The sequence below is a fragment of the Anabrus simplex genome, chromosome 6, assembly GCF_040414725.1.
Source record: "Anabrus simplex isolate iqAnaSimp1 chromosome 6, ASM4041472v1, whole genome shotgun sequence".
NCBI classification, from domain to species: domain Eukaryota; kingdom Metazoa; phylum Arthropoda; class Insecta; order Orthoptera; family Tettigoniidae; genus Anabrus; species Anabrus simplex.
The window spans coordinates 297,885,803-298,462,518 of NC_090270.1; the positions used below are offsets into that span (position 1 = coordinate 297,885,803).

A 576,716-nucleotide genomic window follows, 5' to 3' on the forward strand; every position below is an offset into this window, starting at 1 on the left:
GGTAGAGGAGTTAGGGATAGGAATCATTTGCCAAGGGAAATGGTCATTAAATTCCCAAATTCTTTGCAATCATTTACGAAAAGGCTAAGTAAACAACAGATAGGAAATCTGCCACCTGGGCGACTGCCCTGATTGTAGATCAATGTTGATTGATTGAATGATTGATTGATTGATTGATTGATTGATTGATTGATTGATTGATTGATTGATTGATTGATTGATTGATTGATTGATTGTAACTTACCTGTCGATGTTTTTAACGACGGGTCTACTTCCATCTTTGGCTGCTGACCGGTAACGTTCGATTATTTCACAGCTTTCTGTCGTTCCTTCTACCAGCATTGCTACGGAACATCTCCAGCATTTCGGGTAATCATCGTTCACTTCTGTTTCTATGAGTCTTTTCTTCAGTAACTCGTCAATCGTCAATTGCTCTGACGGTTCCTTTCCATGCTCATGTTTTTTCTTCTTATCCTTCGACTTTTTGTCGTCTTCTTTCTTGGACTTCTTAGGAGCCATGAGATACTACTTACCGTACTCGTACGAATAACAATGTAAACAATTTTCACAACAAGATAAGTTAAGATGACATGATATAATCATTGTTACATGCAACTATTTTATAAACGACATATAGTTCTCTCTAACACGAAGGTCACTGCTCGTGCATAAACGTTTCCTTGTATCACTCTATCCGGTATGCGTTGACGTAAGTATCGCTTGATGGTGTTGTTACAGGAATAGGATGTGTATTTCGAATCGTCATGGAACTGTACATGAAGATATATATATATTGTAGGAAGTGTGCACAAATATGTAAAGAACAAATACACGGGCATACATGATCAAATTGTTATCATTAACACTGAGTTTTGTCTATTCACTAATATATATTGTTCGTGCTTTTTTTTTTTACAGTCCAATATGATACCTTTCACACGTTTCTTCACAGAGTTCACATACGTATGTAGCCACTGGGGTGCGGTATGTCTTATTTGTACATAGGTTAGGGTGAAAGCCAAGTACAGAAGTCCTTGTCATTACGTGACGAAGTTCAAAGTTTGCCCATGTCCAAGTTTCTGTCAATCATGGCTCCAGTACTAAAAAAATCCGGTCAAATTTATTTTCGTCGAACCGCCAAGCTTCGCAGTTTATGTTCTAGTGCTGTGGTCAATGAAAGGACGAAAGATATTCTCAAATCTTCCAAGGCCTATCATCTTCCTCTATGAAAATGGAGTAACACATTAAATAAGTTAATTAATTAATGAAATAATATTCTTTCATTTTCCTTTTCGCAAAAGAAAGAAGAAGTAACTCATCTTCGTCTTCACTGGATGAAGATGATAAAAAGTCTCTGTCACTTTCCATAGTATATACTCATTAGTCTAAATTGTCTAATAAAATACATCGCTCGGATGAAACCAACTAAACGCCAAGTGATTCAGTTTTTCTGCGCACGTCACCGAAATGTACAAAGGTCTGGAAATGCTGGTCAGCTGATGGTGTTGCGGAGAGTTTCCGAGTACGCCGCTAGATGTCATCTTTATGCGTTGACCTGCACAATGGTCTTAAATGGGAAATAACACAAATCTGTTGTTTTTCACCTGATAAACTCATAAAAATGCTATAAAGAAGCGAAATTTACAAAAAAATAATCGGTTTAAATCACATAATACCTTTTCCCTACCTGTCGGTCTATAATATTTTGAAGAATCGTTTAAATTTTCAATATTATGTTCCAATCTCTCCATTATTCAGCCAATGCAATTTTTTAATGTATTCCTGTGTAGAAGTTCTAGGCAACCAATCGGTCTAATTAAACTGTAACCATTAGGTGATCGTCTATGCCACAAAGCAGATATTTTCAAAGTAGTCTCATCTACTTTTATGTTTTTCTTTCTGTACGGATCCTAGCTGCTCTACAAGAAATTTAAATCGTCATTACTGGCATTTTATCACAATTTCATTTACTTTCTTGTGTACTCTTGTTGTTTTCACCTTCTTCTCAGATTTTAATTAATTCAGTTTCTGTCGAAGCTTATACATTATTTTCTTATATCTATCGGTTGTTTTCCTCGACAAGATAAGATTTCCTTCTGTTTCTATTGTATTTAGCTCTTCGGGATGCTTTTGGAGTTGGGATGGATACTAGATTTGCTACTTTTGTCATAGGAGGTTGAGGAGTTTCTCCGTAGGTGAAGTTGTCATTGACCGAATTCTTTCTGGTTAAGATGAATCTAATCTGGGGTAGGATCGCTTCTGTTTTGGGACACATTTGTTTATGAGTGGGGTAACCACTAAATACGGATGGTATTTTATCTGGAAGAAACCCATTCTTTGTAGGGCTAACACCAAAACAAGATTCAACTAAATGCTTGTATACTTTCGACGGCCTTTCTGGTAAACATAAAAAAACCTAGTTTTTTCCTTGCCTCGAAACGACAATATTCCACTTCTCTATTAAGGTTGAATCAGTAAGAAACAGATGGAACGTCATATTTTCTTCTTTCTTTGCATTTTAAAGTATTTCTTGGAACAAAGCAAGGTACCATTTTTAACACTTTATTCACATTCCCATATTGCACGAAATATAGGCTCCATAACATGACTTGGCCCTACAAGAATTATCACAGTATTGACAGTAATACCACACTATTCCTCGCTGCCATTAAGAAACTATCGATAGTCTCGTTGATCTGTTACAAAAGTAGACGAAGAAACAACCTATAATGTTTACTACTATTAAATGTTTTCATTCTATACCCTGATGGAGTAAGGTGGGCCTCCTAGAAGGTTACGCACTTTCTCAGGCCAAGTAAGCCGTGATTTGAGATGCAGAGAAGGTGAGGGTGTGGCTCATCAACCTGTAAAAAAGTACGTCCCAGCATTTGCCTTAGTACAAGAGAATGGAAAACCACGGGAAACCATTCTCAGGGCAGCCGACGATTGGAACCAAACCGTCCGCCTCCCGAATGCAGAGTTGAAAAACACGACGTTGTTGAGCCGAAGGCCTTTCTGCTCAGTCAATATAAATTTCATGAAAAAACTACAAAATAACCGCGTGGAACGAAACTTACTTATAGACAGAATAAGATGCAACATTATTAAAGTTGTAATTAATGAAGGAAGATTGATAACAGGATGTATGTATAAGGGTTCTTAATTTTTACAGCTATAGCTCACTAAAAGATATCACGAAAACTATTAATAAATTGCAAATATATCACACATGTAGCGCGAATCTTATACCAAGTTACGGCTCTAATATAATTTACTCACAACAGCCCATAACTCTGACATCTACTAATAATACTACAAATCTCAAGTGCCCTGTTATTCTGGTGGAAAATCGCCCGTTCTTCCAGGCCTTGTATATTGCGTAGGTAACGACCTAACATATTATCTCAGATCGTAATACCAAGAACAAGATGGTGGAAGTCATAGGGGAGCAGCTGCCCAAGGAACAGGTGAGACTGTCGACTGTTTAAGGTTACGGTGGCACATAGCAGCCACAGACAGAATTTCATATGCAGGGGTAGACTTGACTACAGTAAATAAGTTTCGCTACCTCGGCATCACTCTACAAACGTCAGGATCTTCGTTCAAAATACAGCAGCAATAAGAGGAATTTACGATATACAAGACCCAACCAAAATATCAATAGACTCGGCAATGAAACTTTTCATGTAAAGATACTACCCATTCTGAGATACGGCATAGATTTAATCTGGGACAAATCATCAAAATCAGACTTAACCACCCTTGAAAAAGTGAAAGCTACCTTTCTGAAAAGAATATTAAATATTTCTAAGACATCGCCATCTAGACTAGCTAATGAGTTAGCTCAGGAGTCTTTCCTTATCGAGAATCTTAGATATCTTTCTGTACCATCGACATCTCAAGCCAATGCTCACCTAAATCTGAGGTTAAGCTGGAGTTTTACGTGACGGATGCTATGACAAGTAGAGACTGGATGGGCCCAGATAAGAACATGCGCAGTGCTATCAACAGGCTGGCTGTACACGGATTTCATCATAAGCTATGTGTAAAAGAGATATATCACGAACCAAGCGACGAATGTGTGTGCAAATTATGTGGGAAAATATGTGAACGATACCACTTCAATAAGTGTAGCAAAAGAGAAAAGACCTTACATGAATATAGTAAAGAGTAGAACAATATGGCCATTGGCTGCAATAAAATTTTATTATTAATAATTTAATTTAGACGAGAAACCTTCGCATATTAGCTTACATTCCACCAGGAACTCCAAGCATAAAGTTAAAAAGTAGATACTGTGTTGTGACGTCACGTATCAGTTTGCCGATCTATTGTTACGATCTCCTCGGAATGTAAATGATTGTTAGGACTCTAAGATGTTAAGGGCACATGTTTGTGAAGACCACAGCAAAGTACTCGTAGTAGAAAATCACTAGTTTTGCTATTATCATTTGGACATAAATACTTGGTATAAGTGGAATGCCATGCCAACATTTAAATTAACATTATCTAGAGAGATGGTTAGGCCATGCGAGTTAGGTAAATGGCCTCCACGTTCGGCGACTTCAACTTCCATGGACTTTTCTTGTTACGTGAAGATCGAAAGATAGCTAGATCTCATTCCCAAAATGGCCAGAAATTGCTAAACAGATGAAGTAGCTTGCAAATAGTTGCTACATGTAAGGGCATAAATCATAAGACAGTAGGTTCTTAAGTGTAACCGCCGAGGAAGAAGGAGAAAAATTAAACGAACAATTTGTTTTAAATGATACTGAACTCACCTAATACAGTGAGTGTCTTCCATCGGTTGGCCGGCAGGCGCGCCCAGCTTATCTACCTCCCGTTGACTAATCACTTCCCGTTTCACAGCACACCGGCAGCACGGGAATGTCCGCACTTCGCAGTCCAGGTCCGTGCTTAGAACGTATATTAAGTGTTGATGTGTCGCTCCAACTGTTTTCGAGTTGTTAAGTGTTACTTCGGGGTATAATTCTCATAATACCGAGCGAGTTGGCTGTGCGGTTAGGGGCGCGCAGCTGTGAGCTTGCATCCGGGAGGTAGTGGGTTCGAATCCCAGTGTCGGTGGCCCTCAAGATGGTTTTCCGGGGTTACCCATTTTCACACCAGGCAAATGCTGGGGCTGTACCTTTATTAAGGCCACGGCCGCTTCCTTCCAACTCCTAGCCTTTTCCTATCCCATCGTCGCCATAAGACCTATCTGTGTCGGTGCGACGTAAAGCCACTAGCAAAAAAAAAAAAATCTCATAATGTCTCCACATGTGTACACGGTAGAGGAAAGGGTATTTATGAACGATAATTATGTGAAAACAGAGTCTTGCAGTTAAGTTGTATTACAATTTCCAGTGAGACCGTGCGGAAACTCGTAAACAAATTGAGAGGAACTGATTCTTTACTCGAAAAGAAGCGAAATGTTAAAAAAACGTGTACTTGACGAGGAAAACACAAATGAAATCGCGGAAAAAGAGAACATACGCCTACAAAATCCCTAAGACGACTTGGACAAGACCGAGCTCGATAGCTGCAGTCGCTTAAGTGCGGCCAGTATCCAGTATTCGGGAGATAGTAGGTTCGAACCCCACTGTCGGCAGCCCTGAAGATGGTTTTACGTGGTTTCCCATGTTCACACCAGACAAATGCTGGGGCTGTACTTTAATTAAGGCCACGGCCGCTTCCTTCCCAGTCCTAGCCCTTTCCTGTCCCGTCAGCGCCATAAGACATATCTGTGTCGGTGCGACGTTAAGCCAATAGCAAAAAAAAAAAAAAACCTTGGGCAAGAAGCCGGAGTTTCGAAGAGCGGCATGGCGGGCTACGAAAATGTTAAAATTGAAATAACTTCAATTACTGAAGACGAACTTATGCGTGTGAATCGGAGTTTCCTAAGACGGCGCCAGAAATGTGTGGATGCAGGAGGAGAACATTTCCATCTCCTGTCATAAGGTACGAGTTTATTTTCTTAATTCTTATTTATTAAATATTAATTGTTATCTTATGTCATGTACGGATAGAGTGAGCGAAGAACTGGCCTTGTTGCTATGCCGCGGAGCGGGGAGTGATGAGTCAACGGGAGGCAGATAAGCTGGACGCACCTGCCGGCCAACTAATGAGAGAAACTCACGGTACAATCCCTCATCCTCCTCAACTACACCCTTTCCAGAAGCACCTGTGGTGTACGCTAACTTTTCTGAAAGCGTGTAACCTGGACTGCTTATTCCATTTAAAAAACTTCCCTTGGGATCCCATATGAAAGGAACACTTTCACATAGAGCTTCCGCCCTTGTTCCTTGTTTATTTTTGTTTGCTCAACACACCCTCGATTTCTGCATTTGAATTAAGCCAAATTAGAGCCGAAAGAGCATACGAGACCAACTCTACCGGGTGGGAAAATAAAACTGGCCTAGAATATGTTTACAATAGGACTGACGCGAGATTGATCCTTGCTAATGAAAATCTCAGAAGATGCTGGAAATAGCCTCATTTGAAGAAATGAAACACTGAGGACCCAAAAGTCCTGACTCCACTTCACTCAGAAACCCTAGACGCTTTAACGTATGCACAACAATAAATTTATAAGGGTACAGATTCAGGTCGTATTTGGTGTGAATAAAAATGAGTCTAAGCGAGTGAGCGTGTGCTCACTGAGTGCCTGAGTGTCTCCCTGCCGATGAGCTTCCACTCCGCATTTGCGGGAATAAAAATGTAGAGCGGAAGCACAGCGTAAACTTGAGTATCTGAACCAGCCACTCTGTGTCACTGATCAAGATCGTGCACGTGCCATGTACATAACACTTCAGTGACTTCTGGATAGTTCAATGCTTAACATGGCAGACAACAGTGTGGGATTCTAGTCCGCTTTTATCTCCATTTTAAAGGAACATAAAATTCTGTTTTCAAAGTCACAGTTACTGGATAAGAAGCACAAGAAAACAAGTGAAATAAATACAATTCAGTGTGAACTACTTGATAAATTTAACTGAAACATTTCCGCCCAACAACTGTTGGTAAAAAATTACAAAACATGAAAACAAGACTGAAATATAAAGTAGAATTAAAGCGTGCGGGAAACATGCATATCGTTAAAATAGTGGGAGAAGCGGCTGTTGAATCTGATGCAGGGGGAGAATAACCTTACCATCGGCCGTCTGAAAGGTAGGAAATCAAAGCCTGAATATTACGACATTAATAAATTGAGGAAAATGATAAAACATAAATAACAAAATTTAATTATGATGAAAATAATATATTGACAAATTAATGTAATTTTTAAGGAGCCAGATCTGTAGGACCGGACGAGTTGGCCGTGCGGTTAAGGGCGCGCAGCTGTGAGCTTGCATCCGGGAGATAGTGGATTCGATCCCCACTATCAGCAGCCCTGAAGATGGTTCTCCGTGGTTTCCCCATTTTCACACTAGGTAAACGCTAGGGTTGTACCTTAATTAAGGCCACGCCCGCTTCCTTCCTACTCCTACGCCATCCTTATCCCATCGTCGCCATAAGATCTATCTGTGTCGGCGCGACGTAAAGCAAGTTGTAAGATTTGCAGAAGTTGTCATCCCTTCGACTTCCAACAGAGGCATCATAACTCTGCAAACATCGGAGTTCATCCAAATTCGGGAGTCATAGGCAAATCAGGCCGTGATACATCTACACTGGTTGAATTCTTCCTTTCCATTGCAAGTGGCCTGTACATTAATGGTAAGGACGCCTTTTCTGTAAATGTAGTCATTCCCACGATCATGTGGCTTCTGAATTTGTTCATGAGTACAGTCTACAGTTCCGACAGCATAAGGGAAGCTAAAACGTTCTTGCCGCTTAGTCCATGCTTCCTGGATCCAAGCAGCATTTGTTGGAATTTTATCTAATAATCTACTTTCATTTCTGTTCATGTCAAAACCTGCGAAAATGTTTTTGACACAGTACTCCGAGATGTCTTCACCAACTCCACTCTGAAACCCAGGGTCACCAACATAACGCAAGAAGATTTACATGTTTTCTTCATTTGTTAGTGCACCACCTCTTGTTTCTTTGGAGTGCACAAGGAAATGCTCCGCTAACCATTCACCATGTTCCTTGAAAATCCACAGCCTATTTCCAGTCATCTGACCGGTTCACGAATGAAATTAATGAAGCCCCCATCTGGCGGCGAGGATAGGAATCGTGGGGGCTGCCGAAGCCTGCCGCACTCCATTGGGGCAATGATTAATGACTGACAGATGAAATGAAATGATATTGAAGAGTGTTGCTGGAATGAAAGATGGCAGGAAAAACCAGAGTACCCGGTGAAAAACCTGTCCCGCCTCCGCTTTGTCCAGCACAAATCTCACATGGAATAACAGAGATTTGAACCACGGAACCCAGAGTGGAGTTGGTGAAGACCTCTCGGAGCACTGTGTCAGAAACATTTTCGCATGTTTTGACATGGCCAGAAATGAGCCACGGATGCTCTTCAGCATGCTCCTTACTGGACCGATATAACTCTCTGTAATCAAGTTGAGATGATTTATATAATTTTCTTTTTTTCCGATTAACCACCACCACAACCTCAGCCATGCCACTGAACTTGACACTATCATTTGGAGTCACCTACTGAATTAGCTCAAGAGCAGGTGCTTACCGGAAAGAGTGCCTGCTTTATCTTTATTCACCAGAAATGTGGAGCGCCCACTCTGCTACTCGAGCGACTGGAGTGTGTATTCAAGGTCAGAGGTCTGCTGTGACTGACTGCTACTGACAGGCGAATTTATTCACCTCATTGCTAGTGCCTGCTCTAAATTAGCGAGTAAAGAGTGCGTGCTCATTTTTATTCATATCGCCCAAAATGTTTCGACACGACAATCACAAATAAACGGCGTTCAGATTTCGTCGGACTTCGTTTCAGGCTTTCCTTCCCTCGAGCAATGTTTTCTGGTGTTCGAACTCCTTTTTCGGATAATTACGGTTTTTATTCGTTACAGAGCACGTCTCGCGCCATGTTGCCACCAAGTTTTGCATTGCAGACTTTGCTTCACGCTTTTTTTTCTTTCTTTCTTTCTTTCTTACTTTCTTTCTTTCTTTCAAAATACCTCCAGTCATAAACTCTTGCACAAAATCACTCCGCACAGGTTTTCTACGAATCGTGCTTCACTTAACACTCGACAATGAACGCGCGCTGTTTTATCGTGAGCACCATTTTTTTGTTGAATTCAACTAATAACAACAATAATAATAATCGTATAGCCTCAGCTACCGTGTGCAGACATCTTTTACATGCCGACATCGTACGTCACGGAGTGTCGAATGGACTTTGTTCCGCCCTCAAATATCCGATCCGGAGGCCGACACTCTACCACAGATCCACGGAGGCAGCTTGCATTCCACTGGTCACTAAACACGTCTGCTTTCAGTCACTCACACGTAATGACTAGGGCCCGGATACTTTAAGAATGCATATGCGTACATGCAAATGCATATTTTGAACGTTAGTGCTTATACAGGCATTTTTGTCTTATGTATGATACTTTATCTAAGATTTCTGAATGAAATGAAATATCTAATGAACTCTCTATGCTGTACATCCCTTGGCAATACGGGAAGCCTTCCTTATCAAAGAAAGGGCTTTCAGTGTCGTAATACGAGCAGATAGATGGATAAGGACCCATTTCACAACAGCTGTTGCCTTCTTTCTGACATTTCTTTCTCCTTACAGTAGCCTCCCAAGCAGGGGCGGCCCTACCTTATGTGCTGAAGTGCTGCAGCACATTGCCTATTTGAAAAATAAATTACTTTAGAAATATTATCTGCAATCAAATACAGTTCATTGAAAAAGACGTCAGCCAAAGAATAGGAAATTGTTCAAGTCATCTCACAACCAGATAACTAGTCGCGTGCTCCACGCCGGGTGGCTGTGCGATCAAAGCTCAGTGAGAGTTTCTAAGCTTTTAGCCAGAAAGCAGGAACTCTGCCTTTGCGCATGCGTGCCCAACTTTTTCGATAGGCTGTGGAAACAACAGCCGAGACCGGCAAGACATCACTTCACAGCGATTCTTCGTTCGACCACAGAGAGGCAGCACTAGTCACACTTGCATTACCACGTGGCAGGTGGCACCCTCTTGAATCAGCGGTAGTATTTAAGAGGGGATCGCTCAAAGCAAACGGGAAAGCAAAATAATGTAGAGCTCTTCCCGCCAGGTCTTTTAATACCGAGGAGAATAGAATATTCCCAACTTGCTTATTCCATAGCCACCTTTGTTAATCGACGAACTATAAAATTTGTACATTTTATGTTGTCGAAATAAGGACATGATATTGTGATTTTCTTTAATAAAAATGTCTAGTTCATAAATGACACAATAAAAACATAACATGTAATTTTTCATTACGACGTTTCTGGTTTTATTTCAATGATTTTGGTAATATTGGGAAGATCTGTTTTTTGCGCACTGACACCAAGTGTTTTGAGTTCGTAATTATTTTGCCATTGCATGTGTTATTGTGCGTTTAATTACAGTATATAGTTTTATTATGAGGAATGTGTATATGTGTTGGGGCTGTTTGCGTGTTTGTTCAGTGGAGGGGAGAACCTCTTTAAAACCGTGTACCGGTATGTTTATCAAATTTTTTATTTTTTGGAGGGGGGACGGGTTACAGAATACAAGTGATTTTCTGCACCAGCCGCCACTGCTCCCAAGGTTTACTTAAGCAAGTGTGTTCATCTAATAAGTTCCTCTTCGTCTATTGCAGTGTTTCACCAGATTAAATTGTAAAAATGCCTAAAGATAAGAGCTCTAGGTTAAAAAAAAAAAATTAAACAGTGGATAATAGGCAATAGTGGCCATACAAGTGACGGTGATGTAGTGTACTGTCAAGTGTGCGACAAGAATGTAAAATGCAATAAAAAATTTCAAATTGAACAGCATTCGAAAACAACTTCCATCTCAGATTAAAAGAACAGAATAAGAATACGCAACAGCTACTTTTAACCGACATTGCGAACTTCACAGGGGGTAAATTATGTTCGGAAAACCTCATTTACTTTAGTGCAAAGTGTTAGAGAAAATCAACCACGCTGCAGTTGCAAGTTTTGTTAAGGATTCCCTGCGACTTCCTGTGGCCTAGTGACCTGGAGAAAATGAAATGGCGTATGGCTTTTAGTGCCGGGAGTGTCCGAGGACATGTTCAGCTCGCCAGGTGCACCCGTAGGCGACCTGCGCGTCGAGATGAGAATGAAATGATGATGAAGACGACACATACACCCAGCCCCCGTGCCAGCGAAATTAACCAACGATGGTTAAAATTCCCGACCCTGCCGGGAATCGAACCCGGGACCCCTGTGACCAAAGGCCAGCACGCACACCATCTAGCCATGGAGCCGGACAGTGAATCGGAGAGTGATTGTTACAAAGTGCGCCTTTTAGTCACAGATGCAGCTTCGTGTATGTTCAAAGCTGGTCAGTCTCTTCGAATATTTTCACCAAGTCCCATCCATGACACATATTTGGCGCATGGATTGCATCGTATTGCAGAAGAAATACGTACCTTCTTTCCATCTGTCAACAAAGTAATTTCAATTGGGAAACAACTGTTCCCAAGAGCACCGGCTCGTGTACAATTGTACAACACTCATCTGTCTGAAGTTTGTGTTCCGTCGGAACCTGTTCTCACAAGATAGTTCTACCAGGAAAACTTTAATCAAGTGAAAGATGCTATTAAAAGTCTTGATGATAGTCATACTGCGTGTGTTCGTGAAGGAAAGTGCGCATTTGTATCTGAAACTGTATAGAAATATATTAGTTTAATCCATGTGCATTATTCGTCAATTTCGAAGGCGGTTAAGGCCTAGGAACTCGTGGTGCACTCCTACACGAATCCCTTCAGTAAATTCAAAACACCATCGGTTCTTTAAATGATGACCATGGTGAAACTGGATAAAAAGTTAAAAATGAAACTCAGTGTGGTGTTGGACTCAAACCCAGGACTGAAGAAGCAACTACATAAGTGGAATCAGGCAGTCTTTGCCAGAAGAATGTTCCAAGCAGTCGGGGCCAGTTACGTCCGTCGACATAGAACGATTATTTTCAGCGTATAAATTAATTGTGTCCGACAACAGAAAGTCATTGACCTCTGAGAACATTGAAAAACTGCAGATAACCTAGTGCTATGCATCATTTTTCAAGGAATGAAAAATGTTTGTCAATTTAGCATTGAGTTAAAATTAAGTAATGCGTTTGGTAAGTGTATTTTGTTTTATTTTTCTTTCTTTCTTAAGCTGCTTACCCTGCAGGGTTGGCTTTCCCCTCGAACTCAACGAGGGATCCCACCTCTACCGCCTCAAGCGCAGTGTCCAGGAGCGTGAGATATTGGGTCGGGGATACAACTGGGGAGGATGACCAGTGCCTCGCCCAGGCGGCCTCTCCTGCTATGCTGAACAGGGGCCTTGCGGGGGGAGCGGAAGGTAGGAAGGGATAGGCAAGGAAGAGGGAAGGAAGCGGCCGTGGCTTTAAGTTAGGTACCATCCCGGCACTTGCCTGGAGAAGTGGGAAACCACGGAAAACCACTTCCAGGATGGCTGAGGTGGGAATGGAACCCGGGCCTTCGGGGGTGGCAGCTAATCACACTAACCACTATACCACAGAGGGGGACTGTTTTATTTTTAGTGCATATGTGCATGCATATTTTTGGAGTTTTTAGTGCATATGAATCCGGGCCCTAGTAATGTCACAGCGACGTACTCGGGACAGAGCATGCGGGAAATGCGCACCCGCTGACATGTGACAGCAACCGATAGATCCATCGAAATCACGGTTTCCAGCATTTCCTGTGTTGGGCAGTTCTCCTGTTCATTAACCAGGGCCAGTTTCATTTTCCTCATGCTGTATAAAGTTTATGAGATACCTACCATTATACAAAGGACGTAAGTCATGCAAATATTTGTATTCGTTCTTACCAAAATTTTTACATTATCATAAACAATAAAATATTGCCATGAAGTTAGTGACATTTAATTTTAAACTTTTCAAACACTATAGGCTATTTGTATTGATGTCCCACCTCGCCCCAGATATTTAGCGGATAATTTCTCCCTCGGGTTTCACAGAGATGCACACGCGCATTCAGGCTGATAACTTCTCTTAGGGTGCCGATAGTAGTTGGCAAATTGGCATGAATATTTTGCTAATGAAAGGCTAGCGACTGGTTGCACTAACTAACTATTGATGCTTTCATTCCCCACCCTGAATGGGTGGGGCGGGCCACCTAGAGTGTAACGCCCTCTCTCTGGCCAGGAGAGGTGACGGGGAAGTGGAGAAATGTGGGATGAAGGAGATGTGAAGGAATGGCTTCTGTGCTAAGAAGTACAATAGAGATGAAAGTTTATTGAAGGAGATACAATGTCGTGTACACTCAAAAACAGAGATGAGTGAAGAGTTAGACGAAGGTGCTAGGGAGAAGATGGGAAGCTAGGATGTGGTAGAAAGAGGAGAAGTTAACTAGGGAAGTGAGGAGAAGGTGGAAGAGGGCAAGGTAAGGTGGTGGTTGGGGAAAGTAATTTGGCGGGGGTGGGACTGTAGAAGATCGTAGAAGTGGACGTGCTGAGTGAGGAGGAGGGACAGGCCGGGGATGACTGCGGGGTGAGGGAGGACGGTGTGAGGGTTGTGGAGGTGAATAAGATGGTTCGACCCGATGATGGCGACCGTAGAGGTAGAGTCCTTGAGCAATGAGGCGCTGGATGTCGTCGGGAGTCTGAAGTTGGAGGCGCACCAGGAACGTTGGACCGTCGGCATTGTAGATGCGAGAAGCTCGTCGTACAGGGAGGCCTGTCTGGCGAAGATCTTGAACAATGGCTGCAGGCGCTGTGCTTGGATCCACACCGCGTATAACACAGCTGTAGTGGGAAGAATGTTGAGGTGGCGGTGAACGTACCACGTTCGTAGGAGGAGCGGTGGAAGGTACCACGGCAGACGGCTGAAGAGATGTAGGCTGGAGATTTGTGGGATCAGGGGTGGGGAGAGAGGTTATCAATAGGGGAAAAGGATGGGACGTAGTCGTATTAGTAATAGGAAGGATGGGAGAGGAGTGAGCAGAAGTAGTGGTAGTGGGGACAGGTATGGTAAGAGAAATATTGAGAGATGGGTAAGCAGATACGGTGGAGGTGATGGTAATAGTTGTGGATGATGGAGGGGGTGGAGGTGAGAAATACGGAGAAGCGTACTTGCAGCAAGCGTAGCAAGGTCTTCAACATCCAAGATCTGGGCGATGACGTGTGAAGGTGTAGATGTCACTCGGTGGAGACGGCGATGAAGAAACACTCCATTAGTCTGGACGCGCTTGCAGGCATCCGAAGTGTGGAAAGAGAGAAGTACCTCTGGTGCGATATCGGGGCGTCGTAAAGTCTGGTGACACCAGAGACACCGTGTGTGCGAAGGGCACTGTAAATGTCCTCGTCCGAGATCACTGGATCAACGTCATTGATTATACAAGTAAACATGGCTGGGGAGGGCCGGCTTCCAACTTGGTGCCAGCCGATATGCTTATTGGCTCGGCGAGGTGCGAAGTTACAGGTGTGGCGTCATCCCGACCGATCAAAAATTGGAGATATGGTAGTAGAGTCATGCACGTGTGCAGGAGGTTCTACTTCATTCTTACAACACATGTGGGAGTTAAGTACCTGGAACAGATCAGCATAGACGTCCAAGGAGTTGTTAATATCATAGCTTAGCTTATTATTCTTTCTCCATTACTGTCCATTTCCATACATTATTTTATTGTAAAAATATGGTTGTAACTTAGTCTATTATAAATATTTTAGTGTCTGTCCATCATGATAGTCATTTCTGGCGAAATACTAGTCGCATTACACACCAACGTTTTTTTTTCTCCTTTCTAAGTTGGAATATAATGTGGATGCAGTTACACTCCTGAATTACTTCTAATCCAGTCTCGGAAGAATGAGACACGTGAGAAGAGGTTTGGCAACTTCGGTAGAGACTCCATGGAAACGGCGGAAAAGACACCAACCACTACATCGTCGACGAACAATGGTCCTCCAGAATCGCCCTAAGACAAATAAATGAAAAGTTCATTGACACTGACCATATACTGTACCTCATAGGAATTAAATAAATCCTTACTCAACATACTGTATAGCAGCTTAAGTTTCAGAAATGCCAGAGTACGGATCTCTATCATGAACTCAAATCATACAAGTAAAATGTTGTAGCAAAGTTAAGCATGTATCTGTAAAATAAAACAATGAAAGTTTCAAATGGCATTAGGACTTCAAATATGACATATTCCAAAGGTCAATTAAGACTAGCGATGGTGTCGTGATACAAATAATTCTTTTACGGGGTAACACTTTTTTTTTTAGGGATAGAACATTCCCATCCCGTAGTTTCGGATCACCTGACACTGGGAAGAGAGCATTTATTTATTGCAATCCAGTTTTTGAAGATGCATTTGAATTTTCCTTGTTACATTTTCCTTTTAAATCTATTTTCTTTCTTTCTTCCTTTCTTTCTTTCTTTCTTTCTTAATCCATTAACCTTCCAGGGCTGGTTTCTCCCTCGAACTCAGCGAGGTATCCCACCTCAACCGCCTCAAGGGCAGTGTCCTGGAGCGTCGGACTTTGGGTCGGGGGATACAACTTGAGAGGAGTACAAGTACCTCGCCCAGGCGGCCTCACCTTCTATGCTGAACAAGGGCCTTGTGGGGGTGGGGATGGAAAGATTGGAAGGGATAGACAAGGAAGAGGGAAGGAAGTGGACTTGGCCTCAAGTTATGTACCATCCCAGCATTTACCAAGAGGAGAAGAGGGAAACCATGGAAAACCACTTCGAGGATGGCTGATGTGGGAATCGAACCCGTTCTCTACTCATTTGATCTTCCAAGGCTGAGTTGACTCACTTCCAGTCCTCATACCACTTTTCAAATTTCGTGGGAGAGCCGGGAATCGAACCAGGGTCTTCGGGGGTAGCAGCTAATCACACTAACCACTACATCAGAGAGACGGACATTTAATCTACACCAAGTAGCCTAGCCAAAAATCACGGGAAGCGGTGTCCCATTAGAAAATGTGCCGTGTATGACCCCTGAGCGCTGCGGCTGTCACAGACACCAGTGTCGTGAAGATGGCAACACGTCGCGAGTTAACCGACTTTGAACGTGGGATGATCATCGCACGGCGCATAGGTCATAGCATTGCGGAGATTACACGCGATTACGTGTTTGCGAGGTCAACATGTCGAGGGTGGATCTTCAATATCGCAGAGAGAATGTTACCACCCGCGTAAACCGCCGCACGGGAAGAACACAGGTGTTTAACGAACGAACATCAAGTCGCCTCCACAGAACCATACTGGGCGCTCGACAGGCTACTGTGAGTCAGATCACTGCTCAGTTGAATGTTGGGAATCAGGAACCCATTTCTACCAGGACTGTAAGGAGGCAACTGCACCGCGTAGGCTTCACCAGCTGACGACCAACTCGTGTCCGATTGCTGATACCCCGAAACAGAGCTCAACGACGTGCATGGGCCCGCGAACATCGGCAATGGACCATGGAACAGTGGCGGCGTGTGGTATAGTCCTATGAATTCCGGTTCCAGTTGTATCGAGCTGACGGGCGCGTGAGAGTGTGGCGAATGCCCCAAGAAGCTATGGATCCTGCGTGTCAACAAGGTAGTGTCCAGGCGGGCGGTGGCTCAGTTCTGATCTGGGCGGTGTTCTCATGGTCGCAATTAGGCCCCATTTTCTGGCTGCAGGGGCGCTGATAGGTGCACGTTTAGTGGACATTCTTTCCGACCATCTGCATCCCTTTCTGGCCCTAGAGTACCCTGATGGAGATGCCATGTTTCAGCAGGAAAATGCGCCATGTCACCGCTCTGTGGTGGCACGCAGGTGGTTGGAGGAGCACTCCAGTGAACTTACGACCATGGATTGGCCCTCCAGATCCCCCGACCTTAATCCAATCAAGCATTTATGACATGCTGTCGATGCTGGTGTACTCCCCACGAACACTGTACCAACCACACGAGACCATGTGTGGGTAGCAGTGCAATATGCGTGGATCCAGATCCCTCCAGAACGATTCCAACAGCTTGTAGAGTCGATGCCTCGCCGTATTGCTGCCATTTTTAGGGCTCGCGGAGGAACAACTGGTTATTAGCATCACATTCAGTGCTCCCATGACTTTTGGCCACTCAGTGTATTACTAGGTACAGATAACCGGCTATCAATTAAGTAATACCTGGTTGCCAGCCATTAAGAATTTACGTAGGTGGTTGTCGTTCCACTATTATTATTTCGTCTCGGTGTTTTCCAAATTCGTACGTTCCTCGTCGCCAGATGTTTCATTCCAGGCTTGTGTCTATATCATACACCTGTCAATGTCATAATTATGTTACGTACACACGTTATCTGAACCGCTTAGACTGATTCTATGGTTCGGTGAGCTCCCGCTTCAAACGCTAGTGTTGTGCCACGTCCTGGGACATGGGCGCCCGCAAGGGGGGGGGCAAGGGGGGGCACTTACCCCCCCCCCTGGAATTCTAAAGATGTTGATGTTTAATTGTTTAATATCATACCAGATTATTTCATAAACTGAAATTACTGACAGTCATCTAGCTTATGTTATAACTGGAAGTTTCTGTAAACAATTTAATGTTGCTGACGTTATATTGGTTTTTATATTCAAGAAAATTGTTAATGTGCCCCCCCCTGGAAAAGATCCTGCGGGCGCCCATGTCCTGGGAGCCATCTGGTGGCGAATGAACGTACCATTTTTACTTCTATTATAACGTCTAAATTTTGCTTTACGTCGCATCGACACACAGAGGTCTTATGGCAACGATGGGAAAGGAAAGGGCTAGGAGTGGAAAGGAAGCGGCCGTGGCCTTAAATAAGGTACAGCCCCAGTATTTACCTGGTGTGGAAAGAGGAAACCACGGAAAACCATTTTCAGGGCTGCCGACAGTGGGGTTCGAACCTACTATCTCCCGAATAATAGATACTGGCCGCAGTTAAGCGACTGCAGCTATCGAGCTCGGTATCCTTCTTCTTCTTCTCCTTCTTCCTATCCTCCCGCTTTTTCCCACACCTGTGGGGTCGCGGTTGCGAACTGCGTCGCACATGTGAATTTGGCCTTGGTTTATGGCCGGATGCCCTTCCCGACGCCAACCCTATTTAGAGGGATGAAATGACTATTGCGTGTTCCTGTGGCGGTTGGTAGTGTGGTAAGTATGTTGTCTGAATATAATGAGGAGAGAGTTGGGACGGACACATTGTCCCCGAGTCAGAAAAATTAATCAGAAGCGATTAAAATCCCCGACCCGGGCGGGAATCGAACCCAGAACCCTCTGAACTGACGCTGACCATTCAGCCAACGAGTCGGACGTATCTGCTGCATCCTACATCTACTCTAATCTGTTTTTCATATTCATACCTTTGTCTACCCTTGCCATTCTTACTGCCTACAATTCTCTCAAAAGCTAACTGAACAAGTCCAGGATGTCTTACGCTGTGTCCTATCATTCTACCTCTTCTAGTCAAATTTTGCTACACCGTTCTCCTCTCACCAGTTCGATGCAGCATCATTTCATTCGTGATTCGCTCTACCAATCTCACCTTCAGCATCCTTCAGTAACACCACATTTCAAAAGCTTTTTGAACTAATCATTGTCCGTGTTTCACTTCCATACAATGCCGTACCGTACTCCAGACGAAAGTCTTCAAAAATATCTTTGTAATTCCTATGTCAACAAGGGCGTACCCAGCAAGGGGTAACGGGGTGGCAGTTGCCCCCCTAGGAGCTAAAATAATAATAATAATAATAATAATAATAATAATAATAATAATAATAATAATAATAATAATAATAATAATAATAATCATCATCATCATCATCTGTTTACCCTCCAGGTTCGGTTTTTCCCTCGGACTTAGCGAGGGATCCCACCTCTACCGCCTCAAGGGCAGTGTCCTGGAGCTTCAGACACTTCGTCGGGGGATACAACTGGGGAGTATGACCAGTACCTCGCCCAGGCGGCCTCACCTGCTATGCTGAACAGGGGCCTTGTGGAGGGATGGGAAGATTGGAAGGGATAGGCAAGGAAGAGGGAAGGAAGCGGCCGTGGCCTTACGTTAGGTACCATTCCGGCATTCGCCTGGAGGAGAAGTGGGAAACCACGGAAAACCACTTCCAGGATGGCCGAGGTAGGAATCGAACCCACCTCTACTCAGTTGACCTCCCGAGGCTGAGTGGACCCCGTTCCAGCCCTCATACCACTTTTCAAATTTCGTGGCAGAGCCGGGAATCGAACCCGGGCCTCCGGGGGTGGCAGCTAATCACGCTAACCACTATACCACAGAGGCGGACCAATACTACTACTACTACTACTAATAATAATAATAATAATAATAATAGTAAACGAGTATAAACATTTATGTATCTGGGTGAAGCAATTCAGGAAAATGGACTCGAAACAAAAGCCAAGCCGCCTCTGTGGTGTAGTGGTTAGCGTGATTAGCTGCCACCCCCGGAGGTCCGGGTTCGATTCCCGGCTCTGCCACGAATTTTGAAAAGTGGTAAGAGGGCTGGAACGGGGTCCACTCAGCCTCGGGAGGTCAACTGAGTAGAGGTGGGTTCGATTCCCACCTCAGCCATCCTCGAAATGGTTTTCCGTGGTTTCCCACTTTACCTCCAGGCGAATGCCGGGATGGTACCTAACTTAAGGCCACGGCCGCTTCCTTCCCTCATCCCTGCCTATCCCTTCCAATCTTCCCATCCCGCTACAAGGCCCCTGTTCACCATAGCAGGTGAGGCCGCCTGAGCGAGGTACTGGTCATACTCCCCAGTTGTATCCCCCGACCAAGAGTCTGAAGCTCCAGGACACTGCCCTTGAGGCGGTAGAGGTGGGATCCCTCGCTGAGTCCGAGGGAAAAGCCGAACCTGGAGGGTAAACAGATGATGATGATGATGAACAAAAGCCAATGAAATTAAATGCCGTAAGATGAAAACTGCATACTGACTAACCCAAAATATCTACAACAAAGAAATGTATTTCCAAGTATACACAATTAAGGCATTACAGTACAGTCGTTAAACCAGATAAGAAACACTAATTTTGAACATGAAAGCAGACATTGAAAAAATTAAGAAAAAGGAACGCAAAATAATAAGAACAATTCTAGGCCCACCGACGGACAATATCCACTCAGAGGCAGACAGGAAATCGAGCAATACCCAAATATTCACAGTGATGTTAGGAGACGTAGGTTATCAGAATCCAGCATATTAAAATAATGCATCCAGACAGACTTACAAAACTAATAGTCAATTCTACGAAAACAGCAATAAATCCAAAACAGACACAATGAAATGGATTGGCGAAATCAAAACCGATTTGAAACAGGCAGGAATTACACCAGCAGATGTCCAAAATAGGGTATTGGTAACCTTCAGGTTCAAAATTTACAGATGGCAAGTTGACCAAGAGGAAATACCAAAGAAGAAGACTGGAGTCCACCTCTGTGGTGTAGTTGTTAGTGTGATTAGGTGCCATCCCCGGAGGCCCGGGTTCGATTCCCGACTCTGCCACGAAATTTGAAAAGTGGTACGAGGGCAGGAACGGGGTCCACTCAGCCTCGGGAGGTCAACTGAGTAGAGGTGGGTTCGATTCCCACCTCAGCCATCCTGGAAGTGGTTTTCCGTGGTTTCCCCACTTCTCTTCCAGGCGAATGCCGGGATGGTACCTAACTTAAGGCCACGGCCGCTTCCTTCCCTCTTCCTTGTCTATCCCTTCCAATTTTCCCATCCCCCACCAAGGCCCCTGTTCAGTATAGCAGGCGAGGCCGCCTGGGCGAGGTACTCGTCATACTCCCCAGTTGTATCCCCCGATCCGATGTCTGAAGCTCCAGGACACTGCCCTTGAGGCGGTAGAGGTGGGATCCCTCGCTACGTCCGAGTGAAAAGCCAACCCTGGACAATAAACAGATTAAGAAAGAAAGAAAGAAGACTGGAACAACCTGGTCTGAAGACAGAAAGGAAGCCCACTCTAAAAGAATGAAAGAAATATGGGCACAAATGAAGGCAAATGCACGCCTCTAAGTACTTTGGGTAGTCCTAATGGGCTTATCCGCATATAATAATAATAATAATAATAATAATAATAATAATAATAATAATAATAGTAATAATAATAAACACATCAAAGTGAACATATAACCAAGTAGGCTATCGTAGCGCATGCTGGATTCTGTTATAAACAGTACCGTAAATTAAACGAACGACGAACACAATACCTGAAGAGAATTTCAATTTTATTTTTTAATGCTCAACTCTATTGAACTGTAGAATCCAAATAGATTTTTTGAGTTATATAAAATACAAAATCTATGTACCTATATTTTGGAGGGACTACAACTGTTAGACTGCCTGGCCGAGGCGGTAAAGGCGTGCTCGGTTCGCCCGGAAAGACGTGGGTTCGAATCCCCGTCAGGAAGTCGTAAAATTTAAGAAACGAGATTTCCACTTCCGGAGGTGCATATGGCCCTGAGGTTCACTCAGCCTACACCAAAAATGAGTACCAGGTTAATTCCTGGGGGCAAAGGCGGCCGGGCGTAGGGCTAACCACTCCACCCCATTACGTGCCGAGGTTAACAATGGTGGAAGCCTTTACCTTCCACTCCTCCAAGGGTCTTCATGGTCTGTACGGAGGTGACTTTGCTTTTTTTACATCAAAGTGAACATATAACCAAGTAGGCTATCGTAGCGCATGCTGGATTCTGTTATAAACAGTACCGTAAATTAAACGAACGACGAACACAATACCTGAAGAGAATTTCAATTTTATTTTTTAATGCTCAACTCTATTGAACTGTAGAATCCAAATAGATTTTTTGAGTTATATAAATTACAAAATCTATGTACCTATATTTTGGAGGGACTACAACTGTTAGACTGCCTGGCCGAGGCGGTAAAGGCGTGCTCGGTTCGCCCGGAAAGACGTGGGTTCGAATCCTCGTCAGGAAGTCGTAAAATTTAAGAAACGAGATTTCCACTTCCGGAGGTGCATATGGCCCTGAGGTTCACTCAGCCTACACAAAAATGAGTACCAGGTTAATTCCTGGGGGCCAAGGCGGCCGGGCGTATAGCTAACCACTCTACCCCATCACGTGCCGAGGTTAACAATGGTGGAAGACTTGACCTTCCACTCCTCCAAGGGCCTTCATGGCCTGTACGGAGTTGAGTTTGCTTTTTTACAACTCTTAGAAGTAGAAGGAAAATGGGACGTGACAGTAGCAGTGGGAGCGAGGATAACAATGACGAAATTAGATCGCCAAGCTCGTCTGTAACTGATACCGGACAAATGTCCAATCCTTTAGCATCCGCAGAAATATCTGCCCATTAGGTCGAATCTTCGTCATCAACATCAGAACAAGTGTCTGCCTCTGTAGTCAGTCCCGAAACTGAAGAGAATGATGACTGCCACAAAAATTACCTGGGGCGATATATAGGACGATCTTTCCAGCGAACGGTGGAAAAGAGGAAGGAGTTGTTAAAACGTCCGTGCGCTTCGCCTAAGAATTCCAATTTTGCAATTGATGCAAGCCATTTGCGAATGAAATTGAACTGTGTCTGGTTATACCAATACGAACCATGGATGATGTACTTCAAACGGCTGAAGGGTATTCTCTGCAAGCACTGTTTTATTCCCTCCTGCCACTTGCACTGTTCAGGGAGTTTTAGGATCATTCGTAATTAGGCCATTCACAAAGTTCAAGAAAATGCACGACGACTGCCGGAATCAAGTCGCCACCAACATTCACAAAACTGCAACAGCCGCTGCGAAGATGCGCCTGCAGATGTTCAAGTGCAAACTTTTTAAGAAAACAAAATCGAAGACAACAAGCAGATATTATTACCAACTATTTCCTGTGTAATTTTCTGCAGCACGCATGAAATGCCTCGTCGAGGAAAAAAAGCGGACGAAGGGGTTTTCTTCGATCTGCTGAACTTACAAGTGGACTCTGGCGACAGTAAAATTGAAGGATCACCTAGAGAAGTGTCGTCGGAATGCCGTGTATACGTCACCAAAAAATACAAAATGATCTGATAGGTTTGTATGGCGAAGTTATTAAGGAGAATGTAACAAATGATGCTAAGAAAGCGACAGCTTGCGTGATCTTAGCTGAAGAAACAGCCGACGTATCTGGGGATTCTGCAATGAAAACCTTTGCAATATCTAACAAGAATTCATAGGTTTTGTGAAACTGAAAACCCAAGATGACCCATCAATCTCAGAAGCAAATGGCAATCTTTTGGTTAGCTATAAATTTCCACACGAATATTGTGTAGCACTTGGTATTGACTGCTGCTCTACAATGACAGGCAGAGAGGGTGGCATACACGCGATTTTAAGAAAAACAAATACTCCAGAGCATTATTTTCCACTGCTCCATCCATAAAATAAATCTTGTGGTCAACGACATAAATAACGTACCGGAAATTAGAAACACATTGCTACTGCAAAGGATACCATAAACTTCTTCAAGGAATCGACTTCTCGTAGGAATCTGAGTTCCAATCTTTCGCGAATGTGCGAGAATAGATGGTCTGAGGAATACAAAAGCATTAGAATATTGGCACAAAATGTCCCCCAGCTTGTCAACGCACTGGAGTAACTATCTATCAAAAGAAGATACGTCATGAGAAAATCAGTCTACCAGCTGCATGTATTCGAACCAATTGTTAATGCCCTGCGAGCATAGAGCATGGATTTAGTTAAGTTGGGAGAGCACATTACCGGAATCATTGACGTACTAAACAAAGACCGTGAAGAGGCAGACCAAGTCACTGACGAATTACTTCAGAAAGCACAAGACTTCGCCACGGAATCGGAAATACAAATTTCTGTTCCTCGGTTTGCTCAAAAGCAGACACACCAGAGCAATCTGCCATCATCAGGCTGTGGTAATAACTACTGGAGACGTTCACTAATTACACCATATCTTGACTCGCTTACAACATCGTTAAATATTCGATTTTCTCAAGAACATTCCCCATATTTTGCTTTGGTGAAACTACAACCTCTATGCCTGCTCAAAATAACATAAATCACATAAATGGGATTGTAAATAAAGGATACAGTTCTCTGCACATCGTTATGGGGGTGTTTAGGGGCTGTAGTAAGGATGTAAAGGAGGGGTCAATTAAGTCTCTGGTAAGACCCCAACTAGAGTATGGTTCCAGTGTATGGGACCCTCACCAGGATTACTTGATTTAAAAACTGGAAAAAATCCAAAGAAAAGCAGCTCGATTTGTTCTGGGTGATTTCCGACAAAAGAGTAGTGTTACAAAAATGTTGCAAAGTTTGGGCTGGGAAGAACTGGGAGAAAGGAGACGAGCTGCTCGACTGAGTGGTATGTTCCGAGCTGTCAGCGGAGAAATGGCGTGGGATGACATTAGTAGACGAATAACTTTGAGTGGCGTCTTTAAAAGTAGGAAAGATCACAATATGAAGATAATGTTGGAATACAAGAGGACGAATTGGGGCAAATATTCATTTATAGGAAGGGGAGTTAGGGATTGGAATAACTTACCAAGGGAGATGTTCAATAAATTTCCAATGTCATTGAAATCATTTAAGAAAAGGCTTGGAAAACAACAGATAGGGAATCTGCCACCTGGGCGACTGCCCTAAATGCAGATCAGTATTGATTGATTGATTGATTGATTGATTGATTGATTGATTAATTGATTGATTGATTTTGATTGAAAATAAGTATCAGTAACTTGAAACAAAATGCACAACCTTTCATAAAGTTTTATAAATTTCATGATATCGCCACGGTGCTGGACCTACGGTGCAATCTGTGGAAGAGAAAGAATTTAACTGAGGACAAGTCAAAGAATATTGATGTCACTGACCTTTTCAAGGAAACCAATGTTTTCTTCCCGGTCATGAGGCGAGAATTCTCGATTTTGATCACAATTGCAGTCAATACGGCCACCGTAGAATGGTCCTTCAATACGCTTTGAAGAGTGAAGACCTGGCTAAGAATCACTATGGCGGAGGAAAGGCTCACGGGATTATATCTGACGAGCGTGCATCGCAATGGTGTTAAATAAAATCAGCAGAGTGTCGAAAAGAAAGTTTTAGAAACAATTTCTGCAATTCCGCAAAACTGTTATTAGTCCAAAATAGGGTGACCAGATTTTCCAAAGAAAAAACCCCGGACATTTCAAGATTTTCTTGACTAAAAGAAGGTACAAAACAGGACACATGTAATTAAAATTCAGCAGTAGCTCTTTAGAATATATCACATCTAAATAAGTTATTTCCCAGTTGAAACAAAGAACTGATGTGTATTTGGTGTATTTTTAAGGTTTTAACAGTGGTTCAGAAATTATTTGTTCCAAAATATAAAACTCAGGTGTATTGATGTATTTGCCTTATAACAAGAGAACTTGCAGAAATTCAGTCGAATTGATCATAGAACGGAGAATTACACTACCACTTATGATTGCCATCATTCACATACCTTTCTGAAGAAACTATTTCCTCACAAAGTTTTTGTTCTTTCAACGCGACATTTTTACCGTGTGGAAACCCGCAGCAATTTTATTCAGAAGCTAACTGGTACCGGTACTACTTGGGGATCTACTGTGAACATCCTGCGCTCTTCAGCCTTGGCACTGGTTTTCTCTACTGCCGGCTATTGTGCTCCAGTGTGGCTTAATAGCCCATGTGCAAAGTATACTGACCCACAATTGAATACCAGCATGCGTCTTATATCTGCCACCATCATATCAACTCCAGTTCACTGGCTCCCACTGTTGTCTGAAATACTGCCACCTGACTTACGAAGACCCAGCGCTCTTGTTCGAGAGTGCAACAAGATCTGCAAAAATCCTCTGCTACCTCTTCTTAATGACATACCAGCTCTTAGTCTCCAAAGACTAAAATCACGACATGCCACCCCTTAGTGATGCTGCTCTGAAGATGTCCACCAATTTCAGTGCTTTGGAGGAGTGGAAAGGCCACTGGAATAACTCTTCTGACTTGCTCCTGCATAACATCTTCAGAGGGGAAAAAATTGCTAACGGATCCCAACTGCCGTGTGCAACTTGGTCCAGACTGAACAGGATCAGGTCAGATCATGGAAGGTGCAGGGATTCTCTCTACAAGTTGAACTTTGTACCATCTCCAGAATGTGATTGTGGAGCCCCTCGCCTGCTCGCTAGACCATTCCGCACATTGTAAACGAGTGTCAGCTACGGGCTTATCCAGGTAGATTGGAAGACTACCTATCGCTAACAGCGGAAGCACTACAGTGGATTCAAAAGTTGGACATTCAGATATAACAGATAATACTAACGCCTGAAGTGAATCAATATATTTTGTTATTGCGTATATGTTGTAGGCCTATATTATGTATATAACTTCCTTGCCATACGCTAATAATAATAATAATAATAATAATAATAATAATAATAATAATAATAATAATAATAATAATAATAATAATAATAATAATAATAATAGCATCAAAGGTACACCCGCACCGTACATTTAAATTAAGCGCCTTGCAGAATGCCCTCTGAAGTATAAAGCTTGCAACAACTGGTAAATAAATAATTTCATGTGGCTATTTCTAGCTGAGTGCAGCCCTTTTAAGGCATATCCTCCGATGAGGGTGGGCGGCATCTGCCATGTGTAGGTAACTGTGTGTTACTGTGGTGGAGGATAGTGTTATGTGTGGTGTGTGAGTTGCAGGGATGTTGGGGGCAGCACAAACACTCAGTCCCCGGGCCATTGGAATTAAACAATGAAGGTTAATGTCCCCGACCCGGCCGGGAATCGAACCCGGGACCCTCTGAACTGAAGGCCAGTACGCTGACCATTCAGCCAACGAGTCGGACGCAACAACTGGTAAGAGAAGTTTGAACATTTCTCAACAGATGTCGCTACTATAAACTTAATGTATGTTGTGCCCTCTGGCGTGAAGATGAACTATTAACATTCTAGAGTAATATGGTATGTTAAGGTTTCCTAAACTGAATTGTTTATACTTTGTTTTCGGTGTGTTAAAGTTTACAACACTTCTGTCTCTTCCCGCCAACTTAAGATGTTGCCCAATTAAAAATTGTGTACATTATTTTTCTCTCAATTACCTTCCGGTATTTATTTGATTATCCAATAAGAATTGGGGGTGTGTCGGACCTTGGCTCAGAGTTTTCTGGAACTTTCCCCTCTACTATAAAAGCTGGCATTTTTCGGACCAGGTTGTCTTTGTGATCGCTCCAGTCTACGTCTAGTGTGTGTTCGTAAGGGAGGCGGGGGCACCTCGTCCACCTTCGGGAAGTCCACCAGCTCAAGGTAATGGCAGATCCAGTTTAAAATCTGATAGTCTTTCAAAGCTAACACGAGGGGAAAGTTTCATATCTTTAGTAATGTAACTTCAATTTCTAAAATGTAAATTTCAAACTCCAAACGTAAATTTCGAACAAACCGAACTTATCCGAAATCAGGGAATAGAGAGTGATGTACCTTCTTATGTTCCTCTCAACTTGATTGTGAGGTGACTATGATTTTGTAATCTTTTCTATCTTGTAATTTCTGTAACTTAACTACTTTTCTCCATCTAGTCACCTCCGTAGTATAGGCTTAGCCTCTGTAACGTCGGGCCGTAAGCCCAAATGGGTTTTATGCAGTTAATGTAAACTTCTAGGAGTGGAAGAGTTCGCCTCCTTACCATTATGGTTCTTGGCCAGTAATTTAACCTTTTTGTTTCTACCAAAGGTCACGTAGAATGGGTACTTGTTACCCCTGTTTAGTTCCATTTATTTCATGTTGAAGATACCAGACTGTTGAGCAGTAAAGACAGTGGATACTGTGTGATTTTGTTAAATGTAGGTTGTGCCTTTGATAGGCCTAGGAAGTGTGAATTAAAAAAAATAGATTCCTAGGTGTAAATTGATTGAATAATAATGCTTTTCCTACTGGTGTAAAAGAAATTGGGAGATCAGTCTTCTTAACTGTTGATTGAATAAAGCAGTAGTGCTCAAGTAACATTTGTAAATTTGGGAGCTTTAATCTCTGATTATCAATTGGCGATTTGTCGATTATCTTGGTTTTTTTTTAACATTTTACGTAAGCTAACGAGATAGTTTTGTACCTGAACTGTTGCCTTTTTTAACAAAGTGTAAAATTTTAAATTTAAAAAGGAAAAAAAAAAAGAAAGGAACATAGATATAATTTTAAAGTTTTAAATCTATCTTCTGACTGTCTTATATTCACCTATTCATACCCGAACCTTCTTAAACCTCTGCTTTCCATAATATCTTCGTAATAATAATAATAATAATAATAATAATAATAATAATAATAATAATAATAATAATAATAATAATAATGTGTTGGGTATTCAGCCCGAAGGCTGGTTTGATCCTCTGCAGCTCCGCCAACAGCTGTCATAAATAGCCTAGGCGTCACTGAAGAGGCGTACTAGGGAAATGAGGTAGTTTCCCGTTGCTTTCCTCACCGAGCCAGTCGTTGCTATTACATATCAGTCTGCCAAGCCCACTGAAATGCATGCACCAACCGAGCCTGTGAGCAATATTTTCACACCATTCATAACAGGGACTGGCTGCAGAAGGAATGGTATTACTAGCATCACTCATACCTCAGTCACTTTCATATTGTCAAAGCCAAGGATAATTCTGAGACAGGTCAATGAAAGTAACAAATTTGATATAGCCCATACCAGAAGACATAGTGCACTGTAAACACTACATCTCGCCAGCAAAGGAATAATAATAATAATAATAATAATAATAATAATAATAATAATAATAATAATAATAATAATAATAATCCGTGTACTGTTAGGAATGTGCTGACTAACGTCTCGACTTATCGGACAGTTTTTAGAATACTGTAGAAACGCTATTATCCGGAGCTCTGGACTTGAAGAGCCTTTTTTCATTTGTTTTTGCTACGTCGATGTGTTACGCAAGCTCTGGGGTTTTATAGTATAGTATATAACCATTTTTTTCTCCTGATCCATACAAAATTCTCCCAGTTAGATCATTTCGCTGGAGAAAATATATTTAAAAAACACAAAACAAACAAGGTATATGGAGTTAATATGGCACGTGTGCCTGCATGTGTGAACTAACCCTTCCGCCCGTCGCGGATAACTAGCAACGTCGGGGCGGAGCCTCTCTTACAAGCTACCGTTCTCCTGACCAACAATCACTGTCATTATTAAACAAATGTCAAAATTAGACCGGAATTAATAAAAAGGGACAATTTAGCTCCCCGTTTTACTTTCATGGGGACAATGGAACAACAGTCGAAAAGCAGGGCCAATCGTTCCCGTTGAAAACGGGACGTCTAATCACGCTACCTAAGCGTCTTTGTAAAATAAGAAATATTAATAAAATTATACGACGGTAATCCCAAAAATAAGGTCTCCTATTTTTTTATAAATACATAAACCCGTTTATTTCTACAATGGTTTACATCGTTTTACAGCTTGAACATTTAGCTGTTTTTCTACATAATCGCCATTTCGGTCGATGTATGTTTGTAGACGCTGTGGCAATTTTTGTATGTCCATGTCAAACCAGCTCGCCGCCATGTTGTTCAGTCAGCGTGCGTGGCACCCATCTTGCGCACACCTTCCGGTATATCAACTTTTCCGTTAACATTCTGTGAGCGGCGCTTCGGGAAACCTCAGGAACCAAAGTGCAGAGATCATCCAGGGTGATCCGCCGATCTTCACGCATGATTTGCTCAACCTTCACGACTGTTTCGACGGAAATTGACGGTCTCCTGCTTCTTTGTTCGTCAACTGGCGATGGATTTCAATCGGTTCAGTACCTTTTGCGTTCAAAAACAGAATACCTGCGTGCACTTCGCACTTGGCGGTAACATCCAACGGGATTCTCAACGGCTGCCAAGACAAGACTGAGTGCCTCAGTGTGGCGTAAACATGTTTATATGCGAGCGCGGGAGACACTCTTCACAATATTGTGACCAACAGCCACACGAACAGAGTTCTGTATTTATAAAATAATAGGAGACCTTATTTTAGGGATTACCCTCGTAACAATGCAATATTGTGTTTATGACGAATAATATTTTTTTCAAAATTCTATATTTACCCGCTTTTGTAAGAACTACATGTCATCGTGTTGCACCCCCACCCCCCACCTTCCCTTCGATCTGGCATGAGCTGTCCTCCTCTAGTTCAAATCCTGGGTACGCCCTTGTATGTCAGTGTTCGAAGCAAATAAATTTCTCTTCTTAATGACGACCTTCCTTGCTTGTGATATTCTACATTTGATGTTCCTCTTATTTTTGCCATAATTACAATGCTATTACCTTATATCCACTCTCCATAGCGGGCATATTATTCAAGAAATCGCCTTTCATTTTGCATATCCAACTGCATATGGCCCATCTGGTTGTCTGCTTGTAACACTCATTTTCACAGAATTTCTGAAACGAGAAATAAGACTGTATAAGCATTCGCGCTCCAATTAATCGAATCGCAGCTGACAGAGAAAGTACTTTATCTGCAACAATACCTCTGGGTTCAATATTTGGAAAAGGATAATATATGTCCCTTACCGACACCATCTTGGCGGGGTCTTAGGACCTTAGTTTTAAGCATAGCTGCCCTTCTCGTCATGCCCATTCCCAACACCATCTTAGAGGGGCCTAACCTTAGAGGATCATAATTTTAAGACTAGTTGCCCTTCTCGACATGCCCCTTCCCGACACCTTCTTAGAGGGGGCCTAACGACTCTAATTTTAAGGTTAATGGCCCTTCTCGACATGTCCCTTCCCGACACCAGCTTGGAGGGGCCTAAGGACCCTAGTTTTAAAGCTAGCTGCCCTTCTCGCCATGCCCCTTCCCAGCACCATCTTAGAGGGGCCTAAACTCGGAGGACCCTAGTTTTAAGGCTAGCTGCCCTTCTCGTCATGCGCCTTCCCAACACCATCTTTGAGGGGCCTAACCTGAGAGGATTATAGTTTTTAGTCTGGCTGCCCTTCTCGACATGCTCCTTCCCGACACCATCTTGGAGGGGCCTAAGGACTCTAGTTTCAGGGCTAACTGCCCATCTTGACATGCTCCGAACGATCGCTAACCTTACTGCTGTTATCTTGACGGGACTTAGCCACGTTCCTCCTCCTCACAGTTCTACAGTTAGATGGCTATACTTCTTTTCTCGTTACATCCCCCTTCCCGACACCATCTTAGAGAGGGCCTAACCTCAGTGGACTCTAGGGCCATCTTGCGAGATGCCCCTTCCGAACGTCTTATTTGACTGATGTGAAAATGGAACGCTCTGTATCCGACAGCATGACGTCACAGAGGTCAGCTCAATCCCTCCTCCTCGTAGTTTTACCGCTGTCTGACAGTTTTACGGACATATGCCCACCTGCGCAAGATGTTCCTCCCCCTCTAATATTTTGGAGGAAGCTTAACTACACCGTCGTTAAGGCTTTACGTCTCCATCTGACGCGTGACCTCCCATCTTAACTAGATGAAACATGCTGTTAATCTGTACAGGTTCAATCCTGTTACAGAGGACAGGAAAAATGCATTGAGCTGTGCCCTCTAGCAATGGCAACAATTTTTTGTGTTTAGAACATATATAAGCTGTTGTTATCTCACAGTAAAGATATGAATAGTCAGCATACATTCCCATCGTGTTCTGAACAGAAAAAACTTACCATGATTATAAATGTATGTTAGGAGGAGGGCGGAGCATCTTGTTGATAAAAACAAGGGGAATTGACACGCAGGCAGATGATTGCATGGAATAAAACTACTTCCCACTCCCCTTATTTCGCGAATATAACATCAAATTTATGACTCAAACACAATCGTTACTGTAGCAGAATAAAAAATCATGGATTCGAACTCTGATCTCTCTCTGTTCAGCATTAGAATTAAAAATCTCTAATACATGCATCACATGGATTTCGAACCCTGATCTCTCTGATTATTGTAAGAATTAAAAACTACCTCACTCCTTATTTCCTGTGCTGTCTACACATAATTCAATATAATATTAAATTTATGACACAAACACATAACAACTAAAAAATTATCTCCCTCTATTACTGTGATGGATTCGAACATTGATCTCTCTGTTGAATGTCAGATTAATAAAAGGAAATGTATATGACATGCAACAGAAAAAAAACTGTATTAAAGGTATAGATTCGAACTCTGATCTCTTTGATTTAGTCACCGTAACAGAATAAAAAATCATGGCTTCGAACCATATTCTCTCTGTTTATCGTCAGAATAAAAAATAACTAATGCATGCAACACATGGAATCGAACCATGTTATCTCTGATTAATTGAAGAATAAAAATACTAAACACATAACCACTATAAAATATATATTTCTCTCTATTACTGTGTTGGATTCGAACACTGATCTCTCTGTTGAATGTCAGTTTAAAAAAAGAAAATCTCTAACACATACAACAGAAAAAATCTGTATTACAGATATAGATTCGAACTTTAATCGCTCTCTGATTTAGTTACCGTAACAGAATAAAAAATCATGGATTCGAACACTGTTCTCTATTCATCGTCAAAATTAAAAACTCTAATACATGCAACACATGGAATCGAACCTTGATCTCTCTGATTAATGGTAGAATAAAAATACCAAACACATAATCACTATAAAAATCTCTCTTTCTATTACTGTGATGGATTTGAACTCGGATTTCTCTGTTGAATGTTAGCTTAAAAAAAGAAAATCTCTAAAACTTGCAACAGAAAAAAATCAGTATTACAGTTATAGGATTCGATCTCTGATCTCTCTGATTTAGTCACCATGACAGACTAAAAGAAATTATGGATTCAAACCCTGTTCACTCTGTTCAGCGTCAGAATAAAAAAAAACTCAAATACATGCAACATATGTAATCGAACACTGACCTCTCTGATTAATGGTAAAATAAAAATACCTCACTCCTTATTTCGTATGCTGTCCACACATGATTCATGACACAAAAGCACAGTTTCCGTAAAAAGTTACATGCATGGAATCGAACACTGAAACTCTCTAATGTGTAAGATAACAACAGACTATACATGATAATAAACGCGCTACTTCTTATTTTCGATAGTATACTTCTTTGATTTTATACGCACGCATCACTCTCTATCGTAAAACTGAACACACGCAAAATATGGAACTGATTGTTACAAAATATTTTGTAGGACAAGCAAATGCTGTGAGCTAGCCCTTACACACACATATTTTATCACGACGTGTAAACACACACGAGTATTAATTCTCTGCACACTTCGTTCACAGCTACAGCAATTTTAATTTTTTAGTATTTAATTTTGATTACCTGAGGTACTTACACGCGAAAAGGGGGAGAAGATTAAAACATATTTTAAGACTGTTGTTTGCATGTGACTGTCTGCTCTGCATGAAGCCATAGAAATGAACGAGGCACACTGCGAGATCCTGTCTGCACGTCACATGACTGAATGCTAACACATCGTACGCATGCAGCACATTTGCTCTTACCATAAATATACATGACATAACACCGATTTATTCATTTTTGTTACTGTTAATTTTCACTGCGTTTAACCACGTGCACTATCAACTACCGTACCACCATTATTTACCGCGGTTTACGACTGTTTGTGTTATGCTATCTACAGCAATTTGTAAATCAGAGTTATTAGGATATATTATAATAAGTATTTTCTTATTATTATTCTTCCACTTCATCTGTTTATCCCCCAGAGTCGGTTTTCCCTCGGACTCAGCGAGGGATCCCAACTGGGGAGGATGACCAGTACCTCGCCCAGGCGGTCTCACTTGCTATGCTGAACAGGGGTCTTGTGGGGGGATGGGAAGATTGGAAGGGATAGACAAGGAAGAGAGAAGGAAGCGGCCGTGGCCTTAAGTTAGGTACCATCCCGACATTTGCCTGGAGGAGAAGTGGGAAACCACGGAAAAGCACTTCGAGGATGGCTGAGGAGGGAATCGATCCCCTCTACTCAGTTGACATCCCGAGGCTGAGTGTACCACGTTCCAGCCCTCGTGTCACTTTTCAAATTTCGTGGCAGAGCCGGGAATCGAACCCGGGCCTCCGGGGGTGGCAGCTATCACAACAACCACTGCACCACAGAGGCGGACTAACGAGTATTTTAAATGTATAAATACCGTCAAATGAGTAGCCTAAATGTACTGTGTAGTTATTTGAAAGGATTATGTCACTCAATGCAGCTTTCTTGGTCCACAAATTTACCACGTCATCAGCTTCCAGTCCCTGCGATCCTACTCTTGTTGGTCCTAGTATCCTCTGGATAGAGATAAGTACCAGTTTGCTTTGTTTAGGCTAACCTACCCTAAAGCGCATCCAATTAAAGCACAGCATGATACTCGCAGTGAGGAAACAATTTTCGAATTAGCATACACGAGCAAGTGGTTTGTAGATATGTTCTCATTCCTCCAACTCCTATACACTGCACTGTTATTTTTGGAACTCATATTGGGAACATAGTATTTTTTCGGAACAGGATCAACCGGAACTGTTCCACAAAAGGAACGACTTCGCCTATCTCTAGTCTGCAGGTCATATCGGACGATTATCCGGTCACTAGCTATCTTCAGGTGGTCGGGCATGCTCGAGGATGTTGCTGAGCCGCTTCACCAGTTCCCACGCGCAGTCGGTCGCCTCCTGTTCTTGCTACGGTGCTGTCTCGAATATTAGGTCACATGGCAGACGGAACTTCTGATTGCAACGGCGATTGTTTGGTTAAAGAGTAAAATAAATGGACAATCAACTGGTCTTTGCATTAATCAGTGAAGGAATAGAAGAGCTCCAAACCACAGAAAAATGTTTGCATGGGGTGAAGTAGGGGAAGAGCTAAGAAAGACGGCTTATCGCGGTGTTTAAAACTAAAATAACTACACAGAGGTGTCGCGTTTTCTTATATCCGCTAATTGTACTGAACTTATTGAAAAAAAGTTAGTAGAGCACTCGAAAGAACATCATAATCAATCAATCAATCAATCAATCAATCAATCAATCAATCAATCAATCAATCAATCAATCAATCAATCAATCAATCAATCAATCAATCAATCAATCAATCAATCAATCAATCAATCAATCAATCAATCAATCAATCAATCAATCAATCAATCAATCAATCAATCAATCACCACTGATCTGAAATTAGGGCAGTCGCCCAGGTCGCAGATTCCCTCTCTGTTTACTAAGTCTTTTCTTAAATAATTGCAAAGAATTTGGAAATTTATCCAACATCTCCCTTGTTAAGCTATTCCAATTCCTAACTTCTCTTCCTATAAACGAATATTTACCTCAATTTCCCCCCCCCCCCCCTTAATTCCAACCTTTTATCATTCCACGCAATCTCTGCACTGACAGCTCGGAACATATCAATTAGTCGAGCAGCTCGTCTCCCTTCTCCCAAGTCTTCCAAGCCCAAACTTTGCAACAATTTTGTAACGCTACTCTTTTGTCGGAAATCACCCAGAACAAATCGAGCTGCTTTTCTTTGGATTTTTTCCAGTTCTCGAATAAAGTAATCCTGGTGAGGGTTCCATACACCGGAACCATACTCTAGTTGGGGTCTCAGCAGAGACTTATATGCCCCCTCCTCTACATCCTTACTACAACCCCTAAATGCTTTCATAACCGTGTGTAGTGATCTGTACCCCTTATTTACAATCCGGTTTATGTGATTACTCCAATGAAGATATTTCCTTTCCCATAAGGAACTTTCACCCTATCAACACAGTAATTAAAACTACGAAGACTTTTTCTGTTAGTGAAACTCACTATTTGATTTTTAACCCCGTTTATCATCATACTATTAGGGTGGGAGGCATTTGGACGATATTCAACCGTCTTCAAATCCAACATGTCAGTAAACCTAAAGAAGCAAGTTCATGACCAATGCATTCTCCCTGTCATGACCTATGCCTGTGAGACCTGGAGAATGAATGAATTCACTAAACGGAAACTAAGAACTGCCCAGAGAGGAACGGAGAAGTCTATGCTTGGGTTTACCAGAAGAGGTAGAAAGAGGGTCAATGACATAAGAGCAATCCCAAATTTCGTTGACATCATAACGAGAATTTCAACCTTGAAGTGGCAATGGGCAGGACATGTGGCCCGAAGAAGGGATGACAGATGGACCAAGGTTGTTCTCCAATGGAACCCAAGAGATAAACTGAGACCGCGAGGAAGGCCACCGGATCGCTGGGACAAGGACATCCGTAAAATCGCCGGAGTTAATGGGCAAAACATGGCTCAAGATCGCTGGAAGTGGAGGCAACTCCTAATTACCTAAGTTTCAGACTTCAAGAGGTCACATCAGTTATTGATAGAACTGGCTGACTGTGATTGCTTGCTGTCTATCTCACAACATTGTCGAGGTGTTTTTGCAGTTGTTCATAATCTTGTAAATTATTTATTACTCTCTCTCTCTCTCCATATATATATTCCCACGCCACCTCACTGTCGTTACCACCGGGATATTTCCCAGTTGCAATGCATTTGTTCATAATTTCCTGAAGACATGATATTCGGTGACTATTCTTCAGATTCAGTTCGTGAGTTGTATTCACGTAATGGAATGATTTAAATAATATTTGGTAAATTTTGGGTAAAATCCTAAGTGACTGCGTTGTCAGTAAGTTACGATACCTGCAAGTGAAAAATGCTAGCGTATATTCTGTGAATCTCGTATGAATGCCTTTGCGGTCATACACTACCGGTACTCGTAAGCAATTATGTATTCACTCATGTATTGAACTTGACTATATTTTTGTAAACTAAAATTTGAAGAAATGTTCCATATGACTCGTGACGATACATACACCAGCGCTGCCGAACACAACATCCGCTTTGTTGGCTAGTGTGCAGATCATGGACTCTTGCATGCAGCCGATGACTTTCATTTGGGCCTTTTGCAAATAGGGAGATGTTTCCCCTTCCATCTATGAAAAGAAATAAATAAACAGCATTTTAAAACCAAAGATCAAATGAGATATTTGTTTCCGAATGCTTAATACACACAATGCTGGAAATAGTTACTGAAATATCTCATGCAACCATTTGATTAAAATATCAAATACCTTGTATCCTACTGAAGCGTAAAGTACGCACCTCAAGAAAAGTTTTGCATCACCTGGAGTTGCGCGTTTCTGGGTTGTCGATGACCCCACGGAATGTATGGATCACAAATGCACACTTTATGTCAAGCATGACACGACTGATGCAAAGAAAAAGCAACGACAGGGGCAACAGAAACACTGTTTCTGGCAACGTGTATCCGCCTATCGAACATAGGAATGTGATTCTGCCTCTCAGTAATGGTGTTACTCCACCCCGCGCAGTGAAGTTTGATCGCACCCGTCGTTGCATGCTGTCCACAAGGCGGTAGAGGCTGTCCTGGTCGATCCTGTCGCACTCTTCGACACCAGACCTCCGGAGGTCGGCCTGGGTGAAAGGTTGATTCGTTTGTCGTCGCAGTGCCTGTTTCAGCATATCTCAGGCATGTTCAATGGGATTCATGTCCAGAATCAACGCGAGCTTGTCCATCCGATGGATGTGGGCCTCCCTGAAGAAGAGGTACACAAGATTGGAGCGATGCGAGCGCGCGTTGTCGTCTTGCAGAACTAATCTGTCGCCGAAAGGTTGTCGAAATGGTTGAAAAATGGGCCCGAGGATTCTGTTCCGGTATTGTGTGCCAGTCAAATTGCCTTCTACGACGATGAGTAGCGTCCGACATCCATACATATTGCCGCTTCAATACATGATGGATCCGTCTCCCTAACGGGCTTTACGTCGCTCTCTCGAAACTCTCCTCCGACTATTATCCAGCGTCACACTCATACGGCACTCATCCGTGATGAGGACCCGCCACCATTCTCCCAGATTCCAGTCCAAGTACTCCCTTGACCATCCGTACCTGGTGCCATGGTGTTGGGATGTGCGTGCAGGTACTCGCCAAGGAACTCTTGAGTACAGGTGGTCCCTATAGAGACGATTTCTGACTGTCCGCGTAGACAAAGACTTACCAGTTTCCTTCCGTAAGGCATTACGTAGTTGTGTTGCGGTGTCTGGCAGGTTCCTCCGATCCAGGATTCACACGTAACGGTCGTTAGCTGCTTTTGTGTCACACGATAGTGACTGTATGTGGTGACAACGTCGCTATGGTGTACATCAACTAGGGCGGCAATTGCCCTTACAGAAAGGCCTTGCTGATGACTTGTCACGGTCAAAAGAGGTAATGACTCATCGAGGCATGTTTGGGTACTGCGCAGGACACAGTTATATTGTCATGTTGTGTCCACAGGTGAGAGTAACAGCGTACACTTCTGGACTGTTCTGATACTGCGTGTATTACATCCACGTCCGCTAACAGGTAGTGTTACACGTAATTCGGATGTCTGTTTCTCATGCAACAACTCTTAGAGCGAACATCCTTCACGAACACAAAATGTACAGGTGGTGCAAAACTTTTTTGGGGTGTGTAAATCTTTTTCTACAGCTCCTACTTCTCTGGCACAACCGATTGGGAGGAAACAGAACTGTTAGGTTAGTGTCCAGGTCAAATAATAAAGAAACGCTGTATTCTTTATTGCTAGTATGAAAATCACTGCTGACTATACTTATGTAATTATTCCGCTGTCGTCGGTGGTACTGTTGTTACTGTTTCACACCGGGTATTACTCACCGTTGTCTTTCCCCATCCGACGATGGTTGCTTGAGTCCCAATGGGAACGATCTGTCCTTCAGTGGCGAGATTAGCAATCTTTATCTCCACCCCATCGATAGGGAAGGGTGAGCTCACCTAGGGACAAATAATCATTCAGGTACGTGATCTACTTTTATGAATAAATAAAGCACTAAGTTAATCAATTGATGCAAAACATATTCGCTTTAATTTTCTTTTGTGCTCTCCGTGTTTGTAAAATAACGTCAACCACAGAGAACTTATGGAAGGAATGCGAAAGTAAACAAGTCATAGTATATGGCGGTCATAACCTCATGTCTGGGATGTGAGACAACAATGCGTGTACAGAGGCAAGTGTGTGATGATAGAATTTGCCGGACGATGAACATCGTTGTTGTGGGCATTTAATTGATTTCATAAATTATTATTATTATTATTATTATTATTATTATTATTATTATTATTATTATTATTATCATCGATTTTAGCGTACTTTGGACTATGGGAAACAATTGGTGGTTAATCCTATTTTCTTCTCCCAGATCATTTGGCTGCAGTTCCTGTTCTCCTCAGATCAAATATTCTTAGCCTTTTTATTTTGCTTTTCCCGGAACACCTTGAATTTATCAATCGTAAGTCGAAACATTCCTCTATTCCAGACCTCTTCAGGATCAATACCAAATTTTTCCACGTATTTTCTCGTTTCTTCTATCCATTTTGTAGTTTGTAGTATTTTGTTTGCTATTTGTTTTACGTCGCACCGACAAAGATAGATCTTATGGTGACGATGGGATAGGAAAAGCCTGGGAATGGGAAGGAAGCGGCCGTGGCCTTAATTAAGGTACTGCCCCAGCATTTGCCTGGTGTGAAAATGAGAAACCACGAAAACCCATCTGCAGGGCTGCCGATAGTGGGGTTCGAACCCACTCTCTCCCGGATGCAACCTCACAGCTGTGCGCCCCTAACCGCACAGCCAACTCGCCCGGCCTGATTAGTATTAGGCTACATAGAGGATGGTTGCCTAGTTGGACTTCCTCATTTGAGCTCTGGCGAAGACTCTTACGAATACCATCGACTGCAAAAATCACCAATAAGGCAGTTTTAGAGCGCATCGCGCTCCGAATGTCATTGGTTGGTAACATTATGAAGTTGAGACTAGCTTACTTTGGCCACACTATGCGATCAGATGCATTAGAAAAAGCAATTATGCTAGGAATGATCAGCGGTACAAGAAGACCAGGTCGCCAGAGGAGTCGTTGGTAGACACCACTAAAACAAACACCACCCTCGCTTTGGAACAACTAAAGGAGGCAGTGTGGAACAGGACAACTTGGAGAGCGCTAATTCTTAGAATCGCCGATGGTCGGATTTGACTGAACGGATGACATCATCACTTCCTCTTAAAACAATAATCACCACCACCATCACTTATTATGACCACCCTGTACGAGACGGCACCATATCTCTAATAATAATAATAATAATAATAATAATAATAATAATAATAATAATAATAATAATAATAAAATAATAATAATAATAATAATAATAATAATAATATAATAGTATGGCCTGAGCTACCGAATACATGCATTTTAACATGACGCCAATTGACTGCCTGCTCGTCAATTTCGACGTTACCGAGCTCGATAGCTGCAGTCGCTTAAGTGCGGCCAGTATCCAGTAATCGGGAGATAGTGGGTTCGAGCCCCACTGTCGGCAGCCCTGAAGATGGGTTACCATGGTTTCCCATTTTCACACCAGGCAAATGCCGGGGCTGTACCTTAATTAAGGCCACGGCCGCTTCCTTCCACTTCCTAGGCCTTTCCTATCCTATCGTCGCCATAAGACATATCTGTGTCGGTGCGACGTAAAGCAAGTAACAAAAAAAATTTCGACGTTGCGTTTTACTCTAGGCATACGGATGTATACAAATATATACGAGAGAAAGTTTCACAATCAATCAATCAATCAATCAATCAATCAATCAATCAATCAATCAATCAATCAATCAATCAATCACTGATCTGCATTTAGGAATGTCACCTTATCGTGTGTTTACCTTGTCTTATGATTTCAAAGAACTAGAAAATTTATGGATCATATTTCCCCTGTTAAATTATTCCAGTCCCTAATTCCTCTTCCGATAAGTGAATATTTTTCCCAGTCAGTCCTCTCGAATTCCAACTTTATCTTCATATTATAATCTATCCTATTTTAAAAGCTCCACTCAAACTTAATCGTCTACTAATATCTTTCCACGCCATCTCTCCACGACATCCGCTTATTCGAGCAGCTTGTCTCCTTACTTCCAAGTCTTCCCAGCCCGAACTTTGCAACATTTTCGTAATACTACTATTTTGTCGGAAATCCCCCAGAACAAATCGTGCTACTTCCCTTTGAGTCTTTCTTCGTTCTCCTATCAAGTATTCCTGGTGAAGTTTCCATATACTAGAATCATACTCTGATTGGGGTATCACCAAAAAATATAGACTATCTTCTCTATATCCTTACTATGTCCTAAATACCCTCATAAACATATGAAGAGATCTGTACTCTTTATGTAGAACTTCGTTAATTTGATTACCCCAATGTACAATTAACACCTAAGTACTTATAGTTATCCGCATGAGGTATACTCCTCCCCCCACCCCATCATGGCGCAACAGCCCCGAAGGGCCAGGACCTACCAAGCGACCGCTGCTCAGCCCGAAGGCCTGCAGAATACGAGGTGTAGGCCGTTATTCTTGGCTTTCTAGACCGGGGCCGCCATCCCACCTTCAGATAGTTCCTCAATTGTAATCACGTAGGCTGAGTGGACCTCGAACCAGCCCTCAGATGCAGGTAAAAATCCCTAACCTGGTAGGCAATCGAACCCGGGGTCTCCGGATAAGAGGCAGGCACGCTACCCCTACACCGCGAGGCCGGCACTATCACGCTATCAACACAGTAATTAAAACTGAGGGGAGTTTTCCTCTGGGTGAAACTTACAGCCAGATTTTTCATCTCGTTTACCATCAGATCAGTGTCTGCTGTTCATCTCACAGCATTGTCGACGTCTCTTTGCATTCGCTCACTTCCTGTAACTTATTTACTACTCTATACGGTATATCCTCCTCTGCGAACCATGTGACCTTGCCGCGGTGGGGAGGCTTGCGTGTCCCAATGATGCAGATAGCCGAGCCGCAGGTGCAACCATACCGGATGGGTATCTGTTGAGAGACCAGACTAACGAATGGTTCATCGAAAGGGGGGTTCATCGAAAGGGGGGTAGCAGCCTTTCGGTAGTTGCAAGGGCGGCAGTCTAGATGATTGACTGATACGGCCTTGTAATAATACTCAACATGGCTTAGCTGTGTTGATACTGCTACACGGCTGAAAGCAACGGGAAACTACAGCCGTAACCACCTCCCGAGGACATGCAGCTCGCTCTGTATGAATGATGTACTGATGATGGCTTCCTCCCGGGTAAAATATTCCGGAGGTAAACTAGTCCCCCATTCGGATCTCCGGGTGGGGACTACACGAGAGGGGGCGATCATCAGGAAGATGGATACTGACATTCTGCGAGTCGGAGCGTGGAATGTTAGAAGTTTGAATCGTTGTGGTAGGTTAGAGAATCTGAAAAGGGAGATGGATAGGCTAAAGTTAGATGTAGTTGGTATAAGTGAAGTACGTTGGCAGGAAGAACAGGATTTTTGGTCAGGCGATTACCGAATTATCAACACGAAATCAAACAGGGGTAATGCAGGAGTTGGTTTAATAATGAATAAGAAAATAGGGCAGCGGATAAGCTACTACGACCAGCATAGTGAAAGAATTATTGTCGCCAAGATAGACACCAAACCAATGCCCACCACAATAGTGCAGGTCTATATGCCTACTAGTTCAGCGGATGAAGAAGAAATTGAAAGAATATATGAGGAGATAGAAGATTTAATACAATATGTCAAAGGTGACGAGAATCTAATTGTGATGGGAGACTGGAACGCAGTGGTAGGCCAAGGAAGAGAAGGTAGCACAGTAGGAGAATTTGGATTGGGACAAAGGAACGAAAGAGGAAGTCGGCTGGTTGAATTCTGCACTGACCATAATTTAGTCCTCGCCAATACTTGGTTCAAACACCACAAACGACGGCTGTATACGTGGACGAGACCTGGAGACACTGGAAGGTATCAAATAGACTTCATTATGATTAGGCAGAGATTCAGAAACCAGGTGTTGGATTGCAAAACTTTCCCAGGAGCAGACGTGGACTCTGACCACAACTTGTTGGTCATGAAATGCCATCTGAAATTGAAGAAATTGAAGAAAGGAAAGAATGCAAAAAGATGGAATCTAGACAAGTTGAAAGAAAAGAGTGTGATGGATTGTTTCAAGGAACATGTTGCACAAGGACTAAATGAAAAGGCCGAAGGAAACACAGTAGAGGAAGAGTGGAGAGTCATGAAAAATGAAGTCAGTAGGGCTGCTGAAGAAATGTTAGGAAGGAAGAAAAGATCAACTAAGAATCAGTGGATAACTCAGGAGATACTAGACCTGATTGATGAACGACGAAAATACAAGAATGCTAGAAATGAAGAGGGCAGAAAAGAATACAGGCGATTAAAGAATGAAGTGGATAGAAAGTGCAAGGTAGCTAAGGAAGAATGGCTGAAGGAGAAGTGCAAGGATGTCGAAGGCTGTATGGTCCTGGGAAAGGTAGATGCTGCATACAGGAAAATCAAGGAAACCTTTGGAGAAAGGAAATCTAGGTGCATGAATATTAAGAGCTCAGATGGAAAGCCACTTCTAGGGAAAGAAGACAAAGCAGAAAGATGGCAGGAGCATATCCAACAGTTGTATCAAGGTAACGATGTAGATAATTTCGTTTTGGAACATGAAGAGGCTGTTGATGCTGATGAAATGGGAGACCCAATTTTGAGGTCAGAGTTTGACAGAGCTGTGAGTGACCTAAATAGGAACAAGGCACCTGGAATTGATGATATTCCCGCTGAATTACTGACTGCCTTAGGAGAAACCAGCATGGTAAGGTTATTTCATTTAGTGTGCAAGATGTATGAGACAGGAGAAGTCCCATCCGATTTTCAGCAGAATGTTGTTATACCTATTCCCAAGAAAGCCGGTGCTGACAGGTGTGAAAACTACCGCACTATTAGTTTAGTATCTCATGCCTGCAAAATTTTAACACGTATTATTTACAGAAGAATGGAAAAACAAGTTGAAGCTGAGTTGGGGGAAGATCAGTTTGGCTTCAGAAGAAATGTAGGAACACGTGAAGCAATCCTGACTTTGCGTCTGATCTTAGAGGATCGAATCAAGAAGGACAAGCCCACGTACATGGCATTCGTAGATCTAGAAAAGGCATTCGATAATGTTGATTGGACCAGGCTATTTATGATTCTGAAGATGACAGGGATCAGATACCGAGAACGAAGAATTATCTACAACCTGTATAAAAATCAGTCTGCAGTGATAAGAATCGAGGGCTTTGAAAAAGAAGCAGCAATCCAGAAAGGAGTGAGGCAAGGCTGCAGTTTGTCCCCTCTCCTTTTCAATGTTTACATAGAACAGGCAGTAAAGGAAATCAAAGAGAAATTTGGAAAGGGAATCACAGTCCAAGGAGAGGAAATCAAAACCTTGAGATTTGCCGATGATATTGTTATTTTATCTGAGACTGCAGAAGATCTCGAGAAGTTGCTGAATGGTATGGATGAAGTCTTAGGTAAGGAGTACAAGATGAAAATAAATAAGTCCAAAACAAAAGTAATGGAGTGCAGTCGAACGAAGGCAGGTGATGTAGGGAATATTAGATTAGGAAACGAAGTCTTAAAGGAAGTAGATGAATATTGTTATTTGGGTAGTAAAATAACCAACGATGGCAGAAGTAAGGAGGACATAAAATGCAGACTAGCACAAGCAAGGAAGAGCTTTCTTAAGAAAAGAAATTTGCTCACTTCAAACATTGATATAGGAATTAGAAAGATGTTTTTGAAGACTTTTGTGTGGAGCGTGGCATTGTATGGAAGTGAAACATGGACGATAACTAGCTCAGAAAGAAAGAGAATAGAAGCTTTTGAAATGTGGTGTTACAGAAGAATGCTGAAGGTGAGATGGATAGATCGAATCACGAATGAAGAGATACTGAATCGAATTGGTGAGAGGAGATCGATTTGGCTAAATTTGACGAGAAGAAGAGATAGAATGATAGGACACATCTTAAGACACCCAGGACTTGTTCAGTTGGTTTTTGAAGGAAGTGTAGGTGGCAAGAACGGTAGGGGTAGACCAAGGTATGAATATGACAAACAGATTAGAGCAGATGTAGGATGCAATAGCTACGTAGAAATGAAAAGGTTAGCACAGGATAGGGTGGCGTGGAGAGCTGCATCAAACCAGTCTATGGACTGATGACTCAAACAACAACGGTATATCATCGTCTGCAAAAAGCCTTGTCTGTGATTCCAGTTCACTCATGTCATGTATAGCACAAGGAAACATCAAGATCCAATAACACTGCCCTTCGGAGCCCTTCTCTTAATCGATACAGGGTCAGATAATGAATGCCTCGCCTACTATACTATTTTCTAGAAATTTAGCCTCCCTTTCAACCACACTTTCTTCCTAGTCCAATAGCCCTAATTTTCGTCAGTAGTCTGCCTATCAAAAGCCTTGAATAGGTCAATAGCGATGCAATCTCTTTGAGCTCCTGAATCTGGTACTTCGGACACGTCATCAGAAAAACTTATACCACACAGAACAATGCGATGGAAAACAAAGTTCAGGGCAAGAGACCCCGAGGCATGCATTCAATTCGATATGTGGGCCAGCATTAGCATCTAACAGAGGTGTCTCTCCACGGATCAACTAGACTATACCTGGGCGTAATGAAATTAGTCAACACATGCGACGCCATAATTCAGTAACCAGCGCTAAGTGTTGAGGAGTGTCATATCGTGAATTCGAGTAAAAATTCCGATATTGTCGGTTTATTTGCATAATTATTTAACGCTAAATTGAATATTGATGTGGGTATATGATCAACTTTAATCCGTTTACCACCAGGGTTGGTTTTTCCCTCGGACTCAGCAAGGCATCCTACCTCTACCACCTCAAGGCCAGTGTTCTGGAGTGTGATACTTTGGGTGAGGAATACAATTGGGGAGGAGGGGAAGTATCTCGCCCAGGCGGCCTCACCGGTTATGCTGGACAGGGACCTTGTGAGGGGATGAGAAGATTGGAAGGGATATGCAAGGAAGACGAAAGGAAGTGGCCGTGGCCTTAGGTTAGGTTCCATTCCGGCATTTGCTTGAAGGAGAAGTGGGAAACCACAGAAAACAACTTCAAGGATGGTTGAGGTGGGAATCTAACCCCCTCTATCCAGTTGACCTCCCGAGGCTGGGTGGTTCCCGTTCCAGCCATCGTACCACGTTTCAAATTTCGTGGCGGGGACGGTAATCGAACCCGGGCTTTCGGGGATGGCAGCTAATCACACTAAACACTACACCACAGAGGTGGACAGTTAAATATTTAGTTTATTTATGCGCTGCTCGAAGTTATGTCCTGTCTCAAACTTTCTATATTGAGTACAATAAGTCTCATTACGATGTATGGAGCACTAGTATTATTAGAAACTAAGTTTATAGCTGTAGAATTACTGTCCTTGCATGGCGTATACAACTATTTTATTAGTTGAATTTACGAGTCATAACAAACGGCAGAATGCGAGTCGTTGAAGGGAGATGTGGACAATAGCAGAAAATAAATAGTAGTGGAGTCCGATTACAATATGATGACTAGGGATGAGATTTTGCCTATTTGCCTATTTTATTCCTGTATATGTCAATGTAGGCTTTTAAGATATAAATCCGTTTTAGGATCTTTCTTTAGCAACAATTTGTTGGTTTTATTGAGTATATAAATGCGTATTTCAGTGGTTCGTGCCTATTTGGAATAGAATTGCCTATTAAAATGCATTTTAATGGTCTTCTAAGGAATATAGTTTTCGTCCAATGCTGGTGTGGCCGACATAAATATTTTCTCATTTTTCAACATCTGTTTGTCCACTAACAGTGACGAGAATTCTCGGAAGTCTCCAGAAATAGCGCTTGGGGAATTTATTTCAGGACAAATAAGGAACAATTTGACCTCGAAGCTTTCTAATCCTCCCATCTCCTAAGATGATACGCGAGAATTAAATCATCGTCGAACTGTGTCGTACACATCCATATCCCCTATCTCCCTCTCACTGCAAATTGTTGGACGCTTTGTCTTGAGATCATGTTGAGATCTACTTTGAAGAAGTGATGAATGTGATGATGACAGTTTCTTAAAGGGGTTTAACATCTAGGTCATCAGTCTCCTTAAAAATTGTGTTTAGCAATGCCTAAAGAAAATTCTTCCAAGTCCTACTGGCTGAAGTAGTGGATCACTGGAGATCCCAACTTCACTACCGATAGAAGGGTAGCCTTCTGTTAAGTTTGAAATAAGGATGTTCCTTTCATCTTTTTTTTTTATTTTTATGATTGAGAACTACGATCGCATTTCACTGTAGTATTTATAGGCCTATTAATTTATGTATTGTGGTAAGTTGCTTAGTTACAACGCTATATAATTTAGGCCATGGACCAATGAGGATGCTGCCTATATGACAGAAACCAAGAAAGTCATGTCCTGCCTGTTGGCTCGTCAAGATTTGTCATTCCTGAAGGCAACTTCAGCAAGCTTCCGGGAACCATAACAGAGTTCGAGAGAAGTGGCATCCCTCTGTGAAGTCCGTTAGGATTGTGAACGAAGTTAAGGAAAGTCTTGAGCAAACATCTGGAAAGGTAGCCGCTATCAGGAAAGAGTTTGATAGGGTTCTGGAACGAAATTCAGGGTGGAAAGAGATAGTAAAAGTACCACTTTATGGGATGTGATTATGAGAGATTCTTCTCAGATTACAGAAACATTTTTCATGTCAATCGAACACGATTGTTACCTGAAAATAGTGAACATTTTTAGTTCCTTTCATAGTCATTGAACGGACTATTAAATAATAAGTCATTTTTCATGCCTATTTCGTTGCCTAAAGTTTGCAACATTTTCGTAACACTATTCCTTTGTCGGAAATCACTCTGAACAAATCGTGCTGTTTTCTCTTGGATCTTTTCCATTTCTCCTATCAAGTAGTCCTGGTGTGGGTCGCATACACTGGAACGATACGCTAATTGGGGTCTCACCAGCCTTCTCCTTTACAACCTTACTACAACCCTTAAATACTCAATTAACCGTGTGAAGAGATCTGTAACCTTTCTTAACAACCTCGTTAATATGATTACCCCAATGAACCAGTTTCGATCAGCAAGGGCGTCTGCCAGGGTTGTGTACTGTCACCTCTGTTGTTTAACATTTACTGAGAGGCAATCTTCAAAGAAACATTGGCAGACTATGGTGGGATCAAAATTAACGGGAAAATCATCAACAACATCAGGTATGCAGATGATACTGTTGTCATAGCTGATGACATGCCTGACCTTCAGTGCATGATAAACGCCTTAGTTCAGCACAGTGAAGAGTTTGGATTATATGTTAACCCCTCAAAGATGAAACTGATGGTGTTCTCTAAAAAGACAATTCGGAAAAATCTCACAAAAAAAGATAAAATAGTTGAGCAAGTGTCTTCTTTTAAATATCTGGGTACCATCTTGGACAACCAATGTAACTCGAAACGGGTGATAATATCTAGAATTGAGCAGGCCAGGAAACAATTCATTACCATGAAGACATTCTTTGTGAGGTCAGATCTCAGTCTCCAGCTACGAATTCGTATGATACGCTGCTATATATTTTCTGTTCTCCTGTATGGATGTGAAAGCTGGACTCTGAATCCAATCATAGAAAAAACGTATTGATGCCTTCGAAATGTACCTGTATCGTCGTCTCTTGCGGATATCTTGGGTATTGAAAATCTCAAATGTCGAGGTCCTTAGTCGGATGAAAAAGCAAAAAGAACTACTGCTTACCATAAAACAGAGGAAAACACAATACCTAGGACATATCATGGGAGGTATCAGTTATTACAGCTTATTATCGAAGGAAAGATACAGGGGAAGATATCTGTCGGGGGAAGAAGAAATTCATGGCTAAAATACCTTTGAAGATGGCACTGCTGTACTTCAGAAGTGGCATTTCATTCTGCTCTGTCAAGATCAGAGCTAGTTACGTGGATCGCCAACCTCCGCTCGGAGATGGCGTCTTAAGAAGAAGAATGAAGATCACTCGTTGTATTAACACCTCGGTACTATCGCCCCATTTTCACAGTAATTAAAACTGATAGGGCTATTTCTCTTGGTGAAACTTACAACTTGAATTTTCGTCTCATTTACCATCGTACATTTATCCTCTGTCCATCTCACGACATTGTCTAGGTCCCCCTGCAGTCGCTCACAAACTCATTTACTACTCTATATTCGTGTCGGTGCGACGTAAAGCCAACAGAAAAAAAAATTGAATGGGTGGCTAACTTTCTAGAAAATAGAACTTTAAATGTAATATCTGAAGTACCGGTACTTATTTGATTACTAGCTGATGTACCCGTGCTTCGCTACGGAATTCTACATTGTATACAGAATTCTAGGTTAGGTAGTGTACACGTTGTGAGCAAGATTGTATTAAATTGCAAAGCTCTTAACGTTACCCTCGAAACGCGACAGCGATGTCACCAAACATCTTTTCTCATATGAAGACTGAGTTAGGGAATTTTCACTGTAATGGTAGACCCGCTTGCAGACCATCAGTCACAATAAGGTTGGGAAGCTTTCATTTTAATGGTAGATACTCACTCTCCACCTGCCTTTTTACATCCCCTGAAAGACTGTCGTACTGATTTTCCCAAATGAAATGAACAAACATTACAGTAACGTCAGTAGGAATGGCACAATTAAAAGCAATGCTTTCATATGAAATACTCGATCAAATCACAAACCACACATTTTCTCACTTTTAACAAACAGGTCTAAGCTCCCGATATTACAGTCCAAAGTTTCAGAGCTGGGATGACCAAGCCGCAGAGAGCCGTGATCCGTGAACACACTTCGTCTTTTCTTCGGCGGTGAGGGGGTCGAATAGTGGAGACTCCTAGGGCAAAAATCATGCCCTTTTACTAATCTATTTCCTAGGAGTACACGATGAGTCGGTAAATATCAATTCACTACACTTGCGGCGGAAAAATTTATCTGACTTGGAGGCAAATTTCTCCTCCAAGCCGGAGGAGAAAACCCGTAGAATTTAATAAAAGTGGGGAGGAGGAAGCTTAAGAAACGGCTCTTTTCAGGGTTGAATTTTGAGTCATTTAGTGAATTGTGGTGCTATAATTTGGAATAGGCCTAAATTGTTATTCTACACCAGGCCATAGGCCTACTACTACTACTACTACTAAGTGAGCCTCTGCCTTGATTATGTACACTGCTCATTCAAAACAACGCATCAGAGTGGGGATCGAACAGCTGGAATGCTATAATGAACCAGTGGGTTACGTACCAGCTGTATCAGAAAATGTATGAACCAGAGGAATGGCATGCTAAAGAAGAAAGTTTTCTAACTCCCCAGCTATTTTCCGCCAGTAATCAGTCAGGCTAGTATACTCGGTACGCAGCAGTAATCCCATCTATCGGAGTCGACAATCAGCATAAGAGATAAAGAACGCCGCCACTAACAATCGTCAATGTAATGTTATTGTTCATCAATGTTATGCGCTTTCGATATTGTAGGCCTTCACATTTAGTTTTCTTCCGACTATGAAATACCACTCTTATCATAGTCGGTACGGTAAAAGTGAATAAAACATAAATGATCGGAAATTGTATTCTCTGTAACACTTGTTATGTAGTACTTCTCGATAGAACCAATAACACAGGTATTTAAAAAATAAATTTTAGGCAGCTTCCCCTAAACTACAATTTAATCCAGTTTGAATAAAACTGTTTATAGCTTAGACTGTAGTTTCTTATTTGCCGTCTCTATATACCGATTTTCATTGAATTCCGTTAACCCATTTTCTCGTGGCTCGGCGTTGATATGGACTTAGCAACAAAAATACAAATTTATGAATATCTGTGTTATCATAGCCGGTACGGTAAAAATGTATAAGACATAAATGGTCGGAAATATAATTCTATATGATTTTCGTTATGTAGTATTTATCGATACGACCACTAAAAATATAAATATTTGAGAATTACATTTTAGGCTTTCCTCCAAAGTATAATTTCACTTTAGTGTGAATAAAATTATGTATAGCCTAGATTTTAGTGGCTCATTCTCCGACTTTGCATACAAATTTTCAATGAGATAGGACCACTAATAACGTGAATATTTAAGAATAAAATGTTTGGCCTTCCCCTAAACTACCATCTCACTCAGCGTGAATAAAATTTATTTATATCCTAGATTGTAGCAACCTATTTCCTCGACTTTGCATACCAATTTGCATTAAGATATCACCACTAATAACATAAATATTTGAGAATTAAATTTTAGGCCTTCCCCTAAACTACCATTTCAATCAGCGTGAGTAACATTATTTATAGCCTAGATTGTAGCGACTTATTCCCCGACTTTGTATACCGATTTTTATTAAATTCTATTCAGCCGTTTCCTAGTAATGCGTGTACATACAGACAGACAGACAGACAGACAGACAGACAGACAGACAGACAGAAATTACGGAAAAGTAAAAATTGCATTTCCTTGTTACTGTGGACATGACCGATACAGAAATGCCATTCTTTCCAAATTCTGAGCAATGTACAGACAAAACTCTTATTTTATATATATAGATTGTTTGCTTGAAGGAGCTATACCAACAGAATGGAGAGTTGCTATAGTAGCCCCTGTATATAAAGGAAAGGTTAGTAGACATAAAGCTGAAAATTACAGGCCAGTAAGTTTGACATGCGTTGCATGTAAGCTTTGGGAAGGCATTCTTTCTGATTACATTAGACATGTTTGAGAAATTAATAACTGATATGATAGAAGGCAATTCGGTTTTAGGAAAGGTTATTCCACTGAAGCTCAACTTGTAGGATTCCAGCAAGATATAGCAGATATTTTGGATTCTGGAGGTCAAATGGACTGTATCGCGATTGACCTGTCTAAAGCATTTGATAGGGTGGATCATGGGGGACTACTGGGAAAAATGAGTGCAACTGGACTAGACAAAAGAGTGACTGAATGGCTTGCTATATATCTAGAAAATAGATCTCAGAGAATTAGAGTAGGCGAAGCTTTATCTGACCCTGTAATAATTAAGAGGGGAATTCCTCACGGCAGTATTATTGGACCTTTATGTTTTCTTATATACACTGAAGAAAATGGAAATTGCAACACCCAGAAGGAGTGGTGCTACATTGCTGCAATTGAACATTCAGAACGAGTGTTCAGTTGTGATTCGATGATTACACTTTCAGGTCCATCTGACCGCAAGTATGGACAACAATCAGTACAGGATGTGCCCACCACGAGCTGCAATACATTGATGAATTCGTCGAGGCATGGAGTCAATAAGGCCCTGGATCACCTCCTGAGGAATTGTGGCCCATGCTTGCTGCACTGCACGGGTCAAAGTTGCAGAGTTGTGGGTGGCTGAGGACGGTTGGCCAGTTATCGACCCATCATGTCCCACACATGCTCAATAGGACTGAGGTCCGGGGATCTGGCGGTCCATTCTAAGGTTGTGATGTCGTGGAGAGCTTCTCTGGAGATGCGTGCAGTGTGAACCCGGGCATTGTCCTGCTGAAACATCCCATTGGCAATGTTCGCCATCATAGGGACAACCACTATCAACGTACTGTCGATCAGTCATAGTGCCCTCAACAAGCACTAATTGTGATTTCACATTAAAGCCAATAGCTCCCCAGAACAGAATGCTTTGTGTTGGCCCTGTGTGCCTCTCGACAATAAGATCTGGGCGGTCCCTCTCCCCGGTACGTCGGCGCACACGATTCCGGCGATCACTGCGGGCAAGACAGAAGCGCGATTCATCACTAAAGACGACCCTATGCCATTTGTCGACCCACGTCGATCTTTCTCGACACCAGGCCAGCCTTACACGTCGCTGTTGTGGGGTCAATGGAACACCTTCTGCAGGGATACGGGCTCGTAAGCCAGCTGCACGCAGGCGATTACCAACTGTTTGTTGTGTAACGTGGGGTGCCACAGCTGCTCGAATTTGCGCTGCTGTTGCATGGTGTTCCATCCGGGCCATCCGAATGATGCGGCGATCCTCTCTCACAGTTGTCTGTCGCGCTGGGCCTGTGCAGGTCTACGAGTGTGGGTACCTTCATTTGACCACTGCTGCCATACACACTGTACCGTAGATGCCTGTCGGCCAACACGTGCAGCGACAGTCCTTAGCGATAATCCAGCCTAACACAGCCCAATTATCCGAGCCCTCTCAAACGGCGACAGTTGTTGATAGCGTGCTCTTCTCTGTCGTCGAGGCATGTTTGACGGGGAACAATTCACCGCACAAACTGCAAGTCAACTACGCTATAACAGAGTCCGTATACTGGAGTTGATTCCTCCGCGACCAATCACGTGGGGAGGCCTGTAGCAACAAGCCAGTGGGTCTGAAACTTTGATCGTTTACATATCTACATGGCATCGTTCCATATCCTGAAAATCAACACAAACGACCAATACCAATACCTTCATGGTGTTGCAATTTCCATTTTCTAATAATAATAATAATAATAATAATAATAATAATAATAATAATAGTGCTATTTGCTTTACGTCCCACTAACTACTTTTTCGGTCTTCGGGGACGCCGAGGTGCCGGAATTTAGTCCCGCAGGAGTTCTTTTACGTGTCAGTAAATCTACCGACACGAGGCTGACGTATTTGAGCACCTTCAAATACCACCGGACTGAGCCAGGATCGAACCTGCCAAGTTGGGGTCAGAAGGCCAGCGCCTCAAACGTCTGAGCCACTCAGCCCGGCATTTCCATTTTCTTAAGTGTATATAAATGATATAAGTAAAGGAGTGGAATCAGAGGTAAGGATTTTTGCGGATGATTTTACTCTCTATAGAGTAATATACAAGTTACAAGATTGTAAACAACCGCAAAATGACCTCGATAATGTTGTGAAATGGACAGTAGGCAATGGTATGATGATAAACGGGGTTAAAAGTCAGGTTGTGAGTTTCACAAATAGGAAAAGTCCTCTGAGTTTTAATTACTGCGTTGATGGGGTGAAAGTTTCTTTTGGGGATCATTGTAAGTATTTGGGTGTTAATATAAGGAAAGATCTTCATTGGGGTAATCACATAAATGGGATTGTAAATAAAGAGAAGCAGCTCGATTTGTTCTGGGTGATTTCCGACAAAAGAGTAGCGTTACAAAAATGTTGCAAAGTTTGGGCTGGGAAGAAATGGGAGAAAGGAGACGAGCTGCTCGACTGAGTGGTATGTTTCGAGCTGTCAGCGGAGAAATGGCGCGGAATCACATTAGTAGACGAATAAGTTTGAGTGGCGTCTTTAAAAGTAGGAAAGATCACAATATGAAGATAAAGTTGGAATACAAGAGGACAAATTGGGGCAAATATTCATTTATAGGAAGGGGAGTTAGGGATTGGAATAACTTACTAAGGGAGATGTTCAATAAATTTCCAATGTCATTGATTGATTGAAAACTAACAGAAGTAGTGTGTATTAGCATAGTCCGCTACGATGTATTAGTTTTCACTACAGTTGCTCTCATATATTTAAATTTTCAGTCACATTTTGTCAGCATCGGGTGTTCAGTAATGTTAACATGCAGATTCCCCTAAATTAGCTCCTAGGCACAGAAAAACTAGGAGTCATCCTATTTATCATATGATGTAATGAGTATTCGTTTCATTTTGTCATTTCATAACATGAATCCAAACGTTGCAATTGTGCTATTGGTGAGGTAGTTGAGTGTATAATAGAAAATATAAAAGTGTGAAACTGTAGAATGAATCGAAGCCTGTAGGATTTGTTGACACCCCGACGGTCTAAAACTGACAATATCTAAAGATGAGATCTTAGAAGGAGAATGGGCTAGTGTTCAATGTGGGTTACATTACACTTTTAATAAACAACAAACTGAGTTAATGAAATCATGCGAAATCTTTCAAACTTTCGTGTACTCTTACTCATGAACAATATTAGTTCTTATTAGAAATGCATTCATTGGGTATTTACCTTCAAAAGTGCGATGTCGTTTGCTGCAACGATTGGATCAAATCGTTCGTGCATGATGTGGGTATATGCCATGCGCACCTCTCCTCCTAAGTCCTTCGAAGCGCTTCCTGCTCGAAGCTGAGCTTCCTTGAATACCATATCGCTCCTAAAACATGCGCAAGTCTCTTAAATTTGATTATGTAAATAAAAATATCTCTTGGCCTGTGGATTTGCAAAGTGTCTTTAAACAAGACCGACTCCAATCCTCAGACCTTAATGCTACTCTCGATCGTTCAAAGATGGCGAATCGAGTAGCCGGAATTGTTGGAAATCTGGGTTTGTTGTTCTGGTATGTAGTCTGTGTAATTTTATGGAAGTTGACGACAAATGTTAGTTTCTTTGTAGAATATATTGTACGCGCACTTTTTAGTGATAGATTTTTGTACTCGATTGAGGAGTAAGAAGGTAGCACTGCCGGTTCCGGTAATACTGCCAACTGAATGGAAATTAAATCTGAATTGAATCGATAATATGATCGATCGATATGAATTTGATAAACCTTTATTATCTTACGCTAACAACTGTGTCACACACACAATATATAATACTATATAACATTTCCCGATGCGAATCTTGTTCCTAGCATGAATTCTATAGTTTGGCTTTGCTGTGTAAACAACAACAGTACGAGTACTTAAAGTGCACGCCAAATGTCGCACAGCGATGATAAGCGATTCTTAGTTTGTGTTTCAAAGGTTGCCAATACGAATCTCGAAGATAACCGAAGTCGACCGATTCAGCACTAGGGTGTAAATCTATCGCTAAAAAGTGCGCAGATAATAAGTGTGCGAGTGGATTTATATGAGTCAGTGGACACATGCGATCTGTAATTATACGCAGTAATGCGACAATATGCTTGTTTTGATCCTGTTTTTACCCATCAAAGAACATGTGTGCACTAGGTGGACCAGGTTTTAGTCTAACTATGGCAATGCCTCTCATACAACTATTCTTAAGTTTCCTACGGAATAGAACATTAAGATAGAAATGGATTAGGAATATACATCGTGATTATTTTGAAGTTCATGAAAAAACTGTAGCGTGCATACATCATTTTGAGAATAAGTCTGTGGTTAGGGAATCCATTTCTCTACTTCCAAACTATTCGTGTTCCTCGAAAAATTTAATTTAGATAAAATATAATTATATTGTGTTATTTCGTCAGTGTCAATGTACTTCAAAGTGTCGAGTGATTTAGAAGCAACTTTATTTTAGAATAATCTGCGGAAATGTTTGGCTGGAGTATAACAAAACTTATAAAGTGTAACAGTTGGAGCAATCTGTATACTGTTACACAGAAGATATAGTGACTTGAGGGATTAGCTGGATTTGTAACGTAAGGTTTTACACTGCCACCAACCTTCCGATTCATGCTGTGTTTATCTGTTATCAAGCAGACTGCGCCGAACTGAAGCTCGTGCATGTGGTTAAATGTCAATGTTTAGTCAATAGAGTTTTTGCACTCATGTTTTTAATAGGTAAAAACCTATTATATCTTTAGTGTCTGATCGTTTCAGTACTAAGGTTACTATCAATGTGTGAAGTGCTGTTATGCCATATGTGAACATTATGTTAACAATGCCAGGGCCGTTCATTGGGTTAACATAATCATTTCGGGTGTACTTGGGCTGAGTGACTCAGACGGTTAAGGCGCTGACTTTCTGACCCCAAGTTGGCAGATTCGATCCTGGCTCAGTCCGGTGGTATTTGAAGGTGCTCAAGTACGTCAGCCTCGTGTCGGTAGATTTACTGGCACGTAAAAGAACTACGGCAGGACTAAGTTTCGACATTTCGACGTCTCCAAAAACCGTAACAAATGCAGTTAGTGGAACGTAAAGCTAATAACATTATTATTTCGGGTGTACAGGTACTTCCTATTCGTTGGGTGCTGAATTTAAGAAATTGTCCACCACTTCAAAACTAAGGTAACAAATTTTGTTTCACAGTTCTCATGAGAGCGAATAAATCGAGTAATTTCGCACCTTAATTTATTTTGAGTCCGCCTCTGTGCTGTAGTGTTTAGTGTGATTAGCTGCCACCACCCCCCGGAGGCCCGGGTTCGATTTCCGGCTCTGCCACGAAATTTGAAAAGTGGTACGAGGGCTGGAACGGGGTCTACTCAGCCTCGGGAGGTCAACTGGGTAGAGGTGGGTTCGATTCCCCCTCAGCCATCCTGGAAGTGGTTTTCCGAGGTTTCCCACTTCTCCTCCAGGTAAATACCGGGAGGGTACCTAACTTACGGCCACGGCCACTTCCTTGCCCCTTCCTTGTCTGTCCCTTCCAATCTTCCCATCCCCCACCAAGGCCCCTGTTCATCATAGCAGGTGAGGCCGCCTGGGCGAGGTACTGGTCATCCAACCCAGTTGTATCCCACGACCCAATGTCTCACGCTCCAGGACACTGCCCTTGAGGCGGTAGAGGTGGGGTCCCTCGCTGAGTTTGAGGGAAAACCAACCCTGGAGGGTAAGAAGATTAAGAAAGAAAGAAAGACATTTATTTTGAAACATTCAAAATGATGTTAGAAGTATCATTTTAAGAGTTTTATAATGTATTTTCATCTATCCAGCGAAGTGAAATCTAAGAAAAAGCGTTATTTGACGAATTGAAATTTCTAAATAATCAGCTTGTTGGTGTCTTTTCTAGTAGAATAGCCTACATGTGATTCTTGTTGGCGAAGCGTTTTCATACGTGTAAAAGTGATATTCCCTATGGTGTTACATTTATCATGTTAATTTACCGCCGTTTATATAATATGTACGTGATATTTTCGTGTTAGCCAAGACCAGTAATCCGGCTACTTCGGCCGCCATGTTTTTTTATATTACGGTCTGAGGATTGGAGTCGGTTTTGCTTTAAAAGTATAAACATATCTTCACCCTATATTTTTAAATTGTTAAAGAAAAATGTAGCATTCTGACTGGCCAAAGCGCTCGCCAGTACTTCAAGGCTACCTGGACAGAGAGAGCGCTGAGGCATGTAGCACGATAGGGGAGGTGGAAAGGGGTAAGCATGCATGCGCTGTCAGACGTCTTCCTGGTCAGCTATACTTCGTACTTACAATTTTGAATTAGAACTACCGGGTACAAACCAGGCACGAGCGTCAACAGATTAATACTTAAGACGAAAGCTAGCTACTTCAGTTTCCTACATAATTCTTGAATTCCTTGGAATTAGTGGTTTGCCTCCACTTTTTTTATTCTAAGAAAATGGAGTCATAGTTATGCTCCTTCGAGATCGGAACGTTTCCCAACGGCTCCTAAACGGAACTAGATTAGGGCCTAATTGTAAGAAGTATATACGAAAATTGTTTAGATTTGGAAAGAATACGTGGAGATAAAGCTGAACAGAGAGCTTGACTTAACGACGACCTATAAAACACTTCTATTTCTTTCATGAGGTGAATGAAAACCTACAAAATGTTTTACAGTCAATGAGCGGGTGAGGGATGGAATGAATGAATGAATGAATGAATGAATGAATGAATGAATGAATGAATGAATGAATGAATGAATCTTGGGGCGAGGATAAGAAGTGTGCCGGCTGCCGAAGCCTGTCACACCCTTCTGGGGCAATGACTAATGACTGACAGATTAACTGAAATGAAATGATAGTGGAGAGTGTTGCTGGAATGAAAGATGACAGGGAAAACCGGAGTACCCGGACAGAAACCTGTCCCGCCTCCGCTTTGTCCAGCACAAATCTCACATGGAGCGACCGGGATTTGAACTACGGAATCCAGCGGTGAGAGGCCGAAGCGCTGCCGTCTGAGCTACGGAGGCTTTTCAACAGACATCTATTTCTAATTCACTTGGCATTTTGTATGACGATCAATAAACCTGAAGGGACGTGAAGGTCTCTATTTGCCTCAGCCAGTTGGCAAGTTAAATGTTACAATGTCAAGAGAGCGATAGTTTTTCGTTGCAATAGTGCACAAGGAATGCGCTGAGCAAGTGGGTGTGTGGTTTGGGCCACGTAACTATCAGCTTGCATTTGGGAGATAGTGGGTTCGAACCCCACTGTCGGGAGCCCTGAAGATGGTATTCCGTGGTTTCCCATTTTCAGACCAGGCAAATGCTGGGGCTGTACCTTAATTAATGACCCGGTCGCTTCCTTCCCACTCCTGGGCATTTCCTATCCCATCGTCGCCATAAGACCTATCTGTGTCGGTGCGACGTAATGCCAATTGTAAACTGTATTTTAATTAGACCACACACATATCTACCGCCCTCTTTCTTTACATCTTTATTCTATTTTAACAATATTAAGCAGTACTCGTAGGCCACGTACTGAAGGCCACGTCTTCACTATGCAGTGGCGGCTCGTGCAGAAAATAAGTTGTATGCTGTAACCCATGCCCCCTCCAAAAAAGGAATTAAAAATATTTAGAAACATACGTGGTTTTCAAGAGGCTCTCCACTGAGTTTTTCATACTGAACAAACACGCAAACAACCGCAACACATATACACATTCTCACACAAAACTAATTAAACACACAATAACACCTGCTATGACAAAACATTCACGAACTCAGAAACACTCGGTGTGAGCGCGCAAAAACGGAACTTCTCAACGTTATCAAAACCATTGAACCAGCAACGTCGTAATGCAAAATTACATGTTATGTTGTTATAGTGACATTTATAAACTAGACATTTTGTAATGAAACGAAATCACAATATCATGTCCTTATTTCGACAACGTGAAAAGTGCATTTTTTATAGTTCATCGATTTACAAATATGGCTACGGAATAGCCAAGTTTGGAGTATTAAAAGACCTGGGGGGAACAACTGATGGTTTCCTCTACAGTATTTTGTTTTCCCGTTTGCTTTGAGCGATACCCTCTTAAATTCTACCGCTGAGTCAAGGGGGTGCAACCAGCCACGTTCTCATTTCGGTCGAAATGCTGGTGTGACCAGTGCTGCCTCTATGTGGTCGAACGAAGGCTTGCTGTGAAGTGATGCCTTGGCTGCTGTTTCCACAGCATATCGGAAGAGTTGAGCACGCATGCGCAAAGGGCAGAGTTCCTGCTTTCTGGCAAAAGGCTTAGAAATTCTCGCTGAGCTGTGATCTACACAGCACCGGGCGTGGAGCACACGACTAGTTACCTGGTTGTGAGGGGAGTTGAATGATTGGTTACTTTTTGGCTGGTGTCTTTTTTATTGCACTGTGTTTGATTGTAGCTAATATTATTAAAGTAATTCATTTTTCAAATAGACAATGTGCTGCAGCACTTCAACCCATAAGGTACGACCGCCCCTGCCACTATGGCAAACTAGCGAAAGTGACGAACCAGAGAACCTGTAGTTCGAAAGTTTTGGTCTAGATTTTATTATTTATATAATGTCTACCCTTCGACAGTCTCACTTCAGCAGCTCATTATATATGGCTAACACATAAAACCAAACATTTACTATAAAAATCGATTTGACATAAGTAATTACAACTTCTTTCAGCTCTCCTAATTTTTTGACAATTTGCACATTAGTTTGTCAGAGGGGGACGACCTTCATAAAGCAATTCCAGGAATACGTTCGTAGTTTCGAGACTCCTGGCTATAATCCCAGCTTATTTAAACAGTTACTATTTTAAGAATATTGTCTACAGTGTGATGCCAATATAATAAAACACAATTACAAGTAACAAAATAAATATCCCAGTATTTTTTTGACCTACACATGATTATTCGTTAAGTAGCATGAATGTTAGCGAGTAAAATTCTAAACTTGGTCTATTAGCAAAACAAAGGATCTTCTAAAAGTACCGTATTCAACAATATACACTTAGATACGATAAAAGCGTTGACGCTCAGATTGCAATGAAGTTAACAGCATACCTAATGTAGAAAAAATATAGGCCTATTGATGTCAGCCTTGCATCATTTCATATCAACCACGGAGCGTCTTGTATTTGCAGTTCCCGTCGAAGCATATGTGTCTGCCATTTCAGCGATTCTGCTGGTGAAACGGAATCATATGAAAAATGATCTCCGATGTTCACGACTTGTACAGTGTAATAACAGCAGTGAACAATCGCAGTAATTGTTTTCTTCGTCCAGGAATTCAACCGATATCGTCTCTCAAGAAGTTATGCAAAACACAGGCAGCGAAAACAACTTTTTCAGCATGCTCAAGTGTTTTCTGGGAAGCCTCGCTGGAGTATTGGAAACTCTCGTGTTATTTAACCAAAGCAGTTTTCTGACACTCTACGAGCTCTGTTATGGAGGTAAATAAAAATTCGGTTCTGGTCATTTCGTTCCAACTGTGCCTGCGCGTAAGGTGAACACGTCTCCACTAGTGATGGTTTAATCGATTCATTTTACTGAATCGATTCATTGTATTCCGTCAAATACAGTAGAGACAATACGCGACACTGAGCGAGATATCGAGGGACAGCTATTGGGGCTCACTCTAGCGGATAGACCTGAACGGTACTGATTCTCTCATAAGAGCACGTGTATTTTTGTGTGAAGTTTTTGGTGTTATTTATGCGTTTTCAGTGAGTTGACATAATTAAATAGTAGCGTGTGTCATTCCTTGATATCTCCTCTCAACATGAGAGGAAAGGTATGTGCTGTGTTTGGCTGCAATAATTACGAAGTAGAGAAAAATGCGCGGTCGTTCTTCAGGTTCCCTCGTGACAAGAAAATGTAAGTAATATTGTGTTTGCATATATATTCTTCCAGTGACAGAGATTTTTATAGTACTTCATAATCTTCTGACCTGCTCGACCCATCTTTTTAACTGGCATAAAATGTAATACGCATATTTTATTGTATAGTGCAGCAGTTAACCTTCAATACCGATGTGTTGTTGTAGGTGTGATCTGTGGGTTTAGAAATGTCACAGAAGTGATTTGGATAAGGTGTACAAGAAAGAAGGGACGTTACGCTTATATAAGAATTATAAGATCTGTTCAGATCATTTCCAGGCCAGCGACTTTAAAAATCCTCGACTATACAGCCAAGGGTATGTTACATTTTTACTCTAATTGTACGTAAATATTCCTCAAAGCATCACTATCGACAACATTTTCATACTTTTCATTCTTTAATCCCTCTTCTCAGATTAAAGCCGGAATTTTATAGATTTTCTTTCTGTTAGTAGGCTTCATGTTAAGAGGAAAATTGTCCAGCTTTTAAATGTTAATTCATTGCATCATGTGTGTAAGGAATGTGCCGATATTTTTATTGACAAGTGTCTTAATGTGATCATACAATGTTTTTTTTTTTAAATGAGAAAAAAGACAAATCCAACCGTAAAAGTTCAGGCAGGAATGCTAAAGCTAAAAAAGTAATGCATAAATGAAAGATCAAGCCATTTCACAGCAGCCCATTTCATATCTTGTTTATGTGTCTAATTTCAGTCTTTGAATAATAACCTTTTAAATAATTCTTCATTCATTTATCCAGAATTGCTTTAGGAACTTCGAAGTTAATATCTCAATACTACTTTCTTTCTAGACGTAATTTATTTATCCATTTCCGTATATACATTTCCATTGATATTTGAATTTAGCGCGATTTGTTCAGGTCAAGTCTGTAAGAGCGCCACCGTCGAATTGTCTCCCATTTTAGCAAGGTGAAATCCGTAAGTGTGGCGTATTGTCTCTCCTGTATTTGATTCCGTTCACGTTACTCAATTGATACAGTGTTCCTATACATGGGACATTAGAGTCACCGTTCCTATTACCTACATCTGTGTACACTGGTAGTCAGAAAAAAGAATATCCAATGCTCACTGCTGCCATCTGGTCTTCATTCTATGAACTGCCTTCCTATGCATTTCATCCAGACTTCATATTCAAAACCTTTCCGCCACATTATACAGAATTAGATGTTAATAATCTGTCCACGTGCAACCGATGATATCGCAATTCGATGACTGAAGTCTTGTGCAATGATGCTTTTTACGAACTGAGAGAATGCTGAGTAGTTCTTCCCAATATAAAACAGATGAGTTCTAAGACAACTGAAACACGTTGATTCAAAATATGCAAATCATTTGTCTCTATCACCCACCGGTCTTGAGATATACGACATCAACCATTTACAGTTATTTAAAATTGTATCAAGGAAAGCAACTCATAGACAGAAGTTTGACTAGAGCATTGATTGCTACGTGGAGTACTAATGAACATGACTTTAATCAATCAATCAATCAATCAATCAATCAATCAATCAATCAATCAATCAATCAATCAATCAATCAATCAATCAATCAATCAATCAATCAATCAATCAATCAATCAATCAATCAATCAATCAATCAATCAATCAATCAATCAATCAATCAATCAATCAATCAATCAATCAATCAATCAATCAATCAATCAATCAATCAATCAATCAATCAATCAATCAATCAATCAACCATCAATCAATCCTGGTCTGCATTTAGGACAGTCGCGCAGGTGGCAGATTCCCTATCTGTTGTTTTCCTAGACTTTTCTTAAATGATTTCAAAGAAATTGGATATTTATAGAACATTTCCCTAATTTCTCATTTCTCTAACTCCCTTTCCTATACACGAATACTTGCCCCATTTTGTCCTATTGAATTCCAACTTCATATTGTGAACTTTCCTCATTTTAAAGACAGCACTCAAACTTGTTCGTCTCCTAATGTCATTCCACGCCATTTCTCCACTGACAACTCGGAACATACCATTTAGTCGAGCAGCTCGTTTCCCTTCTCCCAAGTCTTCCCAGCCCAAATTTTGTAACAGTCTTGTAACGCCACTCTTTTGTCGAAAATCACCCAGAACAAATCGAGCTGCTTTTCTTTGGATTTTTTCCATTTCTTGAATCAAGTAACCCTGGTGAGGGTCCCATGCAGTGGAACCATACTCTAGTTGGGGTCTTACCAGAGACTTATATGCCCTCTCCTTTACATCCTTACTACAACCTCTAAACAACCTCATAACCATGTGCAGGGATCTATACCCCTCATTTACAATCCCATTTATGTGATTACCCCAATTAGTGCAAATGCACCCCGTGCCACATATTGGATCTGTTTGTTACATAGCCGCACACGTAACAAAACAAATTTGGTGAATTTATGCAACCTATGAATGCCATAACGTCCACTATCACTGATAATAAAAAAGAAGAAAATGTTCGGCTTTATGCGAAAAATAACGAAAAACAATGAAAACAGTACCGGTACTCATTCTGTTCTATAAAAAATAAAAATTTGCCAAAATTTTTAAAACCTGACGTGATAGAGGAGATCTTCAGATTTGAAATCAGTATGTAAAACTGCACTAGACACAGTAAACATCATGTTTCCATTGATGCTTTCACGGCCCGTACTTATAGACAGGCTTTTAGGCTAACGCCGTGTCAAGAAAATAAGGTGAAATTCTTTACGTTTCGCAGGTAACTTTGCTCTGCGTCTTCAGAAGAAAATCTCGACTGTCCACAAGAAAGGCTTCTCAAACAATGAGGTTTGAATCCTCTTTGATTTAGACGTTATAATAGAAGAGAAAGTGGTACGTTCATTCGTCACCAGATGACTCCCGGACGCGGTACAGCGCTAGCGTTCGAAGCGGAAGCTGACGGAACCATCAGAATCAGTCTGAAATGGTCACATAACATAACAGGTGTACGCACATATGAAAGTATGACATTGACACAAGCCTGGAATGAAACACCTGGCGATAAGGAACGTACGAATTTGGAAAACACCGAAACGAAACAACAATAGTGAAGGCACTGGGAAGGGAACTACCTACGTAAATCCTTAATGACTGGCAACCACGTATTACTCAATTGATAGCCAGTTCCCTGTTGGAACTGTTAGGATTTCTACGTATTCCCACAGCTCTCCGTATAATCCTGGACCTGTAGTGTCGAGCGTGGGTAAGAGCTGATTTGTTTGGCTGGTTGAGACGAATATTTCCTTCATGTTCCTTGATACGAGTATCAATGGACCGGCATGTTTGGCCAATGTATACCTTACCGAAAGTACAGGAATTTTCTTATACCCCAGGATGTAAAAGTGGGGACAATTTGTCCTTGGTTTTACCCAGACTGTGAGCAATTTTAGTGACGATGCCAAACACGGTTTTCATATTGTGTTTGCAGAGGACCTCGGCAATTCGATCTGTGGTGTTGTGAATGTAAGGCAGGTAGGCAGTTCCCATCACTTCTTCCTTCTGTGAGCTTTGCTTGGTCGTCTCTTTGGGATGCAGGGCTCTATGAATCTGCAAATCGCTGTAACCATTACCCTTGAACGCAGTGGCGGCTGGTGCAGAAAATCAGTTGTGTGCTGTAACCCATCCCCACTCCAAAAAATAAAAATATTTAGAAACATACCGGTATGTCGTTATCAATAAGCTCTCCACTGAGTTTTCCACACTGAACAAACACGCAAACAACCCCAACACATATACACATTCCTCATAAAGAACTATAAAACTATATAATTAAACACACAATAGCACCTGCAATGGCAAAATATTCACGAACTCAAACACTTGGTGTGAGCGCGCAAAAACAGAACTTCCCAGTGTTACCAAAATCATTGAAATAAAACCAGCAACGGCGTAATGCAAAATTACATGTTGTGTTTTTATAGTGACATTTATAAACTAGACATTTTTAATTAAAGAAAATCACAATATCATGTCCTTATTTTGACAACATAAAAAGTACAATTTTTATGGTTCATCGATGTACAAATGTGGCTATGCAATAGGCAAGTTGGTAGTATTCTATCCTCTTTGGTATTAAAAGACCTGGCGGGAACAGCTCTACAGTATTTTGTTTTCCCGTTTGCTTTGAGCGATCCCTTCTTAAATACTATTGCCGAGTCAAGAGGGTGCCATCTGCCACCTTCTCATGTCGGTCGCAATGCAAGTGTGACTAGTGCTAGTGCTGCCTCTCTGTGGTCGAACGAAGAATCGCTGTGAAGTGATGTCTTGGCTGTTGTTTCCACAGCCTATCGGAACACATTCTCTTTGTATCGGAAAAGTTGGGCACGCATGCGCAAAAGGCAGAGTTCCTGTTTTCTGGCTGATCTCACAGCACCCGGCGTGGAGCGCACCAGTAGTTACCTGGTTGTGAGGGGAGTTGAATTATTTCCTATTCTTTGGATGACGTCTTTTTCAATGCACTGTATTTGATTGTAGATAATATTTTTAAACTAATTTATTTTTCCAACAGGCAGTGTGCTGCAGCACTTCAGCACATAAGGTACGGCCGCCCCTGCTTGAACGTGACTTTGAGTGTGTCGTTCTCTACCTGGATGTTTGATGGCTCACAAATTCGTCTCGCCCTCTTGGCGAGCGTCGTGCGAATGCCTTGTTTTTGTGCTGGATGGTGGTGAGAATCTGCATGAAGATAGCGATTTGTGTGGGTAGGCTTACAATATACGGTATGTCCTAAGAAGCCGTCCGGTTTCTTTCTTTCTAGAACAACCAAGAAAGGAAGGCATCCGTCCGACCCCATCTCCATAGTGAATTTAACTGAAGGATGTTGCTGATTCAGGTGGTTTAGAAATATATGAAGTTTCTCAGGACCTTCTGTTCAGACCACAAATGTATCATCAGCATCCGTACGATTCTTTCAGTGAGCCATGGCTTTGTCTCACTCGCAGTGGAAGTTCGGCTCCCCGCCGATATCCAGTGGGCCGATAATGAACCGTATGTGTGCAGTCTCACCGATCGGCGAGTACCCCACTCAGCACTGTCTGTAGCGAGTCACTTGACTCTTGTGCCGTGCGCTCGCCGCTGCTATGATTCGATTCACTCGGACAGTTGACTGAATCGATACACTGCTTCGAAGCATACATTGAGTAGCCAACACCAGTCTCAACATAGCGGAGACTTGGCAGCGTATATATTCCTAAATATGTATATAAATGATATCAGTAAAGAACTGGAATCAGAGATAAGACTTTTTAAGGATGATATAGTACTGTATAGAGTAATAAATAAGTTACAAGATTGTGAGCAACTGCAAAAAGACCTCGGCAACGTTGTTAGTTGGACAGCAGGCAATGGCATGAAGATAAACGGGGTTAAAAGTTATTATTATTATTATTGTTATTATTATTATTATTATTATTATTATTATTATTATTATTATGTTATTTGTTTAACGTCGCACTAACACACTGAAGGTTTTCGGCGACGGAAGGGTGGGAGATTGGGAAGGTACCGGCCGTGGCCTACATTAAGGTGCAGCCCCAGTTGACTTGTATGAAAATGGGAAACCACGGAAAACCATCTTCAGGCCTGCTGGCAGTGGAGTTCGAACCCACTATCTCCCGAATGCAGGCTCACAGCTGCGCGACCCTAACCGCACGGCCACTTGCTCGGTGGGTTAAAAGTTAGGTTGTGAGTTTCACCAATAGGAAAAATCCTCTCAGGTTTAATTACTGCGTTGATGGGAAGAGAGTTCCGTATGTGGAACACTGTAAAGTACCTAGGTATTAATATAAGTAAAGATCTTCATTCGGATATAAATGGAATTGTAAATACAGGATACACACACTGCACATGATTATGAGCGTATTTGGGGGTTGTAGTAAGGATGTAAAGGATAGGGCATATAAGCCTCTGGTAAAACCCCAACTGGAGTAAGCTTCCAGTGTATGGGACCCTCACCAGGATTACTTGATTCGAGAACTGGAAAAAAATCCAAAGAAAAGCAGCTCGATTTGTTCTGGATGATTCCGAAGAAAAGAGTAGCGTCACAAGAATGTTGCAAAGTTTGGGCTGGGAAGATTTGGGAGAAAGAAGATGAGCTGCTCGACTAAGTGGTATGTTCCGAGCTGTCAGTTGAGAGATGGCGTGGAATGACATTAATAGGCGAATAAGTTTTGAGTTATCTTTTTAAAAGTAGGAAAGATCACAATACGAAGATAAAGTTGGAATTCAAGAGAACAAATTGGGGCAAATATTCTTTTATAGGAAGTGGAGTTAGTGATTGGAATAACTTACCAAGTGAGATGTTCAATAAATTGCAATTTTCTTTGAAATCATTTAAGAAAGGGGTAGGAAAACAACAGATAGGGAATCTGCGGCCTAGGCGACTGCCCTAAATGCAGATCAGTATTGATTGATTGATTGATTGATTGATTGATTGATTGATTGATTGATTGACAGACGGAAGATCTCCCTTCCCTAAGGAGAGGCGAGTCGCAGTGAGAGCGGACCTTTAGTGCTGGCACGAACACATTAGAATTACTCGTATATTGCATCAAAACTGAAAGCTCCGATTCTTTGAAAATTGAAGGTATCGACCGAAGAAAGAGAAGGACTGTGGCATGGAGAAAAATGAATGATTCCCAAGGTAGAATAATAAAGTTGAACATGAGCAGCCTAGAGCGCCGTGCGGTTAGGGTCGCGCAGCTGTGAGCTAGCGTCCGGGAGATAGTGGGTCGAACCCCACTGTCGGCAGTTCTGAAGATGGTTTTCCGTGGTTTCCTACTTTCACACCAGGCAAATGCTGAGGCTGTACCTTAATTAAGGCCACGGCCGCTTCCTTCCCAATCCTAGGCCTTTCCTATCCCATCGTCGCCATAAGACCTATCTGTGTCGGTGCGATGTAAAGCAAATAGCTAGCAGCCTAGAACGAGCACAAATCTGTGGAAGCAATGTGAGACTCAGGTAGCCGTCCCGCGGTCGCCACTGCAAATTTATAATTTGAAAACCCTGCGGGTCTGAGAAAGGCTGAGACTGAACTTCTGAGATATATCACATGTGTCCCTCTACATAAAGATCCGGTCAGAAGAGAGAGACTTTTGAATCCAATTTGCTTTATGTCGCACTGACGCAGACAGGTCTTATGGCGACGATGGTATTGGAAATGGCTAGGAGTGGGAAGGAAGCGGCCGTGCGAAACCACGGAAAAACATTTTCAGGCCTACCGACGGTGGAGTTTGAACCCACTGGTACTGAATGCAAGCTGACAACTGCGTGACCCAAACCGCGCAACCACAGAAGAGGAGAAGTAATCACTCTCTTACAATACGAAAGTACCGCCAGCTACTGGCGGGGAGTGTTGGTGGTGATTATTGTTTTAAGAGGAATTACAACGGGGCAACCATCCTTAATATAACACTAATCAGAGAGAAAAATGGAAGGGGTCCGACACTTCAAAAATGAAGATATCGGCCAAAAAAGACAAGAAAGAAGAAAAGCAAGGGCCGCGAAGGGCGTGAAAGTGAAAAACTCCCTAGGCCTCCATATGTTATACCGTCGAGGTCGGAAACGAGCAAGGGAGATCGGATACAAAACATGGCGGGGTTGAGTGGATTAGACGGTTGAGGCGCTGGCCTTCTGACCCTACCTTGGCAGGTTCGATCCTGGCTCAGTACGGTGATATTTGAAGGTGTTCAAATACGACAGCCTCGTGACGGTAGATTTACTGGCACTTAAAGGAACTTCTCGGCGTCTCCAAAAACCGTAAAAGTAGTTAGTGGGGCGTAAAGCAAATAACATTAGGATACGATAGATGAAAGTGAGGAGCCTCGCACAAGTAACCGGAAGTAATGCCAGGACTAAACTAAGTGCTCTGTTGTTATCAACCCACGCTCCCAAGTCAACAGCCCATTGGGTCCCTTTTAGTCGCCTCTTTCGTTAGTCAGGGGATATCATGGATATATTCTACCACCCCAACCCACAGGAGGGTGGCGGGGAGCATTTGGTGCCATCTGGAGAAACTAAACTATCCTCGAACGGTAAAATGGCAACTGACGAATTAAATTAGCGCTCGATCTTGACTTTTACTCACATTGCAATAAGTTACTAGTGAGTTGACCGAGCTCGATAGCTGCAGTCGCTTAAGTGGGGCCAATATCCAGTAATCGGGAGGTAGTGGGTTCGAACCCTACTGTCGGCAGCCCTGAAGATGGTTTTCCGTGGTTTCCCATTTTCACACCAGGAAAATGCTGGGGATGTACCTTGATTAAGGCCACGGTCGCTTCCTTCCCATTCCTAGGCCTTTCCCATCCCATCGTCGCCATAAGACATATCTGTGTCGGTGCGACGTAAAGCAAATTGATAAAAAAAAAAAAGACTAGTAAATTGGTGCAATGCTAGTATACTTGAAAACTTACGTTATCACGCAGTGGCAAGCAGTTAAAACCCAATAATCACTTATAATAGTTCCTCCACAAGATGACTGGGCTATGTTGTTTGTCGTAGGATCTATTAGCGTAACGACGAGGTACACCTGAAAATAGAATACAGTTCGATAATAAAGTTATGTATGTTCGGTTTGAGATATTTCACATACAATTTCGCACGGTGATAATTTCTAGACATAAGCATACTCTGTTACTCTTTGAAACATTACGTAGTTGCGCTTAGGCCTAGATCTTTTGGCGATCATCTTCCTACAAGGAACTTGGAGAATAAATAATTGCTGCATGGCATGAACACAGTCTTGGAGGAGTACAGTAATGGAGTGCAGTGGAACGAAGTTCGATGATACAGGAAATATTAGATTAGGAAGTGAAACCTTAAAGGTAGTAGATGAATATAGTTACTTGGGTAGTAAAATAACTAACCATGGCAGAAGTAAGCCGGCTCCGTGGTGTAGGGATAGCGTGCTTGCCTCTTAACCGGAGGCCGCGGATTCGATTCCCAGCCAGGTCAGGGATTTTTACCTGGATCTGAGGGCTGGTTCGAGGTTCACTCAGCCTACGTGATTATAATTGAGGAGCTATCTGACGGTGAGATAGTGGTCCCCGCCTAGAAAACCAAGAATAACGGCCGAGAGAATTTGTCGTGGTGACCTCATGACATGTCGTAATCTGCAGACCTTCGGGCTGAGCAGCGGTCACTTGGAAGGCCAAGGCCCTCAGGGCTGTAGTGCCATGGGGGGAGTGGGGTTATGGCAGAAGTAATAGGGACATAAAATGCACAGTAGCACAAGCAAGGAAGGCCTTTCATAAGAAAAAAAACTTATATTCAAACACTGATGTAGGAAGCAGAAAGATGTTTCAGAAGACTTTCATCTCGAGCGCTGCATCGTGTGGAGGTGAAGCATGGACGATAACTAGCTCAGCGTGAATGAGAATAGAAATTTTTGAAATGTGGTGTTACAGAAGAATGCTAAAGGTGAGATGGATAGATCGAATCACGAATGAATAGATACTGAATCGAATTTTTTAGAGGAGAACGAATTGGTGAAATTTGTCGAGAAGAAGTGATAGAATGATAAGGCACATCTTGAGACACCCAAGACTTATTCATTAGGTGCTTTAGGGAAGTGTAGGCGCTAGAAACGACAGGGGTAGACCAAGGTATGAATATGACAAACAGATTAGAATAGATGTAGGATATAGTAGAAATGAAAAGGTTAGCACATGACATGGTGGCATGGAGGGCTACATCAAAACCGTCTATGGACTGATGACCCAATCAACAACACGTGGCCTATGTATGCATGTACAGTATGAATTTATGTGTGTATTGTAACCTTTCAAAGAGAGCCTTCTGCCAGAGGAGGCGTCGAGTAAGGCTCTGACGTTTGGATAAGGGATTTAAAAATAATAATTTAGTGTGCTAAAATACATATGATATAAAATTGGAAGAGTTAAGAACGGCCAAGAAGGTCACGATTTATTTATTTATTTATTTATTTATTTATTTATTTATTTATTTATTTATTTATTTATTTATTTATTTATTTAATAAAAAATTACAAAGACATTTGCCAAGCTAGTTACGATACGAAGATGACTTCTTTGTTAAAGTTTACTGACAAAAATCCGAAATCAATAAAATACTCATTCACAAAACAATGGAGTGTATTATAGAGAAACACATAACTATCCCGACCAATAAGTTTCATTTCCCTACAATAGACTTTAAATCATTATTCTTTCTTTCTTAATCTGTTTACCCTTCAGGGTTGGTTTTTCCCTCGGATTCAGCGAGGGATCCCACCTCTACCGCCTCAAGGGCAGTGTCCTGGAGCGTGAGACATTGGTTCGGGAATACAACTGAGGAGGACGACCAGTACCTCGCCCAGGTGGCCTCACCTGCTATGCTAAACAAGGGCCTTGTGCGGGGGATGGGAAGATTGGAAGGGGTAGACAAGGAAGAGGGAAGGAAGCGGTCGTGGCCTTAAGTTGGGAACCATCCCGGCATTTACCTGGATGAGAAGTGGGAAACCACGGAAAACCACTTCCAGGATGGCTGAGGAGGGAATCGAACCCACCTCGACTCAGTTGACTTCCCGAGGCTGAGTGGACCCCGTTCCAGCCCTCGTACCACTTTTCAAATTTCGTGGCGGTGCCGGGAATCGAACCCGGGTCTCCGGGGGTGGCAGCTAATCACGCTAACCACTACACTCCATTACTCCATTAATTTAACTGAAACGAGATTTTTGAAGTCTTACTGGTAAAAAGACGAAGTAAAGCAAGAATTAATCCACGGTAAAAACTGTTAATACAAGTTAAAATGTATCCCTTAAATTACTCAAATTTTTGCGAAAAATTAAACAGAATCTAAGTGGCTGATTCACAGTCACAAATCCACAAAAGTATCAACACACACTGTGCCATCAAACGAAGAAAATACAAAGCTGAACTGATAACATATCAGCGGGAACAAAAGAAATAGAATAGCACATCGCAAACGTAAAACAGAAAACCGGGCGAGTTGACCGTGCGGTTAAGGGCGCGCAGCTGTGAGCTTGCATCCGGGAATAGCGGGTTCGAACCCCACTGTCGACAGCTCTGAAGATGCTTTTCTGTGGTTTCCCACTATACACCAGGTAAATGCTGTGGCTGTACCTAAATTAAGGCTACAGCCACTTCCTTCCCACTCCTAGGCCTTTCCTATCCCATTATCGCATAAGACCTATCTGTGTCGGTGCGACGTAAAGCAAATTGTAAGAAACAAGAACAAAAAGACGTAAAACAAGAACAAATCTAGCAAGCACACGAGTAGTAGAGCAGTGGTGGTTGCGAGACAATGGGAGCTGCGTTAGCATTTTTCCGCAGCTGTCATCTTGACGGACCCTAACCTCACTTTTTCGGACAAGAGAACGTCGCTAAATTCACTGCCGCCATCTTGACAGGGCGTAACATCATTGTTACCAATTTAGCTACGTAGGGGCGCGGAATTTAAATATCCACGTGCTTTTGACAGCTGCCATCCTGACAGGACCTAACCACGTGCACTTGTTTTTAGCGCGGAATTTAAACAAGTGAACGTCGCTAACCTCATTGCTGCCATCTTAACAGACCCTAACTTCACTGCTGCCACCTCAACTACGTGGAGGGCGCGGAATTTAAAAATGCACGTGCTTTTGACAGCTGTCATCTTGACAGGTCCTAACCACATGGGGGCGGAATTTAAACAAGTGAACGTGGCTAACCTCACTGCTGCCATCTTGACAGGACCTAACCTCATTGTTGCCACATTAAGCACGTGGGGGCGCGGAATTTAAAATCCACGTATTTTTGACAGCTGTCATCTTGACAAGTCCTAATCACGTGGGCACGGAATTTAAACAAGTGAACGTGGCTAACCTCACTGCTGCGATCTTGACGGGGTCTAACCTCATTGTTGCCGCCTTAAGCACAGGGGGGCGCGGATTTAAAATCCACGTGCTTTTGACAGCTGTCAAGATGACAGCTGCCATCTTGACAGGTCCTTTGAGCACGTGGGGCGCGGAATTTAAAGAAGTGAACGTGGCTAACCTCACTGCTACCATCTTAACAGCGCCTAACCTCACCGCTGCCACCTTAAGTACGTAGGGGTGCGCGGAATTCAAAATCCACGAGCTTTTAACAGCTTCCAAGATGACAGGTCGTAACCACGTGCACTTGTGAACAAGTGAACGCGGCTAACCTGACTGCTGCCATCTTGACAGACCCTAACCTCACTGCTGCCATCTTAACCATGTGGCGCCGCGGAATTCGAACAGCTGTTAAGATGACAGTTGCTATCCTTAAACACGTGCACTTGTTGTAGCTAACCCCACTGCTGGTATCTTGACAGGCCCTGACCACGTGCACTTGTTTCTCCAAGGAATTTTGAAAAAGTGATCGATCGCTATACCTCATTGGTCTTATCTTGATTTAACTACGTGCAGACGCGGAATTTTTGAAAAGGGAACGATCCTAACGGAACATAGCCAGGGGAACCTAACCTCAGAGAATTAAGGCTAGCTGCCTTTCTCGACACCATCATAGAGAAGGGGCCTAACTTTAGAGGATTAAGGCTAGCTGCTCTTCTGGACATGCCCTTTCGCAGACACCATCTTCCTCCTCCTCCTCCTCCTCGTGACGTTAGAGGTCAACACAATCCTTCCTCCTCCTCACAGTTACGGAGGTCAGCTCATTCCCTCCTCCTCCTCATAGTTACGAGGTCAGCACAATCCATCCTCCTCCTCACAGTTACTAAGATCAGCTCATTCCCTCTTCCTCACAGTAACGGAGGTCAGCTCATTCCCTCCTCCTCCGCTTCACAGTTACGGAGGTCATCTCATTCCCCTCCTCCTCCTCACAGTTAAGGAGGTCAGCCTCGTTTCTCCTCCTCCTCCGACGACGAGTTTAGCCGCGTTCCTCCTCCTCCTCCTGACAGTTCTACGGACAGATGCCCTCCTATGCTAGATGGCCCTCCTCTCCCCTATCTACTGTCTACACCGTCGCTAAGGCTTTACGTCTCTATCCGACGTGTGACCTGTCCTCCTGAACAAGTTAAAACAAACTGTTAATCAATCTTGTTACAGAGAACCGGAAAAATTGCATTGTGCTGTGCTCCTCTACCAGGAGCAACTTGTTATGGTGTTTAGAATATAGTTATCTTACAGTAAAGATTTGGAATATTCAGCATATATTCGTCATCGTGTTCTGAACAGAGAAGAAACACCGTCGCTAAGGCATTACGTCTCTAATAGACGCATGAAGAAAATCTCTATCACATGCAACAGAAGAAAATCTATATTACAGATGAAGATTCGAACACTGATCACTCGGTTGAATGTCAGATTAAAGAAAGAAAATTTCTAGTAACAAATATGGATTAGATCCCCGTTCTCTCTCTGTTATAGAATCGAACCCTGATTAATAAAACCAAACCCATGGCACTACAGCCCTTGAAGAGCCTTGGCCTACCAAGCGACCGCTGCTCATCTCGGAGGCCTGCAGATTACGAGGTGTCGCGTGGTCAGCACGACGAATCCTCTCGGCCGTTATTCTTGGCTTTCTAGACCGGCACCCTGATTAATAGTAGAATAAAAATACCAACAGATAACCACTATAAAAATATCTTTCTATTACTGCAATGGATTCAAACAGTGATCACTCTGTTGAATGTCATATTAAAGAAAGACAATTTCTAGAAAAAGTTATGGATTCGAAATCCCGTTCTCCCTGTTATAGAATCGAACTGTCATCACTCCGATTAATAGTAGAATAAAAATACCAACACATACTATTACTGTAATGGAGACGAATATTGATCACTCTGTTGAATGTCAGATTTAAAAAAATATATGGATCCGAACCTCCGTTCTCTCTGTCATGGAATCGAACCCTCATCACTCTGATTAATAGTAGGATAAAAATGCCAACACATAACCACAATAAAAAATCTCTATCTATTACTGTAATGGATTCGGACACTGATTACTCTGTTGAATGTCAGATTTAAAAATAGAAAATCTCTAGAAAAATAAAGTATGGATTCGAGCTCCCATTCCCTCTGTCATGGAACCGAACCCTCATCACTCTGATTAATAGTAGAATAAAAATGCCAACACATAACCACTATAAAAATCTCTTTCTATTACTGTAATGGATTCGAACACTGATCACTCTGTTGAATGTTAGATGAAAAAAGAAAATCTCTAGAAAAATGTGGATTCGATCCCCCGTTCTCTCTGTTATGGAATCGAACCCTCATCCCTCTGATTAATGGTAGAATAAAATACCAATTCCTAACCACTATAAAAAATCTCTTTCTATTTCTGTAATGGATTCGAACACTGATCACTCTGTTGAATGTTAGATTTAAAAAAATCTCTAGACAGAAATGGATTCGAACCCCCGTTCTCTCTGTTATGTAATCGAACCCTCATCACTCTGATCAATGGTAGAATAAAAAAATACCAACACATAAGAACTATAAAACTATCTCTTTCTTTTACTGTGATGGATTCGAACACTGAGGTCGCCTGGGAGTGGTACTCTCCCTCCCCCCCCCCACCATTTGATTCCCCGACTGCAAGTCTCACGCTCCAGGACACTGCCCTTGAGGCGGTAGAGGTGGGATCTCTCGTTAAGTTCGAGAGAAAAACCAACCGTGAGGGCAAACAGAATAATAATAATAATAATAATAATAATAATAATAATAATAATAATAATAATAATAATAATAATAATAATAATAATAATAATAATATAACATTCAAATTCCACTCAGCGTTATACCAAATCATCTCTCCACTGAAAAGCTCGAAACATTCCGTACCGAGCGAATTGGCCGTGCGATTAGGGTAGCTCAGCTGTGAGCTTGAATTTGGGAGATAGTGGGTTCGAATCCCAATGTCGGCAGCCACCTTCCCAATCCTAGCTCTTTTCCACCCCCACGTCGCCGGAAACTTTGTTGTGTTAGAGCGATATTAACCATACATACATACATCATCATTATAGACCGTTATGCCTTTCAGCGTTCAGTCTGAATGTATTAAACATCGCTACAATCATCCGTTTGTAACTAGTGCTGTGGCCTCATTTAGTTCTATACCTCTTATCTTTAAATCGTTAGAAACTGAGTCTAACCATCATCGTCTTGGTCTCCCTCTACTTCTTTTACGCTCCATCACAGACTCCATTATTCTTCTTCTAGCTAACCTATCCTCCTCCATTCGCCTCGCATGACCCCACCACCGAAGCCCGTTTATGCGTACAGCATTATCCATCGAGTTAATCCCTAACTTAGCCTTTATCTGCTCATTCCGTGTACTCTGCTGCCATTGTTCCCACTTGATTGTACCATCAATCATTCTTGCGACTTTCATATCTGTCACTTCTAACATATGAATAAGATATCTTGAGTCCACCCAGCTTTCACTACCGTAAAGCAATATTGGTCTGAAAACAGACCGGTTAAAGATAATTTCGTCCGGGAGTTGACTTCCTTCTTACAGAATACTGTTGATCGCAACTGCGGGCTCACTGCATTAACTTTACTGTACCTTGATTCAATCTCACTTCCTACCATCCTGGGAGAAATCACACCCTAAGTACTCGAAATTGTTTCAGCTTTGTACCATCAATCTGACATTCAATTCTGTTGGATTTATTATCTACTACATCAATTTAGTCCTGGAAAGGCTAATTTTCATACCATACTCATTACATCTATTTTCAAGTTCCAAGAAATAAGACTGGAGGTTCTCGGCACAATCTGCCATTAAGACCAAGTCATCAGCGTAGGCCAGACTGCTTACTACATTTCTGCCTAACTGAATCCCTCCCTACCACTTTACACCTTTCAGCAGATGATCCATGTAAACTACGAAAAACAAAGGTGAAAAATTACAGCCTTGTCTAACCCCTGTAATTCTCCTGAACCAAGAACTCATTCTACCACGAATTCTCACTGCAGCCCAATTGTCAACATAAATGCCTTTGATTGATTTTAATAATCTGCCCTTAATCCCATTGTCCCCAGTATGGCGAACATCTTTTCCCTCAGTACCATGTCATGTGCTTTCTCTAGATCTGCGAAACATAAATATAGCTTGTCTATCCCTCTGGTAGCATTTTTCAGATACCTTGCGCATACTGAAAATCTGATCCTGACAGCCCCTCTGTGGTCTGAAACCACACTGGCTTTCATCCAACTTCCCCTCAACCACTGATCACACCCTCCCTTCTAAGAAGCATGTGAATACTTTGCCTGGTATACTAATCAATGAGATACACTGGCGGAAAAATATAAAAACACGAAGAAGGGGTTGTGCTAGATTAACGAATGTTGGTAGGCCTGTTTATACATGACGTTGATTCAAATTTCTCTCAAATCGCGTTAGCGTGGAGCAAGTAGCGGCCCCTTGACTTTGCACATCAGGTTTGCTTTAAATATGGGCTGTTCTGTGCGAGAGCGTTAGTTACCTGTGAGATTGGACGGGGTGACTGTGAGTGGGTCAAGAATGCCTTTAAGATGACGAAGAGGCCGGTATCAACAGCTCATTGCGGTTGAAAGAGGCCTTATAATAGTGCTACGTGAAGGTGGATTTTCCTACCGCGCTATTGCAGAACGACTTGGCAGGAATGTCTCCTTGTGCATGCGTGCTGGCAGCAGTGGTCACGAGAAGGTACGCTCGCCAGAAGATTAGACTCCGGACGTCCCCATGGCAGCACCGAGAGGGAGAACCACTATATTCGGCGCAAGGTTGTGGCGCAGCGAACTGCGTCTGCAGCGGCAATTCGAGCGGCAGTTGGCACCACAGTGACGCGACGAACTGTTCGAAATCGATTACTTGAAGAACAGCTCCGAGCCAGACGCCCTGCGATGTGCATTCCACTTACCCCAAACCACCGCCATCTGCGACTTCAGTGGTGTCAAGCGAGAGCTCATTGGAGGATGGAGTGGAGGTCGTTGTGTTTTCCGATGCAAGCCGTTTCTGCCTTAGTGCCAGTGATGTCCGTGTGTTGGTTAGATGAAAGGCAAGTGAGCGCCTGCATTCCACCTGTCTGCGGCGTCGACAAACTGGACCTACATAGGAGTTATGGTCTGGGAAGCAATTTCCTATGACAGCAGGAGCACTCTCATGGTTATCCCACGCACACCGACTGCAGATGTGTACGTCCGTCCGTTTGGTGATTCGACCTGTTGTGCTGCCATTCATGAACAGCATTCCCGGGGGTGATTTCCAACAGAAAAATACACACCCCCTTGCCGCTCTTACAATCCAACGTACTCTACAAAGTGTCGACATGTTGCCTTGGCCTACTCGATCCCCAGATATGTCCCCAATCGAGCACGTATGGGACATCGTTGAACGAAAACTCCAGCGTCACTCAATGTTTCATAAAACTTGTCAACTTCGTCCTCATCTGCACCCTCACATGGTGAGTACGCTGAGACAATTCTCGTCCTAATTCCTCCAACTGCAAATCTACCCACATCATTCACTCATTTAAGTGCCTAACAGAAACAATGTTGCGTGCAATAGCATTCCTCATGATCAGCCCTACTCCACTCCCTGCCCTTCCCTTTTGAACAGCCGTCAAGTACACTTTATAATCTCCTATCTCTTCCTCGTTATCTCCTCTTACCTAATAACCATTTACTCCTAGCACATCCAGATGCATCCTCTCTGTTGACTCAGCCAGTTCTACTTTCTTTCTTCCATAAGCCCTATTAATATTGATAGCTCCCTATCGAATTCCATTTCGTTCGCCAAGTTATTTCCAAGGAGTCCCTCGTATGTCAAATGGAAGTGGGACTCCGTTACTCCCATAGGTATGAGGCTTGCTAAACATGTTCTGAGCTCGTTAAATTCGTGAAGCAGGATGCTTCCCTACTTACACATAGTCCAAGTGAGGATCTCTCCTCTAAGGGGTTGGGGACCACCGGTGGATTGTATAGCCCTAGCCGTCTGGCACAAGGAGAGCCATGGCTCAAAATATTTCCGAGATGCCCACCCTCATTCCATACCAACTGGTATCCCGACTCTCAGGACCCCATGCCGTACCCCATGACGCGACTACAGTAACCCACACCATGAACCATGAAACAAGTAGAAATAAAGACAAAAGCATTCCGCTTACTCGGGCTGTTCTCCTTACTTCCAAGTTTTCCAGCCCAAAGATTTCAACTTTTTCGTAACCAGTAATCCTTTTTCGAAAACCACTCAGAACAATTTTTTCCGCTTTCCTTCGAATCTTTTCCAGTTCGAGTATCAAGTAATCATAGTGAGGGCCCCATACAATTGAACTATACTCTAGTTAGGATCCTACCAGCGGCTTACGGACATTAAGTGGCGAAGTTAGGGCGCCTGGTCTCTTGCATTTAACCACAATTTATAAGTGTTATCTACAGCTAAATTAATAGGCGAAAGACAACAATCTACAGTACAGTAATCGAAACAAGTCCATAGCAAACAGTTTTCATTACAAACGTAACTTCTGTAATAACACCCCCCGCCCCCCAATGGCGCAACAGCCCCGAAGGACCATGGCCTACCAAGCGACCGCTGCTCAGCCCGAAGGCCTGCAAATTACGAGGTGTCGTGTGGTCAGCACAATGGATCCTCTCGGCGTTATTCTTGGCTTTCTAGACCAGGACCGCCATCTCACCGTCAGATAGCTCCTCGATTTAAATCACGTAGACTGAGTGGACCTCGAACCAGCCCTCAAATGCAGGTGAAAGTCCCTAACCTGGCCGGGGCCTCCGGGTAAGAGGCAGGCACGCTACCCCTACACCGCAGGCCGGCTCTTCTGTAATAACGCCTGAACAAAAAAGTTATATTACTTTTACTTTGCTGAAACGAATGTTATAATTATGTTGTCTAAAATCAATGCGTTCGAAAAGGGTGTACTACATCTTCTGTGCGTTTTTTACCTTTCCTTCGTCTTGGAGGAGAATCATCAAGTCGCATGCTTAATACACTTACATTTCTGTATTTGTGATGAAATAGTAATTTATGTAACAAGAGTCTTATAAGGTGATTTTTTACAACTGGGAAGTTTAACGCAAGTGCCGTAGGTGAGTGCTTTAAATCACATCAGTAAAAAGTATCACGACTAAATAGTCATGCATTATAAACCAATGAGCCATTACATTTTGACCACACGATGTAGGAGCACCATTTTGCCTGCCGAACGGGCGCCCACTCGGAGACACATCGATTCAACAAGGTGGAGGAAGGTATCCTGTGGTATATGACACCACAAGCGTAACAGAAAGTCTTCCACTTGGCGTACACTGTTGGGTGGTGGCGATGAAGTACGAACCCGCTTCTCCAAGTCGAAACACAAATGTTCAGTGGGGGTTCATATCGGTGCTATTTGGGAGCCACGGTGAAAATACGTTCAAACGTCAAATATTAGAAATTACGAAGATTAGTTGAAATAACATATATTTAGATACGTTTCCAGAAGGTAGTGGCTTAAAAGGTAACAATGTTATCAAGAAAGCTATCAGCATCTCAATACAGGCGGATCAAATATTTTCAGCTTAAGTCGATCTCGTATTCCAGGAATTAATATAAGCATTTCTTAGAGTATCATTTATATTAATTTTCGTTAACACTTAATAAAGTGTCATTGAAGCAATTGAAGTTTTGCTCATGAATATTGAATTTTCACCACCGCGTTGTAATCGAAATCGACTTTCAACCTATTAGGTTGTACCGACGCGAAATCGGTAGGTTGTGGGTTCGGATCACATTGGTGTCCGGTTAGCCATTTTTGTTCTGTACATAACATCTCGTCAACACGTACTGTGTAAGTATAACACGACCTAATAAGCTGAAATTCGATTTCGAATTTTTGCTGGTTTCTATGGTAAGAATGTATTGCCCAGATCTTTTACATGCCGTGAAAGAAAGCAAATACAGTAGAGACAATACGCGACACTTCCGGATTTAGCCTTGTTAAAATGGGAGACAAGTCGCAAGTGGCGCTCCTAGTGGCGTGACCTGGAAATTAGCGCTAAATTCAAATATTAATAGAAATGTATATACGGAAATGGATAAATAAATTACGTCTAGAAAGGAAGTGTTACTAAGATATAACTTCAAAGTTGCTAAAGCAATTCTGGATAAATAAATGAAGAATTATTTAACAGGTTATTATTTAAAGACTGAAATTAGACATATAATCAAGATGTGAAATGGACTGCTGTGAAAGGGCTTGATCTTTCATTTACGCATTACTTTCTTAGCTTTAATATTCCTGCGTGAAAGTTCACGGCTAGATTTGTCTTTTTTTCTCATTTAAAAGCATTGTATCATAACATTAAAACACTTGCCAACAAAAATATCGGCACATTCCTTACACACATGGTTCAATGAATTTACATTTAAGAGCTGGATAATTTTCCTTTTAACTTGAAGTCTACTAACAGAAAGAAAATCTATAAATTTAGCCTCAAAAACATTCCAACTTTCCCTATAAGCAATACTTGCCATAATGCCATTGCATTAGGGTAAATCAAATTTGCATCATCATATTGTTTCAACAAAATATGTACGTTTCTTAAATCACCCATATTTTCTTCAGTGCTTGACAACGCATTACGACATTCAAAATGGGGTAACTTGGAACACAACCAGCCACACACATATGCATATTTATTTTCCTGAATTAAATCAAACCCACAGATCACACCTACAACAAGACATCGGTAATGAAGGTTAACTGCTGCACTATACAATAAAATATGCTTATTATACACTGACTGACAGAGCAAATGCAACACCAAGAAGGAGTGGTTCGAAAGGGATGAAAGTTGGGGAAAAAACAGAGACGGCACGGACGAATAATTGATGTTTATTTCAAACCGATATGCAGGTTACACAATGCGCACGGCATCGACTCAGTAGGATGTAGGACCACAGCGAGCGGCGATGCACGCAGAAACACGTCGAGGTACAGAGTCAATAAGAGTGCGGATGGTGTCCAGGGGGATGGTTCTCCATTCTCTGTCAACCATTTGCCACAGTTGGTCGTCCGTACGAGGCTGGGGCAGAGTTTGCAAACGGCGTCCAATGAGATCCCACACGTGTTCAATAGGTGAGAGATCCGGAGAGTACGCTGGCCACGGAAGCATCTGTACACCTCGTAGAGTCTGTTGGGAGATGCGAGCAGTGTGTGGGCGGGCATTATCCTGCTGAAACAGAGCATTGAGCAGCCCCTGAAGGTACGGGAGTGCCACCGGCCGCAGCACATGCGGCACGTAGCGGTGGGCATTTAACGTGCCTTGAATACGCACTAGAGGTGACGTGGAATCATACGCAATAGCGCCCCAAACCATGATGCCGCGTTGTCTAGCGGTAGGGCGCTCCACAGTTACTGCCGGATTTGACCTTTCTCCACGCCGACGCCACACTCGTCTGCGGTGACTATCACTGACAGAACAGAAGCGTGACTCATCGGAGAACACGACGTTCCGCCATTCCCTCATCCAAGTCGCTCTAGCCCGGCACCATGCCAGGCGTGCACGTCTATGATGTGGAGTCAATGGTAGTCTTCTGAGCGGGAGCCGGGAGTGCAGGCCTCCTTCAACCAATCGACGGGAAATTGTTCTGGTCGATATTGGAACAGCCAGGGTGTCTTGCACATGCTGAAGAATGGCGGTTGACGTGGCGTTCGGGGCTGCCACCGCTTGGCGGCGGATGCGCCGATCCTCGCGTGCTGACGTCACTCGGGCTGCGCCTGGACCCCTCGCACGTGCCACATGTCCCTGCGCCAACCATCTTCGCCACAGGCGCTGCACCGTGGACACATCCCTATGGGTATCGGCTGCGATTTGACGAAGCGACCAACCTGCCCTTCTCAGCCCGATCACCATACCCCTCGTAAAGTCGTCTATCTGTTGGAAATGCCTCCGTTGACGGCGGCCTGGCATTCTTAGCTATACACGTGTCCTGTGACACACGACAACACGTTCTACAATGACTGTCGGCTGAGAAATCACGGTACGAAGTGGGCCATTCGCCAACGCCGTGTCCCATTTATCGTTCGCTACGTGCGCAGCACAGCGGCGCATTTCACATCATGAGCATACCTCAGTGACGTCAGTCTACCCTGCAATTGGCATAAAGTTCTGACCACTCCTTCTTGGTGTTGCATTTGCTCTGTCAGTCAGTGTATTTTAAGCCAGTTAAAACGTGGGTCGCGCAGGTCAGAAGTTTAGGAAGTACTATAAAAATCTCTTTGTCACTGGAAGAATATATATGCAAACACAATATTTACTCACATTTTGTTGTCACGAGGGAAACGGAAGAAAGACCGTGAATCCTTCTGCACTTCATAGTTATTGCAGCCAAACACCGCACATATCTTTCCACTCATAATGAGAGGAGATATAAAGGAATGACACTCACTACTATTTACTTATGTCAACTTAATGCAAGCACATAAATAACACCGAAAACTTCACAAACAAATACACGTGCTCTTATGACAGAATCAGTAACTCTCAGGTTACTCCGCTAGATAGAGCTCCAATCGCTGTCCTTCGATATCTCGCAGAGTGTCGCGTATTGTCTCTACTGTATTTGAAGAAAGTAACCTTTTCTTTACAGTGCTATATAATTTAATTATTTAAAGCTCAGTAAGCGTGAGTAGTGGTGATGATAAAATAGCTGCATGTTTAACGGATAGTTGGTAGGTATCCAGGAAGTGTGTAACGTACATTTAAGGAACATTTTACAAAACTAGCCAACGGTCGTAGCCGTGTTGAACCACCGGATCCCGTGAGATCTCCGAAGTTAAGCAACATTGGGCGTGGTCAGGAGTTGGATGGGTTGCCACGCGCTGTTGGTGGGGGTAAGGGAATGGAGGAGCGGAAAGTAATTGGTCACCCTACACCTCTGCCTTCGGGTAGAACACACCCTTGCCAACGGCCGTAGCCGTGTTGAAACACCGGATCCCGTGAGATCTCCGAAGTTAAGCAACATTGGGCGTGGTCAGGAGTTGGATGGGTTGCCACGCGCTGTTGGTGGGGGGTAAGGGATTGGAGGAGCGGAAAGTAATTGGCCACCCTACCGCACGTAAACTCCGGCTCAGGAACACCTCTGCGGAGGTTCGGACCTGCCTTCGGGCAGAATAACCCTTACCTTACAAAACTAAACAAAGAGATTGCTGACATATCAGGAATTTGGACCGAAAATCCACTTATTCCGGAAGCCAGTGTTATACTTTGATAAAGCACAAAACCATGTAAAAAAAATCGTAGATTTTTTCTGTATTACCTGAGATAATTGGTATCCTGCTGCACTATTGTTAATAGCTGTGCTCTCTAGGACAGTGGGACTTCTATAGATTATGCCGATTCTTTTCATGCGTGTTCTGTCGAATTTACTTGATTTTATGGTGGAGTTCTCTTTACTTGAGGCTCTTACCGTGGAAGGGAACTCCTTAATGTCTGCATAAGCTCCTGCTATTATTCTGTCTTCATATTCATATTCAGATTCCAAATTCATGTCATACATCAAATACTCCGGGGAGCCATAACGCCATGATTCTGAAAGGTAAAAACAGGTGTTGATTTCTTAACACCAAACACAATTTACAAATATGTTTCAACTATAGATCATTCCATGTTAAAAAAACAAAACAGTATCACCGGGCGAGTTGGCTGTGCGGTTAGGGGCATGCAGCTGTGAGCTTGCATCCCGGAGATAGTGGGTTCGAACGAAAGAGGATATAATAGAATAGAGATGAGAGTCAATAATAAATTTCGGTTCCAAGACAGATGGTCCCTTGTAGTTTCAGTCCGCAGTCAGAGATTGCGCCGCAATGAGCATTGTGTGCAATGCCTTACTATTAGTTTCAACAGATAGCGCAGACTTCTGCCGTAGTGACGCATATGCTCATCACCCCTCCAACCACCCTCAATCCTATTCCCCCTCCTTCACCCCTCCTATCAACACACCCCATCTCCTTCTATGATGATTATAAGGCAGTTCTACTATTTCGAGACTCAATACATTATAATTCAACAACCTTTTTCAAGTACTTGTACTTGCTATGTCCTAAATAATGAGCTGATACCTCCTAGTTCGTACGGCATACTATTTTATTGAGAGCATAACCTCACACCACAAAGTAGTTTTACCTTGAAAGGAATGATTGATACATTACCACAAAGCTGATATTATGACAAATAATAAATCCCTTCTAAAGCAAGACACCAGAGCACAGCATACGCAAATATGGGTATCACATTAGTATCCAAGCACCACAAGAAAATAAAAATAACAGAATTAAGTGCACTGAGACAGGAAATATATAGAAATACATTAAGAGAACCATTCAGCTTCCAGTCCCTGAGATGTACTCAAACAGGAAATACAGGATTTCAGGAGGACTGGCGAAGATATATTTCTAATAAACAAGCACACGGAACGAAGATTTGCAGCACAAGCACATGGGCACTTGGAATTCAAACAACACAAACATTGTAGCATCATGGGGATGGGAACTAGCGCCTAAAATCGATATTAGTTCGAACAAGGTTAATCGATTGGGTATAGTCGGATTCAATACAATCTAGCAATATTATCTCCATGATACTTGACGTTATACGACTAATTATTTGTTAAAAGGGCCAACTGATTGAGGTTAGACTTGAAATACTTCACTTCGAGTCAAACGGCCTTTAATTACTAAAATCGCTTCTCTCATGTCTACTTTCCTGCCATTTACATGGCCCTCCTACAACTATCTACACGTTGTGAATGACCTCCAGCGCTATCTAAAAATTAGGACTGGAACTACATGGAACAAGCTACAGATTGGAACCATAAGCCCCATTAGACTTTCACCGGGGTGGTTCGAACCCGACTCTCGCCAGCCCCGAAGATGGTTTTCCGTGGTTTCCTGTTTTCACACCAGGCAAATGCTGGGGCTGTCCCTTAATTAAGGCCACGGCCACTTCCTTCCCACTTCTAGTCCTTTCCTATCCCATCGTCGCGATAAGACCTATCTGTGTCAGTGCAACGTAAAGCAAATTCTAAAAAATAAAAAACAGTGTTGCTCTTATGACAAAAAGGTTGCCATATCGAACGGCTCTGCCGAAGAGCATTAAGGGTAAAACGGCGGCACGTACATTTGTGAAACTCAGTTTTTACGTTCAAGATAAAAGGTAGAAGAAAGTAAGCTGAAAATTGTATTCATTAACTCTAGGGGATCGAGAGAGGGAAGTTGCTTGTTAGAGGGGCTCATTTTGATGTTCACGGCATAACGGGGCAACGGTGGTACAAAAATAAGAGAAACTCAATTTTTAAGTTTAGAATAAAATGGGGAAGAAAATAAGCAGAAAATTAAGCACAGTTTGCTTTTATTTCTTCCTCAGCCTCATCCACAATCTAAATAATCACTCTATTAATGTTAAAAAGTAAGAAATCGCACATGTAGGCTAATTAATGACATAACACTCATTCAACACAAGATAGGTACGGACTGATATAAAAACTAGGAAAGATACGCAATATAGAAATAGAAGACATCTCTAGAACGGAAATAAGCTGCCAGAATTCACGGATTACGCGTTACATGTATCAGAGCGACACAGTAGGAAAATGAAGGAAGGCAACAAAGCAATGGCTGTTCCCGCTAAAGTGCTTCCTCCCTGCATATGCATTTATAAAATAGAAAAGCTTCAGTAGTTATTTTAATAACGCACGATCAAAAATGGCTGATCCTGTTTTCTTTCTTTCATAATACAATATAAAGTACGTTGTAATATTCCTTAATCACGACGATTTATGGGTGTCTAAGAGGGGATGTGTTCGCTCTTTGTAGGTCCATAAAAGCAGTAGGCCTACTGTTTCCTTAACATGGAATGATGTATACAGTACGCGAAACTTTTAGTGATACTTCGCCTCCTTACTGCTGAATCAGTAGACCTCGGTTATCTTCGAGATTCGTATTGCTAACCACTGACACAAAAAATATGAATCGATTATGCATCCAAGTGAGACATCTGGCGGTATAATTGTAACACTTTAAATACTGTTGTTATTTAAATAGCAAAGTCAAAATATAGGTTAAGCTTGAATGTGAGTGAGGAAAATCAAAGTACATCACAGGAACAACCTAGAACTCCTACACGGAAACGACGGTTTAGAAAATTAATATCGATCGATCATACTATCGATTCAATTCAGATTTCATTTCCATTCAGTTGGCAGTATTACCGGTACCGGGATAGCTTCCTACTGAATCCTCACTGGCATTCTACGCTTCTCACTCCACCGTAAAACGAAGTATCACTAAAAGTTTCGTGGACTGTAGTAAGAGCACCACACACATACACGTACAGTTTCGCATTCCGATGGGCCTAAACGGTTGAAAACTGACAGACAAAACGATCGTTTGTGATCGGCCGTCCGGCCAATCGTTTGGACTGTCGGACTATGAGAATTCCATCAATTCTAACTGTCGGACGTGGCGCGTGACAGGCGGAACGTACGTGTAAAAGGCTTGTTTCACACCTACTCGGCTGCCGGGTAACCAGTAGCCGGCTCCGGCAAGAATGGGAATCCTTTTTCACATATACCCGGCAAGAACACGGCAGCAGTTGTGTACACATCGCGTGTTGGAATGGATCGCAATAAATTACTAGCGTTTATGGTCTTGTATAGGCGTTTGAAGAAAAGGAGAAAAAATAGACTGCCATGGGTGAATCCAGTCAATATGAGAAGAGACGAGGTTGGGGCATTTTTTTAATTTTTGAAGACTTAAGAAATGACAGCGCCAAATTTTTCAACTATTTTAGGATGAGTGTGCAAACTTTCTGTGTCAATTTCCGCCATAAGAACAAATACGTAATACACTAGAGCGTAAAAACAAGGAAACGCAACACTCGAGAAGACTGTAGACACTGCCGTGCTGGCATGGCCTAGGGAGCGGTGATAAGGGAACAGGGAACTGGAAATCAAGTGGGGATGGCATAAAATTGTTAGTGTTGAACTGTAGAAGTATTGTAAGGAAAGGAATAGAATTAAGTAATTTAATAGATATATATTCACCAGATATTGTAATAGGAGTTGAATCATGGCTGAGAAATGATATAATGGATGCAGAAATTTTCTCACGGCACTGGAGTGTGTATCGTAGAGATAGGATAGGAAGGGTGGGAGGCGGAGTGTTCATTCTGGTGAAAGAAGAATTTGTAAGCTACGAAAAAGTTAAAGATGGCACATGAAATTCTAGGTGTAAGGCTCATTTCTAAAGATAATAGGCAACTTGATATATTTGGAGTGTACAGATCGGGAAAGGGTAGCACTGACGCGGATTCGGAATTATTTGATAGGATAGTCAGATATGTGGGAAACGGCATGGACAGAAATATGATTGTGGCGGGAGATCTGAATTTGCCAGATGTCAATTGGGAAGGAAATGCGAACGACAGGAAGCATGACCAACAAATGGCAAATAAGTTAATATGGGAAGAACAGCTGATTCAGAAAGTGATGGAACCAACCAGAGGGAAAAATATCCTGGATGTTGTGCAGATAAAACCAGATGAGCTCTATAGGGAAACTGAAGTAATAGATGGTATTAGTGATCATGAAGCTGTTTTTGTGGTAGTTAAAAATAAATGTGATAGAAAGGAAGGTCTTAAAAGTAGGACTGTTAGGCAGTAACATATGGCTGATAAAGCAGGCATGAGTCAGTTTCTAAAAAGTAACTATGATCGGTGGAAAACGGTAAATAAAAATGTAAACAGACTCTGGGATGGGTTTAAAGCAATTGTTGAGGAATGCGAAAACAGGTTTGTAACATTAAGGGTGGTAAGGAATCGTAAAGACCCACCTTATTATAATAGAGAAATAAAGAGACTAAGAAGGAGGTGCAGACTCGAAAGAAATAGAGTTAGAAATGGCTGTGGAAGTAGGGAGAAATTGAAGGAACTTACTAGAAAATTGAATCTAGCAAAGAAGGCAGCTAAGGATAATATGATGGCAAGCATAATTGGCAGTCATACGAATTTTAGTGAAAAATGGAAGGGTATGTAGCCTATAGTTATTTTAAGGCAGAAACAGGTTCCAAGAAGGACATTCCAGGAATAATTAATGAACAAGGGGAGTGTGTATGTGAGGATCTTCAAAAGGCGAAGTATTCAGTCAGCAGTATGTAAAAATTGTTGGTTACAAGGATATTGTCGAGATAGAGGAGGAGACTAAGGCCAAAGAAGTAATAAAATTTACATCTGATAACAATGACATTTACAATAAGATACAAAATTTGAAAACTAGAAAAGCGACTGGAATTGATCAGATTTCTGGGGATATACTAAAGACAATGGGTTGGGATATAGTACCATATCTGAAGTACTTATTTGATTATTGTTTGGTCGGAGGAGCTATACCAGATGAATGGAGAGTTGCTATAGTTGCCCCTGTGTATAAAGGAAAGGGTGATAGACATAAAGCTGAAAATTACAGGCCAGTAAGTTTGACATGCATTGTATGTAAGCTTTGGGAAGGCATTCTTTCTGATTATATTAGACATGTTTGTGAAATTAATAACTGGTTCGATAGAAGGCAATTCGGTTTTAGGAAAGGTTATTCCACCGAAGCTCAACTTGTAGGATTCCAGCAAGATATAGCAGATATCTTGGATTCTGGAGGTCAAATGGACTGTATCGCGATTGACCTGTCTAAAGCATTTGATAGAGTGGATCATGGGAGACTACTGGCAAAAATGAGTGCAATCGGACTAGACAAAAGGGTGACTGAATGGGTTGCTATATTTCTAGAAAATAGATCTCAGAGAATTAGAGTAGGTGAAGCTTTATCTGACCCTGTAATAATTAAGAGGGGAATTCCTCAAGGCAGTATTATCGGACCTTTATGTTTTCTTATATATATAAATGATATGAGTAAAGGAGTGGAATCGGAGGTAAGGCTTTTTGCGGATGATGTTATTCTCTATAGAGTGATAAATAAGTTACAAGATTGTGAGCAACTGCAGCGTGACCTCGAAAATGTTGTGAGATGGACAGCAGGCAATGGTATGTTGATAAACGGGGTTAAAAGTCAGGTTGTGAGTTTCACAAGTAGGAAAAGTCCTCTCAATTTTAATTACTGCGTTGATGGAGTGGAAGTTCCTTTTGGGGATCATTGTAAGTATCTAGGTGTTAATATAAGGAAAGATCTTCATTGGGGTAATCACATAAATGGGATTGTAAATAAAGGGTACAGATCTCTGCACATGGTTATGAGGGTTTTTAGGGGTTGTAGTAAGGATGTAAAGGAGAGGGCATATAAGTCTCTGGTAAGACCCCAACTAGAGTATGGTTCCAGTGTATGGGACCCTCACCAGGATTACCTGATTCAAGAACTGGAAAAAATCCAAAGAAAAGCAGCTCGATTTGTTCTGGGCGATTTCCGACAAAAGAGTAGCGTTACAAAAATGTTGCAATGTTTGGGTTGGGAAGAACTGAGAAAAAGAAGAAGAGCTGCTCGACTAAATGGTATGTTCCGGGCTGTCAGCGGAGAGATGGCGTGGAATGACATTAGTAGACGAATAAGTTTGAATGGCGTTTATAAAAGTAGGAAAGATCACAATATGAAGATAAAGTTGGAATTCAAGAGGACAAACTGGGGCAAATATTCATTTATAGGAAGGGGAGTTAGGGATTGGAATAACTTACCAAGAGAGATGTTCAATAAATTTCCAGTTTCTTTGAAATCATTTAGGAAAAGGCTAAGGAAACAACAAATAGGGAATCTGCTACCTGGGCGACTGCCCTAAATGCAGATCAGTATTGATTGATTGATTGATGATGTGTAAACTTCCACTGACTCACAGCCCCCACTACCCTCCCAATCTGGTTTTGTTCACCCGGCAGCCGGCCCGTACAGTGGAGACGTTTCACACTTGCCCGGTAAAAGTCGTTGCCGTATAAACGGCACGCGGCTGCCGTGCTACTGTAGTAGGAAGCCGGCAGGCCCCATTTCTTAAGTCTTCAAAAAGTATAAAGAATGCCCCAACCTCGTCTCTTCTCATATTGACTGGATGCTCCCATAGCAGTCTATTTTTTCTCCTTTTCTTCAAACGCCTATACAAGACCACAAACGCTAGTAATGTATTGCGATCCATTCCAACCCGCGACGTGTACACAACTGCTGCCGTGTTCTTGCCGGGTATATGTGAAAAGGATTCCCATTCTTGCCGGAGGCGGCTACTGGTTACCCGGCAGCCGCGTAGGTGTGAAACAAGCCTAAGGGGGAATCTCAGCCGACCGGCAGGCCCAATGCTCAGTGTCAAGGTAGTGTGAGATAGGTATCACGCGCACGTACCACGCTTGGCCACCTGAACCCAGCCATCTTACAGCTCCTTGTCTTCTGTGTGAAGCAAGGGTGGTGCGTGGTATTGTTGCAGTGTTGCACAACTCCCAATAATTGCACGATTCATTTGTCGTCTTTTCTTCTATATTTTTAGTTTAACAAACCTAATTATACTATAAATTAGCATTTTTGGTCATTCGATGTACTAATTCTTTGTAATTAACCAATAACCGCTGTTAGGTTCAAATCAAACTCAGGGGGTTTGCTTTCCTACGGCAACTCCCAACCGGACAGCGCGGAGCAATGTGGTTTCTGCAGGGACGAACCTAAGCCTGTATAGCATCAGATAGCACGCTCGTCAGTATCGGTCTTTGGGTGTCGCACGAGACCAGCAAGCCCCCTATCGAGAAACAATTCCAAATGTCCCCGTTGGACTCCACCACTCTGCGGAGGTGACTTCATTCCTGCTTTCTCTCCACTCCTTTTCCACGCCACTAGGATACGCCGTACCGCACCACCAACAATATTATCAACACTGGCATTTTATTTGCAATCATAATCATATTTAGAAAATAATGTAAACATTCGTAAGGAGCTCTATGCCCCAGGAAAGGTTTTCGGCCTTGGCGATACTGTTTATTGAAAGATACCTGGTGACAGAGATCGTAGACTTCAATCAACGGGTGACTGACAAATTTTCGTGAATGAAGAACAGGAGGGCAAATTTTCAATTCAAGTGAAGTAAGAATAACTGTAGTTTTACTGCATAAATTGCCTCTTATTTCCTATGTTCGAATTGCTGGATATATTTCAGTTTTAATAGGAATGCAGTTTATTACTCAATGATAATAGAGTTTCTTGTTATTTTCGTGAGCATGCAACATTGAAAATGTTGGTGCAACACCCAGCTTCAGATACCACCAGCCGCCACTGGTATGAAGTAATATACATCTGAGAGCGATTCTGTTTATGGCAACAAGTTAGAGATGAGAGAACTTTGTTGACATTTTAACATCACCTCAGACAAGAGACTCCACTTTTATTAGATTTTTTTACCAGTTTATTTACGTCGCACCGACACGTCTTATGGTGACGATGAGATAGAAAAGGGATAGGAGTGGGAAGGGAGTGGCTGTGGCCTTTATTAAGACACAACCCCATCATTTATCTGGTGTGAAAATGGGAAATCACGTAAAATCATCTACAGGGCTGCCGACAGTGGGGTTCGAATCCACCATCTCCCGAATACAAGCTCATAGTTGCGCGATCTCAACTGCACGGCTAACTCGCTCGGTCGAACATTAATAATAATAATAAATAATAATAAAACATTCAAAAACTTGAGGAAATACGACCACCGAGCCTACAGTTCAGAGATTCCTGTGGAAAACTAGCCCACAAGGAAAACTGTCGGGTTCTTGCAAAATACTTTGAATCCCTTCTTAACAACTTCCAGATTCGCATTTGAAGATAAAACTCAAGTCCACCCAGATTCAGCTCACCCACGAAAGAGGAAAACAGACAGATTACCCAATCCTTGAAGAACAATAAAGCGCCGGCTGAAGATTCGATAATAGCTGAATTGTGGAAGTTTGCTAGTGACAATGCAGAGAAGTTAACGGACATCATATATGCAATCTGGAACACCGAAAGACTTCCATGTGACTGGACATCTGCCTTAATCCACCCACTTCATAACAAAGGTGACAAGTCGCATGTTAACAATTATCGCGGCATCTCCCTCCCTACTCATAACCTACAAAATTCTCTCGAAATCTCTTCAAATCAGGGCAGAAGAACAGCTAGATCCAGAGCTGGGTGATTACTAAGGAGGTTTCAGGAAAGGATGGTCATGTGTGAAACAGATTATTAATCTGAAATCTGTCCTTTCATATCAAAAACTAAGAAGCAAGCCTTTCGTAGTAACGCTCATCGATTTTAAGAAGGCCTATGATTAAATTGACAGAACTACCTTAATTCAGATCTTAAAGGAATTTGGCTTGGACGGTAAAACAAGAACGAACATCCAACAGACTCTCACCAACACCATCTCAAAAGTGAAGTTCAGAGGAGAAACTTTAGATGTCTTTGAAGTATGGACAGGAGTTAGGCAGGTGGATGGTCTCTCTGTTGTTTAACTATGTTCTTGAGAAAGTGAATGGCACAGAGAAATGAGGAGTCGAAAGCGGAATGAGACTAGGTCATAAAAACAAGAACCTTTCAATTGACTGTCTAGCATTTGCAGGCGATCTTGCAGTTTTCGCTCATTCCTTGGATGTGGCCACGAAGCAACCAGCTTCAAACACAAGCTGCGAAGGCGGGCCTCCAAATCTCCTTTGAAAAAACGAAATTCATTACAAACATTAAACTGGCGCCAAGTGAACTAGAAGGGACTCACGTAAAAGTCAAGCGGGTTGAAAAATGTAGGTATCTTGGTGAATGGGTAGAACCTAACATGTCCGAAGAAGAAGCCTTTGCATCACGCATGAATAAAATTGAAATGGCTTACCATCTGACTAAAAACATCTATAACAATAGATCTATATCTCCGAATGAAAAATGAAACATTATTGCACTGTCATCCGGTCAGAGGCTCTACATGCAGCGGAATGTCTCGCCATGAATAAAAAAGGCCTGATGGAGAAATTGGAGGCTAAGGAAAGGAAGATTTTTAGAAAAATATTAGGTCCAGTCAAAGACAATGGCGAGTTTAAGAGACGGCACAACCAGGAGTTGTACTCGCATGTGGAGAAAATAATCGACGTGATGCGGAAAAGGAGGATTAGTTTTTATGGACACGTGGCCCGAATGAAGACAACACGGTCAACCAACCGCGTTTTCCCTTTTCTTCAAGAGAAAAAGGCAAAGGGGGCATGGTTCGGTGCGGTACAGAAAGATCTGCAGGAGATTGGGATCTCATTTGAAGATATCCAGGAGGGTGACCAAATTAAGAAAAAACTACAAGAACATCAGAGTTTCCAACCAAAGCCGAAGCTGAAAACTGGAAAGGCATGGACGAAAGAGCGAAAGGAGGAACACCGTCTACGAATGAAGGAATACGTACTAGACCAACATTAAAGCTCAAAGGAAACAGTTGAAATGACGTGGTACTTACTTGGCCGAAACGACACAAGAATAATAATGATAATTTAGTGTGGCTGTTACAGCAGGATGCAACCCTTGTAAAACAGAAGCATTTCCTATCGGGTATAGGCTAAATCGTCATGTTAACTGACTGCTCTCATGCTTTAAAGTCATTGGATGTAAGAAACACTAACTAGCTTTACGTGGACAATTCGTACGTCAACAAATATACTCATTATTTGTGCATTGTGGAAGTGAAATTACTGTAGTTCGTATAATGAGAACTCACCAGAAATACTCGCAACGATACTTATTACTCGAAAGAGTAGCAGCAAAACTCTCATCTCGACAAGATGTCCTATTGTATCCATATGGCGTCCCAACATAATAAAGTACAGTATGGCTTTTCCATTTCGCCATTAAAATGAAATCAATATTTAATACTGAACAATAAAATTTATATTCGAACGTTATGTTGTAAAGATTTTGTAACTGCACAATCCAATCAAATCTCCTCGTATCTCGTCTTTACATTTTTCGATTCGTCCGGCTCCATGCGTGCTGGCCTTTGGTCCAAGGGGTACTAGGATTGATTCCCGGCTGGGTCGGTGATTTTAACCTTCATTGGTTAATTCCGACGGCATGTGGCATGTGAGGGGGGGAGGATTGGATGTGCGCGCTGTCTCCAGCATTTAATTAATTAAGGTACAGCCCCAACATTTGCCTGGTGTAAAATGATAAACAAAGGAAAACCACCTCAGGGCTCCCGACGCCACGGAGGGATTGGATCCTACCATCTCCTGAATGCAAGCTCACAGCTACGCGACCCTAACTGCGCAGCCAGCTCGCTTGGTCTATTAATTTTAAGCTATAAACTTGTTGTATTGCCCTCTTAACTGAAGAATGATTATTATCTATATAAAAAGTCCATCTTTCACTCAGATGTGTACTCAAAACAAGTTCGTGTATCCCGGGCTGAGAAGCTCAAGTGGTAAAACGCCGCTGGCGTTTTGAACTCAAATTGGCGGGTTCGATCCCGGTTCAGTCCGGTGGTATTTGAAGGTGCTCAAATACAGCGTGACCCAAAAGTCCGTTAACATTTGACAGGAGGGCCGCGGCTCTCCCAAAACATTTCCTGAAACTAGAGCGAGGATCTGCCGTTGTTTTACGTACGGTACGAACAAATTAAGAACTTACGCCTAAATGTTAAATTAACGTAGCGACAACGGATCTACTAGCTAGAGGCGGAGTTAACACCCTAAGGAAGGGAGAATGTTGGAAAGTAATCTATATGAATATAGCTACTCGATCGACTATATACTCAGAAGGATGACTTAGGTGAGGGTAAGCGCTGGGATTGTAGGAAGGTGTTAAAGCTGTTGTACTGTCGAGAGAGAGCTATTACTTAATAATACCTACACGACGTAATTCATGCTCTACTTCAAAAATATCTGCTTTGTACTGTGTGTAACCAGCATCATGATAGGCTCTTAGCAGTTGCAAACGTTTTACGAGTACGTTGGGGTCTTTACAGTATCTTATGTCTACATAGGGTAACAGAGGCTTGTTGTGGACTTTGAGTCTATATGCAGACAGTTGATGTGTGGGGACTTGTTTTGATGTAATACGTGCTTCAGCAGTAGCGTTTCTAGGTACAAACTTAACTTGTTTCGATAGCAATGAAGCGTTGAAATTTTCTTCTTCTTTATCTTGCATCTCTTCTTGAGATGTTTGCACTGCGACAGAACGTGTAGTAGGCTTAGGAAATGAAGTAAAATCATCAAGCTGTAATGGTAATGAAACACTGAGATCTTCTTCTTCTTCTACTTCTTCTACTTTCTCTTTACTACTGTTTTGATCAATATCATTATCCTTATTATCATAATCATGATCTTGCCTCTCTTTATCTTGAAGTTCGTGCTTAATGACAGAACTTGTAGCAGGTCTAGACAACAAGGGAGAATTAAACATCTCTCGCAGGGGTGTCCTTTTTAGAAATAAATCATTGTTCGCTTGAATACGATTGAGCTCTTTGTATTTTGTTCTCGATGAAGCTACATTACACGCGGCTTCATGACGTTGAGCGTTGTATGCGTTCTTGAACTCTCTTCTACAAAGTTTGCATTGAAAAATTGTCCTACATGATATCTCATGACGTCTCTTGTGATAGTTTCGGGAAAATGCTTTTCCACACTCTTTGCAAATATACCTAGAAATAGGGTTTTTCATGACGGACTTTTATCTTCTGCTAACAGATTCTTCTTTAAATCTGCTAGACACTTGTTACTCGCTACTTCGATAATGCGAACAGCTTAGCGATTAACAGTAAACTAACACAAAAGCGTATAACTAAGGTAGGAACAGTAAGGTTTAACCCCGTCAAGATAGCAGCAGTGAGGTTAGCGATGTTCTGTTGTTGGATTTTAAATTCCGCGCTACGACATGCAGAAGGTGGCAGCCTTGAGGTTTAGCGCCGTAAAGATGGCAGCAGTGAGGTTAGCAATGCTCTATTGTCCTTCAAAGTGAGGTTAGGGTCCGTCAAGATGACAGCTGTCAAGAAAGCACGCGGCTTTGTTTACCAACAAGAGCACGTGGTCGTAACGTCACGGTCACGTGGTATGCTACGTCAGCGTGCGTTGTTCAAAGTCCACACCTACGTATTTAGCACTCTGCTATGTTCACAAGGTTTGTACACATAGTTATTAATTATGCTTTAAGTTCATGCACATACGTTATGTTAAGATAGCAGCACACGTACAAGCGATGGTCGCACGCTCGAGTAGAAGTTGTTTAGTACGATAGTTGATACATGCATCATCGATAGGTGATGTGAACACGCTTTTAAACATAGCTATCTTCGCGCTTTAAGTTCACACACATATGTTGTGCTAAGATAGCAGCACAATCGAGCTGAAAAGTTTAGTAAGACATTTGATGCATGCAAAATAGATAGGTGATGTGTACACGCTTTTAAACATGAGTATTCTTTCTGCTTTATGTTCGCTTACACAGGTTATACTAAGGTAGCAGCACACTTATATGATTTTAGCACACTCTAGTACAGGAATGGTGAACCCCTGACACGCGTGTCACTAGATGACACGTGGACACGACTACTGTGGCACGTTAGACAATATACTAGCACATTTTAATGTTTTTAACATGTAATAACTAAGAACTTATTATATTAATAAAACCAATCAATCAATCAATACTGATCTGCATTTAGGGCAGTCGCCCAGGTGGCAGATTCCCTATCTGTTGCTTTCCTAGCCTTTTCCGAAATGATTTCAATGAAATTGGAAATTTATTGAACATCTCCCTTGGTAAGTTATTCCAATCCCTAACTCCCCTTCCTATAAATGAATATTTGCCCCAGTTTGTCCTCTTGAATTCCAACTTTATCTTCATATTGTGATCTTTCCTACTTTTATAGACGCCATTCAAACCTATTCGTCTACTAATGTCATTCCACGCCATCTCTCCGCTGACGGCTCGGAACATACCACTTAGTCGAGCAGCTCTTCTTCTTTCTCTCAATTCTTCCCAACCCAAACATTGCAACATTTTTGTAACGCTACTCTTTTGTCGGAAATCACCCAGAACAAATCGAGCTGCTTTTCTTTGGATTTTTTCCAGTTCTTGAATCAGGTAATCCTGGTGAGGGTCCCATACACTGGAACCATACTCTAGTTGGGGTCTTACCAGAACCAGCTTTCCAATACACAATAGTCCTTTATATTTAGGATAAATCCATTTAATTACAAGTAGGACATGTTTCGCTCAATCTTAGTGAGCATCATCAGCTGTAGATAACATAATCCATGATGGGTCAGGGCCCTGATCCTGGTATATATAACGAAAAAACGTCTAATATACATTGATAAAATTCGAATTTTAACAATTTAAAAATAATCAATAAGATTATATTATGTCTATTAAAACAAATATTGATCATTAAAATGCTTAAAATGTAAATGGAATGATTGACATGAAATGTTACTATGGTATGTAGTGATTAAATGTTCGTATAAATCAATGACCATAATAATCTTTGCTCAATTGATTTATTTATTTATTTATACGAATATTTAATCACTACATACTATAGTAACATTTCATGTCATTCATTCTACTTACATTTTAAGCATTTTAATGATCAATATTTGTTTTAATAGACATAATATAATCTTATTGATTATTTTTAAATTGTTAAAATTCGTATTTTATCAATGTATATTAGACGTTTTTCCGTTATATATACCAGGATCAGGGCCCTGACCCATTATGGATTATGTTATCTACAGCTGATGATGCTCACTAAGATTGAGCGAAACATGCCCTACTTGTAATTAAATGGTTTTATCCTAAATATAAAGGACTATTGTGTATTGCAAAGGTGGTTTTATTAATATAATAACTTCTTATTCTGAAATCCAATACGGTTTTACAATGAGATTTAAAAGTTGTAATGTAATAACTAGGTCGGAAATCTAGCAACATTGCATATTTTAACATCACTTTTTAATAAAGAAGAATGTCTCAATTAATTATATGGCCATAATTTTTTTACAAATTCTATTAGGTTAAAGCAAAAAGTACCATATTCTTAAAACGTACATGTTTTTAATATTGTGATTTTTTAATGATGTTTGCAAAATAAAACCATGAAACGTTCACTCGAATGGATTTATATGTAATGCAATCTAATACCTAAGTCAAGTGAAATGAGGGGTTTCATGATGATTTTAAAGGAAAATAATCGGTGGCACACTAGACAGTAAGAAGTAATAAGCAAAACTTAATTGACACACTAGTCAGTAAAGGTTTGCCATCCCTGCTCTAGTAGAATAAGTTTAGTACATCATCATGCGTACATCATCGATACGTGATACGTACACGCATTTAAACATTGCTATTCTTACTGCTGGTGCTATGTTCACAAGATTTTTATACATCGCTATTCTTTGTGCTTTAAGTTCGTGCACATAGGTTATGTTAAGATTGCAGCACACACAAGCGATGCCCGCACGCTCTAGTGGAAGAAGTTTAGTACAATAGTCGATAGATGCAAAATCGATAGGTGATGTGTACGCGCTTTGAGACATAACTATTCTTTCTGCTTTAAGTTCGTGCACATAGGCTATGCTATGATAGCGACACACAATTACGATCGTTGTACACTCTAGCGGGGAAAGTTTAGTATGATAGTCGATGCATGCAAAATCGATAGGTGATGTGTACACGCTGTAAAACATAGGTATTCTTTGTGCTTTAAGTTTGTGCACATAGGTTATGCTAAGATATTAATGCGATTGCTACATGCTCTAGCGGAAGAACTTTAGAACAATAGCTGATGCATGCAACATCAATAGGTGCTGTGCACACGCTTTTAAACATGGCTATTCTTTATGCTTTAAGTTCGTGCACATAGGTCATGCTAAAGTAGCAGCGGTCGTTGTACAGTCTAGCGGAAGAAGTTTACTATGATAGTCGATGCATGCAAATCGGTAGGTAATGGATACAAGCTCTAGCAGTTGAAAATAAAAATTTACTACTGCTCTGTTTACAAGATTTTTAAACATAGCTATTCTTAATGCTGCTCTTAACGACGTAGAGCATTGAATTGATTATCTTTGTGCTTTTAACGAGTTCTAAATACGTAGGTGTGGACTTTGATGAACTTCGCATGCTGAGGTAGCATACCACGTGACCGTGACGTTACGACAACGTGCTCTTGTTGGTAAACAAAGCCACGTGCTTTCTCGGCAGCTGTCATCTTGACGGACCCTAACCTCACTTTGAAGGACATAGCATCGCTAACCTCACTGCTGCCATCTTTACGGCGCTAAACCTCAAGGCTGCCACCTTATGCATGTCGTAGCGCGGAATTTAAAATCCAACAACAGAACATCGCTTACCTCACTGCTGCTATCTTGACGGGGTTAAACCTTACTGTTCCTACCTTAGTTATACGCTTTTGTGTTAGTTTACTGTCAATCGCTAAGCTGTTCGCATCATCGAAGTAGCGAGTAACAAGTGTCTAGTAGATTTAAAGAAGAATCGGTTAGCAGAAGATGAAAGTCCGTCATAGAAAACACTATTTCTAGGTATATTTGCAAAGAGTGTGGAAAAGCATTTTCCCGAAGCTATCACAAGAGACGCCATGAGATATCATGTAGGACAATTTTTCAACGCAAACTTTGTAGAAGAGAGTTCAAGAACGCATACAACGCTCAACGTCATGAAGCCGCGTGTAATGTAGCTTCATCGAGAACAAAATACAAAGAGCTCAACCGTATTCAAGCGAACAATGATTTATTTTTAAAAAGGACACCTCTGCGACAGATGTTTAATTCTCCCTTGTTGTCTAGGCCTGCTACAAGTTCTGTTACTAAGCACAAACTTCAAGATAAAGAGAGGCAAGATCATGATTATGATAATAAGGATAATGATATTGATCAAAATAGTAGTAAAGAGAAAGTAGAAGAAGAAGATCTCAATGTTTCATTAACATTACAGCTTGATGATTTTACTTCATTTCCTAAGCCTACTACATGTTCTGCCGCAGTGCAAACATCTCAAGAAGAGATGCAAGATAAAGAAGAAGAAAATTTCAACGTTTCATTGCTATCGAAACAAGTTAAGTTTGTACCTATAAACGCTACTTATCTGTGCCGGTGCGACGTAAAGCGACTAGCAAAAAAAAAAACCGCTACTGCTGAAGCTCGTATTACATCAAAACAAGTTCCCACACATCAACTGTCTGCATATAGACTCAAAGTTCACAACAAGCCTCTGTTACCCTATGTAGACATAAGATACTGTAAAGACCCCAACGTACTCGTAAAACGTTTGCAACTGCTAAGAGCCTATCATGATGCTGGTTACACACAGTACAAAGCAGATATTTTTGAAGTAGAGCACGAATTACGTCTTGTAGGTATTATTAAGTAATAGCTCTCTCTCGATAGTACAACAGCTTCAACACCTTCCTACAATCCCAGCGCTTACCCTCACCTAAGTCATCCTTCTGTAGTATATAGTCGATCGAGTAGCTATATTCGTATAGATTATTTTCCAACATTCTCCCTTCCTTAGGTTGTTAACTCCGCCTCTAGATGTAGAGCCGGTCTCAAGCCCGGATAAAGAGAGGAGAGGCACCTTAGCCTATTAGGCCTTTAGCCCTTTAACCTATTAGCCCTTTTGCCCATTAGCCCTTTAGCCCTACAAGGAATGTGCGGTAATCTCATCTTCTTAGAACAAAGGTATTCCCTGACATGTTCTAAACACATGTTGTATCGAGTACAGTGTTCTATTTTAGTCTTGATTACTTATTTAGTGTTCTGACACATCAATTAATGTTCCGATCACACGATGAAGTTAACGACATCGAATGCAGTGTTCGATTCTAGTCTTGTTATGTTTCAATCACTTCCTTTGTGATTTGCATAGCCCTACAAGGAATGTGCGGTAATCCCATCTTCTTAGAAAAAAGGTATTCCCTGACATGTTCTAAACACATGTTGTATCGAGTACAGTGTTCTATTTTAGTCTTGATTACTTATTTAGTGTTCTGAACACATCAATTAATGTTCCGATCACATGATGAAGTTAACGACATCGAATGCAGTGTTCGATTCTAGTCTTATGTTTCAATCACTTCTTTTGTGATTTGCAAGTCTAAACATGCAAATGATGTTATCGCTGCACACCTTCGCGATGCAGGTTTAAACTTGTTCGATAGAGCTATGCCTTGACATAAGAGGAGGCCTTAACAGCTTATGTATAACCGCTATTGTTCACAAGATGGCTGCTGTCAAAAAAGCACGTAGAATTTTTGAAATTACCCGCCACCACATTTCAAAGGTATGAGGTTTAGTGCTGTAAAGATACCAGCACGATGATCTGTTGATTAAAGATGAGAGTTGTAAAAAACACGTAGAATTTTACAAACAAGAGCACGTAGAATTTCAAATTGCCCTCTACCTCATGCATAACAGCAGCCGCCTTCTTGCGCAGTAGCCTCTAAGCTAGCTTTCTTCATAAGAGCAGCCGCCATCTTGCGCGAGCACCCCTAGGCCGTCTCATAAGGAGCTGTGTATAGCCGCCATCTTGTCACTGCTATCTTGCGCAAGCATCCCTAGGACATCTCATAAGGGCAGCAGCCATCTTGTACAAACGCTCTTAAGCCGTCTCATAAGAAGCTATATATAGCCGCCATTTTGTAGCCGCGATCTTGCGCAAGCATCCCTAGGGAGTCTCATAAAAGCAGCAGCCATCTTGTGCAAGCACCCGTAAGCTGTCTCATAAGAAGCTATGTATAGCCGCCATCTTGTAGAATTAGACAGCTGTCAATGCCAAAGGGCCTAAGTAGGAACCGAACCGTTGATCTCATCATTAGACTATGTTTTTCTAATGCTATCATGTTCCTGAAACTGCGAACCTACGTATTAGGCAGAAAATTTTTGTCCGTTTTGCTCTACGACGTACCGTTTTCGAGATATTTAACATTTTGCATTTAAGCCCCAAATTTAATGAATCGAACCAGCACGGCACGTTATACTCTCTACCATAGCTAGACCTGATCATGTTACAAAAACTTGCTTCAATACAAGCTAAAACAGAGCAAATGCCAAAGGGCCTAAGTAGGAACCGAACCGTTGATCTCATCATTAGACTATGTTTTTCTTATGCTACCATGTTCCTCATACTGCGAACCTAGGTATTGGGCAGAAAATGTTTGTCCGTTTTGCTCTACGATGCACCGTTTTCGAGATATTTAACATTTTGCATTTAAACCCCAAATTTAATGAATCGAACTAGCACAACACGTTAGCCTCTAAGCTAGCTTTCTTGATAAGAGCAGCAGCCATCTTGCACAAGCGCCCTTAAGGCGTCTCATAAGGAGCCGTGTATAGCCGCCATCTTGCGCAAGCATCCTTAGGGAGTCTCAAGCCATCTTGTGCAAGCACCCTTAAGCCGTCTTATAAGAGCAGCCGCCATCTTGCGCAAGCGCCCTTATGGCGTCTCATAAGGAGCCATGTATAGCTGCCATCTTGCGCAACCATCCCAAGGGAGTCTCATAAGAGCAGCCATCTTGCAGCCACCATCTTGCGTAAGCACCTTTAAGGAGTCATGTATAGCCGCCATCTTGTGTAATTAGCGTCGAGAGATGGCTGCTGTAGAATTTTTTAAATTATCTGCCACCACATTTCAAAGGTAAGTAGCTAAAGAGTGCAGCACGGTGCTCTCTTGATTAAATATGGCAGATGACAGCTGTCAAAAAAGTACGTGGATTAATTTCCAAACAAGAGCACGTGGAATTTTTCAAATTGCCGCCACCACACTTCAAAGGTAAGTAGCTAAAGAGTGCAGCACGGTGCTCTCTTGATTAAAGATGGCGGATGGGAGCTAACGGAACTTTTCAAATTGCCCGCTACTACGTGCTTAAGGTAGTAGCCACAAATAGGGCAGCACGGTGTTCTGTTGATTAAATATGGCGGATGACAGCTGACGAAATTGCCTGCTACTACGATAAAGATAGCAGCACGGTGCTCTGTTGATTAAAGATGGCGGATGACAGCTGTCAAAAAAGCACACAGTCTCGTTTACCGATTCAATCTCGCGCTAGTAAGGTTAAGTTAGCAGCACTCAGGTTTAAGCCCGTCAAGATAGCAGCACTGAGGTTAGCGATGCGTTGTTGTCGATGACAGCTGTCAAAAAATCACGTGGATTTGTTTACCTATTCAAATCTCGCGCTAGTTAGTTTAAGTTGGCAGCATTGAGGTTTAGGCCCGTCAAGATGGCAGCAGTGAGATTAGCGATGCGTTGTTGTCGATGATAGCTGTCAAAAAGCATGTGGCTTTGTTTACCAATTCAAATTTCCCGCGGAGGAGGAGCGGGCCTCTAGGAAGGCCTCCAGTGCGAAGGCGGAGGAGCGGGCCCCTGGGAAGGCCTCCCGGGTGGCGGCGGAGGAGCGGGCCCCTGAGAGCATGCGGCGGCCGCCGAACCATGCAAAATACCTACTACTGACTATGCTAATTTATTTATTCTTCTTTCTTTCTTAATCTTTTTAGCTGGTTTTTGCCTCGGACTCAGCGAAAGATCCCATCTCTACAGCCTCAAAGGCAGTGTCCTGGAGCGTGAGACTTTGGGTCGGGGAGATTCAACTGGGAAGGAGGACTAGTATCTCGCCCAGGCGGCCTCACCTGCTATACTGAACAGGGGATGGGAAGATTGGAAGAGATAGACACGGAAGAGGGAAGGAAGCGGCCGTGGCCTTAAGCTAGGTGCCATCACAACATTTGCGTGGAGAAGTAATACACCACGGAAAACCACTTCGAGGATGGCTGACGTGGGAACCGAACCCCCTTCTACACTAGTAGTGGCGATCAGGGGGGAGGGGGGAGGAGGGCAGTCGTCCCCTCACTTTTTGGAGAAAATACTACATTTTTATTCTATTTTAGCCGACTGAAACAAGGAATTATTAAACGAAGCAATTTGTACAAGCTCTATTGTCTTATCAGCTGATTCTTTCCTTTATTCTCTTTAATTATTAACAAAATTATTACCTGAAATACGCACAAAATATCGTTTGACCCGTCTAACTGATTTGTGTAGTGCCACAGCAAGTAGTGGAGACTTTGAATGTGCTGTGAGGAAGTCACCCGCTTACCGCACCCTTTCGTCAGTCTGGCAGTCTCTGTAGTGTCTGTTAGTTTCTTAGTGTGTAGTCAAATATTTTTTTTAATTTTTTTTTTAATTGTATAATCTCGCAGTATTTCTTTTAAATTGTAATAAATGTGTAATATTGCTCCTTTGGTAAAAGTATTATTGTATAGTATTGAATCAAAATCTAAAAAAAGAAAATAAACTATTATTACTGCACTTAAATTGTTGCAAAGTTTGGGCTGGGAAGACTTGGCAGAAAGGAAACGAGCTGCTCGATCAAGTGGTATGTTCCGAGCTGTCAGTGGAGAGATGGCGTGGGAGGACATCAGTAGACGAATAAGTTTGAGTGGTGTCTTTAAAAGTAGGAAAAGATCACAATATGAAGATAAAGTTGGAATTCAAGAGAACAAATTAGGGCAAATATTCGTTTATAGGAAGGGGAGTTAGGGATTGGAATAACTTACCAAGGGAAATGTTCAATAATTTTCCAATTTCTTTGCGAGCATTTAAGAAAAGGCTAGGAAAACAACAGATAGGGAATCTGCCACCTGGACGGCTGCCCTAAATGCAGATCCGTACTGATTGAGTGATTGGTAAACTGTCAACCTTTTCCTCTCTGTCGAAATTCGTTCAGAGAGCATAAAAAATTTACCATTTTGTAGTTTCGAATTTTAATAATGTTATTGGCTTCACGTCCTACTAACTACTATTACAGTTTTCGGAGATGCTGAGGTGCCGTAATTTATTCCCGCAGGAGTTCTTTTACGTACCAGTAAATCTACCGACAATAGGCTGATGTATTTGAGCACCTTCCAATACCACCGGACTGAGCCAGGATCAAACCTCCCAAGTTGGGGTCAGAAGGCCAGTGCCTCAACTGTCTGAGACACTCAGCCCGGCTTCAGTTTTGATGTATAACACCCCACCCCCTCCCGCTACCTCGTCCACTATATCCCACAAACCCGGGTACTATTTGTTGTCTGTATACTTTTTTGCCCCCGCACTTTTAATTACCAATCGCCGCTACTGCTCTACACAGTTGACCTTCCGAGGCTTAGTGGACCCCGTTCCATCCCTCGTACCACTTCAAATTTCGTGGCACAGCCGGGAATCGAAACCGGACCTCCGCGGGTGGCTATTTTATTTATTTATTTCGACTCAGTCTCAAAGTGTTCCTTGGCGATACGGACGGTATGAATAAGCGAATAAGCTACTAGGTATTTTCTTAATATCGGTAACTCCTCTTCCTATAAAGGAATATTTGCCCCAATAAGTAGGCTACCGGTATTTCAAATGTGTATTATGCTACCTACCTCACTGAGGATCATTGAGAGTCAGTCACCTTTATGGCCCGTTGGTCAACAGAATGTACGCCGCGTCATGGATTCGACAGCAGAACTTTGGGTTCCGAATCCTCTCATCATCAAAGCTTACAGAAGTCGATTTTTCATTCAGTTTCAGAGGGTAACATGAATTATCAATCACTACTGATCTGCATTTAGGGCAGTCGCCCAGGTGGCAGATTCTCTACCTGTTGTTTTTCTAGCCTTTTCTTAATACCATTACACTAAGCCAAGTTCAATCATACTTATAATACCATTACATTAATCCACGTCCAATCAAAATTCGATTCATACTTCACATTATTTATGGGAAATATTTCAGTAGGAAGAATAAACACAGCGGGATGAAAAATCATCCCCTATCATGACAGCCAATCACAGCTCGGTATTGTCGTCTCAAGGGTGACAATTTTCTGATTTTAGTGCTCTCTATCGCTTAAAGAAAGAACTTCTTTGAAGTTATTCTGTGCTCACATACTTATCTATTAAATTCAATCAACTCCATTGCTTGCTGGTCGTCATAACGCGAATTCCAGCCCCGGAGGTTTATTTTTAGGCTTGTCACTTACCGGGAAAAGTGAGTTTGTACCAAAGTTGTGAGGGGTGAATTGTGACAACTGCTTCAAGCTTAGACGTAAGTGATATCTGTTGATTTTACATTAATATAGAAATCTTGTTACAAATTCACGATATTAATCGATACTTCACAGTGATGACGTTTGTTGCTTGTTTCCTATTTCATAGATTTGGGTCTACTTGCTATGACTAATGAATTTACATTCGAGCCTTTCTTAAGGGGTAGGTTGGTAGTGGATGGAATGACAAAATGTTACTCGCCTTGGTGACAAGTGAATTGTTAATAACTTCCAGTTAATTATCATTTCCTAAAATATACCATTTCAGTGTATTTCTTACGTCTACAAAATATATCGACATTTAACGTTAATTTTAGTAGCGTGAGAGAAGATTGAATTACCGAGCTGTTGCACACTTTAATTTTGTTTAAAAACTTTCTTTCATTATGGTATTTAGTTTCAGATAAATTGTGTTTGTCATACGTGCGACTTACGTTTATTAAGTAAGTGTTTTCTGTAAGGAGTTGTACAAGGTTCGCTGTCGTGGTGTGCTATCCGGCCTGTATTGGATTTTTTTTGTTTGTTAAATCATGCTGTAGATCGACGCTGTCGGAGTGGTTGAGATGGAGTTTACATTTGTGGTGCCTAGTTCCGAAAGTCGACATCTGCATTTTTCAAGTTTTTGAGAAAAACGAAAAACTGTTAAAATTCATTGTAACAGAACAATTCAAGATATTTTATCTGATTTTTATTACAAACTGCAATATAAACATAAACATAGGGCCAAAGGTAAATTCATCTATTCGTTTAGGAGATATTTAGCATTTAAAATTGCAGCTCTCGACTTTTGGAAGTACAATAATAGAAAGTCGTATTTTGGAACGAACTTCTTGCATATGTCGAGTTTTGGAACAAAATACTGGATTTTGCTAAATAAGGATTACTTTATCCACATAAGTTAATGGTGTTATGCACTCGTAATTTAATAAACACACGAAATTTACAGTGAACACCATTTCTAGCAAACTGCATGAAAAGTAGTATGTAGTAATATAATAGTTTGAAGCAAACTGGATGAAAAATGTATGTACTAACATAGTTTCTAGTAAATTGGATGAAAAATAGGATGCTGTAACATAATAAAACACAATGAGCAGTTTGTCTCATGGATTAGATTCTTAAGTAGTTATCCACTTTCCTGGGTTCACAAACGAGGTCGTCTGTCACGTCAACTTCCATCACGTTTTCTTGATCTTGAAATGGAAGCTATTTCGTTAGATCCTTTCGGACGAGATGATTCCAGCCACTGGCATATGAAAGTGTTTTGTATAGTTTGACGCTCATGTTCTTACACAGATTGTAAAATTGTATATATACAATTGTATAGAATAATACGTGGCTTGGTCTGGTAATTTTAGTAAAGGTAAATTTTTTTTGGCAGTCAAAACTTAGTATCAGTTCATTATTTTTTTGATTATGTAGAACATCATAAAAAAGCTAGTGCCCTTAATTTATGTGTAGTCCACGCACCTTTTAGCGATATTTCTTTGTACGGGGGTGAGGAGTAAGGAGGGAGCTTGCTCGGATCTGGGATATGGCCAACTGAATGGAAATGAAATCTGAATTGAATCGATAATATGATCGATCAATACGAATTTTCTAAACATTTATTATCTTAAGCCAACAACTGTGTCACACACACATTATTTAACATTAGATAACATTTCTCGATGTGATTCTTGTTCCTAGCATGAATTCTATAGTTTGGCTTTGCTGTGTAAACAACAACAGTACTAGTATGTAAAGTGTACGCCAGATGTTGCACAGCGATGCATAAGCGATTCATAGTTTGTGTTTCAAAGGTAGCCAATACGAATCTCGAAGATAACCGAGGTTGACCGATTCAGCATTAGGGTGTGCATGTATCACTAAAAGGTGCACGTACTGTACTCTTAACTCAGTTATGATATTAGGCATAAGGCCTGCTCTTTTCTTGAGGAATGTTACAGTTATTAATCGTAGCTTTCAGCAACAAGCATTTTGAGTAAGCATCACTCGCTGGAGTGCCAAATCCAATAGTATATGTCCGACAGAAATAATGTTTAAAGCAAGCTGCCTTAACTTGTAGTTCGGCTGATACTGACTGGTTGTAGCTTCTCCACAATTTACTAAAGCTCAGATCACTTGACAAGTACCAGCGACCTTTCACTTGTCCTCTACAATTCTCTGTAATTCACTAATAACAGTTAATTTCTCTGTGAACATTTTCATTGCTGGTCTTTTATTTTCACTGTGTTTGCTACGAGTATCTCCTCCTCGTTTGTCTATAGGTAGAAGACCAGTTTCAAAGTGATGCTTACAAGCCGGGCCTACCCTGTCTTTTGATATTATTACTAAACAAGTAATAAGATGCGCACCAGGAGGTGATACTCTTAATGAATTTTCCATTGTCTTTGAGAGCAGCGCTGAATAAATCGGAGGTCAACAGGCGACTGAACTACCAAGCCAACGAATACTGCGTAAAACCAGTGCATTGTCATATTAGAACAAGCTTATCGGGAACGCTTAGAATGAAGTTAATGAGCACGAATCTTGTTGAGTACTACAGTCATCAAAATTGCACGGGAATACACCGTCTATAAATAAAGCAACATAAATGTTGAGTTTTCGAACACATTTTGGAAGTTACATGAACTTTCTCATGGAAAATGTTGGATTATGGACATAACTTAACAAAGCAGATGTCGAGTTTTGGAAATAGTCATGACTTTTAACCACAAATATAGAGTTTTGGAACGTCTTACACCATTCACTTGATGCGTTTCTCAAAGAGGAATAAGAAATCGGCAAAATCTATTTTTCATAAAAAATGTCAGATGTCGACTTTTGGAACTAAGCACCTTGTTTGTCATACACTATCCTTCCCTGCCTAGTTCACATTATATTAGGCCTACACTGGTCATTTAAAAGCTGAACACCAAGGTAATTCATATGGCATGATCATTTTATCTAAGAGTCTCCAGTTGTGTCTTTTTAAATTCGAGTTTCTTTTTAGTTGTGGGGATTTATTTTTTTACAATTTGCTTTACATCGCACCAACACAGATGGGTCTTATGGTGATGATGGGATAGGAAAGGTGTAGAAGTGTGAAGGAAGGGTCATGGCCTTAATTAAGATACAGCCCCAGCATTTGCCTGGCATGAAAATGGGGAAACCATGGAAAACTATCTTCATTGACGCCGACAGTACGGTTTAAGCGCACTATCTCCTGAATACAAACTCATGGCTGCGTGCTTTTAACCGCACGGCCAACTAGCTCAGTGGCAACAGCTCGTTTATAATTTACCATGAAATGATAATAGTGTAATGTGCTGCCCACTGTAAATACCAACCGCTGGGTCACAACCTGGTACCAGGTCATGAGATATTCCCTGGAATATCATTTTACCTTTTTTAAAAGCATTATTCATGAATAGTTTTATAGTGGAAATGTTCTCTGGGGAACATTTTTCGTGACTGTCGAAAAGCATAGTCCAGGTTATTTCTAAATTTAAAAATCTGAATAAGATCTCTGTGTATCAAATTTCAGTCACAAAGCCGCTTATTTTAATTATTTTCAGGCATATATATCTTTCAATATTCTGTAAAGCGACTGCCGTTGTATGCAAGCCGATTCCAACAATGGGTGGCGAATCTCCTGTTCTCGAAAGTAAACAAAATAACATCTCTGTTGCAAGTGAAAGTGACCAGTTAGCTGGGAAGTATAAACAATAATGTATTTTTTCATTTGTATTGAAGATTAGGGCTGTCTGTATCCAGTTCTTGGAACTTAATAGTCGTAATGTATACTACTGTTTGGAGTTGATGAGTTGATCCCTGGTCAGAACGTGGAATGATTATCCTTGATAGCGGTGGCTGGTAACTAATGTAACACGTATTTTTAATCATGGTAACTCTTACAGGAAATATCTGGTTACCTACTGAATAACAGAAGTTCGGCGATAAGTACTCCAGTGAACTGTGTTAATACCAGCAGCATGTGGCTGTACTCACTACTAGTAACTGCCTCAAGTTACTTATTTTACTAACCACTGTCATGGCTCTGTAGTATAGGCCTACATAATGTCTCCCCACTTGAAGAATATCAAGAAGTACTCAGTGAAGCTCTGCTAGTGTGCTGTATTCAAAATGAGCTGCACACAGTTACCATAGCTATTACATTTGGATGATTTTCCTGTTGATCGGATTGCTGTTTAAATATTTCATCCTCTTGAAATGTTCAGTCACTTCATCTCCAATTTTTTTAAAGATAATCAAGATAAGAGTTTTGCAGATTACCTAAACTAATTTCTCAGCATAATTTGAACTGTCATTTGAATCACACTTTAAAACACTGGGAGGACTGCATTGTAAAGACGTACAAGCTCCTGTATTAACAAAATTTTTCAGCTTCACACACACAAAAACATTTTCAATGTTTATAATCCTCACTAACCATTCTGATGTATAGAAGAAGACATTACACTGATCTTGCTTAACAAATTGGAGACGCCGCTCGTAGAAACTACGGGCGCGCAATTTCATTGCTGCTGACGGAGCTCGGAGAATTTACGGGCATGTTTTCACTGTAGCTAAATAATAGTAGCTACCGTTTCAGTGAGCTGTGACTTCACTACGATACTGTGGAATGCTTCTATAAGCATCAAATGTACTAGTTATGAGCATAAGTCGAGAGCTCTTCTTTTAAGGCATTCATAACAAAGCCACGTTCCACATAACCTGAGGCTGCATCATCGTTCACTCTCAGCTGTGAAATGAGTGAGAAAGTATGTACGGTACATGCGGGCAGGAAGAGTGAGTGTTCAAGAGGCAGGCTTGTTTGTGTAATTTTGTGAATATTTGGCTTGTTTAATTCAAGTGTACGAAATGTTGACAATAAATCCATACTGGATGTTCTTATAGAAGACACGAGTTCTGTAAATGAGGATGAGGATAACAGTTACACACTAAGTAAGCATGATGATTCTGGCACTTCAGGCAAGTAAATGTAGATAATGAGCTAATTTCAAATTGGTGTGTAGTGTAACATAGTTTTATACCGCTTGCTGAAGTGAGTTCTGTAATAGAGTTTTATACCGCTTTCTGAAAATGTAGGTGTTCCCCGTGTGCGGATGACGATCTGCATCAACTCGATGCAACCCCGTTGTCATACAACGAACAGTGGAAAGCAAATTACTGGTTATAAACAAGGATACCGGCGCCAATTGACCAACTAGGTCAGAATCTGTATTAGTGTGTTTCAGTAGGTTTGTCCACAATATTAGACAAATTTTGAAATATCAACCCAACTGGCAAACAGATTTTTAAAAATTGCTGCACTATTATGATATTTAAAACTCATTTTTGTGTACAAGAAAGTGTGATCTCTCTAAATATTCCAAAAGTTATTACTGTCATTGCTATCCCTAGCGTTTATAAATATTCAAAAGCAATTAAAAATCCTGCCATTTCTGCAGGGTAGAACATTTAAATATGGTAGCCTCCAATGTGTTAAAAATAATGTCCATGAGTGGAGAACTGCATTTTTCTTGTTGAATTAGGCTATGGCATGATTCACAAATTGCTTCTTTTTGTATTTCCTTCACAACAAAACAAGTGAGGAAAGCAAGTGATGCTAGTTTAATAGATACTACCTCCAAGGCTGTAAAAGAAATAAGGGTATTAGGTTTACACCGCAATAACATTATAGTTAGTATTTATAGCAATATTAACTAACAACCAACAGTAAATACATTTTGTGAAGTGACTATATCTACACCGGGGCTTGTGAAGATTTTTCAGGATTTCTGTCGCTGTTTCTGGAATCATAGGGATCACTTCCAATGGGACTGATTGAGATAATTTGACACAGCTAATAACATTCATCTCATGAGTATGATGATTTTGCCATTTCAGAGCAATTTCTATCTTCAAAATTCTGTTTAGGGCAAGTACTACAGCCCTTGAATCCAGAATTTCATTGTTGCCTGAAGTTCTCCTCAAAATGCTAAAGAACATTTCTAGGGAATTGCTCTTAAACACTTTAGTTAGCATAAAATGAAAGCCTGATGACAATAAGTATCAGGTACAGAAGACTGTAGAACTCGTAGTCAGCCAAATGGCCTTGTAAATTTCATTGCTGAGAAAACTCTCCTCTTGCTCATGGCATGTTTCCTTCACATCCTCAAGGTATACCAGAGGAGTTCACTCTCCAGCCAGTGAAGCCTGTCATCATCTATGTTGAAGAAATGGACATTGTCAAGGCAAACCTTAGCATTGTTGTAACTACTAACATCATGGATATTGAACCATTTCTGAGTCATTTTTATGAAGTATATGGTTGCAGTACAGTCTTGGAATGAGTGGGCTTTTGGATGTCCAGAATGTTTTTGGAGATATTCCAGAGCTGTTATTACTGGTGTAGAATATGTTCTTCACTTGTTTCACATTCATTTTTTCCTATGTTGTTTGGGCTTATATATTTTCGAGTCAGAAAGCGAATAGATTTTGATTTGCTTGCAGTTCATATAAATTCTTCACGTGAGAAATGATGATATACAATATTAGATAGAAGGAAAAATCCACCTTTCAATACTCCGATGTTAAGTTGAACCAAATAGAAGTTACAAGCGGTCCCAAATGAACAGGTTGTAACTTCTATTTGGTTCAACTTAACATCGGAGTATTGAAAGGTGGATCCTTCCCTCTATTTAATATTGTATATTTCTCTAATCAATACGGAACAATCATGAAGTTTTTAACTTTAAATAAGAAATGATGATGACAATAATTTAAATATAGCAGTGCCAACAGTCAAAATAAGAATTAATTTATGTTTATTCCCTTTAAAGTAAGCAAGCAGGATAAAGGGGGCCAAGTGCATAAGTGTTGTTTGGGTTTTGTTTCTGTCTCGCTGTCTTTGCTCGGTGTTGTGGGATCCAATTCAGAAGCAGTCATTTGGCATTTAAGAGTCTTTTCAGAACAAAATTCCACCACTCCGGCATCTTTCAAAAGCCTATAGCAGTTGAAAAAACATTAAAAACATTGAATTATATTACTATTACTAGAGCCAGGATTTCCATGTTCCTGAATAAGTTGCTTACACTTCTGAAACTTTGCAAATATTTGTTTTATGACTAATCAATTCCAAACAATCATACTTTTTCTGTGCATGTTTGCATATTTTTGCCGTTTTGTGTGAAAATTCATACATAATGCATGTTTTGAAAATTTTGAATTTAACAGCAAATAATTTGACATTTATATTGGATTATGACTTTTCTTCTGACTTTGATGGATATATTATGTTAACTTGCATGATAGTGCCTTTTTTGAACATCGGCTTGCGGAATTTGGGACCGTACGTCCACGTTATTTGTCTATCATTGAGAGTTAAAGAAAGAGTTAAAGACAATGTATTCCTGGTATACTACTTGACAACCAAAGTTAGATGCATAGAGTTTCTGTAATCCAGTTAGCCAAGCACTCACTATCTTATCTGTTGCTTGAGTAAACATTGACATAAGTGGAAAGACCCCAGGTCGACCAGTCTAATCCTTAGAAATAAGGTGTCCCAGTAAAAAATGTACCCTAAATTTGGCTTTACTAATGCATGCAAACATGCACGGAAAAATTATGATTGTTTGGAATGGTTAGGTCTATGTTAGACGAAGAAATCAAAATTTGAATCACACTATTGTTATGCCGCGTTACTGAGATAACTTACAAACCTTGGTTTTGCAGTGAGTCCTGTTTTGTTTTCCTGGAATTTCCTACCCCAAACTCTCACTGTTCACACGTCTCAGGTAAAAATAATTGAGAAAAGAAGGGAGTTAGAAAGAAGCACGTTTACATGCTTGAAATTGTAATTTAATAATGGACTGTGCTGTGAAGTGTTGGTGTTATGTCACCTGTTAATAATCTACGAAGACCGGGCGAGTTGGCTGTGCGGTTAGAGGCGCGCGGCTGTGAGCTTGCATCCGGGAGATAGTGGGTTCGAATCCCACTGTCAGCAGCACTGAAGATGGGTTTTCCGTGGTTTTCCATTTTCACACCAAGCAAATGCTGGGGCTGTACCTTAAGGGCACAGCTGCTTTCTTCCAACTCCTAGGCCTTTCCTATCCCATCGTCACTATAAGACCCATCTGTATCGGTGTTCAGTGCAATGTAAAGCCACTAGCAAAAAAAAAAAAAAGAAAGTCTACGAAGAGACCTTGTGTCTAAATGGATTGAGGAAAGGGATTTCTAAGTTAATTTTTGAAAAGAGATAACTTCAGATATACTTCATCCTAAATGTCTTAATTTAAGTATGGACCTGTCATTTCTTGTGACATAGAAAGATCATTTTATGTGCTCGGGACTGTTCTGTCAGATAAACAGATGAACTTGAACATGTTGAGAAATTAGTTGTACAATGTTTCAAAAGGAAGAGAATATATAACGAATGTTGAACTCAATTTTGATAGTGTGTATTTTCCAGTTTATCGTGCATGTTCCATCCTTTGATAGTGCATGAATACATGCATATTTTGAGATTTTAAAGTGCACGGAAATTCGCGACCGTACTTGCTTTACGTTGCACCGATACAGACAAGTCTTATGGCAGTGATGGAAAAGGACAGGTCTAGGATTGGGAAGGAAGTGATTGTGGCCTTCCTTAATTAAGGCGGCTGGAATTTGCCTGGTGTGAAAATGGGAAGCCACAGAAAACCATCTTCAGAACTGTTGACAGCAGGGTTCAAACTCACTAACTGGTGACAAAACATGTAGCCAACTTGCTTTATATATTATTAATAATAATATTATTATTATTATTCCATATATAGGCCTACAGGTATAAAATTGAAGGTTAAATTTTATTGTAGTTTTGTTAAACTCTTACTGAGGTGTATGTTTCACATAATCCCTGTTTATATTTCCTCTAAATATCAAACTTGATATTGAGTATATACATAGTTTAATCATTCATGACACATTTTGTACATCGAAATTACATATGAACTTGTTCTGACGGTTGTATTTTATTCAGTGCAACATAAATGCAGGTGACCTAGGCATTTGTGCAGTCCAGCAGTTAAATGCTATAATTGCGTACAACAATCACATCATAAGATCATAAGTTTATTGTAGACTACCAAAATTTCCAAGTAATTTCAACTTTCTATCTTTATACTTCCATTCTACACTAGTGTCCAAAAGTTAAGCATAAGTTACTAGTTACCAGGGCACCAGGAAATAGACCGCAAATTGCACGACATATGCACCTACCAACCTTATGTGTTCGCTCTCTATAGGAAAGGAGTGTTCCCTGCTTTGACTAGCAGCGTAACTGCAAGGTAAACACTGTCCAGTGCCTGCGCACCATATTCCCTCAGTTGTGTTTGCCCTGTTATAGTGTGCGGAGTGTGGCCTTGTGGTGAACGTGACAACATAATGGCATAACAACACCATTTGATCCCTGTTTTACAAGGTAGAATACTCGGCCACCTGGAAGCAGGCCAGACACTGACCGAAGTCGCCGTATCCTTGAATGTGCCACAAAGTGTCATTTCCAGGCTTTGGAGACGATTTTGAGACACAAGAGATTCGTAGGCCAGTACCAGGTCGACCAAGGGTAACCACCCCACGGCAGGACCAATATCTGGCCTTAACCGCCCAACAAAATTGGAGTGCACCTGCAAGACAATTGTTGGCAGAGCTTGCAGCCATCTCAGGGGTTACCGTTTCCTGGCAAACTGTGTATTGGAGGCTCAGAACAGCAGGGCTGTTTGCCCGACGTCCAGCGGTGTGCATCCCGCTCACTCCAGCACAGAGTCGGGCCCGTTTACTGTGGAGCTGTCAACATCGAAACTGGACCATGAATAAATGGAGGCATGTGCTCTTCATAGATGAATCCTGCTTCAGTTTGCAGAACAATTCCCATCGCACATTATTCTGGAGAGAACCGGGTAGCTGATACAATCATAGGAACATCGTGGAATGGGACGAGTATGGTGGCGATGGCGTTATGGTGTGGGGCGGCATCATGTTGAATGGCTGTACGGACCTGCACATCTTCATGGGTGGTCCGAGGAACACTGTTAATGCTCGGAGATACAGGGGTGAGGTACTGAGACCACATGTTCGACTCTTCAGTGGTGCAGTTGGTCCAGACTTCCTCTTAATGGATGATAATGCCTGACCTCACTGCGCTGCTCTGGTGGATGAATTTCTGGCTGGGGAAGACATTCATCGCATCGACTGACCAGCAAGGTCTGTGGATCTGAATCCTAGATAACATGCCTGGGATGCATGGGGGAGGTGAATTGCATCCCGTCAGCCTCCACCAAGGACCCTCCAAGACCTTCGCATTGCCCTTTGCAGGAATGGGATTGGCTGCCACAAGAGCTCTTGGACCATCTGATAGAGAGCATGCCACGTCGCTGCGAAGCATGTGTTGCTGTTAGGGATGACCATGCACCCTATTAACAGCATATTTTGGTGTGGAAGATATTGCCAAGTTTTGTTAGTTGTTGTCAAGGGTGTACCTTAGCTGTCAGAACCTTTCTGACACTGTTTTTTTTTGGACAGGATGTGTGACATATGGTGTGTGATTCAGCTTCCATTTGTTCAGCAATCTGTCTGACATTCTTATCAGGCGGTATGGCCTCGTTTAGTGATTATGCTTAACTTTTGGACACTAGTGTATATCAGAATGCAACTTCAAAAATTTCAGTGTACATTTATGCCTTCACATTATTTTTATTATTATTATTATTGTTGTTGTTATATCATCTTCATCGTTTGTTTAGGTTCGTCGAGTTTGATAGAGGATAGTGTTAACTGCCATGATGAAGTTCAGTACACCCTGCAGTCACCAATCGTCCAGTAATGTAGCCCAAATTGAGCAGGCACAAACTCTGAAGTAGAGTACAATTATTTCAATAGTGACAAAGAAGATTAATATGACTCAAAAATAGATTATTGATGACAACTTTCTTGCATTGTTTGCTGAAGACTTCTAGCCATTTTCCATTGTTGATGACAAAGCATTTCCCAGATTTGTGAAATCCATCCTGTGTATTAATTAGTCATTAATATTATTTCAAATACCATGTTACTTGCAGCATATAAACAAAGTCATATGAAATGCCAATACCTGCTGAAGGAAGTGAAATGTGTGTGCTTGACTACTGATTGCTGGACATCGTGAGAGTTACATTGCTTTACAACTTATTAATTAAAGTATTAAATAGGTAGAACCTTCATAGTAGATTATTTTTAAGAATTTAAGTTTGAATTAGTTATATTATTTAGTTAGTGACATTGCATTTCATCACAGAACATTTTGAACTATGGTATATATTATTGGCATGTGCTGCATTGGACACCAGTGTAAACCTTGCAGTAGAACTGAAATGAATTACTGATGACTTTGGCTTGTCGAAAAAGTGCTATTGGTAGTAACTGATAATACTACCAATTACATGAATGCTGTTTGTTCATAACTAAAATGGAAGTATTTTGGGTGCTATGCCCATACATTAAATCTAGTTGTGCAAAACACGCTAGACTTAACTCGCTTCGAAGAAATTCATAACAAAGTGAAAACATATGTTGCTCATTTCAGAAGATCACTTGCAGCTACAGAAATATTGATGGTTTATGGAAGAATAGTGATATCTCTAATCCAAAGAGATTGACTCAGGATGTGCCTACAAGGTGGAACTCCACTGTGTTTATGCTACAACACACATGGAAGGTACAAGATGCAGTTACAAGCTTGATTGCACTGACAAATCTGAACTTTCAGCTCAAGAATTGCAAATTTGTTGTGAAATTCTTCAAGTACTGGTGCCAGTTGAAGAAGTATCATCAAAGCGTAGTGCTGAGAACTGTATAAGTGGTAGCCAGGTGATTGTCCTGACACAAGGACTAACAGCAGTGTGTATCCATCTGTTGGAGGAAAACTTTTGTCGTCATCTGCAGGTTAGGAAGAGCTGTCCAATGGATTGAAAGCTAGATTTCACATGGTTGAATTCAGCAAACAATTTCTCTGTGTATGTTCCTCAACCTGAGCTTCAAACTCCTTTGCTTCAAAAATTGAAGTGCTGCTAATAATATAAAGAGTCATGTAATAGATTTAGTGGCTCAGAAGTTAAACAACAAACAATCCTCCACAACCTTTGTAACTGTAAATGCTATTTTCACCAGTAGTAATGGCACCAATTCTCTTTCAGTATGCACACTGTTTGACTCTATCAGTGCTAGCACTCAGCCTCCAGGTATACCAGTGTCTGCTGCAGTTGCTGAAGTACAGCAATACACAGAAGAGCACTTGCTTCCAAGGAATGAAAATCCTCTCATTTGGTGGAATAAATACTGACATGTTTGTCTGAACCTTGCCAACATTTTAACTGAACAGTTTAATGTAGTTGCAACATCAGTACCATGCAAAATATTGTTTTCCAAAGCCAGAGCAATCATAAATGAAAGATGTTCATGTCTCAGTTTAACGAAAGTGTCACAAATCGTATTCCTTTGGTGTAAATGGCCACTAAAGTTTTGTTCATATCCTCACTGTATTTAAGCTAGCATTTTGCATTCATTTTTTATATTATCTAGGATTAAGTTTGTTGTATTTTTATTATTGTTAAAACTTCAAGTTCTTGTCCTTGGCTCTTCTGTAAATAGTCACAGTACTGAAGCTTAAAGTTCCTGTTCAGCAGTTGCCTTGGCTTTTCTGTAAATAGTTGCTGTATTTAAGTTTGCATTTTCTATTCGTTTACAATATTCTAATGTTATTTAGGGTTACCTCTGTTGTATTTTCATTATGGTTAAAGCTTCAAGTTCCTGTTCAGCAGTGCGCTGCCCTTTTTTGTTGTTGTAAACAGTCACTGTATTTAAGCTTGCATTTTGCATTCATTTAGAGTATTATATTATGTACCATAGTTGTAAGTGGCTGTTCCTACTCCTCTGTACCTAGGGCTGTAGAATAAACAAACTGATTGCTGGCAGCTTCCTAATCAAACACGTTTATTATAGAGGCTGTAATCCCCCCATCACTTTGCTATGAATAGTGTAGTCTTACCACATCTATTTTCACTTGTCATTTCCAACATGCAGCATAGAATAGTATAACAAAGCTATACATGAAAATCTTCTTACAGTATTAATTCAACTATTAGCATCTTCAGTGGTGGTTAAGTGGAATTTCAATCTATGAGTAAGCATGTCCAGTTCCTTACTAACAGAATGCAGATTTCACATGGTAAGCTGAAATAAAAATACATATAGGTGCTCAAAGAAAAATAATACGTTATTTGCATCTATTACTTTAACAGGCATAACAGAAAATGTTATTTGCATTTATTACTTCAACAGGCATAATTTTAATTTGTAGTTAAGAGGAGCAATTCTCACTTGGACTATGTGCAAATAGGGTTACATCCTCCTTCGCATAATTTACTGAGCTCAGAATCTTCTAAGCAAGCCTTGGATCTTGGGGAGTTCCACTTCCATTTGACAGGCAAGGGACTCTGGAAAACAATTAGGTGGAATTCCATGGGGAGCTATCAGTATTAATGGGACTTATGGAAGAAGGAAAGAAAGGAGAACTTTATGATGCAACGTAATCCCCCTCTTTTCCATGACACTATGCTCAAAACATACGTCATAGGGGATACAAAGAATAATGATGGACAGGATAAATAAAGATAAACAAAAATAACAGAAAATACATAGAAACACTGAAACAAACTTACCCAAAGAAACAAGTTAGTCCATGAGGGAAGCAACCTGAAACCCACCCACATAAAAAAAGAAAGGTAGTGCTCCACTAGGAGTGCAGTATTAACTACTGAATAACACACACATTCCTTAAAAATAATGGTGTCATTTAATAAGATATGTTCTTAACAAATGGCAATAAGGTTGGGGTAAATAAAGATTTTGTATTAATATTTTTTTTGTAAAAATTACCAGAGATAATTCAGTTTAACAAACTTAACAACGGGATTCCAAATTAACTTATTTTAAGGACATGATCACAAAATTTGTGAAGTCAGATCACAATGAATGTGTGAATGTTACACGAGAATCCGTCACAGTTCTCAGTGGAGGAATAAACACAAGGCATAATATCACAATAGGGAAAACCAAAAGGCTACAGAAATACTAATTAGGGAATCAAGATCTTGCCACATAAATGAGACAGAAACCAAAGAAAAGTCATAATTACAGATAAATCAAATTCACAGAGAAAAATATAACATTAGAACCAACTGATATCTGGTAATATTACATCATATGGCCAGAGGAATTAATAATAATTTATGCAGCAAATCAGAAATCCATCTTTACTATTCCCCAGAACAGTAATGATTACCCCAAAAACAAAAGAAAAGCCACACCCCTACATAAGAAAAACGAACATCAAAGTCAAGGACCAGAAACAACTGAAACACGCATGAACAAAAAAAATGTAGAGAAGAAGCAACAGTGTAAGACCCAATAAAAGGATTTCAAATGTGTCAATGCTCCACCAAAAACCAAGACAAATCCGTAGGCAATTCACAACCGTAAATACAGAAATCTCACCTTTTTCTGAACCTTACAGGCTACAGTATCTACTAAGATGTCACATAGAATGACAAAGTTGAATCAATGAAATTTTAAACCCCAAATAGACCAAAGGAAAAATTAATTTAAATAATAAAAACTCACTCAAATATAGTACCATAAGGGCAGTTAAGGTTACATAATAATATGTTTAAAAGCTTAATAAGGGCATGTCAATGATGATTAAACAGTGCAAAATACACGAAGAAAGGATGGCACAAAAATGAGGGAAGAATTTGCAATAAAATCCAAAACAAGGCAGGAAGAAAGGGATAAACCCGGATACACAAGGCCAAGGAATACCATTACAGATTAATACCTACATCAATAAATACTAGATCAGAAGGCAGAAAATATAAGGCAATAACGAAAAATCAAACCAAGACAGAATTAAAGTGTAGAAGGAATATTAGTTGAATACATTTCAAACGCCGAATCATAATACAATATCACATTTTAAAAGCAAAATGGCGCTCAAAGGCGTCACTTGGAGAGGTAACCCAAAATTACATTTCACAAGCCTCACAATAATTAAGAAACAACAAGAAGCACAAAAAGATTCAATTTCGTGACAAAAATAAAATGCACAGGATTACTTACTAAGTGGGTGATGTATTCCATTTTAACTTACCACATGTAGTTCTACACACTGCTAATCATTTGCACTACTTGCATTAAATTAAGAGTACATAAATAATCCCATACAGAGGGATACTTTCAATTGAAAATCTCATCCGACACCAGCTGTACGAAGTGCACTAGTAAGTTTCATTTTAACTATCGGTCCACGAGGCATGACTGGACATGTCTGCACACATCGAAGACGCCGCATCTTACGCGATCACCAGTCACAAGAAGTGTCATCCAAGACCAACTACAATACCTCAGACCTTAACCGACCTATCGAAACTGCCCAAAATGGTGGCAATTGGAGTGCTAGTACCGGTATGTGTTTGTTTTGATTTGTGAAAGTCGTGTTGTTACCAAATATTTATGAAAATCTGAACATTATTAATCGAAAATTATACCTATTTATCACATTTAAAATGCTATAGAGCCTCTTTCAGTGCCGTAAGAATCTGTTTGCTCATTAAAAAAATGCGTAAATTACTGTCATCATGTTCTTCTCACAATCCGTTTTCTTTATGCAGTATTTTCACTTACCTGTGAGTATATTTATAGTTTAATTCGTTGGGTCGTATGTGCTGTGTGCCTGGATGTAAGTCCAATTATAGGGGCAGAACATAAGGTTCAGTGTTCATGTTCCCAAAAGACCTAGTATTAAGGTAAATTGGTTAGGTGCATTCCTAGACAAAACTTCGATCTAAGTGATAAGTGTTGTGTGCATTAATCACTGGATATCAAACGTACTGTGAGGGAAGATACAGTATTATACCCATAATAGTCATTGATACAGTTGGGTGCCACGCAAACTTCTGAAGTTGTCTAATGTGACATATCCTAGCATTTTCCCGAATCAGCCAACGTACCTAACTACAAAATTAAATCAGTTCCGGAAAGATCCGAAAAATCGTGACTCAGAGGTACGACTGAAATATTGCTTTTTTAAACGGGTACAATAATGATGTAATTGAATCCCTTTTAGTGTTTTACAACGGAGGTACGTAAACGAAATCTAACCTAATTTCTCGTGAGTTGAAATGAGGATTGCCTTCTTTTTTATATAAATTACAAGAGGACGACGTGCCATCAATTCCGATGAGTTTTAAGGTGACTAGTATTTTAGATGTTGGAGAGTTTCATTCAAAATGTGTGGTATTTAATATCACTGTAACTACTCAACTTTTCAAGTGGATTGTGGAGAGTTGAAATGTTGTTCAAGAATTGCAATTGTTTGCATGTTTTACGTAATGGGCTGTGGTTAATGATATTACATGGTATTTCATGTAAAATTAATAATGTTATCCGTTGACTTATTTTTATATTATTTGCTGTCCGGAGTTTCATACGCGAAATACGTGTGTGTTTTTCAACCGGACGTTGATAAAATAATTCTCCCTTTGTTATTTTCCCACTGAAATTACAATTAGAATAACGTGATAACGTTGCTTTTGGTGCATAATTATTCATATTTTGAGTTAATGGGTTGTATTTCTTGACGTTTAATTTGTGATGTTTTCTTTAGGTGACTCAGAATAACCATACATTATCTTCCCCTTAACCTCTCATATCGCCCACCGATGTCCGCCATGTTTCTTCTGGGTTACGGTCTGATGTAATTGTAGTTGGTCTTGAGTCAGCGGAAGAACAGTTCCATACAGCGAATTACATGCACTCTGGCGGGAGTCGTGTGCGCTATCCGGACACATCATTAAGTTCCAAGGCTGATAGCCAGATAGAATAGCAGTTCACTTTGAAGAAATTCCGTTCATTCAGAAGCACCACCAAAGTTAATAATTTACAGAGTTCATATTCGAAGCAAGAGAATGCTTAAATCAGATTCTGTTGCCTGGAAGGTATTGTGTGCAAGTAGGACACACAGAGAAAGGCCACAATTGAAAAACAAGTCTGTTTCCGTCCATAAATAAAATAGATAATAGAAAAAATGTTTATAAGTTTTGAAATGCTTAGAATCCTTAGAGTTTATCATGCTTTAACGAGTCGGTAAAGAGGATGCATCTGGATGTGTTAGGAGTTAATGGTATTTGGGTAAGGGAGACAAAATAAGTGTTCTTAAGAGGTGTTAAAAAGAGAAGGTCAGACTGTAACATAGGACTGTTCATTATGAGTACTACTGCATGCAACATAGTTTCTGTTTGGCATGTTAATGAGCAAATAATGTGGGTGGATTTAGCAGTTGGAAGACTTAGGACAATAATTGTCTCAGTGTATTCACAATGTGAGGGTGCAGGTGAGGTTGAACTTCACAAGTTTTGTGAGACACTGAGTACACCATAGTCAGGATCAGCAGCAAGAATGGGCGACTTTAATTTGAGAATCGGAAATAGAACTGAAGGATATGAAAAGGTGATGATAATTATGGGGAAAATATGGAATCTAATAGGAATGGGAAACATTTACTGAACTTCTGTGCTATTATGAGATTAGTAGATAAATACGTTCTTCAAGCATGAAGCTATTAACTGCTACACATGAGATGGTAGGGGTAGGCTACTAGGTCCAAAATATACTATATGATAACTATGGTTCGGAAGTTTATGACCTAAAGAAGTACAAAATATGCAAGCAAATATGCCCTAAGAACTAGCTAAATATGCCGAAAGAAAGGTAAAATATGACTGATGGAATTTAGTGATAGCAAATATGAGAGTATTACTAACATTAAACGTCTTAAGCACCAAAAAGTGATTAGTGTTAATACAGCAGACACATTTACTCATGCAAACTGACAGAGCTACAGGTCACCGGGCGAGTTGGCCGTGCGCGTAGAGGCGCGCGGCTGTGAGCTTGCATCCGGGAGATAGTAGGTTCGAATCCCACTATCGGCAGCCCTGAAGATGGTTTTCCGTGGTTTCCCATTTTCACACCAGGCAAATGCTGGGGCTGTACCTTAATTAAGGCCACGGCCGCTTCCTTCCAACACCTAGGCCTTTCCTATCCCATCGTCGCCATAAGACCTATCTGTGTCGGTGCGACGTAAAGCCCCTAGCAAAAAAAAAAAAAAGAAAAGAGCTACAGGTCATTAAAACTTTCAAATGCATTCACATTTAATCGCTTTACTGCCGCTGCCTTCATTTAAGACGCTTTACCAAACGGAATTGTTCCGTCAGTACTGAGGATCTCTTCACTGAACTCACACGTAATTTCTTAATTTTACACCTTCACTGCACTTCGCGTTAGGTATGATAAGATTCATTGTAGTCTTAGAAGTGTGAGCAATCTGTTGAATATGTTGGTGGTGAAAGGGGAAGAGGGCTGTAACTGGATCCATCAAAGATGAATTGAGCTGGAGAAAATATGGAATTTCCTTGTTTGCAAATTGCTTCGGAGCTAAATATATCTACTGATGAGACATCCTCCTAAATGATACGTCCGCACAGCAGCTCTTTCTCGGAACCAAGTCTTGTAAACCTGGTACCTGTCTATTGTGGGAAAAGAAAAGTATGCCTAGTATTTGGAAATCTTGTTTTCGAAACTTGACGCAGAAACAGTGTATCTTGTAAAGAAAACATTGCCATAATATAACCAAATATAGCATTAAAATGAGCGAAATACGACCAAAACAATGAAAAAGGCAAAATATGCATGTACAGTAGAATCTCGATATCTCGAACCACTATTACTCGAATTTTCAGTATCTCGAAGTAACTTAAATTTCCTGACCGTTTGTCCTATTCTTCGCGTGTACCGTACGCGCACCTTTTAGTGATACATGCACACCCTAGTGCTGAATCGATCGACCTCGATTATCTTCGATATTCGTATTGGCAACCTTCCAAACGCAAACTATGAATCGCTTATGCATCGCTGTGCGACATCTGGCGTACACTTTACGTACTAGTACTGTTGTTTACACAGCCAAGCCAAACTATAGAATTCATGCTAGGAACAAGATTCGCATCGAGAAATGTTAGGTAATGTACGTGTTACACACTTGTTGGCGTAAGATAATAAATGTTTAGAAAATTCATATTGATCGATCATGTTATCGATTCAATTCAGATTTCATTTCCATTCAGGTGGCAGTATAGCCGGAACCGGGAGAGCTCCCTCCTTACTCCTCAACCCCGTACAAAGCAATATCGCTAAAAGGTGCGCGGACTATACTTATTTCTCTACTACTCGAAATTCGGTTACACGAATTTTTCGAAGCAAACATTTCCTCCCTTGAAGCAGAACATATTCTGTAACTCGAATTTTGTGCAACATTAACTGTGCAATACAGCATTTGTCGTTTGTGAGGAACAGTTAACAAGCAAAGAAAAGTTTACAGTGATGCTGGCAGCTAATATGAGGGGAACCGAAAAAGTAAAACTTTCTAATGATCGGAACATCGGTGAAGCCTCGCTGTTTCTCTGGTGTCAATTAATTAGCGGTCGCGGATGACAAGCTCCATCTATGAATCTCGGTTGCGTAGTATTAATGAGAAGTTTCAACGTGAAGGGAGGAAAGGTTAACAGTAACAAACAAAAGAGACTAACGGATTTTTTTGCAAAGGTGTTAACGGAGGTATGTTTCTTGTTTCACTACTGTATGTACTGTGTCCTGTCTTCTAAAGGGGCTATAATTAAAGTGATGCGGTAAAATATAGTTTGTATATTTTTAAATAATATTAAAATTAGGCTGGTTGTGTTTAGGACCACTGGCTAAAATGAAACCTTTGTCATCACTCATTTTACCTTGGACAAATTTAAGATCGGAGGGTGAAATTGGTTGGGCATTTTAGTGGTTTTGTTGGCTTCTTGAGCATAGTTATTGAGTTTATAGTCCATTAACATATGCAGCTCTTTCTCAGGGTTAGTTAAAATAATGTAGTCAGTATAAGCCCGTAGATACATATGATTCAATTATGTGCTATACATGCTCAAAAATGGTATTCGCTATATCTCGAAATTTCGATACCTCGAAATAAAATTTAGCTCCCGAGGTGATTCGAGATATCGACGTTCCACTGTATATGCAACATAAAATTACTTAAAACAGGGTCAGGGACCCACCATTCACAATTACTTTTCAAATTTCCGGCAAAATATGCTCAGGAAAGAAATGTGACTTCTCCTTAATGATAACTGACTTTGTATATACAAGATCTGTTGGGAATGTGCGGGTATTCTGGGGCTTTTTAGTGGTACAGGCCACCACCTGATCTGCAGTAACTATCACTAGGCCTCGGATAGAGAAAGTGGAATCTGTGTGCAGACAAATAAGAGTAGAGAATCTCCAGAACAAGGAATTTAGACAGAAGTACATGAATATGATTAGTGAAAAATTCTAAAGAGTAGACAGTTAACAGGTTCAGGGTACAATTCTAATATTTCATGTTAATGTAACCGCTGCTGAGCAGTGCCACATAATATATTTAAACTGCCGACATATAAAAATTTAAAACGTTCAGTTACAATCCTTCTCTCAAAATTTAAATGTTACCAGTATTAGTAGATTTGATATCCTCAAGCACTTCCTCTATCTGATTTCCTAGTTGGATGACTGAATATAGAATTATCTGCATTTTTAATTCCAAAATTTAATTACTTTCTGCGGACCACACTTCTGTGGTTATTTCCTTCGTTCCTTTCTCAAGCTGATGATTTGACCAGAAGTTGCCTCGAGTCTCTACTAATTATAAATAACTGGATCCTGGCGTGTGTACCAATAAGATTTGGTGGCCTTGGAATTCGTAGATTAACTGATATTTCCATTCTCGCTTTTCTTGTTTCTGCTTAAAGAGTATCTGATTTTATCAAGTCTCTGTTCTCTGATTACGGTGATAATGCCGATATATACCATATGACTGACGCAAGATATCACTGGAATGCTATGACCATTAATTTGAGCCCTCCAGCATCCCTGGATTCACAAAGAAGTTGGGATATGGTAAACATCCGTCGAATTTTTGACTCTTTGATTCTGTCATGTCCAGCAGAAATTGATCGAGCACGACATCTCGCTCTTCATGAAAAGGAAGCAGGCTTAAGGCTTTTCCGTCGGCCAGTGTGTGCACAATTATGGATAACACGTCGTTTAAAATCTCAATCGGCTTACGTCTTGGTTGCAAAATATGCTATCAATAAGTGCATATGTGGAGCGGAAGTCGACGTTTATGGCCACCATGCTTTAAGTTGCCCTAAAAGTTCTGGTCGATTTTCAAGACACTGTTCAATTAATGACATCATCAAAAGAGCTTTTTTGTCTGTCGATGCCCCTTCTGTCCTAAAACCAAGTAGAATTTAGTCGCACAGACGTAACACGCCCTAATGGTCTGACTTTAGTCCCATGGAACAAAGGCAGATCTCTCCTGTGGAATGCCACGTGTGTCAATACTTTAGCACCATCTCATTTGCCTCCCACTTGCAAGGTACTGCTGGTTCTGCTGCGGAATTGGCCGTGCGCAATAAAATGGCAAAATACAGAGCAGTAACGGACAACTACATCTTCGTGGTATTCGCAGTCGAAACGATGGGGGCGTGATGTCAAGAGGCTAAAAGTCTGATTGTAGATATTGGCGAACAATTGTCTGCAATCACTGGAGACTCCTCTTCAACAGAATTCCTGAAGCAGCGGATGTGAATTTCTATCCAACGAGGAAATGCTGTCAGCGTTATGGGCACGTTTCCGGATAACGCTCCTCTGGACGAAGTCTTTTATCTTACATCTTATACTTCCAAGCCAGAGTGAAGCACCAAGAAAACCTTGTTCGAATGATCTAATTTTGTAAATTAAATATGTATGTAAATTAAATATAAATTAATTATCTAGATTATGCAAGTATGTTCCAATAACTGAATTACAGCTTGACAGTATCTAAATAAATATTAATATGATCTTAATCTAATTAAAATATTGAATCTCCGTACAATTGAATCATACACAATAGGCCTAAAAGGATGATATATGTATATATAAAAAGAAATACACTGACTGAGCAAATGTCATGGGATAGCGGAGCACTGATGCGCAGGTGTGTTGTCTGAGCACCACACGCCCCCTGTGGCAGCGGCAGTTGTATAGGAGACCTTGTGAGCAGTGGCTGTGCATGTGAGAGGTGTAACATGGAACGTCGTCGTGAGCTGACACCGTTCGAACGGGGTATGGTGATCGGTGCCCGACGGATGGGAAGTGCGATTTCGGAAGTGGTGCGGGAATTCGGCTTCACACGATCAACCGTGTCCAGGGTGTATCGTGAATGGTTGAATGCGGGTGTCACCGTCTACAACAGACGAACGACCGGCCGTCCAGCCATCCTCGAAGACCGTGACAGGCGACATGTTAGACGGATTGTCAATAGTGACAGACGGGCAACCGTGCAACAAATCGCGGCTCAGTTCAACACAGGCCGTGCTAGACACATCTGCGAATGGACAATCCGTAGAAACATGGGTTCTATGGGGTATGGGAGCCGGCGCCGCACACGGGTGCCACTGTTAATCCAACGTCATCGGGCACAACGACGCGCATTTGTCGCCAGTCACCAGGGATGGACACTGGAACAATGCCGTAACGTGATATGGTCGGACGAATCACAATTTCAACTGCACCATGACGATGGGAGGCGCCGTGTGTGGCGCAGACCACATGAAGCGATGGATCCCGCCTGCCTCGAAGGTGTGGTCCAGGGTGCTGGTGTCTCTGTTATGGTCTGGGGTGCATTTTCCTGGTATGGAGTGGGCCCCCTAGTTGTTCTGAAAGAGACTTTGAATGGTACGCGGTATGCTGAGCTGCTCGGAGACCATCTCCACCCATTTTGGCCTTCCAGTGCTCAGGCGGTTCTGCGGCGTTTCAAGATGATAACGCGCTGCCACATCGCTCCCATGTCGCCCGGGAATGGTTCCAGGAACATGCAGCGGAGGTCTAACGACTGCCATGGCCACCCTGGAGCCGCGATATGAACCCTATCGAGCACGTCTGGGATGTCCTGGAACGCAGGCTCCGTGCCATGGATCCTGCACCCACGAACAGACCAGCATTCGCGGTCGCTCTGCAAACGATTGGTGTCAGCTGCGTCCAGAGGACTACCAGGGACTTGTCGACTCACTTCCACGGCGTCTCACTGCAGTTCGCAGGACCAGAGGAGGCCCCACACGCTATTAGGTGACTATGCCATGACATTTGCTAAGTCAGTGTATTTAAATAAATTGTTGTGTAATACTTAGATAACATTATACATGTTACAGTATAGAACCCATTGAGGCAAATCAAACTACTCCTCACATGATATGCTACAACGCTGGAGTGCAGAGCTACACAAATTGCTAACCCTACATGACACGACGATTTTAGTGCGTCAAGATGGTAGCGTTATTGCTTCAACCGATGAATGTCATATCTATGTCTTATTTTTGTTTCTAGATACATTGGTTCTTTCTCTTTAAAAATGAGATATTGAATATTCCAGGAATGTTTAAAATTACGTCTGTAAAAGTAATTAAATGAACATTAAAATGTTATTTCTTCATGGAACAACAGTCATAAATTACTACATCTTTGCGAACTTTAAATCTCACCTTTCCCTGCAATGAAGAGATATCAACATGAGAGTGAGAAGTGGTGAATCAGGAGGCATAATATAATCTGTCATTATTTCAACTTCGTTAATCCCCAGTCTTTTCTATCCATCCTCGTTTAGTTGATTCTTGTTCTTTTCCGACCCGACAGTTAATTGTTTACTAGGATTAAGGAATGATGACTTTCATGGTCCTTATGTGTGTTACCAGTACCTTACTTCTTTGAATGAACGAACGTCTTAATCTTTCTTCTTTGATTAGCAATCAGAGGGGATAATAATAGTCTTGTTGTATTTCTCCTTAAATGAAATAACGCCTAAGGTTTGTTATTTTTTTTTACAATTGGCTTTACATCGCACCAACACTGTTAGGCCTTATGGCAACAATGGGATAGAAAAGGGCTAGGGGTGGGAAGAAAGCGGCTGTGGTCTTAAGGTACAGCCCCAGCATTTACCTGGTGTGAAAATGGGAGACCATGGAAGACCATCTTTAGGGCTGCCGACAGTGGGGTTCGATCCACTATCTGCTGAATGCAAGCTCACAGCTGGGCGCCTCTAAATACACGACCAACACGCTGCCCGTCGAATACAAGATAAGATTTTATAAAACATTAGCAAGCGTTGGAAAGAGTAATACAGTTTATTAACGTTTCGTTCTTTATGAACATCCTCAGATTCTTTCAAATAATTTAATTGCATGCGAGAGCAGCTCAATAAATATACAGTGGCACCTCGATATCTCGAATCACCTCGGGAGCTAAATTTTATTCTGAGACATCGAAATTTCGAGATACAGAGAATACCGTTTTTGAGCATGTATAGGACATAATTGAATCATATGTATCTACGGGCTTATACTGGATACATAATTTTTAACAGTAGCCGATTTAGAAATTTAAAAACAAACTCTATTTTACAGCATCACTTTAATTATAAACCTTATTATAGCAATTTTTTAGAAAACAGGATACGTACATACAGTAGTGAAAGAAGAAACATACCTCCGTTAACACCTTTGGGAAAAATCCGTTAGTCTCTTCTGTTTCCACGAACCTACTATGCTGGCGTTTGCAGGGGGAGAGGTGATACTCCCACGTGGCGCGTCTCAGGTGGCGGATAGCGGGGTCCTAATCGTCTTGCCGGTGGACTTGAGCGAAATAAAATAGCTCTCGCGGACCAAACACACATCCCCCTGTGGGTGGGGGACGCAGATGGAAGAATACATCCACGGTATCCCCTGCCTGTCATAAGAGGCGACTAAAAGGGGCGACCGAGGGATGATCGAATTAGAACCATGAGACAACTTGTAATTAGTACCATCACGCAGCGAACACCATGGGTCGCCTTTACTCTCGAGTAGCAGCACTATGTTAGGTACACAATAAGTTTGTGATTAGTAGCATCAGAGTGTGAATCATGATGGGGTTTACTATACCTATGATTAGTACCACTACATGCGGAACACCACGGGCTTACGTTGGCTGTAATTAGTACCATTATGTGAGAAACCACGGGTCTGGGCGTTGCTTGTGATTAGTACAACTATATGAGCGACACCGTAGGTCTGCGTTGGCTATGTGAGGAACATCACGGGATAGTACGAGTCCCTGTGATTCGTACACACAGGTTTGCGTTACCTGTAAGTGACGCAGCAATGTGATAAACACCATAGGTCTGCGTTACATATGCGTATAACATTGCCTGTGAATAGTACCATAATGTGTGGAATACGGCGGGTCTACGCTATTTTTATCAGTACCACAACATAACGAATACCATGGTTCTACTTTACTAGCGGTAAGTACCGTTATGAGGGCCGATGACCTGGATTTTGGACCCCTTTAAACATCGATTCAGGATTGAGCTTTAGAAGCAGTCCTTTGGTCAGTAGTACTATAGTTTTACGATAATTTCTGGGAATGTGGGGCATTGCGGATCGGATCCACTGATTGTTTTACATTAATATTCATCCATTCTTTCTTCGACATCGCGTTTTGAATTCTGGTCAGTGGATGATATTTTACTTTTAAATGGTCATTACATATTGTCTTTTTTCGTACCATTAGGGGCCGATAACCTAGATGTTAGGCCCCTTTAAACAACAAGCATCATCATCATCATCATCTCTTCTTGTTTGTTACTGTTAACCTTTCCTCCCTTCACGTTGAAACTTCTTGTCAATACCACTAACTAACTATTAATGCTTTCATTCGTCACCCTGAAAGGGTGGGGCGGGCCACCTGAAGGGTTACGACCTCCCTCTGGCCGGGAGCTTGGGCGGGGTTGGAAAGATTTGTGAAAAGTAGGAGATGGGAAAAGGCGATGTGAAGAATGGGGGATGGAAAAGGAAAGGCCTCTTGGCTAAGGGGGATGTAGTGTTATGCAGAGTTTTTATTGTAGTAACAATACAGAGATTCAAAGACATATTACAAAGAGATTACATGATTATTAAGACACAGATATACGATCGTAGCGAAGCTTTATACTAAGGTGTTAAGGGTAAGGTGAGAGGCGAGGGTGGGAAACACAGAAGAGATGTGAATTAAAGATATGAGGAGTAGGCGAAGTAGATCAGATGTAGGCGAAGTTGGGGAAGGAAAAGCACTAGATGAGGTGTGTGGAAACGAGGGGCTGGCCGCGGACGGTGACGTGGTGTGTTAGGTCGGGGCAGGGTTTGGGGAGGTGATCGAGACAGTTCGACCCGGTGGAAGCGGCCGTAGAGATGCGTGCCGTGGGCGATGAGTCGTTGAGCGGCGTCTTGAGGGGGAGGGGGGGGTGGGAGATGTAGGCGTACTAGAAATGTAGGTCCATGTTCGTTGTAAATCCGAAATGCTCGTCGTACTGGTAGTCCCGCCAGGCGAAGTTCATGGGCTATTGCTGCTACAGTATTGTGGGATCCACTCCGCACACGACGCAGCTATACATGGTAGAACGGTGAGGCGTTGATGGAGACGGTGTTGTACGTGGTGCAGCTGCATGTTGGTCGGTGGTAGAGTCATCTGCGGGTGGCTGAAGAAAATATGTTCTGTTCTGTTCTTGAAGTTGATTTGGGCTCGTTATGTCACCCAGACACAATACTTTATTATATTTGTACTAGTTCGACACTCGCACACAATTCCGATAAAGTAGGACACCAATGCAGTTCGCAATGTTCTCTGATTGAGAAGTACTTGAAGATTGAGTAAAGTAGATCGTGCAGTGGACTCACAAAATGGTTTCAAAGGACTTGAAATAGTTTATTAGAAGATGTAGCACCTAGACAACTGAGAGTGATTAAATTATGTATACAATACTAGGAGATGTAGGAAAATCACAGGGACACAAGGTATACTAATCTTCACGCTAGAGTGGCCGATCTCAGTGACTTCTACAAAACATACAACACCGGGCCAACATATAAGGGATAAGTAGGAGAGGGCAGTGGAACTACGGAGGGGTGAATATATGTAAGAGTGTGGGACTTTGGACAGAGGGAAATTAATATCTGATCAACGTATATGGGGGATGTAGAGAGCGGAAAGTGTTATTGAGATCGAAACAAAAAAATAAGAGGGGTGGCAGTGTGATGATAAGCGGAAAGTGTTATTGAGATCGTAAACAAAAAATTAAGAGGGGGTGGCAGTGTGATGACATGACGTCATTGAAAATGTACACGCGATCGGTGGAGGGGGACAGTTGACAATATACGGTAGCTATGTGGCTTGGTTTAAAAGCAGGCGGTAGGGAGGACGTGAGTCAAATGAGAATATTATGAAATAAGTAAGTAATGTCAATGTATTGTGGTAATGAGGGATTAGAGTTGTAAATTAGAATGATATAAGAACTGATTTAATATATTGATTATTGTGTGAGAGGGCTTGTATACCAGACATGCAATTGACGTGGGGAGAGGAAAATTGAAATTTATTAAGCTTGAGTACAGGCAGCGTCTAGAGGAGTTATACAACGGACATTGAAAAAAGAGATGATTGATATCGGCATCTACGGATCCACAATGACATAGGGGATGCTGTTGTAAACGAAAGCGAAATTTATATAGTGGTGTAAGAGCATGATTAAAGCGAAGGCGTAAGATATTGATGATATGCCGACGAGTGTAGGTTGCGTGTTGATACCAGAAAGTAGTAGGTAATAGTGGTTGTAGACTATGATAGAAATCGCCCTTCTCACGTGCAGATGTTGTCCATATGTGTTGTCATGATTGTTGTTGTTGTGATTTTAAGAGAGATATGAAATTTGTGGCGGGAACAGAAAATGTAGCTGGGTTTGTAAGGTTGAAGAAAATTATCTGTGGGTGGCGGAGTGAAGGCGGATTGTTGTCTGGGTTGGTTTGGAGGGGAGGGGATACGGGATGACATAATGGAAGGAGGATGGGACATAGCAGTGGTGGTGATGGGAGGATGAAAGGAGGTGTGAGTAGGGGTTGTGGTGGTGACAAGGGTTGTGTGGAACGAAGGCGATGGTAGTAGTTGTGACGTGCCTTGAGGTGACGGTGTTGTGATGGGCAGCTCAAAGGCGTCTGCAAAGTAGCGAGGACAAGGCGTCGCTGAGTAATAGTAGCCGGCGAAGGTCACACCGTGGGAAAGAAGTTTCTGGACGGCAGCTGCTGTGGAGAGTTTAAGCAGGACCCGCCGTGTTGGAATAAGATTGTCCTGGACCATAGATGCATTCTCAGCTGGGTAACCTTGCATGCGAAGGTGGTTGAGTACATCTTGATCAGTAAGGGCGAGATCGACGCCGTGTAGGATGCAGCTGCATTGTGAGGGAGGCCGACTTCCCACTGGGTGTCAGGCCGATATGCTTGGTTGGAGCTCGGCGAGGTGTTATAATAATGGTGCTGAGTCACCCGGCTGAGAAAAAAAAAAAAAAGAGGCGTTGCGTGGAGTTATTGAGCAGTTTGCCTTGGAGAGATCTGTGTGTGTCAATACCACGCAGCCGAGATTCGTAAATGGAGGTTGTCATCCGCGACTTCATGAAAGTAGTACGTGACCGGTAATGATTTCACACCAGAGAAACAGCAAGGCTTCGCCGATTTTCTGATCAATAGAAGTTTTACTTTTTCGGTTCCCGTCATTTTAGCTCCCAGCATCAATGTAAGGTGTAAACCTTTATTTACTTGTTTTAACTGTTCCTCATAAACCACAAATTCCGTATTGCACAGTTAATATTGCACAAAATTCGAGTTACAGCGTACTTTTTCCTTCAAGCGAGGAAATGTTTGCTTGGAGAAATAGAGAAATTCGCGTAACCGAATTTCGAGTAACAGAGAAATAAATACACTTGAAGAATAGGACAAACGGCCGGGAAATCTAAGTTACTTCGAGATACTGAAAATTCAAGTAATGGAGGTTCGAGATATCAAGGTTCGACTGTAAGCACATGGATTTGTTTCTGGCGTTATGTGTGAAACTTGAATTTAATTATTATCAAAATATAATTCACCCATACCCGAGGATACCCACAACAAGCATTATACACTGACTGACAGAGCAAATGCAACACCAAGAAGGAGTGGTCAGAACTTTATGCCAATTGCAGGGTAGACTGACGTCACTGAGGTATGCTCATGATGTGAAATGCGCCGCTGTGCTGCGCACGTAGCGAACGATAAATGGGACACGGCGTTGGCAAATGGCCCACTTCGTACCGTGATTTCTCAGCCGACAGTCATTGTAGAACGTGTTGTCGTGTGCCACAGGACACGTGTATAGCTAAGAATGCCAGGCCGCCGTCAACGGAGGCATTTCCAGCAGACAGACGACTTTATGAGGAGTATGGTGATCGGGCTGAGAAGGGCAGGTTGGTCGCTTCGTCAAATCGCAGCTGATACCCATAGGGATGTGTCCACGGTGCAGCGCCTGTGGCGAAGATGGTTGGCGCAGGGACATGTGGCACGTGCGAGGGGTCCAGGCGCAGCCCGAGTGACGTCAGCACGCGAGGATCGGCGCATCCGCCGCCAAGCGGTGGCAGCCCCGCACGCCACGTCAACCGCCATTCTTCAGCATGTGCAAGACACCCTGGCTGTTCCAATATCGACCAGAACAATTTCCCGTCGATTGGTTGTGGGAGGCCTGCACTCCCGGCGTCCGCTCAGAAGACTACCATTGACTCCACAGCATAGACGTGCACGCCTGGCATGGTGCCGGGCTAGAGCGACTTGGATGAGGGAATGGCGGAACGTCGTGTTCTCCGATGAGTCACGCTTCTGTTCTGTCAGTGATAGTCACCGCAGACGAGTGTGGCGTCGGCGTGGAGAAAGGTCAAATCCGGCAGTAACTGTGGAGCGCCCTACCGCTAGACAACGCGGCATCATGGTTTGGGGCGCTATTGAGTATGATTCCACGTCACCTCTAGTGCGTATTCAAGGCACGTTAAATGCCCACCGCTACGTGCAGCATGTGCTGCGGCCGGTGGCACTCCCGTACCTTCAGGGGCTGCCCAATGCTCTGTTTCAGCAGGATAATGCCCGCCCACACACTGCTCGCATCTCCCAACAGGCTCTACGAGGTGTACAGATGCTTCCGTGGCCAGCGTACTCTCCGGATCTCTCACCAATCGAACACGTGTGGGATCTCATTGGACGCCGTTTGCAAACTCTGCCCCAGCAGTGTGTGGGCGGGCATTATCCTGCTGAAACAGAGCATTGGGCAGCCCCTGAAGGTACGGGAGTGCCACCGGCCGCAGCACATGCTGCACGTAGCGGTGGGCATTTAACGTGCCTTGAATACGCACTAGAGGTGACGTGGAATCATACGCAATAGCGCCCCAAACCATGATGCCCCAGCCTCGTACGGACGACCAACTGTGGCAAATGGTTGACAGAGAATGGAGAACCATCCTTCAGGACACCATCCGCACTCTTATTGACTCTGTACCTCGACGTGTTTCTGCGTGCATCGCTGCTCGCGGTGGTCCTACATCCTACTGAGTCGATGCCGTGCGCATTGTGTAACCTGCATATCGGTTTGAAATAAACATCAATTATTCGTCCGTGCCGTCTCTGTTTTTTCCCCAACTTTCATCCCTTTCGAACCACTCCTCCTTGGTGTTGCATTTGCTCTGTCAGTCAGTGTATCTATAGGTACAGTGGTTTCTGAGAGATGTGTACCTGTGAAGAACTCATACAGAGTCATACAATTAACTCATAGTGCAGCTGAGGTGATGCTGAGGCCTCAGCCAGCAAATTATTGCTTCCCGCCGGCCGGGTAGTGCGACTGTCTGATAAATTCTAATGCCCTTTTTTTTTTTTTTTTTTTTTTTTTTTGCTAGTGGTTTTACGTTGCACCGACACAGGTAGGTCTTATGGCGACGATGGGATAGGAAAGGCCTAGGAGTTGGAAGGAAGCCGCCGCATTTGCCTGGTGTGAAAATGGGAAACAACGTAAAACCATCTTCAGGGCTGCCGACGGTGGGATTCGAACCCACTATCTTCCGGATGCAAGCTCACAGCCGCGTGCCTCTAACCGCACGGCCAACTCGCCCGGTTTAATGCCCTTTAACAGTATGTACCCATGCCAATAAAAATATGCTGGAACTGCCTGCCTTTACTTTCGACATATTTCTGGCATTTTTTTATGAAACTGCCAGTGGCGGCTGGTGGTACCTGAGGCTAGGTGTTGCACCAAAATTTTCATTGTCACATTATTATATGAGAAGCTTACAGAAATAATTATTATATGAGAAGCTTACAGAAATAACAAGACACTCGATTATCGTTAGGTAATGAACTACAGTAGTATTAAAACTGAAATATACCGGAAATTGAAGCACAGGAAATAAAATAATTATACAGTATAATTACAGTTATTCTTACCTCACTTGAATTGAAAATTCGCCCTCCTATTTTTCATGGACGAAAAATGTTGGTAATGGTGGTCCAGTATGACGTACCCTAGTGGCGTGGTAAAGTAATTATCGCCACGAGAGGGGAGAAAGCAGGAATAAAGTCTCTCCACAGAGTGGTGCAATCAAACGGGGACACTTGGAATTGTTCTCGATAGGGGGTTTGCTGGTCTCGTGCCACACCCAAGGACCGATGCTGGCGAGCGTGCTACCTGATGCTATGCAGGCTTATACTCGTCTCTGGTGAAATTACATCGTTCCGCGCTGTCCGCTGGGGAGTTGCCGTAGGAAAACAAACCCCCTGATTTTGATTCGAAGTGGCAGCATTCTTCCTTATGGAGTGGATTAGGTTCTTCGGCACTCCAGTATCGGTTGTTTTGAGAATTCACATACCCACGCAAGTTTTTACTGCATATTTCCTGATCCAGAGTCTGTAAGGAAAGAGAAAACTGTTACATACATCCTTGCTTGACGTGATAGCCTTGGACGATGTTGAGCTGCTTTCTGTGGCTTGCCATCTGTGAGGAGGTTATTAAGTGCATTATTAAATGTATGGTGCTTTTTACAGAAGATACTTTATGTGCTATCCCTCGGTTAGAATGTGTTTTTGATACCTTCCGATGAAGTTATCATTCAATCGACGCAGTTCATCTTCAGAAATGAATTACATTTCGCGACAGATAGTTTGTTTAGTTCGCACCTGGCAGAGCACAAACTGCACTGAAATGAAATGGCGTTTAGCTTTTAGTGCCGGGAGTGTCCGAGGAAAAGTTCGGCTCGCCAGATGCAGGTCTTTTGATTTGACTCCCGTAAGTGACCTGCGCGTCGTGATGAGGATGAAATGATGATGAAGACGACACATACACCCAGCCCCCGTGCCAGCGAAATTAACCAGGTATGGTTAAAATTCCCGACCCTGCTGGGAATCGTACCCGGGACCCCTGTGACCAAAGGCCAGCAAGCTAACCATTTAGCCACGGACAAACTGCACTGTAGCGAAACGATCAACTTTTTGCGCAACGTTCGCACATTTTACTGAAATAAGCTCCATGGTTTTGTCTGCGCCCTTATGATCTGTGAAATGTTAAAGTTCATCGTAACTTGAGGAGTTAACCATAAGAACAATTTGTTTTGCCACCCCTCAGTTGTTTGTATCTTATTATTTTTTTTTTTTTTTGCAAAATGCTTTACGTCGCACCGACACAGATAGGTCTTATGGCGACGATGGGATAGGAAAGGCCTAGGAGTAGGAAGGAAGCAGCCGTGGCCTTAATTAAGGTACAGCCCCAGCATTTGCCTGGTGTGAAAATGGGAAACCACGGAAAACCAACTTCAGGGCTGTCGATAGTGGGGTTCGAACCTGCTATCTCCCGAATACTGGATACTGGCCGCACTTAAGCGACTGCAGCTATCGAGCTCGGTGTTGTCTGTATCATACATGAGCGCTTTTGTGCTGGAATGCCAACTAACTTGAGTTAGCTATGTTTACTCTGTCGGGGAAAACACAATTTATCAGACCAAAGTAACAAAGTGTAGCTACATATGGTCATATTTCGGGTTGTCGAGTCAAAGAAATAAACTATAGAAATTCTTTACGTTTCCCGATTATCTTGTTCTCTATACTCCAACTTACAGACGTATACACATGAAACATCTTACTACCGAGCTCGATAGCTGCAGTCGCTTAAGTGCGGCCAGTATCCAGTGTTCGGGAGATAGTAGGTTCGAACCCCACTGTCGGCAGCCCTGAAAATGGTTTTCCGTGGTTTCCCATTTTCACACCAGGCAAATGCTGGGGCTGTACCTTAATTAAGGCCACGGCCGCTTCCTTCCCACTCCTAGCCCTTTCCTGTCCCATCGTCGCCATGAGACCTATCTGTGTCGGTGCGACGTAAAGCAACTAGCAAAAAAAAAAAAAAAAAAAAAAATCTTACTTGGAGCTAAGATGTTACTTCCTACTCCAGTGGCGTATGCTGGGATCAAGACGTGGGTTACTACTAGACTTAGGTTACCCCTTTTCGATGGTTGGTTTAGTGAACGTCTAGCTTTAAGCGTTTTGAGCTGCATCCAATAGCCAACGGAGTAGCCTACTGTGTTGTCAAACATGGGTCGTCGTCTCTTCTAGAGCGCCACACTTGCGGCAACGACGGTCATTGTTCACCCTGTCATATCTCCAGCACCCGTTGAAGTGTATCTCCCGGATAGTAGGACATGGTTCGATGGGACATTCCGAATGAGGTTCGCATTATCTTCCCCTGATCAGGCTTCATTACGGGTTGGTGGCGGTAATGCTCTGTAAGGCAAGAGCGGAGGAGTGCTGCCATGTCGCGACGCGATCCTCCGTCCGTGACGCTGGCGTCGGATTCTGGATGGGGGAGGTGGAGTTCCCATCTCTTCAGCGTCTCGGCCCATCCCCAACGTAGACCTGGGATTTTCCTCTGGATCCGGCGGGTCGCTGATCTCGTGTATGACCAAAGTGTGCCTACGTCTCCCGATTCCGTGTTGAACAGCTCTTCCATGGACCCGGAGAGGGAGGCGGCCATGTCCCTTGGTGCAGTGTAGGATATTGTAGCAAGATGGCGGACTTGTAGTCCTATAGTTGGGCCCACGAGAGTTGAAATCTGACATTTGAGCGGCGAAAGCAGTTACTACGAAGTACGCTGCGCTGTCATAGTTACCTACCTCCTTTTGCGGCATATCACCCTTTCATACAGGCTTAGTGCATAATAAAACATGTAGGCCTAGTGCAATTCAGTAACCCTTGACCGGTTCCTAAGCTCGTCTTAATAATTCCAGCATTTAAGACAGAACACGTCATTGCCGATAAATATAAGATTTCATAATCACTAGCAAAATCATCAGTTCCTGACAACCTCAACAAATGCACACGTTAAATACAGAATAGAACACTACCCACATTGATAGTTCTTTTTATTACTTAACGCCGATCGTTAACGGTACCTGTACACTTCAGGAATAAACTGCGGTATAAAAGGCACAGTCACACCTCGACCAGTTTTATTTTCCGGCCTTTCTTTTGACTTAGAAGTCATTGCTAAACACTCAAAAGAATTTTCCGTCATTATATTCGAAGTTTAATGTATCCTCTATTTGCTGGGATATCCGTTAAGCAGAGCTTAAGGTCCAGCAGCCAATTTCGTTGCTTACTTAGCACCACCCGGGAGACACGTGCAGGGTAATTTAAGGTTATACCTACGGACGTAAAGCAACGCTACCTTCCATAAAACCTATGGCATCTCTACGCACATTCGAAATAATATTGAGCAAGTAACAATTCTTGACATCAGCTCTGATAACATTTTCACCACCAGGATTAAAGTTGCAGACTTGGAAATAGTAAACATTTACAAACCACCATCTCAACCTTGGTGTAATGAAGCCATCAAGAATGTAAATCATCCGGCAGCTATCATGGGAGATTTCAACAGTAGGAGTACTTCCTGGGGGTATGGAGATACTAATTCAGATGGTCTTGGTGTGTTAGAATGGTCTGAAACAGAAGATGTTTTCCTTGTGTACGATGCAAAAGAGAGAGGTCCCTTTCACTCAGGAAGATGGAAAAAGGACACCAACCCAGACCTCTGTTTTGTTTCAAGGGACGAGCACGGAAGACCTTTACAGTGTAGCAGGAAAGTACTGAACAATTTTCCCCGAAGTCAGCATAGACCAATTCTTCTAAAAATTGGCATTGAAGTCCCAGTAATAAGATCAACACCTGTACCTCGCTGGAATTTTGAAAGAGCAAAGTGGGAAGCGTTTACTAATAAGTTGGATCACAATATTCAATGGATTCCACCCAAACTGGACAACTATAAGCGATTTGTTAGTTTAACATGCTCCATGGCAAAGAAACACATTCCCAGAGGATTTAGAAAAGAATATATCCCCGGATGGAATAGAAGATGTGATGAGTTGTACGAAGAATACCAAATCAGCAACAGAACAGAAGTCGCTGATGAACTATTGCTCTGCCTAGATTCTGCCAGAAAAGACAAATGGAACTCAATGACAGCAAGCATGAATTTCCAACATTCAAGCAGAAAAGCATGGACTGTTCTTATAAAACTTGGTAGTTGTACTCCCAAATATATTAATAAGAGCTCAGAGGTATCTCCAGTAGATGTAGCTAAAAGAATCATTAAACTATCCAAAATACCAGAAAATGTCAGTAAAGATGAATAGAATAGAATAGAACATCTCTTTATTGCCCACCCTAGTATACACCATCGGCTTACAGGCAATAAAGACAACAAAACACACAGAAACAAAAACAAACTTTAAACAAACAATATCTAATCTATGTTTCTTAAAACTACTAACTACCTTCCCTAACTAATTTGGTGGCGTCCCCCAGGCGGATCACCAGACCTTGGGCTGTGCCACCCTACACTAATCAAACAATATCTACTATTTAACCCTTAAAACTACTTAACACTATAAAACTACTTACTCCAAACTCTAACTTGTATGGTGGCGCTGCAGAGGCGGATTTCCTGACCATAAGTATCACCTACACTAAAACTAATATTCTACTACTACAACTAACTAAAAATAAGACAACTGGCAGATCGTGGTATCCCCTGGTCGTGAGGGAATCCCTTCCACCCATGACACCACTATCAGCCACATCCGTGGGTCAGTTGACATCCCCACCTAAACCTCTATGGCAACGTGTTTCCCTCCCATTCTTTGCTTGACGAATCGCCGAGGAGGATACCTGACCGTCATGCGATTCATCATGCTCTTATCTATTGTCCCGCCTACTAATCTGAGTCGTCATAAAACACATTGCCTGCTCCCATCTTGATTCTCCATTATTTCTACGTGCGGACATGTTTGTTTAGTAAAGATGAATAAAAAACTCAAGAAAGAGTTAAAAACTAGGCTATCCTCGACTGAATCAACCCTCCAGTTCTCAAGGGAATTCACAACTGCAGAAATCTCAACAGCTCTAAAAGAAATAAAACCAAGCAAAGCAGCAGGAGTGGATGGGATATATCCAGAATTCCTGAAACATTGTGGACCTAGAACTCTACACTGGTTACTTATGTTCTTTAATGACATCTTAAGAAGTGGTAGGCTTCCATCCTTGCTTAAGAGAACTAAAATAGTTGCCATTCTAAAGCCCGGAAAAAGTGGAGATAGTCCTGACGATTACAGGCCAATAGCACTCTTAAGTATTTGCTACAAGTTAATGGAGAGAATGATTTACAACAGAATCTTAACTACAGCCTTCCAACACATACCAACTGAACAAGCAGGATTCCAACCAACCGAAGCTGCTGTGACCAGGTCTTGGCACTCACCAGCCACATTGAGAACGGATTTCAAGACAAGAAGAAGACCATCGCTGTTTTTGTGGACTTGACATCAGCTTATGACACAGTATGGTGACAAGGGATGATTTTGAAATTCTTGAAGATCATTCCCTGTAAGAACCTTGCAACACTGCTGATCAACATGCTATGCAATAGAGCGTTCGAAATACATTCAAACGGCAATAAGAGTAAGCCCTATATACTAAACGATGGTTTACCCCAAGGATCAGTTCTTGCTCCTCTACTGTTCAGCGTCTATACTGCAGATCTTCCAGAAACTACTTCCAGGAAATTCTTATATGCAGATGACATAGCTCTGGCTGCCCAGTCGAGTGACTTCAAAACAGCAGAAACTATACTCACAAAGGATCTCCATAACCTGAACAAATATTTCAGTACATGGCGACTCAAACCTAACTTGAAGAAAACTGAAGTAAGCTGCTTCCACCTAGACAATCAAAAAGCCAACTATGTACCTCAAGTCGAATTCAAAGGCCAAAAACTTAAGTATAACCCATATTCAAAGTACCTGGGCGTCACAATGGATCGGACACTTTCATACAAGCAACACCTCTCTAACACTGCAACCAAGATAAAAACAAGGAACAACATATTACACAAGCTCAGTGGAACAGGATGGGGAGCAAACGCGACGGTACTACGGACATCAACTCTTGCCTTGATCTATCCAGTTGCAGAATACTGCTGCCCTGTGTGGCTTAACAGTGTATATACTTCAAAAGTTGATACACAACTGAATGATACCATGAGGACAATATCAGGCACCATCAAATCGACACCCCTAAAATGGTTACCTGTTTTATCCAACATCCATCCTCCTCACATACGAAGAGAACTGGCTCTTGTAAGAGAATGGCAGAAATGTCGCAGTAAACCTCAACTGCCCTTACATGAGGACTGCAACCCTCAGAAACCGAAGAGATTAAAGTCCAGAAACCCATCATGGAAGTTAGGCGAGAAGCTCCTGGAAACACATTTTGATGCTGATGAGATCTGGCATGATGAATGGACCTCCTCAAATCCTGACCACCTGGGTTTAATCCACCATCCTTGTAGAGCTCCTCCTGGTTTCAATTTACCGAGAAGGGAATGGACATCTCTAAGCAGAATCAGGACAAACCATGGAAGGTGTAAATTCTGGCTTCACAAGTGGGGAAAATCTGAAGACCCATTCTGCGACTGTGATAATGTGCCTCAGACCATCCAGCACGTTGTTATGGACTGCCCAGAAAGAAGATTCAGTGGATCTGTTCAAGAATTACATAGTGCCTCTACAGAAGCAGTGGACTCGCTGAAAAGTCTGGACATTAAGTTTTGAATGCTGGCCTATAAATTACATACTTATTTAAGAAATATGTATTTATATGTATTTATAATGTATCCTTGTTTTGCCATACGAAGTAATAATAATAATAATAATAATAATACTCAAAAGAATAGGTAAAATAAAACTACATGGATTCATAACGAATAATTAAGCACTTCAAACTAACACTATAGTCGCACCCTCGCACTACAAGACCGCTAAAATCTACGGACGAACAAAACTAGAAAACTGAACAACTAGCCACTGCCAAACTTAAAAAAAATTAACACTTAAAATAATATTCTGAAAACAAACACGTAAGTACATTAAGCAGCAACAATTAGCACAGCTAACACAGTACCACTCCGAATAATATAACAAGAGCGACTGACAATGAGAGCAAATCAATCTACATGGTGATAGCATCCTAAAAGGTTGCAACCCTGTTATCGCTGCCATAGCAACAGGCCATTTTCAAGCAGCGTCAAGCTATGAACAGACGAGGACATTTATTCTACAGCAGGTGGCCCCAGGTCGAGATGTCTCTGTGTACGTTCACCTTACATGCCATCTACTGGCATACCATGCAATTGCTTGCAAATGGCATGCCATTGGAGCATGCTATATTCCTTACGATCTAGTAGCCATTTCGAGCAAGAGCTGACGTGATAAGTGCTAAGTGTGTGTTATATTACTGTGTAACTTTGCTGTATTTTTCTCGTTAGCTATTAAATTAACTATGTATTGTAGTTGTTTCTATGTTTTTCGTTTTTAATTGTTATGGAGTGGTCTAAAGTCGCAAAAGGGACCGTGCGTAACAACAAATTTTCGACCGCAGCGCCCCTAGCGGAAGAGACGATTATTCATGTGTAGGAGAAACACCAGAATAACATCAGCTTGCGTTGTTTACTTATTGAAATGTGTTTTAATACGTATAATTTGAATTAATCAGCTATGTCGAATGCTACTATTCTTGTGGGTTTTCAGAAAATTATGTGGAGTTCTCAGTATTTAAGGAATTCTACTTTGAGGAAAGGAAGAGAGCTTAATGATAGCCATCACATAAATCAGGTGGAAGAAAAACTTTCGAAAGAAGTATCTGGTTTATGTTTGAGAGAGACAAATGTTAGTCGAACCCCATATAATATTAACATCAAGATAAGAATGAAAGAAATCTTAATTTACATACTGCCGGGCTGAGTGGCTCAGACGGTTAAGGCGTTGGCCTTCTGACCCCAACTTGGCAGGTTCGATCCTGGCTCAGTCCGCTGGTATTTGAAGGTGCTCAAATACGTCAGCCTCGTGTCGGTAGATTTACTGGCACGTAAAAGAACTCCTGCGGGACTAAATTCCGGCACCTCGGCGTCTCCGAAAACCGTAAAAGAGTAGTTAGTGGGACGTAAAACAAATAACATTATTATTATTATTATTATTATTATTATTATTAATTTACATACTTTGCTTACGTGAACGAAACCGATCCACTAAATGTCACGGTACTATTTGTCCCAAATGGAAGATAATAATTGTTTTTACCCAAATAAAATGTAAAATCTGCTGTAAATTAAGAAAAAGTACGAAATATTCTACTCGAAGAGAGTAATATGGATACATTAGTAACTTACAACTATTTTTTTGGCTACGTCGCAGCGCTTCCGTACGTGTTTTGTTTGTCTAACATTTTCGTGTTAAAAATCGTCAGAGTTTCAGAATCACATTTTGAATTATCACTGGGCAAATATAAATTACAAAATAGTACATTTAAATTTCCCTGGTCATATGAAAATGGTAAATTATCAGTCTGAATACCTATACTAAAAACAGTTAGGGGAGATTGTGATTCAGGAACAGAAGTCATGTTTTCGTGCATTTCACTTTGTCTCCCTTTCCTCCTCTTGTACCTGACTGTCAGATTCCTGTGTATTTCGTCCTCATTAGTTCTTCCTGGTAACATATGCAAAGTAGGTTAATATCCAGGGCTATAGGTGTTCCATTAGTGAAGTGTCGGATGCAGATTCTGGAAATACTGGCAGGAACCCACAGTTTCCCATCAAGTGTTGAACGTTTTAAAGATGTTATCCATGCTTCCCTTCTGATTTATGAGCAGCTGCGGCTGGAAAAGGAAAAAAATTCGTTCCTGGTGGGCTGTTTTAGTATGTATAATTACAACCGTACACGGAACAGTTCACGTGACATTTACTGCGTTTACTGGTACGATACTGTGAGTATCGTTCATGCTTGGAGAATATGCTGAAAGAACCTAATCAAAATGTAGGCTACCTCAGTAAGCAATTTGAACAGTAAAAGACTTACAGCTAGTAAAATAAAAAAGCACTTTTCAATAACTCGATGGTGAAAAATGCTCCTACCGCTCCTACCAGTTACCTCAGATTAAGCCACCAGATGGCAGCACTCGCTATACGCACGGTCCCTATAGATGTCTTGATTGAGGCTTACATAAGAGAATCGAGCCTCTACAACAAGTCGCCCTCGTACCACAATACCGAGCTCGATAGCTGCAGTCGCTTAAGTGCGGCCAGTATCCAGTATTCGGGAGATAGTAGGTTCGAACCCCACTGTCGGCAGCCCTGAAAATGGTTTTCCGTGGTTTCCCATTTTCATACCAGGCAAATGAAATGGGGCTGTACCTTAATTAAGGCCACGGCCGGTTCCTTCTCACTCCTAGCCCTTCCTTGTCCCATCGTCACCACAAGACCTACCTGTGTCGGTGCGACGTAAAGCAAGTAGCGTACCACAATAAATATGCGAGACAAGTGGTCAGGGGTGGATCTTCTATAAGGACCAGAGGGCCGGGCCCCACCTTTGTAATCTTTTGTAATTTATTATTAGCCGGGCTGAGTGGCTCAGACGGTTGAGGCGCTGGCCTTCTGACCCCAACTTGGCAGGTTCGATCCTGACTCAGTCCGGTGGTATTTGAAGGTGCTCAGATACGTCATCCTCGTGTCGGTAGATTTACTGGCACGTAAAAGAACTCCTGCGAGGCTAAATTCTGCCGGCACCTCGGCGTCTCCAAACACCGTAAAAGTAGTTAGTGGGACGTGCAGCAAATAACATTATTATTCATTTATTATTTGTAGTTGGTATTGCAAACACTATGAAATGAGTATGATATTCAACGCTAATAGTCAACGGCTTCTGACCCCAACAACGTCGCCTCACCACGTGTTCTCAGCGGCGCATCAGTCGACTGGCTTACATCACCTCCTCGGCTGCCTGGCGGAGGTGGTGGCGGTGGTGGGGGGGCATGATTAACTGGAACACAGGTATGTGAAATGAGGAACAATTATTAATGTAAACAAACAAATACAAACAAACAGAAAAAAGAACAATAATAAAGCGTGTTTCTCAGATACATTTTTGGACGAGTCTTCTGTACGGAGTTTTTAGTAATATCCATAAGTAAATAGAAAAATAGAACTTGATTCATAAATAAATGTGTTTTTTTTTGCTAGTTGCTTTACGTCGCACTGACACAGATAGGTCTTATTGCGACGATGGGACAGGAAAGGGCTAGGAGTGGGGAAGGAAGCGGCCGTGGCCTTAATTAAGGTACAGACCCAGCATTTGCCTGGTGTGAAAATGGGAAACCACGGAAAACCATCTTCAGGGCTGCCGACAGTGGGGTTCAAACCTACTATCTCCCGAATACTGGATACTGGCCGCACGTAAGCGACTGCAGCTATCGAGGTCGGTGATAAATATTTTGAAAGTATGGTTTATGTACGAAACTATCAAAAATAATCCCAAGTAAAAAAAATAGAAATTGCTTCATAAATGCATTTTCTTCATGAATGTCCTATCGCCGTACTGTATATTATGCATTTCATGATACGAAATGTGGAAAGCTCTACCAGCAGATGTACCGCCAGAACAGTCTCCATTGGAAAATGTAGTTCTCTGAAGGAATGCCCGCTTTATAATCTTATTTCTCGATATAAAACCGCCTTCTCCAGATGTAACGCCTTAGCAGCCTCCGAAGACTACCAAACCCTACGTTTTAAGGGGACTTGACATCTAGGTGGAGAATTTTTGGGGAGGCAGAAAACTCCTTGCCCTCCCCCCCCCCCCAAATCGGTGCCATTGCGCGGAAGTGTGATTGTTGCAATACGAAAATTCTCGTTTGCTGGAGAAGCGAATCTCTAATTTAATATGAACCGAGTGTATTGTTTATAAAAAAACTTCCTTCAATTCATTACGTCTAGAAGAAGGGATTCGAATTAAACTTTGAGGTGCTTACCAACCAAATGATTTCACGTTATCTCAACTTGATGGCAAGGAAAAGAGAACTTTCTGTAACACTTGGTTCATTAAAAGTCATGATTAACAGTGAGTGAAGAGAAACAAAGTCTGTTCTGTTTTTTCTGTATGTTAGTTTTGGTGAAGGATTGTGGTCAACGACCGGGTGTAAGGATCTAAAACATTTAAGTGAACGAATTAAAACACATTAGGACAGCGCACTACACTTTGAAAATGCCTGTAAGTACAAAATATTTGGGACTGTTATCACTGCTGCACAAATTGACTCTGCAAATAAAATCTCAATCCACGAACATAATGAAGTAGTCACGAAATTTGGACATACTAAATAGAGTAGCAGAGTGCTTAAAATTCTGTGGAACTCACGAGTTAGCATGGAGGGCCCATAATGAAATACAGGACTCAGTAAACCGTGGTAATTTCTTAGATTTGTTATATCTTCTTGGTAATCTCGACAGTGTGTTAGAACGGCACTCGCATTATCAGTTTCTAAATATATGTCACATATTATACAAAATGAACTATTAGATTGTACGTATCAAATGTACATTGAAGACTTGGTCAAATATGTCAACGCTGCAACTTTTGTCCCTGTGCAGGCAGATGAAGCAACACACATTATTGCAGTACATTAAGGACAATGAACCCGTTGAAAGATTCCTTTCGTTTGAAAATGTTACTGGTCTCAGCGAGGTTGTGAAAATACTGCTTGAACCTTTCAGTGTTGAGAAAGAGCTCATAGCTCAGGCCTTTGATGGAACCGTGGACATGCAAGGGAGTAAGGGAGGTGTTCAGGCTCTGGTGTTACGCTCATCGTTCACCAACTAAATTTGGTTATACGAAATGCTTGTAGCAAGAACATAAAAGCTGTTCGGTTGTTCTTCGCAAACATTACTGGATTCACTACGTTTTTCTCATTATCGCCTAAGAGAAGTGATGTTTTGCGATCAGTTTCTTCAACAAGATGGAACTTTCAGTTTCGGATTGTGAGTAGTGTTCATGAAAACAAATTACACTTACTGGAATGTTTTGAGAGGATTGAGAACGAAGCTGGTTGGGATGATGTAATAATAAGGGAGTGTTTTGTTTAAAAAATTACTTAATAATACAGAATTTTTGTTTTTCTGGAATTATTCTGTGAGATGATGAACCATGTTGATATTTTGTATAACACGATTCCAATGTGGAGTGCCAACGCAATTACCATATCCAATGCATTACATCGTTTTGAATCATTTGTTTCTAAAATAAGACAGAACACTGAAAGGTATCAGGCAGATGGAGATAAATGTTCTACTCCAACAGCAAACAGATCTAAATACAGCTCTGGTGTAGGGTAAAAGTGAGATATATCTGTGATACAGGTAAGTTAGTGATAAATCTTTGAAGAAGTATCATGAACTTCCCTATTGCACACTAAGCATTTCAAGTTAACTAGCGAGCTCGATAGCTGCAGTCGCTTAAGTGCGGCCAGTATCCAGTAATCGGGAGATAGTGGGTTCGAGCCCCACTGTCGGCAGCCCTGAAGATGGTTTTCCGTGGTTTCCCATTTTCACACCAGGCAAATACTGGGGCTGTACCTTAATTAAGGCCACGGCCGCATCCTTCCAATTCCTAGGCCTTTCCTCTCCCATCGTCGCCATAAGACTTATCTGTGTCGGTGAGACGTAAAGCAAATAGCAAAAAAAAAAAAAAAAAAAAAAAAAAATCCCAACAGATATCTAGCTACTTGCATTGGTCTTCATCGCGCTCTAGTGGACACGTGATAATTATTCAAAGATTTATCTTGAATTTACCTGTATCACGAACATACATCCCTTTACCCTAAATCTGATAGTAGATGCCAAATACGTATGTGATATAGTGATCAACCAAATGAAAGACCGATTCCAACAGTCTCATAGGCATAGCCCTAGTGTAGGCACTCCACTCACTCCACTCACTCCACTTGCTGTACACGGAAGCTCGGCGGCGGGTGATGCTCTTTTCACGGCCGACTTGATGCGTCGCTCTAGCTAGCTCCTTACCGGTCTTGACAATCGGGTCCGGGAGGCCTAAGATTCACCGCCATCTAGCACCACGTGTGACGTCACGCAAAGCCGAACATAGCCGACTCCGCTCCGACCCGGAACAGTCTCTTACTGTAGCACCCGACAGGGGCCAGCGGGTTCGCGCACACTGGGACTCGCATTAATGTAATAATTTCAGAAAATACTGAAATATACACTTCCACTGTAGTACTCATGATGACATGAGATCTTCTCCAGTAGTCATTATTAAAAGTAACTATAAGTATATTTTAAAATTCGAAGTTCTTTTCCTTTTCAGAAATATAAATACAAAGTACACAATAAATTTTATATTAAATATCACTTTTGTCAGAAACATAATGCTGCTTATTCGTTTAGATACCAGTTCTCAATAAATAATACAACAGTGCGCTATGTCTTCTGGTATGGGCTAGAGCAATTTTGTTACTTTCATTGATCTGTCTCAGCTTTATCCTTGGCTTTGACAAAATGAAAGTGACTGAGGTATGAGTGATGCTAGTAATGCCATTCCTTCTGTAGCCAGTCCCTGCTATGAATGGTGTGAAAATATTGCTCATAGGGTCAGTTGGTGCATGCATTTCAGTGGGCTTGGCAGACTGATGTGTAATAGTAACTTCTGGCTCGGTGAGGAAAGCAACGGGAAACTACCTCACTCCTCATTTCCCTAGTACGCCTCTTCAGTGATGCCTAGGCTATCTATGACAGCTGATGGCGGAACTGTTGAGGATCCAACCAGCCTTCGGGCTGAGGACTAAACATACATATATATATACAAAGATAATATACACAATTTTATTCATTTTTTTTGCTAGGGGCTTTACGTCGCACCGACACACATAGGTCTTATGGCGACGATGGGATAGGAAAGGCCTAGGAGTTGGAAGGAAGCGACCGTGGCCTTAATTAAGGTACAGCCCCAGCATTTGCCTGGTGTGAAAATGGGAAACCACGGAAAACCATCTTCAGGGCTGCCGATAGTGGGATTCGAACCTACTATCTCCCGGATGCAAGCTCACAGCCGCGCGCCTCTACGCGCACGACCAACTCGCCCGGTCAATTTTATTCATGAGTAGCTAGTTATCTCCCTAAAAATTATGTCTTTAGTTAATCTCCGTTTCAACGCAAACCTCGTAATTATCTCTGTTTCTGTTTATATTTCCATGACAGTGAAAAGGTGGTGGTGGTGATTATTGTTTTAAGAGAAAATACACTGGGAAACCATCAACGCTTAATAAATTGATAACAGGAAGAGGTCCGACACTTCGACAAATGAATGAATCGGCCAAAGAAAGACAAGGGGCACACAAGGCGTGAAAATGAAAGATCCATTCGCAGATCTAATACCGCCGGGGTCGGAAATGAACAAGAGTTGACCAAGAGAGGATGGATAGGACTGATGAAAGTGTGGAGCCTGGTACAACTAGTGGAAGCGATGCCAGGACTCAGCTAAGGACCAACCCACGCTCCCAAATTGAAAGCCCCGGGGACCCCTTTTAGCAGCCTCTTACGACAAGCAGGGGATACCGTGGATATATTCTACAGACCCTGCAACCTCAGAGGGTACCGAGCGAGTTGGCCGTGAGGTTAGGGGCGCGCAGCTGTGAGCCTGCATCCGGGAGATAGTGGGTTCGAACCCCACTGTCGGCAGCCCTGAAGATGGTTTTCCGTGGTTTCCCATTTTCCAACCAGACTAATGCTGGGACTGTACCTTAATTAAGGCCACGGCCGCTTCCTTCACATCGTCGCCAAAAGACCTATCTATGTCGGTGTGACGTAAAGCAAGTTGTAAAAAAAAAAATCAGAGGGCTCCATGAAAGCAGTTATATATTACGAACAAAAAGCCTACACATTACCTCAGTTAAACTTTAATATTAAAGATTTCTAGATTGGATACTAATTCTGAATTTTTAAAAATAATATGCATAGCTAAGTTATAACAAATAAAAATGTTTATTTAACAGATATTATCCTACGCTGCTATTAGCTCCGTAGCTTCTGGCCAGCATCAAGACCTCCATTTCAGAGCGTCATAGGTTCGATTCCCGGCCGGGTAGCTTTATAACTGCGTCTAGTTAATTTAACTCGGGGACAGGAAGTTTTCTTTTTTTTTTTTTGCTAATGGTTTAACGTCGCATTAACGCATTTTCAGAGCTGCCGACGGTGGGATTCAAACCCACCATCTGCCGCATGCAAGCTAACAGCTGCGTGGTCCTAACCGCATGGCCAATTAACTCGGTACTCGTAATACATCCCTCCACATATATTTGGCGTTAAGAAGGGTATCCGATCGTAAAGCAGGCTCCAGTCCACATGTGCTGCACAGTTGGCACCCGACTTCACAAGGATATGGGAAAAACGGAAGAAGAATTGGAAAATCCCATGGCACTATTGCTTTCCTATTGCATCTGTTATAGCTATGCACATTATTTTTAAAAATTCAGAATTGTTTGTTTTTTGTTTGTTGTTTAAAGGGGCCTAACAGCTAGGTCATCGGCCAAATTCAGAATTAGTATGCAATTTAGAAATCTTTAATATTAAAGTTTCATTGAAGTACTGTATAGGCTTATTGATGGTAATATATAACGGCTTTCATGGAGCCCTCTGAGGTTGCTGGGTCTGTAGAATATAATATCCACGGTATCCCCTGCTTGCCGAAAGAGGCGGCTAAAAGGGGTCCCAGGGGCTTTCAGCTTGGGAGCGTGGGTTGGTGACCACGAGGTCCTTAGCTGAGTCCTGGCATTGCTTCCACTTAGTAGTGCCAGGCTCCACACTTTCATCAGTCCTGTCCAACCTCTCTTGGTCAACTATTGTTCAGTTCCGACCCCGGTGGTATTAGATCTGCGAATGCTACGGAGTCTTTCATTTTCACACCATTAGTGATCCTTGTCTTTCTTTGGCCGATACCTTCATTTGTCAAAGTGTCAAACTTCTTCCTGTGATCAGTGTTAAGCGTTGATGGTTGCCCAGTTGTATTTTCTCTTAAAACAATAATCACCACCACCTTCTCACTGTCATGGAGATATAAACAGAAATAGAGATAATTACGAGGTTTGGGTTGAAACGGAGATTAACTAAAGACATAATTTCTAGGGAGATAACTAGTATTCACGAATAAAAACTGTGTATATTTTCTTTGTATAATTTTATTATTTATTGAGAACTGGTAACTAATCGAATCTTCGTTTTACTTTAATATTAAAGTTAGACTGAATTTTAAACATATCGTTTGCCGTCATGAAAATATTCCTTTTGTAACAGTAAATATTCTTTATTTACAGAGAGTTTTCCAAGGATTCTGTCTGAAGATAAAAATCTAACAGAACAGTTCTGAATAAAATTATTTTATGGTATATTCCTATCCCGGTGAAGTTCAGCATTATGTTTCTGACAAAGTGATATTTAATATAAAATGTATTGTGTAGGCGTACTTTGTATTTCTGAAAAAACTTCAAATTTTAAAATATTTATTTTCAATAATTATTACTACTGGGGATGATCTCATGTTATCACGATTAAAATGTGTACTACAGTGAAAGTGTATATTTCAGTATTTTCTTAAGTTATGACATTAATGCGAGTCCCATTAAACGCGCAACCGCTGGCCTCTATCGTGGCTGGAGCGTAGGCTTTGGCTGGAGTAAGATACTGTTTGGGGTCGGAGCGGAGTCGGCTATGTTCGGCTTTGCGTGACATCACGCGTGGTGCTAGATGGCGGTGAATCTTAGGCCTCCCATCGGGTCCACGCACTGTAATCGAAGTAGTTACACAGCTCGACACGTGGCGCTGGCGGCCGACCTATTTGCGGTAGAAATGCATACGGTACTTCTTTATGGAAAATATATTGACTTTGATTGCCGATTTATCGTAATTTAGAGTTATGAAGAATGTTACAAAGGTTAATACTGTTAAAATGATGAATCCTAAAGGTTATTTTCGTTGATATTTGCCAAAATGATGCCGTGAAATGAAACTGCGGGGAGATGACTTAGTCCAGCTGACGTTCTGATATTGACTCTGATTGTCAATGTATCTTAATTTAGGAAATAAAATAGTACGTTACATTGACTAATATTGTTAAAATGCTTAATCCTAAAGGCTACTTTCATTGATATATGCCAAAACAACGTCGTGAAATGAAACTGCAGAGGATGGAGTAGTCCAACTGACGTTCCTTAATTGTGAGGAATAATAGTAATCGTTTTTATTATCATGGCATTTAGGGTACATAGCAGAACTTACCACAATACTTTTGTCTTCTGATGTTAATCTTGAGATTAAGAGTCATTGTTCAATTAGAGTTTTAAAATTCTTCAAGCGCTGCTCTCATGAAGGGGGCTGGACAAAACATAAAAGTCTTACTTTTTTTCATATTCGTTGTATGCATTACATAAATCTTTTGACTCAAACATGTTTAAATTTTAATTTCAATATATATAGTTTCAGATTACATTTCATTCATACCTTTCACTAGAATATTAAATACCGGGCAAGTTTGCCGTGCTAAATTCAGACAATAATTTTTACTTGAAATGCAGTAGGGTTGAACAAGTTGGCCGCGCGGCGTGCAGCTGTGTGTTGTGAGCTTGCATCCGGGAGATAGTGGGTTCAAACCCCACTGTCGGCAGCCCTGGAGATGGTTTTCCGTGGTTTCCCATTTTCACATCAGGCTGTACCTTAATTAAGGCCACGGCCGGTTCCTTCCCACTGCTAGCCCTTTCCTATTCAACCGGCGTCATAAGACCTATCTGTGTTGGTGAGACGTAATACAAATAGCGAAAAAGAAGAAGAATTTTAAATAAAAATTCAGTGAGAGAAAAGTATTTTGAGTAAATAAATTGTAAACTGCCCTCTGCTCGATGATGATGATGACGATGCTTGTTGTCTAAAGGGGCGTAACATCTTGGTCATCGGCCCCATTGTACAAGTAACAACACTTCATCCGTTGGCCTTACCTTCTTAGCGGTAGTGATTCTTACTTATCAATGTTTAAATGTTAAGGTTCAGATTATCTTGGATAAAAATGTGTTGTGTTGCTGTCATACGACAAATACGACACCGAATAAAGGATTATTCTATGAAAGAAAATTCATGGGTAAAAATACCTGATTAGCATGATTAGCTGCCACTCCCGGAGGCCCAGGTTCAATTCCTGGCCCTGCCACGAAATTTCAAAAGCGGTACGAAGGCTGGAACGGGATCCACTCAGCTTTGAGAGGTCAACTGTGTGTGTGTGTGTGTGTGTGGGGGGGTTTCGATTCTCACCTCAGACATCCTCTAAGTGGTTTTTCATAGTTTCCCACATCTCCTCCAAGCAAATGCCGGGATGGTAACTAACTTAAGGCCACGGCTGCTTCCTTCCCTCTTCCTTATCTATGCCTTCCACTCTTACCGTCCCCAACACAAGGCCCCTGTTCAGCATAGAAGTTGCGGCCGCCTGGGCGAGGTACTGGTCATCCTTCCCAGTTTTATCCCCCGACCCGCAGTCTCAAGCTCCAGGACACTACCCTTGAGGTGGTAGAGGTGGGGTTCCTCACTGTGTCCGAGAGAAAATCCAACCCTGGAGGGGTAAGCAGAGTAAGTAAGTAAATAAGTAAGAAATAAATAAATAAATAAATAAATAAATAAATAAAGAACGAAGGTAAATACCCGAAATAGAAACGGAAAACTAAGATGAGAGTGCTACCTGCTTTTGGGGTTCCTCACTGTGTCCGAGAGAAAATCCAACCCTGGAGGGGTAAGCAGAGTAAGTAAGTAAATAAGTAAGAAAGAAAGAAATAAAGAAAGAAAGAAAGAAAGAAAGAACGAAGGTAAATACCCGAAATAGAAACGGAAAACTAAGATGAGAGTGCTACCTGCTTTTAGCCACTCCGTAGTTTTGTCCTGGTCTACAGAGAATTCGTGAAATGATAGTGTCCCTTTGCTCTTTGTTTCCTGTTTGGAATACAAAAAAGGCACACAGCAATATATATTCGAATATTTCCTAACATAGTTAAAGAAAAGCAAATCACCACACCATTAAAAAATGAATTAGCGCATAAATTAAAATCCTTGTTTAGGGCGAAGTTACAGCGAGAAATCACTTTGTTCTTGTTTCCATAAAATTTCTGCTCGAATTACGAAAAGGTGCACAAGAATGTCACAAATTCGAAGATTTGTAAACGCAATTTAAAAAATATAATCACCGCACTACACAATAAAAAGTTAACTCACCAGCGCATAACTATCAGATCTCAATATCAAGCCAACAAGCACCTCATTGCGAACACATTGCCAACATTTACGACAGCAAAACCATATAAATAAAACTGGAAATGCGGCAATTTGCGATATACAGCTTCATGTCAGTGGGGAGTAGGCCAGCGCTCCAGCGGCATTATGGTGAAACTTTCCAATTACAGCTGTATGCTGGGCTTCACCAAGCGATTGTCAAGGCCGGTATAAGGAACGCAGCGAGGAATCCAGTCGGCCGTGCTCTTTTATTTTTAGTTCATGGGATTGCCGATAGGAGCGTCCTTTACGATCTGCCAGCGATCTGCGAACTGTTGCCAATTGTTAAGGAAATGTCCAACAGACCGTTGTTGAGAAATTTGTTATAGGTTACAACCACTATATTACTTTTTTCTTGCCGTGCGGTCAGTATGCGCCGCGGCAATAGTTAAGAGCCTCTCGAAGGGACTGTTCTTATGACATAATTTGTTCACATTCCTCATGAAACATTCCTTCGAAGAGGTACACAAAACTCTACAAATTGCACTAACTACTCCAGTTTCATTAGCAGTTTCATTTGAGCAAATTAAAGAGAGTCAAGAATCACCTTAGAAATAGTAAGGATCAAAACAGACTGAATTCACTCGCTGTTTGTTCAATTCATAAGGAGGGAATTGGTAAAATCGCCAACTTCAACAACAGAGTCATTGAAATGTTTGCCTGTCAGATTGATTATGGTCAATACGGGATTAGTATTACTTGAAATGAAGCTGTTAAAGCTTATCACTTGTAATGTCAGAAGAATAGACGTGCTCACCTGTTGTATAAGTAATGTGCCATTTGGTGAGTTCAGTTTTATTTCTCTGTTATTGTCTATTTAGTGTATATATTCAGGCCGATACATTTTGCTATATATAGGCCTACTGTCTTCTGTAGTGATGGGACATTCGATTCATTTTACTGAATCGATTCATTTGATTCCGTTCACGTTACTGAATCGATACAGTGATCCGATTCACGGCTCATTGGTCACCGCTCCTACTGCATCTGTGTAGTATGTGCTGGTAAGACAGCAGCAACAGCATTCAGTGCTCGCAGCTGCCATCTGGTCTTCATACTATGAACTCCTTTCTTAGAAAAAAATGCTAGTCACTCTAACACATCGAAGGTTTCCGGCGACGCAGGGTGGGAAAGGATTAGGAAGGTAGCAGCCGTGGCCTGAATTAAGGTACAGTCCCAGCATTTCCTGGTGAAACTACGGAAAACCATCTTAACGGCTGCCGATGGTGGGATTCGAATCCACCATCCCCCGAATGCAAGCGCATAGCTACGTGATACTAACCGCACGACAACTCGCTCAGTCATTTTTGAAAATATGTATTTTTCTATCAGCTGAGCATTTTTTAAATCGTCATATTTTGTATAGGCTACGCGAGGTGTACAGTAGCCCGCTGGTTTTCTGATTCAACATACTGTTATTGCGTCTGTCCACATATGATTGAAGTCTTGTGCAACGATGTGACATGAACTGAAAGAATAATGAGCCGTTCTTCCCAATATAAAACAGGTACCTTTGAGTGGTCATGAGCATGACTCATAGTCATAGGGCAGGCTAGAGTCGAGTTTAATTAATTGTCAAATGTCAACTAAGTTATGATACTAAGATTCATTAAACTAATAAATAGTATAACCTAATAGCCTACCTACTTACTAGCTACTTTAGAATTACGTTTTGACTACCTTTTTAACACTGAAAATAAATCCATCTAGTATTTCAACCTCCCTGTAAGAAGAGGACAGTGAATGCAAGTGGGTATTATTTTCAAATGAGCTGAGCTTGGGAGTCCATTTAGCGTACGATTCTTTCTGTGTACCATGGCTCTGTATGTATTGCTTCAGAGGAAGCCCGGCTCTCCGCCAGTGTCCACTGCCCAGTGAGCCGATAAGGAGCCGTGTGTATCTTGTGTCTCACTGAGCTGCGCTCGTTCACGATTCTTTCGGTGTGCCATGATTCACTGTATGTCTCGATGCAGCGGAAGCTCGGCTCTCCGCCACCCGTCAGTGTCCAGTGAGCCGATAAGGAGCCGTGTGTATCTTGTGTCTCACTGAGCCGCGCTCGTTCACGATTCTTTCGGTGTGCCATGATTCACTGTATGTCTCGCTGCAGCGGAAGCTCGGCTCCCCGTCAACGTCCAGTGAGTGCGCCACTCAGCACTGTCCGCTGGGAGTAAGCTGAATCGTGTGCCGTGAGCTCGCCGTTCCTGTGAATCGATTCACTCGGACACTTGAATGAATCGATACACTGCTTCGAATCATTCATTCAGTAGCCAACACTAGTCTTCTGGAGTTTTTGTGGTACAGTATAGAAACCCATGTTTCAATAATGCCCGCCTCAATCGCATATGCATGGCCAGAAACTTTATATCGGGCTCCACTGGCGGGATTGATCACGAACCGCCACTGCAAGTGGCTATAGAAAAATGTGCGCGAGGCATTAAATAAAAGAAATTAGACCATCGACAACGAATGGTGACATAATAACATGAAAAGTTTACATACCACGTTTGTGACAGAGCTAAATAAAGTTAATAATTCGAAGAAAATTTGTGCTGGAATGAACGAAGTATACAAACCTTTAATTTGGTACTTCGAAAACTTATGTTTTTGAAGCACTATGTCCAGCCCAAGTGCAGCTCTCTCCACAACACACGATGCTTCCCAAGGAACAGCCAATACTGTAAGTACGGTCATTTGTAAGAATTACGTAAGAATAGGGTATTATTATTATTATTATTATTATTATTATTATTATTATTATTATTATCATTATTATTTATTCGGGTGATTTCGTGGAACGCAGAGGTGAAAAAAAGGTACTGGGGTGAATGGGTTGACAGGGAAATGACCAGAGCATAAGTTAAAGCACTAAATTTGAAATTTTATTTATTTCCTTCTTTTGTTCGATTTTAAAATTTGATAGATAATCTGAATGAACAGTATAATGATGAGCTCAACAGGTCCCACAATAATAATGACGTAAAGTGAAAATCAGGTACAAAATTGGAGAGAATTATCCATGTGATAACTTATAAGGGATGAGCAATGTAGCTCTAAATAGGTACACTTTGACAAGATAAAATTTGCTCCACTCATTTACATTCCAGGAGACTGAGCTCCAAAAGGTTACTGTAGTCCAGCCTCTATGAGGCACAAGCTTTCTACAAATTTATGCCGTAAAAATGTCAAAATACTGTGTTAACAGTCACTTCTCCTCAACAGTCTGTTACATACTCGTCTGTAACCAATTATCAAATAAACAGGCGCAATGAGTGCCCATTCTACGTGGCCTTAAAGTGAAAATAAAAGGTTTAACACGAACGGCCATGGACAAAAGGCTAGGAGGCGAAACACTTGCATTCCTTTTAGAAAAACTCTTAAAACCCCAAATGGGCTTATGGCCCGAAGTTGCAGAGGCTAAACCTATACTTCAGAGGGATGACTAAACGCGAAATATTCAATGCCAAAACGATGTTAAGAATTTAGAAGTTTAAAAAGTTTTAGTCAGCCCATACCAAGTTGAATGCGAATCAACAGAGGGAGAACACTTTTTGTTCCCTGAATTTACATGTTTTCCAGCAGGCATATGAACAGAGTACTCCGACTTGCCAAAAATTTACATTTAAACAATGACTTTAGAACTTTATATTAATAAAATAAGTTTTAAACCTTCCCCTCAAGTTATCTGTCTGGAGCTATCACATGTTAAAAAATTTCCGCCATTACCTTGAGTAGTTAGGCCTTCCAAACGACGGCAAGCAGCCCCTGCCTCCTAATCACGCCGCACTCACTAGACCAGAGCAATGAAGAAAACAATACTGTCCAAAAGCGCCCAACTTTTAGAGCATCTCAGAGGGGAAAGTTCCAGAACTCTTTATAGATAGGCTGGATGCCTGCATACACCCCAATTGTAATTGGCTAAAGCAAATATTCCTGCTTGGTTAATAACTAAATGATGAAGAAAGCCATAGGATTGTTGACAACAATGATACATTAAAAATCTACAAACACTTAATGTTTGCCACCTTCAAAAAGATAAATTCCCTCGAGAATTCATTGTCCTTAATCCCGCCAGAGGGGCACATAGTCGGATGGTAGAAGAATCTAATGGTTAAAGGTCCAAGTATCTTGTTTTCCATTAGTTCATGATTCATAGCACAAATGGCCTTCTAGAAGGCGCGCAGTTCAAGAGGCCGGAGAAGGTGTACTCCCGATACAGAACTTCACCCCCTAAAGTTTTACCACAGTCTGAACAGTTTTGAAATCTTGCACTTAAATTTTTGAAATTACAAATTGAAAAATATCTTAATGGGGGGGGGGTGTTTTTAATTGATTTTTGAAGTACCGGCAAAGAAATCTTGATGTTGTTTACGAAGTCATAGAAGTTCGGTCTGTTACGTCCAAGATTGACAACAAAATCGGCCGCCAATGTCATTGTCAGACTGGGATTCTCCTGACCCCGCCGGTACCTTAGGATACCCTTCTCCAGTATAAGGCGATGGTCACCAAGGACCAAGTCGCATAGCTCCGCCCAATGATAGAGTGGGCGTTTGTGGTTCAGCTTCCAAGCTACTCTCAATAATGACAGTCCCCAAGTCGACCGTTAAGAAGGAGACTTAGCCGGAAAGAGACGGGCCCATACCCCGCGACTGCATCTCTCGCATATGACACTACGTGGCCTCAAGTGAAAGTAGAGCACTATAAAAATCGAATGTCCAGGCGACAGTAACTGGCTTGTAGACAGTGCTGCATATTGAGTGGTTGAGGCTGGCGTTTAGGTAGGAAGAGTGCACGGAATTAGTGATGGGCAATCTCAGACGAGGTCTCGAGATTTCTCGGGATTTCTCGAGACTAGTGCAGGCACTATTTCTCGCGAGAAGTTTTGAGAGATCTCGAGAGCGTTGTCCCCGCATTGTGCGGCGAACAGCGTGTCGTAGGCCTATAGGTAGTCGAAGCTGAATGTTGTTTGTGCAGAGTATGCGAATAGTCAACCAGGGGCCTTCTCCATTTCGTAAATACGTGTCAACAAGGGACTAGGGCGTTCATTTCTCCCGAGGTCTATTTTGACGCAGTATAACATAATTATAAAGGATACGCATTCTGGCATTGAATGCAGTGGTAAGTACACGAATGAATAGGTAAGTACAGAAACTGACGGCTACTGTAGATACACCTACCTGGATACTAGAAGCGTGCATTATTCGAACTCGAGACGAGGCAAGATGCGCCTTGCTGTATATGGCAATCGCCATTACGCATGAGTGGAATGTGTAATCTAAAATACTTCAGTTTGCTCCAATTCTTTCGATAGGTAGGTGTACATCGTTATCAGATCCCACATTCAATAACATATGACCTCTGCATTAGTTTACCGATATTTTGGTGACGAAGGAAATAATTCCTTACAATGTTATAAGGTATTCGTGTCATAATTAGGAACTTCGATATATGACGGTGCAATGTGAAATTGCGTCTCGTTGTACGCGACAACTTGAAGACGATGTCTGAAATGCAACGTAAATCGTGGATGTCGGGTATTTTGAAGAGATGCCGCATAGCACAGCGCGCTGTGTTGCTTGTTCAAAAGAAGTAAATTACGTCGTCAGAAGTACTTCTGGGATGATCCGGCACTTAAAAACGCATAATATCAGTGAAGAGGAATCGTCACAGAACACCTCCGGCCCGGTCTGCATCACAAGAAGCTACCCTGCCGACAACGATTGTGAGGCATCCAGGTAGGTTTACATTCTAATAACAGTTATTAACAAATTATACGGGTTATTCAGCTAAGAAGTCCATCTGAATAACTCGTGGACAGTTTAAGATACTGGCATTCTCTCTTCATTTTCGTTAATGGTATTAAGGAGCTCATAGTTCAACATGCAGTGGTTTATCGTCACACAGTTTCCATATGAGAGCTGCTGATGATAACTATCAAGCTTACACTCGTAGCTACTGGGACGTCGCACAGCTCGCAGCACACAAGAATCGGCCTCGAGAGCGTTGCCCATCACCCCTGCTGAAATAATTGGAGCATAGTCGGGCATTTTAGATTACACGTTCCACTCATATGTAATGGGGTTGCATATGTAGCAAAGCACATCTTCCCCCTCTCAAGTTCGAATATTGCACGCCTGTAGTATCCAATAGGTGTACATCCTATCTATAGTTATTCACAAATTATGCAGTGTTGGTTAGCTAAGATGTCCACCCCAAATAAGTCGTGAACATTTTAAGATACTGATATTCTGTTTTCACTTTTGTTAATGGTATTAAGGGGTTCATACTTGAACATGCAGTACTTTTCCAGGCTTTTGAAAAAATGTATGGGCTTACACGTTTTCATATGAGAACGTTATTTTACGCAATAACTGCCAATGATATAACGTTTACAGTCGTAGTTACTGGTACGTCGCACAGCTTGCATTAGAGGAGGATCGGTCTCGAGCGAGAGCGAGAGCGTTGCCCCCACTGCACGGAATTTCTGGCTGAGGTTTGGAGGCAGGGGCGGTAATGGCAGAAATGTAAATAAGTTATTGAAGGGAAGGTTTTCACAACAGAATTTGAACAAAAAGGAAATTAACTGTAACTTAAACATCTAAAAATTTTCACCATCCACAGGGTCAAAAGGCCTCCTTATTTAAACTTGCTGACCTAAAACTTAAACTAATAAGACGCTAAGGAAAGAATTATAATTAAATCGGCAAATACATCACTTGGTGGTCTATAATGAAAGGCAACAGTGTTCACACAGGTTTTACTTGAGACAGATGAACACGAAAAATTCTTTCTGCTGCAGAGTTACTCACCAAAAGGGGGGCAGGAGGGAGGAAATCAAGTATAATACAAGGTCCATGAAATCTGGGGGCAAGCTTGTCTGCTGGAACAAAATATTTAACCATGACCTGATCTCCGACTTTTAAGTTAGTGGGTCTCAGTCCACGATCATACCTTTCTTTTACTTTCTTATGGGAGGCTTTAAGATTATTTTTAGGCCTTTCTTCACTGATCCCTGATATCATCTGGGTCTATTGTCTCTTGTAAAAGCTCATTGATTGACCACAGGTTGGACAAGGGAGTTTTGGGAGCAAACTTAAACTTGCGAGAGGTGGGGAAAAAAAACTTGTGTGACTCGTGAACGGCCTAGTTAAAGGCTAATGATAACCAGTGTTGGAAGAGTCCCAACGAGAATGATCTTCGTGATGGAATGTAGTCAGGGCAGATCGAATGTTACGATTAACCCGCTCAACTATAGATGTCTGTGGTAGTACGCAGACGTCGTGACATGTGTAATAGAGAGATCGACACAGAACGAATTAAATTGAAGGAGAACGCCCTAGCGTTAACAGAAACAATATATTGACGAGGTCCAAAAGATGCAAAAATAGTATTGAGACAAGAAATCATTAACTGAGCAGTGGCAAGCCTAGTCGGAAACAGTCAGAACCGTGTGAAACCATCCACACATACAAAAATAAATGTATTCCCATTTCCTTTAGACTGAGGGAAGGGCCCGACGTCATCTATATACAGGGGCTCCATAGGATGAGATGCTTGGTGTGATGACAATAGTTCCACCTTAGTAGACAGCGTGGGCTTGCTAATTAAAAAGGACTTACATGTTTTAACCAGTTCCCTACTCTCGCCGTCCATACTCTTCCAGATAAACATTTCTCTTATCTTCTCTCTAGTTTTGAAGATGCCCAGATGTTCCCCTAATGGAGTCTCATTGTAAAATACTTCAAAATCTTCGGCACTAGAACAGGAAAAACCACAGTTTTCATTTTCTGATCGTGCCTCGAAGGACAACACAGGACCCCATTCCTCAGGACATAAGGGGCAACATGTTCCCCAGAAGAAAGGGTTTCTATGATAGGAGCCAGCACCGGATCTTCACATTGATATTTCGCTATATCATGAAATAGCATAGGGACATCAGTGAAAATTGCATTTATACAAGAAGGTATGGAAATAGAAGGTGGAGCACCTTCCTCCGGGGCAACAGAATCGAAATCGCCAGAAAACATTCGGCTTAATCCATCGGCAACCACATTCTCAGATCCCCGAATGTGTCGCACATCGAACTGAAATGCTGAAATTCGAATCGCCCCCCAGTACGACGGTGCCTAGCCAAAACCCTGCTCAGAGCCTAATTGTCGGTCTCTAATTAAAATTTAATATGTTCAAGGTAAGGACGGAATTTTTCTTACTCCTTCTAACTCGTATATAGAATACTTGGCTTCTTGAGGTGATAAGATTCTAGACGTATAGGCAAGTGGCCATCTTTCAAGTTAAGATTCCTGAAGAAGAAGTGCAGCGACCGCAGTTGACGAGGCGTCTGTCTGTACAATAAACTTCTTAGAGAAATCTGGCATTGCCAACACCGGGGCGTTACACAAAGCTAATTTCAAATCCTCGAACGCAGCTTGCTGCTACGACCCCAATTCAAACTTGACACCTTTTCTACTGAGGAGGTTCAGGGGTGCCGCCTTATTAGCGAAGTTGGGGATGAATTTCCTGGAGTAATTCACCATGCCGATGAATCTAGCAACCCTTTAACATTTTTGGGAGGGTTAAGGTTACGGATTGTATGCGTTCTGGAATGATCGACTGAAACTCCGTTAGGTGACACAATATGCCCCGAGAAGGACATAGATTGTTTAGCAAACGATACATTTGACAACTTGACTGTCAATCCAGCCTTACGAAGGCGGTTTAGAGCTTCCTCCAGATGTGGTCTCTGAGACAATATCATCTATATAATGGTGCAGATCTTCGAATTTTTGTCGGAGAAGACCCTATCTAAGAGCCTAGGAAGAACCGCCGCGCCCGTGGGGAGCCCAAAAGGTACGTGATTGTATTCGTACAAATTCCAGTCGATAGCGAAAGCAGTCATATGTTTCGATTTTTCTGCCAGAGGTATCTGATTATAGGCTTGGTTAAGATCTAGGATTGTGAAGAAGTTAGCCTTACAAAACCAAGAAAACGTGAGTGTACGCCGGGACGGGCTACTAATTAGAGTACAATTTTACGATTTTATGCCCTGTAGTCAATTACAGTCCAGAAGCTGCCTTGAGGTTTCGGCACCAAAAATGGGTGAAAAATACGCTGACTTGGAAAATTCCATCCCTCAGCATTTGGTCTATGATTTCCTTGAGTTCCTTCATTTTAGGTGCACATAACCTGTATGGAAGAAATCTTACGGGCACCGAATTCGTTCACCTCGATCTTGTATTCAATTAAATTAGTTACACCAAGATTTTCCGAAAACACATCAGAAAATGACTGAGATAATTTCCGAATTGCGAAAATATTACATTTAAGCAATGACTATAGAACTGTACATTAATAAAAGAAGTTTGAAACCTTCCTGTCAAGTTATCTACCTGGAGCTATCACATGTTGAGGAATTTCTGCCATTACCTAGAGTAGTTAGGCCTTCCGAACGATGGCAAGCAGCCCCTGCCACCTAATCACGCCGTACTCACTAGACCAGAGCAATGAAGAAGACAGTACGGCCCAAAAGCGCCCAACTTTTAGAGCATCTCAGGGGGAAAGTTCCAGAACTCTTTATAGATAGGCTAGATGTCTGTACACACCCCCAATTTTGATTGGCTAAGCAAATATTCCTGCTTCGTTAATAACTAAATGAAGAAGGAAGCTATAGGAGCGATGACACCTTTGATACATTTAAAAAATCTACAAAAATTAAGATTTACCACCTTCAAAAAATTGAAATACCCTCCAGAATTCATTGCCCTTAATCCCACCAGAGGGGACACATCGGCCGATGGTAGAGATATCTAATGGTTAAAGGTCCAAGTATCTTGTTTTCCATTAGTTCAGGATTCGTAGCACAGATGGCATTCTAGAAGTCACGCAGTTCATTGGGATGGAGAATGTGTTCCCTCAGTACAATTATTATTATTATTATTATTATTATTATTATTATTATTATTATTATTATTATTATTATTATTATTATTATTATTATTATTATTATTATTATTATTATTATTGCTATCTGATATAAGAGGATATCAGTATCTATGCTAAGTTTCTACAATACAGTAGGCCTAGTAACATTTGAATTCAACTGGAAACCAATATAATTTTAATAACATTATTACTAATATTCTATTTCTGTCCTAGTATTACATTATGATAAATTATGGAAACAAACATGAATCCAATATTTAACAGTTATTCTTCATTTCAGGTTGAATTTTCATCCCAATTTTCATGGGAGATTATGACATCAGTTCCATCGACATCTAGTGATCTACCACCACTGGCAATTGTTTCACTTTCACCATCATCACCAAATCAACCATCACCTCGCGAAAGGAGCATATCAAGAGGTCAGAAAAGGACACTAATTGTGAAAGAGGAAGACGAACTCCTTCAACAAGCCACTTCAGTTCTGGACTCTGTGACAAGGGCGAAACAGCAGCTGTCTGATCTGGATGCAGTTGGTCTGTTTGTTTCCAGTTCATTAAAACAACTAAAGAACGAAGCCCTTGTCATTCAAGGGAAGAGAAAAATATTTGATGTTATACTGAGTCTGCAAGAAGAAGACCTCAGGCTGAGTGAGTAATAAAGGAAGACTTGTTTAGAGTTTTTCTTTCAATTTAATACTGCAAGTTTTTTCTTTATTATGTTACTTTCTTGTAATTTCACATTGAGATAATTTTTCAGATACAACACAGTAAAATTTAAATACTAGCAGATACATGTGAAAGGACAGCAGCATACGTAGTACAGTCATTAAGTTCTGAGACTTGACGCCTGGAGGATAGGCACCCACACGACTGTGCATGTTGCACACGATGTCGCATTACACGGCGTACACCTACACAGAACCACATTCACCTTCAAAATAGTCGCCGTTGGCCGTTAACCACTTAAACAGAACCACCGTTGGCCGTTATGGACGTGGTTTTTTCTGTCGTGGTGATGATGGCGTTTTCCAGGTGGCGGATTGTCGTTTCAGTTGCGGATCGTAAAGGAAACACCGTGTTTCGTCTTCAGTTATTGTCCGATTGAGAAACGTCGCATCATCTTCAGCACTACTGATGAGGTCACCAAAAATCGTCATGCGACCATCACGTTGGTCTTGCGACAGGATTCGTGGCACACTGTGCTGGGTAACACGACACATTTCGAGGGCATCTGTCTGACTTTTGTGGCAAGTACCAGGGCTGACCCGTATTGCTGCTGCAAGATCGTCTACCGATTGGGAGTGGTTAGCACGCACCAACTTTACAACTTCATAGATCTTGCATTCCGTTCGAACTGTTTATGACCGACCAGTACGCACCTAATCTTCCAAACTGTCGCGTCCTTGCACAAAACGTCGGTGCCACCTAAACACAAAACTGCGACTCAATGCGTCCTCGCCGTAAACCTGCAGCATCATTTCAAACGTTTCGGCAGCGGTTTTGCCTAATTTCTGGCAGAACTTGATGTTTGTCCGTTGCTCAACCTGTGACATGTCAAGCTCCGACGGGCGCATTCAAATCACCGTCACAACAACGACGGTACGTCTGCTTCCAACTCAACTGTCTCTTGTAGGGACGAGACACTAACTGACATGGTACCATACCACAGTGCCATCTATGCGCTATAGTGCACAACAGCGCCATCATACTGTCAGACTCAGAAGTTAACGACTCTACTACATATATTGAATTAAATAGTACATTTCTCAGTCTTGTTTTCTTTCCTATTTATTATGTTAATTTATTGTAATTCACACTGGTATTATTTTTCAGATACAGTATAACACAGTAAAAGCTAATTAAAAAATAAAATACTATCACTTACAAATGGAATTAAATATGAATTATGATACATTTTACATTTCCAGCCTAGTTAATGCAAGAAATTAAACATTATGAACATTTAGTCAAATTTCTGGGAACACCACATTTCACATAATTTAAATTTAATTTCTTTTATTCATATTTATTGTAAGTAAGTTTTATTTCAAAATATACTTCCAAATTATGTTAATAATTACATTGTTTATCGACTTCTACTGTCATGGCACAAAACCAGTAATATTAAAATATTCCTGCTGAGTATCTCTTACTCTCCTAGCATCTTCTGCAGACCTTTGCCTCCCGACCCTCTGTAATACTACAATATTCTCATTCCTCCATCCATCAGGAGCAATTACACACTGTTATGTGTCTTCCCTCCCTTCTACTTGCCCTACATATCTTTTATTACCTGTACCTAATAAAAATGTTTGCAGTGCACAGGCAGATAATGTTATGATTTCAACTGTCTGCACAGGAAGCTCAGTTTTCAATAAAATTCTAAATCTGTTACACAATATGCCAAATGCATTTTCTGATGTATACGTAGCCCTGCTCGAGCAATAATTAAATATTTTCTGCTGCTGAGTGCGATTCCCTTTGTAAGACTTCATGATGTTGTCTTGTAGAGGGAAAGCATCATCTGCGACTACCACATAGGAAACTTTGACACTGCTCCCTGGTAATTGTTTTGACAAGAGAAAGTTGGCTAAATTTTTGACCATTATTGTATGTAATGTACTATTTCTCAACACACACTCATCACTTATTCGTCCATTGCATCCTACACCTACATACAGAAATATATATCCTGCATCAACTAGAGCAAGTAACACTATGCCATTTCCTCCTTTGTAATTGAAATAGTAAGAACCCATAACCTATGGTAGCCTAAATTCAACATGTTTTCAATCAAGAGCACCAAAGCAATTGGAAAGTTCCATATTTCTTCATACTGCTTGGATATTTCAAGCCACTCATTTTCTGTTGATGGCATGTGAAAAACAAAAAGTGCTCTGCATAAGTTCCATTGCAGTGTATAATTATAATAATGTAACCTACAAACTCAACAAATAATGCTACTAACCTGTAGCATGAAATCTTTATTTAAACCACAGTTTAAATAAAACAGAATTTGTTTTGAAAAACATTGGTTTACATGTTGCAGAAATTAGGCCTATAGTAGGCCATACTTGCTATAAACTAATGAAAAATATAGATACTGTAGCACATATCCCTGGTACCTACTAAGCATGCTAACCTCTATCAACATAATATGAGAATAATTAAATCTGCAGGCCTACTTTCAAGTATTCATCCTTCAGGCTTTCATATATAGCATTATATGTTTCTGGGAATTATTGTTGAGATAGCACTCGCAAAAATCGTAAAAGAATACATCAAATTTTTGTAGCTTTCTCCAGTTGCCAGGAACCTCAAGGTCAGCACTAATCTGTTGAAAGGGGAAATAGTGTTAATATTTAGGTTTTAGGTTATGTAGGCCTAAATACTACCAAATGCAGTAGAGACAATACGCGACACTTCCGGATTTAGCCTTTTTAAAATGGGAGACAAGTCGCAAGTTGCGCTCCTAGTGGCTTGACCTGAAAATTCGCGCTAAATTAAAATATCAATGGAAATGTATATACGGAAATGGATAAATAAATTACGTCTAGAAAGAAAGTGTTACCGTAAAATGGGGTGAATAGGATCACTTTCACGAGGCACATTAACCTACCAACAGAAAAAATACAGAATTATCCTCCATTTTTGTTTCAGTACACGAGTCCTACTATGTTTTATAACTTTATCCACAAATATTCTAGAATTCCTTCATATTTCCTTGATTTTAACCAATTTGTTAAGTGATCCTATTCACCCCTTGACTGGGGTCAATAGGATCAGGCATATTAATATGAAAGTTATTCGATTCACATCAAATCGGGGTCAATGGGATTGGTTATTTGAGAGTTAAAACACATAAATACATTTTCTATTATAGTTTAATGTTCTGAAATAACTAAAACAAAACTGATTAGGGCTAAAAAACATTGTTGTCAAAGTAAAAAATATCTGTGCCTTCATTAATAAAATAACAACCAAAAAAATGCAATTTAAGTACATTATAGTTCAAATGTATTGTAATGTGTATGTAATGGCAACAACATATATGAAGGAGAAACATTTGTTTTTGTTTTATCAAGAAATGGCATTCTATGAAGGCAGAGTCTGAGAGTGCACATTGAATTTCAATTGGCCCCTTCTCAATATATGTGGATTGTCCAGTTTTCCTATTACCCGAGTATAGGAAAATTCACATATGTCCTCAACATCAGGAAAAGTGTAAATGTAACCAGCAAAATCTGAAGTAACCTTCGGCCTCGCAAAATTGACCACAAATCAATCCTTCTCTTTCTTCTCTAGAACTTGACCAATAAAAGAGTGACTCATACTGGAACTAGTGCCTGGTTTACTGGTCAGAAAGAAAACCAGTAGTCAGTCCCCATTTTCAATTTCATCAACAGGAACTTGTATTATGTTATTTGCATTCCCTTCTGAATTCTGTTCATGCAAACGAGGTTCGGAGATATCACTGTTAGCTGCTGGAACATCCACTTCACATTGAGATTCACTCACGTTGGGGTAAGCGATTTGAGGATCAGTCACTCTCACTACAAGTCACGCTTTTGTCTGGAACAACATCCAGCTTCTTCTTTTGCTTCCGCGCTACGTTCTCTTCATATCGCATGCTCATTAGAAAAGCCTTGAAAGAATCGTCCAAGGATCATTTACCCCATCATCAAATGGCAACACTTTTAAAACTCTTCCCCAAACTGCTTACTTGCAGCTCTTATGCTAACACCTTTCTTATTAATTGCATCCTTAGCCAATTGTATGGTCTCAGGATCATGGTTCTTGTAAGCCCTTGCATATGGATCTCGTTTGTAAGTTCTTGGCATGGTGATCCTATTCACCCCAAACACGCGTACAAAAATTACAAAGCGAGGTTAACCTAAATTTCAGAAACTCTAATAGACGCACAATATTGCCTATTTCACACATGATTCTGGAATATATTTTGATTACAAAATACCAACTGTGATTTCGGGGAATCTAATAGTTTCTGAGATTCAGAGAAAGTTATTTCACTCCCATATATTGTCACAGTGACACAAATGGCGGGAAAATGTACAGGTGTCACGACAGGCAACCCCCACACATGAAATTTACTGGATTCCAAGGAGAAAATAACATATAATTGTATAAACCTGGAAATCTTTAAAAAGAAAGTCGTTTACTACTTGAAAAGTGAAGTCAATAACTTTATCACTTTAGGATCCTATTCACCCCAGTGATCCTATTTACCCCATTTTACGGTACTAAGATATTAACTTCAAAGTTGCTAAAGCAATTCCGGATAAATGTATGAAGAATTATTTAACAGGTTATTATTTATAGACTGAAATTATACATATAATCAAGATGTGAAATGGACTGCTGTGAAAGGGCTTGATATTTCATTAATGCATTACTTTTTTAGTTTTTGAATTCGTGCCTGAACGTTCACGACTAGATTTTTCTTTTTTATCATTTAAAAGCATTGTATCATCATATTAAAACACTTGTCAACACAAATATCGACACATTCCTTACGCACATGATTCAATGAATTTACATTTAATAGTTGGATAATTTTCCATTTAACTTGAAGCCTACTAACAGAAAGAAAGTCTATAAATTTAGCCTCAAAATCATTCAAACTTTCCCTATAAGCAATACTTGCCACAATGCGATTACATTAGGATAAAGCAAATTTGCATCATATTTTTTCAACAAAATATGTACATGTATTAAATCACCCATATTTTCTTCAGTGCTTGACAACGCATTATGGCATTCCAAATGGCGTAACTTGGAACACAACCAGCCACACTCATATGCATATATATTTTCCTGAATTAAAACAAACCCACACATCACACCTACAACAACACATCGGTATTGAAGGTAAACTGCTGCACTATACAATAAAAATATGCGTATTATATTTTAAGCCAGTTAAAATATGGGTCGAGCAGGTCAGAAGATTATGAAGTACTGTAAAAATATCTTTGTTACTGGAAGAATATACATGCAAACACAATATTACTTACATTTTCTTGTCACGAAGGGAACTGAAGGAAGACCGCGCATTCTTCTCTACTTCATAGTTATTGCAGCCAAACACAGCACATACCTTTCCCCTCATGTTGAGAGGAGATATTAAGGAATGACACACGCTACTATTTAATTATGTCAACTCACCGAAAACGCATAAATAACACCAAAAACTTCACACACACATACACGTGCTCTTATGACAGAATCAGTAGTTCTCAGGTCAATCCGCTAGAGAGAGCTCTAATAGCTGTACCTCGATATCTCGCTGAGTGTCGCGTATTGTCTCTACTGTATTTGATACTACAGTATGTTTTAAATAGAAACGATGTAACATTCATATGCGTACCTCCTTGATGCTGAAATAATTTCTCGCATGTTGGTGTTCATCTTTATGATTCGGGGTTCTACCAAATTTAAAAAGCTTTGTGAACTGTAGGTACTTCATACTCAAGAAATTTTTGTAGGATTCTGAGTCTTCAAATCGTAGCTCGTTATTTAATAAGTTGTGCAATTCTTTACAGTCTTCATCACGCTTTTGAATCCATGGTAGAGTCCTCTACCTTCTGTTGTACCATCATAATTTTCTTCTCCTGTGATGTCAAGAAATTACGGCAATATTAACTGCAGCTGTAGTGGCTATCATCCTTATATGTTCGGTGGCAGCCATTTTCTAGCAATAACTTGCCTCGGGAATGGTGTACAACTTCCGTACTAGATTGCATACAAGGCAGTGGAGCAAAAAGTTATACCATCGTGAGGCACCATCTGTTGTACAATAAATGTCCTCGTCTGTTCATGGTTTACGTCAACTTTTTCTCGCTGGTGGCCAGTGGCGGCTGGTGCAGAAAATCATTTGTGTGCTGTAACCCATCCCCACTCCAAAAAATAAAAATATTTAGAAACATACCGGTATGTGGTTTTCAAGAGGCTCTCCACTGAGTTTCCCACATTAAACAAAAACGCAAACAACCCCAACACATACACTCATTCCTCATAAAAAACTATAAAACTATATTAAACACACAATAACACCTGCAATGGCAAAATATTCACACTTGGTGTGGCGCGCAAAAATGGAACTTCCCAATGGTACCAGCATCATTGAAATAAAACCAGCAACGTCGTAATGCAAAATTACATGTTATGTTTTTATAGTGACATTTATAAACTAGACATTTTTAATTAAATAAAATCACAATATCATGTCCTTATTTTGACAGCATAAAAAGTACAATTTTTATAGTTCATCGATTTACAAATGTGGCTATGGAATAGGCAAGTTTGTAGTTTTCTATCCTCTTTGGTATTAAAAGACCTGGCGGGAACAGCTGTACAGTATTTTGTTTTCCCGTTTGCTTTGAGCGACCCCTTCTTAAATACTAACGCTGAGTCAAGGGGGTGCTAGCTGCCAGGTTCTCATATCGGTCGTAATGCAAGTGTGACTAGTGCTGGTGCTGCCTTTCTGTGGTCGAACGAAGAACCGCTGTGAAGTAATGTCTTAGCTGTTGTTTTCACAGCCTATCGGAACACATTCTCCTGTATCGGAAAAGTTGGGCACGCATGCGCAAAAGGCAGAGTTCTTGGTTTCTGGCTAAAAGCTTAGAACTTCTCGCTGAGCTGTGATCGCACAGCACCCGGCGTGGAGTGCACCAGTAGTTACCTGGTTGTGAGGGGAGTTGAATAATTTCCTATTGCTGACGTCTTTTTCAATGCACTGTATTTGATTGTAGATAATATTTTAAAACTAATTTATTTTTACAACAGACAGTGTGCTGCAGCACTTCAGCACATAAGGTACGGCCGCCCCTGCTGGTGGCACTAAACGTCAGACTTCAACTCTTGTAGGCCCAACTATAGTCCGCAATTAGAGATACGACAACATTGCACATTGTATAGGCTACTATGATGCAGTTCTGCTATTTCCATTCCCATTATATTATAATTAATATATTTGTATTTTCAAGTACTTACAAGGCTGTAAATAATATCTGTTACCCCTCGTTCGTACGACATGCTATTTATGAACAATAACAAGCGCGATCGACCACATAAATAACTATTTGAAAATGTTTTAACAACAAATGATTTTACAAAACAGCTCCCAGAGCTTAATCATTGGAGAAAAGGAGCTCCCAATTTCACAAGGCATACAAGCCTTTATTGTGTGAAGACACCCTCTTTGGTATACACAAGGAGAATGAGCTCGCAGATTGATAGGCTCTTCATGGGCCTAATATTAAGAGCAAAACACCTTTTAACTCAAGCCTGGAGGGAAAAAGAAACCTTCATAGTTTACGAGCTTTAAACATTTGACGCTTGCTGCCCCTATTCCACAGGGGAGCAACAAAACCCAACCTCCGATCGGAAGGATTGAACATAAACTTGAGCAGAATATCATATCACAAGGCCTAGAGAAAATTAAATGAAAGGTTCAATAGGAAATACGCCTAACACAAGAGAAGGGAATGCTGAACCCACTCAAGCAGTCTCATGACAAGATCACAATAAAATCTAATGGGTCAAAAGGCCTGGTGATACAGTGAATACCTTGTAACTAGGAAGGGAAAATTAACAACCAAAAATGCAAAAAGAAGAAATATTATTTCGGTATTTAGAAAAAGTCGTAAGAAATCAAAAAATGGAAACGCGAGTCCACACTCGTGCATCTTTATAAAATTACACCCACTAGGGTGGTTGCCTCTGTGGCTTGAAAACTTAGAAAACCTACATTTTACTAAATTAAATTAGAAAAACTTACATTAAAATTAAGTAAACTCTCCACAACACTAACTGGCAGACATGGTCGTGAAGATGGATGATTAGTAGAGGGCCTATTTTACGGCGAATAAAATCTTAAATTTCATTAAAATGCAATGCGGTATTATTTCACATAAAAAAGAAATTCAGTATGATTTCACATAAAAACACTACAGATATGAACAAGGGAAACTGGAGGCTTTCATTTTGTACCTTTTTTTTTTACAATAGTTACCATTACTTGCAGTTATTACAGGGTGGGCAAGATTAAACTGGCCCGGAAAGTATTTATTAGACTGGCGCAGAATTGTCCCTTGTTAATGAACAGGAGAACTGCCCATCACAGGAAATGCTGGAAACCATAATTTCGATGCACCAATCGGTTGCTGTCACATGTCTGTGCGTGCGCATCTCCAGCATGCTCTCTCGCGGCTATGTTGCCATTATGCACCAGAAAATCCCCATCAGTACGTCGAAAAGCCGTTGCATAATTTGAAGATTGGTGTGTGGTGTACAACGCTTGGTGTCCGCATCGTAACACGATTCTTTCACCAAACTGTTAATGCTAACCGCTATGTCCAGACGCTGTTTAATCCATATGTGGATCAACTCGCTGAAGATGAACGACTGTATGGATATTTGCAGCATTACGGAGTAACAACACATACTGCCTTGATGACCTTCTCACGAGTGCATGAGGAGTTCGGTGAGGAGAGGGGCCGTGCAATCAACTGGCTACCTTGATTGTCTGATCTCTCTCCTTGTGATTTTTACCTGTGGGGCAAATTGATGTGTCAGGTATACTCCAATAACCCTCATACACTGGAAGAGCTACAGCAGAACATTGAAAACGCTATTGCAGCGATCCCTCAGACAGAGTTGCTACGCGTGTCTCACAGTTTGTTTAATCGAGCACAGCACTGCATCAACGTCAACGGTGGCCATTTCCAGCATCTTCTGTGATGTTCAGTGACAAGGGTTAAACCCACATCAGTTCTATTGTAAATATTTTCGGGGCCAGTTTTATTTTGCTACCCGGTACTTACCTGTTGTATAGAAAACAATGTTAAAATTACCATCCCTACTCGAAAAGATTAAGCACGATTTCTACGACTTCCTTTTCACTGGAAGCGATATAATTACGTGCTATGGCATCCCACCTAACCTGACGAGTCAGGATCCAGTTTGACCTTCAATGCATGGCACTAAACTTTATGATTTAGTGTTGTTCGTTAAATGTTGTACAAAAATTCGAAACTTCTGAAGAAAAAGAAAAAAAATGTCATAAGAAATCACAATTTGACATGGAACTGTACGTTTCATATACCGGTACAACAAAATTTCACGAGTGTAAAATGATAGTGTTTCAGTCTACGAGGGCTTCAAATAGATTACATGTGCTTTATGTACAATATATCCATGTTTCGCAAATTTGTCAATCGTGAAAACTATGTATACCGGTACTTATTTAGAAAGTTAATGTGCCGGGCTGAGTGGCTCAGACGGTTAAGGTGCTGGCCTGCTAACCCCAACTTGGCAGGTTCGATCCTGGCTCAGTCCGGTGGTATTTGAAGGTGCTCAAATACGACAGCCTCGTGTCGGTAGATTTTCTGGCAAATAAAAGAACTCCTGCGGGACTAAATTCCGGCACCTCGGCGTCTCTGAAGACCGTAAAAGTAGTTAGTGGGCCGTAAAACAAATAACATTATTATTAGAAAGTTAATGTCTGCTAAATATTTTATTATAGCTTCGTATATGTTTTCTCTGTTTTGACAAGGAGACACTGAATGTTTAAGAGCTGAAATCTCATCACAAATATGGTTTGTTCGACGCCTTTATCACCCATCTTGTAGGCTCCAGCCAACTTGTGGTATTAACATAAATTTACCGAGCGAGTTGACCATGCGGTTAGGAGCTCACAGCTGTGAGTTTGCATTCGGGAGATAGTGAGTTTGAACCCCACTCGCGGCAGCCCTTAAGAGGATTTTCGTTGGTTTCTCATTTTCACACCAGGCAAATGCTGGGGCTGTACTTTAATTAAGGCTAATTCAGGTATAACGGACTAGTATAACTTGGAAACAATTCTCTAAACCCATGGGTAAAAAGTGGAAATACCGAGCTCGATTAGTAGGTGTTATTATTATTATTATTATTATTATTATTATTATTATTATTATTATTATTATTATTATTATTATTATTATTATTATTATTATTATTATTGTTACGGAGTTTTCCGTGGTAGGTAGAGGTGAAAGAAGGTGCGGGTGTGAATGGGTTTCAAGCTACGAAATTATAGGGCAATATAAAATTAATTTAAAATTTAACAAGGTTATATTTTCTTTTCGAAAACAAAGAAATAACAATCATGGCAGGTACAAAGTAGCAATTCAAAAGGGGTTAGTTACAATATTTACAGAATTTGGGCTTCGCGCCCTGACTTCACAATGCTTGGGCAATCAGCTCAGTTTTACCCCAAACACAAGTTTTAACAGAGGGGGAGAAAACCCCATTCATACCTAGGAGCCCTTGCTCCAAATTACACTGAAAAACCTCCATGAGGCATACAACCCAGAATTTTCAAAAGAGCCACACGCTCTCAAAATTTAAGCCTCTCCCAGGCCGCACTAAACTCCACCTTCAAGTTGTCCTCAACGGACATAAACACAGGGGTAAAATACCCAATCTACTGAGGTCTATTAAAAGAAAAGCAGGTTAATTAAATGACCTCTAAAATAACAATTTGAGAGGAGGCGAACTTGCACTCCTAATGCACTTTGATTAAGACCTACTTGGCACTAGGCCGTTAATACAAGGGCTAATCCCATGCTAAAGAGGTGACTTAAGAAAAGAACAATTTGTTTTACATTAACGAAGAATAGGTTGAGAAAATAAGTTCACCTCAAGACAATGTGAGTGGGAGCTCGAGAGGGTTAGCACTCTCTATCCCAATATGTCGTTTTAAAAGAGAATATATGAAAGGAGTAGTTACATTTTAGGAAAAGGTTACATGGTTGAACGCTTAGAACCCGCCCCGAAAGTTAAACTGCTGAGCTAGCAAAGAAAGAAGTTATTAATCGGCCATTACCTTGTGTTGAACGGCTGGAGAAGAAAGAGGCGCTTCCCGCCCCCTGCTATGTACTTAACACACTGAAAGATGGAACAGAAGTGGCCGAGAGACCCAAAAATCAGCAGTTTAAATACTCTCGCGGAAGTTTCTAGGCGTTAGGGGAAAGAAAACACCCTCCCACAAACTCTTTATTGGATAGGACCCCGCAACAGATTCAAGTTGGGGGAAGATACATCTGATTGGATATAAATTAATTGAAGAAATTCGGGATTGGATACATTCATAACAAGGGGAAGAAAGGGGTAAATATTGCCAACTTAAACAATGATAGAAAGAAATTTAACAAAGAACAAACTCTTGAAATTAAATTTTCTCCAAAAAAATAGTTCTTTGACTCCGCACTAGGTTGCACTATTGTAGATCTTCAGTAGTGTCCTCTAGAAGAGAAAGTTCACACTTCTTACTTCAAGCGAAACAAAAACACATCAAAAATGACACAGTTCAAAAACTCAAAATTTTCCACGTGGTGACATCTTCTGAGAAGGTAAAAAATTAATACTGTCAATAAAGTTCAGACTTCCTCCAGCAGAGGAGTTTCACCTGGCGCAATTTTTAAATTAGCGGAGTGGAGGTGTACCGCCCGGTACAATTATTATTATTATTATTATTTGAGTGGTGTGGCTATGAAGTTGTTTATGTCTATCTATCTATTATTATTTACGTAATTATATCATCATCATCATCACCATCATCTGTTTACCCTCCAGGTTCGGTTTTTCCCTCGGACTCAGCGAGGGATCCCACCTCTACCGCCTCAACGGCAGTGTCCTGGAGCTTCAGACTCTTGGTCGGGGGATACAACTGGGGAGAATGACCAGTAACTCGCCCAGGCGGCCTCACCTGCTAATCTGAACAGGTGCCTTGGTGGGGGATAGGGAAGATTGGAAGGGATAGACAAGGAAGAGGGAAGGAAGCGGCCGTGGCCTTAAGTTAGGTACCATCCCGGCATTTGCCTGGAGGAGAAGTGGGAAACCACGGAAAACCACTTCCAGGATGGCTGAGGTGGGAATCGAACCCACCTCTACTCAGTTGACCTCCCGAGGCTGAGTAGACCCCGTTCCAGCCCTCGTACCACTTTTCAAATTTCGTGGCAGAGCCGGGAATCGAACCCGGACCTCCGGGGGTGGCAGCTAATCACGCTAACCACTACACCACAGAGGCGGACTACGTAATTATATACGGACTTTATTTGGTATAAATCATAGTTGTATCATTCATTATTTGTGTGGTGTATGATCTCTCTTGTGTAACAAAACATGTGAAGTTGTCACGATACATCTGTTGGATGGATATCAATACAACTTTTTTAAATGTAAGAACACATAATTAATAGCATGTAATTTATTATTACCTGTAAATAAGATGTATAAATCCAATGCAATGTTGTGCAGCACAGGGTAATAGTCCAGAACAACGCACCTTTGTCGCTAGTTTTATAGAATGTTTTATCCATTTGTACATCGGTTGTTGGAGACTCGAGAAAATACGAGAAAACATGTTGTGTCACTTTTCTAGAAGCCTGGCCAGGCAAGGTATATAAAGAGACAGTCTTGGATAGTAGAGTTGAGTGGTTAGTGAGAGTTGTTAGTAAGTGTGTGAACTCATGCAGTGATTTTGTTTTATTGATAGTTGGTTGACATACTAATGTGGCAGTCTTCTTCTTCTTCTTCTTCTTCTTCTTTGAGATAGTTCAAGATGGAGGTTCATCAGTGTGTGTGTGTGTGTGTGTGTGTGTGATATGTATATAATTTGTAAATAAAACAGTGTACACTTGACAGCATCTTGTGTGTGCGTCTTTCTGAATACGATAAGGCTAGAGCCGTTTCCTTCCCACTCCTAGTCCTTTCCTGTTCCATCGTTACCATAAGACTTACCTGTGTTGGTGTGACGTAAAACCAATTGTAAAAATAAAATTACAGAAATGATACACTAAGGCAGGGCCTCTCAGGGTGCATGCGCGTGGTGCATGCGCTGTGCACGGTGCAAAAGACGACTTGGCTTGGTTGACCAGAGTGCAGACCCCCACTCCTCGATTTGGAGCAATAGCGCTGTCTCTCTCTTTCCCCACGCCTGTCTCGCTCGCTCCGCCTGTCTCCCTCTCCCCCACTTGCGCCGTAGCGCTCCAAATTCTGGCTGAGTTGAGCCGAGTATAGCCGAGTAGAGCCGAGCATAGCCGAGTAGCCCCGAGACGAAGCGTTGATCCGAGCCATACCGAGCGGCACCGAGCGGCACCGATGCACAGTGCACGGAGCTCTTGCGCCTCGCTCTGCACGCGTGAGATTTTGGGCGTTTGAGAGGCCCTGCACTAAGGCATCAAAACCACTTATAAAATCTTCTTTTTGGAGATCCAGTGTTCCTTCTTTCTTCTTTGGATATCCTCTCATCGGAATTTAGGTGATTATGATGCCTGTTGTTTAAAGGGGCCTAACATGTAGATCATTGATCCCCAGAATTTTGGATCTTATGTTGTCTGTCAAGTGGTGTACTACTTCTTAGGATGGTGGCAAATACGGGAACTTGAAGGGCACTACATTACAAGTCAGTCTGGGAAATCACAGAGTCAATTTTGTAACAGTGCCATCTGGTTGCTTACAGTTCTCATGGGCTCTAATGCCCATCTCATCGACGACTAGTGTTTGTATTAGATTGCAGTCTTTTCATGGGATGGCACAAATCTGTTTCTGTTTTAACTGTAGCTATGCCAGTTTGCATGGTTAAATATGTCTGCTGTATTATTGCTTATCACTTTTTGGCACGTTTAATGCTAGTAATACTCTAATACTTGTTACCTATCCCTAAAATGCTTAAGGCATTTTTTACCATTTTTAGGTCATATTTAGGTATTTTAGGGCATATTTGCTTGCATATTTTGTTTTTCTTTAGGTCATAAACTTCCGAAACCCTAATGATGAGGGTGTACCTCAGGTTGCTGATAGTTTTACCACCCACTCTGAAGTCATCTTGCTATCCATGTAGGATGAGGATAGTGCGTATATAACAACTGTTCTCAGTGTTTTCAGGAAACGCCTCTGGGGACGTATTTTTCTATTTAAGTTGATTTCTCAAACAAAAACTTAAGTATTCATGATAATTGTGGAAGAATCAGGGCTCCCTGTTCTGTCAGAATTACCAGTCGTGTATTTTCAGGTGTGATTTATCTGGTACTCTGTTCATTTGTTTGTCAAGTTTGTACTTATTAGAGTATTTTCTATGAATGTGTTGCGATAATTGTAATGTTCACGTCAGTTAAAGCACAGTAAGGCTTAAGATGGACCTTGTGGACTATCGAATTGTGATGTTATGAATTCAAAGACTTACAACACGATTTAGTCTCTTTGTACCTTGCGAATTTTGATGTAATATCTCTTAGCCAGTTAAGAACAGTGCCTATCCTATCAATAAAAGTGGTGAAATTGGTACCTCCGCTGTCACTATGCCTTGCAGTGGGAAGCAGTGGTGGCTCGTGGCTGTGGCTGTAAAGCTTCAGACTCTGGGTTGGGGGATACAACTGGGGAGGATGACCAGTACCTCGCCCAGGCGTCCTCGCCTGCTATGCTGAACAGGGGCCTTGGTGGGGGATGGGAAGATTGGATGGGATAGATAAGGAAGAGGGAAGGAAGGTACCATCCCGGCATTTGCCTGGAGAAGAAGTGGGGAAACCACTTCCAGGATGGCTGAGGTGGGAATCGAGCCCACCTCTACTCAGTTGATCTCCCGTGGCTGAGTGGACCCCGTTCCAGCCCTCGTACCACTTTTCAAATTTCGTGGCAGAGCCGGGAATCGAACCCGGGCCTCTGGGGTGGCAGCTAATCACACTAACCACTACACCACAGGACAAGATTTAGGAACTACGTGTTGTTTTTGGTTGTTTTGTACTCGTACCTGTGACTGGCGGAGGGTCCAGCACGTGACCACGATTTATTGAATTTAATGTTTCGTCATGACCACTTAAATAGAGCACTGCATCAATTACCAACTGAAGGAAAAGCCTATTTAAATGTACATTTTCACTGAACTGTACAATTACAATATACACTCTGGCATTTTCCTTCAGGACATCAGAGATCGTATTTTGGTTTGTTTCCAATGTCTTGAAATCTAGCTGCCGTATTTTATGTTCTGCAGAATCTGAGTGCTTATATAAAGAACGTTATGTTCAAAAGGGCTGAAAATCCTTCTTTATTCCAAACGGTATTTTTATTGATAAAAGGCAAGCAGGCCCAATAAAACAACTTCTGTAGATCTGGAAAGGAGCACAACCATGGAAATTCCTTAACCGACGATCGTTTGAAACTAAGATTGTAAGATTTACCGGAATGTTCACTTCTTTTGTAGCACACATTTGCAGTGATTCAGTAGGGCGATCAAAACGTAGAATTTCATTCTGATCTTCGTTTCTCCAACGTAACGTGAAAATGGTGTATATAATAAAATGCACACTATGTCATAAATAGGATACATATTTAAATAAAACTGCACAACACTACGAATGAACCACGATTCGTAAGTACTCGTACTTCACACAGGATGACGCAGGGAAGACGAAACATTCCGCTCTTCCGACAACTTCACTAGCACATTCCGCTATGTGGAAAATACGCGGGTGACATCACGGTTGTCATGGCAACCGCCAAGGCCAAGCGCTAGGAGGGAGCACTTGGGAGGTAGAGGCAGCTGCGGAATCTCTCGTCTTCACTCAGTCTCACGCACCGTACTGCGGCCGACAGCCGGCGCTTTCGTGAGTTCCCCTGGTTCTCATCAGGTGATGAGGTGCTTCAAACGCCGTACAATAAAACATTTTCTTTCCGTAAAACCAACAAATGTCATAAGAAACATAAATTTAATTCATTATGGTAAAAATAAGTGATGAAGTGGCACTTCACCTGAAAAGCCGCCCCTCGTGGGAAGTTGAGTAGCTTTATGTCCAATTGTGCAATGGCCAATTAAATGGTGCCAAGAAGTTTGTGTAGTGATGGCTTTCCAAACTCTAGTTACATTGATCTATGGAACAACGGGGAGTTTAGATGAAAAAGTAAAACACCAGAACTGCTGCCGTGTGGAACTAATTGCCTCCTGCCACTCTTCTCCATACCTCTGGGTATAATCATGAATTGTCTTATTGAGGATTCTGTACATTTATATTGAAGTTTCATGATGATGATGCTACTGGCTCCCTGTTCTGTCATCTCTGATGTCATCTCTCTATTGCTCAGACCTTGCATATTCCGTTTGACTTGATCTGGATTGTGCCCAAAGGCACCACCTTCTGGCACATTCATTGGTTGCAACCTTGGATGTTCATATTCATTTCCAAATGGCAACAGCTGTTGTTTTTTCTGCTGGTCTGTTTCTGCATCATTAAATATTGATTCTTTATAGTACAGTTCACAGTATAGCCTAAGCGCTCGACAAGCGAGGACGTATTGAGTAGACTGTCCTGGTAGTGAAGGAGGGGAGTGACGGAGGCGAGTGTAAGAAAGAAGTGAGGAGTTTTAAGAAGATGATTGGTGTTGAAAAATACAGCGCAGTAATAGGGAGAAAGAAGGAAGAAGAAGTGAAATTAGGAGGGAGTAGAATGGTATTGGGAATGAAGGGAGAGATGATGCTGACAGCGGCGGTGATTATAGTAATGTTATGGATCGGAGGAGTTGAATTGAACCCCGGACCGAACTCCAGCGGAAGTATGAGTTGGGAAGGCGTTGAGCTAATCAAAAGAGTTGTAAAAGAGGTGGTTGAAGAGGTGTGCCCATTTGAGCAACTTAAAAATTTGATTCAAGAGCAAACGAAGGAGTTCGAGAAAATGAAGAAATGGTTTCGAGAGAAGGCAGATGACACAACAGCCAAAGTGAGAAACAACACCGAAGAAGTTGCATCATTAAGGGAGAAAATAAGAAGACTAGAAGAGGAAACGCTGAAGCTGAAATCAGAAGTAGAAATCAGTACACAAAATCAGAGAAAGAAATGCCTATTTTTATATGGTGTGCCCGAGGAGAAGAGGAAGGACAAACTGCTTACAATTTATAAAGTGGTGGACCTAATTCAGGGGAAAATTAAAATTAATTTCACTGAAGTAGACATAGACGATGTGGCGAGAATAGGGAAAGTAAAAGGAAATAGGCCGATTAAAGTGCAACTGTTTTCCACTTTGATGGCCGATATACTGATGGGAAATGCGGGTAATATACAGAGGGAAATAATATGGATCAGGAGAGACATGGGAAGTGAGGGATCAGGAATGCCAAAATTCTTAAGAAGCATATGATCCGGGCCAGACACCAAGGTTTGGGAGCTTTTATTAGGGGACAGGAACTTGTAGTGACAAATGGCTGCTGGAAGAGGATTTGGACCGTGACCAAATTACTGGATCTGGAGGAAAAGATGACACAGGAGGAAGATACGGAGATAAGTATGGGAAAGAGAGTGGTAGAAAGGCAAGTTATACACAGCAATGTTAGAGAAGACGGACAAGGTGATAAGGAAAATACCAAGGAAAACAGGAAGGTGAATGAAGAAAAACAGAGAGTGGAGCGTAGTGAAAGTGTGTTCTTGAATAGTGAAGAGCGGTGGACAATGGGGTGGGAATAGGAAGGTTTAGGGATACAGCTACGTGCAGAGCAAGTGAAGAGGAAAATCAGAGAAGTGAATGCAGTGAAGTAAGGGATGTGCAGAATGAAAAGGACAACGCAGAGAATTGAACTGTGTTTGAGCAGAGGAAGCATGTCGGGCCTAGGAAGGAACAAGAGCAGTGGCGTATGCTGCAATCAAGACATGGGCTATCACTAGACTTAGGTTACCCATTTTCAATAGTTGCTTTAGTGAACGTCAAGCCTTAAGGGTTTTGAGCTGCAGCTAATAGCCATCGGAGCAGCCTGCTGTGTTAAGGATGGTTCACAAGCCCTAGCCTCTGCTACTGTCAATACTCAACACCTGATCAATGTAGATGGTAGCCAACGAATCAGCCTCCTCGTACTCTTAATTCCCCTAGCTCGGGGATTGGATGCTTATGTCGTCTTCACCATTCATTTCATCAAGTCACCATCAAGCCTTTCCAGAGGCTATGCGTTATTATTATTATTATTAGTATTATTATTATTATTATTATTTCTTAATCCGTTTGTCCTCCAGGGTTGGTTTTTCCCTCGGACTCAGCGAGAGATCCCACCTCTACACTCAAGGCCAGTGTCTGGAACGTGAGACTTTGGGTGGGGGGATACTACTGGGAAGGAGGACCAGTGCCTCGTCTAGGCGGCCTTCCCTGCTATGCTGAACAAGGATGTTGTGGGGATGGGAAGATCGGAAGGGATAGACAAGGAAGAGGGAAGGAAGCGGCCGTGGCCTTAAGTTAGTTACCAACCCGATATTTGCCTTGAGGAGAAGTAGAAACCACAGAAAACCACTTCGAGGATGGCTGAGGTAGGAATCGAACACTCCTTTACTTAGTTGACCTCCCGAGGCTGAGTGGACCCCGTTCCAGCCCTCGTACCACTTTTCAAATTTCGATGCAGAGTCGGGATTCGAACCCGGGTCTCCGGGGGTGGCAGCTAAACACACTAACCACTAAATCACAGAGGTGGATATTATTATTATTATTATTATTATTATTATTATTATTATTATTATTATTATTATTATTATTATTATTATTATTATTATTATTGTTGTTGTTATTGCCGGCCCCGTGGTGTAGGGGTAGCGTGCCTGCCTCTTACCCGGAGGCCCCGGGTTCGATTCCCGGCCAGGTCAGAGATTTTTACCTGGACCTGAGGGCTGGTTCATGGTCCACTCAGCCTACGTGATTAGAATTGAGGAGCTGTCTGACGGTGAGATAGCGGCCCCGGTATAGAAAGCCAAGAATAACGGCTGAGAGGATCCGTCGTGCTGACCACACGACACCTCGTAATCTTCAGGCCTTCGGGCTGAGCAGCGGTCGCTTGGTAGGCCAAGGCCCTTCAAGGGCTGTAGTGCCATGGGGTTTGGTTTGGTTTTTATTATTATTATTATTATTTTGCTAGTTGCTTAATGTCGCACCAACACAGATAGGTCTTATGGTGACGATGGGACAGGAAAGGGCTAGGAATGGGAAGGAAGCGGCCAAAAGGAGAGAGCATATTTGTCTCTGGTGAGACCCCAACTAGAGTATGGTTCCAGTGTATGGGACCCTTACGAGGATTACTTGATTCAGGAACTGGAAAAAATCCAAAGAAAAGCAGCTCGATTTTTCTGGGCGATTTCCGGCAAAAGAGTAGCGTTACAATAATGTTGCAAAGTTTGGGCAGGGAAGACTAGGAGAAAGGAGACGAGCTGCTCGACTAAGTGGTATATTCTGAGCTGTCAGTGGAGAGATGGCGTGAGAGGACATCAGTAGACGAATAAGTTTGGATGGTGTCTTTAAAAGTAAGAAAGATCACAATATGAAGATAAAGTTGGAATTCAAGAGGACAAATTTGGGCAAATATTCGTTTATAGGAAGGGGAGTTAGGGATTGGAATAACTTACCAAGGGAGATGTTCAATAATTTCCAATTTCTTTGCAATCGTTTAAGAAAAGGCTAGGAAAACAACAGATAGGGAATCTGCCACCTGGGCGACTGCCCTAAATGCAGATCAGTAGTGATTGATTGTCTTCACACTACTGACACAAAAAAAATTAAGGTACAGCCCCAACATTTGCTTGGTGTGAAAATGGGAAACCATGGAAAACCATCTTCAGGGCTGCCGACAGTGGGGCTCGAACCCACTATCTCCCGGATGTGATGCGAGCTCACAGCTGCCTGCTCCTGACCGCACGGCCAACTTGCCTGGTATTATTATTCTTTTGTTTTGTTTATTTTCCCTGTTTTTTTGATCGTTTATGCCCATTGCATGCCAAGGTCTATGGATCACTAATAAGAGTTGTTCATGGCCATATGGCAGTGCATATGGGGAATGATTGCCCTTTATTGTCAGTTTATTTTATTTGGATAGTTTTTTATTGTATGTCATTCAGGCTATACCAAATTTGAACCATGTATTGAGTGGAAACCTGTGAGGTTCAATAAATCTAAATCTAAATCTAAAAGAAAAATCTAAATATAGTACAGTTATTAAGTTAATGGACTGGCTGCATTATGTTGCTACAGTGCAATACAGTAGATAGGTTGCACCATGAGATGGTGCTGTGACAGTTTGAAGCTTGTCCCAGCTAGGGACAATTGTGTACGTAAAGTGTAATTAGAACTACAGTCTCTGTTGTGAAGGTTAGTTCCCTGTGAATGTCAGAATGCAAAAATGTCTCAGTTTGAGCAGTGAGCAAAAGTAGAGTTCTGGCAAAAATTATGCAAATCTGCTTGTAAAACCTCAGAGGTGATAAAGCCAGAATTGTCTCTATCACCACAATGGAAAATACTGTAACAAAACAGATCAAAAGGTTGAACTGGTTTTTGACTGACTGAGAATTATGCACATGGAGTTCATCCTACTAGGATTAACTGTAAACAAGAACAACTGCAAGGAGATCCTTCACTGTCTATGTGATTCAGTTTGCCACAAGCAACCTGAGCTGTAGTGGCGGAGGAATTACCTGGTTGTTATTACACGACACCCCTGCACATCATTCTATGCCTGTCCAAGAGTATCTGGCAAGACAACAGGTCTCCATTTTGCCACACCCTCCATTCTCATCTGATCTCACAACATGTGTGGAAACAAAGCTGAAGCTACATGGGCATAGATTTCATTCCTCTGAGCAGGTCACTGCTGCAACAAGAACAGTTGTACAGGATCTTCTTGCCAGTAGCTTTCAGCATTTTTCCCATCAGTTATGCCAATTAGGCAGACATGAATACCAGCCAGTGATGACTATTTTGAGGGATGATGTTTAGCTATGTAAGTATAAGCCATGTTGCATGGCTGCCTACACTGCAAGTGCCAGTTCACAAACTTACTCACTGTAGTAGTATAGTTATTGAGCTCAAGGTCACAGTTCCAGTATCAAAACTTGGAGGCACACCCACTTTCATTGTGTCGTCTATCAGGTGGTTGGGTACATTTTCCCTGAACATGTATTCTGTATCTACTGATACTGTCAATCTGCAGAAACTGAACATTTTGGGTGAATTGATGTTTTTCTTTGGTAGAAAACACTGTTTCAATTTTAATTCGCTATTTGAAAAGAAAAGTTGCAGGTGTATTGTCACAAATTGGAAACATTTGAATTAATTGTGTGTGATTTTTTAAAGTTGACTGAATACTTTTTGTTTTTATTGTCCCTTAGAAGTTGATTCATCCAGGATCATGGCTTACAAGGAAATTATTGTGAAATGTGAGCCAGACTGGCATCTAGAGGAGGAAAATAATGAAGATGAAGGAGGAGGAGAGGGAGAAGAAACTGGAGGTGAAGAGGAGGAAGAAGATGGGGTAACTCAAACTTCAATTTGTACCTAATATTAGCTTGATATGTACATAACCAACATTAATATTGGCTGAACAGCTCTGTGTGGATATTATGTACTTATGTGTAAAATAATGGTTTTACTGTATTATTTAACCTAAAGGTCAATACTTCAGAAACCTTATTGTGAGAAGTCAGTTTATTCCTTGTATTGAAATTGCTGTTTTTTGAAATACAAATTAGGTAGATAAAAATGTTGAAATCTCTGCCCTAAAATGGTTCATTCGTAACATTAATTCTCTTTGCTGACATTGCACCAACAAAGACAGGTCTCCTGGCAGCGATGGGATAGGAAAGGGCTAAGGCTGTGAAGAAAACACCTGTGGCCTTAATAGAGGGGTAGCCACAGCATTTGTTGAGAAACCATGGAAAACGTTTTTCAGGGCTGCTAATAGTGGGGTTCCATCATCTTCCAAATGCAAGCTAATATCACAGCCTGAGCCACATGTAAACCGTGTATGTATCAGTATAGTTTGGGCTTTGTGTGTTGGGCATATAATGTGCTGGCTGCATTTTATATTGAACAGTGAACTTTGTTGGTATCCTAACAGGACTGATGATGGAACCCGGGTAATTGAATATCCAGGTGCCTGTTAAAGCAGTTATCTAAAGTTAATATTCCCTGGTACCAGTTACATCAGGTATGGATCCAAAAACCTGGGTACCTGTTACACACAGTATCAGTGCTTATGTGTATTGCCTCTCCAAGATTGCTTCTCTGCTCAACCACCTTTCTCTCTGTGCCCAGAACATTAATTTAATTGTTTGAGTTGTCTTTATATAGAAACCAAACTTCTATAAAAGCATAACTTGAAGGTTGCAGCATTTAAAAAAATACATATTAATTTATTAAACACAATGTGTACAATCAAGTTTTTTACCACTCTGTCATTTCTGTGATTAGGGATTGAGGTCTGTTTACACATTCCACTAAATGGTATTTAGAACATGGATTATTGCATTTCTTGCAGACGCAATCCTCCTTGGGTTCATGGAATGCCTCATTCTGGCAAATCCTTCCATGAAACCCGTGGACAGCGAATCGTGTATATACATGCCGAAGCTTGAAATTTGGTCCCTTCCAAATTTCTGACTTCATTGCATCAGTCTCCATTATTTCTTGGGGTATCTCGTCGGCTATTTTCCGTCTCTCCTCGATGATAGTTTTATATGCATGCATTTCCGGTAGACCAAAAATGTGCTATATGTCTTCCATGAAGAAGGTTTCCTGCGCTATTTTATAGGCGTAGCTATTTCTTGAGAATTTTGATATTGAGAGAGCTCTCTTAATAAATCTTGCTTTGATGCTTTCTCGCTTTCTGGTACAATCAATTTGTTTCGTTTAAAGTTTGTCAGTTTATTGGAATGTGCAATTTTTGCCCCATAATGCCTTATTTTTATTAAAGAGAAGATTACATGTGTAACCATTAGGCTTAAGTGTAAGCCTGACTAATTTTAAAAATAAAAGTACATATTCTGAAGACTAAATAATAGTCTATGACCAAAATACAATTAATCCAACTCATTTAGGACAGGGGGCACATATATATTCCCTATAAGGAAATCCCTCCCCTTTATTATTATTATTATTATTATTATTATTATTATTATTATTATTATTATTATCATCATCATTATTATTATCATTATTATTATTATTATTATTATTATTATTATTATTATTATTATTATTATTATTATTATTATTATTATTATTATTATTATTATTATTATTATTATTATTATTATTTGCTCTAAAGAACATAAACCGGTCTTCAAAGAACATACATGTACATTGTTGGAATCCTCTCCCCCCCTAGTGAGATGCAGCTAAATGGCTTTAATGTTTTGCAAATTTGATTGTACATTATACATTCACTACATAGATTCATATACACTTTCAGCACTGTTTATTAATGCTGCATCATCATTTATTATGCAGTTAACATACACAAAAATGTGCATACAGTTATCTCTTACTATACTTCACAAAAGGTTTTACCCTCTTAGAACATATAGTTAGATGGTATTTTTCACAAAGCTTGTTACACAGTGCACAAACACAATTTTCATTTTAATTGTGAAATTTCTTGTTTTGGCATTTTTAGTGATGGAATCTGTGGATTGCAAGCCTGGTGAGAACGTTTCTTAGGTTCTGATTTTTGTTCGCCCATCTTCTGTCAATCATTGCATCTGTAGAGTAGATGTCTAGGGGAATTTCTTGGCGTTTTTTCTTCCAGGTCTTGATAAGCATCCTTGCTGGGTTGGTGGATGGTAAGGGTAACTGGAGTCGTAGTTCCTCTACATACTGTAGAATGGCTCTCTCGCTAGTTCCTATATGAGTCTAGATGGGGCTGTTTTTGCTACTCCTAATGCTCTTTTTAGGTATCTGACTTTTACTTTCTCTGTTAGGGATTGTTTTTCCCAGATCACTTCTAGGTGGTATGTTAGGACTGGGCTTAAATTCGCATGGAATAATGTCATGGCTGTTTGTAATGAGAGAGGTGTTATATTCTTTATGTCATATATTCCCCTGATGGTGGCAGTTGCTCTTTCCTTGATATGCATCCTGAAAGAGTTGCATGCTGTTTGTAGGGCTATACCAAGATATTTTGTATGAATTTACTACATCTATATATTTCTCTTCCAGTGTCACTCTATCTTTAGCTGCTGGTTTACCCCCTTTTTGAATATCATGTGCACTGTCTTGCTCTGATTGATCATTAATTTGTTCTCCGTCGCACAATGACATAATTTGTTCAGAAATTCTTGTAGTTCAGTATTGCTTGGTGATCCTAGGACTGTATTGTCTGTGTACATACACACTGAAATCAAGCTGGGTTTTCTTAAAGCATCTTTGTGATGTCTGCAGTGGCAATGTTAAATAGAATAGGGCTCATTGGGACTCCGTTGGTCTGAATGATTTCTCTTGAAGTTGCAGTTCCATCTTTGTTTTCTACCTTGTTGTATGCTAGTATGTTTTTTATCATTTCTGTCATAGTGTTTTCAACCCATCATGGATTCCAGTTTTTTCAGTAGTTTTTCCCTGTTTAGCAGGTCAAAAGCCTTGGTGTAGTCTGTGAAGACCACACGGAATTTGCCTTTGGGGTGTCTTAGTGCTTCATGGATATCGCTCAGTATGTTGTTTATGGTTTGAAGGGTAGATCTTCCTTCTCTGAACCGAAATTGTTGTTTGGGTATTTGTGAATCTACAGTCTTTTGGTGACTAATTTGGAGAATACTTTGAAAATGTTCTCTGTAAGAATTTGGGTCAGTTTATTCTCCTTTTCCTTTGTATAGGACCTTGATTATCGATTTCCTCCGGTTGTCTGGTACTTCAGCAAGAGTCATGCATTTATTGAAAAGATCAATCAATATGTCAATCAGCAGTTTTGCAGAGATTTTTAAGGCCTTGTGAATCCCATCTAGGCCAGCTGCTTTCTAATTTTTCGCTGAGTTAATTACGCTTTGAACTTTCATTTTTGAGAATGGGATGATATTTTCTTTAAGTAAGGGAGGCCTGATATCATGTGATGCACTTGAGTTTTACATGTTTGGTATCCTTGAGAAGTAGTCTTCACACATCTCCATGTGGATTTTCCCAGGGTTCCTGTTACATTTCCTCCTGAGAGCTTTATAGGGATCTTCTTGTGCTTCTTCTGCTTCCTGTAGAACCTGTTTCTCTGTCAGTTGTGCCCTCTTATCTCTCAAGAGTTTCTCATAGTCTTTTCTTTTTCTCACATATTCTTCTAGTTAACCTTTGCTGTTGTTGAGTTTTGCTTGTGATAGTGCATCTAGAGCCAGTTTCCTCTGTGGGTAACACTTGGCATCGAACCATGGTTTCACCTTCCTGTGTCTAGCTGGAATCATATCTGCAGTTATAGCACTGTGGATGCTAGACATTGCGAGGTTGATGTTATTTTCTTCCAGATGTAGTTTTGTATTTTCCAGGGCTTGTGTGGTGTTGGATAGTGTTTGCAAGTTCAGTTTCCTGGCTTTTGGTTCCATTTTAGGGATTAATGTGACGTATCTTATCAGTTGAAATTTAGTGTGTATGGCTACGTGTTTAGTCAATCGTGTGCTTGATGTTTTTTATGGTCCTTGTTGACTCTTGATGATGATATCCTCTCAGTACTAAGTCTATGCTACTCGTACCATTGTGACAGACGTCTTATCTTGTGGCTCATTAATGAGGCAGTACCCTTCTTCCCTTAGGATATCTAGCATCAAGGTAGTATTGTGGTTGGGCTTGTCTAGCCTAAAATTAAATTGTCCTGAAAGAATTATGTTTCTCTCCAACCTAACTTTTGCTCTTACTTCAGATATCTTTTCTGCTGTATCTTCTATGGATGTGCTGGGAGTGATATACATCCCTATTATTGATAGGTTTCTGGCTTTCATGATGACTTTGTTTTCTTCTTTCAATATTTCTTTAATTGTTCCTATGGATGGTTTAAACAGAAAAACAGTACCTTCCGGTCTTACCTCTGTTTTGCGAAGGAGTGTGCTGTGTAGTAGCCTGGGATATCTAGAGGTTCTGTGAGGAATGTTTCTATGACTATCGCTACTTCCTTTTCTGCCCATATATCTTCTGGTGCTGTTGTTATTGTACTTTTCAGTCCTTCAACATTCCATGTCAACATGTCCAATTTTTTCCATTCAGTGGCTGATTTTCTTCAGTACTGGCTTCGAAATTGAAAGGTGCGAATTACACTATTCGACTAGATGTTAGGATTGAACGCTGCTTTACTTTCTTGCATGGAGATTTCTATTTTGAATGCCTTACTTATGCCACAAGTGTGTAGTTATTCACACCCGATAATTTTGATGATGTCATTGGCTAATAGGTGATCTTCTATGTCTTGCTCTGTGATAATAAGAATAAATTGATATAGGTATACAATAAATGATATTACATAAGTCTTGGGACTAGTTTCAGCCACATAGTGGCCATCTTCAACCAAATGAAATTAAAGAGATTATGTGATAACTAAAGCATATGTATAACAGACAAAGACAATGTTACAGGAATAATTGGATGCCGTTATGCATCACTAGACCAAGCGCCAAAAGTTGGTTGTGAGATAATCGTGTTTAAATTTGGTTCTATGTGTAAATGAGCAAACATAATTTTGCTAAATATGGTATTACTGTTGTTGTACCTTCTCACCAAATTTCAACATCTTTATACTCGCACTACACAGATTTTCTTGAAGAAATGGCGCTTAGTCTACTGATGCAATTTAAGGTTTTTCTCAAGTGCAAATAATGTATCACGATGCTACACCAGTAACCCCCAACTGTTGAGTATCTACTGAGTAAAACTTCAAAAAATATAATGTGGCGGCAGCCATGATTGAAAAGCAAATCTCCTACTGCCTGAAAAGGCCCGCTAAGTGCTTGATCCACCACGAGCCGCGCCACAACTCCGGTACATTATTCAAATTTTAGATGGAGAAATTCTAATAATGTTATTTGCTTTACGTCCCACTAACTACTTTTACGGTTTTTGGAGACGCCAAAGTACCAGAATTTAGTACCGCAGGAGTTCTTTTATGTGCCAGTAAATCTACCGACACGAGGCTGACGTATTTGAGCACCTTCAAATACCACCGGACTGAGCCAGGATCGAACCTGCCAAGTTGGGGTCAGAAGGCCAGCGCCTCAACCGTCTGAGCCACTCAGTCCAGCTGGAGAAATTCTAGAAGGGAAGCTATTCTCTAAAGTCGTTGCTATAACGACTTACTGATTTGAGGAATTTCAACTTATCTGAGTCAAATTCAAATGGTAAGACATGAGCCATTGTAAAAGCAAAAAGCAAAGTCACCTCCGTACAGGCCATGAAGGCCCTTGGAGGAGTGGAAGGTAAAGGCTTCCACCATTGTTAACCTCGGCATGTGATGGGGTAGAGTGGTTATCTCTACGCCCGGCCGCCTTTGCCCCCAGGAATTAACCTGGTACTCATTTTTGGTGTAGGCTGAGTGAACCTCAGGGCCATATACACCTCCGGAAGTGGAAATCTCGTTTCTTAAATTTTACGACTTCCTGACGGGGATTCGAACCCACGTCCTTCCGGGCGAGCCGAGCATGCCTTTACCGCCTCGGCCAGGCAGTCCCTATGAGCCATTGTAGTCTATACAATTTTTGAATGGATTTTCCTTCACGATAGGCCTATTATATTCTGAGAGTACAGTATTGACGTGATATTTGTAAGCCTATGGGTAAGTTTTGTTCTGCTTGAGAGAGAAAATGTGATTAAAGATATTTTATCCCATAAATACACACAAATCACTGGACAGGTAATAAGATTGTTGCTCTCAGTTCATTCAATCTCGAAATCAGGATCTCCATTAAATCCATGTACGTCATCCACGATGTCAGAATCTGCTTGAAGATTCTGGTAAAATTGTTTGGCATCTGCTGGTATTATGTGTATCAGCGAACCAAAGTCTCTTAGTTTGGCTTCAGAGATAGGTTTTCCTTTTGGCCACAAAGCTATTAATGCCTGGTGAAAGGGAACTCTACTCTCCCGTGGTCGTCCCTGTCTTGACTTATTTAGATTTACGTCCTGAGATTCACCATCAAATTCTACAGAATAATTCTCAGACGCAACCTTCGTAGCAAGCTGCATTAGTACCATTGTCCTTCTCCGTACTTTTGGAAGTATTTGATACATCGCTGAACTTCGTCACTTGATAAACCACTCAATGTATCACTACGTAAAAATGTCAGCACTATCGAAAACGTGAGCTCCCTCGCTGTCATCCGCGCGCAATGTGAGGAATATGGCGCTTGGTCTAATGATGCAAACTGGAACGTCGCATAGTCTACTGATGCAATTTACATTTTTACTGATTCCCGCTTTTTCGCTTAGACTTTCTGTTTACTAACAACTAACGACCTCTTGTAATGCAGTGGGGAATTTTTTATAAATAGTTCAAGCCCTCCTCTACAAGATGGCGCTAAAATCTCAGTTTTCGTCAAATGGCGCTTAGTCTACTGATGCATAACGGCATCCAATTATAACATTAAATTACATATAATAACAAAATTTATGGTTATGATCTTCTTGTCGTGATATGATGTCTTAAAGTTCACTCAGGACCTCAGGCAAAGAAGTAAATCTGGAAATGATAGCCAGAATTAGGAATGAATAAACAAGCAGTGCTTGTTTTCCATCAGGCATTAGAGGTGAGTCTCATAAAAAAAGTTCTCCTTTCTAATTTCTTTACGACTTCCTGACGCTTCATGAAATTTATAGCTTATAATTGCTCTGTGATATCTGTGTATAGTCTTCCTATGAAGATCCAAGCTGATTTTGGTGCTGTTCTCCGTATGCTTTCCTTGTTGAGGTGGACTTCTTAGTGGGTTATTTTCTTCTCTGTGTGTCTGTTTGTTTGGTGTAATATTGCGCATTTGGGTCTCAGTGCCATCAGGTCTTAGTTGAGGTGGTCTTCTTGGTGAGTTTTCCTCTCTTGTGTGTTGTTGTTTTGGTTCCTCATAACACCTTAGTGTGGGTTGTAGTCTGGTCCATTTGTGGTGGTATTCTTGACATCGCTTCATGTTTGAGTTGCAGTTTGTGGACTCCATCTTTACAGTTTCTTCAGATAATTTGCAATTGTCCTTGTTTCCTTTGGTTGTGAGTTTTGCCTATCCTTTTGACAGAATGTCTGCTTGGTGTAGTTGTGTCTCCAGAATTTCTTCATTAGCTCTTTGCTTAGGTCATTGAGAGTTTTCTTTATTTCCTCACATTTTAGTTTGTTCTCAAGGCCAGTTAGTCTTGCTTCTGCCTCATTTGGTGAATTTGATTTCAGCCTGTTTGTTTTCAGCTGGGTTCTGCATGTATCGCACATCCACAAGAGGGATCCTTTCTTTGATTTTAGTGTGTTGAATTCTGTTATTGTGAGTGTAGTGCATTGTCTGTGGAAACAGAGGTGGCAGTCCCCACCGCACCCAACTGAGTTCTCTTAGTCATAGTTGAGTCAAATTGAGAACACCGTGTGCTTTGACTCTGCTTATTTAGGTTTCTTTGACAATCAAAAATAATCTCATGTAGCCCACAAATCCCTGAACGGATTACAGCTAAACTCCTTGTTACAATTTTGGCACTCTGAACATGTTACCACAAACGGCGCTTCGTCTTCTGTGTGAATGCGATGTAGAATATCTTGTCGCATTTGTAGCCCGACAGAGGAGTTTCTCTACTGTGTGCTGTTAAAATGTCTTGTCACAATTGTAGCAAGAGATGAGAACTTCCCTTCGTTGTGGTGTTAGAATGTCTTGCTGTATTTATTACATAAACTGTGTGTTTCTGTTACATGTGGTGCTAGAAAGTCTTGTCGCACTTGTAGCCTTAGATGAGAGTTTCACTTCTGTGTGGTGATGGAATTTCTTGTTTTCTTCTTGAGCCGCCTTCTCCTAGCGGAGGTTGGCGGTCCACTTAGCCAGCTCCGTACGTGATGTAGCGTGGAAAGCATCTTCTCAAGTGTAGTTGTGCCATCTTCGGATGGCTTTCAGCCATGAATTCCCCCTGCCTCCAGACCTTTTCTCATGTATCTTACCTTCAATGATGAGTTGTAATAGCTGGTACTTCTTGCCTCTCTAAATGTGCCCTAGGTGTTTTCCTTTATTTTACTGTAAGTAATAGTTCTTTTTGTTTCTTCATGTCATTTAAAATTTTCAGCACCCAAGTTATTCGGAGTAGGCAGCGATATAGATACATTTCAAAAGCATCAATTTTTTTCTAGATATTGGTCATGGGTCCAGCTTTCACATCCAAAGAGAAAAATGGAGAACACATAGCACCGAATCATCCACATTCTCAATTGCAGACTTAGATCCGATCTTGTAAATAGCTGTTTCATGCTAAAAAATTGTCTCCTGCCCTGTTCTATTCTAGATTTTATCTCTCTCTTGGAATCACATTTCTCATCTACCAAGTATTTGAAGGAGGATACTTGTTCAATCTTATTGCCTTTTATCGATAGGGTTGCTTGGATTTTTTTTAGAGAAGACTACAACTTTTGTCTTGGAAGCATTGACAAACAGGCCAACTGGACTAAATTGTCTATCATGCGTTGGAATGCAAGTAATTCATTTGCTAGGGCAACAGTATCATCTTCATACCTGATATTGTTAATTGCCTGTCCATTTATGACTATCCCGCTATTTTCTTCCAGCAACACTTCCCTAAATATTGTTTCAGAATAAATGTTGAACAAGAGAGGTGATAGCACACATCCCTGATGAATACCTTTTCTGATTGTAGTTGCTTCTGATGTTCTTTGGTCGATTTTGACATCTGCAGTTTGATTCCAGTACAGTGTGCTGATAATGTGTAAATCGCTTTGGTCAATACCAGTCGATCTTAATATCTCTACCATCTTTTCATGTTTCACTCAGTCAAAGGCTTTTTTGTAGTAAATGAAACAAGCATATACATCGACATTCATGCCCCTGCACCTCTGTACTAGTACATTTAAGGAGAAGAGTGTTTCACATTTGCCAACCCCATTTCGAAAACCAAATTGGGTCTGATCCATATGAGATTCACATTTGTAAGTCCGGGTGTGTATGATTCGCAGAAATATTTTGAGTACATGGGACATCAAACTAATTATATGGTAATCATCACACTGGGAGGAGTTCTGCTTCCTTGGTATTGGTACGAAAGTTGATCCCAGCCAGTCAGAAGGCATCTTTCCTGATGTATAGATAATGTTGAACAACGATGTTAGTAGATTGAGGCCGGTTGAGTCCTGTTCAGCTATAACTTTTACGACTTTAGCATAAATTCTGTCTGGACTAATGGCTTTACCATTCTTCTGAAGTTTAATGGCATTCAGTACTTCATTCTTTGTTATTTCAGGACTGGCTTCATTGATTCTTTCATCAGGTGGTGGAGGATCATCTCTGTCATCTTTGAAGAGATATTTGACATATTCCTTCCATTTTTTTAAGTTTCTCTTCAACTCCCAAAATAATCTCATTGTTTGCGTTCCTTAATATTTGTCCGCATCGCTTCCTTTGAAGTCCGCTCAGCTCTTTCACCTTCTTATGTAGGTTAAAGTGATCATGTTTCTCCTGAAGTTCCTTGACTTCCTTGCATTTGTCAGACATCCAGGATTCCTTTGCTTCTCTGCATTTTCTACGTATCTCTTTGTGAAGATTTTTGTACTTAATGGGGTCTTTATCTTTATATTTCCTTCTTTCATTCATAAGCTCCAGGATTTCATCAGTCATCCAGTTTTGTTTGTTGTTGCTGTTGACATATCCAATGGTATTTTCCTGGACTTGAGTTATGCTATCTCGTATGGAGTTCCATGTGGTTTCTACTTCTATATGTTGAGACTCTTTTATTGCTTCCATCTTTTCTTCCAGAGCAGCACCAACACTAGTTCTGAAATCAGAACAGGCCAATTTTCTGATGTCTATGCGTCTTGATATTGTAACACACCCTGTAGCATTTCTAAAGCATTGCATTTTAAAGTCCGTTACTGCTGGGTTGTGGTCAGTGTTAATGTCAGCACCAGGATAGGTTTTTACTGATTTCATGAATTTCTTCAGCTCTTGTTTCACTAGAATAAAATCAATCTCATTTTTGACAGTCTTTTCTTCATTATCTGCGGGTGAAGTCCATGTGTACAGCCTCCTAGGGTGAAGTTTGAAAAAGGTATTAGAAATGAAAACTTCATGTTCTGTGCAAAACTGCACCAATCTGTCTCCCCTTGTGTTTCTTTCAACAAGAACATAGCTCCCTACAATATCACCTTCAGCACTGAGGCCAATCTTTGTATTGAAATGACCCATGACCAAATGTTATCTCCCCTTTCTTTGTAAGTTTTAGTGCTTCATTCAAGGTATCATAGAATGATTCTATCTCTTCATCATCTTTGTCAGAAGTTGGTCTATGAACCTGGATGATATTCATAAGTTGGTGTGATGTTTGCAACCTTACTAACATTACTTGATCACTAATTGGAACAAAATCTAAAAACAATTTTGCAGTCATTGCTAACACAATCATGCCAACTCCATACCTGTGGTTAATATCATTTCCCCCCTGAAAAGTACAAGGATCCTTCCTTCATAATCTGAAAATCTGATCCAGGCCATCTTTCTTCACTTAACCCAAGAATGTCAATTTTCAGCCTGCATCTTTCTGCTTCCACATTTGCTAGCTTCCCTGTCATATTTAACGTGCATACATTCCATGTAGCAATTCGAACTTTGTTGCCATACACTTTGATCTTTTCAAAACTGTCAGGCTTGATGAATGGATAAATGGAGGGGAAAACATAATTGCTATGGGGAGGGCTCAGAAATCTTATTCAAGAAGGGGAAAGAGTGTATGTGCCAACTAGAACATTTGGCAGTACAAATGACCTTACATGAGATCTATATTTGATTTATATTTGATTATTATCTAAATAACAGAGTCATACCTGAAAAATGGAAAGAGGCTTTGGTAGTATCAGTGTACAAATGGACCGGTTGAGTTAGGCATGTGGTTAGAGGTGCACAGCTGTGAGCTTGCATCTGGGAGATAGTAGGTTCGAAGCCCACTATCGGCAGCCCTGAAGATGGCTTTCTGTAGCTTCCCATTTTCACACTGGCAAATGTTGGGGCTGTGCCTTTATTAAGGTCATGGCTACTTCCTTCCCACTCCTAGGCCTATCCTATCCCATTGTCACCATAAGACCCATCTGTGTTCTGTGTCAGTGCAGTATAAAGCAAATTGTAAAAAAGTAGTACAAAGGGAAGATAGTGATAACTACAGACCAGTGAGTCTTACATATATCATATGTAATGTTTTTAAAGGCATAGTAGACAAATATATCAGGGCATATTTAGAACATACAGGTTGGATTAACACTAGGCAGTTTGGTTTCAGGGTAGGATAATTTGCAACGTTCATCTTGCTGGTTTCCAGCAGGATGTGTCAGATGTTTTAGACAAGAGTGAACAACTAGATTGTATAGCAACAGACTTGTGTAAACCCTTTGACAGACTAAACTGTGGTGCACTTATCATCATTTATGATTTTCATGTTCCGTGTTGATTTCCTAATTTCATTGAAGGCACCTTAAAGGACATTTCATTATCTTGGATTCTGGAGGTCAAATGGACTGTATCGTGATTGACCTGTCTAAAGCATTTGATAGGGTGGATCATGGGAGACTACTGGCAAAAATAAGTGCAATTGGACTAAACAAAAGAGTGACTGAATGGGTTGCTATACTTCTAGAAAATAGATCTCAGAGAATAAGAGTAGGCAAAGCTTTATCTGACCCTGTAATAATTAAGAGGGGAATTCCTTAAGGCAGTATTATTGGACCTTTATGTTTTCTTATATATATAAATGATATGAGTAAAGGAGTGGAATCGGAGGTAAGGCTTTTTGCGGATGATGTTATTCTCTATAGAGTGATAAATAAGTTACAAGATTGTCAGCAACTGCAACGTGACCTCGAAAATGTTGTGAGATGGACAGCAGGCAATGGTATGTTGATAAACGGGTTTAAAAGTCAGGTTGTGAGTTTCACAAATAGGAAAAGTCCTCTCAGTTTTAATTACTGCGTTGATGGGGTGAAAGTTCCTTTTGGGGATCATTGTAAGTATCTAGGTGTTAATATAAGGAAAGATCTTCATTGGAGTAATCACATAAATGAGATTGTAAATAAAGGGTACAGATCTCTGCACATGGTTATGAGGGTGTTTAGGGGTTGTAGTAAGGATGTAAAGGAGAGTGCATATAAGTCTCTAGTAAGACCCCAACTAGAGTATGGTTCCAGTGTATGGGACTCTCACCAGGATTACCTGATTCAAGAACTGGAAAAAATCCAAAGAAAAGCAGCTCGATTTGTTCTGGGTGATTTCCGACAAAAGAGTAGCGTTACAAAAATGTTGCAATGTTTGTGTTGGGAAGAATTGAGAGAAAGAAGAAGAGCTGCTCGACTAAGTGGTATGTTCCGAGCTGTCAGCGGAGAGATGGCGTGGAATGACATTAGTAGACAAATAGGTTTGAATGGCGTTTATAAAAGTAGAAAAGATCACAATATGAAGATAAAGTTGGAATTCAAGAGGACAAACTGGGGCAAATATTCATTTATAGGAAGGGGAGTTAGGGATTGGAATAACTTACCAAGGGAGATGTTCAATAAATTTCCAATTTCTTTGAAATCATTTAGGAAAAGGCTAGGAAAGCAACAGATAGGGAATCTGCCACCTGGGCAGCTGCTCTAAATGCAGATCAGTATTGATTGATTGAATTAACACTATATTTACATTCAGTAGCATGTTTTATTATTTCAGGACTACTTTTGATCCTTATTTAGTCCCGAAATAATAAAACAGGCTGTTTAGTACAATTTATGTATTGTTGCTTAGGTGGAATATTCTTTAAGGGACCTTCATTGACATGATATACTTACCAAGAAAATGAGAAAAATAGGACTGTATAGGATGGTAGTAGATAGGGTGAAAGCTTTCTTGAGGAAAAGGCAGGCAAGGGTAGATGGATGTTGTCACATACCTGCCGACCCTTCCAATTTTCCCGGAAACTTTCCGTTTTTTAACTCGTCTTCCGATTTTCTGATTAATTTTTAGTTCTTCGTATTTTTGACCAATATAACCTCCAGTACGGTAAGTACTCCTCCCCTATGATATAAGATAAATTCTTTTGTGCTTGTGTTATTTACCCAACCTTATTTTCAAGCGTATTTATTTGATGCTTTATTTTGCAAGTGTATCGTCCATCACCTTCATGTATCGTGTTTCCTGCTCGCTACAGCAGCATGTGTGCTTTACGGCTGGGAATTCGGGACGGCAATCGTCCTACAAGCAAGAGAGGCTAGCGTGCGCTAGCGACTCAGTTATTCAGGACGAAAGAATGAGTTTATTATTGTCTGGTTCGCACACTATTAACATTATTTCTGTGCTTTTCGCCGTGTCAAAGTCATATGTTATAATGTATGAGACATACCGATCTGTTTTGTATGTGGTACCTTCGCGTATTTCAGTGCATTTTTGTTCGTTCCTACTTCATAATTTTAATGAGTTGAATATATTTCAGGGAGTTGTGTCGGTGACAGTTTCTAGTATTTTCTCTTCACGTTATAGCCAGAAAATATAACAAACATTATCTCCAAATGCTCAGAGATACCTATAAAATTAAATTTCCGTTCATTTTAGTCTAATAAAGGAAACTGTTATGTATTTTGTTGCGTGTGTCAGTGTGATGTAAATACAGTGGAACCTCAATATCTCGAATCACCTCGGGAGATAAATTTTATTTTGAGTTATCAAAATTTCGAGATATAGAGAATACCGTTTTTGAGCATGTATAGCACTGAATTATATCTATCTACGGGCTTTTACTGAATACATTATTTTTAACAGTACAGTGCTTAAAAATATACAAAGAAATTCTATTTTACGACATCACTTTATTTTTACACTTATTAATTATTATAGTAACTTTTTAGAAGACAGGATACAGTACATACAGTAGTGAAACAAGAAGCATAGCTCCGTTAACACCTTTGGAAAACAATCCATTAGTTTCTTCTGTGCATTACTGTTAACCTTTCCCCCCTTCACGTCGAAACTTCTCATCAATACCATGCAGCCGAGTTTCATAAATGGAGCTTGCCATCCGCGACTTCTGGGCTTGCTTTCATACATGACCGGTAATTAATTGACACCTGAGAAACAGCGAAGCTTTGCCGATTTTCCGATCACTAGAAGTTTGAGTTTTTTGGTTCCCGTCATATTAGCTCCCAGCATCACTCTGACCCTTTCTTTACTTGTTAACTGTTCCTGACAAACCACAAATACGGTATTGCACAGTTAATGTTGCACAAAATTCGAGTTACAGAGAATTTTTTGCTCCAAGGTAGGAAATGTTTGCTTTGAGAAATCAAGAAATTCATGTAACCAAACTTCAAGTAATAGAGAAATAAATACTCGTGAAGAATAGAACAAACTGCCAGAAAATTTAAGTTACTTCGAGATACTGAAAATTTGAGTAATGGAGGTTCGAGATATCGAGGTTTGACTGTATTATTATTCGTATATATGTGTCAATAATGTTTGATTAGGTACATTTTCTTGTTCCGGTAACCATTTTTATGTTTTTTTGTTTAAGATTTAAAATTTAATGGTCAATTCACATTGTAACTGTATCCGGCTCCATGGCTAAATAGTTAGTGTGCTGGCCTTTGGCCACAGGGGTCTCGGGTTCGATTCCCAGCAGGGTCGGGAATTTTAACCTTAATTGGTTAATTTCGCTGGCACGGGGGCTGGGTGTATGTGTTGTCTTCATCATCATTTCATCCTCATCATGACATGCAGGTCGCCGCATCTGGCGAGCTGAACTTGTCCTCGGACACTCCTGTTACTAAAAGCCATACGCCATTTCATTGTAACTGTAGGTATGTATGCCTTTTATCCTGTCTTTTTTTTCACTTAGACCGTGGCGCTATATATGTTATGAAAGCCAAGAATGAAAAAAAATCTTCCTATTTTTGATTTCTGATAGTTGGCAGCTTTGTTGTCAGAATCTCAGAAAGTGGGAAGGGGTTTACCACAAGTCATTAAACTGACACCTTAATTTCTTTTACATTTTTGTGAACAATGTACAAGAAGGATTGAACTTACAAATCGTACTCTTTGCAGATGGATTTATTTGTGCATAGGAAAGTGATTTGCTTAGGTGAGTGTAAAATATTGCAGGAGGACTCAGAAAAATGGGATGAAAATTAATGCTGAAAAGAGTCAAGCAGATAGTTTTGGGTACAAGACATGCAGAATAGTGGGCAGTTACATAATGGCTCTGGAAAATATAAATTTGGAAGGCACTCAGTGGTCACATTAGGGGGTGGTAAATTTTACTGGGGAAAACATGTAGGTATGTGGTCAAAAAAGCATTTGGGTCACTGCACATGGTAATGCAGGTGATAAAAGGAGCAAACAGGGGGATAAAAGAAATGGCATATTTAACATTTGTAAGACTTCATTTGGAGTATGCTGTAGGGGTATGGGATCCATGTGAAGAATTTTTCATAAAAGAATTGGAGTGGGTACAGAGGAAAGCAGCTAGGTATGTGATGGTGGACCATAGAGTGAATAGCAGTGTTAGTATCATGCTAAAGAAACTCAGGTGGGAAAATTTAACAGAAAGGGGGTTGAGAGCAAGATTGGTGGGTATGTACACGGCCAGCCAAATTTTTTTGGATAAGCATTGAACTGTTAAAGAATGGACTGAGATTAAAAGAAAACAACATACCTATGCAATGAATTGAAAAATATATATTCTAAAAAAATTTACAATAAAACTATGTTTTTCCATTACATCTGAGCAAGAAATAGATAATATGTACGCATTTACTCCCACAGATCACCAGAACAATCAAACCCTCTTCTCATCAAAGAAACCCCGCTTTTCTGCAAGTACACCTTTAAATATTCTCGCCATTCTCAGAACAATTTTTTCTAACACTGATTCGGGTATACTTTGCCAGGCATTCTGCACTCTATTCACTCTATGGTCCACCATCACATACCTAGCTGCTTTCCTCTGTACCCACTCCAATTCTTTTATGAAAAATTCTTCACTTTTCCGATGAAGTGGGACACTCTTTTCGGACTTGCCGATCCAACTCCTCCCACAGCAGCTCAATTGGATTTAAGTTTGGGGACTGGGGGGGGACCATTCCATTGAAAACAATTCCCCAAAGTTATGTTTGTTTTGCAGATAATTCGTGCAATAGCGAGACGTGTGCCTGGGGTCATTGTCTTGTTGGATGACAAACCCATGTTGCTATCCAGATGGAAGAACATAACGAGATAGGATGGAATGGTAACTGTTTTTGTCCAGTGTTCCTTGAATTTGGTGCAGTCTACCAACTCCACTGAATGTGGAACAACCCCAAACCATCAAAGAGCTTCCCCCCATGTTTCACTGTAGGTGTTATATAGTAGGATGCATTTTTTCCGATGCTGAACATCGAACGTAAACTCATCACCATTGCCGAAAACCTTTGAAACTTGGTTACAGTAATATTCTGTCATGTTTTGGCCGGCATTGTTCCTGGCATATACAGGGGAAGTGCTTGGGAGGATATTGGAAAAAGATTAAAGACTGAAAGTGTTTATAGCGGTAGGTTTGATGGTGAGTTTAAAGGAAGGTTAAGCTAATAGCACAATAACTGGGAGAAATTTTCATTTATGGAAAGGAGGAAAGAGAACAGAACAGCTTACCAAAGTACATCTTTAACCCTTTCCCAAAAGATGTGCAGAGGTCATGGCAAGAGGATGTAAGAACTTAGCAGGAGACAATATTATGAGTGGTACATTATTTATAAATATTTACATATATATGAATTTTGTATTTTTCATGATTTTGCCACTGGGTAAAATATTCCATTTGCAAAATAAATATTTTGATTCTGAATAATAATTCCTTTTCCCCCTATTATATGTACTCTTTTGTATTTTGTATTAGTTTGTGATAAAAGTGTTGTAAATTGAAATGTAGAGCAAGGGTTTGTGTTATAATACACCTTATGATACTACAGCAAGTTCTGAACATAATGGAACATAACATAGATCTTTGTGTCAGGATGCTTTCCTTCATCTTTACTGTCCATCTTCTATTGGTCAGCTCTTCTTCTCTAGAAAATATCACATCTGTAAGACATAAGGAATCTTCCATTTTCTCATCTCCCTTCATTCTAAATTGTTATTGCTTAAATGAATGGCTGGAGGATGTATTTGGAGTGTTCATTTCAATTCTTGATTTGATAATGAATAACTGATGGTTTCTTTTTCTTCAATAAGTCAGGATAATGTGTGTTAAAATGCTCTCAGGTGGCACGCACAGAAGAGTGCTCAGCAGACAAACCTGTCTGGATAAAGACAGAGACTGATTCGCATGATGAACTATCCAATGAGGGAATAAATACAGAGTCCTCATCCTCTGCACCAGTTACTCAACCACAATATTCAAACAAGGTAAGACGCAGAATAGACAAGCAGTTATTTATGGTTTATTAACTAAACAGGCTAGAGTGTACACTGTTCAAGGATATTCAGCACCTTTAAAGCTAACAGCAATTAGATTGTTATAAACACAGTTTTCTTATTCCAATAATAGCCACAAACACTAAAGAGCAAGGATTCCCTTATAATTAGTCCTCATGACTAGAGTATATTATCTTTGCTAAAAAGAAATAATATTTACTTATTTCATTAATTTATTATCTCGAATGGTCGAAGTGGGTTAATTGCTGCCTTTGTCCACAGGGCTTAAACTTGTTTCCATTTTTGGTAAAGGCTAAGTTAACCTCAGAGGTGAAAATCACATTTCTATATTTTTTTTTACTTCCTGATGTGGAGTCAGACCCATGTCTTTCCAAATAAGTATCAAGTCAGGATATTTTATAGATAAGTATTATTCCAAAGCATCTTTGGTGTGTGTTTATGATAGAGGAAATTACTTTATTAGCCAACAATGTTCACTTCTGCTCTAGAACTAGAGATGTCTCTGAGTTGGTAAATGTTCAAGAATTCTCTTGCAATACATAGAACAGCCATTCTGAAGAAAGTTTATGTGAATTATTTTTCTGAACTAAATATATGAAAACTGTCATACACTTGTACATAGAAAGAGAGAAAAAAAATAAATAATAGAAAGGGTGGGAGATGCATTACTGTGTTGTTGTAATACACTGAGTGGCCAAAAGTCATGCGAAGACACTGAATGTGATGTTAATAATGAGTTGCTCCTCCACGAGCCCTCAAAACAGCAGCAGTACAGCGAGGAATTGACCATACAAGGTGTTGGAATTGTTCTGGAGGGATCTGGACCCACACATATTGCACTGCTACCCATAACTGGTTGTGTGTAATTGGTGCGGAGTTCATGGAGCATACATCAGCATCGACAGCATCCTATAAATGCTCGATTGGATTAAGATCGGAGGATTTGGAGGGCCAATCCTTTGTTATATCTTCACTGGAGTGCTCCTCCCACCACCTGCGTGCCACCACAGAGCGGTGACATGGTGTATTGTTGTGTTGAAACATGGCATCTCCATCAGGGTACTCCAGGGCCAGAAAGGGATGCAGATGGTCTGAAAGAATATCCACATAACGTGCACCTGTCAGCGCTCCCTGCAGCCAGACAATGGGGCCTAATTGCGACCATGAGAACGCCGCCCAGACCAGAACTGAGCCACCTCCTGCCTGGACACAATCTTGTTGACATGCAGGAACCATAGCTTCATGGGCCATACACCACATTCTCCCGCACCTATCAGCTCGATAAAACTGGAACCTACCCCCTGTGGGTGGGGGACGCGGACGAATAATACACCCACGGTCTCCCCTGCCTGTCGTGAGAAGCGACTAAAGGGGGCGACCAGGGATGATTGAATTAGAACCATGAAACTACTTTTGATTCGTACCATCATGCGGGGAACACCATGGGTTGCCTGTACTTGCGAGTAGTACCACTAAATTAGGTACGAAGTAGGTTTGTGATTAGTAGCAGTAAAGAGCCTAGCCGGGTGGTTTCCAGTACCCGTGCGTCATGCCCATGTGAGCAACACCGTGGATCTGGGCGTAGCCTGTGAGTTGTACCGCTATGTGAGCGGCACCGTGGGTCAGCGTTGCCTGTGATTGGTACCCACTATGTTGAGGAACAGAACGGGATAGTGCGAGTCCCTGTGGTTAGTACACTCGGTGAGGAGCCTTCTCGGTTTGCGTTGGCTATGAGCGGCGCCGTGGTCAGCGTTGCCTGTGATTGGTCCCCACTATGTTGAGGAACACCACGGGATAGTGCGAGTCCCTGTGGTTAGTACACTCGGTGAGGAACCTTATCGGTTTTCGTTGGCTATGAGTGGCGCCATTGTGTCAGAAACACCATAGGTCTGCGTTACTTGTACGATGTACAATACTTGTGAGTAGTACCATCGTGTGTGGAACACCGTGAGTCTTCGCTGCTTTTGATTAGTACCCCAACATGACAAATACCATGGTTCTACTTTACTCGCAACATGTACCGTTCTGTGGGGCCTTAGACGTGGATTTTGCACCCCTTTAGTCATCAAGCATCATTGTGCTTTCTAAGTGGTCCCTTGGTCTGTAATACTATTATTTCCGATCTTTTTTGCGTCTGATCCACTGTTTTTCCTTTCTTTTTTTTTTTTGGGTTCATGTCCATCCATTCATTCTTCATGACAATGTTTATTTTATTTTGGTCAGTGGATGAATTTGAACTTTTCGTTATTTCGTTTCGTACCATTAGGGCCTGATGACCTCGATGTTAGGCCCCTTTAAACAACAAGCATCATCAAAACTGGAACCAGGAAACACTGGCCCTGGCCCACGCCGCCACTGTTCCATGGTCCATTGCCAATGTTTGCAGGCCCATGCACGTCATTGAGGTCTGTGTCGAGGTGTCGGCAAAGGGACACGAGTTGGTCATCGGCTGGTGACGCCTGTGTGGTACAGTTGCTCCCTTACAGCCATAGTAGAAATGGGTTCCTGACTTCCAACATTCAACTGGGCAGTGATCTAACTCACAGTAGCCCGTCGAGCACCCAGTATGGTTCTGCATAAGCGACGTGATGTCCATTCGTTAACACCTGTGGTCTTCCAATGCGGGTGGTAACATTCTCTCTGCGATATTGAGGATCCACCCTCGACACTCTTGACCTCGGAAACCTGAATTCGCATGTAATCTCCGCAATGCTATGACCCATGTGCCATCTGCCGATTATTGTTCCACATTCAAAGTTGGTTAACTCGCAACGTGTTGCCAACTTCAGGACACTGATATTAGTGACAGACTGCTCAGCTACGCCGCAGCTAGCCGCAATGCTCAGGGATCATACATGGCACATTTTCTAATGGGACACCCCTGCCCATGACTTTTGGCCACTCAGTGCATAGTGGAATTCATCTGATATTATAATATTGTGGAATTCATTGTCATATTTCAGGATGCTGACTACCATTGCATTTGTGCATGTTATGTCATTGTTTGCTCGAGATCAATAAAGTTGTGAATTTTGTTGGATATACTGTAGAAGAAATTATTTTCTGAGCTTATAGGCTGTGGTCAAAGTGGGTTAATTGTCCCCAATATTTCATCATAAACTTTGCCTGACATTCTCAAGGGGTCCTTTATCTGAAGGTCATAAGTGAACTGAAGCTACGGTTGTGTCCTCCCAATGTGCAGTTCAGACTTTTTGCTATGCTGAAAGGGCTTGCTGCAGGTTGGTGGTAGGTGGTTGGTAATTGGTCATTATTCTCCTGCACTCACTTAATTTCTTTACTTTGGCTCTTTTGAATATGGCTCTGTTTACCCATTCACTTTCTTTTGTCTTATTACAACTGTTATTATGTTAGAAAATTCTTTGGTTTGCCATTGTGACTGAGTATGGTAGTGTACTGTTGTTGACAGTATGTTTGTGTCCCTGTGATGTATTTCATGGCTGTCCAGGGTCTTTTCAAAAAAAATGATATTTGTTCGTGACGTCGACTTCTGCAGATCTTTTGCCACTACTTTCACCATATGTTAGGAACCTGTGTGTAAGTGTAATCGCGAAAGTGTAGAGTGTTGAATGTGAGGAAAGGGACGTTAAGGACGACACAAACACCCAGTCCCCAGGCCAGGGATATTAATCATTTACAATCAAAAACCCCTGACCCGGCCAGGAATCAAACCCAGGGCTGCCAGATGACAGGTGGACACGTTGCCCCCTACACCGCAGGGCCGGTCTGTCCATGGGCTACAAGCCCGAAAAATAATTTCTTCTATATCCATCAAGATGCTGGCCCTGAAAGCCTAAGCAGTTATTTCATGTGAATTTTGAACTGCCAGCAATGCAGATATTCCTGCAGATGGAAAAGTAGTCTTCTCTCAAGCATACCAAAAGCAATTAAGTAAGCTTTAGATCATAAATATAAGATTAATTCCTTTATTTTACTCCATACCACAATTTATAGACCTTTTCACAGAAAAGCAGAGCTCTAACAACAGTGTACCTAATTTCTTTTGCTCAGCTTTGTTTGAAGAGATTTTTAATGTATAATTTTACACTGTATTAAGATATCCTTTCTTTTAACTCAAGCATGAAAAACACACTCATTTTAAACAGAGCAAGGAGCTCAGTGATCTGGATTTTGCCATTGTAGCTAGGAGGAATATCATTAGCAAAAAACACATTCAGATTCTTATTTCTTCAGTGAACACCTCCATCTTTCATTTATCCCACACATTTGTGTCAGTAAATGAATTAACAAACTCAACTGTGAAAGTATTCCTGGAGGATATCAGTAACTGCAAAGTTTGAGGATATCAACAGCTGCAAAGTTTCTCATTAATCTATATAAATAAAGTTGTAGGGATACCACTGCCTGTAATTTAGTTTATTTTGCCAAGTTTTCAGATATCTATCCATCTTAGGTCAACTCAAGACCATATCAGTGATTTTTAGCTTTCAGGTCTGTTTGTCAGTTTGTTCCACCATCACAGTGAAACGACTGGATTGATCTTGACTAAACTTCGTATTTAGAGTATACTAATCCAGGAGCAGGTTTGGATATATGTATGATTTAAAAATCACTGCATAGACTGCGGGTTTATAGGAATATCTCTAGACTATATGTGAAATGCCTCTTCTTCTTCTTCTTTATTCAATTTTGACCATCTAAGGACCATTGAAAGTAATCCTGTGCATTCATCTTAATCCTTATTTCCTTGACTTCCAATAGTTCTTCATCCTTTCATTTTGCTGTTTCCTCCTCTCTTGTGTTCAGATGTTATTATTACCTTTCTTCTTTTCCTTCTCCTCAAAACCCTTGAAATTTTGTATCACTCTTCTGAAAGTTCTTCCGTCTTGTCTGTTATTTCAATCACTGTCATATCTGCTTTTTTTTACTCCTTGGATCCACTGGTTGCCATTCTTGCTCTTGTAAACATGGTTAAACACTCGTTTTGTTACTTTACTGTTATCCATCCTCATTATGTAACCAAAAAATTTAATCTCCTCTTTCTGATTGTGTCTAACCACCTTTCATTTTCTTCATCCTTGTATAGATCTTTATTTTTCCTATGTCTAAACTCTCCTTCCTTTGTTTTCAACGGTTCCCAAATTCTCCTCAGTACTTTCCTTTCTTTCTTTATCTCTTCTATTTCACCAGTTTTCATAGAGAACATGCATTCTGTGGCATACAGACTCTCTGGTTTGATTACTGTGTTGTAGTGTTTGACTTTAGTTTTCCTTGAGAGATTCTTCTTATTGTAGGTATCTCTAGTGAGTTCGTGTGCTAGTTCCAGTTTTCTTGCTCTTGATCTGTTTGCTTCCCTATCGAGTCCATTAACCTGAATTATTTCACCTAGGGATTTAAATTTATTAACCTTGTTGATTTTCCTGTAATCTGTTTTTAGCGCTGTGGGTGAATCCCTAATATTTGACATGAATTTAGTCTTCTCAAAAGATATCTGTAGTCCAACTTTTCCTGCTATTTTTTTCAGAAGGTTGATTTGTCTAAGGCAGTCTCTATACTTCCAGAGAGGAGTGCTATGTCATCAGCAAAGGCCAAACAGTCACCAACCCCTTTATGCTTTGAATCTAATCTTACATCGTAATGGAGTCCCCTTTCTTTAAGTCTTTCTTCCCATACTCCTATTACGATATTGAAAAGAATCAGGGAAAGCCCATCTCCCTGCCTGACACCGGTTTTAATTTCAAATTCATCTGAGATCTCTCCTATAAATTTCACTCCGGACTTAGTTTCATTCAGAGTTTGGCTAAATATATTGATTAATTTTGTGTCAACTCCAAATTCCTCTAAAATGTTCAGTAGCAAAATTCTGTCTACTGAATCGTACGCTTTTTTAAGTCCACAAAAATGATAACATAGTTTTTGTTCTTTGTAACCCTGTCTCTTATTATAGTTCTCAGTTTTAGAATCTGTTCTGCACATGATCTACCTTTTCTGAACCCACCTTGGTATTCTCCAATTTATTTGTCTATTATTGGTTCAATTCTTTTGACAGTATTTTATATGTAATGGCTACTAAGGAGATTCCTCTGTAATTGTTCACACCTGTTTTGTCACCATTCTGATATAATGGGTGTATCAGTGTGTTCTTCCAATTATCAGGAATTTTCTCCATTTGCCAGATTTCTTGTATTATGTTTGTGAGCTCCTGTCTTGCTTGACTGCCTGCTTCTTCTCCAAGAAAGTCAAGTAACCTATGCATGATGAATAACCACTCCAGGTGGTAATCGGAAATGTCAGTTCAGTATGCCTAAGGATTCTGGAGAGCCCAGAATAGCATGCAAGGAGGAGTCAGAGTCTTCTACTGGTGACCCATCAACTAACAACAAACTGAGACCAAAACAAAAATACTTGTTTGCCACGCTAAATATTAATACACTTCTGAAAGTTGGAAAACTAAAAGAACTAATCAAAATTCTAGATGACCAGAAAATCTTAATACTTGCTCTTCATGAAACCAGATATACAGATAGTAATACGTTAGACTCAGAAAATTACAAAATATACAAAGGAAAACCAGGAAGAGTAACTCATATCATCATAATTCAGTGAGGGCATTTAATTTTTCCAATTCATCCACATGGTATTTACAGATTTGTCCTATCCAGCAGGGAAGTAACATAATGCCATATTTGTGGAATACTGTTAGAGGTTACAATTGTCTTTGAATAGGACTAAGGTTTCAAATATTTTTGCATCGGTGTGATGTTTGAATATGTAAACGCAGGTCAACATTTGCCACATTCAAACAATACAATGACGCTATTATTCATCTTGTGCTCTGCGCACACTCCGCTGATTAGGGCATAAGTGTGCTGTAATCTCTGCTGTCATTCAGCATGTTTTCCACAGAGGAATACGTTGACATGCTCCTCATTTATGGGGAAGCAAGACAAAAAGTGTTTGAGGCACTACGTCTGTACCAGGAACGGTATCCCGACAAGCGACACCTGGCTGCTACTACATTCTGCCATGTTGAAAGACGCTTAAGGACAACAGGCATGATTTCCAACCAGCCACCAGTCTGTGATAGGCCCATTACATCTGGTGAAACAGAAGAGGCCATTCTGGAGGCAGCTCGTATCCGTATTACATATCTTGTTTTCGGATGAATCGCACTTCCACAATAATGGGAACGTCAATCGCCACAACATGTACTATTGGAGTCCGGACAATTCTCACTGGGTGCGACAGGCTGCCAATCAAGTACGATGGATGTTTGGTGTGGAATCTTGGGGGATCACCTGATTGGATCTTTTTTCCTTGTGGGCCATTGGATGGGCCCATGCTACCTGCAGCACTCCCACTGCTACTGGAGGATGTGCCCTTGCACGATCGTTTGACGATATGGTTGCAACAGTATGGAGCTCCACCACATTCGACTTTGCCCGTTCGTAACCATCTGAATGAGGAACTTCCAGGAAAATGGATAGGACGATTTGTCCTCTCCGTCTGTCCTCAGTTATTATCCTATCTTCAGTTAATGTCAACTTTCGTAACTTTATTTCCTTGTTCTTTAATTTCTCCATATGTATGTGAGTGCCAGTCCTAAAAACTAGTGGACTCTTTTTCCTTTGAGGAAAAATTCCAAGATGTTCAATTGAGTAAGTTTTTGGCCCCAAAAAGTATAAAAATATGGAGGCTACTTTAATGATGGTGCGGACCTTCTTTCTGGGGCAGTTGGTGGCTAAATGTTAAGTCGTATCATAAAACAGATAGCACAATCAGAGCTCAATTTGGAGATATCTACATTTTTGGTCCTATGACTTTTTGTCATATCTCAGTCCCTTATATGTTAGAGAGAGCTGCATTTCTCGATTATAATCAAATCCCCCAACTTGATTGTGATTGGCATTAGGAAAAGGGACCTCTCTTTATAATGAAAACTCCCCATCTCCATTGTGAATGGCAGCAGGCAAGTGAGCCTGCTGTTATATTTGAAACTCCCAAACTCAACTGTGAATGGCAGTGCCATTATCATAAAAACTCCCCAATGTGCACCTTGCATCGGAAACAACATATGGGGTCCTCCCTGTGGTGTTTCTGGATAATGCTGAGAGACATGCAATTTAATATAATCTTACTTACTGTGTGTACATAGAAATCCATATACAATGTAGAATACTGTAGTGAAGCACAGGCACATTTACTAGAAAATAAATTTTATTTGATGCCAGTCGGCAAGAATAGAAGACTGCCCCGGGCATGATGTTAAACCGAATCCCTTTGGTTAGACAGGACTCTTCAGTTGTAGTGAAGGCAGCCTGTCTTGGGGAAGGAAGACCTTGGGAGAAGATCATTTATATGCATCTGTTCCCTAGTTTAGGGAAGGCTTCAAACAGATCTGTTCTTCATATTAGGGGTGGCTGAATGCAGATCCAAACATCAGGCTGGGGTGACAGGCTGGTTGGTATTATTTTTGTAACAAAATGGATTGAATAACTGAGCCATGAATAATGTTAAATGTTAGGTGTTCCCTTCAAGTGTTGCATGCTGGCTTCACCTGATCAACATGAGAAGTGTGCAAGGGCTACAGGTTCATGAGAAAGACCAGTTAAATAAGCAAGTTCAAGTGAAGTTGATACCAGTGTAAATTGCTTCCCTCAGTATTGGAACACTGACTGGACACAGCCATGAATTGGCCCAGCTCTGCTGCTCAAGCTTTGTGTGCCTTCAAGAGACCAGTGGAAGGGCCAGAAATCTGAGGGCATTGAAGAGGGCTACAAGTTGGTTTACCAGGATGTGTCCAAACAATGGTGCTGCCATTGTTGTGAGTTTGTGTTGGAAGTCTTGAGATACTCCAACCGTCTTATGTCTATTACTGTTGACCTTCCCATCTGCTGGCTTCAAGTGTTCTCAGCATACACTCCATGAACAGCACATGATGAAGACACCAAAGATCAATTCTGGATCAAGCTTCAGACCACAATCTCTGCCTGTCCCAAAGAAGACCTGTTACTTATCTATGGTGACTTAAATGGCCACGTGAGAAATATTCGGGATGTATACCTGTGGCATATAAATTGCTGTTATGGATTCCCAAATGACAATGGAATATGAATCCTCAAATTTGCAGAAGCAAACCTGTAATATGTTTTTCAAGAAATGCACCAACCCTTTGTTATCTACATGAGTGGTGGTAACAGCATTCTGATATATTTTGTCCTGAGGAGACGTGATTTTCCCTTTGTAGCCTATCTGACCAAGTTATTTCTCCCGATCATCTTGCTCCACAACACAATCTTCTTGTATTAGATTGAAGATAAAAAGTCACAAGCAACAGAGCAGCACCACAGATTCAGTGAAGATAAAAAGGTGGAAGTTAAAGGATCACAAAGCTGTGCTGATCAGTAAAATCACATTCCACCCATAAATGCAGACACTTAGTCAGAACTTCAAGACTTCATCTCCTACACTGCCAAGGAAATCCTTGGCATCATGAAACTGGGCCTCAACGTATCGATAAGCAAGCATGGTTGTGGATTGAACATGTGCAAGAGAAAATATATGAGAAGAAACAAACCTTTGAAACATTTGAATGTCGAAGATCTGGTGGAGCAATATCAGAGAGGAATGGTTGGTAGTATATCGATGTAGACCAGATTGTTCCTCATTGAGTTGCTTAGCTGGACTGTTACCTTCTTTGTATGTGTCCTATTTAACCAACTGAGGAACAGTATAAGGCTGATGAGTATACAAGGCCTATGTTTTAGGAAAATGTGAAGTCAAGCTTCACATTTTGAGTTGTCAAGCTGTGTTTATAGTTGCAACATACTGCTATGTAAAGCAACAGAAGGATCAGCATCAAGTTGTAGAAGTATGGAAGATTCAGCAGTCTCCTCTTCTACTCTTACTAATGAACAGAAACTGTTGGAATGTATAAAAAAAAGAATGATCTGGAAATGATACAGAGCCAAATCTCTCATACTCTGTGAAAAGATAACAGTCTTTCTTTTACCACTGTGACCAGAATTCATCACTTTCACTTTAGATGGCTTGTGTTACATAATGTATCTTTTATGTCCTTCTTTCTATTCTACTTTTCATTCTGATTACATTGTTACCTCTATTATGACGTTGGTTGATGGTTAAAGTTATTTGATAGTTTCCTGCTTTTTTTTAAATTTCAGGGCCAGAAAGATGAACTTCTTGAAAAAAGTAGAGTTGAAGATAATCAGCCTCCAGAAAAGTTTTCCACTCTGTCTCCACCCCACCCTTCCTACAACCCAAACTCCTCCCTCACACCCACCTCCTGCCCCGCCTCTACACTAGAAGCATGCCGTCCGCAACATCTTTTGCTCAGTAGTGGGATCCCCTCCAGTCACAACACACACGCTACTCCATCGAACCATGAGGTGAGACAACCCCTCCTCTTCTTCATAATTTTATGCCAAAATCTCAAGTTTCTCCACAATTTTAACAGAATTTTGTTTCTTATAGGTTCCTTCTCACAGAACAGTAACTCTTATAACTCTTAGAAGATTGACAACTACTAATTAACCTTGGTCTACATTTGACAAAAATATTAAGACTATTAGTCATATAAGGTCCAACAAACTTTCACTACCTACTTACTTTTATGTTTAATTTCCTCAAGAATATAAACCAAAGAACATTTTAATGATGTTTACATATTATAATAAGAAATGCACAAGAACTCTCTTAAAAGAAGATCGCAATAAGAAAATATAATTTTCTAAAGAGACTTTCTCACACAAGCGTTTTTATTTTATTTTAATGTTCCAGAAAATTTGTGTGTACTGTTGATGGCCCAAGGGGTTGAAACATGTCTATGTATATGGGATGCGACATTTTATCCTGGCAGTTTGATGTGACTTGTCAGTAACAGCCTTAGCAATCACAATTCGCTCCCAAGACATGCTGTAATAAATGGCTATGAACATTGAATGGCATTGAATACGGTAATGTGATTATGTTTGAAAATGTACTAATGTAGAAGGTGATGCTGAAAAATCACTCACTGACATTCTTACAATATAATAATTCTTTCTATGATCTATCAGTACAGACATCCAAAATGTTCTCTCTGTATGTTTATGTCATATAGTTCTTCAAACTATTTTCTACATTATCTCTGTACTGTAGAAATACTGTGATGTGTCAACAGTGTAGTTTCCTAGAAAAACTCATTTCATATTTCATGCCATTTTTCAAAGTTGACTGTACAGCTGTTTCACACACTGACTTTATCATTCATATTGACTTTGGAAGATCAGTGGTAAAATGTACTAGCATACCATAAAGGTATGTAACCACCCATCACCTACTTCACAAATGTGACATTGCACCACCTGATATGTCTGAAAAAAAAAAAAACCTCCATGGTGCATTTTAAGGTGTTGTGTGGTCAGCACAACGAATCCTCTTGGCTGTTATTCTTGGCTTCCTAGACCGGGGCCACTATCTCACCATCAGATAGCTCCTCAGTTGTAATCACGTAGACTGACTGGACTTCGAGACAGCCCTGAGATCCAGGTAAAAATCCCTAACCTGGCCAGGAATTGAATCTGGGTCCTCCGGGTAAGAGGCAAGCATGCTACCTCTCCTCCGTGGGGCTGGCAGATCAATGAGAACACTTTGCTAATCGTTTTATCAGTACTGCATTATGAATCTCTCCTTGGTAACTTGAATGCTTATCATGGCTCCCTGATGATGGAATATTTATGAACAATGATATGAATAGTTAGTTATGTTTATGTTTCTTTGTTGTGGAAAATCAACATTACAGAATAACAAAGGAAAATGCATTAATTTAATGAAGAATCAACAAAGATAACAAAAAATATTACAGGGAATTATGTAGGTCAGTGAGAGAGTTGATAGTAAAGGTGAGACCTAAAGTACAAGAATCGGACAAGATTTTTCCTAGGTGATGGGTGGTTACATACCTTTATGGTGTGCTAGTACATTTTACCACTGATTTTCCAAAGTCAATATGATTGATAAAGTCAGTAAAAAGCAACTTCACAGTAGGCCAGGAATTTTGCACACTATGCTGAATGAGGATTTTTGAAAAGGTTTGTGCTTTATTATGACCTGGTCATATTAAGTTGTAGAAGTATGGAAGCTTCACCAGCCTCATCTTCTGCTCTTACTAATGAAGAGAAACTATTGGAATATATATATATATTTTTAAAAAATGATCTGGGAATTATTCAGATCCAAATCTCTCATACTCTGTGGAAAGATAACAGTCTCTCTTTTACCAGTGTCACCAGAATTCATCACTTTCAGTTTAGATGGCTTGTGTTACATAATGTATCTTTTGTGTCCCTTCTATTCTATTTTTCTTTCTGATTACATTGTTACCTCTACTCTGACATTGGTTGATGGTTAAAGTTATTTGATATTTCCCCCTCTTTTTTTTTAATTTCAGGGTCAGAAAGATGAAGACCTTCTTGAAAATAGTACATCTGAAGATAATCAGCCTCCAAAGGAAGAAGCCATGTGAGTATACAGTTGTCATTTATTTTCTCCACTGCATATCAAACGTTGACAGTGATGGAGAATAAGCATACTAAACCTTTTCACAAAGCTATGTAACATGGAAGCAAAACTGATAAGTAATTTTAGGAATCACACACAGGTCAGTCTGTGATCTTTCCTTTGATTCCTTTACTCAATAATTGATAATATTCACTGATGTCCTTGTTCTTTCCATGTTAATTTCTGATAGGAAATAGAAAGGTGTCTGCCAGGACCAGACTAGGTAAAACTGGTACCGTAGAGGAGAAGGAATATTACTCAAAATTTTGCAATAGAGATGACTTTCATCTGATTATTATTATTATTATTATTATTATTATTATTATTATTATTATTATTATTATTATTATTATTATTATTCTCATCACTATTATGATTATTATTATCATTATGCAGTTGTATCTCTTCCCAAGAATTGACAATTATATTTACACCGATCGGTGTCCGATACTTCTGATTATTAGAAACAAATATCAAAATGACACGGATACCCGTAATCTAATATCATCCCGATTGCTAGATTAAAACACTCAAATCCTGATCGAGTTAAACCTGATTGCTCCTATCTCCCACATGGAGATGATGATTATTATTATTATTAGGTACATGAACTCAGTTTCTACTTCATATAACTAATAATATAATCCTCCTCATGGGGATTCTATGTCATTTTACCCTGCATGAAGACAATTTATGATCATTACCACATTAATAAAAAAAATAAAAATTCAACATTTCCCTTATCTTGGGCTGGTCATCGGTTGATTACTGCATTCAGCCGGCCCTCGTATCCATGTCGAAGTTAGCCCATGATTGAGGCTGTAAGCATGGTACAGGAACTGTAGAATACTCCAATAGAATGCATTTTTATTTCACTACTCACATACAGCAATTTATCACACACTATTCTTGAAGCTTATTCTGTTTTACACAACAACTACACTAATTTTACAGTTATATTATAAATCACGTTTAAATCTAGAATAAATGATTCCTATGTCAAAACTATCCTTCCCTGGTCAGCTGCTCGGGTATTACCTCACTCTGCAATTATAATCTGGCTACGGTTAACTGTTTTGTTAACCCATGATTGAGGCTGTAAGCATGGTACAGGAACTGTAGAATACTCCAATAGAATGCATTTGTATTTCACTACTCACATGCAGCAATTTATCACACACTATTCTTGAAGCTTATTCTGTTTTACACAGCAACTACACTAATTTTACAGTTATATGATAAATCACGTTTGAATCTAGAATAAATGATTCCTATGTCGAAATGATCCTTTCCTGGTCAGCTGTTCGGGCATTACCTCACTCTGCAATTATAATCTGGCTACGGTTAACTGTTTGTAAACAAAGTCTCGTGTCATCACCCTGGCTCATAAACTGTACTGGCGTCGGAATGTGTCCTTGACCACCTTTCTTTCAGCAATGTGTATTACTGGCTAATGTCTTCCTTTCTGTTTGTACAAAAATGTGGCTTTAATGAGTCTCTCTTACCGTTACTGTCTTTAAAACTGCTTCCTACAGCATAACATAATCTTCATTCTCTATCTATTTTCTTCGATTGCTCCAGTTTTATATTCACTTCCCTGGCAATAAGCTACCTTCAGTGTTCAGCATTTGAGCTTATTAATTCAATTATAAGACTTCATCCAACTTCAATTATTTAACAATGCAAGTGTGATTAAAGTTTATAAATTACAACTTACAAATGTTTGTTGTGTTGGTGACGTTGAATGGTGCTGGTCTGCAGTACTTTTTTTTCAATTCTCTTCATACACAAATGTTATTGTCACTATGGCACGGATGACACGAAGTGATGGACGAATCCCTCTGGTAGACTGATCGTAACTGCTTGCTGACTGACTGCGGCTGCCTGTTTCTCTGCATCCTCGGCTTGCTTTGTAAGTTTTCTGACCATGCCCTAGAACTAATTTTGAAGACAGGGGTGGCGGATTAATACAGTTAATACAATTTGTTAACTCTGATGTCTGTGGCTTAATTAATAAATTAAATGTCGTTCCTGACTCCAAAATTTGCTGCCATTGCACTGCTGCAAAGAGTTATTAGAATCCTTTGTGCAAATTTAAATAAAATAATAAGCACCAGAGGTGCAATGTTTCCTAGTGGATTACTTAATGACTTATGGTATTTTGGCATTTTCTCTTGGACAGATCCACTTCACACACTTCAAAGACATAGTTGCTTATAATTAAATTATCCAGGTTATAATTTTCCACTGGAATTATCACCAAAATTATTCCTAATTACATGAGGACAAGAGCACTGTATTTCATCTTTAATGTACCTCTGAGTAATGAAAACGTACTGTCTTCTTTCTGTCTCTTAGCGTTCAAAATTTTCAGTGTTTTGGTTATTTGAGTATTGCCTATGGCCTATTTGACGTAGTGTTAGTTGGAGTGAACCACTGTATCAGGGGGTGTTGGGTATCTCTTTATCCCTATTTTCCTTTGCTATCCTCATCTTTACTCTTGGTGTGACTTCTTTGTTTTGCCGTTTCTGTTCTTTCTTGAGAATCTTCAGTGAGTTGTGACCAGGCAGCTCATTAATTTTTATTGGAGGCATTTATGGTTTTTGAGTCCTTTCCTTTCGCATTTCACAGTTGAACCTGCATTGATCAGTGTTGTAAATAAAGGACGGGGTGCAATAGAAAAATCACTCTTGAACCCTCTCCAGAAATTCTTTTGAAGCCTTATTCTTTTGTTTTTCATTCTGAATATGCGAACGGGATACAAATTTCATAATTTTACTACTTCCAATTCTGTGCTGTTTCTTGAAACAGCTGATCCAGACATGAGAGGCAGAGAAATTACATTCATTGATAGATAGTTCTTGTGCAGTTTCCAAAGCCCGCAGCTGTTAATCTTCATCACTACATTTCACCTTCCCCTTCTTGCCTCCTCGAAATAAGAGTAGAGTTTCTCAGACATAATTTTTTATATTTTACTTTACAAAGGAAAAAATTAATAGTATCTTCCTGTTATGTTTGTTACGTATTGAATAGGAGGATACATTAAATTTTTTCCTTTGTAAAGTGAAAACCATCAAAACGGAATACTTCTAATATCTTGTGATTTTTTATGTTCAGTTGGACTTGCTGATGTAGCCATATTTCCCAGAGAGCCAAAAATATGGGCCAAGAGAATTCGTTGTGCAGACCACATGACACCTCATAATCTGCAGGCCTTCGGGCCGAGCAGTGGTCGCTTGGTACGCAGTGACCCTTCAGGGCTCTTGCACAATGGGGTTTTGTTTGGTTTCTTGCACAAGTAAAGATATCGCTCCAACTTCACTAAGCTAAAGTATTTGCAGATATGTGAAAGTGATAATTGCTTTTTACCACCTTCGTTAAGCTGGAATTTTACAACCTTCCCTTTGTACTCTGTACTGATGTTTCTTCACACACTTTTTACGGGACTAGGAACATAAATAGAACTGGATGATTTGCATGGTAATGGACTCAGAAAATTGCTAGATTCCGGGAAATCAATTTCTAGTTTTGAACTAGGACCTGGAACTTGACTTGTGATCGGCAGAAGGTTTTGATGAGCAGAATCACTTGAGTTGCTTTCACTGTCCCCACTGTGTACATCAAGAGAAACCTCCCCAATACGTTGCACTCCTCTATGGTTATTTTCCATCAAATCAATCAGATACATGCCTAATTTCCTTTTCTTTCAAGCTAATTTCTCCAGAAAACAAAAATCCCTCATAAAATAACTCATTACAAACTCCACTACATGAAAAGAATTTAAAACTTCGTCCTCTGAGAAACTCATTTTCACTGTCTTGCTTTCTTTAAAACTGTTAGGGGGTTTCTGTGGAATGCAGAGGTGTAACAAGGTGCGGGTTTGAATGGGTGGGCAGAGAAAAGATGAGAGCATAATTTAAAACACTAAAATTTTAAATTTTCTTTCTTTCTTTTTATTTTGACTTTAAACTTGATAAATCACAATAACAGTTAAATGGGATTGTGATGAGCTTGTCAGCTCTTATAACAATAATGATTTGAAGTCTCAAACAATCAGGTACCGTAGAGAAAATTGTTGACACATTGATTTGAAGGAGATGAGTTTTGTAGTTCAAACTTTATACTATTTCAAAGAGCACTTTTGCTCCACTCAGTTACACTCTAGGAGACTGAGCTCCAAAATGTACAACATTCCAGCCTCTCAAAAGACAAGTTTCTAATCCAAATTTGACATTAGATTACTTTGAAAACAGTTCTTATTTTCTTTTCTGCTCGACAGTCTGATTCATAATTGTTATAATTAATGACACTTTAAACAGAAGCAATAAGTGCCCATTCTAAACGACCTTACTGGTCAAAAGAAAAGGTTTAAGAAATCGGCCATAGGCAAAATGCTAGGAGGCGGAGCCCTTCCACTCCTTTCGAAATATACTTGAAAAAGCTTAAAACACTATAGGGGATTATGGCCCGAATCAGTCAGTCGCTACTGATCTGCATTTAGGGCAGTCGCCCAGGTGGCAGATTCCATATCTGTTTTTTTCCTAGCCTTTTCTTAAATGATTGCAAAGAAATTGGAAATTTATTGAACATCTCCCTTGGTAAGTTATTCCAATTCCTAACTCCCCTTCCTATAAATGAATATTTGCCCCAATTTGTCCTCTTGAATTCCAATTTTGTCTTCATATTGTGATCTTTCCTACTTTTAAAGACACCATCCGAACTTATTCGTCTACTGATGTCCTCCCACGCCATCTCTCCACTGACAGCTCCGAACATACCACTTAAATTAAAAACATTTGTATGTTTTAATATTCATCCACCTATTCAATACAATACAATTTTTAAAACATTAGGACATTGTCCTTATTAAAATTGTTGACATGAAATTAGTATATTAGATGGTACATGTTTTGTCCATCAATAGTGGGCATCATCAGCCATATTTTCCACCTTAGAATAGATCAGGTACCTGATTGGAAATAATCTATGAATGCTGTTAAAAACTGTGTCGTATAAAATATATTGGAGATTGTTCAACAACTATTACAATATAAAATGTAGTATGCTGTTATTTGACAATATTAGTGATAATATTGGAGTCTAAAACATGGCAGTTGCTTGAGGATTATGACATAATAAAAGATATTACAGTGAAGATAAAAATCAGAAAATACATTCCATTTAGTTGTCAAATGCCGTATTGTTAAAAAAAAAATGTTTTTATGGAAAGTTAAGCAATGGTAATGGTCGTTGGTTCTTGCAGTTAATAAATGTTGATTTTCATTTATCTGCTTATAGATTTTGAAGAGTTGTTTTTATGGCCTGGTTCCTTTTGAGATGATATAAGTTGGAAATGTTGGTGCCGTAGGCTATATTTAAGTCTTTGTAGGCGTCATTAGACCATCTTCTATGATGTGGTAAGAGTTTGTGATGTTGCTGTTGAGCGTGTTGAGCTAAGCGTGTTAATTGGAAGGGAACGTTGTTGTCATTCGGTGATTAGCCGAAGGTATGATGAGTACCCCTAAAATTTCATGCTTGTCATCTTTAACCTTTTCGTAGCTTACAAATTCTTCTTTCACGAGAATGAATACTCCCCCTTCTACCATTTTTATCCTATCTCTACGATACACCCTCCAGTTCCGTGAGAATATTTCTGCATCCATTATATCATTTCTCAGCCATGATTCAACTCCTATTACAATATCTGGTAAGTATATATCTATTAAATTACTTAATTCTATTCCTTTCTTTACAATACTTCTACAGTTGAGCACTAACAGTTTTATGTCATCCCTACTTGATTTCCAGTTCCCTGTTCCCTTAACACCGCTGCCTAGCACACCCTGTTTCCCTGAATGTACCTCCCTATAATCGTTCTAAACAAATTTCCTAACTTATATGTACCACTGCGGTTTAAGTGAAGGCCATCTGAGCGCAGATCCCTATCTCCTACCCACCCATTAGGATCTAGAAATTTCACTCCCAGTTTTCTACATACCCACTCCATAGTCTCATTTAAATCCCCAATCACCTTCCAGTCAGTATCCCTTCTACACAGTATTCCGCTGATAACAATCTCCGCTTCCTTAAACTTCATCCGTGCTGCATTTACCAGATCCCACACATCCCCAACTATGTTGGTACTTATACCTGCTTGTCTTATGTTGTTAGTACCAATGTGAAACACTACCACCTTCTCCTTTCCCTCCTCCTTCTCTTCTACTTTCTTCAACATCTGCCTTAACCTAATTCCTGGATAACACTCTACCCTGGTACCCTTTCCTCCACACACTTTCCCGACATGTCTAACGATAGAATCCCCCATGACCAGAGCCTCAACCCTACCCACCTCATTTGATCCCGTCCCCTTCTGGTCAGCCCTATCTTTCCTGACAGCTGCAGAAGCTACTTCCTCCTCCCTTTTATCCATTGAGGTGAGAGATAGGTGTGCTATCATACCGAGGTGAGATTGCTCTGTTATCTTACTGTTCTGAGGGGCCCGATTATCAATATAGTGGTAGTGAGGGTGTTCAGGAATAATACAGATACCCTCAGCTATCGTCGTAGGTACATACGAAGCAAAGATAAGATAGTATACAATATTAGTTGATAGCTCAAACATAGACGTGGTAGAAGAAGCAGCACGATATAATAATCATAATAATAAGAATAATAATTTACAGCAGAATTTGCGCAGTGAGAAGGAGTAGGACCAAGAGAAAGTGACAGGAACAAGAAAATCTCGAATTTAACAAAGCAAACAGGATATGTATTTAACAGATAATAAAAATAGTAAACATTTTTCAACAAGTTTAGTAAATCGCAGACAAGAGTTTGCTAGACTGAAATATATAGAGGAAACCTTGAAAGACAAGGAAAATGTGCCACATTTACAATATATAACATCAAAACCGTATGAATAAGTATAAAGGGTACAATGAAGAATAATATAAGTCGATATAGAGGAAGCAACCTGAAAGAAAAAGTGAAAAAAGGGAAAAAGGATAAAAATGAAGTAGGGATTGAACTGGGAAAGGGATTCTCTTCGCCGGGTGAAGTTACGCTGCAGAATGTGTTAAATAAACATTATACCAAAAGGTAACGATGGTCCAAGGAAACAGATATTGTGATTTCAAAATTCCATTGTCCGTAGTACAGTTCGTGTTTGAAAGGTTTTCGTCGAAATAATATTTGATGCCGTAATAAGCTGGCCAAAGTAAAGTTCAAGTGGGGCAGATGGCCCAATGAAGAATTTAATGTCCAAATAACATTATGATAAAACTTGCTCACCGGATAACCTGAAGAAAATAACAGTCCAAATGGTAAATGACAATATCGAACGTAGCAGTAGTATGGCTGCTTCCACCACTCCGTAACGAAGCCAGACTCAATATTTTGAGCGGTGGAGCGAGATTATATAATCGTACAGAAACATCGAGAAGAATAGAGAAGTTGAAAACCAGCATATTCCAGAAACGTCATAATCACGTGTCCAATAGAAGTTAGCGCAAGCACACACACAGGTGAAGGAGGCGGTGCGTGGAGAAGAAGATGACTTCAGGATCACGTGATGAACAGAGTAGGCAGGCGACAGGTGAGCATAGCAGAAGAGTGAATGAAGCAGTGGTGGCGTGATCGGCGAAAACCAGCATGCGAAGGTAGGATGTATACGTAGTGGTAGCGGAGATCGTAACATATTCCCCAGGTGCCAGCGAAAGCGGAGCGTCGACGATGATGCAGAGACGATAGCGTAGCGGTCTTCACAAGGGGCGCCAACTTGGAAGAGCGAAGATCGTGCACTAGAAGGAGAAAGCAGACTGGCGAAAAATGGTGTACCCAAACGAAGAAAAAGGGGAGAGGAGAAAAGGGTGGGGGAAGAAAGAAGGGTGAGGAAGGTGAAGAGATGGACCGGTCCAAAGAGAGAGAGAGAGAGAGAGAGAGAAGAAGAAAGCAAAAGGAAAGGAAGGAGATGAATAGAGCAATGATAGAAACGTTGCATGAGTAGTACAATATAAGGTATACAATATAAAAATATATATATGTGGCACAAAATACAAAATATAAATATATAATTAAGAATTCGTAGGTTTCCATAATAAATTCCATGAGGAGAAAATGTTAAAAAGAAAAGTAAATGTTTTAGGCTCTCATAGGGAGTCCGAGTCGTTACGGAGTGGTGGAGACCAGAATCTGATGAGCAAGAGATATAGAATAAAAAGGTCCAAAACCCTAAGACCCAAAAAAAATAAAAAATAAAAGGAAAATATTAAATAACCGAACAGTACTAGGACAAAAAAAAAAAAAAGAGCCCCAGAAAAAAGGGGTGAGAAACAAAACACACCGGGAAGGAAATCTTTCCCCAGAAAAGGAAGGGAAGGGGAAAAGGAGGGTGAGTAAGAAAAGAAAAAAAATATATTAATTACCAGAAGTGGGAGGATAGAAATATTTTAACTGAGAAATGTGAACACGTTTGACATCAACAGGATCAGAAGTAGACTGTAAGAGGGCATTAGCAGGGGTAGGCAAGGAAATAATGCGAAATGGGCCTATCCACCGGGAAGCTAATTTAGCAGAAAACTGATCACTAGTAGAACTTTGGGGGTGATTACGTAAGAGAACCAAGTCACCAAGTTTAAAGGTGGAGGGTCGATGACGGGAATCATGAGTTTTCTTGGAGAGGAGTTGAGCAGTTCGGAGATGAGAAAGAGCTTTGGTCCAAAGAGACTCAAGAGATTTAGAATCATCAGAATTTAAAAGGGGGTGAAGATCCCAAGTAAGTGACAACGGGGTGCGAAGATCGCGGCCCAAAAACAATTTAGCAGGAGTAAATCGGGTAGAAGAATGTATACTGGAATTGAAAGCAAGAACTAAAGCAGAAAGATTGCGATCCCAGTCCTTATGATAGGAGTTATGGAAAATAGAAAGAGCAGTTTTAAGGTTACGGTGATAGCGTTCGACGTTGTTAGCCTGGGGATAATATGGAGAGGTATTTATCTTCTTAATTCCCAGTTGGAAACACATTTGAAAGAAAGCTTTGGAAGTAAAAATAGAGGCATTGTCGGAAACTAAATTTAAAGGCAAACCAATAAGCGGAAATATGACGTTGGAGAGAAGATTGATAATAATGGAAGAAGAAATATTGCGTAAAGGGTGAAGTATCAAGTACTTAGAAAACCCGTCCAGTAAGGTAAAAATATAGGTGTTACCACGTGATGAACAAACAAGAGGTCCAACCAGGTCAATAAAAAAGGTTTGAGCTGGAGAGGTGGGGGGAAGAGCGAAATGTAGGCCAGCAGATCGAGAATTAAGAGGTTTAGCTAACTGATAAGGTTGGCAAGTGCATATTGACGGACACTTTTACGCATGTTAGGCCAAAAATAAAGAGAAGCAATGCGAGCGTACGTTTTGGCAAATACAAAATGCCCGCCCACGGGAGAAGAATGATAATAAGAAAGTATCATGGGTTGTAGGATAGAAGGGACAACAAGTCTGGCAGAAGATTTAGGAGTAGGTTTGAAAAGAAGTAGACCTTTGGAAAAAACAAAGGGACCACGATAGGAAGGGTCAGAAAGCAAAGCCTTCGTCCGAATGCAGAATTCATCCTGAAGTTGATGAGATTGGCATGAGTGAAAAGATAATGGGAAATCAATCAATGAACAAATTAAATTATCCAAAGGCAGTGAATCAGAGGTGGGGAGCGACGGAAAAGTGGTAGTAGAAGGAGAAGCGTCAGAGGGTGAAGGATCAGAGAGACGAGATAGAGCATCTGCAACACAATTCTGGGTACCGGAGATGAATTTAATGGAAAATTTAAAGCGAGAAAGACGGAGCAACCAGCGGCCAGTTTTGCCAATTTTAGGAGCATTAGAGAGAAGCCATGAAAGGGCTTGATTATCGGTTTTGACAAGAAATTCTTTATGATCGAGATACTCAGAAAAATGTTCAAGGGTGGTGACTAAAGCCAATGCTTCTCGCTCATAGATGGAATAGTTACGTTCAGTGGGGGAGAGTAGTTTACTAAAATAAGCAATAGGCAGAGGGGTACCCTCAACAACTTGATTAAGAACACCAGAAAGAGCATGATCAGAGGCGTCAGTATGAACTTCGAAGGGTAAAGAAAAGTCAGGAAACTGCAAAATGGGAGCTTTGATAAGAAGAGATTTAAGTGTAGAAAAAGCATATTGTTGAGGAGGAGTCCAAATAAAGTTAACAGCCTTACGTTTGAGGTAGTGCAATGGTTCAGCAATATGAGAGAAATTAGGAATAAAACGGTTATAAAAGGACACCATGCCAAGAAAGGTACGTAGTTGTTTGATGTTTTTAGGGGGAGAGAGTTGAGTAATAGCCGCAATACGATCAGGATCAATGGAAACACCTTGCGAGGAAATGATATGACCTAAAAATTTAACAGATGTTTGTGCAAGAGAAAGCTTGGAAGGGTTAATAGTGAGACCTGCCGTATGCAGACGAGAAAGTACTTCAGTAAGATGAATGATATGGGAGTCAAAATCAGGAGAAAAGATCAACAAATCGTCGACATATGGATAAAGATATTTGTATTTAATGTCTGAAAAAAGAGAGTCAACAAGGCGTTGCATAACCTGGGAGCCAACATTGAGACCGAAAGGAAGTTTAGTAAATTGATAGAGACCATTAGGTGTAATAAAAGCAGTGAGTTTAGAACTAGCCGCATCTAAGGGAAATTTGGTGAAAAGCAGAGTTACAGTCAAATATAGAAAAATATTTAGCATTAGCAAAAAACTGAAAAGCGTTTTGCAGCTTAGGAAGGGGATAAGCATCATATTTAATCTTACTATTGAGATGACGGTAATCAATTACAAAACGCGTAGAATTATCAGGCTTATTGACCAGAAAAGCAGGTGAAGCATAATTTGAAGTAGAAGGGATAATGGTGCCATCAGCAAGCATTTGAGATATGTGCTGCTCCAAAAGTTGCATACGAGGTGGACTGAGATGATAAGGGGGATATCTGACGGGAGAGTGGTCCAAGAGATCGATATGAGCCTCATAATTGCGGACAGTACCAAGCTGTTCCGTAACCACGTCAGAAAATCTGTCAGAAATCTGTCAAGAAGCGAGGTTAAAACTTCCTGTTGAAACTGGGTAACATAAACACGAGAGGTAGATAAATGTAATAAAGTAGGGTAATCAGAAGGAGTGATCAAAGGAATGCTAGTCACAGAATCAAAATGAAAAGAAATGGAAGAAGTGTGAGTGTGGAGAATTAAACCAGTATGTGAAAAAAAAATCATATCCGAGTATAAGAGGAATAGGAAGATCCTGAGCGACATAAAAGGGAAAGGACCATGAAAATTTAGAAATCTTTACTGTAAGAATAAGTTGACCAAGAATGTTTAAGGGATGACGTGAGACAGAAGTACATAATAAATCCGAAAAACGTAATTGAAGATGTGGATGTAATTGAAGTAACTGCTGGAAAAAAGATGAACTGAGAAGGGAAATGGAAGCCCCTGAGTCTAATAATGCAAGAGAGGGAATATTCTGAAGGACGGCAAGAATATAAGCAGATGGAGCCGGGAACGGAGTGGCAGGTGGCAGATTTTGCCCTATAAACCGAATGCTGCCTACATACGGCGGGAGGGAGCGTTTCCCGATCGTGGAGTCGGACAATTGCGAGCGATGTGACCTCGGCCTTGACAGCGAAAACAAGAGAGAGTGGAAGTGGATGGAGGAGTAGAAGAAGGAGAGGGAGAAGAAGAGGGAGGTGGGGTGGGGAAGGTATGAGGAGGAGGGGGAACAGAAGCATAATATGAAGCATTACTATAGGAATTAAAGGTGTCCATTTGAGCGATATGGTAAAGATGAGAAATAGATGTGGGAGGAGAAAAAGGGTTAATTAATTGCCGAAACGGAGGGGCAGCATAAAAACGAACGAGAGAGATGAGTTCCTGAGGATGTTCGGAGATGGCAAGAACATCAGCAAAATTAATGAGAGAATCCAAAAAGTCATAGGTTGTTTCATCAGGATGTTGATGACGACGTAAGAAAATAGAGCTTAACTGTTGGCGAATTTCATAGGGAAGAAAATAATTGTGGACAATAGAACGAAATTGAATCCAATCATGGCAATCAGACATATGTTGTAACAGAAAATTACTAAAATGACCTGTAGTTTTAGAATACAAAAGTGAAAGTAATTGCGAAAATGGGGCCAAGTTTAGCTTCAAAAATTTACGAGCAGCAAACAACCAGAGTGTAAGAACAAATGCGTCGAAGTGAGTTGGGGGACTACGTCTAAAGATTTCTTAATAAGATGAAAGTTAATAGCATCTGAATGAGAAGAGGTAAAAAAAAGGATTAGGAGATTCGTACAAATATTGGGGAGACGGAGTAGGCAGTGGTGTAGGTGGGGGTGGGGAAACGGTTGAGAAAGGTTTGGGAGGAGGAGGGGGCGATTGCCATAAAAGGGATTGTGGAGCGGTACAATCAAGAGAGAGTGTCTTCGGCGGTAAAGAAATGTCAGAAGAAGAGAGGTCAGAAGACAGGGTAAAATCCGTAGTGGAAGAAGAATGACGGGAAAGCAAATCATACGTAACGAAAGGGTTTGGAGCCGAGAAATTAAAAGGATTGGAAGAAGAAGTAGAAGAAGTGTCGGATTGATAAGGAGAAAAATTGTCAGAAAAGTAAGCCATAGTGAGAAGACAACAAACAAAGATAAAAAAGAAAGCCACAGACGATACCAAAAAAATAAAAAATAAAAGAAGAGACTGGAATCGAACCAGAGTTACTCTGCTACCATACTGAGGTAAGAGATTGGTTTGCTATCATACCGAGGTGAGATTGCTCTGTTATCTTACTGTTCTGAGGGGCCCGATTATCAATATAGTGGTAGTGAGGGTGTTCAGGAATAATACAGATACCCTCAGCTATCGTCGTAGGTACATACGAAGCAAAGATAAGATAGTATACAATATTAGTTGATAGCTCAAACATAGACGTGGTAGAAGAAGCAGCACGATATAATAATCATAATAATAAGAATAATAATTTACAGCAGAATTTGCGCAGTGAGAAGGAGTAGGACCAAGAGAAAGTGACAGGAACAAGAAAATCTCGAATTTAACAAAGCAAACAGGATATGTATTTAACAGATAATAAAAATAGTAAACATTTTTCAACAAGTTTAGTAAATCGCAGACAAGAGTTTGCTAGACTGAAATATATAGAGGAAACCTTGAAAGACGAGGAAAATGTGCCACATTTGCAATATAAAACATCAAAACCATATGAATAAGTATAAAGGGTACAATGAAGAATAATATAAGTCGATATAGAGGAAGCAACCTGAAAGAAAAAGTGAAAAAAAGGAAAAAGGATAAAAATGAAGTAGGGATTGAACTGGGAAAGGGATTCTCTTCGCCGGGTGAAGTTACGCTGCAGAATGTGTTAAATAAACATTATACCAAAAGGTAACGATGGTCCAAGGAAACAGATATTGTGATTTCAAAATTCCATTGTCCGTAGTACAGTTCGTGTTTGAAAGGTTTTCGTCGAAATAATATTTGATGCCGTAATAAGCTGGCCAAAGTAAAGTTCAAGTGGGGCAGATGGCCCAATGAAGAATTTAATGTCCAAATAACATTATGATAAAACTTGCTCACCGGATAACCTGAAGAAAATAACAGTCCAAATGGTAAATGACAATATCGAACGTAGCAGTAGTATGGCTGCTTCCACCACTCCGTAACGAAGCCAGACTCAATATTTTGAGCGGTGGAGCGAGATTATATAATCGTACAGAAACATCGAGAAGAATAGAGAAGTTGAAAACCAGCATATTCCAGAAACGTCATAATCACGTGTCCAATAGAAGTTAGCGCAAGCACACACACAGGTGGAGGAGGCGGTGCGTGGAGAAGAAGATGACGTCAGGATCACGTGATGAACAGAGTAGGCAGGCGACAGGTGAGCATAGCAGAAGAGTGAATGAAGCAGTGGTGGCGTGATCGGCGAAAACCAGCATGCGAAGGTAGGATGTATACGTAGCGGTAGCGGAGATCGTAACACCATCCCATGACCCTGTTCCACCTGTCCTTTCCTATCCACTACTCCACATTTCCCTTTCCTACATCTTCCCTTTCTCCTACTTCCAAACTTCTCGGCAACAGTTCCCTGTTCCTCATCTTCCCTCGGTTGTTCTACCTGCAGTGACTCCTACCGATTTCTCACCGACACCTATCCTGAATTTTGATCCTGAATGGAGCCCTTAGCCAGCAATCTCCTTCCCCTTAAAACATTAGACCACCTGTCTTCCACAATTCCCCCTTTTCCTTCCAATCCCTCTGTTACACCTACTGTATCCTGTACATTGTTTGGAGGCCTACTTTCCTTCCTATCCTCTGAGAGTATCCTAATTATCTCCCTCAAGCTCTCCAACTCCGCCCTCATACTCCTTAATGCCTGGCCACACCCACAGTTCCTACACTTGCACTGCTTAGCCATTTGTTACTAAATAATGAAAAGAAAAGGAAAAAGAAGATAACTTATTCTGTGCGAAATAAAAATGAAAGGAAAGAAATATTGTCTAGGTTAGTTCACAAAGAACACACGACAGTAAGTTATTTAATATAGGCTACTACTACACTACAGTACTACTTAATTGTACTATTTTTTATTCCTACAACACGCTAACATGATGAAAATTGCTGTTAATTACTGGAAACAGAGAATAATACACAAGAATTACACAATTCTTAACTGCAGTTAAGTCTACCCTAATTACAACAACAGAATTTTAGTAAGAGAGTTACTACAGATACCACAGAAATGGTACTATACAAATATTTCACAGTAATAGAATAAACACACTACTTTCTAATAAGATGCTATAATACACTACAATAATTTTAAACTACGTTCAGACTAAGTACAGATACTACAATACACTACAATAATTTTAAACTACATTCAGACTAAGTACAGATACTACAATACACTACAATAATTTTAAACTATGTTCAGACGTATTCTAATTACAACAGGTTATTACCAAGCAAAAAACAGAAAAGAAAATTACCATTAAAGTTCGAAATTTGCATAACTACTCAAAATTTTAGAATAAGCGCTCTAATTTCTAATAAGTTACTATATTACACTACAATAATGTTAAAACTACGTTCGGACGTATCCTAGCTTCTTACTAAGTACAAATAGAAATGAAAATTCCAATTAGGCCTAAATTTAGATATTCGCAAGAACTACCTGTACGTACGGTACTCAAAGATTACCAACAAAGTCAAACACATATACAGATTAATATTAGTACAAAGGCTAAGCCTATACTGAAGAGGATGACTAGATGGTGACAAATATTGAGTTCCAAAAATAGAGTTAAAATTTAAAATTATAGAAAATCATAGTCACCCGAATACCAAGTTTAATGGGAATAAAAAAGAGGGTAAACACTCTTTACTCCTGAAGTTACATCTTTCCCAGCAGGGATTTGAGTAGAGTCCTTAGACTTGCTTGAAAATTACATTTATATGGTGAAGTTAAACTTTAGAAATTTACATTAAGAAAGAATTTTGAAACCTTTCCCTCAAGTCAGCTTTCTGGAGCTATCACATATTTAAAAGATGTCTGCCATTACCTTGAGCTGGTGGGCCTTCCGATGGTAGGCCAGGCCTTCCCCTGCCTCCATTAATGTATACACTCTTGACTGAAGCAAAGAAGAAGACAACATGGCCCAGAAGCTCTGAGCTTTTATAGCAGAGGGGAAAGTTCCAGAACTCTGCAAGGCCATCGGCCAGTACACACCCACAATTTTGAATGGTTATCAGATATATGTACAAAATTTCTGATTGGCTAATACTTTCAGGAGGAAGGAGGCCATATATTGCTGACAACTTCAGCACATAAAAGAAAACTATTTACAAACACTTAGGTTAACAAACATATAAGATAGGATTTTCCCTTGAGAATTAATTGTCCATCCTCCCACCAGCGGGGGCACATTAGTCGACAGGTGTACCTCTGGTACAGACCTCCAGCCCTTAACACATTGACTCCCGTAGGTGCCTTATGGCGGATAACACTTCGCCAGTGTATTCTCCCGTATCCGCCTTAATGTGGATAAGAACTTGGGCGAAAATTTCACATTAAAAACCGTGCTATGGAACGCAGTTCCTTCATTCTTTCATAAATGGTAGTTAGATGAACGTTCTGACCTTAGTTAACATATGTCAAAACAGTAATTCCCACCTAGAATTACCCAGCAAATTCTTTTCCCAGGCACATACCAAGCCCGCGCTCTTGCCTCCAGTGTAGTTGTGTTAGTGCCACTAGCAAGACACAGTATGGGAAGCAGTAAGTTTATATCTGTTGAAGAGACTGGTGAAATGATTTGTAATGATGATTCTGGTGATAAAGTCATCTCAGATTTAGAGAGTGAAAGTGATGAGGACGAAACAACAGTGTGCAATATTATTGAAATACCAGACAGTGTTCCTGACACCTCTCTGAGCTATTCTACCCCGTTACCTGAGTTTTTAGGAAATGTAGGACTAAATGTGGAGGTTCCAAACAATGAAGATATAATGTCTTTTGTGAATATATTTATCAGTGACAGTTTTTTTTTGCATATGTTTGTGAGCAGACTAACTTATATGCACAGCAAGTTATCAGTACCGCACCGTGTCCATTCACTAAATATTCAATCTATCAAACTTGGAAACCTGTGTCAATGATCGAAATGAAACAGTTTATCGGTTTGATTACAGAAGCCAGATCTAAAAATGTACTGGACCAAAGATCCCGTATTTTCAATGCCTGTATTTTGCAAGACAATGTCCAGGAACAGATTCAAAGGTATCATGATGTTTTTACATTTTAGTGATAGCAGTAACTATGTAAACAGTGCAGACAGGCTCTATAAAATCAGGCCAGTATTAGAAAAAGTTTTGGATCAGTTTTCATTGGTTTACAGTCCTGACTGATGTGACGGAATTAAAGTGAAAAACCTATCTTGTATTATCCCTTTCGACTTGGAACTTTTAACCTAGAAATTTGTAAAACTGAACTTTCGTCCAAGCATTGACTAAATTTATTTTATCTACATTTGTGAGTTTAATCGCCTCTGCTCGGTCTCGGAGCAGTTATGAACTTGCCATCAGATTGTTTATTCTAGGCACGGGATGCACGCGCATCTTCCCTGGCAGGGCCAGGCGATTTGAACGTAGCTTGGAAAGAAGTCGAGAGTTGATCGCTGACTTGGGAACATGGAGGATCATTTCGCTTGGTACTGGCTGAACGCTGTAAGATTCTGTGGAGATATGGACAACGGCTAACTGTAAATGAGTGGGCTAATGGCCTGATATACTTCACCTTGTTTCTTTTTTTTTAGTAACTGATACATCCTCCAAACCTCATCTTTAATGGATTCTTTTATGTAACTCACAACCCTCATGGTTGTAAGTATGGTAACGGGATTAGAAACCTCGACCAAGCAACAAAGCTATAAGTTCTGCATAATATTATAATTATTGGTGTTTCATCACTTAGGGTATCTCGCCTCTTCAACTACGACTGTGCTGAATTAATGTGGAAGAATTTGTGTTCGGCATACAATCCATTTCAAAACCATGTTTTTCATTTCATTGAGAACTGACTTTTGCTTGAATTTATAGTTACTGAAACTTTTCGAACTATGAAAAGTGGTATCTGTACAATTTTAGGGGAACTAGTTAATCATTTTACCGCTCAGCTTCAGTAATTTGAATTGTTGTATATTTTTGTTGTGTTATTTGGATTTTGCCTCGTTTCATTTGTAACTGTCCGAGGCAAGGTAATTTAGTGAGGAAGTTCACACAAGAATTGCATCATTTTCGGGTTCCTTTGGGTTGATTAATTAATTTATTTTTCCTACTTTGAGTTGAATTTTGAAGTACTATTTAATTTCCTTCTTTGTTTCTCATTTTGTTGCATTGTTGTGATCGTGTTCCGTGATTGGGAAAACTGTGAATTATGGCGTCACCCCTTCTTGGTGGTGATGGTGATTGTTTTGCGGTGATCGTTTGTTTTGGCGGTGTCACCTGACATGATTTTCTTGCGGTTTATTCGGTTGGTTTCTTGGTGTTAATTCTTTCCTATTTCACTATGTTGTTGTGAGTTTCCTGTTTTTTTTTAATTCTGCCCTTTTGGTATGATGATGTAAAGACTTTCTTGTGAGAACTTCTTGAGCTGTGGGTTTTAAAACTGATTAAATTTTTTCAATTTTGAAATTGAAAAGTTAGTTAGAGGTTTTAAAATCTTTGAAATTGAAAACCCTATTTAATGAAGACATTTTGAATTTATGTACAAGTCCGAGGAAAGTGAAGTTACATACCATTTACTAATGTAGTTTACTATAATTATCCTTGGGGTATCGGCTGATTCCTTCTTTAGTTTAATTATTATTATTTTCCTAAGATTTGTTTTTCTTCTGGGGATGTTCAGTGCCTTTTAAATTAATTGCATTCTTTAAATAAATTTTGTTAATTCAGTTCAATGTCTGGTGTTTATTCTTGGAGGAGATAAACTAGTTTTAATACAGTAATCACGTTCCACAGTTTGTTATCACCTGCACTGTTCATGGTAAGTTCTTATTTATTTATATTTTTCCTTCTTGTTGTGCTGTTATGGTGATGTATGCTTCCACATTTGTTTAATTTATTTGCTGACCAGTCTGGACGATTCGGGGAGATCGCGGACTGGCACACCGAAAGATCGCTTTAGATGAGGGCATGCTTTCTTGGAGAGGCCGGTTACATTTTCGAGTTTACAATCCATCTAAAATAACTAACTATGGCATTATAGTTAGGAGGGTGTGTGAATGAAAAATTGGGTATATTTGCAAATTGCTTATTTATGATGAAAGTGGAATGGCCTTAAATAGTACTGTCTTTGAACTTTTCAGTCCATATTTAGGCCTAGGGTATTGTGTTTACATGGATAATTATTACAACAGTGTTGCTCTAGTAAAAACCTTATGTGAACAGAATAATACCGTTTGTGGGACGATCAGGCAAAACAGGGGAGTACCAAAGGACCTTAAGGGCCAACAAAAATGCTTGAAAAGAGGGGAAATGACATTCATATGTGATGGGGAAATTCTTCTTGTCTCATGAATGGATAAGAAAATAATCACAATGATTTCATCCATGCATTCTGCTGAAATGGTTGAAGTCACTTCAAATTTTGGCAGAAAAACAATGAAGCCAGTATCCATTGCAGATTACAGTTAGCACATGCATGGAACAGACACAGCTGGCCAATACCTTGCTCTATATCTCTTCATGAGAAAAACATGTAAATGGCCAAAAAAGGTTTTCTTCTATTTACTACAGTGCACCCTCTTCAGTTCTTTCCATCTCTTCCAGAAGTCCATTACCCAGACAAGAATGACCTATCTACAGTTCATACAGACAGTTTCCAGATACGTTTTTTTGCTATTTGCTTTATGTCGCACCGACCCAGATAGGTCTTATGGCGATGATGGGATAGACCTAGGAATGGGAAGGAAGCGGCCATGGCCTTAATTAAGGTACAGCCGCAGCATTTGCATGGTGTGAAAATGGGAAACCACGGAAAACCATCTTTAGGGCTGCCGACAGTAGGATTCGAACCCACTATCTCCCAATTACTGGATACCGGCCGCACTTAAGCGACTGCAGCTATCGAGCTCGGTAAACAGTTTCCAGGTACTATCTTGAAGGTCATAATACTCCTGCCACTGTCCCAATCTCAGCCCCGACCCAAGTCAGAGCAGCCTCTCCAGCTCTCTCCGACACGTCACCACCAGCATCCACCCCACCGCATTCCATTCACCAGCCCGCCACCCCCACCCACGAAGAGCACCAGATAAAGATCCCCCATTACATCTGGATGGAAAAGTGAATGAACATATTCTGCTCAAGTTTCCACTACTGAAAACTGACCCTTACCCTACAAGAAGATGTAGAGTTTGTCTCAAGAAGAAAAAAGTATGTGACACAAAGTGGTACTGCCGGAAGTGTGACATCTCTCTGCAACCTAGAGCATGGGACACCAGATATCACACCTTTAAATCATACTAAAATCCCTTTCCCAGGTATGTTCTAATTTTCACATTATTTCAAAGCGTAATATAGGAGTAGTAAATATTTTTGTTCCACAGTGCAGAAGGCAGGACTGGCAGGCAAGGACTATTAAAAATGGCTGGGCTGGAGGTTTAAATGCCCTGGCTACTTCCTGGTAGTCAAAGTGTTAAGGTTCTACCATGGCCAGTACAGTTTTGAAACTTGGCATATAAGAAATTTTGAAATTAGAGATCAAGCTTAGAACGTTTCTTTATGGAGAGTTCATTCACAAGGTATTTTGAAGAAAATAATTCTTGAAGTGTTTATGAAGTCTCAGAAGTCTGATCAGCTATGCACAAGGTTGACGGCAAGAGCGGCCGCCACTGCCGATGCCAGGGTGGGGTCCCACGGACCCCTCAAGTACCCTCAGATACCTCTCTCTTGCTACCTTGGGAGGGGTAGCCATGGACCACATTTCATAGTTCTGCCCTATGATGAAGTGGGCTGTTGGGGTTCAGCATCCAAGCCATTACTACTGATGATGGTGCCCAAGTTGGCCATTGAGAAGGAGACTGGGCCGGGACAAGGTGGGCCCCTACCTCGCACCGGCATCTCTCACCAGTTGTTACGACATAGCCTCATATGAAATCAGGGCACTGCAACAATTAATTCCTGGGAAACAGTAACTGATTTTATGGACAGAGTTTTTTTGTTGACGGTGCAGTTAATGTTAGTGCCATGTAGGACAAGTGCACAGAATTCAGTCTCAGACTTGGAGGCAGGTACCAGATAATGGCAGACAGGAAAAGAAATTACTGAAGGGAAGATTTTTACAAGAGAAAAAAATATAATTTGAACCAAACATACTTAAAAATTTTCACCATTACCAGGGGCAGAAGGCCTCCTCCTTTACTTACTTGTGAAAAACGTAAGATTCTAAGCTGCTAAGGAAAGAAATATAATAAAATTGGCAATGCCATCACTTGGTGGCCCATAATGAAAAGCACAGAGTTTATGCAGGTTTTACTTCAGACAGATGAACCCTATAAATCCTCTCTATGTCTGGGTTACTCACCAAGAGGGTGACTGACGTTAAGAAATCCAGAATAACACAAGGACCATGAAATCTGAGGGTGAGCTTGCCTGCAGGAACATTTTTTTTTTTACCATGACTTGATCTCCAAACTTTAAATCATATCTCACTTTCACTTTCTCGTATGAGGCTTTAAGGTTATTTTTAGCTTTTCTCTACAGATACTTGATATTGATAGGGTGTATTGTCTCTGGTAAAATCTCATTAATTGACCACAAATTGGACAACGAAGTGTTAGAAACGAACTTAAACATAAGAGATGCGGGAGAAAACTTGTCATATCAATACCCTGGAGGCAGGTACCAGGTAATGGCAGACAGGAAAATAAATTACTGAAGGGAAGATTTTTACATGAGAAAAAGTATAATTTGAACCAAACATAAATACTAACAAATTTTCACCATTACCAGGGGCAGAAGGCCTCCTCTTTTACTTACTTGTCATATCATACGCATACAGTAAATTGTAATTATATGTATTCTGCATTCATCCCCAATATTTGTATATAAATTTTAAACTGTCTTTGAACTTCGCATCAAATAAGACTTTAAACCACCATTATTGTCAATACTGTACATATGACGGCCTTGTTTTGAGTGAAAATTCACCAACGTGTTCACTAGTGTAACATATTTTTAATCAATTTGGTATTTTGTTAATGATAAGATCTTGTAAATGTTTCTTAATGTATTCACTCATGCAACATATTTTTATAATTTCCAACCGGACGTCTGGTAGGATTTTGAAGTATTGATATGACTGATGATGCCCCACAAAAGGGGCGAAACATGTCCAAACTATTTTTAACGATGTCTAACTAATACATTAACATCTTGTACTGTATTGAATAGGCTGAGTTTAAATACAGTTCTTGTATTATTATAAATTAAGATTCTTTCAATACAGAGAAAATGATTTTCATTACTTGTAAACAGCCATGAAAACCGTGTGAAACCATCTATGCACACAAGGATGAATTTGTTCCAATTCCCCTTAGACTGAGGGAAGGGTCCGACATAATCTATGTATAATCGCTCCGTAGGGCAAGATGCTTGATGAGATGACAATAGCCCTAGCGTAGTAGACAACGTGGGCTTACTAAACAAACAAGATTTACAAGCTTTAACCATCTCCCTAATCTCACCATCCACGCTCCTTCAGATAAACATTTCTCTAATCATCTGTCTAGTTTCGAAAATGCCCAAATGTCCCCCTAATGGAGTCTCATGGTAATACATGAAGATCATGGGCACAAGGACAACTGGAACTACAATTTTTATCCTTTGATCGTGCCTTGAAGGGAAACACAGAACCCTATTCCTCAGAGCATAAGGGACAACATGTTACCCAGAAGGAAGGGTTTCCATAATAGGAGCCAGCACTAGATCTTCACATTGATATTTTGCTATGTCATGAAATAGCATAGGGACATCATTCAAAATGGCATTAGCACTAAGAGGTATAGAAAAAGAAACAGAAGAACTTTCCCCCGGGTCAACAGAATCAACCTCACCAGAAAACATATGGCTTAACCCATCTGCTACCTCATTCTCTGATCCCCAAATGTGTTGCACGTCAAACTGAAATGCTGAGATCTGGATAGCCCAACAGGCTATTTGTTCTATATGATGGGGCCTAGCCAAAACTCAGCTCAGAGCCTAATTCAAACTTAACATGTTCAAGATAAAGGCAGAATGTTTCCGAGGCAAACAGGACAGCAAGTCCTTTTAACTCGTATATGGAGTACTTGGCTTCTTGAGTCAATAAGGTCCTAGGTGCATAGGCAATTGGCCGCCTTCTGAGTTCATATTCCTGAAGAAGAACAGCAGCAATCGCAGAAGATGAGGCATCGGTCTGAACATTGAATTTCTTAGAAAAATCGGGCATTGCTAAGACTGGGGCTTTACAGAGAGCTAGCTCCAGGTCTTCAAACACAGCTTAATATGATGGCCCCCATTCAAACTTGACACCTTTCCTGTGGAGGAAGTTTAAGTGCACCACCCTATTAGCAAAATTGGGAATGAATTACCTAAAGAAATTCGCCATGCCGATGAATCTAGCAATCCCTTTAACATCTTTAGGAGGCTTAAAGTCACGAATTGTCTGTGTTCTGGAATGATCAATTGAAACTCTATCAGGTGACATGATATGCCCTAAGAAGGATGACTTAGTGAAAGATAACTTTGATAACTTGACTGTCAATCCAGCCTTGCAAAAGTGATTTAGGACTTCCTCTAGACGAGCCAAGTGTTCTTCAAAGGTTTCAGAGAAAATAACATCATCTACATAATGGTACAGATTTTCAAACTTGATGCCAGTAAAACTTTGTCTAGCAGTCTAATGAGAACAGCTGCACCTGTGGGTTGCCCGAAAGGCATGTGGTTGTATTCATACAGGTTCCAGTCGGTAGTGAATGCAGTCAGATGTTTGATTCTTCAGCCAGGGGTATCTGGTAATATGCCTGGTTAAGATCTAGGACGGTGAAGAACTTAGCCTTACAAAACCAAGAAAAACATGAATGCAAATCAGGAAGGGGCACTCATTGCAATACAACCTTATATTTTAACACCCTGAAATCAATAACTGGCCTGAAGCCACCTTTAGGTTTCAATACAAGAGAGATGGGTGATGAATACAATGACTTTAAGGGCTGAATGATACCATCCTTCAACATCTGATCAATAATTTCCTTAAGGGCCTTCATTTTAGGTGGAGATAGCCTATATGGAGAAAACCTTACAGGGACCGAATCTGTTACCTCGATCTTATATTCGATTAAATCAGTGACACCAAGAGTTTCCGAAAATACATTGGGAAATGACTAACATAACTTGCAGTTACTATCAGCCTGCTCCTCAGGTAGGTGGCTAACGTCTAACGACATCTCACTCTGGGTAGGCGAAATCACAGAAGATGATGCAGAGCTACAAATAATAGAGGAATATTGAAATTACCCTCAAATTTGAATGTGCAAGATTTACTTTGAAGATCGAGCAGAAGACCAGAATATGACATGAAATCTGCCCCTAATATAACAGGGCATGACAAATGTTTGACAAATGTTTGGCAACAAACCAGGCGACCGCTTTCCCCTATTTCCCCCCTTCGGCCCAGACCAACCTTGGACACTTGATTACTAACACAACACTGCTCGCTAGGTTTCATTGTGCTTCGCATGGACAGCGATCTTTTGAGGTGAGTCACGTAAAAACGTTTACGTTATAAGATGTAATTTTATATTTTGCCTCTTCAGTTAAGCGGTAGTTTATTAGATTCCTATTATTTCAGGTCCGCATTGAACTGGGAACGTTGTACTTGTTAACATCTTAAAGGACCGATTGTTCGTTTCCACCTCACTAGGATTGCTCCATTAAAGCGACTCTGAAGATGTTATTGAATTATTTTAATACGATTCTATGTGATGTTTTAAGAAGTGTGTAAAATTAAGCTAATGTTTCTTCAAGACTATTTTATTTTTTAATTGTGTTCTTTTAAATCCACGTTAGTTTATTAGTGAGCAAACCGGTTTACATATGTTTTCATCAATTTAAGGTTTAAGACTCGCAAATCTCGGACGTGTAGAAAATATGGTCTTTGAAACAGTTTAATTGTAACACAGTCTTAGGTTGTTAATATGGTTTTAAATTGTGTTCAATTTGACGTAGATAAACTTATGTGATTGCCAATTTTTCCAAGAACCTATATCAGCTGATGATGAAGCAAAAAGGGCGTCGAAACTAGTTCTGATTGAAATATATGTTGTAATTTCATCTAAACAACAGTTTTTTTGTATTGAATAAGGTGGATTCAAATTACAATAAATGTTGCAATCTTGGTTCAATACGGACAAACAATGAAATTTATTAATTTAACCATCTGAAACTCAATCAACAGAAAACGCAGATATGAACATGTTATCTGAGAAACCTTGAAACATGCAGGAAGCTGAACCTTGTGTATAGAAGTCACAGATTGGAGCATTATAACAACCCAAAATACATAGGGATAAAATTGTATCATGTCCTAACTGTTAATGTTTAATGACCTTAGGCTGACTAACATTTGTAGATAGATTTTTTCATTTTGTTGAGCCTAAGCTTCAAATAAGGAAGTTACTTTTAATAACTTTTTACTAACATATAAACTCCACTGCAAGGACACAAAGCAAAAGGTATTTACTGGAAATAACCTCCTTCAGGAACTCTTTCACACTAGATCCCAGTGTTCTGCAGATGTCTGTTCTTCATCCATGTTCCTCTCCTGCTGAGTACACTGTTGCTGTCTTCAGGAATTCTGCCCACACTAGCCTAGTAGATATGAAACTTCTTGAGACAGGCTGCATTGTTATGTGCTGCTTCTGATGTACACTACTAAGTAAGATCCTATCTATGCGAAGTACAACACCACCATATGAAAGAAGACAAGTAGGAGAAATTGAAAGTAAAGGAACAAGGGAAAGACCAAGTACACATTTCATCAAGTTTGAAGTCAAGAAAGAGCTCCTCACAACAACAGCATTTGTTCTGTCATCACCTGAAGCTTGTTGTACAGAACTATGGAGGAAAATAACTTCAGTGGCCAGTAATGGGTTACCACCTGCTTTTCAGAACTTGGAAGATGTTCAACTACTTTGGAACTGGTGCAATAAATTTCAAAGTTAGGCTTCAGAAATGGGAGTACACTGGTGACGAACAGTACAAATGTGGCAGAAGACAAGATTTAATACACTTGCTTGTCTGTATCCCTGAGTAAACCATGCATTGCAAATGACAGAGCAATTATGGCTAGTAATGACTGGTTAGGCAAAGTGTGAATATGTAAATGTATTTTTATAATTCTTTAGTGTTTCAGAAAGGGAAAAGTAAATAAAACCCCAAGTGATTGCAATTTTACCTTGATCTTAAAAAAGTATTTAGGTCATTGGAACCTCCTTCTTAACATTATTGTAATAAAGTAGACTCAGGATGGATATGTGTGATTTCATCACATGATGCCATTATTTTCTGTAAAAGAGCCTATTCTGATGAATTAAATGATTGGTTATTATCACACTTTTATTCACCAGAACAAAAGTACTATTTACTGAAATTAGTGAAAATAAGTGAATCAAAGGACACTCGCCTAATCAGTTGCCTTTTTGTTGGAAGGTTTTTCCAAATTTGCTTTGAGAAGTGAATTACTCTGATTTTTAAATTTCTGATTTGAGATTTGTTCAAGTATATCTGTTTCAAGCAGATTATTTTCTTGAATTCTTTGAATGAAGGTGTGTGTAACCTAAGAGGTGTTAATTAGTACCTAAATAAATCCTTTGTAAAATTGTTGATGAAGAATGAACAGACAGGATCATAGCATCAAAATCAAATACTGAAAGAACATTAATGGTTTTTATGAAATTTCACGATTTTATATTGTTTGAATGAGGTAGATTAAAAGATTGATCCCTGACTTCACTACCGAAGTCTGGCTGCTGCTGCTCTTTATCCCGTTGTGTCAGTTTCTCAGTGATCCTTCTGTACTCTGTGTAGTAGACTTTGAAAAATGGTTTTTTTTACTAATTATGGTTTCTGTTCATTTCAGGAAGACTAAACGACGGAAAGGAAGGAAAATAACATATTGCACGGAATGTGGGAAAATGTTTACACGACAGTCCAACCTTAACCAACACATGTTAGTTCATACAGGAGAGCGTCCTTGGCCATGTACAGTGTGCGGTAAAACTTTCACGAACAAATCGAATTTGAAACAACACATGTTAATGCACAGTGGTGTAAAGTCTTACGTTTGCCCGGAGTGCAATAAGGCGTTTACAATCCATTCTCATCTTGTTCGTCACAAGAAAGTTCATACAGGAGAGAAACCATTTACATGTACGGAGTGTCGTCGTTCCTTCACTCAAAAGTCAAATCTTACACAACATTTACTTGTACATTTAGGAGTGAAGCCTCATTCTTGTCCTCAATGTGGGAAGTCCTTCTCATCAAGATCTACCTTGAAACAACATTTACTTTTACATGCGGGTGTTAGACCATGGTCATGTCCTAACTGTGAAAAGACTTTTGCACAAAAATCTAATCTTACTCAGCATATGTTTGTACACCATAAACCTATCATAGATACCTTGGATGTAACGCCATCTATTATAGAAGGCTCAGGCGACATTGAACTAAGAGAAGAACCCTTTGGTGACGATGAGCGATCAGGCACAGACAATTCAGTTGATTATGTGGCATCCACTGCAGAAGATTTGGCTGACAATGTTGACAGACTGCCAAGTCTGTGCTAAGACTGAATACTGAATTGTGACTGCTGTCGACCTCAAGGCATTAATTTAACAGTCTTCCTTTGGAGTGTATTTACCTTTTATTATAATGTGTATCAGGTCACTGCAGGTAGAACAGAGGAACTGGGAAGTGTGGAAGTAAGAGATAGGGAAAAGGTAGGAAAGGGAAATGTACAGTAGAGGATAGGAAATGACAGGTGGAACATGGTCATGGGAGGGAGAAAAGAGAGGAAGAAGTAGCTTCTGCAGTTGTCAGGAAAGGTAGGGCTGACCAGAAAGTGAGGGGATCAAATGAGGTGAGTAAGGTTGAGGCTCTGGTCATGGGAGATTCCGTTGTTAGACATGGGGAAAGTGTGTGGAGGACAAGGAACAAGGGTAGAGTGTTATCTAGGAATTAGGTTAAGGCAAATGTGAGGAAAGTAGAAGAGAAGGAGGAGGGAAATGAGAAGGTGGCAGTGTTTCACATTGGTACCAACAATGTAAGGCAAGCAGGTATGCCATTACAGTTGTTTATTGGATATGTGGAGTATCACAGTAACTATTTCTGAGCTGAAAAATTAAATTTTCATATTTTGAACATTTATGGACTGCTGTACAAAACAACAGTTCTATTGAACTATTCTTCAAAGGTATTGAAATTAAGATTTCCTTGAGCCACCATTTGTTATCACTTCAGAGATGAGGAATATAAATCAGGCTGAAATATGCAATTCAGTAATGTAACTGGAAAGAAGCAAATTTGATCACCTGGTAATAAATAGTTCCAAAACAGTAGTGAATAAACTTCAATGTTTTACTATGAAATGTTAAGATTATATTAATAATTTTAGCATGTCTTTTATTAGCAGGATCACTTATTTTATCTGCTAATTTTTTGGCAGAATACAGCATAATGCCAACTTCCAGCAACCCAAATAAAAGCAAAAGAAATAATTTTTTTAGGTACAGTTGTTACATTTAGTAAGGGGCTCATAAATTATGTAAAAGTTTGAAAAGTTCAACAATACAATACACCAAATAATATGGATTTATAAAATAGTACTGGTAGAATATTAATTGAGTTTATTCGTATCTAGTCTTAAAGGGTATAGATATTAATTTTGTAGTAATTTAAAATGCATTTCATTTTACAGTTATTACACTCTAACTCTAAAATGAAGTATAAATATTTTGTATTGTGTCTCCTACATGCAGCTAGTGGTTTGGAAGTTATTTTGAGTGCATTATGAACATTTTTATTAAACAAATAATATGAACTTTATATTGTATTCCTCAATGTGGTTTAGAATTTGAGGGTGCAGTGAATATATTTTGAGTTCCTAGAGGAATTGTGCAAGAATACTTCATTTTACTATTTTTAATATAGAACTTCCCAAGTTAAATATTTAACATAAGATTATAAATACAGAAAAAAGGAAATTTTACAACAAGCCATTTTCCTGTTGTTGTTGATTTATTGAAGAACTTTTGAATTTGCAGTGTGTATGATGATTAATACAATGTAGGGATGTAAGGAAATCCCTTCCATTATTTCCCTTAAAAGGAAATTCCCTTCATTATTTCTCTTAAAAGGAATTGTACACATGATCAATTAAGAGCTACTTTTAGAGTTAATTTATTGTACAGTGGATAAAATGCAATTAGGTACCACATATTAGTTCAGTCAAAACTATATTTGACAGTTGTTTAATATTTTTAAAACCAAAAATTATATATAATCTGTTATATCTTTTGAACATTTGGGAATGTTTAAAGGAGTAGTTCAGATTTTTAACTGAACCTCAGAAATGAGAGGGAATTCAATTGGAAAGCAAACTAGTTTTGTAACATACAATTCAGTACAAAAATTGCACAGTTATTTGGATATTTCTCCAAAGCCGCTGATGTCACTAGCAGTGAGATTGAGTCTTGCATCAATTCTTCGACCTTTATGCTTAGGCATGTGTTCCTTCTACTGCTGTTATAAGGAGGCAAGTTTGCTGCTGACACAATTATTTATCAGTTACTATGGCTGGTAGATATAAACCATATAAATTCAAACCCATTGCAAACAGAGGTCATAAATAAAAAGTGACTTCCTAGAACTGGAGTAAATTAAAATCTAATTTAAAATGGTGTGAGTGTAGTTTGTGTGTCGATATGCTTACCGGTAATGAATGTATGTGTGTGTTGCCATGATAGTTAAGTAATAAATAAGGTTAGGGATTGTGCAGACTGTATTATGTTGCATGACAATTTTGATACTGTAATCTTGAACCTTGATACATTAAACACTATAAAACTTTTAATAATATGCATATAACTAATAGAGAGTTATGAGAGCAGTTAAAGAAAAATACGCACTGTACATGGTGTCACATTTCATAGAGACACTTTATATATTGGATCAAATCCTAGAATATGCTGTGTAAAAATGTAAGAAACATTATACTTGCCTGTGAAGTTAGCAAAATACAATGAACATTTCCTAAAAGGGGCAACAATTATACTGGCTTGAAGGCAAATGCATCAGGAGAGCTTAGTTACTTTGATTTGAGTGATGACACAAGACTTTATTTTGTTCACTTTTTGTTGTAAATGTTACTTCAAGATTTTAATATTTAATCTCAAATAAACTTGCCTAGTAATACCAGATTACAATGTTTCTATCGAAGAGTGGGATACTGCTGCAATGTTCTGAATAGTCTTGGCCAGGTATGGATCACCAAAGGTAGGTAAACTGTGGCTGTTGGCAACTTCCAAAATGTTTGTCTGAATATATCATCTCTCCGTAGAGAGATCTCTCTTTAGAGAGCAAGTCTTTTTCTTCTCTATCCATTGTTGAGTTGATTGAGAAAACAGCAATATGAGTTTTTTTATGATTAACATTACTCTTGTGATCTAAAATTGCTTGTTTTGTCCTCAACATCAATCCATTGTAAGGAAAATGGATTCTTTTGAGGTTCTATTTCAGACGTTCATTATGAGAGGACTCCAGCATATTTGTATCATAAAAATCATGTGTCTATCGGTCAAAATGTTTCTTAAAACATTCTAATCAGAAGAACTAGGGACAATCCAGTTTTATCTTTCCCAATAGCACTGTTCACATTTTTAGAATTTACTGTCACCATCCTACTCAAACATGTTGGAGAACAGCTGTAGATCTTCAATGAGCTCATCTTTGTCACCCCAACAACTTGCGGATAACCACCACAGATGGTTTACTGTAATATTTTTGCTTCCTTTTGAGCCACTTCGTAAAACTCTTAGCTAAATGTCATACATCAAACTGGCATTCAGTGTTTGGAAAATTTGTTCAGATGAGTTTTCTTATGCCTCCGTGGCAGTCAGAGAGAAAAAGAGTAACATTCAACGTGGTGGTGAGTGATTGTAGCAATGCTTTACAGGTTTCCATGTTCCCTTTCACAATTCTTTTTTTGGATCACTTGAAAATCTATCATCTTGTCAATTTTCAAGTCCACTAAACTGCACATCACAAATTTTCTACTAAAGTCAGGATAAATCCTATAATACATCACCTTGAGACTATTGTATATCAGTGAATCATTAAATTATGTTTATGTTGCATAAAACTATATCTTATAGTTCATTGAACAAATTCTTTAATTATTAAGTAAAATTTAGCTTTTTAAAAATAAAAACACACTTTTAGCATTGCACAGGAATATTGAAACATCCCAAAACTGATTCCACATAAAGTAGTAAAGTAACTGCTATGGCTCCGATATTATGTTATTTAATTCCACGATTCTTATTCCCAAACATTTTTTTAAAAAATGCTATTTGTTCGGAGCGTTGACCTACAAAGATCTTTTGCCCCTGCTTGCACCATATGTTATGAACCTGCATGTATTTGGATATTGCGGAAGTGTAAAGTGTTGAATGTGAGGAAAGGAACGTTAGAGACGACACAAACACCCAGTTCCCAGGCCAGGGATATTAATCATTTACAATCAAAAACCCCTGACCCGGCCAGGAATCGAACCCAGGGCTGCCGGGTGACAGACGGATGCGTTGCCCCCTACACCGCGGGGGCAGACATATTCCCAACCATATTTCTGACCATTCCTGTTATTGGGTAGACACTGTTAGCAATGAACCTGATATGATATAGACAAAGTTGTTTTATATATAAATATATATGTAAACTCTCTTTGCTTGTCCTTTTACCTCTATGGAAGTTAGATAACTATTATAACATTTTTTCTTGGTGGATGTTCGTAGAATATTGTTATTAAAATATCATGCTTCAATAACATTTAATAAAACCTTCAGAAAGCTATATATTTTCTATATTCAGGGACACCTTATTAAGCATAATCTTGTAATAAACAAAATGAAACACACTGTGGTTTGTCTGATATGTCCAGACAAGTTAAACATTGACCTGGAATTGCCCACGGCATTGCAGGAATGGTATCACTGGTATTGAACTTTCAAAATTTTAATAACTAGTCAAGCTAACAATCAAGACAAACTTAGATTCTTTGTCAATCATAATTCTGCCCCAATTTATGACCACATCAGCAACTGTGGAACAGTTAATGATGCTATTATCATCTTAAAGTAGTTCTTTGTGAGGCCAACAAATGAAATGTTTGCTCACCACAGGCTTTCAATTACTAAATATTTTGAGATAATGAAACAACTAAGCGAAGAATATAACTTCAAAGCAGTAACTGCTGAGATAAACAGAGATAAGTCCCTCCAAGACAATTTTATTAGTGGTTTACAAGAGCCCTTCTTACGCCAAAGACTTCTTGAAAGTCCAAACCTCTCACTAAATGCTACCTTCAGTCAGGCACGGGCATTAGAACTAGCTCAGTAACAACCATTTTTTTTTAGCAGACTTGAACACTAGCACCATTAAATTCCGTGTTGGCAGATGAGGAACCTGAGGATGTATCTGCAGCTATTACCATATGTGGCTACTTTTGTGGTTTTGACAAACACCCGAGAATTGTCTGTCCTACTCAGCAAACTATATGAAGAGGATGCAGCAAGAAAACTCATTATACCGGAAGGTATGCTAGCAGCGTTCTGCAAAGATATGAACAGATATTGCTTCTTCTATTCGACCTGTCCTTCCATGCATAGCAATTGTATCTACTGGTTAATCTAGGGCAATTGTATCTGTTTCTCTAAATGGAGAGCTTATCTCGTCCTTAATTGACATAGGGAGTACATCAAGTTCTGTCTGTGAAAAATCTTGTATGTGAACTTCAACTCCCTGCTATATGGAACACCAGCATGGATGCTTGTATGGTGTCAAGCAATCTAAGATCATCTTGCAGGGGAATATGCTATGTAAAGAACACACTTATAAAAGTGTAGTTCTAAACATCCTCTCTAAACTCTGTTCAGATATCATTATCGGTTTTGATATCCTAAAACAACATTCTTGCATTAAGATTCAATTTGGTGGTAACCAGGACCCATTCATTATTTGCACTTTAGCCCCAGTGCTTATTGAACTTGCTTCCTGATTTCAGAACCTAATATGAATCCAGAAATGATTTTCTATTAAATCCCAATGTCATATTAATTTCGATGCCAAGTTCATTGAAATCAAGATAGATAAATGATTGAAGGATGGCTTCATTGAAGAGAGTTGTGCACCCTGGCACACCCAGGTCCTGGTCATGTCTAAAGAACACCATAAAAAATGTATGGTCATGGACTATTCGCAAGCCATAAATCATTACATTCATCATGATACCTATTTGTTACTGTGGCTAGATAATCAATAAAATTACTAATGGTGGGCACTGTCGATCTCCACAGGGTCTATTATTCAAATTAGAGATGAAGATACACTATTTATGGCATTTGAGGCTTGCAATAAATTATATCAATGTACAAGACTTTGCAATAAATTATATCAATGTACAAGACTTCCATTTGGAGTTACTAAGGCAATGACATAGCTGCTTTTCAAAGGATACCCCCTGTGGGTGGGGGATACAGATGAAGAATACACCCACAGTATCCCTTGCCTGTCATAAGCGGTGACTAAAAGGGGCAACCAAGGGATAATTGAATTAGAACCATGAAACTACTCAGGGAAAGCCATGGGACACCTTTACTTGCAAGTAGTACCACTATATTAGGTACACAATAGTACACATAATACACATTAGTAGCAGCAGAGAGTGGTTCACTGTGGGTTTCCATTACCAGTAATTTGTACCACTATATGCGGAACATCACGGGCTTACGTTGCCTGTAATTTGTACCATTAAGTGAGAAACACCACGGGTCTGGGAGTTGCCTGTGATTAGTACCACAATATGGGCAACACTGTTGGTCTGAATTGCCTGTAATGTACCCACTATGTGAAGAACACAACGGGATAGTACGAGTCCCTGTGATTAGTACACCTATGCGAGGTGCACCATGGGTTTGTGTTGCCTACAAGTGGTACCATTGTGTGAGAAACACCATAAGTCTGCATTACCTGTACAACGTACAATACTTGTGATTAGTACCATAATGTTTGGAACACTGTGAGTTTACACTCCGTTTGATTAGTACCACAGCTTGAGAAATGCCATGGTTCAACTTTACTAGCGATAAGTGGCATTATGAAGAACCGTTAACCTGTATATTGAACCCCTTTTAGACAACAAGCATCCTTGATTCAGGATAATGCTTTGGAAGCTGTCTCTTGGTCAGTAATATAGTTTCTGGGAAGGTGAAGCATTGTGGGTTGGATCCACTGATTGTTTTAAATTCATATTCATTCGTTCATTCATTCATTCTTCAACATCACATTTTTTGAATTCTGGTCAGTGGATGAATTTTGTACTTTTAAATTGTCATTGCATTATGTCTCATTTCATTCCATTAGGGGCCACTGTTTGTGGTAAAACTAGGAAGAACATGCTACAAATCTTATTTTAAAAATATATGGAAGCAACTGTGAAATATAGGTTAACAATAAATAAAACCAAGTCAAGTTCCTCTTTTCACTCCTTTCACCACCTTGGTTACATAAGCAATAAAACTATAAGACTGGATCTGGAACGCCTCAAACCACTTCATGAGTTACTTGTGCTGCAAGATAATTCTTCTCTGAGAAGAGTATTCACTATTCAAATTTCATCCCTAAAATCTCCAAGGAAATTCTATTGAAAAGTACATTTCCTTTTAATACTGAAGCTATAGAAATACTCAACAGGGTAAAAAACAGTGGCGTATACTGAGGGCTACCAAGGCTATCAGTGAAGCCCAAACCTCAATTTACCGAGCTCGATAGCTGTAGTCGCTTAAATGCGGCCAGTATCCAGTATTCGGGAGATAGTAGGTTCGAACCCCACTGTCGGCAGCCCTGAAAATGGTTTTCCGTGGTTTCCCATTTTCACACCAGGCAAATGCTGGGGCTGTACCTTAATTAAGGCCACGGCCGCTTTCTTCCCACTCCTAGCCTTTCCCTGTCCCATCGTCGCCATAAGACCTATCTGTGTCGGTACGACGTAAAGCAAAAAAAAAAAAAAAAAAGCAAACCTCAATTGAGAATGATGGAAGTCTAAAGCACATTATAATGTAAGCATCTGAAACATTGTTCCATTTACAAACCTTGAAAGCAATGAAAAAAAAAACGTTACACATATTTCTGAGAGCAAGGCATCGGAGACCGATATTGCTGTCCTGACTCTCGCCCCTCACCCCCCGTCTCACCACACGCGGCTTGCTGCTGTATATCGGTTAAGAGCGAGGACGGTGGAGGATACGTGTGCTAGGCTTCGGTCCGTCAGATCGCCACTGGTAACTATCAACCATGCGTTACTCATCGTATGTAGTTCCTTACCTCATACTTCTCACTTAATGATATAGATAAGAGAGTGCTGGAATTTCATTCCCGTTTACTTCTACATCTTTGTAGGAAGAGACTGCAGGGCTGCTGTTAAAGGAGCAATATAGTTTTATTTTTATTGGTAGATCTGCTAAAATGAAATGCCATCTTTCAGGTTTGGTGTTTTCTTTTGTTGGTTGGAATCGAACCCGTGATCATGGGTCGGACACCACCATTGACCTCCCGAGGAAGCTAATTTACCAGTGAGTGATGGGTACAAATGCTGTAATAATAATAATAATAATAATAATAATAATAATAATAATAATAATAATAATAATAATAATAATAATAATAATAAGAAGAAGAAGAAGAAGAAGAAGAAGAAGAAGAAGAAGAAGAAGAATGGGGCATGGCATCTATATAGGCTTGGTGTTGACCTAATGGCAATAAAATGAAGGACGAAGATGTCATGAACACCCAGTCCCCAAGCCAGGGGAATTAACGGTATGAGGAGCTTGATTCTGGAAACTGAACCGGGGCCTTCGGACCAAAGGCAAACATTCTGTCCATTTACCCACAAAGCTGGACTTCCATTTGCTAAATCTTAGGCTACCATCTCCACTGATCAGGTGGTTGAGCATTGGCAGTAGCAGAGGCCGGGGCAGTAGCCTGTAAAGCAGTCTTGATAACACAGCAGGCTTCTTCGTTTTTTACTGGCTGCAGCTCAAAATGCTGAAGGCTTGACATTCACTAAACCAACCATCGAAAAGAGGTAACATAAGTCTAGTGGTAGCCCATGTCTTAATCCCAGCATATGCCACTGGTAAAAAAAAGATGTTGAAAAATTGCTGTAGTATCCATCTTCAATAGACCCAGGAGCTATGTCCACTGTAGAAAGAGATACTTCAGCCTTTTGGTCATTGCTATGACACTTTTTCAAACTAATTGACTTAAACCATTTTTCCTCCAGATCTCTTCGTTTGACAAAGCAATGCCATGCAGCAGTAGAGAAGAAAGCATGATGCTATTGTTGAAAGCATTCACAAATGGACACACGACTTAATAGGTCATCATTTTCAATTAATTACTGATCATAAATCTGTTTCCTTCATGTTTGACACCTAAATTTCTGGAAAGGCAAGGAATGAGAAAATCTTAAGATGGCAATTGGAATCATCATGCTACAACTTCAAAATCATTTATAGACCTTGTATAGGAAATAATGTGGTGGATATTTTTTCTTGCGAATGTTCTGTCATGACATCTCTTTGAAAAAGTTAACTGAAATTCATTAGTCCTTGTGTCATCTTGGAGATGCACAATTTTACCACTGGCTAAGAAGCAAAAGTCTACTCTACTCTATGGAGGAAGTCAGGCAACTATTTCATCACATCATGTTTGCAGTGAGCCAAGTCATGCTTTTTCAAACACCAGGGGCATCTTATCAAGGCAAGTCAACCATTTGAGTGCCTTAATTTAGACTTCAAGGGACCTCTGCTGTCAAGTTCTAGAAACACATATCTACTAATTACGGTATTTTCCATTTGCCCTCCCTTGCCCTGATCTCTCTTCATCTATGACTGTATCAAAATTGAAAGAACTCATTGCCGCGTTTGGCACCCCTGCATAAATTAATTCAGACCTTCACGGCGGAAGAACTAAAGAAATTTTTGAATTTGTCTGGCATTACTACAAGTCGAATGACTTCATATGATCCCCAATGGAATGGCCAGGCTGAAAGGTATGTTGGCACCATATGGAGGAGAGTTCAGTTAGCAATGAAAAGCCAGGGCATTAATCCCAATCAATGGGAAACAGTATAATAAGATGCTCTAAAGTAAATATGTTCACTTTTGTGTGCTTCAACAAATGAAACCCCACATGAACAAATGTTTAACCATGTGCAAGTTTGTCAACCGGTGTAGAGGATTCCTCCCACCTCGTCCCAAGAAAACCTTAGTAAATTGTCTTTCCTAATTGATCTCAGATTTCTAAAGGAACAATTTTAAGAGCACTAACAGCTCCAAAGCTACTCATAAGTCTAGGAGAATTAGGATTACAACTTCCATTACATTTTTAGTTTAACATTTTAAAATGCCAATAGGAATTTCGGATTTGAACCATGATAAAATAAACGTATAAAATAATATCAAGCACATACCTCTAAAATTTAAAATAACTCTGACTTAAAGTATAACAAAACATCTTACATAGAAATATTACAGATTTTGGCTTAAAGCGGCCACCAGTCTTTTGGACGAAACTATCTTTACATTGATTTGTTTTCAGACTGACTTTGCTGTATGAGAGGACTTAGGATATCTTATTTGTAAGTTAGAAGTAGCCAGCATGAATGATTACTGGTAAAAAAAAAAGGAGGGAAGAATGGCAGGAAGGTATACAGTATGAAGAGATAAAGGCTATTTTAGGAATAAATTCAATGGATGAAGCTGTATGTATCAAATGACTTCGCCCATGGAGTCATATGCGAATGGTGAAGTATAGATTACCTAGAAGAATAATGGGCTGGGCCTTGGAGGGTAATAGAAGTGAGAACAAGGCGATGATGGTCAGCCTCAAAATTGTTAACAATTTAATTATAAGAGGTGTGGAACAGGTACACTCGCCGACATAGAAAGTGAGCGTACTGAACAATTCTAAGTCCAACTGTACAGAGACAAGCTTTGTTACTTGAAACCATGATGTTGTGGTTCCTGGTTCGATACTCAGGGGCAATGAAACATTATTCATATAGAAGTTGTCATCTACTACAAGTGTGGGAAGCAATTAGATAGCACCGTTTCCTGTAAATAGCCCTAAATACAAGCAAGGTGGAAGGTAGCAAGCAGACTAATACATGTGTTATGCGTGCATATTAGTGAAGTGCCATATTCCAGTGGGTATGGACCTAGCATCACAGTTGGAAGATGGCTGGTTCAAATCTGCTTGGGATGTATTTCATTCCGCAGGTAGCAATTGCAGGTAAACCAATCAGATTGCAGTATGCCTCCACCACATTTATTACACATTGGGAGGTCATTCTACCAACAGCTACGGCATGCCAAGGATCTCACATAAGTCGGTGGATAGTTGCTCTCATTGAACAAGGAAAGCTAACCACAACAGAGGCTGGATGATGCTATGGCATCCCAGAGTACAGTGAGATGCTGCATAAGACATGTTCAAGAATCAGGAGACAAAAGCTGATGTGGTAGCTCGGCTCGAGTTCATTGCGGCTCTTGAACCAGGAACAGAATGATCGCTTAATTGCTAAGGCCCATTCAGTCATGTCCATGAACGCTATGCAGTTACACCAGGCCATATGCTTTCTCGGCAGCCCAAGAATAGCCTTCAGAAGCCTATGCCTGAATGACAATCCCAGTGAGCAGTTACAATAGGTCGAATGTCATATTCTCCAACAAGAGCATGTTTTCCTTAGTGAAGGATAGGCCATATGTTTGCCCTTTCAGCACCTGACGCAATCAACCATTCATTCAATCAATCAATCAATCATAAATGCTCTGCATTTGGGGCTGTCGCCCAGATGGCAGATTCCCTATCAGTTATTTATCTAGCTTTTCATTGAACATTTTCAAAAACTTGGACACGTATCATACATTTCCCTTGATAATTTATTCCAATTCCTTATTCCTCTTCTTATAAATGAATATTTGCCCCAATTTGTCCTCTTGTATTCCCATGTTATCTTCATACTATGATTTTTCCTACTTTTAAAAGCTCCTCTCAAACTTATTCATCTATTATGTCATTCCATATCAACTCTCCACTGACAGATTGAAACATATCACATAGATTAAGAACTTCATTTTATTTAAAGTGCCCACCTAATCAATACACATCACTTCACAAGTGAAAATACCTGTAATTTTAATGTCTAAGCATAATACAGTACAGGTTTCGTCTTACTGGAAGACTTCTTTAGCCGTAGCATCTAATGAATATATTGAATATATTGAATACATTGAATACTATTGAGTACATCAACTTGTATTCTGAGAAATCTTCAGAAAATATCTGTGCTGGTTACTTTCTACAAAAAATTTTAAGGCTATTTTAAAATGTACACTTGAAAGAACAACTAGAGTACGATTCTTTGTAAAAACTTTGTTAAAAATTTGAATGAAATTTGTCAATTGTAACATACCACATAGTCATGGGCACCCCCCTCCCCCCACTGGAATTCTAAAAAGTTTGATGTTCAATTGTTTAATATCATACCAGATTATTTCATAAACTGAACTTACTGACAGTCATCTAGCATCTGTTTTAACTGGAAATTTCTGTAAACATTGTAAAGTTGCTGGCGTTATGTTGGTTTTTATATTCAAGAAAATTGTTAATGTGCCTCCCCTACTGGAAAAGATCCTGTGAGCGCCCATGCACTTAGTCGAGAATTTTTTCTCCTTACCCCATGTCTTCAGAGCCCAAAGTTTGCAACACTTTTGTAACACTACTCCTTTGTCTGAAATCACCCAGAACAAACTGTGCAGCTTTCCTTTAAATTTTTCCAGTTCTTATATTAAGTATTCCTGGTGAGGATCTCATACACTGGAGCCATACTTTAACTGCAGTCTTACCAGAGATTTATATGCTCTCTCCTTTACATCCTAACTACAACCCCTAAATACTCTCATAACCATGTGAAGAGATCTGTAACCTTTCTTAACAATCTTGTTTATATGTTTTCCTAAATGAAGATCATTCCTTTTATTAACACCTAGGTACTTACAGTGTTCCCTGTGAGGTACTGTCAACCCATCAACACAATAATTAAAACTGATAGGACTTTTCCTCTTGCTGAAACTTACAACTTGACATTTCATCCCAGTTACATTCATACCATTGTCTGCTGTCCATCTCACAACATTGTTTAACATTCCCTGTAGTTGATCACAAACCTACAACTCATTTACTAATCTATATATTTATATAAGGTAAAAAGTAAAACAAAAAATAATTGGTTTAAAGAAGTTCAGAATGATTTAGAAGAGCTGAATATTACAATGAAGCACATTGAAAATAGAGAAGAAAAAAGGATTCTCAAGAACAAACAAATAAGATTGTCATTAAAAACTGTACAACTCAAACAATATGTCATATCTGATGAAGAAAGGGCAGCCAGGTCAGGCAGAATGAAGAGGTTTTGGGAAAAGAAGAAGATGATGCAAGCTAAATCTTCAGTTAATTCTTTGTTATCGTAAATGTATTTGGGTTTGATTTAAGTGCTCCAATGTGGGCGTAAACTATGTAAATAATAAATATATAAGGTAACATAAAGGTCCAATAATAAGTATTTCAGATGTGGCACTATATCCAACCCACAGCCCCCAGAAATCTTATCAATCCCAGTTTTCATCTTTTGTACTTTTTTATAAATGATTATCGTAAGTAAATTTCAGCATTTCACCGGTACCTATTAGTTACTTCCTCTATCAGGACATTATCTATATATCCAACTACCTCCTACAGATTGCTGACTGAATACTTCTACCCTCTGGAAGTCCTAACATATACACTCCTCTTGTTCATTTAGAATCTCTGGAATGTCCTTCCTGGAACCTGTTTCTGTCCTAAAGAATCTATACGTATCCTTCCACAGCTCCTTAAAATTTGTATGGCAGTCAATTATGTTGGCCATCATGTTATCCTTAGCTAATTTTCGCTGAATTCAATTTCGTAGCGAATTCCTTCAATCTCTCCTTATTCCCGCAACCATTCCCAACTCTATTTCTTTCTTATCTGCACCTCCTCATCAATCAATCAATCAATCAATCAATCAATCAATCAATCAATCAATCAATCCTGATCTTCATTTAGGGCAGTCGCCCACTTGGCAGATTCCCTATCTGTTGTTTTCCTACCCTTTTCTTAAATGATCGCAAAGAAATTGGAAATTTATTGAACATCTCCCCTTCCTATAAATGAATATTTTCCCCAATTTGTCCTCTTGAATTCCAACTTTATCTTCTTATTGTGATCTTTCCTACTTTTAAAGACACAACTCAAACTCATTTGTCTACTAATGTCATTCCACGCCATCTCTCCACTGACAGGTCAGAACATACCACTTACAAGTTATAAGAATCACTGTGAAATCCATACTGGAAGTAATTAATATAAAATTATATAAAATTTATTTCTCTTCCACCTATTCAATACAATCAATCATAAAATCAAGGTTTAATCCTCATTAAAATATGAAATGGTACATGTTTTGCCCCTTTTAAAGGGCATCATCAGACACACAGTAGCATCACCCCAAAACTGAACCAGGTATCAATTTAAAATTTAATCTATGACTATTAAAAGAATTATTGAGTACATATAAGAATTTAATTTAATATGTAGTCGTTATGTAAGGAACTAAATTAGATGTGGGAAGCATTAACATGTTGATGGCCAAGGCCATAGTCAAGAGGACAAATTAGGGCAAATATTCATTTATAAGAAGAGGAATAAGGAATTGGAATAAATTATCAAGGGAAATATATGATATGTTTCCAAGTTTTTGAAAATGTTCAATGAAAAGCTAGATAAATAACTGATAGGGAATCTGCCATCTGGGCGATAGCCCCAAATGCAGAGCATTTATGATTGATTGAGTGATTGAATGAATAGTTGATTGCGTCGGGTGCTGAAAGGGCAAACATATGGCCCATCCTTCACTAAGGAAAATGTGCTCTTGTTGGAGAATATGACATTCGACTTACATCAACTCCTTTAAAATAAGAACTGACACAAGAACGTAGTATATGGTTAAATATTCCGCCAAACTTCATGCGTTGGAATGTATTTTCTCCTTAAGTCTTATAAAAGATTTTAACTTGGATCATCACTCATCATTGTCATTTGTACCATTTAGTTTAATGTGATTATAAGTTGTACAATACAGTACAATACAATCAATACTGATCTGCATTTAGGGCAGTCACCCAGGTGGCAGATTCTCTATCTGTTGTTTTCCTAGCCTTTTCCTAAATGATTTCAAAGAAATTGGAAATTTATTGAACATCTCACTTGGCAAGTTATTCCAATCCCTAACTCCCCTTCCTATAAATGAATATTTGCTCCAGTTTGTCCTCTTGAATTCCAACTTTATCTTCATATTGTGATCTTTCCTACTTTCATAAACACCACTCAAACTTATTTGTCTACTAATGTCATTCCACGCCATCTCTCCACTGACAGCTCGGAACATACCACTCAGTCAAGCAGCTCGTCTTCTTTCTCCCAATTCTTCCCAGCCCAAACTTTGCAACATTTTTGTAACCCTACTCTTTTGTCGGAAATCACCCAGAACAAATCGGCTGCTTTTCTTTGGATTTTTTCCAGTTCTTGAATCAGATAATCCTGGTGAGAGTCCCATACACTGGAACCATACTCTAGTTGGGGTCTTACCAGAGACTTATATGCCCTCTCCTTTACATCCTTATTACAGCCCCTAAACATCCTCATAACCATGTGCAGAGATCTGTACCTTCTTTTTACAATCCCATTTATGTGATTACCCCAATGAATATCTCTCCTTATATTAACACCTTGATGCAATGATCCCCGAAAGGAACTTTCTCCCACTGATAACAATCTCTGCTCCTGATAACAATCTCTGCTCCCTTTAACTTTTTCCATGCTGCCATAACCAGATCCCAAATATCCCCAACTATGTTAGTATTTACTCCTGCTTGCCTTATGTTATTGGTAACAACATGAAAACTTACCACCACCACTTTTCCTCAACATCTGCCTTAACCTAATTCCTGGATAACACTCTACTCTGGTTCCCTTTCCTCTACATACTTTCCCCACATGCCTGACAACTGAGTCACCCATTACCAGAGCCTCAACCCCACCCTCATTAGATCCCCTCCACTCCTGATCTCCCTTAACTTCCCTGACGCCTGCCGAACTTACTTCCTCCTTCCGTTTCTCTCTCTCACTACTTTGTTCCACCTCTCTCTTCCTATTATCTGCTCTATGTTTCCCTTTCCTACTGGTCCCTTTTTCCTCTTGCATTGCCCCACTTCTGTAAACTTCCTTGATCTCCATCTTCTCTCTTCTGATCTATGAGTACCTGAGGAAAACGCTTAACCATTGTCGTCCTTAACCTTAAGATATTAGCCCTCCTCTCTTCCACAACATCTTCCCTTCCTTCGCCTCCCTCTCACCTACCTACCGTATCCTGTTCATTGACTGAGAAAGGAAAACGGTTAACTGTTGTTGTCCTTGACCTTAAGACATTAGCCCACCTGTCTTCCACAACATCTTCCCTTCCTTCCCTTCCCTCTCACCTACCTACCGTATCCTGTTCATTGACTGAGAAAGGAAAACAGTTAACCGTTGTTGTCCTTGACCTTAAGACATTAGCCCACCTGTCTTCTACATCTACCCTTCCTTCCCCTCCCTCTCACCTACCTACCGTATCCTGGTCATTGATTGAGAAAGACCTATCTTCATTCCCGTCCTCCATTACAAGTCTAATTATCTCTCTCAAACTTGCTTTCTCTTCTCTTATCATCCTTAGTTCCCACTCATACGAACATCCCTTACACCTCCCCCTCTTGGCCATTCTTTTATCTATTGATTGATTGATTCATTCATTCATTCATATTCGTAAGATGGTATGGATAGGGGTGACAGAGGAAGGTTATGGATCTTCTTCTTTTTTCTACTAACACCCTTATCCAGGGAGATTCTGGGTCAGGCTGTGGTTCATTGACCTCCAGCCACTTCTTGCACCCCTTCGTAAATACAAGGATAGTAACTACAATAGATTACTGTATTTAATTCTCATCAAAAGAAAATGAATAACTGCTGAAGTAGCCAGTTTTTCCTGCTAGGAAATATACATCCTATGGTTGTCATTACTGCAGCTTGTTTCAAGACTGAAAGCATGGTAGCCATTAGCCCCATGTACTTGTTTTAATGGTGAAAGAGTAGGGCATGGTCACAACTTGAGACACTGGAAAAATAAGTTTTTTCTTTTTCTATTTGTTCCCCTAGTGTGAAAAAGTCAAGGTGGGCACCAGGAATATTTATCTTAGAAAACTGTAAAATTTCCAGGGTGTCATGATTTAGTTATAATTTGATCTTCAATGTTATCCCGCCTGAGTATCGGATCTTATGTACTGTAGCAAAGTAATGTTGTTCTACATCTATATGCTTGTTTTGCAAAGAGAGATAATAAAAAAAACTATTTTTTTTAAGTACTGGTACCTACTACCAGTACAAAACATGTTTCCTTTATTGTGCATATATTTTTCTTGAAATTCTGGCAACAGCAAGTAAGAGAGGTGTAAAAAAATAAACATAGAATTTCCAAATTGAGGAAGATTTTGTTGAATAATTAAAATATTACAACATATTTTTACTTTTTTCAGTAATAGTTCTGGAGATTTTTACTTCTCATGCTGTGGACAAAATCAAGAAATTTTTTTGTTTGACAACTCATCTCAAGAAACATTAAGTCAAAAAAATATTAAGAGTATGTATTGTTTGGAAATACTATGCGGTTACATCTTAACACCTAAACATTACCAAGGAGTTCTGAAATATCAGGGTACATGGAAAAAGACTGATTTGACAAGGAATGACCCTTTAACTTTTGTACCTACGCAGTGTGTGCTTTATTACAAAATGACTTTCAGTCCTGGGAGTTGCTGAGGACATATTTGGCTCGCCAGGTGGAGGTCTTTTGATTTGACGGCCATAGGCAATCTGCGCATCTTGTTGAGGATGAAATGAGTGATGAAGCCCCATGCCAGTAAAATTAACCAATGATGGTTAAAATTCCCGACCCTGCAGGAAATTGAACCCTAGTAGGGCCTATTATTACCCAGCATTGGCTGGTAGAGGGGTGAGGGGTGGCCTAGGTCGGAGCAGAGATTCAAATCTCCTTCCTACGTTAGCATGTGTTTCTCACCACATCCACGGCTGCGTTTTTTTCTCTCGGATTCAGCAAGGGATCCCACCTATCGCCTCAAAGGCAGTGTCCTGGGGCTGTAGACTCTGGGTCGGGGGATACAACTAGGGAGGATGACCAGTACCTCGCCCAGGCGGCCTCACCTGCTATGCTGAACAGGGGCCTTGGGAAGATTGGACAGGATAGACAAGTAAGAGGGAAGGAAGCGGCCGTGGCCTTCCAGGATGCCTGAGGTGGGAACCGAACCCATCTCTACTCAGTTGACCTCCCGAGGCTGATTGGACCCCGTTCCAGCCGTCCTACCACTTTTCAAATTTCGTGGCAGAGCCGGGAATTGAACCGGGGCTTCCGGGGCTGGCAGCTAATCACACTAACCACTACACCACAGAGGCGGGCGTTCATATTCAAGATTAATAAAACTTAAAGTAAAATAATGTCCGATACATCGTAAATTTGTTAAACCCTACTACAGTAACTACTATTACGGTTTTCGGAGAGTATATGGTATGACGGCCGCGAATGAAATGTCCACTTGACATTCGTCGATATATGGACGTGCCCAAACAAGATCACGGACTTATTCATTGCAGCGAGTTTTTACGCTACCTCCAGTATTTTTTAAATATGTCGTTGAAGGACATCTCGTCCGGCAGTCCGGGTGACCATAAAGATCCAAAACATAACACAGTGTCCACTTGCCTTGAATACAAGAAGTTTTATACTGTACATATTTTGAAATATCAGAGTCATACGTATATACATGCCAATGTGCAGATCTCACTGGATAGAGCCTATCCCGTTTTTATCCCCGTTTTTTTTCATCTTTCTAAGGATTTTTAGGTAATTTCTGGTTAAGATTACGCTGCTAAGCAATTTGAATGTTGGTATACCTGATTTATTTGAATCATGCTAATCTTCTGGCGGTAGTTCACATGTGATGTAGTATTTGTGTATTGTCCTGTCTCATTAATAAATTTGCTGAAAAACAAAAAGTGAGTAAAACAATGTTCTCTTACTCCACTGCTCCGTAAATGTAAACTTTTCAGAAGGCTTAAGCTAGTCATATTGTAATTATTTCTCTGTATTAATGATTTTCCATTCAGGTGAAAGAACTCGTATTCTTATTTCTACGATTTAATTGACGTGACGTGTATTTTAATTACTATGTCTAGTTTCATTATATGCCCTTGCCTTAAAGGCAGCTAAATGCTGGTTGAAATTAATAAATGGCAATTTTCTCGGTTCTATTGGGTCGTAACGAAGTGCTGATCAGAGTTTGGACTATTATACTTACACTTGACTGTTATACCGGGATATAAGATAATTACTGTGATTTAATAAATTACATTTTTACATTTTTTACTTCATATTGGTGCGGACGATTGAATAACGGCGTTACATTGGGGAGACAGCTGTGAAGTCAGGGTAACTACACAAAGAGACAGCAGGGAGGTTTGGGAAGAAATGATATTCAAAGGAGTATCGGCTTGTTTTTTTTTTTTTTTTTTTTTTTTTTTTTTTTTTCATTTTACGAGTTACTTTACGTCGCAGCGACGCAGATAGGTCTTGCGGCGACGATGGTATAGGAAAGGGCTAAGAGTGGGAAAGAAGCGGCCGTGGCCTTAATTATGGTCAGACCCAGCATTTGCCTGGTGTGAAAATGGGAAACCATCTAAAACCATCTTCGGGGCTGTTGGCAGTGGGGTTTGAACTCACTATCTCTCAAATGCAACTATCAGCTTGTACCCATGCTCAGCATACAATCAAGCAGAGAAGGTGATGAGGTATAACAGTGGAATCAAGATAGTAAGGGCCAGGGTAAAATCACATGGCCAGAAATAGAAAGATGCCTGCATGTAAAACCTGACATTTTGAGTATAACACTTGCAAGGATGTGGGCTGGAGAATCCGGAGGTAGTGTTAGTTAGGAAGATATATCATATACCGATCATAAACATTTTCCTGCAGATTCAGTTATTCAGGGTAATGTATCTGTCTAGGCACTGCAGTGACTAGCACGGGCCAGCTACCAAGCCATGTCACGAGAAATTGTAAGACCTGCACACAGCCTGGTCGCTGTGTGGTCCCTGGGTCTCCAATTCCGGAAAATGCTTATTGGAGTGGGCAGGCACATGGTGGCTAGTATCCTTCCTCTCTGCCTGTGCCATGGCCTGGTAAATGGGGCAATTGCGATGAGAGGCCGGGTGGCCTCCTGCACAATTGGCTCTCACAGGTGCCTGCAGGCTGTATGGTGATGGTCACCAGAACTGCGATTGCAGCATAGTGCGAGCTCACAAGTGGTCTGATGGTGGCTTCTCCTTATGCAACAAAAATGCTGCAAGAGCTGTTGAGGGGCAAATTTACTTCTGACTTGACTGCCCCTTCCGGTTAGGGTCCTCACTTGATTGGTTCCTCGTTCACCTGCCTCTGTGGTTGTAGTCATGGGTTGTTGGTGGGCTGGCTTCTTCTTCTTGGTGAGGTGATGATCTCTGCATGGCTATGTTCTGGTGGCGCCCCACATCGTGGCCTAGGTGCTGCAACAGCATGGGGTCTCCAGTTTAGCCCTGTTGTCTTCTTCTTCTTCCTCTTCCTGGATGGCAGTAGCTGTGTGTACTGGCGCTTTGGTGTGGTCCCTGTTCTGTAGGGCACGCTCAGGCGTCTGTGTCATGGAGGTGGTGCTAGTAGGCTGTGGGACCTATGTAGCAGTAGGCCTTTCCTAGGTGGCCTTTCTGGGTGGCAAATGTCCTTGGTGGGTGACCATTGTTTTCTGTGTCCACTTGGTCAGACAGGGCTGCAGGGCCAGAGTCGCTCTGTCGTGATGCCAGGGTGTGTCCACTTCCACCTTGGTGCTTGTGTGTGTGGCCTTTACTGCAACTGAGGGGCCTGAGTTGGTACCATCAAACTTTGTCCTTCCTAGTGGTCTGCATGCCGGTAGTGGTTATCATTAGTTGGTGGCCTCTGCTTCTTTCCAAGTCCTTGTAAGCGTAGCACCTGAAACGTTCTACAGAGATCTGCTTGATTGTCGTTGATACGCCCTACTTCCCTCCCTGTGCCTAATAATTAGACCTTGTCATAGGTAGCACTCCATGTTTAAAGAAAGGGATGTGGGGAAACGGGTGGCGCAGGTGACTGATGACCAGGTCTCTCTGTTGAACTTTGGCCTATAATAGACCAGGAGCTCGGGCAGCTGTCCATGAACATGAATCCCTCAGGTTGCTTGCATCCTTCTCTAAAGGAGAAATGGTTGTCGTCCTCTTCCATCGTCGTCATGGCGGCTCCTGAAATGAAACCCTGAAAAGTACTAGACAAACGCTCCTGATTGTACGTATTTAATAATACACTGACAAAATTTGCTCCTGACGAGGAAAAAGACTAAACGAAAGGCATGTGTGCCCTTTCACTTTAACAATCAGCTTTCTCCTCCGTTAGCTTGTACCTCATCGTTTACTTTGTTATTCAGGGCTGGGAAATGAAGGAAGAGAAGTTATTAGTTCTGCTGGAATTGCCTAAGACACAAGTTTTAAATACCTTCCCATGTTCAACATGGAGTTTATAATAAGTGCTTGTGAATAGGCCTATTCAATAATAAGTTGCAAATTATGATTCCTTCAAGGAAACCACATGTTTTGAATGTTTCTTATGGTCCGTTCTTTTTGTGGTGCAAATTATTCCTCAATATCATACTAAAATGGCTGACTGTGAACCTATTTACATCTTAGTGTATGATCAAATGACCCAGTGTCAAACTGATTTTATATGTATTTATAAAGGTTTTTGTTTCTAGAATTGTTCATAAGAATAGGTACTGTACGCGCACCTTTTAGTGATACATGCACACCCTACTGCTGAATCGGTCGACCTCGGTTATCTTCGAGATTCGTTTTGGCAACCTTTGAAACACAAACTATGAATCGCTTATGCATCGCTGTGCGACATCTGGCATACACTTTACGTATTGTACGCGCACTTTTTAGTGATAGATTTTTGTACTCTGTTGAGGAGTAAGAAGGGAGCACTGTCGGTTCCGGTAATACTACCAACAGAATGGAAATGAAATCTGAATTGAATCGATAATATGATCGCTCGATATGAATTTTCTAAACATTTATTATCTTACGCCAACAACTGTGTCACACACACAATATATAATATTATATAACATTTCCCGATGTGAAACGTGTTCCTAGCATGAATTCTATAGTTTGGCTTGGCTGTGTAAACAACAACAGTAGGCCTATGAGTACTTAAAGTGTACGCCAGATGTCGCACAGCAATGATAAGTGATCCTTAGTTTGTGTTTCAAAGGTTGCCAATACGAATCTCGAAGATAACCAAAGTCGACCGATTCAGCACTAGGGTGTAAATCTATCACGAAAAAGTGCGCAGATAATACTAGTACTGTTGTTGTTTACACAACAAAGCCAAACTATAGAATTCATGCTAGGAACACGATTCGCATCAAGAAATGTTATATAATGTTAAATAATGTATGTGAGACACTGTTGTTGGCGTAAGATAATAAATGTTTAGAAAATTCATATCGATCGATCCAATTCAGATTTCATTTCATTCAGTTGGCAGTATAACCGGAACTGGGAGAGCTCCCTCCTTACTCCTCACTACGTACAAAGTAATATCGCTAAAAGGTGCGCGGACTCACTTATGCATACATAAAAGCATTATTTGTTAATACTTTCAAAATGTCTCCGTAAAGAAATGGGTCTCGAATTCAGTTACCCTATAAATATCACTTCACTTTACAACTTCGCTTTGATAGTGTTCTGTTCACAGGTTTTGGTCTACAGTATCTTTGCAATTTCATGACATATTTCATGCAGTATCATCCAGCAAAGGGTTTAGTAATTTCTGCAGCAACAATAGTAGCAATGTTTCGTTGTGGCAGATCTTCCATATAAGTTCACTAAAGAAAACTTGTTTTCAAGATATGGCAGTGCATGCAGATTGGTTGATAATGTTTCCTTGGCAGGAAGTGCAACTTAGGGCTTCAATGACAGAATCGTAAGATATTTGTATCGAAACCCTGAACAAAGCATTAGGATGCCCTAACCCTCCCATAATCCTGAAAATGGATTAAATATAGTACATTGCAAGAGACTCAGTTGCATGTAAAGACAATTCTCGTAGCTAGTTTATTTCTCAGCTAAATGTACCCATATTCTTTTTTTTTTCTTTTTTTTTTCAGGTGTACTTTAGTACTGTGGACTTTTATATGATAGATTACTGATTACAGGTGGATGGTCTTCCTCTTCATGGACTGTAGATGTGGTTAGTTTCCCATAATGTTCAAGTTTTTATACAGGTTTTCCATTTTTTTTTTTTTTTTTTTTTTTTTACAATTGGCTCTACGCCACTCCGACCCAGATAGGTCTTATGGCGACGATGGGACAGGAAAGGGCTAGGAGTGGGAAGGAAATGTCCATGGCCTTAATTAAGGTACAGCATTTGCCTGGTGTGAAAATGGGAAATAATGGAAATCCATTTTCAGGGCTGCTGACAGTGGGGTTCGAACCCACTACCTCCCGGACGCAAGTTCATAGCTGCGTGTCCCTAACCACATGGCCAGCTCACCCGGTTTTACAGGGTTTAGCTTACTTTTCCACGTCTGTAGCCTTCCTTTTATATGGTCTTCTTGTTTGTACACATGTCAGTTTGTACTTTGAAAAATCTTCATATACAGATAGAATGACATTCAGGAGTATGATTTTTGTTGATGTGTTGACACTATAGTGCAAATCCCAAAAATGCCTGCTTCAAACAACAGAACATGTACTGTACTTCAGGCTACCGAGGGATTTGGCTGTATGATGCAGGCAAAATAGTCTTAAATTTAAGATGTGTCCTATCATTCCATCTCTTCTCGTCAAATTTAGCCACAACGATCTCCTCTCACCAATCCGACTCAGTATCTCTTCACTCGTGATTCGATCTATCCATCTCACCTTCAGCATTCTTCTGTAACACCACATTTCAAAAGCTTCTATTCTCTTTCTTTCTGGGTGAGTTATCGTCCATGTTTCACTTCCATATAATGCCATGCTCCAAACCAATGTCTTCAAAAACATTTTTCTAATTCCTATATCAATGTTCGAAGTGAGCAAATTTCTTTTCTTAAGAAAGGCCTTCCTTGCTTGTGCTAGCCTGCATTTTATGTCCTCCTTACTTCTGCCATTGTTAGTTATTTTACTACCCAAGTAACAATATTCATCCACTACCTTTAAGACTTCATTTCCTAACTTGATATTTCCTGCATCACCTGCCTTCGTTTGACTGCACTCCATTACTTTTGTTTTGCACTTATTTATTTTCATTTTGTACTCTTCACTCAAGACAGTCCACATCACTTGGCAACTTCTCCAGATCTTCTGCAGTCTTAGTATCATCGGCAAATCTCAGCGTTTTGATTTCCTCTCGTGGATTGTGATTCCCTTTCCAAATTCTTCCTTGATTTCCTTTACTGCCTGTTCTATATAAACATTAAAAAGGAGGGGGGGACAAACTGCAGCCTTGCCTCACCCCTTTCTGGATTGCTGCTGCTTTTTCATAGCCCTCGATTCTTATCACTGCAGACTGGCTTTTATATAGATTATAGATAATTCTTCTTTCTTGGTACCTGATCCCGATCCCATGCCTTTTCTAGATCTACGAATGCCATGTATGTGTGCCTGTCCTTCTTAATTCGTTCCTCTAAGATCAGGCGTAAAGTCAGGATTGCTTCGCGTATTCCTACATTTCTGAAGCCAAATTGATCTTCTCCCAATTCAGTTTCAACTTGTCTTTCCATTCTTCTGTAAATAATACATGTTAGAATTTTTCAGGCATGAGATACTAAACTAATGGTGCGGTAGTTTTCCCACTTGTCAGCACTGGCTTTCTTGGGAATGTGTATAAAAACATTCTGCTGAAATTCGGATGACACTTCTCTTGTCTCATACATCTTGCACACTAAATGGAATAACATCGCTGTGCTGGTTTATCCTAAAGCAGTCAGTAATTCAGAGGGAATGTCATCGATTCCAGGTGCTTTGTTCCTATTTAGGTCTCTCAAAGCTCTGTCGAATTCTGACCTCAAAATTGGGTCACCCATTTCATCAGCATCAACAGATTCTTCTTTTTCCAGATCCATATCATATATGTCCCTACCTTGGTACAACTGTTGGATGTGTTCCTGCCATCTTTCTTCCTTGTCTTCTTTCCCTAGAAGTGGTTTTCCATCTGAGCTCTTAATATTCATACACCTAGTTTTCCTTTCTCCAAAGGTTTTTCTTGATTTTCCTGTATGCAGCATCTACCTCTCCTAGGACCATACAACTTTCAACATCTCTGCACTTTTCCTTCAGCCATTCTTCCTTAGCTGTCCTGCACTTCCTATCCACTTCATTCTTTAATTGCCTGTATTCTTTTCTGCCCTCTTCATTTTTTTTTTTTTTTTTTTTTTTTTTTTTGCATTCTTGTATTTTTGTGATTCATCAATCAGGTCTAGTATCTCTTGAGTTATCCATTGACTCTTTGCTGATCTTTCCTTTCTTCCTAACATCTGTTCAGCAGCCCTACTGAACTCATTCTTCATGACTGTCCATTCTTCTTCTACTGTGTTTCCTTCTGCCTTTCCATTTAGGCCTAGTCCTTGTGCAACATGTTCCTTGAAACAATCCTTCACACTCTTTTCTTTCAACTTGTCTAGATTCCATCTCACTGGATTCCTTCCCTTTTTCAATTTCTTCAACTTCAGATGGCATTTCATGACCAACAAGTTGTGATCAGAGTCCACGTCTGCTCCTGGGGAAGTTTTGCAATCCAACACCTGGTTTCTGAATTTCTGTCTTACCATAATGAAGTCTATTTGACACCTTCCAGTATCTCCAGGTCTCATCCATGTATACAGCCGTCGTTTGTGGTGTTTGAACCAAGTATTAGCAAGGACGAAATTGGGATTGGTGCAGAATTCAACCAGCCGACTTCCTCTTTTCATTCCTTTGTCCCAATCCAAATTCTCCTACTGCATTACCTTCTCTTCCTTGGCCTACCACTGCATGCCAGTCTCCCATCACAATTAGATTCTCATTACCTTTTACATATTATATTAAATCTTCTATCTCTTCATATATATTCTTTCAATTTCCTTATCATCTGCCGAACTAGTAAGCATTTAGACCTGCACTGTTTTAGTAAGCATTGGTTTGGTGTCTATCTTGACAACAATAATCTTTTCACTATGCTGGTCATAGTAGCTTACCCGCTGCCTCATTTTCTTGTTCATTATTAAGTAAACTCCTGCAATTCCCCTGTTTGATTTTGTGTTGATAATTCTGTAGTCGCCTGACCAAAAATCGTGCTCTTCCTGCCAACGTACTTCACTTATACCAACTACATCTAATTTTAGTCTATCCATCTCCCTTGTCAGCCGGCCCCGTGGTGTAGGGGTAGTGTGCCTGCCTCTTACCTGGAGGCCCCGGGTTTGATTTCCGGCCAGGTCAGGGATTTTTACCTGGATCTGAGGGCTGGTTCAAGGTCCACTCAGCCTACATGATTAGAATTGAGGAGCTATCTGACGATGAGATAGCGGCCCTGGACTGGAAAGCCAAGAATAACAGCTGAGAGGATTCGTCGTGCTAACTACACGACACCTCATAATCTGCAGGCCTTCGGGCTGAGCAGCGGTCGCTTGGTAGACCAAGGCCCTTCAAGGGCTGTGGTGCCATGGGGTTTGGTTTGGTTTGGTTTGGTTTGGTTTGGTTTGGTTTGGTTTGGTTTGGATTGGATTAGGCCTACTAGCATTGCTCATACCTCAGTAATGCCATGGGGTTTGGTTTGGTTTGGTTTTATCTCCCTTTTCAGATTCTCTAACCTACCACAATGATTCAAACTTCTAACATTCCACCATGCCTTGACTCGCAAAATGTTAGTATCTCTCTTCCTGATGATCACCCCCTCTCGTGTAGTCCTCACCTGGAGATCTGAATGGGGGACTATTTTACGTCCGAATATTTTACCCGGGAGGAAGCCATAATCAGTACATCATTCATACAGGGAGAGCTGCATGTCCTTGGGAGTTAGTTACGGCTGTAGTTTCCCGTTGCTTTCAGCCGTGCAGCAGTATCAACACAGCTAAGCCATGTTGAGTAGTATTACAAGGCCACATCAGTCAGTCATCTAGACTGCCACCTTTGTAACTTCTGAAAGGCTGCTTTTACCATATAGGTTAATGTTCTCACCAGTATCTGTTGTTGTTCAGTACTTTGATTCTTGGAAAGAGGAACCTGGGTGTAATAGTTGTCCATAGTCACGTTTCTACCAGATCTACTTATGGACTCCAACTGATCTAACCCAGATGGTTGCCCACTTATATAGATCTCCATTTTACATTTGTTGAAGGTCGTGGCACAACAAAGAGAGTAAATTTTGGGCCCATGTTAGAATGTTCTTTTTATACTACACTTTCCACTGAATGGTTTGAGCATTTCATTAATTGTGATGTATTTGCTAATGGAATAAGTTCTAGTGTACTGAGTAACGAAATGTTAAATGATTTTCCTATGGGAATTTGCTTGTCCTATTTCTTATGATCAGTGTATGAATTACCCCCTGTGGGGGTGGGGGACGCAGATGAAGAATACACCCACAGTATCCCCTGCCTGTCATAAGAGGCGACTAAAAGGGGCGAACAAGGGATGAGGGAATTAGAACCATGAGACTACTAGTGATTGGTACCATAGCATGGGGAACACCATGGGTCGACATTACTTGCGATCAGCACCACGATGTGAGGAACACCATGGGTCTACATTATCTAGGGGCAGTACCATTATGTGAGGAACGCCACGGGTCTAGACGTTGCCTATGATTATGGTTAGCGTCAACTCAAGTCCTAAGCAGTCCCTTTCATGTTATACCGGTAGTCAACTGAAAAACTGAGGAAAATATCCTTCCACATGTGCCCTTCTCCAACTTCTTCCTGAACCTGGCGGGTAATGTAAGCGGCTTTTATATAACGTGCATAACATCAAACGGACCGCTCAAGACTTAAGTTGACGCAGAGTATAGTACCATCGTGTGCATCCCACCGAGGTGGGAGAGCAGGCACTTGGCTGCATAGACTAGCATATAGTGGGAATAGGTGCCGAGCGCTGCGCTCAAATGGGTTGGTTCCACTGTGTTCAGAATGGGTCTGCGTTACCTATGAATAGTAACATTATGTGGGGAACACCATGGGTCTGCGTTACCTGTGAATAGTACCATTATATGGGGAAGACCATGGGTTGTGTTGCCTGTGGATGTGCTATTATGCGTGACATACTGTGGGTCTACATTACCTGTGATTAGTACCACCATGTGAGGAATCCATAAGTCTACATTACCTGTGATTAGCACCACTAAAGGAGGAACACCATGGTTCTGCTTTACTAATAATTAGTACTATTATGAGGGGCTGGTGACCTGGATTTTGGATCAGTTTGGAATACAAGCGTCATCCCAGAAAATAAGACATTGTGGATTGGATCCACTGATTGTTTTGGATTTATGGTCATCTTTCATCATTCTTTTTAGATTCTAGTCAGTGGATACAGTTTGAAGTTTTAATTATTGTTTCATTTAGTTGCACCTCATACCATTAGGGGCCGATGACCTAGCTCTTAGGCCCCTTTAAACAACAATCATAATCATCATCACTGTATGAATTGACATTATTGAATCTGAGAACTCTAATCTGGAATTTAATTCTTCTCATATTTAAGCAGGTAAAGATATATTCTACTCCAGTACCATACCAGAAATCACCAAGATTGACATGGGATGCCTGTAGAACTCGGCCTTGTACAGTAGACCAGTAAATGCTCTGTGTCTTTCACATCCTTTGATCTCATAAATTTATAGCGCACCATGTCTATTCTCTGGTAGGTGTATAAACCAATATCATGAAGCATTGAGTCATTAACAAATAAATTCTAGTCTTTTTCGAGTGGCTATGATGATAAAAGGCATTTTTGTAATCAAATCGTATTTGCTTGTTAGTTTGTTCCATGCTGATCAATGAATTTTTCACAAGGTCTCACTGTTCTTGTTAAGGTAATATGGAGAGCAGTGTATTATTACTGCCTTTATTCTTATCCATTCAGATTGATAGTAGTTTCAGCTATTTCTTTTTCTCTTTTCATCTTAATCCAAATCATTAAGTATATTGTTGTCGCCATCACCTTCGTCTTTCAATGACTGTTTGCAAATATTTCGTAACTCGCTCACTTTCACTGTAAGAGAAGTCCTTTTCCACAGTCTGTATTGATCTCTTTCCTTCTTCATTGTTTATATTTTGTCCAATACTGAACAGAACTACTTATTGCCAAGAGTAAGTACTGCAAGAGGACTTGCGCTCTGGAATAAACTGAATTACTACAACATATTTATGACTTGCAAAAGCCTCCGTGGTTCAGGCGGCAGCGCCTCGGCCTCTCACTGCTGGTTTCCATGGTTCAAATCTCAGTCACTCCATGTGAGATTTGTGCTGGACAAAGCGGAGGCAGGACAGGTTTTTCTCTGGATACTCTGGTTTTCCCTGTCATCTTTCATTCCAGCAACACTCTTCAATATCATTTCGTCTGTCAGTCATTCATCATTGCCCCAGAGGAGTGCGACAGGCCTCGGTAGCTGGCACAATTCCTATCCTCGCTGCAAGATGGGGGCTTCATTCATTCAATCCCTGACCTGGTCACTGACTGGAAAACAGGTTGTAGGTTTTCATTTTCATTTAGAATTTGCGAAGAGTCAAAATGACCAGGATTGCAATTGTATCTATAGATTAAAACAATCTAAGATCAACTTATATTAATAATTGCTACAGAGTGGACAATTTCTTTGAAAGTGACAGACACTCAATTGGTTTGAACTGACCTGGCTTGTTGTAACACTCCATTGGTCTAAATTGTCAGGGGTGTATAGTAAAGAGCTTTCCCGCAATTGAAGAGGATGCTTGCTGTGTCATTTTAACAGGGTCCTTAATGGCGTTGGTAATAATTTCTGTCTGTGTTGAGTTTTGGGAGTGCTGCCATATTCAATGTCGTGGTAGTTGACACAGGTGGAATAATTTTTTTATATGATTTATGATATTCTCGTACAAGTAATATGAGGCAAGATTTATGTGATTCGCCTTTGAAATAATGTAATTTATGCTGGCATGCATATACACAAGTTTTGCTATGTTTCTAACTAACTAGGCCTAAGATTGTGAAGAATGCGGTCACGACCTTGAAGAGACAAACAATTTCCTAGGCAGGTCATGGAAAATTCAAGATAACTGATCAGGAGACATGAACTTGTGTCTTCTAATTAAATGGGTTGGGACCCAACTAGAAACTACAGTACCGTATAATATAATGTAGTACAGCATGACTCATCATTTTCAGCTAATTTGAAGGTTTTTAGATGACTGTATGTAGCCAGAATATATTAAATTATTTGAATTAACTTGTTTTCTGTGCATTATGTTTAGGAATATGGAAGATGAAACCGTTGTTGTCGAGTCTGAGTCAGAAGAAGTTCAGAAGCTACAGTCGGTGAGTGCCTCATTAATGATGTATCATTAGTTTTATTTCATCAAAATGCATACTTTTCTATGACGTATTTTCTGGGTTAGTCCCAAGGAAATGATCTATGCAATTACTGTATTGGGTTATTCTTTTCTTGTGATGGCTAAACGAAAAGCCTGGGACAGTAAGACAGGAAGACAGTGTTGAACTCTGCAATTTTGTATTAGCTCCTTTTAGAATCCTTTCACAATTTATTTCTCTGTTAAGTGAGATACATTTTACAAGCCAGAACTCACCAAACAAATAATTCAGTGTGATTGATTGTAACTCCATTTTCAGTTTTTTGGTATTGTAAGAATTGTTTAAATGACATTTATTTTTAAGTAGCACCTCTCAGCATTAATCACATCCATTATAGGTTGTAAAACAGAAGTCGTAACTATTGCTTAGTGGTATATAAAAAAATTAAAAACCCATGGCGCAACAGCCCCCGAAGGGCCATGGCCTACCAAGCGACTGCTGCTCAGCCCGAAGGCCTGCAGATTACGAGGTGTCGTGTGGTCGGCACGACGGATCCTCTCGGCCGTTATTCTTGGCTTTCTAGACCGGGGCCGCCATCTCACCATGGGATAGCTCCTCAATTGTAATCACGTAGGCTGAGTGGACCTTGAACCAGCCCTCAGATGCAGGTAAAAATCCCTGACCTGGCCGGGAATCGAACCCGGGGCCTCCGGGTAAGAGACAGGCATGGTACCCCTACACAGCAGGGCCGGCACGTTTAGTGGTATAGAATAGCAAATCCCATTTACTACTGTAATTATGATAGTACAGTACGTTAATGAATAAAGTAAGTACACTTATAAAGGAATAAATAGCTGAATATCTGTCTGTTAGGTCATCAGCCAAGTGGCTGGTTGGATCCTCAAATAGCCCCACCAAAGGTTAAGCAGTTATAGGGAAACTGTAAAAACCAATGGCGGCACCAAAATGAGGCGTACTAGGCAAGATGAAGAATCGGGTAGTTTGTCATTCCTTTCCTCAAAAAGATAACCATGCATCAGTAATTAGAGCGCAATAAAGTATGTTGCTTCTCTCTTAAAAAGTAATTTCCAAATGGGCAGGCAAAAAAATATCAAAAACTCACAATAACATGTATATATATGTTGAGTCCTCAGCCCGAAGGCTGGTTGGATCCTCAACAGCCCCGCCATCAGCTGTCATAGTAGGCCTAGGCATCATTGAAGAGGCGTACTAGGGAAATGAGGAGTGAGATAGTTTCCCGTTGCTTTCCTCACTGAGCGAGAAGTTGCTATTAATATCAGTCTGCCACGCCCACTAAAATGCATGCAACAACCGACCCTGTGAGCAACAATTTCACACCATTCATAACAGGGATTGGCTGCATAAGGAATGGCATTACCAGCATCACTTATACCTCAGTCACTTTCATATTGTCAAAGCAAAGGATAAGACAGAGACAGATCAATGACAGTAACAAAATTGCTCTAGCCTATAGCAGAAGACATAGTGCACTGTAAACATTAGGTCCCATCAGCAAAGGCCAACAATAACATATTACATAAATTATAAACATGTGCTAACCTGATTATCCCTGGACAGCTGCATGTCGGTAATGTGACTTTGTGTAGTAGCCACCCCATGCATTCCCATTTCTCAGTATATTATCATGAATTGCATTATCAGCATCAATATATTCAATGGAGTTATAACAAACTCGTCCTCTGAATTACTGACCCCGTCATTAATAACAAGTACATTTGTTATTTTTACGTCACCAAAAATTCTGCCAGGACCTGCAAAGTTTACAAACAAACTTGAAATCTGTGCAGCCGAGATTTTCAAAATAAATTACTGCGAATATATGTGACATCTCTTGACAGTAATAGATAGCTCGAAATAGGGCCGATAGTTGCATCTTCCTGCCATCTTACGACAAAGCAAATTACTATCATGAAATCCACATAGCAGGCATTTCAAATGTCACGGCACGCCATTGCACCGTACACGCTGTGACCCTAGCAAACCAGTGGGCATACCGTTGCACTGCACATGCTGGGGGGGTAGTTAATATTAGCTTAGCAAAGACCCATATCCTTAAATGTCCACAAATTCCAGACATGCCAAGTTTAGCATTATATTGATGACAGTATTTGCATGATTTTTTTCATTTTTGGTTTTTATGGCTCAAGATGACCCAGATTATAAAGGGTCAAACTAGTCCCTGTATTAATAAAATATTGTAACATCAAATTAATGGTATTGAATAGATAGACCTTCCTCACCCATGATAGTGATCATTGTCAAATACGAATCCATAATGAAACTTATTAGTTATTACTTATGAAATTCATCGCCTGTTGGTTGGCAGGTCCGAATCAGCCAGGCCATTGGCCCTTCAGTTCTTTTTGAGCTTTTGGCATATTTCATCTACTTTACCTGTGCTGAGTACTGTTATGTGAAGAAGGCCTGCAAACACAGCCATATTTATTTAACGAATCTCAGCATTGGAATTCCACACATGCACCCGCGCGCGCACACACGCGCGCGCGCGCGCACACACACACACACACACACACACACACACACACACATGTTGAAAGTTACCTCAGGTCAGGTACATCTGTGCAGACTGTCTTTCAGAAATCCTTTATTGGATGAATGTACGATATCTGATCATTTCTTGAATATTTAATATGTTGACTGTCTAGCTCCACATTTCACTTCTGGGCAGCTCTAAGTGGTGTTCAGGCTCCAACAGATGTACAGGTAGTCATTAACAAAATGTGTGAACAAAGCCAAGATGGTGATGTGGTAAATATGAAGAAAATCGTGTATGCTACACACAAAATACCATATTTGCTCACATATGACTCGCCACTGCGTATATTTCGCACCCCACTTTTAACATTTGAAATAGCAGGAAGAAATCACCACACATAACTCGCATTAATTTCTGATGTCATAAAGACATACGGTACAGACATGAAATAAAGTTTGGGTATTCCGTGGATGTGCCTACATTAAATATTGGGACTGTACCAATTGTTGTTATGGTACTTTGTATGTGACAGTACAAGAAAAAGCTACATTTCTTTCTACCTGAAGAATGGTTGAGGCTAGCTGTTTTAACAAATATACCTAACTCACAAACCCTTGTCCCAAGGCTGCATTCCTAGCCAGTCAATCACTCTCAGCCATCCCTCTCACTCTTTCATCTTTGTCAATATGCTTATCGCTATCCGTCCGGCAGAGCTGATCACATGAACTGAGAGTGTTTCCCTATCCAGGCAGTCAAGTGATCACGGTATTAGGTATTGTCCATCTGTTGTATTGTCGACAAGTATCAGTATTCTATCGTCACGTTCCATTGTTGTTTCTCAGTTAATCTTTTTTTGATTCGGTCGATCTTTAAGTGATGGAGAAATGTAGGAGTTATACAGCTGGGTTTAAACTCAAAGTGATAAAATATGCTGCAGCACATGGTAACAGAGCTGCTGGTCGAGAATTCAGTGTGACTGAGTTTAATGGTCACTACTGGCGTAAACAGAAAGCTGCTCTAGAAACCACCAACTGAACACATTAGGCATTTAGAGGGCCAAAAACTGGTAAGTTTTCTGAGCTCGTAGACAAGTTGCTTCATTACGTTACAGAGTTGCAAAATAATGGCTTTAGTATCTCGCACGAGATGCTACATTTCAGAGTATGCGAATTAGAGATTAAAGGAGGAATCAGTTGTTTGAATCTGAAAGTGAGCTGGGGTTGGATTCGTAGATTCATGACGCGAAAAGGATTGTGTCTGCGAAGGCGAATATATCTCTGTCAGAGAATGCCATGCGATTTCAACGACAGAATCGTAGATCTTCGTCACCATGTGATAGCAATGCGGAAGAAAAATAACTACCTCTTATCTCAAATTGGCAGTGCAGATCAAAGTCCGATAAACTTCGACATGCCATGCAACACCACAGTCAACATGAATGGAGAATCTAGTGTGCTTATACGTACAACTGGGTGTGAAAAACAGCGTTGCACTGTCATGCTAGCAATAACTGCAGTTGGAAGAAAATTACCACCGTACATTATTTTCAAAAGAAAAAAAAAAAAAAAAACAGTGCCTAAAGCGAAGTTTCCCGAAGGCATTCATGAACGGATTCAAGAGAAAGGATAAATGGATACAGCTCTTGTCCGGGACTGGGTCCGCATGGTGTGAGAAGCACGGCTACGAGCACTGCTTCGATGCCCAGCAGTGCTAGTGTGGGACAGTTTCTGTGGACACTTGGTGGAAGACACAAAGAAACGTCTTCAGGAAATGAAAATGATCTCATTGTAATTCCTGGTGAACTCATACTTTGTCTACAGCTCCTAGATGTTTCTGTCAACAAGCCCTTCAAGGACAGCGTACATAAATTGTACGCCGAATGAATGGCAGGTGGGGAGCAGGAGTTGAAACCAGCAGGCAAAATAAAGAGGCTGTCAGGTGAACTAGTGTATGATTGGATTAGGGTGTCGACAGATGTTATTATGAAAAGTTTCTTGAAGACGGGCATCACAAATGCGTTGGACAGAAGTCAGGATGTTGCAGTATGGGATGGTGACCGGAATGATGATCGCAGGAATAGCTCTGAGATTGAAGGCAGTGATTATGAACAGGGTAAGTATGCCAGTTGTCTTGTTTCAATAGCTTATTGCAAATTTTACATTTTTTCTTGGGAATACGATCTTTTGCACACACATCCCCGCATATATCGCGCACGGAAAATGTTCACACTTATTTATAGTCAAAAAAGTGTGAGTTATATGCGAGCAAATACGGTACTGTTGTTGAATGGCACAACACCTGGGCTACTTTGCTGACATTATTGAAGAACAAATCTTCATAATTAGGTTTTGTTTCTCACTTTATTGTAATATGTTTAAATATTCTCAATAAATTAGGGCTGATGCTTTGACAAGCCACTAGTTTTATGTATAAACTGAATCTATTAGTCCCCGACCAAGTTTCTATGAACTTTTTCATAGTTGTAATGCCCCAGTGGATCATAGATAGTGTGCCCAACTCATGATCTCGTTTTCAATTCCAGCTGAAGTAGTGAATTTTTGAAGGATGGGCAAAAATCCATTGGCATACCATTTTTCTGCCCTTCCCATTCCCTGATTTAGCATTTAATTTATGCGAGTCACAGCTATTTGTAGGTTCTCGTGGGAACTTTAATTTATTTGTTACAGCTATTCATAAGTTCTCATGCAAATCTTCATTTGTAAAATGAAAGAATCATGTATCTTACCATGAATTTACTTTTTTGGCATTTCAGTTATAAATGGTATGGAAAATTCTGAAGCAGTCAAGGATGTGCTAAACCATGAGGCATTTATTACACTCATATCAGGTAAATAAAGGGCATTAATGTATGTATTTTCAAGGCCTTTCCTACACAGACATATCGATAACTCTGCCCTTGGTATTCTATTATAGGCCTTCTTATCAATGAAGATCAGTGACAAGGACTTGTTCTCTTCCATTCACTTCTCTATTCATAGCCTCATAGCAAAAAAAAAAAAAATGACATCTGTAGCTCCTTTGACAGGCATAAAACCCAACTTTTCTTGACTCATCATTTCTTGCTGCCTTATCCACCGTTGTACCAGTCTCCCACAGTTCCATAGTATGGCTCATGAGTTTAATGTCTTTGTAGTTTCCAGAAGCCTATATGTCCCCTTTTATCTTGTAAGTTGATACCAGCACACACATTCTCCATTCATCTGGCACCTTTTCATTCTTCTTTCTGTTGTTGAAGAAATCTGTGGGCCATTCTACTGCTTCCTCTCCTAAAGCTTTCCACACATCCACTGGTATGTTACCTAGCCCCACAGTATTACAATGTCTCATTTTCTTTAATGCATTTTGTAACTATTCCTTATGTTCTGCATGGCTCTTCGTCCTTCCCTACTCTGGGATTTTCTTCATTCACGAGCTTTTCAAAATATTCCTGCCATCTTTCTAAAATTTTCTCATTATCATTCAACAACCTACCATTTAATTGTCCCTAGTTTGTATATGTCTCGGTTTATAGCTATTCATAAAAGAGAGAAAAGCAACAATGAACAGAAAATTCTGAAAATGATGAATGCAGAATTGCACAGTCATGTTGGAGTAAAAAAAGAGCAACAAAAAGAGAAGGCAATGGATAATATTAACGGAGGTAAATGAAAAAATTTGAGTTAGGAAAATTTATTGCAGTTAAGACACTGTCACTAGTTAGTCAAGCATAGGATAAATTTTCCAGTATTACTGAAGAAATTTCAAACAATCTGTTGGATGTGCCCAATGCAACACTCATAAGATGATAATGAGTAGTGTATGAGCCACTTCTGGTTTATTGGACGATGTGTGATCACTAGGGCTCGGAAGTTGAGGAAAAATTCTTATTTTCTCGAGTGTTCGAAAAAGAGGCCCAACAAAATTTATGTTCATTCTGGATCATTGTAGGCCAGAAATTGGTGGGGTTTATTAGTCCTTTTTTGCCTTTGTTGGCTTATAGGTCCTTTTTAGCCTTTTTTATGTCTTGACAGCTTTTTTTTTTTTGCAAAGTTTTCACTTTCTTTCAACTACATCTATACTGCCAGTTCTCAGTTCAAATAATCATTAGTTCATCGATCACCTTTTAAACATCTTTTCTGTAGTAAGAAAAAACAGGGGCATTAAATTATGTGTAAGATAAGTGAAATATTGAAAGGAGATCTTTTGAAGTAAATATTTTGAATAGGAAGATATTTGCTTCAATTACGAACTCTTATCATCTGTTGATGTGGAGGGAAATCTCTCAATGTTTTGCAACATGTTGTCTGAAAACCGATCAGTGTTCTCCCCAGAAATTTTCATCAGCTGGGTGGCAGGAATTAGTAGCCAGGCAGGGAATACTACGTAAAATATGAATACGAAAACTTCAGGGCATTAATAATAATATAACCTAGCTACCGTGTGCAAATATATAATTTGACGCCATCTGGCTGCTTGCTCGTCAATATTGGCGTTCTGTTTTACTCTAGGCCTACTAGATGACATACAGAGTAAACCGAATCTCTCTTGGGCGTCTAGGCTGAGTTTTTATGAATTTTGTTGGATAAACACCAAATATGTCACCAGAGATCTTTTACACGCTGACATCGTACGACATGGAATGTTGCCCTTAAAAAATCCAGCTACCTCTGCTGGGTTCGAACCCACTATATCTACCACTGATCCACGAAGTGCATTAACAGTAATATCAGGCAGGTAAACATTAACTAATTTAGTGTTATTATAACAAACAAGATGTTGTAGTGTTCTACTGCTTGTTCATAATCAAATACCGGGGCTTACTACTCGGTTGCTGTAGATTGCCATATGGGTGTGTGACGTCATGAGGAATCGAATGCTCTCGTGCGATTCCATGCTAATCCAGACACCGCTTGTGCACGACACTACGTTACAGTCAAGCTAAACATTTAAACATTGGTGTAATTGATGCGATATGCTAACAATAATGATTTATCATTTAAATGCACAGTTTTACAGTATTTACATTTTAATTTGGAGCACACAATGATGCGAATATGTATTAATATTACCTAATTAGCATGTATCTGGGTTATGTTAGCTGGGTGGTCTGCAAAAACGGCAGGGCGGTGCGTCCATTAAAATGGTCCTAGGGAGAACACTGACCGATTATCCTTTACACCTAAGAACCTGGAGATGACTATTGTGATGTACTGCAAAGCCAACTGAGGTAAAGTATCAGAATTCCAATTTCTGTAATACTAGTGTGGTTATGCATGCACTTAATGATGACTATCCTGATTGTCTACTGCAGTTTTGCGAATGGTATCACAAATGGTAAGTCAAGGTGAACACTTTCTGACTAAGGTAGTGTGGTGTGAGGAAGCCCAGTTTAAATTTAATGGAACAGTGAATCGACGGTAACTGTGTCTACTGGGCGCCGGAAAACCCGCACGCGTGTTCATGTGGACAAGGTCGTCAATCTACCAGGGGTTAATGTCTGGTGTGGACTGTCATTTAGGGGCTTAGTAGGACCTTTTTTCTTTGATGATACTATCACTGGAAAGGAGTACTTGGAAATATTACACACATTACATTTCTCAGCTGTACGCGCACTTTATGGAGCTGATGATTAAGTCTTCTGCGAAAAGGAAGGGGTACACTACACTACGGTGTAGCAGCATGAACTTTCCTGGATGGCAGTCTGCAGGGACATTGGATTGCACAAAGAGGGCCCATTGAGTTTCCTCCATGGTCGCCAGTTCTTACTTCTATGGACTTTTACTTGTGAGGAACATAAACCACTCACGCTGGAGGCCCTCTGCTCTGTGCTTCAACTCAGATTGATGTCAGGCCTATGAGCGACATATGAAGCAGTGGCTTGATTGTCTAAAAGAAGACATGCCACACACCTGTTTGTCTCCTCATGATGCCCTTAATTAACAGAAAAAAGTGGCGACTGGTGTGCAAAACAGCGGACCCTGTGGCAAAGTGAGATAAGTGCGAAGAAGAAGAAGAAGAAGAAGAAGAAGAAGAAGACTGTCAGAGGTTAATAAAATACAAAAAGTATGTAAAAGAAAAATTTGTATTAATACAATTATAATTTTTGTGTTTACACTTCAGATTTTGCCACATAATTTGTATTTATCTCAGATTAACTATACAAAAGTAAAAAAATAGATTCAGTTCAAGTTTTGTTTATTGGTTTGTGTCGACATCATGGGAATGGGCTAAACAGAACATATCAAAACCTGGTATTAAGGTTCAGGGATAGCTGAGATGTGCACATGTAAAACATACAGCCCGTGAATTTCAAATGACCCATGGCCAGATATGAAGTTTCTGTTAAATTTGGCTCCAATCCATTAGGTTTTAGCTTAATGAGTTATAGGAACCAAACTGAGCAAGTGTCTGCATAGTTTGGGTCACGTAGCTATCAGCTTACATTCGAGATATAGCAGGTTTGAATCCCACTGTTAGCAGACCTGAAGATGGTTTTGTGTGGTTTCCCATTTTCACACCAGGAAAATGCTGTACTTCAATTAAGTCACTGGTTGCTACCTTTCCAATCCCAGCCCTTACCAATCCCATTTTTGCCATAAGACCTATCTGTGTTGGTATGATGTAAAGCAAATTGTAAAAAAAATATAGAATCGGGTATTAAAAAAATAGATTTATAATGCAATGAATGACCTTCTTTCACATATTAGTAATTAATTTTACCGGGCGAGTTGGCCGTGCGCGTAGAGGCGCGCGGCTGTGAGCTTGCATCCGGGAGATAGTAGGTTCGAATCCCACTATCGGCAGCCCTGAAAATGGTTTTCCGTGGTTTTCCATTTTCACACCAGGCAAATGCTGGGGCTGTACCTTAATTAAGGCCACGGCCGCTTCCTTCCAACTCCTAGGCCTTTCCCATCCCATCGTCGCCATAAGACCTATCTGTGTCGGTGCGACGTAAAGCCCCTAGCAAAAAAAAAAAGTAATTAATTTGTCCAACATAAAACAGTGCTTGATTCAAATAAATGCATAAAATCAGCGATGTCATCTTTTATTCTACTCTAAGAGGTAGCATATTTGCTTATAGAAAAACAAGGTTCGTCACTCTGAACACAGCAGGTGGAAACATCTGACTAAAGAGCACCATAGAAAAGTATGAGTATATTATTCTGTATTGGATATTATATAACCTTGATGTCAAGTCTCCAAAATTTTCACAAGAGATTGAAGGATTTCCTTCTTTTTCTTTTTTTTTTACAAGTTGCTTTACGTTGCACCGACACAGATAGGTCTTATGGCAACGATGGGACAGGAAAGGGCTAGGAGTGGTTACGAAGCAGCTGTGGCCTTAATTAAGGTACAGCCTGGTGTGAAAATGGGAAACCACGGAAAACCATCTTCAGGGCTGCCGACAGTGGGGTTTGAACCCACTATCTCCTGAATACTGGCCGCACTTAAGTGACTGCAGCTATCGAGCTCGGTGTTTTCCAATATTTAACATTTCTGTTACTCTGCTCCCTATGCAGTTGATTTTGAAAGTGTTAAATTATTGATTTCCAGTTTGATTCACTCCTTCAGGAAGTATTGTACTCAGAATATTTAGGTAGAAAAAGTAAATTCATGTTCAGCCCAAGGTCGAATGCAGCTCTTCAGGCATACTTCCAGTAGGGTTGGGTAGACTGGAACAGTCAGCTGTTCCAAAACATTAGGAGCTTGATGTGGAGTGTTTTGGTACTCTGTGCTGGCACACGACACAGAACTCTAACTGCGCGGAAGAGATAACTTCGCAAGACAACTTGGCATGCTCTGTGTCAGCAGGAAAGTACCTGTACCGGGTGTACTGTGTGTAATGATGGCCAGTGAAAAGTTGCATGGAGCGTGAAGGAACAGTCGGAACATTGAAATTCATGCCCAGTAACCACGTTTAAAGTCTGATTTTAGGTTAAGATTTTGCAGTCAATATGAAATACACATATCACGGTTACAGTGACAGTACTGGATGTTTTTACCAAGAAATGTATCGGCCCGTACTGTGAGCAATTAGGACCAGGATAAAGTTTCACGGCACATGAAAAAGCAGTTGGAACTCTGAAATATGCACCCAAAAAAATCATGTTTAAATGTTACTTTTAGGATAAGAATGTTTTCATTCATTCTGAAATATATCTGTTACAATTACGCCGACAGTATATGTGTTTATAAATATCACAAACAAAACTCCGGTGTGACATTCTACAAAGTTTACTGCCTTTTGTATGCTGTACAATATGTTACTAAATTTCATTTTTGTTCCGTATTGAAGTGCAGTTATAAGAATAAATTGACAAGAGGGTCCACCTTTTCAAGTAAATGATATTACATAAGTCTTGGAACTAGTTTCAGCCACTTAGTGGCCATCGTCAGCCAAATAAATTTAACAGATTGTGTGTTAACTAAAACATATGTATAACAGACAAAGACAATGTTGCAAGAATAATTATAATATTAAATTACATATAATAACAAAATTTTTGGTTATGATCTTCTTGTCATGATATGCTGACTTAAAGTTCACTTAGGACCTCAGGCAAAAAAGTAAATCTGGAAATGACAGCTAGAATTAGGAACAAATAAACATACAGAAAAGAAATTAAGAGGACAAAAATTATTTAGGAGATTAATAATAATGTTATTTGCTTTACGTCCCACTAACTACTTTTTAAGGTCTTCGGAGATGCCGAGGTGCCGGAATGTAGTCCCGCAGGAGTTCTTTAACGTGCCAGTAAATCTACTGACATGGGGCTGTTGTATTTGAGCACCTTCAAATACCACCGGACTGAGCCAGGATTGAACCTGCCAAGTTGGGGTTAGAAGGCCAGCGCCTTAACCGTCTGAGCCACTCAGCCCGGCATTTAGGAGATTTACCTCTAACGTCTGATGTAGAACAATCTGGAACAACTACTGACCTGCTGTAGGAAGCAGGCAATGTAAACAAAGGAGTAGGTAAGGGGAGGGGGAGGGGAGAAGGGGTGTCTAAGGTGGGGCTAAAGGATGTTGAAAGAAAGACTGCTGCTGAGAGGCAAATTTAAAAAGATTATAAAATAATTCTTTTTATCTGAGACATGATTACTAAAGATAGGAATTAAAAGGTCAAATAAAATGTTTGATTTTTCCGAAATTTCATTTAGATTGAAGTTGGGATTGAAAAACTGTTCCAGATAGATAAAATAATTTTCTGTTATATTTAGCAGGGGGCCTTTTTGTATAACTTTGAGAATGTTCATGTCTTGATTGATATTAGTGAACTTACAGTTATTAACACCCATGTGCTGTCCCTTGGCCGAAAATCTGTTATATTTCAGGGTGTTAACATGCTCTAAATATCTTGTATGGAAGCTCCTACATGTTTGACTGACATAAGATGTGTTACAGTTATTACAATTGAGTCTATAAACACCTGACTTGGTGAACTTAGCGGTTTGTGTTGTTTTTCTAAAAATCTTATAGCTCAATGAACTAGGTTGTCGGATGATCGTTAGATCTAAATAATTGAGTTTCTTATCGTTCTCTGATGCTTCAGGTCATAGTGTGATACTCAAAGAACAATATTAACAACCTACAAAAGCAGAGATTTGGTGACGACTGGAGGAGTAATGATTCATTGCAGTTCTATTCAAGTATCGTTGATAGGCAAATGCAGACATTGATGATAACGCTGATGCTGACTTTAACATGTGTGACTGCCTCGATGAAGGACACAGACTTCAGGTCTGGATGTCAGAGGTAAACTATTGTAAATAACTTTGAAAAATAAAATTATTGGCCAAAGAAAGTCAAGGGCGCCACCAAGGAAATGAAAATGAAGGACCCTCTAGTCCTCGAATTCTCTAATACCGTCGAGGTTGTTAAAAAAAGACTTTACTAAGGAACATCGGATAGGATAGATGAAAGTGAGGAACATGACACTAGTAAGTGGAAGGAGTACCAAGACTCAGGTAAGGGCAACATGGTCGCCAACGCACGCTTCCGTGTTAAGAGCCCCTCAAGGCCCTTTTAGTGAATGTATTCTACCACCGCCATAAGTGGGGGGGCTGCCAATAACTAGAGCTCTGGGCAGATACACAAAATATTATCTGCTCCGCATCCGCACATCCGCTTCTGCGTATGGTTATCCTCATCCGCAAAATGGTTATCTGTAGATGTAAATATTTATCTACAGTATATTACACCCAGGGTATTGGAACGGATAGATCTGTTATCATAATACAATAGGGCTGGTACCTGGCACCAGACCGCCACAGTCACAGGTTTATCCGGGATTTTCTCTTGCAACAACTACCGACGTATTGACCTCTGTTGCTTCCCTCCAATAATTGTGGCCAGGAGTGAGTTAGGCTTACGTCAGTTTTACGGCTTTATGGACTCGATGTTCTTTATATATCATTATTCTCCCATACCAATGTCAAGGGTCACTTAACCACAAGCAAAAATAAGAGTACACTTGAGTGAAAATAAATAAACATCATTATTTAGAAATTATCAGCAAAATTATCCGCACTGTCATACAATTTGTATCCGCCAAAACACTAACTTCAAGGATATCCGCATCCGTGCAGGGCTCTACCAATAACCCCGTACTGTGAGGCTCTGGGCTTTGTAAAGCGGCTGGAAGAATTTATTGTTACAATGCAATGAAAAGGATGTGAATTTTTAGAAGACATAATGAAAATTTAACGTAAGAAATTTCATTATTCCGTATTGAACTAAGAATTACAAATAAATAAAGTTTTGGTATTTCCACCTATTCAATACAAAATTTAATGCTGTATTCAACTACAACATTTATATAATTATACAGTACTAGTTTCAACGCATAATAGTGTCATCCTCAGCTGTAATTGAAAAATAGGCATACATACAATTCATAATAAGACGTAAAGTAAAGTGTGTGGAAAACTATTTAAAACTGTTTTGAAAATATTAACACATTAAAAACATTTATAACAAGTGAAAAACTTGCAAGTCAGTTATATGTTAAAAGAGTTCTGTTGCAGCCTTTGTGTTGGTACTCGCCTGCCGCATTTCATTTTGTCACAGTTGGCAATGTGCTGCTGCGTTTTTGTTTCATACACAGACTCTGAACGTGGCGACCGGCAGCAGTACACGTGTTTTGGTGTACCTCCGAATTTGTTGTACATAATGTGTAAATATGCAGTGTTTTATTCATGTGTAATAAATGTTTGAATCACCTTATGAGTGATGTGTTTATGTCTGCTAGTTTGGGGCAGTCTGGTGCTCCATTTGATTTGTTTCAAAATTGTATTTGTGCGCCTATGAAACTGAACATTGTTATGTGCGGCCGATATGTTATTTCGTCGTTCGCAACAAGTTCATTAAGGTCTCTTCATAGACAGCCGGTTGCGATGTTCTTGAATTTGTGCTTTTGATAAAATGATGCGTTTCATTCATGTGTATAATGCAGCAATATCTTAAAAGTTGTGAAGGCTTGCAATTTTTAGTTTATGTCCTTGGCTTATGAGGTGGAAAACATTCAGATGGCTTCTTAAGATCTTACTAGAGCGTATGTTTCTTAGTTCAATATGGAACCTGTAATGAAATGAAACGCCATTAAAAAACTTATGTTGGAATTGTCTGAATCTGTACAACCTAAATGATAAAGATGAAATTTTTTTAAAGGGGGAAGACTCGCCTCAAACTGCCGTAGGACGAACCTCCTGTTAGCCACACTCTATGACCGACGAGACAGCATTGAGTGTGTGTTCGCAGTCGGACGATGTTAGGAGGGGGAAATAGGGTCGGGCCGAGGCGGCGCGTGTGGATCGCGCATGTGGGGAGAATCAGGTGGGCGTGGGCTGCAGAACGAATAACGAGATAACTTATTGCGTATTATGCGTAAAACATGTTTACTGTTATGCGTAAAATTAAATTCTTGTTTGGAATCTAGACTTTATTAAGAAATGTTATCAAAAAGTTGAAAAGGACTTTCGGAGTTTCAGAAATATCATTAAGATTAAGATTGGCATTAAAGTATTGGTCTATATGAATGTAGCATAATTCCATAGCGTCTAGTAATGGTCCTTTACTCAAAGATTCTAGTATTTGGATATCCTGTTCCAAATTTGTGAAATTATGTTTTAAATCATGTATATGTAGCCCGACAGCGGGAAATCTATTATATTTTACTGCGTTGACATGCTCAGCGTATTTAATCTTAAAGTTGCGCCCTGTTTGCCCTAGGTAGGCGTTGCCGCAGTCATTGCATTGAAATCTGTTGAATATTGTCCGTAAAATATCTCACGCTAACGGCTACAAGACTTCTTTTATTGAAGGCATAATCAATAAGATTAAACATCGCCCACAAACTAAGCTCATTAGGGATAAACAAAGTCATAATTCGTATTCAACCTTTACGTTTAATAATAGCATTCATAGAGTTACCAACATATTTAAAAAGAACAATGTAAAGATTTCTTTTTGAACGGATAATAAAAGTTCCGATGTTTTATACAACATAGCTACCTTAAATAAATCCAACCCTTATCTAAGTTCAGGTGTTTACAGATTTCAATGCAATGACTGCGGCAGCGCCTACCTAGGGGAAACAGGGCGCAACTTTAAGATTAAATATGCTGAGCATGTCAACGCAGTAAAATATAATAGATTTTCCGCTGTCGGGCTACATATACATGATTAAAAACATAATTTCACAAATTTGGAACAGGATATCCAAATACTAGAATCTTTGAGTAAAGGACCATTACTCGACGCTATGGAATTATGCTACATTCATATAGACCAATACTTTAATGCCAATCTTAATCTTAATGATATTTCTGAAACTCCGAAAGTCCTTTTCAACTTTTTGATAACATTTCTTAATAAAGTCTAGATTCCAAACAAGAATTTAATTTTACGCATAACAGTAAATATGTTTTACGCATAATACGCAATAAGTTATCTCGTTATTCGTTCTGCAGCCCACGCCCACCTGATTCTCCCCACATGCGCGATCCACACGCGCCGCCTCGGCCCGACCCTATTTCCCCCTCCTAACATCGTTCAATTGCGAACACACACTCAATGCTGTCTCGCCGGTCATAGCGTGTGGCTAACAGGAGGTTCGTCCTACGGCAGTTTGAGGTGAGTCTTCCCCCTTTAAAAACATTTCATCTTTATCATTTAGGTTGTACAGATTCAGACAATTCCAACATAAGTTTTTTAATGGCGTTTCATTTCATTACAGGTTCCATATTGAACTAAGAAACATACGCTCTAGTAAGATCTTAAGAAGCCATCTGAATGTTTTCCACCTCATAAGCCTAGGACATAAACTAAAAATTGCAAGCCTTCACAACTTTTAAGATATTGCTGCATTATACACATGAATGAAACGCATCATTTTATCAAGAGCACAAATTCAAGAACATCGCAATCGGCTGTCTATAAACAGACCTTAATGAAATCTTTCAACATATAACTGACTTGCAAGTTTTTCACTTGTTATAAATGTTTTTAATGTGTTAATATTTTCTAAACAGTTTTAAATAGTTTTCCACACCCTTTTCTTTAAGTCTTATTATGTCTTATTATGAATTGTATGTATGCCTATTTTTCAATTACTGCTTAGGATGACACTATTATGTGTCGAAACTAGTACTGTATAATTATATAAATGTTGTAGTTGAATACAGCATTAAATTTTGTATTGAATAGGTGGAAATACCAAAACTTTATTTGTAATAATGAAAATATCGGTGCTAAACCAAAATGTACAAAACAAACAACCAGTAAGGATTCTTTCGAGTGTTAGTGTTTTACTGTAGTTTGTTACATGTACATATTGATTTGAAGTTTCAGAGACTGAAATGCTATTCTTAAATTTAGCATAGTGTATGGTAATAGTGTACATTGTGTTCAATAGATGTTTCCATAGAAGTGCTTTTGTCTAGAACTTTTTTTGTATGTGTACAGCACATTGCAGAAATGTAGTACAGTATACTGTAACTGTACACTAATTTGCAAGAGTTTTTGGGTTATTGTGTTCCTACATATTCCTAATGATACTTGTTTCATACCTACCCTTGAGTAGCCACTCCTGTGTAACAGACAAATTTTTCGGTCCTGAAGCTGTCAAGTTTGAATGAACTTGAATGTTTGAATGAACTAACCTTGTAATTAGAGGAATAATTCACCCATGAGAGGGTATACTTGGTATTTGGTATGATTTTCACGATAATTAACTTGTCTTTTTTTTTTTACAGCAGCATAACATTCTATGTAAGGAGCAGCAACCTGACTTGGAGATATCTTCCCCTTTACAAAACCTGTCATTGAAATCTGTACATGAGGTGAGAGTCCTCAAATTGTGTAGTAATTATTTTGAAAAAAAAAGATTTAATTTGTGAGTTATAAGGTACTGAGTGAAGGAGGAAAAGAGTCTTAATATCTCGGTATTCACAATCAGTTAGTCACCACTGATCTGCATTTAGGGCTCTCATCCAGGCAGCAGATTCCCTATCGTTTGTTTAACCTAGTCTTTTCTTAAATGGTTCCAAAGAAGTTGGAAATTATCAAACATCTCCCTTGGGAAATTATTCCAAGGGGCCGATGACCTACAGTAGATCAATGGTATTCAAACTTTTGGTTGGCGTACCCCTAAGTCCAATTTGTTTACCCTCGTACCCGTGAAGTATGAGTATATTACGATCATAAGAAAAAAATGAATGATTGTTGCTGGATGCCAAATAATATTAACTATAATAATAATCATCACCACCATCATCATCCGGAGTTTATCCCGCTTGCTCAGGGTCTCTGCGCGCTTTGAAGCATGAAAGAGTTATGGCTGGGGATTTAGGGTCGCATGCTCTTCTGGACACCACAGTATTTTCAACTGAAAATCCCACCCCATCTACACCGGGAATCAAACCAAGGTTGCTGGAATGAAGGCAAACAGTTACGTCGCTACAACACCATGTTCCCTAATACTAACAATAATGTGTTGTTTATATATATTTCGGTTTGTGTTTTGGGTTTTAAAGGCAGTATGGATTTCCCGTTTTCTTATAGGATTAGTAACTTGGTATATGGCTGGATTAGTAAAAGTAAATGTTGCAAACTTGGATTTTTGGTTTTATAGGGATGAAATTAGTAGCCATTTTCAGTTTCATCTTATTGATGATCTTATTGACCATTTTTGTTTTATAACCATTGATTGAAGGTAGGTTCTTTATGAAATTGGGCTCCTTCCTTAACTGTTGTTTGTAAGAGGAATTTTTAGGGCTCTGTAAACCAAACTGAAAAAAGCTGCTTGTTTGTGAGATTTAGGATGGAGTGATTCATGTTTAATTGTTACAGGGGCATACGTCAGTTTTCTGTAAATTTGAAAATCAAATTTGTTTCCTGTACTCTTTATATTGATGTCCAGAAAATTTATTGAGTTATTGTTTTCGGAGGAAATTTAGTGAATTTCATGTTACGGTCGAGATTATTTAAAGATTTTTATTTAATTTTTTTTTTTCAATCATAATAAGGTAATTCAAACAATAACCAATATCAAGGATCAGGAATGTGTAGAATCACTTGTGCTGAGTGCGAATTTTTGTTCGTTGGCCAAGCTGGTCGAAGGTTTCTTACTAGATACCTAGAATATGTTAATGCGGCAAAGCATAATAAACATTCCGCAATGAGTATTCACATACAAGAAACTGGACACCGTTTCACAACCATAGAGAGAGATTTAAGAATAATAAATAAAAATAGAAAAGTGAAAATTGATGACAGAGTTGGAAAATATTTACATTCATTTAGATCAGCAGTTTAACAAAGATAGAAACCTAAATGATAAGATCGAAGTAAGGAATCTCCTATTGGGCCTATGACCTCGATGTTAGGCCCCTTTAAACAACAAGCAAGAATCCCCTATTAGAACAATTATCAAAATGAATACAAACACTTAAGTCGGATATAAATAAATTTTCCAACATTTTCGTTCCTAAAAATATCAATAATCCCACTACACAAACAAACTCAACCCCTCCCTATGTTTCGTCTAGGCGTTCCCCTCCACAATCCACACCAGCCTTCAATGCACTGCCCAGTTCTACTTCCTCTTCCCACTCCTCACCAAAACGCACTCACTTGTACAATACAAGGAGTGCTAACGGAGCGACAAGCATTTGTCACGAAGTTGTAAACACTACCAGACATATAGGCAGCAGTCGGAGGGGTAAGTGATGATTCCTTTTAAGGCGAGGCTCACACAGACTAATAAAAGATATTTACACGTAATTTTTCCTTGTTACAGATATATCAACAAGCTCAAGTCTAAATTTGGAGTGTTCACATAAAATTTCAGCTTTAAGTTAGAGCGTCCCTTTAGACTAATGCCCCATACAAGCACACAGCACTTTAGGAATAAAAGAACAGACAGACTTCTGACATATAACAAGTCATTCGAGAATTAAGTCAACGATAGGGAGAAACTACAATATCATTTATGGTAGACATACTAAACCCAATTAGTTTTAATTCATAAGATGAAGAAGCATGAAGATTTAAAGACGCCTAAATGTTCTAAAAACATAAACAAAATATTTTAGCCAGATCTTAAGTTTTAATGAGTTCATTAACAGAGTCTTGTTCATTTTCTGTATTTCAGAGAGAATGTTATCTTCAAGATTTTAGACAATTCATGTTTTTAGCTTAAAGAACAAACTTTTTAAATCTGTAATAGATTAAATTGATTATGTACGTATCAGCAAAGCTTTTAGATCCATAGCTATACATACATAAACATTGTAATTAATTAAGATTGTCAAAGAATTTGGTAAAATAGCATATGTTTATAAAGTAGCATAAATTAATTCAAAAGTTGAAGGTCAAGATCTTAATCATCGTAGAGAAATTATAGTGGCTGATGATGCTCAGAAAATGAGCAAAACATGTACCATCTATAACAATTTAGTAAGGATGTAATCCTAACTAAGCTAATTTTATGTATTGAATAGGTGGATTGTAATAAACCATTGTATTTTTACATCATAGTTGATCTTCAATACAGGTTCTAAGATGAGAATAGTTACTAGTAAAATAACATTGTGCTTAGTCGAGGTGTTCATCTCCTTACTCTTTTTTATTGTTCTTTTTCATTCTGCAGACATAATAGTGGTTTAAGTAAGCGTCTTAAATAATATTTTATCGAGTAGTGTTTGTTATATACAGGGTGTAACCTTGATGATGATGTTACAAACTTTCAGGAATGATGGAGGACGGCAAATTAATCAATTTGAGATAATGAACCGTAGTCTGGAAATGATAGAGTCAAAAGTTAAGCCTCTTCTTCTCATCGGGATTCTCCACTATTGTACTCTTAGCATATGTCGGAATTGTCTCCCATATTGTATTCTGTACAGTACAGTCAGAGGTATCAGACTGATTTTTACTTTTGACTGCCGGCTGCAGTGGTATAGTGGATATGGCATTGGTCTACTAATCCCAAGTTAATGGGTTCAAATCCGACAGGTCGATGGCTTTTAAGGATGTTTAAAGGTGAGAGCTCCATGTCATTGGCTTCCAGCACGTTAAAGAACTACTGGGGTACAAAATTCCAACATCCCGGCTTCTGTTAAGAACTGATGGATGTTAAACAACTTGGATCATTAATAACTTTTTTATGTTATACCATTGGGTTAGCTCTGGCTCTAGGGCTTATTTGTGATTGATACAATATTTCAGTTTTCTGAGCGTTTACCATGATGTAGTCCCTTTCCCTATTGACTACTGTAAGCCCTATGCTTGTAATAACCATCATTCTTCAAAATCCTCTGTTATTATTCCATAATCAAATAACATTAACCCTCTCAGGTTATCAGGTTATGTCAGTCATTCTAGCACAATGATGAATCTTAATCTAAATATCTCTACTCGGATTCCCATGACTTCCTTAAACAACAAATCTTTAAAAATCAGTGATGTCTTGAATAGAAAACCATGTCTTCATTCCAGTCAACTGGGTAAAGATCTGGGATTCCGTATTATTAAAGCTCATCCAGAACATTACTGCAAATCCCTTACTGCTTCCCATTCTCAGTAATTTATAACTGACACACCTACTGCAGAAAGAGATACCTTACCACAAAATAATGACTACACTCATGTTTTATGGTCATCTCTCTCAAATGCCTAACTCTGGAATATCACAGAATTCTTGAGCTTCTAACAACTTGGAAATGTACAACCCCTTTGGTAACCTCAGGATCTGACCAGTGCCATTGAGGTAATGGTTCAAGAAAGAAGTAAGTTCAGGGCCTGGATAAAAAGGATAAAGGATCTTCCAGAAAGAGGAGAGGAATATCTGGCACAAAGTGATCTGAAGAGCAAAGAACCGCATTCTTCACGAAACTGAAAGGGTACTGGAAATCTAGTTAGGCTGAGGAGTGTTAATCATGGTCCTAAGTGGGTGAAACTGTATGTTAAAATATTTTATTACCATCATCATCATTGTGACTAGTACGGCCTCTCCCTGAGTTTTAATTCTCACTTATCTGCCTGCAGTGAAATCTAACAGAAACTCTTCGAACTTTACCATATCTACAAAGTTTAATATATCTTCACAAGATGTGTCACCACTGTTGATTCTAAGTGCCACCAAGTGGGTCGAAGTGTAATCAACTTGATCAGGAATATTCATATTTTAGGGTTTGATAACTTGATCCCCCCTTCAGTTGTTTTTGACTTATGTTTGAGTTATCACTCTGGAACTTTGATCAACCAATCATATTTCTGCCTAATGACGTAATGTTCCACCAATCAAACAGTTTAATTATGTCATTGTTGTAGAACAGTCAGCCAGCCCCCTACATATAGCTGTGAGTTTGAACCTAAAGTGTCAATCTTCATCGGGACTTCGAGAGTGCTATGTTAATTGAGGAGATCTCCTTCAGGACTCGGTTGTCGAGGCTGGGGCTGGCATATGGTAAAGCAGAACTATCATCTAACTATGTGAACTTCATCTATGTGTGACAGAGGGAAGATTCCAGCGTTCCCCTTAGCATGTAATGGTTAAGTTGATTTGCATTTCCTGTAAATTAAATGTAGGGTTTGCTTCTTTTGTTAGGATTTAAAATGTAAGTTTTCTAGGCAGTCTACAGACTTAATGTAATACTCCGAAAGGGGACTACGTAAAATATATGGACGCACGAGTGGGTACCCTTGTTTTTCCCTTATTCACTTTCTTTTCTGGTGACTAAGTTTTCAATTTCTAAATTACCATGTAGCATGGCTTATCCTCTGTGTCATTGGGCCTTAAGCCCTACTAGGTTTTGTCATTACCGAGCTCGATAGCTGCAGTCGCGTAAGTGCGGCCAGTATCCAGTATTTGGGAGATAGTAGGTTCGAACCCCACTGTCGGCAGCCCTGAAAATGGTTTTCTGTGGTTTTCCATTTTCACACCAGGCAAATGCTGGGGCTGTACATTAATTAAGGCCACGGCCGCTTCCTTCCCACTCCTAGCCCTTTTCTGTCCCGTTGTCGCCATAAGACCTATCTGTGTCGGTGCGACGTAAAGCAACTAGCAAAAAAAAAGTTTTGTCATTAGTCTTGTACTCGGAGTGCTTGAGTGGGTTCAGCCTCCATTTCATTTTTAATCTTGGCCTTTCCATTTAACCTTTGTTTACCATTTCTTGGCTCGTAGTGTGGGCTTTGGCTCCTGTATTTTCTGGATCTTTCGATCTGCCTTTCCGGTGTGGCTCCCCTATGAAATAAGGGTAGCAAGTGTGAAAGCTGTTTAAGCTTTTAGAGCAGAAAAGGAATTCTGCAAAATGTAACTAGAGGTGTCTTGATGTGAATTCATTAAACTAATGTGAGTTGGAGGCCCATGAAGGCATTGTAAATTGTAAACTATAACTTGTTCAGAATTCAAGACCGTTCTTAATGTAACTCCGAAGTTGAGGGTTCGAATCCCTTCGTGGTGATTTGTTCTGGAAGCTTCTGCTTCTTTTTATTATAGAAACAAGTACTATTTTGTATTCCCTTTGTTAAGGAACTTCTTGTGTAAAGGCTAGTGCCTCACCTAATTAATGCCAAAGATTTGTGAAATTATAAGACCTATTGATCTGATTTTTGACTCTAGGTCTTGTGTAAAATGGGAATCCTTACTCTCCTGTTGTGAATTTACCAAGATTTTAAGCTTGTCCATTTGTTTCCTGTTGTTAAATTTCTGTCACTTTTGTTATTTCTGAAAATATTTTCCTTCAATAAAGAAAAGAAAATTTAACTATATATTGTCAAAATTTAATCTTTGGTTCATGCTTTGTCCAGCCATTTACCCCTCACGCTTCTTTTCCTCTCTGGACCGTGGAAATTCACGAAACAATTATCATTCACTGCCTATTAGTGATGGTCTTTAAATATGTATTTTATGGTAGATACTCTATTGTATTGTTGGTTATTTAGTTCAGTTGTGTGACCAAATCAAAGCAAAATAGTTATTTTTAACATAGCTCTATACCTAATACCAAATTGAGTTATGTGAATGTGTGGGCAAATTTTGATTTCCAGTGGAGATGAAATTAAATTTTGTACTTGTACTACATGAATTTCAGGAGCAGATGGTGATCCTTAAAGAAGAGTGCAAGCCATTCAATCATGCAGGAATAAAAATAGAAGATGGAGTAGAAAATATAAAACAAGAAGAGTTGACATATGAGAAGATTTCTGTCAATCCTTCACCCTTTATTGAAACTCTACCAATAGCCAATTTACATGAGGTAAGAATAAAGGCATGTATGTTAAATTTATGCCGTTGTGAGCTTAGATATTTGTGCAATCCATACTGAATGGATTTGCAGTATTGTTGGCATTTCAGCATATCAGTTTCATTATCAAGAACTGATTTGCAGTCTTGTTATTTAGAGAGTTTGGTTTATTTATTTATTTGTGTTGGAAACTCCTACATATAAATTATATTAGGGTCGTAATATATAAAATAATTAAATTAAATGACATTTGCCCATTAATGTTATTGGCTTTACATCCTACTAACTACGTTTATGGTTTTCGGAGATGGAGAGGTGCCGGAATTTAGTCCCGCAGGAGTTCTTTAACGTGCCAGTAAATCTACCGCACAAGGCTGATGTATTTCAGCACCTTCAAATACCACTGGACTGAGCCAGGATCGAACCTGTCAAGCTGGTGTCAGAAGGCCAGCGCCTTAACAGTCTGAGCCACTCAGCCTGGCCACTTGTCTAGTAAAATACAGCATCCAATTCCTGAAATGCAGCAAAAATTATTTCCTCAGTAGAGCAGGATGAAGGACAAGGAGAAGAGTTGCACATGTGCTCAACGGTCTGTAACTCTCTGCAGTCACACAGGTGGCAGATGTAGTAGAGGAACCCCATTTCTGCAAGGTGGTCTTCGATCTTCCTCTCCGGTTCTCAGATGATAGTTACTTCCAGACTGACCACTTCTCTTCATGTGCTGGGGGTAGCTCTTCCAATGGCTCAGTCCAATTTTTTGTTGGACTATAATTGATTCCTAGTTTTCTTTGGGGGAATATCCAATATAGTAGACATTTAAACAAAACTCTTCCTCAATTTAAGCCTTTCTTTAGCAACTTGATGACTGTGGAGAGGCTGAAACTGGAGATGAGAAACCTTGTATCTCTCCACATTTGCAGCTACGTCCATTCTGATGTCATGGGGGTGATGCTTGCCAGGAGGTTGAGTTTAACAACAGATACAGGTTTTAAGCACCCTGTAATCAACTTAACATGTCTCATTAAGAGACTTGTCCACTTCTTTACATGGGCAGATATATACCAAACTGGACTAGCATACTCTGCTGCAGAAGAACACAAAGTGCAGTGGTCTTCACTGTAGGTAGGTGTGCTCTCCAGGTAGAACCTGTTGTCTTTTGAAGAATGCTGTTCCTTGCACTTACTTTAAGCTTTGGGTTCAGGCAGTGTTGCTTGTACGTGAGAGTACACTCCAGTGTGACTCCTAAATATTTGGATTTGCAGTGTTTTCTAAACATACTCCTCCTTGACTTAAGCATTTCTTCAGCCTCCTCTATCTGGACGTTATCTTTATATCTAACTAACTTTGCATACTGCTGACTGAATACTACTGCCTTCTGTAAGTCCTCACATATATACTCCCCTTGTTCATTAATGATCCCTGGAATGCCCTTCCTTGAACCTGTTTCTGCCTTAAAGTATCTATATACATCCTTCCATTGCTCCCTGAAATTCATATGGCTGCCAATCATGTTTGCCATCAAGTTATCCTTAACTGATTTTTTTTGCTAAATTCAATTTCCCAATAAACTTCTTCAATCTCTCCTTACTCCTGCAACAATTCCTATATCTATTTCTTTCTAATTTGCATCTCCTCCTTAATCCCTTTATTTTCCTGTTATCATATAATGGGTCCTTACCATTCCTTACCTCTTTTGAAGGTGCATATCTGTTTTCACACTCCTCAACAAATTGCGTTAAACCCATCCCATAGGCTGTTTACATTTTTATTTACCATTTTCCATTGATCATAATTGCTTTTTAAACATTTTCTCATGCATCTCTTATCAGCCATATGGTATTACCTATTAGTCCTAATTTTATGACATCCCTTTCCAACACAGTAATATTTAACTACAAAAACAGCTTCATGGTGACTTATACCATCTATCACTTCAGTTTGTCTATAGAGCTAACGTGGTTTTATCAGCTCCACATCTAGAATATTTTACCCTCTGGTTAATTCCATCACTTTCTGATTCAGCTGTCCTTCCCATATTAACTTGCCATTTGTTGTTCATACTTTCTGTCATTCGCGTTCCATTCTCAGTTAACATTCAGTTAGTTCAGATCACCCGCTACAGTAACATTCTGTGAATAGGATAGCTCTGTACTTAATACCAAATTGAATTGTGTGAATATGTGGGCGAATTTTGATTTCATGTGGAGATGAAATTAAATTGTATACTACATGAATTTCAGGAGCAGATGGTGATCCTTAAAGAAGAGTGCAAGTCATTGAATCATGCAGGAATGAAAGTAGAAGATGATGTAGAAAATATAAAACAAGAAGAGTTGGCGAATGAGAAGATTTCTGTCAATCCTTCACCCTTTGTTGAAACCATACAAATAGCCAATTTACATGAGGTAGGAATAAAAGCATGTATGTTAAATTTATGCTTTTGTGAGCTTCGATATTTGTGTACAGCATATTGAACAGATTTGCAGTATTGTTCATTTCGGCATACCAGTTTCATTACCAAGAATTGATTCTTAGTCTTGTTATTTAGAGAGGTTTGTTTGTTTGTTTGTTTGTTTGTTTGTTTGTTTGTTTGTTTGTTTGTTTGTTTATGTATTTATTTATTTATTTATTTATTTATTTATTTGAGAAACATCATACAGATAACAAAGTACTTTAGAGTGGTAATATATAAAATAAAATAAATTACATTTGCCCAACAACGTACAGCATCCAGTGCCTGAGGTGTAACAAAAATTATTTCTTCAGTAGAGCAGGGTGAAGGACAAGGAGAACTGTTGCACATATGCTCAACGGTCTGTAACTCTCCGCAGTCACACAGAGTGGTAGATGTAGAGAAACCCCGTTTCTGAAAGGTGGTTTTCAATCTTCCTACTCCAGTTCTCGGATTGTTGGGTGACTTCCAGATTGACCACTTTTTTCATGTCCTGGGGGTAGCTCTTCCAATGGCTCAGTTCAGTTTGGTATGTTGGACAGTAATGGAATCCTGGTTTTCTTTGGGGGAATACAGTAAAACCTTTCTAAGACGTTTCTGCAGAGGACAACAAAGTGTTTTCATAGCGCCACGCATTGATTGTGGTTCCATGCTCAAGGAGGTCAATAAGCAGAGAACCCTCTGCAGTCAAAGAAGGAGGTCATCATGACTTCACCGGAACTTGTGTGAACAGCTTTGGATTTCTTAGGCGGGGGAGAATTGAGATGTTTCCATCGTTGGCTTTGCCGTTTGCTCTCGGGCTCGAAATGGTGGCACTAAGTTTCGGCCCCTGTGATACGGGACAGAAACGCATACTCTTCCTTGTGGTACCGCTGCAGATGACTCGGAAATGACACTTTTCTGTCAGTCTTTTGTCCCTCCGTCAGTTGATGCGGAATCCACTGCGTGCAAATTTTGCAGAAGTGCAAATGATCTAAACACAAATTTCTATCTCCGTGATTCGTCAGTTTTCCCAGATAAGGCCATCAGTCTGACCTATCACATCAGGAGTAACGGCTCGATTGCCCTGTCCTGGGCATGTATCATCTTGCAGTGATGTGCGCCCTTCTCGTGCACACTCGTCATGGACATGCAGTGTTCACCATACATAGCAGACATGTGACAATGAGTTTTGCATTTTCCGGCACTCTCAGCCACCAGAAAATGAACCTCACTTCTTTGCTCTTCTTTACTTGCCTCCGTTTCTACAACTGGATGAACATATTAGAGCAGTTTGCGCACCAACAAAGACATAACCCAACAACTACATGCACCTACGAGTTGTCACTGTGCACTGGCAGTATCGATATGTAACAACGGTGACCTGTAGCGTGGAATGTGTGTTATGGCGAGTGTTCGGTTTTCATTTGAGTGCCCTATATATATTGTGCATCCCTAAGCACTTGAATAATAATTTTGCTACATTGTCCAAATATATTTGATGAATCAAAACTGGTTTTACATATGAAAAATGAATGACTCTGAAGTTTATTGTATGATTTTGTAGGTATTAAGTTGTGTAAAGTTGTTTTGCCTTTCTGCCTTACATACACTTTGTATAGGGTAGAATTGTCAATATTCTCAGAAGATACAGTATCAAAACTATGTTCAAGACTAATATTCACGATTAGTTATTGATCCATTTTGTCATAACTGTGCTCCAATATACTGTATATATATGTTTCCATGTCCCTGTATTATCTGCGCACTTTTTAGTGATAGATTTACACCCTAGTGCTGAAGTGGTCGACTTCGGTTATCTTCGAGATTCGTATTGGCAACCTTTGAAACACATCGCTTATCATCGCTGTGCGACATCTGGCGTACACTTTACGTACTCGTACTGTTGTTGTTTACACAGCAAAGCCAAACTATAGAATTCATGCTAGGAACACGTTTCGCAACGGAAAATGTTATATAGTATTATATATTGTGTGTGTGACACAGTTGTTTGCTTAAAATAATAAAGGTTTATAAAAGTCATATCGATCGATCATATTATCGATTCAATTCATATTTCATTTCCATTCAGTTGGCAGTATTAACGGAACCCTTCTTACTTCTCCAACGAGTACAAAAATCTATCACTAAAAAGTGCGCAGATAATATATGTATAAGGGCCTGTACCAAGACTCAGATAAACAGCCAGACATGTAGGCTGCAGTTTTTCAAACTATAAGTTACATATTTTCTTGCATACTACCAACGGATTTTAACTACGGTATTGTTATGCGGAAGATGTAGTAACACTTTTAGATAGTTTATTGCTTCCACCATCAAGTGCAGAAAATTTACACTAAGTATTGTCAGTATTAATAAAAATAATCTATAGACATTATCTCAGCCATAATGCCTGAGTCATTAGAAAAATTATTTTAGCTACCTATATTAGAGCAGTTTTTGAAATACCACATTCTAGATACTCTTCTACACTATAAAATGCCTTTTTCCTTAAAAATTGTGACAGTACCCTGTTAAATGCACTATTGTCTAATGTTCAAATTGATAGTGGAAACTTATTGTATATCTCAAGTTGTTGATAACAGTGGCTGTTTGTGCTTTTACTAAGCCTGGAGTGAGGAGTATCCAGATCATTCTTGTATTTTGCATGTGAACTGTAGATCTTTCTTTAAATTCAGAAAGATTGTCTTTCACATGCATAATATTTGTAAGAAAATGTAAATAGGAAACTGTCATAATTTTTAGACTCACAAAGGAAGTTTTACAGGAGTCTCTAAATTCTATTCCAGCAGTTAGACGGGTCTGCCTTTTTCTGCCAAATAAATACATTATTTGATGTAGGACAATTGCCCCACAACCTGATCCCATACAGTATATGAGGGTGGAAGAAAGCATGATAGGATACAAGTAGCATATCTCGACTGATGCAGGTTTTCAGTTTTCGCAACAGATACCACACCCTGGCTAATCTCTTACAGAGTTCTGATGTATGTATTTCCCAGGTAAGTCTTGTATCTACATGTAGGCCTAATAATTTAACACAATTACGGCAGCCATTATTTACAGTGTTATCCAAGGTAAATAGGATATTTTCTGTTTTGGCGACATTAATAGTTAATTTATTGTGATGAAACCAGTTTTCAGCAATTTTAACAGATGTGTTGACTTGGTTTTGTAGTGTTGTGATATCAACATTACTATTTAGGAAAGTTGTCTCATCAGCATATAGAACTGATGTGCAGGGAACATTACATGCTAGGTCACTGATATAGACCAAAAACAGGAAAGGTCCCGAAACAGACCCTTGCGGGACACCTGCTTTAACCTTATTGCATTGGCAATAAGTTTACTGAAAATGTAGTTAAATTTAGCATGGTGGTATGCCTGTTCCCTTGTGTTTTCCTTTGTTTAGAACTATTCCTTTTGAAATTGTATTACTAGAGTCCAATATTGGATTGTTCTTGGGCTATAATGTAGAAGTTCAGGTCAAGAAAAGAATTAGGACTGACATATACACATATGAAGAAATTTTAAAATTAATTAAACGTGTAATTAAACTCAGAAATTGTTGTAGAAAATAAAAAGACTGAAAATGTTACATGGACACAAAAGGTAAGATTCAGGTTATGTACCTTGTCAGTCTTATCACATAATTCCTACCACATGATATAATTGTGTTTTTCATCTAATACCAATTACGAGGATGTGCGTTACGGTAAAAGTAAAGATTATATTCATAATAAATGCCACCGCAGGCGGTAGAGGAAATATCATTTTATTATTATTCAATTTATTGTTGCGAATTTAATAAGTAGTTACTTTATTTTGTTTTCCAAGACAATATTAGAATAGTATTTGGCAAGCATTTATCTCACTTTAATGTAAATACTTGTTATGAAGTCAAAGAAATATAACCTTAACGTCCCATTCAACGGATGAACCGCCATGAACCACGTCATGTACCCTTACTCCATATGAACGCCGCAGAGAGGTTTGGAATAGAACCCAATCTTTTCGCACACACTCTAGTGATTAGGAAATATATACTATCACCTCTAGTACCCTGCTGACTAATATTTAGAAGGTAAAGAATATACAGTAAAACCTCGTTAATTCGAAGTCGTTGGGACTCAACAATCGGACTTCGAATTACATGATTTCGAATTAACCGCCAATTCGCAATTCAGAAGTACCAACCCTTGCCGCGTTACAAAATATTCTAAGGCCCGTTACTGCATGCAGTTGACCTTGATTCACAGTTTATACCGTTCAAAATGCCATTAAAAAAAGAACTATTTCCAAAATGTATCCAAGAAGGTGCATTTACAGTATTCAAATAATGCACTTGGATATCTCACTGGCAAACATAACCTCACCCAATGAAAGAAAGAAAAGAAGGAAAAAAAAAAGCACGATTCTAAGACAAAGAGAAATCTGCTGGCTCCCATATGCAAGTGCTTTATTCATTGGATTACTGTACTGTATGCATTTTAGATGCCTTGTATTTACACAGAAAGTACCCGATGCCTTTAAAATCGAACTTTGCTATGACTATCCTTGTACGATTTTCCGCCGTGTCACTTCTCTCGTACTTCAGAAATGTAAACACTTGCCGCGTCACAAAGTATTCCAAGACCCATTAATACATGCAATCACCTCGATTCACAGTTTAAACCTTTCAAATGCCATGGAAAAAACTATTTCCGAAATGTATCCAACAAGGTGCATTTACAATGTTCAAATAATGCACTTGGATAAATCACTGACAAACATAACCTCACGCAACGAAAAAAACTCACACAATTCGAAGACGAGGATATATTACACTGGTTCCCCTGTGCAAATACATTTTAAAAAAATTTTTTTTTTGATTTCTGTACTGTTTGCATTTTTAGATGCTTTGTACTGGCATGGAAAGTGTCCGACGCCCTTAAAACATTGTGGCTTACCGAATTTTCCTATGACGAGGGGATAAAGTTTCTCGCTTCCATGTGCATTGCAACGCACTACAATGACCCCCATTCCCCACCCTTGTACGATTCTCCGGCTGTCACTTTCTCCTTTAAAACCATAAGACTGTTTGGGCTCGCATTAAAATAAGCAATGCAGTTTCATCGGCAATGACAATATTGTTCGGTGCCTACGAATTTATTATATAAGCCAAGTTTTTCGTCAACTGTCGGCATCGCCATTGTTCGCAGATTGTGTTTTTCCGCATTCTGCCTGTTGCGTGATATTATGGCGTTCCTTAAAAGGTTGAATACGAAAGAATTCTGATTTAATTCAACTTAGCTATCATGAAGCGCACTGTAGACCTACCGAAGTGAGTGTAAGTGCAGAAAGCTACCCCTCCACGTTCTGGAACACGCGGTCTATTATGACGCGGATAAATTTAGAGTTGAAATTACTCTGTAACACACTATTGTTTTAAAATGTAAAGGCAGTTTCAAATTAAAAGTTTGAATTTCAGTAATGGGGCCGACATTGTACTTCGTATTACGAATTATCCGTATTTCAAATTAAACAATTTAAATAACATGCAAAACTGTATCTCATGTTTCTGGGACTGCAAGCTTCTTCGAATTAGGTGGGATTTTGAATTAACCTATTTCGAATTATCGAGGTTGTACTGTACTCCACTAACTGGACTCGAACCGATCAAGCAATGACACCATAATGACTATGGCTGCCTAAGAAGCTTGTTGTTGTAGTGCTTGTGTGTAACTCATATAGTCAGTGGCAACAACTTGCTAGCTTGGGAAGTCTTTAAAAATTCTGCTCCGAGCTCGGTAGCTGCAATCGCTTACGTGCGGTTAGTATCCAGTATTCGGGAGATAGTGGGTTCGAACCTCACTGTCGGCAGCCCTGAAGATGGTTTTCCGTGGTTTCCCATTTTCACACCAGGCAAATGCTGGGGCCGTACCTTAATTAAGGCCATGGCCGCTTCCTTCCTACTCCTGGCCCTTTCCTGTCTCATTGTCGCCATAAGATCCATCTAAAAATTCTCCGATAGCTAGCCTGGAAGTATGATATATGTGTTATATATACAGATTACATTCTTCTTAATCGGTTTACCCTCCAGGGGTCAGATTTTCCCTCGGACTCTGCAAGGGATCCCACCTATACCGCCTCAATGCAGTGTCCTGGAGTGCGAGACATTGGGTCGGGGGATATAACTTGGAGGAGGACCAGTACGTTGCCCAGGTGGCCTCACCTGCTATGCTGAACAGGGGCCTTGTGGAGGGATGGGAAGATTGGAAGGGACAGGCAAGGAAGAGGGAAGGAGGCGGCCGTAGCCTTAAGTTAGGTACCATCCCGGCATTTGCCTGGAGGAGATGTGGGAAACCACGGAAAACCACTTTGAGGATGGCTGAGGTGGGAATTGAACCCAGCTCTATTCGTTTGACTTCCCGAGGCTGAGTGGACCCCATTCCAGCACTCATACCACTTTTTCAAATTTCGTGGCAGAGCCGGGAATCGAAACCGGGCCTCCGGGGGTGGCAGCTAATCACGATAACCACTACACCACAGAGGCAAATACACAGATTACATTATAATAGCTTACTTTTCGTTTAGAATAATGCAGATGCAGATTCATCACGATGCGTAGTCATCTTGATTCTTTCAGCAGAGTCCCAGATGGGAGCAAAGTTCCAGTTAAGAGCGTTAACTGTCCTTGCAACTTCGGCATATCTAAAATAGAGAATATTCTCCCAGATTTCACATAAACAAAAGTCACAGTATGCGTATTCAACCGAACTTCCAAATAAATGTGCAAACTACTGCATAAATTTGAACCATGCTTTTATCTGGCTGTAGTGGTACAGGCCCTAAATACAATGAGAAGTAAACATATAATCATTATTTTCCGCTGTCTGACTCTATGGCTAAATGGTTAGCATGCTGGCCTTTGGTTGCAGGGGTCCCGGGTTCGATTCCTGGCCAAGTTGGGGATTTTAACTTTTATTAGTTAATTCCTATGGCTTGAGGGCTGGGTGTTTGTACCATCTTCAGCATTAGAAATCATTTTAGTTGGGACCCCATCCTCACAGACGCGCAGGTCACCTATATGGCGTCAACTCGAAGGAGCTGCATCGGGTCTCTCCGTTGGCCAAATGACATTATTATTATTATTATTATTATTATTATTATTATTATTATTATTATTATTATTATTATTATTATTATTATTTGTCCAACCCTTGTCCCATTTTGCTACGGGGTCGGGTATGAGGCGAGATGAGATGAATCTGACCGGATGCCCTTCCTGACGTGAACCTCATCAGAGGAGTTAATGAGATGAAATAATTGACGTGATATATGATAGTAGGGAGAGGGTGAAACATGGTGCCGGCACATAGCCTACTCCTGTCGAATAGCACCAAGGGGTCTGCTCAAGGCTTAACATCCCCATCCGACGGACGAATCACCATCAACAGCGTCATATGCCCTCACTCCATATGAGCACTGCGGAGAGGTTTGAAACTTAATCCAGGCTTTTGGCAGCAATCTAGTGATTAGAAATTATATACCACCACCTCCCCTACCCTGCCGACCAACATTCTGATGGTGAAATCTTTTTCGACCAATGGGACTCGAACCGGCTAACCTCGGTGTCAGATCGTTTAGACTTCAGCACCTTAACGATCATGGCCACCAGGCAGGCTGCTATTATTATTATTATTATTATTATTATTATTATTATTATTATTATTATCATCCACCAAGGAACTCCCAATGTTGCATCAGTACAACATTATAAATAATGTTTTGTTGAATTTTAATGGAAACTCAAAGAAAGAAGTATTTTTATGCTTGAGAAGAGATGAGTTATAATGATGATGATAAAAAATAATAAGGGTGTATGGTCTCTAGGAGAGGCCTGGTGCCGGTCTTTCAAGTTGATGCCCTGTACCATAGGTAACCTTTGCATCTGTGAGAATGGGGCCCAACCTAAACTGAATTCTAATGATGAAGGCGTCACAAACAACCAGCCCCAAATGCAGAGTAATTAGCCGATGAAAGTTACGATCCCCAGCTCAGGACATCTCGGGCCAAAGTGTAACCACTTAGCCGTGAAGCCAGACAAGTGATGAGTTAATAAACATATATGAGAATGCACACTTCAAGACAGGGAATATCACGAGAGAAGTACAGTCGAACCTCGATACCTCGAACCTGCATTACTCAAATTTTCAGTATCTCAAAGTAACTTAAATATCCCGGCCGTTTGTCCTATTCTTCACATGTATTTATTTCTCTATTATTCGAAATTTGGTTACACAAATTTCTCGATTTCTCGAAGCAAACATTTCCTCCCTTGGAGCAATAAATACTCTGTAACTCGAATTTTGTGCAGCATTGTCTGTGCAATATGGCGTTTCTGGTTTGTTAGGAATAGTTAACGAATAAAGAAAGGTTTACAGTGATGGTGGGAGGTAATATGACAGGAACCGAAAAACTAAAACTTCTTATGACCGAAAAATCGGCGAAGCCTCGCTGTTTCTCGGGCGTGAATTAATTATTGGTCGTGTACGAAAGCAAACCCCGAAGTCGCGGTTGACAAGCTTCATTTACGAATCTTGGCTGCGTGGCATTCACGAGAAGTTTCATTGTGAAGGGAGGAGAGATTAACAGTAACAAACAGAAGAGACTAACGGATTTTTTTCCAAAGGTGTTAACCAAGGTATGTTTCTTGTTTCACTACTCTATCTACTGTATCCTGTCTTCTAAAAAGTTACTGTAATAAGGGTTATAATTAAAGAGTGCCATAAAATAGACTTCGTTTGTGTATTTTTAAATACTCTTAAAAATAATATATTCAGTATAAGCCCGTAGATACATACGATTCAATTATGTGCTATATATGCTCAAAACGGCATTCTCTTGATCATGAAATTTCGATAACTCTAAATAAAATTTAGCTCCCGAGGTGATTCCAGATATCGAGGTTCCACTGTATTACCTTCAAGTTCCCAGTGCTGTATTTGTCCTTCCACATTTTATTCGCTGTTTATGCACCATACTATTTTGGTAGTAGAAAAGGTTCACTCAAAATCTCAGACTTTTGAGTGAATGACACCATAGTTTTTTATTATGTTTGCTAAACATCTGAGGAAATAAGTTTGCAAGTTTGGTCTGTATGACTCATCATCATGTGCTTAAGTGTATTTAGAGGTTCATAAAACAAATTGTTGTTGCAGGACATCAAGCATGAAGTTACTGTAGAAGATGATAGCCATGCAAAACAAAATGCTCCTCAAACAGATATCAGGTGAAGACTCTTACTTGGCCTAGACTTTTCTTTTTGGAAATTCCTTAATTAGTATGTTCTGGAGGTTTAGTTGCTTGAAGTAAGGGTGAGGGACTTCTTCTTCAGTAGTGTCATGACTTTATATAAAATAGAAAGAGTAGACAAGTATCTGAATATACACCAAACGTAGAAAGCGAACAGTGGGAGATGAACACATACAAACAATAAACAAAACAAAAAAAGAACTAAGACAACAGTTATGATTTCACACAGTCATCTTCACAGACTGGCTCTCTCCTAATCAAAACCAGGTTTCTGAAATGCATTTTTCCCAGTCTCTGATAAGCTTGTTTCTTCATCCCAGGTCCTTTAGCGAGTTGGGTTTTTCTCTCCTATATTTCATGCTTTCTGTCTCCTTATCCTATTCCTGTCCTAGTATTTGTCCATCTTTTTCCTTATTCTACACCTCTGAAGAGCAAGAATCTCTCAAGAGTAACTCCTTCAGTTAGTCTTTACGCTTTATCAGTCCCTCCAACCCCAATTCCACTCTACTGAAGATGGGAAGCGGAAACAAGTTCTTTCATGTTTGAGGAGAAATAGGGTCAATAAGGACTGGAAGTGACAAGGAAAGAGCTGTTTGAAAATGTCAGTGTGTAAAATTTTTAGATTTTGTATCCATTTTCCTTCTCACTTTCTTTGTATTTGTTTGTACAGTAAAACCTCGTTAAGACGTTTCTGCAGGGGACAACAAAAACGAACGTGTTAAGTGAGAAATGGTACTACTGAATATATGAATAAAAACTGACAGGGATATGGAAACCACTGGATACGATTATTTCCGACATGAAGGCATTTTACGTTGTGTATTCACGGGTACAGTGAAAACTATATCTACCATTTCTCAAGATGAGTGGAAAGTATTAAAAGGTGTGAAAAACACGAGAGAACAAATATGAAAACCTTTTCTGCTGGGGCTTATAAAATAACAAGTGCACTGAACTGTGTGAAGTACAACAATAATATGAAAACATATGCACGGGGGCCAATAAAAATATCTAAGTATTATTGGAAATCACACTCTTTCTAAAACAAATGTTAGTAGAAACCTTTTATTTCAGAGCATTAAGTTATAAAACATTAGAGCCTCCGTAGCTCAGACGGCAGTGCGTCAGCCTCTCACCGCTGGATACCGTGGTTCAAATCCCGGTGACACCATGTGAGATTTGTGCTGGACAAAGCGGAGGTGGGACAGGTTTTTCTCCAGGTACTCCGGTTTTCCCTGTCATATTTCATTCCAGCAACACTCTCCATTATCATTTCATCGCATTTATCACTCATTAATAAAAATCACCTTGGGAGTGGCGACCCCATTGTAATAACAGCCTATATATGTTTCATTCATTACATCCCTGACCCGGTCAATGACTGGAAAACAGGTTGTAGGTTTTCATTTTCAAGTTATAAAACATTATTTTCTGGTCACACTCTTAGACAATGATTAGGAGGTTATACTCGGCCATGTCCAACTGTGACAGAATGACTTTGGCCACCATTTTGAAAATTTCAACCAAGTCAAATCGATTGAGTCGAAACTCGAAGATGCGAGTTCAAAATTCACAACTTTTGCACACTTAAAGATGCGTATGCCAGTCCACTTTCTGAAAGATTTTAATTTTGTCTTCATTAGAAAGGAATTTCACTTTTTCTACACGTTAACCATATCTAGGCTATCACTAGACAAAATAATATGCTCTACGCTAGTTAGTTTCACACGATTATGTTCCTAATCTAGATATAAGCTACTGTATCATGCGAAAGAACTTCACTGTACCACTCAACACAAAATTAATTTCTAACTTCTGAATGGAATACAAGACAAATTAGGTTCACTTTTTCTGTAATCACGCAACTGTGACAACGGATTTTACCCGAGTTGGAAATCACATTTGTTTCACAAGGGATGACAAATAACATTTTGAGGGCTAGGAAAAATATGATCGTACTAAGTGGTAATAGCGAAAATTTGTGATGCCATAAGTGAGGTATGTTTAATATAAATTTAATACGATGAGAATTGGGACTTCGAATTTATCACGTGCTAAGCGGGAAAACATGTTTATGAGGAACGCACTAATGAGGTTTCACTGTATATGTGTTCCTTTCTTTTTAATGTCCTATCTTCGGAGTAGATCTTAAGTTTGTGTACAAAACATATTCAGTAAATTTTGTTATAGTAGTGGGTAGCATTTGGAACTGTAATTGTTTGGTTTTAGAATTGACTGGTGGTGAGGAAGATAAAATATTATTCATATCATAGGACTGCTGCCAAAAGTCTTTGTTTTGCTGGAATCCTGTCAGTAAGAGAAAATGCTGTGGGTCTCATAATTTGGACAGAGCTTGAAGGTTAGTATTTTAAGCTGTCTATACACATTATTTGATAAGCACTTTCCTGGTAATTGAAATAGTGAGATGGCGGGCGGGTGTGATAGCTGAGTGGCATAGTGTCGTGGTGCCTGTTTGATTGCCGTATGGATTCCTTCCAGAACACATCAGCCTGATCCAGCCGATGATAGTTCAGTTTGTGAGTCATCGGCTGTGTCACCGCTGCAGCTTCAAAGCTCTACTGACCGGAACTGATGATTCACGTCTCGACAAACACTCCAGAAGATGCGCGTAGAGATGCGCTTGCCCTGTTTAACCTTGGCGTGTACGTTACAGAGTTCGGCGCATATGTCTGTACCCACCTTAAGGCATTACAGGTTCCACGTACTATTAACAGATGGCAGCACTAGACTTAAAACCAAAATCCTGTATATGTGAAATCGCAGATAACAAATCCATGTATAACGGGGCTTACCTGTATGTGAAAATTCATTGTTTGATCATTTTTATAATTAATTTTGTGTCCCATATTTGGAATGAACTCGCTGAGTTTGAATTTAAAACTTTATTAGCAGAAAGATAGGTGTGTTTACTTTGGTATTGTCAGTGGAGTGAAACCCAAAACAAGTTTTTTCAACTAGAACTATAGTAAACTACAGGGTTTTTCATTCAGAGTGGGGCCGGCCGGGTGGAAGGGCGAGCTGGTCAGACATGCACATGGCAACTCACTAAGCTTCGGACCGAGAGAGCACCCGAACGAATCACATTTAAATAACAAGCACACACAATAACACATAATCAAAGTAAAATAATCACTCACCTTGTCACAGAAGATGTTGAAAATGTCCTCCACCTGCATTACACATTTCTGGCATCGTCTAAGGAAATTTTCATTCACACGCATTAGTTCATCTAGCGAGATAGCCTCAGTTTCTCTCGTGATATTTTGAGGTCATCTAGAGTGAGAGGATTTGTTGCATAAACCTTATTTTTCTATTTTCCCCATAAATAAAAATTGCAAGCCATAAGATTTGGGGATCTTGGAGGCCACAGTGGTTGCTAATCACCCTGTTGTCGAAAATTTCCTCAAGTAATAAACTTCATTCTGGTTCCGTATTGACTTTGAATATCTAAGACGAAATTCTAAAAGTATTTGATTATATTAGGTCCACCTATTCAATACATTTCTGCTGCCATTTATTAAATGCTCAGTTTACCATTACCAATGCTCAACTTTCCTCAAGTTTTTAACAACACGCCATTTGACAATTAAATGGAATGTGCTTTCTGATTTTTATCTTTATTGTAATATCTTTTAATATCAAGAACCAATCTCCTATGTCATAATCCTCAAATAATTGTCATGTTTTTAGACTTAAATATTAACACAAATATTGTTTAGTAATAGTATACTACATTTTATATTGTAATAGTTGTTTAACGATCTCTAAATCCATTTTACAAGACATAGTTTTTAACAGTATTCATAAGTCATTTCCAATCAGGTACCTGATCTATTCCTAAGGTAAAAAATATGGCTGATGATGCCTACTATTGATAGGCAAAACATGTACCATCCAATGTATTAATTTTATGTTAACAATTTTGATAAGGACAAGGTCCTAAGTTTTAAGATTGTATTGTATTGAATAGATGGGTGAACAATAAAAACATACTAGTGTTATTAGATTTTTAGAAGAGTTTGGCTAATCAAAGTTGCTGAACTGAAAGAAGTTTTCACAGGAAACTGACGAAGTTTCACAAACTGAATATGAAGTATCGAGATTTTCAACGTGCATACCGGTAATTAATGTTTGATACCGGTTTCACAGTCTAACTTGCCTGCCTCTCATCCGGAGGGCTCGGGTTCGATTCTTGGCCAAGTCAGGCATTTTTGCCTGGGTATAAGGGCTGGTTCCAGGTCCACTCAGCCTGCGTGATTACCTTTAATTGAGGAGCTATCTAATGGTGAGATGGTGACTCCGGTCTAGGGAGCCACCAGGAATAACGGTCGACAGGGTTCGTCACACTGACTATGCGTCCCCTCGTAATCTGCAGGCCTTTGAGCTGAGCAGCAGTCACTTGGCAGGCAAAGGCCCATTGGGGCTGTAGTTTGGTTTGGTTTGGTTTAGGAGTGTTGTAAGATTATAATTATACATATTTCATTTTTGTGATGTTTTGCCAAATTGCTGATGGCTTTAATTCATTCCCGGATTTTCCCTTTTCCCGTATTGTACGTTTTATTTGAATGGTCCCTCCAAACATGGAGAATCAAGGTTCCACTGTAGATGAAAAGCTTGAAGCCTTTCATGGAAGATGCCGGTTTAAGCAGTATATCGCATCAAAACCAGCCAAATACAGGATAAAAATATATGCTCTAGTGGATGCAAAAACTTTCTATTGTCATAATTTGGAAATTTCCCGAGGGAAACAGCCAGAGGGGCCGTTTCATATCAGTAATAAACCATCAGATGTTGTTAAGCGGTTCGCACAGCCTATCTATAACACAGGTCGTAATATTACGGCGGATAATTGGTTCACAGACTTTGACTTGATAGTTGACTTGAAGAAGATGGAGAAGAAGAAGAAGAGAACCAGCAAGATTTTTGCGGCAAAGCATCTGATATGTGATTTTAACTAAATAAGGTCTCCTGATTTCAGAAATGTCATTGGTTCTATTGTATCACATCTAGTTTTCGTGTTATTTGCCATTTACTGTCTGAAAATGTGTCATTGTGGCACAGTGCTGCTTTGTGATAACAGCGAATCGGCTGTTGTTAGAGTGGTCATGGTTTGCTTTGTTAATGTTGCATACGTTTGCCAATCCAAACCTCCTCCACCGACTATGTCCCCTCCATTGAATTAGTCAGATAACAGTCTATTTTTAGCTCGTGATAGCGGCAATGCGGTGAAGCCAGTCAGTTGTGTCATGAGTGTGGCAGAAGTCTGACCTTTTTATACTGTGTTGTGAAAATGGCAAGTGTGTCATGAATTAGAAGATGTGTGAATAAGCCAGACTCATTCTGTTACATGTGTGGGTGTTATATTATAAAGGAACAGAGTAGGCCAATATCTGCATCAGTGAAACATTTATATTATGCATATTTTAAGGTAAAATTAGAAGACTTGGACAAGTCGTGGGCTCCCCACGTAATTTGTAAAATGTGCCTTGAAAGCCTACGACAGTGGAGCATTGGAAAAAGTAAGGCCCTTCCATTTGGGATAGGAATGGTTTGGCGCGAGCCCCAGGACCATACCACGGACTGTTACTTTTGCCTGTGTAAAGTAGCGGGATTCAGTAAGAGAAACAAGGGTATTGTGTACCCGAATTTAAAGTCGGTGATGAGACTTGTTCCTCATGGACCGGAAATTCCAATACCTACTCCTCCTACCAGTTTACCTGATTGACGGTTCTTCAAATTCTGATAACGAGCAAGTTGATTTGGATTTTTCACCTGCCGCAGATGCAGTAGGTCCACAACTATTTTCAACAGTCAGAGTTGAGTGATCTGATACGGGACCTTGGTCTCACAAAGGAAAAAATTGAACTGCTAGGGTCACGATTGAAAGAAAAACACCTTCTTGTGCCTAGAACTACCTTTTCTTGGTATAGACATAGAGGTAAGGAGTTCAGGAAGTATTTCAAGAAGGGAGATGATCTGACCTACTGCTGTGACATTCCAGGATTGATAGAACAGCTAGGGAGGGATTACAATCCTGAAGAATGGAGATCGTTTGTGGATTTCTCTAAGAGGAGCTTAAAGGCTGTACTACTTCATAACGGAAACATTCTAGGTGTGTGGTATTCTATTAGGACAACAAGCAGGCTACACTAAATTCCCTTGTTATTTATGTGAATGGGACAGCAGAGCTAGGGACAAACACTGGTCTATACCTTCCTGGCTCAAGAGAAAAGTTTTGACACCTGGTGTGAGAAATGTTACAAATGCTGCCTTAGTTGACCCACAAAAAATTATTTTGCCACCGGTACACATCAAACTGGGAATCATGAAGCAGTTCGTTAAGGCTTTGGACAAAAATAGCCCCTGTTTCAAGTGCATTGCAAGCAAATTTCTACATTTATCTGATGCAAAAGTCATGGAATGCATTTTTAATGGACCACAAATTAGAAAGCTTCTGAAAGACAAACTTTGAACAGACGATGAATACCGTGGAACTTCCTGCATGGAATTCAGTAAGAGACATCATAACGAAGTACCTAGGAAATCTAAAGGATGAACAATAGTGAAAACGATGTTGGATGATATGTAAGAGTTGGGGTGTAGAATGAGTCTGAAACTGCACTTCCTTCATTCTCATCTTGATCACTTTCCAGAAAATTTTGGAGCTGTTAGTGAAGAGATGGGAGAGAGGTTCCACCAGGACATCAAGGAGGCAGAAAGAAGATACCAGGGGAGGTGGGATGAACCAATGATGGCCGACTACTGGTGATGTTTGAAACGAGAAGACAAACTTCATGCAGTCAGATGCTGGGCAGCCAAGCGTTCATTCCAAGGGGACATCTAGGACTGTTAAAATTTACTTAGTTCACATTTATGAATTCATAAAGATACTGAATAAAAGTTACATTGTTAGCTTGTAAATCATGTTTAATTTTCAACATAAATTGCTTTCATTGCCTCAGAGTTGTTTGTTTATATGTTTTTGTGTAAATCAGTATTATATTACAATAAATGCTAAATATTTCATTGTAATTTTATACTCAGTAATTATTCATTGTATATAATAATTCAAGACAACATGCAACTATTTCAAAATATATATAATAATACAAGAAATTATAAATATTTCCAACATTATCAACATTTTTCAGTACTTTTATATTCAATATTCTGGTCTGTCTCTTATTTTGACATACCTATTGTGAGAAAACATGACGTGATATGTAGAAACGAACAACGGATCGTGTTCAGCGACCCAAAATTAGTTAAGATCACCTATCACACCTGCCGCAAAAAAAAAAGTTTGAAAATGCTGCGTTGTGTTATGTCGGCACAATTAGAAAGAATAAAAGATGTCTGCCAGCTGAACTTACGAATGTGAAACGAAGGACAGTAAAGTTATTAATGTTTGGTTTCAATGAACATGCCACTGTAGTCTCCTATGTTCCTAAGAAAAACAGAATTGTCCTGCTTGTTTCCAGTCATCCTTTAGATGGCGACTCGATTGATGATGAAACTGGAGAAAATGCCAAACCTATAATTATGACATGCTATAACGGGACAAAGGGTGGAGTAGATGTTGTGGATAAAATGTGTGATAGTTGCAATGTAGCCCGAAATACCACAGGTTGGCCACTAGTTATTTTCTTTGCTATGTTGAATGTAGCTGGCATAAATGCTCAAGTAGTGGCTATTGGGAACGGAATGAATGTTGGTAGAATGAGACTGTTTCTGAGAACACTACCTGAGCAGTTAGTGTCAGAAGAGATTAGGCTAAGGAGCATGAATCCAACAGGTCTCCATTCGACACTGCGTTTTCAACTTGGAAAGTACCGACCTACAGAGCAAGACAAAGAAGCAATAGCCACTGGAACTACCCTTCCTCCACTTGCTGAAAAGAAACGATGTGACACTTGCAAGCTCACTAAACCGAAGAGGATCACTAGAATGACAAGGCACAGCTGCAGGAAGTGCAAGAAACATTTCTGCCTGGAACACACAAGAATGATTTGTCATGAATGCTTCAAAAATCTGGACTTGGGAAAATAAAAGGAAAAATGAACAGTTTATTCTGTATTTTTTCTTTAGTTCTGTACTACATTGCATACTTTTCTGTTTTTACATTATTATTACTTCAAATTCTTTGAACAAGGTTATGGTCTATCATGCTATAGTTCTTATTGTTGAGTATATTATTGTGTGTGAAATAAATACTACCTAAGTGATATGACACTGAGCATTCTTGTAATATCTGAAACGAGATAAAACAACGTACAGGACTTCATTGTTGCTGTTAACAATGGAAATAAGAGTAAAAGGAATGTCAACATTATTTAACTCAATTATATCCAAATTTGTCTACAGGAAATGTATTTTTAAAACTAATAACACAATGGCGCCTCCTAGATTTCGTGCGACTTATGTCGAAAACAGAGCGCGACCTACGGAGGGTTAATAGATATACAGGGTGAAGAGTAATTCGCGCACTCGGGCGCTGCAGCGCGACTCCTCACATGTCAGCAATTATTAAATTTCTCTCACAAAATTTCGTCCTGCGAGTATATCCGGCAGAAAAAGGACGTTGAAGAGTGGCAGTCTGACAACACTGTAACCACATGTATGGTAACTACCTCTTTCATTACATCTTAGTCGTGCTGTACAGTTGGTGCAGTGGATAGAGTTTTGGGTTAGCATGCAGGAGGTCGAGGGTTCGATCCTGGGTTGAGGAGCATTTTTTTATTTGCTAATTTCCATCGGACATTTCATACTGTAATACAGTAAGACACCGTTTCTTAGGTCACATGTATCCCACATTTACAATATTTTGTAATGCTGAACACAACAAATACGTGGTTAGACAAATAAGAAATTAGACAGTTGAAACAAATGACCTGTCATAGGACAGAATAACTACACAAACAATATCACTTTCGAGATGCTAAAGATGATAGCACAGTAGAATAACAACATTTCCTTGTCTTTTACATACAACATGGAATATGAGCGCTCAGATGTAGCACATTAGCAATAATAATGTCCATATCAATGACCTTCACAACAGAATACGTTGTCCTCAGAACAACAGATGCACAAATCAACCTCCCTGCACGTCCAAGCATTGCGTAACCCGCCAGATCATACAGCTCTGGACCCTTCGAAGCATAGCTGCGTCCACAGTAACAAGAGTAGCATGAACACTCGCTAACAATTCTTCCACATTTGTTGGCGGAGTAGATTACATGTGCTCCTTCAGTTGTCCCCAGAGGAAGTAATCCAGGGGATTTAGGTCAGGTGAACGCGGTGGCCATACAACTAGACCTCCGAGTCCGAGCCATTTCCCTGGAAATATTCTGTCCAAATACTTTCGCACATTAATTCCTGAGTGTGGAGGTTCACCATCATGTTGGAACCACGTCCTCTGCCGAACATGTAGTGGAACATCTTCTAGCGGATCAGACAGATAGTTTAAAAGAAATGCATGATACCTTCGTGCTGTCAACCAGTGAGGTAAGATGTAGGGGCGTAAACACCTGTCGCCCAATATTCCGGCCCAGATGTTGATACCAAAGTGAACTTGATATCCACAGTCGTAGGCGACGTGCAGGTTAAACTCACACCAATGGTGGGCATTGTGCGTATTGAAGACACCCTCACAAGTGAATACTACTTCATCCGACCATAGTACGGTGTTCACGAAGTCATCGTTTGCTTCCTGTTGTTGTTGGAACCATACACAGAATTGCATCCGCTGTAAGCAAGCTGCAGGATGTAGGTGTTGGGTGAAAGAATAATGATAGGGGTGCAGCACGTTAACGACCGTGCGTTGCGAGACACACAGCTGCCTTACTGCGCTACCTGTACTTCGCTGAGGTTCTTGGTGTACGACGTCCAGAATAGTTTCCTCAGTAGGTGGAGTACGGCGAGTCCGTAGACGACCTTTGTCATGCAGTGGTGGAAGGACAGAACCTGACTCCCGAAGGCGCAGCTCCAGACGACGAAACGCATTTTTATTTGGATGGCGTCGACGAGGATATCTCGCAACATATTCATGAGCGGGAACACCAGCCCGGTTATCAGATGCACCAAGGACCAGAAGCATATCTACACAGTCATCGTTTGTGTATGCCATACGTCTGCCGCACTGTTTAGAAGTTCACAAGAAGGACATTCGATACATGTACGCATCCACATTGGAGGCTGTTACGGGCGTGTTACTCCGCTCGCCACTAGTCCTTGTCTGGTGGACAGCGCATACACTTCGTAATAAACACGCCGTCAGTCCTGCGCGCTGTTCCACCTGATGCGCATTACCCCTCTGACAGATATTGCTCTGCATGTTTCATCCCGACACCGCTACTTGTGAAATGATCGGTTTCGAATCACACTGTTTCCCTAACAGTAACAGACGTGATGTTTCCACAATCCCATCGATAGAATAATAATGATAAAATATAATGAAATGAAAATCCACAGCCGGTTTCCAGACATTTGACTGGGTCAGGTATGGAATTAATGAAGCCCCATCCATCGGCGAGGATGGGAATTGTGCCGGCTGACGAAGCCTGTCGCACTCCTCTGCGGCAGTGATTAATGAATGAAAGATGAAATGAAATGCTATAGGAGAGTGTTGCTGGAATGAAATATGACAGAAAACCGGAGTCCCCGGAGAAAAACCTGTCCCCCTCCGCTTTGTCCAGCACAAATCTCACATGGAGTGAACGGGATTTGAACCACGGAACCCAGCGGTGAGAGGCCGGCACACTGCCGCCTGAGCCACGGAGGCTCTTCGATGATGATGATGATAATAATAATAATAATGCATTGAGATAAGTACTAAACAGCATGTGGTTACCAGACGCAATGTTGAAAGGCATAATTAGTGGGCCCATGGTGATAACACATACAAATTGTAACCGTTGTTGACGATTGCAGCCAAACCAGATACCATACCACCTGGACTACCTTTACGAAAGAAAAACATACGCCTCAACCAAGGATCGACCCCTCGACCTCCTGCATGCCAACCCAAAACGCTATCCACTGCACCAACTGTATAGGACGATTAATGTGTGCTGACAGAGGTAGTTACCATACATGTGGTTACAGTGTTGCCAGATTGCCACTCTTCAACGCCCTTTTTCTGCCGGATATACTCGCAGGTCGAACTTTTGTGAGAGACATTTTTTTATTGGTGGCATGTGAGGAGTCGCGCTGCGACGCCCGAGTGTGCGAATTTCGCTTCACCCTGTATATTAACCAGATATGTTGTAATAAGAATTGGCCGAGAAGTGTTATTATGGATGTAGAAATTTTCTCAGCGAATTGGAGTGGTTATCACAGAGACAGGATAGGAACTGTAGGAGGGCGGGGTTATTCATTCTGGTGAAAAATGGATTTGTAGGCTACGAAAAAGTTAAGAATGAGAATTTTGAAATTCTAGATGTAAGGCTCATCTCTGAAGATGCTAGACAACTTGATGTTTATTTTTCAGGTGTACAGACCTGGAAGGCATGACCCTGGCACTGTTGTGGAATTATTTGATAAGCAAAATCACTTATGTGACGAAAGACACAGAAAGGAATCTTTTTGCGGTTGATATAAATTTATTCAGTGTTAATTTGGAAGGTAAATGTTAAGCAAGTAATCTGGGAAGGGCAGCTGAATCAGAAAGTGATGGGAGGGAAGAATATTCTTAACATGGTGCTGACAAAACCAGATGAGCTTTCTAGAGAAACAGAAGTGATAGATGGTACAAGTAATCCCAAAGCTGTTATTGTCATAAAAATAAATGACTTGAAAGGAAGGTTGTAAAAGTAGGACTATTAGGCAATACCATATGGTTGATAAGAGAGGCGTGGGTGAGTTTAAAAGAAAGTATTAACAATCTATGGAAAATAAAAATGTGAACAGCCGATGGGAAGGATTTAAAGCTATTTTTGAGGAGTATGAAAACCATTCCTTTAAAGGTGTTAAGGAATGGTAAAGACCTACTATAACAGCAATACAAAAGCGTAAGGAAGAGGTGCAGACTAGAAAGAAATAGAGTTGTTGCGGTAGTAAGGAGAGATTGAAGGACTTACTAGAAAACTGAATGTAGCAAAAAAGTCACCTAAGGATAACATGATGGCAAGCATAAGGCCGGCCGCAAAATGAGACGCAGGGTGACTCACGGTGTGTTTCTGCGAACCACAGAACTGACTGGACCCGCGCATGTTACGGCGCAGGGTGACGTGACGCAGTTCCTGCCCGTGGTGACCCTGCGGACCGCAGTCTCTCTTCCGCAGTTTACTGCAAGACTCACGGTGATTTTGGTTGTTCATGTTGTGTTTTGTAGTTCGAAATGGAATAAAAACTCATTGAAGCCGTGCATGTTCGCGAAGTTCTGTATGACACAAGCCACGAAGATTACTTGAAAACGAAGCTGAAGGCAGGCAGCCATCCTCTATATAACACTAATCAGAAAAAATGGAAGGGATCCAACATTTCGAAGAATAAAGGTATAGGCCAAAGGAGGACAAGGGCCACGAAGGGTGTGAAAATGAAAGACTCCCTAGGCCTCGAGTGCTATAATACCGTCGGGGTCGGTAAAAAACAAGAGTTGACCAAGGGTGGTCAGATAGAATAGGTAAAAGTGAGGAGCCTGACACAAGAAAGTGGAAGCAATGCCAGGACTCAGCTAAGGGCCCCATGGTCGCCAACCCACGCTCCCAAGTTCAGAGACCCTGGGGCCCTCTTTAGTCGCCTCTAACGACAGAAGATACCGTGGGTGTTATTCTACCGCCCCCACTCACAGGGGGACTCTTTGTTAACCTTTCATGTGGTTGTTATTAAAACTCCCAATGCTAAACCATTTTACTGACTCAGGAATTCTTTTTGAAAAATCATATTAAAAGTATTTTTTGTCTAAACCACCATAAACTATATATTGTGTTTCGAGGAAGAAATAATGTACAATATAAAGCAACAAAATATCAATTTATTGAAGTTAAATGTTTTATCTATTGATGAATGCAAAAATAATTGTACTGGGCAAGTTGGTCGTGTGGTTAGGAGCGCGCAGCTGTGAGCTTGCATCCGGGAGATAGTGGGTTCGAATCCCACTGTCGGCAGCCCTGAAGATGGTTTTCCGTGGTTTCCCATTTTCACACCAGGCAAATGCTGCGGATGTACCTTAATTAAGGTCACGGCCGCTTCCTCCCAACTCCTAGCCCTTTCCATATCCCATCGTCGCCATAAGACCTATCTGTGTCGGTGCAACGTAAAGCCACTAGCAAAAAAAAATTCTGAAATGAGAAATTCCAACAATAAACTCATGTGACAAATACAAATTATTTTAATGGCTAAACTGAGATATACAAATTGGAAACAACTTATTTCCATATACAAAAAGTGAGTTTTGGTGAGCCAGAGCTGAAGTTCTGTGGTGAACTGCGTACTGAAACTGCAATCCAACTTGCGACGATTGTCGCCGTGACTCACTCTGCCGTGAAGAATTCGACGTGAGCCACCCTGCGTCACCTCATGGACCTGCATCTCGTTTTGCGGCCGGGCTAATTGGCAGTGAACTGAGCTAGTGGCAACGTGGTTGGGGTCACATAGCTGTTAGTTTGATTTTGGGAAGATAGTGGGTTTGAACCGCACTGTCAGCAATCCTGAAGATGTTTTTTCATGGTTTTTCCATTTTCACACCAGGCAAATGCTGGGGATGTATTTTCCTTAAGATCACAGATACTTCCTTTCCAGTCCTAGCCCTTTCCCATCCCATTATTGCCAAACAACTTGTCTGTGTCTGTGTGACATTAAAGAAATAGTATAGAAAAGAAAAATTAGAACAAGAAAATGTTATTGTAAAATGGAACGGTATGCATAGGTACTTTCAGGCAGAAACAGGTTCCTGAAAGGACATTCCAGGAATCATTATTGAACAAGAGTGTATATGTGAGGATTTGCAGAAGACAGAACGATTTTATCAGCAATATGTAAAGACTTTTGGACACAAGAATAATGTGCATGTAGAGGCGGTGGCTAATAATTTTACTGAAATTTACCTATGATAATAAAGATATTTACAAAAGGATACAAAAGTTAAAAGCTAAAAATAAGAAGCTGGAATTAATAAGATTTCTGAGGATATTCTAACTGCAGTGGTTTGGGATATAGTACCATATTTGAAGTACAGTAGAAGTCTGTTATAGCGAGGTTTCGTAACGGTGAAAAATTTACTCGCTGTAGCGGATTGTCGTTATCTCCGATTTTTCGTAAAAGTCGGGAAAAGCCATGTACACATTAAAATCAGTATGTAACAGCAGCCAGTTTGCTCAAAGCTTGCATTTTTGCAGATTTCCATACTACGTCATACTCATTAGTATTTTTCTAATTCTGAGATGATGTGAACGTGTATGTTCAATTTAATTCTGAAAAATTGGAGTAATAGTGCTCCATTGGCTTCTGTGGTAAATGTTTCACTTTTCTCATTCAAACAGAGTCACCTAACTTAACCTTATATGACACATGAAGACATATTTCAAGTGCCAGCAGAGTAATGAGACGTGATAAAATACAGTGAAAGCTCATTAACATGTTCCTCACTAAGACTATTTCTCACTTAAAACATCGTAAACCGGGCGAGTTGGCCGTGCGGTTAGAGGTGCGCGACTGTAAGCTTGCATCTGAGAGATAGTGGGTTCGAATCCCACTGTCGGCAGCCCTGAAGATCTTTTTCTGTGGTTTCCTATTTTCACACCAGGCAAATGCTGGGGCTGTACCTTAATTAAGGCCACGACCGCTTCCTTCCCATTCCTAGGCCATTCCTGTCTCATAGTCGCCATAAGACCTATCTGTGTCGGTGCGACGTAAAGTCACTAGCAAAAAAAAAAAAAAAAATTGTAAATTCGAAGCCCCTGTTCACGTCAAATGTGAACACCTTTGACAACAGGTCAACACGGGCCAAGGGGAGCATCCACTTTTCTTCTTCAACCTGCATTCATACAATAGTCGGTCAGCGCTTCCTGATCTAATTTCTATGCAGCCATTGATATACGAAAAATGAGCAGTAGCAGTAAAGGATGTTCCCTCGCAAAATAATAGCCCTGTGTTATGTCAATTTAGTAATAACACATTAACATCAAAATAAGGGTGTGTGTACAGAGCCTAAATACAGAATTAATTTTCCAACAAACATAATCAAAAGGACTTTATAATAGATTTTATATGAGCAAGTGTATACCTATTCATTAACAAAGAATTTTTTCACAATACATTATTTATACATCAACTTCAATAGGTTTTAGGTTTTTAAGAACACTACTAGACCAACGAACAATATCAAAGACACATTTTCCATAGATGTGAATGTGAGAACATACCCCGTTAATTAGAGAAACTATTTTTTCACAACATGATGAACAATAAATTGCAAGAAACACATTATGGACACATCAGTGATTGACATTTTTGTCAAGTATTCTGTGTTTATGATTAAACAAAATTTTAGTTAAATGTAAATTTTTAAAGAATTTTAAATATTAAGTTTTTGTATGTTTGTGCTATTTATAAGTTTTTAAAGTTTATGTATGTTAGCTGAAGATGGTCCTAAACAGGGACCAAAACTAATCCTGAAATAATAAAACAGGCTATTTAATACAACTGATATAGTGCTGATTAGGTGCAACATCCTTAAAGTTAAGGCCATGGCCGCTTCCTTCCAACTCCTAAGCCTTTCCTATCCCATCGTCGCCATAAGACCTATCTGTGTCGGTGCGACGTAAAGCCCCTAGCAAGAAAACATCCTTAAAGGGACCTTCATTGAAATTAGGGACATGAAAATCTTAAATTACGATGTGATTCGACCAACTCGTGGCTGCGTCCAATCATTGTCCCATTGCTGATCGTTCCAAATTGGGTAATTTGGCCTCGCTTTAACCTGCTCCGGCAGGTAGCTCTCGCAGGCTAGAAAAAAAATTAAGATTCCTGCCCTTCCATTCAATGTCGGCATGTCAAAAATTTCTGATGGCACATTTCATGTTTACCCGATAAAATTAATTAGAAACTCAGTCATATGTTATCTAATAGAGTTTTGGTTCACTATTGGGATCTGGCAGAGTAAAATGGGATACCGAATTTGACATGCTGACAGCCTAGGTAGCGTCACCTCAACATGCTGGTGGCTGGGGCCATTTAATTATTATTTTAATTATTATTTGACTAAATTTTCTGCTAGTGCTAATACTTCTATTTGCAATTAAAATATATTGATTGCCTAATTAATTAACTTTCTGGCATCTGGAAGCACTTTCAAAGTGTTAGGTTAATTATATTTTGTGATTACCCTGAACCCCTCCTCCTGCCAAATTTTCATACCCTTTAGGGCTGATGGTTGAAGTGGTTTCCCCACCCCTACCCGCAGTAAAAACCTATTCCTTGGATCCGCCCCTGATCTGATTCCATATTGCAAACAGCTCTAAGAAATAATGCGAAAACATCCATTTTCATGCAAAGCCCCAGAATAATGTTATCCAATCATAATTTTCTCAGTGGATCTGTTAATATTCTTTTTGTTGCAGTGTTGGCAGCATTACGAAGCTGAAGACAACTGACTGTCCTATTTGCACAAAGGTATTTAGGACGTTGCGAGAGCTGAGAATTCACTTGTATGCTCACAAGAAGGAAGATCAAGTGTCCTGCTTGATATGTGGAATGTCTTTTGGAACACAAATATCCCTTACAAGACATGCAGCAATCCATGCAGAAAGAATATCGCTTTCTTGTTCTGTGTGTGATTTAACTTTAAATGACAAAATGGAACTTGAACAGCATTGGGCAACTCATCCTGTAAAAAAACCTTTTTCTTGCTCCTTGTGTAAAGGAACATATTCAACTAAGTTTAAGCTTAAGCGTCATCTCAGGAAAGTACATTGTGAGGTGGATTCTGATTCTTGTAAGCCAGATGAAGTCTATTCTTTTGTTATAAATTATAAGAGCAAGCTGAGAATTATGAGATTGTTCCACTGTAAGGACTGTCCAAAGTTCTTCAGAAAATCATTCAAACTTGGAAACCATTACATCATTGATCACTTAAAGAAAAACACTATGGCAACACAGTATGCTTGTCGTGAATGCTCTAAACCATACTATAAGATTTCACGCCTTGCGGATCATTATCAGCGCACACACTTTTAAAATTAGGCTTTTAACTTTTTTTCTTTCTTTTAATGTGTAGTGTTACTGTGCACCAGCAATCTTTGATGCAAAACTGTACAAATCTGTTTTAAATAAATCAAGAGAATGATAAGGCATTTAGTTTGTTATAACCAGGACCTGGACTTTAATGGCCAATAAATGTCAAGAAATGATCCATAAAATGAAAAAGAAATCCTCAAAATATATATATATCTAATTCTGTCATTCACAGCAATATTGAGAAAACGAGAAGTTTTCAACAGCTGAAATTGGTACTAGTTATAAACTGTTATGTCATCTTCACAAGAAAAATATAATGAACTTCTCATGACCACGACTTTTGTACTCTTTTAGAGAACAATTTCTATCAACGAAGTTGTTGCATATTCGCTACGATAACATAGGCACACGGCTATAACTATCGGCGTGATGTTGAACCGCGTATATCCTGGGCTTCTGTTGTCTTCCAGAGATATAATTGAGAGACTTAAACTGGTACCAGTTATGGGTTACAAGAACAATGCAATGATGACCAACTGTTAAATGAAATTAATGAATAATTTTTTCCGTTCTGGGGTTTATCTGTATTGATAAGCATGAAATAGATCAGCTCACATGTTGGCCATGGTCATTAACACATTAAGTCTATAAGGTCTGACACCATGGTTAGCAGGTTTGAGTCCCATTCGTTGAAATATTTTTACCATCAGAATGGTGGCCGGCAGGGTAGAGGAAGTGGTGTTATAGAATTACTAATCACTAGAATGCATGCCAAAAGCTTCGATTAAATTCCAAACCTCTCCGCAGTGCTCATACGGAGTGAGAGCACATGATGCTGTTGATGGCGATTCGTTTTGGACAGATGTATGTTAACTTCCTCAAGAGTATGCAGATCCATAGACGTCAAAGTACAACTCGTGCTACAACTACACACAACATGGTTTGTACGGAAATACTACAATACCTGTTTCGATTCCATTCGAATGCCATATAAAACCTCTAAAGTTAAACTTTTATTCATTATATATTAATAGTCCATTTACAGTTTTCAATTACTTATAGATAGTAATTTCAACTTTCACAGAGAGGCTTACGTACTAATGATCTGTAATGAGCAAAATGCAACCCAAATCTTTCGTCACATGGCGACAAAAATATAAACTAGCGAGAAGTCTACAAGATGAGATAGTCATCTCGCTCATCAAATACTCCGTTTCGATTCTTCGTCACCATTTATATGGAGTTCATGCCATTTAACATGGTAAATTGTAACCTATCATTTTTAAACATTAATCTTTTTTATCTTCACTCAAAATTGTTATTGTGTATTATTCTGTGTCTTATGGCAAATCTAGGGTGTCCTGGATCAGACTAAATAAATAAATGAAAATATTTACTCAATATATTTATTTGAACTTCCCTCACCCCCTCTGGGTGCGAGACGCAGACGAAGAATACACCCACGGTAGCCTCTGCCTGTCGTAAGAGGCGACCAAGGGGTGATTGTCTTGGAACCATGAAAGTACTTGTGATTAGTACCACCGTATGAGCAAGACCATGGGATGATAGCTACCATGGTTCTGCCTTGCCTATGATTAGTACCCACTATATGAGGAACACCACGGGATAGTGCAGGTCCCTGCGGTTAGTACTCTTATGTGATGAACACCCTAGGATTTTCTTGCCTGTAAATGGCGCCACAGTGTGAGAAAAACCATAGGTCTGTATTATATGTCGCATTTCATAACCTGCGAGTAGTACCATAATGTGTGAAATACCGCGAGTCTCTGCTACTTTCAATTAGTACCGCCACATGACACATACCATGGTTCTACTTTCCTAGTGATAAGTACTGATATGAGGGGCCAATAACTTGGATTTTGGAACCCCTTTAGACTGCAAGCATCATCGATTCGGTGTTATGCTACAGCAGCAGTCCCTTGGTCAGGAATCCTATTGTTTTCCGTCAGTTTCTGTGAATGTAAGGCATTGCGGGTCACATCCACTGATTGTTTTAAATTCATATCCATCCAATCATTCTTCGTCCTCACATTTTGAATTCTGGTCAGTGGAGAAAATTGGATTTTTAATTTGTCATTCCATTTCGTCTCATTTCGTACCATTAGGGGCCGATGATCTCGATGTTAGGCCCCTTTAAACAACAAGTATCATCATCATCATTTGGGGCCTGTTGTACCACAACGTATAGTGTATATAAACAATTATCTAACTTTAAAAAATTAATACATTTGTAATATTAACCATAGTTATTACAGGCTATAAGGATAGTTCCTCAGAAGAAAAATAGATTGTCTGAAGGAAGTGGGGGCAAGTAAATTTATCAGTTCCTTGTCCATATCTTGGCTCTTCCAAAACTGCTGTAACAGTTTTATCACCGTTCCCCACGCACCAATCGTGGGTCCCTTAATAGTTATATCTTGAAGACCATACTTCTCCTTGTAATGTTTGTTGGTTGATTCATAAATGGCTTTCTTTACAGCATCTACTTCTTCGGGCTGACCACTGTGACTCAAAACGAAAAGTAGGATCAGTGATCACTTTGTTCTTGTATGTTTGTTTGAAAGCAATCATGTCAATGTGGCCAGTCCATGCACCTCCTCATAAACCAGGAAGGCTTTTGCCTTCATGCCTTCTGCCACCATACTTCGAACTTGATGGTCTTTACTGTTACTCAGACCTTCTCCATATGGACCGGCACCCAGATGTGTGCAAAGGTTTCATGCTTTCTACCACAGCAGCGGCAGAGGGTATTATTCTGGAACCTCCCCAGCAGGGACCACTTGGTAACAATGGACTAGCGGGGCAAGTTGGCTTGGTTTTTTAGGAAAAAACTCTCAAGGGGCTTTGGTAAATTTAAAAAATATGAATTTTTATACTCAAACAAGGCGAAATACGTGAATATTGACTAGTTACATTAAAATGGGTGCACCCTAAATGAATTTTAGAAGGTTACAAATACTGAAAATAATCAGGAATGACAAAATGAAAATCAAACACTAAACGGAAATTTATATTAAATAACTATGTTAAGAAATGCACAATTTGCCTTTCCAGTATGGAAAATTTTCAAAGGATGCACCTAATGTCTACCATGGTCACATTTCAGTATGCACTAACAATATACTAATTTCCACCTAATATTTCTGCATGCACAAGAGGTAAATGATTACCAGAACAGCAGACAAATTAATTGAGAGAAAGGGAGGAATGCACAATTACCTTTCAACATTAATGAAATAGATTATGTACCTGCGTAGGCACCAAGAAACGTTAAGCAAGCTTCACCTAAAATAGGTGTAAAATCGACATCAGCTGAAAATTGAACTGCACCACTGCTGACAGGAAAGTTCTTGACAAAGGCTTTGTTACCAACTGCCAGTTTGGTGAGCCTCCTTCCATAGTTGTACCTTTCTTTAATTCTCTTGTAAGATGTTTTGAAATTTTCTCTGGCTTTCTGCGACACCTTAATCTTGTTAGGATATACTGTCTTTGACAAGAAGTCATTGATGGACCACAAATTGGACAACGGGGAGGTAGGAATGAAAGCAATCATCAAAGACAAGAGAGAGAGAGAGAGAGAGTGTGTGTGTGTGTGTGTGTGTGTGTAGATTCATGAACTGCTGAATTGAAATGAAAGACGTATCCCAATGGGAGTGATTATCATGATGAAATGCAATTCACTCTCCATATGGGGGTTGAGGGTAATACGCAGTGATGGTAACATTAGAAATAGAGTACTCAAAGCAGAATTTATGGAACAGGTTGGAAGAAAAGGCCTTAGTACTGTCTGAAAAGAAACTGACATGAACCAAAAGATGGAATTTTACCAGTTCATTGTAGTTTGGGCAGTAGCTATGCTAGTTGGAAATATCTAGATAAAGTGGATAAACCCGTCAAGGTACGCAAGCGCAAACCTATTTCCATTCTTTGACCGGAAAAATGCTCGATATAATATTTAATCGCTCCATTGGTTGGGTTGCCTGCTGGGAAGACAGTAACCCTAATTGAGTATTTTATGGAGGCTTACTAATATGACAAATTCAGTAAGCTAAGTTCATTAATCTCACTATCCATGGCTTTCCACATAAAATACAGCCTGATTTTCTCAGGAGTTTTAAGATTCGTGGTAGTACTTAATAATATGTTCCGAACCAAAAACAAGTTAAATTACAATTTTGTGTTTCTGGCCCTCTTAAGGATAATAAAGAACACCATTTCTTGATGAAAAAATTTGATCTGTCTTCCCAGAAGGAAGGTTATTATTGAGGATACAGGCAGTTTAAGCTATCAGCTACCACATTATCTGAACCTCTAACGTGGTACACATCAAACTGAAAGGTAGAAATTCTAATAGCCCAGAATGACAAGATCTTCCTAACACCCAACTAAGAACTTGATTGTCAGCCCCAAGTTAAAATTTGACATGTTCCATGAACATTCTGAATTTCTCCAGAATGAAAAAACAACTAGGACTTCTAATTCATCAAGTGAATATTTGGCTTGCTGAGAACAGAGAATCCTCAAAGCACAAACTATGGGGCGCCTTCCTCAGGCAGAATCCTGGAGCAAAACAACTGCAACTGCTGATGAAGAAGCATCAGTATGCCCAATGGACCCATTTGAAGAGTCAGAAATAGTGAGAACAGGGGCATTGCATAAGGCATGTTCGAGGTAGTCAAATGCCACTTGTTGGGAATGACCCCACACAAATTTCACTCCCTCACGACGTAGACGATTAAGAGGAGCAGCAAATTTAGGAATATATTCTCTAAAAATCATACCCATAAATCAAGCTACTCCTTTTACATCAACAGAAGATTTAAATCCCACATTCTGGTCTGATCAATTGAAATGCCATCAGGTGGAACTATATGATCTAAGAATGACATTAGTCTTGGCAGAAGAAATTTTGGACAATTTCACAGTTAGGCCAGCATTCCTAAGGTTCTTTAGAACTTCATTGATGTGAACAAGATGTCCTTCAAATGACTCGCAATATATCGCAAAGTCATCTAGATAGTGGTAGCTGAAATTAAATTTCACGTCAGATAAGATTCGATCAAGCAACCTAGTAAGAACTGCTGCTCCAGTTCAAAATATAAATGGAGCCCTGTAGAATTCATATATGTTTCAATATGCACCAAATGTGGTTAGAAGCTTGTATTCCTCTACTGATGGAATTTGTTTAAAGTCCAAAGTAATAAAATACCTTGCTTTGAGAAACCATGAAAAGTATGGCTGAAGGCCAGATAGAGGTACATATTGAAGGTGAACCTTTTTGTTAAGAGTATGATAGTCAACAGCTGGCCGAAAATCATCTTGTGTTCACGGCACAAGAAAAATGGGATAGGCTTCACATTACCCAAGAATTTTATCAGCCTGGTCATGAGGTAAATTACTAAGATCGAAAGGCACATTATCCTGATTTTGTACTTCAAGGGATGAAACAGCAAAGAATGATACATAATTATGTGAAAGAAAAGTGATTATTCAATTAGGATGAAATGTGAACCAAAACACTAGGTTTTGCTGGTCTAACATTAGACCAACATGGGATATGAAATTGGCACCTATTGTAACCTTTCCAAGGCATCAGTACATGAACCAGTTACCATTGTTCATAAATATGACGTTAGGATGGAGCACCATCGGTGAGCTTCGAACTCAGCCCGGTTTGTCGAAGCGTCACCCTCCCGTACTAGAATAGTTCGCTAGCTGAGTCGGTATCGCATTTTCGGGTCTGTGGACTGTCCGATGGGGCGGTAAGTCCTTTAGTAATAGTCTCTATAGTAGGGGGAAAAGTTAATTATGAGAGGAATACCATTTCATTACTAATGAGAAGAGAGACAATATCTTGTATAACAAATTTTTACTTATACTAGTGAAACACATTATTTACATGGGTATGCCATACAAACACCTTACATATAGTAACTTGGGTGATCTTGACGTTTAAATGTTCGGTAGTCCTTTTCTACACTTCATTATACGTTTAAATATTCAAACTTAAGAAGGCGTTCCCTCTCGAACTATTACACTACCTCAGACTTAGAGAGGCGTTTCTTCTCTAATTATTTCACTCTACACTTATATTACATCGCACACATATTTAATCATTATGGACACACCCCGCTGTAAATCTGTTTACCTGCCAAGAATTAATATATTCAATTTGCATCAAATTATGATATAAGTTTGCTAGTATCGTATGAACTGAAATAGGCAATTTACACTCCCAATCCTTTGAAAGTCGCGTTACAACACTACCTTAAGTTAAACGTTGCCAAACATGCACTATGATAAACACGCTCATTTCATTAGGATTTTTATCAACACATATATCAGGACATTATTTACACAACGATGTTACCTATGGACAAGCATTTAGCGACTTCAATACCAGACATCATAAACAAATTATTATAGCACTACCTGCAACAAATGGACAAGAATATATGCTTTTCACATACACACAATGAGCCGCAGATGGCCTTATTCACCTGCCGCTTGTGACAGTAAGCTTTACTGTCTCCTGCAATGAACTCAGGACCTTCTGAGACAGGGTATATCTGACCTGGAATTCCCTATACGCTGTGAATAATTAAAGAAATAAATTGGAGGGATCCTTCATTCAATGCTCATTTGGAATCTCTGCGACGTTGGCTCTATTTAAATTAACACGCGTAATCTTTGTGCCGAAAGGAAAAGAAACTCGCCACTTGTATCTGTTCTATTTCACTGAAGAAAACGCCTTCACTCCCCCGTTTAAAGGGGCTCATAAAACTCCAGCTGTGAGCTGCCCGTGCCACACTTTCAAAGAGCGGTCCACTAAGCCTTCTCGGGCAATGGCTTCACGGCAAATAATCTATTCACTTCTTTCAATACAAATCACGGCCCTATATCCGGCCGTAATCAACATATTCACATCGCGATATGCGCCTCGCGTGTCTTAATGACAGATTCCAAGGGAATTTCACATTTCATTTCACAATATATATTATGGCTACAGCCTGTTCAGCCATTTCATTTCCTCTCGGTACATTGACCACGATGCAGATCTAATGATGATCTCCTGCCACCAGGGTCCAAATTAACTTGCGCATTCGCGAACTAATTAGCAATGTAAGATATATACCCCAATCTCATGCTCCATTCGTTGTTCCAGCAGTTTTAATTTCTAGTAAGGAGGATTTCCTAAGAGCTCGTGAAGTACAAAAAAAAATTTAAAAAAATCAGTTACTGAGATATCCTTGAGGACTCCTATTGGCTGTAGAAAGATGATAACTGGAGTCGTTTACGTAGAATATTTAAGCCCTTTTACTTGACAGTACTTCACACATAATTAATCTGAGGTCCTTAAATTTACGTCATGCATTATCAAACCCTTGTAAAAAAAATGGAAGTAAAATATGGTCGTTCCCAAACCATGAAGAAAGTATTCTATAAAAGACCCAAATAAAAATGAAATTATAATTATTATCCCTCTGAAATGGCGTGCTTGCAGTCTACGTTATATCTAAGTGAAAAATCTACAGTTACAATGGGACACGACCTTCAAAGATATAAATACTTGGAAATGTACTCAGCCTTCCGGATACCACGTTCACAGCTTTACAGGAGGGCACTCCATGGATTTAAGCTGCTTGCATCACGTTATCGGCGATGTGAAGACCCATGATGACTTCCTGGCAGGTCATACACATGACAGCGACGTTCCAGACGTTCTCGGCTACCAGACGAAATTCCGGCAAACAGCTAGATGACTCGTTCACTCCGGTACACAGGCAAAATTCTGGCATTCAACTGGACGTCGGCGTTCACTCCGGCGTTCTCGTAGACATGTAAATGAGGGGAAATTATCTCAAGTGAATGCGTTAGTTTATTACACACCACAATTTGAACATATGGTTGGATTTGCTCAATAGCACGAGCATTCCAACCCAATGTCGGTAATGTCCCAGAAGCCCGACATTAATCCCTTCTCATTTATCTATTCTTCTTGTAGGCAGCGATTACAGGCCCAGAAATTTCACTAGTTTCCCTAGAAACGACAGTGGTTAGGCCACTAATGTATTAGCATTCTCGTATTCATGATACTAGTTCAGGCCTGTTCTAATGCACTTAGCCGTAAGTCGAGCTCTCAACTGTACTACGGATTACTTTAACGTGGCGCTGTCCTCAATTAGGTCTACACTGAGCCGTTCACTGACTTTCTTGGTAATTCATATTGATATCAAGCACGTTCGCTCCACCCACTTCGCTAAGTTAACTGAGCCGTATTAACTTAGACACATAGGAGGCTCGATGTACGACCTTTTCTACACACGGACATCGGTTATTACGGTTTCGTACCGTTCCTATTTATTAATTTGCGGCACACTGTACACGCTAACATCTCACTCAGAGGGTGATTTTTTCCACATACTCACGGACTTTAATGAATCACTGTATTACACTGCTCAAATTACAAGATTATTTCTTCACAAACGACTCACACACAAACCACGACGAAATACTACCGTACTGGCGTTACACTGAGAATGCACTGGGTAGTGTCTCCTCCTCAGCTCATGAATTTATAGGCGCGCTACGCTAGAGACCCGAATGCTGAGGGTGGGGGAAAAAATGCAATCCTTTCTCACACGTTGGTCCGTTACTACGCAACGTACAGTGACGAACAGGGTATCAAAATGTAGCTCCTGTATTCCCATCTCCACTGAGTGACTGTTATTAAAATAACTTCGTAGGTTCTGAAGCAATCTTAAAAGCGTCCTTTAGTCTCTGGCGGAGAATGACGACGAGCACAGGGGATTCCTTGTGTTCGCTCTCACGGTTAGGGTCCAACATCTGTTAGTCATTAAGACGCGCCCTTGTTTACAGCGTAGTTACCGCTCTGTCAGTTAAGTAGAGCACTTCTCGGTCTCATAATTATGCGTAAAATTCCCTGATTCAAATGAATGTTTGCGTTTAATTATCCATTGTATTTTGCGATTTATAAAAATTAACAGAAATAAAACAGTTGAATGCGTTAAGTTGGCAGTGGTGAATAAGCGAGGAAAACAGGGTATAATGTTAGTTTTCACGTTGGATGTACTCTCTGGGCTCAGCTAGTGACCTAGATTCTTTGTCACGTGATAACGCGTATCGTTTCATCTCGCTCGCGGTGGGAGCGAGAAAACTTCGAGTACAAGCGCTCTTGCACCGCCTTGCTGCTAATTACCAGCAACTAGAGCTGGGTCGCGCGACTCTGGATATTGCTAATCGAGTCCTGGAGCGGGCAGAAAAATTCTAACTTGGGCAGTTTTTATCGTAAAATGACGCGGAAAACGGCATATTTCATCTCCTGGATATCATGACATACCATAGGTGACGTTGTGAACGGTCACACTATATATATACTTTTTTCAAAAACATTACCCCCTGTAGGTGAGGGACGCAGACGAAGGATACACCCACGGTATCCCCTGCCTGTCGTAAGAGGCGACCAAGGGATGATTGAATTAGAACCATGAAACTACTTGTGATTAGTACTATCACGCGGGGAACACCATGGGTCGCCTTTACTTGCGAGTAGTACTCCTAAGTTAGGTACACAATAGGTTTGTGATTAGTAGCAGCAGAGAGCGGTTCACTGTGGGTTTCCAGTACCTGTGATTAGTACCATTAAGTGAGAAACACCACGGGTCTCGGCGTTGCCTGTGATTTGTACCACTATATGAACAACACTGTTGGTCTGCGTTGCCTGTGATTTGTACCCACTATGTGAAGAATTCCACGGGATAGTACGAGTCCCTGTGATTAGTACACCTATGTGAGGTGCACCTTGGGTTTGTGTTGCCTATGAATGGCGCCATTATGTGAGAAACACCATAGGTCTGCATTACCTGTGCAACGCACGATACTTGTAAGTAGTACCATGATGTTTGGAACACCGTGAGTTTACGCTACTTTTGATTAGTATCGCAACTTGAGAAATACCTTGGTTCCACTTTACTAGCGATAAGTACCTTTATGAGGAACCGTTGACCTGGATTTTGAACCCCTTTAGATTACAAGCATCATCGATTCAGAATTGTGCTTTGGAAGCAGTCCCTTTGTCAGTAATATAGTTTCTGGAAAGGTGAGGCATTACGGGTCGGATCCACTGATAGTTTGAAATTCATATTCATCCATTCATTCTTCATCGTCACGTTTTGAATTCTGGTCAGTGGATGAATTTTATACTTTTAAATTGTCATTGCATTTCATACCATTAGGGACTGATGACCTAGATGTTAGGCCCCTTTAAATTCATCATCATCATCAAAAGACATCAGTTCACAAAGTGCGAATGACTGCAAGGATCCTGAATTTTCACAATTAAGGCGATGATAACCGAAAATATTAAAATTATTGTATAGTATGGAAACACTGGATGATTTGTCATTTAGGAGTAATCTAAGTGATGATTTAAGATTGTCACTGAATCTTTTAAAATGTCCACTATAATTTATTCCAAAGTCATGTGCTGGATTCCAAGCTTGTTCAATACTTTCCAGGTATGCTTAGGAACACTACTTCTGCTTCCAAATAGCAGACCTATCACGGACTAGTTTTGTGGGCAAATGTTGTGTGTCTCCCTCAGATATGGGTTGCATGGTTCATAAATGCTCTTCTTTTCCTGGTCAACTTCCTTGGCCTGGGATAAGTCTGTTTTGAACTGGATTTTTGGATCAAGAATAACAGCTGTTCGAGTCTCCTTGTAGATGGCAACAATATCTGCTCTTCTGTTGGACGCTGGGTAAGAGATACAGTGTACTCCTTCATAAACTCTCCACTTAAAATATCTCAGTGCAGAGGCTAAGGTTGCTTTCAGTCTGTGATGATGGGTGTTTCTTAGCAATTCTCCTTTGTGGCAGTATCCTAACACACAACAAAGAGTTTTATTCTCGTTGCAGTCTGGATGATGGCAGCAGATTGTGTCAGGGCATTTGTCAGGAACTGCTGGAACCGCCGAGATGTTGCATGACATTTTGAGACCATTTGCCCGTTCAGAGTTTGACAGTCCTTTCCTGTTACAACCTTCTAATTACAAGGTGATATTTCAGGTGAAGTTGTGAATTCTGACCTTAGTCACAAATGAACCTAATATTTCAAGGTTAGTAGAATTAGGAGAAATACAAACTTGAGATGAGAGAGTATATTCATGAAATATACAAACATTTTTTTCAACTTGCTTTACGTCACACTGACACAGATAGGTCTTATGGCGACGATGGAACAGGAAAGGTCTAGCTAGGAATGGGAAGGAAGTGGGTGTGGCCTTAATTAAGTTGTGTGAAAATGGGAAACCACAGAAAACCATATTCAGGGCTGCCGACAGTGGGGTTTGAACCCACTATCTCCGAGATGCAAGCTCACAGCTGCGCGCCCCTAACCGCACGGTCAACTCGCCTGGTCACCAATAACTAGGATCAGGATTTATAGACACTAAAAACATTGAAATAGGCAGGCATATAGGCACGAAAAATAGCCAGGCACCATTGTGCAACCAAATAGTCATGGAAGATTACTTATAATGACTATGAAAGAAATTTTTTTTCAAAATGGCGCCCGGTAATGACGACGTAGTGTTTTATTCTCCGAGTAAATTAACCGTAAAATGTGACGAAAAGTGCGAAAAATGTCGAAAATGAGTGAAAAATGGAATGTTGTGTGATTCATGTGATCGATGGTGGCATTATAAGTGCGGAAATTGCCCTAGAGACGTAAAAACTAATGAAAATGTTGACTGGATTTGTGAGCAGTGTGTTCGGAATGTTGTTGTTGGGGACGGCGTTGACGAAGCACCGAAAACAGTCGATGAGGAATATAAAAGTGCATTAGAAATTATGAACATTCTAAAAAAGGACAATGAGACTCTTAAAGTTGAAAATCAAGAATTAAAAGAAAGACTGCGATCGCTAGAATTTGGGACTGACCATTCTTCGAGTGATATACCGGTACAAGTAACAAACTCGAGCACGTGGTGTCAAGTAGTTCGTGGATGGCCGGCTAAGAAGAAATCTACAACTGAATTTCCGGAAATAAACATTAGAAATAGGTTTTCTGCCCTAAATAATTTAATCCTGGAAGAAAGTGATCGCGCGCGTGAAACCAAATCATCGCGATCCGTTGCCGTGCCGAGTTTAAAATTTAGGCCTAGAATTCATATTCAAGACCCAGTTAGGCCTAAATCAGCGAAGGTAGCTGTGTTTGGTGATAGCCAAGGAAGGGGAATTGCGGGAGTGATTAACGACGAGAATATAGCAGCAACCGGAGAAATATATCCAGGAGCTTCTATCAGCAGTGTTGTGGAAAATGTAGAAGCAGCAACTAGGCGGTGGGACGAACGACGTAGCTCGCGACGACGCCAAGAATGTAAGATCACAACTTAAACATACACTAGGGAAGCTGACCCACACTAACGTTTTTGTAGTGAACGTGCCCCACAGGCATGATTTGAGTAGAGACTCGTGTGTGAACATTGAAGTGGACAAGGTCAATACAGATATTGTTAAAATTTGTAAACATTTTCGGAATACTCAGGTTATTGAATGCAGCAGTTTTGAGAGATACTGTTATACAAAACATGGCCTCCATCTAAACAATTCAGGTAAACGAAAGATAGCAAATATTGTTCTAGATTTTATTAATCTTAAGATATGTACTGTAAAACAGGCAACTCCCTTGAGTTATAATACTGACCAGGAAAACTAGTAGAAAGAGCCAGCTGTACTTCAAGCTGGCTCAGTCAACTAGAAAAAGAAACTCAGGATAGTAAGGAATTTCAAGTTACCCAATTGGGAACATGCATAATTTTCAAAAATATTTTTTTTGAAAAGTACACCAATGAAATAGTACGTAAACGTATTACATTGTGGTATGTTGCCTTGTTTTCTACCATTAAAAAAATGTTTAATAGTGCCTTTCCGCAAGGCGAGTGAAACGGCCTCTGACGTAAGCGGCGCGCTGTGACGTCACGATCCAGTACCGCATGGAGCTCTACCAGCCGTTGTGCATCAGCCGTTGCTAAAAGCCGATTGTTTATTATTCATGATCGCGAGTAACTTCGAAATGACAGAAGAAAGGTTCGAAACAGCACAGTCAGACAATCTACCCTGTGTAGATGTCATCATTCTTGAAAAATGTGACTTTTGTGGCCGCAGAAATTCGCGGATAACAAGCAAGTTTGTAAGTGGCGTCTTTTATATACGTGCAATGTACTGTAACCCATAGTATTAGGATAACAACGAACCTGGATAGATATCACATCACTTTCAACATTTCCTTCTAGACTGATTCCCCTATTAAAGAATAACATTACATTTTCGGGCTTTCAGCATTAGTAAAGTAAGAAATCGGATTTCAGCACTAACATAAACATATAGGTAGCATTATAGTACTAGTCCGCTTCTGTGGTGTAGTGGTTAATGTGTGCCACTCCCGGAGGCCCGGTTTCGATTCCCGGCTCTGCCATGAAAGTTGAAAACAAATAGTACGAGGACTGGAACGGGGTCTACTCAGCCTCGGGAGGTCAACTGAGTAGAAGGGTTTCGAATCCCACCTCAGCCATCCTCGAAGTGGTTTTTCGTATTTTCCTACTTCTCCTCCAGGCACCTAAGGCCACGGCCGTTTCCTTCCCTCTTCCTTGTCTATCCCTTCCGATCCTCCCATCCTCCAACAAGGCCCCTGTTGAGCATAACAGGTGAGGCCGCCTGGCCGAGGTAATGGCCCTCCTCACCAGTTTCATCACCATACTCAAAGTCTCAACGTTTCAGGACACTGCCCTTGAAGTGGTAGAGGTGAAATCCCTCGCTGAGTCCGAGAGAAAACCAACCCTGAAGGATAAACTGATTAAGAAAGAAAGAAAGAAAGAAAGAAAGAAAGAAAGAAAGATCATAGTACTATAGGGCTATAATCTATCATTCCCAAAAAAATATATATTTATGGTTGGGACAACTGGCCTACCCACTTCCAGGGCCCATGAAAGAGAATTAAATATCTTTGTGGAGGGAAAAAGTTAAACATGATAAAGATAAATATGACTTCACAAGTCGGGCTGAGTGGTTCAGACTGTTGAGGTGCTGGCCTTCTGACCCCAACTTGGTTCAGTCCGGTGGTAGTTGAAGGTGCTCAAATACGTCAGCCTCGTGTCCAAGACGTAATTGAAGCATTTAAATAAAGCATTATACATTACAATTTAAAGTTTTACCACTAGAACAGCTGACATGGAAAAGTGATTTGAAAATTCCAACAAATTCATCTTACGTTAAAATATTAAAAAAAAAAAAAATATATATATATATATATATATAAACTGTAAACTTTTCCGATATATCACCAGCATTTCTCCGGCTCGCCAAAATCCATTTCTTCCTAGTTTTAGCGTCTTTGGAACATTTATAAACAATTTGTTTGGTATGGTATGCGATGTGCTATTGCACATCGGAACTCTACACCATTTATAAGTTTTCTGCCTCACTGTCTGCGCAGGATTCATTTTAAGTCTAAAATATACCACTCAGATTATTATCAAATGTATAGACCTCGAATTTAACCATACTAGACACTAACGTAAAGTAGAAACACGCGAAGTGTATCCTGCTTCTCACAGCACACTGTGTTATTTCGTCTGCTAATTCAGTCAACCTGTACGATGACGTCAGACCAATGAGATCGCGTGCTTGCGTGCCGTGACATTTTCGTAGATTTATCACGTTTGGAGTTATTATTTGTACATTCTGATCACATTTTTGAATTCTGCATGAAATTTTGAATCAGATTAGCATATTTTTAATTAAAACCCCGGATCATGCATGTTCCCTATTGCAGCAGTCAAGTTTTAGGGAGGAAGGGGGTCTGAGATTGCTCTTGGTAAACTGTCAAAGTGTAGTAAATAAACAATTAAAATTCGGTACATTGATAGAATCTTATGAGACTGATGTGGTGATAGGAGTGGAATCGTGGTTGAAAGAAGGGGTGGGTAATAGAGAAGTATTTCCAGAAGGGTACACAGTCTATCGTAGAGACCGAGGAGATAAAAAGGGAGGGGGGCTGTTTATTCTGGTGAAGGAAACTTACTGTTCACATGAATGGTTTACCGATGAAAGGGATGAAATATTAGGGATAAAATTAGTTTGTGATAATATGAAGGAGGTGGGAATTATAGGAACATACAGGCCTGGAAGAGAGGAAAGAGACATGGAAATCTTTGAAAAAATAATAGATTATACTTATAAAAACAATAATAATGATATGGTAATAATTGGGGGAGATCTAAATTTGCCTGAAGTTGAATGGAAAGGAGCTGCAAGTGAAGCCCATGAACAGAAACTGGCAAATAAGTTAATTTGGGAGGGAGGATTTACACAAGTAGTACAAGAACCGACTCGTCTCAATAACTTACTAGATGTATTCTTGGTTAAACCATGGGAAATTGTTGATAAAACTGAGGTAATTGAAGGAATAGGAGACCATAAGGCTGTAATAATGGATGTAGGACTCGTACCAAAAAGGCTTAATAAGAGGGTTACACAAGACAAGAAATTGTACAGAAAAACTAAAGTTGATGAATTTGGGACTTACCTTAAATCACAATTCAGTTGTTGGATAAGTGAAGGGAGTAACGTGGATACACTTTGGGCTAAATTTAAAGGAATTATTTAGGAAGGAGAGAAGAGATTTGTACCTGTTAAGAAGGGTAAAATGACCTCAGACCCTGTTTATTATACAAGGGAAATAAGAAAATTAAAAAGAAAATGTAGAATAGTAAACAGGAAAATCAAAGAGGGTAGGGAGAGTAGAGAAACTAGAAAACAGCTAATGAGGGAACTGAATAGAGTGAAAAAGGAAGCAAAAGAGAATTATATGAATGGCATACTTCAAGAGGGTAATGACCACAAAGGGAAATGGAAAAAGCTGTATTCATATATTAGGAATCGAAAAGGAAAAGGAGTCCAAATTCCTACAATGGTGGGAGAAGGGGGTGAACGCTATTTAACAGATACTGAGAAAGCAAACCTATTTAGTAGGGAATTTAGAGATTCAGTAGATGATTGTCAAGAGTTGGAAACCGAAACAGAAGATAGAGAGGGAGAGAGACAGAGGGAAACAAGAAGCTTCTCATTCACAAACGAAGATATTTTCAGAGAAATCCAACTGCTTCAGCAAGGAAAAGCTGCAGGAAGTGATCAAATTACTGGGAAGGTATTAAAGACAATGGGGTGGTACATAGTGCCTTATTTAAAATTTCTCTTTGACTATGTCATAAATAATAGTGTAATACCAAAGGAATGGAAGGAATCTATAATAATACCAATTTATAAAGGAAAGGGTGATAAAAGGAAACCAGAGAACTACAGACCAATCAGCCTGACCAGTATAGTTTGTAAAATTCTGGAGAGTTTAATATCGAAGTACATCAGAGGGATATGTGATGATAAAAATTGGTTCATGAGGAGCCAGTATGGATTTAGAAAGAAATTTTCTTGTGAGGCACAACTGGTGGGATTTCAGCAGGACATATCAGATCAGTTGGATTCAGGAGGTCAGTTAGATTGCATAGCCATAGATCTTTCCAAAGCCTTTGATAGAGTGGAACATGGAATATTATTAAAGAAATTGGAGGGAATAGGATTGGACGTAAGGGTTACACTTGGATAAAAGCATTTCTAAATTGAAGGGTTCAGAAAGTCAAAGTAGGAAATAATGTATCGCAGGAAGAGAAAGTTTGGAAGGGAATTGCACAGGGTAGTATAATCGGTCCGTTACTTTTCTTAATATACGCAAATGATTTAGGGAACAATATAACATCAAAAATAAGATTGTATGCAGATGACATAATTGTTTATTGAGAAATAAACAACATTGAGGATTGTTCAGAATTACAAAGGGACCTTGAAAGTATCCAACAATGGGTTGAAGAAAATAATATGAAGGTTAATGGAGGCAAATCAGCTGTTACAACTTTTACAAACAGGAGCTTTAAAACTGAATTTGAATATACTTTGGATGAGGTAGTTATCCCAAAAGATGGCAAGTGCAAATACTTAGGTGTGAGATTTGAAAGTAATTTGCACTGGAAGGGTCATATTGATGACATTGTTGGGAAAGCATACAGATCATTACATGTCATAATGAGGCTACTTAAAGGATGCAACAAAGAATTAAAAGAAAAAAGTTACTTGAGTATGGTTCGTCCATTATTGGAATATGCAAACAGTGTTTGGGATCCTCACCAAGAATTCCTAATAAAAGAAATAGATAGTGTGCAGAGGAAAGCAGCAAGATTTGTAACAGGGGATTTCAGGAGAAAGAGTAGTGTATCAGAAATGTTAAAGGAACTTGGGTGGGAAACTTTAAGTAAGAGAAGGGAGAAAACTAGACTTAGAGGATTATATAGAGCCTATACAGGAGAAGAAGCATGGGGAGATATCCGCGAGAGGCTTCAGTTGGAAAATAATTATATCGGCAGGACTGACCACAAATATAAAATTAGAAGGAATTTTAGCAGAAGCGATTGGGGTAAATTTTCATTCATTGGGAAGGGTGTGAAGGAGTGGAACAGTTTACCAGGGGTAGTGTTTGATCCTTTTCCAAAATCTGTACAGATATTCAAGAAGAGAATAAAGAGCAACAGAGAAAATAAATGAAGTGTTAGAGGGCATTCGACCGGTGCAGGTTATTGTAAATAAAAAAATGTGTGTGAATTAATTAATTCCATCCCCTGGTCTAAGGAGTTTGGACAGCCAAAGTAGGGGACTGCCTGTAGGGGTGAAGTACAGTGGGGACTTCGAGGGCCCTGGGACCGCTACGGTAGCTGTGAAGGCCCTTCAGGAACTCTGAAAAGTGGTGGCAAAAGGGGCTCTGGTTAAGACGCAGCAGGTCGTTATGCTACTTAGGATCCAGAACGGGTAAAAAAAAAAGTAAATAAATAAATGCAATGTAAATATTAATGTTATACCAGTTTTATAGTATCATTTGAAGCAATTCCACATACTGTATATCAGTTGACTATATTTGTAAGTAGTACAGGAGATATTATAATTAGAATTTTGTAAACAATATAAATTTATTAAGGATGAGCTGTGTGTTTAATAGAAAACATTGTTAGCGTAAATTGTATAATATTGTATTATAGGAAAAATTTTCTTCTCTTGTTAATTTAATATTTAGTGCTTGACAATAATGTATTTTAGTGTACCATTTGCCACCGAGGTAGACACCTCATTTGCAAATAAAGAGATTTTGATTTGATTTGATTTGATTTGAAATTTACAACTAACAACTTTTCAATATTTTCAGGTAACAATCATGATTATTGTGAAAACCTGAGAAACTTGATTAACCCAACGCATCATTTGACGACCCTAGCTCGCAAAAGTTATTCGTGGCATACGGTATGAATCCAATGACGAGCTCAGCTCGCAGCGATGCACTGTATACATGTAGTTCAGTTACTAACTCACAACTGCCACTTGTACGCATTCTGAGCTGAAGTTTAGACACGTGGCTTCGGTTATTTCCCACACTCCAGGTTATCACACACTTCTGGAACAAGAGATAAAAGAATCTTTGTTCATATTATTTCGCTCACGTCAGTTGCAATCATGGCGTCAAGCAGATGTGTTGGTGTTGATGAAAATGGAATACGAAAGCTTATAGTGTTTTAGAGAGTGATTATGAAGACAGTGATGATTGTGACAACGAAATAGACCCTGAATGTCTTGGTTCGAGTTATGCGTGTAGTAGTGCTGATGACACAGAAAGTGATACAAATGATGACGGTGGTCAAGTCTACGGCGAGACCACGTGACCTCCCGAGAGGCCGTAGTTTTGTGTAGGCTGTTATGTGGTGTACACTGTGTATGTCGATAACACAATAAATATGCTGCATTTCCGACCATCGGTACCCTATCTCAATATAATCAGTTGTGGTCTCACTATCACCCGTTTCAATTGACCCAGAAGGTTTGAGCCGCGTCAACATTTTTATTTTAGTTGTGTTTTCTATACGTCTGGCCATCTGGAGTTCCCAATTCGGGTACTTTCATTTCTAGACAAGCCCTGCATGTTCTATAAATTTGAGCAAAATCGATGGTGACGAGTAGGGAATGTTCCCTTGTAAGTTTACACAAGGAGTAATTTATTGGTAATTCTGGTAATTTCTATGTGCATTTGACCACACAACAGTGGAATAAATTGTATTGAATAAGTGGTATTATAAACTACTCCTTGTGTAAACTTAGTGATATAGCTATTTCAGTACGGAATAATGGTTTGTAACACCTTGTATAACCAATCCTGTAGGCTAGCAAATATAATGGGGATGTGATAGCTTCTTATAGGAAGATGAATACCTTTACTATCTATATGACATGAAGTCTTGGGATAAAACTTGAATTAAATCATTTCGTCCGGTTTTAGGTCTACTGTTTCACCTACCTGATGAAGAGTGTGAAAATGAAAAGACTCTCTAGGCCTGCACATATTATACTGTCGGGGTAGAAAAGAACAAGAGTTGACCAAGTGGTGTGGGATAGGATAGATTAAAGTGAGGAACCTGGCACAAGGGGAAGCAATGCTAAGACTCAGCTAAGGGCCCATCATTGCCAACTCATGCTCCCAAGTTGAGAGCTTCTGGGGACCCATTTAGTTACCTGTTAAGACAAGCAGAGTATACCGTGGATGTTATTCTACCGTTCCCACTCATAGGGGGGAGGAAAGAGAAACCTCCATGCAATTAGAGTTAGATTCTAATACTTCAGAAATAGCTGTTTCATTGCTGGTTATGTTAGCTATAAAGTAAGCAGTACAAATAAGTGAATTTCCTGTCATGATATGCTTGTATGTGTACTTTCCTCCAAAATGGAATACCTGAACAATAGAGATGGGCAATGCTCTCACTTGAGACTCTTGAGACTAACGTCACAGATCTCGAGAATCTCAAGACCGATTCTCCTGTGCTTCGATCTGTGTGAATTCCCAATAATTACGAGCATAAGCTTAATAGTGTATCACCAGCATTGCTCATATAGAAATGTGTGTGCCGATAAATTTTGTCAAAAGTATCCAGTAATCGGGAGATAGTGGGTTCAAGCCCCACTGTCGGCAGCCCTGAGAATGGTTTCCTGTTGTTTCCCATTTTCACATCAGGCAAATGCCGGGGCTGTGGCTTAAGCCCACGGCCGCTTCCTCCCAATTCCTAGGCCTTTCCTATCCCATCGTCGCCGTAAGACATATCGGTGTCGGTGCGACGTAAAGCAAATAGCAAAAAAAAAAAAAAATGTCAAAAGCCTAGGAAACTACTACATGTTGAACTATGAGCCCCTTAATACCATTAACAAAAGTGAAAATAGAATGTCAGTATCTTAAACTGTTCACGACTTATTTGAGGTGGACATCTTAGCTGAATAACCCTTATAATTTGTGAATAACTGCAGATAGGAAGTACACCTACCTGGATACTAGAGACGTTCATTATTCGAACTTGAGATGGGGTAAGATGTGGCTTACTGCATATGCAGCCACCATTACGCGTGAGTGGAACGTGTAATCTAAATTGCCTGAGTTTTCTCCAATTATTTCGACAGGTGTGATGGGCAGTGCTCTCGATACCAGTTCTCATGTGCTGCGATCTGTGCGACGTACCAGTAACTACGAGTTAAAGTTTGATAGTGTATCATCAGCAGTTCTCATATGGAAACGTGTGTGCCGATAAATTTTGTCAAAAACCTAGGAAAGCACTACATGTTGAAGTATGAGCTCCTTAATACCATTAACGAAAGTGAAAACAGAATGTCAGTATCTTAAATGGTTCTTGAGTTATTTGAGGTGGACATCTTAGCTGAATAACCCTGTAGATAACTATAGATAGGATGTACATCTACCTGGATGCCTTGCAATTGTCAAAAGGGTGGCTTCTTGTGATGTAGACTGGGCCGGAGGTGTTCTGTGACGTTTCCTCTTTATTGATATTGTGTGTTTCTAAGTGCTGGATCATCCCAGAAGTATTTCTGCCAACGTATTTTACTTCTTTGGAACAAACAACACACCAGGCTGTGTGCTATGTGGCATCTCTTGAAAATAAACGACATCCATGACTTACGTTGAGTTTTGGACATCATCTTAAAGTTTTCGCATACAATTAGACACAATTACACATTGCACTGTCTTATACCGATGTATCTAATTATGACGCGAATACTCTATAACATTGTAAGGAATTATTTCCTTTGCCGCCATAATATCTGTAAACACAAGCAGTGGTCATATGATATTGAATGTGGGGTCTGATAACGATGTATACCTACCTGTCGAAAGAACTGGAGCACACTCAGGCATTTTAGATTACACGTTTCACTAATGCGTAACGGTGGTTGCATAAGCATCAAGGCGCATCTTGCCAGTCTCGAGTTAGAATAATGCATGCCTCTAATATCCAGGTAGGTGCACCTGAAGTAGCCATCAGTTTCTGTATTTAGTCCACTCATTTGTATACTTACCACTGCATACAATGCCATTATGTTATACTGTGTCAAAATAACCTCGAAAGAAATGAACGCTCTTGTCGCTTGTTGACCGGTATTTACAGAATGGGGAAGGCCCTTGGTTGGCTATTTGCATATTTGGAACAAACAACAATCAGCTCTGTCTACCTGTAGACCTATGACACGCTGCTTGCCACACAATGCGGGGACAACGCTCTTGAGATATCTCATGAGAAATAGTGCCTGCACTTGAGAAATCTTGAGGCCTCGTCTCAGACTGCCCATCACTACTGAACAACATAAATTGTGGATGTCTGAAACAACCTTCTGAAGTGTCTATCCGGATGTTGACTTCAGAAAAGTATAAATATTTGCTTTTTAACAGCAAGAAACCTCCCAAAATTGTAAATTCTGCAGTGATTGATAATTCAAATATTAAACATGTTCCTGATAAGTGTGATTTTGTGAAATCGTTAGTTAATTTTATGCTCTACATACATAATTGGATCGTTGTTATGCTAAATAATTACTCTAAAGCAACAACATGTGTTTGTAATAAGAATTTGATGAAAGGAAAATGAGGAAATCAATCAAAAAATAGTAGTTCAAGAAAGGCTACTACATACACTGCCAATTAAGAACGAATGGGTAGGCTATTGAGTACTAATTCTGGTTTATATTCAATTCTGGCCTGTTTCATAAAAATACATCTTTACCCTTCTCAGCATTTTATGACTTTGAAATGTTATTAAATTTTGTCTCTATTTATGTGTTATAAAGTTTAAAATTTCATGTTGTACATTTAATCATGTACTATTAACCCACTAAGCCTCCATGGCTCAGGCGGCAGTGCGTCGGCCTCTCACCGCAGGGTTCAGTGGTTCAAATCCCGGTCGCTCCATGTGACATTTGTGTTGGACAAAGCGGTGGCGGGACAGGTTTTTCTCCAGGTCCTCCGGTTTTCTCTGTCATCTTTCATTCCAGCAACACTCTCCAATATCATTTCATTTCATCTGTCAGTCATAAATCATTGCCCCAGAGGAGTGCGATAGGCCTAGGCAACCGGCACAATTCCTATCCTCGTCACAAGATGGGGGCTTCGTTCATTCCATCTCCGATCCAGTCACTGACTGGAGAACAGGTTGTAGATTTTTTTATTAACCCACTTTCATGTTAAACACTTAACCAGTCCTGCAGTGGACAGCACTGGCCACATGCCCGACCAGAGACGCCATCAAACCTACCTGATGGACTGGTGTATGTAAGATCATGATGGTAGTGTATAGGCCTTTTCTGTGTTGAGCAATGTTGGCTACCATTGTTTTTATTTGTATGTACCAGTGTTTGGAAAATTTTAATGGTATAGTATTAAATACAGATTTCTATAAAACTGGCAATTTGTTTACGTGTGCACACACAATTACTTTCTTATCCTGATTCTTCATTGAAATTTATGCTGGCAAGCATATACCAAAGTTTTGTCTGTTGTTGCTTCTTGTGTTTCTGCCATATTAGTCGGTAACCACAAAGAGAACAGCTGTAATCCGCTAGCCGACTTTCCCAGTTTGAGAAAGATCAGTTAGGTTTGTGGGGTATATAGGAGATACATTGCAATAAATAAACATAGCTAAAGTATATGTTGAATTTATTTTGATTATATTTACAGGATGAAATATATGAAGATATGTTTTGATTCTAAAGAACGTTGTATGTGATGACTGATAAGTAAAGACAATGGATTTCTGTTGCTGTGCTTTTGGAGTACTTCTGCCGAAGAACTATGCTGCTGGAACTTGTTTTATTCTGGTGAATCTCAAAGGTATTCCATCCTTTGTGCCGAGAAGTGAGTTGCGTGGATCGAACACAATAGGAAATGGTGTTCCTTGACATGACTTTACCTCGTAGTTGGCAAGTATGTGCACCAGACCTACCTTGGACTGCATCAACCCCATACGGTCACCTGTGAAATAAAACAATCATATTGTTATACCGGTAATCTATTTAACTGTTCATGTGTGGAGGCAAGAAATGTTGTCCGCTGTTCTCCAGCGTTATGAGTATTTGACAAACCTTGCTCATCTTCCACAATATTAGGCTATGTTGACATAGTGATGTAGACTACTATTCACTATTAGGAAAGCAGACCTGTTCCAGGAATCATTAATGAACAAGAGGAGTGTATATGTGAGGACTTACAGAAGGCAGAAGTATTCGATCAGCATTATGTAAAGATATAAGAATAATGCCCAGGTAGAGGAGGTGAGTAATACTGGAGAAGTAATGAAATTTACCTGTGATAATAAAGACATTTATGAAAATGTTGGAAGCTAGAATAGCAGCTGAGATTGATAAGATTTCTGGTGATACACTAAAGGCAGTGTGTTGAGATATGGTGTCATATCTGAAATACTTGCGTGAAGGAGCTATGCCATATGAATGGAGAGAGAAAGGTGGATAAATGTAAAACATCAAGTTGACATGTGTTGTATGCATCATACCTGCCAACCCTTCCGATTTACTCAGTTTTTTTTTAACTCGACTTCCGATTTTCTGATTTATTTTTTTACTTCTTCCTAATTTTGACCAATATAACCTCGAGTACAGTCAATACTCTTCCCTTAGGATAAATTATTGTGTGCTTGTGTAATTTACACAACCTCATATTCAAGTGTATTTATTCCATCGCCTTCCTGTATTGTATTTCCCACTCATTACAGCATTGTGTGTGTTTTGCAGCTGAGAATTCAGGATGGCAATCATCCTACAAATGAGAGAGGCTAGCATGCGCTAACGACTCCATTAATCGGGACAAAATATTGAGTTTCTTGTTTGTGCGCTGTTAACATCGTTTCTGTGCGTAGTTTCATTGGAGTTGTAGGCCACATGATTTTCCTTGCGGTTCTGTGTTTTTCCCTCTGTCAAAGTTGTATGCTAATAATGTATGAGACATATTGATCTGTTTTGTATGTGGTAGGTTTGCATATTTCAGTGCATTTGTGTTCATTCTTAGTTCATAATTTGAATGAGTTGAATATATTCCGGAGACAGTTTCTGGTATTTTCTCTTCACATTATGGCCACAAAACATAACAAACATTATCTCCAGGTGTTGAGAGATATCTATAAAATTGAAATTCCTTTCGTGTTTCAATCTAATTGTACCGGGCGGTACACCTCCACGCCGCTTGTTGAAATATTGCGCCAGTTGAAACTCCTCTACAGGAGAAAGCCTGAATTTTAACAAACTGTATTAACTCAACGGTTTCTCGGAAGATGTCACTACTGTAAATTTGGTAATTTTGAAGTGTTCTGAACTGTGTCTATTTCGATTTGTGTTTGTTTGCTCCGTATCAAGAAGTTTGGACATTCTCTAACAGATGTCTCTACCAAAACTATAATAACGCACTCTGGGGTAAAGGGATGTATTCCCCTAAAGAAATATTGTATTCCTAAGTTTTGTTTTTACTAAATTTTTGTTCTGTGGTTTGAGGGTTGGCAATATAAATCCTTTCTTTCCGCCTGTTTTGAATGTAGCCAGTCATGAATTTCTGTAATTAATTTTCCACCAATAAGGTGTTTCTTCCTCGTCTTGTGCATTAGTTTTTGCTGTTAGCCAATAAAAGTTTGTGGGCGGGTTGTTATCATTCATGAAAGGTCTCGAATTTTCCACGAGGTTATAAAAATTGCTTATTTTCTTGTCTCGGGGCCACTCCATCGGCATCTTGCTTAGTGTGTGAATATGTAGCAGGGGGCGGGAAGCGCCTCTTTCTTCGGGCAGTAGTTCATCAACAAGGTAATGGCCGTTTAATAACTTTATTTCTTGCTAGCTGAGCAGTTTAACCCACGGGGCAGGTTCGAAGCTTTTCTCATGTAACCTACCTTTAAAATGTAAAAGACATTTGCTAAAAATTCCGTCTCTTTAAGTACAAATTGGGATAGAGTGTGCCAAACCCTCTCGAGCTCCCACTCATATTGTTTTGAGGTGACTACGCTTTCATAACCATTTTCCTTCTTTTCTTAATGTAATAAAGTTTTCTTATACGAGTCACCTCCTTAGTATGGGATTAGCCCTTGTGTACGCTGCCTAGTGCCAAATAGGTTTTAAAAGTGCATTAGGAGTGCAAGCTACGCCTCCAGTCAATTTGGTATTTTGGGCCATGTAATTAACCTGTTCCTTTTCTGGGGTAAGCCTAGTAGGTTGGGTATTAATTACCCCTGTTTCTTGGTGTGCCTTGAGGGCAGATTGAAGTGGAGTTTGTTGTGGCCTTTGAGAGGCTTGTAAAATTGAGAGCGGGTCTACTCTTTTTATTGCAATTAGGAGCTAGTGCTCCTTGGCGTGATGGGGTTTTCTGTCCCTTTGTTAATTTGGTAACTGGGTAAAGTTGAGCTAATCGCTCAAAGATTGTGAGTGTGGGGCTCGAAGCCCAAAACTTGGTAAAAAAACCCTGAACGGGAAAAATCATTTTGTACCTGCCTTTCCTTGTTATTTTCACCTAGTGGAAATTGTTGAATGTTGTTATCTGTTATTTGTTGATTTTGAAAAGAAAATGTAACCGTTGTTAAATTTTAAAATTAACTTAACTTTAATTTTGTAGTTGAGACCTATTCCAGCCCGCACCTTCTTTCACCTCTGCTGTTCCACAGATACCTCGGAACACTAATAAAGGAAACTATTATGCATTTTGTTCCATGTTTATTACATTTTTATGTTTTCATAGTTCAAAATTTTAAATTTAATGGTCAGTTCGCCTTGTAACTGTAGGCCTTTTTTTCCGTCGAGATCATGGCGCAATTTATGCGATAAAATCCAAGAATTAAAAAGTCTCCCTATTTTTTTATTTCTAAAACTTGGCATGTATAATGTATGCTCTGGGAAAGCATTCTTTCTGGTTATATTAGACACATTTGTGAAATGACTAACCTGTTTGGAAGAAGGAAGTTCGGGTTTAGGAAAAGTTATTGCAGTTGGGCTCATCTTCTAGGATTCCAGCAAGATATAGCAGATATTTTGATTCAGATCAAATGGACTGTATCGCTATTGACCAATCCAAGGCTTTTGATAGGGGAGATCATGAGAGACTGCTGAAGAAACTGAGGGCTGTTGGATTATACAGAAGAATGGTTGAATGTGTGGCTAATTTCCGCAAAGCAATATTATCGAACACTTGTTTTCTTATGTACGTAGGTGGATCAAAAGGTTAGTTGCACTATCGCGCCGCAGCAGCGCGCTGTGTGTCGCAAACATGGCCACAGCGGAGAAAGGGACAGACACTACCCACACGTCTGTTAGGCAGGTCGCCGTGGTGTCTCGTCTAGTATTGTGTGACTAGCGGCCAAATGCAATGGCGCGTCAACTGGACGTTCACTCCAAATATGAGGTGTGTGCGACAATCTGATTCCTATGAGCCAAAAGGAAGAATTGCACGGACATTCATCGTGAAATTAGTGCTGTGTATGGGGAGCGGGCCATTTCCCGGCAAGGTATCGTAAAGTGGTGTCAGCAATTCGAAGCCGGACGCACGGATATCACGGACAGCCATCGCGAAGGCAGACCCGCAACGTCCAGGACCCGTGCAAAAGTCAACAGTGTGAATGCGATCATTGGACAGAACGGGGGCATTAAACTGAGAGAAAACGCGACGCAGCTGAACATGTCATATGGCAGTGTGTTCGCCATTGTTCACGAGGACCTTGGATATCTTAAGCTGTGTCAAAGATGGGTCCCACGTCTTCTCACCGATGAGCACAAGGGACAACGTTTCCAATCCTACCTGGCATTTTTTCAACGCTATGCCGCAGACGGCAACGGGTTTCTGCGGCGAATCGTCACAGGCGACGAAACGTGGGTCCACCACTTCACCACCGAAACGAAGCGAACATCAATGGAATGGGTGCACCCCTCATCACCACAACGAAAGAAGGCCAAACTTCAACCTTCAACCGGTAAGGTTATGACGACAGTGTTCTTTGACATGGAGGGTTTGCTACACGTGGAATTCATGCCGAAAGGAACGACGATCGACGCGGTGTCGATTTGTCAAACGTTGCACCGGTTGCGTAAAGCCATTAAAGAGAAGCGCCGGGGGAAAAAGAGCGCCGGTGTGATTTTGTGGCACGATAACGCAACACCTCACAAGGCCCGCCAAACGAGAGAACTGCTGCAGCGTTTCAAGTGGGAGGTCTGGCAACATCCACCCTACAGTCCCGACCTAGCGCCATGTGACTTTCGTCTGTTCAGTAAGCTCAAAACGGAGCTTGGTGGTCGACGTTTCCAGACCGATGAGGTGAAGGCCGCTGTCTCCGAGTGGTTGCAGAACGCTGGAGGAAATTTCTATGCATCCGGCATCGACAAGTTGGTTGTGCGTTCGCAGAAATGTTTGGAGTCTCTTGGAAATTATGTGGAAAAGTGACGTTACAGTGTATGTCGTTATAGTCGTGTTGCTGTTGAATAGGTGGTGTAATAAATGGCCATAACTGGGAAGTGCAACTTATTTTCTGATCTGCCCTCGTATATACATGATATGAGTAAATAGCTGGAATGATGGACAAGGCTTATTGCAACAGGGAAATAATAGAAGACTTAAGTCAGTTTCAATCTTTTATTATGAATGAGAGACAAAAAACTTTATGTGGTGCATAGATTCTAACAGTAAACATAGTGAATGGTTTAGCCCCATATCGGGCAGGGGAAATTGTTCTTGAAAGAATATTCCTTCCCTCTTTACTATTAATGAAGAGTGTGATCCCTCATTTTCAGGAGTTAAGGGAATAGCTGGGCAGGCTTTACTATCATCTCATCGCACCTTTTCCACAAAATATTGAACTGGTCCATACCTCCAGATGATTTATCTGTCAGACCACAATGCTATAATCTTCCAAGTTACATTAAACCAGAGCGGAGTTCTAGCTCGTCAAATAAGCTTGTCCATTAAAAATTCCTTACTCGGAAAACAAACTGGAATACATTCAGAGCTCGAATGAAAGTACCAGGGAAATGGCTGATCAAGCTAGACAAAATCACCCTATCACAGGAATTAAATGGGTTAGTTAGCAGTATATGGAGAGACCTGGAAGAAATTTGCTCCTCTACTTTCCCTCCTTTCAGGCCCACTAACAAATGTGCATCCCAGAGTTGACAGTACTAAGAAAGATGACAGAGCTAAACGGTGCCTAAAGAATGTAAAATAGAAGCTCTAACACCAATCTACAAGAATCAATATTTAGAAATTCGTAGGAATGACCAGGCTCTGATAAAACAAGCAAAATCAGACTCCTGGTAAATATTCTTCCAAGCAGAGAAATCAGTATAATATTTGGAAAACTCATAAAGTGTGCAAGAATAATTTTGCCATGAACACTGAACAGTTTAAAGATATTAACATTAAAAGTTGGTTCCACCTTTACAATACTTACAAAAGTTTTTATTTTTAAAGCAAAGTTATAGATACATGTTTCGTACCTCTTTGAACATCTTCGGCCTAGTGAAGAACGAAAGTTAAATAGTAATTAGCATAATAAAAAAGTGTTATATACATGTCTACAGCAAGTCAAATTTACATGGTCTTAGTATGCCAGATTTGTTACATCGCTGAGGGGAAGGTAACTACACTGTAATGATGGATGAATCCAAGATGGGGGGGGGGTGAGCATGTGGGAGCAAGCATAGTTGTCTTTACTTGTACAACAGAAATGTACTGAAGATCAATTAAACTCACAATGTAGACTATATAAAACAGAGGTACAACGAATTCAGATGGCTGTCGACTGGATAACCCACAACACAGAAGTAAACCATGTATAAGCAATCAACATCGATTCACAAGCTGTGCCAACAAAATCACAATTCGCTGGATCTGAGGGCATACCAGACATTACAGAAATGAACAAGACTTTACCTAGCCAAAGTGGATTTGATAAGACAGAAGATAATTACATACAATAAGCTTACATTATCCCGATGTAAGCAGAAACTATGAGACTTCTACAAACACCTCTAGAATGGGTTGTAGATTTTTTCTCCAAATCCCTCATCCACAAAACTCTCCATTCCAGATTAATAATGCCGACAGCAAATCAACATACTCCCTTAATCATCCTAACACAATTCTTATCCAACCATGGAAAATTCCTTCATCACCTTCACAGAATTGGTAGAACCACATCACTCATATGTCCATGTGGACAAGAAACCCAGGCAGCAGTTCATCTTCTCAACCGATGCAAACTGAGTCGTAAAGAGGCCCACACATTCCTCCGGCAGCCAAGTGTTTAGCTATACAAAATTATTTCCAGCCCTAGGACTATTAAGATGAATGAAGTATACCAGACCTTAAGTCAATGAGAAATATCAGACAAACTCGTATGCATTCTCAATACAAATATCCTGTGTATACCCAAAGGGTGACATGCCGGTTATAACTGTTGCTTAAATTTAAACAAAAAGGCTTGTTGCATAATATATGATGTGATATTCTAACTGTATAGAGAAGTAAATAAGTTCTCTCAGTTTTAATAACTGAGTTGATAGTACCTCATAGCGATCACTGTAAAACTAACTTCATAGCTCTCAGAGGAACATCTTACGCAAATTGGATATTGTATTTCTGTCAAAAGCTCAAAGAAAATGTTCGCTACATTCTTAGTTAATGAGTAACATCATTTAATGAAAAAGTGACTACAAATTCGAATCTTTGACTACCAAGTTCGTCTCGAACTTAAGCAAAGTTTTAAAGTGTTATATGTATTTTTAAAAAATTGTGATTTTTGAGTCCTAACTCGTGTTTGTACAATTAGATTACTATTTTAATTCACCCTCCATGGGTTGTTTTGATAATGACTGCCAAGTTCTGAACTTGTAATTGAATATCTATTCACTATTTTGTTCCCCTTTTTACTCTTATTTAATCATAATGTTGTAATATTTTGTGTAATGTATATGTTTGTGTGTATGTACCTATGCTTATTTCTCGAATTTTGGCTGAAGATGACGCTAAATAGCGTTGAAACTAGTGCCAAGCAGTGGCGGCCGGTCAATACGTGCTACCGGGCTCCAGTACGTAGCTTGGATCTGTAAGGAATTAATTATTATTAGTACAATTATCCTGGTGCCTTTTCTTTGTTTTGAGTACGGTATGAATTTGTGTTTTGTGAAAATCAGGACGAGATCTGTCGAACACCTAGCTCTGTTCTCCCGGGGAACTCCTCTCGTGCTCATGTGAAATGAGCTCTGGCCTGTAGCCTGGAGGAAGCAATACGCAGGCGCAGCCAAGCTTGCAACACTCCCCGTAGCCGGTGGAGTATACCATCAACCGGGATCAACTTTCACTGATCCCGTCTATAGTTACTTGTCCTCCCGCAAGTGGGTAGAAGTGCTCGATGCCTCCTGCTACCCTGATGTTGAACGTGATAAGCGATTCTGCCACTAGAGAGCAGCATCGTCTGGGCTCAAATGTACAGCCACTGCCTTCGTGATGTCCAGGCCGTACTGTAACGAGCGCGGGAAAGCAATCAGCTGATCGTTAGGGGGGAAGTTTAGCACATGAGTTAGTAGAGTTTAGCACATGAGTTAGTAGAGTTAATGTAGATTTTCGCAGTTTTATTGAAATTTTTAACGATGGCCGCGTGTTCACTCCGATATATGTGAGAATGAGTCGTCATCGACTGCATTATTAAGTGGAAAGTCGTTAATTAGTGAAGAAAACTTAGTGTGAGCGTGTATTTATATGAAGCTATAGGTTAAGAAGATCGTTCTTCAGTGTTTTAATTTTGTAGTTTAATTGTGTACAGTTATATTTATAGTGTAAAATTAATTGAGTTAGTGCATTCTGTGTTTTATTATTAACCACGAATTGTATATACGGTACTTGAATTAAGATGATCAGTGAGGGAAATCACCATGGCTAAGAGTTGCTGTGTGCCTGGCTGCAAAGCCAATTATAAACAAGGAGAGTACACTCCGGTATTAGTGTTTCCTTCTGATGAAGAACGAGTTAAGTTATGGAAGAAGGCTATTCCCACGGGAAATTTAATAGTTAATCACAACACAGTTGTGTGTATCACGCACTTTCCTGAAAATCACATCCTGAGAGAAATAAGAGTGTCCCGTCCAGATGGTGAGTTAATTTCTTTTATTATGTCATAAACATGGGTAACATTAGGTAGGCCCTATATTTTTATGTAATCAGACCTACGGCTTATCTGAATTCGGTGTATTTGAAAATGCAAGTCTTATTTATGAGTATCACCGAGCTCGATAGCTGCAGCCGCTTAACTGCGGCCAGTATCCAGTATTCGGGAGACAGTGGGTTTGAACCCCACTGACGGCAGCCCTGAAGATGGTTTTCCGTGGTTTCCCATTTTCACGCCAGGCAAATGCTGGGGCTCTACCTTAATTAAGGCCACGGCCGCTTCCTTCCCATTCCTAGACCTGTCCTGTCCCATCGTCACCGTAAGACGTATCTGTGTCGGTGCGACGAAAAGCAAATAGAAAAAAATAATAAGAAGAAGAACAATAAAAATTAATTAAAAAATAAAGAAATTATTAGTATCAAACAGCATTGTGATTTATGTAAATCTTATCTTCTGACAGATTCTGATCTTATTTATGAATTACCTCCAGAAGTAAGATATCTGAATTTCCTAAATCGAGGGGGCTTAAGGTATCCATCAGACATGTCAATAGAACTTGGAATTGAGCTGTACAAAGTAATTTGTGTGTTAGTGTCAGATACATATAAGATGGTATTTCTAAATTCAGACAATCCTAAGTGTGTCACAAAATCCTTGGCTTTGGAGTCAATGCAGTTGGCAGATTCCCTAGTCATTTGTGACTGCGGGAAGAAATTGGAAGACCTGGTCGGACAGTGTATATATATTTGGGTGAATATATTTTTAAATAACTTTTCCAAAATTCACACCGACTTGTGTATTCAACAAAGTGCTTCAAAGAGAGCAGACCTACTCCATACTGGTGTAATTTCCTGTAAGAGGTCCAGGAAAGCTGCAGTGTTCATGGAGTGGAAACAGTGAGGTACAGAAATAATTTATATTTGTAATAAATAGTAATGGTAATTGGCTGCATGTTTTCTGTCAGTGTGTATGATGTGAATGTTCCAGTTGACCAGAAAATGGATAAAATCGCAAGTATATGTCTCAAAGTGTTAGGCTGTACTCACGCAAACGAACGTATATACGCGAGAAATAGAACGTTACGGAGAAGGATTTGCATTGTATGTCAGAATTAACAAATATTTGAGGATAGGTTTTGGTTTTATAAGGTGTTAACAGTTCTTTAAGTAATTTAAACGAGTGTGTTATTCAGGCGGAGCGTATGCGTATCGCCTTCAAGTCCCCCCCAAAGCGTGACGTCATCAGAGGTACAGTACGGCCTGGACATTACGAAGGCAGTGGTACAGCGTAACTGGGGGCAATCTATCACAAACATAACGTTGTTATTAAGGTAACCAACCAATATCCATCTTCGTTTTGTGTCAAAAATAAGGAATTCGTACGTGAGTCAAAGAATCTTGGACTGACCCTAAATGTTATACCGCATTAGAAGGTAAATTATGCTGGTAATAGAGGAGGTCTCAATGATTCAGTTGTTTGGCAGCACTTTCAGTTGCTTTCAGCGGGGTTTGATCTCGCGGTTATATTGTTGGTGCGTGTTTTTCTATCACTGTGCTAGTGTTAAAGTTCATATGGAGATTTATCCAATTATTTATCCACTACAGTGTATATCAAGTGAAATTAAACTAGTGTTCTTAGTGAGGATCTATATTTCCAAGATCCTGTTTGCACTGAAGATTGAAAACAGCGTATTTAGCGTTTTTTGTAGCACGTAGGACGATTTTTTCACGAGCCGCCACTGCTGCCAAGTAAACATGTTGTAACTTAACCATTATAACATTTATTTGTATTGACAAGGTGGACCCCTTAAGATACCTCTCTTACACTGTAAGTACCTCGCTGTTAATATAAGGAACTGGGGGTAATTACATTAATGAAGTTGTAAATAAACGTTCCAGATACAGCCATGGTTAGGTGTATGGTTAGGTGTTGTAGTAAGGACAGGGCGTATAAGTCTCTAATAAGATTTCAGTTAGAGTATGTTTCTAATGTATGGGACTCACACCAGGATTACTGAAAGGAGAAATGTATAAGATCCAAAGAAAAGCAGCACAATTTGTTTTGGGTGATTTCCGACAAAAGAGTAGTGTTACAAAAATCTTGCAATTTTGGGCTGGGAAGACTTGGGGATAAAGAAACGAGCTGTTCAACTAAGCATTATATGACATTAGTAGACAAACAAGCTTGTGCTGTCGCTTAAGTGCGGCCAGTATCCAGTATTCGGGAGATAGTAGGTTCGAACCCCACTGTCGGCAGCCCTGAAAATGGTTTTCCGTGGTTTCCCATTTTCACACCAGGCAAATGCTGGGTCTGTACCTTAATTAAGGCCACGGTCGCTTCCTTCCCATTCCTAGCCTTTTCCTGTCCCATCGTCGCCGTAAGACCTATCTGTGTCGGTGCGACGTAAAACAATTAGCAAAAAAAAAAAATTGCATGCCAAAAGCCTCGATTAAATTCCAAACTTCTCTGCAGTGCTCATCTGGAGTGAGGGCATATAATACTGTTGAAATTCGTCCGTGAGATGGAGACGTAAAGCCGTTGGTGCTCTCCGACAGGAGTAGGCTATGTGCCAGCAACGGATTTCACCATATCCCTTCCTACTATCATACTATCCAGCTCCATGTCTAAATAGTTAGCATGCTGGACTTTGGTCATAGGGGTCCCGGGTTCGATTCCCGGTAGGGTGGGGAATTTTAACCATAAGTGGTTAATTCCCCTGGCATGTTCCGTCTTCATCATCAGTTCATCCTCATCACGACGCGCAGGTCGCCTAAGAGCGTCAAATCGAAAGACCTGCAACGGGTCTCTACAGAGGCCATTCACCATTATTGTATTTATTTATTTATTTATTTATTTATTTATTTATTTATTTATTTATTTAATCTGACCCAGGACATTCTAGGTATGCCAAATGATGCAGAATAATACACAGTAAAAATGTTGATGAAAGGTGATAAATGAGATTAATCTTAAATGAAATGGCGTATGGCTTTTAGAGCCGGGAGTGTCCGAGGAAAAGTTCGGCTCGCCAGGTGCAGGTCTTTTGATTTGACGCCGTAGGCGACCTGCGTGTGTGATGAGGATGAAATGATGATAAAGACGACATATACACCCAGCCCCAGTGCCAGCGAAATTAACCAATTAAGGTTAAAATTCCTGACCCTGCCGGGAATCGAACCCGGGACCCCTGTGGCCAAAGGGCAGCACGCTAACCATTTAGCCATGGAGTTGGACAGATTAATCTTAAAAACAAGCAATATACGGCAGGTTATAATTAACCATGTTAAATGATATGAACTCCATATAAATGATGTCGAAGAATTGAGACGTTGATTATTGAGATAACTATCTCATCTTGCAGATTTCTCGGCAGTTGATATTTTTGTCGCCATGCCACGTAAGATTTGGGAATTATTCCCCCGCGCCAAAGAAAAGTCCCGGGGGTGGCGGGGGCGGTAACTTTTGGAAGGTTTAAGTATCGCCTTGGGGAGAACGCGAGCTAACTTAGACAGGCGGCTGAAGGCCTTGGAAAAACGTACATCAGGGAGAAAAGCTATTAATGCCGTCAATGCAGATCGTACCCAAATTCTGTTACTATAATTAGGTCGCTACTCAAGCCTTAAGGTACTTACCGATACAATTCCTGGGTCCTTCGCCAAAAGGCAGGTAGGTGTAGTTTGGCCTTGCACGCTTCCTCTCTTCAGAAAAACGTTCAGGATCAAAACGTTCGGGATCCGGGTAGAACTTGGAGTCATAATGGATTCCCATCACGGGAATTAACACGACGGAGCCCTTCTCCAGCTGGATATTAGATTCGGGCAAAGTGTAGGGCATCACTGCTTTCCGGTCCAAGAATGGCAGTACAGGGTACTTACGGAGAGTCTCTGGAAAATAAAGCACAACGATGATTTATTTAAATTCTCGAGGAAGAATAGAGGGGAGCTACTGAGGTATGCATTAATTTGATTTCTTCATTTATCAACACCAGAGTCATCACTGCTCCAATTAAGAATAAGAATAATATGTAGGATATTCAGCCCTGATGGTGGCTTGATCGGCAACAGCTCCGCCATCAGCTGTCATAGATGGCCTAGGTGTCAAGTGAAGGATCATTCGAGGGAAATGAGGAGTGAGGTAGTTTCCCGTTGCTTTCCTCACTGAGGTAGAAGTTTCTATTACATATCAGTCTCCCAAGCCCCCTGAAATGCATGCACTAACCGACCCTATGAGTGACATAGCAGGAACTCGCTGCATTAGGAATGTCATTAGGTCTACTACCCCGTGGTGTAGGGGTAGCGTGCCTGCCTCTTACCCTGAGGCCCCGGATTCGATTCCCGGCCAGGTCAGGGAATTTTACGTGGACCTGAGTGCTGGTTTGAGGTCCACTCAGCCTACGTGATTAGAATTGAGGAGCTATCTGACGGTGAGATGGCGGCCCTGGTCTAGAAAGCAGAGAATAACGGCCGAGAGGATTCGTCGTGCTGACCACACGACACCTCGTAATATGCAGGCCTTCGGGCTGAGCAGCGGTCGCTTGGTAGACCAAGGCCCTTCAAGGGCTGTGGTGCCATGGGGTTTGGTTTGGTTTGGATTGGATTAGGCCTACTAGCATTGCTCATACCTCAGTCATATTCATGAGTCAAGGAAGGATGAGACTTGAGACAGGACAATGAAGGTATCAAAAATCATTTAGAGACAAAGTTCACTGCCACTGGGTCTCGCCAGCAAAGGCACATAATAACAGCATTTATTTCACTCCTTCCATGTCTAGCCAGGTTATCCTGCCATGGCAACGGAGTAGACCATGCAGCCAGTAACGCGTACCGTATGCCGTGCTGAGTTGCTCAGACGGTTAAGTCGCTGGCCTTCTAACCCCAACTTGGCAGGTTCGATCCTGGCTCAGTCCGGTGGTATTTGAAGGTGCTCAAATACGACAGCCCCGTGTCGGTAGATTTACTGGCACGTAAATGAACTCCTGCGGGACCGAATTCTGGCACCTCGGCGTCTCCGAAGACCTTAAAAAGTAGTTAGTGGGACGTAAAACAAATAACATTATTATTATTATGATTAGTAACGGGTACAATCGCGATCACAAGAATTCTGGGTGGAAAAGGAAACAGGTAATGTTCGGGCGAAAATTTTGGCCAACCCTGAGGATGAAGTAGAAATAACCAAGGCAACGTCACATGTGTTCGTCTTCCAGGAGGTGTGGCTTCCGACGTTGTGCACTCGGAGGCCACTCCCAATTCCATTCTTTTGGGAATTGATTAAGATGTTTCTATGGTTAAATATTCTGGCTATACTAGCTTTTCCTAATCAAAGAAAACAATTAATTAACTGTAATTTAATTGTGATGAAGTGCACATGATGTAATCCCACCCCAATATATGGCATTTAATTGGTGTGATGAGCACTGGTAATAACTTCATAGGAACGGTTTTCCAAACGCCCTTGCATCTGTGATAATCAGAATTATTTAATGCCAGGTTATTTTTACTTTGGTTTCTTAGGATAACAATTATTATTATTATTATTATTATTATTAGTAGTAGTAGTAGTATTTAACGGGGCCTATATTGACAAAAATAAAGGTCATTCTTCCTTACAATGGTTGAGCGCGATGCCATTTGATAATGAAGTCACAGTCGAGACCGCTAACAGTTCAGTCAGACCTCGCACACAAGAATTACAAAGCAACTGGAGAATTTGACCCTCATTGAGTTGACATACACATTACGTCTGTTGCCTTGAAGGAGGCATGTGGTTCCTCCCTTAATTCCCCTCTCCCTTCATTGTCGAGCCAGTGGGACGTGTGGGCAGGCGAGGAAGCAAGTACCTTCCCCTCCGCATGTGTTTCGTTCATGCTAGATATCCTCATACTTCCGTTTTCTCCACCTCCCCTCACTCTTCATATGTGTGAATGTGTTAAGCATCTGATGGATGTGATCATTTAGGGAGAGTGTGTAAGCAGGTATTGGATAGTTCTGAGGGCTGTACTGATTTCTTGCCTGAAATGAATATTTCTGGCCACGAGATACTAAACTGTGGTGTAGTGGTTAGCGTGATTAGCTGCCACCCCCGGAGGCCCGGGTTCGATTCCCGGCTCTGCCATGAAATTTGACCGGGCGAGTTGGCCGTGCGGTTAGAGGCGCGCAGCTGTGAGCTCGCATCCGGGAGATAGTGGGTTCGAGCCCCTCTGTCGGCAGCCCTGAATATGGTTTTCCGTGGTTTCCCATTTTCACACCATGCGAATGCTGGGGCTGTACCTTAATTAAGGCCACGGCCGCTTCCTTCCCACTCCTAGCCCTTTCCTATCCCATCGTCGCCACAAGACCTATCTGTGTCGGTGCGACGTAAAGCAACTAGCATTAAATTTGAAAAGTGGTACGAGGGCTGGAACGGGGTCCATTTAGCCTCGGGAGGTCAGCTGAGTAGAGGTGGGTTCGATTCCCACCTCAGCCATACTCGAAGTGGTTTCCCCACTACTCCTCCAGGCAAATGCTGGGATGGTACCTAACTTAAGGCCACGGCCGCTTCCTTCCCTCTTGTCTATCCCTTCCAATCTTGCCATCCCCCCACAAGGCCCCTGTTCAGCATAGCAGGTGAGGCCGCCTGGACGATGTACTGGTCCTCCTCCCCAGTTGTATCCCCGACCCGATGTCTGGCGCTCCAGGACACTGCCCTAGAGCCTGTAGAGGTGGGACGCCTCGCTGAGTCCGAGGGAAAAATAAACGCTGGGGTGTAAACAGATTAAGTAAGTCAAATGGTCTCATTTCCCTCGCAGAGTCACAAATCAAATTAGATCTTGAAGAATTATTCTACATTGTCCTAATTGTATCGTCAATGTTACAAGTTACAACAGTGGGACGGCATTCGCTTGGGTTTTAATACCAGCATGCCACTAGTCTCCTCTGTGGATCAGTGGTTGAGTGTTGGCCTCCCAATCCACAGATATAGAGTTCAAATCCGGCAGAGGTATTCGGATTTTTGAAGGGCGAAATAAAACACCATATCTCTGGTGACACATTTGGTGTTCACCGGACAAAATTAATGAAAACTCAGCCAAAGACGCCTAAGAGGGATTCGGTTTACTCTGCATCTAGTAGGCCTGGAGTAAAACGGAGCGTCGAAATTGACGAGCAGGCAGCCAGGTGGCATCAAATTCAAATGTCTGCGCAACGCAAGGTAGCTGAGGCCATATGATTATTATTATTAGTGCTTATATAGACGCGCAGATCGCCTATACGGAGTCAACTCTAAAGACCTGCATCAGGCCTCTTTAGAGGTCACACGCCATCTCCATTATTATCGAATGATTGTGATAAATTGGCTTACCATACCTTCTTATCGATAATGGGAAAAGGCATACAGTAATAATATCTTATCAACACTGTAGTATTTCTTTAACATGGGTGGTTCAATAAGTAAAATAATAAAGACCCTAAGGACACTCACATGTGTCATTCCTGGAGCAGATATATCACCGTTTCCCCTCGTGACCATAAGCCTGCACATGGTGTCCGTTATACCGTCCAAACGTCGATTTATTAAATGGTGACACGAGACGGAAATATGGCCAGACATTGAGATACGCAGTGTGATCCTATTTTTTCCATCTGCAGAGCTCTCAGCACATCACAACACTGTAGAAATGACCTGAGTTGTTTGGAATAAGCATCGTATCGGTGCACAACAATATTAGGTTACTTTTCCTCCACCGTCCTGTACATGTGAGTTGCTACGGCGCTGTCACTGGGAGGTAATGTACTCGTACTATCCTGTTTAGACATGGCATTGATAAATAACACTGCTTTTGGACCATTGTAGAAGCATCTGCTTACATGAGGGTTAGAACCCGACAGTGTTGCTCAGCGAGCAGACGTATCCTGAAGTCAGGTGTTTCTTCTGTGCCCAGACAGATGTTTTATTATATCATAAAAACAAAATATGAATGTAATATGTATGAAGAGTAACTTATGCACCAAGTCCACACTGTTTTATTCCTATGGAAGAGTTGCAAGTATTTACGCAATAAAAGGCTCCTATTACCTTATTTATTGAACCACCCTCGTACCTACTAGTAAGTGACAGAGGAATTACTGAAAAATCGTTACTACAATCATTGTGCGTTTATTTCACAGTGCAAGTATTAATATTAACGGAAAAAAGTACGCTATTAATATTATCACATGTTGGGTACACAATAGGTTTGTGATTAATAATAGCAGAGAGTGATCCACTGTTGGTTTCCAGTACCCGTAATTAGTACCATTGTGAGAAACACCAAGGATCTGGGCGTTGCCTGTGATTAGTACCACTATGTGAGGAACACCACGGGAATACCGGCGCCCGGGATTAGTACACCTAGGTGAGGAATGCCATGGGTTTGCGTTGACTATGAGTGGCGCCATTATGTGAGAAACACCACAGGTCTGCGTTACCTGTGCGACGTACAATACTTGTGTGTAGTACCATACGTGAGTACGCTACTTTTGATTAGTACCGCAACAGGACATATGCCATGGTTCTACTTTACTAACGATAAATACCATTATGAGGGGCCGTTGACCTGGATTTTGGATCCCTTTAGACAAGAAGCATCCTCGATTCAGCAGGACTGTGCTTTAGAAGCAGTCCCTTGGTCAGTAATACTATTGTTTATGAGGTTTCTGGGTCGGATCCACTGATTGTTTTAAATTCATATCCATCCATTCTTCATCACATTTTTTATTCTGGTCAGTGGATGATTTTGAACTTTTAAATTGTCATTACATTTCGTACCATTAGGGGCCGATGACCTAGATGTTAGGCCTCTTTAAATAACAAGCATCATAATCTTCATCATCATATTATCACGGTATTATAGGGTTACTATGGAATATACAAAATCAACATTCCATAATATCCACAAGCGTTTAATTGGAGAAACTATAGAATTTTGTTTCAGAAGGCACTCAGCAAGGTGATAGACTAATTCATCCCAAATCCTGTATATCTGCAATGACACTTCGTGCTAGTGATGGGCAGTTTGAGACGGGGATCCGAGATTTCTCGAGACTATAGGTCATTCCATGTTAAGAAAACAGTATTGCTCTTATGACAACAAGATTGCCATATCGAACGGCTCTGCTTAACAGCATCATGGGAAAAACGTGCCATATACTGTATATTGGTGAAACTCAGTACGTAAGTTCAAAGCATTATCAAAGAAGGAAGAAAGTAAGCTGCAAATTATTCCTTGAAATCTAGGATACAGGGGTTATAGGGCAGGGGGAGGGCTTATTTAGGTTTTTACAGCAACATGGATAAACTACTGCCCATACAAAACATCAGTACTGAAGTTCAAGGCATTGGTCACAACCATTAGACGCGTTAACACATGCACACATCTGAAGAGTGAGGGGAGGTGGAGAAAACGAAGTACGAGGATATCTAGCATGAATGAAACACACGTGGAGGGGAAGGTACTTGTTTCCTCGCCTGCCCACATGTCCCACTGGCTCGACAATGAAGGGAGGAGCCACACGGCTCCTTCAAGGCAACAGACTTAATGTGTATGTCAACTCATTGAGTGTCAAATTTTCCAGTTTCTTTGTAATTCTTGTGTGCCAAGTTTGGCTGAACTTTTAGCGGTCTCGACTACGACTTCATTATTAAATGGCATCACTCTTAACCACTGTAAGAAAGAATTACCCTTATTTTCATCAATATAGGCCCTGTTAAATACTACTACTATTACTACTATTATTACTCCTCCTCCTCCTCCTACTACTACTAATAATAATAATACTAATAATAATAATTTTATCCTCAAAAACTAAAGTAAAAATAACCTGGCATTAAATAATTATGATTATCAGAGGCGCAAGGGCGTTTAGAAAACCGTTCCTATGAAGTTATTGTCATCGCCGATCAAACAACTAAATGCCACATATTGGGGCGGGATACATCGTGCACACTTCATCGCAATTAAATTACAGTTAATGAATTGTTTTCCTTGATTAGGAAAAGCTAGTGTAGCCAGAATGTTCAACCATATAAACATCTTAATCAGTTCCCGAAAAGATAGAGTTGGGAGTGACCCGGTGACGGCGCGTGTCTCTCATCACTGGGGGCTCAAAAGAAGGAAAAATTCTCCCCCGCCCCAACCTATCTTCTCGCCCTCTCCCCCAGCACCTCTTCCGTCGTGAGCCGTAACCTCCTAAAATAAGATGACATATGTTGTAGAAATGTGATCAAATACGAGGGAATCAGACAATACGGTACATGCCAAAATTTACCACATGCAAAATAAGAAATGTTCCACATTAAACTTATCCTATTCAGACAGCTTATACAAAAAAATACATCCCTTTCAATTGACAACATAGCAAGAGCATTACGTCTATCCTCGGTCATTATGCTGCGCAAGAAAGTCTTTGTTCTCTTATTACTAAAGTGTTTTTATTCTTTCCCTGAAGGGGGACGCGGGCCTCTTAGACAGTGACGTCGTCTCTCAGGCCGGCAGATTTGTTACGGTGAATGAGATGCTTGGAGAATGTGAGGGGGTTGGCGGCCGTGGCCTATACTAGGAATAGTCCTGGCATTCGCCTTAGTGCAGGAGAATGGAAAACCATGGAAAACCATTCTCAGGACAGCCGGTGGTTGGGGCCAGCCGTGAGGTCCAGCCCTGTCCTGTCTCCCGAATGCAGAGGCGCAGAACCACGGTAGAGCCGTGGCAACCCCTCCTCTGCTCGGTTGGCCGGTCAGAGTGCAGAGCTGTTGGACCACGGACCAGTCGTGGCCACTTATGGGACGAGACCCACTCTGCATCTATCGACGTTTATTCTCTTCAGGGCTGAGAAGTACCTTTCTGCTTCCGATGTCGTCATGGGAATAGTAATAACTATATTTAAAAGTTTTAATTTGTATTACCTTGCCGTTATACTTTGCCTCAATGATTTTTAAGTTGTTTCTCTCAAAAAAGTAATTATTCCAAAGAAGGCAAGTGAATAGATGTTTAGTAAGTATTGATATGTTTGGGACAAGGTATCAATTGGAATTTGGCAGTTTAATGTAACTTTTGGTAGTAATGATGCTTTTCAACACTAGCACTAGTTACGTGCACTATTCTCTGCTGCTAGTTAAATTCCCGTAAAGGCAACAGATGGCAGGCACAAACCCCAACAACACGATTTGTGAAAGACTTGAGAGAGTGGCATATTGCGCTTGCGTAAAGCACAGATATCCGTTTCTGCGATATCCTGGTCTTGCCTTAGTGCTGATCAACGCCCCCCCGCACCTCGCCACTCCCTTCGCCTATGTACGGACGGAGAGATCGCCTTGCAAGGGGGTTCATTCCAGACGAGTATCCAGCTACAGACTTTGCGCAGCTCACATGAATTGACAGCCAGTACGAGTATATTACGGATAGAAGGACTTAGCAAGAGCTTCGAGATGGACAAGGGAGTTATGAAAATTACGTAGTTGAGTACAATTTGATATAAACTGGAGGTCCATTGCTCCATTGCGCTATACCAGAAACCGCCACTGGAGTGACCTCTGAGTGCGCAACGTCGCAAGACACACCTGCTGGAAAACGAACACATGTGACGTTGCCTTGGTTACTTCTTCATCCTCAGGGTTGGCCAAAATCTTCGTCCAAACGTTACCTGTTTCCTTTTCCACCCGGAATTCTTGTGACCGCGATTGTACCATACCAGAGCAACTCAGAACGAAAATGAAGGCAACAAAGTGATGGCAGTTTCCGCTTTTGTGCTTCTCCCTGCGAATGTATTTACTAAGTAGAGAATGTTAAGTAATTATTTTAATAACTCACGGGCAAAAACATGCCTCATCCACTTCCTTTCTTTCATAAAGTACATTATAATATTCCTTAATCACGAGGAATTATGAGTGTCTGAGGTCCATAAGAGCAATACTGTTTTCTTAACATAGAATGAGTTATAGCGCAGACGCGCGAGAGCATTCTCCCAGCATTGTGCGGCGAGCAGCGCATCGTAAACCTACAGGTAGTCGGAACTGAATGTTGCTTGTGCAGATTATGCGAATAGCCAACTACGGGCCTTCTCTCCATTCCGCAAATACGAGTCAACAAGCGACTAGCCCGTTCATTTCTGCCGAGGTCTATTACTGACGCAGTATAACATAATTATAAAGGATACGATGCTGGCATTGTAAACAGCGATAAGTACACGAGGTAGTCTAAGTACAGAAACGGATAGCTACTGTAGGTGTACATCGTTATCAGACCCCACATTCAATGTCCATTTGACCAGTGCTTGTGTTTACCGATATTATGGTGACGAAGGAAATAATTCCTTGCAATGTTGTAGAATATTCGCGTCATAATTATGTACTTCGGTATATGACGGTGCAAGGTGTAATTGTGTCTAATTGTACGCGACAACCTTAAGACGATGCCCAAAACGCAACGTAAGTATTGGACGTGGGATTATTTTGAAGAGATGTCACACAGCACAGTCCGCTGTGTTGTTTGTTCAAAAGAAGTAAAATACGTCAGCAGAAATACTTCTGGGATGATTCGGCACTTAAAAGCACATAACATCACTGAAGGAGTATCGTCACAGAGAACACCTGCAGCCCGGTATGCATCACAAGAAGCTAACTTGTCGGCAACAATTGCGAGGTACTGTATTTGGATAGATTCTTTATTGATTGATTCTTTATTTTTTCTCCAGATCTACATAGTTCGTATATGATCCATTTATGGAGAGAAAAAATAACAAGTCTGACCTAGACCAGCTCACAAAAAGAAAAGGAAAAGAATGCCACCAGATAGGCAGACACATGAACAAAACCATAAATAATAATGATAATAATAATATTAATAATAATAAAATGGCAATGAGACAGGGTAAACACTGCCGCCTGGCCCAAGATCAACCCTATATTGGTGGTCAAACTAAAATAATGACCTATTGCTGTGTGGAGTACAATAGTGTCGGCAGGCTGCATCTGCAATTAAACAAAGTGTATATCACTTTCGGCCGGGTTCGCAACTCAGCGTAATCCTTCCTGAACACTGACCTCTCTGTTGCTCTGCTTAAGTTGCAAACCTAGCTTATGTGTTACATCCACTGTCGTGCCGGTGTGCAATTATTCTCCTTACGTTTCATTACTATTGTCCACTGTTCAACTCTAGTATCTCGCTACACTTAATATGTTTTAAAATTTCAGACAACTGTCCACATTTTATGAAACCATCTCACTTGCCATTCCAGACGTTACCAACCACACATCACTATCTCCCTATTCATCCGTCAGCCTTAACTCATCACAATTTTTACATCCACTCTATTACCTTATTCACTAACAATTAACTTCGACCATAAGCTCATATACTATCCATCTCTTACAATCACTCACTTCCTTACTCACTAGCCAAATACCCGCCTCATCTTGATTACAGTCTTCCAATACCATCTAATGACAGCACTTATAATACACACTTCACCACCTACTAATTTAACTACATAATCGCTCTTGTCTCAGTTACAAATAATACACACACTTCACTATTCTCCTGTGCTTAAATAATTTACTTACTGCTCCTTTTTTTTCTTACTTCTTGTCACTACACCTTCATCCAATTTGCTCTTCTTACCCCATATCTCTTTTAGGCTCGAGCTTCTCCCTTTCGCCAAGGCACCTTTTGCTTCTGCTTCCTCCCTCCAAGCCGTATTTTCGCTTCGTTTATGTGCACTTGACACATATTGTGCTTCATTCACTCCCTGTATCTTCCTTTCTTCACTCACACTGGCCTCAGTCCTCAGCTCCTTAACTAATGCTCTGGTCTCCCTCCTCATCTCAATTGCTGCTTCCGTGGCTCCTTCTACGATCGATTCGAAGATAATATGCACGCCTTCCTCTGCCCTGCTGATTTCTTTTTGCTGCAAGCTCTGTTCCAATGCCCTATTTTCCTTGTTTTTTCTTTATCCCCATGCCCGTCTTCACCAGCTTTACTGTCTCTAATTTGCCTTTCTTCCAATCTCTTCTCCATCACCACTTCGTCCTTCATATTCTCTTCCATTTCCCGTAATTTCGTCACTGTCCAAAATCTGGTCCATTGTCCATTTGTTACCACTAATAGTTGACCCTTAATGTAGGCTCTTAACCCTTGCATTCTAGCCCTGGCCAAATGTTTCTTCAGAGTGTTTATATTCTTAATCCCTTCTCTTCCCATGTCTCTTTTAATCCAAATTTTTGTATACTCCGTATATTGTCCGCTCCTCTTATCACTATTTCCGCCATCAGGGTGGAAAATGACTTCACTAAAGTTGATTTTCATTTTTTGGATGACTTCCACAACTTTGTAGGTTGTCAACACTTTGTCCTCTCCTATTTCTTCTGGCATTCCATATATAAATAAGAATTTCTTCCTGCGTTCTTGGCTACTGTCTTCTATTTCTGCCTTCAGCTTTACCACCTCTTCCTCCATCTCCTTTATTTTTATCTTGAGTGATACAATTTCTCTCTCGTTGATTTCCACTTTGTTCATTGTTTCGTCTGTTTTTCCCTGTATCCAACGCCTCATATTTTCAAATTCTTTCATTTGTTCCTTCATCATATTTTTAATCTGCTCAAACGGGCACACTTCTCCCACAACTCCTTTCACCACTCTTTGTATGGCCTCCACGTCTTCCCAGTTCATGTTGCCACTGGAAGTCGGGCCTGGGTTTACTTCCACACCCCCTATAACTAGCAGTACCATAATCACCGCTGCCACCAATATCATCTCACCCATCATTCTTGTTTCCACTTTAGCTCCTTCATTCCAAGCTGTTTCCTTCTTCCACCTCCCCTGCCATCTTCCAATGACTACCCGATATTGATCCACACCAATCACCTTCCTCTTTCCTCCCGTTTTAATTTTCCATTCACCGCTCACACTTCACTCCCGCACTACCGGCACACTCCACTCAGCACGTTTGCTCCCGATTGCTGACTAGGTTAGACTGTGGTATTTGGATAGGTGTACATCCTATCTACTGGTACAGTTATTAGCAAATTATACAGGGTTATTCAGCTAAGTTGTCCACCTCAAATAACTCGTGTACCATTTAAGGTACTGAAATTCTGTGTGCACTTTCGCTAATGGTATCAAGGGGCTCATAGTTGAAAATGCAGTACTTTTCCAAGCTTTTGACAAAATTTATCGGCACATACATTTCCATTTGAGAACATTATTTCACACAATAACTGCTGATGACATACTATCAAGCTTACGGTCGCAGTTACTGGGATGTCGCATAGACCACAGCGCAAGAGAATCGGTCTCGACATTCTCGCGAGAGTTTCGATATATGTGACATCAATCTCGAGAGTCTCGAGTGAGAGCATTGGCCATCACTACTTCGTGCCAGAGTTCTCTGAGGTTGGGTGTCTTTGGAAACCACTAAAAGAGAGAGGGCGACTGTCGTCTGCTACACGGCCTAACCAACAATACTGCATGCAATTTTTTGGACACCTTACATTTTCTTGAAGACTACTTGTAAAACATGTTAAAATACCCACAAATCTAAAACATGCACAATACCGTAAATCCTAAATTTGAAATGTATGCATTAATCATTAATATATGCAAATGTACATATATTTACATTGCATACATACATCTTTATTACCCCACCATAGTTAGAAACCATCGGTATAAGGAAATAAAGAAAATAGTACATGGCTAGACTAACTGCTTAACTACAACTAAATCTATAACTAATTTAATCTAAATCTTCTATGTCTAAATTATAATCTATTAATCTACTTTGTAGCATCCCACACATGCGCGGATCCCCAGCACCACATGTAAAATGCTACCTTAACTACAATCTCACCCGTAACTAAATCTACTAAACTGCCTCCAACATGGGCGGATGACCAGTCCACATGTTAGGGGACCCCCTACATCTACACAAACGTCCTAACTAGATATTCTACTGCCTAAAACTAATTTAAAAGAACTGGCTGGTTGTGGTATCCCCTGGAAAGGAAAACTGCCCGTCCAGCCCGTGACACCACTCGCAGCCACGCCTCGTGGGTCAGATGTCTGTCCCCACCGACAACTAGCTGAAAATGTGTTTTCCTCCCATTCTTAAACCACTTTCACCTCTTACACCGTATGAGTTGCTCAGACGGTTGAGGCGCTGGCCTTCTGGCCCCAACTTGGCAGGTTCGATCCTGGCTCAGTCCGGTGGTATTTGAAGGTGCTCAAATACGTCAGCCTCGTGTCGGTAGATTCATCGGCACGTAAAAGAACTCCTGCGGGACAAAATTCCGGCACCTCGGCGTCTCCGAAAACCGTAAAAGTAGTTAGTGGGACGTAAAGCAAATAGCATTAGCGTCACCTCTTATACCTCCCGCTTCCCATCCCGTATCTACCAGTCTGCTCTTTCTCACTTACGTCATACACTTCTACCTTATTTACATCTTGTCCTCTACAATCCACACACTATATTGTTCATTTTCTTAAACTCTGCCATAAATTTAATATTTATACACTTTTTTACACTTGCTCTCTCAGCCTCCCTTCTACTTTTACAAAGTTTTTCACCCCCCCCCCCCGCTCAAAATATTACCCCTAGACACTTAATCCATTCTATTATCAAAATTACAAATCTTTTTTCATAATATCTACCTTGTATAAATATAACACTCATTTTACTATCATCTTGCTCAGTGCATATCACCATTCCTCTGGGCAAGATACTCTACCTCCTTATCAAAGTCTTGCTCAATCCTTCTTCCTAGTCGACTACTCTAGATACACATTCAAAATCCCTCGTCCTCTCTCCACAGTTCACAACACCGACCTTACAAACATACCAATAGTTTCCTTCTTCTCTACTAATATACACCATACAGTTCTTCCACCTTATTTATGTCTCATACTTACAATCCACTGACTAATTGCACATTTCCTTAAACAGCACCATAAACTTCTTTACACTTACACTTTACACTTACACTTTCTTCTATCTGATTCCTCTTTATAACAAGGTTTTCCATCCTCACCCCTATCTACATATTACCTACTCGTCTCTTAATACCAGTACATTCTTTTACCAATATATACAAATCTCTTCTTATTATATTTGGATTATATATAATATAACGCATTTGTCTAAATCTCACTACCTCTTCTCTGAAGACTTCATTTTCATTCACAACACCGACCTTACAAACATTCCAATAGTTTCCTTACTTCTCTACTAATTTACACCGTCTTCTTACAGTTCTTCCACCTTGTTTACATCTTATACTCTACAATCCACTCACTAATTGCACATTTCTTTCAACTTAATATTTATACAACCTCTTTACAGTTATTCTCTCAGCCTTCTTTCTCCTACCTAATTCTTCTTTATTACAAGGTTTTCCATCCTCACCCCTATCTAGATATTACTTACTCGTCTCTTCATACATTCTTTTACCAATATATACAAATCTCTTCTTATTGTATCTACATTATATATAATGCAACACACGCATCTAAATCTTACTACCTCTTTCTCTGAAGACTTCATTTCCATGTTCAACTTGCTATTTTGCCTATCTTCCTCGCATCTCTCCCTGCTTCTCTCACCTCCGATCCCCTTTTCTAAACATAACTCCAGCCCTCCCTTCTCCTTCTTTCCTTCCTCTTATCCCTATCTTGTCTCTCTCCTCTTTTTATTGTCCCCTTTTCGCTCTCACCATTCTACCTGTTATTCCCTCAATTTGTTTAAAAATCTGGCTCTAGCCGCATTTAAATATTTTGATATATTTGTTCCTCTTTCCCACTCTCTACACAACCATGCTGTCATCTTATAACTCTTTTATACTTTTTGTATCTCTTTCTTATTCAGCACTTTCTTTTAAATCTCCTCTAAGGCTCTGCATTGGTTAAATCTATGCAGGTCCAACCAACCCTCCCCACACAAAACACATCTATCCTTATTTTCTGGTCCTACCCATCCCCTGTTTTTTGGAACTCCCATTACCTACCAATATAAACCTCTTTTATCCCTTCTGCCCTCAAATTCGATTCTCGGGTTCATTGTTTCCACCAATTTGTTTAATACTGATAACGAGTCTCTCTCCCTACATTCCATTATTATACTCTGTCTTTCTATACCTGATACTCTCCCCTTTACCCTTTTCCAATACCTTCACTGCTGCAAATGCTCCCCTTCCCTTAAATTTGGCCCTCCTACATTGCTTTTTCCATGTTCCGTTACTACTCCTACATTGCTCTTTCCATGATCCGTTGTTACTAATTATTACACCTAAATACTCAGTTTTTCCCAGGTCTGATTTCTTCCACTCTATCATCCAAACTTTCTTTGCTTTCTTGGATTTCCTTTTCCTACATACCATTATTTGCATCTTCCTTACATTTACTCTAAGTGACCATCTTCTAGTATATTCAACAACCTCATCTAACCCTCTTTGCAATCAACTTGCTGTTAGTGCCAAGATAAATAGATTATCTGCAAATATCAGGCCCGGTACCTCCCGCTTCCCTATCCAAGGACATTGCCACCTCTCCCTCCACGTGTCTCTAAAATATTATTTATAAACAATAAAAATAACATCGGTTACAGCTTACAACATTGTCTCACTCCCCTCTTCGACACAATATACTTACTCAACCCTCCCCCCTGTAATTTAATCATCACCAGTACTTTCTCATATATTCCTTCTATTGCTGCTCTTATTTTCTTCGACAGTCCTATCTCCCTTAATCTAGTAAATAGCGCCTCCCAACTCACTGCATCAAAGGCTTGTTCTATATCAATCGCTGCTACTTATAATCTCATCCCTGCTATCCTCACATACTTCATAATCAAAGTATCCAAAATCCACACATTATCCACCGTGTTTCTCCCTTTCATAAACCCATTCTGATACTCCGATATGCTCCCATACTGTTCTGCCCAATTTTTAATCGTATTGGCTAAGATCCATGTATACACCTTTGACAAGTCCAGGAGTGTTATTCCTCTATAGCTATTAGGATCACTTCTAACCCCTTTATTTTTAAAAATTGGACATAATGCCGCTTTTCTCCACTCACTAGGAAATTTCGCCATTTCCAACATCCTGTTAAAAAAATTAACCATCACCTTCAACATCGTTTCATTTGCCTCCCACTTCCTTCCATACACTGTTCGTAATACCGTTCACACTACCTGCTGCATTTGTTCTTGCTTTACTTAACACCCTAATTACTTCCTGGCTTGTTATCTCCTCATCTAATATCTGTATTCCTACTTTTAGTTCTCTTACGATATATATCTTGCCCATTTCCCCATGCCAGTTTTCTCCTTCTCCCAAAAGACCTCTAAATTACCCTACCCACTGATCTTCCCCTATATTTGTTTCCTTCCCCATTGGTCTCATTCTCTTTATCTTATTTATAGATTTCCAAATCCTCTCAAATCTCTTCTTTGCAATGTCCATTTATTCTTTCTGCTTCTGCCTCTTTCCTGCTTTTCTTTTTCTCATTCAGTAACTTCTTGTAATCTCTTCTTAATTCACAATATTCCTCCTTCTTTCCTTGTATCCCTCCATTCTTAAACTCCGCTAGAGCTCTCATTACAACCTCTCGTTTCCTCCTACAGTCTTTATCAACCACCCCGTGACTCTGTTATTATTTCTCCCTTCTCTTGTCTTCACTTTCTTTCCCACCCTCCATACTGGGAGTTCTATTAATTTTAGAACCTTATCCATGTCATTTCCTTCCAACACCCTTTCAATTTCCAACCTTAAGATATCTCCCCTTCTCTTTTGGCTCTAATCTCATTTTCTCTTTTGTAGTATCATTCCAGATATACTTCCATCCCTCCTTCTTATACGTCACCCTTTTTTATACCCCTCTCCTCTCTTCGTCATCCTCACCTCTTAAAACTAAACCTCTTAATGGGCATGTGTTCTGTTGCCCCACATTCTGCCACCTCAAAACGTATCATTCTCCTTAACACTGTCTCCATGCTTACTCCTATGGCTGGTTTCACACCAAGAAAGTCTTTACAAGTCAATCCAGTCACGTCTGGGTACGTCTAGGTCCGTCAAGGCCAAGCCCGTCTAGCTAAGTCCTGTGGCTTCAAACCAAGCACGTCCAGTCCAGTCACATCCCCAGAAGAAAGGACAAGGTGTGGATAGAATTCAGTTTTCCTTCTGCCTTGGAAATGGAAGGTGAGCTAGTTAAATTTATAGTTTTGCGCCGGATAGTTCGCCGAAAAATAAAGTAAGATCGCGATCGTGGGTTCATGCGATTAATTTCAGAAGGGATATCTATGGTGCTTTCTCTCATTTGTTTCCCGACATAGTGAACGATCCGTTCAAATTTTATAATTTTTCTGAATGAGATATGAAAGTTTTGTGAAGCTTAATGACCTGGTTCGAAAGGAAATTGAAAAGCAAAACACTAACTACCGAAAGGCCATACAACCAGAGCTTCGGCTAGCAATATTTTAAAGGTAAGTTAACACAAATACTACTGTTAATGCAAATTAGTATTTATTACACCACACAAAATAATTTCATTACAAATTATTTTATTTTAACATAAATATTATAATTACAGTGATATTAACATAAACAAAACCGAGCTCGATAGCTGCAGTCGCTTAAGTGCGGCCAGTATCCAGTATTCGGGAGATAGTAGGTTCGAACCCCACTGTCGGCAGCCCTGAAAATGGTTTTCCGTGGTTTCCCATTTTCACACCAGGCAAATGCTGGGTCTGTACCTTAATTAAGGCCACGGCTGCTTCCTTCACAAGCCTAGCCCTTCCCTGTCCCATCGTCGCCATAAGACCTATCTGTGTCGGTGCGACGTCAAGCAACTAGAACATAAACAAAGCACAGACATTTAAGAAAACTGTATAAAAGAAAATCCACTTTTCCAGATTCATGCACAAAACGAAAGAAAGGAAAAACGCTAAATAACTACACTGCTCAGAATGTGACTCGTGTTGTTAAAACAATGAGACTGGACTGACGCATCAGAATCAAGCCCGGTTTGGTTCCCCTTCCACTTGACGGGACTGGTTTAACCTTGATTTGACCGAGACTTGGTCCGTGTGAATGAAATATAGCTGTGGTGCCCTAAAACAAGGGAGATTTCAGTGTTGGATTTTCCTGTTGACGGACTAGACGTGACTGGACGGGCTTGACGTGACTGGACGTGTTTGGTGTGAAACCAGCCTATATCTACTACACTCCCTCCATTCGATGTTATGTACGTCAGTTCCCCCTTACTATCTCCCTTCACCCACCCGTTTAAAATATATAAATTTTATATAGCACATAACTCTAACAACCTTACTCCATAACTATTTATACCTTTGTCTTTACTCCATCTTCTGTACCATCTCACTTCGGTATCCTCTCTCCCATAATCTGGTACTCTATTGCTCACTCTTGCATTCCAATCCCCCATTAAAATCATTCCATCTTCCACATACATCCCCTTAATTTTGTTATTTCTTCAATCAGTTCCTCAAAAAAAATTATTCACATAAACTGAATCCTTAGGATGATCATATAATAGAGCGGGACAAATTGCCTCCTTTGCGTTAATTCCCATTTTAATTGTAATTGAATTATAAACCACACCACCCCTTCTACCTCACTCTGTATCCTCTCTACCCTCCCCGCTATCTCATTTTAAAAATTAAAACTGCTATCCCGCCTGGGTTTCTTCCCATCCTCCCAATTTTTTTCTTATCACATTGACTACTCTATACCCGTCCCATTTAATTTCTACCCATTTCCCTAACCACGTCTCCACTAAGGCAATTATCTCAAACTCCTTTACTAATTCCTCAATTTCTTTATTCCCTAGCTTCCCCATCAACCCCTCAATATTCCACAACTCTATCGTCATATCTAGTTATTTATTCCCTCCCCTCTCCCTCCCTGCTGCTGTATTTGCAAGCCTTCCCCATCTCTCTCTTCTTCCTTTTCTTTCTTCTTTTATTCCTCCTTTCCTTTCTCCGTACTTCAGCATTTTTTCCTTCCCCATAAATCTTTCAAGCTTATTGATCTTCCCTTATTTAGCGCCTGTCTCCTCTCCATTTTACTTTCCGTATTCCCTTTACTCGGTGAGGATGAATCATTACCCTGTCTCCTATTTTCTTCCCTCACCCCTTTCACTTCACTCTGCACCACTCGTGACATATTTCTTTCTGCACTCACCTTTGCGCTGTCCTGGCTCACCAAGGTGTCTGCGTTCCCGACCATCTGTTTGCTGACACTACTATTTAGCAGTTCTCCACTCCCCGATCTTGATATGCTGTGGACTTCGCTCACTTCCGTAATATCACTGTCCTCGAAGTCATTGCTGCTTCCCCTTATGCCGTTCGTCACTTCTCCCTCTGCCGTCGGGTTCACCTTCTGCTGATGTTGATGTTCTTCATCTAATTTCTTTAGCCGGCCCACCACCCATATACGTGACCATCTTCCGGCTCCAACAACAAGCTGCTGCCCTCTATTATATGCTTTAAGGCCTTGCTTTTTTGCCTCCCTTAAATGCCTACTCAAGATTCTGTTCTCTTTGATGGCTTCCCTGCTCATCTCCCTTCTTATCCACACTTTCTCGCCTTTTAAATTAGTCACATTCCTTATCACAATGTTCGCCATCAATGTAGATAATAATTTCACTTTGATGGGCCTCCTTCCCTTAACTTTCCCCACACAGTGCACATCGTTCTATATCAACTTCATTAAAGTTGATCTTCATCGTATTTTGAACCACTTCCACCACTTTATACGCTAATTCCACTTTAGTCTCTTTTCCTCTTCTTGCACACCATTTATGAAGATATTCTTCCTCACACTTTCTTGCTCACCCCTCTCTACTAATCGCTTCGTCTCTCTCAGTTCTTGCTCCAAACTTCTTACCTTCTGATTCAATAGATCCAGTTAAACTTTATTACACCCTTCCTCCTCCATTATCTTCCTCACATCTTGCTTAAAACTCAACTTTAGGTCCTTAAACTCCTTAGATAACTCTCGAAACATTTCTCTTATTTGCTTCGTCTGACATGCCTCTCTTATCATCTACCTTATCGCTTCGAACTCTTCCCATCCAGTGGAACCCACTGGAGCTGGACCAGGATTTTCTTCCACTCCTCCTATTATCAACAGCACAGCCACCACCGCTGCCACCAGTAGAGCAGCCAACATCCCCCTTTTTACTCCATTTACCTTCACTCTTCTCTCCTTTCTACTTTCCATTCCACAGAGCCAGCTCCTAATCGCTATCCTGTATTGTGCCAACGTGTTGCCCATTACTCCGCACTCAACTCAGCACATTCGTACTCCTTGCTGACTCAAAGACGACTGATATACACATATATCCACGATTGAAAATCCACAGCCTGTTTCCAAGTCATTCGACTGCGTCAGAAATGGAATGAATGAAGCCCCCACCTAGTGGCAAGGATAGAAATTGTGTACTGGGATTAGAAGGGAAATGTTCGATTGGACCAACCATCCGTTAGAACGACAAAATTGTTCAAAAGGAGCTTATCAGGCGACTCCCAATTTTGGGGATAGCTCTTCAGAAACAACAGCAAACTTTATAAATAAACTCCTTCATTCACTTACCTGATACCACCTTGCCCACGTAGGTCATTTCTTGGAGACCTTCGTATGTCAAGTGGCCGTCGTACTTCTGCAGCACTGACTGGATTTCCTCCCTCGCTCGTGTCTGAATCTCTGAATGAAAGGAGAGTTCGTACAAAGCGAAGGTTATCGTGGTAGATGATGTTTCAAACCCCGCGGTGAGGAATACGAAACATTGACCAACAAAATCGTCACCTTCAAACACTGAAACAGTTACAAGAATGATTATTGTTACTCTCACGGAATGGTATAATTGAATTTGATTCATGATAATTAGACATCGGAATTATATGATCTATAAATCACCAATATAAGCATGCAACTATGCTGCAAACAGTGGTGAAATATGCACTTATTTTTAAGTTATTAAATGTTTTTGTTAAATGCAAACGTAAGATTCTTTTAGTAGACTCACGCGACTCACCCACACCAATACATAAAATCATAATTATGAATAAACAACTGAATGAAAAACAAACTATCACATACTATTTTCAGCTATGGCTGTTCCACAAGTGCATTGTTTGCGAGATGTATCAATGTACGAGGGGCGTACTGTATTGTTTTGCACATTATTTTTTGTACATCCGGATATGGTTCTTCTTCTTTTCTTCATGGGGCCTCTAAATATTAGTTCCTAATTAGTGTCGACCTGTAAGATCTTTTGCTATCATGTTTTTCCCTCATCCCCACGTGGATATACCTCGTCCCTTCACAAAGCTGCAGGTTGTTCTTATTGGTCGTCTTGGATTTTTTCTCTCTCTTTTCACCTGGTAGTCCTAGAGTGGAGAGTCTGATTCTATCCAGCGCCTCACATTCGAAAAGTATGTGTTCAGCTGATTCCTCTGCTTCATTGCATTTCCTACATATATTGTCTCTTATTACTCCAATTCTATGCAGGTGTTTCTTCAGATGGCAGTGTCCTGTCAACAGTCCTACTACCCATCTTATATTTTCTCTGCTGAATTTCAACAGTTCTTTAGTGTGCTTCTTGTTTGGTCCTTTTATCAGTTCCTTTACAAGCCTGCATCCTGGAGTATTTTTCCAGTTCTCTATTTGTTTCTTTTGTACCCATTTTCCTATGTAGTGCCGGGCTTTTCCATAGGAAATCCCGCGTAAAGGTTCTGGGCCTACAAAATGTGTTTATGCCCCTTTCCTGGCCAGTTTATCTGCCTTTATATTTCCTTCTATACCTGCATGCCCTGGTACCCATATTATTTTGACAATGCTGTACTTTGAGAGCTTCAGGAGAAGTGAATGGCAATACCAGACAATTCTGGATATTGTCCGGACTGCTTCTAGTGCCTTAATGGCCACTTGGCTGTCCGTAAAAGTGAAAATGTTCTTATTCCTATAGTTCATTTTCAGATTTTCTTCAAGACATATTGTGATAGCTATCACTTCCGCTTGAAAGACTGTAGTGTGTTTGCTCAGGCTCATCTGGATTGATCTCTCAGGTCTTCCCCCGTTGATCTCTCCTCCTGTGCCATCCCCAGCCTTTGAGCCATCAGTCCACCACACTTCTTTTTCAGTATTCCACTTGTTGATATCCCATTCTTTTTTATTTTTATTATCTGGGTCTCAGACAGTTTTTCAAAGTTGTACTGTGGTATCATATGATCAGAAGGCATGTGTAGAACTTCCTCTGTTATTAGTCTGTTAATTTTAGTGTCCTAGATTGGGTCTTTGTGCATTACAGCACTCTGATTGTGCCAATCTATATGAACTTATTCTAGCCTGTCCTTTTATGAAACTGCATGGTGATGGAAGGTCTAGTAAAGTATTCAAGTCTTCTGTCGGCATAGTTCTCATAGCCCCAGTTATGGCTATACATGCCATTCTCTGTAGGCTATCCAATCTACTACTGACTTCTTCTTGGCTTACTTTCTGGCACCAGATGATTGCAGCATAGGCCATCAACGGCCTAATGATCATTGTGTATATCCACATTACCATTGATGGTCTTAGGCCGCATGTCGTCCCGACGGCTCTTTTACATGCATACAGCAAGTTCTTGGCCCGGGTTTTGTTCCTATCTATATGTGGATTCCAGGTTAGATTTTTATCTAACAATACACCTACAGTAGGTGCAGTGTTTGTTCTTCCATATATATATATTGCCCAAAGAGCTTCAGTGATCTCTTTCCCTCCAATTTCCTCGTTGTTGTTAAAGAGACCAGAGTTATGTTGTTCAGGTTGACTGACAGTTGGTCTTCCCGACACCAGTTCTCCACAAGTTTAAGTGATCTTTGCATGAGGTCCTGGATAACACTCATCACCTTACCTCGTACAACAATCACTAGGTCATCTGCGTATCCTTGTGTATATAAACCTTGTTTGTTGAGCATAGCTATGATTTGGTTCACCACGAAGTTCCACAACAGAGGAAAAAGAACTCCTCCCTGAGCACAGCCTCAGGCGACCCTAACCGTCAGCATTTCTTCAAACAGGGTTGCTTTTATCTTCCTTCCGTCTAACATGGATTTAATCCACTTGACGACGGTTTTACTCACCTTGCTCTTTTCAAATGCTTTGATCATAGAGTCATAGGTTGTATTGCTGAAGGCTCCTTCTATATCTAGAAATGCCGCCAGTGCAATTTCTTTATATTCTAGGCTTTCCTTTAATTTACAAACCAACTGGTAGAGTGCTACTTCAGTGGATCTGCCAGGTCTATATGCAAACTGATTTTCATGTAACGTAGAGTTCAGTTACACCGTTCTTCTGATATATTTATCCAGAATTTTCTCCGTTGCTTTCAGCAAGAAGGAGGTTAAACATAATGGTCGGTATGCTTTGGCTTGGGAATAATTTGCCCTTCCACGCTTAGGTATGAATACTGCTTTAGCTTCAGACCATGATTTCGGCACGTACGCTAAAGTTCGACTAGCTCTGAAAAGGTCTGTCAGGGCATTGACGAGTATATCCCGTCCTTCCTGTAGGAATATCAGAAGTATCTTACCTGGCCCCGGACCATATATAGGATTAAATGTGTCGATTGCTGTTTACATAGTTATGTTTTATTATTCTGTTGGCACAGTTCCAGTCTGTTCTCCGATCTCCGGTCTCTGTTACAACCGTTTCTTCATCTGTCATCTCCTCAGCCTCAGGAAAGTGTCACGCCATTAGTATCTCCAGTGTGTCCCTCCCCGCCTGAGTAAATGACCCATCTGGTTTCTCCAGTATCCCCACTTGATTTATATGGGTTGCTTTCAGAACCTTCTGGAGCCTTGCTCTTTTAGTATGTGATTCCACTTTCTCACTGAACAGTCTCCAAAATTTTATTTTTGCTTTCCGTATTTGTAGGTTATACTCACTGGGTTTCCTTTGATATACGTCCCACATACCATTTCTAGATGATATACTACACAACATCCTAACCTCTTTTTTTCATTTTGGCTAGTTTGTTGTTCCACCACCTTACATTTTTGGTGTTTTTCTTTTCTTTGAGAGGACAATTTTCATGGAATGAGTCTATTGTGACCGTTCATGACCTCGTCATATGTATATAGAGACATCCTGTATAGAGAATATGCCGTTTTTCGCGCAGTTCTGCGTTAAATAGCCGCCAAACAAGGATACTCTTGACGGTTCCGGGACTTGAGCCGCTCCCCGTAGAGTCGCGCGCCCCTCCTCTCGTTGCGCGCAATTGGGAAAACAGGGAGTGCAAGCGCCCGTAAGTGGAGTTCGTTCTCTCTCTGAGCGAGAGAGCTGGAGCAGGCAAGAAGTCACATGACTGAGAAGTGAGGTCACGAAACAGCCTCAAAGAATTCGTCTCAACATACGAAACGATATCACCCCATGTATTCCCCTAAATATCTAGTGGCACCAATGCGTACTTGTCAACTGTTTCGAGGGTATTAACATTAATAATTCGGAAATACTTGATGGATAATTACGAGTTACGACTTCGGTGAATGAGGAGATTTTATGCGGATTTATCACGCAGAGAACCATTCTACATAATAAGAATAATGGGAAGTACGCAGATAGTTGATGGTTTGAAGAGAGTAAAACCAGATGCTCAACTCTGACAGGACCAGGAAAACTAAAAAATCCCCGGAGTCAGGCTCCACCTACTGGGAATTGATACTCACGCTTTGATGATTACAGACGAACACACGAAGGACTCGAAACGAAAATTGATCAGTGGAAAGTGGGATGTACAGGCTTTAATTTGATATTAAATTCAAAGTGTAAATATATCCGCCAGCGGACCGATGTTTGACAGTGGGGCGTGGACTGATTCCCCCTCCAGAATATAAGGCTTTTCACTATAAAGGTGAGTGGCAAGAAGGCAGTATATTCCAGTATATCCAGTGCATTCGGTCTAATCAGCAGACATATTCGTTAGTGAACAGTCAGTTTTAAAATTCAGTGTTTTACATTGTGGAGATTCCTTATCGAACAGTGTTATGTAGTGATAAATAACAACACACAGTGAATGACAGTGCGCTGCGTGTTAAATATTTGTTACTTCCTTAATGCAATTTGCTATGACCTGGATGTGGTAAAATTTTACTTTGATTATGCGTCAGAGAGGCGCGGGATGGTAAAAAGAGGTGGTCAGTTGAAGTGTATTATTACGTGCACAGTTACAAAACTTATCTAAGTGAATATAGTGGACCGTGTCGCATTTTACGGATATATAAACGATCGTATAATCGAGGATAAATGAAGGAAGTGATCCAATAAAGAGATGGTTCGATAACAGTGTTACAGTAGGGCTTGAACCAACGATAACAGTGAGCGACTTATCAGCTATCGTTTTAGTAGATCGGGCGGCACTCTCCGTATTCTCTCAAACGCAGTGAGTTGTGAATTATATCAATAGTTAGTGAAACGGAGTGGGTCGATTAATGGCCAGTAAAGAAATATATATTAATATCTAATATTCATATCCTGTGGTTGTGACTGGCGAGTGTGTGGTGCTTCGAGATTAAACTACTTGTGGAGAACTAGTGTATGCAAATGAAGGTATCGATCTCGAGCTGCAGGACAAATTAACGATATAGAGCTAGGATACTTGAGTTTATGAGTACCCTTAATCCTAACGAAGTTATAATGCATGACACAATTAGTGCATTTATAACAAATTAGTTCTTCCTCATTTTCATATTTGACCTCCGAGAACTTCAGGTTTGAATATCGCTGGTGAGCGGTCCACTGTAAAGTCACTCCAACGCATCAGGGATACTCTGGAGCTCCTGGCGCCAGACGAGAATCTAACCAGCATGCAGGCGAACCGACATAGGACAACTTTGGAGGCCATCACAAGTGATGACGCCCTGATAACATCTTAAAAACCCTGGTTGTGCCCCCTGAGGAAAGCTGATTGCAGATACCTGAGTGTTGAGTACATTTGAATTTCTTTGGCATGACAGTCACATTAATATAGATAAATGGCTTGCATATAAATACTTTGAGTATTATTTGAGTATAACACAAGTTTCAGGGATTATAGTTTTGTAAGATTTTTCTGTGAGATTTTCTTCGTGGCTTGGACCACTCATTTCATTAATTCGGGGATATAGTGCATGGTAGTTAATGAGGCCCTAGTATAATTTACAGGTGACGTGACGTAAATGAAAGGGAATAAAATTAGTTATTCTGGATAGCATGTCACATAATGGTAGAAATTCCTCCTGTATAGATTTAAGACTGTATACTACAAGACGACAAAGAGCCAACTGTGGGGTGTAACTGAACTACATAGATCGCGATTAACTATAAAGAAATTTCTTTATCCTGAAGGCTAGAGTCTTCTATTTAAATGTGCATGGTTTCGGGATATGAGGATTGAAAGGACGGTACTTGATTTGTAAGCTCGTGAGTATGAAAGTACAGTGGTGTTTAAATATGTGGATGCCCCTGTAGAATAGATATTTGGGACGATGGATAATGCCGTCTCGTGAACAAGATGATTGAGGCCGTATATATGATGTTACGCTGATAGGGCTAATGAATCGCAGAAAGTGTTATTTTGCGATAATATGAGTATTTAAAAATAGCAAGTAACGCGAAAAGCTTTGCTTTGCGTAGAAGAAAAAAGAAAAAAAGGATCGGGCGAGCCGACCCGCTGACAGTTTTATGGCCTAGGGGTGCGCGAACGAAGTTTGGTGTCCACTCTGTAAGGAGATGCATTCAGTTCATTCTTTCTTTCCGTAGTAGAACGAAGACACGCATAAATCAGGAAATTGACATCGTCGTACATATCTCAGGTTTGACAAATGAATGAATTTTAATTACTGTACTTTCATACTCACGAGCTTACAAATCAAGTACCGTCCTTTCATTCCTCATATCATTTTAATTTTAATTAAAAATAAAAACCGTTATAGGGCTTTCAGGTTATTACACCCCTCATGTGGAAGTCCGGGTTCGAGACCCCAGGTTCAGGCAGAGACTGTTGTCCGTCTGTGGCAACTGAGATGGACCGTAACAAGATCCTGTCTTTTTTGGCATGGAGATGCAATGCAGGGTGTTGTGTTATTTCTTCCAGTGAGTGTATTATGTGTTATATGATGTAATATATTGGTTGTCGATTGGTATGCCTGTTATTTTCAAGGACACCGTTGAATTCGAAAGGTCGTGTGTCATATTAGTGTATAGGTAATCCCAATGAAGCAGGTGTTATGAGGAGTTAAGACTCCGTATGATAAATTAGATGATGTTATTAACATAGAGAATGTGACATAGCTTTCATGTGTTTAAAATGCGCTCAGCAAAATTTGCAGTAATCCTCAATTAACACGATCTGAATAAATTGAATGAAATAAAATTCATGTGTTGAAGAAGATATGCCTTTGTGGGAGATGTGTATAAAGTGTTCTTAATATAATATATGATTAGATCTTCTGTGTGCTAATTAGTTCTGGAAGGGGGCGCCCTTTCGATGTAATTTCAGTTATGTGAAGTTTATGAAGCAGTAAACGCTAATCGGATAAGAGACAGAAAAGGACATTCAAGCTCAAACCTAATTTATGAATTAATGGTATTGAATATGTAAATATCCTGGCATATCTGTGTGTAGCATGTTTCCTTAGCTAATTAAAGGTGTTTGTGCAAAAATAGATGATTTTTCCCCTCGCCAATGGTATATTCGTATTCCTCTGATGTCCGAGACTCTTTCCCCTACTTAGAATTAAATAGTTTAAGCCCCTTTCCGGACATACCACGTACCCAAGCTCTTGAGCAAGCCGAGGAAAGACTCAAGTAGGGGCGATGGACTTCGACTCCAGGGATTGTTAAAGGATCTCGTCAAATAAATCCTTACAGCCACTTCGTAAGCCAGTCAAGATAAATTGTTATGCACTGAAACCCTGGACAGGTGCATACAAATGGCGCGCCAACGCTAGGGGCGTACAAAATGACGGCCAACGTTAGAGCATTGATATAGTAGTTTAGGGGCTTGATATGGTGGTTTAGTGGCCAAAAAATCCATAACCGTGTTTCAGATTACAAGATTTTTTCCGAACATGTGGCTTAGTTCGAACACTACTACCCTAGTAGAAGGAGTACCTGGTAAAGTAGTGGTACCAAAAGGGTATGTTGAGAACTAAAGGATTAGAAATGCCGAATTTATCCGAATATTGAATTTATTAGGAAAGAGGAATACGAGGTAAAATCAGAACATGTGAACATAGTAGCTAGTTTGAATGAAGTGTCGGACGGAGTGCTCAGGTCACTACCGTAGACTGTTGCATCTACACGTAATAAGATTTAAATGAGTGATTGGAATATATTATATTTAATAAAGAGACGGAGAAAAATGGAGAAATCGTGTAACCAGATTATGTAGAAACGTACACGATGGTCACTCATTATCATGGCAGGCCCGATGAAGTTACGGAATGTTGAAACTTCAGGGAAACAATACAATGTCTTTCCCGTTAGTGAGGATAAAGTGACCAGGCAGAATTCTTCAGATCCTGCTGGTTACGGGTTTGTGCTAGAGGCGATGCATTAGTAGCAGGCCTTGATAATTTAGGGGATACGTCCTTATGTTAATATTAGATACCGCGAGTAAGAGAGGGAGCCTCACCCCATGGCTCTTATATTTTTCAAAATGAACAGTGAAATGTTTTCAGCTCATAGACGGACAACTGACTGCTAGTGCAACTTGTACATCTTGAAGCTGATGGCATCCAATGTTTATCGAATATACCATGTGTCTGGTATATGTAAATTGCCGAGCCCATTTAGGTCGTGAATTCGTGTAACATTTAATTTGACAAAGGGCTACAGAAAGTTATTTTGTAGTAAGTTCTGGGAAAATATTTACGAATGATGTATGGACATGCTAAGGAAACACTTGCAGTTATTAGGAGGTGTGACGTAGCTGTTGTGAAGCTAATTTTGGTATAAGGTGAATTACGTATTTCAAAACAATGGACACACCTGGCTAAGTTTAGGAAAATAAATCATGTTAATTGAGGATACTGCAGTCAGCTCGATTCAGGGGGTACACGTTCTCCAAAAATAAGTGTCAGTATGAATGTAGAGGACATTAAGGCGATGATGGCTAGTCTATTGGCCGAACAGAAGGAGCAGATCAGGATCGATAGATAGAGGCAAGCGGAGCTCTTGAAGGAGAAGATTAGGGCCGATAGTGACAGGCTCGAGGAGCGTTTTTTTAGACAGGATCAAGCGAACGCTGAAACTAAAGAGCAACTTAGTTAGATGAATGTTTGAACCAACAGACCAGTCAGGTTGGGCAACTCACTGAACGCATAGAGAGATACGAGGCGTCATGTAAGGCCCAGGCCGCAGAACTTAAAGACCATTTCACTTCCCGTGTTAATGACTTAACCACTCATATAGATTCTTTCACACAAAAACTAGATCAAACAAGCATCCGTCTAGAGGGACAAATAAAGGAAGTAGATGCAAAATTTACGCTCAGGAGAGTACAATCGATAGGTTGGAAGCAAAGGTTAATACCGGAACGGAAGAGGTCGTAAATTTACGAACTCAAGTTGAAGAATTGTCCGTGAAATCCCAAGATATTGAGGCGCAACTGATAATGGTCACCGACAGTACAGAGACGAAATGTAGGGAGTACCTCGACCAACAGGTGGACTTAATGAAAGTCGAACTGAAAACCGACGTCGAGGGAAACCAACGGGAAATTCAAAGCAAGTTGAAGGAAACGAAGAACAAGGTTGATAAATTCGAACTGAAGGTTCATAAAGCAAGTATTAAGGCTGATGTCCACGAGAAATTAATACTTGAGTTACAAGATGAAGTCGAGAAACTCAAATCTCAAGAGTCACGAGGAGACGGACTATTAAAATCCGTCTTTAAGAAGCCAGACGAAGGTGGACACGGTATTCTAGGAAATCGCACCGAACCAGATAAAATGGATGGAATGAAGAAACCGGATATTCGGGAAGACGAGATGACAGCTGAGGACGGAGCAAGAAGGAAGAGATCGCCAGGTCGCTACAAAAGACGACAACGCAATAAGCAATACGATTTAAGTATGGATGGTTTACCAGTCAGAGAAGAACATATTTAAGGTGGAGAAATCGGAACACCGGAGGTTCGAAGTTACAGCATGTGAACTGGAGAGAAGAGATGAGAGATGGACGAGTTCTGAAACCCAGTCATTACGTGGAGCATTTGAAACGTAAACGAGGAAGCAAGAAGGAGCAGCACTTGGCCGTGTTGCTATTAACGAGAAGAAATGGAAGTCTTGAGTTCGGAGCACATGGGGACTCAAGCAGGCAGAAACCAAAGGGTACCGAAGAAAGGGAAAGTTTCGAACTTATTGCTCATAGAACTGGAGCCAGGGTAGTCAGTTAAATCCCATGTAAATAAATACTATTAGCGAGGACGAACAGAAGACGAGCGAGACCAGTAGTGAGAAGTGGTCTAGCATAAATTGTACACTATGTAAATGAACTTCATCTTAGTTATGTCCGTCTCTGTAGCGTAACGGTTAGTGTGATTAGCTGCCGTCCTCGGGGGCCCGGGTTCGATTCCCGGTACTGCCAGAAATTTAAGAATGGCAGGAGGGCTGGTGTGTGGTAGAAATGGTACATGCAGCTCACCTCCATTGGGGGTGTGCCTGAAAAGAGCTGCACTACCTCAGGATGAGGACACGAGTTTTATCTTAGTTATAATTTATTGTAAATAGTATAGAGTTAACTTTAAGAGACTTGAATGAAACGGGACCGATGAGGAGCATTGTACGTAAAGAATAAGAAGGCATCGAAGAAGAGAGATGGAATAAATTACGTTGAACCTGTTGCATGTTATAACTTCAGAAGCCGCGATTCATGTATCATAGACATTTCAATTCGAACAGGCGCCCACGAAAATTATTACATGTGATAAAACCAGGACAGCTACCAGCAGAAGATCCGGATGATCATGATGATGGAGAACCATCGGGAGAAGAAGATGAGGAAGAAGATGAAGCCGACGTTGGAGATGACCATGAACAGGAAGAAGAGGGTGATGATGTCAACTGTGTGATGATGGAAGAAGATGATCGAGACGCAGAGGATGATGGGGGTTATTCAGATGAGGATGATTGTATAGATTGCGCGGAAAGACGGAATATGATGACTCAAGACTGCTTGCGCATCCTTATGATCGGATATGAGTTGAGGTTGGAGAATGGCATCCTCCGAAATAGTCAAGTGAGAGGGTCATGATGATGTATTTGATTAGTAAGAATAATCCCTCCTCATTGTCGTGATTTTTCTTAACCCAAGTGGGGGAGGGATGTGACCGTTCATGACCTCGTCATATGTATATAGAGACATCCTGTATAGATAATATGCCGTTTTCCGCGCAGTTCTGCGTTAAATAGCCGCCAAACGAGGATACCCTTGACGGTTCCGGGACTCGAGCCTCTCCCCGTAGAGTCGCGCGCCCCTCCTCTCGTTGCACGCAATTGGGAAAACAGGGAGTACAAGCGCCCGTAAGTGGAGTTCGTTCTCTCTCTGAGCGAGAGAGCTGGAGCAGGCAAGATGTCACATGACTGAGAAGTGAGGTCACGAAACAGCCTCAAAGAATTCGTCTCAACATACGAAACGATATCACCCCATGTATCCCCTAAATATCTAGTGGCACCAATGCGTACTTGTCAACTGTTTCGAGGGTATTAACATTAATAATTCGGAAGTACTTGATAGATAATTACGAGTTACGACTTCGGTGAATGAGGAGATTTTATGCGGATTTATCATGCAGAGAACCATTCTACATAATAAGAATAATGGGAAGTACGCAGATAGTTGATGGTTTGAAGAGAGTAAAACCAGATGCCCAACTCTGACAGGACCAGGAAAACTAAAAAAACCCCTGAGTCAGGCTCCACCTACTGAGAATTGATACTGACGCTTTGATGATTACAGACGAACCCACGAAGGACTCGAAACAAAAACTGATCAGTGGAAAGTGGGATGTACAGGCTTTAATTTGATATTAAATTCAAAGTGTAAATATATCCGCCAGCGGACCGATGTTTGACAAGGGGGCGTGGACTGATTCCCCCTCCAGAATATACGGCTTTCTACTATAAATGTGAGTGGCAAGAAGGCAGTATATTCCAGTATATCCAGTGCATTTGATCTAATCAGCAGACATATTCGTTAGTGAACAGTCAGTTTTAATATTCAGTGTTTTACATTGTGGAGATTCCTTATCGAACAGTGTTATGTAGTGATAAATAACAACACACAGTGAATGACAGTGCGCTGCGTGCTAAATATTTGTTACTTCCTTAATGCGATTTGCTATGACCTGGATGTGGTAAAATTTTACTTTGATTATGTATCAGAGAGGCGCGGGATGGTAAAAAGAAGTGATCGGTTGAAGTGTATTATTACGTGCACAGTTACAAAACTGATCTAAATGAATATAGTGGACCGTGCCACATTATACGAGATATATAAACGATCGTATAATGGAGGATAAATGAAGGAAGTGATCCAATAAAGAGATGGTTCGATAAAAGTGTTACAGTAGGGCTTGAACCAACGATAACAGTGAGCGACTTATCAGCTATCGTTTTAGTAGATCGGGCGGCACTCTCCGTATTCTCTCAAACGCAGTGAGTTGTGAATTATATCAATAGTTAGTGAAACGGAGTGGGTCGATTAATGGCCAGTAATATATATATTAATATGTAATATTCATATCCTGTGGTTGTGACTGGCGAGTGTGTGGTGCTTTGAGTTGAACTACTTGTGGAGAACTAGTGTATGCAAATGAAGGTATCGATCTCGAGCTGCAGGACAAATTAACGATATAGGGCTAGGATACTTGAGTTTATGAGAACCCTTAATCCTAACGAAGTTATAATGCATGACACAATTAATGCATTTATAACAAATTAGTTCTTCCTCATTTGCATATTTGACCTCCGAGAACTTCAGGTTTGAATATCGCTGGTGAGCGGTCCACTGTAAAGTCACTCCAACGCATCAGGGATACTCTGGAGCTCCTGGCGCCAGACGAGGATCCAACCAGCATGCAGGCGAACCGACATAGGACAACTTTGGAGGCCATCACAAGTGATGACGCCCTGATAACAGCTTAAAAACCCTGGTTTGCCCCCTGAGGAAAGCTGATTGCAGATACCTGAGTGTTGAGTACATTTGGATTTCTTTGGCATGACAGTCACATTCATATAGATAAATGGCTTGCATGCAAATACTTTGAATATTATTTGAGTATAACACAATTTTCAGGGGATTATAGTTTTGTAAGATTTTTCTGTGAGATTTTCTTCGTGGCTTGAACCACTCATTTCATTAATTCGGGGATATAGTGCATGGTAGTTAATAAGGCCCTAGTATAATTTACAGGTGACGTGACGTAAATGAAAGGGAATACGGTTTCGTAATATGATCTGATCGTCCAAGGCTAAGTTTAAATGCTATGATTCATCACAAGAATTCCCGATTAGTTATTCTTGATGGCATGTCACATAATGGTAGAAATTCCTCCTGTATAGATTTAAGACTGTATACTACAAGACGACAAAGAGCCAACTGTGGGGTGTAACTGAACTACATAGATCGCGATTAACTATAAAGAAATTTCTTTATCCTGAAGGCTAGAGTCTTCTATTTAAATGTGCATGGTTTCGGGATATGAGGATTGAAAGGACGGTACTTGATTTGTAAGCTCGTGAGTATGAAAGTACAGTGGTGTTTAAATATGTGGATGCCCCTGTAGAATAGATATTTGGGACGATGGATAATGCCGTCTCGTGAACAAGATGATTGAGGCCATATGTATGATGCTACGCTGATAGCGCTAATGAATCGCAGAGAGAGAGTTATTTTGCGATAATATGAGTATTTAAAAATAGCAAGTAACGTGAAAAGCTTTGCTTTGCGGGGAAGGAAAAAGAAAAAAAAGGAACGGGCGAGCCGACCCGTCTGACAGTTTTATGGCCTAGGGGGGCGCGAACGAAGTTTGGTTGCCACTCTGTAAGGGGATGCATTCAGTTCATTCTTTCTTTCCGTAGTAGAACGAAAACACGCATAAATCAAGAAATTGACATCGTCGTACATATCTCAGGTTTGACAAATCAATGAAACCCTCCCATCTTTGTTATTTTTTTAATTAAAAATAAAAACCGTCATAGGGCTTTCAGGTTATTACACCCCTCATGTGGAAGTCCGGGGTTCGAGACCCCAGGTTTACGGCGGAGACTGTTGTCCATCTGTGGCAACTGATTTGGACCGTGCCAAGATCCTGTCTTTTTTGGCATGGAGATGCAATGCAGGGTGTTGTGTTATTTCTTCCAATGGGTGTATTATGTGTTATATGATGTAATATATTGGTTGTCGATTGGTATGCCTGTTATTTTCAAGGACATCGTTGAATTCGAAAGGTCGTGTGTCATATTAGTGTATAGGTAATCCCAATGAAGCAGGTGTTATGAGGAGTTAAGACTCCGTATGATAAATTAGATGATGTTATTAACATAGAGAATGTGACATAGCTTTCATGTGTTTAAAATGCGCTCAGCAAAATTTGCAGTAATCCGCAATTAACACGATCTGAATAAATTGAATGAAATAAAATTCATGTCGTGAAGAAGATATGCCTTTGTGGGAAATGTGTATAAAGTGTTCTTAATATAATATATGATTAGATCTTCTGTGTGCTAATTAGTTCTGGAAGGTGACGCCCTTTCGATGTAATTTCAGTTATGTGAAGGTTATGTAGCAGTAAATGCTAATCTGATAAGAGACAGAAAAGGACATTCAAGCTCAAACTTAATTTAGGAATTAATGTTATTGAATATGTAAATATCCTGGCATATCTGTGTGTAGCATGTTTCCTTAGCTAATTAAAGGTGTTTGTGCAAAAATAGATGATTTTTCCCCTCGTCAATGGTATATTCGTATTCCTCTGATGTCCGAGACTCTTTCCCCCTACTTAGAATTAAATAGTTTAAGGGGAGGTTGTACCTTCCTAGGGGGCAAAATATCAAAAAAAAATTTTTTGCTCATAAACATTCCTTGGAGTGTACTTTACTAGATAAGTATGTTTTCGAATGGCATTCTAGCCATTAAAGGCTTTAAATATTAATTTCCTTTAAGAGCAGCACAACTTGCCACGCCCCCTTCCGCCATCTGTCAACTTCTTGAACTTCAGATATTTAATTTTAGCGGTATGTTGATTTATGTGAAGATATTTCGTTTTCAGGGTTGGCTCCTCTGTTCACGCGGAACGACTTTCACTTGTTTCTTGTGTTTCCGGCACGTTTTCTGGACATGTTTACATCCGAAAGTTTGTTTTTGTGACAACATGCCTCGAATTGGAAGAGTGTATAAGAAATGTAAAGGAGGGCCTGGAAGAAGGACCGAAAGCAAGTGTAGTTAGTGGTAATAATAGTGCAAATAATACGGATTTTGTCCGTGGGAGTGGTGCAGGCTGTTCTAGGTTAGATTCAACATGTGCTTCAACTTCATCAGTGATTGTGAGTGATAATTCTGGCAGTGAAAATATTAGTGCCAGTGCTTCCAGAAGAAAGCTGAATACTGATTCAAGTATAGGATCTTTTGTAAGTACTCAATCTAATAATGAAGAACATACAAGTGGCAATGTTATCATAGATATTGAATTGTTATCATTTGCCATATCTTCATTTGCAGTCTGTAAAGCATGCCATGTTAGTGACAGTTTATTTTGTTGTGAAGATACCACTGCAAGATATGGACTTGCTAGTAAACTATTTCTGAAATGCAGGAACTGTAAAGCTCAGTATTCATTTCGTACCAGTAGGAAGGTTGACAGTGGGTATGAAACTAACATTAGGTTTGTGTATGGATTGCGTACTATAGGTAAAGGTGAATTAGCTGGTAAGACACTATGTGCAGTCATGAATCTCCCAAGTGGCCCAACAAGATTCCAGAAGTATACAGGTACATTATGTGAAGCTGCTAAGCATTGTGCTATTGCCTCTATGAAGGCTGCTGTCAGTGATGCAATTGAAGTTAATGATAATTCTACAGATATTGCTGTGGCTGTTGATGGAACGTGGCAGCGTAGAGGGCATACTAGTCTGAATGGAGTAGTAACTGTAACAAGCATGGATAATGGCAAAGTGCTAGATGTAGAGGTACTGAGTAAGTACTGTCATAAGTGTAGATTTATAAAAGATAATGAAAAACTTAAATTACATAAAGAAAGTTCTGAATGTAGTGTAAATTTTGAAGGGGCCAGTGGGAATATGGAAGCTGCAGGTGCAGTAAACATTTTTTCCAGGTCAGTTGATATGTTTGGGGTAAGGTATGTAAAATATTTAGGGGATGGAGACAGTAAGAGCTTCAAAAGTGTGGTAGAAGCAAAGCCATATGGAGAAGTCAGTGTGGAAAAGCTGGAATGTATTGGACATGTCCAGAAAAGGATGGGAACCCGCCTTCGCAAGTTGAGGAAAGATATGAAAGGCATAAAATTACCAGATGGAAAACCACTATCTGGGAAAGGTAGACTCACAGACAAGGAGATAGACAGTTTGCAGAACTATTATGGTATGGCTATTAGAAGGAACTGTGACAGTGAGATGAAAATGAAACAGGATATCTGGGCAATTTATTTTCATAAACTATCAACTGACACGGAGTCTTGTCATGCCTTGTGCCCAAAAGGACCAACCTCATGGTGCAAATACAACCGTGCTATAGCAGCTGGTGAACAGTATAGTCATAGGCACTCATTGCCTGTTGAAGTGTGCAATGTAATAAAGCCAGTTTTTAGAAGTTTGACTGATCAAAACCTGTTGCATAAATGTTTGCATGGTAAAACACAGAACCCAAATGAATCATTTAATAGTGTAATATGGTCTAGAATTCCTAAAACAGTATTTGTAGTTAAGGATACATTGAATTTGGGTGTATATGATGCAGTTGTGTCATTTAATGATGGTAATGTTGGTAGAGTTAGGCTGCTTCAAAGGTTAGGCATAAAACCTGGGGAAAATATGGTGAAGGCATGTTCCGAGTTGGATGCTGTCCGTGTCAAGAAAGCAGATTATGAAGTTACTATGATGGCTAGGAAGGCAAGAATGCACTCAAGGAATGCTAAAAGGGCCAGGGAGGATAAAGAAAATGCAGATGACCCAGGATATGGTGCAGGGATGTTCTAAAGTGAGTAACAAACTATGTTCAACTTTGAAACCTGTTTTCTGAGATTTTATATTTTTAATTTTTAAGTACATTTTTCTCAGGAACTAAACATCACAGAACAGTATAACTTAAATACCACACAGGTACTGGGATTAACATTATTGATGCATTTGTTGAAGAGTTTAAGTTTAATATTTCAGAAATTATGAATTAATAAAAGTGAAATATTTGGATATTTTGGAAATTCGTTTAATAACTTGCAAAAAATTCTGTAAAAATTACATGATAAAAGGTACTGGCCTACAAAAATAGGTCAAAGAAGAGAAACCCTTCCTCTACCAGCTATTAAAATTTTATAACATTATCATGAACAGTTCAGGAGAAAAATGTACCTAAAAGTGACCAATTTAACATTGTGGGTATACAAGGTACAACCTCCGTGCCAAGATCCTGTCTTTTTTGGCATGGAGATGCAATGCAGGGTGTTGTGTTATTTCTTCCAATGGGTGTATTATGTGTTATATGATGTAATATATTGGTTGTCGATTGGTATGCCTGTTATTTTCAAGGACATCGTTGAATTCGAAAGGTCGTGTGTCATATTAGTGTATAGGTAATCCCAATGAAGCAGGTGTTATGAGGAGTTAAGACTCCGTATGATAAATTAGATGATGTTATTAACATAGAGAATGTGACATAGCTTTCATGTGTTTAAAATGCGCTCAGCAAAATTTGCAGTAATCCGCAATTAACACGATCTGAATAAATTGAATGAAATAAAATTCATGTCGTGAAGAAGATATGCCTTTGTGGGAAATGTGTATAAAGTGTTCTTAATATAATATATGATTAGATCTTCTGTGTGCTAATTAGTTCTGGAAGGTGACGCCCTTTCGATGTAATTTCAGTTATGTGAAGGTTATGTAGCAGTAAATGCTAATCTGATAAGAGACAGAAAAGGACATTCAAGCTCAAACTTAATTTATGAATTAATGTTATTGAATATGTAAATATCCTGGCATATCTGTGTGTAGCATGTTTCCTTAGCTAATTAAAGGTGTTTGTGCAAAAATAGATGATTTTTCCCCTCGTCAATGGTATATTCTTATTCCTCTGATGTCCGAGACTCTTTCCCCCTACTTAGAATTAAATAGTTTAAGCCCCTTTCCGGACATACTACGTACCCAAGCTCTTGAGCAAGCCGAGGAAAGACTCAAGTAGGGGCGATGGACTTCGACTCCAGGAATTGTTAAAGGGTCTCGTCAAATAAATCCTTACAGCCACTTCGTAAGCCAGTCAAGATAAATTGCTATGCACTGAAACCTTGGACAAGTGCACTATAATGGCTTCTTCTAATAGTTCCACTGCCTCATTCAATTCTTTCTGTCGTCTCACATTATTTGGAATTTTTTTTTTTTACAGCCTTCACTAGAACTTCTCTGTATCTGTCCCAGTTAGTTCTTTTTTTTCGGTCTCACCGGGTGTGTTGATCGTGCGGTTATAGGCGTGCGGCTGTGAGCTTGCATCTGGGAGTTAGTGGGTTCAAATCCCACTGTCGGCAGCCCTGAAGATGGTTTTGTGTGGTTTCCCATTTTCACACCAGGCAAATGCTGGGACCGTACCTTAATTAGGGCCACGGCCGCTTTCTTCCAACTCCTAGTCCTTTCCTATCCAATCGTCGCCATAATACCTATCTGTGTTGGTGCGACGTAAAGCCACTAGCAAAAAAAATGGGTCTCTGTATATCTCGATCCCACATAGTCTTGCATTTAATGCAAATTGGATGTGCTGGTGGTCTGCCAATGATTGTTCCTCCAGCACCTTCCAGTCTTTAATAACGTTTGCAATATGCATAGTGCTTAGTGTAATGTCTATTACCTCCCTACGGTTTTTATTTATGTAGGCTTGTTTCCTAGGTTTAGTATCGTCAACTCAGTTCCAATAAACTCTAGTAATGACTCACCTCTTGCATTGCAGTTCGTGCTACCCCATGCCGTGTTGTGTGAATTTGCATCTGCCGCAAAGACTAGGTGTTCGCCTTTCTTCTTTGCATTGCAAATTAGGTTCTCAACTTCTTCTTATGGGGGCAGATTGAGTCATATGGGAGGTAGGCAGAGCCTATGGTTATTTCTCTGGGTCCCTCCCAATTTCCAAGTTTAATCTTGGCCACGTTTAAGTCCCGTGAGCAGTGTTCCTGCAATATAAGGCATTTTAAATTCCTGTTCACAAGAAGACATGTTCTGGGTATTTCCGATGTTGTATCGTACATCAGCTTACCTCCAGATTCTGCCAGTCCCGCTCTACTCTGCCCTTGACTACCCATGGTTCTTGAAAAATGGCTATGTCAATAGCCTCGGACTTGAACTTCTTGGCAAAATTGGTCACAGCTGTTTATTATGCTGAAGATTGACTTGAAGGACCTTCAGCTCCATCTTTATCAACTTTTGGTTTCGTTTTTCACCTGATGCCTTGAAACTTGATCTGTCCAAGTCCGTGTTTAGCCTTAAGACTTCTCTTTTTGAACTCTTCAAAGTCTCTTTCACCAAGGGCTAAAACGATTGTCCTTCCAGTTTTATCGATTGAAGTGGCATTCAACTCTCTCACTCTTGTGTTAGAAGTTTGGTATCGTGCTGATTGATTCTGACAGCAGTCTGATCTACTGGAGCTTCTGTTGCCATTTCCTGTTTTGAGTCACCGACAGCCTGTCCAATTGGGACTTCTGTCTCCACTTTTTCATCTTGGGCTTGCTTCCGGATCTACTCTACTGGAGCTTCCTTGGCTTCCCTTGATGTCAAAATGTTTGAAATTAGTTCTTTATAAGCATCCATATTTCAATCAATCATAGGGTTTTTGCTCTTTCTAGGGTCCTGAGCGTCGTTCTCACCATCCGTGGTGAGGCATACAGCCAGACATTGTGCTCCAGCAACTCAAACTCTCCTTAGCAGAGACCACGCCCGTCAGTCTTCCATCCAGCGATCCGCCCCTCGCCCGAACCTAGCCAGGTTTGTTCCCCCTTCAGTAGGCCTACTCACGTGGTCTTCACTTGACATTGTCATGACTGAGTTCACAGCCATGACTTTCCCCCTACGTTGGGATCGCCCCTTTTCCAACCCGCGGCTTGTCCAGGCTACGTAGAGCAAAGTGATGTGTTGGTTCCAGCACCCCGCAGTTAGCCTTCGCCTCAAACACCAGCCCCACTTCACCTGAACCACCGTATCACCCATGTGGAGGAACCATGCATGCCTCTCTAGCATGTGTGGGCGTGGCCTCCACTTCCAAACCTTGACTTGGGCTAGTAACAATCACAATGCCTCAAGACATTTTCTGGCAAGTCCGGAGGGCCCCCTATCTGCCACCTGGGACGCGCCCGATAGGGGGACAGATAAGAAAACCCCCACGGGCCGGATATTGTTCACATTTCACTGGTGTTCACAACACCAACCAACATTGCCCGGGTCGAACAGGCCATCCAAGGAAACAAATACATCACATTTACGGAAATGGAGACAACCACGGGAATTAGCCGAAACACCCTGCAGCGAATCGTGCACGGCCACTTACAGTTGGGGAAGGTGTCATCTACGTGGGTGCCTAGACTCTTACCTGCAGACGAAAAACAGAGACGTGTGGACGTGTGCAGAGAACGTTTGCAATGCCATGATCAAGATCCAGCCGACTTCATGGCTAGGCTTGTGATTGGTGGTGATACATGGCTCCACTGCTGCCATTGATCAAATGGAATTCACGGTGCTACCACACCCACCATACTCTCCCGACTTGGCACCAAGTGATTATCACCTGTTCGGGAACAGGTTTTTGCGCCGTTTTGCGGATTTTGCAGAACTGAACACAACTGTCAAAGCATGGGTACGCAACACTCCGAAAGAATGGTTTCGGGAAGGTCAGGAGAGACTGATGTATCGATGGACAAAAGTGCATACAGGTACAAGGAGATTATGTTGAGAAAGTGGACGTAACAACTGATGTGTAATGTACTTCATTTAGGTAGAAAAATAAAGTGTAAAACAATATAGTTCGCCCTTCGTATGTCAGTGTTCACTGTTAAAACATATTCACACGTCTCCTAGATAAGGCACAGTGTGTTAATCAATACACACAATAAATCACAATTGGTAAGTCTGTAAGTAAACCGTGTAAAAACCAAACGTGAAGAAACACAATTAAATACACATTCCTCTTACACTGCACACCCTACTTTTCCTGTCCGTAATTTGCTTTGCAGCATAATCTGGTCAACATTTTCTGGTGTAAATCTGTGGCGTCTGTCACTTAAAATGAGCGTCAGTCCACGGACGTGGCAGGACAATACTTGAATTCGGGAGCGAGTGTAATGTTTAACACTTTGGTAGATCCACATTAACAGTAACAGCCAAATATTTGTTTATGGCTGCCATTACGTCGTAGCTCGGATTTCGTTTGTGGGTGTCATGATAATTTGTTTGCAGACGGAGTCCGAGGTTTCTTGGGATACCTTCCAGTTCATGTTTCACTTTCTCTATAATCTCTAGCGAATCACTAAGACTCACCCCACGAGTTTCTAGCCTCCTGATTGTTCCTTGAAATCTTACCACAGCTGTAATATTCATTTAGAACAAGGCCATTCGTTCCGCAAACATGCACGGCATGTTCATAGAAACCAGAACACCTTGAAAGACTAGAGATAGGAAGTTCATATTCACAGGACAGGAGCAGCAGTATGTTCTGAAGAAATGATTAGCATTTAATCCGTGTCGGCCCTCAGGTTCAAGACCTGTGTATCATGGAGATATGAACACACAGAAAGTGACCAGATTTCCTTTTTCAGCAGTAGATTAAGGAAAACTTCAAGTGAAATTCACATTACGTAATGCAGAACGTGGGCACCCACTTTCATTACAACCCAAACTATGAAAATGTTGTTGTTGCCACTTGTTGCGCTATCATTTCGAAGGTTTTCATTGATGGAGGGATGCGAAGGTTGCGGCCGTGGTCTTAATTAAGGTACAGCCCCAGCATTTGCCTAGTGTGGAAATGGGAAACCACGGAAAACATCTCCAGGGCCGCCGATGGTGGAATTCGAACCCACTATGCCCCAATGCTCACAGCTGCGCAACCCTAACCGAACGGCCAACTCGCTTGGTTAGGAAAATTTTAAAGCTCAGGAAAACAAGATAGAAGAAGTCAGGTACCAAAAGAAGTGGAGAGGATCATGAAGAAAATGAACACATTGATGGAGGGTAATGATCCTTCCCTCCTCAAAAATTACACAGGCAGGTTGACCTAATTACTTCTCCCAGCAATGATAACTATCCCGATCTAATTAATTAATACCGGTATACAATGTAATCGTAGTGGAATGAAAATTACGTCTCTACCAAAACTAGCACTAAGAGCCAACAAACAGCCTCTGACTTCTACTGTACAGATCGAAACACGTCTGTAGAATAAGTAAAAGTTACAGCCACCTTGAATCTGCTGCATACCTCGTCACTTGTCAAAATTATTTCAAAACTGAACCTGGCAAATGACTTTCCACAGAACAGGGCGTGGCATTTTAAATGAATTAACTTAATATTATTTCAGGTATGAAATTTCGAGAATATGTTCTAAAAGCACAGACCCTTCCTATAAAGGTATTTTAAAAGGCATTTTGCAATTTTTTGCCGTAATCTCCTCTTAAATGCTGAGTATGCCAATATAACATACAATTAGAACTGTTGTACTTCTGGCAATTTTTAACGGATTTGGTTTTTCCTTTCTTTACAAAAATTAATTATCACATCAGTCCTCCGCAAATTCAACTACGGATATTACGCATTGATAATAATAATAATAATAATAATAATAATAATAATAATATAATTATAATTATAATAATAATATTAACTTTTAAAACAATTTTTTTAATATCTGTAGGTTCTTTGGTATAATACTTACAAAGGCAGATTATCATAAGGAGTTGTAACTCATTGTAATTTCCGCCGCTACTTTTCCGATATTTCGTACAGATATCCGTTCAAACTATCACGAAGGTAATAATTTATTACATTAAATAACACGATAAGCCTGTAAACATCGATTTAAAGAGACGCTAAAGAGAATTCACGGTAATTTCACTGGATAATTACGATACTTAACAGTTTTTTGGATTGTTGACGATTGTTGCTACATGCACATGATAGTTGTGTAAATAAATACAAAGTCAGCTGATTAATTATTCAGATAACTGTAGTCTTAGTTCCCTGCATACTTTGTACTTTCCACCTTCGTTTATTCATCGAGTAAAAGTTAATAATCAAATTCCTATATCCAATAATACCGTATTGCACTTCACGCCCCCGGCGTGGTTTTGACAGAAATTATAGTAGACAACCTCTTATTCTCAGTATTTAAGGACACTTTTATTCTCCGTCCCGCGTAGTAGGGAAAATAATACTAATCCACCAGCGGTAAAAGTTCATATAACCACACTTCAGCTGAAAATTGTAGTGTAGATACATTGTAGTGTAGATACAGTATATTTAGATAGTGCCGTATCTTGCCTGCTATATTCGTGTGTTATCTTTCGTGTGTATCTATTAGAGCGTAGTAGTAATAATAATAATTTGTCTGAGCACTTAGCTTTGTTGGTAATCTTTGAGTACAGTGGTTCTTGCAAATTTCATTTCTGTTTGTGCTTAGTAGTGACATACGGTACCGGTATTGTAATTAGGATACGTCTGAAAGTAGTTTAAAATTACTGTAGTGTACTGTACAGTAGTATACGAGTAGCCTAATATCCTATCAGAATTTAGTGTGCTTATTTTATTATTGTAAAATATTTGTGTAGTACTGGTGTAGTAGAGGTATCCGTAGAAACTCTTACTAAAATTCTGTTGTTGTAATTAGGATAGGCTTAATTGCAGTTTGGAATTGTGTAGTTCCCGTGTATTCCTTTCGATATTCAGTGATTAACAGCAGTTTTTATCCTGTTAGGGGTTGTAGGATAAAAAAATAGAGTACGACTAAGTAGTATTGTAGTGTAGTTGTATATTAATTACCTTATTGTTGTGTGATCTTTGAGTCTTTGAGTACTATCCTAGGCAATATATCTCTCCGTTCATTTATTTTATTGCAAATGAGTTATTTTATTTTTATTTTCATTTTTTCCGTAAAGAATGGCTAAGGAGCGCCAGTGTACGAACTGTGGGCGTGACGAAACATTGAGGGGTATGAGGGAGGAGTTGGAAAGTTTGAGGGAGATGATTAGGATTCTCACAGAAGACAGGAAGGAAGATGGGACTCCCTCAAACAATGTACAGGTTACAGTAGGTGTACAAGAGGGAGGGGAAGGAAAGGGGGGAGTTGTAGAAGACAGGTGGTCTAATGTTCTAAGGGGAAGGAGATTGCAGGCTAAGGACTCTATTCAGGATCAGAATTCAGGACAGGTGTCTGTGCGAAATCGGTACGAGTCACTCCAGGTAGAACAACAGAGGGAAGATGAGGGGCAGGGAACTGTTGCTGAGATGTGTGGAAGTAGGAGGAAGGGAAAAGGTAGGAAAGGGAAATGTAGAGTGGAAGATAGGAAAAGACAGGTGGAATAGGGTCATGGGAAGGAGAAAAGGGAAGAGGAAGTAGCTTCTGCAGCTATCAGGAAAGATAAGGCTGACCAGGAGGGGAGGGGATCAAGTGAGGTGGGTAGGGTTGAGGCTCTGGACATGGGGGATTCCATTGTTAGACATGTGGGGAAAGTGTGTGGAGGATAGGTAACCAGGGTAGAGTGTTATCCAGGAATTAGGTTGAGGCAGATGTTGAGGAAAGTAGAAGAGAGGGAGGAGGGGAAGGAGAAGGTGGTAGTGTTTCACGTTGGTATCAACAACGTAAGGCAAGCTGATATAAGAACCAACATAGTTGGAGATGTATGGGATTTGGTAAATGCAGCACGGGTGAAGTTTAAGAAAGCGGAGATTGTTATTAGTGGAATACTTTGTAGGAGGGATACTGATTGGAGGGTGTTTGGGGATTTAAATGAGACTATGGAGTGGGTATGTGGGAAACTGGGAGTGAAATTTCTACATCCTAATGGGTGGGTAGGAGATAGGGATCTGCGCTCAGATGGCCTTCACTTAAACCGCAGTGGTACGTAAGGGCAGTAGGGAGGTACATTCAGGGAAACGGGGTGGCCTAGGGAGCGGTGATAAGGGAACAGGGAACTGGAAATCAAGTAGGGATGACATAAAATTGTTAGTGTTGAACTGTAGAAGTATTGTAAAGAAAGGAATAGAATTGAGTAATTTAATAGATATATATTTACCAGATATTGTAATAGGAGTTGAATCATGGCTGAGAAATGATATAATAGATGCAGAAATTTCCTCACGGCACTGGAGTGTGTATCGAAGAGATAGGATAGGAATTGTGGGAGGGGGAGTATTCATTCTGGTGAAAGAAGAATTTGCAAGCTACGAAAAAGTTAGATGAGAAACATGAAATTCTAGGTGTAAGGCTCATTTCTAAAGATAATAGGCAACTTGATATATTTGGAGTGTACAGACCGGGAAAGGGTAGCACTGACACGGATTCAGAATTATTTGATAAGATAATCAGCTATGTAGGAAACGACATGGAAAGAAATGTGATTGTAGCGGGAGATCTGAATTTACCAGATGTTAATTGGGAAGGAAATGCGAACGACAGGAAGCATGACCAACAAATGGCCAATAAGTTAATATGGGAAGGACAGCTGATTCAGAAAGTGATGGAACCAACCAGAGGGAAAAATATCCTGGATGTGGTGCTGATAAAACCAGATGAGCTCTATAGAGAAACTGAAGTAATAGATGGTATTAGTGATCATGAAGCTGTTTTTGTCGTAGTTAAAAATAAATGTGATAGAAAGTAAGGTCTTAAAAGTAGGACTATTAGGCAGTACCATATGGCTGATAAAGCAGGCATGAGGCAGTTTCTAAAAAGTAACTATGATCGGTGGAAAACGGTAAATAAAAATGTAAACAGACTCTGGGATGGGTTTAAAGAAATTGTTGAGGAATGCAAAAACAGGTTTGTACCTTTCAGGGAGGTAAGGAATGGTAAAGACCCACCTTATTATAATAGAGAAATAAAGAGACTAAGAAGGAGGTGCAGACTGGAAAGAAATAGAGTTAGAAATGGCTGTGGAAGTAAGGAGAAATTGAAGGAACTTACTAGAAAATTGAATCTAGCAAAGCAGGCAGGTAAGGCTAACATGATAGCAAGCATAATTGGCTGTCATACAAATTTTAGTGAAAAATGGAAGGGTATGTTTAGGTATTTTAAGGCAGAAACAGGTTTCAAGAAGGACATTCCAGGAATAATTAATGAACAAAGGGAGTGTGTATGTGAGGATCTTCAAAAGGCAGAAGTATTCAGTCAGCAGTAAGTAAAGATTGTTGGTTGCAAGGATAATGTCCAGATAGAGGAGGAGACTAAGGCTAAAGAAATATTAAAATTTACATCTGATAACAATGACATTTACAATAAGATACAAAAGTTGAAAACTAGAAAAGCGGCTGGAATTTATAAGATTTCTGGGGATATACTAAACACAATGGGTTGGGATATAGTACCATATCTGAAGTACTTATTTGATTATTGTTTGGTCGGAGGAGCTATACGAGATGAATGGAGAGTTGCTGTGTATAAAGGAAAAGGCGATAGACATAAAGCTGAAAATTACAGGCTTTGGGAAGGCATTCTTTCTGATTATAATAGACATGTTTGCGAAATTAATAACTGGTTCGATAGAAGGCAGTTCTGTTTTAGGAAAGGTAATTCCACTGAAGCTCAACTTGTAGGATTCCAGCAAGATATAGCAGATATCTTGGATTCAGGAGATCAAATGGACTGTATCGCGATTGACCTGTCTAAAGCATTTGATAGGGAGACTACTGGCAAAAATGAGTGAAATTGGACTAGACAAAAGAGTAACTGAATGGGTTGCTATATTTCTAGAAAATAGGTCTCAGAGAATTAGAATCGGTGAAGCTTTATCTGACCCTGTAATAATTAAGAGGGAAATTCCTCAAGGCAGTATTTTCGGACCTTTATGTTTTCTTATATATATAAATGATATGAGTAAAGGAGTGGAAGCAGAGGATGATGTTATTCTCTATAGAGTAATAAATAAGTTACAAGGTTGTGAGCAACTGCAACGTGACCTCGAAAATGTCTATTTCCTAAGGCCCTTTTTAGGAGTCCATATGCATTAAAGTCCATGCGTGACCCATAGGATGCATTCACCGGAATGTCACTAAAAGGAACTGCACGGATTCCAGTTTCCATCTCCATTCTCTCTAAGAACAGACGAGTGTGACTGGATGTTTTATCCTGATGTACCCATACCTGATTTTTTGCCTTCCCACACCGTACTGGGATATGTGTTGTAAATGGGTGTTAAAACCTCTTGTTTATAGTATGTAGAATTCACTTTCACATTATTACTGACACGGCGAATGGGTACATTGCCACTGTAGAAGTATCTAGCGACGATCATGAAACCCGTTGGAAAACTTTCCTGGCATTCTTTATACAATGTTTGATTTTTTGTCCCTAGGGCGGTAGTATATCGAGCGGGACTTTTTACATTCACTAAGGTACACATACGCTTCGTCTAATGGTACTACATTTTTTCTATCTGTCCTCTGTCAGATAGCCCTCATACAGCTTTCTTGCGTTAGTGCGACGTTCCAAAATGTGACGATGCAACAGCTTGTGAACTCGGCACTTATGCCGCTTTTCTAATTGTAGGTCCTTGTTGATTATGGTGTTAACTGTTGAAACAGACATCCCCAATTTATGTGTGATTGTCCTTTTACGGGGAGCAGGGGGTAGGGTTACCCCTTGAAACAAGGGACTTCACTTTCCTGACCACTTCTTGTGTACGGCTAGTGGCTGGTCGTGGATTTGTCTGTTTTTTCCCCAGTCGGCCTTTGCCTTTTTTATTCAGTACACCACTAATTCCGTTCTTTGATATCAAGAAATCACGCTTCTTGCACATTTCTTGGCTTGCAGAATAGCTATATTTAGCATGAGAAAGGGCTGTTACGTAGCCCTCCCAGTAAGGGTGAATACGCTTCGGCAGCGTTGCAGTTAATACCACGAAACTCTACACACGAGTTCTCAGTAATGACGTGAATCATCACTCCCTGTTTTGACGTGCCCAAGTTGATAACAGCGCCACCAGCGACCTTCAAACTCGCCACCAGAGATCCCAAACGACCTTCTGTATTGACGTCCGAAATGGGGGAGGAGCTTACGGTCAGCTGTTTCCAATATGGCGGCGAGATAGTGACGGGAAGTAAATACGATAGTGATCGGGTGTGCGTCTGTAGGATTTATTAAGTGTTCAAAATGTCTTTGATGTCGTATGCGCAACTGTTGAGAGTTGTCGGAATTTCACGCGTCCATTATTGGAAGGGGAAGAAATATTCAAGCGTAATTACTTGATATGTGTAGGTAAACAGTTTGAAAAAGAAGATGAAGCTGGTGTTGTAGCGTTGTGTTTACAATCATCCCACATCGATTCAAAACCCCACAAAGTTAATGTTGTCTTGAACAAAGGGGGTGAAAATGTGAAGTGCAACTGTACATGTAAAGCGGGTTTTCAGAGAAATGTTACCGTTGTTACGCTAATTCACCTTAACAGTTAAGCTACTGTAATTTTCCACTATTAGAGGTTATGGAGTAATTTCTTGTTGATTTGGTCCATGCCAAAGCCTTAGCCAGGTGACGGGGGAGTTACCTGTTTTGTAAACTATAATCTTGGGGAAGAAATAAAATAGTAAATGTTATAAAGCAAATAAATCCTAGGTTTTATACAGGCTTGTGTTGGAACAGCCCACATAATCTTAATGTTCTTCCATTTTTACCATCAGCACAAAAGTTAGAACTTAGAACCGACCATAATAAGTATAAAAGTTATAACTACCTACAGAATATGCAGAGCAAAGTTTGAAAATTATAATTTAAGAGTACTATAACCTCTACAGTCACAGCTGTTTGGGGTTGAAGAATACTTGGTTTGTCCAATTCTACCAAATAATTAGGCTATGGCTTCTAATTTATGATGACCGGGCGAGTTGGCCGTGCGCTTAGGAGCGTGCAACTGTGAGCTCGCATCCGGGAGATAGTGGGTTCGAACACCACTGTTGGCAGCCCTGAAGATGGTTTTCCTTGGTTTCCCATGTTCACACCAGGCAAATGCTGGGGCTGTACCTTAATTAAGGCCACGGCCGTTTCCTTCCCATTCCTAGACCTTTCCTGTCCCATCGTCGCCATAAGACCTGTCTGTGTCGGTATGACGTAAAACAAATAGCAAAAGAAGCTAATTTATAATGGCAAAATACTACATATTTTCTTTCATTGATAGAAGTACTTTATAAGCAATTTAAATGCAGTGCTTAATTACTATCAATTAAATATATTATTCACGTGTAGATAGTTAATTTACTGTTTGCTGTTACACATATAAAGAAGTTTACAAAGAGCGAATTGCATTCTATGTGCGGCACAGAAGTATTAGGCTACAAGTTTATCAGTATTTTTGATGTAGCTAAATCTTTGTGAATACAAATTAGGGTCAATAACTATCAATGAGTACAATAAACAGTACCGGTACCTACGCTGTGGGAGGAAGTCGTCTTCACGATAATGCAGACTGCACACTGTCATGTATCGCGTAAAGCGTTTTCCAATGGACAGCGCGGAAACCCATCTTTTTCTCTGAACTTTTTGTACAGGAAAGTAGTGAAGAGATTTCGCATCCGTTTTATACGATTTGCAACCGTATGCAGAGCAGTGCCTCCTCAAATTTGACAATTTTCTTTCTGTTTCCATCACGACGTCAATGCTTCGCCATGTAAATAAGCTTCACCAATCACTATGTTGCAGCTTCAACATTCTACCGCATGGCTGCGCCATCCAACTTTTCTGACGTCAATAATGATATGACAACCGTACTACGTTCAACTCCAGCCGTGTAATACCACCCACGTAATGTTATGGGTTAAAATCGTGTGATATCGCCGTGCAGCAGAACTGCTTCCCGTGATGAAGGCAAGAGCTCTTCGGATGTCATGGTGTCTTATGTTGTGGGTGATTTCCGACAAAAGTGCAGTGGTACAAGATAGTTTGAAAGTGTTAAGATCCAGATATGCCCGAATGGTCGAAGCACAGTGAATAATGTATAGAAAGAGGTGTTATGAACGTATTTAAGAATGAATGAACTATTATGTACCGGTATTAAATGTTCATAAAACTGTTGGAAAGGGCAGCCAAAACAATATTACTACGGCAGGCATATCAAGACGAGTTATCTGACCTGCGGAGCAGCACGGATCGACTAGTTCTAACATACAGAATCTTTTCGAGGTAATAAACGTTCTGATGTCGTAAACCATGTACACGAATTTTCTAAGGCATATCTCTTCGGATTTAAAATAATATACTTAGTAATGTGATAATTAAATACAAATAAAGGGCATCCCCTTTTCTACGAAATGCGCACGTAGAGGTGCCATTCCTGGACTTCCACTCTGGCTGCTGTAAAGTTAGAGTGTCGATAAAAATTGAGACCCCAAAGAGCATCACATACGATGAGTAACCTGTTTTGAATGTGTGCACAAAAATTCGTTGGTTTGCCTCGTATATTACAAAATTGCTTTGAAAATTTCACCATTTGACTTTTGAGGAGTGTCTGATCGAAAGGTGCCATTTCCACTTCCGGAAAATAAATCAGTGTTTTCGTCCACATGCATTACAGTAGTTGACTATTATCGATTGCCGTAAGCAATCCAGACCAGAAATGTAATTATTTAAAAATTGTACCAAATCCGATCGTGGGTACGTTCCAATCAATCAATCAATCAATCAATCAATCAATCAATCAATCAATCAATCAATCAATCAATCAATCAATCAATCAATCAATCAATCAATCAATCAATCAATCAATCAATCAATCAATCAATCACTGATATGATTTAGGGCAGTCGCCCAGGTGCCAGATTCCCTGTCTGTTGTTTTCCTAGCCTTTTCTTAAATGATTGCCAACGACCGTAGCCGGATCCCGTGAGATCTACGAAGTTAAGCAACATTGGGCGTGGTCAAGATTTGGATGGGTTGCCACGCGCTGTTGGTGGGGGGTAAGGGAATGGACGAGCGGAAAGGAACTGGCCACCCTACCGCACGTAAACTCCGGTTCAGGCACACCTCCGCGGAGGTTCGGACCTGCCTTCGGGCAGAATACACCCTTACCTTACCTTCTTAAATGATTGCAAAGAAATTGGAAATTTATTGAACGTCTCTCTTGGTAAGTTATTCCAATCCTTAACTCTCCTTCCTATAAACGAATATTTGCCCCAATTGGTCCTCTTGAATTTCAGCTTTATCTTCATATTGTGATATTTCCTACTTTTAAAGACACCACTCAAAGTTGTTCGTCTACTGATGTCATTCCACGCCATCTCTCCACTGACAGCTCGGAATATACCACTTAGTCGAGTAGCTCGTCTCCTTTCTCCCAAGTCTTCCCGGCTCAAAGTTCGCAACATTTTTGTAACGCTACTCTTTTGTCGGAAATCACCCAGAACAAATCGAGCTGCTTTTCTTTGGATATTTTCCAGTTCTTGAATCAAGTAATCCTGGTGAGGGTCCCATACACTGGAACCACACTGTAGTTGGGGTCTTACCAGAGACTTATATTCCTTGTACTTTACATCCTTACTGCAACCCCTAAATACACTCATAACCATGTGCAGAGGTCTGTACCCTTTATTTACAATCATATCTATGTGATTACCCCAATGTACCTTTTCATTTGATATTTCTTGCGCTTTTTCCACTACTTTCTTAAGGTAGAAATGTCACCTTTTGAACAGGTACTCCTCATTTATTCAAGCATCGTCTCCCCTTTAATGCCACATGCGAAACTTTCAGTGAAAGTCGGTTATTTGTATCCACCCGCTCTGGAAAGTTAATTGCGAAAGACTGGAACGATGGATACCTGGACATTCTATTGAAATGCTTATGTGACTGTACGCTCTAGCCTTCCAAATTGTGTGCTATCAAAGGTCATAGGTGGTATACTTTTTCTTGCCTTACTCACCAAAGTTTTCAGAAGATTTCTGTGAGACTTCTTTGTTGTCGTCATCCTCCACCTGCCCCTTACTTCTGATTTGCATCAGCATGTCCAGGAAGTCCTTCCTCACGACGTTATTCTTCTCCCTGTACTCCACAGTGCTCCACACGGTCTTCCTAATCCAGTTCATCGTCAAATCGTCCACGAACTGAAGCTTGAGTGCTGATGCAAGGGCAGGAGCAAAGAAAGCAGTCATCAGTGCTAAGCCTCGTACGTAGGTCAGATCGAAAATCCTCTTCAGCATGGCGCGGAACACGCTATTGTCGCTTGTGAGGGCATCTCCTTCTATGCCAAATGCGCACGTAGAGATGACATCGGTGGTGAACCTTGCCATAGCATCCTTCACTTCCAGTACTCCGTCTTCTGCAAAAGAAACAAAACCTTTAGAAGACAGTACAGTAAAGTCGTGACCTGCTGCGTGCACATTTCCAGTTACATATCAGCTATTTTGTCAACCTTTAATCCCTGGCAGAACCAAGATCGAATCCGAACTTACGAGGACGGTTGCTAATAGCACCAATCAAATGCACACGGAGATATACATAGGTACAATGTTTGAATATCCAGTGCAGCCATCTTCAGCACCGTATCGACGGCTGAGGAGCGGTGTTTGTGGTTTGTAACTCTCTGAAGTGCACAGTGAGGGGTTAGTTGACATGGTTACTGGAACAACAATTAATTACAATATGAGTTACGACTGCCGGCCCCGGGTTCGATTCCCGGTCAGACCAGGGATTTTCACCTGGATCCGAGGGCTGTTTCGAGGTCTACTCAGCCTGCGTAATTACAATCGAGGAGCCATCTGACGGTGAGATGGCGGCCCCGGTCTAGAAAGCCAAGAATAACTGCTGAGAAGATTCGTCGCGTTGACCACACGACACCTCATAATCTGCAGGCCCTCGGGCTGAGTAGCGATCGCTTCGTAGGTCATGGCCCTTCGAAGCTGTTGCGCCAATGGGGAGGGAGTTATCACTAGGGCCAGGATTCTTTTGTAATTGCATATTCCACTCCTTTACTTGCAGACAACTGAAAGATTCTTTGCAATACTATATATTTTAAATAATACGTGAAGAACGTAACTTAGTTGTACATACCTATAGCTCATTCCAGGTTAAGATAACAGTATTGCTCTTATGGACTTACAAGGAGTGATCACACCTCCTCTGAGACACCCATAATTCCTCGTGATTATGGGATGTTATACTGTACTTTGTAATGTATTATGAAAGACAGATAGAAAAGATGAGGATTTTTTGCCCGTGAGTTATTAAAATAACTACATAACATTTTCTTTTTCATGAATATATTCGTAGGGAGCAAGCACAGTGGCAGGAACAGCCATCGCTTCGTCGCCTTCCTTCATTTTCCTTCTTCTGTGTTGCTCTGGTACAAGCCTCATGTAGTCCCTCACTCTGTGAACTGCCGGCAGCTCACTTCTGTAGTGAAGTCATCTACAGTATTTATTATTTGTTGCGTGTGTGTTTTTAGGCTTTACATCAGTGCGTACTTGTCTTGTGTTGAATGAGAGTTGGTTATATTGAACCCGAGTGACTTAGGCCCAAAGTCAATCATGATTTGATTTATGAAGGGAAATGGTACATTTATTGAAATACAGAAGTGTAGTTGAAAATATTTCATCTGTGTAATGACGAAATATGAGCGAAGGAACACGACAGACTGGAGCCTGACGGACTAGCTCGACACAACAACATTTAGCTACTTCACAGCAGGGGACCCCATTAGGTGGCGACCAGGGAAAATACAAGTCCACGAATAAGTCTTGGTCAGAAAGAGAAGGGGGTAGTTGACACAAAGGAATCTTGCAACATGAGTAGTGCGCTGGGATATTTTTTGGCGGACGGAAATTTCCGTGACGTCTTGGAAAGGTACAGCGGTTGCGAGGACATTCGCTAGCCTAGGTTCGGGCAGGTGGAAACTTAAATCACGTGACCGCTTGCAGGCCAATCGCTAAAAGTTGATGGAAGACCCAGGGATACCATCTTAAGGAATGATAGATGAGATATTCTCGTAACTTCAAAAGTAATCAGTAATAAGTTATTGTGAGTACACGGAGCAATGTAATGAATTTATTAGATGTCACGCATGGAAAAATAATCAATAATTATTGGCAAATTAAATAAACTGAAGGCTGGATTTCTTGGAAACCAGACAGCTTGAATGTCATTGGCTGGACGAAAACCACGTTGTAAGGGACGCTTCCAAAGGCGCGAAATGTGAGGAGCTAAATCCACCCGTATCTCCTAAATCTATGATCATTAGGGGTTCATATTTAATCCAGCAAATAAGCTAGAGGAGTGGATTAATTTGATATAAATTTTAACGTCCAATTCGGAGTGCAAGTGCCGATATTAAAAATCCACCCCCTCCCTCAGGGGTATGACGTCAATGAATCCGCGAGGGAAAGCTTCATCCATATATACGGGACAAAGGATACTCGCCACCACACTTGAAATGAATCTCTGGAGCTGAACCGTCGTTCGCAGCTGACTTCAAATCCGTCGGGCGTACAGTAACTCAACATTTAATGGCGCGAGCCTCCGCCAGTGCTGATAAAATGTGATCGCGCTCAAGCAACATGAACTGGAAGTAGTTAACTTAGGACAGTGTTTGCCAGTTATAAATATCATAGTGAAGTAAATTAATTGCATTGTAAGAGTGTAATATAAATTGCACCGCAATAAATACGTAAATAACATACTGTGTGACGAACAGTACTTTAAGGGAATAATAGCCTGTACTTTGGAATATCGAACCGCTATCATGAACACTTCAAGAGGGCCGTATGAAACAGGCGTATCGCGTCGGACGACATAAATCGCGACGGGCGTAAAATTTGACACCTCGTCGTACGTGTCCATGTCCATTGTGCGGTAATTGGACGAAGATTAAAACAGTGTACAATATTAAATTTTGGGTCTAGGATATTAATTTGTTTTATAAAAGTAAAGTGTTCAGTGTTAACATTGTCAATGGTGAAGTATTGTGATAATTAAGGTATTAGTGTAAAATGGTAATGTGCCAGGAAATCATTTGTGGAACTACGCCATCAAGAATGGAGGAGTAATATTGCAGAGAGGGGCCGAAAGGAGCCTCTCATCTGCCAAGCTGCAATGGATTACCGATAACTAAGATGAGTACAAAATGTAGATAATATTTGGGAAATGTTAGCGTGATTGGAAAAATGGGAATAATTTGATTAGACTTGGTTACCTTCTGTAACAAGATGAGTCGCTTAACGACCCCATCCTAAATTTGTAGCACGGGCAGTAGTAAAACAATGTAAATAATCGGGTCTTTTTATGTATTCAGTTTGTTGGAGGTGTAAATTTTGTAGATATAGGGTAGTACGTTAAGTCATGCATGCATTCATATTTCTTTGTAGTCAAGAATAATTTTCTTTACATTTGATTTTGGTTATTATAGTCAAATAGACCCGATATGTCCTTTTCTGTTTGTCATTTTAACGAGCTATGTAATGACATTGAAGGAAAGTCCAGCCTCGTCATACCAGTTGTGTTTTGTTGTTGATTAGTATGTTCATATTTTCAAAGTGAAGTTGTTAAAATTGTGAGAAGCGATAATAATAATAATAATATTCCAAGTAAATCATATCTGGATTGATTAGTGCCAAAATAAATCGAAATTGTAAAAGGGGTTATGCGTTAAACATATTAAGAGTGGAATACCGTGTAACAGGCGAAATTAAGTTTTTTAAAATTAATAATAATAAAAAACTAATTTTTTTGAAGAAGATTTTTTTTAATAATTTGGATATAATAATAATTCATGAGATATTGGAATATTTAGTGAGCATTGCGTAATAATAAAATTTAAGTGATCAGGTGTTGAGTTTATCGGGAATCATTTAATGACGGGAGGTCGTTTTTAATTCGGAATTAAAGTGTGTGGTAATTTAACTTGATAAATTAATAATAGTGAAATGTAGATCGGTGCTAATAATCCGTACATGTTAATGAACGTGTGGTTAAAATTACGGTCCAATATATTTTTACGTATAAATGTCGTGTCTTAAAGTTGCAATTCATTAGCCGGAACACGTAGGACTAATGTTACGAAACCATGATTGTCAAATTTTGTTAAATATAATTTCAAAATGTTACGATTATTTGTGGAGAATGAATTAAGGCGTAGATCAAAATGAGATAGAAAAATGTTAAAGAATCTGCAGTCAAATAATAAAAGGTCGTACGATGTCAGAAGTGGAATAAATAAGTCAGTTGATAATTCTGTGAGAAATAAATGAATCAAGGAATATTGAGATAAAAAGAGATATAAATTCCGTACGAGAGACACTTAGGATATTGAAATGAGTGTAAAATGTACGGGAAGTGTCACAGAGAAATACTGAGTTACGTAGCGGGTAGAATTCGAACCCGTGACAGCATGTGTGAAATAGACTGCACAACTATTCGTTGAGATACAACGGATCTAAGGATAATGAGAGTTCAGATTCCACATAAATGATCGTTTATTGTAATCATTGTAATGACGAGTGATGACAATCATGATGTCGTGATAATAATAATAATAATAATAAATATTGCAGATAAAGGATTGGACCGCCTTATTTAAGTGAGCGTTGATAAAGATGTTAAACGGGAATCTAAATGATAATATGCAACCGATAATAATAATAATAATAATAATAATAATAATAATAATGTAAGGACGATGTTAAATCATCGCGGTCAGCTTAATAATAATTATCATAATAATAACAGTAATGATGTCGTTGGTTGATCAGTGAAATAATTGTAATTGCGACCGATATCCTAATGCATTTTTGACGGAAGTGACCGGTTCATTAATAATAATAATAATAATCTTGAGTGACATTAATAATAATAATAACATCTTGAGTGACGTGAATAATAATAATAAAATCTGGAGTCACCTATTCATTAATAATAATAATAACCACAAGAGGGATATACTAATAATAATAACAGTAATAACCATTTGTGTTTGCGTCCCGCATAATAATGACGATATTAATCAAACGTGACAGTGCCAGGAACCGTTGAGTATAATAATAATAATTTTAAGGATGATAATTTCGGGGATAAATGAATATTCTGACGATAGTGGATTAAATTATTTGGTGACAAAATCCCTATATTCTTATGTTTGAATAATAAGAATGATAAATATTATAGTCATTTGTTACCTCGTTATTGTACGGTTTCCGCAAGGGACGAGTTACAGTAATACTTGGTGTGTTTGTTTACTTCGCTTGCGATGCGAGGGGAGGTCATCGGCACGGTATTTCCCATCGCTTCTTGTTATCTCATCTGTGGCAATAGTCTACTGAGGCTACTTTGTAACATTTCAGATCATGTGTAAATAAAATATAAATGCTAATTCAGTGGTATGGCATCAGCTGGACATCGTAAGATAGGAACTGTCCTTGTAATCCATTTTTCGTAATTCACGAGAAACATTGCCCAGTCCGAGTACCGGTCTCGGAAAAATGTATATAGCCGGGTACATCATCTTAGTTAAATCGAGAAGCCGACCGTAACATGGATTATGCTCGGGCTCCCGATAGAAGGAAGCTATATCCTTGAACAACGGTTCGATTCAAATGGAATCGACCCATAAGTTATACTCCAATTGTAATTTCTTTCAGAAGCAACCCAGCAACATATTGATACCACTTGCTGTATAGCAAGTGATTTGTTTATGTAACATGTGTGAAAATTTAAATATCATTGCCAAATGTATCAAAGTTTCGTACGTCGGATGGCGTAATAAACTGCTCCTTCTGGCAATTATTTCAAAGGAAACCATTCTCATAATCTTTTTATTGTAGTTAGATGATACCCTTGTTAAAGTTAACTGCAACTTCCTAGTCCTATCATAGAGTCCTTATATTCAAGTTTACAATCGAGCTTTCCCCATTTTAATTTTAATTGCTCCGTTCATTCCCGTGTTCTATTATGCCTCTATATTTATATATTTGTGGACTTAAAATAATGAACCGACACCCCTGAGATAAATGCTAGTCTGGGACTCGGGAGGTGGACGGGTGCAATATATTGCATAGTATTTATGTGTGATCTATTATTTTCGTTGTTACTGAAGATTTTGGTGTTCTGGTGTGCAGCGTTGTGCTTGGTTTTGTTATTTAGCTGTTATTTCTTAATCGTATGCTAATTTTACTACTGTTTTTACGACCTATTTCATTATTACTATTGTTTTTGTGAGCGATACGACAGCACAGTAGTACCCTGAGTAGTCTGGGGAAATTTATTAAATGCAAGAAATGCATCCCTCACCCCTTGAGACCATAAAGAATATTATTTTTCTCTTTTCTTCCCCTATTTGCCTTGTACTTCAATGCTGAGGTTTTTAAGTGCCGTAGTTTACCTCTGATTCTGTACAACCCCAAAATAATCCCGTAAACCCCCGTCCCCTTTAGTTCATGAAAATAATTTGCACCTGAGTTTCTTCCGCTTTTTATCTTGAACTTAAATACTGAATTTCTCAGATTTATGTGCCGCAGTTTTCCCGTGGTGGTGTTGAGTAGAGCCGTTCGATAAGGCAACCCTGTCGTCATAAGAACAATACTGTTTTCTTAACGTGGAATGAACTATAGGTAATTATTCAATCCTTTTTTTAATAAATTTCAGTTCGTTATTTTTTTCAGACTATAGTAAAATAAATGTCGAATTTCCTTTCATATAGAAAATATTACAATTGCTAAAGTTGGCTTACGAGAATAGTTCCTTTAAAACTGGGATTTCCAGTAGGTCCGAGTGCATCAATTCTATCAATCAATCAATACTGATCTGCATTTAGGGCAGTCGCCCAGGTGGCAGATTCCCTATCTGTTGCTTTCCTAGCCTTTTCCTAAATGATTTCAAAGAAATTGGAAATTTATTGAACGTCTCCCTTGGTAAGTTATTCCAATCCCTAACTCCCCTTCCTATAAATGAATATTTGCCCCAGTTTGTCCTCTTGAATTTCAACTTTATCTTCATATTGTGATTTTTCCTACTTTTATAAACGCCATTCAAACTTATTCGTCTACTAATGCCATTCCAAGCCATCTCTCCGCTGACAGCTCGGAACATACCACTTAGTCGAGCAGCTCTTCTTCTTTCTCTCAATTCTTCCCAACCCTAACTTTGCAACATTTTTGTAACGCCACTCTTTTGTCGGAAATCACCCAGAACAAATCGCTAATCCTTTCTCAGAATCTGGGATTGTGACGGCTGACGAGTTTGTATTAGTGGTGTTCTGTTTAGTCTGTCAATGTAAGTGAAGTGGCCTTGTTGAAAATGGCTCCAATTACATCTTGTCTTGCGTGAAAACTAAGATCGTGGTCGAGTACTGAGGAATGTTTTATAGCGGACGGGAAGGTGGTAATGTGCTAGGGGGTGTCCCATGAAGTCAAAACTTGACCAACATTTTCGTAATGCACTGCACACAAATAATGAACACCGTCTGTTTTCTAAGCAGTTACTCTTAACTCAGATGGGAAAGTCAGGTTCAAAAAGTGAATTTTTAAACAACATATGTCGGGTAATGAGATATGCAAACCTTCTGTCCCTTAACAAGCTGAGAGCAATTAAAACAACTACCGTATGGCGATCCTCTTTCCCGACATTCACGGAGAGAGGCTGTAGTTTTGTGTAGGCTGAGGATAGGTCATGGGAGATCTACGCACTTTCACTTCCTAAAGAGGAAAGAACCCCCCAGTGTATTCTTGTGGTGCCGACTTCACCGTCGCTCACATCCTCACAGAGTGCACCGATCTCTCTGGCCTAAGGCTGTTGTAGCACAGTTGCTGCAAAGCAAGGATCATCTGTTGTTCCCGAAGATCTTGTTCAGTTACGAATCTTGCAGCGAATGTTGCTTTATCCGTGTTACGTGTACGTGTACGACTGAGGCGGCGTTGACACACACACACACACACACACACACACACACACACAGAGAGAGAGAGAGAGAGAGAGAGAGAGAAAAATAAATAAAAAAATTAAAAATCCTATTATCAGTGAAAGATCAACGAAGGGTAAATTTGTCCTTATTCATGAGAACCTGAAGCTTTACCCAGACATTTTTTAAATAATACCGAACGTCACTGAACTCTCACGATCAGTTATGAGTGGCGAAATGTCGCCGTCGTTTCTGTTCATTGTAATGATATACAATCTTGCACTGCGAAATAAACATGTAACTTTCCTCATCGGGAAACGCGGAAACGAGAGGCCCATTTTCAATTGTTACGGGAGGGAGGGGGAGCGAGCTTCTTAGCGCCGCTACTGCGCGTATTATACAAACATGGGTACTTCTCCACTTCCAGAATGACACGTTCACTGTCCACAAAATCCATATTTCGTAAATGTACTATTGTTATATAGGAGGTGAAGGAAAATGAAATACGCAGTAAATACCGTCTCTTATGGCCACTGTCGAACAGCTTATGCAATGAAAGAAATGGGCTCTGGCCTATCCCTTCAGCAGCAGGACCTTGAACTGCTTCCGGCGAACTGCATTTACTGGCAAGTGTGGCCCATCACATTGCAACACAAGGTGCACATTTTTCTCCTGTATTTGCTGCTGACTTCCAACAGCATTAACTGCTCGTGTGGCAGTAGCCTAAAGGCGGAGCCTCGGCCTGCACGAGACACTCCAACTCATACTAGCTGATGACGCGACTACTGCTATTCTCGTTATTCGTTTTTATGTCCGAGAGTTGATTAATGAAGGGTATGTCCGGCTCCATGGCTAAATGGTTAGCGTGCTGGCCTTTGGCTACAGGGGTCCCGGGTTCGATTCCCGGCAAGGTCGGGAATTTTAACCTTAATTGGTTAATTTCCCTGGCACGGGGGCTGGGTGTATGTGTCGTCTTCATCATCATTTCATCCTCATCATGACGCGCAGGTCACCTACGGGTGTCAAATCAAAAGACCTGCATCTGGCGAGCCGAACATGTCCTCGGACACTCCCGGTACTAAAAGCCATACGCCATTTCCATTTCAATGAAGGGTATGTAGGCCTAAATTTCAAGTGTTCTGTTACTCAGGGAACTTAACGTTCCCTTTTGATGCCTTTGCGAACTTTTCGGCAATTAGTGGCGCGGGGTTGTGAGCTTGCATTCGGGAGATAGTGGGTTCGAATGCCACTGTCGGCAGCCCTGAATGGTTTTACGCAGTTTCCCATTTCACACCAGGCAAATGCTGGGGCTGTACCTTAATTAAGACCACGCCCGCTTCGTTCCCACTCCTAGTCCTTTCCTGTACCATCGTCGCCATAAGATCTATTTGTGTTGGTGCGACGTAACAGTAACCTGTGTATGTAAATAGCAGACAACTCGCTCGGTTTTGTTTGTCTTTGTCAGTGACTTAACTACACTTAGAGTCCCGTTAATCCGAACCCCGTTAATCCGAAAGTTCGGTTAATCCGAACTGAAGTATTCATTTTTTTTAACAAAATCTCCTTATTGAAATGAAAGAACATGAAGATTTCCTTGCATTTTACTAGTCCTATTTTACTAGAATAACTTAATGTAAACATAATTACACATCATAAACCATCAATCACCGTTTATCTTTACAAAGTCTGTTAGTTTCTTTTGCCGTAGTGATTGGAACCTACTCGAAGATGCAGTGTTAAACCAGCGTCTCATAAACATCACATCAGTGGGCGTAGCAGCGGAGTGTTGCTCGACGTAGCGTACGGTAAGTTCTAAGGCGGCATCTGAATGTGACACTATAAAAAAAACTGAGAATCAACTGAAGACCTTAGCGGTCCTTTGATGTTAGTCAGACTTCTGGTCGGTGAAAAGGCTTCCGCAGCGCCAAATAATTCCCTAGGTTTGTTACCTGTTCTGAAGTTAGGAGCTTCCTTCAGTTTGGTTAGATATTCTGGTGAAGTGACTTTAATTTTGTATTTTGTTAATGTAACTGCTAAAGAATGAACATTTCAAATTACTGTACCGTATGTACTGTACTGTATTGTAGAAACTATTTTCCGCAGACGGTTGAGGCGCTGGCCTTCTGACCCCAACTTGGCAGGTTCGATCCTGGCTCAGTCCGGTGGTATCTGAAGGTGCTCAAATACGTCAGCCTCGTGTAAGTAGATTTACTGGCACACAAATGAACTCCTGCGGGAGAAAATCCCGGCACCTAGGCGTCTCCGGAAACCGTAAAAGTAGTTAGCGGGACGTAAAAGCAATAACATTATTATTCGAAATTTTTTTCCGGTTAATCAGAAAATTTCGTAATCCGAACAGGCTCCGGTCCCAATTAGTTCGGATTAACGAGACTCTACTATACTACTAAAATGTTATCATTCCTCCCCTGAAGGGGGAGGCGGGCCTCTTAGACGGTGACGCCGTCTCTCAGGCCGGGAGATTTGTTATGGTGAAGGAGATGTGCGGAGAAGGTCAGAGGGTTGGCGGCCTATAGTAGGAACTGTCCCGGCATTCGTCTTAGTGCAGGAGAATGGAAAACCACGGAAAACCATTCTCAGGACAGCCGACGATGGGGTTCGAACCCACTCGTCTCCCGAATGCAGAGCTTGGCTGCATAACCTTAGTCCCCCTGTGGGTAGGGGCGCTGGAATCCCACCCATGGAATCCCCTGCCTGTTCTAAAACGTGACTAAAAGGGACCCCAGGAGCTCTTAACTTAGGAGCGTGGGTTGGTGACCATGGGGCCCTTAGCCGAGTCCTGGCATTGCTTTCACTTACTTGTACGAGCTTCGTCACTCATCTATCCTATTCGACCTCTCTTGGTCAACTCTTGTTTTTCCGACCCCGACGGTATTAGGTTCCCGAGGCCTACGGTGTCATTCATTTTCAGCCCCTTTGTGGCCCTTGTCTTCCATTGGTCGATCCCTTCATTTTCCGAAGCGTCGAACCTCTTCAGTATTTTCTCTGTGATTGGTGTTAAGAGCGGATGGTTGCCCAGTTGTACTTCGTCTTAAAACAATAATCACCGAGCTCGATAGCTGCAGTCGCTTAAGTGCGGCCAGTATCCAGTAATCGGGAGATAGTGGGTTCGAGCCCCACTGTCGCCAGCCCTGAAGATGGTTTTCCGTGGTTTCCCATTTTCACACCGGGCAAATGCCGGGGCTGTACCTTAGTTAAGGCCACGGCCACTTCCTTCCAATTCCTAGGCCTCTCCTATCCCATCGTCGCCATAAGACCTATCTGTGTCGGTGCGACGTAAAGCAAATAGAAAAAAAAAACAATAATCACCACCACAATAGTCTTAGTGAATTGACACCCGCGGCCACTACACTCTGCGATTATTATTATTATTATTATTATTATTATTATTATTATTATTATTATTATTATTATTACTATTTATTTATTTATTTATTTATTTATTTATTTATTTATTTATTTATTTATTTATTTATTTATTTATTTATTTATTTATTTATTCCGGTTCGATTTGGCCTACTAGGGACCACGGGGCTCGTTTTAACTCTCAGCTAGGGTCTTCAGCTTTTCTTGGCCCAGTATGCTTCCATTTTCTCGCTGTGTGCCTGCTTCCTCCCACCCGCCCACTTAGGTCTGCTGGTCCCTGTACTCTTTTTGCTTGTGAGGGACAGTGGGAAGGCTCCTTGTAGGTACTGAGATCGGTTCTCTGTGGTCTGTAATAGGATCTGCATTTCCTCTGGGTTTGATTTTACTTAGGTGATCCACTTGGTTTTGGAAGCTTTTCCCCTACTTGTCACTGTGAGGATTCTGTTGGTGAGCCTGCAGGATTTCAGACGGCTCATGTGCCCGTAGAAAGTCATCGCCTTTTCCTCATAAACGTGACTATGTCTTCCTGATGTTCATAGAGCTCGTTGTTGTGCCTGATCCTGTAGGTACCATCCTAGTATCCTTCTCAAGATCTTTCTAAGTTTTAGTTTCCTGAGTACCAGTCGAGTTGGCCGTGCGGCTAGAGGCGCGCGGCTCTCAGCTTGCATCCGGGAGATAGTGGGTTCGAATCCCACTGTCGACAGCCCTGAAGGTGGTTTTCCGTGGTTTGCCATTTTCACACCAGGCAAATGCTGGGACTGTACCTTAATTAAGGCCGCGGCCGCTTCCTTCCAACTCCTAGGCCTTTCCTATGCCATTGCCGCCATAAGACCTATCTGTGTTGGTACGATTTAAAGCCACCAGAAAAAAAAAAGTTTCCTGAATGGGCCCTTTCGATTCATCAAGAAGCACTCAGAGCCGTAGAGTACAGAGGGTGTTACAACTAAGTTGTGCTCAGCTTTAGGTTCCTGGAGAGTTACCTGGAGATGTAGGTGCTTTTATTATTATTATTATTATTATTATTATTATTATTATTATTATTATTATTATTATTATTATTATTATTATTATTATTATTATTATTATTGGTTACTTAGCCGAGGTGGTAAAGGCACGCTCGGTTCACGCGGTAGGGCGTGGATTCGATTTTCCATCAGGAAGTCGAAACATTTAGAAATACGATTTCGACTCCTGGAGAGGTATGATCCTTCTGTTAATGTGTGAGGGGCCGATAACTTCCTTGTTTTGGTACTTCTGGAGGAAACTTGCAGTATCGTGGAAAGGAACTTTTTAGATCACTGTTTCTCCCTAACCTTCCCAAAAATTACTGGGCGTCACCTTAGATCGTATACTAGTACTAGCATATAATGTTAACAGTTTATAAGCTAAGCATATAAAGATAACAGTTTATAAGCTAAACAAAAACAGGGTACTCAGGAAACTTACAGGTACAATCTGAAGTATGAACCCTCAAAACAATCAGGAAAACGACGCTGGATTTTATGCTCTTCCGGTTGTGAATGTAGGCTGGTTTACATTAGGCTAGTATCAAAGGTAGTCTCTAGGTCTTGTACCTAACCCGTTCGCTGCATTATATCACAGATAGCATAGCTGCTGTCCATACGCAAGGGCATAGGATAAAGTGAAGCGGCTACTCTAGTGAGAAATATGCTCACTACTACTAAAATGTTCTCGTTCCGCCCCTGAAGGGGGAGGCGGGCCTCTTAGACGGTGACGCCGTCTCTCAGGCCGGGAGATTTGTTACGGTGAAGGAGATTCTCGGGGAAGGTGAGGGGGGTTGGCGGCCGTGGCCTAGAGTAGAAACTGTCCCGGCATTCGATTTAGTGCAGGAGAATGGAAAACCACGGAAAACCATTCTCAGGACAGCCAACGGTTGGGACCAGCTGTGAGATCCAGCCCTGTCCCGTCTCCCGAATGCAGAGGCGTAGAGCCACGGTAGAGACCCCTCCTCTGCTCGGTTGGCTGGTCAAAGTCCAGAGCTGTTGGACCACGGACCAGCCGTGGCCACTTATGGGCAGAGACCCACTCTGCATCTACCGACCGTAAAAATCAGAGTTCTAAGGAGAGGAAAGCTAGGAGCTTCCGCTAGCCAGTTAAAGGAATTAGTTGTAGAAGACCCAACTAAATGTGGACATTTTTGAGACAGAACCTGAGAATTTTTAAAATTTGCTCCAGCTAGTTTCTCCTTCTTCATCGGTTTACCCTCCAGGGTCGGGTTTTCCCTCGGACTCAGTGAGGGATCCCACCTCTACTGCCTCAAGGGCAGTGTCCAGGAGCTTCAGACTCTGGGTCGGGGATACAAGTGGGGAGGATGACCAGTACCTCACCCAGGCGGCCTCACCTGCTATGCTGTACAGGGCCCTTGCGGGAGATGGGAAGATGGAAGGGATAGATAAGGAAGAGGGAAGGAAGCGGCCGTGGCCTTAACTTAGGTACCATCCTGGCATTTGCCTGGAGGAGAAGTTAGAAACCACGGAAAACTACTTCGAGGGTGGCTGAGGTGAGAATCGAACCCACCTCTACTCAGGTTTAGTGGACCCCGTTTCAGCCTTCGTACCACATTTCAAATTTCGTGGCAGAGCCGGTAATCGAACGCGGGCCTCCGGAGGTGGCAGCTGATCACAGTAACCACTACACCACAGAGGCGGACTTCTTTCCAATCACCCTCTATAAACAACAAACTTCAGCTTACCTGTATGTTTTTCCACATACGTGACCAACTGTTTTCCACATTCATCCACTAGGCTGAACATCCTCTTCATCTTCCCTGAGGTAAATGTAGGGGTCAGTTTCATCCTCAGTTGGCGCCACTTTTGTCCCGACACACTGAAGAGGCCTCTGTGTGCTAGAGGATCGAGTTTTTTGTCTGGAGTGAAATTACGATCCACAAAGGCACTGAAGTCTTTAACCAACACCTTCTTAATGAGCTCCGTATCTCGGACCACTAACGCGGGTTGATCGAAGGCATAGACACCAATATAAGGTTTATCTGCAGCTTTGTCGTAAATATCCTTCAGGAGTACGCCCGTGGTCTTCCTTACAAGAATTAAATCTTTGTAGTTACCGAAAAAGGGGATGGGTTTTAAGAAAGGAATCCCCTTTTTCTCCCACGTTCTAAAGTTCCGTGTGAAATAAACGTAGGCTACAGCCAAGAGTGTTAACACGGCAATGACGAGTTCTGTGAGAACGCTGTTGAAATACAGGCCCATTTTCTCCAGGGATTGCGGATATTATCTGAAACAATTAAGAAAATTATTTCAAGAAATAGGAAAAAAATGAAAAGACAGACAGATAAATAGACGGAATAATAGGTGGATAGTTGGTGTTACCGTTGCCTCGGCTGGTTTTCGCAGCGCTAGGCTGAGAGCATGCATTAAATTCATTTCATTCCACCACTCATCCATCCATTCAGTCACTCATTCAATAATGAATGCTCTCTCCCCAGTTGGTGGCTATCCGTGACTGGTTGAGCAGAGTGTTCATTCATTCACTCACGAATGCTCTCTCCCCAGTTGGTGACTATCCGTGATTGGGTGAGAAGAGTGTTTATTCATTCATTCGTGCACAAACACAATCATGAAATCATGCTTCCACCAATTCACTATTCACGAAGGCATTCATTCAATTTATTTTGTAATTGTAGGATTCCGTTAAAGTATGTGTAACAAGACATGCAATAAATTCTATTCTACTCTGTTCTATTCTATTCTATACCGTTGCCTAGTAAAGCGTGCTTTGATCGGCACTGTTCATACGCTTTGACGCAAATGTAATAGACTAATATAACTCGGAAACAATTTAACCCATGGGTAAATAATTCTATAATAATAATAATAATAATAATAATAATAATAATAATAATAATAATAATAATAATGTGAAGTATGGCTATGAAGTGTTTACCTCCATTTAGTATTATTATTATTTACGTAGTTGTGTACGAACCTTATTTGGTATAATCTTGATCGTATTATTTGTGAGGTTATGTCATGAAACATCTGTTGTATATATATACACTAGCTGATGTACCCGTGCTTCGCTACGGAATTCTACATTGTATACAGAATTTAGGATAGGTAGAGTACAAGTTGTGATTGTGAGCAAGACTGTATTAAACTGCACAGCTCTTAACGTTACCCTGGGAAAGCGACGGAGAAATCACCAAATGTATTTTCTCATATGAAGACTGCGTTAGTAAATTTGCATTGTAATGGTAGGCCCGCTTGCCTATCATCAGTTACAATCAGGTTGGGGAATTGCATTATAATGCCAGACACTCACTCTCCACCTGCCTTTTTACATCCTCAGAAAGACTGTTTTAGTGGTTTTCCCAACTGAAATGAACATGGGTCATTGCAATGACGTTAGCAGGAATGGCATAAGAGACAAAGAACATCACCACAAACAATGGCCAATGTAATGTTATTGTTGATCAATGTTATGCTCTTTCAATATTGTAGGCCTTCACATTTAGTTTTCTTCCGACTCTGAAATACCATTCTTATCATAGTCGGTATGGTAAAGTTGAATAAAACATAAATGGTCGGAAATTGTATTCTCTATAACTTTTGTTATTTAGTACTCTGCGATAGGACCATGAAATACTCGATCAAATGAAAAACCACACATTTTCTCACTTTTAACGAACAGTACTACGCTGCAGATCTAACAGTCCAAAGTTCCAGAGCTGGAATGACCAGGCCGCAGTCAGCCGTGATCCGTGAACACTCTTAGTCTTTTTTCGGAGTGGGGGTCGAATAGTGGAGAGTCCCAGGGTAAAAACTATGTCCTTTTATTAATCTGTTTCCTAGGAGTACCCGATGAGTCGTAAAATCTCAATTCACTACACAGGCGGCGGAAAAATCTATCTGACTTGGAGGCAATTTTTTCCTCCAACCAAGAGGAGAAACCCCCTCTTCACTGCTAATCTATACTCATACATAAAGAGGTAAAGTTTGTTTGTATGTAATGGCTAATCTCGGGAACTAATGGACCTATTCTAAAAAATATTTCACTAATAGAAAGATACATTATCCCTGAGTGCTCTAGGCTAGATTTTATTTTCAAAACAATTCGAGGGGGGGGGGCCACGAGGGGAGATATAAAAATACTAGGCTAATATCAGTGAAATATCGAATTTGTCGTACAGGGACGAGACAGAGCTCATTTTAAGCCCCTTGACGCAAAGAACAAAACTCGGTAGGGCCCGAAAACCATATTCTAAGACCCTAAAACCAACCGTTATTGAGATATTGGCACTACACAACCCCTGCTCTAGGAATCGGATAAAGAAATGAACTGCCGTAACCATGGCAACATCAGCACCAGTATGCTTACAGCAGTTAGATTATCAACAATATATCACAAAAACCTAACATGTTACAGACATAAATTTTGGTATTTGGAATTTCCTTCAAAATAAAGGATCACAATTTTTTTTAGAAAATCCATTTAAGGGGTGAGGGTTGAAAAGAAGTGAGGAAGGAGTTGAATTCTTTACATGAGGATACATATATCTCAGAAACGGATGATGTTACGGACGTTAAAATTGGTAGGCCGTACTTAAAATCTCTTTTAAAAATAAATGAACGCACTTTTCCTGGAAAATCCACTTAAGGGGGTGAAAATTTTTAAAATCTTCTACCGGGTTTCTCACACCTGTGGGATCGCGGGTGCGAACTGTGTTGCACACATGGATTTGACGCTGTTTTACGACTGGATGCTCTTCCTGACGCCAACCCTATGCGTAGGGATGTAATTAATATTGCGTGTTCCTGTTGTGGTTGAAAATGTGGTGTGTTGAGTGAATATGAAGAGAAGAGTATTGGGACAAACACAAACAACCTGTCCTCGAGCCAGAAGAATTAATCACAAGCGATTAAAATATCCGAACCAGCCCAGAATCGAAACCGAAACTCTGTGAACCGAAGGCCTCAACGATGAACTCTCAGCCAAGGAGTGGGGCAGTTTTTAAAATAGTATATCTTCAATATATCTCATAAACTTAAAATGTTACAGGCGTAAAAATTGGTATTTGATATCTCCTTTAGAAATAAAGAAACCACTTTTTTGACTGTTTCTCTTAAGTAGAGTTCCATGTCGCATGTTCCAGATTTAGCTCTGCCAGTAGCTTGATCATCTTAGCCCCAATAGGCAATGCCACAAACATGGTTTACAAAGGGATTCTGGCGTAAATGATATGCAATTTTTTGGCGAGTTTTAATACTTTAGGGATTTTCAGATATTGTCTTTGTGCAGTACTGAGGAACAATGAATTTTTATCAACTTATGAAAACCTCGCGAGCGAAGCCGTGGGTAACAGCTAGTTTTGAATAAAATGAATGTAGAATTTAATAAAAGTGAACAGGAAGAAGCTCTTTTTATGAAACGGCTCTTTTCAGGGTTGAATTTTGAGTTATTTAGTGAATTGTGGTGCTATAATTTGAAATGTGCCTAAATTTTAATTCTAGACAAGGTCATACAACAACAACAACTACTACTACTACTACTTCTACTACTACTACTACTACTACTACTACTAAGTGAGCCTCTGCCTTAAGAGAGCACACTGCTCATTCAAAACAGCGCGTCAGAGTAGGGATCGAATAGCTGGAATACTGTGATGAACCAGTGAGTTACGTCCCAGTAGTACGGTATCAGAAAATGTATGAACTAGAGGAATGGCATGCTAAAGAAGAAAGTTTCCTAACTCCCTAGCTATTTCCCGCCAATATTCAGGCAGGCTGTTATACTCGGTACGCAGCAGTAATCCCATCTATCGAAGTTGAGCGGCAGCATAAGAGACAAACAACATCACCAAAAACAATGGTCAATGTAATGTTATTGTTGATCAATGTTATGCGCTTTCAATATTATGGGCCTTCACATTTAGTTTTCTTCCGACTCTGAAATACCACACTTATCATAGTCGGTACGACTTTTGTTATGTAGTAGGCCTACTTTTCGATAGGACCAATAACATAGGTATTTAAAAATTAAATTTTAGGCGCCTTCCCCTAAACTACAATTTCATACAGGACAAATAATATTGTTTATAACTTAGACTGTAGTATCTTATTCCCCGACTCTATATACCGACTTTCGTTAAATTCTGTTAACCCATTTTCTCATGACTCGGCGTAGATATGGCTTGGTAGGTCAATGCCCTTCAAGGGCTATAGTGCTATGGGGTTTGGTTTGGATTTGTAACTTTAGTTATGTAGTATTTATCGATAGGATCGCTAATAATATAAATATTTGATAATTCAATTTTTTTGCAAGTTGCTTACGTCGCACCGACACAGATAGGTCTTATGGCGACGATGGGATAGGAAAGGCCTAGGAGCTGGAAGGAAGCAACCGAGGCCTTAATTAAGGTACAGACCGAGCATTTGCCTGGTGTGAAAATGGGAAACCACGGAAGACCATCTTCAGGGCTGCCGACAGTGGGCTTCGAACCCACTATCTTCCGGATGCAAGCTCACAGCCGCGCGCCCCTGACCGCACGGCCAACTCGCCCGGTGAATTCAATTTTAGGCCTTCCTCTAAACTACCATTGTACTCAGCGTGAGTAAAATGATTTATAGCCTAGATTGTAGTGGCTCATCCCTTGACTTCACATACCGATTTTCATTAAATTCTCTTCTGCCGTTTTCTCGTGGTGCGCATACATACATACATACATACATACATACATACATACGGACGGACGGACGGACAGACGGACAGACGGCCAGACAGACAGACAGACAGACAGACAGACAGACAGACAGACAGACAGACAGACAGACATACATTACGGAAAAGTAAAAAGTGCATTTCCTTGTTACTATGGACATGACCAATACAGAAATACCATTCTTTTCAAATTCTGAGCAATGTACAGAATGTGCCCGGATGAGATAGGCCCTAGTTTTCATGATTTGATTTTTATAAGATGAATGCAAATATATAGGAATATTAAATTGAATACAGTGTCAGTTTTGTGTGGACGGAAGAATTTCAACATAGTCAGACATCGCGACAGTCCGTCGCCACAGTTAAGCTTGCCATTATGGGGAGAATGTTTCTTGGTCAGAAGCTAAGAGGATTAAATCTAGAGCTCACAACAACAGAAGTAATGACTACACGGAAGTGAAAGAATATTTATTTCTGAACAAGGGCGAGTCAGGTGCATTACCGATACGAAGAATATGACGTATGAGGATTTCCAACGTCTCGAGTCATTTTGTGTTGTCAGGTTGCAACGAAGAGATTTTAAACTAACCGATGCGGTGTTGACCAATGGAAAGATTTATCAGAGGCCCGCAGATAAACCAACATAAGAGGAACTCAGAGTGAACTCCAGTTAGCTTCTCCGATAACAATAATTAAATTATTCCAACCACATAATTGAATAGATAGGATTTTTGTAATATCGTTCCCATGTTGATTAATAGTAATTGTAATAAATTCTTGGAAATGACCCACGCTATCTCGCCATTGGTCAAGAAGAGCACGCCATCAGGGGCGCCGATTTAGCGCGCGAAAAGGTGGAGGACAGGAATTAAGTGATATTTCCATGATCACGGAACGATATAAGTTCGGGATACGACACATGAGTGTGTAGCGCAAGTTTATTAAGTGGGATAAATCAAGAGATATAAATCCACCTGCATATGCCGATTTAAAATAACCAACCCCCCTCCCCATGAGATGACCAGGGATGACCTCGGCGGGAAACCATATCGTCCATAAATAACCAGTACTGGGACCTCACATCACCCAGTTGTTACCAGTCACCAGTTGTGACCAGTCGAGCTTCACATCAACCAGTCGTTTGAAATAATTTGTTACGCTGACACGGTGACTCTGTAATTCGGTACCAGAAAACTCATTATAGATTCTGTTAGAGTGAAAGTACGTTAGTAGTCCTGAAGGTGAAGACGAACTGTGATAATTATTCAGTATATCGAGTGTAAATTATCAGTATCACTGTATGTGAAATTAATACATTTAAAGGATCGACAGGAACGCCGATAATACTTTTTGAAGGCAGTGTTCAGAGCCTGAAATAAATATTTCATGATAGACGGTGTAACAATTACTGTAGCAGGGAACTGTAGGAGCGAGGCGATCGCAAGACGGCATCGTATACTTCAGGAAGTTCGGACTGAAGAACGCGATACGCGCCGGTTCGAATGAAACGACACTTCGTCGTAATGTGTCACGACGTGTGATTCGGGCTCAAGAAAGAATAATTGTGCAAATGAAATGGGTCTATAGGCACCTATAAGTGTTTTTTTCTTCTTGTATAAATTAATGTAAATTCTGTAAGTAAGGTATTAATCATGGGTAGTCACCCAGAAGAGTTTTTTGTGTTAAATTTATAAAGTGCGATATGATGGACGAGTAAATTACCATGGGGCCAGGAGGCTTCTCATCCGCTACGAGACAATGGAATTCTACATAGGAATGAGTACACAAATTTAATATTTGAGGATGTTATCGCGACTAAACGGGGTCCAGTGTAGATTAATTATGGTTACTTAACATGGTCCGCCTCCCGAATCCATGATTTTAATTATTTTGTTAGACGGACGAACTAATGTATATTAACGTAATAATGGGTTAGATTAATTAATTTGAGTATTTGTTTGTTGTATATAATGTAAATATGGGATATTTCTTTCAATTAATGCATGCTGTTTGTAATAATTTGATTTAAGTTCATTTCAAGTGTTAAATTCCTTTTTGTGCTAACCCATTTATTTTATTTCAATCACTGCGGTGATTATTTGTATTTTAGTTAGGAATATTTTCTACCAGACAGCCAAATTATGAAAGTGCCAGAGTATGTAAAATTTGTGTTGCGTACGGAAGGTCATAATAATAATAATAATAATAATAATAATAATAATAATAATAATAATAATAATAATAATAATAATGTTCTATCTGTTTTGGGCGTTCGTAAGTTCTATATAATAATAATAATAATAATGCTCGGTATGTTTGCGAGAAAGAAATAATAATAATGTTTGTGAGTTGGCAAAGGAAAGTAAATTAATAATAATAATAATATTTTGTGCGTTTGCAAGTTAAAGTATAATAATAATAATAATAATAATAATAATAATAATAATAATAATAATAATAATAATAATAATAATAATAACAGTGCTTCGTGAGTTGGCTAGTGCAAATAATAATCAATGTGGAGATGACATGTAGCGTTAAGGAATTTAGTTCGGGTAATCAGTTTGATTTTACGTAAATTTTTGATTTCACGTTTGGACTTTATTTTAACCATTAAAATTTGTTTAAAAGCGATAAAGGCACGTGAATTAGAATGGTCACGATATGTTAAAAGCCCAGAGTGGTTTGAGCCCATATTTAGAGTTGGAAGTCGTGAGGGACGAATATCCGGCTTGAAATAAATTGAGCCGTACTGTTTGTAATGATGAAATAGATGAATCTCAAGGCCTAAGATGATATAAAATGCATATTCCGGTGTTATGAGTGGCAGAATTCACGCACCGAGGATTAATTTACGAATTAAATGTTTGAAGAGTTCCAATAAGAAGAAATGGACTTCAAATTGGAAGGAATAGTTTAGCAATAGCCGGCATTGGAGGTATTTGCCCAGCCGCGATGTGCCATAGGTTGTGAGATGTGTCTTGGGAGGACGTGTGTCCCCATATAAATTAACGGCAGTACGAAACTGAAGGTACGGTCCCGAATACCGTGTTGTCCCGACCGACATAAAGCAGATCTTGGTGGTTCATAACGGGATTTAACATATGTGGAAATTAAAATATCATCTTTCCATTTTAATAATAATAATAATAATAATAATAATAATATGAAAAGGAATAATAGGAAGAATTTATTCGATTAATTTGAGAATAATTAGGGTAAGATCAATGTAAGATATTAAATCCATGATGAATAAGTGATACGAAAATGATAATCTCCACTGATGGAAATAATAATAATAATGAAAAGTTGAAGAAGCAGAAGATGAAGAACTTGCAATAGTATTTTGAGAATAATAATTATGATGACGGAAAATTAAGAGATTTTTGGACGATGATTCATTGTAACGATGATAATAATAATAATAATAATAATAATAATAATAACAATAATAATAATAATAATATTTTATTAGGAAACTGGTCATAAATTTATGCGGATAAATTACGAGGAAGAACGACCCTTCTTTTGAAACGTCGGCAAGGGTTGGCATATAATCATCCCGGATGACAACTGATAATAATCAAATATAGGATTATAATTGAAATTAATGATAATAATAAAATAATTGATGGTAATCACAGAATATGATAATGATCAGATAAAGAATGATAATGATATTATTTAATAATCATAGGAGGATATGATAGGGACAGTCGTCATGTGTCGAAATGCTCAGAACCATATGTTGAGTTTTCACGGGGAGATTATTAGCGGTAGATACGAAGATAACCCACGGACGGCACATGTCTTCATTGTCAGAGCATAGTAATGAACCTTTCCGTACGTCTTGTCGTATTGACAAGTGTAAATATTGAAATAGGCTTTGAGTTAATGAACTCTACCTGGCGTGTTTGTGAATCTGGAAACAATAGGCTAGAGTTTGTCCGTACTATAAATTCCCGTTTTTTCGAGACGATAACATTTCCACGGTGGGTGTCCGGCTCATCAGAATGTACGTACCGGAAGTGTCTCATGTCCAAACGGAACGAGGAGATGACAGTAAATAGTTACTGTCATGCCTTCGTTTCCGAAAGAAGATCTCCAGCGATGAAACGTCCACTCATACGGATGTGAATTCGACCCCCAGTAACCAATTGGGGCGAATTCACCAGATGTTTTACACTACCAGAGTAGTGAGGTAAATCCAAGTAGTATGTCATTTATTTTTCAGGATGGAAGTGTCCCAATGTAATAATTGTCATCATGTGTAGTTTGCAAAATAAGTGAATAAATTACTCCTCATTGCAATTTCAATAGGAAACAGTTTCCATATTTTTTATTGTAGTTAGTCCATTATGCCCATGGAATTTAAGTTGTCACTTCCCAGTCCTATTGTGGAGTCAAAAATTTGTATCCATGAATGAGTCGTCCCCCGTTACCTTAATTTGCATGCCCCGTTCATCCCTGTGTTCATCTGATGCGCCGATATATAATTAGATTTTCTTTATTAAGTTTATTTTTTATCCTTTTCGAACTGATCACCCCTGACATTAATGCTAGTCTGGGACTCAGGAAGTGAGCGGGTGCAATATATAGATTAATATGGGTTTATTTAATGTAAGAACACGTAATTAATGGTATATAATTTATTATTACCTGTATATATGATGTATATTCCAATGTAACATTGTGCAACGCACTGTAATACGTCCAGAACAATGCTCTATGCGATTAGAAGTATGTAGAAAGTTCTTTACATTATAAATAGGCTATTGGAGACTCTCGAATTTACGAGAAAATTATGCTATGTCATATTGGTCTAGAAGCCTGGCCAGGCAACCTATATAAAGAGGCAGTATTGAGACCTGTGTGGAAGTCGTGTTAACAGAGTCGTTTTTTATGAGACTTGTGTGGAAGCCGTGTCAGCCGAGTGTTTGAAGTCAAGTATGTGAATTGGTTTTGTTGGGTTGGTAGTTGACATGCATCAGTTGCAGGAACACTTCCTAGATAATAAGGCCTCACAACAGCGCTGTGACGTCACGCTACGGAGGCGATCGCAATCCAAAGAAACGGAAAGCATGGTCACACACAAACATGATTTTAATACTTCTAGCTTGTGGAATAACTTATTTACCAACAAATTACCGTATCTTAGAGACTCTGTCATTAAAGATAAACAACACACTGTTTTAAATCACGGCAGCATTTACAATGTTAACTTACTCCAGGCTGACTTGCTAACACACAGAACTGAAATTCACAAACATATTTCAATTGAAATAGGCACTGAATAGACAGTCAATGATTTTAAAATAAAAAGAGAACGTATAAAATTAGTTTAGGCCTAACATGTAGACCGTACTACAAAAATATGATACACTAACTTAACATTTATTTACAAACTTCCATTTTGCGAAAATAATAAATTTTCTTAACTTGTATCGTCTTTTGTGCATGCAATGACTATTTTTATTTTGTATTAAAGTAAGTTTATAATAGTAGACTGGTAAATTTAGAAAGACACTGAGTTAATAATATTAAGGAAGAGGAGCATAACATTCACCTGGTCTGTAGGTAGGCCTAGGTCCAAATTATAACACATTGGCATTGAAGTTAATAAGATATACATATACATCATCATATATCAAGCATGCTAGTAACGCAAAAAGACTTCGATACTTTTGCCTATTACATAAGTACTGTACATACCTATTTTGAGAAAATTACAGACTTTCTTGAATTTGTACAACGTTTTATGGATTCATTAGTTTTGTTCCTGCAGTAGTTATTTATTAGAATACTTGTACACTTCCAAATAATGTTGTAATACAAATATTCTGAAGTGTGTTCCCTACATTCATTCCTATCATCTATACATTCATCAGCTGAGAGAACAATTTGCAGGGTCACATCACTTACATAATTCTTATGGTTATTTAAGCTAAGAAATTTTCTCTCACTTTCTGGCCTCAACATCTTTTTTATGATGACATATGTGTATGTAACTAAGTGTACAGCTGTTTCTGCAGGATATTTCAAATTGCCCCTATTGAGGCTGTCAATAACATTATGATGACTATTTCTAACAGTAACATCTTTCAAAACTAAGAAATCTGCACAGTAATTACAATTTAATTTCTTGAGAAGAGGATGACAACAATAACCTGCTATGTACGTTAAAACACTTGCAACACCAGATGTGCTGTCAAGATCTGAGTCTGTTACGTTAAGTTCACCTGTAAATGTTTGAAATGAGGAAACTGCACAATAATCATGATCTAACAGTATATCTTCATCAACAATATCATTTACAACAATTTTCCTACCATTAGAAATGGGCAGTTCAATTGAACTCAAGATTCTTATTTTTTTCTCAGTTTCAAACACCTGTCTAACAGAAACATGGTATTGGCCACCTGCAAGTTGCCTGTATTCACCAAATCGTGCCTCCAATGCATCTGTCTGAAACTTTCCAGGAAGAAAATATGACCATTTCAGTACTTCAGAACAAAACTCTGTTAGCTGTATAAGGCAGCGAGTTGTTTGAGTAAGAGCCCTATGCATTTGACTAGACAATTTGCCACATTTCAGACCTAGATTATCCCAGTGATCTAACCACTGAACAAACTTCATTAAAAAACCCTTCCGTTCATCACCAGGTTTGTTGGTGTGATGCTGTTGAAATTTATCATTAAGTCTTACACCTTTGAAAGGGGTCTTTACATTAACAATATGCCACCAGGTAGTGATTACTTTTACAAATTCAGCTGTGCCCTCATATGATGTTAAATTGTACTTTTCTCCTACAACTAGTAAAGCATTTACTAGGCCTATATGGTCATTAAACAACTGACACACATATTATCTAAGAGGTGTTGGTTGCAGTCATCTTCTGAGTCTTCGTAGTAGTGTTTTGTTTTATGATAGCAGCTTATTGGTGCGTGTATGTAGAAGATGTAAATATAACTTGTAAATGAAACAGTGCACACAACTGACAGCATTTTGTGTGCGTCTTTGTGGATACATCAGCTTCTTGAAACCAAAATTTCAATTTATCAAAAATGTCAAGATACAAAAGTTTTTGCAGCAACATATTAAAACCGTTTAATGTTGTTAATTTCAATATTAAGGGAGATATTTGTACATTTTAATTTATTATTTCCTTAAAATTGTTCACATTTACTTTTTCATTTAGAGACAATATTTTAGCCTAAATGAGAAGCCTAATTTTCCAAAGGTATAAAATCCAAAAGTAAAATTTTACAGGAAAGAAGGAAACTTTCAACTGACAATTCAGGATGATGATGCTTGTTGTTTAAAGGGGCCGGACGGATTTAGTACTTTCTGGCACTAAACCTCTAAATACTTCCATGTAAAAGTCATAGAATTCGTGCCGTCGTCAGAAAACTGATTGTATACTCATGTTCATAATAAAACAGAACACCTTGAAAGACTGGAGATAGGAAGTTCATATTCACAGGACATGTACATTATTATGTTCTTCAGAAACGATTAGCATTTCAGTCAGCTAGGTTCAGTATGTGTCCTGTTGCCTAGTAGGCACTGGGTCCTCCGTGGGCACGGATAACTTGTTCCATGCGTGATGACATCGACGCGTATAAGGCGCGAATGGCGTCCCGGGGTATAGCCATCTATGCTGTATTCACCTGGTTCCACAATTCATCTTTGGTGGTTGGTATTTAGTCATAGCGCCGCACCAGTTGATTCACCATATCCCACACATTTTCGATTGGCGACAAGGCCGGTGATCGGGAAGGCCAGGCAACAAGAAGGCAAGTGTTTGTGCAGCAATATGTAATCGCGTATTGTCCTGCTGAAATATGGCATCTGGGGTGTCATGCAGGAAGGATATGGCTACGGGTCGCAGGATGTCATTCATGCGTAGGTCAAACTGGTCACAGTGCCCTGGGACATGCGCCAACTGTGATTTATGGTTGTACCCAATAACACCCCACAACATAAGGCCTTGAGTTGGCACTGTATGTCTTGTGCGAATGCAGTCAATGTGATGCCTCTCCCCCTGTCTGCAGCGATCCAAAATGCGGCCATCATTTTCAAACAAACAGAACCTGGATTCGTCTTAAAACGCTATCTGCTACCATTCCTGTCCCCGGTGACGTCGTTCAATACACCATTGCAATCTAGCATGTTTATGCACATTAGTCAAAGGTAGGCGGAGAAGTGGACGACGCGCCGATAACCCAGACCGTAATATAATAAACGGCGACGGACTGTCACTCCTGATAGTGTACGATGTGTTACACTGTTCCACTGTTGCGCCAGAGCTAAAGAAGACGCAGATCTGTCCTGCAATGCCATTCGGATGAGGAGTCGATCTTCTCGTAGGGGGGGGGGGTCTGGATGGTGTGACCAGACCCTTCTCGGCGTGTTTTACGGCCTTCTGTGAACCATTGTATACACACGCGTTACACTGCCGACACATTTCGTCTCACACGAGCAGCAATTTTTCGGATGGGATGCATCACGTTCTCTCATGCCAATAATTCGCCATCCTTCAAACTCACTCATTTGACGGTATGGTTCTCGCATACGTCTGCGAGACATCCTGCACGTCTGCTCAAGTCACACTGATCCATTACCTTCGGTTTATAGCGACAACGAGAGCCGCAGGCACACCAGTCAGTGGTGGTGCGCCAAGTTATCGATGTGGACCTTGAACCTGAGGGTCGACATGGTTCAAATGCTAATAATTTCTTTAGAACATACTAATGCATATGTCCTGTGAATATGAACTTCCTATCTCTAGTCTTTCAACATGAGTGTATTTAAATATACAGTGAATACAATTAAGTTATTTACAGTGAAGCCACAGATCAGTTAAATCATATTAAATGCAGTGAAAAATGAAATGAAATGGCACATAGCTTTTACTGCCGGAAGTGTCCGAGGACAATTTCGGCTCGCCAGATGCAGGTTACTTTGATTTGACTCCCGTAGGCGACCTGCGCGCCGTGATGAGGTTGAAATGACGATGAAGAAGACACATACATACCCAGCCCCTATGTCAGCTGAATTAACCAATTATGGCTAAAATTCTCGCCCCTGCCGGGAATCGAACCCGGAACCCATGTGACCATAGGCCAGCACTCTAACCATTTAGCCATGGAGCCGGACATTAAATCCAATTATCGAACGCAGCAGTGTAAATTAAACAAAGCTTTCTGTTGCTGGTCACGTATTCCGGACGTGATTTCTCATTGGTTGCGTGGATACGTTATATTTTGGGCAATTCACCCCGTGAGACTTGGTACTCTTCCGCCTCTGTGGTGTAAAGGTTAGTGTGATTAGCTGCCATCCCCGGAGGCCCGGGTTCGATTCCCAACGCTGCCACGAAATTTGAAAAGTGGTACAAGGCCTGGAACGTGGTCTACTCAGCCTCGGGAGGTCAACTGAGTAGAGGTGGATTCAAATCCCACCTCAGCCATCCTGGAAGTGGTTTTCCGTGGCTCCCCACTTCTCCTCTAGGTAAATGCCGGGACGGTACCTAAATTGAGGCCATGGCCGCTTTCTTCCCTCTTCCTTGCCTACGCCTTCCAATCTTCCCAATTCCCACAAGACCCCTATTCAGCATAGCAGGTGACGCCGTTTGGACGAGGTACTGGTCCTCCTCCCCAGTTTTATCTCCCGACCCAAAGTCTCACGCCCAGGACACTGCCCTTGAGGCGGTAGAGGTGGGATCTCTCGCTGAGTCCGAGGGAAAAACCAATCCTGGAGGGTAAATGGGTTAAGAAAGAAAGAAAGAAAGAAAGGAAGAAAGAAAGAAGAGATTTGGTACTTATTGGTATCAAACGTGATTTTTAACGCCCTGTTTGACATGGATTTGTGCCGCTTGGACCACTTATTTTTCTCTCGTATTATGGAACTTCCAATAATCGCATGCTTTCCATCATCATCTCAATTTTGAATTGAATGGGTGAGATTAAAAAGGAAAAGATTCCACTTTTTGGTCAAATTAAACTGAGATAGCTATTATCTACCTACCTTATATGCAGTCGCATCAAAAAGTGGAAAGAAGTAAAAGAATCGACAAATTTCTACGGCGCTTTTGGAGGTTGAAGTTCAGCGTTAGTTTTAAAAGGAAAGCATTCCTCTTTTTTAACGATAGGGGAATATGATAAAATTATCATAAAGGCGGAAAAAGATAGCCCCTTTATTTTGTGTTCACACAGTACTAAATGAAGAAATTAAGGACTACAAAAAAGGTGGCCAGTTCATTTTAAGTAAGTACAAGCATCTGACTTTCAAAACAGAGGAACCAGTGTATTTGGCAGCGGAATCGTTCGTTCCCTTTTTAATCTCACCCATTCAATTATAATCCATATATCTGTAGTCGATTCGTTTGACTTGATGATGGTGATTGTAAGGAACGATAATAACTCTTTTTCAACTATTAATCAGTAGAGAAAGAGATATCCTTTGAAGGGTGAGTAGTCCTATCGTAAATTCTTAAACTGGATTTTTCGCATTTCCAAACACAGTGAGATAAAGATGGAAAAGATTCTATTGACTTTAAATTGAATCAGGAGCCATAATATTTATACTCTTTTCCCCTGAGGGTGGGGGGCGCAGGTGAAGAATACAGGCGACTAAAAAGGGCGACCAAGGGATGATCGAATTAGAACCATGAGACTACTTGTAATTAGTACCACCATGCGAGGAACACCATCGGTCGCCTTTATTTGCGCGTAGTACCACTATGTTAGGTACACAATAGGTTTGTGATTACTAGTGACAGTGTGTGAATCAGGGTACATTTTACAGACCTGTGATTAGTACCACTATATGAGCGACACCATGGGTCTGCCTTGCCTATGATTAGTACCCACTATGTGAGGAACACCACAGGTTTGCGTTGTCTGTTAATGGCGCCACAATGTGAGAAACGCCATAGGTCTGTTGTCACATGTGAGCATTACATTACTTGTGAGTAATACCATAATGTGTGGAATACCGCGAGTCTACGCTACTTTTTATAAGTACCGCAACATGACAAATGCCATGGTTCTACTTTCCTAGCGATAAGTACCATTATGAGAAGCCGATGACCTGGATTTTGTACCCCTTTAGACTACAAGCATCATCGATTCAGCATTGTGATTTAGAAGCAGTCCCTTGGTCAGTATATACTATTGTTTAACACTAGTTTCTGGGAATGTGGGATATTGGGGATCGGATCCACTGATTGTTTTAAATTCATATCCATCCATTCATTCATTCTTCGTCATCACGTTTTGAATTCTGGTGTGTGGATGATTTTGGACTTCTAAATTGTCATTACATTTCGCCTCATTTCGTACCATTCGGGACCGGTGACCTAGATGTTAGGCCCATTTAAAAAACAAACATCATCATCATAATTAATTCTACTTGGTAATATACACTGAAGACAATGGAAATTGCAACACCCAGAAGGGGTGGTGCTACATTGCTGCAATTGAACATGCAGGACGAGTGTTAGGTTGTGATTCGATTATTACACTTTCAGGTCCCTCTGACCGCAAGATTGGACAACAATCAATACAGGATGTACCCACCACGTGCTGCAGTACATTGATGAATTCGTCGAGACATGGAGTCATTAAGGCCCTGGATCGCTTCCTGAGGAATTGTGGCCCATGCTTGCTGCACTGCACGGGGCAGTTGTTCCATAGTTGTGGGTGGCTGAGGACGGTTGGCCAGTTGTCGACCCATCATGTCCCACACATGCTCAATACGACTGAGATCCGCGGATCTGGCGGGCGATTCTAAGGTTGTGATATCGTGGAGAGCTTCTCTGGAGATGCGCGCAGTGTGAACCCGGGCATTGTCGTGCTGAAACATCCCATTACGCAATGTTCGCCATCATAGGGACAACCACTGGATTGAGTACCCTATCAACGTACTGTCGAGTAGTCATAGTGCCCTCAACAAGCACTAATTGTGATTTCAAATTAAAGCCAATAGCTCCCCAGACCATAATGCTTGGTGTTAGCCCTGTGTGCCTTTCGAAAATAAGATCTGGGCGGCCCCTCTCCCCGGTACGCTGGGGCACACGACTCCGGCGATCACTGTGGGCAAGACAGAAGCGCGATTCATCACTAAAGACGACCGTATGCCATTCGTCGTCCCACGTCGATCTTTCTCGAGACCAGGCTAGCCTTACACGTCGCTGTTGTGGGATCAATGAAACACCTTCTGCAGGGACACGGGCTCGTAAGTCAGCTGCACGCAGGCGATTACCAACTGTTTGTTGTGTAACGTGGGGTGCCACAGCTGCTCGAATTTGCGCTGCTGTTGCATGGGGTTCCATCCGGGCCATCCGAATGATGCGGAGATCCTCTCTCACAGTTGTCCGTCGCGCTGGCCCTGTAACAGGTCTACGAGTGTGGGTACCTTCATTTGACCACTGCTGCCATACACATTGTACCGTAGATGCCTGTTGGCCAACACGTGCAGCGACACTCCTTAGCGATAATACAGCCACACACAGCCCTATAATCCGAGCCCTCTCAAACGGCGACAGTTGTTGATAGCTTGCTCTTCTCTGTCGTCGAGGCATGTTTGACGGGGAACACTTCACTGCACAGACTGCAAGTCAACTACGCTACGCCAGAGTCGTTATACTGGAGTTGATTCCTCCGCGACCAACCACGTGGGTAGACCTGTAGCGACAATCCAATGGGTCTGAAACTTTGATCGTTTACATACCTACATGGCATCATTCCATATCTTGAAAATCAACACAAACGACCAATGCCTTCATGGTGTTACAATTTCCATTTTCTTAAGTGTATATTACAGTATGGTTATTATTATACAATACCTGACAAAATAAGTTAAGTATCCTGAAGGAGTGGTCCAATATTATCTCATTTCTGTATACATGCGTGCCATTGATGTGTGAGTAAATGATTATTTTTATTATGGAACTGTAATATGTAGAACGCCCACCAGAGTGCATTCGTGATGGTACCGTTCTGTTGTTGATAAGTTGTTACCAGTCAACTGCTGTGAGTTAGACAGTTAAGTAAGACGTACAGAGAGGACTACGTACAGTTCGAAGCACCAACGATGTCTTGCTGTCGCGTTAGACAGCCTATCCACCAACTGACAGCATTTGACAGAGGCCGCATTGTGGGACTGTATGAGGCTGGTTGGTCGTATAGTGCAACTGCCGCGCACGTGGGCCATTCAGATGTCACAGTGACCTGATGTTGGACTCAGTGGGTACATGAGGGGGCACCCAATCACGTCGTGCAGGTTCCGGTCGACCAAGAAACACCACCCCGAGAAGGTCTGTGGTATAGTGCGCCAATCATTGCGGGAACCCATAAATTCGGGACCCGCCATCCGCGAACGTGTACGGAGAGTCTACAACATCCTGCGAGTTCCCGCACAGTGTCTCGAAGGCTCGCATCCGCCTGATTGGGGTCCTACCGCCCCATGCGCCGGTTGCCATTGACACCAGAACACCAGCGTCCTGTGTTTGGAGTGGTGCCTTGCCCGGGTGGCATGGACAGAGGACGACTGGCGTTGCATCCCATTCATTGATGAGTCGCACTTCTCCATAACCTCCGATGACCATCGTGTGTGGGTTTGGCGGCGTCGAGGGCAGAGGGCAGATCCTCCCCATATTGTGGAAAGACACACAGGCGTAATCCCTGCTATGTTTGTGTGGGGAGCCATACGATGTGCATTCAGGTCACCTCTAACAGTGCTTCGGCGGACTTTGACGGTACAGCGATTCGTCACACACATTCTGCGTCCGCACCTCCTACCCCGTACTGCACAGCACCATGGGACAGTGATCCAACAAGATAATGCACATTCACACAGCACGTGCGCTTGTGGACTGCATAGAGCATGGCCAGCAAGATCCCCGGACCTCTCCATCATTGAACACGTGTGGGATGACATTGGAAGGGGACTCCGCCCCAGTACCAACCTGTGGTATCTGGAGGGACAGCTGCAACAGCTGTGGACGAACTTGCCTCAGGAGAGGATTCAAAGGTTGTTTGACATCATTCCGATCCGCAGAAGAGCATGCATTGTGGCCAGGGGTTGTGAGGGGTTGCGATACCCTACTGACCCGGCGGCAACATTCCACCTGTAACTGCCATCGGCATGGTCTATTTCATCCCCTGTTGTAATCAGTTCATTAAAGGCGCATGATATTTCAGCATATGTAGTTTCATTCATTTCAACCATTCCTCCTGGGTGCTTAACATTTTAGTCAGGCAGTGTACACACAAACAAATATGCAATGGTACGTTTTCATTCTGAGTAATAGTTTTGTAGTAGAACAGTTCATTTAGTTTATTGAAATGTACTGTCCGCCTCTGTGGTGTAGTGTTTAGTGTGATTAGCTGCCACCCCCGGAGGCCCAGGTTCGATTCCCGGCTCTGCCACGAAATTTGAAAAGTGGTACGAGGGCTGGAACGGGGTCCACCTCAGCCATCCTGGAAGTGATCTTCCGTGGTTTCCCACTTCTCCTCCAGGCAAATGCCGGGACGGTACCTAACTTATGGCCACGGCCGCTTCCTTCCTTCTTCCTTGTGCATCCCTTCCAGTGTTCCCATCACCCCGCAAGGCCCCTGTTCAGCATAGCAGGTGAGGCCGCCTGGGCGAGGTACTGGTCATCCTCCCCAGTTGTATCCCCGACCCAGAGTCTGAAGCTCCAGCACACTGCCCTTGAAGCGGTAGAGGTGGGATCCCTCGCTGAGTCCGAGGGAAAAACCGACCCTGGAGTGTAAGCAGATTAAGAAGAAGAAGAAGAAGAAGAAATCTACTGCGAGTTGAATCTTCTAGTGTTTAATCTCACCCATTCATATGTTTTTGGACTTGGTATCTATTGGAAATGAGCTTCTCAAATGTCAATTTTCATAAAAAATGTCTTCAGGGATTTTGTGTGGTAGTTAATTTAATGGCATGTGGCCTCCGGAGAGGCCTGGTGCAGGTCTTTCGAGTTGACACCTTAGAGGCGACCTGCGCGTCTGTGAGGATGAGGCCTGACCTAACATGAATTCTACAGTAATGCTGAGGACGGCACACAGTAGAGGCGCTAAGAAGCTCGGGGCCTCTGCACAATAATTGAAAATGGGCCCCTCGTTCCGTGATAAGGAAAGTTGCAAGTGTATTTCTTAGTACTGTATGTGGTTGTATATTATTGCCGTGAACAGCAACGACGACAATAATAGTAATAATTTACACAATTTAGTTTTCATATTCGAAAGAATTAAAATAATACACATATATGATACAAACAACACACACACACTAGAAATGCATACTCCAATTATAGTAACCAAAACACGCTCACCATTACAATATCAAGAAATAATCCTGTTCCTAGGACCAAATAATTTGCAATCCAACCGTCCATCGTTGGCCACTTAGCTACATTGACTGCCGAGAGTTCCATATAAACAGGCTCAAAACTTCAGTATTTAGAGTTTAGAGATAAGGAGGATGTCCTTATTATCACATCTTCGCTGACTGCTGGGTTCTCAGAGCTGGGTAATTACTTCAAAAAACCTTGTTGATTGTTGTGAGTGGCAGCAAGGGATGGTTATTATTGGAACAGATTGGGAAACCCCACATTCTTTCAGAAATAACTACCGTACTCATATTGACGAAAGAAGCTCTGCACTACGACGGCCTAAGTTTGCAATAATACTGTATTGTGTGCTGCAGCTTTATCAGTATGTAAAAAATCACTCTTCAGCTACTGAAGTAAGAAACAGTCATGGGCCCTCACTAGCCAGGCCCCCCCCCCCGCCCGCCCCGCAGGGTCCTTACCGCCGCCACTGACGGCACATAAACCCAGTCCCATGAGCCATCGGAATTAACCAATGAAGGTTAAAATCTCCGACCCGGTCGGAAATCGAACCCGGAACCTCCTAGACCAGGGGCCAGCACGCTAACCATTTAGCCGGGCTGTGTGGTGGTGATGAAACAAACAGATAGAGTGACAAACACGAATTGATCTTTTGTCACCATTTACCCTAAATACACCATCTGATCAAAAGTTACCGGATACCGCTCTGTGCTGTATGTCACTACGGTCACCGCTGCTGGTATGAAGGGTGGCTGAGGGCTCTATGTTGTTCAGTGCTACGACAAACCTGCAGAATGAGTGGAGTAAGGGAGCTTAGTGACTTCGAAAGTAGAATGGTTATTGTTTGTCACGTCGGTGAGCATTTAGACAGGGCTATTCCCGCCCTTCTCTCTCCAAGTCGACTGTGGGGAACGCGATTGTAAAGTGGAAACGGTAAGACGCAATCACTATAAAACCACATGTGTTCATTGACAGGGATCGTAGAGCATTGAAGGGGGTGGTACGAAAAACTCGCATAACATAATGTGATGGCATCACCTGTATATTCTACAGTGCGTCTAATCGTGCAGCTAGCACCATGGCAGTGCGTCAGAAGATATGAGGACTGGGGTTCAAGGCTCAGGCACTGGCACATAAACCGCATAATTTTCCGGTGAACGATAAGCGCCGCGTACGGTTGTGAGGCGCCGCTATGTTATGTAGCAGTCAGATGGCAGGGTTTGGATGCAGTGAATTACTCGTGAACAATCACTAGATTACGTGCCAAAAGCCTGGATTCAGTTCCAAACCTCATGGAATGAGGCCATATGACGCTGTTGATGGTGACTCATCTGTCATATGGCGACGTTAAGCCTCGAGCAGACCCCTTGCTACTATTCGACAGGAGTAGGCTATGTGCCGACACCGGGTTTCACCCTCTCCCTTCCTATTATCATATATCACGTCATTCGTTATCTTCAGTGAATCTCTTGCCAGGGAGTGTGTCTAGAGTACAGAATATTTCTTTCAATATTAAACTTTTTATGTATTTCACTCATTCCAGTGACCACATGTTCGAGTCAAGGATATTATGGATGACTTTCCAAGAGCATATCTTTAATACGAGCAACACCTTGATATTCTAAGTATTAAGGCGTCTCCTAAATATTTTCCCCCTGTCAACGAAACAAAAAATGAGGAAATGTGGAAATTTGAACCGTACTTACCAGAAAAAGAAAATGTCCAAAACCATTACGAGAAAATTTTCTGGCCAGTCGTTAATAAGGAATCTACTAAAGAGCATGAGATGTTAGATTGAAAAGGAAAGTGGTATTTACAAACTATGCCTTTACTGGCGGGACCTAGTGTTTACAGTGCACTATGTCTTCTGGTATGGGCTAGAGCAATCTTGTTACTTTCATTGATCTGTCTCAGCTTTATCCTTGGCTTTGACGAAATGAAAGTGACTGAGGTATGAGTGATGCTAGTAATGCCATTCCTTCTGCAGCCAGTCCCTGGGATGGATGGTGTGAAAATATTGCTCATAGGGTCGGTTGGTGCATGCAGTTCAGTGGGCTTGGCAGACTGATATGTAATAGCAACTTCTGGCTCGGTGAGGAAAGCAACGGGAAACTACCTCACTCCTCATTTCCCTAGTACGCCTCTTCAGTGATGCCTAGGCCATCTATGACAGCTGATGGCGGAGCTGTTGAGGATCCAACCAGCCTTCGGGCTGAGGACTAAACGTACATATACAACATACATTTACAAACTACTAGCTGAGCCGTCTTTATGCATGGACGTTATGGGCCTGGGACCAGGGCGGAAAAAATTAAAAGCTCTAATAATATTAAAACGACCTTTTTAGAAGGCGCGCACTTTCGTAGTATTCAAAAGTGGAAGTTCCCGACATGAATAACCGAATTTTCGTTCCGCCTATGTGAAAGCTGTCGGTAAACATATTATAAATACCACCGCAGTTGTATTATTATTATTATTATTATTATTATTATTATTATTATTATTATTATTTCGTTTCCGCCAGCTATGGACCACGCTCTTTCAACCGTTTTCTGTCTTGAGGTTTAACACTCGTCCAGTACTCCCTCATTCTTCTTCGGCGAACTTCCTTCCGTTCTACGGTCCACGTCTTGCGTGTCTTCATTATAGGTTTTGTTCGTAAACTCTGTAACCTTCAAGTTTCTTCTTTAAAGGGTCACTTTGCTAGATGTCATCACGTAAGATCGCCAGTTCTTGTAAATCCTTTTCCGCCTCGGTGAACTGGACCCCTTTAGTTTTATTATTGTCTTTTGTTCACATCGTTACGCCCAGCTGAGGAGCACGCTTGAACTTATATAGCTGATAAATTTGCTGTCTTCTATTCCCAAAATCTCTTCATCTTCTCACTGAAATTCTTCTTACGTTCTTCTGTCCAGGTTTTATTAGTTCTAGCTTTTGGCTCCGAGAAACAATGATTATTAATCAGTGTTCTGAAAGCAGACCGGTTCTTCACAATTTCTTGGCTGATGTTGATTTCCTGAAGATCTGATTCTATTTCACTTAGCCAATTGTTCTTGACTTTCAATGTGAGGCAAGATTTAGAATTCTTTTGGTCAGCCTATCATTGCTCGTTCTGAGAATGTGACCATAGAATTTCAACCTCCTTTTCCTGATAGTGTCTGAGATTTTATCAGTATGGCAATACATTTCATGAGGTTTCCTTTTCTTCCATGCACCCTCCGTGGAGACTGGGTCGAAAATTTTTCGCAAAATGTTTCTTTCTTGCTTTTCTACATCTTTTATGAGTGATCTACCGCCAATGATTAAGGTTTCCGATGCGCATAATGCTTCAGGTTTTATTACTGTATTATAATGTCTTAGTTTTGTTTTCCGAGATAATGATTTTTTTGTTATACTGTATATGTTCCAAGTGATTTGATATGCTTTCTGTAATTTAGCAATTCTCCCCTTATTTGCTTCACAATTTAATCCAGAAAGTTGAATAATTTCTCCAAGGCATTTGAATGTATTTACTTGAGAAATTTTTCCAAATTTAGTTATCATAGCTTGCCCATCTTTTATTATTATTATTATTATTATTATTATTATTATTATTATTATTATTATTATTTATTACCGTATTATTTAACTGCTTGGTATTTTATTTTTTAGGCATTCTACTGTATTAATTTATTCATTATATTGAATTAACTGTAATTGCAATTTTGTTTTATCAAGTTTAGGGAAGGGGGACGCAAAATTATTTGGGCCCAGAGGCGTTGCAATAGTTAAATTCGGCCCTGCATACAAGCATTTCTGATAATAAAATCTGTAAAACGTACTGCTACCTACAAACCTATTCACTAGATTCAGAAACAACATAAGCTAAAATTTTTAAAAACAGTTTCTCTTACATAAAACACTGAACTACATGCTCCTTATTACAGTACTGAAGGGAACGCTTGGCATTCTTAATACTTTTTATATACTATGTTAAAACACACGTCCTCCTTTTCCATTTTTCCGAAAGTAGTATTTCCGGTTTTACATTGTTTCTCAAAATAATTCAATAACATCAGAAAATGTATACGCTTTATTTCGTGTAACTTTTGAGATTTTTCAGTCAATCGAAACATGAAATATAACACTTAGAACTCTATAACATACCCGTACAATAATGAAATATTATTTAAACTTCCCAAAACAAACCTTTAATTCAGATTTAAAGTTAATTACTATGAAAACGTTCGATTTTTCTTCGAATAATAAGTTGAAACTATGGACTTGTCTTTAAAGTGGTAATTTTCATGTCATTTTTGACATCAAATGGATTTCAACGTTTTGCTTTGATAGAAAGAAGCGCTGAACATCCCGCCTCCCAAAGGCATGTAGTAAAAACGGAGTGAAAACACTATACCAGACGGAGGTTGGCTTCTTTCAAAACTCACCAGAATTATTCAAGATTGTTCCTGATTCACATTTAAAAACAACGTCAGCGGGTTACGAATAATTAGTGTAACTTATTTAAAACTTATTTACAATAAAGACAGACGCATGTGTTTACGGTTAAGCTGTGACGCTAAAAGTAAGATTTCTCCAATACCTGTGTGCTGATCACGTTAAAATTGTGATTAATATAAATGTTAAATTTTCATTTGAATTTCACGTCTAAGCTCATCGAAAAAATCTCAAAGGGTCCATGGACCTCAGGTTAAGAATACCTGATTTAAGAGCCAGCTGTTTCTAGTAGCGAAGGTTTAGCCACTCAAGTATAAAATAATAAGCTGCTCTTTTACTTTGATTTCAAGTTCCGCGAGGCTCCCGGATGCTGGAAAGCAATCTTATCTCGCCTGCTACTCCAAAGAAGCAGGCATGTCATGACGTTAGATAAGACTGCCTAACATCAAGGCTCACTTGTCCTTGCCCTTGACTCCTGTTTCATCACTTATTGTCTTAGGTTACTTTGGCCTCTGAAAGACTGATAACGTTGTGGATATTTTTGTACAACCTGTAAACACTGCTCTTGTTTATTTCATGCAGTCCATTTTAGAGTAAAAAGCGCTTAATTGCGAAAAGAATTGCATTGAGTTTAAAATAAATCAACATTATAAATAAACTAATATATATATATATATACTTGTTAATTCTAGAGCCCAGATGTTCTCCTGCAGGAATTCTTTCATGTGTCGTAAAATGAGCCGACGCGAGGCTAATGTACTTGAGCAACCTCAGATATCACCGGAAAAAGTCAGACTTGGGCCTACTGAGGCTGTAAATTGCCTCCCCAGGGTAAAAATTGACGTAAATTACCTCCTGTTTGGACAAGCTACAGTACGTAAATTACCTCTTGTTTGCACAAGCTACAGTATGTAAATTACTTCCTGTGTGCACGAGGTTCAGAATGTAAATTACCTCCTGTTTGCACGAGCTAAAGTACGTTAATTACCTCCTGTTTGCACGAGCTACCGTGTGTAAATTACCTCCTGTTTGCACGAGCTACAGTATGTAAATTACCTCCTGTTTGCACGAGCTACCGTGTGTAAATTACCTCCTGTTTGCACGAGCTACAGTATGTAAATTACCTCTTGTTTGCGCGAGCTACAGTATGTAAATTACCTCCTGTTTGCACGAACTACAGTATGCATTTTACCTCCCGTTTCCAAGAGCTACAGTATGTAAATTACCTCTTGTTTGCACGAGCTACAGTACGTAAATTACCTCTTGTTTACACGAGCTACAGTATATACATTATCTTCTGTTTGCACGAGCTACAGTATATACATTATCTTCTGTTTGCATGAGCTACAGTATGTAAATTACCTCTTGTTTGCATGAGCTACAGTATGTAAATTACTTTCTGTCTGCATGAGTTACAGTGCGTAAATTACCTCCTGTTTGCACGAGCTACAGTATGTAAATCACCTCCTGTTTGCACGACCTAAATTAGGCAAATTACCTCCTGTTTGCACGACCTAAATTAGGTAAATTACCTCCTGTTTGCATGAGCTACAGTATCTAAATTACCTTATGTTTGCACGAGCTACAGTAAGCCAATTACTTCCTGTTTGCACGAGCTACAGTATGTAAATTGCCTCCCATTTGAACGAGCTACAGTATGTAAATTACCTTGTGTTTTCACGAGCTACAGTATGTAAATTACGCCCTGTTTGCACGAGCTGCAGTATGTAAATTATCACCTGTTTGCACGAGTTACAATACGTAAATTACTTCCTGTTTGCACGAGCTGCAGTATGTAAATTATCCCTTGTTTGCACGAGCTACAGTATGTAAATTGCCTCCTGTTTTCATGATCTATAGAACGTAAATTACCTGCTGTTGGCACGAGCTAAATTACTTAAATTACCTCCTGTTTGCATGAGTTACGGTACATAAATTACCTCCTGTTTTCATGAGCTACAGTATGTAAATTATCTCCTGTTTGCATGAGTTACGGTACGTAAATTACCTCCTGTTTTCACAAGCTTCATATAGTAAATTAAAGTATCTCCTGTTTCACGAGCTACAGTGAGTAAATTACCTCATGTTTTCACGAGCTACAGTAAGTAAATTACATCCTGTTTTCACGAGCTACAGTAAGTAAATTACCTCCTGTTTGCATGAGTTACGGTACGTAAATTACCTCTTGTTTTCGTGAGCTACAGTAAGTAAATTACATCCTACAGTAAGTAAATTACATCCTGTTTTCACGAGCTACAGTAAGTAAATTACCTCCTGTTTGCATGAGTTACGGTATGCGAATTACCTCCTGTTTTCACGAGCTACAGTAAGTAAATTACCTCCTGTTTTCACGAGTTACAGTAAGTAAATTACCTCCTGTTTTCACGAGCTACAGTAAGTAAATTACCTCCTGTTTTCACGAGTTACAGTAAGTAAATTACCTCCTGTTTTCACGAGCTACAGTAAGTAAATTACCTCCTGTTTTCACGAGCTACAGTAAGTAAATTACATCCTGTTTTCACGAGCTACAGTAAGTAAATTACCTCCTGTTTTCACGAGCTACAGTAAGTAAATTACCTCCTGTTTTCACGAGTTACAGTAAGTAAATTGCTTCCTGTTTGCATGAGTTACGTTACGTTAATTACCTCCTGTTTTCACGAGCTACAGTAAGTAAATTACCTCCTGTTTTCACGAGATACAGTAAGTAAATTACTTCCTGTTTGCATGAGTTACGATACGTAAATTACTTTTTCTTGCATGAGCTACAATATGTAAATTACCTCCTGTTTGCACGAGATTCAGTTCGTAAGTTACCTGATTTCCTGAAAGACTTCATCACTATTTCTTTTAGAAAAGTGTATGTTTTAACATTTATAGGTTTAGTGAGTGTATGTTTTGACTCGACAACGTTCGTAAAACGAGGGTACATGCATTTGAACTCGAGTGTAACGAAATCACGTGCTCATATTTGGAATCTTAGTTCTGGAATTAAAGATCCTATCAGAATGGTTTGGGTACCATTTGAATGAACTTATGGGAGGGGGAGAAAATCTGATATTCAATGGTCATCATTCTAGTCCAATTACACCATGGAGAAACATGATATAAACGCCGTCACCGTTTACGGACTGTTAGTGAGTGAGTAAGTAAGTACCATACCGGTGATGATGGCTGAGTTGTGGAAGAGGTTTGGCCTCAAGGAAAGCTATCTAGCGTGATCCATCAGGCTTCTTTTAATGAACTATTTATATATGCACACAGGAAGGGAGGGGTCTTTTGTAAAATAGATGATTTTGATGTATAAGAGTCGGTTTACGATTAGTAACTCCAAAACTAAAAGTTGTCTAACGATAGAACATTTGACGCCTTATGTTTGCATAAGAAAATGGTCCGAATTTCACAAGAAGAGTACAACACGAGAGGAGCCCAATTTTTAAAGTAGGAAATATTTTCAAAAATCGTCGATTTCACGGTATAAATATCATTTTTGACCTGTCTAATGGGATATCGTTAGAAATATCTCTCTGAGCTCCCCGAGATGATAGTAGCACAAAAGTCCTACAACACTAAGTTAAACGAAAATTTGATAATTTCTAATTTCCTTCAGATTGACTTTGAAAATAAATTCCGATCGATGATGTGTGTACTTACCCCCGATACAACGTTACCATTACAGTATAACAGAAGTTACATGATTGACGGAATTTCGAAAATTATCAAATGTTTTGAAATATTACTGTGTTTCGTATCAGTGAAAAAAAAAAAAAAAAGAGTTCGAATAAGATTGGAAAACCCTTCTCGGACTTCCTAACGCTTCTTGCGTGACGAGACGTTGTCACGAAATCCCAACGAAATCCTCACCTGTTACCACACGTATTTTTAAATTTTTGTTTCATAATATTCTGTAGTAGGTCTATAGTTTAATAGACCTAATACTCAATACATCTTGTCAAATAATGAATGTTGTTTAATAATATGAATAATTGTTAGTGTTTATTTTTGTAATAAAATAGGCTTTTTAAGATATTTTTTCTTAATCCGTTTGCCCTCCAGGATTCGTTTTTCTCTCGGACTCAGCAAGCGATCCAACTTCTACCGCTTCAAGGGCAGTGTCCTGGAGCGTGAGACTTAGGATCGGATGGATAAAACTAGGAAGGAGGACCAGTACCTCGCCCATGTAGCCTCACCTGCTGTGCTGTAAACGGGCCTTGTGGGGGATGGGAAGATTGGAAGGCATAGACTAGGAAGTGGCCGTGGCCTTAAGTTAGGTACCATGCCGGCATTTACCTGGAGGAGAAGTGGGAAACCACTGAAACCACTTCGAGGATGGTTGAAGATGGGAATCGAAAACCCCTCTCCTCAGTTAACCTCCCGAGGCTGAGAGGACCCCGTTCCAGCCCTCGTACCACTTTGCAAATTTCGTAGCAGAGCCGGGAATCGAGCATGGGGGTGGCAGCTAAACACACCAACCACTACACCACAGAGGCGGACTTTTTAAAATTATTGTTCGGCAAAATTAAGAACACATTGGGAAATAATTTGTTCAATCAATTTTGTTAAGTAGCATGCGGTATATACATTTGTTTAAAAACGTTAATAATTGGTACAATTTTTGCTTTTGTAATAAAATAGGTTTATTGAAAGTGTTGGCTGAAGAAACTAGTTCGATATTTTTTTAAGTAGCATATATTAATTTGTTTAATAACTTAAACATTGTTTCTTTCTTTCCTTCTTTCTTTCTTAATCTGTTTACACTTCAGGGTTGTTTTTTTACCTCGGACTCAGCGAGGAATCCCAGGGAAGTGTCCTGGAGAATGAGACTTTGGGTCGGGGATACAACTGGGAAGGAGGACCAGTGCCTCTCCCCTATGGCCTCACCTGCTGTGCTGAACGGGGGCCTTGTGGAGGTACGGGAAGATTGGAAGGGATAGACAAGGAAGAGGGAAGGAATCGGCCGTGGCTTTAAGTTAGGTACCATCCCGGTATTTGCCTGGAGGAGAAGTGGGAAACCACGGAAAATCACTTCGACGATGACAGAGGTGGGAATCGAATCCTCCTCTACTCAGTTGACCTCCCGAGGCTGAGTGGACCCCGTTACAGCCCGAGAACCACTTTTCAAATTTCGTGGCAGAGCCGGGAGTCGAGCACGGGCCTCTGGGGGGTTGCAGCTGATCGCGCTAACAACTACACCACAGAGGTGGACCTTTACATTGTTAATGTTTGCTTTTCTTAATAAAGTAGGTTTTTCAAAACTGATTGCTGAAATTAAATACGCATTAGGAGATAATTTGGAGGGTGGCTCCCATGGGGTTTCTACGGCGCATAATTTCGCCCTGGCCCAGCCCGTAAAATGAGTTGCATACTGGGACAAATTCAATAACATTAAAAGTGAAGCTTCCACGGTGTGTAACTTCCTGTTTGAACCGTGTTGTGATCAATCTGCCGCCTGGGAGACTGATTACCTCGGATCAAGTAGGGGAATTTCAGTCGCCCTGACAAAGAATACTGCAATGTATTCGAAACGTCGGCCAACTGTACGAAATGTACACAAAACAACAAAACGGAAGAAGAACTGAATATCAATAACATTAATATTTATTTATTACCCCTCTGAGAACACTACGTGCTATTTTTCACAAAAGTAACATGTTGTAAACATTGAGATTATCCTTACGATCGTCTGTTCTAGGCTAGCATGCTCTCTTGTTACTTACGGGGAGCTCCTCGTCGCAGATCCACTAGTAAACTAATGACAGCCATAACCATGTAGTCATTTTATTTGCCACCTTATCGGTCTAGCTGGTGCGGAGTTCATGGTCACGCGTTTAATAATAATACTCTCCAATCCTGTTAATCAAGCCTGAATTATTTGCTTCTGGGTTATGTTGTCGTTGCTGCTTGCTTTGTCTCAGTTCTACGAGGAGACAACAAAGAGAACTCACTACTCGTGTCACGTGAGACAGACTGGGGCACCAGTACCTATACTGCACTTCATCTCATCATCACACTGTCGTTGTAGCCGTAGTTTTCTGTCCTGAGCTAGTCGCTTCAACTCGCCCTAACTCTGGCAGTTCAGGGTTTTCGTTAAATTCTTGAAATAAGACTCTCTTGGTCACAGTCTTCTCCTCTTTCTAGTAATTCGTCTTTTAAAGATGTCAAAGGGATTGTTGTTCTACAGAATGTAGCCAAGATACTTGACTTTATTTCATACTCAATAGCGGCGATTGGGAACTAAAAGTAAGAGCGGGGGGCGCTAAACCTTTTAGAAAACATAAAGTACCGGGGGCCTGCGAAATATAGCGAGGGTAGAAAACAAAACTGAAAGAAAATAGCTACAAAATGATACGTTATTTATGCTGTCTGAGCGAATTTCGATGGAGAAGTAAAGGTTGTCAATTTACCAACTTAACTGCAGTAATAATAGTTTTTTTTTGAGATTCTAATTCAGTACTATACAATATAACTTTCATCAGAGGAACAATTACACAAGTGCGCAATTAAGGTTTTGGGCCATGAGATACTAATTGCGATTCTACACGCTGCTACGGCTAGTCTCCACTACTTGCTGTGGCACTGAAAAAAATCGGTTAGCTGTCCGGCTCCATGGCTAAATGGTTAACGTGCTGGCATTTGGTCACAAGGGTCCCGGGTTCGATTCCCGGCAGCGTCGGGAATTTTAACCATCATTGGTTAATTCCGCTAGCGCGGGGGCTGGATGTATGGTGTCGTCTTCATCATCATTTCATCCTCATCACAACGAGCAAGTCGCCAAGGGAGTCAAATTAAAAGATCTGGCGAGCCGAACATGTCCTCGGACATTCCTCGCACTAAAAGCCATACGCCATTTCATCGGTTAGCTGCGTCGAATTAATTTTCCGCTAAGTATTCTTTCTAATACGAGGGCTGGGGCAAAAGTCATGACAGCTATTTTTTCCTTGAAGATACCAGTCCGGTTGGAAAATATGACAGATACATACGAAAGGACAAGGTGTTAACAACATGTGTCGACAATGAATAGCACTGACATATCGTAACACACTCATTTATTACGGTAGTATACAGGGCAATATGGCCTTCCCGGTGCAAAAGAATGACAACACGGTACACATAAAGTTGACATGAAAAAAACCTGGGCCTAAAGACCCTCAAAGTAGTCCCCTGCTACTGACACAACATGCTGCCAACGACGTGGGAGGCACTGAATATCATCTGCCTCAGCATTTGCCGCACCATGTGTGAATCGGGTCACCTGTTGGCGCACAGCATTAGCAATGTCCTCTCGTGTTGCAAACCGCGTACCACGCAGTGGTTCTTTAATCTTTCTAATGAGATCAAAGACACGGGGCGAAAATTTCGGGAGAGTACGGTGGGTGCTCCAATTCTTCCCACCCCCAATGTCGCAGTAGCTGCCCTACATACTCTGCTTTATGTGGTTTTGCATTGTCGTGCAGGATTATTACACTGTCCACAAGTTCTGGACGTTTCTCCCGAACGCCATGTCATACCTGTCGCACCAGGAAGTCCCTGTAGTATTGAGCGGTCACTGTTCTGCCATGTGGAACAAAGTGGCAAACAATGACACTCCTGACGTCATACGCGACGATAACCATCAATTTGACTGGGGAAGGATTCTGACGGACCTTCTGCCTCCTTGGTGATCCAGCATGTCGCCACTCTGCGGACTGACGTTTCAGTCCTGGTCCGTATGCCCTGGCCCAAAATTCATCGCTGGCGATTATTCGTGATAAGAATTGATCGCCGTCCTGTTGCCAGCGTGCAAGGTGGTCGGAACATATTGCATAGCGCACCCACCTTTGAACCTCCGTCAGTGCATGCGGTACCCACCGCGATGCGATTTTGCGCAGTTGCAGCTCATTATGCAATATCCTGTGGACGGTGCGTTTCTCGATGCCACTTGCCCTCTCTAACTCCAGTAGCGTCCATCGACTGTCTTCATCCAGGAGCTGCTCGATGACGGCACGTGCCACGTCGGTCAGCGCACTGACAGGTCGTCCCGAACGTTGCTCATCACTGGTTGACACACGTATTTGCTGAAACTTTCCTACCCACCGTGCTACTGTACCGTATGGTAGGGCATTATTCCCAAGGGCTTCCACTAATTCACTGTGACATTCTATCGCATTTCTTCCTCGGAGAACGGCTATTTTGATGTAAGCGCGCTGCTCAACACGGGCTACGTCCATCTTGCACGACACTCACCAACTGACTGATTTCACAGCCCTCGCTGCGCTACTACCAGCAATCACAGAGCCATCTGTTATTCTGCGTACACACTATGCCTGCAGAACTTCCACACGACATATATACGTTTGTGATCCGTTCGTATATCTACAAGAAAAAAAATAGTTGCCATGACTTTTGCCCCAATCCTCGTATTTAAAGAAGTTAAAGGAAAGAATTAGGGAATATACTTCAGAATTTGTACAAATTGTTCTACTTTTAAACAATCGCTAGTTTTAGGTGGCTAAAATGGAATGACGGGCACTTCACAATTTGGTTTCTTTAGACCACCCAAATTTAAAAAAAACTAATGTTTCAGAGCTTGAGTCAGAAAGCTCATAGGCATATAGGCCTACCACAGGTCTTGGTTTTCAATAATGCATTTGTTGTACTACCACCAATATTAAACAAATTAACTTATTTCTGTCATATGAAGTTAGTTCTGACAAATATTGTAACTGTGGTGTTTGGATATTGAACTCCTGTTGCCGGACTTTGGGGCGGAACTGAATATTGAATGATCAGTGTGACTGAATTAAGGGGTGTAGTAATATCAGTGCGAGCTGGATGCAGGTTTAAGTCAGTAGTTGGAGAAGAAGGTGCAGCAGAGGCAGTGGAGGCATAATGCAGATCGGAAGGGAATCTAAACAACCTGTATCCCGCAGTAGAGACATTGCTACAATTAGGTGCAGAACAACCCACCATTATGTAATAAATATCCACACAAATATAGCACTACTCTGTCCATGCACGCGGTGATTACAATACGTTCAATGTGACGAAGCGAGCGCTCGTAGGAGTAACTAGAGTTCGATCACATAGCCCATTGCGCATGTATGAACCAAAATGGAGCCTTAAAGAAGGTAGTTACGTCATAGTACCAACGATGGCGACGACTAGGGGGAAGCAAGGGTGGAGGGGGGTGACACTTTCTGGAGAAAAATCGAACTATTCCATTTTAGCATATTGCATCAGTTTCGACGAAACTTGCCGTATCTTCCTTTCTCGGTGAGAAAGATGCTGATCCAAACTATGGTATTTCCTATTTTAGATTACGGCGCTGTAATTTACAGCGATATCTCTGAGAAATATAATAGCAAACTCCAACGTATTCAGAATGCCTGTGTTCGATTCGTCTTCAATATTCGTAAAGACTGTCACGTAACATCTTACTACAAATCCGCAGAGTGGTTGAAACTCAGGGATAGACGATCATACTCAGCTGCTTGTTTACTTCTGAGAATTTTAAAATCTAATGCTCCCTCATATTTGACCAAGTCCTTTGTTCAGATGAGTCAAGTGCACGACCGGGACAATAGGTTTACAGCTAACACCCTTCAGGTTCCACAGCATCGTACGGTAAAGTGCAGTAAGTCGTTCATTGTCACTGCCTCTCAATTATACAACGATCTTAAACTATATGAAATTCAGCAAAGTAGTGTTGGAACTCAGAAAAAATATCTTAAATACCGCTACCTTTCCACTTATTAAGCTATGTAAATGAATTTTCACCAAATTAATTAAATAGTACGAAATATCATAATCCCCTAGATACATTTTAGATGCTCAGTTTTACTCTTAATTCATCCTCGGCTTTAAAAATCTTAGGTTTCTGTTTCGTCTTCAGTTGGTGAGTGTCGTGCGAAATGGACGTAACCCGTGTTGAGCAGCGCGCTTACATCAAAATAGCTGTTCTCGGAAGGAGAAATGCGATAGAATGTCACAGTGAATTAGTGGAAGCCCTTGGGAATAATGCCCTACCATACAGTACAGTAGCACGGTGGGTAGAAAAGTTTCAGCAAGTACGTGTGTCAACCAGTGATGAGCAACGTTCGGGACGACCTGTCAGTGCGCTGACCGACGTGGCACGTGCCGTCATCGAGCAGCTCTTGGATGAAGTCAGACGATGGACGCTACTGGAGTTAGAGAGGGCAAGTGGCATCGAGAAACGCGCCGTCCACAGGATACTGAATGATCGATGTTTTGTTGGGATAACAGTTCCCAAATCTCGTGTGTGCAAGACATACAATATCGGATTGAGGACTGCACTTTGAGGGAGACGTTGTGTGAATCTTCGTGGTCCGAGTAAAGTGGGATGATGTCGAAAGTACAGCCATCTCGTATTCAGCATATTGTAGAGGCTCGCAACGAAATTAGCAGCAAGATCCAGCGCCAGAAGCTTGTAGACAAGTATTGGAATCTGAATATATCCACGAATAGTGCTGCGAGGCACTGTTTGTTTAAGAATGCAGAATGAATAGCCGAGTGAGAATGGCGTGATTGACATACGTCCCATGATTCTTACGAAATCCATGTTGTGCGCTTGGGAAGAGATGGTGCACTTCCAACCACCATTCTAGCATTCGTTCAATCGTCTTGCCTATACAGGATGAAAGTACGATCGCTCGATAGGAGAGGAGGTTACCTGGATCCTTTCTTGCATTTAAAATGGTATTACAATTTGAGGAGACCCAGAAGGCGGTACAACCTGATGTGTTCACAGTTCATTAATAATATCGAGAAGTACTTTTAAGGCAGCTAAGGGTAGATGTTGTAGCATTGGGTACGTTATCTGATCGATGCCTGGTGATGTATTCGACGAGTTTATTACAAGCTGTAGTTCTGGAAAAGTAAATGGTATGCTTACAAAATGGTCTGATCGTCCTAAGTTGCAGTTAATTGGCTGAGGCACGGTAGATGGCGGAGCGATTCTATATGCAGACTCTTCTAGCCAGGAAGTATCAGAATTATTCTCCCTTCGTCCGGAAATCTTATTGTGCAAACAATTTATTCTACGCCACACTTCAGAATTGTTCATATCCTTGTTCAATGAGGAGCAAAATTGTTGCTAGCTATTCTTTTCCTGCTTCTTCAGATATCATTTAACATAAGATGGCATCCTTTTATATTCAGAACACAATTCAGGAGTGGGATTAACGCGAAAGTTTCGGAGTGCGGATTATCGTAATGCAACAGCATGTGGACACTTGGGATTCCAACATACTGCTGGTGTACAGCCATTTATTTGACGAGGTTTGGTGTGGGGAATTGAACAACTAGCACCGTGATTCATAAAGTCCATAAATCAGTGATATCGGTCTAGAGCAGTTGCATTGAGGGGCGTCATTTGAGCCTATTCTTGCATTCGTTCAGTAAAAAGAATTCAATTAGCTTTGTTAATATTCCATTTATGTGCAGGAATATAATTTGTGACTGTGCTAGTAGTGAACTGTAAACTGGGCTATTGATACGGTGATGGTACCAGAGAGTGGTCATTCAGGATAATAAGATTGTGTGCTTCGATGACTTGCAACAAATCAACGCCATAATTGTCTGAATACGAACATCCCCAGGCAAGGCTGTGAGCGTAAAAATCTCCACATATTAAGTAAGGTGGACTTGTTCAGAATGCTGTTCCGTACGTCCGGCAGGACAGGTGTGCGTGGTCTCAGAAATTATTCCTGTAGGGACTTCGTTCGTAGAGTGCACGCTCAAGCCTTTCCTTGTTGGCAATGACCGATGTAGCATTCCACTGCAGAATATTTAACATCGCAAGGACGGGAAGATATGTGCTTAAATTGTCTATTACCGAGCTCGATAGCTGCAGTCGCTTAAGTGCGGCCGGTATCCAGTATTCGGGAGATAGTAAGTTCGAACCCCACTGTCGGCAGCCCTGAAAATGGTTTTCCATGGTTTCCCATTTTCACACCAGGCAAATGCTGGGGCTGTACCTTAATTAAGGCCACGGCCGCTTCCCTCCCCCTCCTGGCCCTTCGCTGTCCCATCGTCGCCATAAGACCTATCTGTGTCGGTGCGACGTAAAGCAACTAGCAAAAAAATGTCTATTTCACATGTACAGGTTGTGAACTGAAAAAACCTCGTGAGCATGTGATGAAGTGGATGATCAAGTAACAGGGAGCCTTGGGAAGCTGCTCGAACGTCACAGATTATATTCAGAACGAGTTGGATGATTGTTGTTAATCTTGTGATGTGGATGGCCTTATTCTGCTATGTGGCTGAGGGGGGTACGGATTATGAGTTATCGGACTTACAAGAAGGTGCTGCAGAATGTACAGTGAGTCAAAGTGAAACTCATACACCTCTGTAACTAGTATGTGATTATGAATAGAAATGTGGTCAATAATTTATTTAAGTTCGCATGATATGTGTTGAACAATAAAGGGATGTCTTGAGTTATTAAGTCACCATGGGCTAGTTAGCGTATCCTTTAACTTAGCAAGATATAACAGATTCTTTATCGATATGTTGTTGGGGCGCGTCAAAATGAAATTCATATAGTCCTAAATGGGCAGATAAAAGAGCAGTACAAATGCTGTATGTTTGCGTTTCGACACCACGTTCAGTTTGTTGTGGAGTACAGACAAGTTCCAGTGCTATCACGGGGCGTCAAAGAGGACAATCTTGGAAAGAAGAGTGTGACGTGTCGGGTCACCTTAATTTTAATATAAATACATACTCGCTCATTCCCTCTCCATAAACAATATTCCTTGGGTACCAGCCTTCAAACTTATGGCTTGAAGACAATAATTTATAATTAATAATAAAAATAATGAGATTCTAGATGCTCCCAGAGATGGGGTGACAGAACACTAACCATTACGTACACACTAACTAAGAAACTAAAAATCATTAATAAGAATTTATGAAAGTACCAATTAAAATAACGATTTATGATGATGATAAACGTGACGGCGTATTTACGAAAACTGAACTTACGGAAACAGAAGACAAACTGAATGAAATAAAATTTAATAAAATGAACTGTTACGCGGAGACTTGCAGTAATTTATGTCATTAGCTCACCATTTGTAGATTCTGGTATCTGGATACGTTCGATGATGTAGGAGCTGTTGTTTGATGTTCCTCTCGTACTGTCGTTGTCATCTCTCGTAGTAAGTACCAGTCCTATTTCCGACTTGTGCATTGTTCACTAATTTGATAACGATTTACCTGACCTTAACACGTCCTATAATACTCATTACATAATCTGGTAATGAGCCATAATTTCAATATCAAAGCCACCTTGGGTTACGTACATGGAGAGAATACACTTGAATTCTTCCGCATTACAGAAATGTAACGTAACTAAATACATGACAAAATATCTCCTGTTCTAGACAAGTCAAAAACCGGTCACTCGCTAACTTTATCTTTCGTCATTGAGATAGCCAATTCTCAATGAAAGTAACTTTAAGTAGTGCTCTACTCAGATGCGAAGTGAACTTGTAAACTAAATGAGGAACCTCCTCTTATTATCTGCCCTGTATTCTCTCGTTTAATAAGGACGATGAGAAATACCTTCTTCCTCTATTATCATGACCATCAGACGTTAAGACGTTCAGATGATGAGATGTTAAGACGTTAATATATTCTCGTATTAAGACGTTAAGACATTAATACTTTCCCACGTTAAGCTATTCAGCTATTAAGACCTGCACGAGCTCTTGTTGTTGATATATATATAGGCTCCAAAATCTCCCTCCATCTACCATATCACATGGTCCAGTAAGATCTGATGTTCTATCGCTTCTTCTTTCCATCACTGTATATCATCATCTTGTTTCGTAACGCTCATTCACATAGGTTGAAAGTTCGCGCGCTTCGTAAGCATCACATAGCAAAGTTCAGAAGTAGGAGTTAACAAGTTGTAACTGTCTCTTCAGAATATGGAGGGGACGGTGTGATTCTGCATTCTCGATGATGTCCTTCTCCTGGTAAAGGTCTAAAATTAGCATGGCGTGTCCGGTCGCCTGACCTCGGGCTACTGGAAATTTACTGCAAGCTATTAATACGGGTGATGTTGTAATACATAACTCAAGACTTAACTCGTTCATTTTTAGTTGTTGCCGTGATACAAAGAAATGAGATATTAATGTTAAATAGATGACTGCAACCCTATATATAAGCATAACAATTTAGAATGGTCTACAGTAAATTAAATATATACATCTTTCCAATTAATTCCACAGTTTGATAAATGCATATAAATGCTGTGATGTTCAAAACATCACAAGAAAACTGATGATTTTTCACCACAAGAGAAGAAAATCACTCCGAGGAATTCGTAAACTTGTAAACATTTTAGGATTGTGGCAACGTTTAGTAAATTCACAGAGGCTTGAAGACTGAACGCTGAAAGACATAACGGTCTATAATGATAATGTATGTGTATATATACGTAAATAGTAGTCATGCAACTGTGCAGTGCATTATGAATAGATAAAAAAGTACACGCAGCATTGAAAATAAAGACAAAGTGAGTGGGAGAAAAAATTTCAACCTCAGGGAGGAACTTGGATAGTAAGAGAAGTGAAGAAAAATTCAGCGATTTGTGCTCCAAAACTGGCTGTGATGGCTGAGGAACATACCAACAAGACAGCATATCCAGAAACTATTCGAATTATCGTAAGGAAAAGTAACGGGTATGGACGAACAGCTAGGAAAGAACCATTTGTTTGCAAGATTAAATGCCCGGTTTCTGGAACGTGAGATATCGAATCTATAGCGGTATGGAATGGTTAACTTGTGTTTAGGCAGGACGAATAGAAATGCATAGTGTGACGACTTCAGCTGGTTGATATGTTCCTACACTACGCGGCGCTGGTGTAGATAGAAGGTGATCAGCTGTGTCCGGACATGTGACTCTAAATGAGATCTGATGTGACTTAATTCGGAATTTATCGTTTAAATAAATGATTTAAAACCGCGTGTTAATTATTTATGTCTTAGGACTGTGTATTCTTTTTACTGACCGATGACTGTGTTCATGTGCGATCTGTGTTTCGTTCAAATTAAGATATAGTGTTCCTTGTTTTGAAAGTAATTAGTGAAAAACATATAGAAAATATTTTGCATTTAGTAATGATTTGATGACAGTACTTCTGAAATTGGTTCGTCAGTGTCTTAACGAATATTTCAAACGTGTATGTGTCTATAGAGCTAAGTGGTATTTCATTAATTGACCCCGAAATCAACCTCACTTGCAATTATAACCTTAAAAACCCATGTTCAGCTGCTAGTGTACATGCTACACTTATTATAACTCTGCAGGCACCAGCATGATTGTTACGCTTCGGTATGGCATACACATTTAATTCCTATATAACTACTTAAAAATATATTAACATGCTTAGGTTAATGAACCTTGCCAGGAATTCACCCCATCAGTCAGTTAACTAGACACCTTTGACATTTTCCGGGTATGTTTTGCGGTCGTATGAGCTTGCATATTAACATGCTTAGGTTAATGAATCTTGCCAGGAATTCACCCCATCAGTCAATTAACTAGACACCTTTGACATTTTCCGAGTATGTTTTGCGGTCGTATGAGCTTGCATTTCTTTCCTTACTTCTTTTATTCAGAAATAAAATCGGTATCGTATTGTAATGGAAAATTAATTTTGGTACCAAGTCCTGAGCAATGTTCAGTACAACACCCAAGTCCATGAGAAACAGTAATTGGAGGTAAACTATCCAGACATTTTTGAAATATTTCTCCCCATAATGCTTCTTGTACACTAAAATTTCTCACAACCTCCTCTACATGAAAAAATATAAATAATTAATTCGATGGGTAAATGGGATAGTTGGGTGAGTTACTATATTCTAGTAGACTTGTTAGGACTGAAAACGGACTGCCTTTTGCCGCCTCTGTATTAAATAAAATGGCGTATGGGTTTTAGTACCGGGAGTGTCCGAGGACAAGTTGCCTCGCCAGATGGAGGTATTTTTATTTGACTCCCGTAGGCGACCTGCACGTCGTGATGAGGATGAACAGACGACGCATTCACCCAGTCCTCGTGTCAGCTACATTAACCAATTCCGATTAATTCCCTGCCGGGAATCGAACCCGGGACCCCTGTGATCCTGTGACCAAAGGCCAGCACGCTAACCTTTTAGCCATGGAGCCAGACTCCTCTGTATTGTTTTGCAGAGAACTTTGTGTGCATGTTTAACAGTATCCTCGCAGAAGTGATGAATAACATTCATTTTTGAACTGGTGAAAGGAACTGTTTGTTCATCTTCCCAGCTTGATAATAGTGGCTGATCAAAGGTAAGTTTGCTGCAATTTTTTCCTGAGCTGTACTTATGATTTTGGCAATCCCTTTGACAACAGCTTTCGCCATGGCTCTAATCTGACTGAAAAAATATGTTAAGGGTACTATCAGTTAAAGGCAGATCTTGACGTGGGATAGCCTTCGATCACTTTGAGAACAGAGTGGGATCGTTTGGGTGTGAAAAAATGCCGTTTATCATTCGAATGTTTATCGTAATCCGACTTGCAAACCGGGACATAGCAAGTTATAGGCAAATTCACATGCGTTAGTAAATTGATGCATATGACAAAGTATACTTCCTACTTCTCAAATACTTAATCTTTTTCACTTTTCAGTTCACGAAAAGTTAACACCAGATATTTTACACGTATAAAACTGAAGAACGTATAAAGCTACCTAAAAAAGACCACAAACTGTTTACACACTTCCACATTAAGTCGACAAGAAGCGTGCGGATTTGGACTTTTATCGACGGCAGCGCTGCAGGTGGCAGAGAACATGTAAACGTGTCTGTTAACATGTGATTAAGAGGCAGTCGTCACACTATTCATTTCTGTTCGTCCTGGTTTTGGCGTTGCACGAACATAAGGTACATCTACCGGTTCGATAAATCACTTCCTAACTTAGAGAGCCCTGGGCAGGAGATATCTATTTGTTAACTTAGTGGATTGTGACTGGGTAATGGCTTTTTAGCAGCGTCCAAGAAAATCCTAAGAAGAAGAAGAACTTAGTAGGAGCGCGCGCAGTACTTTAGTATCATCAGCTAACATTGTGTTTGTTAAAATTTTCTATGGCTTTCTCATCTTCTTTCGACGAAGAAATTGTAAAAATTGTCAACATTATAGAACGACCACGATTATATCATCGTCGGCCTAATGTTCTAATGAAGTATATAGTAGTGAAAATGAATTCAAAGACAGATTGAGGCTAAACACATATACTGTCATAGGTTTGGTAGAGGTTACAGGCAACACCTCCTAGATAATTTATCTAGGAGGTGGTGTTACAGGCGACAATTTGCGTTCTGTGACAAATAACTTTCCATTGTCCCCTGTTGATCAATTATTAATTACGGTACCTTTTATGATTCAGTACTACTGAGTATTGTCATATTCCTATCTGCGATTGCATTCGTGTCCATAAAAGCACTGGTACCATTAAGTGAGTATAACAGGTAATTACACATTTATCGTAGTAGGTCTACTGCAGTGGCAGTGAGCATATACTTTTATCGTGGAATTGTTTTTAGTTAAAGATATTACATTACAAGGAACTAGCAGGTTATATAATTATGTTAATTGCCCGATATATATCGTTATACTGCGGTCAGACAATGTTCATATTTTGTAATAACAGGGAAGGGATACGGTATACTTATAAGTCTCAGTGCAAACTGGATTGCGCGTGCCACGTGCCACTCGTGTGCACATTTCATTAGAAATCTCCACATATTAAGGTGGACTTGTTCAGAATGCTGTTCCGTACTGCACCCGTCATGCCGGGCTCAGCTCGGCCGGTGAGCGAGGATCTCCAGGGGGTAGATCGTTCGCTTATCGGCTGTGCGAAAATTTTAAAGTGCAGGGATAGATGATGAACTAGTGGCAAATAAGAGAAAGCTAAATAGGTTTCACACATTTATTACAACTACCGCTCTTCTCAAACTCTACAATAATTTACAAAATCTAGGAATTTTTTTATATAACTCGTCTTCTTTTATGTCGTTATCAACATGGACACTCCATCGATAAACGAAACAGCAAATGCCTGAATCTGTAAATATAATATTTATATTTTTAGTTGAAAATTAATTAAATAATTAATAATAATTAATTTGAGATTATCTCTCCCATTAATAATTAAATAACTTGAAAATAAAACTTTCTTTCTCCGTGGATTTAACTTAAATCAAGTTTGAAAATGATCATTTTCACTCCTTTCTGAAAATTAAATAAAAAAAATTCTCCCATGAAATTATGGTTAAATCGTCTTCCTTGACCTTTAAATTAGTTAATAAACTCTCTTTTATAATTATTTAGTAGTTGTTCTTCACACAATAATTTGGAACTTGACATTATGTCAACCTACATTTACCCATTGATTGAAAATAATTAGTTATATTACTCTTACAACTTTGATTTTGTGAGTTCTATCCACTGACATGGCCTGTACTTATTTATATGTATTCACTAGTTAAGACCCTATTCTTCCTTAAAAACGAATAAAATTCACTAAAGGTTTAAATTCTGTCAAATTATGAACCACTAAAGTTGGCATAAAATAGGCCAAAAAAAAATCCACGAAACATCGAAGAGCATCATCACAAATATGGATTGAAAAATTACAATAAGCAAAATACAGACAAATCACACACACTACACTCACACAAAGATACACGGAAATATTATATACATATTTACACGAACGCTAGCCCTTGATTATTATTTTCATGTTTAGTCAAAGTCAGGGAAAATATTCTCATGATGACAATATCGTGGGGACCTCCTCTCATCAACTTGAAATGTGATAGAGCAATGATTATCACTTTATTAAAGAACTCAGTTATACGACGATGTTCAGGGAAAATTTACGAGCAAAAATCATCCAAAAATCATCGACAAAATTGCTTTAACACAGGTCAGAATCAACATTCCGCGCACGCGGTTCATGAGCTGCGATATTTATTTTTACTTCTCCACCATAATTGTGGTTCTCAATTAATCTGCGCTCACAACGAAGAAATTACGTCAGGTAACATATTTTCTTCTTAAATTGACTTAATAATGGATGCACAAATTATCTACACTGACTGACAGAGCAAATGCAACACCAATGAGGAGTGGTTCGAAAGGGATGAAAGTTGGGGAAAAAACAGAGTCGGCACGGAAGAATAATTGATGTTTATTTCAAACCGATATGCAGGTTACACAATGCGCACGGCATCGACTCAGTACGATGTAGGACCACCGCGAGCGGCGATGCACGCAGAAACACGTCGAGGTACAGAGTCAATAAGAGTGCGAATAGTGTCCTGAGGGATGGTTCTCCATTCTCTGTCAACCATTTGCCACAGTTGGTCGTCCGTACGAGGCTGGGGCAGAGTTTGCAAACGGCGTCCAATGAGATCCCACACGTGTTCGATTGGTGAGAGATCCGGAGAGTACGCTGGCCACGGAAGCATCTGTACACCTCGTAGAGCCTGTTGGGAGATGCGAGCAGTGTGTGGGCGGGCATTATCCTGCTGAAACAGAGCATTGGGCAGCCCCTGAAGGTACGGGAGTGCCACCGGCCGCAGCACATGCTGCACGTAGCGGTGGGCATTTAACGTGCCATGAATACGCACTAGAGGTGACGTGGAATCATACGCAATAGCGCCCCAAACCATGATGCCGCGTTGTCTAGCGGTAGGGCGCCCCACAGTTACTGCCGGATTTGACCTTTCTCCACGCCGACGCCACACTCGTCTGCGGTGACTATCACTGTCAGAACAGAAGCGTGACTCATCGGAGAACACGACGTTCCGCCATTCCCTCATCCAAGTCGCTCTAGCCCGGCACCATGCCAGGCGTGCACGTCTATGCTGTGGAGTCAATGGTAGTCTTCTGAGCGGACGCCGGGACGGGAGTGCAGGCCTCCTTCAACCAATCGACGGGAAATTGTTCTGGTCGATATTGGAACAGCCAGGGTGTCTTGCACATGCTGAAGAATGGCGGTTGACGTGGCGTGCGGGGCTGCCACCGCTTGGCGGCGGATGCGCCGATCCTCGCGTGCTGACGTCACTCGGGCTGCGCCTGGACCCCTCGCACGTGCCACATGTCCCTGCGCCAAGCATCTTCGCCACAGGCGCTGCACCGTGGACACATCCCTATGGGTATCGGCTGCGATTTGACGAAGCGACCAACCTGCCCTTCTCAGCCCGATCACCATACCCCTCGTAAAGTCGTCTGTCTGCTGGAAATGCCTCTGTTGACGGCGGCCTGGCATTCTTAGCTATACACGTGTCCTGTGGCACACGACAACACGTTCTACAATGACTGTCGGCTGAGAAATCACGGTACGAATTGGGCCATTCGCCAACGCCGTGTCCCATTTATCGTTCGCTACATGCGCAGCACAGCGGCGCATTTCACATCATGAGCATACCTCAGTGACGTCAGTCTACCCTGCAATTGGCATAAAGTTCTGACCACTCCTTCTTGGTGTTGCATTTGCTCTGTCAGTCAGTGTATTAATTTCAATAATATCCATCCACCAGTCAAATAATTATAACAGCGCAGCAAAAATATATAAATGTATCGGTCAGATACTGCCATTTCCCAGGCCTAAATTAATATAAATGAGCGCACATCAACCATATTCAATAATACTTATTATTATGCTCATGACCTTAGGTGTTTCTTTTACGCGATAATTAGGTTAATTTATTTTTATTATTATTATTATTATCATTCCTGGCCGCGCAAGATCATACATGCGGAAGCTACTGCACAACAATATCACAGATGACTCTATTGCACTCGAAATCCAACCACACGTCGTATAATCGAGGAATGAACTCTGATATAATGGAATCCACGAAATTACTGTCCCATTTGATCTCAATTCAAGTATAAAAAATCATTCAAATAGTCCTAGTTTAACGTTGAGGTCGTATTACTTTTATTTCTCCTGCCATAATGAACTCGGGACAGTTGAAACATTTCTCGATGACATTCACTCAAACAAGCTAATAGGTTCAAAATACTCACACATTCCCAAACTACCTTCACCAAGAAAGAAGAGGCGGAAAAATTCTAACTAATAGAAATTTTTCTAAGCAAATAAGTAGTGGCTATGTCATTACATTTACATTTACAAATAGAAAGAAAGAATAACAATGTTTAAATATTACTTGGTGGTGACTGTCGGTCGTAGAACTCGGGCTGATGACCTAGTGCATTACCACGTTACGCACCATCGATCCTGGTCACGCCCGTCTGGACTGCTTTACATTTTACTCGTGCATTGAGGACATGCTGGCGCGCTGGAAATCACACCATTCATCTCGTAAGAAGGCAGGCATCCTGACTTGCAGTCGAACCAATGATCTCTTCTGTGGAAGTTCTTGTGAAAGCTGAAACTGAAAATTACGTCTGAGACAAGTCCAAAACACACACCGCTGTTTGATGAGATGGAAAAGTAACTTATCTTTTAATATCTGGTGAGTTGTAGGTAGAATCCGTGAATATCTGAACTGCTGTTGCAACAAGTTGTAGGCTCTAAATAAGACGAAGTTCCCCAGTAAGCAAAATGCGTCTTCTCACGTCCGTAGTTGAAGTCAGAGTAATCCTCCACACGTCGCGTTCAGAGGTAGAAATTTCAGAGCAAAGTTTCCTTAGGAGAATCCATAATTCACCGTCTTAAGACAGGGGTGCGTCTTTTCATTATAAGCGATTGGTTAATTCATTAACATCACACCAAATTAATCACTTGATTGGCTGCCATAGTCAGACGTCATGTACCTTCACTAATATCGATCGAGCACTTGACACACATTTCGCCTGGTCACGTGGCATTCACGGCTGATTTGAAGGTTACTTGGCTAGCAGTGTCTGCTCTCTCCCCTTGCTCGTCCTTGGCTGGGATTTCCGTACACCTGGTGTCTGGTTCTAGTCGACTCGACGTGCTAAAACTCCCTTCCTGGTTCACGAAATAATGTTCCAACACACAGTAGAAATAAAATATTCTCCAGTAAATGATTTTTACCACTTTTGAAGGGGACAGTACGTCCGGCAGGACAGGTGTGCGTTCTCAGAAATTATTCCTGTAGAGACTTCGTTCGAAGAGTGCATGCTCAAGCCTTTCCTTGTTGGCAATGACCGATCTAGCATTCCACTGTAGAATATTTAACATCGTAAGGACGAGTACATATGTGCTTAAATTGTCTATTTCACATGTACAGGTTGTGAACTGAAGAAACTCGTGAGCATGTGATGAAGTGGATGATCAGTCTTCAAACACCACGAAACTGATACCCACGTCTGCACGAACTAGTCGAATACGTTGAATACCCATTTCTTTCTGCATGGCAAAGAGGGGATAATAGGAGCTGCGTAGAAAGTTCAAGTGCGATGCATTACTTGTGCGCATGCGCCTGACAATCTAGGGAACCAACACCTAGGCCTCACAACCACTGATCTCTATACATGGATCGTTGATGGCAGGTCTCCGCTGCAGGAGAAAGTACGCCAAGTTGAGCGTGCGGTTCGCCATGTTGGCGTACCCAACCTAGAGCCCTTATGGGGAAGCAATGATAATAGAGTCAATTTTAAGTCGCAATTAATGGCGCATTGGAATAATTAAAAATATAGATACATGTTCACTCAAAGCATAAAGACATTGGGATCACTGACACGTCATTCCGAGGTCAGTAAATCTCCGGCATAGCAATAAACATGAGTGTATAATAACGGCCGACAAATATTAACTTAGGTGCTGAATACATGCAATTAGCGATCGGTAACACAATACGAGTGAAAACCAGTTTCTGGAAACATTGCTGTAAATTGTATACATGTATGCCACGAAATTATGCATTCTTAAAATGATGTACCTATAAACGTAGCTCAATATACAGGCCTAGATTCGACATATCGTAATCGGTGCTTGATAATGAATTCCTGTTTCCATGAAATAACGCGCATATGATCAAATTAAAATATCATTGAAGCAAATGTACACATTTATAAAACCAGCAAATATTCAAAACTTGTCAATATAATCACATTACCTGCAGCTTAATTTACTATTACAGACCTCTTTAATTAAATTCAGCTAGCAAAGCGATATTGATAGTCATCATCAGAAATATGTAACACCAGTTAAAAGAGTCCCAAATACCACGAATAGTATAATGGGATAGCCCCAAACACCCACCACACTTTCCCTTCTCCCACCACTCCAGTGTCTGAAACCCATAATTATTACTGATGTAAATAAGGTCTAGAATTCCTCCAGACTTCATTTTCTAAGATTGTTATAAGGTCACGTCAATTATTTAATCGAAACCGTCAGTTTAATTATGAGAAATAAAAAAAAAATATATAAGTAAATCTTTACTTGCAGTTAATGTTCAGTAAAAATGAAAACAGTTGGCTGTACATCACTTCTAAGGTGTACAGTTTGTCCATTTCTATCAAAACAGTCTTCCTCTAAGTGATCCGAGCAGAGAACAGCTGTTTTAGAAGGCTCCCAATTGTCCCGCCTGATACTCCTAATCGATGATCGTAGATGTTCGGGTCTCGAGAAAGGAAACCTACAAAAATTAATTGCCATTTTGCTCCCGGAATATGCGAAATAAGATATAATGAACCTATAACTCAAAACACTACCCTAGGAAGATTCTTATGTACAGTATAAAACTCCCCGAGCCGAGCTGAGTGGCTCAGATGGTCAAGGCGCTGGCCTTCTAGCCCCAACTGGGCAGGTTCGATCCTGGCTCAGTCCGGTGGTATTTGAAGGTGCTCAAATACGACAGCCCCGTGTCGGTAGATTTACTGGCACATAAAAGAACTCCTGCGGGACTAACTTCCGGCACCTCGGCGTCTCCGAAGACCTTAAAAATAGTTAGTGGGACGTAAAGCAAATAACATTATTATTAAAACTCCCCGAAGAAATGATTTCTCCTTCTGTTGATCGGTTCTGTTTGTACATCCGTAAGCTGAATACTGCGGTATGTTAATACCCCGTAGAATGTTTCTTCATTCATATTTCAGATAAACACATACATATTTAAATTGAATTTTGTAATCCACAAGTATACTACAAGGCAACGAACCTAAATTCGTAAAATACACTACTATTTACTTTGCAATAACACAGCACAGAACACTCGTGGAACTACAATCAAGAGGCCTGGCGTCACTGAACTAAGCATAAACAAAGCAAGCGCGCTCCTCGTGGTCTACTGCACCGTGCGCTCGCTGCCATCTTACCACGCCAGTCATCTTCTATTCGGCTTACTGCTACCCAAGCTACCAGCCATCCAGGTATAGAGATCAGTGCTCACAACCGTCCTGGGAATATACTGTGTCGTCAGCATCGGGAGGCACGCTTTAACCTTTTCAGTAATAAGACAGCAAAGAGTTTGGCCATGTAATGCTGAAATTAGAAGAGTTTTAATTCGTTTAATGGTGCCAATTGCTAATACTGTTGTGTGTAATGGTACTGATGTGTTGCGTACTCAACTGTAAGGAGAATTGCGACAGTGACAACGAAGTGCATGCATTAAGTTTCCGAAAGACGAGGTTATGCTGCAGATATGTTTAGGTGCAATGCCAAGACAAGACTACAGATTTACTAATTACTCAATGGTGAGTAACTATTATTATTACATTCTCACACCATCATAGTGAGCATAGGCCTATGACGTATTTAACTACACGCAACAGCTGGTGATATGTAGGCATATTTACTCTTCAAAGATATAAGGTTATGTTAGCTCACAATCATGGGTACATTATTTCAACGGTATTACTATTCTTCTTCTTCTTATTATTATACGCATTAAGACACATCACATACAAGAGCTGCTGGTGTAGGCCGATTTACTCTGTAAATGCACGAATTTTGCTCACGGTGATACGTTATTTTACAGGTATGTCACAGGCAATTCGAAGTCAGTGATATTTTGTGGGAAGTAACTGGTACTGATCCCCAGGAAAAACTTTTTAATATTCCTCTTCCAAGACCATGATTGTCAGAGAATGCAATACCTTATATATTTCCCAACTGCCCATCATATTTATCGTCACATTCTGACAGGTGAAGAGAAGATCCAGGCAAAAATGTAGAATAGAGAGAGAAGTAATAAACAGAGCCATTGAAGATAGTATTAGCAACCATACCTCATACACCCAGACAGAATTTCAATCCACAATCTTACACAGCTGTAAAGTACAATAAACGTGTTGTTACCTGATGGTTATTGTACTGTGATGAAGGGAACGTAAGTAATTTTTCTGTACATGGATACATCAAGACAACCACACTGTATACCATATGTAATTATGGAATAGGGCATGACCTTTATTCTAAAGGGGTTTTATTAAAGTATAAAATATTGCTAATGTATATGTGGACACAATTGCTAATACAATTGTGGTATACTCCTTAGTAACAAAACTTCATAGCTGCATTACAAGGAATCAGTGTAACAATGTGCAGAAAGATACAAGAAATAAGTTAATTCTAGTACTAGTTGGTGAATTGAACACCGAGGATGATGGCTCCACAGTTTAAACTTTTCTTAGTTCATAAAGGAGTATGTTAATGATTTTCTTATTATTTGTTCAAGCTTCTGTCTGATATCTCCTCATGCTTACAAATATATGGCCGGCCCCGTGGTGAAGGGATATCGTGTCTGCTTCATACCTGGAGGCCCCGGGTTCGATTTCCGGACAAGTTAGGGATTGTTACCTAGATCTGAGGGCTGGTTCGAGGTCCACTCAGCCTACGTGATTACATTTGACGAGCTATCTGACGGTCAGATGGCGGCCCCGGTATAGAAAGCCAAGAATAACGGCCGAGAGGATTCGTCGTGCCGAACACAAGACACCTCGTAATCTGCAGGCCTTCGGGCTGAGCAGCGGTTGCTTGGTGGGCCAAGGCTATTCAGGGATGTTGCGCCGGGCGGTTTTTAAAAAATTATGAGACATGGTAGCAATTTAGTTCTGCCACATGTCAATAATTTTAAAAGAGTAGGCTCCAGTCTGAATGGTAGACCAATGTTAGGATATAAACTTATATACTTTCTGGAATACATAAAACATAAAGTTCAAGGTTTCGAACAGAATAACAAATTTGTAACATCGATGGTAGATGAAATTCTCATTAAACCATACATGAACTTCAAGGAAGGAAACATTGTAGACTCGTGGGCAAATAATGCCAGTGACGCTACATCAGCATACATGTTAGGTCTAAGCTAATATTATATGTGCTAGTTTTCTTTTAACATCATGTAGTGCCTATTTAAACTGAAATATGTTTGTAACTTCCTGTTGTGCTGTTAGCAATTCGGCCTAAGTTAGTTAACATTGTAAAATGCTGTCGTGTGCTGTTTATCTTTAATGACAGTTACTAAAATACGGTAATAACGACAGTATAATTCAATACCCTTTAAATTTAAACGCTATTTGTAAGTAAATAAATTATTCCATTAGCAACAAAAAAAAAAAATTAAAATCATGTCTGTGACCATGCTCCGCGTTTCTTTACATTGTTATCGCTTCCTTAGCGTGACGTCACCACGCTGTTGTTAGGCCTTATTATCTAGGAGGTGTTGAGGGAACACACCTAATGCACAAAAACAAAGCAGGATGAGGGGTGGTATCTAGTGTGTATTTATGAAACTTGGATCAACGAGCCAATAGTTGACAGTTCGATTAGTTAGCTGCTGTTCCGCTATGCAACGCAGCGAAGATTTATCGAATCGACAGCTGTAAGAAAGCAATAGCTATCAGAAAGATATTTCACCATTCCAGAAACCGGGCATAATAGGAAGCTTCATTAAGGAGCATATACAAAAAGATTTCGACTTCTGGAAGACCGTTATTTCAGCATATGAAAGCAAATACATTCTCTTCGGATCAGATGGAAAGTTAATGTCTGGATGAACCAAATGAGGAATTGAATCCTAGCAATCTACGTCCAAGTGTCAAATACGGTGGAGATAGTATAGCTGTCTGGGGGTGTATGTCAGCTAGTGGACCAGGAGAGTTGACTTTTATTGATGGGACCGTGGATCAACACGTGTATCTAAATATACTGAAAGAAAAATTACGACCTAGTGCTCAAAAGCGTGGAATACTTGATCGATTTAAGTATTACCAAGATAACGACCCGAAGCAAACGGCTCATTTAGTACGGCTGTGGCTGCTGTATAATTACCCAAAAGTGCTCAAGACACCTCCACAGTCACCAGACTTCAATGTGATAGAAAATATATGGCATTACTTGGAAGTAGTGATAAGAAAACACCAGATTTCGAACAAACAAGATCTGCAAATGACTTTATGTGAAGAATGGAAGAAAATAGATACATCTTATTGTGAATAGTTGGTACAATTTATGCCTAACCACTTAAGAGCTGTGAAAAGTGCTAAATGATATCCTACAAAGTATTGTTTTTATTAGAGATAGCTCAGGAACTACTTGAAGGTGTATGCGTTTTACTTTGACCTGTTTCATGCATGTTTAAGAATAATGTATTAATTTTCTTTGAAAGTATAAGAAATAGGAGTTGATTTACTTTGTACCTTAGTAGAGAAATGTGTATTTATTAAACCCGGACCAAGACTAAAAGAAAGTAATAGTTATATTTTTGGTTGAATGCAAGTAAACAAGCTTTCCTCTAGTGTATGAGTTTCATTTTGATTCACTGTATGTTCGTTGATGTGGTGATGGGAAGTATGGGCCTGGTGAAGGGCGTAAGCTGTGCATGGATATACTGTAGAGCTGGTGAGAATAGTTGCCTGGCTCTTATTATACGAGATTCCCGGAGATGGGGATTTCTCTCTGATACCTGCTGTTTGTCCTGAAATAGTCTCTCATTTTGCACAGTAGTAGGCCGAGATACACCAGTAAAAGGCTTGTTTTGCATTTGTGGTAGCGGTGAGAACTGTATCGAGTGTATATAAGAGGATACTCGACGGGCTACTTGAGAGTAAGCTAGATTGTGTGCTCGTATCCTTGAACTGTTTAGAGTAGGCTGCGGCATGTATTAGCTGCTGTCTGTTGCTTGTGTACTGGACAGTTTCTATCTGTAGCGCAGTGTGGGCCTTGACTGTTAGCACAGCAAGGTTGTGCTTGCACGGGGCACGCATTGGCTGCATGCAGTCTCGCACAACTGCCGTATCGAACCGTAGAAGAACGACACTGCTGAGATTAGCTGCCAGCCCTGAGGCCCGGGTTCCATTCCCGCTTTTGCCACAAAATTTGAAAAAAGAAGTGGTACGAGGACTGGAACGGGGTCCACTCAACCTCGGGAAGTGAACTGAGTAGAGGGGAGGGGGTTCGATTCGCACCTCAGCCATCCTCGAAGTGGTTTTCCGTGGTTTCCCACTTCTCCTCCAGGCAAATGCCGGTTTGGTACCTAACTCAAGGCCACGGCCGCTTCCTTCCCTCTTCCTTGTCCATCCCTTGTAAACTTCACATCTCCCCACAAGACCCCTGTTCAGCATAGCAGGTGAGGCCGAAGTACTGGTCTTACTTCCCACTTGTATCCCCCGACCGAAAGTCTCAGGCTCCAGGACACTGCCCCTGAGGTGGTAGAGGTGGGATTCCTCGCTGAGTCCGAAGGAAAATTAACCCTCGAAGATAAACGGATTAAGAAGAAACTCGAAATCTTCATGTCCTAACGACAATGTGCTAGCGACTACGCCACGGAGACAAGTAAGGAATATCTGCGGGAATAAGGCTACATAAGTTGGAGGATGTATTTTAAACGTTAAATTTTGAATAAGCGCTCGAACAGGGCTAAAATATTTTAATGAAGGGCAAATTCTCAAAATTTTAACACTTGTCTAGAAAATTACATGGTGACCTTCCTTTGTTAGTGCAGGAGAATGTCAAACCACGGAAAACCATTCTCAGGACAGCCGACAGTTCGGACCAGCCTCTCTCCGTCTCCCGAATGCAGAAGCAGAGGCTACGGCCATCCCTCCTCTCCTCGGTTGGTCGGTCGGAGTGCAGAGCTGTCGAACCACGGACCAGCCGTGACCGAAGCTCACTCTGCAACCGCCGACCATATCACTTTCCTCTCCCACTGTGCTGAGTATTATCGGGATTCGTACATGTGTACCCAAAACACATGATGATGGGAGCAGGTCGTGGCAGAAAGGAGGGTGCGAAGGCATGTCTTATATTTCAAGCATAGTAGGACACAACTTCTTCTTCTTCTTCTTCTACCGCTTTTCCCACACTTGTGGCGTCGCGGGTGCTGTGTCGCACATGTGGATTTGGCCTGGTTTTACGACCTGATGCCCTTCCTGACAGCAACCCTGTATGGATGGATGTAATCACTATTGCATGTTTCCGTGGTGGTTCGTAGCATAGTTTGTCTCAATATGAAGAGGAAAGTGTTAGGACAAACACAAACACCCGGTCCCCGGGCCAGAAGAATTAATCAGAGGCGATTAAAGTCCTCAGTCCGCCTCTGTGGTGTAGTGGTTAGTGTGATTAGCTGCCACCCCCGGAGGCTCGGGTTCGATTCCCGGCTCTGCCACGAAATTTGAAAAGTGTTACGAGGGCTGGAACGGGATACACTCAACCTCGAGAGGTCAACTGAGTAGATGTGGGTTCGATTCCCACCTCAGCCATCCTGGAAGTGGTTTTCCGTGGTTTATCACTTCTCCTCCAGGCAAATGCCGGGATGGTACCTAACTTAAGGCGACGGCCGCATCCTTCCCTCTTCCTTGTCCATCCCTTCCAACCTTCCCATCCCCCACCAAGGCCCCTGTTCAGCATAGCAGGTGAGGCCGCCTGGGCGAGGTACTGGTCGTTCTCCCCAGTTGTATCCCCCGACCCAATGTCACACGCTCCAGGACACTGCCCTTGAGGCGGTAGAGGTGGGATCCCTCGCTGAGTCCGAGGGAAAAACCAATCCTGGAGGGTAAGCATATTAAGAAAGATTAAAATCCCCGTCCCGGCCGGGAATCGAACCCGGGACCATGTGAACCGAAGACTTCAACGCTGACCATTCAGCCAATGAGTCAGACCCATAGTAGGACACAACATACAAAGAAATCGAATATGTAAACAGGGTTTCAATCATAGTAGGATTAACTTTTTCTAGTACATCACCTTTCAACGATGTCTTCTTTTCAACACGATCAGACAACAAAATATCCACAGTAACTTTTGCTGAGAGTGTGCTACAAACATCTGCCGTTTCGTTCGGTGAAACCTATATTTTCTCGTTTTGCACTCTTATCTTTTTACCATGCCTTTGCTGGCGAGTCCTTCTGCTTACAGTGCACTATGTTCTCTAGTATGGACTAGAGCAGGGATGGCGAACCTTTTCCAACTAGCGTGTCATTTTAAGTCTGGTTTAGTATTCTCAATTGTTGACCGTGCCACTTGTTATTTTGCTTTAAGGAAAATCTACAAACTACAACCCCCCCCCCCCCCTCAAGTTGTCGTAGTTCGTATGCTCAACAATTTAACTAATTTCTACCTCATCACATTTCCGCAAGGAAACCAGAAGAAACAGCTATCCTTGCCTGTAAGATCACATTCATGCTTTCATCAAAACATGCTGCAAACATGTGGGAGTTATGCAAATTATCTTTCAATTGCTCCGAAACTACTTCTCTCATTTTATTACCATATCCATGACAGCAGTTCAGCTGGCTGGCATTCCTTTAATTCTGTTAAATATTAGCTGTTAGGGTAGTTTTCAAATAATGTGTCGGACATCAATAAGAAAGTTTCTTTCAAGAGCTCACCATTAGAAATCAGTTTCCCATGTATGCTGTACTATGCAGTGAGACATATGGAAACAGCTGCACTGATATTATTTCTTGGCCGGAAAGAAGATACAAAATAGTTTGTTATGTGTAATGTTCGATATTTTGTGAAACGAACTCTCTTCTTCATTCATTTGATATGGAACAAACATTTGAATGATTAGACTCCAAAACTGCGCTTTACATTAAATGTGAGGGATACTATTGTTTTCGAACAGAGGCAACACAATTTTCTTTTTCTGCCAGTCCGAATTCCCTTGTCTACAGTTCTTGAAATATACGGTCACCCCCTTTGTTAAGTTAATGTTCTTTCCGGCACCGAAAACATGTTTGCGATGTCCGTATACAAAACTACCAGAAAACGACGCTATTTCACTTGACTTTCGGACGTATCAGTGTAGCAGTATTGCTATATTGCACGTCCAAATGGAACTAGTATTTAGATTTCCGATATTTATTCCTTACACTTGAAACACTATGAGATATGTATAGTCTGTACTACAAGACGTATATAAAGTCATTATTATGTTCATGTGGCGTGCCACTGAAAACGTGTTCACGTGTCACCCAGTGACACGCGTGGCATAGCTTCGCCATCCCTGGACTAGAGCAATGTTGTTACATTCATTGACCTGTTTCAGTCTTGTCTTTTTGTCCGGCTCCATGGCTAAATGGTTGGCGTGCTTATCTTGGGTCCATAGGGTCCCGGGTTCGATTCTCGGACGGGCCAGGTATTTTAACCTTAATTAGTTAATTCCGATGGCTCGGATGTTGGATGTGTGTGCCGTCTTTATCATTAGAATTCATCATAGGTAGGGCCTCATCCTCATAGAAGCGAAGTTCGCCTATAAGGTGTCAACTCGAAAGACCTGCACCAGTCCTCCTTGGAGGCCACTCGCCATTAAAAATATGAAGTCTTATATTTGGCTTTGACAATATGAAAGTGACTGAGGTATGAGCAATGCTAGTAACGTCATCCTTATGCAGCCAGTCCCTGCTATGAATGGTGTGAAAATGTTGCTCATAGGGTGCGTGCATTTCAGTGGGCTTGGTAGACTGATATGTAATATAAACTTCTGGCTCAGTGAGGAAATCAACGGGAAACTACCTCACCACTCATATTCGTAGTATGCCTCTTCAGTGATTCCTAGGCCATCTATGATAGCTAATGGTGGAGCTATTGAGGAGCAAACCAGCCTTCGGCCTGAGGACTGAACATTCATCTGGTTCAAAGCATTATCATAGCAATCCCTTAGATAATATCGTTTTACAAGTTGCTTTACGTCGCACCGACACAGATAGGTCTTATGGCGACGATGGGAAACGGCCGTGGCCTTAATTAAGGAACATTCCCAGCATTTGCCTGTTATGAAAATAGGAAACGCCGGGCTGAGTGGTTCAGACGGTTGAGGCGCTGGCCTTCTGACCCCAACTTGGCAGGCTCGATCCTGGCTCAGTCCGATGGTATTTGAAGGTGCTCAGATACATCAGCCTCGTGTCGGTAGATTTTCTGGCACGTAAAAGAACTCCTGCGGGACCAAGTTCCAGCACCTCGGCGTCTCCGAAAACCGTAAAAGTAGTTGGCGGGACGTTAAGCCAATAACATTATTATTAAAATAGGAAACCACGGAAAACCATCTTCAGGGCTGCCGACAGTGGGGTTTGAACCCACTAGATAATGTCGTTTTAGAATGGATTCTTGGGGACTTTCTTATCTGTGTATTTTTCACGAAAATCTCTAAAATATTTTATACCTTGTTGAAAGGGTTATTTGCATGCAACAACATTATACACGAATCTCGAAAAATTTACTTTCGATTATCTGCATCTGATTTCAATGTTGAGGATCCCTCTTGGCATGACTGAAAAGTTTACTAGTGTCTTTTGCTATTACAGTGTTTTGTAAAGAATCAAGTTCTGTCTGCCCTTATACCCTTTTGGCAAACTTTAAAAACAGCGTTGTCTCCGCTGATAGTAATATGAGGCATGATTTTAAAGTAAGTACCGTACCGTTTTGATATAGAAAAAAAGTAGTGCAATTTTTCAAACAATTACTTTTGTACATATAAGCCTGTGCCTTCCACTAATTCTCAACATAAGTTCCAAGCATATTACGGCACTTGTCATATCACGAAATCAGCTTCTGAATTCCATCCTCACAGAAAGCTGCCGCCTGATGTGTCAGCCACTGCAGTACGGTCGTTTTTAGGTTGTAATCATTGCCGTGGCACTGACCTCCTAAATGCTTTTTCAAGTGCAGGAAGAAGTGATAGTCACCAAGTCTTTGATATTGACAGACGGTCGCCCACTACACTTCTCGTCGTGACAATACTACGGCCTTCTTTAAATGCTCTAGGACTAAGGGGGAAGTTTTCATTCCCCTTCCCGACGGAAAGGGGCGGGCCACCTAGAAGGTAACGCCTTCTCTCTGGCCAGGAGATTCGGCGGGTTTGGAGGATTGCTGGAGTTGGATGAGAGGGACGGAGATTTGTATTGGTGAAGGAGTTGGGAGGGGGTCTCGACCTCGCGGCTAAGTGTTTATTGATCTTCCATTGTATACAGTGATTTACAATTTTTGAAATGTTTACAATTTGTTTTTACAACAGTGGTTATTTCATGTTTATGTCTTCCTTTTCTTCTTCTGGGTTGTTTGTGTGCTTTTGTTATTGCTGGTTACAATATGGATTTTTATTCAAGTGTTTTTTTATCTCTTTATTGGGGGGTTATTAGGATATTTACAATGTATGTTACTAATTTGTGATTTATATGAATTTTAAATGCTCTAACCATAGCCGACTATAGTTACAAGCCGGAGTCATGTAAGTTTGGCAACTTCCGGTGGAGGCTGGGGTGAAAGCGCGGGATCTATCCGTGCATGTTGATGTCTAGTGAACTTCGTCTCGTGTTTCGTTTAATTTTTCACGAATTTGTTCGAGTACCTGTATATAACAAGGTAAGTGATAGAATAAGCATACGTAGAGCCTATTATCGTAATAATGTGAAGGCTAACCAGGGCTTTATAGCTTGGACAGTAGAGCTGGCTTTCTAAGCCCAGCTCAGTTCGGTGGTATTTGAAGGTGCTCAAATACGTCAGCCTCGTGCCGGTAGACTTATTGGGACATTAAAGAACTCCTCCGGGCCAAAATCCGGCATCTCGGCGTCTCCCAAAAACCGTAAAAGTAGTTAATAGGACGTTAAATCAATAACGTTATTATTTGTGATGATGCGGACTGAATTTAGCTTATTAATAAAATGTTTCGTGTGTTTGCAGATGCCCAGAAAATGTTGTGTTCCCATGTATCGTAACAACTATAGCATTAAAAAGTGTTTCGTTACTTCGTTTAGTTTTCCTTCCGACGAGGAATTAAAACAAAAAAGGGTTTGTCACTTTAAACGGGATAACTTAGAACCTGTGAAGGATTCACTCATATGCATAAAACATATCACACACGAAAGTTTATCAACAGGGGATAAAATTTGTGATAGTAAAGTCAGCGTAACTATACTGCCACCTAAACCTAATGAGCTTCTCTCTAATGCATGTCCAATTCTTTTTCCAAAATTTGACAAAATATTTATCATCGAAAAGTGTTAAAAGAAAAGATCCTGGCAATGTAGAGTAGGGTAAACAAGAAGATGGATGATATGCCAAATGTAACCCATTTACTCAAAATTCAGCACGATATGAATGTCACTGTATATGTTAAGTCATCAGGTGTTGGTAAAAGAAATGACATGTTTAGCAAACGTTAAAATATCAAAGTGATCTCAACAAAATGCATATTTATTAAATTATATAGGAACCACTTCTCGTAGTGTTAGTGTTAAATGTGTACGAATGAATCTATACCAATGCTCCACAGTCTCATAGAATATTGTGAGGTCAGCACACTCTTTGTCTTGCCTCATATGTTTAAGGGAACTATTCGAACTTTGTACTCAAAGGGCCAGGATGATTGGCTTAGACGGTTGAGGCGCTGGGCTTCTAACCCCAACGTGGCAGGCTCGATCCTGGCTCAGTCCGGTAGTATTTGAAGGTGCTCAAATACGTAAGCCTCGTGTCGGTAGATTTTCTGGCACGTAAATGAACTTCTGAGGAGCTAAATTCCGGCACCTTGGCGTCTCCAAAAACCGTACAAGTAGTTAGTGAGACGTAAAGCAATTATTATTATTATTATTATTATTATTATTATTATTATTATTATTATTATTATTATTTGCACTAAAAGGAAAAATAGTTAGGCCCTACTCAAAAAGTTTCGTTTGGAATTGTGAAAGCAAATTATTTACTGTCAAGAAACTTTCAAAGTGATAACTTAGAAAGAAGGTTTAGTCAGTACTTATAGCTTATTGGTTATAACTACAATGTTACTACACCTCAAGTCCTAGAAAGTGAGATGAAAATTAGGATCAATGATATTCTAGAGTTGCGCTGGTGGTGGTGATGGTATGGAAAAGTAAGGTTTGGCTGTAACCAATTAGAAATGTCTGATTCCATCACGAGAGATGTTATTGGGCTCAATATGGAAATAATAAACAAATTAGACTCACATTTATCATGTGAATTCTTTTGGTGCGCATTTTGAGATGTCGGGGGTAATATGCTGTACATTTCCGGGTATACCGTACAATATGGACAATATCCAGAAGGATAAGCTGTGACACTTGTTTAGGTCTCTTGCAGAGTAATAAATCATGTGATCCTTATTTTGAAGAACTTCAGAGAGGTGAGTTAGTGGTGCCTTCGCATTGTATTGTGTGTGTCTGCAGAACAGTGGTATACGAAGACCATCTGGGATGTGTCCGCCTCCGTAGCGTAACGGTTAGTGTTATTAGCTGCCGTCGTCGGGGGCCCGGGTTCGATTCCCGGTACTGCCAGGAATTTAAGAATGGCAGGAGGGCTGGTCTGTGGTTGAAATGGTACATGCAGCTCACCTCCAAAGGGGGTGTGCCTGAAAAGAGCTGCACCACCTCAGGATGAGGACACGTGTTTGTCCGACGCGTTGGCTGAATGGTCAGCGTTCTGGCCTTCGGTTCAGAGGGTCCCGGGTTCGATTCCCGGCCGGGTCGGGGATTTTAACCTTAATTGGTTAATTCCAATGGCCCGGGGGCTGGGTGTTTGTTCTGTCCCCAACATCCCTGCAACTCACACACCACACATAACACTATCCTCCACCACAATAACACGCAGTTACCTACAAATGGCAGATGCCGCCCACCCTCATCGGAGGGTCTGCCTTACAAGGGCTGCACTCGGCTAGAAATAGCCACACGAAATTATAATTACTATTATCTGGGATGTGAAAAGTATGGGTAAAGAATTTCTGTTCTCTGTATCCTGAGCTGCTTTAGGAAGAGATGACAATCAACAGTTCTGGTTTGAACGCCGTCACTGTGGGCGCGACAATAATGGTGCGATAGATTGTTTACTGTCTACATCTTCCAATGACGTGTTAAAGAAGTGTTGAAAGCAGATGAAGAAAACGAGTTATGTCAGCGGTGAGAATAAAAACACTAAGCGGAGGAAGCTGTCAACGCTCCATAATAATCGAGCTTGTAAGTACTGTTCTTAAAGTGTTTTGTTTTTATGCATGTAAAATGTGTATTGCTAACTTCAGTGAATGCATTTCCTGATGTGTGTGTTTCTTAGTACCATTTTACGATGAGTGTGCATTTATCACAATCATCGTGTTGGTCCAAAGGTAGTGAATATGGGTGAAGCCATTCAAAATCGGACACGCCCCCTCTTTTCTCGGCCTCCGCTTGACAGATAGATACAGCGTTGCCAAGCGTACCTTCCGGCTTTAACTGTAGATGGCTCTGGCTGTAACTCATTTTCTTACCATTTCTTTGCTCATAGTGTGTTCTCCATACAGTTCCCTAACCTGCTGAACAATTTCAACATCTTTTGCATTTAGAAAACGAATCACAGGGCGCGTACTTCACACTCGGCGGGACCGTTAATTGTCAGAGGCATTTCCAATACTCACAAACAAACGTAAATACGAGTGAACGCTTCCATAATGGCGTTTGTGACTAACGTACAGATGCACATAATGAGTTCGCATGATTTGAACGACGTCCGAAATTCTACAGCGGCCATATTTGAAAACGGTACTCACTTAAAAAGCATGCCTCGTATATTCCTTTCCGAAATCCTCTGCAAGTTTATACTAAGAGAACGTTTGCTGTTCTGTGTTTTCGCTATGTTACTACTCTGTATTACACAACAAACTTCCTTGTTTACCTTCCGAAACCTTCTAGCCCCTACCATTGTTCTTGGCGTCACTCTCCTCCATGTATACGTAATTTCAAAGGACATTGAGGTTACCCACACAAGAACCCTGGTTATTATGATGTTATGTTTAAGGAAGTAAGTGGAGATAACATTAATATAGTTGACTGTTGTTGACGACGTGAATTAAGATAACTTATCTCCGTCGGGGAGTAATTATAAAATATGATTTAGCAATTGTCGCATAGTAGCAACCAATAGAATATTGAAACTCGACGGATTCTCTGACAACTCGCGTAAAATCAGGATAACATAAAATTGAAGGCTAATTCTTTTTACTAGGACTTGGCTATCATTTGGCAAAAATATCATCCTCAATTAGTAAAATCTATTGACCTTGATTATTGTTTAAATGACTATTTTAAAGTAATAAAGTTTCACTAGCGTTATGCCATTTTTACGCGTTTTTTTTTTTTTTTACATTTTTTCGATGCATTTATATGTAATTCTTCAACAGAATAAGGAGGTTGGGAATACAATGGACAACTGAAAATCGACATCAATTACGTTTAATAACATATTCACAATTATTCTGTAAACGTTTTGTATCATTACATATTGCTTTCCAAATACCTGATTTCTGTTTAGGATGCATTTTGATTTTTCAGAAAGTATGAGAAAAATGTTCACATCCAAAAAGGTCAGAAAATGAAATAGGTACATCTGTTGAACTGACCTCTGTACTTTTTCTAGGGACGGTATATTCATTTTTTGTATCAGCTTACTAATGTGACTCCTATGCTGTTTTCTGACGATTATACAGTAATTTGTGAACTTACGAGGGAACACATACATGTGTTACACTCGGATTCGGTTGAAATTTGGTAGCAATATTCATGGGAGGCAGTATAATGTTAAGGTGAAAACTGCATGTGCCCAGCGCAACTTTAAACGCCAAAATTGAACAAATAAATAGTCGTAAAATTAGAAGTGCCGCGGGAGTATCGGGGTGTGGTGGAGAGGTAGGGAGGAGCGAAGCAGCGGACGTGAGCCAACCAGGCTTTAACGAGCTGCGCCAGCAGCCAGGCAGCGTATAGTTAGCGCGTTCCCCTTAACTTCTCGATCAGATGTGCAAAACGCAAATATGAAAACAGCACATGAAACAAGTATACAAAGGACGATGTTTGAACAACGATGCCAATAAGTTTTGAAAAATTCACGCCCGAGTTCTTGTTATTCGTTGTAATTTTTCAAATTTTCCTTCCTACCTCTCCGCCACACCCCGATACTCTCGCGGCACTTCTAATTTTACGACTATTTATTTGTTCAATTTTGCCGTTTAAACTTGCGCTGGGCACATGCAGTTTTCACCTTAGCATTCTACAGCCTCCCACGAATATTCCTACCAAATTTCAACCGAATCCGATTGTAACACATGTATGTGTTCCCTCGTTACTAAACATAAATCGCTTGACTTTGGCCTGAAAAATTAAGGACAGGTTTGTAATTGTTTGCAGCCAGTTATTTATCTAATGATATGTCTAGGGAAATGTCACCCTCAGGTCCTAGGTATCGACCGAAGGTACTTCATTTCCAGAGTATCTCCTGTCTTGTTTAATGAGGCATGGCGTTAGGTTGTACTTTCGTCCTCTGCTTACAATTATCTCAGCGATGAGAAGGAAGGTAGCAATGGCGACTCCTCCTAGCCATATGAGTATCAGTGCAAGTACATCCCTGACTCCCACAGAATTAAATGGAGGACTTTCCCTAGGATACTGTGCTGGGACCCACTGAATGTACAGCTTACGTACGATTCCTGAAAGAATCAGTCTTCCAAGCCTGGAACAGAACAAAGTACTCTTTTTAATGACTTCAAATACTGTTACTGTAAATACATCACCTCTCTTACAATCTACATGTCAATTTAAAGCTAGTTTATATAGAAAAGCTTAAAACTGATATCTCACTTGTTGCAAAAATAATATATATATATTATTACACACGCGCCCTAAAAAAACTGCCATCTTGAACACTTGACTACTATGCCTATGAACAAAACTCTGTTACGAAGAGTAAGAATAAGAAGACTGCTACAATAGCATGTCAACGTACTACCAATCACAACATGACTTCACATACTCGATTAACGACTTGCACTCATAACTCTCATTGAAACAATTCCACTCAACCCCAAAGACTGCCTCTTTATATAGATTGCCTGGCCAGGCTTCTAGAAGAATATGACATAACATGTTTTCTCGTAATTTCGAGAGTGTCCAATAACTTATTTACAATGAATGGAATTTTCTCTAACTCTCTAGTTTCAAAGATACATTATTCTGGACTATTACCGTGTGTTGCACAAAATTGCAGTGGATTCATACATAAAATATACAGGTAATAGTAAATTATATAGTATTAATTACGTGTTCTTACATTAAATATACTCATATTAATATACATACAGCAGATGTTTCACGACATAACCTCACATAAATAATAATACTAATACAAATAGATGGAAACAACTTCATAGTCACACCTCACAAGTAATAATAATAATAATAATAATAATAATAATAATAATAATAATAATAATAATAATAATAATAATAATAATAATAATAATAATAATAATCGACATTTCCATTATTTACCCATGGGTTAGAGAATTGTTTACAAGTTATACTAGTCAATTACACTTGCAGGGTTAGACTTCATTTAGGGGTGTGTGCATATCACTTATTTTGTAACAGGTTAACGATTGTCCTGTTTTGCAGGCTATACTCCGAGCGAGGCAACGCGTAAAGGTTTAGGCATTGTTTGGGTGTGTGTATATGTGTTTGTTATTACATTTTCAGCACATTTTTGTTGCAGTAGGAGTAGGACTGATTTGGTTAGGTCTGGTGAGTGATAGATCATTGATCTGGTTAAAGAGTTAGAGTCTGTTTTTAGTGTGTGTGTGTGTGTATTTCCATGGTTTCAGCACTGCTGCACCGAGCAAGTGGCCACGTGGTTTGCGTTAAGTAGTAGCTCTCAGATTGTGCTTGGGAAATAGTGGGTTTGAATCCCACTATCGGAAGTTACGAAGATGGTTTTCCTTAGTTTCATATTTTCAGACCAGGCAAATGCTGAGGACTGTACTTTAACCCTCTAGTACTTGCGTGGGGCAATACATTACCCCATCTCTTGGAAAACGACTGCTGTTTTTTCTAACACTGACTGTACTCTGGGCTACTGTGTACCTTTCAAGGACACTGAGCGGCACCTCCCGGGATGTTTGTCATAAATCGTGGCCATCATACGTTTGTTTTCAACCTGCTTTACGTCGCACCGACACAGATAATAAGTCTTATGGCGACGATGGGATAGAAAAGGGCTGGGAGTGGGAAAGAAACGACCGTGGCCTTAATTAAGGTACAGCCCCAGTATTTTTCTGGTGTGAAAATGGGCAACCACGGAAGACCTTCTTGAAGGCTGTCGACAGTGGGGTTCCAACTTACTATCTCCCGTTTGAAAACTCACAGCTGCGCGCCTCTAACCGCACGGCCACTTTACTCGGTGGTACGTTTTCAGCAATGAGACCTAACCAAATCAGTCCTACTGCAACAAAATGTGCTTAAAATGTAATAACAAAGACATATGCACACACCCAAGCAATGCCTAAACCTTTAGGCGTCTCCTCGCTCGGTGTATAGCCTGTAAAACAGGCCAATCCTTGACCTGTTACAAAATACGTAATATGCCCACACCCCTAAATGAAGTCTAACCCTGATGCAAGTATAATGGACTAGTATATTTTGGAAACAATTCTCTTACCCCATCTTACCGGTGAAGCTAAATTGACAAAATCGTGGTTTGTCAGTTTCCCATTCTTGCGTGTGTTTTGATTGTATCAATAGCTATGTTGTTTATGTTGGAAACAATCTTGAAAATGTTCTACCTAGAAGAATCTTAAGTTCAATAGAAATGGAGCTGGTAAAACCTCAGATAGAAGTTGGAGCAACATAAACAAGTTTGCCTCGCAATATCAGAGAGAAAGCCTTGCGAATGAGTTCAAAGGGTAAAGAAGAAATTTCCCAGGGCTCTCCGATGCCACTTTTGAAGAGAAAAACACCAGTATTCATCTGGAAGATGTCCTAGAAATCGGGACAGAAAAAGCAGAAACTCTTGTGTGCCGTGTGAAATGTAGGTCTGCCAAGACCATTTTAATACCGTGATAAAAAAATAGACTAAACTTTTGTGTTCAAATTGTACTGGTGTGTGGTCGATTTTCATAGTTCTAGTTTTTACGATTGCGTGCACTCAAGCGTTATTATGGATGATCCCCCTGTAGGTGGTGGCGGTAGAATAACACCCACGGTATCCCCTGCCTGTTGTAAGAGGCGACTATAACTCAGGTAAGGTAGGGCAGGTCTTAATTAACAAGGGAAGGTGGGAGGGAGCTGATGGGAGGCTTCTATTTTTGGCGCTCCGACGGGAACGCCTAGGAGTTGTTCCCCTCAATCAGTACAGGTTTCGCCGAGGGAAGAGGAGAAAGGAAGGAAAGGAAAGGAATAGGTGGTGGGATGGGCTCCCCCGCCTAACAAAAGGTTAGCTGTTCGGAGATGCGCAGGAGGGGGGGGGGATGATCCCAAGAGAGGGGACACCGCGTTGACGCAGCTGAAGTTCATTGTCATGGGCTCGACAAGTGTAACCATTTTTATGTCTACAGCATTTTTGTTTATATTTCCTCTAGGTAGCTGATGAAGAAATCTGTAGTGCTGTAGAGGGAAATAAAGGTATGGTAGTATTTGATAGTAAGAGGCGACTAAAAGGCGCCCTAGGGGTCTGAACTTCGGAGTGTGGGTTGGCGACCACGGGCCTTTAGCTGAGTGCTGGCATTGCTTCCACTTGTGTCGGTCTCCTCACTTTCATCTATCCTATTCGACCTCTTGTTCAACTCTTGTTCTTTTCCGACCCCGACGGCATTAGGTTGCGAGGCCTACAGAGTCTTTCATTTTCACGCTCCCCGTAGTCCTTGCCTTCCTCTGGAAAATATCTTCATTTTTCTCTCTTATTAGTGTTGTATAGAGGATGGTTGCTAAGTTGTACTTTCTCTTAAAACAATAATCACCACCACTATTATGGACGATATTCGTCTGCTTTGAAGTTACGTAGGATACCGGTATCTAGTTTCTGTATGTATATTCAATCCTCAGCCCTAAGGTTGATCGGATCCTCCACAGCTCCGCCATCAGCTGTCATAGATGGCGCAGGCATCACTGAAGAGGCGTACTAGGGAAATGAGGAGGGAGGTAGTTTCCCATTGCTTTCCTCACCGAGCCAGAAGTTGTTATTTCATATCAGTCTACCAAGCCCACTGAAATACGTGCACCAACCGACCCTATGAGCAATATTTTCACACCATTCATAGCAGGGGCTGGCTGCATAAGGAATGGCATTACTAGCATCACTCATACCTGAGTCATTTTCATATTGTCAAAGCCAAGGATAAGACAGAGACAGATCAATGAAAGTAACAAAATTGCTCTAGCCTATACCAGAAGACACAGTGCACTGTAAACACTACGTCCCGCCAGTAAAGTTTCTGTATGGTGTGTTTATTAATGGGAATACAAGGAGTTATTTCAATAGTGTTTTCTTCATTTATAGGGTCCTTATTCAGAAACAACATGAAAGGAACATAATTTTACTTTTACGTTCTGATAAATTTTTACTAAAGAATGGGGTAATAATTTAGCCCGCGCGAGCACTGGTGTGACAAAATACCGCGCGAGAACTGAGTCGCTTCCTTCCCACTGCAAGCCCTTTCTTAACACACCGTTGCCATCTATCTTTGTCGGTGTGACGTAAAGCAAATTTCACACACACACACGCACACGCACACACACACACACACACAGAGAGAGAGAGAGAGAGAGAGAGAGAGAGAGAGAGAGAGAGCATAATTCAGCACTGCGGTGGCTGACAACCCCTCGGAGCGCGCAGCGCGCGTCTCCATGTTGCTTCACTGGCACCCACTGTTTGCTGTCGTTCCGAGCTGAGATGTAGCTAGTAATGGTTTACATCTTTTCCAAGACTGTTCCTTTAGCTGTCACTCAAGCTGATATCGGATCCATGACCTATTGGAGAGTGAGGCTGGTTGTATGCGGCAGGCTGCCAGTAAAAACTTCAAGTCACTGTGTTATCATGCCAGCTGGCGTGTAAAAAGTAGGAATTACTACATAGCCCTGATTTAGGTTCAGTGGAAGGTTATACATACACATTTAGCGCAATACCACTTAGGATGAGTCAGCTCAAATTTTCACCTCGAGTTCACTCGTAAACTTAAATTTTCACCACCAGAATGTTGGCTGGCAGGGTAGGGGAGATGGTGGTATAGAATTTCTAAACATTAGATTGTGTGCCAAAAGCCTGGATTAAATTCCAAACCTCTACGCAGTGCTCATATGGAGTGAGAGCATATGACGTTCCTGATGGTGATACGTCCGTCGGTTGGAGACGTTAATCCTTGAGCAGACCCCTTGGTGCTATTTGACAGGAGTAGGCTACGTGCCGGCACCGGGATTCACCCTCTCCCTTATATCACCTCATTCATTTCATCTCATTAACTAATCAGATGAGGTAGGTTCGAACCCAATATCTCAAGAATTCAAGCTCACGTCTATGCGGCCCGAACCACGCGCCCAGCTCACACGGTTTTTCCGTCTTTTTTGTACGGCTGTTAAACCTGGATCGTTGAGGCTAGAGACACAAGTCGAATTGTTACCTCCGTGATGTGGTGGCGGCGAAGAATGCTGCGAGTAGCGAGAAGAGAGAAGGACTAAACATCACGAAGCAGCTATCATCCAGCTACGACAATAGATTGGGCAATTGTTGGGGAATCTACCACCTGGGCGACAGACAGCCTTAAGTGCAAATCAGTGGTAAATTGAAACTGTGGAGAGTAGGGAAGAATTTGAAACTATTGTTTAAGAAAAGTAAAGTGGAAGGCAGAAGACCTCAAAGAAGAACAACAAGTAGAGTTCGGCCGGGAAGTCATGGCAATGTTGCCAGTAGATATTCAGAATATTTTAAAACTTCTACTGCTGAAATAAAAATGAAGGTAAATCTACTGCTTTCTGAGCTCTCATATCAATCTTTTTCAAAAATAATTTTCAGAAAGAACTTTCCAGACAGCGATCGGATCAGTAAGCCTCTCTCATGGCGATCTTTTCAAAAATAATTTTCAAAAAAGAACTTTCCAGACAGCATTGAGATCAGTAAGCCTTTCTTCAAGCTATACAGTGTGGCTAGTCTACACCAAAGTTAATAAACAATGTTTGTGAAACATAAACTTTCGTTAACAAACTTCTTCAACATTATGTCCACACCAAAGAAGCTGTTTGTGAGGTTACGATGCACAGGGCCGGGAAGAAGAAAATACTTACAGCTGCAGCTTTCATTATTTTAGCGAGCACAATTAGACGAAAGCTCATACGCGAAGTGTGCCAAAGAAAAATATTTAGAAAACAATTTAGAATTAAGATTAGAGAGAACACTTTGTAACATTTTTTGTGCTGATAATAAATAAATAAAATCATGAATAAAAATATATAAATAAAATTACTCAAAAACTTAATAAAATTAATAAGCATAATTAACCGAAATGTCCGTAGTATGGGCGCCGGAGTTCACCAGAATGGATCCCTCGAATTTAGATAAGAGCATGATAGACTTTATATCCCAGGGCGTGTACATAATGCTGCGTACTGGTACATCTGCTGCAGGCCTTACCTAACCTCCTGAAAACGACTAATTAGGTAGGAACTGCACCTAGGTTCATCAATAACACTGATTCTAAAATAGCTAACTATATTCTTAACAAATTCGTGCATGAGCACCTCATCAACATACAACATTATACATATAATACACACATAAAATATTGCTGGAAGACTCCATATTTACAACAACAAAAATAATGATAATCGTGGGAAAACGAAAGCGAGAACTAAGCTACCATTTGTAGATAGTCCGATGAACAATGTACATGTATGAAGATAAATACCCTTCACTGTCTCTATATCAATTCGACTTACTGATTCTCATAATCGGCAGTTATCACATCACACAGATACTGTACCTTGTACTTCTGTGTTCACATATTTTAACACTTGTTGTAGAGATATATACACACGTCTGTCGATCCTCAACATAAATTTATGGAAAGTCTGAGATAGCTTTCACCAACATATAATGCTAGGCCGCCACAAGTGCTACACTACTTAATGCGCAAGCACTCTCCACAATCAGCCACTTTCCACAAACATAACAAGACTACGCTCCACGAACGTTTGAAGTCCAGTCCATTGCAGCCGTGTCACTCCAGTACCGTGTATCAGCACCACTTCCTTCCCGTACAGTGCCTCAGTTGTAGTTGTAGTTATCTTCCTTCTCGTTCCTTTACAATCACCTCTACAATCACCCTTACAATGTTCCTTACAATGTCCTGGTTGCCGCCGTATGATCAACCTTTATAGACATCAACATCCCCCTCCTCTCAGATGAGACTTCTGGACTGGTGCTTGCCCACTAATCATGAGTGATCTCTGGTCAAGACCAAGCCCTGAACTACTTCTTCCTCCCAAGACAATAACAAACTCTGGAGTTTTACATGAATCATCGAATTTCCCTGGTACAACAACAAGCTCATCTCATCAGGCTGGGATATATACATGACTCATGAATTTCCCGACACAAGTACATCACAACAGACACTGGGGTAGCCATATGACTCATTCAAATTACCAGAGTTATTAAAGCAATGTTTTCCCACTCGTGCAAAACAAATTACTCATACCTACATATGTGGATATCTTCCAGCTTATAAATATAAATGACAAAACATACAAATGAAATACCGATAATCATAATGATAATAATAATAATAATAATAATAATAATAAATCGAATACTGACAATAATATCTCTACCTTCTACATATAATTCGGGGGTGTGATATATGTACTATCACAACTTATGTCAGAAATTTTAATTCATGATGCAGCAGGTTTCCAAACTGTTCTTGTGAATGCCCCAGATGACTTTCAGTTTCTGTTGACAGTAATTGGGCCTGAAATTGCAAGAAATGGTGCAGATTATCGGAAAGCCGGCTCCACTAATAACAGGCTAGGTATAACTAAAGTTAACTAGCAACTGGAGACTCCTACACTTCACTTACATATTTGTCTAGAGCAGGGCCTCACAAACGCCCAAAATCTCACGCGTGCGAACAGCGGCGCAGAGTTCCTGTGCACAGTGCATCGGTTCCACTCGGCTCAGCTCGGACCAACGTTTCGTCTCTGGGCTACTCGGCTAAGCTCGGCTCAACTCGGCTCGGATTTGGAGCGCTATGGAGCAAGTGAGGAAGAGGGAGACAGGGGGAGGGAGCGAGACAGGCGTGGGGAAAGAGAGAGACAGCGCTATTGCTCCAAATCGAGGAGTGGGGGTCTGCACTCTGGTCAACTAAGCGAAGTCGTCTTTTGCACCGTGCACAGTGCATGCACCAGGCGCATGCACCCTGAGAGGCCCTGGTCTAGAGTATCAAAACAAGCAATTTCAGTTATTGTGCCTGAGATGTGTGGAGCTTTATACACCAATCTCAAGGAAGTGGTAAAGGTACGAAATAAAGGAAATCTTCATTAAACCTAGTTAGGGTTGTATTATTTCGATTATATACAAGTGATTATGGAAGGTTAGTTTATTTAGCAAGGAGCGAAGCTGGAAATGAAACTACATTAGAACATAGCTAAAAGAATATAACACAGAATTAAAAATACTGTAGGCCTATATTAGAACTTTCGCTTGCGATTTGATAGTCAATTTTTAGAAGAAATAAGAAAACATCGTACTCCGCGCTACGAATATGCATGCTCTAATTGCGTCTTCGCGCATGTGTGAACCAAAAATTTAGCGGAAACATGAAGAGTTAGTGAAAAGATTCATTCACAAAAGTTATAGATATTTTGTTTATAAATATGGCCGAAAAATTTACGAACATGCTATTTTGTTTATTAACAGTAACAAATGTTAGTTAACGTTGTTGGTTAACCGTGTTTATTAACAAAGTTGACGAAAACATCTTGGTGTGGACGCACCTGTATATTGTAACGTGTTGGCGGGGTAAATAAATAAGACAGCACCTGGTAGCGTACTATTTCTAAAATTTATTAGCTAAGCACTAAAACTACACATTTGCACACACGCGATTGCCGACAACTTACACAAGTGCACAGGAAACACACTTACACGGTTCGCGTTCTCTCTCTTAGTTTTTCATGTCTTATCTACAATGACACACACATACACGAAGACTTCGATCACTTACACTACACTCACTCAGCCGCTCAGTCACAGTCATAACTTACCAAGGGAGATGTTATAACTTACCAAGGGAGATGTTCAATACATTTCCAATTCCTTTGCAATCCTTTAAGAAAAGGCTAGGAAGACAACAGATAGGGAATCTGCCACCTGGGCGATTGTCCTAAATACAGATCAGTCTTGATTGATTGATTGATTGATTGATTGATTGATTGATTGATTGATTAGCGCTGACACGGTCCGCAGTCTACACGTCAGTCTCGCGGCTCGGGATAGTATCCGCTGTCCACTCAGTCCGTCGATCTTGACTCACAGCCTTATGTCGGCACTCAGTGTTATCGTTCACAATGCACAGGACAGACCACGTCCTCCTTCAGCAGCTGGTCTAAGACACTCAGACGCACGACGACAGGCACACAGAAACGAGTCCTCGGCTCCAACAGACAGATACTACAACAGACTGACACCTTAGCTCAGGCTGTCATTGACACACTGACTGCATTCTTCGCTAACTGAAACTGCTCTGGTTTAAGGATTTCCTATCAAATCGACAACAATATGTTCAGATTGGCATGGATAAAAGTGAGCTACAAAAGATCTCCTTCGATGTACTACAAGTCAATCAATCAATCAATCAATACTGATCTGCATTTAGGGCAGTCGCCCAGGTGGCAGATTCCCTATCTGTTGCTTTCCTAGCCTTTTCCGAAATGATTTCAAAGAAATTGGAAATTTATTGAACATCTCCCTTGGTAAGTTATTCCAATCCCTAACTCCCCTTCCTATAAATGAATATTTGCCCCAGTTTGTCCTCTTGAATTCCAACTTTATCTTCATATCGTGATCTTTCCTACTTTTATAAACGCCATTCAAACCTATTCGTCTACTAATGTCATTCCACGCCATCTCTCCGCTGACAGCTCGGAACATACCACTTAGTCGAGCAGCTGTTCTTCTTTCTCTCAATTCTTCCCAACCCAAACATTGCAACATTTTTGTAACGCTACTCTTTTGTCGGAAATCACCCAGAACAAATCGAGCTGCTTTTCTTTGGATTTTTTCCAGTTCTTGAATCAGGTAATCCTGGTGAGGGTCCCATACACTGGAACCATACTCTAGTTGGGGTCTTACCAGAGACTTATATGCACTCTCCTTTACATCCTTACTACAACCCCTAAACACCCTCATAACCATGTGTAGAGATCGGTACCCTTTATTTACAATCCCATTTATGTGATTACCCCAGTGAAGATCTTTCCTTATATTAACACCTAGATACTTACAATGATCCCCAAAAGGAACTTTCACCCCATCAACGCAGTAATTAAAACTGAGAGGACTTTTCCTATTTGTGAAACTCACAACCTGACTTTTAGCCCCATTTATCAACATACCATTGCCTGCCGTCCATCTCACAACATTTTCGAGGTCACGTTGCAGTTGCTCACAATCTTGTAACTTATTTATCACTCTATAGAGAATAACATCATCCGCAAAAAGCCTTACCTCCGATTCCACTCCTTTACTCATATCATTGATATATATAAGAAAACATAAAGGTCCGATAACACTGCCCTGAGGAACTCCCCTCTCAACTATTACAGGGTCAGACAAAGCTTCACCTACTCTAACTCTCTGAGATCTATTTTCTAGAAATATAGCAACCCATTCAGTCACTCTTTTGTCTAGTCCAATTGCACTCATTTTTGCCAGTAGTCTCCCATGATCCACCCTATCAAATGCTTTAGACATGTCAATCGCGATACAGTCCATTTGACCTCCAGAATCCAAGATATCTGCTATATCTTGCTGGAATCCTACAAGTTGAGCTTCAGTGGAATAACCTTTCCTAAAACCGAATTGCCTTCTATCGAACCAGTTATTAATTTCACAAACATGTCTAATATAATCAGAAAGAATGCCTTCCCAAAGCTTACATACAATGCATGTCAAACTTACTGGCCTGTAATTTTCAGCTTTATGTCTATCACCCTTTCCTTTATACACAGGGGCTACTATAGCAACTCTCCATTCATCTGGTATAGCTCCTTCGACCAAACAATAATCAAATAAGTACTTCAGATATGGTACTACATTCCAACCCATTGTCTTTAGTATATCCCCAGAAATCTGATCAATTCCAGCCGCTTTTCTAGTTTTCAACTTTTGTATCTTATTGTAAATGTCATTGTTATCATATGTAAATTGTATTACTTCTTTGGCCTTAGTCTCTTCCTCTATCTCGACATTATCCTTGTAACCAACAATCTTTACATACTGCTGACTGAATACTTCTGCCTTTTGAAGATCCTCACATACACACTCCCCTTGTTCATTAATTATTCCTGGAATGTCCTCCTTGGAACCTGTTTCTGCCTTAAAATACCTATACATACCCTTCCATTTTTCACTAAAATTTGTATGACTGCCAATTATGCTTGCCATCATGTTATCCTTAGCTGCCTTCTTTGCTAGATTCAATTTTTTAGTAAGTTCCTTCAATTTCTCCTTACTTCCACAGCCATTTCTAACTCTATTTCTTTCCAGTCTGCACCTCCTTCTTAGTCTCTTTATTTCTCTATTATAATAAGGTGGGTCTTTACCATTCCTTACCACCCTTAAAGGTACAAACCTGTTTTCGCATTCCTTAACAATTTCTTTAAACCCATCCCAGAGTCTGTTTACATTTTTTTTTACCATTTTCCACCGATCATAGTTACTTTTTAGAAACTGCCTCATACCTGCTTTATCAGCCATATGGTACTGCCTAACAGTCCTACTTTTAAGACCTTCCTTTCTATCGCATTTATTTTTAACTACCACAAAAACAGCTTCATGATCACTAATACCATCTATTACTTCAGTTTCCCTATAGAGCTCATTTGGTTTTATCAGTACCACATCCAGGATATTTTTCCCTCTGGTTGGTTCCATCACTTTCTGAATCAGCTGTCCTTCCCATATTAATTTATTTGTCATTTGTTGGTCATGCTTCCTGTCGTTCGCATTTCCTTCCCAATTTACATCTGGCAAATTCAGATCTCCCGCTACAATCACATTTCTTTCCATGTCGTTTCCAACATAGCTGACTATCCTATCAAATAATTCCGAATCCGCATCAGTGCTACCCTTTCCCGATCTGTACACTCCAAATATATCAAGTTGCCTATTATCTTTAGAAATGAGCCTTACACCTAGAATTTCATGTGTCTCATCTTTAACTTTTTCGTAGCTTACAAATTCTTCTTTCACCAGAATGAAAACTCCCCCTCCCACCTTTCCTATCCTATCTCTACGATACACACTCCAGTGCCGTGAGAAAATTTCTGCATCCATTATATCATTTCTCAGCCATGATTCAACTCCTATTACAATATCTGGTAAATATATATCTATTAAATTACTTAATTCTATTCCTTTCTTTACAATACTTCTACAGTTCAGCACTAACAATTTTATGTCATCCTTACTTGATTCCCAGTTCCCTGTTCCCTTATCACCGCTCCCTAGGCCATCCCGTTTCCCTGAATGTACCTCCCTATTACCCTTCCAAACAAATTTCCTAACTTATACGTACCACTGCGGTTTAAATGAAGGCCATCCGAGCGCAGATCCCTATCTCCTACCCACCCATTAGGATCTAAAGGTTCCATATTGGGTCCAATTTTGTTTCTCATAGATATTAATGACATAGCCCTGTGTTCTTTTAAGGGTAAAATATCACTTCTGGCAGATAATACTTCACTGTTCTATTCATAAAATTCTGAAGATGAAATAGTTGCAAATATCCAGCATGACTATCATATCTTAGATGAATGGCTGAGAAAAAATCTTCTAACAGCCAATTACTAAAAAACTGTCTGTATGATGTTCCATAAATCACAAAATTACCTAAATGCAACTACAAATATATTAGTTGGCACAACGAAGTTGCAATGGGTTGAAGAAGTTAAATATCTTGGACTAATAATTCGTAGCGCTCTCTTCTGACACCTCATATATTAAATGTAAAAAATAAAATCTCTGTCTTGGTTGGTATCATTGGCAAGATTAAGTACCTACTAACAATTGACGCTCTTCGTCTAATTTATTTCACAATGATACAATCTCGACTTTCTTACTTGTGTTTCATTCAGGGCAAAGCAACCCAAAATAAATAAATGAAATACTTTGGAGGTCTTACAAAACAGGGTAATTAGATTTATGTATGGATTTCATCAACCATATTCTCGAAATAAAATGTACTCTGAAACAAATATATTACCTCTTAAGAAATTAATCTCATTAAATGCATCACTTCTTATTCACAAAGTCTTGCATTATAAAATTTTCACCAACTCTGAATTTCCTAAAGTCACTGATGTCCATTCATATAAGACAAGGAAAATAAAAATAAAAATTACGTGTTCATCAAAATTATACAACAAGGTTTGGCACTGAGGGAGTGCAACACTTACTAATATCTGAATATAACAGCGTTCCTGACGATATAGCAATCATTTCTAAAACTGTGCCATTTCGTAATAAGCTTAAGAAGTACCTGTTAGGCACTATAAATGTGTAACCGTTATTTCTCTTATATTTTTTTATTTCCAAAGACACCTTCAAAGCCAAAAAGTTGTTCCACTTGTATTGTTACTTTGATAATAATCCACTTAATATAATCCTCTCCATTAGGTAAATAGTGATATTCAAAGCATATGTAAAACCACTATTATTACTCTTTCACTTTTAGACCTTACGCGTTAATCCGCCATTGTTTTGATTATCTATGTATTGTTCCTCTTGACAGAGCTCTTGCTCTGGAACCCTATTTATCAATAAAAATAAATAAAATAAAATAAAATAAAATAAAATAAAATAAAATAAAATAAAATAAAATAAAATCACTGAGTCCACACATTGGATTCACTACACCAACTGAGCTACACCAATTCACACACTCCGTAGGTTTCGCCTGACTTAAATACCTGGGCCCACGCCATTTGGATACTTCCAGAAGGGACACGCCTCCCAGAGTCTTCCCGAAGGCGAATACTCTCCGCGCGCCATCCAGACTCTTCCATAACGCCGGAGGCCTCCAATGAGCGAGCAGGACTATCCAGATAGCAGCGGCGGGGCGCTGACCAATCTGTAAGAGGCTGTCCTCCACCTGGTGACGGGAGTAGGGAGAGGGTGGGCCTTCCTTGGTGATGAGCGTGCGGTTGTAGCTGGCTAGCTCGCGCTACTTCCCGTGGTTGTACATGAAATGGCGGATGCAGTGAGTCATCATGCCACACTGCACTCTCTTCAGGGCAAGGCCTCTTACACGGCTCACCGAAGAGAGGAGGTCTTTCCAATGGTCAAGTGAGGTGGAGGCTGCCTTCTGGACGCTGAAGAAGTCCCCGTGTACGGCACCCATCCTAGGATACCCCAAGCCTGGGGAGAAGTTCATCGTAGATACAGTCGCCAGCGACGTGTAAATTGGTGGGGTGTTGTCACAAGTGCAAGACGGCCAGGAGAAGGTTATCGCCTATTTCAGCAACACATTGTCAAAAGCTGAGAGAAATTACTGCGTGACGCATCGGTAATTGCTGGACATCGTGAAGACTTTGGAGCAATTCCAAAAGTATCTGAATGGACAGCCTTTCCATCTGCGCACCGACCACTCTGCATTGACCTGACTCCTAAGCTTCAGAAACCTAGATGGACAGACTGCTCGTTGGGTACAACGCCGTCAGGAGTATGGCTTCACCACCGAGCACCGACAAGGAAGGAAGCACAGCAACGCCGACACCCTATCCAGAAGACCGTGCCTTAAAAACTGTGCACACTGCCAGAAAATGGGGAAACAGGTGGGCATCGTGGACGTCCGGACCGTGAGGGCCACCACCGCTGAAGGATAGAATAGAGACGCCCTCAAGAGGGAGCAGCTGAAGAACGACGACATCGGGCTAATCTTACGAGAAGTCGAGTCGCGGCAGAGGTTGGAATGGAAATACTTCGCCAAACGCAGTCCAACCTATAAGGCGTACTGGGCCCAGTGGTCGTCTCTCATGGTTAGTGACGGGGTGCTTACCCGCGTGTGGGAATCGAACAACGGAAAGAAGCAGATTGCCCAGCATATAATTTCCAGGAGCATGAGAAAAGAAGTGCTGACCGAGTTGCATGCGGGGTACTACGGCCGGCCACTTAGGAGTGAATAAGGCCCTAGAATGTGCCCGACAGCGTTACTACTGGGTGCACTTGAGGAACGATGTTGGGAGGGTGTGCCAGCTGTGTGACACCTGCACGGTGAGCCAGGGCCCACGTCCCAGGAATAGGGGCCAGATGATACGGTACAACGTTCGAACAACTTTCGAAAGAATCTCCATTGGTGTCGCTAGACCATTCGCCGAATCCGACGCCAGGAACGGTTACCTACTCCTAGCCATGGACTACTTTACAAAGTGGCCGGAGGTCTACGCCATCGTGAACCAAGAGGCATCGACAGTGGCCGGCGTCTTGGTCAAAAACTTCTTCTGCCGATTCGGTGTCCCGAGGGAACTGCATAGCGACCAAGGCGGAAACTTTGCTAGCTGCTTACGTCGCACCGACACAGACAGGTCTTATAGCGACGATGGGAGAGGAAAGGGATAGGAGTGTGAAGGAAGCGGCCGTGGCCTTAATTAAGGTACAGCCCCAGCATTTGCCTGATGTGAAAATGGGAAACCACGGAAAACCATCTTCAGGGCTGCCGACAGTGGGCTTCGAACCCACTATCTCCCGGATGCAAGCTCACAGCTGCGCGCCCCTAACCGCACGGCCAACTCGCCCGGTTGAGAGGAGGTTTTATAGCGTTAACCGCACCAAGTAAAATAAGACATTATAAATGTTGTTGAGTGCTCAGCCCGGAGGCTGGTTTGGACCACAACAGCTCCGCCATGAGCCGTAATAGGTGGCCCAGACGTCACTGAAGAAGCGTACTAGGGAAATGGGGGAGGGTGTAGTTTCCCCTTGCTTTCCTCACTGAACCAGAAGTTACTATTACAGATCAGTCTGTCAAGCCCACTGACATGTCCGCATCAACCGACCCCATGAGCAACATTTCCACACAATTTATAACAGGGACTGGTTGCACAAGGGATCGCATTACTAACATCACTCATACCTCAATCACTTCCATATTGTAAAAGCCAAGGATGAGACTGAGACAGGTGAATAAAAGTAACATTAAATAAATAATACTGTATTGTTTAATAACTGTAAGAAGTGTCAATTGTCGTCTATTTCTTTTAATTCTGTGCTTGTAAATATTTTATTTTATGGTTAAATGGGAGACAGATCCTCTTTTTTCTTCTTTCTTAATCTGTTTACCCTCCAGGGTTGGTTTTTCCCTCGGATTCAGCGAGAGATCCCACCTTCACCGCCTCAAGGGCAGTGTCCTGAAGCGTGAGACTTTTGGGTCGGGGGATAAAACTGGGGAAGATGACCAGTACCTCGCCCCGGTGGCCTCACCTGCTATGCCGAACAGGGCCCTTGTGGGGGATGGGAAGGTTGGAAGGGATAGACAAGGAAGAGGGAAGGAAGCGGCCGTTGCCTTATGTTAGGTACCATCCCGGCATTTGCCTGGAGGAGAAGTGGGAAACCACGGAAAACCACTTCCAGGATGGCTGAGATGGGAATCGAATCCACCTCTACTCAGTTGACCTCCCGAGGCTGAGTGGACACCGTTCCAGCCCTCGTACCACTTTTCAAATTTCGTGGCAGAACCGGGAATCGAACCCGGGCCTTCGGGCATGGCAGGAGAGAGGGCCTAATAAGCTTTATCTTCCCAGATAAATAAATATATTCTATTCTCTATTTTAGTCGGTATCGTACTTACGTGTAATTAATGATCCGAGCGTATGGACTTTTCTTGGGCAGAACAAAGGCCAGTGGAGTGGTAGAAAACCCCATAGACAACATTGATATATCACAGCCCAGCTTGTCCGGATCGGCCAAAGTACTCTCACAGAGGTAGGCGTAGTCCTCCGTACAGACTCGACGAAATCCCTCTTCATTTGTTGATGGTAAAGAATGTAATTTGGACTTAAGTTTGTGGTTGTAGATGAGTCTCATTACACCTTTGCTTTCCTGGAAGAAGAGAAACTTCCCTGTAACTACAAGTCAAGTCGTATACACTACGTGCTGCCCCGAAAGGGCACACTCTGACGTTCTCGAGCAGGTAAACGTATTCCCAAACATGTGGGAAGTAACAGTACACCATAAAAGAACACGAGGTACGAGTTATGGACTTTCCAAATGTATACAATGAAGTATTGGTAATTGCCACGGCTAGGATTTTTGATGACGTCATCTTGTAATTAGTTCACAACAGACATTGCTAACTTGTACAGAAATCCTTATCATAGTTCCCACATTGTAGGGATGCTAATTTGTTAGGTAATTTTCTGCCGTTTTGTATTTTTATCTCATTTTCGAAAAATGTGAAAAAATACATGTTTATTCCATTTTAGCCACATGATTTTTTAAGTTTCGACAGACTGAAAAATCTAAGAGTTATTAAAAACTACTTGAAACTAGAAATTATAAAAAAAATCAATTTGTACAGTTCCGATTGTTTCTTCAGCTAATTCCTTCGTTTAATTTCTTTAATTAATTAAGAAAAATACTTAGCGGAAATACGCAAAAATGTGATTGATTGATTGATTGATTGATTGATTGATTGATTGATTGATTGATTGATTGATTGATTGATTGATTGATTGATTGATTGATTGATTGATTGATTGATCCCATTCTAGGTAAAGACTACTAGTGGAACACCCGTTTTGAGGACAACTGACTTAAGTAAACCGCCAGTAATTTATGAAGTGTGCCTATTCATTGTCGAGTGTAATTGTGCGTGTTTACTGACTGGGTCATCCTAGATCAAATTAATTCAATAAACCAGTCAGTGTTGTATCGTAACAATGAGAACAAGCCGTTCATGTTGTTGTTTGAGTCATCAGTCCATAGACTGGTTTGATACAGCCCTCCATGCCAACCTGTGCTAATCTTTTCTTCTCTACGTAACTGATACATCCTACATCTGCTCTAATCTGCTTGTCATATTCATACCTTTTTCTACTGTACCATTCTTACCACCTAACTTCCCTCAAAAACCAACTGAACAATTTCTGGGTGTCTTAAGATGAGCCCTATGACAGAATAGAATACTCCCATCCCTAGTTCCGGATCGCCTGGAACTGGGAAGAGAGCATTCGTTGATTGCAATTTATTAAATTCGATACATGCATTACATTTTCCTTCTTACAATTATTTGGCTATTTCTACAAGAAATATTTATTTTGTCCTAGACGTTAACAATATTATATAGCCTAAGGCAGGGCCTCTCAAACTCCAAAAATCTCACGCGTGCAAACCGAGGCGCAGAGTTTCTGTGTACAGTGCATCGGTCCGACTCGGCTCGGGGCGTCTCGGATAAGCTCCGATAAACTCGGATCATCTCTGCTCGGGTGACGAAGCGCTGCTGAGCAAGTGAGGAAGGAGGAGACAGGCCGAGCGAGCGAGACAGGCGTAGGGAAAGGGAGAGAGCGCTCTTGCTCAAAATCGAGGAGTGGGTGTCTGCACTCTGGTCAACCTGGCGCAGTCATAATTTGCACCTTGCGCCGCGCAAGGCACCGGTGATGCACCCTGAGAGGCTCTGGCCTAGCGCAACAAGTATCTTCTCCTTTCTATGTTTATTTAGTGTTTACTTTTGTATCACAAGTCTTATGAAGTTATCCTAGACCTACAACATACATTATGACTGAATTGAATGAGTGAATGACTGCATGAATTAGTGAAAAGATGATTTTAGGATTGAATTGTGGTCGTGCATGAATTAATGAATAAGATTCTTCTCACCCGGTCACGGATAGCCACTGACTGGGAAGAGAGCATTCATTGATAAATGAGTGATCGATTGGATCAGCGAATGACTTGATGGACTGAACTGAACGTTCCATTATGAATGAATGAAATACTGCCTAAATGAATGAATGAATGAATGAATGAATGAATGAATGAATGAATGAATGAATGAATGAATGAATGAATGAATGAATGAATGAATGGACTGAATTGCAAGTCCTCTCTCCCAGTCGTGGATAGCCACCAACTGGGGAGAGAGTTTCATGAATGAATGATTGAGGGTATTTAGGGGTTGTAGTAAGGATGTAAAGGAGAGGTCATATAAGTCCCTGGTAAGTATGGTTCCAGTGTATAGTGTATAGGACCCTCACCAGGATTACTTGATTCAGGAACTGGAAAATATCCAAAGAAAAGCAGTTCCATTTGTTCTGGGTTATTTCCGACAAAAGAGTAACGTTATAAAAATGTTGCAAAGTTTGGGCTGGGAAGACTTGGGGGAAAGGAGATGAGCTGCTCGAATAAGTGGTATGTTCCAAGCTGTCAGTGGAAAGATGGTGTAGAATGACATTAGTAGGCGAATAAGTTTGAGTGGTGTCTTTAGAAGTAGGATGCTTGGTGTTTTAAGGGGCCTAACATCGAAGGTCATCGGCCCCTTTAAAAGTAGGAAAGATCACAATATGAAGATAAAGCTGGAATTCAAGAGGACAAATCGGGCCGGATATTCGTTTATAGGAAGGGGAGTTAGAGACTGGAATAACTTACCAAGGGAGATGTTCAATAAATTTCCAATTTCTTTGCAATCATTTAAAAGGCTAGGAAAACAAAGGAAATCTGTCACCTGGGCGACTCCCTGAATGCAGATTAGTAGTGATTGATTGAACGTGTACCGGGAGGTACACCTCAACTCCGCTCATTCAAAAGAAGCGCCTTAATGAACTCTATCTAGCCAACAAAACGTGAAACTGCTACAGCATGAAGTTGGGACATTAATCAGAAGATGTCACTACTGAATAATTGAGGAGTTGGCCATTTCTAAGTTTCCTAAACTGATTAGATTTAGTTTGTTTTGTTTTGCTGTACATCAAGAAGTTTGGACATTTCTCAATAGATGTCATTACAAAAACTCAGGTTATGCACTCTGGTGCAAGGTAAAATAATTTGTTACTGAAAGAAATTTCTTGTTTATGGGTTTTCTCAAGTAAATTAACTTTCATTATATATATAATTCCAGTGGTATGTTCCGAGCTGTCAGTGGAGAGATGGTGTAGAATGACATTAATAGCCGAATAAGTTTCAGTGTATATATTTCACTTCCTTCTCATTCCGCCAGTTTTGAATCTGGCCAGTAGGAATTTTCTGTAGTTATTTTTCAGCCTATCACAGGCTTCTTATTGGTTTTTTGGGTGTAACTTTTGATTCTGCCAATAAAATCGAGAGGGTGTATCCGGATTAGTCCAGAACCCTCTAGAACCGTCCCCTCGCGTATATAAGCTGCGGCTTTTCCGGCTACCTTGTCTCTTGATCGCCGTATTTCTGAGAGTGTGTGTGTGTGTGTGTGTGTGTTAAAACAGGAGGCGGAGCGCCTCATTCTTCACCAGGCAGACAAGCAGCCTAGGTAATGACCACCAGACTTATTTTTCTGTAGCTACCTCCGCAGACTTATACGAGGGGAAGGTTCAAATTTCTAATTATGTACCGGTAACCTTCTGTTTTCTAAAATGTAAACCTCATTTCAGCTAATGTAAAATCTCATAAATTCTTAAAACTGTAAATCGGGGATAGAGAGTACGTCAGTGGCGTGCGGTGGTTTTGAAAAGTGGGTATGCTGTCCAAGGTAGGACGTACTAATTACCGGACGTAGGAAGTATAATTTAAAGAGCATCATTATATAAACGAATGTAACCAAGCTGTAACCATATAGACTTACGGGTACCTATGTGTAATCTCATGAAAATTGAAGAACTTCTAACCAGAGCGTACGGTATCATGTCAAATCCTTGGCTCTTCAGGAAACACAAAATAACTAGTGACATCACATCTATATATTTAAAAAATCAATATAATTTTTAAAGCTGCAATTAACTTATTGAGATGTATAGAAATAGTTTATTTATGCGCAATGACATTGCATAATCCGTTTAAAAAATAGGAAGACAAACGTGTCATTCCTGCATTTTTGTATAAAAATTGTTATTTTATTCAGTTTCCTACATCAAAGTACATAGATTAGTAGAAATCACGTCTATTTCATGTATCACCCCTCACTATTCAGTTTAAAAAACTCTTTGATCTCTTATGTATGTATCAGAAAACTCTCTGTCATGTTACACTTTTCACCCTTCAGCATAGAAGCCAACTTGAAATACCTCTGACACTAATGCTACAGCATCATGCATATTGCATTGTACATACAGGCCTATCAAAAATTGATAGTAACTTATTTGCTACGTGTTTGTGAGACGTTCTTCTATTGTCCACTGTATGCTCTACTACTAACAAAACTGTGCATTAAGTCCCTCCACAAGATTTTTGGTTGCTTTGAGTCTACTTGAAGGTGAAATCTAGTCGTCTCTCTTGTTTTGTGAATGTTGTGATGACATTATCATAAAATGTGTCTGTGCTTTTGAGTTGGTGGAGAACTTCCTTTTCTATGGACAGAACTGCCAAGCCTGATAGCCGCTCTTGACTCTGTGTTGACCTCTGATAAGTCTTAATCCTCCTGAGGGCTTAAAACGATCTTTCAACTGACGCTGTTGGTGCTTGGAACAGTTACTATAAGTACACCCAATTTGTACACTTCAGGAAGGGCTGTATCTAATTGTTTGCTTTTCAGAGAACACACTAACTGATGAGGGTGTTGACCATAAAATTCATCAAACGAATACAGCACGGTAAGTTCATTCTTCAATCGGATAAAATCAAACAAGTCTTTATAGGACAGTTTAAGACTTTCAAAAGCAGAATGAGGAAAAGTGCCTTTGTACGCTTCATATTTCAGAGGATCCAACAAGGAAGTAAACTGTAATTCGTTTAATGACCCAAATCGTTCGTCTAATTGTACAATAATGTTGTCAAAAAGAGAGCGGTGAAGGAATTTCCTTGACATTATTAGATCTTCTTCCCGACATTGTCGTTTAGTTGGTAGAGAGTCTTCGACACCATGATAGACCAGAGACTCGGCCCAAATTACGTCGCACTTTTTCCTGAGGTTTAGTATCTCTCTTTTGATTTCCTGAACTTTTTGGGAGCAATATAGGACGTCTAAATGCTTGGATTGAAGGATATTGAAAAGGATATCAGTGAAGGTGAAAATGTTGCTAAAAATTAGTAACAAAAAGGAAGTTTCAGTGCTGGTTAGAAATTTCATGAAACCTTATGCTGCTACAACTGTTTCACTGTCCCAGTTTGAGCTTTCATCTAAAACATTCCGAAAGAATTCAAGGAATGAAGTGCGATGTTCTTTCACTGTGTGAACAAGACGAGATGAAAAATTCCACCGTGTTGAAGCATTTCTAGGCATCCTCTTTGCGGTAAATTCTTTCAGTTGATGAGATCGTTTAGAGGACTTGTGAAAAAATTATCCTAATTCCGTTAAGGTCTGAAAAAATATTCTACATTCCTTGATACAGGAAAATGACTGTGACAAAAACAGATTAAGCTTGTGAATAAATAAATATGTATAAATATGGCCTTCGGAAAGAATTCTTGTACTTGTGTGGCCGGCCATCACAGCTGCTCCGTCGAACGTTTGTGCAACCAACATGTAGTTTAAGTCAAACTCAGTAACAATGTTTTTCACATGTACAAACAAACCACTGGCTGTTCGATCTGCGCTGACATCAGTGAGAGAAATGAACCTTTCGTGAACTTTACCACTTTCAGAATCAACGTACCTCAGAGTGGTTGATAGTTGAGACAAATTCATAATGTCTGAAGTCTCGTCAAGAAGAAGGGCAACGAAAATAGCGTGTTTTATTTCTGACTTCACTTTTCCAAAACTACATCACTGACTGCCCTTATTAAGTCATTTTGTATCCTGTTTGAATTCCCGCGGAACACGGTCAATGTTTCTAGGTGTGTACTTAACGTCGCATCGTAAGTGGCGAGTAAGTTCAATGCACCCAAATAAGCACCCCTGTTCAAAGAATCTTCACCCTCAGAATGTCCACGGAATGGTGATTCGTGAGTAGCTAAAAAACACACAACATCAATCAATCGCTTGAGCACCTTCCTGTTTTTCCGAACGGTCTCATTATATTGAAGAGTGCTTGCACGCAATTGAGCATCAAGCTGAACATCAATTCTATATTTTCCAAACGTAATAGTGCAGAAATGTGTGACTGCGATTTTTCATGCTTTTGAATGGCATTGTGCAAGTTACTCAGATTATCATAACCAGTGTCAGACCAAACAGTCCGGTCTCTTGCAAAGAGTAAACATGGCCAGCAAACAGTTTATTAAATTTGGAACTTCCAGTAATCCATTCTATTTTACTGTACTGTGAAGTTTGGAAATGACCAAGGTACTCTTGACTTTTGTTTTTATGCGTCCCTTTAATGTTGGGCATATCTGGAGAAGATTTTCCAGATTGAACAATTTCTAGTTTCTCACATGGCAAATATTACGATAGTTGAAACTAATAAGAAATTACCGTACCGTATATTTCACTAATACTTCTACGTAAATGCACAATTATGCACTCACGACACAGCACTGTCCACGTTTCATGTTATTATTATGAAAATTATTAGAACGTACACCCCTACAAACATGCCACATGGTCCACAGCAACGCTGGTACCTACTATATACAGTAGTAGGCAAGTTTTTCTCACACTGTTACATTTAAGAAAAAATAATTTTCAATTCTAAAATGAACTGGGTATTCGTACTTTTAAAACCTTCTTCACTGCTGTCAGTTATCACTCGCAAGAGCTGTTTCAGCAATAGGCCAAATTACAATAAATAAACGTATCATAAACCAGCACAAAGTTGCTTCACACTGCTACACTATGCGATCAGGCCGGGCAGCGTTGAGCTGTCGGCTTACCAAGCTCGCCTACTGGCGCGGTTACTACGCATGCGTCACTTTGAACTCAACGCTGGGCGAGCCAAGCGGTAGGTGTGTCGCGTACCCTCGCTAATGCAGAAACTCGTACTGCAGAAAAACCTTCCTGCATACTGCAGAAAACCATACTGCAGCAAATGCTCTTAGTTAAAAAAAAAATAGTATTGCCAACTGACAAGATAAAATTATTTGTTGCACTTACAGTTGCATTATTGCTTACTTTGCTTCTCAAGTCCAACGGGTAAGCCCGGCTTAGCCTGCATACCCACAATGCACGCCACTGGAGTACGTTACCCTGTCGAGTTCCCCTTCAACTTGGTTTGAGGTGACTACGACCTTGTAATTTGTTTTTCTTTTCTGTAACGCATTAAATTAACTTTCATTCCAGTCACCTCAGTAGCTTGGGATTAGCCTCTGCATCATCGGGCCGAGAGCCCAATTAGGGTTTTAAAAGGTTCTAGGAGTGCAAGGGTACGCCTCCATTCATTTTGTGTTCGGGCCAGTAATCTAACCTGTTCTTTCTCCACGAAGGCCCAGTAGTTTGGGTAATAGATACCCTCGTGTAAAAGTAATTTCAATTGTAAATTGTGCCTGGAGAGGCCAGGGATTGTAAGATTTCTTAAATGTAATGTTGCCTTGAGTAGGCTGTAAGAAATTTATTAATGCTGGAGAGCATGTAAGCTCTTTTCTATGTTTTCTGCAATATTGAGGGATGCTTTGGAAGGCCGTACTTGTAATCCTTGGAGCAAAGTGCTCTTAAATTGGGATATTCCTGTCCTTGTCTAAACATTGAGATTTTGCAGATTTTGTAAATTGGATCTTGTAGCTCAAAAACTTGTAAATCGGGGACTTGAAGCCCAAGATTGTTAAATTCCCTATTCTGGGGTTCTCTAATTTTATCCACAATTTGTCATTGTTATTTCACTAAGTGAAAAGTTGTTAAGTTTATTTTTTGAAAACCTTTATTTAAAGTTTTAAATTAATTTTTGATATTGTAGTTAGACCCATTCTACCCAGCACCTTCTTTCACCTCTGTGTTCCACAGATACCCCGGAACAGAATGGATGGATGTTCTCGTTCAATTAACCTGATACGCCCTATCATACTACTACTTGCTGTCGCCAAATTGAATCGCTTCATATAGTGTGATATTCAGTTATTTTAAGAACCATGGCTAGTGGCAAAATTAGATCCCATCTCTCAAAATTAGCAGTCACAGGATTTAAGAAGGTATTTACCCGAAATTCTTGTAATGCAGCATTTCCTTTCATCATGCCGAACTGGTACGAGCTGGCATCCAGTAGTCCTTGGAAGTCTTTGAAGGGTAGTACAGGCTTCCTGACAGCCAGAGAGGAGATGATCCGAGCACTGTAGGCGGTCATGATGACCACTGCTGTTAGGTGAGCCACCCACACCAGGGAGCGAACAGACAACGGCTTGCACGACACAGACACTCCTGGGCAACATAATACAATTAAAATTACCGAATATATGAACCATGAATTGTTAAAAGTGCGTAATTCCACTGAACCTAGTTCTGAGAAAACTGAGAAAAAGTGTTTGTATCCTGCGTTATTGCACTAACGGAAGCAAAAACCTCTTGTAGTAAGTTTGGCTACTTCTGACCGACCTATGTAACTCCAAAAATTGAATAAAAAGTTCACTTTTTATGTTTAATGTGCATTGATTTCAGTCCTTTTAGCAACGCATTCAGTTTCTCTTATTGCATTTAAAAAGTGTCATTCTTTGAAAATTAACCTTTATTTGGGATATTAAACACAGTATTTATTGGTAATTGTAGTATATAATGCATTTATATTAATAGAAACACCGTCAGTCTCTGAAAATTTAAAAAAATGTCAAAGTATGAAGTATCTTAGCCAACAAGTGTTTACATTATCACATACTAATACTAAAATACCACCAGAAGAGACAGAAAGAAGTCAAGAAATATTTACTTCAGCCAATCCTCCTTAATATTAATACAGAATGCCTTTTTTGTGTTACCCTATTTATTATTTTTAACACTGGTCATTAAAACCCTGGATAGTATAATCAGTCTTCATCATCCTCCTTCTCCAAACCATCCACATTGTTCCATTTTAGAATATCCTTATAAAAATCGTCTTCTTCCTTATTCTGCGGAATGTATGGTAGGAGCTGCTCAATATACTTCAATTTTTTTGTGTGGATGGGAATAGAACCCTCAGGGTAGACCAAGTTATGTGGAAGCGTAATGTCTCCTACACCTGGCAAGGCAAGTGCTATGAACAAATGCCGCAGTCTCGTGATTTTTGACTTTTGAATCTGTAAAATGTATGATCCAATGTAACTTCTTCTTGTTCTTCTTTTTCTACTACTTTTCCCACACCTGTGGGGTCACGGGTGCGAACTGTGTCGCACATGTGAATTTGGCCCTCTTTTAAGGCCGGATGCCTTTCCTGACGCCAATTCAGTGTAACTTTTTAAGTATTATTAATACTGCTCCGTTGGGTTTATGCAATTTAAAACAGTAACATGCTTGAAAACTTTATGTTTTGCGAACGACTTGCTTAGTTTCCTCAGACCTTTCTATTTTATTTATTTATTTATTTATTTATTTATTTATTTATTTATTTATTTATTTATTTATTTATTTATTTATTTATTTATTTGTGTCAGGAGTACAAAATATGAAACATGAAAACATAAAAAGAGAAGGACGAAATGGAAAATAAGTACACAAATATATGTTCATCAAGTGACTTCAAACAGTTCCCGCCCAAAACTTAGCCACTTCGAGAGCACTTGAATTAGCTTGAGTCAAATCACACAGTTGTACATCTTTGGGTGCAATGGACACCATAAGAGATGTTGTGTTGTTTGAAATTCACCCTCTTGGTCGTAAAATGCCTCATATATAAGTTGTTCCTTGTAACTTCACCTCGCAGTCTGTTCAGGGACTTCCAGACTGGCCAGTTCTCTGTGTGGCCAGGAGATAGACATCCCTTCGGTTCTATCCATTCGAATAAATTACTAGTTGGCTCCTTCCACATGGCAACTCGTGCTTTTGCAACTGTTCTTTGTAACGGTTGAGTAGTTGTTAGGGAGCTCTTTCTGGATTTTAATCTCATTTCAGCAGGTTGATATTCTAATAAACAGAAGGCATCCAGCAGTTTGTCTCGCTTAGGTGGTATCAACTCAAAGGACGATCATCTCAGGTATACCAAGCCGTGGGATCAGAAAATGGAAATATTTCAAGTATTGACATAAATACACTGCCCGGCAAAATTAATATATCACCAAATTTTCAAAGGAAAAAGCCTATTTAGTATTGAAACATTCTGGCCCAATTTCTTAAACGAATGTTAAGTGTTAACACTGCTGTTAAGGAGACTTAACACACAATTTAACAAAATGGCCGTCTCATCAACAGTTATTAACACTAACAAACTGTTAATACTTGTATTAAATTAACATGGCACCAGCCCCGTGTTAAACCTTTTAACAGCTGCTAAAATTTGAAAATGATAGCACCTAGAAGTCGTAAGTTTGAAGCTGTATTTCTGTATGAAGACTGTCTATAACATGAAGAAGGCAACGGGCGACCCATAGTATGAAAACTACGTTTTACAGTTGTCAGAATAAAGTTTTCTACAAAGATGCCTAATTACCAAAGTCATAATGAACAAGGTACTAGAAGAAATTGAAAATAGGTGAGAGTTTTCCACAGATTGAAATGTCAGTGTCTCCATAGCAGCGGTTGCTTATAATTCTTCGATATTATGTTCCAGATTTTTTTATGTAATTGTAGGAGACTACTCTCGTGGAAAACTACGGTGGCGTAGCAGGGGGAGAGGCGATACTCCCACGTGGCGCGTCCCAAGTGGCGGATAGGAGGGTCCTAACCGGCTTGCCGGCGGACTTGAGGGAAATAAAATACCTCTCGCGGACCAAACACACTACCCCCCTGCGGGTGGGGGACGCTCATGCAGAATATACCCGCGGTATCCCCTGCCTGTCGTAAGAGGCGACAAAAAGGGGCGACCTTGGCGCGGACATGGATTGCGATTTGGTATAATGTGATGGACCTCCTGTGGATGGGAGAGGCTGAATACATCCATAGGTAATCCCTGCCTGTCGTAGAAGGCGACTTAAAGGGTCATGTGGCCATGGTCCCCTCTTTATTTTTTATTTTTCCGAGGGTCAGATGTAGACCATTCCAAATTTTGATGTGCGTGCTGCTCGGTGATGGAGCTCCTATGTGTGCGACTACGCTCGAAAGCCCGTGCCAGCAACCACCCAGGACGCGGCGGGTGGGAGTGTCACGTACCCGGGCAGTAGTATCCGCCTGACAACGCAGGTCCCCGCACAGCCGAATGCCAGAAGGACATATTATTATTAATTATTTTTAATTTTTTCTCTATATTTAGTGCTCTGTACACGCTATGGGGTACATGCTATTGCGGGTGACTGAAGGAAGGGAGTCTTAGTGCTCATTGCCTCAGTCATCCCGTATGAGGCATCGTCCAACATCGGACCCCGGGCAGTACCTGCTATGACCAGGTGGGTATTGCCTTGGCTGCTTGGTTCGGCTACAGAGACCCCTGATCGGAGTGGGTGGCATTCGGGAAGGAAGCTATCGGGCATGGCTTCAAAACGAAGTCGGCTCTCTCAAGGTGGTCCCCCACCTAAGTCTTTAACTTTTGCTTCCCTGAGAGATTCAACTCCCTGGGAACATGCGCAGCGTGAAGGAATGGGATCCAGCTTCCCTAGGTTTCTGGTCGCTACCAGAAACGATGGGCACGATTTTAAGCTGGTGAAGTCGATCCTGTTTAGTAGGCACATCGAAGGCGTCTATGGCGAACTGGAGGAACTTAAGAAAATGCGCAACGGTAGTTTGCTTCTAAAGACTCGTACAGCACTGCAAGCTGATCAGTTGCTTAAGTGCGAGCACTTTGGCGAAATCCCCGTCAAAGTGGAGGAGCATAAGTCCTTGAACCTGGTTCACGGCGTCATCTTTCACCGCGACCTTATTTTGAACACTGACAACGAGTTGATGGAAGACATGAAGAACCGTGGCGTAACACACGTCCAGCGCATTACGCGCAAGGTCAACGGTGAAGACGTTGCCACTGGTGCCTTCATTGTCTCTTTCAAGTTGTCAGTGTTACCAGAGAAAGTCAAGGTAACAACTTATCGTTGCGATGTGAGGCCGTACATCCCGCCTCCTATGCGATGCTATCAATGCCAGCGATTCAGACATATGGTATCTCGCTGTTCGAATCAGGCTGTATGTGGTACATGTGGACGAGTAGCTCACGGCGCGGAGGAGTGCACAACTCCATACAAGTGCACTAACTGCTCCGGTTTTCATTCTCCTCGGGATCGGAATTGTCCGACATACCTGAGTGAGAAGAAGATCCAGGAGATCAAGACCCTGGATGGTCTTTCCTACCAGGAAGCGCGCCGTAAGTTTAATTCTACGAATACACCTCCCCGTACACTCGACTATAGCTTGATAGCTCAGAGTTTTCCAGGTTCGTCATTAACAAACCCCAACACCGGTCCAGACCGTTGCGCCCAAGGCGACTGTTGCTGCTCCCAGCAACGTCGCAAATAGTCAAAGCTCGAAGGGGGGGACCACCCCACCTTCGACCAACCAGAAGTCTGTGCAGGCTGGCAGTTCCCAGCCGGCACAGCAAGGGGGGAAGACTAAGTCTCCCCCCCCACTAGGAGGTCGACGAAAGTCGTGCCCCAGCCGGCGGAGGCGGCATCGTCGACCAGGGCTGGGAAACCATCTCCCAGCCCGTCTAAACCAAAAAAAAAGAAGGGGAAGAAGAGCGCCCGTTCTGAGCGCTCTCGGACTTCCTCTGCGAAGGAGAAGTCATGCCCCCATCTGGGGGGTATGAGTCTGCGCCAGGAGGCACTCCTGCTCCCAAACCTGCGCGCTCTCCTCGTAGGGGACCTACTCGCGCCCGAAAAGCGTCGAAGTTCTGGGCGGCACCCCTGCCATCTTTTGATGACGGGATGGATGTCGCGCTGTCCTCTACATCTACGGATGTAGAAGTAGATAGTGTTTAGGTTTACGAGCATTTTGTCGCTCATAACCTAACACTCCTTTTATAGTCCACACTATGGCACTGTTACAGTGGAATTGTAACGGTTATGACAGGCATCTTGCTGAGTTACGTCAGCTCATTAGTGAGTACGCAGCGAGTATAGTCTGTATTCAGGAGACCAACTTCAGACCTGATCATCATACGGTCTTGAGAAATTTCAGACTATACTCGACAGAACTGTACTATGCTCACCGGGCTTCCGGTGGTGTTGGCATTTTTGTACGTTTTTGTACGCCGTCGCGCTCATAAGCGTTACCGTAGAGAGCCTACTGTGGCCAACTTGGTAACATTTAAGAAACTCCGCGCTAAGGCGCGAGTTCTTATTCGACAAAGTAAGAAGGCTTCATGGGAGAGATATGTGTCGTCTATGACGTCACATACTCCATCATCCCAAGTGTGGACTAAGCTTCGATGGATTTCGGGAATCCAAGAATCATCTTCTGTACCGGGAATTTCCATTGCAGGCAGTGTCGCCACTGACCCTCTCGCGATTGCTGACCATCTAGCTAGTCATTTCGCGGATGTATCTGGCTCCGGGAATTACCATCCTGATTTCCTCGCTCTGAAGCGGGAGGCAGAACTTCATCACCTTAATTTTGCCACCCAAGCTTCAGAGGACTACAACGTGCCCTTTACGGAGTGGGAACTCCGCAGCGCCTTAGCGCTTTGCAAGGACACGTCTCCTGGACCGGACAGCATCCATAACCAGATGTTGAAACACCTTAGTGATGATAGTTTACTATATCACCCTCGTGTGTTCAACCGAATCTGGATAGAGGGTGATTTTCCGTCTCAGTGGCGAGAGGGCATAGTCATTCCTGTCCTCAAGCCTGACAAGGATCCTAAGTATGCAGGAAGCTACAGACCAATTTGTCTTACAAACTGCCTGTGTAAGCTATTTGAGAGGATGGTAAATCGCCGACTCGTGTGGGGTCTGGAGAAACAAGGACTCTTGTCCGAGTACCAATGTGGTTTTCGAGCCGCTCGATCCACCACTGACCACTTGGTACACCTGGAGAGCTCTATCCAGGATGCTTTTCTCCGCAAACAGCACTTGGTAGCTGTTTTCTTTGACTTGGAGAAGGCCTACGACACCACATGGCGATATGGTATCCTTTCAGTCCTGCATCAATGGAGATTCCGAGGTCACTTGCCGGTATTTATTGAGAATTTTTTGTCCCTCCGTCTATTCCGTGTCCGAGTGGGGAGGAAATATTCGCAATACCACGTTCAAGAAAATGGAGTCCCACAGGGATTGGTCCTTAGTGTCACTCTGTTCGCGATTGCCATAAACGGTATTGTTTCTGTTGCTGGTCCAGCAGTAATACCGTTCCTATATGTGGACGACTTCGCTCTGCACTATAGCTCGTGCAGTATGGCAGTCGCAGAGCGACAGTTAAAGCAGGCTATTAGGAGGGTTGAGCAGTGGACCTTAAAACATGGCTTTCGGTTTTCTGCCGCAAAGACCTCTGTTGTCCACTTTTGTCGTCAATGTACTCTTCACCCTCATCCCGAGCTCTATTTAGGAAATGTCGTTCTGCCAGTTGTTGACACTTACCGATTTCTTGGGCTCCTTCTCGATAGTAAATTATCGTGGGAGCCACATGTGCGGTAGTTGAAAGTGCAATGTGCTAAGAAGCTTAATAATATGAAGTTTCTTAGCAGCACTTCTTGGGGGGCTGACCGCGCGGTGCTCCTACGATTCTATAGGGCACATATTTTATCTCGCCTAGACTACGGCAGTGCAGCATATGGCTCAGCAAGACCAAGCGTTCTTGCGAAGCTAAACAGCATTCACCACAGCGGGGTTCGGTTGGCGACGGGAGCCTTTCGTACAAACCCCATAGCTAGCCTGCTCGCTGAGTCTGGTGTGCCGCCTTTACACCTGAGGCGCCAGCAACTGCTTCTTACCTATGCTGCTAATTTGCGACAGATGCCACTTCATCCAAGCTATCCTAGCGTTTTCAACAATGGCAACCGCTTCCAGTACGCCGTTCGTCCCCGAGCAACGCGGCCGGTTGGAATACGTTTAGACAGCACTTACAGATTGTTTGACGTACCTTCGGTTCCTTGCCTTGTCAGACAACCAAGTGGGGTACCTCCGTGGGTAGTACGGCGACCTGAAATAATCCTGGACCTACACACTGGCCCGAAGGAGAACACGGACCCTTCGATTTATCGGAGACTCTTCCTGTCCGTCGTTGGCCGCTATCCAGGTTCAGTCGTCGTCTACACGGATGGTTCAAGGACAGACACGAAGGTGGGCTGTGCGTTCGTTGTCGACAATGATAGGTTTCTTTTCGCTCTTCCGGAAACCTGTAGTGTGCACACAGCAGAGCTCTATGCTATCTGTAGAGCTTTGCGGTACGCACTGTACAATGAACGCCGACACTTTCTTGTGTGTACTGACTCCTTGAGTTCACTCCAGTCTATTGATACCTGTTTCCCTCGGTACCCTCTGGTGCAGCGGATCCAGGACCTGCTGGCCGGGTGTTCGGATGCCGGCACCAGAATTACGTTTCTGTGGCTCCCAAGCCACATGGGCATCGAGGGAAACGAGTTAGCGGATCAGGCTGCCAAGGAGGCAGTTACACTGCCCCCGTTGCCTTTCAAGGTTCCAGCAAGTGATATTCGCTCTCAGCTGAGACATATGGTCATGTCTCATTGGGAGTTGGAGTGGCAGGCCATTCCACTTCCCAATAAGCTGAGAGCGATAAAAGGAACAACGAAGGTATGGAGGACTTCCCTTCGGGCTTCGCGGAGGGAAGCCGTGGTATTATGTCGTCTTCGGATCGGCCACGGTATCGTAACTAACTCGCATCTTTTGAAAGGAGAACCCCCTCCGGTGTGTACCTGCGGCGACCATCTTACCGTGGTACATATCCTTACGGAGTGTATGGACCTGGTCGATCTTCGCCGTAGTCTCAACCTTCCGGGTACCATCTCCCTTACCTTGCGAGATGACGAGCAGTCAGCAGACCTCGTCATCCGCTTTATGAGGGATAGTGGTCTGTTTTATCGTGTCTAGTGATGTTCTTTGTCCTCGCGTATTTGTTTCAATTGCGCTTTTATCCCATTGACTTCATTTTAGTTTGTGTTGCGTATTTTAATGTGTTATTTAACGTCTACTGTAAATGAAGTATATATATATATATATGCACCACCATGCAATGACTTATTCCCTTGTACCTGTATTTTCTCTCATTTTATTAGAAAATAAGGCATTGCGAATTAGATCCACTGCTGTTTTAATCTCATACTCATTTTTTCATCACCATTTTTTAACTCTTGTCAGTGGATAAATTTTTTTAAATAGCATGTATCACGTCGTCCATCACGTTCCATTAGGGGCCGATGACCTTCGATGTTAGGCCCCTTAAAACAACAAGCATCATCATCTGTCGTGGAAAAATATAGACACCCGAGTCAATTCGTTAATAAAAAGTTTATAATTTGTCCCACATAGATACAAGCTGCAACAAAGCTTTTTTTAATTCTACATTTAATTATGCGGAGTAGAAATTTTATCGTACACAGTTATAAATTTAACGCATCTTGAGCAAAAAAGTGACAGTTTTTTTTCAATTTCCAACGGAGCGTTCACATTGAAACTTCATAACTTTATTGATCTGATCGTTATTACCAAACTTTAATACGTCTTAAAGTACCGGTAACTTATTGTTGATCTGTATACCAAGATTTTATTTCATATGATATTTGTAAAAAAGGGTGTTGTAAATTTTGTGAAACAACATTTTCTCATTAACGGGCGATCATAGCCATAACAAATTCGGCCTGTTATGAAGCGCATGAGAATGGCAGGCTAAAATTAAAGCTGCTTTTTGCCTGCATGCAATTGTTGACTAAATATTGATGTATATTTAATTGGGTGGTTGTGTGAGAAGAAAGCAGTCTACCGGCCGGTGAAAACAATGCACTTGGCTCTTGCACTTGGCATTAGAGCATATAACTCCAGGACACTATAATGAGAGCAGGCATGGCTTGTAGAGTGACCTGGTTATAAACCAAAACGAACTCACATTACAGAAATACAGCTTCAAACTTACGACTTCTAGGTGCTACCCTTTTCAAATTTTAGCACCTATTAAGAGGTTTTACACGAGGCTGGTGTCATGTTAATTTAATACAAATATTAACAGTTTGTTAGTGTTAACAATTGTTGATGAGACGGCCAGTTTGTTAAATTGTGCTACCAGTTCCTCGGAATTACAGTGACATATAGAGTCACTGTACTCGGAATCGATTCCGGAATCGGATACCCGATTCCCCAGGCATATGGAGTCGACTCTTCGCGATTCCAGTCGCAACCCATCACTAGCAAGACCGACTCCAATCCTCAGACCTTAATGCTACTCTCGATCGTTCAAAGATGGCGAATCAAGTAGCCGGAATTGTTGGAAAACTGGGTTTGATTTGGTTTATTGTTATCGTATGTAGTCTGTGTAATTTTATTAAAGTTGACGATAAATGTTAATTTCTTTGTAGAATATAAGTGTGCGCGTGTATTTATATGAGACGCAGTAATGTGAGAATATGCTCGTTTTGATCGTGTTTTTACCCATTAAAGAACATGAGTGCACTAGGTGGACCAGGTTTTAGTCTCACTATGGCAATGCCTCTCATACAACTATTCTTAAGTATCCTACGGAATAGAACATTAAGATAGAAATGGATTAGGAATATACATCGCGATTATTTTAAAGTCCATGACAAAACTGTAGCGTGCATACATCATTTTGAGAGTAAGTCTGAGGTTAGGAAAGCCATATTCATGTTCCTCGAAAAATATTAATTTAGATAGAATATAATTGATATTGTGTTATTCCGTCAGTGTCCATGTGCTTCAAAGTGTCGAGTAATTTAGATGAAAGTGTATTTTAAAATAATCTGTGCTTTTCCTGCGGTAATGTTTGGCTGGATCTTGGAGTATAATAGAACTTATAAGTGTAACAGTTGGAGCAATCTGTATACTGTTACACAGAAGAAATAGTGACTTAGAGGGATTAGCTGGATTCGTAACGTAGGATTTTACACTACGAACACTTTCCGTTTCATGCTGTGTGTATCTGTTATCAAGCAGACTGCGCCGAACTGAAGCTCGTGCATGTGGTTAAATATCAATGTTTAGTCAATAGAGTTTTTGCACTCATGTTCTTTAATGGGTAAAAACCTATGATATCTTTAGTGTCTGAACGTTTCATTACTAAGGTTACTATCAATGTGTGAAGTGCTGTTATGCCATATGTCAACATTATGTTAGCATTACCAGGGACGTTCATTGGGTTAACATAATCATTTCGGGTGTACTTGGGCTGAGTGTCTCAGACGGTTAAGGCGCTGGCCTTCTGACCCCAATTTAGCAGATTCGATCCTGGCTCAGTCCGGTGGTATTTGAAGGTGCTCAAGTACGTCAGCCTCGTGTCGGTAGATTTACTGGCACGTAAAAGAACTACTGCAGGACTAAGTTTCGACATTTCGACATCTCCGAAAACCGTAACAAATGTAGTTAGTGGGACGTAAAGCCAATAACATTATTATTTCGGGTGTACAGGTACTTCCTATTCGTTGGGTGTTAAATTTAAGAAATTGTCCGCCACTTCAAAACTAAGGCAACAAATTGTGTTTCGCAGTTCTCATGAGATCGAATAAATCGAGGAATTTTGTACCTTAATTTATTTTGAAACATTCAAAATGATGTTAGAAATATCATTTGAACAGTTTTATCATGTATTTTCATCTATCCAGCGAAGTGAAATCTAAGGAAAAGCGTTATTTGATGAATTGAAATTTCTAAATAATCAGCTTGTTGGTCTCTTTTCTAGTAAAATATATGTGATTCTTGTTGGCGAAGCGTTTTCATACGTGTAAAAGTGATTTTACCTATGACGTTACATTTATCATGTTAATTTACCGCCGTTTATATAATATGTACGTGATATTTTCGGGTTAGCCAATACCAGCAATCCGGCTACTTCGGCCGCCATGTTCTTTTTAATATTACGGTCTGAGGATTGGAGTCGGTCTTGGCTAATGCAAGACTAACTAAAATACATCAGACCTTAACCGACCTATCGAAACTGTCCATAATGGCGGCAGCTGGGGTGCTAGCATGCGTTTGTTTTGATTTGTGTAAGTCGTGTTGGTACCAAATATTTACGGAAAATTGAATATTAATAATCGTACATTATATTTATTTATAGTTTTAAGAAGGTTGTAGATCCTCTTTCAGTGCCTCAATAAGCTGTTTGTTCTCAAAGAGCGTATTTGATCCTACAATATCGGTGGTGATTAGGTTAATTTTGATTCTCGTGTTCTTCTCTGAAAGTATTTTCTTTATGTTTAGTTAATTACCAATGTGTTTATAGTTTAATGTGCTGTGTGCCTGGATGTAAGTAAGAGGTAGGGGACAAGCTTCAGTATTGCCGTTTCCAAAAGACCTAGTATCAAGGCAAAATTGGGTTAAGAAAATTCGTAAGGAAAACTTCGAACCGAATGATAGGCCTAATAAGGTTGTGTGCATTAATCATTTTGAAATCAAATTTATTGTTAGGGTTATTATATACCGATAGAAGGTGGTGATGTAATTCGAGTGCCGCGCAAACTTCCGAAATTAAAACTAATGATGCCTATCCTAGCATTTGCCCTATCAGCCATCATACCTTACTACAAAGAAAATTAAATCAATTCCGGAAAGATCCGGAAAATCATGACCAAGATTTATGATTTAGAGATCAATTAATCTTAAACGGAGGTGCAAGAATGATGCAATTAATTTTTCAACGTTTTACAATGAACGTGCGTAAACTAAATCTAACCACAATGCCCGTGAGTGAACATGAGGATTATGTTCTTTTTTAATATAAAATACAATTGTGCCATCAATTCTAGTGAGTTTTAAGGTGACGATTGCTTTAGATGAGTAGTATAATAAGCGGGTTCGGGCGCCACCTCCACCTCAGGCTCCCAGTGGCCACCTCCACCTCCACCTCAGCCAGAGGCCTCCCAGATGCCTCCTCCACCTCCACCTCAGCCAGAGGCCTCCCAGAGGTCTCCTCCACCTCCCGCGGGAAATTTGAATTTGTAAACAAAGCCACGTGCTTTTTGACAGCTGTCATCGACAACAACGCATCGCTAACCTCAGTACTGCCATCTTGACGGGCCTAAACCTCAGTAGTGCCAACTTAACCTAACTAGCGCGAGGTAAACAAAGCCACGTGCTTTTTGACAGCCACGTGCTTTTTGACAGATTTGTAAACAAAGCCACGTGCTTTTTGACAGCTCTCATCAACAACAACGCATCGCAAACCTCAGTACTACCATCTTGACGGGCCTAAACCTTAGTGGTACCAACTTAACCTAACTAGCATGAGGTAAACAAAGCCACGTGTTTTTTGACAGCCACGTGCTTTTTGACAGATTTGTAAACAAAGCCACGTGCTTTTTGACAGCTCTCATCAACAACAACGCATCGCAAACCTCAGTACTACCATCTTGACGGGCCTAAACCTTAGTGGTACCAACTTAACCTAACTAGCATGAGGTAAACAAAGCCACGTGTTTTTTTGACAGCCACGTGCTTTTCGACAGATTTGTAAACAAAGCCACGTGCTTTTTGACAGCTGTCATCGACAACAACGCATCGCTAACCCCAGTACTGCCATCTTGACGGGCCTAAACCTCAGTAGTACCAACTTAACCTAACTAGCGCGAGATAAACAAAGCCACGTGCTTTTTGACAGCCACGTGCTTTTTTGACAGCTGTCATCCGCCATCTTTAAACTACAGAGCACCGTGCTGCCCTCTTTCGTCACCTGTCATCGGCAGTGCTGCCATCTTGACGGGCCTAAACCTTAGTGCTACCAACTTAACCTCACTAGCTCGAGATAAACAAATCCACGTGCTTTTTGACAGCTACGTGCTTTTTTGATAGCTGTCATCCGCCATCTTTAATCTATAGAGCACAGTGCTGCCCTCTTTAGCTACTTACCTTTGAAATGTGGTGGCGGATAATTTGAAAAATGCTTTTCGACAAGCAGCCATCTTTAATCCAGAGAGAACAGTGCTGCCCTCTATGTGGTGGCGGCAAATTGAAAAATTCCACATGCTCTTGTTTGAAAACAAACTCACGTGCTTTTTCGACAGCTGTCATCTGCCATCTTTAATCTATAGAGCACAGTGCTGCCCTCTTTAGTTTGAAATGTGGTGGTGGTAAATTCCACGTGCTCTTGTTTGGAAACAAAGCCACGTGCAGCTGTCATCCGCCATCTTTAATCAACAGAGCACTGTGCTACTATCATGCGGGCAATTTCATCACCTGTCATCCGCCATCTTTAATCCACAGAACACCGTGCTGCCCTCTTTATGGCTACTACCTTAAGCACGTAGTAGCGGACAATTTGAAAAGTTCTGTTAGCTATCATCCGCCATCTTTAATCAAGAGAGCACCGTGCTGCTATCTTTAGCTAGATACCTTTGAAATGTGGTGGCGGCAAATTGAAAAATTCCACGTGCTCTTGTTTGGAAACAAACTCACGTGCTTTTTCGACAGCTACCATCCGCCATCTTTAATCAACAGAGCATAGTGCTGCCCTCTTTAGTTTGAAATGTGATGGCGGCAAATTCCACGTGCTCTTGTTTGGTAAACATAGCCATGTGCTTTTTTGACAGCTGTCATCCGCCATCTTTAATACAGAGAGCACCGTGCTGCCCTCTTTATCGTAGTAGATGTAAATTCGTCACCTGTCATCCGCGGTGCTGCCATCTTTAGCTAGATACCTTTGAAAAGTGGTGGTGGATAATTTAAAAAGAAAAATTCTACAGCAGCCCTCTCTCGACGCTAATTGCATAAGATGGTGGCTATACATGACTCCTTAAGGGTGCTTACGCAAGATGGCTGCTATACACAGGTTCTTATGAGACGCCCTTGGGATGCTTGCGCAAGATGACAGTTATACATGGCTCCTTATGAGATACCCTAGGGATGCTTGCGCAAGATAGCGGCTGATCTTATGGGACGGCTTAAGGGTCCTTGGACAAGATGGCTTGAGACGCCCTAAGGATGCTTGCGCAAGATGGCGGACACAAGATGGCAGCTATACATAACTCCTTATGAGACGCTTTAAGGGTGCTTGCGCAAGATAGTTGCTACTCTTAGCTTAGAGGCTAACGTGTCGTGATAGTTCGATTCATTAAATTTAGGGCTTAAATGCAAAATGTTAAATATATCGAAAACGGTGCACCGTAGAGCAAAACGGACAAAATTTTTCTGCCTAATACCTAGGTTCGCAGTATGAGGAACAAGAAAATCATAGTCTAATGATGGGATCAACGGTTCGGTTCCTACTTAGGCCCTTTGGCATTTGCTCTGTTTTAGCTTGTATTGAAGCGAGTCTTCGTAACATGATCAGGTCTAGCTATGGTAGAGAGTATAACGTACCGTGCAGGTTCGATTCATTAAATTTGGAGGCTTAAATGCAAAATGTTAAATATCTCGAAAACGATGCATCGTAGAGCAAAACGGACAAAATTTTTCCGCCTAATACGTAGGTTCGTAGTATCAGGAACAAGAAAAACATAGTCTAATGATGAGATCAACGGTTCGATTCCTACTTAAGCCCTTTGGCATTCGCAGCTATCTATTTCTACAAGATGGTGGCTGCTCTTATGAGAAACAAGATGCCTTGAGACGTCCTAGGGATGCTTACGCAAGATGGCAGACACAAAATGGTGACTATACATAGCTCCTTATGAGACGGCCTAGGGGTGCTCGCACAAGATGGCGGCTACTCTTATGAAGAAAGCTAGCTTAGAGGCTACTGCGCAAGATAACAGCTGCTGTTATGCATGTGGTGGAGGGCAATTTGAAATTCTATGTGCTTAATCAACAGAGCACCCTGCTGCCCTCTTTAGCTGAAATGTGGTGGTGGATAATTTGAAAAATTCTTTTGACAGCTATCATCTTTAAAAACAATGGCGACTATACATAGGCTGTTAAGGTCTTATCATTCTCCTCCTCCTCCTCCTCCTCCTCCTCCCCCTCCTCCTTCTCTACCTCCTCCTCCGCCTCTTATGTCAAGGCATAGCTTTATATCGAACAAGTTTAAACCTGCATCGTGAAGGCAAGCGTGTGCAGCGATAACATTATTGTGCATGTTTAGACTTTCGAAACATAAGAAGAGTAGAATCAAACGCTGTACTCGATACGACATGTGATCAGAACATTGATTGATGCGTTCAGAAAAACAAAATAAGTTATCAAGACTAGAATCGAACAATGTACTCAATACATCATGTGTTTAGAATATGTCAGGGGATACGCTTGTTCTAAGAAGATCAGATTGAAACATAACAAGACTAGAATAGAACACTGTAATCGATGTTGTTAACTTCAACATGTGATCAGAACATTGATTGATGTGTTCAGAACACAAAATAAGTGATCATGACTAGAATCGAACACTGTACTCGATACAACATGTGATCAGAACATTGATCGATGTGTTCAGAACACGAAATAAGTGATCAAGACTAGAATCGAACACTGTACTCAATACAACATGTGTTTAGAACATGTTAGGGGGTACCCTTGTTCTAAGAAGATCAGAATGAAACATAACAAGACTAGAATCGAACACTGTAATCGATGTTGTTAACCTCAACATATGATCAGAACATTGTTTGATGTGTTCAGAGCAAAAGTACAATTTTGATGATTTGCTTAGTGTAAAATCAAAAACTATGGAAACACACTGTGCACATATCGCGTAGCTAACTCGCTCAGTAAGCAATATTGCAAAACTACAACTTCAATGATTTGCATAGTGTAAAAATCAAAAACACACTGTACCCATACTGCGCAGCTAACTCGCTCGGTAAACGATATAGCCAAAGTATAACTTCAAATTATTTACCTTCCATCATTCGTCTTGTGTGTAAAAATCAGTCGAACAAGTTATCGCATAAACATGGCTGAAAAAAAATCGTGATAGGGTATGGAACCCAGGGGTTACATCTTATCAGAAGGGCAAAAAGGATGAAAGGACTCTTCCTCCTCCTTACCGCACATTCCTTGAAGGGCTAATTGGCTGAAGGGCTAATGGGCTAAAGGGCTAAAGGGCTAATGGGCTAAAGGGCTAATGGGCTAAAGGGCTAAAGGAGCAACAACCTCGTCGATCGCTATCAGCAAGAACGCTTGTACTTTGTTAAGTGTAGAAAATTAATCTTTATTTGTAAATGGTTTCATGTTCAGAACAAGGAATGGAAAATCCCCGAGGTGCGATGAGTTACGTTTTTCGAACTAGTGTTTGGAACACTGAACTTTTCAAGATGATAGCAGAGAGTTTAGCAATGTTCTGTTGTTGGATTTTAAATTCCGCGCTACAACATGCATAAGGTGGTAGCCTTGAGGTTTACCGCCGTAAAGATGGCAAGAGTGAGGTTAACAATGTTCTGTTGTTGGATTTTAAATTCCGCGCTACAACATGCATAAGGTGGTAGCCTTGAGGTTTACCGCCGTAAAGATGGCAAGAGTGAGGTTAACAATGTTCTGCTGTTGGATTTTAAATTCCGCGCTATAACATGCATAAGGTGGCAGCCTTGAGGTTTACCGCCGTAAAGATGGCAGCAGTGAGGTTAGCGACGCTCCATTGTCCTTCAAAGTGAGGTTAGGGTTCGTCAAGAAGACAGCTGTCAAAAAAGCACGTGGCTATGTTTACCAAACAAGAGCACGTGGTCGTGACGTCACGGTCACGTAGTATGCCGCCTCAGCATGCAAAGTTTAATGTCTACAACTACGTAGTAAACATTCTGCTATGTTCACAAGATTTTTTACACATAACTATTCTTTATGCTTTAAGTTCATTCACATAGGCTATGCTAAGATAGCAGCACAAACACATGCGAACTTTGTACATTCTAATGGAATAAGTTTAGTACTATGTGCATCATGGATACATGATGTGTGCACGCATTTAAACTTGACTATACGTAATGCTGCTGCTTTGTTTACAAGATTTTTATACATTGCTATTCTTTATGCTTTAAGTTCGTGCACACACAAGCGATAGTCGTACGCTCTGGCAGGAGAAGTTTAGTACGACAGTCGATGCATACATTATCGATAGGTGATGTGTACACGCTTTAGAACATAGCTCATCTTTATGCTTTAAGTTCGTGCACATGGGTTTGGGATACACAAAAGCGATTGCTACATGCTCTAGCGGAAGAAGTCTAGTACGATAGTCGATGCATGTAAAATCGATAGGTTATGCTAAGATAGCAGCACACTTACATGATTTTAGCACAATCTAGTGGAAAAAGTTTAGTATGATAGTCGTTTCGTGTAAAATCATTAGGTAATGTGTAAACGCTTTGAAACAAGGCTATTCCTTGTACTTTAAGTTCATGCGTACAGGTTATGCTAAGATAGCAGCACAATCTAGCGCAAGAAGTTTAGTACGAGACATGCAAAATCGATAGGTGACGTGTACACGCTTTGAAGCATGGCTATTCTTCGTACTTTAAGTTCATGGGTATAAGTTATGCTAAGATACCAGCACAATCTAGCGGAAGAAGTTTAGTACGAGATTCGATGCATGCAAAATCGATAGGTGATGTGTACACACTTTGAAACATAGCTATTCTTTGTACTTTAAGTTCATGTGTATGAGTTATGCTAAGATAGCAGCACAACCTAGCGGAAGAAGTTTTGTACGAGAGTCGATACCTGTAAAGTCGATAGGTAATGTGTACACGCTTTGAAACATGGCTATTCTTTGTACCTTAAAGTCATGCGTATAGGTTATGCTAAGATAGCAGCACAATCTAGCGGAAGAAGTTTAGTATGATATTCGATACATACATTATCGATAGGTAATGTGTACACGCTTTGAAACAAGGCTATTCTTTGTACTTTAAGTTCATGCGTCTTAGTTATGCTTGCGATAGTCGATGCATGTAAAATCGATAGGTTATGCTAAGATAGCAGCACACTTACACGATTTTAGCACAATCTCGTGGAAGAAGTTTAGTACGAGAGTCGATGCTTGCAAAATCATTAGGTAATGTGTACACGCTTTGAAACAAGGCTATTCTTTGTACTTTAAGTTCATGCGTCTTAGTTATGCTAAGATAGCAGCACAATCTATCTGAAGAAGTTTTGCACGAGAGTTGATACATGCAAAATCGATAGTTGATGCGTACACGCTTTGAAACATGACTATTCATTGTACTTTAAGTTCATGGGTATAGGTTATGCTAAGATAGCAGCACAATCTAGCGGAAGAAGTTTAGTACGAGAGTCGATGCTTGCAAAATCGATAGGTAATGTGTACACGTTTTGAGACATAGCTATTCTTTGTTCTTTAAGTTCATGCGTCTTAGTTATGCTGAGATAGTAGCACAATCTACCTGCAGAAGTTTAGTACGAGAGTCGATACATGCAAATTCGATAGTTGATGTGTACACGCTTTGAAACATGGCTATTCTTTGTACCTTAAGGTCATGCGTATAGGTTACGCTAAGATAGCAGCACAATCGAGGGGAAGAAGTTTAGTACGAGAGTCGATGCTTGCAAAATCGATAGGTAATGTGTACACGTTTTGAGACATAGCTATTCTTTGTTCTTTAAGTTCATGCGTCTTAGTTATGCTGAGATAGCAGCACAATCTACCTGCAGAAGTTTAGTACGAGAGTCGATACATGCAAATTCGATAGTTGATGTGTACACGCTTTGAAACATGACTATTCATTGTACTTTAAGTTCATGGGTATAGGTTATGCTAAGATAGCAGCACAATCTAGCGGAAGAAATTTAGTACGATATTTGATGCATGCAAAATCAATAAGTAATGTGTACCCGCTTTGAAACATGGCTATTCTTTGTACTTTAAGTTCATGTGTATAAGTTACGCTAAGATAGCAGCACAACCTAGCGGAAGAAGTTTAGTACGATATTTGTTGCATGCAAAGTCGATAGGTAATGTGTACACGCTTTGAAACATGGCTATTCTTTGTACCTTAAGGTCACGCGTAAAGGTTATGCTAAGATAGCAGCACAATCTAGCGGAAGAAATTTAGTACGATATTTGATGCATGCAAAATCAATAAGTAATGTGTCCCCGCTTTGAAACATGGCTATTCTTTGTACTTTAAGTTCATGTGTATAAGTTACGCTAAGATAGCAGCACAACCTAGCGGAAGAAGTTTAGTACGATATTTGTTGCATGCAAAGTCGATAGGTAATGTTACACGCTTTGAAACATGGCTATTCTTTGTACCTTAAGGTCACGCGTATAGGTTATGCTAAGATAGCAGCACAATCTAGCGGAAGAAGTTTAGTACAAGAGTCGATGTGTGCAAAATCGATAGGTGATGTGTACACGCTTTGAAACATGGCTATTCATTGTACTTTAATTTTATGGGTATAGGTTATGCTAAGATAGCAGCACGATCTAGCGGGTGAAGTTTAGTTCGATGGTCGATGCATGTAAAATCGATAGGTCATGTGTACACGCTTTGAAACATAGCAATTCATACTGCTGCTCTGTTCCCAAGACTTTTAAGCATAGCTAACCCTAATACTGCTCTTAACGACGTCGAGCTAAGGATTGATTACGTGACCGTGACGTCACGACCACGTGCTCTTGTTTGGTAAACATAGCCACGTGCTTTTTTGACAGCTGTCTTCTTGACGAACCCTAACCTCACTTTGAAGGACAATAGAGCGTCGCTAACCTCACTGCTGCCATCTTTACGGCGGTAAACCTCAAGGCTGCCACCTTATGCATGTTATAGCGCGGAATTTAAAATCCAACAGCAGAACATTGTTAACCTCACTCTTGCCATCTTTACGGCGGTAAACCTCAAGGCTACCACCTTATGCATGTTGTAGCGCGGAATTTAAAATCCAACAACAGAACATTGTTAACCTCACTCTTGCCATCTTTACGGCGGTAAACCTCAAGGCTACCACCTTATGCATGTTGTAGCGCGGAATTTAAAATCCAACAACAGAACATTGCTAAACTCTCTGCTATCACCTTGAAAAGTTCAGTGTTCCAAACACTAGTTCGAAAAACGTAACTCATCGCACCTCGGGGATTTTCCATTCCTTGTTCTGAACATGAAACCATTTACAAATAAAGATTAATTTTCTACACTTAACAAAGTACAAGCGTTCTTGCTGATAGCGATCGACGAGGTTGTTGCTCCTTTAGCCCTTTAGCCCATTAGCCCTTTAGCCCATTAGCCCTTTAGCCCTTTAGCCCATTAGCCCTTCAGCCAATTAGCCCTTCAAGGAATGTGCGGTAAGGAGGAGGAAGAGTCCTTTCATCCTTTTTGCCCTTCTGATAAGATGTAACCCCTGGGTTCCATACCCTATCACGATTTTTTTTCAGCCATGTTTATGCGATAACTTGTTCGACTGATTTTTACACACAAGACGAATGATGGAAGGTAAATAATTTGAAGTTATACTTTGGCTATATCGTTTACCGAGCGAGTTAGCTGCGCAGTATGGGTACAGTGTGTTTTTGATTTTTACACTATGCAAATCATTGAAGTTGTAGTTTTGCAATATTGCTTACTGAGCGAGTTAGCTACGCGATATGTGCACAGTGTGTTTCCATAGTTTTTGATTTTACACTAAGCAAATCATCAAAATTGTACTTTTGCTCTGAACACATCAAACAATGTTCTGATCATATGTTGAGGTTAACAACATCGATTACAGTGTTCGATTCTAGTCTTGTTATGTTTCATTCTGATCTTCTTAGAACAAGGGTACCCCCTAACATGTTCTAAACACATGTTGTATTGAGTACAGTGTTCGATTCTAGTCTTGATCACTTATTTCGTGTTCTGAACACATCGATCAATGTTCTGATCACATGTTGTATCGAGTACAGTGTTCGATTCTAGTCATGATCACTTATTTTGTGTTCTGAACACATCAATCAATGTTCTGATCACATGTTGAAGTTAACAACATCGATTACAGTGTTCTATTCTAGCCTTGTTATGTTTCAATCTGATCTTCTTAGAACAAGCGTATCCCCTGACATATTCTAAACACATGATGTATTGAGTACATTGTTCGATTCTAGTCTTGATCACTTATTTTGTTTTTCTGAACGCATCAATCAATGTTCTGATCACATGTCGTATCGAGTACAGCGTTTGATTCTACTCTTCTTATGTTTCGAAAGTCTAAACATGCACAATAATGTTATCGCTGCACACGCTTGCCTTCGCGATGCAGGTTTAAACTTGTTCGATATAAAGCTATGCCTTGACATAAGAGGCGGAGGAGGAGGTAGAGAAGGAGAAGGGGGAGGAGGAGGAGGAGGAGGAGCAGGAGGAGAATGATAAGACCTTAACAGCCTATGTATAGTCGCCATTGTTTTTAAAGATGATAGCTGTCAAAAGAATTTTTCAAATTATCCACCACCACATTTCAGCTAAAGAGGGCAGCAGGGTGCTCTGTTGATTAAACACATAGAATTTCAAATTGCCCTCCACCACATGCATAACAGCAGCTGTTATCTTGCGCAGTAGCCTCTAAGCTAGCTTTCTTCATAAGAGTAGCCGCCATCTTGTGCGAGCACCCCTAGGCCGTCTCATAAGGAGCTATGTATAGTCACCATTGTGTGTCTGCCATCTTGCGTAAGCATCCCTAGGACGTCTCAAGGCATCTTGTTTCTCATAAGAGCAGCTACCATCTTGTAGAAATAGATAGCTGCGAATGCCAAAGGGCTTAAGTAGGAATCGAACCGTTGATCTCATCATTAGACTATGTTTTTTCTTGTTCCTGATACTACGAACCTACGTATTAGGCGGAAAAATTTTGTCCGTTTTGCTCTACGATGCATCGTTTTCGAGATATTTAACATTTTGCATTTAAGCCTCCAAATTTAATGAATCGAACCTGCACGGTACGTTATACTCTCTACCATAGCTAGACCTGATCATGTTACGAAGACTCGCTTCAATACAAGCTAAAACAGAGCAAATGCCAAAGGGCCTAAGTAGGAACCGAACCGTTGATCCCATCATTAGACTATGATTTTCTTGTTCCTCATACTGCGAACCTAGGTATTAGGCAGAAAAATTTTGTCCGTTTTGCTCTACGGTGCACCGTTTTCGATATATTTAACATTTTGCATTTAAGCCCTAAATTTAATGAATCGAACTATCACGACACGTTAGCCTCTAAGCTAAGAGTAGCAACTATCTTGCGCAAGCACCCTTAAAGCGTCTCATAAGGTGTTATGTATAGCTGCCATCTTGTGTCCGCCATCTTGCGCAAGCATCCTTAGGGCGTCTCAAGCCATCTTGTCCAAGGACCCTTAAGCCGTCCCATAAGATCAGCCGCTATCTTGCGCAAGCATCCCTAGGGTATCTCATAAGGAGCCATGTATAACTGTCATCTTGCGCAAGCATCCCAAGGGCGTCTCATAAGAACCTGTGTATAGCAGCCATCTTGCGTAAGCACCCTTAAGGAGTCATGTATAGCCACCATCTTATGCAATTAGCGTCGAGAGAGGGCTGCTGTAGAATTTTTCTTTTTAAATTATCCGCCACCACTTTTCAAAGGTATCTAGCTAAAGATGGCAGCACCGCGGATGACAGGTGACGAATTTACATCTACTACGATAAAGAGGGCAGCACGGTGCTCTCTGTATTAAAGATGGCGGATGACAGCTGTCAAAAAAGCACATGGCTATGTTTACCAAACAAGAGCACGTGGAATTTGCCGCCATCACATTTCAAACTAAAGAGGGCAGCACTATGCTCTGTTGATTAAAGATGGCGGATGGTAGCTGTCGAAAAAGCACGTGAGTTTGTTTCCAAACAAGAGCACGTGGAATTTTTCAATTTGCCACCACCACATTTCAAAGGTATCTAGCTAAAGATGGCAGCACGGTGCTCTCTTGATTAAAGATGGCGGATGATAGCTAACAGAACTTTTCAAATTGTCCGCTACTACGTGCTTAAGGTAGTAGCCATAAAGAGGGCAGCACGGTGTTCTGTGGATTAAAGATGGCGGATGACAGGTGATGAAATTGCCCGCATGATAGTAGCACAGTGCTCTGTTGATTAAAGATGGCGGATGACAGCTGCACGTGGCTTTGTTTCCAAACAAGAGCACGTGGAATTTACCACCACCACATTTCAAACTAAAGAGGGCAGCACTGTGCTCTATAGATTAAAGATGGCAGATGACAGCTGTCAAAAAAGCACGTGAGTTTGTTTTCAAACAAGAGCATGTGGAATTTTTCAATTTGCCGCCACCACATAGAGGGCAGCACTGTTCTCTCTGGATTAAAGATGGCTGCTTGTCGAAAAGCATTTTTCAAATTATCCGCCACCACATTTCAAAGGTAAGTAGCTAAAGAGGGCAGCACTGTGCTCTATAGATTAAAGATGGCGGATGACAGCTATCAAAAAAGCACGTAGCTGTCAAAAAGCACGTGGATTTGTTTATCTCGAGCTAGTGAGGTTAAGTTGGTAGCACTAAGGTTTAGGCCCGTCAAGATGGCAGCACTGCCGATGACAGGTGACGAAAGAGGGCAGCACGGTGCTCTGTAGTTTAAAGATGGCGGATGACAGTTGTCAAAAAAGCACGTGGCTGTCAAAAAGCACGTGGCTTTGTTTATCTCGCGCTAGTTAGGTTAAGTTGGTACTACTGAGGTTTAGGCCCGTCAAGATGGCAGTACTGGGGTTAGCGATGCGTTGTTGTCGATGACAGCTGTCAAAAAGCACGTGGCTTTGTTTACAAATCTGTCGAAAAGCACGTGGCTGTCAAAAAAACACGTGGCTTTGTTTACCTCATGCTAGTTAGGTTAAGTTGGTACCACTAAGGTTTAGGCCCGTCAAGATGGTAGTACTGAGGTTTGCGATGCGTTGTTGTTGATGAGAGCTGTCAAAAAGCACGTGGCTTTGTTTACAAATCTGTCAAAAAGCACGTGGCTGTCAAAAAAACACGTGGCTTTGTTTACCTCATGCTAGTTAGGTTAAGTTGGTACCACTAAGGTTTAGGCCCGTCAAGATGGTAGTACTGAGGTTTGCGATGCGTTGTTGTTGATGAGAGCTGTCAAAAAGCACGTGGCTTTGTTTACAAATCTGTCAAAAAGCACGTGGCTGTCAAAAAGCACGTGGCTTTGTTTACCTCGCGCTAGTTAGGTTAAGTTGGCACTACTGAGGTTTAGGCCCGTCAAGATGGCAGTACTGAGGTTAGCGATGCGTTGTTGTCGATGACAGCTGTCAAAAAGCACGTGGCTTTGTTTACAAATTCAAATTTCCCGCGGGAGGTGGAGGAGACCTCTGGGAGGCCTCTGGCTGAGGTGGAGGTGGAGGTGGCCACTGGGAGCCTGAGGTGGAGGTGGCGCCCGAACCCGCTTATTATACTACTTAGATGGTAAAGTGTATCATACGAATATTGCTTGTACGTACTCAACAATCCAGGTGGATTTTGGAGGGTTGAAATTTTGTTGGAGAAATTTGTTTGCATGTTTTTCATAACAGGCTGTGGTTAATGGTGGTGTTGTATAGTAGCCTATTTCATGTAAGGTTAATAATGTTCTTTGTTGACAGCTATATATCTTATTTGCTGACCGGAGTTTCATATGTGAAATATTTTTAGAGTCTGTGTCTGTTTCAGCCTGACGTTAATACAATAATTCTCCCTTCGTTATTTTTCCCTCTGAAATTACATTTGGACTGACAATACGCGATAACGCTACTTTTGGTGTTTAATTATTTATATTTTGAATTAGTGACTTGCATTTCATGATGTTCGACTTGTGATTTTTTTCTTTAGGTGACTCGGAAGAAACATGCATAACTTTCCCCTCGACCTCTCATATCGCCCACGAATGTCCGCCATGTTTTTTCTGGATTACGGTCTGATGTGATTGTAGTTGGTCTTGACTAATGTCAACCATGTCTGACAAATTACAATTTCAATACACTGCTCGGAGCGCTATACGTAAAGAAATAAAACACGCTCACTGACAAATACGTTCAGAAATGTCATGGGTACTTGTTAATGTGTCTTTAACAATTATTTCGTAACTAATGCTGGAAATGTGTTCGTGAAATGGAGGACATTTACCACAAGTTAGATGAATAACAATTCCTAAATAACATTTGTTAAGTAAACTTTAAGGCAGAGTTGCAGAAATCGGGCAGATTTGTTTTATTATTTACATTGATTATTTTCATGAAAAAATATCTAAGTAAACAGACAGATTGTATTACTTATTCATTTCCGTGAAAAATGTTTCAGTATTTAAAATGCTTTTTCCCTTGAAAATTCAAGTGATCCATTAATTTTGCCGGTCCGTGTACTTAAACTTCACCGGGCGAGTTGGCCGTGCGGTTAGGGGCGCTCACCCGCGAGCTCGCATCCGCGACATAGTGGGTTCGAACTCCGCTGTCGGCAGCCCTGAAGATGGTTTTCCGTGGTTTCCCATTTTACACCAGGAAAATGCTAGTGCTGTACCTTAATTAAGGCCACGGCCGCTTCCTTCCCATTCCTAGGCCTTTCCTGTCCCATCGTCGCCATAAGACCTATCTGTGGCGGTGCGACGTAAAGCAAATAGCAAAAAAAAAAATAAAAAAAAATAATAATAATAAACTTCAAATTATTTATTGACAGAGTAATAACAACAATTTATAATATTACAACGTTTAGCTTGTAGTTTACCTTGCAAGCAAAAGATAGTCCATGCCGTGAGAATGGAGTCCATGACGCTGCCCGAGTGCTCATCACCGATCAGCCGGAGCGCCACCGCAAGACAACACGCTGTCACCGCCATACACAGCACGATACACAGCCACACAGGCACACTAAACTGCGAGAAGTACGTCCCCCAGCTGTTGGCTGAACCATAGCTCGTCCTGATGAATACTGCGACCCTGAAATTATTGTTCCCATTAACGGACCAACGTATAAAGTACAAAACTGCATTCACTTCTGACAGGTTATCCCTTTCCCCTACCTACAATAATTAAGATATTAGGGTAAAGCCCAATTCCTCAAATTATTAATTGTCCATTGACAGGTTAATTTATTTATTTCGTTATTCATGTCAGAAGTACAAAATATGAAACATGAAAACATAAAAAAGTGAAGTATGAAATGGACACAAGTACACAAATATGTGTTCATCAAGTGACTTCAAAACAGTTCCCGCGCAAAACTTAGCCACTTCGAGAGCACTTGAATTAGCCTGAGTCAGATCACTCATTGTACATCTGGTTGGGAACAACGGACAACATAAGCGTTCTTTGAAATTCGCCACAATCACATAGAACTGTCTTGGTCGGAAAATGCCACTTATATAAGTTGTCCCTTGCTCTTGTAACTTCAGCTCGCAGTTTGTTCAGGGACTTCCAGACTGGCCAGTTCTCTGTGTGGCCAGGAGGTAGAGATTCCTTCGGTTCCATCCATTCAGACAAATTACTAGTTCTCTCGTTCCACATGACAACTCGTGCTTTTGCAAATGTTCCTTGTTACGGTTGAGTACTTGTTAGGAAGCTTTTTCTCGATTTTAATCTCTTTTCAGCAGGTTTATATCCGTAGAGCGTGTGTGGGGTCATACTAGTAGATGACTTTTTTCCTTTAATTGTTGGCAGCCACTTCTCTTCTGATATCAGATGGAACAATCCCAGCCAGATAGTTCATTTTATTGAAGGGAGTTGGCCTCGAAAACCTGAAGTAATCCTGCAACTCTCGTTTAAGGCAACATCGAACAGTTTTGCATGGGCTGACTTATACCACACAGGACAGGCATATTCTCCTGCTGAATAGCATAAGCCAGTGCTGTTGTTCTTAATATTTGGAGATGGGTGCCCCAGTTAGTCCCTACCAGTTTACGGAGGAGGCAGTTCCTCGAAGAGATATTCTGCTTCAGCTTAAGGCACTGCTCCTTATATGCAAGTGTACGGTCCAAGGTGACCCCTAGATATCTTGGATGGAAGCAGTGAACCAATAACGTACCATTCCAGAATAATTAAAGTTTCCGATCAGCTTGCATATGTTTCAGGTGGAAGGCACATACCTAAGTCTTACTAGGTGATCTGCCTATGTACAGTAGGTATGATATTACCTGCCGAGAGAAGAACTCCAGCGATTTTCCTACGTAGAAATGAGTTATTTTAAATGCGTAAAGTTGGAAGATGCACTGGAGTTAAAACTAGCATGCGGATCATTTTCGTTACATGTAGGTCTTCGTCAAAGATATTAAAGGTTGACTTATATGCCTTATCGGTGCGATTTGATAGTTCAATAGCTACTTAAAAAGAAGTGAAGTGATTACTGTGGGAGTGGTCACTAGGCTCCTGGTTATTTAGCAAATAATACAGAATTGTATAAAGAATTGCATGGTGTTAGCTCACGGTAAGATTAGGGGACAGATTGCTCCGTCCATTGTTAGAACTATGGTTGCGAGCCGTGGAGCCAGTTCGTCCGCCCTCTCAGTCGTTGGGAAACACACTCTTCCGCCGCTGAGGCTGTTGACTACATTTTTTATCAGTTGATCCACGACGTTTATTTCGCTAAGCTTTATTCACACCTGCCCTGTATACGTGCAGGACGTTCCCTATCAGCCATTGGGACAAGCCACGTCGGAAGAAAAGCCTGCCCCAACTTCGCTTTGTCCAGCACAAATCTCACATGGAGCGAACGGAATATGAACCATGGAACCCAGCGGGGAGAGGCCCGCGCGCTGCTGCCTGAGTCACGGAGAACAATTCTTCTATATATTATTATATTCGTTTACTGCCATTTGAGACCACGTTAAGAGACTATTACACATTACCGGAAGCCTTCATTGCAGCACAAAACCTTTGTATTCTTTCTCTGACAGCCTGTCTTCATTCCTTTGCCCATCCCCTATTCATTTTCTGTCCGTCATGGAAGACACTGAAGCTATCCATCACTGATCTATACTTTGTTCGGTTAGCTTGCGCGAGGGTGCTGCTCTGAAATGAGTAAGGACAGGGCATAACCTTCCTTGAGACCATACATTCCCAAGATATTAGCAAGCTAGTACGCCGGTAGCGACTCCACTATCTATCTATCTATCTATCTATCTATCTATCTATCTATCTATCTATCTATCTATCTATCTATCTATAAATGTTTTCTTTCCACACACTGAAGGGGTGGGGAGGGCCACCTAGAGGGTTATGCCCTCTCTCTGGCCAAGAGATGCGGGCGTGTTGGGGAGATGTGATGGAGGAAGGAGGTGGGTCACATGTGAAGAAGGAGGAGATGAGAGGTTTCCTTTTTTGCCTTCTGACTAAAGGTTTTACAGCTTTATTTGTATTTGATTTGTGACACACAAGAAGAAAACGTTTTAACAAATTATATACTAGGAATTCCCTATTCCATTCTACGCCTATAAGTACACTTATATATTTAAATACATATTAAAATGTGCGTTCCTAGCAAGTTGTTAAACCAACTAGTATTGAACTCTTGACTTACCGTTCCATCGTTGGTCGGCCACAGCTGCTACAGTAGAGCAATATTGAACTCTTAAATCTTGGGGTCGTTGCGGGAATGTTTCGGTCACGATCTTAACCAAACGATGGGGTTCAGAAGAGAGCCTAACTACTTGAAATGAGGAGCAAATATGTGCTTACTAACTTTTATTAAATTCTTAATGGCACAAAAAAATATTTATATTTATAAATTCTTGATTAACAATTAATTATTGATTATGAAATGTTTCAACGCAGTCACATTGCATAGCGTCTATATTTTCTTATACAATATCGAAGAATTTGCTTCGGTGAATGTAGGAATATCATAAATTAGTGGACGGCCAAACAAAAAAAAAGAAAAAAGAAAGGAAAACCTGAAAATCGGGCACCTATTAATCCAAACGATAACTGAGAATTAATCCACACGATCCGTGGAAAATCTGACCTTCAACAAGTAGAACGCCTGATTTACTCTCAATTAAGGTTATCCACCAGTCGAATACCCTTTCGGATACGGAACACCCGCCGAATGGACCCTTAATCGAACCAAATTGACTATCAGTTGCCTTGGATAGGTTGCAAAATATTATTGGAAAGCATGGTGTTCACTACAAGTTAACAGCAGCATTCACAATTAAAACAAAATTCCACCCTGTATTTGTCATTTCATGACACCCTTAAGTGATAAAATAATCCCGATGCTGAACGTGCATCACCCAAACAGCTGTTCAGAAGGAACCAACAACAACACGATCCGCAAGGATCTTACGTTACGTCGTTCTGAAGGAACAAAACTGCGAAATGCAGGAAACACTTATTCATCACGCATTTAGAAGAAATGCCAAACACTGAAGTTAATTTTAAAAAAGTGGTAAATCACTTGAAAAATATTATTATAAAACCGACTTTCAGGTTATGAATGGTTACGTTACGCTTAATAAAATTACAAGTCCACAAAGAAAAAAATACACAAATTACAGAATTAAAGAATTCTTTCCTACTTGACAATGACTACCATCACTGATCCATCTACTTATTGTTTGTCCCAACACACTACCTACAAAGCTATCAATTAATCGAATTCAACTACGTGTAAAATGAAAGAACGACAAAGTTCGAAAATAAAATATATTACTGGCTGACGAATCGAATCCGTATTCGTAACTCAAATCTCGCACTAATGCATTGAGTGTCAATATGCACACTATCAAAGCGAAACGGACGTCAGAACGACAAAACGATTAAGTCCGTAAAATAAAATAAAATACCGAAGTTATTTGAACTCAACACGCATGGAGAATTACAGTAAAATATTCAATCACCGTTAGCTCAGTACCCAATGTTGGACAACCCGATAGCGGTCCCATAATCTTAGGGAACACCTTTCAGCTGTTGGGAGCTGCGCGCAAGTTTGGGCCTCATTATTACCGATCTGACCCTCTTCGTATTTCGGAGATTACTGCAGACGCTACCTTTGATCAGGTCAATTCGCAAAAACATCTAATCTAAGACTTGAGTATGTACAGCTGACATCCCAGACCTATCGTCGGGCTTACTTAACATCTGCACACCCTAACAATAATCTCTATGTACACGTACCTTCCTAATGCTATCGTTGAGCGTGAACTAGGACGTCTCATCATCAGTATACTCCTAGGATAACACGTGACGTCCTAAATCTATTGTCGGGCGGAAACTGGGTCGTATATGCTTCCCCTAGCACATCAGGCGAACCCGTAATTTCAAACAAACTCTGATATTTTTAACTGGTCGAAACGAATAACACACAACGAAACGACTCCTGCCACAGAACGAATGCAAGTCGAAAATGCAATAAGTCTCTATCTTGTTACAAAAACAACGTGAACTTGAAAATAAATATCACGTGGCGTACAATCCCCCAACTCAAGCACGATCTCAGCCTGTGCAATGAAGTTTAGGAAAGAATAATATCTTCCAACACACGTCTAACATTTTATGGATGTCGTCAAAAATAATAATCATCACCAGCGCAGAAATCCATACTATAATTTTAGGATGAAACCTTCAGATCGCCTAACGTCATTTTCCAAATATTCATATCCATGACTATCCAGTGAAACGAAATTCAATAAATTTACACAGTCAAACATATCGCTTTAAAAACGTCGAATATCTTATTCCACAAATGCTCCTATTTACTGATAAATTACCGCCTTGTAATTTATGAACTCTGCTGATTGCAAATTCGTCCTTAAGTCAAACAACACCAACCGTGTATACAAAATGCTCTTTTATCCTTGAGGTCATATTATTTTAATATTCATTACTGACTTTACGTAACTAGTCACTTGAAATTTTACTAACATCTTCACCAAAAATCGTTTTTCACTTGGGGTCTTATTTGACATTTACTGTGCTTCGCACAATAACTATCTCAGGCCGACCTTCTCCAGGTCCCAGCTTTCGGATTGTTAGCGGAATATACTACAGCCTGCCACATAAAATCTCACATTTAATATACAGCCTGTCTCAAAAATCCTTCCTCGGCAAATATAGCCTGTCTAAAAAACTCATTCTCCTCGCCTTCTCATGGCGGTATTACGTAAAATCCAGGCTCCCTTTTGCCTTCAACTTTTCTACCATTCTCATCTCCAAATATATAAATTCTTCGCTCTCAATCCATTTTTCTTATATTTCAAGACTCTTTTCAAATCTCAATCCTCTTGTGAAAAACAACCACCTTCATAAAATACACCTCTTTATTTTTTACTGTTACTCCAACTTTCGTACCTCGAGAATACAACACACCGTGATTTTCCATATCATCGACATACACGATGTCACAAAATTTTGCTTCCCGTGAATAAAATATAACTTTATCGGATTTCACTGGAATTTTTTCTAAATGCCCGCAATCCTTGTAGAACATACTTGTTAAATCCACTTTAACATAGGAAAATTTTATCCCGCGGTAGACATTATTATTATTATTAATATTATTATTATTATTATTATTAATTTCGACAAAAATTTTCTGAATTCAAACGATATTCGAAATTAAGACATTCGCCACGACTACTTTATCATGATCACCTTCCTAATTTTCCTCACTTCGGACAATATCTCGAAGAACATTACCACGTGATTTAAACGTCGCATTTTATAGTTTCTTGATATGAATTTTACAAAACTAAAAATTTTCACACGCTGACCAAAAATATAATATATTTTACTGATCATTACAAAATATCAACTCGACACACGCAATGAAAAATTTGGTTGGGACAAACAACATTCTAACTACAACATTGATTAAAATTTACAGACCTGTGATCTTAGCCGTCATCCTTGGAGTTCTGGATGCATTTAGCCAGCACCTCTCGTCTAGCCTACCATAGCTAGGTTATATATCTTCTTTATAAATATAACTTAAATTACACAACACTTTATAACGCACTTTTTGACGTGATCACCCTTGTGACGAGCTCGCTTCTCAAATGGCGACTGACTTGTCCACCCTACTAAGAAGATCAGGTGGCCCGACAGATAAGGAACCAGACACTGTAGCTCTCACCCAGACTCTAACAAATATTATACGCACGCACTGAATACAAAGAGGAACTCAATTACTTATTCACCACATATCTAAATCTTCAAAGTTCCTATTAGCGGCAGCTCAGAAAATTTCGATCATCTTCCATTCTAACAGTATATTTGAACCATAGCCACGAACATGTAGTAAGTTATTTGGAGATCAACTTGACGAGCGACGTGGGCTCCGCTACTTCAGAAACCAGACAGACACTGAGAAATATACGGAGGGGGTTTCTTTTATACGCTATGGGGTGACGCTACTCACACTACGGAACTTGGTTATGCAAAATGCTAATTTCGCATCCAATAAACCGATTTTTCTGAAATTTGTTCCATGACTTCGGACAGACTTCCAATTTATTTTGGCGTTAATTTCATAATTTTCCCCACACTCGCAACAGACGAAATAAATTATTTCTGCCCGGGCGTTTCGCGGGTTTTCTTCATTCATTGACCTTGGCACGTGTAACTTGTCCCCGGATCTGACGCGGATTTGTCTTTAGGTTTAACTGCATTTATATTTACCCTGGGGGTTCTGTCTTCACGTAGGGTTTAAGAATAATTTACATTCTTTATTTCAGTATATACTGTGTTGCCAAAATCTCTCGTTACGAAGAATTCCGTGAATATGAAAAATTGTTGAATATTCGCAGTCCACCGAAGTATCACGGTATTTCACGAGCTTGCGGCTCGGCTCGACACGGTCAGGTCGCTCCCATGAGACAGCCAGACTCACGAAATGGCCGCTCTCAAACAAGTCTTTTATTTGAAATAAATACTGAGAAAATAAAAAATTCTCATCGTAGCATTATGGGTTCAGTATCATAATTGAGTGGTTACAATGATGAGTGTAGAAATTTTTGAAAGATGGAATTGATTTGCTGTAGTGAAAGAATCGTGAGCGAGTTTCAAGAGATGTGAAGCTGACATGTGAGTTTAACCCTGATTGAGGACTAACGATCTGTGGTAGGGATAAATATTCAGTAGCGAATTGGTTAAGAAGTGGAGGACATCTTCAACTGTAGGTAGTGGGAAAAGGGAACGATTAGGTGGTGTGGTCATGTCAATGGTTCGAATAGGGGCTATGAGCTCAGGTCGGATTTGGGGAAATGCAGAGCGACGTCTGCACCGGGGTGAATATGCTAGATGATTGCCCCCACATGTGTGACATAGAGTAGGTTGACGGATGTTGGGGCAACTGGATGTAGAGTACTGTTGGTTGCAAAAACGTACAGGATGTTTTTCTGTGCACTTGATAGTATTGTGGTTATTATATGTGAGGCATCGCTCACACCTGATGGACTGTAGTGGAGGGGCTCGGGATGGCTCCACTTTGTGATGGTATCTGTAGATGGAGACACCGCTGGTCAACATTCGGTCCATGTAGGAGGGTCCTGTTGAGTTCTTTATCCTGAATGCCTTTTTCTGGGATGCGTTCTGCGTTGAGCTCAGCAAGGATGCTATCTTCAGTAATAGGGAGTCTACACCGCGTATTTCGCAGCTGAGGAGTTGATAGCATGTAGGAGGAGGCGGAGCTTTAACATGTGGGGGTGGGGAAGGAGCTGAAGGGGGTGCTTGAACCGAGATTATGAGGCCGTACTGTAGTTGTAAGCAGGTTGGCAGCAGCGTCTCCATTGACCTGGATGACGACTCCGGCAGTGATTTTCTGGACGGTTGTGATATCATCCCGGCACATGTTGAAGCGAAGCAGAGTGGCAAATATGGCGTGAGGTGACTGGAAAACGCGGGAGGGGTGGAAAAATAAAAAGGAATGTGTACCTGACGGAGTGACTAATAGGGCATCTTGTGCCGGATACTGTGAAGGAGAACTGGGTAGAAGCGGTTGTGGTAGCAGGTGGAAGATCTTTCTGCCTGTTGACTTCCATGGGTAGCGGCGGGACACCTGACGTGGCTAGTGGAGGTACCGGTTCCGAGGCCACTTCCAAGTGCTGTGTGGCTTGTTATTGTTCTGGATTAGATCTTGGAGCCAAACTCGTAAAGTGAAATTGCAGTCTTGAGTTATCCACAGGTGAAGATGGTGTGGCAGGAGTATACCTGGCTTGATAATTAGGAGCAGCGTAGCTAGACATTACAGCCGAGTGGTAGGCAACTGCAGCTGCTTGGCTGAAGTCGGTGATGGTGATGGTGCTGATGGTGGTAGTGGGTCGTAGTGGTGGTGACCGGGCTATAAATGGATATGGAAACATGGTGACTACTGTTCTGAAGTTCACTGAGTATTCGGTCGATCAGAAATGTGGATGTCGTCGGTGATCGGCTCGGCCCGAGGTGAAACAATGTATTTTCTTCAGTCCACCTGATCATCACACTTAATAGGGAATGCGCTACGACTCTGATGAAACAGTGTAGAAAATCGTCGGACGGCAAAGGATCCGACACAACTGTAAGTTATCATGTGATAAGCACAAATGCAATTCCGACGTATTAGGGGAGAATTACGTGGATGGTGATGACTATCTGCAAGGAGATAGCCATACAGCACAAAAACAGAGCATTCTCATGACACCCACCACGAGGACGACGCGACAATGTGAGCCATCAAATATCCAACAGGAGATGGACACAATCAAAGGCGTGTTCAAGGGTAATTATTACAACGATGTACAGATTCATAGAGCCCTGAATTCCAGAGTGACGACTAAGCAAAGCTCACAGAAAGAAGAAGTGAAGGGAACTGCCTATCTGCCTTAAATTCATAATACCATATATCGTATTGCCAAGGTCCTCCGCAAGCACAATATAAGAAGCGTGTTTGGCACCGTCACTAAAATTTCTCACAGTTTAGGTAAAAGCAAGGACAAATTGTCCCCTTTATTACACCCTGGGGTATACAAAAGTCCCTGTACTTGCGGCAAGGTATACATTGGCCAAACATGCCAGTCCATTGGTATTCGTATCAAGGAACACCAACGAAATATCCGTCTCAACTAACCAAACAAGTCAGCAATAGCTGAGCACGCCTTGTAATCGGTCATGATGTCGTGTTCCATGATATTCGAGCTCTTACCCAAACTAAATACACTTAAGAAAATGGAAATTGCAACACCATGAAGGCATTGGTCGTTTGTGTTGATTTTCAGGATATGGAACGATGACATGTAGGTATGTAAACGATCGAAGTTTCAGACCCATTGGATTGTTGCTACAAGTCTCCCCACGTGATCGGCCGCGGAGGAATCAACCCCAGTATACGGACTCTGGTGTAGCGTAGTTGACTTGCAGTCTGTGCAGTGAAGTGTTCCCTGTCAAACATGCCTCGACGACAGAGAAGAGCACACTATCAACAACTGTCGCCGTTTGAGAGGGCTCGGATAATTGGGTTGTGTGAGGCTGGATTATCGCTAAGGACTGTCGCTGCACGTGTTGGCCGACAGGCATCTACGGTACAACGTGTATGGCAGCAGTGGTCAAATGAAGCTTCCAACACTCGTAGATCTGACACAGGCCCAGCGCGACAGACAACTGTGAGAGAGGATTGCCGCATCATTCGGATGGCCCGGATGGAATCCCATGCAACAGCAGCGCAAATTCGAGCAGCTGTAGCACTCCACGTTACACAACAAACAGTTGGTAATCGCCTGTGTGCAGCTGGCTTACGAGCCCGTGTCCCTGCAGAAGGTGTTCCATTGACCCCACAACAGCGACGTGTAAGGCTGGCCTGGTTTCGAGAAAGATCGACGTGGGTCGACGAATGGCATAGGGCCGTCTTTAGAGATGAATCTCGCTTCTGTCTTGCCCGCAGTGATCGCAGGAATCGTGTGCTCCTACATACCGGGGAGAGGGGCCGCCCAGATCTTATTGTCGAGAGGCACACAGGGCCAACACCAAGCATTATGGTCTGGGGAGCTATTGGCTTTAATGTGAAATCACAATTAGTGCTTGTTGAGGGCACTATGACTGCTCGACAGTACGTTGATAAGGCACTCAATCCAGTGGTTGTGCCTATGATGGCTAAGATTGCTAATGGAATGTTTTAGCAGGACAATGCCCGGGTTCACACTGCACGCATCTCCAGAGAAGCTCTCCATGGCATCACAACCTTAGAATGACCCGTCAGATCCCGGAACCTCAGTCCTATTGAACATGTGTGGGACTTGATGGGTCGACAACTGGCCAACCGTCCTCAGCCACCCACAACTCTGGAACAACTGACCCGTGAAGTGCAGCAAGCATAGGCCACAATTCCTCAGGAAGCGATCCAGGGTCTTATTGACTTCATGCCTCGACGAATTTATCAATGTATTGCACCTCGTGGTGGGCACATCCTGTATTGATTGTTGTCCAAACTTGCGGTCAGAGGGACCTGAAAGTGTAACCATCGAATCACAATCGAACACTCGTCCTGCATGTTCAATTGCAGCAATGTAGCACCACTCCTTCTGGGTGTTGCAATTTCCATTTTCTTCAGTGTACTACAGGTCTAGGATTATACGGGAAGCTGCGGGAATACGTAAAACTTCCTAACAATTTCAACAGGGACATTAGCTATCAATTAAGTAATACGTGGTTGTCTTTTAATTATTGTTATTATTATTTCGTTTCGGTGTTTTCACAAATTCCTACGTTCCTCATCACCAGATGATTCATTCCAAGCTTGTGTTAGTGTCATACTGTCATAACGTGGGTGCACCGGTTATGCCCCCCCCCCACCACCACCATCCTCGTAGACCGTCTCACACTCATTATTCTCTGTTTTCTACACACTTCCTTTCCATTCTTCAGCTCTGTTCTATTCTTCTATCCTGGGTGTCTTTCATTGCACTTTAGCCAATTTTATTTTATTATTTTTATTTCGATTTATTTCTTCTACCGCATTCGTCCCAGATTCGTCTGGTGACCTTTGTGTTACTTCTCACTCACTCACTCACTCACTCACTCTGAATCAAAGAACATCTTGATTGGAGCTTAGATGATGTCGTCAGATCCCGCTTGGAGCGCTGTAACAGCATACAGCGAGCCATCTGGTGACGAATGAGCGTAATACTTACTATGACCAACGGTAAAGCATTCTCAAATTTAATCCTTCGTTATTCTAGAAGTCTTCCTCGTGAACAGTCGAGATTTTCTTCTGAAAACGCAGAGCAAAGTTATCTGCGAAATGTAAAGAACTTCACCTTGTTTCCTTGACACGGCATAAACCCAAAAGCCTGTATCATGTCTATGTCTATAATGGTTTTTCTGTCCACTAACTTACTTCTGCGGTTTTCGGATTTGCCTAGATGCCGGAATTTTATTCTGCAGGAGTTCTTTAACGTTCTCGTAAGACTACCGACACGGAACTGACCTATATGAGCTCCTTCTTAACCTTCTAATACCATCAGTATGAGGCTGATAATGTACCTGATGTTGACACGTTAATGGTACACAGTGGTGTGATTACGTGTCTTATTAGACGAGGAACATACAAAAACGCATTATTATTATTATTATTATTATTATTATTATTATTATTATCATTATTATTATTATTAAATCCACTGTATCAACAATCCCATACTGATCTGTAAGCGAAGTTTTATCTGACCCTGTAATAATTAAGAGGGAAATTCCTCAAGACAGTATTATTGGACCTTTATGTTTTCTTATATATATATCAATGATATGTGTAACGAAGCGGAATCAGAGATAAGGCTTTTTCCAGATGATGTTATTCTGTACAGAGTAATAAATAAGTTACAAGATTGTGAGTAACTGCAAAATGACCTTGATGATAATGTTGTGTGATGGACAGCAGGCAATGGTATGAGGATAAACGGGGTTAAAAGTCAGGTTGTGAGTTTCACAAATAGGAAAAGTCCTCTCAGTTTTAATTACTGCGTTGATGGGGTGAAAGTTCCCTTTTGGGATTATCGTAAGTACCTAGGTCTCAATATCAGGAAAGATCTTCATTGGGGTAATCACATAAATATGATTGTAAATAAAGGGTACAGATCTCTGCACATGGTTATGAGGGTGTTTAGGGGTTGCAGTAAGGATGTAAAGGAGAATATGGTTCCAGTGTATAGGACCAGCGTATGGGACTAGAGTATGGCTCCAGTGTATGGGACCCTCACCAGGATTGCTTGATTCAAGAGCTGGGAAAATCCATAGAAAAGCAGCTCGATTTGTTTCGGGTGATTTCTGACAAAAGAGTACCGTTACAAAAATGTTGCAAAGTTTGGGCTGGGAAGACTTAGGAGAAAGGAGACGAGCTGTTCGACTAAGTGGTATGTTCCGAGCTGTCAGTGGAGAGATGGCGTGGAATGACATCAGTAGACGAAGAATGGTGTCTTTAAAAGTAGGAAAGATCGCAATATGAAGATAAAGTTGAAATTCAAGAGGACAAATTGGGGCAAATTTTCGTTTATATGAAGGCGAGTTAGGGATTGGAATAACTTACCAATGGTGATGTTCAATAAATTTCCAATTTATTTGCAATCATTTAATAAAAGGCTAGGAAAGCAACAGGTAGGGAATCTGCCACCTGGCGACTGCCCTAAATGCAGATCATTAGTGATCGATTGATTGATGTAGGACAGTTGCCTAGGTGGCAGATTCCCTATCTATCTATCTATCTGTCTATCTATCTATCTATCTATCTATCTATTATTATTATTATTATTATTATTATTATTATTATTATTATTATTACTATTACGGAGTTACTCGTAGAACGCAGAGGTGAAAGAAGGTGCCTGGGTGAATAGGTCTAACTACAATGTCACGAATTGATTTAAAACTTTAACAAAGGTTATATTTCTTTAGAATTTCAAAAATCAACAATTAACAATGTAACAGGTACAAGTAGCAATACATAAACAAATCTAGGACAGGCAAGATTGGTGGTATAAACAGGTCTTGGGCTTCAAGCCCTCACTTGACAGTTCCTGAGCTCCTAGCTCAAATTTACACAAGGGCAGAAATCCCTCAATACATGGAGCGCTTGCTCCCAACACACAATATCAAGCCTCCCAGAGGCACTTTTACAACACTAGAAAAGAGCTGACGTGCTTTCAGTTTTCCAAGCCTATTTTAGGCGATATCAGAAAATTACAATCACTCGCCATCAAGGCACAACTTACAAATTCGAAACAGAAGTCTCTAGTACCCAACCTATTGTGCCGTTGCGGAAAAGAACAGGTTAAGTAAATGGCCCGAAACACTAATTGAATGGAGGCGAGTACTTGTACTCCTAAATATGCATTCTTAAAACCTAAGGGGCACTAGGTCGATGAAACAGGGGCTATTTCCAAACTATGGAGGTGACTCGTATAAGAAGGTAATTTACCACACTACAGAATGAAAAACGTAGTCACCTCAAACCAAGATGAAGGGAAGCTCGAGAGGATTCATCACTCTCTATCCCCGATTTACAGTTAAAGATTTATGAAATGTTTACATGAACCGAAAGGAGATTTACATTTTAGAGAAGTTGGATACATAGTTAAAGTTTCGAACCTTTCCCTCGGGTTAAACTGCGGAGCTAGCAAAAAAGTAAGATGTTAGATGGCCATTACTTTGCTGAAGATCTGCTGCCTGATGAAAGAGGCGCCTCACGCCTCCTGCTTGACACACACACTTAGTTAGATGACAATCAAGTGACCAAGAGACGTGAAAATCCGCAGTTTATAAACCCTCGGGGAAAGTTCGAGACCTCTCATGAATAAACCAGCGACACCCTCTCACTTTATTGGTTAAATTCAAAAGTAACACTCAGAATCGAGGAATAAGCCTGTGATAGGCGGAAAATTAATTACAGAAATTAGGAATTGGCTAGTTTCAAAACTGGGGGAAAGAAAAGATAACTACTGCCAACCCAAAAATAAATCAATAAAAACTTATGAATACAAGACTTCTCTAAATCAAAAAGTTCTTTCATTTCGCACCAGGGTGCACGATAATAGTTTTTTAGCAGTGCCATCTATGGCAGACTGTCCAAACTTCTTGATGAATGGCAAACAAAACAAGTAGAAATTCACACAGTACAGGAAACTTCGCAATAACAAAATGACGTTAAATTACAGTAGTGACATCTTCTGAGTAAAGGTTTAAGTAGGTCTAGTTTCAAGTTCACGGTTCCTCCAATAGAGTTCTTTTTTAGGCGCAAGATTTAAATGCGGGGCGTTGGGGTGTACCTCCTGGTACAATTATTATTATTATTATTATTATTATTATTATTATTATTATTATTATTATTATTATTAAAGTGACTTTATTGTGGTGATGTTAGCCCTCCTGGCCCTGTCTTACACTTAACTAATTTAACATTCCTAACTATTGTCAGTTTTAATCTTAACAGTGACGACTCACCCAGTTGTTGTGACGGGGATCGTGTAGCCCACGTCCTCGAAACGTGCTGAGTTGATGATGAAGAAATTCAACGAGATGTTTGTCTTCCCGTCAAGGATCATGCCGATCACCCCATCCCATGAACCGTTCGGGAACTTGTCTCCGTAGCGGTTGTCTTCCGACCGGTGTATCTTCAAACTGAAGAGGGCATTAATTAGAATGTGTACAGACATTAGTTTTGGTATATTTCGAGAAGCATATCAGTGTGACCACAAGGATCCAGAAATTAAAAAAAATATATGAATACGGAACAGCGGCGACGAAAAATAAATTCCCTTAATTATCAGCAACAAGAAGACCTATTAGAAGGAATAGCAAATATAAATATAAAGCCTGAATATTCTGGAATAAAATTACAATTATATAACTTACCCATTATAATTCAGTCGGAAAACAGATCTAATTATTCTGAGAAACAAATATGAAAATATGAGGCATATTAAACCGAAATACTAAAATGTTGAAAAATGAATTCAAAATAAGGCAGAAACAAATTTAAGAATGTATGCTGAAAGATTCCTTGATACACCTTCTGCGTCTTCCTCAAGGATGAGGAAAGTACTGTATACAGAAATTCATATTATTAATATTATTATTATTATTATTATTATTATTATTATTATTATTATTATTATTATTATTATTATTTAATCCGTCCACCGTCCAGGCTTTGTTTTTCCGTTGGACTTAGCGAGGGATCCCAACTCTACCACCCCCAAGGTCAGTGTTGTGGAGCGTGAGACATTTGGTCGGGGATACAACCGGGGAGGAGGACCAATACTTCGCCTAGGTGGCCTCTTCTGTTATGCTGAACAAAATAGAGCTCAACCCAAGAAACAATTAAACATCCCTACAATGTTTCAGAGGGATCAGAAAAAAAAATGATTTCATCATTACAATGTTCTACGCCCTCGATATCATCAGACATCTATCCTAGTGATTCAGAATGAACTATACAAAATACTTGGAATTTGACATACTTCATTAAAATTAACTTCTTCTTGGTTTTTTGAAGCTATGGTGCTTTATTAAATTTCATAACAGGCCTACAACGATTGGGGTAATCACATAAATATGATTGTAAATAAAGGGTACAGATCTCTGCATATGGTTACGAGGGTATTTAGGGGTTGTAGTAAGGATGTAAAGGAGAGGGCATATAAGTCTCTGGTAAGACCCCAACTAGAGTATGGTTTAAGGCTATGGGACCCTCACCAGGATTACTTGATTCAAGAACTGGGAAAAATCCAAAGTAAAGCAGCTCGTTTTGTTCTGGGTGATTTCCGACAAAAGAGTAGCGTTACGAAAATGTTGCAAAGTTTAGGCTGGGAAGACTTGAGAGAAAGGAGACGAGCTGTTCGACTAAGTGGTATGTTCCGAGCTGTCAGTGGAGAGATGGCGGGCGTGGAATGACATCAGTAGACGAAGAATGGTGTCTTTAAAAGTAGAAAAGATCACAGTATAAAGATAAAGCTGGAATTCAAGAGGACAAATTGGGGCAATTATTCGTTTATAGGAAGGGAAGTTAGTGATTGGGATAACTTACCAAGGGAGATGTTCAATAAATTTCCAATGTCATTGAAATCATTTAAGAAAAGGCTAGGAAAACAATAGATAGGAAATCTGCCACCTGGGCGACTGCCTTAAATGCAGATCAGTATTGATTGATTGAAGTTGAATGATTTATATTGAACTTTGCTAAACTGTTGAGCCTTAAACTGATTTTATTGTGCAGTACAGTATTTGAATTTGAATTCAATTTAGTTTTTACAGTACTACATAATTTTATTTTTATACTGTAATATCTTCTGTTGTGTTTAATAAACAACAATAAATTTGTGCATGTTAAAACTGTAGTGTGTATTTATATCCCCTTGTTTAAATCAGGTTTAAAAAAATGACATTCATAATCCCACATTGGCAGATCCCCGAGCGTGCTAATATATGGCGGTCCTACTGTACTGATATTTGGTAGTCAAATCAAACTTATGCAGATGTAAGAGTGATATAAAACGTAGACTAGTCTAATGAAGACATTCTTTAAGAAAATATATTTGCTGACTTCAAACATCGATATGTGCACGAAATATATATTTCTGAAGATATTTGTGTGGAATAAAGATCTGTTTGAAGTGAAACTCAGGCTGTAACTGGTGCAGAAACACAGAGAACGGATTGCTCCTCCGCGGCCCGTACTTGTTCACATGATACGGGCTTTTGCGTTTATGCCGTGTCAAGAAAACAAGGTGAAACTCTTGACGTTTCATTTAGAACTTTGCTCCACGTCTTCAGATGAAAATTTCTGCTGTTCACGAGGGAGATTTCTACAATAATGAGTGTTTGAATTTAAGAACGCTTTACCGTTGGAGATCCATGGTTCAAATCCCGGTCACTCCGTGTGAGATTTGTGCGGAGGCGCGACAGGTTTTTCTCCGGGTACTCCGGCTTTTCCTGTCATAATTCATTCCAGCAACACTCTCGAATATCATTTCATTTCATCTGGCATTCATTAATCATTGCCGCAGAGGAGGGCGACAGGCTTCGGCAGCCGGCACATTTCATATCCTCGCCGCGAGTAATTACGTCATAGTACTTGCTTCGAACCGAACCACTCCGTCCCCACCACTACTGAAATACTATTGCGGCATCGGACAAGAGAGCAAGGTCAGCTAGCAGCGATGCGCGCGCACACAAAACAAAGACCGGGTTGAGGGAACAAATCATGCGAAGGCATGCCGCGCCATCCCTTCCCCGCGAGTGGCGAACGAGCAGGTAGTACACACTGCGCGCGCCGGAGTAAGCTGTATCTGATCACTCTGTATCATCTTACAAAACATATCATATACTTTCGAAAATTCTGCGTATTCAATGCACGTGCATGTGCCTGTCTAAAAGCTCACCTGAAATCTAGTAACCTCGATAATTCACGCATTACATCCGCAGGAAATCCTTGAACACTAAGATTTCCATCGGCATCAACCTCCACATTCTGTGCTGGTGGGTCCTGAAACAGAACGATTTTAGTTAAACAAAAACACGCTGTCTATTTTCAAATCTAATAGGATAACTTACAAGTTTAAAACTAGCAATAGCTGAAAGTGATTCTGATCACTCTGTATCATCTTATAAAACATATCATGTGCTTTCGAAAATTGAATTTATACTAGCATTTTCAGCTTTGGTTTATACAGTACAGGATATTCTACTGTTAACTACGATATTGATTGACGAATCATTTACAGTACATGAGAACTGCTCTTTAAGAATGTCTCTATGTGTTGGCTTGTTAATCCTTTCATAGTTCAAACGGTTACATGTTAACATTTCAACACTGCATCTCTGTGAAAACCTGGCGACTCCATGCTTTTTCTTACAAGTTTCTTTACGTCGCACCGAAAAAGAAAGTTCTTATGGCGACGATGGGACAGGAAAGGGCTAGGAGTGGGAAGGAAACGGCTGTGGCCTTAATTAAGGTACATCCTTGGTGTGAAAATGGGAAACCACGGAAAACCATCTTTAGGGCTGCCGACAGTGGGATTCGAACCCACTATCTCCAGGATGCAAGGTCACAGCTGCACACCCCTAACCATGGCCAACTCGCCCGGTGTGGCCTTAATTAAGGTACAGCCCCAGTATTTGCCTGGCGTAAAAGTGGAGTTCGAACCCACTATCTTCCGAATACTGGCCGCACTTAAGTAACTGCAGCTATCGATTTCGGTCGTAAATTTCAATCGCAGAAGTACGTGAACTGTGTCCGCCTCTGTTGTGTAGTGGTTAGTGTGATTAGCTGCCACTCCGGATTCGATTCGCGGCTCTGCCACGAAATGTGAAAAGTGGTACGAGGACTGGAACGGGATCCACTTAGCCTCGGGAGATCAACTGAGTAGCGGGGGTACATCCATGGATGTTGAAACCGGTACCATTTAATAAATGATGTTGTAATTTTTATCAACAACATATCTTGTATTGAAAAGGTGGATCTTGTAAAATTTAACTTATTGTTTTGAGAACTTTACATGGTTAAATGAACTACCTTGAAGGTAGCATGATCAATTTCTCAGGAACAATGAATTTAATTTGAATGCAATGTTGTTAATTGAGTATCACGAACTTTCACTAATGTTGAAATTTTGATTTTACAGTTATTTCGATTCATCATCGATACCTGAAGTGAACTGATGATAATAAATAAACATTTGATTCTAAAAGTAAAATCCGAGGAAAGTTCAAGAAGCATCTACTTGTAATTTTTTTCCTTTACATTCAGAGAATTGAACTCAAAGGTTTTGTTTGAAAATGATGTCCAGAATTGTCTGTGTTGTCAATAAATGTTCATTGTTGTTTTGATGGTGTATTTTATTGTGCCAGCTGTCACCTATTCTGTCACCAGTACCCTGCGAAGTAAATTATTAAAAGACAATGTCCCGATATAGCGACTTCGGCTCTGCGAACGTTCCATCCGTGGGATTCTCGTGCAGTCGGCTGAGCGACCCCGGAAAAGGGGACAATATCAAGACACGTTATCTGACCTATTTATAGCGAACGCTGTGGAGAAGGGTGTCCGGACATTTCGTACCACGGATATTCCGTACCACTTGATGTTTGAGGACATTTCGTACCACCTAGGTCGTTAACTACCTGCGAACGGTCCTCCCGTAATCCCCAAATATTGACGTCAGTACAATACGTACCACTTGATGACAAATTGGAATTCCATTTCCAGGCTAGCGGGAGTAATAAACCTGACAGGCACACTTTAGATATCAGAAACAAAAGTAATTTACAACATTTGCTGAATAAATCTTCTATATTATTTTTATAATTGCCCTTTAAATTATAGCCTAAGTTACTTATCACTTATGTTGACGTAGATGTCATAAGAAAGTCGATCTTTGCAACAAAGAGCCTGAAACCAAACAACACAATAGAAGTATGCATTGTGTTCGGGCGCAATTTGCTTGACGAACACAAGGATGGATAAAATTGCTGTTATTGTGAATATTTATAAACTACTGCATTATTTCATTATCAAGTAAGTAAAATAAAAGATTATGTTGAACTGGACGATATGTGCTTGTAGGTCACGAAACTACAGGAGACTACTGAAATAGAGATAGAGAGATTCTGAACGAGTGATTCATAAAGAACGAATCATTGCACTGAACGATTGAATCATGATTCAGTGTACGAAATGAATCGAATCTTTTGGGAATCGAAAGCTGAATCGAGAGATGGCAACCGCAACTCGTTCCTTGGTTCTTCGCTCCTCGTTCGTTCTGACTGATATCGCCAAATCCGGGATTCACCATTTTTCAATCAATGACAACTTGTGAAGAACGACTCTGTTATTTTTTATTTAACCTGAACTAAACGCCTAACCTAACCCTACAAGAAAAAAGACTTTTAGAAATAAGAAATTATCACGCCGTTTCAAGTCATACACTTCACGGAACTACAATATACACTCAGCTTCCAGCTCGTTGCGAAATATTAGGTTAAGTTTACTTCAAGTTTCCCGTTCTCGTTAAGTTCGTGTGGAACATGGAGGCTTCCCCGTTCTCGTTTTCAACCCTGGCACAGTTTTGTTTCCTATTATTGCAGTGCCTACTAGATAGAGTGAGTGACTTGTCTAAATTTGCTATCTAGTGAGTAGCTTGTGAACCTAATAAACATCGTAAGGAATGTTGTTAAGAACAATCGAAGTTCAAAAAACCGTAACGTAGCAGTTACTTTGTCACGGTTGATTATTTCACAGTCGGGGGATCACATTTACATTTGGTTTCAGATATGTTAAAAATATTTCTTTCCTAAAAAGGAATTAAAAGTAAAGAACTGATGGTGAGGTGCTGGTAATATTCACTTTCGAATTGCCACAAAAATGTTCATATCTACAATAAATTTCAAATTCGATTGTCGTATAGTTTCGAATGGTAGCTTTGAAGAATGTATATAACTTTCTTAAAATCACAGTTAAGCATCGGCAGTTCCTAACCTACTTAAGTTTGGAAAGGATTAGTAGGAGAATCGTGTAACTTTTTTCGACTGTAACCTCTAAAAAGGATATTACTCTTGTTAAAATGCTAGCTATTACCTTCAACATTTCACTTCTTGTAACTTGTAAACTTGTAAAGCAGTAACAGTTATAAAGAACATAACGGAATGGTTCACCTGAGTCCATGGTTTCTCTTCCGGCTCTCAGTCACGTGGTAATCGAATGAACGAATCAAGTGAACGAATCATTTTGGTGAATCGTTTCAAATGAATCAATGAATCGGTTCTTCTAAATTAGATTTCCTATCTCTGCAAGGAAAGGTGGAAGTAGCTAGGTCCCCGCGGATGACGAATATCAGATAAGAATTAACACGCGCGCTAATCAGATCAGTTGCGCCCGATGGGAGGTTGACATCAGCAGTGGTTACACCGTGCGGAGGCTTCTGCGCCAGAAGTGGACAATGGATGTACAAATGAATACATTAATTAGGAGATCGTTTTTACTTCGCAATACTTCTTCCCTTCTCTTTCAAGTGGTACGGAATGTCCTCTAAGTATTTTAAAGCCATTAACTGATACTTCGCAGGTAATCAGCCAGTGAAGCGGTACGAAATTACCGGCGGTACGAAATGCTTGATGATGATGATGATGATGATGCTTGTTGTTTAAAGGGGCGTAACATCGAAGGTAGTGATGGGCCGTCTGAGACGAGGTCTCAAGATTTCTTGGGATTTCTCGAGACTAGCACAGGCACTAATTCTCGCAAGAAATTTTAAGAGATCTCGAGAGCGTTGTCCCCGCTTCTTGTGCCGTGCAGCGTGTCGTAGGCCTACAGGTAGGCGGAGCTGAATGTTGTTTGTGCCGAGTATGCGAATAGCAAACCACGCGCCTTCTCCATTCCGTAAGTAGGTATCAACAAGCGACTGGGGCGTTCATTTATTTAATTTCTACTGAGGTCTATTTTGACGCAGTATAACATAATTGTAAAGGTTACGCATTCTCTCATTACATGCAGCGCAAGTATGCGAATGAATAGGCTAAGTACAGAAACTGACGGCTACTGTAGGTACACCTACCTGCATATTCGAACTCGAGACGAGGCAAGTTGCGCCTTGCTGCATATGCAACCACCATTATGCACGAGTGTATTCTAAAATGCTTGAGTATGCTCCAATTCTTTCGACAGGTAGGTGTACATCGTTATCAGACCCCACATTCAATATCATATCGATATTTGTTTATCGATATTTTGGTGACGAAAGAAATAATTCCTTAAAATGTTATATAGTATTTGCGTCATAATTAGGTATTTCGGTATATGGCGGTGCAATGTATAATTGTGTCCAGTTGTACGCGACAACTTGAAGCCTATGTCCGAAACGCAGCGTAAGTCGTGGATGTCTGTTATTTTGAAGATATGTCACATAACAAAGCCCGCTGTGTTGTTTGTTCAAAAGAAGTAAAATACGTCGGCAGAAATACTTCCACGATGATCCGGCTCTTAAAAACACATAGGCTACTATCGCTGAGGAGGAATCGTCACAAAACACCTCCGGGCCGGTCTACATCACAAGAAGCTACTCAGTCGACGACGACAACTGCGAGGTATCCAGGTAAGTTTACATCCTATATACAGTTATTAATAAATTACACGGATTATTTAGCTAAGAAGTCCACCTGAATTCAGTCGTGAACAGTTTAAGATACTGACATTCTGTTTTCACTTTCGTTTATGGTATTAAGGAGCTCATAGTTAAACATGCAGTGGTTTCCTAGGCTTTTGACAAAATGTATTGGCACACAAGTTTCCATATGCGAACTGGTGATATACTATCAAGCTTACACTCGTAGTTACTGGGATGTCACAAAGCTTGCAGCATAGGAGAATCGGTCTCGAGAGCGATGCCCATCACCCCTCTCGAAAGAATTGGAGCATACTCAGGCATTTTAGATTACACGTTCCACTCATGTGTAATGGTGGTTGCATATGTAGCAAAGCACACCTTTCCCCGTCTCCAGTTCGAATAATGCATGCCTCTAGTATCCAAGCAGGTGTACATCATATCTACAGTTATTAACAAATTATACAGGGTTATTCAGCTAAGATGTCCACCTCAAATAAGTTGTGAACAATTGAAGATACTGACATTCAATTTTCACTTTCGTAAATGGTATTAAGGGGCTCACAGTTCAAAACACAGTACTCTCCCAGGCTTTTAGTAACATTTTATCGGCACACACATTTCCATATGTGAACTGCTGATGATATACTATCAAGCTTACACTCGTAGTTACTGCGACGACGCACAGCTTGCAATGCAGGAGAATCGGTCTCGAGATTCTCGCGCGAGTCTCTGAGATCTGTGACATCAGTTTCGAGAGTCTCGAGCGAGAGCGTTGCCCATCACTAATCGAAGGTCAGGTACGAAATGTTCTAGAACCGTGGAGAAGCACGGATCATCTAGTTATTATGAATATGTCTTTCAATAAATAAAACTCAAATATTGATGACGAACGATTTATTGACGACCAAGGCCTACTGTAACGACGAAGTCATTTCCGTCACACATCACATTTTGTCTGGTTACACAAATTTTTGGATGACCCCCAGCCATAAGGCATAAGCCAATTCATGTCAAAAAGAAACCACTTTTCCCTGTTCGAAATTCAGATGATCATAAATATGCCTCCCGGTCATGACCATCCGTCAACGGCTGTTAATTTCAGATGACAACCGGACACACCCTGCACGGTTGCTAGGTAACATTGTCTGGTCATCCACCAATACATCACTGCCTGCACGGTTACTAAGGTTACACTTCCGTCGCACATTTTGTGATGCTAACTCCCGGCGATAAGACATACCGGCTCCCCCTTATAAACCCAGACCGAGCACACGGTGTTTGTACTCTGCGCTACAGTAGCTGCCTCAGCCCAACTTACGTCGCGCACGGCCGCCCTGCTTTGAGCGTGTATACAATCTTATATGAAATCTTACCTTATAAAAGATGCTGGAAGTGTCATCCTTCATAATGAGGGACTTTATAAACACCATTAGGGTTTTCTGCACACCAGTAGCGAGAGTTATGACTGTTGGCACGGCCTTCACACGTACCACACACTGCAGTCAAGTTCAATCACTGTCGCAATCTGTGGGCGATATCACCCATAGAAACGTTGTTGGCAGTGGTCGAACGCAATTCACACATACCACTTTGCAACCACATGCCAACCGCACGGCAGTGACAGCGCTGCGAACCTCGTGCACAGTAGTGTAGCCAGAATCGAACGATGGGGGGGTGTAGAGATACAAAATGATGATAGAACTTTATGCAGGTTCTTGCGTTTGTGGTGCGCGCAGCATGGGTTTCATTATAAGGACACTGATACAAGTGAATTATCTTGATATTCAGATTGCATACATAACCTATTATTTCAGTAGTATACATCCCTTTTGCGGCTCCCACAAGTTACCAATCGTGACAAACAGGCATTCAAAAGAAAGACAATAGACATTAGCAGTGACGGATTGCACTCTCATTTCGATAATTTCTTTAAAAAGTGAGTTTAAAAATTCTGCGAAGTGTGCGATTTGCAAGTAATGTTGCTGTAGGAAAATACGCGCCATCACTGCTGTCTTCACATTTTGGCCGCTGGTAGTCTATGCCTGTTTTATGCCATTATAATATGCTGTAATTATCAGTTAGGAAGAGAACGATAGTAAAAACCAAAAGTTACTTCCGGAACATTTATCGATATAATAATGCACTTGTATTTGCTTCCGTTCAAGTGGATACCATAAATATTTAAAAAAATCAAAGATTAAGTTAAGTGGTAAGACTGTCTAATATTGTACTGATTTGCGTATTCCGTAGTTCACCAGGGAGCTACTCCACTACATAGTTTATGAACATGCAAGATTTCTCGCACGAGTCCCCTAGTCGTACATTAAAATACAGAACAAGAACCATATGATCAAGGTCAACAGTTTTACAACGAATGATATGTTCAGGTTACAATCTAAAATCCAATTTTCGACGTTTCTTAGAAATTTGATTCTAGACATCTCTTGGTTTTACCTTTATATCTCCGTGAATGTTGCAAAGAGCGAACACATTAAGTAAAATTTCACTTGTTTATTGTCAGGTAGTGTTCATTTTCTTTTGTAAAAATTCCGTGGGGGGAACAAAGGTTCTAACCCCCAATAAAAGCCCCTTGGCTAAGCTCCTGCTCGTGCACACCTACAACTTCAGTCGTTCCCTTCGTTTCCAGTAGGTGATACGTATTTCTGCTCTATTAATTAATTATTAATAATTATTACTATTCTTAATTAAATAATTAAAAACTTGTCGTACATTCTTAAAACCGGATAAGTAAATGAAAATGACTTTCGCTCCTGTTTTCTATAATAATCGTCGACTTAAAGCAACAATAATGCTTCCTCATTGAAATCAATTTCAGTACTGTGTACTTACTGGTGTAGAGTGGTTGGTTTGTGGTCGATACGAACTTAAAATAACAACAAAGAATCATATAATTGGGGTTGAGAGTGGTCGATTGTAATTACAGCTGAACCACTCAAAAACCACATTTTTGCAGTTGCAAAGTGGTACGTGTGAAGGGAGCCTAAGATGAAACCAGGCCTCATCCGAAAACAACACAAGCTGTGGGTCGAATAAACTATGATGCAAAATACCACTCACAATATCTCACTCTTGTGGCTGGATCAGCAGGTTCTAAACAATGGGCCCATGTAAACCTGTACGGTTTTTATGTGTAACAGCTTTGTAGCTCTGTGTGCAGAAGAAACTAAAACCCCTACTTGTTGTGCTAATTTTGTGAGTGATTTATTCGGTGACCGTTCAAGATTCGCACCAATGTCATCTAGCTTTTCCTCTCTTAAAACTGTTCGCGTGCGCGCATGTTTTTCATTGAGCTCTGAGCCAGTAGTTTATTTACAATTACATGAATTTGTGGTCATGAAGGTGGCACTTCGCCAGGAAATTGCTGAACAAATGCATCCCGTCCCCATCGAGCCGACTCGTACTTAAAATAACTTTTACATACGAAAATACGGTGTTGCAATGATAACTGTCTCACCGTGTTAACAGCTGGCTATTGATGCTCGGTGGAACATGTGCACGCTCTTTTCAAGGCCAAGAACTATGCGCGTGCCTTCCGTACAGCTGCTTAGTTCTCGGGGAGTAAAAACGCCGCTGGACGGTCTGGATTTACAAGTGAGACCATGTACGTTAAAATTCTGCTGCCTTCAAACATGTACCTTGTGTAAAGGGCCTTTGCTGTGACCTAGATGAATCGCCTTAGGAAAAACCACCATGGCAAGGTTGCTCCATTTAGTGTGTAAGATATATGAGACAGGAGAAGTGCCATCCGATTTTCGCCAGAATGTTATTATACCCATTCCCAAGAATGCCGGTGCTCACAAGCGTGAAAACTGCCGCACCATTAGTTTAGTATCTCATACCTTCAAAATTTTAACACGTGTTATTTACAGAAGAATGGAAAGACAAGTTGAAGCTGAGTTGGGAGAAGATCAATTTGGCTTCAGAAGAAATGTAGGAACACGTGAAGCAATCCTGACTTTACGTCTGACCTTACAGGATGGAATTAAGAAGGACAAGCCCACGTACGGCGTTCGTAGATCTAGAAAAGGCTTTCGATAATGTTGATAGATAGATAGATAGATAGATAGATAGATAGATAGATAGATAGACAGATAGATAGATAGATAGATAGATAGATAGATAGATAGATAGATAGATAGATAGATAGATAGATAGATAGATAGATAGATAGATAGATAGATAGATAGATAGATAGATAGATAGATAGATAGATAGATAGATTTCAGATTCTGTAGGTGATTGGAATCAGATACCGAGAACGAAGAATTATCCACAGTTTGTATAAAAATCAGTCTGCAATGATAAGAATCGAGGGCTTTGAAAAAGAAGCAGCAATCCAGAAAGGATTGAGGCAAGGCTACAGCTTGTCCCCCTTCTTTTCAATGTTTACATGGAACAGGCAGTAAAGGAAATCAAAGAGGAATTTGGAAAGGGAATCACAATCCAATGAGAGGAAATCAAAACCTTGAGATTTGCCGATGATATTGCTATTTTATCTGAGAGTGCAGAAGATCTCGAGAAGCTGCTGAATGGTATGGACGAAGTCTTGGGTAAGGAGTACAAGGTGAAAATAAATAAGTCCAAAAGAAAAGTAATGGAATGCAGTCGAACGAAGGCAGGTGATGCAGGAAATATTAGATTAGGAAATTAAGTCTTAAAGGAAGTAGATGAATATTGTTACTTGGGTAGTAAAATAACTAACGATGGCAGAAATAAGGAGGACATATAATGCAGACCAGCACAAGCAAGGAAGAGCTTTCAAAAGAAAAAATGCTCACCTCAAACATTGACATAGGAGTTAGGAAAATGTTTATGAAGACTTTCATGTATGGAGGTGAAATATAGACGATAACTAGCTTAGAAAGAAAGAGAATAGAAGCTTTTGAAATGTGGTGTTACAGAAGAATGCTGAAGGTGGGATGGATAGATCGAATCACGAATTAAGAGGTACTGAATCGAATTGGTGAGAGGAGATCGATTTGGCTAAATTTGACGAGAAGAAGAGATAGAATGATAGGACACATCTTAAGACACCCAGGACTTGTTCAGTTGGTTTTTGAAGGAAGTGTAGGCGGTAAGAATGGTAGGTGTAGACTAAGGTATAAATATGACAAAAAGATTAGAGCAGATGTAGGATACAATAGTTACGTAGAAATGAAAAGGTCTATGGACTGGTGACTCAAACAACAACACCAACAACAACAGATGAATCGCCTATCAAAGACAGTGGAAACTTGTATAAAACACGGAGCTATTTGAACCTACTGTATGATAGAATGCAGAATTCTGGCGCACGGCAATAACGTGAGGAAAATGATGACGAACTCTGTTTGTCTGGTTATCACGGTGTCGATTTTCTGTCCACGCAAAATTGTCTGCGCTAATTCCAGACAGACCCCAACCCAAAAGCATATCCTCACTGTAGTTCTAATTAGAACTTAAATCCTAAGGACCATCAAGTATTGCATTCTTCTGTACAGTGAAGGAAAGAATGAAAACTTTGTACAATGTTATCTATCAGATAAGTTTAACTTACATTAATTGCTGCAGCAGAGATGTCAACCCCCTTGAGGTTGTTTCTCCGACGAACTAAACTCAGGGAGGGTGGAAGCAGGCCATCAGCTCGACTCCAGCTGCCCCATGGTGACGTCACGAGGGGAAGACTGTAGTGTGGTCGGTATGCCTCAGTCAGCAAATAGCCTTCTCGGGATTCAGTAGCCAGTAGGAACTCACAGTTGACAGGAATGTTGATATCTCCGAGTAGCTCTTCAGAAGAAGTAGCGAACTCGTTCAGTAGGAGCCAGTGACCGGCAGAGGGTTGTAAACTGGAGAAAAGCTATGTCAATAACGCGTTCATTAGTACAGATCGATAGATAGAGAGGTACCTAGATAGACAGATAGATAGATAGATAGATAGATAGATAGATAGATAGCGGTAGATATATAGATAGAGAGGTAGATAGATCGTAGATAGAAAGGTAGATAAATAGATCGAGAGGTTGATAGATGCAGTAGATCGATAGATAGATAGATAGGTTATATATAAATATATAGATAGTAGATAGGTAGGCAGATAGATAGATAATGTCTTCATTTGTGGGAAAGTTAGGACTGAAGGCCATCTCTTACACCTTCAGTAACTGTTTTGGAATATGCAGGGTGGCCAGAAACAAAGTAAACCGGGTATATGAGCGTTAGAGGGTTGGTCATACTGATAAATAATTTGAAAGAAATAATTCGATTTCTCGTGCCATCGAAACTTGATGAGCTGCTGAAGTTAGCCAATGACATCGTTTCGCGGACAAATTTAAATGGGCTTTGCGAGACGGTGTTGCTCAATCTGCACGTGACTTAAGACCGACTTGAGAGCGATGCCATCAAACACAAACACACCGTGGGTAGCGTAGCGTACTTGATATGGCGGGATTCTGTCAGCTCGGATGTCCAAGTTCAGACCCCTGCGCTTGCAAACTTCTTTCCTTCTACTGCTGCTCTCAAGCCATGTGAAGGTTTAGCAACGTCCATTCGAATTCGGCCCCGAAGCTGTCTCATTGGCTAACTTCAGCAGCTGATAAAATGCCAATGGTGTGAGATATCGAATTCTTTCTTTCAAATTATTTATCAGTATGACCAACCCACTAACGCTCACATACCTGGTTCACTTTGTTTTCGACCAACATGTATATGATGCGTAAGATATGTGAAGACATGTAACTGTGCGTCTTAAAACAAGGGGCAAGTGCGCAATTTTAGTGTATCCTACGTATTTTTTATGGCTATAAATGTATTATAAATCTAATAATTTCACTTCTGCTGTAAGGGAAAAAAGATCATGCGAGCTGCTTACATACCTGTCGCAATATCTCCATTGATCTGTCATGACTGGAAGATATAATGTTCAGTGGCCGGCGCCCTCCATAGACTAGCGCTGGATTTTCATTTACTACAGTATCGAATGTGAGAGTCGGAACTTCTTTCTCTGCCAGGAGCTTTGCAAGGTGAACTGCTGCACGCCTCACAGAGAGAGCTGCGCCCAAGTAGAACAGATTACATTTCTAGATGTTGTACTCAATGCTGACGAGTTATATTCAATCAATCAATCAATCAATCAATCAATCAATCAATCAATCAATCAATCAATCAATCAATCAATCAATCAATCAATCAATCAATCAATCAATCAATCAATCAATCAATCAATCAATCAATCAATCAATCAATCAATCAATCAATCAATCAATCAATCAATCAATCAATCAATCAATCAATCAATCAATCAGTCAATCAATCAATCAATCAATCAATCAATCAATCAATCATTAACCTGCTTTCAGGGTTATCACCCAGGTGGCAGATTCACTATCAGCTGGTTTACCTAGTCTTTTCTTAAAATATTTCAAAAATTTGGATATGTATCGAAAATTTCCCTTGATAAATTGTTCCAATCCCTAATTCGTCTTCCTATAAACGAATATTTCCCCAATTTGTCCCCTTGAATTCAATGTTGTGATCTTTCCTACTTTTAAAAGCACCACTCAAAGTTATTCGTACCGGACGAGTTGGCCGTGCGCGTAGAGGCGCGCGGCTGTGAGCTTGCATCCGGGAGATAGTAGGTTCGAATCCCACTATCGGCAGCCCTGAAGATGGTTTTCCGTGGTTTCCCATTTTCACACCAGGCAAATGCTGGGGCTGTACCTTAATTAAGGCCACGGCCGCTTCCTTCCAACTCCTAGGCCTTTCCTATCCCATCGTCGCCATAAGACCTATCTGTGTCGGTGCGACGTAAAGCCTCTAGCTAAAAAAAAAGTTATTCGTCTACTAATGTCATTCCACGCTATCTCCCCATTAAAACCTACAACTTAGTTGAGCAGCTCGTCTATTTTCTCCCAAATCTTCCCAACCAAAACTTTGCAACATT

At 40.6% G+C, this 576,716-nt stretch overlaps 4 protein-coding genes across 5 annotated transcripts; 2 read left to right on the forward strand and 2 right to left on the reverse strand.

Moving 5' to 3' along the window:
• Positions 1-14,742: 14,742 nt before the first annotated feature.
• Positions 14,743-107,686, reverse strand: LOC136876481 (trypsin). The gene is made up of 8 exons (XM_068228452.1): positions 107,649-107,686; positions 85,079-85,200; positions 70,092-70,207; positions 54,983-55,127; positions 38,773-38,889; positions 36,911-37,030; positions 30,383-30,499; positions 14,743-15,048 (listed from the first exon to the last, which is right to left on the reverse strand). Exons 2-8 carry the CDS (start codon positions 85,166-85,168, stop codon positions 14,902-14,904), a joined length of 852 nt encoding a protein of 283 aa, XP_068084553.1. The 5' UTR covers positions 85,169-85,200; positions 107,649-107,686; the 3' UTR covers positions 14,743-14,901.
• Positions 107,537-251,528, forward strand: LOC136876480 (transcriptional repressor RHIT). 2 transcript variants are annotated; one of them, XM_067150477.2, is made up of 7 exons: positions 107,537-107,713; positions 168,754-169,123; positions 190,656-190,798; positions 208,704-208,847; positions 219,041-219,265; positions 221,308-221,378; positions 248,163-251,528. In XM_067150477.2, the coding sequence occupies exons 2-7, from the start codon at positions 168,787-168,789 to the stop codon at positions 248,866-248,868; spliced, it is 1,626 nt and encodes a 541-aa protein (XP_067006578.2). In that variant the 5' UTR covers positions 107,537-107,713; positions 168,754-168,786; the 3' UTR covers positions 248,869-251,528. The 2 variants fall into 2 exon arrangements, with proteins under 2 accessions (XP_067006578.2, XP_067006579.2); XM_067150478.2 differs by lacking the exon at positions 219,041-219,265.
• A 16,005-nt stretch (positions 251,529-267,533) lies between these two features.
• Positions 267,534-331,934, forward strand: LOC136875761 (zinc finger protein 69 homolog B). The gene is made up of 7 exons (XM_067149342.2): positions 267,534-267,598; positions 279,109-279,172; positions 295,961-296,047; positions 302,303-302,467; positions 304,696-304,860; positions 314,111-314,181; positions 330,788-331,934. The coding sequence occupies exons 2-7, from the start codon at positions 279,113-279,115 to the stop codon at positions 331,401-331,403; spliced, it is 1,164 nt and encodes a 387-aa protein (XP_067005443.2). The 5' UTR covers positions 267,534-267,598; positions 279,109-279,112; the 3' UTR covers positions 331,404-331,934.
• A 22,627-nt stretch (positions 331,935-354,561) lies between these two features.
• Positions 354,562-463,107, reverse strand: LOC136876482 (cytochrome P450 6j1). Its single transcript, XM_068228453.1, has 6 exons — positions 462,970-463,107; positions 432,473-433,014; positions 418,417-418,812; positions 386,674-386,895; positions 366,693-366,944; positions 354,562-354,893 (listed from the first exon to the last, which is right to left on the reverse strand). The coding sequence occupies exons 2-6, from the start codon at positions 432,987-432,989 to the stop codon at positions 354,712-354,714; spliced, it is 1,569 nt and encodes a 522-aa protein (XP_068084554.1). The 5' UTR covers positions 432,990-433,014; positions 462,970-463,107; the 3' UTR covers positions 354,562-354,711.
• Positions 463,108-576,716: the final 113,609 nt, after the last annotated feature.

Excerpts from the sequence above, each read along its gene's own strand:
- LOC136876481 (XM_068228452.1), bottom strand. The coding sequence starts at position 85,168 with ATGTATGACATGAATTTGGAATCTGAATATGAATATGAAGACAGAATA. Across the intron at positions 55,128-70,091 it reads GCTTGCCACTGCGTGATAAC|GAGCGATATGGTATTCAAGG; the intron begins GTAAGTTTTCAA and ends CGCATGTTTTAG. Across the intron at positions 37,031-38,772 it reads TCGGATGGGGAAAGACAACG|ATGGAAGGGGAAACATCTCC; the intron begins GTGAGTAATACC and ends TTCTTTTCATAG.
- LOC136876480 (XM_067150477.2), top strand. The coding sequence starts at position 168,787 with ATGACATCAGTTCCATCGACATCTAGTGATCTACCACCACTGGCAATT. Across the intron at positions 190,799-208,703 it reads AAGAGGAGGAAGAAGATGGG|GTGGCACGCACAGAAGAGTG; the intron begins GTAACTCAAACT and ends AAATGCTCTCAG. Across the intron at positions 221,379-248,162 it reads CCTCCAAAGGAAGAAGCCAT|GAAGACTAAACGACGGAAAG; the intron begins GTGAGTATACAG and ends TGTTCATTTCAG.
- LOC136875761 (XM_067149342.2), top strand. The coding sequence starts at position 279,113 with ATGGAAGATGAAACCGTTGTTGTCGAGTCTGAGTCAGAAGAAGTTCAG. Across the intron at positions 279,173-295,960 it reads AAGTTCAGAAGCTACAGTCG|CAGCATAACATTCTATGTAA; the intron begins GTGAGTGCCTCA and ends TTTTTTTTACAG. Across the intron at positions 304,861-314,110 it reads AAATAGCCAATTTACATGAG|GACATCAAGCATGAAGTTAC; the intron begins GTAGGAATAAAA and ends TTGTTGTTGCAG.
- LOC136876482 (XM_068228453.1), bottom strand. The coding sequence starts at position 432,989 with ATGGGCCTGTATTTCAACAGCGTTCTCACAGAACTCGTCATTGCCGTG. Across the intron at positions 418,813-432,472 it reads GTATGTGGAAAAACATACAG|AAGACGGAGTACTGGAAGTG; the intron begins GTAAGCTGAAGT and ends TTTCTTTTGCAG. Across the intron at positions 354,894-366,692 it reads AGGACCCAGGAATTGTATCG|GTGACCGTATGGGGTTGATG; the intron begins GTAAGTACCTTA and ends TTTATTTCACAG.